Here is a 499,903-nt window from a genome sequence, read left to right on the forward strand (position 1 = left end):
AAATTTCAGTAAACCTAATGTAAATTCCAGCAAACTCGCTGTAAATTCCACTAAACTCGCTGTAAATTCCAGGAAACTCAATGTAAATTTCAGTAAACCTAATGTAAATTCCAGCAAACTCGCTGTAAATTTCGATACACTCCCTATAATGTCTAGTAAATTCAATGCAAATTCCAGTAAACTCAATGTAAGTTCCACTAAACTCAACGTAAATTCCAGGAAACTCAATGTAAATTCCAGTAAACTCAATGTAAATTCCAGTAAACTCAATGCAAATTTAATCTTGCCATTAAGTTTATCTCTTTAAACTAGACACTCAATTTTCTTGCTATACCATTCCGTTACTGTTTTATTGTCAATCTCAAGTAATCGTATTAATCCGGACATTTTCTGCTGGACACTTCTGTCGTTTATACTGTTGTCTTTTAGAAGTTTTCAGTTTTTTGCCTGGTTCCGTAATGATCTTATCTATTTCATCGCTCCTTCGTGGTAGGACATTGATATTGGAAAGGCTGTCTTTGTCTGATTCGTCCTCATATTCTGAAGACATCATTTCTACTTTCTAATTTTTCCCCTTCGTTCTATGATGCCTACTTCAAGCAAGCAGCTTCCCTTGTTGTGAGTTTCTGAAATAAAGGAATGAACTTGTATAAACTTTAACCGTCACCAATATATGTAATGCATTGCTGTATTAATATACATATGCATATGCGATATCAATTATTATTCAGATATATCCTCTTTCTTTTAACTTATCAAACTTGAAGTACAAAAACAAGCTCTCAATTTTCAAATAAAACAAACATGTTATTACAATCACTAAAACACTACTAATTCAGGAGACATGGGATGGTATTCTACAGGGATCAAACAGCCAATAGAAGTCATACGGAACGGTTACTAGTTGAAAGTGAAATCGATATCAAATAACAGACTGGTTAATTAACTTATCAGCGTGTTTCTGACATTTATTCCATGCAATACCTGTATTTATATACTGAGTATATATTCTCTAGTTTCATTGGTTAAATTATTTTTTTTTTAAAGTTTTTCTATAAACTGAATGTTAAACCAAATGTAGGTCGGTGACCACACGGTTTTATTGACTTCAGACTAATTATCTATAGTACATGTATACTGGTAATGTTTACACTAGTACACTTACATCAGGCGTAATCCGATCCGGCGTTTCCTTCCTGCTGCTGCTTTGTCCACTCCCTGGCGCGCTGCTTGACCTGTGTCCAACATGAGTGCGCACATATACATGTGTGGATCTCGATGAAGATCCTGCCGGAGTTTTATTGTTTATATCTACTGTACCATTTTTGTAAGTCTGCGATTTCGTATTTCATTTACTCGAATCCTTTCGGAGAGACCTGGACTACGGTAAGACGTTGTCATATATTTAAATCTCGACGATTGATTGGCGGCATGTACATCTCCTCATCTTCCGATAAACTATCCACAACATGATCATGAGAAAAATCACTTTTTCCTCAAATTCGGCGGAAAATAAATCGGTTCGTCGACCCAGATAGAAACGATGGATTATCCGACATACTTGAAGGTTTTTCACCTATTATAATCTCACATAGTCACACCAGTTTGTAGTATTTCAATTGACTGACCACTTGTGTGTATAATCTAGGCAATGTTTAACTGTACACATATGTAACCGCCGGAAGTAGAAGAAAGCCGCCAAAACTTTATATTAATTTACAGTTTTGATTTATTATCTAAATAAGTAATGAGAAACTTATTCAATTTTAAGTAAAGATAATTGAAGTACATGAATTGATAAACGTTAAATTATAGTTATTTTGTAAATGTTGACATTACGTTACAAATACGCGCCTGGCTCGTATAGGTGGGATATATAAGGGAGGGGAGGGGGAGAGAAGAGGGATTCAGCTGTCATTTGTAAATGAGAGAAATTGATGTAAGGAGTGAATCCCAATTAATGTCTGTACAAAGAATTCTTTGCAGTGTGTGTTAATGCATATGATCAAGTTAGAAACAAAGTCCTTTTCATTTGTCCTTTTGGAAGAATTTTAAATATTTATACACGGAAGGTTGTAATAAAGTTATTTTCGTTGAATTTATCTTTTACTTTATAATAACAAGTCATGCAGACATAGGGCATGGTATCCTTTGTTGAAAGACGTGTTTTGTCACACGAAGAAAATATGTTGACGTGTTTTGTCACCTTGTGAAAATATGTTGTTTTTTACGACGTGTTTCGTCATTTAGTGAAAATATGTTGACGTGTTGTGTCTTGTGTGAAAATATGTTCATAAACTTAGGATTGTACCATGAATGGAGTTTACTTGGCATTTACTGGTGCTTAAATCTGGAGTTTACAAAAATATAAAACTTTTCGTAAATCTAGAATTTAATATTCATTAAACCAATATAAAACTTAAACTTTAAAAGTTTAATGAGGTTTACTGAAAATAACTATTTCATTAAACGCTGGTTTTCATGCAGTGAGATCCATGCACGTGCATGTATTATTGTCGTAGAATCCATGGTAATTAGTAAACGAAAAATTTTCATTATACCGTAAAGATTGTCCTATAACAAGTATTCCCAGATATTTGCGATATCCAAGTGCCTATATTGTCAGCGTAAATGATGTTCATGACACAGCATACGAGGAGAGATGTCTTTATCTAAAATATTTGTTTGTATGTCATTTAATTGTCCTCCCACTAGATACGGTTATATGATGCGGAAGGGAGGGGGAGGGGGTGGGGGAGAGGGGAGGGGAGGGTTGGGGGTGTTGGTGTTGGATGTGACTCCAACAGAAGAAAGAAATATTAGACTGGGACGAAAATGTAGTGTTGCAACGGGCATACGAGGACGGAAAGATAAAGATCGCAAGTGTTGCCATGGGGACAGTAGATACATTCTGGTCTCCTCAATATATAACATATTTATAAGACTAAAAAACTGAGGGTCTACGAGATCTACTTTTAGTTGCACTCTACGATTCACATTTAGTGGTATACAGCATGCTTAAGTCATTGGAACCCCGATCCAGAAAGGTACGGCCGTTAGTTCCCTCTAAATATATGAAGCGAGACACAGCAGATAATTTTTTAACTGGCTCATGTAGGTTTTATTGAAATAAAATGACCGAGCAATATTCGTTCTAGCCATACCGATGTTTTTGAACACTTGATCTTTCCCAGCGTGCCTTGCGAGATTGTCGTAAGAACCGAACGGCATAAAGGAAGGTGATGTCTGTACAAGAAATGGCTTTGGCAGTGATAATATAGCCACAGCATTGCACCTACCAAATCTCGAAAGACGTAAATGTCATTATGTCGACATGAACGCAGTTAGGTCATATTTGATATCAATGTATCAACAGCAGAATGTTTTAGAGTGATTACCTGAGAATTTTTCTGAGCTCTATTGGAGTCCCTTACTGTGTCCATTAAAAGGAGTAAAACCTCGAACTGCCTACTGAGGAATTCAAGATTCAAACTTTCCCAAGGATAATCTGATTGCGACAATACGGATACTATATACCAGGAGACTTCGAGGATGATATACAGAATCTGAGACCATCACGAGGAGTTACTGATCGCAGTAATAGTTGAGATTCACGAAGTTGTATTAACATGCATGGATAGACTGGTACTGCTGACTTAAACATTCACACGAGATGGGGCCATAGATTAAGTTCTAGACAATTGAGACAATTTTGATGGATAAGGTATGCAGTACCTCAGTACGGAATAAAAATGACATAAGGATCCTGTGAAGATTTGAGCGTGATCGTCTGCCAACATACCGGTGTGTGGGAGCTGTTGGTTAGACATTTGTTTGGTTCAAGGCATAAAGGCATGTCCTAAGATTGATATATGTCCGTAGAATATTGAATAAGGAATTTACTCAAATCTAATACTGGGTTCATTTGACTGATCTGTAGTAAATTAGCCAACTCTTTTAAATAGTCTCCAAATTGGTCAATAAAGATGTCAGCATGAATTCGAGGGAAAAAACCTAGTCAAATACATGGGGTTAGTAGTTAGTAAGACCGTGCAGATGGAAATTCGGGCTCGATTCCCTGATCACACGTGGAAAGGTATTGCAGTCACCTGACCAACATGGATTTTCGCCAATTACTCCGTTTCCTCTCTCAGTAAGGCCCCTTGTGCGCTTCCATCCGGGCTAACAGGTGCTATTTATATTATTCGATATACATTGTTTCACCATGGTTGTAAAATAAATACAGTTTATATCAAATATGACGTGTCATTACCACAATGCGGTATTACTACATGTACCTAGAACTAGGTATTGTGACATTTATTGAATTGTAATTGTAAGGAGAGGGAAAATGAAAGGTCAGATCAGGGTTCGCATCTCAGACCTCCGAACACTGGCCGGATACTCTACCAATTGAGCTACCTGGTCGCCGATGATCGACCCAGTCCAGTTCCGCTTCAGAATCATGGCGTCATTGCACTTTCCAATCCGGATTTTGAAATTTCTTCTGATGAATTTGATCAGTCGCCCCATAGGTATTATCACTTTATGTCCTTATCATCTGTGGCAGTTCCTAAAAGGATGAAACAGCTATATAATACAGTTAAATTCAATATATCTAACTCTCAATTTGAAGTGAAATGTGCTCACATCTTGTGTCTTTTGAACAATCCTTATTAACCAAAATATCTCTCGGCGTGCCTTTCTATCTGATCTATTAAATTCCAAACTAAGGGATGTCGCAATCCATGAGAAAGTTGGCCGCCGTGGCACACCAAGTAAGGCTGTGTATCAACTGGATCATTTTCATTGACCTCCTCCCAAACCTTGTATAATTACTAGAAAGAACAAGATGTTACTACATATTTTAATAGTGAAATTTACCGTGGTTACTGACAGGACGCTTCACTCAAATCTGGATCTTATGATATAGGAAAACCAATGTCTTCTAGGACAATAATCTCCTATATTTTCTGTCAATTTTCATATAACATCAAATTGTTACATTTTTATGCTTCCACGTTACTTTTTGTCTTTGAAATGATTTCTGCACCGTGAACATGTTTTTTTTTTTTAATTTTGGACACTGCAGTAAAACTCGATATTAATTTGGATGGCCTACAGAGCATGACCCTGGCTGTTAATAGGACGTTAAACAAAATAAACCAAGCCAAACTGACGGGGCAGGGGACGTAATGAACAACTGAACTCAGAAAGCAAAGAATAATACCGAGCTACAGCGCACTAGCTGTGGTGGGTGGTATCAATTGTTTGTCCAATATTTAACATTTATAACAAAATTCTATACAACAGTATGAGCTTAATTATATAAACAGTCCTGAATCAGGACGATACCATAAATGCTACCTCACTGAACGGCGTCTAGCTGACCGGTCACATGGTGTACAGAGTAATTAGAGTAAAGTGTCTTGTCCAAGGACACAACCACAACACAAATGGTCCGTCCTCTTTGCTTCCTTAGGAACTCAAATGGTCCCATTACTCAGGAAGGCATCGGACCACACACTTCTTCATCCGATGTTGTCCCTCCCCCCCCCCCCCCCCCCCCAAAAAAACCCCACCGACCAACAAAACACGAAATATAATGCTGCGCCTTTTCTGTTTTGTTTTTTGTTTTGCCATACATATCTTGGAGTTCACGTACATATTGTTCTTATTGGCTGTAAAGCTGTTGGTTTTAATTTTGAGTGTTAATTTCTTTAAAACAAGTTCTAGGCATGAATTCATCAGGGCGGTCTCTAAACAAAATATTCGACCCCGGTTAGTTCAACAAAGGACAGATAGTTAAGATATTAAAAAACAACATTTCCCCCCATCATACATATTAGAAATATTCATTCTTCCTAAGAACTATTACCGACTGGAAATGTACAACATTTAAACCTTTATTGATTTTCCGGATTCCTTTAAGTTAACGCTCCTGTAGGTTTATTAGGTACGCCAATTTTATCTACTTTTTAACCAGTGTAGCCGTCTCCCTTGCCGATTATCTTAAACTTATTGAAATCTGGTAGAACCCCATAGACAGACATCACAAATGTAGATGATGTCCATGTAATATTTGATGGAAGGACACCTGTATATTTTTGATATGACAGGAACTTCTTACACATATATACTAAATCGATCGTTTAGGGTCGTAACAGTGCATTCCTCTTTATGTAATACCTACCGACACCTTAATAGTCTGAAACAGATGTTTTAAATTTTACCTCAAGTATACAATAATTTGACAATGTTGGTGACACGTTGGCGACAGGTGTGTCCGCAAAACTAATGTTATGATCAACAGTTATTCAGACGGTTTAGAATCGTGAGGAAGAATAAAAAGACGCTAATCTGGGTTTTGACTGCATTTACATTCATTTATAGGCAGATTAGGCGGAGCAAGGACGTTTGATCGACCAGCAATTGTACAAAGCTGTTTCCAAGTATCTCGGAAAAGCGGACGACTATCAAATCATATTTTAATGCCAAACTTCAACAATTACATTTTATGCAGGCAAAACCAGATATGCTCAATTTCATTGTCAACCTGCTTCACTTCAAACAGGCACATTTAATTTAGAACGTCCGGGGCAGCGCGTGACATGGGATATGGACTAACTGACCCAAGGTCAAGGATCAGGCTCTTGGTCAGTATGGCGCTCGGCTATTGTATTAGATTAGATTAATGCAGTGTCAAAGACTTTTGTCTCGAGAGGCGATTTGCTTCATATTTGTGTAAATATCGTACTGTCGGGCCCTCGGTATAGCAAGAAATATCAATAGCCAATCAAATCTAGTTAAACAAATTTGTTCCGCACAACCATGACCACGTGACGCCAAGACCGTGAAAAGTCGATCTCGGGAGACACTCGGGAGACGTACTGAGGGACACTGGACATTGGATGATCAGCATCCCTCCATTGCCGGACACAAGTTGAGAGGAGAAGGGGATCGGTGTTTCAAGGAAACATGATCAAGGATGAACCAACTGCCACAGGAATAGGGGAGGCTTTAATTAAATATCTGTCACGACCTAAGGCCGTCCCAGTAAAACCAATTGGCATTGTATAGTGAAATTATTGGTATATCTGATTGCAAGAGTTTAGATATCTTCCGGTTTTTTTATTTGGATGAACTTCTTCTTACTTTACTCAAATAGGCCGTTTTGGCAAGCCATCTTAATAATCAACATCTAAAGCCCGTAAGTGTGATGTGATATATAGGCAATAGGAGAAATTAATGATACCATGAATATCTAAGATATATCTATATTCGGATTACAATGATATATATGTATAACATTTAAAATTCAATGTTCGTCTATTTTTTGTTTAAAGATAAGTCTAAACTATATAAAAAAATACCTACATTATATGTTGTAATTAAAAATATCTCTACAACACAATCAAAATATATATCTGATACGTTAGAATGTTTCTCCCATTAAGATAAGTAGCTTTTACTCCGTAAATGGTGAATCTCTATTTCAAAATGTGCTTTTTATAAATTGCGATTTCTCTTTGTGACATTTTACCTGTATCGAATATATCGATATATCATACAGATATGTCAAAATGTGATGTGAAGGAGGACTGATTATTTTTAATGTACCGACATACTTGTCAATGGTATTTTAATCTTCCATAAATCATTCCCTGTATACAATATATCATTATGTCTTATTATCACGAACCACAAAACCATCAAGTACTCAGTACCATTAAACCATTATCAGAACGGATAAATACGCCGGTTATACCGGACGCATAGCTGTATGTACCCGTCACTAAGTTCCTGTAGGTTTCAAAGGAATTGTAGCCAATACGACAATTACTACACTCTCCCCGGCTTACAGAAGAAACAGCGAGCGCTGGTCTGATCACGATAAGCCAATGCATAGTATCACGGTCCGCTACAGTAGCTAAATGGAGATGTCCTTTATACACATATCTTGTTCAGGAAAAAGGTTCTAAGACAGTCACAGCATGACCTGTCTAATGCCGTGACGTATCGATATATTCCATTATACTACTCTCAAGTCATGTAATGAAATTGAAAACACATTACCTCGGTGAAAATATAAAAACGGAAATATAATATTTATAAACATGACACATATCTACATGTATATAAAAATATTGATATGTGTTGATCTGAAATTTAAATCTCCTTAAGGGTACACCTCTACTGAACATAGTTAACCAGACATCATCAATAAAAATATGCATGTATACGATATTCTACAGTTAGATTCCCACTCGGTAAGAATGCTGTATCTAATTAGATCTGGATGTGTGGACGAAAGAGCACCTAACAGCATTTATACACACATAGCGCAGATAGTCACGTTCCGTTTCAATCCCGCCGGCTTCAGATGCTGTGCCCGCTTGCAGTGTTGTGATTGGTCGATGACAAAGGGGCGGGGCCTGAGATGCACAGGTACGGCATTATTGTCATGGCACACTTCCAACGGCTGGTGGACGTAAGGTATCGCAAACAAAAATACGATATTTTTCACTTGCCGTGTGTTGTTTTTAGCTAGAGGGATTATCTGTGTTTTAGGAATTTATAATTGTAGTTACTTCATTTTCTAGTTTGCGGGAATTTATTTGACCTGGATGATGTTTTTCTGATGATTCGTTATAGCAAAGTAACTTTTACTATTATGGATTACTGAAAAAGCCGGAATTTGTGACCGGATTCGTGAAGAAGATTAGTCTTGAAACGAGGTAAGTTTAAAATTTACTGAAGTTTATAAGAAGAAATTGTCCATTGTGTTTAGTTTAGAATTGACGATTAAGAAAAATATTGGCATTTTGGATTGATATAATTTCAATGAATTTATGAGAATGTTCTATTTCAGAACTGGTGTTATAAAATAAGGCGATAACAAAATAACTGTACCTCGTGTATCGTGTTTCTAAAAGAAGGAAAGAAGTCATTGACTATAGCAAAAACAGTAAAACCTGTATAATCCGACACCCTTTGGGACACAAAATATTGGTCAGATTAGATCGGATGTCGGAACTACAGCATTTTCATTGGTGTCGGAATATTGAGTTGTCGGAATCTATTTGCACAATCTCGTTAATCCAGAGTCTTTCAATGATTTTAAGTCATCTTCGGGTCTGTAGGTAAACTTGCCTATATCGACGCTTCAAATTCCGATATTCAGAGTATTCTGTATTTACAGGTTTTATTGTAAATATTCGCATCTCCAATGTTTCCATGTTTTTTTAAGATATTGACGACACCGCTAAGATTCACTTTCATCTGTTTATAATAAATCAGGACTGTCGCCCTCTCCTCCGGTCCAGATCACGGCGCTTAGCGCAGTTTGTAGTCACTGTATACCGTACATCGTGTACAAATACATTGAAATTAACTTCATATAAAACTGAGCCGCTGGAAACACAAGCTTTCCTTTAATTACGCTCGATAGAACCGTATGAAATGTGATATATTAAGGCTGATTATTCAGACAGTAATCAACTCTGATTTTTATCGGATACTTCAATGAAGTATTAAATATTTTGCTTTTACGTCTCAATATTTCAAGTAGAACTAATCGAGCTTAAGGTCCCTTCTCGATCCTCATACCTGGGCGTTTTTTATTTGACCTACAGTGATAAGACTTCGTGAGTCGATTTTCAAAGGTATTGTACGATGGCGACCAATCAAAAGAGAAGGAGATACTCACAGTAACTTGGATAATTCGAATAAGAGAGACGGAATAAATTAGTCGACTTATCCGATGGTTCGACTTTTCCGAATTAAATAATGCATTATCATCTGAACCGAAATGACGCCACGCGATCTACGCCAGAGATGTGGGAAAGGAGTGCCTGGGCGTGTACATAACTAAAAAAACACATATTTTTTTTTGTCTGAGATATGGTGATTACTGACAAATGTTAAAATTAATTCAAAAAGACTTGTTGTAATGGCTTGGGAATGTATCCCGACTATAATTTTACTAAAGTGCATACAAATCAATACGACTTCTTCGTTATACTATCACCTATTATTCAGCGAAACAAAACGTTATAAAGAGATCTGTTGACATAAAACATTTAGTATTTGTTAAGAGAAATCTAAATTGAAGGGAACCTTGAAATGTATTTGGAGTTAGCGAGATGGCGTATCGAGGTGTACTTAGTAAAATTAGTGACATTATATGGAGGAGCGTTAAGTAAAATTAGTGACATTATATGGAGAAACGTTTAGTAAAATTAATGACATTATATGGAGGAACGTTAAGTTTAATTAGTGACATTATATGGAGAAACGTTTAGTAAAATTAGTGACATTATATGGAGAAACGTTTAGTGATATTAGTGACATTATATGGAGAAACGTTTAGTAAAATTAGTGGCATTATATAGAGGAACGTTTAGTAAAATTAGTGGCATTATATGGAGAAACGTTTAGTAAAATTAGTGACATTATATGGAGAAACGTTTAGTAAAATTTGTGACATTATATGGAGAAACGTTTAGTAAAATTAGTGACATTATATGGAGGAACGTTCAGTAAAATTAGTGACATTATATGGAGAAACGTTTAGTAAAATTAATGACATTATATAGAGGAACGTTTAGTGAAATTTATGACATTGTGTGGAGGAATGTTAAGTATAAAATTAGTTACATTATATAGAGGAATGTTTAGTACAAATATGTGACATTATATGGAGAAACGTTAAGTTAAATTAGTGACATTATATGGAGAAACGTTTAGTGATATTAGTGACAGTATATGGAGAAACGTTAAGTAAAATTAGTGAAATTATATGGAGAAACGTTTAGTAAAATTAGTGACATTATATGGAGAAACGTTCAGTAAAATTAGTGACATTATATGGAGAAACGTTTAGTGAAATTAACGACATTATATGGAGAAACGTTTAGTGAAATTAATGACATTGTATGGAGGAATGTTTAGTATAAAATAAGTGGCATTATATGAAGAAACGTTTAGTGATATTAGTGACATTATATGGAGAAACGTTTAGTGATATTAGTGACATTATATGGAGAAACGTTTAGTAAAATTAATGACATTATATAGAGGAACGTTCAGTAAAATTAGTGACATTATATGGAGAAACGTTTATTAAAATTAGTGACATTATATGGAGAAACGTTTAGTGATATTAGTGACATTATATGGAGAAACGTTTAGTAAAATTAATGACATTATATAGAGGAACGTTTAGTGAAATTAATGACATTATATTGAGGAACGTTTAGTGAAATTAATGACATTGTGTGGAGGAATGTTAAGTATAAAACTAGTTACATTATATAGAGGAATGTTTAGTACAAATATGTGACATTATATGGAGAAACATTTAGTGATATTAGTGACATTATATGGAGAAACGTTTAGTAAAATTAATGACATTATATAGAGGAACGTTCAGTAAAATTAGTGACATTATATGGAGAAACGTTTATTAAAATTAGTGACATTATATGGAGAAACGTTTAGTGATATTAGTGACATTATATGGAGAAACGTTTAGTAAAATTATTGACATTATATAGCGGAACGTTTAGTGAAATTAACGACATTATATGGAGAAACGTTTAGTGAAATTAATGACATTGTATGGAGGAATGTTAAGTATAAAATTAGTGACATTATATGAAGAAACGTTTAGTGATATTAGTGACATTATATGGAGAAACGTTTAGTGATATTAGTGACATTATATGGAGAAACGTTTAGTGATATTAGTGACATTATATGGAGAAACGTTTAGTAAAATTAGTGGCATTATATAGAGGAACGTTTAGTAAAATTAGTGGCATTATATAGAGGAACGTTTAGTAAAATTAGTTGCATTATATGGAGAAATCTTTAGTATAATTTGTGACATTATATGGAGAAACGTTTAGTAAAATTAGTGACATTATATGGAGGAACGTTCAGTAAAATTAGTGACATTATATGGAGAAACGTTTAGTAAAATCAATGACATTATATTGAGGAATGTTTAGTGAAATTAATGACATTGTGTGGAGGAATGTTAAGCATAAAACTAGTTACATTATATAGAGGAATGTTTAGTACAAATATGTGACATTATATGGAGAAACGTTTAGTGATATAAGTGACATTATATGGAGAAACGTTTAGTAAAATTAGTGACATTATATGGAGAAACGATAAGTAAAATTAGTGAAATTATATGGAGAAACGTTTAGTGATATTAGTAACAGTATATGGAGAAACGTTTAGTGATATTAGTGACATTATATGGAGAAACGTTTAGTAAAATTAGTGACATTATATGGAGAAACGTTTAGTAAAATTAGTGACATTATATGGAGAAACGTTAAGTAAAATTAGTGAAATTATATGGAGAAACGTTTAGTGATATTAGTAACAGTATATGGAGAAACGTTTAGTAAAATTAATGACATTATATGGAGAAACGTTTAGTGATATTAGTGACATTATATGGAGAAACGTTTAGTGATATTAGTGACAGTATATGGAGAAACGTTTAGTGATATTAGTGACATTATATGGAGAAACGTTTAGTGATATTAGTGACATTATATGGAGAAACGTTTAGTGATATTAGTGACAGTATATGGAGAAACGTTAAGTGATATTAGTGAAATTATATGGAGAAACGTTTAGTGATATTAGAGACATTATATGGAGGAACGTTCAGTAACTCAAGTTCCCTTATCTGTCTGTTTTAGTTGATCACGATTTTGCCCAAACATTTGTATCGATGTCGGAAGCTGGTAATGCTATAAGAATATATGTGGGGTGTTTGACTCCAATGAATGGTCATCGGTTCGATTTGTATTGCAAATTTATTTTACATAGCACATGTATTAATGACGAAACAGGAAAATTAAAACAAGCAAACTAACAACACGCCTAGAGCATAGGATTATAAACATATTTGATTCCTTCAAAGTAAGTCAATCATGGAAGAGAACACTTAAAATAACTTGTTTTTATTTTTGCGCGATGCAATTTTAGTGTATAAACAAATTTAAACGGATTTTAGTGGATTGCGAATTGGCGCACTCAATTTATATTCCAGGCAAGTAATGCAATTGTAATGCAGCGTAATGATATAGGGACTAACATCGCTAAAATGACATTACCACTGAAATATGTCAGTTTACAGTATAATGGTGGATATAACATAGAAAATGAACAAACGAGTATACATGTATAATATGTGAATTTCTATAACAAATGTATATATGTATGACTCGATATGGAGTTCCTTTGTGTCAAACCATGTCATTTCTATTGTGACGAGAGTTGAGATAATAAACATAAAACGTGTTCGGGGAGACAGTATTATTTCAATCGCAGTCAAGTTCAAACATCCTTTAAATAGTCTTTACAGCACGACAAATTAATTCTGCTACACCTATAGAATCATCCACCCGACATGTCGGGAAGTTGTGCTTCCGGAGATCGAATTCGGTGGACGAACTAATTAGAAAGGAAATACAACACTTAGAAGTATTTATGATGACAATAGAAAGTTTTGTTATGGACGATGACAGTAGAATATGTTGTGAAACGATGATAAAAGAAAGTGTTGTGAAAGGACGATGACAATAGAAGTGTTGTGAAAGGACGATGACAATAGAAGTGTTGTGAAAGGACGATGACAATAGAAATTGTTGTGAAAGGACGATGACAAAAGAAATTGTGAAAGGACGATGACAAAAGAAATTGTTGCGAAAGGACGATGACAAAAGAAGTGTTGTGGAAGGACGATGACAAAAGAAATTGTTGCGAAAGGACGATGACAAAAGAAATTGTGAAAGGACAATGCCAGTAGAAATTGTTGTGAAAGGACGGTGACAAAAAAATTGTTGTAAAAGTACGATGACAAAAGACATCGTTGTGAAACGACGATGACAAAAGACATTGTTGTAAAAGGACGATGGCAAAAGACATCGTTGTGAAACGACGATGACAAAAGACATTGTTGTGCAACGATAATGACAAGAGAAATTGTTGTGGAAGGACGATGACAGAAGAAAATGTTGTGAAAGGACGCGTTGAAAAAAGAAATTGTTGTGAATGGACGATGAAGATAAAAAATGTTTTATGAAAGGACAATGACAACGGAAAGTACATAGATATGAAAGGGCGATGACGATAATTCTATATGAATTAAACAGATCCTACATACACATGGTAACAAGACGCTGAAATGGAAGATGAGTTTTGGTTTTATTTCTCGGAGACATGACGTGTAGAACTACTACTAACCACATATTTCATCCCGAAGATCGGTAATAGCGGGAAAAATCGTTTTAACTTGATACGGAATATGTGCTCACAACTTTGATTTTATGACTCTATTGTGCAGTCTATGTAAGGTGTTTCCGGCCGTTTCAGGTGTTTCCGGCCTGAAACGGGCGATAATTGGCTAATTTCATTTTCTTTGGGGATAGGTAGTGTGGAGGCACTAACGAGAAACGTATGCAGATATACATCTACTTAGTTTGAAAGATATGATCAGCGAAGGCCGAACATTTACCAATGATAGAGAAAATTAACGGCGTCGTGTTAGGAAACAATACGATTCTCTAATACCCGTGTCGTGCGACGGCCAAACTTCTCCGGATCATCGAGGTGTCGAGAAATTGTGGTCTCAAGTCAAAGAACGGCTGTATCATTTTGTATAGTGATAGGATTGGAGCTAGTGACGGGTCTACTGTAATTTTCTCATTACCGTAGAACCACCACGATAACATATAACGAACAGGCAGCGGTCCTACGGATGCAAACTGCAGTATTTTGGATAACGCCGTTGTAATTGTCATCGATCGTGGCCTAGGTGTTGAGTAGAAGTGACGGTTTAATATGATATGTTATTATGGACAATTTAGTATCTCCAATCTTCTGGTTGTCGATATTGCACACAAAGCTAAGCGCGTGTTACCTATCACGATGACAAGTTTTCGACACCGCGTCTAGAATAATCTGCGGCGGAAAATGATATCGATAGATTTGTGTCCGTAATTAGAATATACCGTTTTGCAAATTAGAGGTGTGCCGTGCCTTCTCCGTGGAGGAGAATATTATTGTCGATAGTTAGTAATAAAAAGAAGACGCATATCGTTATAAACGCTACCATTTTATTTTACCCAGACACGGAGACTATTTAAACTCCGTAGCCTCGTAAAATTTCTTTCAGCTGCCACAGGGATAACATAAATTGGTGACCTTGTATTGTTAAATGCATTATATGACCTTTGTGACAGCTGGGCGTTAAGGAACTTTAAAACCCGATATATATCATTTGAGGGGGCGTGGCACTATTGTGATTAATGACCTTCATTAAAAAGTGTTATATACATATATATATATGTATATGAAAACATTATTTTCTTTTACTGACAATTTGGAATTTCAGAATCTATTGCTGATAATCTGTCTATCCTTCGAATGAAGGGCTACATACAAAATGTATTGTTTTATGACTGGCTCATATTGTTGTCACAGTTGCCATTGTTCTACAGTTAAGATATTCAGTTAATAGTCAATCAACAGTAAGAATTTAAAAGACCAATTAAAAAAATATCTGAAAAAATCGCGACTTGCAGAATGGGAAGTATATGCGTTTGAAAACCACACATCTAGTTTAACAGTTATTTGTGTTGGGTACATTTTCACTTCTGGGATCTTTTGAGCCTGGATATTTTAGAAGGACGAAATACTTATATCATGTAGTATTACATATTTTTCGGCATATTTTTACCTATTGCTGAATTGATTTTTCAACGTGTTTCTCACCTGTGTGTCTTTTTTAACACTCTTTCAATAATGCAAACTAAAATTAAAAACCAAGGGAGATAATCCTTACATGAATTACACGCAAGCGTAATCAAGCATACATCTTTAACTTAATTGTTGAATCTATTATCGCAATACCATCCATTGGAACCAATTATTTTTATTCGTTATTAAGCCCCTTTGCGTGGACAGGGTAGGGAATAAATATATCTGAATGTATTTATTGATGTACTGATACAGATTGTGTGTTTACGGGTCTGCCCACTTCAAAGAGACAATTCGATCACCTTAAACGTCACACCTACTGCATGCTCGAGTCTGTAAACGTAATTGACAGGAAACTCTTGTGATATGGTAAAGTCGTAAAATATATGGTTATTACAAAAAATGGTTGTTAGCCCGATACTGGACAGTGATCGATAAATGAGAATTGATGAGGATAACGTGTTGATATGCGAGCACGTGTGGAACAGAAGATTCCCACAAATAGCCGGATTGTATCGTATATAATGTTTTATATTATATCTTAAATAACATTCAGCAAATATAATGACGTAGATAAATGTAATATTACCCCCTTTGTCTATACGACGGATATTAATTACACGATACTAAGCAGTGTCAAAAATCATCGAGAATCATCAATACTCATATTAATGGCATATTCCTACCGTATCTAAACATTGTATTTAGTGTTTGTGTCTTAAAGCACCCCCGGGCGCTGTTCATATACCACGACTTCATAGGAAACATATAGATCTCCGCTCTGTCACAAACATACAGATCTCCGCTCTGTCACAAACATATAGATCTCCGCTCTGTCACAAACATACAGATCTCCACTCTGTCACAAACATACAGATCTCCGCTCTGTCACAAACATACAGATCTCCGCTCTGTCACAAACATACAGATCTCCGCTCTGTCCACAAACATACAGATCTCCGCTCTGTCACAAACATACAGATCTCCACTCTGTCACAAACATACAGATCTCCGCTCTGTCACAAACATACAGATCTCCGCTCTGTCACAAACATAAAGATCTCCGCTCTGTCACAAACATACAGATCTCCACTCTGTCACAAACATACAGATCTCCGCTCTGTCACAAACATACAGATCTCCGCTCTGTCACAAACATACAGATCTCCGCTCTGTCACAAACATACAGATCTCCGCTCTGTCACAAACATACAGATCTCCGCTCTGTCACAAACATACAGATCTCCGCTCTGTCACAAACATACAGATCTCCGCTCTGTCACAGACATACAGATCTCCGCTCTGTCACAGACATACAGATCTCCGCTCTGTCACAGACATACAGATCTCCGCTCTGTCACAGACATACAGATCTCAGCTCTGTCACAGACATACATATCTCCGCTCTGTCACAAACATACAGATCTCCGCTCTGTCACAAACATACAGATCTCCGCTCTGTCACAAACATACAGATCTCCGCTCTGTCACAAACATACAGATCTCCACTCTGTCACAGACATACAGATCTCCGCTCTGTCACGAACATACAGATCTCCGCTCTGTCACGAACATACAGATCTCCGCTCTGTCACGAACATATAGATCTCCGCTCTGTCACGAACATACAGATCTCCGCTCTGTCACTTGAGATCAGTCGTTTGACTCAAACGGCAGGGACTCATGAGTTTCTGACGATGTCACCGCTTCCCGACACAACATCCCCCTCCCGACACAACACCCCCCTTCCGACACAGCTCCCCCCTCCCGACACAACACACTCTCCCAACACAGCTTCCCCTTCCCGACACAGCTTCCCCCTCCCGACACAACATCCCCCTCCCGACACATCCCCCTCCCGACACAACATCCCCCTCCCGACACAGCTTCCTCCTCCCGACACAACATCCCCCTCCCGACACAACATCCCCCTCCCGACACAGCTTCCCCCTCCCGACTCATCATCCCCTCCCGACACAACACAGTCACCCAACACAGCTTCCCCCTCCCGACACATCATCCCCTCCCGACACAACACAGTCACCCAACACAGCTTCCCCCTCCCGACACATCATCCCCTCCCGACACAGCACTTTACCAATACAACACCCCCCTCCCGACATAACATCCTCCTCTCGACTCAACACACCTACCGATGCAATATCCTCTCCCGACTCAGCTTCCTCTTTCCGACACAACATCTTCCTCCCGACACAACACTCCTCCTGACACAATATCCCTCCCTAAACCCCCTCCCGATACAACATCCTCCTCCCGACACAACAACCCCTTCCGACACAACATCTTCCTCCCGACACTTTGGTTTGGTTTGTTTTTGTTTAACGTCCTATTAACAGCCAGGGTCATTTAAGGACGTGCCAGGTTTTGGAGGTGGAGGAAAGCCGGAGTACCCGGAGAAAAACCACCGGCCTACGGTCAGTATACCTGGCAACTGCCCCACGTAGGTTTCGAACTCGCAACCAAGAGGTGGAGGGCTAGTGTTAAAGTGTCGGGACACCTCAACCACTCGGCCACCGCGGCTCCTCCTCCCGACACAACACCCCGTCCTGACACAATATCCTTCCCTAAACCCCCTCCCAATACAACATCCTCCTCCCGACACAACCCCTCCCGACACAACATCACCCCTAAACAACACCATTCCTGACACATCCCTCTCCCTAAACAACACCCCCTCCCGACCCCCCCCCCCCCGACACAACATCACCCCTAAACAACACCACTCCTGACACAACCCCTCCCTTAATAACACCCCCCCCCCCTCTGACATGCAGGTAAACAGCGGCTGATGCTAATCAATGGGGTTTATTACGGTTGAGAGGTATTACTTTAGAACGTTATGAGACGAGTAGAGGTAGCGACAATATTGGCGTTTAGTTCTTCTGTAGAGTCTGCGTGGAAGAGCTTATTTTCCAATAACAATCTGTAGTTCATGAATGTCACAATAAAAATATATTCAGCTTTGCAAACAAATTCTCCAAGAGAAACGCCGATTGTAGAGTTGATAGAGTGGATACCGCCAGGTCTAATTAGAACAAATTTCAATTTGGTTTATATATCTGAATCAATCTGAATCAATTTAAGTGATATAACTTTTTAACACGTTCGAGGAGTAAGGTCTTTGGCCGAGCTAATAAACACGCGCGATTCGAGCATAATTGTGGTCGGGCTTATAAACACGCAAGATCCGAGTATAATTGTGGCCGAGCTAATAAACGCGAGATTCGAGTATAATTGTGGTAAGGCTAATAAACACGCGAGATTCGAGTATAATTGTGGCTGAGCTAATAAACGCGAAATTCGAGTATAATTGTGGCCGAGTCGATAGACAAGTTCAAATGTTACGCACACGTGGCTTAAAAGTCAACAGCTTGTTTATATTTTTATCGATTATGGTTTTTAGGAATTATCTCAACATGTTTCAACTGCCTTAAATGTATATATTTAACTACCGCAAACTGACATGGAAATATATGTTATTTTATAGAACTAGATGGTTGGTTAGGACTTTGACGTTTCGGGAAAGAAAGAAGCTAAAATAGAAAACATTTTTAAATTAGTCATATATCTATCTTGAGATTCTACCGTCGTGTAGGGTACTTCCGGTAGCGTATTTCAAATTATAAAGCTCGCACTTCCGGGCTAGACACACATATATTTATAAGCTCATATCCTCTGCTGGGAATTGGAAAAATCGTGACGTTAAATATTAATTTTCTGCCTGACAGTCACGCTGTTCCTGTGATGGTTACATTGGTTTAATCTACTTCGGCTTCCGGTGCCGAAATAAGAGAGATGCAAACAGACAAACTGTAATTACAATAGGTGCATTCTTCTTTGTCTTAGATGTACTGCATTGCAGCTTATTCATTGTTGTCGATACCACTGGCGTCATCATGACGTCATTGTGACGTCAGGGACAGATTTTTGGTATATGTAAAGTGCCACATCTAACTGTTAATGTTAAAACGACAAATAAACAAAAGATGTACAAACAAAAGGCAAACAAAAGAAAACAATAGCTAAACAAGAAACAAACGACAAAGGAATTTGCTGAGTAAAAAAAAAGGACTTTGTCTATATCTGTATGTGAATTAGTGACTGTATGGTCATGTTGATTTAACAGCAGGGACCACTTAAAATCTTCACGGCTGAGAATACAGTGTTGAATTGTTAGTTTCGTCAGATTTAGCGGTTGGCCTTCTATTCAGCAGATCAGGGCTTGATTTCTGGTACGATTGTAGAACCCTGTCTAGTAAAAAAAGTTAAACACTTCGACATTCATTAAACTCCTACTGGACTTACCACAATTAGGGAATAAGAGTTTAGAACTGAAACAGAAAACATTATCAACTAAAAAACGACGGTTTAAGAAAAGAGTTTAAACAAATATGATACATGATCACTAAAGCATTGCTTTAGACCCGATCAATTCTCCTTCAGACGGCCCACACTACGCCCTCAACCTCTGGGTTGCGAGTTCGAAACCTACGTGGGGCAGTTGCCAGGTACTGACCGTAGGCCGGTGGTTTTTCTCCGGTACTCCGGCTTTCCTCCACCTCCAAAACCTGGCACGTCCTTAAATGACCCTGGCTGTTAATAGGACGTTTAGCAAAAACAAACCAAACCAAAGACCACACTACAAATCGGATCCTTCAGACGGCCCACACTACAAACTGGATCCTTCAGACGGCCCACACTACAAACTGGATCCTTCAGACGGCCCACACTACAAACTGGATCCTTCAGACGGCCAACACTACAAACTGGATCCTTCAGACGGCCCACACTACAAACTGGATCCTTCAGACGGCCCACACTACAAACTGGATCCTTCAGACGGCCCACACTACAAATCGGATCCTTCAGACGGCCCACACTACAAACCGGATCCTTCAGACGGCCCACACTACAAATCGGATCCTTCAGACGGCCCACACTACAAATCGGATCCTTCAGACGGCCCACACTACAAATCGGATCCTTCAGACGGCCAACACTACAAACCGGATCCTTCAGACGGTCCACACTACAAATCGGATCCTTCAGACGGCCCACACTACAAATCGTATTCCTGTTTGTGTGTTAATGTCAGTCACGGGTAGTTTTTGTTGAAAAAAAAATTAAAGAAAATAAACATTTGAGTTTAGGTAGAGCTTAATCAATATATCTCTGAAATTTATCATTAGAAGCTTCGATATTGCGGCCGGATATAAAAAAAAAAAAAAAAATGGAAAAAAAATGCATAACAATGCAAAGCGAGGGTTTAAAGCACAATTGCCATTTATTCTCTTGTGCTACAAACAAAACGACCATACAAACAATAAAATGTTACTCTATCAAAGGGTATGCGAAAAATATCAGCTTCAAGTAGATTTTTATATGAAAACGATTCGTCACAATATCTCCACGTGTTGTTTCCTATCAGTGTTCCGGTCCTGTAAAATTCCTGGGAGTTTTAGAACAGTGTACTTTTCTTCAAGCTCCTTGAGTTGATAAATGTGTGTAACAAAGTACACATTATGGTATTAATGCCAAGCAAGACCGAAATTCAACCACAAATGGCGCTGTCTGTTCCAATCAATTATATCCGGTTACCATTCTCTTCACAGACTGTTCTCACAGCCTAACAAATATTGGCAAACTTCTTATGATCCATCGATTCGGCCTCCTTAACTTCAGGTTTGAGAGTTTCTATTCTTATTAATTAGAACATAAGTGTACACGACATGTTAAGAGAATCAATCAGTCGAATGAATTCAATGTATTTTTGTATCGGTTAACTGCACGAAATGATTCATCTCGTATCAGACAATTTTACCATATATTTTTCCTATCTGTCAATTTCATACAATGCGCTTTCTTGCATCCGTATCGGTCAATTTCATACAATGCGCTTTCTTGTATCCGTATTGGTCAATTTCATACAATGCGATTCTCAACCCATATCAGTCAATTTCATACAATGCGCTTTCTTGTATTCGTATCAGTCAATTTCATACAATGAAAATACATTTTTCGTATCTATCGATTTCATACAATTTCGTACAAATCTGCGTTATCATATAGATTCAGTTCTTGTAATGTAATATTTTCGTATCGTTCGATTGCATACAGTGTTGTCTTCCGTATTAGCAGATGTGCTATTTTTTAGAACAGAAAAAATATATTTCCATTTACACGAAGGCCCTTGAAAAGTAGGGGAATCGGACCAGGCATTCCGGGAGAGTATGCGTCACGATCAACCATTATACAAATCTAGGTCAAAACTGGGTCACCCTCTCAAAACGAGAACTAGTATGGTAACAATAGGCATATCAGGAATCATTGAACACACAGAATATTTACAGCCAAGATCAAGGTGTCGGTCTAAATTTTCAAATAGTTTTCATCAACCTCGAAACCTTACGTTGGTAATTTTCCCGTCTATAGTCGACTTCGGATTTATATTCCTTCGAATTTTACTTTTGTATTTCAAAGAGGGGATAGTACAACTCCAAACCAACACGTTAAAACGATCAAAATAAAATCATACAATAGCCTTTTCTATGGGTTTAAATGTTTGTCACGAAATGTATTTCTCGATCATGTACTTAAAGACCGGAAAGATGGCAAAAATATGAAAGTGAAACAACACGGTCAAACTATCTACAACGTCATCACGGATTTCCCAGTGGTTTTCGTTCGCCATGTCGACCGTTTCGTTAGCAGGTTTGCTCAATTTACGACGTTTAACTTTATAATGGCTTCGGAGTCATAAAAAATGAAGCATCATATATCAAATTGTTGAATCAACTCATTCCATTCTGAATTTTTCTTGATTTAACAAAGACTGCTTGCAGTTATTCTGATGATGGAGCGGGTCATTTAGAAGCTTCCGTGTTTTTTCGTAACCGGCTAGAAACAGTTCAATTTCGAGAGAAAAAAATAATTGAAAATTTTATTTGTGACTCGATGGAAATATCAGAATAAAAGTCGGTATGGCTACGCCTTCGCAAGTTAAAATCCATCTGCGAATTCTTCGTTTTAAGTGCGAACAGAAAATACTTAACCCTCACCAAGTAAGATACGTAGATACCCCAATATAAATACACTTCGATACAGGTACAGAAAAAAAAAATGAAATGGAATGAAAACCTGATAATAAAAACAATTCTAATATATTAACACTTGGTGACTGAGGCATTTCATAAAACATTACAAAAATGAATTACCTTGTACACACAGCCGTGAGTTTGATAGAACAGCCGAATTATACCGGAAGCACTAGGTGTCACTTCTGGGTTGTCTATGACGACAAAACTAAAAATAGTTCGCAGAGAAAATAACTCAAAAAATGTTTTTATTCATTCTTTTAATAACATGCATCTAAGTTTATCACCACAACATATTCCAAGATAATACTGCAGGAACATCGTCCAGCTACACTCTGTAGTAATAAGTAACATGTTGCGAGGAGACTGGACCGGTCGGAGTCTCGGGATCCCAGGTCACCAGTCTCTATAATAGTGCCGTTTCAATATTCCTTCACTCTCCCGAATCTAATTCTGTGGAAGCCACGATATTTGCAGATTATGTTCCAGTTCGACTGACGAAGAGAGTTCCGAAGGAATCGGCCAAAGCTGGATTCCTTATGTTAATGTAAATAGCAGACGTCAACATTTCCTTTTCACGTCTGCCTTGAACAAAGTCGTTTTTGTTTGTAAGTTTACTTTTTCAGGCAGCCATCTTAGATTTTGACAATTAAAGTTTGTTATCGCTATTTCTCAGAAAGTACTGAAGGGGTCTTTCTCAAATTTCATATGTAGGTTCCTCTTGCTGCCTAGTTATGCATATTGCATTTTGATACCAATCGGAAAACAACATGGCCGACAGGCAGCCATCTTGGATTTTGACAATTGAAGTTTGTTATCGCTATTTCTCAGAAAGTACTGAAGGGATCTTTCTCAAATTTCATATGTAGGTTCCTCTTGGTGCCTAGTTATGCATATTGGGACCAATCGGAAAACAGCATATGGCCGACAGACGGCCATTATCGCTAAATCTTAAATTTTATATATAAGTTCCTCTTGTTTGAAAAGTACTAAAGGGCTGTTTCTGAATTTACACAGATTAGTAAGACTTAGAGGAAGGGAAAGTAGAGAAAAGATCAATCTGACATGGAACCTATGAAGATCATTCAATGGTGGGCGCCAAGATCCCTCTGGGATCTCTTGTTATTGATTTATTGTCAGAATAGTTTATTACTATTTCCACAATTTTCTTAAGTGTGACTCCTCTTCCACATTTTTAAATGATACATCTTTTAATTCATCTTGCAAGCGTTGCTATTTTTTTTACAAGGGGTTCTGTTTACATTTGTTCCCGGTATTCTTCCGCAAGCCTATTTACAGAATACGAAGGTGGACTATCTTTGGTACGTGACTTTGGTAATTATGGTTCAGTCTGTATATAAGTCAAGGTTTTATCTAGCCGTGCAAAATGGCCGCGGTACCATTTATTACGATCTGCTGCGCCATGTATTAATTCTGTCATCTCTTCTCACTCCAATCGCCTCAAGCTTCTCGTTTGTATGACGAACAGATGCTGTGATTCTACAAAGATCAAACGACCCGATCACAGCACATGCTTTTTCAATGAATTTGTGTTTGAAGCTGAGCCATTGTTCGTGTTGTAGAATGTTGTATATTAGCTTTTCTCTGTCAGTGACGTCTATAACCTGAAACTCTACACCGCACTCACGATTCCTGCTCATTATAGAAATCTGATCAACGATCTCATAAAAAGTGATAACCTTATTCAAACAAAATGGCGGAGTACTTTTAAACAGTTCCAAATGACGTGTCCATCATTAGGCTGAGTCTAAGTGACGTTTCACAGATTTAATTACAGCTAAGAGCAATCTGATTTCCTTTGGTGACAGGTTTGACTCTCTCGGGACGGAGGTCATGTGACATGTCACCTTTACGTTAACAACCAATAGAATCTCTGAGCATGATTTAAACTGGCAATATATGTGCTTGCTAACTCGACGAGAAATGGTTATCAGAAAGAAATAATGAATGAAATACATTATCTGTCACTTTGTCAATGAGCTAGCACATAAAAAGGGTTAAATTTACTGTCTCTGCCTTAATTGAACCCGTTTCATGCCTTCCTTTTTGATTCATCTCGACATGTAATGTCGTAAAGTGATGATACATCGTTACGTTCCAGACTATGGTAACTACAAGCATATTTTTTAAAACCATGCTATGTACCAAAACATTTCTATGAGTCATCAGAATGCACAGATTACACGTTAGTTATAGTCTACGTTTTAAAAACAAAAAAGGAGACTTCATATATTTCTGGTTTCTATCGTACCCTATATATTTCTGGTTTCTATCGTACCCTATATATGTCTGGTTTCTATCGTACCCTATATATGTCTGGTTTCTATCGTACCCTATATATTTCTGGTTTCTATCGTACCCTATACATTTCTGGTTTCTATCGTACCCTATATATTTCTGGTTTCTATCGTACCCTTTATATTTCTGGTTTCTATCGTACCCTATATATTTCTGGTTTCTATCGTACCCTATATATTTCTGGTTTCTATCGTACCCTATATATGTCTGGTTTCTATCGTACCCTATATATTTCTGGTTTCTATCGTACCCTATATATGTCTGGTTTCTATCGTACCCTATATATTTCTGGTTTCTATCGTACCCTATATATTTCTGGTTTCTATCGTACCCTATATATGTCTGGTTTCTATCGTACCCTTTATATTTCTGGTTTCTATCGTACCCTATATATTTCTGGTTTCTATCGTACCCTATATATTTCTGGTTTCTATCGTACCCTATATATGTCTGGTTTCTATCGTACCCTATATATTTCTGGTTTCTATCGTACCCTATATATTTCTGGTTTCTATCGTACCATATATATTTCTGGTTTCTATCGTACCCGACTGACTTCATTACTATCGCCGGCTTAGTCTGTATCGAGTCCCTTCCAGTTTTGTGCTGGTTAGATCTAAATGTAGTATTCCACGACATGGTTTTAAGGCGCGATTATCCTGGGGACATATCTCTGTTTCATAGTCACCCGTTTCTGAAATTAGCCACTGTGATTACTAGATCTAAATTAAGTACAGAATTGTACTTAGGTAATTAGGGATTCGTTCTATCACGATTGGGAGGTGTCCCCATTAGGTGATAAGGGATTGCTATTAAGATTGTTGAGCTAGTTTTGATACACCAATCCTTTGACGGGAGCAGCATAGCATGACGTTGCCATTCCGGCTATCAGGTGTAGACTTTGTACGGACATCTCATCCTACATTTTTAAAACATTCTCTTAAAATTTGGCAGGCTTTATAATCATGACATATTGTTTTCCCCGAAAGGCAATATCTAATACGATATTTTTTTTACATCAGTTTATTTCAGTATATCCGGAGATCTGTTTTTTTTTTTTTACCAATTTCTTTGAAGCTTGGTAGACTTAATCGTCATGACAGGTAGTTGCGTTTCCTTGAACAGCAGGCTGCTCAAACCAATTTTGCTTAAGTTATTTCCCGTTGTTTATATAAGTACGGTATTTGATTTTAGTTCGGGATTATCACCTGAATTTTCAAATGATCTTCTGGTAAACTTGATAAATACGATATCTTTTTTTTACTGAGTTGCATTTAGATTCAGCGAGTTTGCGAGAGTTGTTGCCCTTTGTTTCAGAATTTGAATATAGTTGATCAGATTTGTGGATCTTCAGTTTTCTACCAATTTCTTTCGAATTATGTACGGTTTGCTGTGACCTGAGAATGTACTTTCTGGCTGACGTTATGACTAGATAATTTATGTTTTATTTCGGTATTTGTATTCATTTGGGTCCACAAATGCATTTCTCTTTGGCGTGGGACGGGGGTATATTGTTCCACCCTATGGTATACTTGTTAGAATTATGTTTGGGCTCGAACACATTAAAAAAATCCTGAAGACAAGACCGATTAACATTCATTATATGTGTATGAGGTTCATATAGCCGATAACACATATTGTATGCTTAATTTCTAGTTCATTCTAAAAGTATCTTTGTAACGAAACAAAAAATCAAATTCATATAAAAAAAATCCACTTTATGACATTCCATTCGTTTAGGAATTTAATCTGTTCTCGGGAGTTAATTGCTTGGCCCATAGAAATAACTTCCTTTTTGCTGTCGTATTTAGCAGTGACACCTAGCGGAGAGTAGAAACTAACGCCGCTGAAGTTACTCTGTCTAACGACAAGTCAAATATAGACGTTCGGAAGACATTCGGAACACGATCTCTTTTAGATTTACGGTATTGCATGTTACGGTAATATTCAATAATTTCAGGAAACTGTCGATCGGAACAGGAACGCGGATAGCGGAACGACCAAATCACGGCGTTAACGGCTCCGGTATCGATCACGTTCCGTAATCAATGTATAGGTATTCATTAGGGAATATGTCTTTAGGATCGATTCGTCAAGTGAGGGGTAAGTAGGTATTTATCTGAATACAAGACTTAACATTAGTATATGCTCGAGGGTGTATTAAATTTCACTTCATTCTCTTGTTATGAGTACTTTATTTTCCGATAAAGGCGAACAACCCTACAAATGCATGGTTTTGAACTTTCCGTGTTTGTTAATCACAAGTCTGGGGGAAAGGTGAAATACACAGAGGACGGAATCATAAGAGCGATTTAATTGTTGGTTGACAATATATTTGCTAAGTATGGTGATAAACTTTCTAAAGGACCATTGACATTCCCATGAGAACAAATTGTGTCCCTCTGTCGTCCGACCTTTATTTCATACGAGGCTGATTGTAGTTGTTGAGATGTGTGGTAAGCTTTCCAATGTTTTATTGGCATACCCATAGGAAAACACTGTGTCCCTCTCTCTTGTAGATTTTTTTTTCAGACAGGGCTGATTATATTTGTTGAGGTGTGTGGCAAGCTTTCCAACGGACTGTTGCCATACCAATAGGACAACCCTGTGTACCTCTCCCGTCCGACTTTTCATATAAAGATCTTATCAGAATAGGTAACCTATAGGTATGTCGATGATATTTTGTCTTTACATAACAAAAAACAACTGAAATCATGAAACAGATATACATGTACCTTGAGGAACTTTAAATAAAGGACATTACAGAACCTTCAGCACCAACCTCGACATTCGTTTACGATGTAACCAGCATTGGCAACTGCTTACAGCTAAACTCTGTGAAAACATGTCCAAGTTGATTTGATATTGGGGACCTATTTCAAATATCACGATTTCTGTTGACGAATAAAAAGTGTTTCGATAGATGCAGGTTGATGAATACCATGTGAACGTTTCATGGTCGACATCTTGTTTTTATTGAGAAATATCATATTTCCTGTTGTGACCTTCGTGTTTGATGCTTGTTAATGCGCCTAGTGATTCCTTCGCCCCAGTTCTTAATTTGAGGACGTGATATTAACCTGGGTTTGAGCAAGGTCTACGTAGTTGTGTGGAACACACATATATATATATAAAAAGAAGAAAAAATTGACATTTTTTTGGCATTTCGTACATTGTACATTTGTTTTTATCTCATCATATCCTTCCTTCAACATTCTAACAGCATCTACAAGCAGAACTATGTCTGTAAATCACAGAACAGAATCCTTCATAAACAATATTACGAGAACTTTTACCATTACGACATGAGTCTGCGACAAGATATAATACAATCTATTGTCCATTGTCGGGGCTAGCGTCGGCCACCGAGACAAACTACGCCATCAACTTTGTCCCCAGTGGTGCAATTTAGCCAAATCGTGCCGTGCACAACTGTAATCATAAAGATTGCGTAAATCGGCGGCCTGGAGTTGGAAGAGACATAGGGACCAATCAGTTCATCAAAAGCGATTGGTCCCGGGTTCTGGTCACCGGAAGTAAGGTGACGACATAGGGGTATATATATGAGAGACAGGACACTTTCCAGTAATCATTACAGGGACAATTTACTATAACCGTAATTATATTTTCAGTTGATTTGCCAACATCTGGTCAACAAATCCCGTAATATTTGGCCTAGTCTTCGTTGCCTAGTGATTGCGAGTTTTACTGTAATGTTGTGATGTTTTTTAGTTCGACGGTTCATAATGGACGTTGCCACCTGACATTTCGCTGAAATATCCAGGGACTTGTTCCACTTTTTTATGAACCTCGTTGTTCAGTGTTGAGTAACAAGAAAAATGAACATTTAACGCCGTTCTAAGCTCTTTGTTATGCCACGGCCAGGAAACAGTACATTTAGTCATTCTCACAGGAAGATTATCGCAGGCTGATAATTATCCTGTCAGAACAAAACAGATGTTATTTTAATTTTAATTTTGTTGTTGTTTGAAAGGTTGCAATTAACATTCTGTTGTCTTATCATCTTTTGTAGTATTCATCCTTTTTTTGTAAGCTATTTTTTTTCCTGGAGAGAAATATATCTTACACAAAGTATTCGTATTACTCCCGGCTATAACAAAAGTTCAATTGCAATTTGTCAACATGGAAACGAAGACTACGTTTCCGTCTGTGTAAAAGACGTTATTTTCCCCGAGGACTACTTTCAATTTCAATGACCTAATATGGAGTTAACATAATGGATTATCCCGCTCTGATCACTTTCTGAACACTCATCTCCCCACAGCCCCACATGATAATCAGGTCCTGATTGGCACTGAAGGTTTCAAGGATGTCACATAGCCAGAATCTCGGCTTCCAATCACAGCCAAATAGTTCTTCAAAGTAAATTCCCAAGAGAACATTTCCGCTCTCTCTGGAGACACAAATAACATAATTTACTCGTTACGTTTCTATAAATAACTTCAGGACGATTACGTTTGATGATCTGATGTGTATTTCATTTACAGTGATATGCTTAAGCAATATTTTATGAAGAAACAAAAGTTTTTGTCTCATTAACAAAAAAATAAATAAATAAAAATTAATAAAAAAAAAAAATAATAAAAAAAATAAAAATAAAAAGAATTTATTTTTATTAGAATCTATGTCTGACGTAAGGTTAACTTGTTTCGTTGGCTTGTGTTGTTGCATCACAATACAGTCTAGAAAGGAGACCCCATGTCATATGGGATCAGACATCTTCATTTACTTCCGTCACACAGGATATGTCCGGGGCATAGACCAATGACATCGACATCCCGGATAGTCTGTCCGCATTCCCGACAGATATGTGAATGCTGACGTCAAGCATAGACAAAAGAGAAAAAGTAAACATATAATCGCTATTATTCCCAATTCCAACATCATCCGGACAATGTTTCGGCAGTTATTTAATTATTTATTTATTTATTTATCTATTTAACTATTTATTTGTTTATTTATCTAGTTATTTTTTCTGTATTTTTGTAATTACCAAAAAATTCGTTTTCGCTTTTATGTAATTTGTTTTCCATTTTGTAATTGTCCTTTGATTTGTTTTCTTATTTTCAATTTACATTTAACTAGATATATTTTTCAATATGTGACTTAACAGAACATGTTGCATTCTACGGCAGCTGATGAAACAAATCTGTCCATTTGTTTCACTTCTACTAATCAGAGAGCTTATAATTTCCCAATACTATCTAATTCAATCAATTCTGATCTTTAAAAATCGTTTCCGCCCCATCTCATTTGGAGCTTGGTAATATGCGTGCATGGCAGTGTTTACACCGATGGAGCAGGTCCGACTGTACGGCTGCCCGGACGGCTTATCTTGTTAGTAATGATGAAGCTAATGGAAACCTATATACCAGAACATTCAGTATTCTTCACACCGCCAGGCGGCGCTCTAAATGCCAGTTTCCTGTCAATTTGCTTTTTGCATTTGTCGGTTAAGTTTACCTTCACAGTGAAATGCTTTACCTTTAACTAGACACGATATCATGGACATCTGTTTAAATGAAGCTTTTTGATTTTAAACGGAAAAAGAAAAAAAGTTACGAAAATCAATATTGATATTGAGCGATGGTTGTACATAGCTTTTATATTTTTTTCTTCTGCCTTTGGCTTGTGTAGAAAGTGGGCATCTGGATTCGTCATTCAGCGGAAACGGCAAAGTAGGGTGTATTCCGATTGGTGAAGGAACGATGTCACTACCCACAATACCTTGCGGCATGTTGAAGACATCCTCCTCAAAGAAACATTCATCAAAAGAAACCAATATTTTGCCTGGACAAAGTTATCGATGTGATGGGGGCAATTTTATCCTGATTAATATTTCATAGCTTTGGAAGCTCATTAAGGTGGCACGATAAACTATAGCTATGTTTTAATTGTGAGAGAAACGAATATTTGATACAGTAAGATGTTTCTCGACACGTAATGATAGTAATGATCATGTGGTCCTTAGTGAGATTCATTTAGCGCTTACAAACGTGTGACTGAGGGTTTCCTGTTGAGTCCATCGATCAAAATATATTTTTGTACAATCCGTTATATAAAGTGAGTACACACAGATATCAAAATTCGAGTCTAGTAATTAAATCCAGGATATGATGATGAAGGGGTTTCTGTTTTATCTCAATCAATTGACAGTAGGCGATGGATTTTTATATCCGAGCAAAAATCGCTGATAGACTACACCACGATATGTTTTCTGTAACATCTTTAAAACTATTCGGCGTTGCAAATTGGAGTATACATGAACATAGTCTGATCAAGTCGGGGGTTGTCGGTTGCCATAGTGGTAACAATCTTGACTTTTCATCTTGGCGGCCGGCCTTCGATTTCACGTTCGGACGTGAAAAGTTGTCGGGGTCACCCGTACAACCACGTGGGTTTTCCCCGGGTTCCCGTTCCGTAGTTACGCTACTCGCGCGCTTCCATCCTGGTCAGCAAGACTGATTAATAGTTATAAGTTGATAAAACTTGTGTCGTAGTTGTTGTAAAATAAATAAAATTTACGTTTACATTGGAATGTGGTCATGTACTACACTTTGAAGGTGTAAGTGGGCGTATATATTGCCAAGAATTTGAATATTGCCCAATCCCCTCATCCCTCCAATCCCCTCCTCCTCCGAACTCTAATTGTCACCTAAGTATTTTTTAATAAATTGGAACTCCAGCTTTGTAATTTCGAACTTCAAGTTTCAAAAATGATATATTGACATATATTGATTAATAATCATATAAGATAAGAACTTTGTCTGCTTGTGTTATTTGACATTGAGATGTCAGGAATTACGCGAGCAGGTGGTTCGGTTGATGGAATCTGTTCATTAAGCAGACGCGTGTCAAGTCCTATTATCATAATTCAAATCTGAGGAAAATATGTAATTTAATATGATATTCGTCGCCATAGCAGCATCCCGCGTCAACTATAAATAGCTTTGTGATATTTGATCCATGACATGACACGGTCACACAAATGTACTATTTCCTTTATACTGTATTTCAGTTTGGAATTCTTTAAGAATGACGATTATGAATGCAAAAAAAAGGAAGAAAAAAAAACAAACAAAAAAAACGTTAATCAACTACAACAAGGCCAAGATGATGAGTTGGAATGACTGACAAGTGACAATTCCTATTTTTTTTGCTGTCCTTTTCTTATATACCTGCTATGAAAATCAATATTACACACAGGATGCAAAACAATCTATAAACTCCGAGTGACCCGAACGGCACTGTCGACACATCATACCGGACCATTTCTATCCATGACTCGCTATATACTACATTACGAGAAAATATAGTAACTAATGTTTGTTTCGTCTGACCAGTAGCAAAGAGTATCGATCAGACGTCTTGATCGGAAGTAGGGGTCAGTGGCGAGAAGTCATTAGAACAGAGAAATGCATATGGCGCTCACGTCGGCAACGAGACATAGACCGGAAGTGGCCGTTCCATACAATAGACACCGTATGCCGGTAATCATGAACGGTTCAGTTCACCTCCCGCCTTTTCTTGCCAACCGGAAGTTGTGACAACCTGATCTGGTATGGAGACCACATTGTCGGGAATAACATGATGGGATCGAAGGAAAGGTTTTATTTTCTCGTACATTAAATCTAAACTGGTAAAGACAGTCTGTTCCGCTTATAGGTTTCAAGGTGAATCATACGTCATCACAAAGCGATCATTGAGCTAGATCACGGATGTATTCGCCAATTAACCACAAATAAAAAAAAAGTTTTAAAAAAAGTAGAACGATATTGGCTTGCCCTTCAACTCCAAATGTTCAGGTTTGTATTAACATGGAATTGGACATACTTCTGAATAATCCTCAAAGGCATTTAATCGACAAAAATAAACATGGAGCATCAAGAAATGAAGCGTGTAAATACCGTTTGTTTAAGCGTTTTCTGATTTCATTAGTCTTGTGTTAATCATCGCATTAGAATAAAAATCGATGGCACCATTAACACAATTCTTTGTTGACAATTACTGGTGTAAAAGATCAAGAGGGCGTTAACTTATTGTCGAGAGATTCGAGATTTTGTTCAATTACGCATGCGCGAAGCTAGTCTTTCCTGTTACATCTTGCAGTTATACGAGTTTCTGTGTATTCAGACTTGGTATGCTCCACGGTGAAATAATTACATTTCTGATCAAATTAAGTAAGACTAAATGGTCGCATTCGTCGTAATGAATTGATTTTGGCTCTGGAATAATCTTAAGAGCATTGTTGTATAGTAATATAAGATTAGGGGGTCCTAGATGTTCAAATTTCGTCTCATATTATCTGTTATTGACGTTTATGGAGGGATTTATCTTAAGAGTCAATGTGATAATGAGTTAATTAAACAAATGCAATAATTTAATGTCACGAGCCCTCGGACAAGAAGGATTATTTAACGAATCTAATATTTCCAGCTATTACACATTACCTACATGTATATGGTTATTTCACCTATAAAGACAATCGTGTGACGTCATTAATTGATGACGGTGATTATAGGTTTAGATTATAGAGGGCGTACAGCATTGTAGTAGTTATGTTGCCGTGCTCCTTTTCCTTTTTTTTCATTTATATTCTGCATTGAGATACGACTAAGTTAAAAGAGAGTAAATGAGCCAAACTCTCCCTGCAGAGCTGTTATAATCTCGGCCCATTCAGAAGTGAATTTGTTGCCGTGTACTTCTTCAATTTCAATTTTACAGGTGGCTCGTGTTATCGATTCAACACATCTAGTTTGTTGATAATTTGTGGGTTATTGATAGTTTGTGGAGTATTGGCAGTTTGGAGGTAATTGGTAGTTTATGGGTTGTTGGTATCTTGTGGGTCATTGGTAGTATGTGGTAGTTTGTGGGTTGTTAGTAGTTTAAACGTTATTGGTAGTGTGTGGGTAATTGGTAATTTACGGGTTGTTGGTAGTTTAGGGGTTACTGGTACATAGTTTATAGGTTGTTGGTAGTTTATGGGGATTTGGAATTTGATTGAATCCATGAATACGCCCTCAGCTTCCTAAGGTTTCAATTCCAGTCATTTGAAACTGTCATCCTTTCAATATTTCTTTAGTAATATTCTTGTAGTTATTGGTGCCTGATGGCTTATTTAAAGGGCATTTACGTTGATATTAATGCCATTACCAATATGTACGCCCGGTACGATGGCAGCTGATAGTGTTTTTGATATAATATGTAAAACAATTTCACTCCCGCTAATGATTTCTTAGATATAATTTGATAATATCTCAACTTTTTACTTTTTCCAAGGTCAAACTCCTACAATTAGATGTACCAATGCCATATTTTCTTGGCAACCAATGATGTAGTTCCTTAAGCATGAATGAAGTTTTGTATTCGCTACCAACGACATATATCCCCAATAGCTGATGACGTAGTTCCTAAGATATCAATGTCAATGATCATGAGCAACTGGTGACACTGTTCCTTAGATACAAATATACGGTACCTTCGCTACCAATGTAATAGTTCCTTTGATGAGAATGCCAAAGTTTGATTCCCTACATTTATGACATATTTCTTTATCTACAGAGCTCAGGAGGCGAGTTCGAAACCTACGTGGGGCAGTTGCCAGGTACTGACTGTAGGCCGGTGGTTTTTCTCCGGATACTTCGGCTTTCCTCCACCTCCAAAACCTGGCACGTCCTTAAATGACCCTGGCTGTTAATAGGACGTTAAACAAAAACAAACCAAACCAAACCAAATCAGGAGGCCTTCCCTGTGTCCGAGATACATGTGTGTGGTGAATGTTTGTGTGTTTTGGGAGGCTGTGATTTGTACGTGTTTGTCTCTTTGTGATATTGCAGAACTGATACTTTCTTTATAGTGTTACCTCACTGAAGCATACTGTCGAAGACGTCTAGCAGGACACCCCACCCAGTAACACTTCAAAGACAACGGGCGAACCAGTCGTCTCACTCCGCAAATGCTGAGCGTTAAGCAGCATCATCAGCTACCATGTTTTGATACTCTGATAAAGTCTTCCTCTCTAGAGCGAACGCTCAAATATAGGCCAAACGTGAGGCAATGTCAAGGGAAACGTTAAGAAGAAGAAGTTTGTTAGAAAGAAGGAAAAGATAAGCTCCAAATATTGAGTCGCCTCTTAGAATCATGCAACGGGGGCAGCAGGTAGAATTCCTACTCCCTACGTGCAGGGCTGTCAAGGAATAGTTCCTTTAAAACAACTGACACAACTTCGAGACAAATATTATATTACCTTATCGACAACTGATATTGTTCCTTAGACACACATTTCCTTAGCAACCCGACACGCGGTTACTTAACTATCAATACCATAGTTTCTTAGCTAAGAATGCCAAATGAATTTTGCTACTTAGTTCTTCAGCTACTAATGGTACAGTATTATTGAATGACATAGTTCCTTGGCTACTGATACTGCAGTATTAGTCAATGGCATAGTTCCTTAGTTACTAATACTGCAGTATTAGTCAATGATATAGTTCCTTAGCTACTAATACTGCAGTATTAGTAAATGGCATAGTTCCTTAGTTACTAATACTGCAGTATTAATCAATGGCATAGTTCCTTAGTTACTAATACTGCAGTATTAGTCAATGATATAGTTCCTTAGTTACTGATACTGTAGTATTAGTGAATGACATAGTTCCTTAGTTACTGATACTGTAGTATTAGTCAATGTCATAGTTTCTTGGTAACTAATACTGCAGTATTAGTCAATGACAGTTCCCTAGTTACTGATACTGTAGTATTAGTCAATGATATAGTTCCTTAGTTACTGATACTGCAGTATTAGTCAATGATATAGTTCCTTAGTTACTGATACTGTAGTATTAGTCAATGGTGTAGTTCCTTAGTTACTAATACTGCAGTATTAGTCAATGGCATAGTTCCTTAGTTACTAATACTGCAGTATTAGTCAATGATATAGTTCCTTAGTTACTGATACTGTAGTATTAGTGAATGACATAGTTCCTTAGTTACTGATACTGTAGTATTAGTCAATGTCATAGTTTCTTGGCAACTAATACTGCAGTATTAGTCAATGACATAGTTCCCTAGTTACTGATACTGTAGTATTAGTCAATGACATAGTTCCTTAGTTACTGATACTGCAGTATTAGTCAATGATATAGTTCCTTAGTTACTGATACTGTAGTATTAGTCAATGGTGTAGTTCCTTAGTTACTAATACTGCAGTATTAGTCAATGGCATAGTTCCTTAGTTACTAATACTGCAGTATTAGTCAATGACATAGTTTCTTAGTTACTGATACTGTAGTATTAGTGAATGACATAGTTCCTTGGCAACTGATACTGCAGTATTAGTGAATGACATAGTTCCTTGGCAACTGATACTACAGTATTAGTCAATGGCATAGTTCTTTGGCAATGATACTGCAGTATTAGTGAATCACATAGTTCCTTGGCTACTGATACTGCAGTATTAGTGAATCACATAGTTCCTTGGCTACTGATACTGCAGTATTAGTCAATAACATAGTTCCTTGGCTACTGATACTGCAGTATTAGTCAATGACATAGTTCCTTGGCAACTAATACTGCAGTGTTAGTCAATGACATAGTTTCTTGGCAACTAATACTGCAGTATGGTATCAAGACGATTTACACATCAAAGTGGAAGTTTAAACAGTAAATTGGTAATTGAATGATTATAACACTGATACTCCTGAAGTATTCATTAGTCTAGAGGATGAACGGAAGTTTAGAAACAGTTATTGTGAATAGCAATCATGTTGATTGTTTACTTTTTAATTGATTTCTGGTTGATTTTTAGACCGGTCCCAAGGTAGCGTGAGTGTTTTGATGTTATAATTGTATTACTGCAGTGTTCAAAGGATAAAGTTGATTTTTTTGTCTTTATACTTGAAATAACAAAAATAAGACCAGGGTAATAGTACATGTTACTAGATGACAATTGTAGATCAGATTTATGTCACTTCATTTGCATGATCGTAAGAGGCGACTAAATTTGGGATCTTATCTTTTCTCTTCTTTCTGAACAACTATCTTCTTCCTAATGTCTCCATTGACAATGCCTCACTTTTGGCCTTTAGATGAGCGTTCGCCGCTGTGAGGAAGGCTTTGGGTTCTGCCCCCTGGCCGAGACATCCCAGAGTCTTAAAAATGGTAGTTGCTGCTCCTGCTTATATAATTAGCGCTCAGCATATTAGGAGTTGGACGACTGGTTCACCCGTTATCAGTATAATGTGACCGGGTGGGGTGTGATGCTGGGTGTCTTCGGCAGTATGCTTCAGTGAGGTAGCACTATAAATCGGTAAAAGTTCCGGCCTATCACAAGGAGACTAACACGAACATACCGCAACCTTCCAAAACACACATACGCACTCATGCATGTCGCACGCACGGGAGACCGTCCTTAAATCACCTTAGCTGTTAATAGGACGTTAAACAAAATAAACCAATCATTAAGTTAAATCGCTGCAACAACCGGATTGACCATAAGAAACAAAATGAACTGAGTTACACGATATGTCACCGTATACTAATTTTTTTTTGACCCGTATGTTATATTTAGTGCGCGAGTGGTCTTCCGGTAGGAAACAAAGGTACTCCACGTGGTCTGACAGGTGGCCTCTATACATTTTCACGTCCGATCGAGGAGTCGAACTCCGGCCGCCGAGGTAAAAGGCGAATGTGCTATCATTGCGCCACTCGACCATGAGTTGTAGATGATGTCATAAATACATATTGCTTATTGGGTGTGTTGACCTTTAGGCGACCTTGTGTCTAGAGAACATTGACTAATTAATCTAGTAGTGGTTACTTATTTTCTAAAGCAGAATGTTTATTGTATCAAGCCCCTGTTATTTATACCAATTTAGGAAAAACTGCTATGTGTCTTCATTTAATTTACAAATATTGAATTAGTAGTCATGGTATTGGCAATTGTAAGCTTCAGGGTTGTAATTATCAGCGAAGAACATGTTGAATTACCATCTCGGTCTTTCTGTATATGATATAACGACGTTGGTGCCTATTAAGTCATGGTTGTGGAAGGTGGGAAATGTAATTTAGGTGGACACTAAAAATATTGACATACATTCTAGATCGTTTCCAAACCGTTAATGAGAACAAAACGATGAAAAAGGGCAAAGTATTAGATATCTGGCAGACATTATCGAAAACAAGGAGAGAATTAATATCCCGTTATAAATTCAAAGTGTCATTTTTTCTCGATAGCACATGGAAAACCTAGTTTAAAATTTAAGTACCATATACATCAGCTTCAGATAATTATAAATTGACAGAAAAATTAATGTGCTTTGTTTCTCTGTGTAATATATTCACACCTCCAATCGATAATTGTATAGCTAATGTCTTTTTGTGTATAAATACATTTCAATTCGTATTGAGGCTGGACACGGGGACACCTACGAAGTTTTATGTGTTTATTTTGTCACTAAAATCCAAAATCTAAAACGTTACTTGTGCGTATGGATTTGTGTCTTAATTTTAAATCCCCGGTATTAATACGCTGAAATTAAAATTCGTTGATGTTTAAAAGTAAATGTGATCATTTTGTTTTAAACGCGTAGTTATGCTAACTGCTTATATAATTACAATGATAAACATACTTTCTTAATGATTGACAATATGATAAAGTCTGTAAATAATCATCGGCGGACTATATTTCAATGAGTAAATACGCAGCACAGGCTCTAGTGCCGAATGTGCAATGAACTTTGTATAAAATTTCGTTCGTTGAATTGAATTTGTCCAGATACAAATTCAATATAAATTGCCTCCCTAAACAACCTCAAATCGTCGCCCCGTGCAATATCAAAATAGATGTACAGTCAAATCTCGTTATCTCGAAGTTCTGCATTATTTTGCTTTATTTTCGGAATTGAATGTTGCATTCTTGTTCGAGATAAATCGGTTTGACTCTATTGTACGACATTTAAAAAATAAGGTATCATTAATATCCCACGTAACCGCAAATGAACTAATTTACTTCTAATTTAACAAATCCCATTTTCTGTAACCCCCAAACCTGAAAGAGGCTCACCCATTAAAGAAGAACAACGACGAACTTCATAGAGGGAATCACAAACCGCGACGATACGAGTTTTATCAACTCCTTCTGTCGGATCCCATACAATGATTATGATGTAATGAGGTACACCGTCAGTATATATACCATTTAACATTTGTGTTAATGGATGAGTTGTGCGTAACCTCGTTTTCATTCGTCAATAAATGTTGCTACAAGTTCATGTCACTCTTCTGAAATTGATAGCGATTCAATCTGTTACAAAAGTCAATCTCATTTTCGGCCTATAAGACTGAATCGTAACATCAATACTGGATTAATATCAATCATAGTATAGCAACATTTGTCACAATTACACAATTACAAACCAGAGGGACAAATCTATGGGACGAATTATCAACTTGATTCCTGTGAATTGGTTCTATATAGCCCGTTAACACTACTGCGCTGTGCGTTATGATGTGGTGCTTCTGTTTGCAGTACACACGGTATTGGTATTGCTAATATATTTCATTTGTGACATGACCTTGTCTTGTCGCGAACGGTTATTGAATACCACGAGGTACAGATATATGGTATATTGACAGAAACCGTCTGAGAAAACAAGGCCCATGTTGAAGACCACACGCTGTGAATTCCTTAAAACAACAACAAAGCAATCAAAATATCAATAACACCTGCTTTTATGTCGGATCGTACACGAAATCCCACTTCATGTCGGATTGAAAACTAGTCTGAAGATTATTTCGTGAAGAAACAGTCTCTGACAGAGTGGGATTAAAGTTTCATGAAACGTATTTGAGATCGAATGAAATTCAAAATTCTTTTAACATAAAATCGAGAACGTTTGACAGTGTTATGCAATATGCTAGTTTTCATATCACTATTGAAATAGGAGCTTCCGCCATCTTTGTTTCATGACTAATGTGTTTCATTTGGAGTACTTATTTAATCTTAAAGTATTAGAGACACCATCATAGACCAATGCAACTATTTTTACTCAAATTGGTTGTCGCTGATTTAGTAATTTCTCATTGCATACGAAGTTTTTTTTCAAGATTGTACAACTCTACCGAAGAAGATCGGTGTTAATTAAGTACTTAACAGGTGGCCATACAATTTTCTACTTCCTGTTATTTGTACTCTCTGGCACCACATTCTAATGACGTCAAGCAAAAAAGCATGTGCCATTTTGTACTACTCAATATGATTTAACACTTTAGACTTTTTCAAATGTGAACATTAATGTTCTTATCCAAATGCTATCAATTGCTGTATATGCTTGTCCAAATAGGAGACGGACGTTGCTAGGACGTGGGGACTTGTATTCTAGCAATATGTTTCGTCCGTATCACAACAGAAATTCTGCTGTCTTTAATGTAATTGGAATAAAAAGTCTGATTTGCCAAAAACAAAAACATATCAACATTGTAACATGTTTACGCCTCTTTACACATCCAGGAAGCATTTTACGTTCTTTTGAAACTCGAGAAACGAAGACGACCAGATATCCTTTCAAAGAAATCTTGTCAAATATATATGATATGTTATGATATGTAAAAACATTTAAGCAACTCATACCTATTGTAGTTAAATCCTTATCAACGAACAGGAACTCTCAGTGTTACCCGGGGCAACTGGTCAGGTCAGATAAACGTTTGATATAATGTGGATCGACCGTATAACCAGTATTGTATGTTACAAGCTTTCTTCTGATGCCGATGTAATGTTGTCGTCTCTCCTCTTACCTAGATCTGACTATGGCTCTAGCCCCTGAATTGCGATCGTTTCCGTGACAAGATATTCGTTTTTCAACATTGATCAGATAACTAGGTTACGACATTGAGGCAGGATGACATTGTTTCCACATTAAAAACGGATGTCGTGCGATAATTGTTCTGCATTGTTTGCTGATCTCACGTGACACAGCAAGTTATGTCATGTGATTATCGTACTGTTGTCAATGCACTTGTTAAAACAACTAGAAATCTCCTCAGATTTATGTGTTCCGCCCTGTTAAGTCATTATATGTTACATACAAAGCCGTGACGACATCAAGCACGGCGACCTCCCATATCTCGTGTGTTCCCGTTGTGATAACGAGAGTTACTATCATCGATCTAGCCGCGTAGAGGTATTAAATTATTGGATCATGACAAAGCTCTGTCGTCTGTTAGTGTTGGGACCTTGTTACTATGTCCTAATGAGAATGTTTGATGTTCGCCGGTGATAATCGAAAAGTATTTAATTGTGTAACGGTTACAATATGATCAATCCACTCGCATTGGCGCCATAGTATTACGGAGAAATCGGCACCGGAAATGGACGAGGTTTATGCAGACAGGTATAATAATTTGTTCAGGTGACAAAGCGGCAATAAACAGAATCTGATATTGATTTTTTCCCCTGTCTATTTACCTAATATGTCTTATTTCTGAGATGTTTAGGACATAGGATATTATAAGAGAAAATACTAAAAATCGTCAAATGGACTTGTTTCTTTATTATCATTAAACATCAGTATCTCATTCTGATAATAAACATAAACACAGTTAGTTTTAGTGCTCTGTATTAGTCACAAAGAAATTAGTAATAGGATTCGTTATAATCGTATTATATATTTTAGCTTACCGAAACCTTTGTTAACAATTTTTCTCTGAACATGAAAATAGTGTAAATATACCTGACCTATTATCGACAGTATTTCTGTCAACACACCTCGCATGATGTCGATATTAATTACGTCAACATACCTGTTCAAATGTCGACATTAATTATGTCAACATACCCGGCAAAATGTCGACATTAATTATGTCAACATACCTGTTCAAATGTCGACATTAATTATGTCAACATACCTGTTCAAATGTCGACATTAATTATGTCAACATACCCGGCAAAAAGTCCACATTAATTATGTCAACATACCCGGCATAATGTCGACAGTATTTCTGTCAACACACCTCGCATAATGTCGACAGTACTTCTGTCAACACAACTGGTCGAATGTCGACAATATTACTGAACGGTAAGGGATACATGATTACCCACTTTCGATATGTCAATGTATGATACCTATACTCATGATTTAAACTCAGAACATTGTCACTTCAGCTTTCCCTCCCCTCTGTTCTCCCCCTAGTGACATACATAATGTAAACAGCATGCTTTTTTATTTACACATCTGGGTGTTTCGGAAAGGGAACTGTAGGGAAAAGCAATTGCTTCACAGTTGATTGACCAATACAGAGCTGTTGGCGAAATCCCATGCTTACAAAGAGAATGTATCGGATAAAAACAAAAAGAGCGTCACGGCTCAGTGAATTAAGTTATCGAACGGAAAAGACGTATGGACAAAAATTATGAAATTGTAAAAATTGAAGTACGCTTTCATGTTCTAAGTTAACATGACTTGTAACATGCCCTTCGGAAATTTTGTATGCATACAAGTATAATGAAGAAATAAACAGCCATTGTTTTGGAAAAGGGGACAAAATCATTAGGATAATGGTAAATTGATATTGCAATATCGGAATTACTTAAAGAAATGCATATGATAAAGCAGTATGTACACGTGAAACTAGGTTTGTTTCTCGTCATTACGTTTCATACAGGGTCAAGTTCATATTAAGAATTTTCACGTTCTTAGCAGACTTGGGGCTCTTGAAGTGACACATTTACATTAATATCGTTCTCTCCCACTTGATTTTTTCAAGGGTGCAAATGTATAGTGAATTCAGTTTTTGTTCAATGACGTTATCATTGCATCATAGTGAGACACCTCAGTGAGTAATTCACAAAGCGTGTTGGTAGTTTCGTATTTTAGTTTCGTATTATATCGTACGTAATTTTGACTTTCATACGAATTTTGATAGAACAAAAATGAAGTGCACTCTGTGGGTGTTGCCCGTATTGTTTAATTTGTACAGAATTTTCTCTTAATATAAACATTTCACGATGAATTACAGAACACTGCCTATGACGGCGAGACGAAACGTAGCAATAGACGGAGACAAGAAGGCGATGTACCACTAGCTTATAACTTAATTACGTATCTATATACATTTACAATAATTCATTACTTATATCAAATTAATTTGATTGAATGAATTTGAAATGATTCTATGAAAGTGCAATAGTACTTTTTAAGTATTTTAAACCATCATACACATAGCTTAATGAATGACTAGACGTTGTTTACGGCGGATGTACACACTGACGGATACTGGTAGATACATGCATGTATTACTGCGCAATCTAAGCGTTATATGGTACAAGTGACTAGTGGTGCGCTGCCGGTGTCGATATGATGCAATTGGCAGTTCGACCCTACATCACACTTCACCAACAGAAACAGTACAGTCTCCTCCAAACCCTTTCAGATATGTGCCAGTAGATGAAAAGGTGGCGTGGAACTAGTAAATTTATTTGACGCTTGCGTGAAGCAGATCAAAAGCTGAGACAATTAGATCAATCTCGCATTATTGCTTCGTGACAGACTCGTAATGGCCCGTCCTGTGCCCTGGCTGCCTCTACGCATGCGTGATAAACCGACGGATATCATGCCGCTAATATGGGGATATAGGCTCTCAGGTTTCGGGTCATTAATGCTCGATTATCGGCGAGGTGTCGTCTCAAGCAGGCTTTAAGAAAAGTCCTCGGAAATACTGAAGTAAGCAAGACAAACGCACAAAGAAACCACACCGTCATATGTATTCAGACACTGAGTATTTGATGGATCGCACATCACTAACAGGGGGAATACACGAGTCTTGTACGTATTTGCATTTGTTGTCAACTTATACAGCTTCAAATACTACATACAGTGCATTATCTTGAAAAAATATGTTTTCGTTTTAATTGTGTAGATGATGAACTTTTTTTCGGAAATTTAATTTTGGTAACTAAAGAAATTAACACTTAAAGACGATATCATGATTCAATGATATTTATACATAAATGTTTGAATAGATGTTCTCTAAGACGACTAAGAACGGAAGATTCATTGAAATGCCGAACTCTAGAAAATGTCAAGGTTCAGCAGAATAACGAGGAAAAACAGAAGGACCATTGTGACATCAGAGGTACAATCTAGGATTCATTTTATCAGTCTTCTGTAACAGGAAGCTATCGACACATTATTGTCTCCATAGAAATAAGCTGTATTTGTCACGAGGTCTGAAGCGCCTCTCGTAATTTTGAATACTCCAATTTGTATAAGAAGCAGTCATGGCGTCGTGTCTTTGTCACAAACTCGTCATTATAAGAAGGTGCGATATTGATTTTCCCCTGTAAAATGCTCAATATTTAGAACTTTTATTACGATGATTATCGAAATGTGATTTTCACTGAGAATTCATTTTTCTCTCTCGATTTTTTAAAGCTATTTTCAAAAAAGCAAGTATTCTAATAATGATAGCAATAAGCATGGCGGAGAGGTATTCGAAGGGATACTAGTTGATGTCAATGAGGTCCAAAAGGGGGATTTCATAGATTTCACGCATTTCCGACTTTGGTTTAATATAGAGTGATTTGGAAAGGTAAAAATAAAGAGCATACATAAATCACCTATATTCGTACTGTTTTGTTATCAAGGCACGATTGTCCAACCTACGGTATAGTTTTGTTGTTAAAAATCGCTGAAAATTGTTGTCACGATAAAAGAATATTCAGTTTTAAAACACGATAAAGTCTCGTGAGGTTTTATGTTTAAAATGTTTTACGTTTCCATTTTTTTGTGAAAGTACATACAAATCATATTAAGCTCCGTAACCATTCAATGACAGATATTGTATAATTCTTGTCAAAGGTCTTTGGTTACCATAGCAACCGCGATCTACAAAAGGTATATCCTCCTTGGGAGGAACGATGAGTTACGTTTTATTATTAACCCCATTGATATTAAGGTCGTTGGCAAGATGAAAAAGACAAACCGGATACACATAACACCAGAACACGGGGAACCTCTGTCAAGGTAGCTTCCGGTGGTTATAATAAAATAAAAGAAAATGGCATTTCAAAAGATGCAGCGTTTTCCACTTGGTTATTAACACGCTTGAAAGAAATAGGATTAAAAATATAGCGCTTTTGTTTGCATCAAACGATGTTGTCGGAATACGGTCCTTTGTCGTTTCTTTGTATACTACAGCTACTGATCGAAACGTGTAGTTAGGATATCCGAAACGAGCATTAATCCTCAGAATGGATGTTACATTTACATTTTCTTAATAGTCGCGTTTCTTTTTGATGGTTTGGTTCTCGGCGAGATATACATCTTAATAAGGTCATTTTAATCAGAAAAAGAGAAAGAGAATAATAGAAATCAAACAATTCCCTAGGCCTTACACTCTACAAAACAGTCTTAAAAATCGGTCGATAAAAAAAATAATAATGAAGAGAATACTAGTGCCTGCCTGCAAACGGGACCGTAATTCAAACCTAAAATCGATGAAATGAGGGCAACACTGAACAAAATATATCTGCATGTAGATCCTTAAAAAATGTACAATCATAATAGAATTATAGGTTCCGTAGTGGTAAGCGTCTTTTTATCCATAGACGACAAGCGCCAGGCAAATATAGGTCAAACCCGTCTTGGCCGTAGACACTACGGCCAAGACGGGTTTTGTCCGTCGCATTCAGAATTGCAGATAAGTGTTATATATATAGAATGCGAAGCTAATAGATCTAAATGTCTGATGCTAGACCTATGCCGACACTCAACTCTGCATAAGAAAGAATAGTTCTTCTCAATTGTTGATAAGTATCTTTCTACTTCTGCTATCCTGGCTGCAAATTAACGTCTTTAATTGAGAATCTCGCCTGGATTGCCGATTGTTGGAGCTACTTGACATCTTAAGTCGTGACCCAAAAAGCTTGGATAGGTCAGTAGCTTAAAATAAACAACGATATAGGGACATTTAAGCTATACGGGCTCCAGTCGACAGATCGACTGTGCAAATGGAGTAAAATTAATCAACTAATTGTTATCCAATCCAATCCACTTCCGGCGCGGACAGACATGAAAGGCCATGAGTTCAGAACGAGGCTGGTTACGAGATCCCCTACATGGCTGGCGTATTTACGACAGATAATGAAGATGGAACAAAAGGCGGAAAAAAGACGAACTTCCGCGGCTAACAAGGCTAGTCTAAGTACTGGTCTTCATATCTCAGCGTCCAACCGCTCTCCTTTGTACAACAGATTTGAGCTCTAAAGATGAGGACGGCATTTAAGTATAATTTGTCTGCGATGGCATTCTAATAAAACAGCAGCAATAATCAATATCTCCTTCTTTGTGTCAACGAAAGTTATTTGTGCAGATTTTTTCTGTGTGATAATAATGGATTTTTAAATGCAATTCTCGTAACATCATGTTTTTGACATCCACAAACGTAGCTCTTTTAATCATGTTTGATGTCTGAAGAAAATCTTACCTTTTCACGATATGTATAGTACATATTCGTTAATCTAGACAATTCATGCGCTAATTCGATGACACAGCTATTAAATCGTTTTCTGCGTCAGACAGGAAAATAGAGATTCCAGCATTCGAAAATGAGTGATTTGTCAACGCTCCATTATAACATTAATATTTTGAAGTTTAATATACTACTATATCAAAGCAACGTAGCCCTCTCGAGGCGGTTCACAAATTTTATCCGTGGTCGTCGGGCTTTTAGCAACCAGCCAATGTCTTTCTCCTACTCCCTGGGGAGGATGCAGCCGGAGCTGCCATTTCGGCGCTAGTGGCATACCCGCGACATTTCTTGCACTACTATACCATGTACTCATTTAAAGCTGGGACGACTTCATTGCATTAAGGATGAGTGTTTATCGATGTTTTATTGTACGAAGGTGGCCGAGCTCACGAGGTCTCTTTGTGCGGAGGTGGTTGGATTGTTGAGGTTTCATTATGCAAAGGTGACTAGATTGTCGAGGTTTCATTGTGCGAAGATGGATGGATTGTTGAGTTTTTACTCTACAAAGGTGAGTGGATTATGGAGATTTCCTTGTACGAAGGTGGATGGAGCATTGTGGTTTAATTGTACAAAGGTGGCTGGATTATTAAAGTGTGATTGTACAAAAATGACTGGATTATTTATACTTTTCTTCCTATAGATATATCATATCTATGTTGACGTGTTCAGTGTTGTTGTTGTTGTCGGCATATCCCTCCGTTTAACGGTATATGAAACCATAACAGTGTACCTACAAAGAAAGCCTGTTCATTATCTACCGACAATGACCGATGTACATTTTGATTACGTTTCGTGATCTTTGATATTTCATACAAAGTAAAAACTTCAAAGGCCAAATCCCTCGCTGTCTTCCCGAGCAACTACGGAAGCCTTGTGAAAATAATGATCTCGCTTTAACTATTTATCGATTGTTCACGAACGGGTAGGTTGGCAATCCGTGTTGAGATACGTGTACTAGAGATAGAGCGACACGGTACCAGTCGTTATTACGGCCTATTTGTCTCGCTGACCGATATAATCCTCCGTACTTACATTTGTATCTAATGAGTATTTTAAAATCCAGTCTTCCATGAAGAGACGATGAATGTTGGTAGATAGTATCACGTCTTCAGAAGCATTGTTTTGTCTGTGAAATTGGAGAAGTACATTGTTGTTTCTTTCTATTGTCTTTTATCTATATGCATGTATATGCTAATTACTCTTCCTGAAGCTCACTGATTGGTTATATTTACATTAGTTTTTTTATTTCATATTTTATTTTTATATTGATATATCATTGATCGAAATAAACAAATTAACACGTTTGAAAGGAAATACTTAAGGCAATAAGATTGGTTGATTTTATTCAATTCAAATGTTTACTAAAAAAATGTGATTTCATAAATATTTTCATAGCAATACATATACAAACATACGTAAAGGTTCAATATAAGTAGAGTATTAGATTATACCGTTCCTGGTATAATCTCAGATTTGTCAGCTGACAAAATATAACATAATAAATATAATAATTCTGAAAGTGATATACTATAAGAATTATTATTTTCAAATGCTTGCAATTGTCACTGTTCAGTTCCATCAACTACATCACTGTCCAATCATAAACTTTATCAATGTCATCCTGTAGCGACGAGTTACATCTATTCGCGTCGTCGGCAAACATTTTGACTGTTGTGAAGAGATTCTGGCAATGACAATTGTTTATTCTCGTAAACAGTACAGTGCAGAGAATATGGACATTATCAAATAGATAACAGTAATGCATTGTAAAACAGGATGGATATTTATTATCTCATTTATATTAATAATGAATTCAGCCAATGAAATAAGTTCATTTTGATTACGAAATTGAATAATGTATGAAATCTAAATAAGTTCATTTTGAGTTACGTAATTGAATAATGTATGAAATCTAAATACATTTGGTCTATCATAATAATATCTAGACATATTTCCGACAGATAATTATCATATCGGGAAGAGAACCGCTCCAAGTACACTACCTTGGGCCACCCCATCGTCAGAAAGAGACGCGTTCTCGGGAACGGAAACGCACATCTTGCCAGCGGTATTGTTCTCAATATTAAATGACGTGAATGGAAACGTTCCAAGCAGACAGATTTTCACATATGGTGACGCGCCAATCATTGTGACGTCATTAATATACGTACTCTAGTCGTTGATACAGCTAAGGTGGTTCAGCATACGCATTTTACGTCTCTATAAAATTTCTCTCAGGCGAAAATTTCAATAAAGACACTCAACGCTCTCAAGAAGAGAATTCCGAGCAATTATTCTAGGGAACCAGGTCTATTCATAAAGAATTTTATTGTCAGAACTGAGTCATACATCGAGTTAAGTAGGGTCTTCAAATCATCGAGACTGTTCGTGATAAAGGAGTTTGACTATACATGTTCTTTAAGATGTGTTATTAGAAATATTCCATTAGTATAGTTTGTAGCTTGATTGTTGAACAAATGTCAATAGAAGGGATCAGTGTTGATTGTTCGTGGTCTTAATACAGTATCTGTCACTCTGACGGAGCGTGCTTCTCTTTGACTCAGGAGGTAGAGCCGTGGCTTACCACGCCGGAGACCCGGGTTCGATTCCTGTCGGGGCACTTGTCAGGAATGTGTTTCCCTATTCTTTCACATACGGAAGGTTGAATAGCGGTCTAAGTTGATGATTGATTGGAGTTAAAGTGATGCCAGCCTACGTTTATATCACTACAATATTGATTTTAATCGGATACGTGTAGAGGTGAATAACATTTAAGGTAATGTACGCACTCCATCTCATTTAGTGGGCGATTGTCACTTCAATTTCCGCAACAAAATGTCTTCAAATATGGCCGTTTGATTCGATTAATAAGCTCTGCGTTTTATTTATTAGTTGAAAAAAAAAAAAAAAAACACACAGAAAAAGCTTTCAGGGTGTCATTGAATGTGCGACAGTTTTCAAGTTTTGTCTCTCCTAGCTGCATGTAAATGAACCTAACTACACACAAAAAAATCCGCTTTTTAATTCCAATTCACGAAATTGCATTTGGGTTAACCAGGTTTCGTATAACGCGGACACTCGTCACATCTCGACATTCACTTAAAAAACCTGTATTGCTGAAGGATACCGGAATCAGCCGAGATTAGCCGAATGGTTACTTTGAGTGCAATATCAATATCTCGGCAGATTCCGTTAAAGCTCGGTTTCTGACATCAAGGCTCGGGTTCCGAAACTTGACAAGATTGACTGAGATGGTGCGGTTGTCACAAAAACATTCTTCTAGTCTTGTAGAATGTGTATTTCAGGTTCCTGATCACGAAAAAAACCTCAACTCTTTTTCGTTGAATTTTATCTTATCACAGACAATTTATTATGATCACTAAAATGGTATTGGAAGTTGATCGAATATACGACAAATGAAACCAACTCACAGTTAGTGCGCCTTCCCCGTTCTGCCGATATTCTATTTATACAATTGGACGGCGACCCTTCAATATGCCAGATCTTAGTTCAATAAGTTCTATTCTAGCTGGTGATTCACTCCCTGACCTCCGAGTCCTCCTCAGAATGACTCGATATGTTGGAATAGACTTTAATGTCTACGTGTAAATCCAATAATACGACCTTACATTATCCAATTTAAGTGATTATCCGGGATACGAGCATTTGTTGACCGCGGTCAGCTTATGGTCATTTCTTTTTAGTAGCATATCATTCTGTACCGTAAATATGGCGGCACATTTCCGGTCCGGAATTCTAACACCGTCTACGGCCTGATAATTAGTCAATATCAGCAACACGAAATCTTTGACTTTCAAACGACACCTCTTTTGTATTTGCCGACAGATATTGAGTTTCAGATATAATGTTACAATTTGCTACCATTTGTGTTGGAAGTTGATACAGAACTCACTTCTCGGATTCCTGATAGATAGGAGCATAAATCTAAAGTTTAAATCAAAAATGATCCAACCTCATTAGCAGGAATCGTCTTGATTTCCTGTTATTTAGCTTTGAGAGAACGAGGTTGGTATCTATTTCTGTTTTAAATGACTTCAGATGAAATTTGTTTGATATCTCGATTGGCTCTGAAATCCGGAAAGACTTTTTGTAAAGAAACGAAGATCTGTAGACAATGTTTTCAGTAATGGGGACATATATATACACTGTGACTTGTTTTTGATGGGGAAATGGCAATATGCAGTAGATTATCGGACACAATCCAATTTTCAATCCCATTTCTGCTCTACCGTATATCACGACTGCTTGCCACTGTATGTGATATATCCATGATAGCCTATTATGCTTTCCTTCTCCCTTCTTCTCTTGTTCCCTGCCGATCGTGTATAAAAATAAGAAAAAGTTGTGTCATATGGTTAAATGGAATCACACACACTGACATTTCGATAAGGTCTATTGCTCGTGCAGTCTATGAAAATGCCAACGATCTCTCGACTGATAGCTACAAAATCAATGAGGGCAGGGAAACTCCATTGTTACATAAAAGTGTAGTGTGATTGTTCGTTCTTGATAAAACAAAATATATACATGTATTAGGTCATTATCAAAGGTGGATTGACATATATAGAGAGATAATTTTGTAAAAAAAAAATTAATCAATAAAAAAAAACAATAAAAAAACAAAACAAATTGAAATAAATCAAATAAAAAATAAATTTGAATGTACAACACATACTGAATATATTACTTGACGAGTTATGATAACAAAATCAAATCATCATGTTAATGACGCCTTCAAAGAAAATCTGTTAAATGAAATAGTTCGAAGAAAACGGAAGGTCCATTTCGCAACCATAGAAAAAAACTTTTTAGTTTTAAATAGGCAAGATCTATTTTACATACAATATAATATATCTTTTAAGTAAATATAAGAAAATATGTATTTAGTGTCGGCAAATACACGGAAACATGCCCGGTGTTCCGGAAGTATGCTTCATGGCCTCACATGTGGCACCCATTACACACAGACAAACACCTTTATGTTTGTGTGTGGTGGTAGATAACAATAGGTATATTAAAGAAGTCGTTTTATGTATCAATAACATTTTTTTTTAAATATTGATAACCTTTCACGAAAACACAGGGACCCGAGAATTATTAACTATCAAGATGATTTACAGCCCGGATGTATTCAGGGCTACACGTATCTCGATGAGTATAAATTGTTGTGAACTGTTTTATGGAGCTAGATCATCACCCGGTAAAACTGGTCAATTACGTCTAGACGAATGAAACTCAATTAACGTTATTTTTGTCTATTAGACACACGTACGCTAGGAAATCACAGTCGGTAATCGCATTGTGGTCAAAGGAATGCTGGGACAATAACAACAGAGACTAGCAACGTAATAACGAAGCTATAATTCTAACTAAATAGACAAACGGAAAGGAAAATGCTTATATATCTAGCCATCAGAAAATCAAGCATGTTTATGAAATAAGCGTTTTCTGGACCCCGTATTAATGTTGTACCCATCACGTGTAGCGGAGACGAAAGAGCATGCTTGAAACGACGAACTGCGGCCTATACTGCACAGGGGCCTCGCATTTTTTCACAGTCTATTTGTCTTTGGAATTGTCCTTGCGTATGTATAATATAATATGATAGCACGTTTTCAGACTGTTTTGTATACTAGCACGTTTTCAGACTATTTGTGGGCTAGATAAACATTCAGTAAAAATGTCACCCCTCGATGATCATGCTATATAGCGAAGCTCTTGTACCCTTTAGGGAATGGTCTTTTCAAGATGGCGAACCAAGACGGATCACAAAAAGTGGGTGTGCACTTAATGTTTTCTTTGGTATCTCCTTTCTATGAAACATTGAATAATACAACAATTGGGTCTTAAACTCTTCCTTTCTTCCCTTTCTTTCTTTCTTTCTTTTCTTTCTTTCTTCTTTCTTTCTTCTTTCTTTCTTCTTTCTTTCTTTCTTTCTTTTGTTTTGATAACCCTAGCAATAACGTCAAACCCCGGTAAACAAAAACAATTGTGTTCCAAAGCAGATAATGTATAGTTTATCGTCAGATATAGTCTTATTTACAAGAATGAACACACATTAAAACACCGACAGTATAGCTGTGTTTTACAGCCTGTGGATTACGAGTCTGTGCATTGCCTGACAAGCCGGAATGACTTACCATCTCCGAATGCGAATGATTATCAGAATTAAACATCTCGATTTCTTTCAGTTTACAGAACCTAAATTGAATTAATTTAGAAAATTAATAGTTGTAGTATTTTTCTCGCCATTTAAACTGCTGTGGTTCCCAGTGGGGATGCCCTGCCGCCTTCACTCCGCGTTATCCGTCTAAGTTAGCATAAACTTTCCGTCAATAAATTCCGGATATTACTTCCAATTTAGGTACGCAATAAATAACAGACAACCCGATGCTGGCGGGAGGCGAACACGTGCCATTCTCAAACTACACAATACAATGTACTGAACTAACGCCAGAAACAACAACGTCTTTATAACATCCGCTATGGGGATTTGAAAAATTCGAAATGTTTATCTCTAAATAAAGAGGCTGAAAATGAGAAATTTTTTATATGTGTATTTTTTTCTTTAATCTCCGATTTCCAAAGAATGATCTGCAATATCCCCCTCGCAGTTCCTTGTGGTATCTGCGTGTATAAACATTCCACGATTATTTAAATAGTTGACCCTTAAGTGCTTTATTTTAATCAAAACAAGATGGCGGTATCATGTGCTGAATGTAATTTCACGTAGCTACAAAGAAAACAGAAATACTGACATAGTAACGAAACCGTACTTCTAACTAAAATAAATAAATGAATGAATAAATAAAAATAAGTCAAACAATGCCGAAATATGTACCGAAATAGAGATTAGCATGGCTACCTTTGAAAATTGATGTTTTCGTAAAACTGTGAAATGTATCTGAAAGTCTTCGTGAATGACTGAGGGACGCGTACCAATAACATTCCGCGTATTAGGGAACTCAAAATATAAAATATTTATGAAGGAGTTGGCGAGTTGTAATCTACCAGGAAATGTATCTGGCGTAATTATTTTACGGAAATAATCATATTAAAGACCTATGCCAAACTAATTAAATTCGTGTAAATCATTCAATGTCGAAAAAATATCAACAATATTATCACATAAGGTAGCACAGTTGCTTCCATATGTGTGGTGGACCGAATGGTGCTCTGGTGAGATCAGAATGTTTAATTTGTTTTTCTAATTCTAGGATGACTTTAGTTTCTTATTCGATCAGATTAGCATTACTGCAGTATAATATGTTTTAACCGAAATCAATCAAAAGTGATAATGATATAATAATTTGGAGTTTTAGATACCACTCTCTCACAGGAACATAGCCGTCTCAAAGCGGCTCACAATTAATTTTCGTGGTGTTTGGGCCTTTAGTATCCAACCAATGTCCCCGTAATTCCCCGAGGAGAATACAGGCGGAGCTGCCATTTTGGCGCTTACTGCTGACACACGACAATACATGACACACGACAATACTTACACTGCCCTATCATGTACTCATTTACCGCCGAGTCGACTGGAACACAACCGAGTAAAGTATCTTGTTCAAGGATACAAGCGCCTGGGCCAGACTCTAATTAGCGACCTTTCGGTCACGTAGCTCTGCGTCCTATACCACTACACCACCGTTCATCCTAACACGGGATTTCACAAAGTATTCTTTAGCAAGAAATATCTGTAAAAAGGATAAATGGCAGAGTTTTATGCTGGTGGTTATAATGTAAAACTGCTGGTGAAATAAATTACAAAATTATATCAGTTTGAATAATTTTTGGTGATAATAAGACTGCATTTGAATCAGGAATATGATGTTATTAATGTGTCATTTAAAAAAAGATACATCCACTTATTTAGCTTGCATTCAATCTTAGTTTTGTTTCGTTTTAACTGCAAATCTGCATTTTACATTTACCGCTACATTGACCAATCACATACTTCATCTTTACCAGTTACGCCACCGGTCGCGTCATATCCGGGGCCAGAAGAATGATATACGGCTATGCCGAAAAACCATATTCCTAAAAAAAAAAATTAATAAAAAATAAAAAAATTGTCCTTTTCATATTTCCACATATTTCCGTGCCAAATATCTTCTTTGTAAAGCCAAAAGTTCGGAAACATCGAATCAGAAGATTTTAGATGATATATTGAGGATGGCTTAGTTAACGGCCTGACGGCGTGATAGCGTCGACGTAAAATATCTCTTGTTTTCGCCGAGAATTTCGATATTTGAGTATCTAATTTGTTGACATCTGACTTCAGCTTAAGACTCGGATGTCCAGCCTGGTTATATTACTTTACATAAATAAGTCGTTCTTCTCAGAACACGGATGTTTTGCAGACATTCACGGCGGAAGGTTCTCATATTCTTACTCAATATGTCAGACGCCATGGCGCTTCACGACGGGGTAGGAACTTAGGTCGTCAGCCACGCCAATAAGGTTCACCTTCCATTGCCGATAATTTACTAGAGGAGGTAACAGGTCGGGTTTCAAGCCGATAGACATTGTGTATGGTCAGTGAACATGTCTATCCTTTACACCTATTCATCACGCATGTTATTGGCAGCGACCGTGACCCGCGTGCACGCTGGCGTACAGTAGTTTCTCTAGTTTTCTTTTGGCTTTTGTTTGTTTGTTTGCACGTCTTGGAAATAAAGAATTTTAAAGCGGTTCTTAAGTTGCTGTCTATGATATGTAATAGTAGATAAGAAGATTAATAGAGCCTCCCCCCTCCCCCCCTGCCGTGACGGTGTGACAGGGAAATCTGGATCCCGAGGGATCCTATTTTAGACTGTCTAACCCGAGGTTCTGCCGAGGGTTAGACAATCAGGAATGTCATCCTAAGAGTTGAGAATTTCTGTCACGTCCCCAGGGTAGGGGATGATTAGCTTTCTCTCATCATACTAATTTATCTACGCGGGGTCCAGTTGTTTTAATGTTGGGGAATAGTATAGGCTAAATCAACAAAATGTTGACGTGACGTAATTGCATTGTTGTCATAACGTCATTCTATTAATGTCGTGACGTCATTCTATTGTTGCCAGCACTTGCCATCTGTCATAACATAGGGATTGATAGAGAAATCGTGACGTATTTAGGAATGATGAGAGGACAAAAAACATATTTCCGTCGACTAAAATATGGTTTTTGGATTTAGAATGTTACGTGGGGGAACGTCTGGTTTCATTTTCTGGAATGATAAACAGCGAACGGAAAGGAATTATATTAGATGTAAAATGAAACCAGAGTATTCTAATGACGCCTACATATAAGGACTCTAAATTTGCATGTCCCTGTGTTTTCATGTTGTTTGTTAAAACGACGATTTGAAATTAATACCCCAACACGTAAAGTATGCGAATTCCCCTCATTTGCATGAACTAGACTACGCTTGCTATTATTTACAAACTTGCCGTTGTTATGCACTCTAACGAGAAATGAATGCAGATACATCCGGGACACATCGCGCGCCTCGGAGTTAACAAACGTTTTAGGATGTGATTTAAATCAGTAAATAAATTTGAAGATGTGTAAGATGGACTTTCTTGCGAAACAATTTCAGTGAATTTATTTTGAAAAAATAGCTATCTTGCAATGACGGCCTCATTGTGCTTTAGGCTTTAAGAAAACAGAAAGTAGGACGCTTCATGCATAAAATAGCGTAACTCTTGATATTCAAAGAATGAAGTCAATATGCTAATCTAACTACCACTAGTGTAAGTAAAATTACACGCTGGAGGAGATATTTCTACTCTAAAGTTTGTTAACGATCTCAAGCTGGGGATGATGATGATGATGATGATGATTGATGATGATGATGATGATGATGGTGGTGGTGGTGGCGATGATGATGATGATGATGATGATGATGGTGATGGTGGTGGTGGTGATGATGATGATGATGATGATGATGATGGTGATGGTGGTGGTGGTGATGATGATGATGATGATGGTGATGGTGGTGGTGGTGGTGGTGGTGGTGATGATGATGATGATGATGATGATGATGGTAGACCACATCTTGTTTTTGATATGTAATACTACAGGCAATGTTTTTTCGTTAATGTATGTTTATATCCGTGAAACAGACTTTCTATTTTTTTAACCAAAAACAGGAACATGTTACAGACACGGTTGGTGCGCATGCATTTCTATTTTTACTTCCTTTACATGTTATGGACAAAAAAGGAAAGTAAGAAACTTTGAAGCGCACTTGCTTAAGTCTTCTGATATTCCTGTCAGGAACAAATTATTTGTTTCCGATGCATTTTACAATTAAAGTATCAGATGTATCGTATGCTTATGACCCTTCGAGGTTAGAAGTATGCTTGATTAGCCATATTTGATTACCAAAGGATAAAGCGTTTACACGGCCTAACTTAATAGTAGTATAATCGAACAAATGTTAACGTAAACTACCGTTCCAATAATCAATCGAAACATCCGTCTCTTTTGGTGTGGTGGTGTGGTAGCAGATCCATGTAGATGTAACACGGACCAGTTCCCACTTCTCACACACATCACATACTGCTTCAATACAAGAGTAATTCATTGCAGTATCTTGGCAATGAAGTACTACGCCAAAATTGTTGACAACGAGCACCTGTCTAAAACACCGATTTATGTCGCCTGAATGCTTTCGTTAGACTAGTTTGACTGTTACTAACATCGCACTCTCGGGAAAAACAAAAAAATATGATAGACAATATCCACAATTTGATAAATCCTTAAGTCCAACCCAAAACCGATAAATGGAATATGCACAAAATATACAGAGTTGCATGGAGACACCCTCTGTTCCGTAAGGGGAAGCGTCTCCTGCTCCATCGAGGGCACCGGCCATATATATCCAGGTCAAATACGGGTTAAATCTCTTTCTCAGTATGAGACTAACGTGACTACACATGTCATAAGGAAACATCGGCCAGTGATATCACGATATCGACGATAAATCATTCCCATTGTCTCCGTCAAACTGTATCTATGGTGTAGACCATACAACATTCCCATTGTCTCCGTCAAACTGTATCTATGGTGTAGACCATACAACATTCCCATTGTCTCCGTCAAAATGCATCTCTTGATGTAGAACGTTGTAATAAAGAGAAGTCGACTGCTAGATTGTGTAACATTTTATAGGGATTTTTAAATGTAAAATATGCATTTGTAAAGAATGTGGGTGTTTAATTGCAAATGACACACGAACCGAATTTTTCTTGCCAGGTGCCAAATTATTGTCCTTGATCATTCAGTGTGTCGCCTGTTTCGCAATTCAAAATGTTTCATGACCTGGAAAAAAATATCATATCTCCTGGCTGTCTCCGTCAATTTTGTTGCAAGTAATTGTTTGGAAAGGACGATTTGAATATCCTCACGGAAGAGTTTCGAAAATGAGTGACAGTTTCTCGACAATAATTGAAATTGGCCGAGTCGGGGCTGATCACTTCATAAATTGAATTTATTATCCAAAAAACATAACTAACTAGCAGAGCATTGCCCTACAACGTTGTAAATCATAGATCTACATATTCTAACATAAAATTACCATGTTAAGCTATTATACGGTCCATTGAATTATTCACGGGACCCATTGTCACAGTCCTTTTCACCAAAAGTGCAAAGAGTTTTAGGGAACCCGACTATTGATTCATCAGCGTCATTTTACCTCTTGCGCCTTCCATCACCATTTCTGGTGAGATTATGGCAGGGTGTAATTGACTGACCTGTAGAAATACTTATTAATATCTCTCATCCAAAGTGTCACACTGTATCGCTATCTACACTGTAATTCAACATGACTTGCAGTATTGGGTAGTGACAACAGACGAGAGCCAGTCCACGTGGTTGGCGATTACAATATTAAAGAGGCTAGGTATATATAATTATAGATGGGCCCTGCACTAGCCCTAGTCGGCTATCCGTCCGTGTTAACAACATTGGCCCCAAGGCCTGACATCATTAACATCAGATCGAGACAAAATCGATCATGTAGTCAAGTCTTATGCATGCGCAGAATATTCGAGGAGACCTCGTAAAATGATTTATTATCTCATAACGTGCTGTATAATTCGTCGGGTATTTAAGTTGTGTGATACTCCAAGTTTCCTTTCTCTCCTGTCCGTCTATTTACGGAAAATATGACGTCTTTCCGTTAAATAGACGGATAGGAGTTAGAGGAAAGTTGGACTGTGGCGATGAATGACGTCATTAAGCTTTGTGAGTAACTTCAGGTTTCACTAGCCAATTGGAAAGTTAATTTATGGATTAATATTCTATAACGTACGGGGGCTGATTGATATGCTTTGAGCCTCGTATTGAAGGAGGTACTCATAGATGTTCTTTTTTATGTCCTACTGTTCTCTTACTATATAGGGCCGTGTACCCAAGGACTGGTCTCATTTTGCAATTGAATATCGACGAGGTGGCACTCTAAAGTAAACAAAATTGACAAAATAGATGAAAGAGTAGTGATACAATATTTGCATGAAAAGGTTTAACAACTTAAGATATCCTTAATGATATATATGGTAGCAACACTAGGGAAAGATGCCCCTTCATATGTTACAGTGAAAAGGAGGGTGGAGGAATTTAAGCGCGGCTGACAGAGCCCTTGAGGATGACCCCCGTCCTGGAAGCCCTGTCTATGTTGCAACCCCAGAAATGTTCAATAACATTCATGATATTGTTGGAACATATACTACGTTTTGTGGCTGCCATTTTCGTAAGTCTTGCTCATTCTGCGATTTACAAACTGTAACAATGTGTTCATTATGGTATATGCTTAGCGCTCGAAATGAGAAAGCATGCTTGAATATCATTTTGCGACACACCTGAAGTCGCTCGTGGTGTTGGGCACAAGGGAGGTTTATTGAACTTAAATTTTATGGTATATCAGGTTCTTTCGGGCAGAAACAAATATAGTTTCAAATTAATGTTCTCGCATTACTGCTAATAAGGCTGGAGTTCCACAAGGCTCTATAATCAGACTCCTATTATTTGTGAATAACACTAATTATTCTGCCGATGTTCAGGGTCGAAGCATCTCGCCCTTTTTGCCGACAATGGTTGTCTTAATTGTAATAAGAATTGAAAAAACCTTACACAATACTTTGAACTGTTAAGTAATTAGGCGAAAACAATGGTTGGTCAATGTTAATCCAGGTAAAACAGTCGTGATGTTTATATTGAAACTCAGACGAATTGGATGAGAGTCTTGAATTGAAATTTGGCAACGAGTTTTTAATAATCGCAATAGACATTTTGTGGCGTTATTTTAAACGTGTATTATACTTTTATTCGAATATGCTAATGAGCTATGGGATGGATGCAATGTTTGAAAGTCCAACGAGAAACTATCTAAAACGTTTATTATGCTTTTATTCGAATATGCTAATGAGCTATGGGATGGATGCAATGTTTGAAAGTCCAACGAGAAACTGCTTGTATCATAATTGTTCATATGCAAATATTCTAATTTGGAAAACGGACGGTAACACGATTAAGCTAGGTTTTTAAAGCTGTTTTGACCCATATAGTAAGACGACTCACCCATATCATCCTATCAATAGAAAACTTTCCACTACTTTGTCCTTTTTAACCTGAACCGTTTACGTCTATAATGACTAAGGTAGTACCCCTAAATCTGTCCCATTCCTGGACATGCCTAAAAATAGCCCACCCAAGGTTCAAATAATTGACAACTTACAACTTATTGTGCTTTTGGTGATTGGCACATTGATATACTGCATTACCAAGTTGCGTCACCAAAACGGTTTTCGCTGGTAAGGGTTATTTCGTGTTCGTCTTGTAGAAAACCCTGGATGCTTATGTGGTAACCCTGGTGAGAACGCCGTTCATGTTTGTCTGTTTCTCCTCGTCATGACAGTCATAAGTGTCTTTCACAGCTTAGACGATTTAGATATAAACATAAAAAATGAACTTCTTCTTGTTTTCGGAATGAAAACTTGCCCATGGATGCAGACTTTACGATTTTTAGTGTGCCATTTAATGGAACCAGCACCAGATTTGAAATGCTTTACCAAATAATAAGTAACGGATTTTCTTTTCTAAGTTTCAGAGTGGAATGCTGTTTTTACTATTCTTTTGGTAAGTGTTTAAATCTGTACTTGTTTTAAGAAAGGACTTGTGTCAAATCCAGCTGCTTTTTAAATCAGTACATGGCTATTTTTATAAGCGGTACCATGGCCTTGATTAAATGATAGTCGTGAACATTATTCGACCGATATTGTCTGTGTTTTTCTACACGATTCCCTTCCCTGTATATATCATCAGATAGAAACCTCTGTCATCGACCTGTACATCGACATTGTAAATTCCTTTACATATTTCTATAATTAATAATGATTTTTCTGAATTGCTTTTATCAATTCTATAATTATTTCCTGTGGTACGATTAACGAAAGGAATCACTCGTCCAGATCGCTTTGATATTAGCGTATTTCATAGATAAAAACCCACTTCATGTTCTGGCCAATTTCTTTATTAATAGTGCCTTTGCTAATATTGACTGGGGTTATATTCGCTGCAAAGCTGTTAATGAGCGAAATTACAGGTACTGACTTGCATCGACGTCAATTAACAGCATGATCAACCCGTATACACCGTACACAATGATAACCAGGTACTGATCCTATATAATTTGTGTAGCATCGATTTCTTTTGATGTAGGCTCATATCACCTGTCTGCATTGAAGTATACAACGAGTGTCATTTATATGAAAAAGTTGAGAAATATATCACCTATCCATACACGATATTGGCGAACACATACGAACGTGATATACAAGAGGTGGGGAAAAGTTCATCGCCATTTTGTTAATGTCTAAATGATTCTCCCTGCGATGTTTAACATTTTGTTAGACAAGATATGAAGCATGGAAAATAAAACTGATCAAAATGACGTTCATAGCCATATATTTACATTCTGTATTGTCTATTTGGTGTTAATAACCCAAATTGTAGTGATTCGGTTTGTGTAGGAATACGTTTCCAGGTGTTCTTGATAAAACAAATAAAGCATGGCTGCTGGATAATTTTGGTATCAATAAGATTTGAAAGCTTTTTGAAATTGTTAGCATTCAGTCATGTATGCCACCACAAAAAATATAGCAACTTCACACGTTATGACGCTACATTTATTTATTATAACAAATACAGTTTTCGGATTTTGAGAGTCAAATGGGGTATCGACAAGGTTTTTGGAGTTGTGGCTATTCACAGAGGCGTACCTTACTCTAAATTCCGAAATCCTGTGAATGTCATCTGCTAGCAAAACGTATCTGACCGATTAGATATGGAGCCTGTTTCAAACGAAATGTGGCACCCTGTTAAATAATGTATTTATGCGTTTTATATTTGTCTGTCGGTTATTTGCGTTTTCCGAAACCGCGTAAGCGCGCGCATACTTTCGTTTCGTTTGTATGTATCGTTGTTATAGTAGGCCCCGAATAGGTATACTATTGTTATGTATAGGTGTCGTGTATGTATGGACAATGACTGACCGCTTGACCCGTGACATGCGCTGTCTAATTCTTTCTTCCTTTTCCCGCCTAATCTTTCTTTCTTTTCTTACTTCTTATTTGGGTTTTGAACAAGACAGATGTATGTACTGATTACGCCATTTTTTCCAAGGAGTTTGTCCTTCGTGCCATACACGGGGTGAGTTTACTTTAGATAGTTTAGATAGTTTAAGGAATTATATTTCTAATGCATCCATGCTAATATAAATTATTTATAAAGATATTATGTATTTATCTATTCCAAAATTAGTAGATTATTGTTTCATATCTATTGTCTATTTTCTTCTGGTCGATCGATGCTAGATCGATATATATATGTAGGTCTTGGTTGCAGTCGTTTTTTATGTGATATCAAAGTATTTGGATAATGTATAGCATATTTATAATAAGCTATATAGTATTTTACCTTTTATTTCTTGTGAGAAAGATACGTAATATGTTCAGTGTTATTTTACAAATGTGTGATTGTTTAGGTGCGTTCGATTGTAATGGTTATCGTGTACAATGTATCGTATAGTTATATATATTATTCGTATATTTTAGGGACTACAATTCCTGATAATAAATAGCATTTGGAATGACTTAACCTGGTTGTTTGGTCTGTTGGTTCGACGGAGATTAGATATGGAGCCTGTTTCAAACGAAATACCATAGAATCGTTGTCACCTACTGTCAGGACGATTTTCATTTATAATTTTAGAGTTGAGGTTCTTCTGATCTTCTGAAAATAACTTAAACCCAGTTGATAGAAATATAAGCGGGTGTAATACCTGTTCAAAGCCGCATCACTTCTAAATCATAACGGTATATGAATGCGCACATCCATATATATACATCTGATTCTGGCAGTGTTTTATATTTGGAAGTATGCGGAAAAAAGAAGCCATGTGTCGGAAAATATCTAGATGCTTAGAGACATTTTAAATCTGAACACTACATCTAGCTTTCTGGATAGTAAGCTGTCACTGGTCTGAACACTACATCTAGCTTGGTGGATAGTAAGCTGTCATTGGTCTGAACACTACATCTAGCTTGCTGGATAGTAAGCTGTCACTGGTCTGAACACTACATCTAGCTTGCTGGATAGTAAGCCTTCACTAGTCTGAATACTACATCTAGCTTGCTGGATAGTAAGCCGTCACTGGTCTGAACACTACATCTAGCTTGCTGGATAGTAAGCCGTCACTGGTCTGAACACTACATCTAGCTTGCTGGATATTAAGCCGTCACTGGTCTGAACACTGCATCTAGCTTGCTGGATAGTAAGCCGTCACTGGTCTGAACACTACATCTAGCTTGCTGGATAGTAAGCGGTCACTGGTCTGAACATTATCCCAAACTTCACAGCTACATTCACGTTTTGTTAGGAAAATCTTAAATCTGCCTTTTGAATTAAATATATTTTATTTCGTTTTCAATAATTCAAGCAAAATGATTCGGCACAAGTTACAAAGCCTTTTCCTCAACACATACATGTCTGTGACAATGTCACTACATACCACATTATATAGCCAAACAATAGAAAGACTTTAGGAGGAAAAAAGAAAGACGAATACTAAGGAAGTGCAAGAATGACAAATATTTAAGGATGGTACCTCATTTTGACTGCGTATTCGGTAGTATACCCTCGGTTGGCAACGGCCATTTTCTATGGTTAGCGCGACAGCGCTCAATAGAATATGTTCGTTGCCAACTGCGGACATACTACCATATACATGTACGTATTCAGAATGAGGTACCATCCTTATGTTTACATCAAACAAAACATTGAAATACCGTACGAAGGAAATAAAAGTCGGGATGTGTTACGACGTTGGTAGCTATGACAGCTGGGGTTGCTAAGATAATATAGTTCCAGTGAATTTCCATAGTTAAAAAAAAAAATAAAAGGAACAAATCAACATTTTTGTTTAATGCCTTTTACGATTTTGATTAATTGATATATTCACAATCCACTGTTTCCGTCTCGGAATTAATATGGCTGTTTGTCAAGCACAGCGTGTATTGACACAGATTTAGTACTGACGTGATCGGATGTTCTAGGAGCTGTACGCTTCAGCCATTTGTTGTTAGCTTACCTCGTGGAGAAGTTAAATATGCACTCATGCATTTCAACAATATTATGTCTGGTTTTTGACAAAATACTCACTTGACATTAGTTTTATTTTGTTCAGAGATCATCGGGTAACATGAGAAAACGCTTAAATTACGTTGATCATTCCGTTCCAAATGGCGCCGTCTAGTTTACGTTTCGTAACGTCATCTAGAGACGACGTCATGAATTACGTGTTACCGATTCCCGCGCTAATTAAAATGCTGAGCCTTTTTTTCACTGCGTATACGCTAACTTATTCGCAGTCAGAGTTTACTTAGCTAAAGTGAAATGTAAATGTATAGAGGATATCTAACAGTGTCTTCAGTAATTCCAAATATATTTCATTGATCAAAATACTAGCCGCATGAGTGAAATATATTTGGTATTACTGAAGATGCTCTTAGATATTCTGTTTATTACATTTTATGACAAAATATACCGTATATATCATTGTTGTACCCTGTCAACGGCTCACAAATGTACGCCAAATCGTGACGTTATGTATTCTATCTTGCATTATGACGTAATATGATATGATTGAGAGCTATATGCAAATTTTAATTTCCCCCTATTATCCTGGGGTACATACACGAATAACGATCTCTACTGTACATACGTACCCAGGGAAAAGACAAATCACGAATCCATTAGAATGATGTCATCACTTTATGCAGTTTATCTGTCACAATCGATTAACGTCATCAAATCTGTTACGCAATCTTTGCAGTAAATACTCTCTAGGATATAGATATACAGAGATGTCGCAACCCAAGGGATAAGCATTTTTTTTTTAGACTTTATCACGACGCTTTAGACATCATTTAATTTCCAAGCGTTGAGATATCCATGTCCACATCTCATACATGTGATATATTGGTCCCCGAGGTCTGACGTCACGTCAATGTTCTTAAACACAAGCATATCACGCTATTTAAAATTGTCATGTATTTTAAAATTACCAAATTGAATAAATTATGGGTTAGTGACCTCCTTTTTATATTCTAATATTCCGTATGCCAATCTTGACTGATTTCTCTTCTGGATTTCCATACTTTTTACCTCTAGCTTCACTGACGATTCCTAGAATGGCGAAAATTCTTAATGCAGTTTCATATTCGCTCAACTTATCAATAAATTCAACCTTAATGTACAATTCGCTGTTATGTCTTTAGAGTTATTCACGCGTATTTTTCTTTTCTTTTTGACTCCAACGCTTGTTGAAGCAGAAACGGATAGTGAAAAAGCTGGATGACATGTTAAAATCAATGGCCGTATTGCGATAAGATCTATGTAGGTGGGTATAGTCGAGACTTGGTGTTGCGTATGATGGGAAGGGGAATTATGTGAGGGATCAGTCTCTCGATCAAACAGGTAGCGATCCCAGTGACTTATTACAAACTTAATGATCCAAAGTCGTATCATTCTATCACACCTCGACAGACAGCGTAATTTTAAGGCTTAGCCAATCAGCGAGGGAAAAAAACCAGAAGGTAGCATTAATACCGGACATTAGAAAAGAAAAAATAGAAATTGCACCAATATACACACTGCATAGCTCTATCAGATTCTGCAATCCCAATTTCCGATTTGCCTTTTGTGTCTGCGGCAGCAAGCTTTTAATATCACTTCTATCTTTAGGTTATAAATCTGTTAGGTTGGCATGTGATCGTTGCTATGACCACACATGACAAGTCATTTTACTTTTTGATAATACTAATGAACATTCCTGTCAAGTATAGACGCCATTTGGTGTCGAAACATCAGCGTGCGAATTTTACCTAACACAACAGGAAGTACATGCAAGTAGATGACGTATTGTTGGTTTGGTATGTATACTGCGCATGTCACTTATGGTTGTTAATAAGACGGAGCATTAATGGTCGTATTGACATGCCGTCACTACTTCAGAACGTGATTGGTTAACCATTTCGGTGGACAGGCAACCTGACGTCCCCGATTAGAGACTCACACAGATTTGACAACTCAAAATCCGGAATCTTTATATTACATAATTCAGATTATTTTTTGCAATGAACTTATTCGTGATGTTGAGCGATGCGTTTTTTGCATTACAATGATTGGCTAACTTGATCAGTAATAGTTAAAGATATGCTATATAGTATAAGCATAATTCCTTCTGGTACATTATGAATGATTGATGTCATGTACTTTTGTATCAACGGTCGAGAAACGTTATCATTAAACAACCTATTGTTTTTATGGCGGTATATCTATGCTATCAACTGAGAATTATATTTCTTTATAAAGTTTCGAGCTATAAAACTATACATCTTTCCATCTCCCGCGAAAAACAAATGACGCCAAATTAGGCAAAGCCATGGTTACTGCTACGTCACAATTGACAAAGTGCATTGTTTGGTTATTTTCATACTAAACCCTGCTCTCTGCTAATTTTAGTGTTGAAATGACAAGGAGTGTTACTTATTCAAGTCGTAAAATATCAATTTAATGTTCATTTTAAAACGACATATACACACACGTATATTTCACCGCATGGTAAATCTGTGATTAAAACGCAATACACAATTTGCTGACAGTGTACACATTACCTGGGCACTAGAAATGATTTTTTTAAAATTCTAAAAAAAAAAAAAAAAAAACCAAAAAAACAAAAAACGTTCACGGTTCCATCCTCAACTTCACGACCGATGTGAAACCCACGCGGCGATTTTACAGAAAAAAAAATGCCCCTACTCCTTCTTTATCAACAAGGTATTTGTAACACTTGAAGATCGAACGATGCATCGACTGTGGAACGGAAATAGACTATCAATTCTAGAGCTGTTTTAAAACGGACAGTCTGATTGGTCGACAGTTACAGTTATATTGTTTACAGAGCTGTCGACCAATCCGGTTGCCCGTTGCAAAGCCGCTCTAGAATACATAGCCTTCTTCCGTTCAACAGTCGATGTATCGTCTGCTATCATGGCTGCTTTTGGTCCATATTCTGATCTCTAAATCATTGTCAGACGACAAAATAGTAACGTACGCTGATATGTTAGGATTCTAAACCAAGTTACGTTATTGAACATTGTGTGCATTTGATATTTTAGTCGAATTGAACTGAATTTAGACAAGAATAGGAGGTCATCCCCCTCCTCCACTTAAGACTTTTCAAGTTTTGCACCTTGTGGGTATAGCAGGAGCAGGGACTAATACTATTTGTGATATAAATACTAACCAGATGCAGACGCCTGTGGCGGCGATCTAGCTAGGTTCTCTCCCGAACAATACAATACAATGCAATGCAATGCAATACAATACAATACAATACGATGCAATGCAATGCAATACAATACAATACAATACAATACAATGCAATGCAATGCAATACAATATATTTTATTAAAGTGTCGCATGTCAATTCTACATAAAACATCATCTGTATTAAAACTATACAGAATTATCAAAATTTAGAATTAACGCCTAGCCTATTAAGTAAAGGCGTTCGACACACTCAGAGAAAAAAAATACATATTCAGTTAGTACGGTTTTTGAACTAAATTGATATACATGTTGTATTCAAAGTAGTAAGTGCTTTCAGTTCGGTGACATACCTATACATCTCCTTTGTCGATTAAGAAAACAGGTTGCCGTGGGCACCATTGTCATGCAAGCTTATGCAATGTTCTCTCTCATCCGCGCTCGCGGAGTTCCATGTAGCACATTATTGACATGTTCTATACCCGCCAACGCAATGTCTTCGGCATCCCGCAGCAACAAGTCAACCATTCGGAACACCACGGGGACATCGTAATGACATTGTAATGTTCTATTTTTTGGGTTTGATAATGTGCACGCACTAAAAGAAACAACACGAAACACATTTAACATCGGGAAAGTGTAAAACTGTCTTATTTTACGTGTCTTTGGCGTTTTACTACTAGGATTCCTATAAAATAGTACTACCAGAATTCCTATATAATAGTACTGCTGAAATTCCTCTTTAACAGTTCTTCTAGGATTCCTGATAATAGTACTACTAGGATTTCAAGATTACAGTTCTGCTAGGATTCCTAGCTTACTGTATTACTAGGATTTCTCGATCACAATATTACTATGATTCCTAGATTACAGTATTACTAGGATTACTAGATTACAGTTTTACTAGGATTACTAGATTACAGTACTACTAGGATTCCTAGGTTACAGTATTACTAGGATTTCTCGATCACAATATTACTAGGATTACTAGATTACAGTACGTCTATGATTCCTAGATTACAGTACTACTAGGATTCCTGGATTACAGTATTACTAGGATTCCTAGATTACAGTACTACTAGGATTCCTAGATGACAGTATTACTAGGATTCCTAGATTACAATACTACTAGGATTCCTAGATTACAGCACTTCTAGGATTCCTAGATTACAGTACTACTAGGATTCCTAGATTACAGTATTACTAGGATTCCTAGATTACAGTATTACTAGGATTCCTAGATTACAGTACTACTAGGATTCCTAGATTACAGTATTACTAGGATTCCTAGATTACAGTATTACTAGGATTCCTAGATTACAGTATTATTAGGATTCCTAGATTACAATATTCCTAGGATTCCTAGATTACAGTACTGATTACAGTACTACTAGGATTACTAGATCACAATATTACTAGGATTCCTAGATTACAGTATTACTAGGATTCCTATATTACAGTACTACTAGGATTCCTAGATTACAGTACTACTAGGATTCCTAGATTACAGTATTACTAGGATTCCTAGATTACAGTATTACTAGGATTCCTAGATTACAGTATTACTAGGATTCCTAGATTACAGTACTACTAGTATTCCTAGATTACAATATTCCTAGGATTCCTAGATTACAGTACTGATTACAGTACTACTAGGATTCCTAGATTACAATATTACTAGGATTCCTAGATTACAGTACTACTAGTATTCCTAGATTACAATATTCCTAGGATTCCTAGATTACAGTATTACTAGGATTCCTAGATTACAGTACTACTAGGATTACTAGATTACAATATTACTAGGATTCCTAGATTACAATACTACTAGGATTCCTAGATTACAGTACTACTAGTATTCCTAGATTACAATATTACTAGGATTCCTAGATTACAGTATTACTGGGATTACTAGATTACAATATTACTAGGATTCCTAGATTACAATACTACTAGGATTCCTAGATTACAGTATTACTAGGATTCCTAGATTACAGTACTACTAGGATTCCTAGATTACAATTTTACTTGTAGTACTTTTACAAATCTAGGAACACTAGTATAAGTTTAACATAGGAATTGTAGCAACGGGGCAAGCGGCCGTTATAGAAAGGTTGCTGTTATAGACAGTTTGTATTTGTCAACATTTGATGTGTCATGGATTCCTAGATTTTAATGTACTTGAATTTCTCTGGGTGATCTTGGACTATACATGTAATGATCTTGGACTATACATGTAATTCTAATAGCATTTTCAAGATTTTAAAAATGGTTAAAAGATATAATTAGTACCTAAAGTATTTATGAAGTATGACTATAATCTGATGACAATGCTAAAAGAGCCATGCCATACCAAATGTCAGAAAAGATGAACTGTATATAACAACCACCTTTCTATAACGACCGCATATCCCTAACTATATGTATCAACTGTCTATAGCAACCGCTTGCATCTTAGCCACGTCTTAACCTACCATCAGTCTATAAAAACTACCTGTCTATAACGGCCGCACGTCTCTAACTATATGTATCAACTGTCTATAGCAACCGCTTGCATCTTAGCCACGTCTTTACCTACCATCAGTCTATAAAAACTACCTGTCTATAACGGCCGCACGTCACTAACTATATGTATCAACTGTCTATAGCAACCGCTTGCATCTTAGCCACGTCTTTACCTACCATCAGTCTATAAAAACTACCTGTCTATAACGGCCGCACGTCACTAACTATATGTATCAACTGTATATAGCAACCGCTTGCATCTTAGCCACGTCTTTACCTACCATCAGTCTATAAAAACTACCTGTCTATAACGGCCGCACGTCTGTAACTATATGTATCAACTGTCTATAGCAACCGCTTGCATCTTAGCCACGTCTTTACCTACCATCAGTCTATAAAAACTGCCTGTATATTACGGTCGCATGTCCGTAACTATATGTATCAACTGTCTATAGCAACCACTTGCCTCTTACCTACCATTGATCTATAGCAACAACCTGTCTACACTAAGCACTTGGGCAGTACCATTTGCAATATTTTATGACAAGGGAGACAACCGTATCATTCTTGTAGTGGTTATCATATCGATTCGCCAAGTTTAACAGCACATTATGAATCTACACTACATGGCTATAGGTAGTTTGAAGTACGTGGTAAAACACTACATGACTATAACTTGTTTAAAGTACGTGGTGAGAAGCTACGGCATTATACCCATGTTTCACACCCTCACTATTTCTTACATTCTTTGAGTACACGTATAAACAGTATTATTTGTTTAGTTTGACGTCTTATGTAACTCCAGATTTTCCATCGATGTAGCAGGAACGTAAAAAAACATACTTGACACTACGGTCCTTTTGAAATGTCCTGGCTAACAGTTGTGATCATATCTAATATATTTATTGAAAAAAGTTTACTTTGAATTGACGTTATAACCAGATTCCAAGAAAGAAACTCCTCACACTTGAGACTTCGTCAATTTTGTAACTTTAATCATTCTGATTCATGTAATGGAGAAATAGAGGCCACGATAGCCAACCTCCGGTAAAGATCAGATTATGTTTCTCAGGAAGTTGAAATCCTGGGCCTTCATATGTTGTCTTCATGTCGTGTCCTTGGACATTAAATGAACAAGGTCGCATAGTGAAACTATGACGATATAGGGAAAGGATAACATTTCAAAATTAAAATTATCCGATCAGGCATATATAGGGTACGTATATACGATAATGGCTTTATATGACAGTCTAATTAAAATTCAATTTTCAATTTAAGTCAAATTGTTGACTTAAATTCAACATCAAATTTTAATTAGGTTATATATAAGGTATAGTGTTGATGTGATATAATGTCGGTAAATGGTAAAGTGTCGGTACATGGTAAAGTGTCGGTGCATGGTAAAGTGTTGGTACATGGTAAAGTGTCGGTACATGGTATAGTGTCAATTCATGGTATAATGTCGGTACATGGTAAAGTGTCGGTACATGGTAAAATGTCCGTACATGGTATAGTGTCAATTCATGGTATAATGTCGGTACATGGTAAAGTGTCGGAATGTGGTATAGTGTTGATACATGATATTGTGTCGGTATATAGTAAAGTGTCGGTATATATGATATAGTATCGGTACATGGTATAGTGTCGGTACATGGTAAAGTGTCGGTATATATGGTAAAGTGTCTGTATATGGTATAGTTTCGGTACATGGGTAAGTGTCGGAATGTGGTATAGTGTCGGTACATGGTATAGTATCGGGGTATGGTATAGTGTCGGTTTGCGGTATAATGTCGGTATGGTATAGTTGCAGTATATGGTACTTTCTGTATATGGTATGTTGTCGGTATGTGGTATAGTGTCGGTGCATGGTAAAGTGTCGGTACATGGTAAAGTGTCCGTACGTGGTAAGGTGTCGAAATGTGGTTTAGTGTTCGATACTTAATATAGTGCCTATATATGGTAATGTGTCGTACATTATTACTGTCGGGACAGGGTGTAGTGTCGGTATATGGTAATGTGTCGGAACATTGTAATGTGTCTGTACATGATAAAGTGTCGGAATGGCTATAGCGTCGATAAATTGTATTGTGTCGGTACATGGTATAGCGTCGGTACATGGTATAGTGTCGGTACATGGTATAGCGTCGGTACATGGTATAGCGTCGGTACATGGTAACGTGTCGGTACATGATATAGTGTCGGTATATGGTATAGTGTCTGTATATGATATAGTGTCAATACATTGTAAAGTATAGGTACATGGTATATTGTCGGTACATGGTAAAGTGTCGGTACGTGGTATAGTGTCGGTACATGGTAAAGTGTCGGTACATGGTATAGTGTCGGTACATGGTAACGTGTCGGTACATGATATAGTGTCGGTATATGGTATAGTGTCTGTATATGATATAGTGTCGGTGCATTGTGTAGTGTCGGTATATGGTTTAGTGTCGGTACATGGTATATTGTCGGTAAATGGTAAAGTGTCGGTACATGGTAAAGTGTCGGTACATGGTAAAGTGTCGGTACATGGTAAAGTGTCGGTACATGGTAAAGTGTCGGTACATGGTATAGTGTCGGTACGTGGTATAGTGTCGGTACGTGGTATAGTGTCGGTACATGGTAAAGTGTCGGTACAGGGTAAAGTGTGGGTACATTGTAAAGTGTCGGTACATGGTAAAGTGTCGGTACGTGGTATAGTGTCGGTACATGGTAAAGTGTCGGTACATGGTATAGTGTGGGTACATTGTAAAGTGTCGGTACATGGTAAAGTGTCGGTACATGGTAAAGTGTCGGTACGTGGTATAGTGTCGGTACATGGTAAATTGTCGAAATGTGGTAAATTGTCGGTATATGGTAAAGTGTCGGTACGTGGTATAGTGTCGATACATGGTAAAGTGTCTGTAAATGGTAAAGTGTCGGTACATGGTATAATGTCGGTACATGGTATAGTGTCGGTACATGGTAAAGTGTCGGTACATGATATAGTGTCGGTATATGGTATAGTGTCGGTACATTGTAAAGTGTCGGTACATGGTAAAGTGTCGGTTTATGGTAAAGTGTCGGTACGTTGTATAGTATCGGTATATGGTATAGTGTCGGTACATGGTATAGTGTCGGTACATGGTATAGTGTCGGTACATGGTATAGTGTCGGTACATTGTAAAGTGTCGGTACAGGGTAAAGTGTCGGTTTATGGTAAAGTGTCGGTACATGGTATGGTGTTGGAATGTGGTAAAGTGTCGGTACATGGTATAGTGTCGTATATGGATAGTGTCGGTACATGGTATATAATTTGGGCGATGATATATTCAGTTTCTTAATATATCTGTAGTAATCCGATCGCCTCTGCCGGTGTCAGTTACAGACACGCAAGGGTATATAGACATATATTGATTAAGTAATAACATCATTTGCTTCACTTATCCGTGCTGTGATACGTCAATCAGATCTATAATGAAAAACGACGCCAAACAATTTTCCCCACAAAGGACGCCGCTATATACAAGTCCCCCCGCCATTGTGAAACATTGCTTGGTGGCTGACAGCACGTAGAGAGGCTAAAACAGCGCTAGCGACTCGTTGACAGGTGGCTCCCTGCCACAAGACGTCAATCAAATTGGACCGTTTCTCTCCAAGCTCTTGTGGTATTAAGGGTCAGCGCTCAAATAACGATTATTACTTTATATGGACACAAAAAAGTAGTTTGCGCCTGGCTGACCGAAGCCTTGTCGGCTTAGTAACTGTAATGACCACTACCAACCTAGTATTTTGGGCTAGATCAACCTTCGATTAGAGGACTTTTTACGAGAGAGTTAGGTAGTAGAACCCTGCTGATAATCGCCATGGAAGTGGTGGCTATTTACGTATATATACTGTACATGTATAGTATTAAATCATTAATATCAAAACAATTTACGCAACGAATGTTTGGCCTTACTGCAGCCCTCAGAAATTGTCGTCTGTGATATGTTCAATGTTCAATATACAAACAACTAGATGGACTTGCGAATTATGTTATTTTGTACTAAACCAGTCCATAGTTACATGTATTAATTGTTTATGTATCAAATTTGATGAAATTTGATCATTGTCTCCACAGCGTAAATGCTTACATGGGATTTTTTTCCTTGTGATTCCTACACGTATCATCAGGTCAATGTCATCGATAAGGTAACCCGACTATACGCCGTTAGGGCTTACAACATTTGTCATTGATCATCACAGGAGATAATACAGAGTCGTTGAAGCGTGACTTTTTCTCAATCATCGAAAATATATAAGGGCGTTTTAAGCTCAAATTCCACAAGTGATAGATATTGGGAGTCCAATAGCCACAGCATTACATATATAACTACGCAACGGCCATGGGCGTAAACACATCGGATGCTAATAAAACAAGGCCGCTGTTGGTGATGTGGTTTGATGATGATCATGATGTAGTGTCTGTCGTACAAGGCCAATCAAGTTCTTGTCTTCTCTGTTAGATGTTCATACCGTTCACGCCACCATGCATATATACATTGATATCATTTATTACAAAGTCATCTGGTCTCCTTCTGTTTGTTCCGCGTGTGTTGTTTAACGAGTCTGTCGCTTTCTTGTCTGTTGTTTTTGCCTTCGAGTATCCCATACATGTTACCGTGTTTCCCAAACCGCCAGAAGGCTGGATCGGCCCCTAATTTGTTGTGTTCACGCCAATCAGAAGGTTGAGTGAACCCCTTTATTGTCGTTTTTTATTCTCGCGTATAAGAAGGTTTGGCCGGCCCCTTTTGCTGCGTGTGTCACCATGGAGGTTTTACTTGTCTCTTTCTTGGTTTTGTTGTTATAATATCGCGAATAAAAATATCTAGACCGGTTCCTTGTGTTCCTGCGAATCATCAGACTTGGCTCGCCCCTTCTTCGCGATGTTTATTTACGTGGATCGAAATACTAGACTTGTCCCGTTTTGTGCGTGTCATTTTTAATCTCGCACATCACCAGATTGAGCCGACCACCTACTTGTGTCCTTTACCTGACTACTCACAATGTTTTGAGACGTCCCGTTGTAAGCCATGTCCCGTCTTCACTGCTCACAAGGTTTTGAGACGTCCCGTTCTAAGCAATGTCCCGTCTTCACTGCTCGCAAGGTTCTGAGACGTCCCGTTCTATGCAATGTCCCGTCTTCACTGCTCACAAGGTTCTGAGACGTCCCGTTCGAAGCCGTCCCATCTTCACTACTCACAAGGTTTTGAGACGTCCCGTTCTAAGCAATGTCCCGTCTTCACTGCCCACGAGGTTCCAAGACGTCCCGTTCTAAGCCATGTCCCGTCTTCACTGCTCAAAAGGTTTTGAGACGCCCCAATCTAAGCCATGTCCCGTCTTCACTGCTCACAAGGTTTTGAGACGTCCCGATCTAAGCCATGTCCCGTCTTCACTGCTCAAAAGGTTTTGAGACGTCCCGTTCTAAGCCATGTCCCGTCTTCACTACTCACAAGGTTTTGAGACGTCCCGTTCTAAGCCATGGTCCGTCTTCACTGCTCAAAAGGTTCTGAAACGTCCCGTTCTAAGTAATGCCCCGTCTTCACTGCTCAGAAAGTTTTGAGACGTCCCGTTCTAAGCAATGTCCCGTCTTCACTGCTCAGAAGGTTCAGAGATGTCCCGTTCTAAGCAATGTCCCGTCTTCACTGCCCACGAGGTTCCAAGACGCCCCGATCTAAGCCATGTCCCGTCTTCACTACTCAAAAGGTTTTGAGACGCCCCGATCTAAGCCATGTCCCGTCTTCACTGCTCACAAGGTTTTGAGACGTCCCGATCTAAGCAATGCCCCGTCTTCACTGCTCAAAAAGTTTTGAGACGTCCCGTTCTAAGCAATGTCCCGTCTTCACTGCTCACAAGGTTCTGAGACGTCCCGTTCTAAGCAATGTCCCGTCTTCACTGCTCACAAGGTTTTGAGACGTCCCGTTCTAAGCCATGTCCCGTCTTCACTTATCGCAAGGTTTAGAGACATTTTGTTCTAAGCCATGTCCCGTCTTCACTGCTCACAAGATTTTAAGGTGACTTTTTTCTTGATAGTGTTCCTTCCTCACTATTCATAAGGTTTTTGTCATATTTTGTCCTCACTGTTCAAATTGGATTTTAGGCGATTTGTACTTGGCTGTGTTCCTTCCTCGTTGATCCCAGTGGTTTTGAGACGTTTCCTTTCTTAAAGGTATATCTTACACAATGCCCACAAGTTTTGTTTAGTTGACCCCTTCTTCCCTACTGCTCAAAATGGGTTTGAGACGACCCCTTTCTTGACTTTGTTTCTTTCTAAATCCTCACAAAGCTTTGAGATGGCCCCTTTCTTTGTTATGTTCTTTGCCTACTAGTTTATAAACTGAACTGATCTTTTTAGCACGCTGTTGTTTTCTCGTGGATTACAAGGCTGAGCTGGTCCTTTCCCTAAGTATGCTATTGTATGCTTACGAATCACCGGGCTGAGCCTGTCCCGTCTTCCGCCATTTATCTCCACGCTAATGCGTTTTACACTAGATCTATTATCTCAATGCCGATAATTCTATCCGTCCATCTTTCCTCCGGCAATGTTTTCCCAAATCTCGGTTGTCTACTTCACCATCCATCCTCCTTGTAGTTCCATGTACGATTACATATCGTCTAAAGATTCTTTTTTATGCAATTTAATTTTAGTCATGTCGCAGATTTTCTCTGATTTACATATTTTGTTATTGAGTTTTTGGTACGGCTCTGATGTGCAGACCTTGGCCCTTCTGTTTATGTTCAACCATACACACTTCGTTAAATATGCAGAATCTGTCCTATGAAGCCAATGACGTAATCGATGACGCTGTTGTGTCTGATCTCGTCCAAGGTTATCACTTTTGGGAGGATACCTTCAATATTCATCAACCATGAATATCGCGAAAATGTTATTCTACGATACCCAATACATGTATGTTATAAAAATGTGCTCTGTAATATAATGGTATGGAAGTAGTCGTTAGCTTATTGATCAACAGAAATTTAACGAGTTAGATAAAACATGCAGGAATTGGTGTTCCTACAATATATCAAACATTTCATTAAACAATTTATCTTGAAAGGTAATACACACTTTAGAAATATGTTTAAAAAACATACATCGGAACTAAGAATTAAGACTGGTTTATAGATCGCCGATATATTCTCACACATGCAAAAATATAAAATTCTGGAGGAGTAGTTTTTAATGAGACTGTAAGGTCCCTGTACAGAAAGACCAGGGCACAAAATAATGTATCTCTTGTAAATCTTTCTAAATACATATCCGCTTTTTCCAACTAGTCGATAAACAAACCGGAAGTGAATTATCCAGTCTCTGCTGGGTTCCAACGCCTAAGTACGTAATGCATAGTTTTCAAGTAGTAATGGATCCGAATTTAATCAGTAACATTTTATTACTCACGCAGGTTGCAGCGAAATTGCTATTAGGGAACAGTCGACAACAAGATACAAATTATGTTTAAGGCAACATTTGAAATCTCAATTTTTTCTATGTGACTAACACTTGGGAAAGATAACTGTTGAAATAGGTTTATCGAGTATTTTTATTTATTCATTTTCATTCTGCAAGGAGTTATATAATGGGCCTTAAATGTGCTGAATTTTTTTCAATTTCAATAAACCGCAGACTTTCTCATCAATACTTTTTCCATTAATATACACAACCTTTTCAACCTACAATAATTCAATCGATGGATTAAGACCCCGCCTGGATGTAGGCCAAGATAGAACTCTACAGAACGTAAGCTCCAGGCTCAATGTATGTTCGCGTTAATGCATACACGCCGACCAGCTTCCCGCCTTCACGAATGGCCGGAAGAGTGTATGACGTCACAAACTAGTTCATGGCTGCTGTCGATAGCGGGAGAGGACTAGGCTTGTTACAAACAGTGGATTAACCAATATGGGCGAGATTTACATGTATAAAAGTCGATATCATGACCGGTGCTAGATTTAATTGGTAACAACCCATTTATATGTGTGTTTACGAGGTTTCTCTCTATCAGATATAGAGGCAAAATATTCTGGAGCCTCGATCTGATACCGGTCTTCCCGCCGTGTCTGTTTCATCAGATTCTGTGGGTAACCAGAATAGAATCGGAGAACGAAACAAATATAACAAACACGGTTTTGTGATGGAATATCTCGTGATAAGATTGACCAATTACGTGTACTTTCTACCCAATAAACATGTTCACATCGACGTATAATTTTGAGACATTCAGGGCGATGATAATAATTTCTTAACTTTTCTTTTTTGAATGTTGTAAAAAATCTACTGATTTTGATTACTTAAAAGTAATTCTCAAAGTAGTAATGCCACTTAGATATAATTTGTATACGAAATGAATACCCAACACTGCCAGTATAATAAATCCCCATTTTACACCTCTCGGCAGACCTCTCGGCAGACCTCTCATCTAGTCCAGTGTACAAAAGATGTAGGTCCAAACAATTGCTTGTGAAGAAGAATAGCATCCATGTAACTTTCCATCTAAACGTTCGTTGTACGATTCTTCCATCTAACTTCCCTTGGAAGACACCGGTGATATTTGACAATTCCCCACAGATGATAAAATGACATTATATCTACATTACAACACTAATATCACCATTTTAGTACTCTTTCTTTACAAAAAAAAAAAAAAAAAACCGACAAAAAGTTGTGTGCGAACACTTCGTCGGTGCTATATGCTATGTTATTGTCAACTTCACGTTCTGAATGCGCAATACTGCCAACATTCGTTGACGTACAAATGTACACGCGCTCTCATCTTCTCACTCCCCCTCTTTTTTAAACGGCTATTTGGAGTAAGAATTTGTGGATATTGTGGAACTATTTTTTAAACACCAGAATCAAAAGATTTGACGAGTTTTACATCCTTATAGCTTTCAACACACATGCCATCGCCATTTCCGCTTCATTGTCGATGATAGATGGCGCAACCGTCGACTACAAGACAAGTGCGGTTACGATAGCAACAGCGTCCAGATTTAGCCTCGCTCTGCGGGGCTTATCTGAGCGACATTTATGGGGAAATTGTCAATTTCTAAACTATTTACGTCCCAACATATCTATAAAGTTTATGTACATTGACAAATTCCGCTGTAAACCAAATCTCAAGCGTCCACTAGAAGAGGAATTAAAACAACTACACGAAGCAAACAGAATCATTTTTTTCTTTCTCTCCCTTTCTCTCTCTCTTTGATACTTCACGTTCTCAAAATAGCTAAGATTAATCTTTTATGAAGACTGCAACATAGAGCGACAGCACAGGGAAAATGATATTGAAATTGCAAACAAATTAAACCCACATTATTGGTATCGAATTTTTCCTTTGTCCAACTGTCTACACAAAATGAAATATTGAATGAAATCTGTATAGAGCCTCGGATAACCGGAAATAGAGAACGAAGTTTATGTATGAAAGGTAAATGAGATCAGAGAACTGTTTATAGTGGTCTATGTTGAGGCGTACTTCACTAATTTTCAGCCAGATGGACTATTGCCAGGTTTGGGTATTGGGGTCCTGTTTCATGGCAAATGTGTCTTCATAAAAGATTGCATCTTCGCTAGCCACGGGTTCATTCCATAAAGATCAAATTAATCCTTGGCGGGTTTAGTCTTGATTGCATATTTTCCCCTGCTGCCACCTGGCGGAGACATTGCGTTTTCCCTTTTAACTAGAAAAACTAAAATTTTAAAAAATTATCTTACTTTATTTACATTTGGAATACAGTCACTGATCTCTAACAACTGACCATTGTCCTCCTGTGTTTTATTTTTATTTCTTTAGCAAACATGACATATTCGGCAAATCGACTCGGTATTGGGCTCCGCCTATTTCGACGGACAGTCAACCTTATATGTAAGACGCAATTTCATTGAATACCATAACAAGCCAGTGCGAGGTAATGAAGATGAAGATGGTTGTTGCTTTCATTATTTAACACCCCACCCGTATTCGTATATTTGTTTGTACAGTTATAAGGATTCAGTTAAGACACGTGTCATTTTCATATTCAAATTCGTATTGGCTGGACTCGTACGTAAGAAACAAACCGCAACAAATCAGAGAACACACATATTGATTTTTATTATACTAAAACAATTAATGAGTATGGCAGTTATATTTTGTTTATTTCCACGATTAAATCAAGCGTCTTTAAACGTGTTGGTGACTTTGAATTTCATATAATGTGACGTCATTTTATCAGACGTCTTTTATTTGAAAAAGATCGATATCCACAACCAAGGTCACCATATTGAGGCCTAATCTATCTTACATATCAGTGTTCAACATCATCGGCATCAACCCAGCTTTTTTTTTTTTTTTACTTTCTGATTTAATAAGATTTTACCGTGATGACTATCAGATAAAATTAAACCGAGGATATGGATGGGTGATTTATCGATGAATAGCTGGTATTCGATATCCAAAGCCAAATGGTGTAAAAACTCGGGGAACTTGTAGACCAAATTGATATCATTTCTGGATGGAAGACCCAGAATAATGCTCTAGACGAGATATCGTTACGATAATAGACGCGATATTCGGATATAATTGGATACATAACAAGACTGAACGATTTGTTGTTATTTATAGTAACAGTAGCCAGACTCTGAGTACAGATGTTCTAAGTCTTGTACTGACTGCGGTGTATGTGATATTCAGTCTAATTTGTTATATTTGTTAGATATTAAAGCATCGCCTCATTACAACATCATCCCCACGACGACTGGGCTCTCTCCATTGACGTCACGCTCAGATTTGCAAACTGTCCATATTTTTATGCGGTATGAATTTAGACGTGTCCAATGATTATTGATATGTCTATTGGTTCCATTTTCACCATCCTTATTTACCCGGATATGACCTAGATTTACATGGCGATGTCGTCGATGAAGCAAAGACGCTTCCTCTTACGGGACACATGGTCTTATTCTCTTTGCACTTTTCCAATGGTCTTATGTAAATTAATTTTGTTCACATTTTACCCCTGTGATACTCCAACGTATTCAGTTTTAATGTAAGGGCAGTCTAAGGTATGACTTGCCTCGTCACGACACTCTATAGTTGACCTCTGTGTTTTTGTCCCTGCCGTTGTGATGGGAGTGTAGTCTTTGCCTGACACACTTAATCACCCTACGTAATATTGCTCGGCGACCACAAGTTCAGTAACATCCTTTTTCTGTCGTCCATGGTCGCCATAAAATATACATGTCGCGTGCCAGACAACTTTGTTCTCGTAACTGACACAAGGCACTTTGTAAATTGGGACATCCCGAAAATCATTCCTACTGTATGTACGATACCATGTATCAGAACTATTGTCTGTTCTTTGGCTTACAAAGTCAGTAAACAGTACACTGCGCCTACATATTGTACAGGCGCCATATTAACCCGGACCTGTATTTATTAAAGCATGTTTGTCCTGTACTCATCCGACCTTCAATTATTTACTTGCTAAGAGAAATAAAGGATGTCACGTTTTTAATTCTTGTATTTTTTCTATTTGACGGTGTCACGTGATTTGAGCCAGTTGGAGTAGAACAATTGCTTCATGACTGTTGACCTACATCTCTTGGTAAGAGGAAGGAGTAGGGTAATAAGTTTATACGGAATGGAGTTTTAAACCACTTTCAATCCACGATTTCACCATGTATATCCGAACATTTAAAACTGGTTCTCTTAACGTTTCTCTGATTTTTGTACGGATCGTAAATGAGATGGAAGAGCAGACGTGACTCCAACCATTTTTGTCACGTGAATAGTGTTATTGGAAGATGAATGCTTTTCACGTTGGGATACTGAAAAGTTGTTAATTTTCTGGGGGCTAATATTTCGTGGTAGTCACAGTCGGACCTAGTATTGTTCATGGTATTAATTTTCGCGGAACAACGCCTTGTAAACTTTCTGTACTTAACACTTTCATACATTTTTTGCATATATAGATGTTATCTGGGTAATCATTATCGTACTATCTTATAGCGAAATTATACAATATTAACCCACTAAAGGTTTTTTTCTACACTACATATTCCACTTGCTTTAAATCTGCGATATTAATAAGTTTCCATAGTTTTGGGTCTCCGGAGTCCTCTCCCAACGAGGGGTGCTATTTTACCGACGAACTGTTCGAAGCATGATGTACAACGTTTGTTGCATAGCTTTTTTGAGCCTTAATAATTCGAAATGTAATTCTTTAATGCTGACTAAAACATGAAAAGTTCTTGCATTTGGCTAGCAGGCTACATAGTGTGTTCCAGTGATATCTTTAACAACATTTTTTCTTTAATTTCAAATTAATTGTTAAAAAATCAAATAAAAAGTTCCTGGTCAGTCGTCTTTTAGAACCTTGGGTATTTTTCTCTCATTGGCAAGCTGTATACTGATGAATATTGAGCAAAGTCTTGCTGTGTAGACACTAGGCTACACATGTTTGGCTGTAAAAGTTCAAACCTTATGTTGTTTCAGATAAAATATACATAAAATATTAACATTTATTTTATCGCCACTTATAAAAATGGCTAAAAATATTCGATTGCAGGTAATTAATAGTTATCATACACATATTTCAGCATAGCCCGGAACCGCTCCGTCATTTATTTCAGAAAAAAAATGTCGTATATATCCCCCTGAACGGTCTCGGTATCTTTCTATCTATTTGTATAGACTACAAACAGGTGGCAGCTGTGGAAGATAGAGGACTTTAACTTTTTTTTAACGTTTCCATTACTTTCTGGTTTGTTTACTAAAGTAAAACCGCTAAAGCGATCAACTACTGCCAGACTAAGTTTAGAAGAACATGTGTACAATTAGGACTGAAAACATCAAAGATCTCGTTAGGCAACGACCAGGAAGTATTTGTTGTGGCCATCATAAAACTATAAACCATATCAAGTCAAAGGTAAGACAACATTTAAAGCTTCACGTGGCCAACCTTACATTTTTTTCTTCTGTAACTCTTGTGACGTCACGAGTACAGCGACCGTTCCCAATAAAAATATAGTTCGTGGGAATAAAACCAAAATCATCAATATTCATTTATTTATGTAATATAACTTCATAACGGTGGCACAAACATTGTGACGTCAAAATATACTGAATCCAGTGATGCCAGACAAAACGGTCATTTAGTGACGACATCACAACATTCATATCACTACACCAATAGTATACCCGAGTATGGTATCGACTTCATAAATATGATATTTTAATCTTTACCAAAGAAAAATTGATTTAAAGCACAACAAAGAAGTCCTTTAAATAAGAAATTCTACTCGTACCGAACATGTGACCTTCAAACACGTACCATTTTAGCACGTGCGTCAGTGTTATTTTATCCTCCTCACGTCACGGTATCCTGACATTATTTATACACCTATCTCACAGTGTAGCAGCAGATATACCCGATTACATACATAAATAATATGGAATATGATGCTTTACTATAAATAAAAAAAGGAAGGTCACCGATATAGCTCAAGGTCACCACTTATAAAAATAAAAATAGTATTTCCTATTTCATACGTTCTGAAACAGAACTCGCGGAAATCCATATTCCTGAACACTCGCAAACAGCATTGTTGTCATCGTCCTTGTCGTCGCCGTCGTCGCAGATGCGATGATCAACGTCACTAACTGCTTACATTCCCTGGGATGACATGTAATCATTGACGACAGATCCAATTACAACTCTGTCCGGTATACAGCTGAGGACAGCGAGGTCAAGGCGGTCGTAAATTACGACATTACGACTCGTTTGTGGAAAGTCTAAAAAATAGCGGCATGGATATTTATTTTTTAGCTAAAAACAAACTTCTGCGCCAGTTGTTTTCGAGTGAATTGTTACACAATGTTTATGTTTGTGGATCGATAGAATTTCTTTGTTAAATAATATAAAAAGATAGCATTGAAGACTGCGGTATTGGTAAAACAGAAGTGTGGGGGTTTATCAACGAGATAAGCGACTTCCATCCAGCATTGCTCGTCGAGAGCGTAGAGGACGGCAAAAATCGATGTCTAAAGATTCAAGTATTGAGAAATACCCTGTAATCTCTCTATATTTTAATAGGAGAGATTCGAGTCTTTGATCTAATTAAAACAGAACCATGATTGTGACTCGCCCGAGGTTTTAATGAGGTTGTGAATCTGATGAAGGAGTAGGAAACTTGTAAGTGATCGTTTAGCGATCCCGGAATGACGTTTGAGCAATTGACGAAAAGTCTAGTTGAAGTTCATCGCAATTACACCTAGTCGTTAAATGAAGGTTTGGCCAACCTATTCACCTACAGCCACGTTCATTTTCCGGCGTTCCACCTCCCCTTGTTCAGCGTAACGCTAGTAAGGTATATTTTGCTATGATACAACTCCTTCTTTTAGTTGAAATACGCATTAAAAACGCGTGATAGATTTGTCACACGTGGCCTTCAGTATATACCGGTTATAAATCTGGAATATATGTCACATTTTATACGTTTTTGCGAATTACAATAGCAACAGCAATCTTATTGAAAAATTGCAACGAATTTATAACTAATTTATCATACATCTGATAATAGCTGTTTATCGGTGATTCATAAAACACTCCTAACATCTCTCTAAGGCAGGTTTGGACGCAGATGGTAGGGCTAGACTGGTGTGGTCTCTAAGACAGGTTGAACCACGGTTAGTAGATCTAGACAGGTGTGGTCTCTAAGGCAGGTTTAGTCGTAGACGGTTCATTTAGACAAGTGTGGTTTTTAAGACAGGTTGATCCACGGTTGGTAGATCTAGACTGGTATGTTCTCTAGAAATAACCACAGTTAGTAGATCTAGACAGGTGTGGTCTCTAAGACAGGTTGAATCACGGTAAGTAGATTTAGACAGGTGTGGTCTCTAAGGCGGGTTGGGCCACGGTTAGTAGATATAAACAGGTGGTCTCTGTTGCAGGTTTGGCTATAGATTGTATATATAGATAGGTGGTCTCTTTGACAGGTTTGACCGCCAATGGTGGATATAGGCAGGCGAACCCTCATCGTTCACTTCGTTTTAAAATGATTTTATAATGGTCACATAAGCATGTCGGTTACAGTTTGAAAATAATAAACGAGGAAATATAAATTGTTTAACAATCTGAAGAACTACAGAGAGCAGTGAACGCTATTTGGATTTCGTATTCTCCCTGTGAACTACTGGTAGTCGCATCGTTTTACTTCCATAGCTGGCTAAGTAATGCCAACAGGTTACATAACCTTTGGCATTCCTGAGAGTACATCCATATATCTAAATCTAACAGGTATGTTCCCCATAATGTGATCAGCTCGGAGATAATTGTTTTTCTGCCCGTATAAAGAGCTGTAATGATATAAAAACAACGATATATCCGGAGTTCATGCGGTGGAGAGGTGCCGTATCTGTTATTAGAAAGGCTAATCTACTTCCGACATTGGTACTCGTGTTAATTATAGCCGCGAAATAAAACAATTTGGAGGCGACACTTTAAAAAACAAATGTCCACTGTTGTTATGTCTTTTTGTTAGCTATTTTCCTGTTCGTTAATGTTTGTGTCATGATCACTGGCATAAACAGGAAAGAAATAACTTCTTCATTAAAAGTTCAGGATGCCAACTTTTTATGACGTCATTCTGTTTGCTTTGGTGGCGCCAACCTCTCGATTTCCTTAATTGTCTTCTGGTTTTAGTTTTTTTTCTTCTGGTTTCGTTTTTGAATCGATCGTCGGTATAATTTGAAAGGCTAAAGATCAGTAATACTGTTTGGTCGATGAAATCTGAAAGGTCAAAGATCAGTGATAATGATTGGTCGGTATACTCTGAAAGGTTAAAGATCTATATACTGATAGGTCGGTGAAATCTGAAAAGTTAAAGATCAGTCATACTGATTGGTCGGTGAAATCTGAAAGGTTAAAGATCAGTCATACTGATTGGTCGGTGAAATCTGAAAGGTTAAAGATCAGTCATACTGATTGGTCGGTGAAATCTGAAAGCTTAAGATCTGTGATACTGATGGTTCGGTAAGAACTGAAAGGTTTAAGATCAGTCATGCTGATTGGTCGGTGAAACTGAAAGGTTTAAGATCAGTCATACTGATTGCTCGGTAAAATCTGAAAGCTTAAGATCTGTGATACTGATGGTTCGGTGAGAACTGAAAGGTTAAAGATCAGTGATACTGATTGGTCGGTGAAATCTGAAAGGTTAAAGATCAGTGATACTGATTGGTCGGTGAAACTGAAAGGTTTAAGATCAGTCATGCTGATTGGTCGGTGAAACTGAAAGGTTTAAGATCAGTCATACTGATTGGTCGGTGAAATCTGAAAGCTTAAGATCTGTGATACTGATGGTTCGGTGAGAACTGAAAGGTTTAAGATCAGTCATGCTGATTGGTCGGTGAAATCTGAAAGGTTAAAGGATTTGTGATAGTGATAGGTCTGAAAAACCTGAAAGGTTAAATTCATAACGACTGAAACCCAAAGGTGTTATGATACTGCTGGGCTAACGACTGATATCAAAAGGATTCCTATTGGTTGATGACTGACACACAAAGGGGTGTGAACCTTTATGGTTATATTTAAGGTACTGGAATCTAAAGTTGCTATTTGTCGTCGTCGATATCACTGGTAACTTTAATACTACCATCAAAGGCGGCCATATTAGTTTCGGGTCTGGAAAGAGTTTACATCCGTTCTCATGTTACCATGTTTAATTAATTTGTATTTTTGTTTTTGACGTGGGAATATGGTAACAGTCATGTTTAAACGTATCTTTTTTATCGTTCCTCCTAGATTTGTTTGATTTTCGTTAATAAATAACTGGCCTTTGTGAATCACATGTGTAGCCATCTTGTATCAGTGTCTAATTACCAATTGTCATGAACAATTAATCACGAATTCATCACGCGCATAGTATGTATTCCAGATATTATCTTAAGCATATAGATGAATACCTAAGAAATAAGAATTATAAATAAAGCTTAATCATAATTACATTACTGCCGTAAGACAAAGATACCAGGCAGAAATTGTTAGAAATATCTTATTAAAAACCACAAAGATTAACGAAACCATTATTCAAGCTCAAAATCAATAACCCGAGGGTAAAATATGAACAAAAATATAGATTTGTCCGGAAACCATTGAAAACTGTACATGAAGAATACGAACATGCGTTCCGGAGAAGTTAGCGTCTTCTGTGCCATCGCTGTACAGATCTAGGTCAAATCCGCCTTAAGTTACATTCTCAAAATGAGGTTAAGGTGGTGGAAACGGAACCACCGGTCATTTGCAGGCATACATAAACAATAGGCAGCAGAACTTGACATAGATTTCATTGATTAAGAGAATGAAATAAATCTTTATGGGATCAATAACAAAGTAGTGTTTGAGTAATGCTTTTCATAATTAAAAAAAACCCAGAGATATAATTATCGCTTTGAAATTATAGGCAAAAACCCCAAATCAAGTGCCATGCTATCTAGATCGTCTCATTTCCCAGTTGTAACGGCGAACCTTTTAATTACCATTAATCATTTCGATTTTTTTCTTCTTCCAAAGAATTCCAAAATAAATGCCAAGACAAATTCAGAGACAGATTTCTTTCCATGTGTTCTGTCTTGTTTCACTTGCCCAAACCAAAAATAGAGCAACCAAAAAGAATTATATGGATGTAGCGTCGAGTTGACGAGAAAGGAAACTGTGGTAGAGATAGGGGTGTATTTTACTCGCTGTCAGTAATCATGCCATGTTTGTAAAGAAATATAGCATGAGTATAAACAAATTAACAGTAGATCGATAGATTTTACACAATACACTAGTAGGTAAACTGATATAGTCAGTAATATCCAGGGCAGGAACTAAGATTGAGAACATCATTAACAAAATGGATAGTGGAGGGGTTTTACTTCGTTAAGAGTTTAGATTTCAAAGTCTTTACTGCTTTTTTCCCCTGCAGTCGTGTGCTTCTGCAAATGAGAGAAAGGGTTTAGCTATATCGTGCATAAAAACAATTAATGATGTTGGCAGTCCCGGGAAATCTCGTTTAGCTCTCGTTTTCGTATATCGTCACAGCTTTAAATTAGTTTAAAATAGCGTCAACACCACGATGGAAATTTCAATACATGTAGGTGATTATGCAAGTTTGAAATGATGATTTTGTACTTTTAATTTCAAACTCTACAGTTGTGTTTGTACTCATTAAAATCGGGTCTAGCGTAATCGTTGCAGTACTTAATGTGTTTCTATTAATTGAAGAACAATTTTGGCACCGGCAGCAAGTTAATTCTGATAAGACAATATTGTGTTAAAATATAGCTTGCACCGAACCATTATTTGGAAGACGACTTGTATTTTGAATTCTGTTCTAGCCTTCAGAATACTAGCCGCCTTTAGCCTGTCCACATGTATTTTTTCAAATCTATTTATCGCTACAAGAGGTCATCTACAATACAGGATAGTGTAGTATAGGAAAATTTATATAAAGACACATAAATAGCAGCTTAATACTAGTATATTGTACATTTCTCATAACAGATAACGGAAATATGTGGCCATTACAGGTCATTCGCTCAGATATAAGTAGTACCAAAAATGATATAGTGTTTTAAGGTTTATAAAGTAACAGAAATCTAGCCATTCTTTCTAATAAAGAGGCTAACATTCTTTTAGTAATCGGACATTACACAGGGTAATCATACCCTTGATGTAATGTAGATATAGGTATTTATAGTTGTATTCCGGCATAAATGTACGTCGTACATTCGAACTATTAGATTTGAACAAACAATGGAAATCATCTCTACTTCCTCGGTACATAAACTGCAAATCCGTTTGAAGCCACAAAATACTTCCATTTGTCCTTGTGAGGATTTGAAGCTACAAAAGACACATGTGGGTCCTTGTGAGAGTTTGGGGCTACAAAAGACACCTGTTTGTCCTTGTGAGAGTTTGGGGTTCCAAAAGACACCTGTTTGTACTTGTGAGAGTTTGGGGCTACAAAAGACACCTATTTGTACTTGTGAGAGTTTGGGGCTAGAGAAGACACCTGTTACTTGTGAGAGTTTGGGGCTACAAAAGACACCTGTTTGTACTTGTGAGAGTTTGGGGCTACAAAAGGCACCTGTTTGTACTTGTGAGAGTTTGGGGCTACAAAAGGCACCTGTTTGTACTTGTGAGAGTTTGGGGCTACAAAAGACACCTGTTTGTACTTGTGAGAGTTTGTGGCTACAAAAGACACCTGTTTGTACTTGTGAGAGTTTGGGGCTACAAAAGGCACCTGTTTGTACTTGTGAGAGTTTGGGGCTACAAAAGATACCTGTTTGTGCTTGTGAGAGTTTGGGGCTACAAAAGGCACATTTTGCCCTTGTGACAGTTTGTGTATATGGCTTGACTTGTCCTGGTGACTTGTAGGTTCTACAGAACTTTATGTGTTTCTGATTTGAAGACTTAACTATTCTCATCAGTGTTGGCATCATATATCGTTGCTTGTCCCGTGAGTGTTTGCTTCATCTGTCAATACTGAACTCGGGAGTGTTGTTATCATATGTGATTACTTGTCTCATGAATTATGACATCATATGTCATTACTAGTCTCGTGAGTGTTGGCTTCATCTGTCATTACTGGTCATCATATGGCATCATTTGACATGGCTGATATCGTGAGTATGGCATCATATGTCTTACTGATTTCGTGAGGTTAACATCATATGTTATTACTGGTCTCATGAGTGTTGGTTTCATATGTGATCGCTGGTCTCGTGAGCTATGGCTATGGCATCATATGTCATTACTGATCTCGTGAGTGTTGGCATCATATGTCATAACTGATCTCGTGAGTGTTGACATCATATGTCATTACTAGTCTCGTGAGTATTGGTATCAAATGTCATTACTAGTCTCGTGAATGTATGCATCATATGTCATTACTGGTCTCGTGAGTGTTGGCATCATGTCATTACTTGTCTTGTGAATATTGGCATCATATGTCATTACTGATCTCGTGAGTGTTGGCATCATACGTCATTACTGGTCCCGTGAGTGTTGGCATCATATGTCATTACTGGTTTTGAGAGTGTTGGCATCATATGTCATAACTAGTCTCGTGAGTGTTGGCATTATGTGTCATTACTAGTCCCGTGAGTGTTGACATCATACAATATGTCATTACTGGTCTCGTGAGTTATGGCAACATATATTATTACTAGTCTCGTGAGTATTGGCATCAAATGTCATTACTGATCTCGTGAGTGTATGCGTCAAATGTCATTACTGATGTCCTGAGTGTTGGCATCAAATATCATTACTAATTTCGTGAGTATTGGCATCAAATGTTATTACTGGTCTCGTGCATTTTGGCATCATATGGTATTACTGGTCTCGTGAGTGCTGGCATCATATGTGATTACTGGCCTCGTGAGTGTGGCATCATGCGTCCTTACTGGTCCCATGGTTTATGGCATCATATGACATTGCTGATATCGTGAGTACGGCATCATACGACATTGCTGATATCGTGAGTGTTGGCATCATGTCATTATTTGTCTCGTGAATTATGGCATCATATGTCATTACTGTTCTCGTGAGTATTTGCATCATATGCCATTACTGATCTCGTGAGTGTTGTCATCATGTCATTATTTGTCTCGTGAATTATGGCATCATATGTCATTACTGTTCTCGTCAGTATTTGCATCATATGTCATTACTGGTCTCGTGAGTGTTGGCATCATATGTCATTACTGGTCTCGTGAGTGTTGGCATCATATGTCATTACTGGTCTCGTGAGTGTTGGCATCATATGTCATTACTGGTCTCGTGAGTGTTGACATCATATGTCATTACTGGTCTCGTGAGTTATGGCAACATATATTATTACTAGTCTCGTGAGTATTGGCATCAAATGTCATTACTGATCTCGTGAGTGTATGCGTCAAATGTCATTACTGATGTCCTGAGTGTTGGCATCAAATATCATTACTAATTTCGTGAGTATTGGCATCAAATGTTATTACTGGTCTCGTGCATTTTGGCATCATATGGTATTACTGGTCTCGTGAGTATTGGCATCAAATGTCATTACTGATCTCGTGAGTGTTGGCATCATTTGTTACTACTGGTCTCGTGAGTGTTGCCATCATTTGTCATTACTGGTCTCGTGAGTGTTGGCATCATATGTCATTACTGGTCTCGTGAGTGCTGGCATTATATGTCATTACTGGTCTCGTGAGTGTTGGCATAATATGTCATTACTGGCTTGTGAGTGATGGCAACATACATTATTACTGTTCTTGTGAGTTTTGGCATCATATGTCATTATTGGTGTCGTGCGTGTTGGCTCCATCTGTCATTGCCAATCTCGAGAGTGTTGGCTTAATCTGTCATTACTGATTTTGGGAGTGTTGGCATCATATGTTATTACTTTTCTCGTGAGTGTTGGCATCATATGTCATTACTGTTGTCGTGAGTGGAGGCATCATATGTCATTACTGGTCTCGTGAGTGTTGGCATCATATGTCATCACTGATCTCATGAGTGTTGGCATCATATGTCATTACTGTTGTCATGAGTGTTGGCATCATGTGTCATTACTAGTCTCGTGAGTGTTGGCATCATAGTTCATAACTGATCTCGTGAATGTTGGCATCATATGTCATCACTGATCTCGTGAGTGTTGGCATCATATGTCATTACTGTTGTCGTGAGTGTAGGCATCATATGTCATTACTAGTCTCGTGAGTTTTGGCATCTTATGTCAGTACTTGTCTCGTGAGTTTTGGCATCATATGTCATTACTGGTCTCGTGAGTGGGGCATCATATGTCATTACTGTTCTCGTGAGTGTTGGCATCATATGTCATCACTGATCTCGTGAGTGTTGGCATCATATGTCATTACTGTTGTCGTGAGTGTTGGCATCATGTGTCATTACTAGTCTCGTGAGTGTTGGCATCATAGTTTATAACTGGTCTCGTGAATGTTGGCATCATATGTCATTACTGGTCTCGTGAGTGATGGCAACGTATATTATTACTGTTCTTGTGAGTTTTGGCATCATATGTCATTATTGGTGTCGTGCGTGTTGGCTCCATCTGTCATTGCCGATCTCGAGAGTGTTGGCTTAATCTGTCATTACTGATTTTGGGAGTGTTGGCATCATAGGTCATAACTAGTCTCGTGAGTGTTGGCATCATGTGTCATTACTGTTGTCGTGAGTGTTGGCATCATATGCCATTACTAGTCTCGCGAGTGATGTCATCATATGTTATTACTGGTCTCGTGAGTGTTGGTATCATGTGTCATAACTGGTGCCGTAAGTGTTGAAATCATATGTCATAACTGGTGTCGTAAGTGTTGACATCATAGGTCATAACTTGTTTCGTGAGTGTTTTCATCATATATTATTACTGGTCTCGTGAGTTTTGGCATCATATGTCATTACTAGTCTCGTGAGTGTTGGCATCATATGTCATTACTAGTCTCGTGAGTGTTGGCATCATATGTAGTTACTGGTCTCGTGAGTGTTGGCATCATGTGTCTATACTGGTCTCGTGAGTGTTGGCACAACATGTCATTAGTGATGTCCCGAGTGTTGGCACCACATGTCATAACTGAAGTCCCGAGTGTTGGCACCACATGTCATAACTGAAGTCCCGAGTGTTGGCACCACATGTCATTACTGATGTCCCGAGTGTTGGCACCACATGTCATTACCGATGTCCCGAGTGTTGGCACCACATGTCATAACTGAAGTCCCGAGTGTTGGCACCACATGTCATAACTGAAGTCCCGAGTGTTGGCACCACATGTCATAACTGATGTCCCGAGTGTTGGCACCACATGTCATTACTGATGTCCCGAGTGTTGGCACCACATGTCATAACTGAAGTCCCGAGTGTTGGCATCATATATCATTACTGGTCTCGCGAGTGTCGACATCATATATCATTACATGTCTGGGCATTGAACTGAGACAAAACACAAAATTCTAAGACGAAATACCAGGCCACCGTATGATATCATTCCGTCTAAAACACCATACAATTGTACTTTTCATCATATATCGTGAATGGTCTCATAACTGTATACATACAGAGATTTACTAATACTATAGTTTATTTCCAGTATTTCGTTTTCGTTAGTTTTGTGGACTTCAAATCACGATACTAGTATTAAGGTCTGGGTTAACGTAATGTAGGTGTTAATACTGTTATCTATGACTAATTTGTGGTTTTCAACTTGCCATGTTTAATCTAATCCATGTTTATTACATAATGAGTAATCAAATATTATGTATAGATATGAAGAATTATATTATAATGTAATTAAACATATCGAATAGAAAATAGATCGTACTCACTTTACAACCACGATGCACACTATCTACAACGCGATCGGCATCCCGTTGTTCAGTGAGGTAGCCATCAGCTACTACAAGGATAAACCCGTCCAAGAAAGGCATGACTGTTCATGGGGCGATAAACCCAACACAAACAAACTCTACAATATATTAACATATTATTGAGAAATCGCATTTCGTTTGGCACAATAAAAAATACACGTATTATGATATATAAAGGATTTCAGATACATGTACATGCAAACATTCCATGAGATATTTCAAGTAAATTAGAAAACTTATTCTTCTTATAAGTTAGACATGGTAGCAAATTAAACATTGTTTTTGTGATACATAAATCCGAACTTTAAAAAAATGATACAAAAATCATGATAATTAGTTGTCTATCAACGATACAAAACAATGGTTAGTTTTGAAAAATCATCTTTAAATCATTAAACACTGATGTAGCTAAACAGTCGGTTTGGTGACCGTCACGATGCTTTGATACCTCGGGATTTTCCGTCATAACTCGGAACGAGTACAAGTTTAATGTATCAATATTAAATGCAGTAAACACGCTAATTACAACTGTGTACTAAATGTACACCACCAACCATCGATACTGTCAAGACAAAATACACGTGCACGAGAAAATCTTTACACAGATAAATCTATAAAGATTTCTTTTCTTCCCGGAATACCGTGCGTTGTTAACAGTATTACACCCTATTGTTCGTTAAAACCAGCTGTTTCATCTGTCTACTGGCATGGTGCTTCTTTGTACACACGCAAACAATATGGAGGGACAAAGGAGAATGGATTTTTATATGATCACTGTGCATACACTTACATATATACATATAACACTACACGTTCAGTTACCTGTGTTTCTAGTACGTAAGGATGATTCAGACTTGTGTCATTGAACAATCGGACACTATCTCGGTATATATATCTGCATATATACATATCAATATATAATAATTTTCACTCTCAGGTATACTGATAAATATCAGTATATTTTACATATACTGACATAGACATATTGTATGTACCTGATATCTACCAATAACAACACACTGGATTACTTGGAACTTTTTGCTCTATCAATGGCTTAACTCCCGTCTAACATTGCTTTGCCGTTCCGTTCTTTGGCTAGCGCGGTAAAACCGGTTTCTTTCTTTTGGATTCAGAGGCTGACAGCATAGATAGGGCAAAAGCTGGTGAAGCAAGTCTGTGCCACGCGCGTGGTTCACCGGTTAGCCTCTATCGGTCGCGTTGACGTAGGCATACCGAGGGAGTATAGATACTCTCCCATCCAATAATCGAACGAAATTAGTAGTATATTAACAGTCAACCTTTCGCTCTTTTTAAATTTGTGTTTGTATGTGTGAAGGATATATATATAACATTATGACTGTGTCACCTGTTATAAGACGGTGTCGTTCAGCCTGGAGATCGCTTGGCTGTATATATTGAAACGTGATGATGATTTCTGTGTGGACGTTAAGATATTAATGTGAATTCTCACACTACGGGGGCACCACAGGTACAGATGGAGGGACGGGGTTACTATGGCAGCGAGGATGAGGATAGCCCCTCGGATAGCTGGGGATCGCCAGGTAAGAAAGAATAATCAATTATCTCGCCTTGTCCCCTTGGCGACATGCCGGCGACACATCACCATATACTGTATAGCCATATATGTGTACATAGAACATAAACATGTTCTGCTAAGTGTTTACGATGTAGAATCTTACAGGAATCTATAACGGTTTCAATGTATTACGTAACAAACAAAATCTTCCAGGTATCCCATGACTACGGGTATGCGATAGGGTAGATTAATAAATATTCAAAGAAAGCCAAGCGGAACAGATGTCTATCGTTTTACCAATTGTCCACTCAACAAATGTGTTATTCATTTTTTTTTTATTAAACATGAAGTCATGGTTTACCCAGGGTTCATAGTCATGAGACAGGTAGATGGATACAGCGCCTGGGACGATAAACATGTTTTAAAGTACCCGTTTCATCATCATATTTCACTCATTGAAAAAAAGAAGAAGCTTTGAGTTCCGATGATTTCAGGTGTCTTTGTAATATTACTTCATCGGAAATGAGTAATCAAGATGTCGTTTTCTAGATGACTATCTGTAGGAACAAAGAGTTTAATATGTGAGATGGAAATGTTTTATTGAAGAAGAAATGCAGTCCGTGTAATTGGAACGAGATGAGTAGTTCTAACCAATATCGTAATGGTACTTTATTGAGGCGTCGAGCTTGCTTTTTATGTAGTGAAAAAAGTGGTTGACCGGAAATGAAAGTCATGTTTGTCGTTGACCGGAAGTGCCAAAACATAGTTATTACTGCTTGTAAGTGGTCAAATTGTTGGTACTGCTGGTTGGAGATGGTCGAGTTATTAGTTGTCCGGAAATAGCCGAGTCGGTAGTACCATTGTCCGGAAACGACCGAGTCAGATTATGCACTTGAAATGTTTTGAATATATTTTCGGTCATTGCATTCTCCCTTACTTATCGAACTACTACGTCTGTCATTAACTGGACGTTTTCTTAATGAACGGAGTTTTTTTTACAAGTGTATCATTTGGCACTAGATACTGGAACTTGTACAAGTCTAGATAAAATATGAACATAAAACTGTCATCCGTGATATTTAACAATACAAGTAGAATGTGTAAAACAGGGGTCCTGATAATTATGCAGCTATTCTGCTAGCAAAATCTCTGACCCCCTAAACTGATTAATCAATGCATAGATCGCGATTGTATTTTTTTTGCACAGTGGCATATACAAAATATGACGTCCCAATTGACATAAAAGGAAGCCATTTTGAAGAGGTGGTTCGATTTTCCTGAATTGTAGAATAATCGGCATCATTATTAATGCAGAAAATTCCATTTTATTGAAATTTTCACGATAAACATAAAAAAAAACCTTAATGACGTCTCACCACACCATATTGCCATGACAACCTGTGACGTCAAGAAGACCCATCCATTCATTACTGTTGTATCTCGATCCCATCTACCTGGAAGCTGAGCCAGGCTACAGACAGGTAGTTCTATAATTTTCTAATTAACTGGCGATCACAGAACCTATACTTACCCGATCATCTCGAAACATGCAAAGCCAAGGACAATCTCTTTATTCTCTGTTTTTAATAGAAAATACCGTAATTACTCTAAGAACAATATTTATTTATTCATCTCTGAAACAGATCTGACGGTATTAGTATGATATTACATGGTTAATATTTTGATAAGTTTTATCCTAATTTCCACCACTCTGAAAAGACAGAGGAGAGAAAAAAACAAACAAAAAAACAAAAAAAAACCAACAACAAACAACAACAACAAACAAACAAACAAACAAACAAAAACAAACAAACAAAAACCATTCCCGGCTCGAAGACCGACCGCTAACCACCAGCTTGCTACATCTGAACACTTTATGGCATAGAAACCTTATAATACGTAAGGGATCACATTAGGAACAGAGGATAAATAATAAAAAGAAAACAAGCAATTTGTTTGTTGTAATATTGTTATTTTTTTCATTAATTCGAATAAATATGTAGACCATAGACTAAGTCACGTGTTTCCAAACAATAAAATAAATGCTAGAGGTTCTTATTGAAGTATTTGTTATATACCGCAGAGAAAACCTTCACAAGTTTCATTACCGTTTTCATCAATATTCCTTAAATTAAAAGTTCACTGGGAAAGCATTACAGAATTTCAGGAAGGTTCCTCGACTAAAATTTTCCCTTCAATTTTGTTATGCTTCATATTAAAAATTCTAAGTGAAGGATTTGCTTTTTGTTTAGGAACGTTGATAAAACCACGTTCAGACCACACAAAACTACCATAAAAATGCATAAAAAAGATGTGAATGTAGTATTTATATATATATATTTATAAGATATAGTATAACAGTCACTTTAAACTATCGATTTACGTAGGCCGACTTCTACATTGTAAAAGTGCTAAAGATAATCCTGTTTTACTAAGATAATTGTACCTTACATGCTCCACCCCTGTTCGTCTCAGCATCAATCCTCCCTGGTGTATCTTATCTCGTTGAGGTACTTAGTGTTTACATTAAACAAGTGATACCTTGTTAAGCCAATTCAAGGGCAGATAACTACCACTCGGAGATAAATTAGTTCATTGCATGTGTCTTGTGGATTGAACTGTGAGATTTATTTGAGACAATTGTATTGCAAATCTGATCAATAACGTTCTGAATAAAATTTCTTCATATTTTGACTTCATAGAAAAATATGCTATGCATTCTAATATGCTTCTAGGAGATGGGAATATGCCATGTACATTGAATGAACAATTATATCAAAATTTGTAATCAATTTTGAAAATGCATTTTCAAATAAGTTCATAGTATTAAGTATTGATATTTTTATATACGATATATTTTGTCTACCTATGCATGCATCATCAAACGGATCTCATTCTCCACTGATGTTACATACTTTATATTACGTCAGAATAAGAGTACTATTGTAACAGTAGCAGAGATTTTAAAGGTAACTAAAAATACAGATTTATGTTTAAAAGAGAGAATATGTTTTTACCACACCGATTGGATACTAGTAACATGAACCATCTTGCAGTCATTTTGAATCCCACCTCCGCCCGCTACCACCCCCTCTCGCACAAAAATGTGTGTTAGTGATTTTATCTATTTGAGTCGGTATTCATTGAACTTGACATAAAATGTCAATCGTCAGAGTGTTGTTGAATTACTGATTATTGAAGATGCATTTTAGAAGTGCGGGAATCACTTGCTCTCACGAGTTTCACCAATTAATTACGTGTTGTAGGTGAAATTGGCACGCGTTGTCAATATACAGACTTCGACGAGGGGATATTGAACCAGGATACTGATGCTCAGTTTGTAATTTCACCATAATATACTGCCTGAAACAAGATACATATCTCTACGGAATTTAATTAGTTGGTGTCGAGGTTATTATGAATATTATCAGCCATAAAATATATATTTATATTCATGCTTAACTAATTAGTGATAGTTTGTCCTTGCGGAGTAGTATATTAAATGAGATGCGTGTCATTTTGAACAGCTAATAAGTGATTTTTATGTTTCTTTTTTTTAACTTCTTGTGTTACAAAAAGGAGTTGCTTTTCCGCACAATTTTTTTTCTTCTTATTTTATTTTCAAAAATGTTAAATAGCAACAAAACAGAAGCTACGAGTGACGCTTTTGACAAAACAGAGGCAAAAAACCTGTTGCTTAGTGATGACCTACTTATGTGTTTCCATAAAAATGACACATCGACCTTTGATCTATTATTGCAATACACATAGCGAATGATGTTTATCATTACAGAGAAGAATACACTATTGACATATTTATCCGTAACTTCTAGATATTTCAATTACGGATGGCCTTTTTTTCTGTACAAATATCTGCCGAGTCTTTTTGTACAAATATCTGCCGAGTCACGTCTGACCTACAATGTATATGTAGGATATCACGCGCACTCGATGTATGCAAATGAAAGCATCGATCCCAGCGACACCTGTTTACAAAAGCTGATGACTCAGTACTCATAAAAATGACCCAACTTGAATATAGCGTTCGTGTCTGATGTTTGGGTCAATGTGTTTAAGTGATTTGAAACAGTTTTTCACAATTTACGAATTAATTAGATAAAATAAAGATAATTGGTGAAAGATATCTGTTCACTAAATGTCACAATGTGATGTCAAAATGAGCTCACGAACTTGTCCTACCGAAGTGTCTGTGAAACTGTGAACTTCGATCAGATGTAAGCCCGTTGTATACTATTGGTTATCAATTTAAGCAAAATTGAAATAAGTCATGTTTATAATCACGTTTCGAGATATGTTCTAGTCTATATTCTGAATAGGATGCTACATACAATATCGTTTCAGCCGTTCCTCAACAGATTGCCCTTATAGTGACTGCGGTTCGGCCTACTGTCAGGATTTGGGACCGACCTTGACGGAATTGGCATCATAGAAACCGGACATTATGATAACTAGTAAACGGCGAAACCTAATCACTAAAACAGTGTACGGATGGATGTCATGGGATCTGATGAAAGTCCCGTATGCACGTTTACGACCTATACACCTCCCCCTAACTCTAATGATGACGTATTACAGATGTACCTTTAGAGAGTGATAGGTCCTGGACATACGGGCCGATTGTCCTTTCCGTTTACGGTACGTCCCTGTATTATTTATCACCCAGAATGCCAACAAGCGGCAACCATTTATCTGAATGTCGCATAACCGCTTGGTGATAGCTACATTGTACGGAATACCATTTGTGACTTATAGCACTATATTCCTAACGGGTTCCCATGCCATTTTCCCACCATACATCTTGCTGCCATATCGACAATAACAACATTAAAACCGCTGTTCATTGCTTAAACGCTAACTATAAAGAATCCATGGAAATCAAATAAGGAAAGGGGGCCTGTCCACCAATCAGATTGCCCGTTGTAAAATCGGTGTTATATTGGTCGTCAACAAACTACCAAGACGAGCAGGACGATACGTCTTAAATGTCGGAATTGAAGAAGAAAAAAAAAAACACACCAAAAACCAAGACAGATTCATGATGATAAGAACGTTACTCTGAGATGCCAAAATGTCAAACTGGTTTAAATCAACTCGTTTTCCATATATATCCCGTGTGTCTTTTACATGAACATGTGTTGGCTATGTGTCCAAAAAAGGCCTCGGTTCTTCGAGTGTAGTTTGGTGGATATTAATCTTCTTATATACGTACCGTAGGTCTGTTCTGAACGTGCACACGTGTAAGTGAATACAACGTGATTGAAGATATGTACAACACAATAAAGTCTCCCAATGCGATTAAAAAATGATAAAAGTACTTACCTTATTCTTACTGCGTCTGCAAGGTTGTCATTGGTTTGGTTCGTGTGTCAGTCACTGATCAGTCTGGCATCACGGGGCCACCGTAGAGCAGCACGCTCCACTGTTCTTCATCTCCCCTGAAACAGACTTATTTTATTGATGGTGCCACACCGCTAATGACAGACAATATCATTCGCCATTTTCCATGTACAGATAATGTATTTAGCCGTATTGTTTTTTTACTAGAAAGAACGGATTTATCCTGAAACTTAGAAACCACTGTAAAAAGATAATACAACCCCAAGAGGAAAGATAATGAATTATAATATGTTTGTGTAAGAGCTTCCGAAAGGCAAGTAGACTTTTGTTGGAAACTTGGGGTGTAGATTTTTTATCTTATTTATTTTTCAATTTGCTTCATGGGTAGTAGGGTACGAAAATTTTATCGGATGAGTGGTGACTGGATGGTGAGCAACCAGATTAGTGGTGACTGGATGGTCGGGCAACCAGATTAGTGGTGACTGGATGGTCGGGCAATCAGATTAGTGGTGATCACAGGCTTGTGAGGGTAACCAGATTAGTGGTGATCACAGGCTTGTGAGGGTAACCAGATTAGTGGTGATCACAGGCTTGTGAGGGTAACTTGTTAGGGTAACCAGATTAGTGGTGATCACAGGCTTGTGAGGGTAACCAGATTAGTGGTGATCACAGGCTTGTGAGGGTAACCAGATTAATGGTGACTGGATTAACAAGATATGGTATGACGCTCCAATCATACCATTATTACTTGGCGTGTTTAAATACAATAATTAACGGCCATATGTAGTGACGATTTTCAAACTCTTAGAGTTTTGAAACATATAGGAATTCCAATCAAAGAGACGGTTGTCAGTAATTAGTCCCACTGTGTACGTAATCAGAATGATGTATTATTCAAACTATTGTTCAAATGAATATTTAATTCCTTGGCAATTTGAATCTGTATGAAGAAAGTGCTAGAGTAATACTCAACTTTGAATGTCAATTTTAACGACGTTTCGCGAAAATGCTAATTCAATTAAACCCGATGGTATGGTGTTCGAGTGTTGTCTGACTGACGCAGAGGGACTGTCGGAGAATACACACCCAATAACTTCTGGTGCATTCATAGGGGCTCTATTGTGGAATCAGTATAAATATAGGATTAAAACGATTTCCTGAAATAAGTATAGATCATTTTGGTTTTACTAAAGAATCTCCTGAACGGAACCATCAAATGGCTGGTCAATAATGGCCGGAGCCCTAGCATGCGCCGTCTAGGAGTTTATGCTACCAAGATTTAGTCGAGTCTGCCCCCTACCCCATCACAAAAACACACACACACACTCCCTCATACATCCACACCCACGCACCTTTTCAAAGTCTCATGATAAAATTCAATAATTGGGCCACTTTTCTGTCCCACAGAACCTTCGTAGATTGTAGATATGTTTTCTTTTACAAAAATATCCTGTCAAGTAACACACTGGGACAATATGATTGATAAAGGCTGACAGTGGCACGAACTCAACTTGGTAACAGGATAGTGTCACAAACTCAATTTTGTAGCACGGTGGTAGCACAGACGCATTCTTGGTAGCAGGATAGTGGTACAATCGTATCCCTGGTAGCAGGATAGGGTCACAAACTCAACTTGGTAGCAGGATAGTAGTACAATCGTATCCCTGGTAGCAGGGTAGTGTCACAAACTCAACTTGGTAGCAGGGTAGTGTCACAAACTCAACTTGGTAGCAGGGTAGTGTCACAAACTCAACTTGGTAGCAGGGTAGGGTCACAAACTCAACTTGGTAGCAGGGTAGTGTCACAAACTCACCTTGGTAGCAGAGTAGTGTCACAACACATTCTTGGTAGCAGAGTAGTGTCACAACACATTCTTTGTAGCAGCATAGTGTCACAAACGCGTTCTTGGTAGCAGGGTAGTGTCACAAACGCGTTCTTGGTAGCAGGGTAGTGTCACAAACGCATTCTTGGTAGCAGGGTAGTGTCACAACACATTCTTGGTAGCAGGGTAGTGTCACAAACTCAACTTGGTAGCAGGATAGTGTCACAAACTCAACTTGGTAGCAGGGTAGTGTCACAACATATTCTTTGTAGCAGGATAGTGTCACAAACTCGACTTGGTAGCAGGGTAGTGTCACAACATATTCTTTGTAGCAGGATAGTGTCACAACTCGACTTGGTAGCAGGGTAGTGTCACAACATATTCTTTGTAGCAGGATAGTGTCACAAACTCAACTTGGTAGCAGGGTAGTGTCACAAACTCGACTTGGTAGCAGGGTAGTGTCACAAACTCGACTTGGTAGCAGGGTAGTGTCACAAACACATTCTTGGTAGCAGGATAGTGTCACAACACATTCTTGGTAGCAGGGTAGTGTCACAAACACATTCTTGGTAGCAGGATAGTGTCATAACACATTCTTGGTAGCAGGGTAGTGTCACAACACATTCTTTGTAGCAGGGTAGTGTTACAAACTCACCTCGGTAGCAGGATAGTGTCATAACACATTCTTGGTAGCAGGGTAGTGTCACAAACGCATTCTTGGTAGCATGGTAGTGTCACAAACGCATTCTTGGTAGCAGGGTAGTGTCACAAACGCATTCTTGGTAGCAGGGTAGTGTCACAAACGCATTCTTGGCAGCAGGATAGTGGCACAAACGCATTCTTAGTACATGTATATGAATATTTGTACAACCATAATAGTGATGATCGGATTAATAAATCTGGTTCATATAACAACTGGTTACCTTCATTTGTAGTTGATTCCGGTTTAATGAGTCCTGGCTGTAAAGTGAAAACTGCTGATGTAAACGTGACGATTTTTGACATATGACAACTAACCTTATCAATAATACATCTTTATGATTGTAAATACTTCAAAACCATGCCTCTACCCATAAGTGCCATGATAAGGATTTCCGTAGCGTCCCGAGACACCAACTATTACCATGACACGCTATACAGTGGCATGCTAAGGTTTAATTCCAGAACTCTCTCTGTTTACGACGTTACTTTAATTCCCTTAGTTGGGTAAACTCTATGCATTAGATATCTGACGCGTGAAGTTACGCGAACAATGTCATAGGAATGAGATAATTATATACATAACAATATAAACCATATAAATATACCCATTTATATACTGTATATAAAACATTCTGTAAAATTACACCAACAACCGAAGACTTTTATTATGTCTTTCCTAACTCTAGAATTATTTTCTCGGTTCTTAAAAACGGGACGTTACTACAAAAGTATAGGTTAATAGAAACGAAACGATTCTAAATTAATTTCGCTTTACCCATTTAGTTTCTGTTCCGTTCATTTTGTGATTAAAAAAGGTTGGAAATTTTAATGCATATTTGTAGAGAATTGTATTTGCCTATTATGTTTATGATAACCGCTAAATTCCTGAATAACTGACCATTATAAAAATGTTTCCTCAGTTATTATAATTCAATGTTTACTCCTTATACTGTGTTTTTCTCTGAATCGTGATTAATATTTTGGGTCATTTCACAGACAGTACGTAACATGGTATACTGTCACATTTAAACTTTCAAACCTATATGTATATATCTCGAAATGACAGAAAGGGCAAAAAAGAAGCGTAATATTTGAAAAAAAAAGAAATAAAAAAGGAAATGAAATGAGTTCATTGATTTTTTTTGTTTTTGTTTTGTTTTGTTTTGTTTTTTGTTTGTTTAGTTTTTAGTTTTAATTTGTTTCTTTTATTATATACATTGTATTACCGCCTCGAAATCGCCTGCAGTACAATCAGGTTGACCTTATGATTAAGTCTGGTTTGAATACGCATATTAATATCGTGTCATTGTGACTGCCAGAGTGGCAGATGCTGATAAAACCAAACTGGAAATATGTAGTAGCTTTATTTGACGTTGACGGCGCAACCAACAACTGACATGCTCAAGAGACTGATTTCTGAAAAAAGCGTCTCAGTGGTAGTTATAAGGAGTATGGATCTATGTCAAACTGACGCTTAAATTGGTCACGTGAGAGACCCAGACACAACTTACATGCTTGAATAGAAGCTCATGTTCAAAAGAATTACCTCTGTGACTTATATGGAATTCTTCTTATTGAAAAAATTCTACTCATTACAATGTGGGAAGTTTAGATCGCTGAGTCATGAAATGCATATTCAAATATACTGTATTTTCTTTTCTTTTTTATTCTTTCTTTGAGTGGCTGTCTTGTTGCACCACGCAGGTTTTCCACCAAAACATAATGGTCGTTGAATGAGCGTATTGTACCCTTGCCGAGTATATCATACAAGTCCTCTGCCACACACATTGGACACTAAGAATATCGAACAAAGTAAAACGTTAACGAGACCACGACAATTCTGGTCAAACTGTCGATATTCTCGACAACTAAACAGTAAATCATCAATTTTTACGGGTTTCTGTCAGACTGAAGCCAGCGCGGTGTATTTAGACTCCATTGATATCTGCTTGAAGTGTCTGAACTTGAACTTGGCATAGTCTACGGATGGTAATTCTCTAATTACCTTGTTCACGTATAACCATCTATATAATAATTATCTACTGGATGTCTATCTGATACACCTCGATAATTGTCTCATTCTCACAGTTTGCCTTTCTGGGTCAGGTGGTCCAGTCGCACCTCGGAAGTATTGCAGGATTCGGAGTTGCCCTGAGCAACGTACTCGCTTTCATTGTCAATCTGTAAATCACTTCGGGGCGCATCTAATATATAATGCATGTGCCTAGTGTTCCGAAGGGACGTCTCGAGTGTCACTATACACGAGAACGATTGACTTGTATGAGAGGTCAAATCTCGCGAGCCCCATTTTGACAGCGAGAGTTGATAGATAGTGGGAGAATGTAGTAGGTGACAGTCAAATGTGGTACCCTGGAGGTTGGTTCTCTCTCCATTAATTGGCTATCGGAGCCTCAGATGTGATATAAAAAGTGACGTAGCTGAGTCTTGGCTGATTTACTGACTGTTAACGCCACATATAATACTCAAGAAGAAACAACTTAAATCAATATTATTGTTGTTTGTTATTTTTATTTACTTGTCCATATGTTAGGTTACGATACGCGCCTTTCCATGCTAGTATCAATTGCTTCTTTTGTCAGTATGCCTTGCTATTATAGTTTTCATGGACAATTCCAACAAAGTTCTCTTAATTCCAAGTATACAGGATACAGCGAAATACATTTCAAATCATCTATATCAATATCAGTCGAAAATAAATAAATAAACAGATAAATAAATAAATAAATGAAAATCAGAAATAGTACGCATTTTTGCTTAAACAAAGTCTCCTACCGCAAACTTTCTCTCTTGAAGACATCACTGTTTCAGTGCTCGTTTTAAAATGTATTTGTTTGGTTAAGATGATCTTTATCCCCGATCATTGTTGGTTTTGTGAGGTTGTATTTTACCACGTTTGGTAATTACCCGTCAATATGATGGATACTTTCCTCTATAACTATTCTCATTGTAGCACGCTGCCCAACATATTTATGTGGAGTGAGATATTACTGGTTCCTCGCCTGGTAGGGTAATGTGTTCGCGCACGGAATTCTACCAGTTAATGAATGTAATAAAGCGTGACGATGGTCTATTGTAACACTGTAACCTTCACAAGTAGGGGTCAGGAGGGAAAGGTTGAGGAGCTTGGGCGTGGCGGAATAACACTATATAACCCGATAAGTAATATTTCAGGGGAAGACTAGGGGTGAGGTTACAAGGACAATGGGAGGGGAAGTTGTTACTGTCAATCAACGAACTATTCGAGTTGTGAGTATGGCAATACCATTTGAATAACAATCAGCAACTTTAGAAAATATCATGGTCACTGTCTATATGAGATACTATTACGTACACGTATGATTACAAGGTCCATAGGTGTTTGTTACGTTTGTTTGTCATTTGGCGCCAAATGTCTTGCATGACACCTCAATTAATTATAGTAGGTCATATATATCAACAACAGCCGTGGTGTCTTCAGTAGCAAAGACTGTTGGGAGCGCCAGGTAGGCGAATGATTCTAAAGAGGATTCATCAATGATTAAATAAGATTTATGCCCAAAACGTGAAACATGTTCTGCCAATGTCGATACCATGCCACCTCGGTTTTCTGGTGAGTTCGAGACCACTTGCTTTCGATGAATGCTTTCCAACTGATCGGAGAAACACGATAACTAGTTCACGATGAACGGTTTTGTAGAAGATCAACTTTTCCGATATGGAACCTTCCATGCAAGAAGTCTACCTTTGAAGCCACAAGTTAAGCGTTCATGCTGAAAACGTCATCAAATTAGGACGAACACAACATTTGAAAGACTGTTCAGCTGAGGTAGTGTTTATTTGGATCTACAGTGGGAACGAAATGTTCTCTGTACACTTTCTGTGCTTAGCTTACATTCGAACAGTTTTAAAACATTAAAATTATTGTTAAATGGGTTTCGATTGATAACTTGGCATAGTCTTCACCGAAATGTCTGCCACCTTGAACAACACTTAATGATGACTCATGTTTTAAATCACTATTAACGACACCAAGAATTGTTTGTAAATATCGAGAGAAAATGAGGAATGATCATGCAATAATGTTTTCTGTCAATCTCGAGATAATGTTTATTCAGAAATAATTTACAGGTATTTTTCACGGTTATAAAGTTTCTGTTTCCTGAGCCATAGACAAGGTGCTGGCGCTGAAACTCTCCGTGTAGGGTACTCCGCCACGCTGTGTTACTGTGGAGTCATTGATGCATATCACTCTTACCTTCGAACACACACTCTTTGTCCAATGTACTTTGGCGATGCTCTAGTGTAACGCTCTGTTAAGCGAGGCTTCGTTAATAAAACAGGTTAAATGGTTTCAATACAAGGTATACAATGTATATTTAATTACCTGTACTAATGGTTATGGTACACTATTTTTATATATACATCATGGGGGTGGCTATGAATCGATGATCTCTCTTGTTACACCGATGGGTTACATGGATTTTGATAAGGTTTTATTTCTATATTGAACTGACTTTCGGTTATGTATTGCAGATGAAATTCGATAGTATTTTAAGCGGCATATTCTTCATATTCATGCGCAATATTCATGACTAAGTAGTAGTCGTTTTTGAGACACCAATCTTGGTTTATTTTTGTCGACACTGTTTTCACAATGTAGTGTCATGTAGTACATATATTTATAGCACGCTTGATTGGTCCTTGGTGAGTGGACCGTGACAGGAATTACTGAGGCTTGAGTACACGTTGTGTCTGATCTTTTAAACGTTTGAAAGCTCACGTAGGAAGCATGATCGCTGATTATTAATTATGACTTACACTCATTAACACAAACCTGTAATGACCCTTGTTGACCTTTAGACGACTTCAACTTTGACCGTTATTTGAATTTTTCATGTTCTTGAAATGGGTGTTTAATATTTTGTTGTTATTCTATTAGGATTTTAATTAGCTTTTGCTAATTAACATGTGCGTTGTTTGTTTAGTTTGAATTATTTAAATATAATTTTAATACACTTTGATTAGCATACTATGATTTTGATAATGTTTTTTCTCGGAATTAACTTTTTCTAGCATCACTATCTATGTAGTTGACTGTCAATTATCTGGAATGTAATGTATTTTTGGAATGTAATGTATTTTGGGATAAGTAGCTGATGAAAGCTTAATACCCAGTACCTCATTATAGGAATGTTATTGGACGGCATTCCGTAGAGACTGCCAACCACATCTGGTAACTAGGCACTGTCTTCGGCGGTCACGCAAGCCAACATCATAACAAGAACATAAGGCCATGGCGAAACCTGATGGGGTGACAAGTGATGGTATCTCTTGAATTTATTTTAATAGTAGACAATATGAAAGACAGCCATCCTTCCGCCCGTTTCGCATTAGCTTCTCCCACTTTGTTACCTTGACAGGTTGTACATTGTATAATGTTTCCCTATTTTGGAATTGTTGATGTTTAACATATACATTTCCTTTTTTCAATATGTATAATGTAGCGCGATATCAATTCTTTATTTATTTTTTGTTTTGAAATTATGAGATGTTGCAATTTTTTTCAACGTTTATAATTACTCACTCTTATTGAGAAAATCATTGGTTAGCATACAAATGTATGTGTATGGTCTCAAGAACTGCTATTTTGTACTTCACGAGTATGTGTATATTAGTAAGTTGACTGTCTTGACTAGGATATTTCTACACTTCTACCCTTGGTTGAGAAATGTATAATAAACATTATTTTAGAATAATATGGTATTATGTTATTTACAAGTAGATAGTGTAAGATGGACTTTAATTAGTCAAATTAATCTAACTCCTGCATGCGCTCGTTGGAACACTCTAGGAACACGCCTTTCTATTCTCACACAGACATAAGTCTACTGCGACTTCTATAGATCTTTTGATTTCTTGTTTGTATTTAAAAGGCTGCTGACGAACATTCTTTCGTTTGCTTAAGTGTTTACATCTTTACCGTAAACACATTTCAGCTCCATCTTGATTTCATTTAAGTAAGAATAAGATTACGTGAACATGCACGAAGCAAAAGTCAATTTCTGATCTATATTTGAATTTAATCATTGAACTTCTTCCAGACATTGCAACACATAAGCTATTGAAAACAATTCGTCATGATTTGAGTCGAATTCTAAGTGAGAGTGGTGGAGGTTGAGTGACGTGCACTCTCCTGGCCCTTAACATATACAAAAAATACTTTTAATATTGTTATAGGGCAGCAAGGCGGTCTATGCTCTCATGTCCGCACCATCCTTGTTAAAGATGTTTTGTAAATAATTGTCTGTTTGGCAATGGTGATTGCCTTGCGCAAACCAGAAAAAATGTGGCATACGAACAAATACTACAAATACATGCAAATCCTATTTGTTGCGAGCATGTTCCTACAAGGTAAGAGGTTGTCCTGGTTACCGGGCATCCTCGCTACCTGCTCACAAGTGCTGTAAGACATCCTCGCTCCCTGTTGCTGGACTTGTTGTCACACTAATCCCAACACCTGGGACGGAAAAATCGAAATCAATTACTGCAGAAATAGTCTTATATCACGTGACGACATGGGGTCACTACGTTCGTGTTTCGTGCCTCGTTAGTTCGCTTCGATTTTTTTCTCTGATTTTGTTCGATATTTTCCGCGTCCCTCCTTTCGAATAACTTCCGGTTCAAAGGGATATAGTCTCCTGCAATGTCTTTGATGTCGCGGAATTGTAAAAGTAATTCATCAGAGTATTATGAATCCCGAGTTATGGTTGATTCTATCTATGTTCCACGTGTGTTCCGGTTGGAACATATCCCACCTTCCCTTATTTATTGTTGTATACTGTATAAAGTCGTGATTATTAAAACTAGTTTTTTCCTCGTTCGATGATTTATAATTTATGAACCAATTACAGAAAGTCAAATAAATTCGTCTTTCACAAAGTAGATGTTTGTCAATGTACAGGTAGTCTAGAGTGTGAGTTGTACCAAAGCTCCATGCGTGCAAATTTCTCCTTGTAATGAGTTGGCTGTGGATTCAAAGAGGATTATCAAAGGAGACACTCCATTAATGATGCATTTGTAGACGATCTTCTGGTTTTTAGTCTCCAATAAAACCTGCAAAATAACTATATACAGAACATCTTTATGTCGACCACCTGGACTCAGGTTTAAACAAAACAGAATCAATGCACTGCAATTAACATTTCTTGCGGGTGAGTTACATATTTTTCGAAATAATCGAGAGTATTATTTTATTTTAGATTTAAGGAAGCAATTAAAGGTAAGTCTTTAATAAAACAAAGAAATACAAAATGTTTGCAAAGTAAATTTCTATAATTCCCTAGTATATTTCTTTACAAAGATTTAATAATGAATACGCATTTTCAATGGGCATTTGAAAAGTGTATCCGTTAGTTTTACTATCGCGATGTTTTTATCGAATTCATATCTGAAAATAGAGTTCACAAAAATACACAGCTCTATAATAACCGTGAGAGATGCATTACAAAAAAACATGAGGGACTAAACATTGCATTACCATACAGTTTATTCCATTTCGCTACTCCCCTATACACCATCAACTTGTCAGGTATGTTGGCCGTTAACTTTGATTTAAGTTGCACTTTTCGATTTCTTCGTAAATGGTTTTTATGGAAACACAATTGTACGGGACACAATGAAGCTTACTAAGGATGTGGATATGAACATCCCAAATAGATACAATTATTGGATATCGAGATAGTTTATAGTCCTATCACGACGAAGCTATATATCACATGACGGGTTTACATGAAAAGGTGACGTTCTATCTATTAACTTTTCTGATGTATGATATTTGAATATATTCCATATTTGATACAACAATTTGGAAATATCAATATTTCAAATACCTCCTTCGTTTAAGAAAATAGAAACATACTGTCTGCTATATATTTTTCGCGAGCTGTTTTCATTTCTCTGCGATTTCCAAAAAGTATTTATTATATAATTTTGCGACTTTATTGAACATTTCGTCTCTAAAAATACCACTATTAGTTGCTACACATGCTATATATTTTGTGAGTTGTTTACATTTGATGTCGCTGAAATGTCAGTATCGATTTTTATTTTTTCGAGCGTTTAATGTTTGTAGAAAATTGTGAGTCGAACTATAAGTATCCTGGTATCGAGCGATGACCGATTAAGGTACACTTCAGCAAGTTTGTGTTGTTGCCCTTACAAATCAATATCTTTGAAAATCAGTAGAGGACACTCGCAATGTTATATTATATAATATGATATTATCAAATCACCTGAGACGAAGTCTCAAGTGACCTATTCTAACCGCCATTTTTCTTCTCGAAAAGCTTCCGAACCAAATTCAACGAAATTTGACAGGAAGCTTTCATTACCAAAGGTCTATCAAAATTGTGAATTATATGGTCCTAACCCTAGGGGCCCTAGGGGCCTTAGGAGCGAGGCCAAAAAGGGTCAAATTGACTAAACTTTCAAAAAACTTCTTAACTCCCAGATATGGTAGAATCAAATACTCTTCACAGATAGAAAGTTCTCAAAATCCTTCACCAGGATTGTGAATTTCATGACCCTTGGGTCTCACGTTTCCCCTTGGGGAGGGGGTTAAGTTTATACTATAGTTTAGAAAGGGAAATCACATTTTTGCGCCTTATTTGTTCCATTTGTCATCATTTGGTTGATTTCGATTGGAATTCATTCTAACTTTAACATTATCAGCATGGAATTACAGCTTAATGGTATGCAAATGTTTGCCCTGACTGACCCACTGGGCTGATGGGCGGGGCCAAAAGGGTGAATCAAATTAAAACAGGGGTTTCTTCAGTGCATTTTTTTTAAATTTTCAATATAAAGTTAGTATTGTTAGTTTTCGTTAATAAGATGAACCAGAGAACGCATGTATTTGACTTTCAATTCAACCGTATCATACATTATTGGTCAAAGGCGTAAAAGTATAACAGAAGATTTTCGTGGACTGTTTGTTTTTTATTTCACTGAAATAACATTTCTGAAAATGCAATAGATTATACTTGTATACGTGACGGCAACTGACACCACAAGCACATCTTATGTACAAGGATGGTTTCAGACTTGAATTACGGCGTTGTGTACATGGGGGACACCCTATAAAGCAACAACGAACAGTAAACATGTCAGAAACGACAGGGAGAAAACATCAACGTTAGTAATTATGTTGTCAATGACAATAGTATGAAACCCTAAAGGAACATTATCCACCGAATACACGTCCTTTTCACGCGGCGAAGTTGACATGTGTTGTTTGAGTACATTTTCACTGCCAGTATCAATAATGTAACCCCGTTATCGTATGGTTAAAAAGCATATAAAATATTAATTTGAATTTCATAACCTCTCGTGTTCTATTTCATATAAATCGTGTAACATTGTCCATTGACGTTACCAGAATGTATCCTATTTCTATCCGGTGATTGGGCGTACCACGGTATCAGATAGCCGATGAGCGCATGCATACACTGTACATCATGTATGTTGTTACCAAACCAAATGTCATGTTATGTGCAGTTTGCTATGGTTTATGTTCCCCTGATTGTGCTCTCGAGAAACGCTATTGTCACAATTCCGTTTTTCGTTATCCCCACGAGAATTATAGCTAATTCAATACAATGTTCCGATTCAATGTAATTACCAAAAGAACAAAAAATTGTCTCGAAATACGCACGGGAGGTTTATTTTACAGAGCACTAATTGCTAGGAAAAGAAACGAAATGACGAGGAACGAAATACATGCGATATATCACTATCAATAAAAAGGATAATCCTGGCAGATTCGCAATGCTGTGATGGCTGCCGTGGCGTTTCACAATATAAATCAACACAATTAAAGACACTGAAAACACGATTAAACCTTTCACACTCGCTAATCTCGGCTACGAACCTCCGCAGTTGACGTGAGAAATATAGATTTCTAAATATTTATGTTTATACAAAAAGAAAACCCTTTAAAGCCTTGTTAGTGTATCAGTGTTAGTTTGCACATTAGAGTGGTACGCTTACTGTTCAAATCGAATAAAATGAAGTGGTTTTCATAGCATTATGAACGTAAGTCACGATTGTCGTATGAGTTGTATTTGCTCATATAGCAATTCTATGGGTCAATGAGACGCTTGGATCTTTGTGTTGAGTAACACTATAGGTTGTTTTGAAGAAATCCCTCAACTACAATGTATCCGAAATTGCTGAGATTTCATTCCTCTGAAATCCTTTCATTTTTTTATATAAAAATAAAAATAATTTATTAGTATACATGGATTAAATGTATTTTAATCACTATTTATGTCTTCATAGTGCAAATGTATGAATATTGAAACATGAATACCAATCAGCTCAGTACCTGAGTCGTTAATAAATTGAGTGATGATTTTGAGATTTACTTGTTTAAAAGTAGAAATGTAAGATCAACAAGAATGACAGGCTGTAAAGAAATAAAAAGATATCTTCATCAACCTGACTACCAGGATGCCACATGTATGTAATTTAATATAGGGATACCCATGTCGGATTTAGTTCTCGATCGCAGAGTTGTGACACATCTTATTACGGTAGGATGGTTCATACATTACGTCTTAATTACATTTATAGACCTGCCTTTGAAAAGTAAGCTTTTTTGTGATCAGGATTGATTTTAAGCGTTCGCGTGAGAGAGACTTGTCTTTGTCAGCATTGATTTTCAAGCTTGTGCGTGAGAAATATATCTATAAATAGGACTTTGTTTTGTCCCCAACTAGTCAAGCTTTCGCCAAGATCCCGGTTGTGTTGGTAAAGCTAAATTACTCTATTACATTTGTCGGTGTATAATGTATTTTGATGATAGAATTTAGACAAGATTTGATTGTATAGAAATAGACTGACCTATATACAATGTACCATGTATGCGTTGATGGATGCAGTGGATGACTTCGAGCGAGAATATACTGTAGGGGAAATATTTTCTTCGAAGCAGAAATGCTTAGAAACACTTTTGCGTGATATTGGTTGTTGGGCAATATGAACAGAATATATCATGCTTATAGAGTAAATCCATGAGCTTAAAACGAGATAACGTAGTGGGTTGAATAGATATTTTTGTGTGTTTCAGAGGTCGATGGAAAACTTTGCATTACGTGTATAGTAATGCCTTTTAGGTATATCTATGTAATTTAGTTTGTTCACGGCGATATTTTAGTAAAGGTCGACAACGCTGACGTAATGTCCTGGCTCGAAGTTTATACTCTTATGATAAGGGCGTGACGTCTCTATCCCGGTGATATGATCACCAGTAACAACTGTTACAACGTTAACACAAATCTGCTGGATATGTTAAACCGTAAAATATACACCAATATTGATCATCGTACAATACAAAACATGTCCGACCGTCATGTGACGGCAATTACGACCACGCACGGGTCAGAGGTCAGAATCAGGTACAGCAGCTGCCACGTCTATGACATCACTATGTCTGTCAATAACAATAGGATTGCACATGCTACAAGAACACGATGTCACACTTTTTTTCTATAAAGTCTAGTAATTTGACACGTGTATTCATGAGTAAGTCATAATATCAGTCATGCTGTAATCACAACAACAAAAACAACAACAACAAAAACAACAAAAACAACAACAACAATGTGAATCATAAGTTACTTTCTGATGTAAACATGGCATATGATAGATAATCCAAGCACATTAACAATCTATACAATACTGCCGATATGGTAAGCTTCCATAAACACTTACACCAATTTACAAAGCACAACATGGACACCTTTGCTCGGATGGTCACAGAGAATGTGTCGAGATTGGGATAGACAAAATAAGGCCGCTGGTAGGATACAGGCAATCAGCAGGCCGTGACTGGGCCTTCAGGGATGTTATCTTATTGTCAAACAAAACACATCAAACATACTCCCTTTTTAGATCGTAGAAAGTGATTGATGGGCTTGATGGTGAACTCAAAGTCGAATCTTGCCAAATGGAATAACCTTAGAGAAAGAATGCTGGTCCTGATCTTCGCCGTCTAACAATCACACCGAGAATAGGTTAGAACAGATTGTGGAAGTAGTTGAACACTGACCGCCGGTGTTTTATGATATATGTCATACTTATCTACATGAACCAGATTATCCGAGTTAAGTATGGATGGTGAAAATGGCCAGACGGAAGATTCTTAGTACTCCGTAAATCTTTCTTTGTGTTACAATTAAGCAACATGTTGTATCATTTTCATCGAAAATTTGAATACTTGCGTCAAGGTAAGGGCCGCTTTAGGGTTTCGATTCACTGAGTGTTTTGTTTCATTTTTCATTGTTCCTGGCGTTGAGAGTCCAGACAAGAAGCATCAGATACCATTTTAATGACTTTGATATGTACCATGTTTTGGAAACAATACTCATGGCCTTCATTGTAGTAACAACGCTCAAATATTCATCAATTGTGTGACAGTGTCTGGAGAGAAATAAGGAAGTAACAAACAAGTTGTTTAGAAAAGAAAGAAAATTTGTCGATCCCACAATAATTAAGTCTTCGGAATCGTGCAATGGGAGAAGCTGGTACAATTCATTATCATGGCGTATGTATCAAATAAATCGAAAAGCGAGACATTGTTTTATGTAGACATACTGTAGTGTTATATGACGCACTGCTTTAATACAAATTCCACTTTCACGGACTGTTTCTATGTTCGAGTACAGAGACTAGTATAGTACACATGTACCAACAACCAGCACCGATTGGTCAAGTTCATAAAATGATTACGAGAAACTATATATACGATCAGACAGGTTAAGTGCTAATATGACCCGAGTATGGTTAATAATTTAGTACATGTGATGTCAAGCGTAACGCAAAAGGCTATATTTCTAGAAAGGTGCTGCATTGAATAACCACGTGACTGTTCACATGGCTGACAACATTAACTGGCAGTAGTATTATTCATATCAAGCAAATGACGTTGTGAAATAGTCCGATATGTCCATAACCTGTAAATGACTAGGCTATTGAACAAACACTATACAAATCAATGATGGACATTGACATAAAGGATCAGTACCACAGTCGCATATTTACAACAAGTAAACTACGCCCTCCGGAAGTTATAAAATCAATAACCCGTATGTAAAATATCGACTGTCGTCGATCACGTGACATATGTAACAGCTTAATTACAATGAAAAAGTAAACTTGTTTCATTTTGTACACAGGTATACAGTATGCAAGGTACACTATTGTGTATTTAGATCATATTATTTAAATTAGAGTTGTCTACCCTTATATTGTCATAATTGCTTTTTTGAAAATGGATATGTAGTCTTCCTTGCATAAAGGGTTGCTTCCCTTTCTTTCGTTCTTTCATTCTTAGCTGTTTCCTTGAACACATCATCTTCCATGACGCCAGTGGTCATATATACTTTTTAACTATCTTTGTATGTTAGATAATAGTGTATCTTTATTTCTCAACTGTGTATTTAATTTTCATAATATACTTAATTCACGAAAGATATGTTACAGTACGTAGTGGAACATTTACATTACAAAGTTACAAAAAAAAAATAAATAAAAATTAGATAAACTCGTTAAAATGATATAAAGAGTAACCATGACATTGATGCATTTAATAAAACTACAGGCAAAACAGAGGTAAAAGTCTGCAGCCATCCACAGCAGCTATATGCAGACAACACAAGCACTGTTGATGGTACCTGTGCAGTCGTTACACGTGTTGGGCTATCAAGCAATAAATCATGTTGAGACACGGATCATTATATGCAAATTTTTCTTCTTCTGTTTTTTGTGAATCAAAACCCGGCGAAACGATTTCTCAATCATTATACACTGTAGTCGACCAGCCAAGAGCCCGGAAGCTAGGAACGATCACTCTCGACCCCAGCTGAGAAAATGACGTGTCGCCAGCGCGCGTGTAATCGACTTTGGTAGGATCTCTTGCCGGGATGCCGCGGACTTCAAAGAAAGTGTGACATTTTTAGATCCCTTGTGATATCAGGCGAGAAAATCATCCGGGAACACTAGGCCGTGTGCGCACCAACAGGACCAATAGTTGGCTGGTGTTGTCTTGCGTTTTGAACAAGTTCTCCAATTTATCCTGATTTCACGGTTATTTTTTTCCGTCGTAAATAAATAATTAGATATTTCACAGTTAACTTCGTCATAGTTTTATTTTTATGCAATGCTATATGATAAGAACTTTTCACATGCAGTATTACTAGTAGAACTAGCTTACCTTCTATTCTAAACGTAGAGTTACTTTGTTGTTTCAAAAGAAGCTTGATTGCTTTGCGATGAGGCTTTCATTAGTTCAACAGTATTTTTCTTCAAAATGTATTCATATATACATACATTTTATAATTGGGATCGGAAAATAAGCTTTGGGCTTTCCTTCAGTGGAGAGAAAAACAACGGTAAGAATAAATATATTGTATTTGCACAAAAAACCTCTTTGAGAAGACGTACTCTTCAAAATGCAAATTGATGTGAAAAATAGTAGTTTGGTACATTGATATATTCCTACTCCCTGATAATATTGTGTTATATGATGCAACAAATCATCGTTAAGACTTAACAAGAAAAGTTAGGGATATTCTCAAATTTCCGTACCCATGATTTCACTCAAATACTCACGAAGGGAATTTCTCAGCGTTGATTCAATATGAAACTCTAGTTTTATATTTACAGAACGAAAATTGATAATACAATGACCCTAGGCCTAAATACAAGATATCATGTCTCCTCTAATATCCTTAGCCACTCCAAAGATGCAACAATTCAATAATTGTTTCATTTCCTGAAGCAAAACAACAACTTTGAAACCTTCTCAAAATATGCTAAAGAAGAACAATGACTATTGTTCTGTAGATAGAGATATCTCAACCCGAATGTATGAATCGGGCTTCTCAGCCAAACTCTTACATGAGGGTTGAGATATCCCTGTTCAGGGGAAATGTTCATGTTCACACAAACCTAACAAATTACAATTTGCAAGTTGCTCTAAAACCTTTACATACCTCCTATCATCAAATATCCCATAAGATATGCATTGGGATTGATAATGTTATCAATTTGCGATGTGGTTACGCTACATACAATGCACTATGATGACGTTCCGCTATTGTAAATAGCGTCATAGCGCATGCCAGTTGTCTTTCGTTACCCCGTCTGAGATATAGTTATCCCCGTCCATAGCATGTCAGAAAATTGGGGTCTCTGCAGTTTTTTTTTTTTTTATCTCTACAGGTGCCAGAAAACAATGATTAATAATGACAACGCTAGTAATTGTTGTACCCAATCGGTGACCTATTCTCTTGCAGATGGTCCTGAATGCTTCTGTGGAGTCAAGCAAACAAGAATTTAATTTCTCATTTAATTGTAACATATTTACTAAATAAAGAACAATTCTCTTTAGCAATTAACCAAAATGTATTCTCCGAGAAATGATAAGTTGTGATCCGATATGTTCGTTTATATCACGTTCTGCTCGGCTTATATGATATTATTTACACTAACAAGCTCTAACCTTCTTTCTCTGCTTGTTCTTTCTCTCAATCCTATCTTCGTCTTTTTTAATAAAATTTCGAAACTATACAACGTTAAGTCTTTTACTATATGTATATTTGTTTATAATGTAAATATAAAAGGAGTTTAATCCATTTGTACATAGCCCTATTTATTATTTGAGAAGTTATGTTTAAGCTTGACTATTGTTTTCTACGTAATCTTTGAAGGTATCAAAGAAGAAAATTATGGCGTGGTAGCAATGCTCTATTTTATGTGGTGACCTATATCACATGTACCCGGAATCACAGAAGGACAACAATAATTGTACCACTGGAAAACTCCTTACTGATAAAGAAATATTAATTCCGTGACGAAACTGATATCACGATATATGTATATCCTTTCCGTGCCTTCCAGACTATCAGACATATACTGATGGCCTTTGTAAATAGGGGATACGATATACGTCATTCTAGAGACATTCATGGTTATATCTGGTAGCGTCCTGCCATTGTCACCCGGGAATCCCAATCACGTATATATGTACACCCACTATCGGTTTTGGAGTCCCCTTTAATCCTAATATACGAATTACGTATGCTTATTGATGACGATGATGGTCTTGTAACTTGCTTTAGTGTCATGCTATAACATTACTATTTCGCTCGATATGTCGTCAAAAAACATTATATATTTCCATGATAAGCGAGCATTGTAATCTACTGTTGTATGGTTAGAAACAGGGTGCCCAACATTCAGTTATCTTGTCAAAGCAACTGCAAATAACATTTCTAAGGAAAAAGGAAGTAACCTCATCTGAAATTATCTTTTAAATATTTGCATATGTATGGTATTGATATCGTTCGACAAATTGCAATGACGCAATCCAATCGACAATAAAAAGGGAGGTCCTTTTCTATTCAGGAGTGATCTGACTACTAATTGAAACAACCCAATAAGGACCGATTCGATAGCCGTGTTAACAAAATCAGGTGTCAATAAATGTCACTGCCGATCTCTCGAGAGATCCCGAGATCGGCAGAGGTTAACTTTCTATACAGCGATGGCAAAAAAACCCTTTCTGGTTACAACATGATTAACTACGTTCTTTCCCTACTGAACCTCTTGGCTCCATATCACAACATGTACTGTGCATACATGTATATGAATCTGTTTATAGGCACTGATATATACATTGTATATATAAGAACTTATATTTGTTTTTATTTCATATGAAGAAAGAGTGATATTTTTTTTTTTTTTTTCCATTTTTGGCGAGCTAAAATTTCATGAAATCTCATATGAAATGTGCAGCAAAGGTATTCTTTGTTAATGAATTCTAGCTTACTTTCGTCTATCAAATGCAACAAAAGAAAACAACGAGTGGTATCAGGGTTGTATGCAATAATCATGAAAGGAATTAAGAATTGAACCATAAAAAAAATCTGCATTCATATGTACATTCTAGCAATATCATGTGTGCTGCTCTTAAAAGTGACGTAAAGTTACAATTTCCTAATATACATGAATAGTGGGACTCAGACGGGTTTACTTGAATACGACACTATCAATATTGGTCTTAAGAAATAAAAAAAAATCCTAAGTAGAGTCAGATCATTTTATTGCCACCATAGATTACAGGAAGTGATTATTAGGGAATTATTTAAGCAGTTTTTGGCATAAATAGCTTGCGGAATAGTGATGTTCAGCGTTGTCATTTCAAGTCATTAACGTTTTCATTGTCAATAAGTGGGTAAATAGGTCACAGTCATTCAGGGAGGGATTACACGTAAGTAACTGTCGGGTAAACATATATGGATCGAAAGTATACAGGCTATAGACAGACAAATCGTTTACTTTTGACAGGTTCTTCCTTAGTTTACTACAGATTGTAGGTCATAGATATACACAATAAATAAAAAATTCAAATTGAAACGTTTGTGTCTTTTCCTGACAGTTTAATATTTGGGGAAATAGGTATTGCAGCGTTCATGCCGCAATATAAACGAACTTTATGTACTAGAACCACCCCATTTCAAAATATTCGCATGTGAACATGCACTTTATTCAATGAGCGATGGCGGATGTCAGGCGCGGCGTCAGGTACGTACCATGTAAGTATGTAGCATTGCCATATATATATCTTTATATTTAGGCCATATGCACTGTAACTCATTGCATTCTGTATTGTGCCTCCAACAAAATTTGAGATAATACACGTATATCAAATATGCATTAAATACAACGTGTGCAAACACACTTCAGAAAGAGTTGTGTGTTGTAGAAATTTAGGCCGATGTATTTAGATCTGAACGTGTTTGATTTCCTCTATCACAACAAGTTTGGAAAGTAGATAATAATCCATATCACCGTATCAGCATTCAACATTTTTATCATGTGATACTCGCGCTTTAGATATCGTGAAATTCGAGATTTGGTAAGTTCCTGGAGAAGGGGGCTATTTTATAGTAATATCGACTCTCGGTATGCTGATATGTTAGCTAAACTATAACTAGAATGTTTGGTTTGATTGTTTTTGTTTAACGTCCTATTAACAGCCAGGGTCATTTAAGGACGTGCCAGGTTTTGGAGGTGGAGGAAAGCCGGAGTACCCGGAGAAAAACCACCGGCCTACGGTCAGTACCTGGCAACTGCCCCACGTAGGTTTCGAACTCGCAACCCAGAGGTGGAGGGCTAGTGCTAAAGTGTCGGGACACCTTAACCACTCTGCCACCGCGGCCCCTCTAGAATGACCTTTTGGCGTATTTTAACTTCAATTTTCTATTCTCTCGGAAATGTGTCAGTACTTAGGCATAAAACGTTTGAAGAGAACAGTGCTTCGTCACGAACAGGCAGATTTACATAAATGGAGTCAACTCCACCTGATATATTTACTATTAGAATAAAAATGTACAATAGTTTCAAAATTAGAGAAATAAGTCACTTTTGTACTTAAATACATTCATTATTAACACTGACTTTGTGATTTGTTTCAAAAGAATTTCGCCCTGAAGTGTATCACTTACTTTCAATAGAATATATTTTGTCGTCATTTTAGTAGATACCAGTGTTATTCCATAAACAAATCGGTCAATGGAATATCTATTACGTACTTGATATTGAATTAAAAGGGACCAAGAAACACCAGACCTACAGAATGGTATGCTATTACGGAGTATTAATGGACATTTTAAGTTAAAACTCGATAATATCCCAGTATATCTTAATCAATAGGACATATCGATCGCTGATCCATTTTCTAATATTACATGTGTACCTCAGAACGCAAAACATATTTACAAGAATACTTCATCGGTTACATACCGCGAAACCACACTTTTTCAGACAGTTTCAATTTCCCAAATTAATATGAATATGTATCCAAATTACTTTTCCGAAACGAAGTTAACCGGGTTATTGAAATTGAGTTGAAAATCATTACTCTTCACGCCGTAAATGCCGAAAAAATTCATCCGAATGGATTATGATTCACTTAATTTCTATCATACGCAGATTAATTTGATATTTTCCATCATAGCAACGGTCGACAAATGCAATAACGATAAAGTCAAATGCAATAGGTTAAAAGCGATGTCGCGATAATTTCAACACGCGAAAACCATTAATTTGCAGTAAGCTAATCTGATGACAAACACTGGATCTAAGATAACACAATATCAACACACAGCAATTCAATTACACTGTTGATACAGTTAACCAGGCTCCACTCCAAATGGCACAGACACTCGTTAGCAAATCACTGCGCAAATATATCCTTCATTGATCTAACTAATACTACGTCATAATCGTGCGAAGCTCTCTCGTCCCCTGGGGAGACCATCCAGACATTCCCGACTTCCAATTATTCAACTATTCCTTATAAGATGTGCTATTTTGATTTCTACAAAGTCGACATTTTCCGCTTTCAATTGATTTTTTGTAATTAATTCACGTCGCTTCAATGGTGTGAATATAACTGAAGCTTATTATAGCGAATTTCGACCTGTGAAATATTATTGTCGAGTCCAGACGCTTAACTGGTGACTTTTCTTATGTTATATGTTATAAAGTCCTATTTCAGGGATTTCAATGAAATATATGCATAATTACGCGCTTTCTATGTGTACGCGGACGTTCTTCTTAGAACGTTGGATCGTCCCAGCTACCAATGTGACTAGAAAAGACAAACGCATTTGAAATAAGTTATACTTATAATAATATTGAAATTCATAATCTTTATTCTTTATACGTTCTTCTTGGTTGTCAAACATCAGCATTTAGTTAGGCCATGCCTAGAATATAGAATACTATATAACACGTTCTTGTAAATATTGATAAGGCGTAAATAATGTGTGTTTCAGTTTTCATCTCGGAAAAAGGTAGGTAGGTAGGGTAGGGTAGGGTAGGGTGGGTATGTATATAGGTAGGTAGATAGGTGTGCTGCTGTTTGTTGTTGTTTCACTTAATTATCTTTTTTGGTTACGTAAGTTCAATAGAAGAGATATTCTGACTTCAACTGCTCCTTTGATAGTCACAATAAAATCTTTTGTGTAGGCACAGACTTATGGACCGGTAGGAAAACCTGAAGAACTACATCTGTACTGTCCATATCGTTATTATTGTAAGGGCCTTGTTTTTGTGAGTATCTGATACATGAGGCTATTTCGGATCCATCGTATTGAAGAAGCTCTGGTTGTCTTGAACACAACTGACTTTTAATACATGGCTTTCCTGGTCAAAAACTATAAATCATTTGTCAGTATATTTAGTTGAGTATTAACTATCTTAACACAGAATCACAAAAACCCAGTCTGAAAAGCCATTTGTCAAAATTTGTAAAAAATGTTTAGATGTTTGAGTATAATCTTTAAAGTCACTTTTGTGGTTCTATTCATCGATCAAGTTATATAGACAACGAGTAAATATACATTTTACAAAACATGGTTTGCCAAGGGTATTTACAATCTATCAGATATGGTTTACTCCGATACATGTAATATCTCTTCTCATGAAGACTTCTGTCAAACATGCAGTTTATCTCCCTACATTGTGTGAGAAAGAGGTTTATTAAGCATCGTTGGACTGCATGAAGACAGAATAATCAGTGAAATCATAGAAAAGGAGCGATCTATCCATACATGTATGATATTCCAATCCCCCTTCTTCTTTGTATATGGGCTCGTTATGCGAATGCATATGCATTACGTACTCCAGGTTCAATTCAAAGGTAAAAACCACGTCAGTGCAAAAATTAAGATGTCTGTTCAAATCTAATGCTTTTTTAAAAAAGGAATCTTCTTTTGTATATATGATAATGCCTCGGAGGTTTACGTCGAGCTTCCCGCTACATGTTGCTGGGCTTAACATTTGTTTTTTATGAATGGTTTTACCTCGGGCTGTCGTTGATGTAAGGTCATGAGATGTGTAGGCCATCTTGTTATAGACAGAACATCTCCAGTAATTAGAGTTGACTATAAGAAGACGGCTCAATGACGTTGCGGATTGAATGGGACAGGCCACGTGTCTATAGCTGACATGAACCCAATGAAAGGCTTTTAGATCGTAATCAATGAAATAGTAGCATTGATTCTTTGTCAATATGGGAAATCTACCCATCTGCCTAAACGAGAGTATATATGAGGACTTTTGTAAATACCTAACATGAACAGTGTGTATCGAATCACATTTGATTCATAGCCTGCATTGTAATTGTGCATTTTGAAAATAATACAGTTGAAGTATTCAGTGGGGTGTAATGTTTACAAATATAATCTAATTATATACTAACAGTGATTGGTTGAAAGGTTACACGTGACCAATGAAAATCTCCCCTACTGAAAACAGCTGCTGTGATCCAGGATCTGGATTCTTCATGTACGGTATACGTAAAAAAAATATGAACAGTACACAAGCAGACTGATATATTTGATAATGTCTCAATGTGGTACAACAGAATGTATACAGATTTGTGTTTAACATTATATGAAACTTTATTATTTATATAATAATACAATAACATAAAAGAGTTGTAGACCTTTTACCAGGTGGATATGCTGTGCTATTAACATATAAACTGATGATAAACATTTGCAGGGTATTATAGCCTCAATGTTCATGTAAAACCATTATATGATGGACACCGGTTGGGTGGTCATGGCTGTGTGACGTAGCCCGTCATACTATGATCACATTGTTGTGGATAGTGACATCGCTTCAAAATATTCAAATACCACGAGGGTAAAGTTTCGATGATGCATTAAAGACTACAGTGATGAATGTACCTGTATTGCCATAAATCATATCAAAATTTTGTAAGATAAATTGATTACAATATGATGCATTTGACTGAAAATAATAATTTGTCGGATGGTTGCATGTATAGCACAAATTGGCCGTGGAGAAGGTGTACGGCTGTTTTAATATAAAGAGACGGAAGTGTACAACGGTAAGAGAAATAGGCTGTAAACTGACGGTAGTGTTCGACAGTAAGTCACATAAGACTGTTGAAGACATGAGTGAACCTTACAGTAGCGGAGGTCAGTTTCGTTAGCTTTAAATCGTAGCAGCGAGCAGGTGACATTTATCATTAGGAGTATGTCAACGATACCACTGGTCAACAAGAACATGCATAAGGCCAATCGATAAACAAACACTGATTTAGTGATAGCACTGCGAACTCTCCTGTCTGGAAGGAAGAAATGGACAGAGAATGCTGAGTAGTTGATATAGGAATCATATGATAACTTATAATTAAGACTCCACAATATGAGGATTTTAAGGAATGACATATCCTTTTGAAGACGTTATCATACGGATTTTAAAATGAAGTTAGGAATTATTTTAAGGATAACAGTTATCGTTTTCATGAAGTTGCAGTCCTTTCCGCTTGTCAAAACAAAACTAAAGTGGACGCTACGATAAGGTATCACTTCATCATGTGACAACATACATCACGTGATATGTATAATACACGTAGCGTCATTAAAAAATTACATTATGGTGTGTTTACACGAAAACAATGTTAAATTCAAGGATTCTTTTACGATGAGTATATTCGTAAATGGTGATGATTCAGTATTTCAAAATTCAATAAACGTATTTCTTCCGCAATACGTACAGAGCATACATATATCGATGTATATACAATAAATGAAACTCTTCACGGGCATTGAACCAATTACACTTACATATTAAGCACTTAAAAATTAATTTCTATGAGCTGTTCAAATTGATAGATCTGAAATCGTGGAAAGTAGTTCATTATGATCATTAAAATTAAAACCAATGGGCCGCTGTTTTTGATTTATTGCCAATATTATATTGACACTATCGTCAGTTGAAATATTAATTTTGCGTTTTTCTTTTTTCGATACACAAAAATGTGACATTTGATTATGTATATAGTATGAATCGAACATTTCCGTTACAGAACAATAGGAATTCTTCTACATCAGGATTTCTATTGTTATGTTGTACACACTATATAATAACATATTAGTTTCTTTGTGTCTATCGGAACCATTACGTACCGGGTACATCATTATAAGCTCCAAACAATGCGAGGGTTATTGACATACACGTTTCCTACTAGTCCTGAGAGACAAATTCAGTGTGTTATGACAGTCGCCTTGTCATCACTACAACATACACAGTAATCTAAATAAAAAAATCTTCTCATAGGAAAATTTCTATTACAAAATCGCTGAACTAGCATGTATCATATACTGGTTGAGGCCTGATATAGCCCTGTCTGTTATGGGGACCAAAACTCCAGTCAAGCCAGACAAAAGGCATTGTTATCCGGTGTCATTGTCTTCTTTTATATATAACACGTGTCAGTAATATTCTCTTTATAAAAGAAGGGGAAACTTTGACATTTTCTTCATGAGCTTTGTTAAGAAATAATCACAAACACAAGATTTTTGCTAGCATTTTCTCATAAAAATAACTTCACATAAGCTTTCGTTTCTTAATACGGAGTAAAAAATCGCGTCTCTAAGGAAAGTTTGATGACATGGAAACAACATCGTCGGCGTCTCTGTACATATATATAAAGATGTATATATATACATTTGGAGAGAGAGATATGCTGACGGTGTTTATTGATGATGTAATAGTTGGTAACTTATGTAATACAGCCCCCACGTGTGTCGTGTATTTTCCATTTGAAAATCTAAAATAGACATGTTTTATCGTTAGATCAACGTCTTCGGATCACACATATATATATATATATATATTATATAATCCGTGTTATAAACGACCTGACATTTTGTTTTCTGACACAAAGCATCAGTTTTTGTGTACTTTTCCCAGATATCGCTTCTGTGCTCGTTGCAATGATATTTAATCTATGACCGTAAATTGCTGTTTACAACAGAAGGGAATGCTGCAATGCAAGCTAACAAACGAGACGAGAACAAATGGCATGATGGATGTTAAAACATATCGGGATATGTGTAGTAACATTTATATTACAATAATGCAAACACAAAAATATCGCGAAAAAATGAAGACACATTTAAGCGCAATTTTCAATAGGCAAGAATCACTTTCTTCCCTGCATAATCAATGGGTTAGGCTCACCACTCAAAAGTTAATAGGCTTGGCTCATCCTCTCAAAATTAGGCCATACGTATTTTTCAAAATTTCTATGACTAGATTGCAAATCATATGTAGGGAAGCATTTGGGAATTCCGATACAGCATTTTAACTTGTCTTAACCTTGCCACTGAGCTCTCGGTCCTGAGATATGGAACGTCAGCTGTATCCGTGGAATAATTTATAAATTGTTTTTATATGTAATTAGAATATCTTAATAAAAATCAGCATATTCATTTATCAAGACCTGGTATGACGGAAATCGTCGAAGAAGGGGCGTTTTCTCCACTAGAACATCTGGTCTTATGCTCCTTGTACTTTTTCAACAAATATATTTGTTCATATTTTGCCCGTATCGTTTGATTGATATTCATATAGAATTATGGTTTTGTTACTATATCGGGATTCTCTCCAAAGCAAGACTTCAATGCCATCTAGCTGATAACCAATGAGGTATGTTGTACCTATTTGGGAATCCGATGATTGTAGTTCCGACTGTAAGTCAAAGTGCGCTTGAGATTTCGAACCTCGTCAAAACAATGCTCATGTGTCACTTTGATCAATCCAGTGACGATACATAGAACGCGTGGTCACTGTAGATTCGCCTTCAGATGCCTGTTTTTTTAAAACCAAAATCCGGTTTCTATATACTTTGACAAGACCATAAGGATGAAAAATTCACCGAGCTTGACCAGGAAATTGCAACGGAAATGTCACCATCGGATCCGCAATTCCGATGGCTGCTCAGACGTCACGACACCTCTTTAGACTGGATTACCTGCCTAAGTACCATTTTTTCCCGCTGCACTGCGCTCATGAATATTAAGAGAGGTCAGGGCTGTCATTTTATTTTCGAAGTGAATCCTAGCAGAGAGTAGAAAAACTACGGCAGGCAATCCAGTCTAGACACTATTGTTGATCGTAAGCACTTACGTGATCATGACGTGATGGAGACTATCGCTAACTCTTCAAGTCAGAATCGGAAATCGCATTAATTGCAGATGGCGCTGCCATTGTCAAAATGGACCTTTTTGTAAATTGTTACTAAGGCGTACTTGTATATAGCACAGACATAAACCTTATTTCATTGCGAATGAGAATGACTGACATCAAATCAAATCATTACGACTACAGCCTACTTCCTGTCTGGTGTCTTTTTATTTCGTTATTACGTGATCATCGTGATGACGTCATCATGACGTCAAATCAATACCAATACCATAATGTTCTGTGTGTTGACTGTCGATAATGCCGTTATTAGCGATATCTGTTCGGACGGAGCCATACCGTCGGCTGTTTAAGCCAATGAATGGATTGGTGAAGAGGCCCTTGGGTGAAAAACTAGAGAATAACTTGACATTAATCAGCTCAAATCTCAATTAAAATTGCCTTCATCAATGTCTGCAAACAAAACCAATTAACATATTAATTGATCAAATTTTTATTTTCGTTTTATATTATATGAAGTTGTTGGAACATAAACACTAAATATTCAACACAACTAGACCAAATAACACGTTAAAATGTGGAAGGTGACGACAAATTCATTATTAAGCGCGGGTTTATTGGTTTTTGATACAACCCATGCATAATTATTCTTATCAATTCCCCATAAAACTAAAGGGGAACAAATCAAATCACGTCCTGTACTTGGTCTGACTGGAGTTTGATATCGGAATCTCTACACAACATGTCGTCTCATTGTCACAGGAGAGAGTTTCATCACGTGACAAGTTGATCATCTAATGTCAGGTATCGATCCGGACCGGCGTGTCCGGTACACAAGGTGTCGTAAAGTGTAGGCTGTAGGATGTACTGGAATAAAGTGCGGTGAGTCCTATTTTCTTATTAGTTTATCCTAATTTGGGGGGAAAAGAAATGTTACAACTCTGATACAACGAGTTATTACTCTGATATGAAGAACATGATTTTAGTGTACTGTCAGAGTGACAAATGCCCCATAGGTCAAACCTAGGAATTATTGATGTCTTCGTACCTGAGTGGAGTCTGGCGGTCGAACTAATGTAAACCTATGTACCATTCATTTATTCAATTGTTCTGTTACAAAGGTAATTTTTGAGTCTTTTTTTTTCGCTCAGAGTAATGAAATATGTAAATGTAATATCGCAAAATATTATATAATTCCTATATATATTGTTTTTAAACGTTGATTTATTTTCAAAAAGTTAAAAACTAGAATTTTGGATTAAAAATGAATAAATTCAGACTAATTCCTACTTTATATAATCAATACGTACATATTATATATAGAAGGTAGCAGTGTACAGTAAAAATGCCAAATTCTGAAAAATATGGCACATGTTTTAGATATGTAAACATTGCCAGTTAACCTTACATATAACTTCTAATAAAGTATATATATTTGAAATCTGTACAACATTTGCAATTTTAATAGAGCTCTGAAGGATAAGTAAACTGATATTTTCTGTGATTTTTAGAGCTGTGAATACCATGGTAACAGCTTAAAAAATTCTCAAAAATTGCAAAATATTATGATATTTGACCCAAAATGGCACAATTCTCTACACAATTTTTTTTCTGAAACCTATTTAAAATTAAATATCTCTATCCCAAAGACAGAATTAATCTTGTTTGGACATATGTTGTAAATTAAGTTTTTCCGCTATCTTACCTTTTCTGTGGGCTTCCATTTTGCGCTGTAGGCAAAACTAAATTTCCTGTGTAAACACACGTTCGGAAAATCCGGATATTTAAAATCCGGAACCAATTTATTGATTTTTGTTTTAATAAATGTGAAGCCTGTATGTACTACTTCATACTGAATATACCAATTATAGTGTACATTTATTTTTTCATTTTTTATGCATATCATAATACAGGAGTTATTTGCTTAACAAAAAAATTGCCAGGCTGTCTTACTGTGGTGTGCTACCGAAGGTGCTTATACTCTAATTAAATTATAATCTAAAGGTCGTTTCTCAGAGACTTTAAGTTCTAATGTTGCAGGAAGTGAATTTGTATGTGGATTGTACAGATCATAATCCAGGAGAGGATGATATTGTTCTGTTTAATATGTAACCTCTGATATTAATAATCCGTTTGACAGAGAACACTGAGCACGAGACCGACATTTTGACACCGATCTATCAAATTAAGGTCATATGGTGGATCAAACTCCAAAAATATTCAAATCGAAATAAATTTTATTAAAAAACAAGTGATGAAAGTTTGATATATATAACTTGGAAAGACAATATAAAGACTTGTCGGTATACAACTACCGATCAGAATCAATTTTCATTTTCTCTTTTAGTATTAATTGTCTACGGTACCTGCTTTAATCATATATCATATGCGTGTCCTTGTTAGGCCATACACTGACAGGATAATTTTATTCATTGATGGAGAGTATAGTATTTCTTTCACTTGAGTTACTTAATTTTCAAATGATACAAAAATACGAGCTTTAGTAAGTTTTTTTGTAGCTTTGGGAAAATAACTAACGAGAGTGGAAGATCTAACATGTAACAACCACGAGTTTGTGTGACCTGATTCTATCACAATGGAAAAGCTATTCTGATGATGAATTGACCTGTTTTATGTCAACGTGTGTTCTTTTCGCATTATCAGGTGTGGTGTAAGTACATCTTTATTTGACCTCAATTGAAATGCCACTAATTAATATGCAAAACTTACAATATCGGAAATTTATGGAAGCATTACAATTTATTACAAATCATAAACAGTAAGAAGTATATTTATTCTTTTCAAGACAGTAAATTGAGATCAGTTTATATATACTTTCAAGAATATAACAATAACAACTGCGGACCACTTCTTGTGCATTCTCAAGTGTTAGCCAATCAAATCGCATTGAACCAAGTGAAAAAACCCAGTCCCGGTCAAAGCTCAGCGTGTCAACCAATCAAAACGTATTTAGACTTTATTCCACGTTTGGTACAAACTGAATGGTATTCAACAGTTGTAATGAATATTTCATGCGTTGGTAGTTGAATAGCATCCACCTATTGTGGTAAAAACGTGTTGTGTTTGACCTTGAATACTCGAACATCATAACATGGATGTACGACGCGTATGGTGAGCAGTTGAAAAGTCTCGAGATTTTTTCAGCATAAAATGATATCCAACGAGGTTATGGCGAGATCTATGGATGACGTGATATTAACTGAAAGCAGGTCTTTGTAGTTTGCTGGTTCGGTTTGAAAAATAAATTATCTAAATAGGATAAAAGGTCATAGTATATTACTGTCTTGCAATGTATCGGGGATATTAATGATGATGGATCACTTGAGACAGGTATGGATTTAATTTGCTGAAGGCCGTACTTATGATATCGTCTTGATAATGTTAGAGTTCGGTAAAATATCGATATAACAAAAAGCATCGCCTACACACCCTTTGAAGTAAGAGAATATTTCATATCTACCTTGTGCAGAGCTGGGCATATTACATGTACCTACCTTGTAAAGAGCAGGATATATTATATAACTTTTCGGTAAGGAGAAGGTTATTTTATAGATATGTACCTTTAAGGAAGAGAGTTTGGGTTATTTATGTAACAGACACGTACATCCTTGCATTTCTGTAGCGTTAGCCCTTTGGTTGCGTTTCCTTTGCGTTAATGTGTTGCTGGACAGTTAAAGTGTATGGCTGTGTATCTCAGTCTGTTACTCAACATTCGTCACACACTGGCAGTACCATGTTTAGTACACTGTCCTTATTTAAGGGCGGAAATAAAACGGAGGTGATTTTTTTTTCTATTTCACAGTTAGGCCATATTTTACAGCCCCGGAAGGACACGCTATCGGGAATTGTTTTGCTTGCCTCAAACGTTAATGTCTTGTTTCAGAAAAAATGCGTAGCCATGCTATGTTAAAAGTACTAACAGTATCTGCTAAAAGGATAGTACATGACCTGCTCTTAGTGCAGTCATGTAAAGTCCCTCCAACCGCAGTCCAGTCAACGTGTACTGCTGTTCCCTGTATCTGACGCCCCCCCCCCCCCCCGTCAACGTGTAATGTTGTTCCCTATATCTGACGCCCCCCCCCTTTTTTTTCCCTTGTTCTATCCCAGCGTGTTCTTATATTGAAATTGTTATATTATCGTTTTTGTTTGTTTTGTTTTGTTTTGTTTTCCTTTGTTTGTTTGTTTGTTGTTTTCTTTCTTGTTTTGATTTGTTGTTATTGTAGTTGCACTATGATTGTTGTATTGTAAGAGATAACACGTTTATATTAGGCAGACTGGAAACTGTGGTCGTTTGAGGTTGAATCTATGTATAGATTGTACAAAATAAAACTGAATATATTGTTGAATCAACTCCAACATCATATACTTGTGAACGACTAGTATGTCTGTAAAAGGAAAACATCGATAGTAAATTCTTTATTTAGAAATCACTGCTCCAATGTCTGACAACCTATAAATAGCAGTATTACATTATGAGAAGAGATAATGTCGGGAATTCGATAGACCTACGCGGCGCTCAGCATTTTGGAAGCGGGACGGCTGGTTCGCCCGTTATCAGTATAATGTGACCGGGTGGAGTGTCCTGCTGGGTGTCTTCGACAGTATGCTTCAGTGAGTTAGTACTAAAATGCCGACATCAGTTCGGCGCTATGGTGCAAGGAGACAAACGAGAACATACCGCAGCCTCCCAAAACACACAAACTCACCACACGCTTACATCTCGCAGACAGGGGAGACCGTCCTTAAATGACTATAGATGTTGATAGGACGTTAAGCAATACTAAACCAAACTTAACTTTCCAACACAATCGACATTAGCGTACTTGAGCCTATTGTTTTGTTGTGTTAAGTAATGAATCAGTATTTTGAGCTCAATTCTTTTAAAAATTCCTTTCAAAGCTTATAAATATCTGTCAATTAATATGACACACATTTTGGTATGTATGTGTAACAGAAGGATACGTTAGTTACTATAGGTGACACAGGACAACATTCTTCCTTCACTCTGTAGTGCCCGTCCTGTTACTATTAAGACATGCCGACATTAACTTTGGCGCTTGAATTAGTTATGATACAATGGAATACAATCGTATTTGTCATCACATCTCATCGCATATATATCATCCGGAATTATTGTCCGCATGTTGATCCAGATTTATAATACCCCAAAATGGTGTCCAAATTGTAAGCAGGCGACATGTCATTTTATACCCTACATTTTGAATAAGTTTTTGAGGTTAAAGAATAGTTGCCTACATGTATATATACGCCTTTTGATATACGTTTGATGGACAAATGGTGGCAATTCCATATCAACATGTCGTGTTGTAGTACTTGGTTCGACTTACGTTCCCCAAGCTTCAGTCGTGTAATGTTGATGTACTGTGTTATCTCACTACAAAGGCGTGTGGTTTAATTACATATGGAACTAAAAAGTATCTCAATCCGAAGGGAATTGGAACTATATAGGCCTGGAAACTGACCTTCGGCAACTATTTACATGTACATTACAACTAATTGACAATACAGATAGAGGGATAACCGGGCCAAGGTCAATTACCTAGGTGTCACGCATACCTATAGTGTAAGCTTTATGTAGGTAATTTAACCTATCTCGATCGTGACCGCGGAATCAAAGGTATATTATATGGTCACTACTGTAGATAATAGTCAGTAAACTCCTATAGTATGTAAGTAAATATGTAGGGTAATGTCAATTTCACGCCACACGCATTACAGAAAAACGCCACACCGACCGGAAGTGTGTAGATTTTCGTAAAAGTTCAGAAGCGCTCACGTGCTGATGGCAAACCATGGGCTAACGAATTTTTAGCTGTTTATTCAGTTACTGGCGATTCCCGTTTACAAAATGCCATGAATTATTAATTCATTATCAATTAAGAATACAGAGGGTGAGGGGTAGTCCAGTCTGTCTGATAACACAGAGTATTAAGGAATGTCGACAGATACAATATGATGTATCGTTTTGACAGCCGGCAGACACGATAGGATAATGTTCAATAAAACTTGTCTGCTACATTGTATATCGTGATACGTAGTGTGGAAACGTGACGTCAGGACGAAAAATAAAGAAATGGCAACGGTTGTTTTCACTGTGAATGTCACGTTTCCTGTGTATGACAAAGTACTGTTATATTTTCACTGGTGCAACCGATCGAAAGGAATTAAGCAATGCATCATGCAGAACGAGTAAAATATCTCCGATACCCAAAGAGAAACTATAGAATTTCCACATTCCTTTATATTGTGGATGCCAAATCGTGATGGGGAAACAGGAAAGAGGATGTCAAATATAGTGCAACATTTCAATCGTTTTGATTGTTTATTAAATCCATTGGTAAAATCGAAGCACTTTTCTAAAAAAACAAAAACAAAAAAACAAAAAAAAAAACCATGTATATATATTTGTATTTCCCGGATGCAGGAAAACATTGTGCAGAATGAATAATCATTAAAGGTTTTTAATTCCAGTTATTGCGTTTCAGTATTTTAGGTGAAGAAAGTCCATGGAAATACAACGTTTGAGTGTGTTTATTTATTTAATACCGAACGGAAAACCATATTGGATTTTCTAGTGCGCGGCTAGGCTATAAAGAGAAAACTTAATAACTTTTGTTATGATCCTAGTTCTCATTGTGAGAGAACTCTCCCGGGTTTGACCTAGAAGCAGAAGACGCTTTACCTTCCGACACACCTGGTCCTGTTCTCCTTATATATTTTCAAAGTTCTCCTTGTAAATCTATATTTTGCAAATATTTTTTCTCGTTTTAACGTTTTTGAGGTAGAATCCCGGTTTCGTTTAAATTCCACTATCCTCTGTTGGTTTTGGACAAAACGGTACGGCAATATAAACATGAAATCACCTGCGGGGAATGTTGAAACAGTGAGCAAAGACGGGCACTATACAGGGCACGAATGATACGTCAGGACAAAATATACAGTACATGTAAATAGATTGATAACATATTACACTGTGACTCACTTTGTGTTATTTCAAAAAGGGTTAAAATGTAAAATAAACACATATCTCATGTTCTGTGCCGCACTGCCGATGTGAAGACGAGGACAGAAGTTCAACACAAACTGTACCCAAATGGTAACATCGAGGGCAGCCTATGAAAAATAATAGCTCCATTGGACATTTCGCCCGGCAATATGTCAGTATAAATGGTGCTACCCACATACAATCTGTACATACGGGTTCTCATGTACATGTACGTGTTTCTCTACAAGCAATGATTTTACCAGTGTTTTTTTTTTAATTGATTTACGTTCTTTATTTCACTTAAAGTGATACTAGTTATCAACAGAAATATGTGTATTATTAATTAGATATACCGGTAAGTAGTGTATGTACTGTAGATCTGAAACAGCTGTATGGGGCAGTTTAATTCATTTTGATTTCTAACTCTCAATTTGTATTGAATGTGCTGATGTCTAGTGGTTTTTGTACAATCTTCTGACAAGCCAAACTTCATTATGGAAACGGAAAACTGGAAAACGTTATTCAACATCTGTTTGAGTGTGTAAGTTTTTGATAAGTCTTCTAGATGGACGTAGATGCGTGCCCATTTCATACGAAATTTATTATACGAATCCAGGAATCGGTCATTCCAAATAATTCATTGAATACAATATATTGTGACGTCACAAATAAGGGGATGCGATAGTTTCCGTCTATCAGTTATCTTGTTACATGTACGTTAAACCTTACTGCAAATCATTTAACACAACCCTATAAAATACAACATGGCGTATAAAGTACACAGAGAATGAGATTCATATATGTATACTAAGCATTATTCAATATTTTAATTATCATTTCAAATGGTTTTCTTCGAAAAAATATCAAATCACGATCAACGTCGTGCAAGAACAGCAAAGTCTGTCATTTTTCATCCAATTAAGAGATTAATTTCGAACATGATACTTGGAACATTTTCCGGTAAGGATTGCTCTATTCGGACCACCTCTGGTGAACGGGTTTCCCTGCATGGTAAACTTTCTTACCTATTTCGGCACCATTTCCGTCTACTTTGTTCTATATTTGAAATCAAGCGCAAGTGTCGAATGACTATGGCAGGCAACCATTCCATGTTTAAGGAATAAACCCCTCCGAGACCCCTCAAAACGGAGGTTTCCAAAAGCGAAATCCCCTTTCGGAGCCTCCCGATCCTAATTGCTTGTTTTCATGTTACCAACTCGAGATAGCCTAAAGTACATGGTGGGGTGATCTATAAATTCATCATATACCACGTGGCCAGCCGGTCCTGTCATCACAAAACTGGATCTTTTGTATGGTGTGAACGCCATAGTATCACTTGTTAATATAAATAGCTTTATTAGATTGTATTCCATAGTCTAATCAATGTGGTATTGCTTCATACCTCTCGGTTATCACACCCAATATACCGTGTCATGATAATCTTAATGTAAACATACCCTTCTGGCGGGGAGTACTGATACCACGACGAAAGAAAATAATATTATTTCAGAAACAAACCAATAATCTTGAACATCTATTACACAAAACATTATTTTAAACGCGTTTCAAAAGAAATTTGAAACTAATACGAATGAATTTCAAATCACATCAAATTATATTTTCTAGGTCTTGGACATTTAGAGGCCCTATCTTATATCTGAACCGATGTACATAATGATACGTAATTATGAAAATATGAATGCAAGGTATCGTTGATAAATATATTTGTCTTGGATCCGTTGCCATAGTGATCAGGTTAAACTATACATAGGTATGTTCAGCGTCTACTAAATCATTCCTTATAAATCATTAGAGAGCCTATATGTGTATGATCCGTCGGCGACAACTCCTGCCTAGTATTAGAAGCAGCGTAATAACCAGTCCTGTCCAGTCCTAAACGCCAATCAAAGCTGATGCCAAAAGTTCAATAATGCGGCGATTGTATTTGATTTATTATACAAACCAGGACTTTGTTTCAAGACGGATGAATCTAAGCGTGAAAAGGTCATCGTCTGGGATTCTCACGTTATTTATGTATAACTCCGCACTGCCAACGACACTCTGTTTTTTTATGATACGAGTATATTCTCACTATATAGAGGTTGTTATTAACATGCATCGGTCTGTTTGTCCATCTCGGTCTTATCAACTATTGGAAATCAATTATGAGTTAATGTAGTGAGCCGAAATTGAGGAAACAACTCATTCCGTGTTTAAACTCAATGAGAAAGAACATCCATCAGCTTAAACATAGGACCATACCGATCGCGATAATAGAGCTTTCCGTTTTGTTTTGTGTCATCCGATCATGTAATACTTTCTGTTAACGTCGATTTTTTACGGGTTATTTTGTTAACGTTTTTGTGTATTCTGTAAATTATATCTTTTGTTCGTTTTTTTTTTTTTTTTTTTTTTTAATTTCAAATATAGTTTTGAATATCTTAATTTCATAACAAATGTTTTACGTCAATATCCCATTTATTATTACATGTACTACAAAATATTGCGTTATATTACTGGTAATCAGGTGCTATGAGAACAGATCACAGTATACCGTCAGGTGTTGGTATGACTGCAGCTCGGGACGCGAACAGAGAGGTCCCTGACGATCGATAGAGTGAGATGTCGCGGGCTAGGTGGGCAAGGTAGACTTCAGACATATGCTGCTCACGAATCTAGCTAAGCTGTCTACATCATTTTCATTAGTGCGCTTGTAAGAACTCGGAATACACAGATATTGTCAGGTCTGATGTAGTGGTGAAACAAAGGGTATACTACCACAAAGTATGAGAGTGTTAGAACGTATCTTTATGTACACGCGATATACATAGGTATATATTTTGAAGATCATTTTATATAAAATATATATATATATAGAATTGTTTAAAAGAATAAATATCTGTAAAAAAAACTGTAAATAAATCATAAAAACTGATAGAAAACAATCTACACGTTCCCCCTAGATGGCCCCCGTGTAAGGCACGTGCTCGTTTATGACGTGTTGGATTTAGAATGGTCTCGTCTCTTCTACTAAGTGGAGAGGCTGACCTTTCAGGAAATCATTGGTGTGGTTTGTTAAAGAAGCGCCGTGTTGAAAATTTTATAATCCGCTTGTACTATTGACCTTACAATATACCAACACCGGAAATGTCATGTCAGCGTCGCGTGACGTCATGGTCATATGGATACTTTAAACATAAATCTGAAGTAATCGGCATCTCAATACTAATACAAGGAACTTCTTCGTAGGATGTATATATATTGTATCCCGGTGTAACAATATTTTTAGCAATGACAGACCAAAGGTAAGCATTGATTTGGTTTGGTTAACGTCATTTAGGACGACCTCCGCCGCGCGCGAAAAAGCATGCGTGTGGATATTGTGCGAGTGTTTTTGGAGGCCGCGGTATGTGCGGGTTTGTCTCCTTGTGAGAGCACGAAACTTTATAGTGCGATCTCACTGAAACAGACAAGCAGGCCAGCCCATGCGGTCACATTATACTGACAAAAGTGGAATCAGTCCAACTCCCAAATACTGAACGGTAAGCAGGAGAAGCACAGACATTTTAATAAACATGATATATCTGGAGCTTTGTGGACTTCTGACACATAAAAACCATTCTGCCATCACATATTAATCACCATAGTTAATTTTGATAATACTACATGTTATTTGTTTTCCGTTGATCCAAATTACATCAATTTATCCAAGTTTCGTAGAGCATTTATTAAATTAACCCGAGATTAGAAATAGCCTTTAGGTGTTCAATAATCCCATGAATCTCTTTTGAAGCATTTTACAATCTCTCACCTCAATATACAGACATATATATATTTGTATGTATATTATACGTGTGTACATGTACTCGAGGTGGTAATTTAAAAAGTACTCTACGAGGTTTCATTCAATGCATATGTTCTTGACTTCGTTGGCTTTTTGAGCGTGTTTATCTTCACGAAACTGCATGGTTGTAAGGCTAAAACATGCCAATATAATTTAATATCAAGGAATATGTCTCCTTCATTTGTGTGTTCCTGTTGACGAGGTCGGGAATGGCGAATACGTTTATTTTTTGCGTGAAACAAGGCGTCCTGAGTAGAACATTCAATACTTTAAGATACATCATAAACCTGATTCTCTGTAGCGATGATATCACGCACGGCCCCCAGTCTGATGACATCATCATAATACCTTCCTTGTGCCAACAAAGCCAGGCTCGTTTTCAGTAAATATAATGCTTTCATGAAAGTTAAATAACTTTTGTGACACGTGAAACCTGAATGAACGATATATAACTTATACAGTTAGTGTAGAGAATCCGAGTGTCAAGAACTCACCACGGCACTCGAGTATACAGATAACAGATGAAAGTAAAAGGCATTGGAGCAGTGCATGGAAGTAAGTACATACAGACAAGCTCTAACTTACGTTAGTAAGTAAAGAATATGGCCGAATAGCGAATGTAAATAAATAACAATAGAAATCAGATATAGGCAGAAGGCAATCGAGTAAAACGTCGTTAACAAACGTTATATGCTTCCGAGTAGCAACGCTACAATGTTCCGAATTGCCAGAAATTTTCAGTAAAGGGTGTATACGATTGACAATTAAGATATATACATTTGTAGTATCGGAATAATAAATGATAAAAGTAATTTTGAGTTGTATATACCGCTATAGCACATGAACATAGTTGTCGCAAGGCGGTATCCAAAGTATTAAATCTGTGTTTATTGGGCCTCAATGTCGTTCTCAACTCCCCGAGGGGCATGCAGCCGGAGCTGCCATTTCGGCGCTTACAGCTTAAACATGACATTTCTTGCACTACTATACAACGTACTCATTTACAGCTGAGTCGACTGGAACACAACAGAGTAAAGTATCTTCAAGGATGCAGCACAGCGCCCTTCCGTCACGTAGCCCTGCATCCTACCACTAGACCACCAAGCAAGTAAAAGGTGTAGAAGACACTCGAGTCACTCCATAATTATAGTGGTAGAGGTAACCCGAGTAACTTACATTGTGTGTAGGCAGAAATAGCGCGAGCTGTATGTTATATCAGGGACGGAAACATGGTTTATTTTGTCAGGGAGGCATTTAACTATGGAATGTCATCTGATAAATCTTCCGCATGATCGGATAGACATGTGAAAATTGTTCTCACGAGAGAGCACGGAAAGGACGGATGACAGATTCACTATAAATTAGTAAGATGAGCAATTGTTAGCTTACGTGTATACGTACATTGGGGATTACACATATATAATTAATATCCCCTTGATGGGGAAATGTTCATCAGCCTATCACAAAATTTGAATTATTTACTTGATTTTCACACATTTCATTTGCAGATATACATTGTATATTTACATAAACAAAGCCGCTGATAATACATTTACATATGTACAGTAATGCTCATACAAATGAATGATAAACTTAAGATAAGAAAACGCTACTATTAAGAACCACTAACCGTAAATTGAATTGAATTGAGGAAAAGTTTGAATGTATGGATTTATACATTAGAAATCCAAGACTTTTTCTCGACGTTATTTCGATACTCCCCACCATGGCTTTGCTTCTCTAATACAACGATGTATGGCGGAGCGCCGTCCTGGTAGTGAGTAAAGAAACAAACGCCGAAAACTAATCTACTGTCAGTCTACCATAACGCTCTCCCAATGTCAAACAGGATATGACGTAAAACAATGCAAATTAATACGTAATGATAAACGGATGCGTATCAATATGTCTCAACAAAAATTCTACTCATCGATAGCTTACGTCAACCGTGTGCTCAGTAAATCTAAAACACACGATACAAAAATGAATAATGGAAAAATCGGTAATATATTTGGATTTTCTAGAACTTGTTTAAAATCTTAATTATGGTAGCACCAGGTTTTTTTTGTTTTTTGTTTTATTTTGCTCTTATTATTATTAAATGGTTCTATTCCGCGAATCCGTTTTAATAAGAAAATTCAGATTACTTCTCTCTCCCATGAAAATATAGCAACATACATATGACACTGATAATCTAGTCCAAGAATCCCCTTATCATACTGATTCTCATTTTGGATGGATCTTGTTAAGCTCCGTGGAAATAGGTCTTTTTACATGATGTCGATCATTTGTTCTTTCCGAATGCTAATCAATGGTGTATAGATATCGAGTCAGCGGAAGTGGGTAACGGGGCTGTAGAGGCTTTTATCGCCTTATCAATCCGAGATGAAAAAGAATCCGAGCGGTTCGGCTTCATTAAGGGTTTATTAAATATCCAGCATAATGGTAATTCTAGCCTTCTCCCGGAATGCATCCGGACCATTCTTTTTATTACTGCCTCGAATTTTCATGTACAAACCTTTATCTTATTTTATAATAAGTCTGGCCTTCCTATTGGATCTAGAACAGATGCCTCCGTTACCGTTCATTAAAGAATTAATTTTAGATTAAGTTCCGATTTGAAATAAAATACCTCTCTTTAGTAAACCGCATACAGTTTGAACGAATTTATATCTATTATAAAATAAGAGCCAATTATTATAATAAAAACGAGGATATATATACATATATGAAGAAATAATTGAAAGTTCGACGGCCATCTTCTTAGTGTTTTTATACTTTTTGGGCATTCATGTTAAGTTTATATTCTAAGGACATTATTCACTTGAATGTACAACATTTCTATTCATAGAATTTTATATGTAGACAAATATTATTGGTCAAGACAATATATCATTAAGTTTAATGAACTACTGACGAATATAACTAATATTAAAACATTAATGAAAATGTTCTTTCATAAGAATAATCATCAACATTGGTACAAATGTAAATGTTAAATTTTGAAACAGTGCTGTGTATCGACTAAGAACACTATAGTAATTTTATCATCATATTTTAGTTATGTTTTTCTCTATGCATTATCTTGTGGAAAGAGAAATTAATTTGAAAATTGTAGATATATTCCAATCTACACTCCCGTTAAAGCCGTCCTTGGGGCTACGGTTCTACCTTAAAGAGTTCTTTGACGATGTACGATATTTCTTAATGCGTACTACAAATGTAAAACCTACAAACATTAAACATACATACATAAAACAATCACTTTTGTTGGACCGGATGGAATCACACGAGGGGTTTTAGTGTGACGGCAAACCGGGAGGGTTTCCTTTCTTCGAGTGTTGAGTTACTAGTAGGGAAGCTCGAGTTACGAGTTGGAAAAATGAAAGCTGCGAGTTGAGAAGTGCGAGTTGCTAGTATGACAATGCGTGTGGCAGGTATGAAAATGCGAGTTGTGGGTTTTAAAAGAGAGAGTTGTGAGTTATTGAGAAAAGCAGCTCGCAAATGATAAAAAAACCCTGAGTGGTCGGCCAGGTTACATGACCTCTGATCGGGAAAATCGCCTGTAAGGCGATTGCGTTACCACAGCGCCACATGACCGCCTTTGACGTTCATACATTATTTCAGCTGGTATACCCTAAACTCTCGATAGTAAGCCTGATTCGGAAATAGGCCGGTCTTGAAAGTAAGCCTTAGATTTCATGCAGTCAAATATATCTTGAAAATAAACCGATTTTATTATCTTATTTTCTATATATATATATAAGTGAAACCCTATTTGCTGTCAAATTTGACTTAAACCACCAACCCTTTGCCTGGATCCTCTGGCTTCGAATATCTTGAAATTCCTTGTGTAATGCCTTTTCCATGTCCGGATATTTTGAGTTATTTCCCGATCTAAAACTTTTGATCCTTTTGAACTTTCCTAGATTTTGAACTCTTGTTTGGCCCACCTTCTAACGTTCATCTCGTCGTGATCACAGATGATGCTTCTGATTCTAATACAAATGCATATAAATGTTATCACACTGTTTTGGATTTTTTTTTTTTAAACCGTATGCGGGCAACGGCAGTGGTTCATTGTAACAGACGCAAGCACGCAGGTAGCGCTAACAATTTGTTCTGTTGTTGTATGTTCTTGAATATTTAATCCTTTACCCATATTTCGTGACGTAAACCATTATATTTAAATCTTTAAAAACTATGTCATATATCATTTTACGCTCGTTAACAACGGTTAATATTATCTCTGGAACAAAAAGTGAATGTGGCGGAGGATTCGCAGACACCAATACACCGGTGTTAGTTGCGCATTATAAATTAGAACTTGCCATTTAAATTAATTAAGCAGTTAGTATGTATAGAGTTGTGTTGATGTAATATTAGATATAAGATCACTTACATGCTCCGGACTGAACGGTAATGTGGTATTGGTCTATTGATTTAAGATAATAAGAATGAAAGGGAGGTGAAATTTAATATCTGTAAACAGATCGCAAATATATCTGATAGCCCGTAAACAACCACGATATGGCACTATTTGTTTACTGGGGTTTTGCTCCGTAAACTGTCAATGCCATTTTGAGGCGGAATAGCATTGCACATCATTATGTGGAGTAGTAGTTAGTGGCTACTTCATTAAATCAACATACGGGGTGGCTGTTGCATGTCATCAAGACCCATTTCTTGTCTGGTCTAAGGACACTACTCAATAATCCATGCACTCAGTAACCTACATTGTTTGTTGGAAACCCACGAGACTCTAATCTGTCGTTTGAGTCACAAATAACAAAACACAGTCTCGTGAGTTTCCGGACACACTCAACAGAGTAGAGACTCGTGAGTTTCCGGAACCACTCGACAGAGTAGAGACGCGTGAGTTTCCGGACACAGTCGACAGAGTAGAGACGCGTGAGTTTCCGGACACACTCGACAGAGTAGAGACTCGTGAGTTTCCGGACACACTCAATAGAGTAGAGACTCGTGAGTTTCCGGACACAGTCGACAGAGTAGAGACTCGTGAGTTTCCGGACACACTCAATAGAGTAGAGACTCGTGAGTTTCCGGACACAGTCGACAGAGTAGAGACTCGTGAGTTTCCGGACACAGTCGACAGAGTAAGAGACTCGTGAGTTTCCGGACACACTCGACAGAGTAGAGACTCGTGAGTTTTCGGACACACTCAATAGAGTAGAGACTCGTGAGTTTCCGGACACACTCAATAGAGTAGAGACTCGTGAGTTTCCGGACCCACAGTCGACAGAGTAGAGACTCGTGAGTTTCCGGACACAGTCGACAGATCAGAGATCTCATGGGTCTCTGACGATGAGCTACCAAGAGAAAAACGATCGCCCCTGGTTGAGCTATTCATAATTGACCTGTTCTGCCACGTTCCACATGTTCGTCATAAATGTCCTCCGTCACACGTGCCCTTACACTTTAATGATAACATAGAATAAATGACGCCAGGCGACTTCGAAGTGTAAAACCTAACATCCGAAACAGAACTGATCTAAATTGTGAGTTTTGTAATGAATACAAACTTACACTCAAACCAATGTTTTAGGGAATCAATCAAACGCTTGTATTTAACTTTAATTCTGCATTACATTGTCACGTGATACAGTTTCTGTGAATACATTGTATGATTCTTTAACAGGTGTTTTTTCTTATTTGGCGTTTTCAATTATATTGAATTTATTTGAATTCAAATCAAATTTATTGCAAACAATACACAATAGGATTCGGCGCAAGCTATTACAACGTATCAATGTCCTCTCCGTTATACAATTATACATATCCTAGGACCGGTTTTAACTTTCAAAACCTGGACGTAGAAAACACGGCCTGTGTTCTTGTATTTGTTTTTTCATATTCCGCTAGAATAAAACAATCTTTAAAAATTATAATTGAATAAAACCATGTTTCCAAATCCTATCATATATTAATTTTCTTGTAAAGATCATATGTATACTATGTATATGTCTGATACAGATGTTTGTGTATATAACTCAGTGTTTATTCTAATCTGTCGTAAAACTCCTAACGTGACGGTGGTATAGTAACATGTACGTACTTTAGAACATAAAAATCCTGTTTTCTATGGGTTCATTTTTTCACGCGTATTTTACTGTGAAGTAACAGTGCTCGCTAATTACAAGTTGTCGAGGTAGTCTGGTGCTATCTTACCCCAAGGGGTATACTTACCATGCAATAAATGCCATATGGAACATGTGTATTACTGAAAACATCTGAAAAAACTTTTTTTTTTATTTCTGTGTATGGCTTTCAACAACTTTTTTTTCTCCCCACAGAGACAGCGGTACCTTAAGTACCTGTGCAATGTACAGTACTTAGTTTTTGTAAAGGTACACGATGTCACTAGACCAGGTTTTATTGTTGTATTACGCGTGTCAAGGCACGCATGCGCTAATTTTTGTATTGTTGCATTGCTTGCACGTGTCAATTAAGGCACGCATGCACTTAAAACTTAGTACATATATTTCGATGATGTCTGGGTCATCTAAGCGATACGCGACACAAATTTCCTTTAAACGCTTTGTACATATATCATATCCTCGTAACAGTGTAAGGCAGACCTTTATAGTATCATAATCTTAGACACCGAATTATAATGAGAGTTATCCCCCTTGGTAGGTTTGGATCGTCATACAATGTACATACGGTATATCTGATAATATTTGTATGACCTTTATGGATACGGAATACTGAAATTATTTTGACCTTTCCAAAAAATTCCGCCAAGAGTTGTCGCTCTTTGTAACATTTATTTTTGTTCATACTCAACGCATTTTTATTTATTCATTTTTTGACTCGCCATATATTTTAACACGGAATTTTATGTATTCCTTCCTTTATGGTAAGGTCAATAGAATCACTCTATCTGTATATACGGGACTTATCGGTTATCTTTTTTTAGCGCTGTTGGCACCGACAACATTGTGCTAATTATAGTGTGGGAATACTGTGGGTACGCCATTTCACCATTGTGCAAATTTTGAAGCATTCGCCGAACTTAAGTAGGTTAAGATTTGGTTACAGCAAGCTTTAGGTAACCTTTTGCAATCACGGGACAAAAAATGTATTTTCAATTCAATTCAGATATGTGTTTTAGCATTCCTGTCGGTCTGAGAGAATGTCAGGTACATTCGCATCCCAGAAATGTTAATGTAAGTTACATAGCTTCCTACAAGGAGGGATGTAAAAAGTATTTGTGTTAAATTCACCATTACTACAGATTTAAGTATTGATCCGAAAGTGTCTATATCGGAAGTACAATGGCATTCTGGGAGCAGCCTATAGCCATTTAGCGCTTGAGTCTTCCAAATTACATTTTTGTGTCAAAATTGCATTTAAAACACAATAAATGCAATTTTTCTCAGGTAATCTGTGTGCCGGAACCTGCATTCAGCTTAAGTTTAAATAGCATACATACAATTGACACGCCATCTGTACCAGGTCGCCTAATTTCATCATTTTTTAATCGTTGAATACGTAACCTCAGTTAAGATTAAGCACTTACAGTTATTTGATCTTAAAAGCTAAACAAAACATTTGTCTGCGCATGTCAGACGGCGTTTGTGACAGGTGTTTTCCGCTTTGATATCCGGAGCAATAGACATCTCGGTCAGCCAACATCCGGGTATTACATCTCTTGTAATGCTGTGTGAAGATAGTGCCACGGTTTGACATGTAGAAATGTAGCAAAGAGGAGATCTTTTGACATACTTAGACGACAAGACCCGTAGAGCATTTCACGACATGAAATGGACATACATTCGCCTTTGGTGTACGTTCTGACATTTATAAATGTAAAGGCGTCGTTTGATGCAAAATCATCCGAGGAAGATATTCCATTGACTCCAACGTGTGACCCGTCCTCGTGAGGACTGTGTGTTCCAATTATGTATTATCTATGTAGGCCACGAAATGCGTACATTTAGTATCAGGTGTTATCAACAAATTTATTGATAAAATGTCAATCCACATACCAGCGAATTAGTTATACATGCGCAAATTACACGAGTTTTAATGAGTAGTGTCGTAAACAGAGGGTAATAGATTTCAAAATCCAACGAGAATGAAATATTATAGATCTATAAAAAATTCATGCATAATACCTTTGTCTTTAATATTTCTTTGTTCTCGGAATTTCACTTTTATGCATTGACAGGTACTCCGGGTAACACGAGATTTGACGGTATATCGGGTAAACTTTCATGACTTTGTTTCCTTAGTTCCAATGTACTCGGTGTAATTACATATTGCTTATTTTTTAAATAATTACTTTTGCAGTTGCACTTTTAACGAATTATAATTGCTAATTTATTTCACCAATTTTGTAATTTTACCAATCTCCCACAACAAAAGGAAAAATACATTGTTTTTACAGTTGGGATGTAGAATAGTTGTACCGTAAAAAATATGTTACCACCATGTACTTATATTTTATCTTATTTAACCACCTTCCTAAAAATTTGTGTTAAGATTTAGTATGACTATTATTGAATTTTTGATGTCTTATTTGAAATAAAATAAATAAATGAATAATACACAGATAAATGAATAAATGAAAACAATTATACACAGATAAATAGATAAATATGTGGTACATGTATCATACTCGATTCCAAAACAAGTCGTTCGCTTCAACACTGACGACGTGCGTTGAATAGCGTCTACCAGTCATGGGATACAAGCAACACGAGACAATATGCACGTACTTTCAATATCACGTGGGTGTGTCCCATGTCACGTGGGTGTAACAGACATTTTTTTTTTTTAAATCCAACAACACGGATGTGTCTGTTTTCATTAAACGGTTTAAAATGTTTGTGCTACACAATGTGTAATCGTTATAGATTTTTTAGTATTTATGGCTAAAATTGAAATATCGTTAAAAAAGTTGTAATTGTTCTAAATAAATTACTGGAATAAATATCAATATTAAAATGAATATGCATGTATGATAGACCGACAATTCGTCTAGATATATGATTCCCACAGAAAGACAATTGGAGATACCAGACAAGAACACCGATATGAAAATACAGACCTTGGATGTTTAAATGATATCTGCTTTCTAGGATCTATTCGGATTCCTTTAAAACGTACCGTAAATAAACAAAACTTGTTCATTCTTTATGAGTTTCATTTTAGTTGTCCATATGATCATGCAGTAAGGTGTAGCAGGCAAACTCCCGTAAATGTAGAACTTGCTGGTGTAAATGATATATATTCACAATTATCTTTTCGGTTTTATTTATAGCATTACATAACCAAACACAATTAACTTAATTTTCCCTTTCTAGATAGTAACATCCTTGACTCCCCTACCTGCGGTGTTCGTGATATGTCCCAGTCGATTTGATATTTAATGTCTTGTTCCCATTATCACGATTCCAGTTAAAGATGTCGACTACTTAAGGATGAATTAACAACACAAGGTCTCGAGAGATATAGTTTGATGAAAACCATGGGAATTTCAATGATTGAAATCATGATCTCATTTTGAAAATATTCTTGTGCGACGCTTGATATAAATATTGGTTTCGTTGTCATCACCACACTAGTTCTAATTTTTAGAATATGAGTTAGCCCGGATTTATACTGCAGTGTATGGAGTTTTATTTTTAGGTAAAATGAAATACTGGTTAATAGTTATAACAGCGCTACACGGGGGTTACCACCTTCGCCATGACGATATACAACCATAAAACCGCTCCAATTCACGAGAGCGTTACTTGACTCAAGGTCACAGCAGCTTCTTCTAGACAACAAAAACTGTATCTGTTATACAGCAGTCCCTTTGGCAATGCAGTCGTACCTTCTGTAGTAAACGAATTAATTACAAAGTGTATATATATATATATAAAACATTGCCATCAAGAGAAAGTTGATGTTTTAGTAACACGCAAGGATCGCGCTACACATCAATGTTTCAGGAAAGCTTAAAATAATATAAAAGAAATAGGATAGATTATCCATTTATAGTTTCTGACAAAAATTCAACGCAGAATAAAAAGCATGAACGTAATTCCAAACCGATGACGTAAATATGGGGAAATATAACTCTAAACTAAATAACGATATGATTCTAACATGCTGCAAACCACACCTAGCCCGGCCTTCCTACATCCGGTTCATACATTTGTACACCTTACATTTAGTCCAGAGTCTGTCCCCAACAGAACCTATCGGCCTATACTCCGCTCAGCTGCAGCAGCCGTTGACTGCGCGCAGGTGCACTCACCACTACACAATGGGTTATACTGGTCTGGAACAGAACATTAATCATCAAATGCGAATTATATCAGAGTCGGGATTTCAGAAGAAGTAACAAGATATAGGCTATTTTAAATTCATAATTTTGTTCGCAAAATTGTTTTCTGATGCGTTTTGTTCGAGTAGAAGGGAAACATTAAGTGACTTCTCATGGCTTTTGAAAAATAATTTAATTTTAAATTTTTCTTCAGGACATTTTTATTTGTTGTTTGAAAGAAATGACAGCATTCTTCGGAATAGTTTTTTTTACCGAAAACTATCGAAACTTCAACAAGGATATTATTTAACATTGGGAAAACAACTATGCTGTCGTGAATGAAATTGATGATTTCAAAAGACATACACAAAATGTATATATTTTTAAATAGGTACAACTTACGATTCTGTCATGGAGTTTAACTGCTACTATTCATCATGTTTCTACATCGGCTTTACATGTGCACGCCTTATATGGCGTTGCTTGGAGAAAGTAATCTGTAAATGTCGTGAATGAGTTAAACGATCAATCATATATTCTGGATACAGCATTCGAGTTTGTATATGTACTATTGTATATAAAATATTCATTTCCAAAAATACAGATGATTATAAATATTTCATAAAAATGTCAAAAAAAAATTGATATATAGATTTTTTTTAAAAATAAATTTTGATAGTACTGTTATGTGATCCGACACCATCCCGACCTATATAGTTGGATTTGCATTTAAGTAGGCATATTACATATTTACCTGGATATATTTAATAAAATCAATGACTGTTGTCGGCCTGTGCGGGACTGTCACCTAGGACCCCAGACGTCCTACGGTACCCAGACTAGCTGGACACGAGATACGTTTTCTGTCAATCATTGAATTTCTGTTGATGTGGGATTTAAATGTGCGTTATTGGAATTCCTTGGAAAGAGGAGATATATATATATATGATTTACATGTGATTTACGTGTGCGTGTATGATAGAAACAGAGGAATACCGAATGGAACATCGACTGATTCGGAACAAACGGTAAGTGGTACAGGTCTTACGACTTCGAGACGATAGTTGTTGTAAGATATACGTATACTCGTACAGAAATATAAACGATTTTAGTCTTTTCTGCTACATGTGTTTAATTTCTTCTTATATAATATACAAATGTATATATGTACATAAGGAGATTGTTTTTGAAGTATGTAACTTAAATCCTTTTGTATCTACCTCTGAACAATGAAATATTCTGAAATGAAAATTTATCTATAAAATACAAATATTTGTGATGAATACAACAAATTCGCTCCATACTGCACCATTAATGTATTTTGTATGTTATTTACACGATAGATGTTGACAAGCAATTGAAATTCAAATAACGTCAATAAGATATATATTTTTTCGTTGAATACATAGAAGTTATGTTTCACGTGCCTTTTATCGGCCGGGTTGTATACATGTATATACAAAGTGTATATATTTTTTTTGTGACACATCAAAAATATGCCACGAGTTTGGTGTGTACTTAATACATTGAATATAGAATGCAATGTAAGTTGAATACATATTGAAAATACATGAACATTTTTGTATCATATTTTGAATGCCTGTGCATGTGCATGTATATATACGATGAAATACATGTATATGCAATGTAATACATACATATAACATGTAACAAATGTATACAATGTATTACATTTATATACAATTTGATGCATACATGTACAATGTAAAACATGAATGTACAATGTAATACATGTAAATACAATGTAATACATGCACAATGTATATGCAATGTAATAAATGTATATACAGTGTAATACACGGGGCAAAGAAGTAATTCAAACAGTGTGGACAATGAGGCTTGTTAAATTTTCGAGGCAATCCGCCCCTTTATCAATGTAACAATGAATTAGGAATATTGCATCTATTGAATTAACAATGTAATATATGCTTATACCATCTTAGCCATGTAATGCATGTATCTACAATGTAATACATGTTTGTTCAATGTAATACATGTTTGTTCAATGAAATGAATTGAATACAAACTGAATATACACTAATAATCATATCAAGGTATTTTCGTTACCAGATATCGATCTAATACAATGTAAACCTTATCGTACACTATATCATCTCACAAGGCCTGTGACACAAATGATTTAAATTTCATATCGAACAATAATTAGAAAATTAATAATTAAAATTCTGTCACAGTTAGCTGACTATAATTGAAATAAACAGAGACTTGGTCTCAATAGAGAGCCACAATGAACGCCATGACCTCCCACGGGTAAGATATTTTATACATGTAGTCCTTTAGGAGTACTTGATTTTCAATACGCCAGCTGATTCTTGTCAAGATAACATGGCATTGTTATATTACATAATGTGTGCATATTGCACATGTAATAAATCGTAAATCCGTACCCAGGTCTTACATCTATGACATGTTTTAAATGTCATCACTCGAATTTTTCATCATTGATAGACATTATTAATCACATAGCTTTGACTAAACAAATTAGGTACATTTTTGACATTTGACGTTGAAATGCCATTGTCTATTGGCTCTTTGTTTAGCTGTTGCTATGACTACACAGGGTTGTAGGAGTGGATGGTTTGGGCTTCACTAACTTGTGTATGGAAATTTATATTTAAAACATAAAACGCGACCAATGAACATTTTTGTAAACTTAGTACTGTTGTAACAGTGATGCACGTGTTTTGTTTTAATTGATTGCACCAGATGTAACATTCCCCCAAGGTCGACTGCCTACCGCAACACGTGTGCTGGAAAATAATTATGGCACTACACGTGCAAAAAAGTAATCTTATATAAACGTATGTACATGTTTTACTCATCTATTAAAGTAGACATGTAGGGTTGCTAGAGTCAACTGAAATACGAATAGACTATTGTGTACGGGTAGAGGTTACTAGTGTCAAAAATCGAAAATGATAAATTATGAAACGTTTTATTTGTCAATACATTGTTTCTATTTGCTGCATGCACTTTCAGTTGTCCGACATTTCAAACATTAGGCTATTTTACTGTAATCGTTGAGTTACACGTGTAACTTAACATCGCAATATTGGGAGATGGATGCCTGGAAGAAAATCGAGATAATTAAGCTTTTTCACATATTGCATTTAATCAACACTGTCCTTATAATTTTGTATTTGAGAACATAACTATATATGTGTTAAAGAGGCAACTAATGTGAATGTGAGACTCCTGCGGAATTCTGAACTTTTAAACGTGTCTTCTAAGGGGATATGATTCAAGATTCAAGATTTTTATTACTCTCTGACACACTTGAGTGTGTGTAACAAGAGGTCAAACAACTGTACAGCAATGTTACAATTATAACATGATAATGTGAGCAGATGATATGTATTTCCATATAATGAATTGTAAAGAGAGGTGTGGATTCGGGACAAAAATCAAAAACAACTACAGTAGCACATTCGCCACGCCCATTGTATCTATTGAGTTTCATTTCTCCTTCATCACTATTTTCATTTTTTTCACTGTAGTCGGCATGATGTTGTGGCATGTGTGTAGATAGTAACATTTCAGTGAGATTACACTTTAAGAGTGTTTTTTTTTTTCTGTCGATGACCGTCTTAAAATGCTTCTAACTGTTCCGAAAACGTAACACGCTAGACCTAACCTATACAAACTGAGCTACCTATCGACACAAGTCTAACATTTCAGGCTTCGAGAACACTTGGACGTTTTCAAAAACAAACGAGTTGCTTCAAATGACAACGTTTCCATGCTTGAATAGAGACATCACATTCTATCCCAATATCAAAGAAAGACCCGTATATATTCTACATGTGGAGAGCGGACAGCTGTATGTTGGTATCGACAGCTAGATTGTGTGAGTGAACTTTGTCTTTAGTTTACGAGACACCACAGCATGTTCACCTTATCAAGCCATCGATATTTCTACAAGCCCCCTGGCTGAATCGTTAACGGTGTCTATGTCCTTGTCCAAGTTTGTGATAATTCTACCGTCAAAACACTTAACTGTACTAATGTACAAAAGGTCAGACGAGAATGACCGATAAACTATACATCCCAGACTTTGTCATTCACGTGGAAACTAAAAGTCCCAGCCATTAGATTTGCAATTGCTTGGAGCTGAAATCAAATCAATTCAAAATTAAGTTGATTAAATGGACAGGTGTGACATCCAGGTGTGGCACGCGGTGCTGATATACGAGATTATACATCTAGCTTTCTTTAAACATCAGATCAGTTTGGCTGGTAGTTATTGATATTATCACGGTAATTACTTAATTATCGCCGGTGATTACAGTTGCCAGCGGAAGTGACAGGAATCGTTCAGTGTTAAGTTACGGACAATTACGGCACCTGTATTAACGGGTACAATGTGGTTAATACGTCCGTCAGTTAGGTCTGACACTCACACCTTTAGTTAATACGTCCCGTCAGTTAGGTCTGACACTCACACCTTTAGTTAATACGTCCGTCAGTTAGGTCTGACACTCACACCTTTAGTTAATACGTCCGTCAGTTAGGTCTGACACTCACACCTTTAGTTAATACGTCCCGTCAGTTAGGTCTGACACTCGCACCTTTAGTTAATACGTCCGTCAGTTAGGTCTGACACTCACACCTTTAGTTAATACGTCCGTCAGTTAGGTCTGACACTCACACCTTTAGTTAATACGTCCGTCAGTTAGGTCTGACACTCACACCTTTAGTTAATACGTCCCGTCAGTTAGGTCTGACACTCACACCTTTAGTTAATACGTCCGTCAGTTAGGTCTGACACTCACACCTTTAGTTAATACGTCCGTCAGTTAGGTCTGACACTCACACCTTTAGTTAATACGTCCCGTCAGTTAGGTCTGACACTCGCACCTTTAGTTAATACGTCCGTCAGTTAGGTCTGACACTCACACCTTAAGTTAATACGTCCGTCAGTTAGGTCTGACACTCACACCTTAAGTTAATATGTCAGTCAGTTAGGTCTGACACTCACACCTTTAGTTAATACGTCCGTCAGTTAGGTCTGACACTCACACCTTAAGTTAATATGTCAGTCAGTTAGGTCTGACACTCACACCTTTAGTTAATACGTCCGTCAGTTAGGTCTGACACTCACACCTTTAGTTAATACGTCCGTCAGTTAGGTCTGACACTCACACCTTTAGTTAATACGTCCGTCAGTTAGGTCTGACACTCACACCTTTAGTTAATACGTCCGTCAGTTAGGTCTGACACTCATACCTTTAGTTAATACGTCTGTCAGTTAGGTCCGACACTCACACCTTTAGTTAATACGTCTGTCAGTTAGGTCTGACACTCACACCTTTAGTTAATACGTCTGACAGTTAGGTCTGACACTCACACCTTTAGTTAATACGTCCCGTCAGTTAGGTCTGACACTCACACCTTTAGTTAATACGTCTGACAGTTAGGTCTGACACTCACACCTTTAGTTAATACGTCCCGTCAGTTAGGTCTGACACTCACACCTTTAGTTAATACGTCTGACAGTTAGGTCTGACACTCACACCTTTAGTTAATACGTCCCGTCAGTTAGGTCTGACACTCACACCTTTAGTTTATACGTCCCGTCAGTTAGGTCTGACACTCACACCTTTAGTTAATACGTCCGTCAGTTAGGTCTGACACTCACACCTTTAGTTAGTACGTCCCGTCAGTTAGGTCTGACACTCATACCTTTAGTTAATACGCCCGTCAGTTAGGTATGACACTCACAGCTTTAGTTAATACGTCCCATCAGTTAGGTCTGACACTCACACCTTTAGGTAATACGTCCCGTCAGTTAGGTCTGACACTCACACCTTTAGTTAATACGCCCGTCAGTTAGGTCTGACACTCATACCTTTAGTTAATACGTCCGTCAGTTAGGTCTGACACTCACGCCTTTACTTAATACGTCCGTCAGTTAGGTCTGACACTCATACCTTTAGTTAATACGTCCGTCAGTTAGGTCTGACACTCACGCCTTTAGTTAATATGTCCGTCAGTTAGGTCTGACACTCACACCTTTACTTAATACGTCCGTCAGTTAGGTCTGACACTCACACATTCAGTTAATACATCCGTCAGTTAGGTCTGACACTCACGCCTTTAGTGAATACGTCCGTCAGTTAGGTCTGACACTCACACCTTTAGTTAATACGTCCCGTCAGTTAGGTCTGACACTCATACCTTTAGTTAATACGTCCGTCAGTTAGGTCTGACACTCACACCTTTAGTTAATACGTCCCGTCAGTTAGGTCTGACACTCACATCTTTAGTTAATACGTCCGTCAGTTAGGTCTGACACTCACACCTTTAGTTAATACGCCCGTCAGTTAGGTCTGACACTCACACCTTTAGTTAATACGTCCGTCAGTTAGGTCTGACACTCACACCTTTAGTTAATACGTCCGTCAGTTTGGTCTGACACTCGAAAAATGTATTCTACTACATTCGACGGGAGAGTGTTCTATACATCAACAGTTCTCTGTGTAAACGAATATTTTCTAACAATCAAATCTTGAAATTGCTTTTTATAGATCTTGAGGCCATGTCCCCGTGTTGAGGAACCATCCCTGATAAATAGATAAACAAAACATAAATAAATAAATATATATTCCTGTGGAGTCTTTTCCTTATTCAGGTTGCCACATTTATATGTAACTTTGAATTTGTCTTGGTATAATCTTGAGACAGAGCATCCGCCATGTTTTTACCGCTATTCCCGTTTATTACGTCAGCGAACTAATGATAACTGAAAATGATATTTCGTTCAATATTTCTGAAGCACGTGCCAGTCATGCGTTTGAAGTATCATCATTTACAGCCATTTTCTGTTCAAGTGCCACACGTCATCTGTCTAAACTCGATAGTGGCCACCGTCACCAGGCGGCGCTTCGAACGGCATCTCCTCTACCAGAGAGTTACATTGACGAACCGTCGGCTCCCCTGGGGTAATACACGGCAGAACCCGAGAGAGATTCATAACATTATGAAGCGACACAAACTAAAATTAAAATAAATAGCTAAAATGTAAGCATGTATCCGGTATTGTGTGATAAAATAAGCACTGACTATTCAGATTTGTTGTAATAAAATAATACGATTTAACTAAAGGATGCTGTTATATGCACATTTCAGAAATACCCCTTCCGGAGCCTCGTTATCAAAAAACAACAACAATGAATCCTGCTTAATTACACGTGACAGACAATTGGATGTCATTATCACGTGATCCATGTCAAGTCAGACTTGCTCCTAATCTCTCCCTACATTTGCATAATTAAAACTGATACCCTATCAATATTTCCAGGGATGTGGCAATTATGTCACATGCAAATCAAAATGCTGATCTTCAAAAATTATTTGCTTTGATATTTGACAATGAAAACCGTGTTGTTGTTTTTTCCCCACAAATATGATTGGATGTACTGGCTTCATCCGTTTTGATGATGACATGTTCATGGAACAAAGTAAAATATAATTCATGTCGTACAGAAAGTAAAATATACATGTATATGACACACATATATTTCACCCTGGCAGTATTTGTTTAAAACGTCATCGATATTTGAGTAGTACACACGTACGTAATAAATTGTACGCTTTTAACCGGATCACCGCGGTAATGTCATTTACGTAACCTTGGAATGTACAGTTGTAAGGAAGTTTACCATAAAACAAATGGCGTATCTCTCATATATCTTAAAGTAAAACGTCACACTTCTACAATATTCTACACTTACATGAGAGAAAATGCTGATAATTTGATCAGCTTGTGTTTTACGGATATTTACCAATTATAACTCTGTTTATGTCAACATTTTTCTAGTAATTCATCTTGTCTGTCATTTAGCTTTGGATTGCATTTTTCTCGATTTCAAAATTGGATTTTGTTACGTGATTACGAGGGATTTTAATTTGTATCAACAATTAGTTGTTCGATCGCGATGTGTTTTTCTCCTTTTCGTTACTTTATGTGGCGCTTTGATCGAATTAAAAAGACATGCATGATGTCAATGCACGACACGTCTTCAGCACTAATCTATGTAGCGACATGCACTGATTTTACATGTAAAACGAGTTTAGAAGCACATACAATGTACCAGAACAATTGAATTTACATTATATGTGATAAAACCTCGTCACACTTCAATTGTTTACACGCAAAGATATTGAGGCAATTAAGAACTTTTTATTTTTGCAAAATTGAAAAAAAAAAAACAAACAAAAATAATAAAAAAAAATAAAATAAAATTGGAGATAAGATTGTACATATGATTGTCTGAAATAGAACAAGATGGTTGAGTAGGGAGGAGAAATGGTTATTTGCGAGGGGGTGATTTGTACGCGAATGGGGTGATGTGGGTGCCTTGAAACACGTTATCAAAAACAGGAAGCGTTGTATCAAGGTATTGCTGTTATGTAATGGACATCCGAAGAAAAATACGCTTGTCGTAAAAGAAATTGGAATTATCAATTGGAATGTACAATTTGATAAATGTACTATAGCCAAATCATCGTCAAGGAAGTCAAAGCATTATATGGTAGTTTGAAATGTGATAAAACATCTTAATTTTGTTATCATTGCGGGACGGCAACATCCGACAGAGGCAGATCTAACGGTCCAGACATTTCACAATCAATTACTCTTGTTCGTCAATAACGATGAACTTTGAGATAATTGCGGAATGAAAAAAATTATCGAATTCTAAAACCAATTTTTACCTGACAAAATAGCACGCCTCTCATGAGATCAGCGTTCCATATGAGATTATACATAACTATTGCATTTAAAATCCGACACATATTTTTTAATATCAATCAATTAGCTGGTGGAAACACCAACGAACAGTTACACGCCGACTAAGGCGGTCGGGATTTATGACCACACCACGTAGGTCAAAACGTTGTCCTCCGCGTGGAATCTACCGTCTACTATTATAAATATATAGTCTCGTTGATTCAGCCATCACGATTCCGAATATGTCACATTTAATTCTCTGTTTATATCAATTTGTAACCACAAACTTATTCTTCTACATAGCCATTATTTATCATGTAATCCATCAGTAGTTTGTCATCACTTATAAATGATCAACTCTCCAGTCACCACTAATCCCGATATCTAACTCTTCAGTCACCACTAATCCCGATATCAAACTCTCCAGTCACCACTTATCCCGATATCAAACTCTCCAGTCACCACTAATCCCGATATCAAACTCTCCAGTCACCACTAATCCCGATATCAAACTCTCCAGTCATCACTCATCCCGATATCAAACTCTCCAGTCACCACTAATCCCGATATCTAACTCTCCAGTCACCACTAATTCCGATATCAAACTCTCCAGTCACCACTAATCCCGATATCTAGCTCTCCAGTCACCACTAATCCCGATATCTAACTCTCCATTCACCACTAATCCCGATATCAAACTCTCCAGTCACCACTAATCCCGATATCTAACTCTCCAGTCACCACTAATCCCGATATCTAACTCTCCAGTCACCACTAATCCCGATATCTAACTCTCCAGTCACCACTAATCCCGATATCTAACTCTCCTGTCACCACTAATCCCGATATCAAACTCTCCAGTCACCTCTAATCCCGATATCTAACTCTCCTGTCACCACTAATCCCGATATCAAACTCTCCAGTCACCACTTATCCCGATATCTAACTCTCTAGTCACCACTAATCCCGATATCAATCTCTCCAGTCACCACTCATCCCGATATCAAACTCTCCAGTCACCACTAATCCCGATATCTAACTCTCCATTCACCACTAATCCCGATATCAAACTCTCCAGTCACCACTAATACCGATATCAAACTCTCCAGTCACCACTAATCCTGATATCAAACTCTCCAATTACCACTAATCCCGATATCAAACTCTCTAGTCACCACTTATCCCGATATCTAACTCTCCTGTCACCACTAATCCCGATATCTAACTCTCCAGTCTCCACTAATCCCGATATCTAACTCTCCAGTCACCACTCATCCCGATATCAAACTCTCCAGTCATCACTAATCCCGATATCAAACTCTCCTGTCACCACTAATCCGGTTGTCCCACTATCAACTCACCACTAATTTATGTTGTTCCTTTATCAAGTTATCAATGATCTAGTTGCCCTACTTTCCAGTCTCCAGTAATCCGGTTGTCCCACTATCTAGTCACCAGAAATCCTTTTAGTCCGCTTTCAGGTCCCTAATAGTTATGTTGTCCCACTTCCCAGTCACCACAAATCCAGTTGTCCGACTATGACGTCACCACATATTCTGTTGTCCCACTTTCAGGCCACGACTTATCCATAACTAATAAAAATCTTCGAATTAATTATTTTCATTATCTCATGTTAAACAAAACATCTGCCAAACCTACAGAGATGTCCAATTACAGTACAAATGTATACCTACCACTTGTATCAGCATTGTATTGATATACAACATTGTATTAACATTGTATTGACATACATTGTATTGACATTGAATTGGCATACATTGTATTGACATTGAATTGGCATACATTGTATTGACATACGTTGTATTGACATAAATTATATTGAATATTGACATACATTGTATTGACATACATTGTATTGACTATTGACATACATTGTATTGACTATTGACATACATTGTATTGGCTATTGATATACATTGTATTAATATTGTTTTGACGTACATTGTATTGACATATGTTTGCTGTATTGCTACTTTTAAAATCTAAGACTATTTTTGAGATATCACACTAATGGCTGTCCAGGGCGCATCTAACGTAACTAATGTCTGGTGTCCCACAGAGGACGGGGAACATCACGTCTGTCAGAATGAGTCTAGCGTAGTGACATCATTTATCACACATATAGGGGTATAATCTAACTCAATGTTAAAACTATGTACACTATCTACCAATGAAAATGGACATTTAATGAGTACATCTTATCAAATTGAAGAAATCTCAAGGCGGGTTTCGTCTGAACTTGTGTACTAGTGTAGTACATTTGTACCTTGTTCTACATGTAATATACTCACTAGAAAGTACGCGGGTCGGACCCGCAATAACTCGTCATGGAAATGTACCGGAAGTTGATCGTCATTCATTGGAAATGTCTGGAATATGTTTATAATGAGGACTTTTAACATGAATGTTTTCTTTGATGGACTGAATGATTGTGTCATTGTTTTGTCTAAATTGTGTCATTAACTACCATGATTGCGACTTTGTTTTCCTGCTAAACAATCATATCTATATACTTATCATAGTAAAACTCAACCATTTTAGAGGGAAATTCCTAAATCAGGCATAATGCATGAAATTGCTCAGAAAACGTTTTTATTTTGTCCAGAAACAATTGCAGGAACAATGCTTGTTTATTGCTTTTGTTAGTTATGTTTATAAAGGAGTCATAAGGCCAAAAGTCAATATATTGAATTTAACTGAACCCGACAGCAAACCGAGGTCACGCGAATTCGGCTCCATTGCCGAGAAAACATTCCCCACGTGACACCACTAGGTCTCCAGTTTCGCGTTACCATGAGTACAACACGCATGCGTCTCGTCATCGATAGAGGAGGCCATACCTTACATGTACATGACCTTAACTATCTATATGACGCTAAACAATACCAAACAATCTTATTCCACATATCACCAATTCCTGGGAGATACTGACCAGTTTCTGGCATATACCTGGTATGTTGCGTTATTTAGAGAAACTATCCAAATGTCCACACATAGTTTCCTTCAATAGCAATACATTAAAAACATCTTTCGAATCACTGTAACACTGTACGAAAAGATGTTAAGTTGGGTTTAGTATTGTATTGTTTAACTTCCTATCAACAGTTATGTCCATTTTAGGGCGACATGAAGGAACTGATGCCAATTTTAAAGCGCTACTTCACTGACGTGTACCGTCAAAGACAATCGATATTTAAAGTATTTATTCATCCAACATAAAACAACATGAAAGTATTATTTAAGTATTATTTGTAGTTCCACGTGTTACCAACTCTGTAAAATGTCTCGTTTAATGACTAAAACATAACCTCACAGTAGGATTTAACACTAAAACATACAATATAGATATATACACATTATAAAACATACAATATAGATATGTACACATTATAAAACATACATTATAGATATATACACATTATAAAACATACAATATAGATATATACACATTATAAAACATACAATATAGATATATACACATTATAAAACATACAATATAGATATATACACATTATAAAACATACAATATAGATATGTACACATTATAAAACATACAATATAGATATATACACATTATAAAACATACAATATAGATATATACACATTATAATACATACAATATAGATATATACACATTATAAAACATACAATATAGATATATACACATTATAAAACATACAATATAGATATATACACATTATAAAACATACAATATAGATATATACACATTATAAAACATACAATATAGATATATACACATTATAAAACATACAATATAGATATATACACATTATAAAACATACACTATAGATATGTACACATTATAATTTGGTCTGAAGCAGCAAACATTCCAGGCCACAACAACCATTAGTTGAAAACGTCTTCAATTTTGTCTCCATTCTAAATTATTTTTGTTATAGATTTAAACAGAAAATGCTCTGTAGCCTATTTATACAACTGCACTGTACATGATGTAACAAAATATCGCTTTCTGCAAATGTATATATTTTAGCGGTTATAATATTTTAGCGATTTTTGCGTTGGAAGAATTCCGGTAAATTATGTGTGATTAGGCTAATTGACGTTTATGTGTATTGTTTTTTTTATGTTAAACATTGTTGTAGCACTAACTTGTTTTAATTCAGTTATGCGCTAAAATCGTATTCCATCAAAATTACTAGGCATACAGTAAGGTGTTACTCACTATACGTACAGCATATCTTGGTACAACTTACCGGTCAGGTAACAACCGTCAAGAAACACATAACTAATGAGGCCACTACTGTACCAAACATGGAAGAATTCCTACCAAATTACAAAAATTGTTCAACAAAACAAAATTCAATATGCATATTCCACGTTGAAGCCTTGGGTATCCTGGCCAAACAACGTGACAACGCAAATTGAAAACATCATCACGGAGGTTGAGGGTATTCAATCAAGTTCTACTGAGTGTTTGCATTGCATTAACATGTACTTGACCACTGTCCTCGAGATTAATCGGATTCCATATGAAGCTTGTTGTGAGGGAGCAGGTCAAAGGAGTCGGCCATGCTGCCAATCCATATGTACGGCGATCGATTCTATGACGCGCCTCTTTCGCGATTGTATCAAAGGGCTTTAAACACTAAACCCAGGCATTGCGCTGATGATTAGGTCGCTTGTCAGGATTTTTTTTCAATCGCCTGAAGTCATAAAGTAAATGATTCGAAATGTCTGGCTCAGAACTGGAAAAATCTTTTGTGTCATCTTTATAAAATATTAAAGAAGACATGACATTATAATATTTTTATATCGGCAAATCCATGTAAAATCTTAGATTAATTATTGATTTGATATAAAAAAAGTTTAATTTGTCCCACACAATTACATGGACACAAACTCCTAAGATGTGGTTCACAGAATGTATGTACACAAACACACAGAGTTGATGCGTCAGTGACAGAAGGTCCTCAGATTTATGTCAGATAATATAACCTGCATTTGTACTGGAATCTAGTGATAAAGGCGGAATCGTTTTGTGAAAAAACGAAGAGAAAAAAACGAAGAAAAAAAAAACGATTTTTTTTTTTTTTTAAATCGAAAAAAACTTTAAAGTGTACATTAAGATAAAATATGAGTATTTTCTAAAGAAAGGAAATACAACAACGATGGCTATAGCATTCCTCAATTTAGACATCCTTATTAACTCTTCTCTGAAACCTTCTTCTCTTCTAACTTGGAATGCATTGAATGATGTATTCCGTTCACTACCGCCGTTAGTATTGTTCTTATCTGTAAAGTCTGATAAACAGTCTATCTAGTGTATATATATGTTGTGTTCGATGATCTGGAGTAGATCTAGTGTATATATATTTTGTGTTCGGTGATCTGGAGTAGATCTAGTGTATATATATGTTGTGTTCGGTGATCTGGAGTAGATCTAGTGTATATATATGTTGTGTTCGGTGATCTGGAGTAGATCTAGTGTATATATATGTTGTGTTCGGTGATCTGGAGTAGATCTAGTGTATATATATTTTGTGTTCGGTGATCTGGAGTAGGCTATTTTGTGTTCGGTGATCTGGAGTAGGATGTTTTGTGTTCGGTGATCTGGAGTAGGATATTTTGTGTTCGGTGATCTGGAGTAGGATATTTTGTGTTCGGTGATCTGGAGTAGATCTAGTGTATATATATGGTGTGTTCGGTGATCTGGAGTAGGATATTTTGTGTTCGGTGATCTGGAGTAGGATATTTTTTGTTCGGTGATCTGGAGTAGGATATTTTTTGCACATAAGGTTAAGACACCTTTAGGACAAAGTCTGTTAACAGTGCATCATGGTCCTACAGTCTTGGCTGTTTTTCATTATGTCGTCCTTACCCAAAAAATGTACTCTTTAAATGTTGAATTAAAGTTGGAAACAATTTTGTATGGAAATGCCCACCTAACGATGGATCTCAGCTCAAATATCTATAACTATGTGGAACCTTTCATCAAATCCTAGCCATATATTTTGATTTCTGAAATTCATTGTAAAAATATGCATGTTTTTATTGTATTAATAGTCTTCTATATGTAAATGTATATTGGGAGAAGACATATATAATTTGTAATAACTTGTGTCCAATCCCTTCTTCATTGTTTATTGACAATATACATTTTCAAGTCAATCACAATCAAGAAAAATATTTGTTACCTTTCTCGTCATAACGATACCTGTATGATGAAATCGTGAGGACACAAATGTTTTGTCTAACGAGATCACGATAATGCGATACATACATGACGTACATACGTCATAGTTGGACAACCCTGTCTCCATTTGATCATTATATATAATTAGTTGTTGGTGTCGACTTAATTAACGTTGTTGTATAACCATAAGTTCTTGGGATGAAGCAAATAATTTAGCTGACATGCAATTTCACAAACTAAATATTTCTAAGAGAGTGTTCATATCAAAATATTATATAATAGCATTTGATGGAATTCTGTAGGGGCATGCAATACGGTGTCATTTCGTTGAACGTTTGTCTGATAATAAATTACAAGATGTCATTTGCTTTCAGGACGTAAAATGTCCCCCAACCACACTTTCATTACTTTCCACATAATCGGACTTGTTATATATGTAGCCATGCAGATACCCAGCTGTGGCCACAAAAAGCATTTCACCTATAGACTGACTCTGTATTACAAATACGTCTTGCGGAGTTGGCTAATTGAATAACGAATCCTTCAAGGACACGAACCGCGAACGGAGCAATTTCAATTTCTTGCCTTTTTAGGATTGAAATATCCTTTTTACATAATATTCGAAAGCATTCTTGTGTCTTTATTGCATTACCGTTTATTACTGAAAGATAGATGTGTTGAAGGTAGTTTCTGTATATTTCTGCTTTTTTCGAAACCCCGAAAGAATGGACTTAATTTAAACTGCATTAACGGTTGGTAAGTCATTAATTAAACTTGCTGTAAGTGGTTATTTATGTTCGGTCTTAAACCAGAACGTCCTTACCTAGAAGTATTATATTGAACCCATGCCATCGCTACGTGTAGTTTAGTGTTATTGCGTCTTTGTCCTGTGTGACCGTCCATCCTTCCGTCCGTCCGTCTCACCCTTTTTCGACACTGTAGCGGATGTGTTTATGGATAGATTTTGATTCAATTGAGATGAGATTTTTATTTGTATCTTTGTACACACGAAGGAATTGGGTACATATTTTAATGATTGCCACACGTGTGTTTGCATTGGGCCATAACGTGTGCAATTTCAAATATGGACGTGATCGGACATTGGACAAGGTCACTGTCACTGAAAATATAATTCTGTATCCACATCGTTTATCATTTCTTTAGCAGTCGTATTTATGAACAGATTTTGAAAAAAATACTTTGGATAAGACATACCGTATATTGGACAAGATCGAATATTGGCGAGATTTGTCAACTTTGAAAGGCACAGTGAAATATGTAGCCATCACCAACTTTATCGTTCGTAGTGGTTCCTGGTTTGTTGGAAACTCACGTGTGTGTTTGCATTCGATAGTCATTGGGCAAATTCATATATCACATTGATTGGCGCAAGGTCACGTCACGTTCATTGACATCACTTCAGTTGTCGGAGTTCCGGACAAATTTTTATCAAACTCAACTAGTATCACTGCCATGTACCCGTTAGTGAATGGCATTTTTAAGATAGCGGTCCAAGATGTTCAAAAAAAGGTAGTTTTTGTCATTTGCAAATGCCTGCGCAGTTCTGTACCAAGAAGAAATGCCGTTCCATTGCAGTAATTATTTGGGACCAATCCGTAACCATACGACAGCTGAACTTGCCAAAAAGTTTGGGAGACCAATCCGTCACGTTAACAGAATTATTTTCCTTTGTTAGTAGTAGATAAATGTTTTAACCATTTCTGAGTTGGACTTTGTACTTGTCTTAGTCATACTGTTCTTATTAATAAATGATTTTGTAGCTTAAAGTGTCCTTCTATCTTCTGTAATCATCTTTGTCCGCTATGTTGTAAATAATATAAGTATAATTAGCCAGAAGTTCCGTAAAATAGAACTTCACCAAAACTTCACAGATATGTTTAAATTTCAAAAAGCATACTTTTGTTTCCCTTTTCAGTTATTTCTAATTTCACGCGGAAGAATAGCAAGTCTTCCTTTTTTCATACAATATTTATCTTACAAGAAATACTGATGTAGTGATACAATAGCCAAACAGGCGATTGGTGGTTGGTAGAGTGTATGCCTTTCTCACTTCATATAGATCAAACACGGTAATGACTGCAAGACAATGGACTCTTTTAAATAGATTTTTTTTTAGTAAAAGCACTAATCAATTTGAACCATCAAAAAAGTCGTCTGATTTTTGGGATATATATTGTCGGTAGGTAACTAGGAGAGTTAATCTATTATTGTCTGATACCAAGACGGATGGAGGTCTAGTGATGAAGTGTCGGGACACCTTAACCACTTAATTAGCCACCTGCGAGTTCGAAACCCACGTGAGGCAGTTGCCAGGTACTGCCCGTAGGCCCGTGGTTTTTCTCCGGGTACTCCGGCTTTCCTCCACCTCCAAAACCTGACACGTCCTTAAGTTACCCTGGCTGTTAATAGGACGTTAAACAAACTAAACGAAAATAAACCAAAATAAATCAAAAACCAAGACGAGTTATCTACCTTTTCTGTTAATGTATATATTGTACAGGAAAGAAAGTACACACATATTGTATTCCCCTCGTACACAGTTAACCATGGTGAAATAGCATATCGTGTGACGTACAGATCAGAACAAGTAAACAATCATTAAACGATACATGCACGTGTCTGTAGATTGTGTGAATTTGTTATCGGAATATTTCATACTCGACAGTTAATAACTCCAAATGAGCACGCGAAGTTCACTCAAGAGGTACCGGATTTGTCCCTTTCGCTCCACATGAAGAAACTACGATAAGTTAATAATGTATGGTTCTGTATGACCTATGACTACCAGGCACAGTATCATCCCACGGGGTCATCATCTCAACATACATGGTTTATTTACATAATAGAAAAAACTATGTTCATTTATATACAATATATTCAAAGTCATCACTTAATTAGCTAGATTACTTCTGAAAATATCTATTACAAGGACAAATTGAGAGTTCGAATTCTACACAGCATATGGACTATATAATTATGCTAAACACGAATACAGCATAAAGTGATACTTGCACAAAAAAAATCTTTAATACTCACATTCGAAAAAATGTTTCAACTTCTTTGGATACTTTTTCAATTTTATTATGATACTATCTAAAGTAAACAAGTTTGGACTCTTCAGACTGTGATCGGAGTTTGTTATGCAATAAATCTGCGTTTGGAGTTTACTCATCGAAAGCTTTTTAGATTGTGATTAGATTAAACCGTTAAACATGCTTGGACATCATTGGATCTCGTTGTACTGTGATTAAATTAACTCATTTGTATATATCACCTATTATTAATTAAAGCATCTTTGGCCGTGAAACGACCTGGGGTTAAACACCTTTGGACCGTTAAAGGACCCGGAGTTAAACACCTTTTGACGGTGAATGGATCCAGAGTTAAACATCTTTGAACGTTAATGAAACCGGAGTTAAACATCTTTGGACCGTTAATGGATCCGGAATTAAATTCCTTTAGACCGTAAATTGATCCGGAGTTAAACACCTTTGGACTGTTAACGGATCAGGAATTAAATTCCTTTAGACCGTAAACGAACCCGGAGTTAAACACCAATGGACCGTTAATGGATCCGGAGTCAAACACCTTTGGAATTCCTTTTGGGTTTGATTTGGTAAAACACGTTTATACATGTTCACACTATCACTGGAAACCTAGATTTGGAGTAAAATGTTTAGCAAACCTTTGTGATAGGACCTCTGTGCATTGCTATTTGGCAGTCATTGGGTTAACATCAGTGGGAAATCTTAATACTCTGCGCCGAGGGACAAATTAGTTTTTGGTATACCTGTACTTAGTCGTGTGGATGCATGTTCCCGTCCAGTAAATACATACAGACTACTGTTAATAATTAAACAGACTTCGCGTTTAATGAAAGTTCAAGGATTCCATAGAAGTAAAGCGATATGTAGGCAGTAGTCAAAGTATGTTTTCAACAATTTAGCAATAGTATTGGATTATTGCAGACTTATATATATTGACTTAGATATATCATTACAAAAAACAGTTGGAGGACGACGAAACAGTAAGGAAGTGCATAGTTAATTCATTTCTTAGAGCCGTTCCCTGTTCTGGAATTCGGTACGTACAGTGTACCTATAATTCAAATACCGATCCTGTCAACAATACAAGTAGGTAGAACACACAAATTATCCCAAATAAGGTCTCTCCAATATATTGTCCTATCTATATTTCCTTGAATAGATGTCTGTTAAATAGATTTCAAAATTTTCTACTGGTTGTTTTTTCGTCAATATTTGTTTTTGTGTCACGTGCGATCCCGATCCATAGCGGCCTGGTCATTTCTGGGGACTGATTCGCTCGCAATAAATCGAATCGTCCATTGGCTGTCTAAATCTGGACAATTTAGATGGATAGCTAGGAAAATGTCGTCTCTCAATATACGAGAGCCTGACAGCGGGTAGCGAACATTTGACATCAGACATCCGGATCCCTGTCGACGGTTTCCATGGAGACGGGCTCCGCTTTGTCATTGTCAACGGAAGTGGGTGTTTTGGGGCAAAAATCATTTTCTTTAATTGACACGTCCAATTTTGTTTACGCCATAATTTTGTCATTGCATAGAAAGATTTTTGTTCGCCAAGGTGTAGTTATTGTTTCATTATTTAGATATTGTAAATTCCAACAGTCAAAGGAATTTTTCATATTATTAGAACTAGACTGAATGAGACATTTCACAATTGATGGCATGTACATTTATCGTCTGAGGGAAAGATACATTTTGACTATGTATATGAAGACACAGTCCTCTGGTTTGTCTGTTGTCTAAACTACTACCTATTAGTTTTACAGAGTACCCCTCCATAAAACCCTACACAAGTGCTAAAACGATGTTTTCCAGCAGGAATCCTGGCAAAAGACAGTCAGCATTAATACAATTCTTCTTTACTTTTACATTTCCTGTTTACAAAATGATATGTTGATGATATATTGCATTAGTGATTCATATACATTAAAACTTATATATATACTGCCAAGAGTTAAAAACTAGGGACAAACACGTCTGTGTCGAATACCCTGGGAAATGTTATGGTCCGAACCAACTGATGATATAACGAATGTCACACAATCTAAAAATAGTTATTACTTTACACCGCTATAATCATAGAAGGGGAAAATATATGATAAATCATAAACTCTCCTGCAAAAATATGACTGTGGTGTTGCTGTCCAAGGCTAGTACATGCATGACCCTATCAATAGCTGTCGTGCACCATTTGGCGTACAATAAGCACGTGCTAAATACATAAATTACCTTATATAGCTTTATGACAAGTTATAAATCTATGACCAAACCTAATAATATATATGATACTGCAAAACGTAGAAAAGGTAAAAAAGGACCGGGCGGAGGGCCAAAGGATTTCAGACACAAGTGAAGAAAGTACGTTATTCAGGATTAGGCATTTCAGTGAGATAACACTTTAAAAATGGTTTTAAGGGGTCCCATCATCAGGTGATGCGAATCAAGAAGAGTTCCATCGGTTCATGAAGCCAATCACATTTTTCGTTATGCAGGGTGTGGATTTAGATCACAATAACTCATACACTACACAATACTTATAACAGCCTTAACGTTCAAATACAGAACAAACACTCTGTTTAGTAAGTTATGGCCGATGGCAAATTTACGAAAGTGGAATTTGATCAAAGATTCAAATGAAATAGCACTGTAGCACGCTAGGTGCCCGGATGTATCGGTAAAGAGGACAGCCAATCTCGTCAGTCCTTATCACAGATAGGCCGGGCAGGCTCGTCTGGCACTATCATTAATGGCGCGTTTCGTTTTATTAGGCGATTCCGTAATTTTCATTACACGGTCGCGATTTGCAAATTGAAAGCAAGGCGAGATGAAGTTTGTTTCGGCCATGATGGGGAGGTAAATTAAATTGACCAAATAGATATCTCCGATTCTACCGTCCCCCATTACAGCTAGACATTTAACATGACAGTGGCAGCAAAATTGGCAATGCGGACGGGATAATATATAACGGACAATCTCGGAGTAGAACGAAAATCAAACTACATCTATTGCAGTATAACAATAAAGATTAAAAAAAATCGGTTTGGAATTAATTAGTAATACTAATTTACATGCGATATCTACCAGGAAGCTGCGTCAGCCGTCTTAATCTTTCTACTGATGCATAGCAATATCGATCACAAGTTTATCTTAAATGCTGAAATACCTAAAATTCAGGATTTCGTATTTTGGTATGATTAATCTGCTGAAATGATTTACGGAGATAGCTATGAATCTATTTATAATTGTTTTGTAAAATTGGCCACCGATTTTTTTTTAAATGTAATTTTAAGATGAATATGTTTTACATAAGGTAATGTTAAATTACCCTTTTTTTATTGCAAGAATGAACGAAAGTATTTTTTTCATTTCATTGGAAAATTAATGTTAGACTTCGTTATACTACCACTATTTCTCCAGCAAAAGCCGTAATAACGAGGTATATAGTGATGTATCGAGGGTGTGTAGATACACTGGGTTGAGAGGTATGATTGCATAAAGTGAAATGGAAGGTGAAAAGTGGGCATTGCTTGTGATTAGAGTTGTCACCGACTAGAATCATTGTCTGCGGAACAATTACTGGGAATTGGGTACCGTATCATGCCATCCGTTGTCATTGGCTTTTTATAGATGGCTTTGATAACGATACCAAAGCCTGTAGTTTTAAGTGGCTTTGTTTAGATTCCGGAATTTCTTATCGGGTACTCAAAGATATGATCATAACAACCTTACGACACGTGCCCAATGGATTGTCACAGGTTCAGACCGGAACGACATGAGTTATCTTTCCTTGATTTACATGTTGTATTTTAAAGGTTTTTTTTCGGTTTGATATTTTACGTTCATATCCTGTTATGATCTGTCAAAAACCGTATTGCCGGGTTGTAATGTCAGTATATTGAAGCAAGTTGGTCTAGTGGTAGGATGCAGGGCTACGTTCGAGTCCCGGCACTGGTGCTGTATTGTATCCTTGAACAAGATACTTTTCTCAGTCATCATGTTCCAGTCGACTCAGCTGTAAAGGTGTCGTTTGTAAGATATTAACGCCGAAATATTAGCTCCGGCTATACACTCCCCAGGGAGATGAGAAATACTGGTTGCAAAAGACTCGATAATCACGGATAATAATGCGTGAAACCGCTTTGAAGCGGATATATTACTATGAAAATTATAACGATGGACAAGATATTTAAATGGCTATGTTATTATAATTCAGCATAAAGTTTAATATATGCCTGTATACGTGTATTTATTTTATCATTAAATGTTGGTTTTTAATCAATATGTCATCCTAATTGACTATCCTATACATTTTTACTGGTAATATACATGTGCGTCAATTATCTACAGGGATTATGAAATGTTGTATTGTCTCGGTCATGATCGTAGGTCATTGTACTTGTATAGTTATCTGTTAGCATATGAATGAAAGGTGAAGTGTTTTCTACTCGAAAATGCACCAGGTTACGTCGCGAGGCTACGTGGAGGGGGAACCCTCTGGAAATCGATATCAGTCGCAAATGTGGGTCAACGACGTGAAAGTGTTATACGAAAATACGCGTACATGTACGACATATTCTACATGTACAGTTAAATATTTATAAAAGTTTTGTTCCGTTATTATAAACCTGACAATAAATTATTGACACGTGATTTTCAAAGTACCTGGTTCACCTTTGACGAATCCCTTACAATGTACCATACTTGCACTTCAAAATTATTGATCTCTAGGTCGATATACCATGGCCGCTTAATTCTCATCATCGACTTAATTCGTTTCCGTTGGTAATTGTGCTGCAATGGCTGTCAGTTGTTACGGCCTACAAGAACACACATACCTATAAAATCGTCCTATTAACAGGTACAATGTACTTGAATGCAGACGCATTTGTATCAATAGTTTTTGTTTTGTAAGAGGGTGTTGTCCGAATGTTTTGGAAAACTTACCCACCTGAAAAATACGTCGTTTTGTATTTTTATTTGTTGGTGTCAACTCCATCTACCGGTAATGGTCTGACAGTGGGCATTTCTAGTCCTGGCCGGCAGGTAGTCCCTGGAATCAAACCTTCTCCCTTGGGTTGGAAGTGGCTTAAATCAAGGAAGCAGATCACGTTCCATAATGTATTGAAATTTAATATGTCATTATGAAATAAGCTCCTTCGTTTTCTTTTTGAAACAATTATTTCGGTCCTTATATTCCCTTTTGGAAGCAGTTTTTGTACAATATTGTTATTTGTAGAGTCAAGGGGAGGAAACTCTAGCGCGTGTTTTACCTCAGACAATGTAGGGGAAGTAACTCATACGGCCTTCACACACACCAAGCCATGCAAAGCACGAAACCGTCCTATTATTATATACGGTCAGATTCAGACACTTAACAGTCTTATTTAACCAATATGGTAACAAGGCGTAACCAATTTTCTTTACGAGGCAGATGCAGACAAACCGTTCTGTTCCTATTCAATGAAACATTCAAGCTTCAGGCTATGTCATTGTTGTGAAAATAAAGGATATTCCCATTTGTTTGGGTCTGTATATATATCTCTTTCTAACACATTATTTGTCCATGTCACTGGACAATGCTAAGCGTAGACATCTATAAGAGACCGAAGTGATCGTGAAATTTAATCGAAAATAAATACACAAACAATGAATAATGGTCGTCCGTTTTTGTATGGTAAGACTACGGGCACACAGCGAGAGTTAGGACGTTCGACCAATATTATCATTACTGCTATTCAATCATTAATATTAAAGGCAATGGTCAACGTAAATAGACCTTAGGTGTTTAAGTGGACCTTATAGACTAAATCAGCCGCGAAATTTAATGTAAAGGTGGTGGCCCTCGAGTTTTTTAAGGATGAAGATCAGAGATGCCCGTTATACTGGTGTATCGCTCTGTGAAAACGAAATCACTTCGCATTTTCTATTTAGATAATTAAGGAACTGTAGCCTTTGTATAATGATATTTTATAATTCCGTCAAACACAACAAAATTACTTTAAGATGGGGATATTTAAGAAGATACGTGATATAACTAACAAGGAGCCATTCATAAACTTAAGGTATACCAGTTTTGCATAGACTTTCACGTGATATGAACAACTCGCAACAAATTATAGGCAGTAAGCTTGAACACCTTTGCAGGTCTGGTGGCTATGTTACATTGCGGTGTGTTTATTCTATGGATACTTTGGGGTATCCTGGCTAGGTAAGCCCACGCTCGTACAAACCTAAGCCAAGCGTTTTAAAGAGCAGCGGCGAGAGTTCAATAGAAATATTGGAATGAGGTCTCTATTCGAAAACTTTCTTTTGTAAAATTCAAAATAGTGCGATTTCGGTTTCGCCTGGGTGCGTTCGTATGGGCATAAAACAAAACAGAGGGATCATTACCTTACCCGAACTTCATTATGCTTCGACTTTCACACTGACAAGGATTGTGTTGATACCGTCTCGACTTTTACAGAGCTTGTGATATTGTGAAACATCAGGCTTTTTTTTGTGGAGCTCTAATAGAGAGGACGACGGGAAAACGTTATACAACTGTACACACGTGGATTGTTAGCTTGTTTTACCGGCTACGTGGCAAGGTTTACATAGCTTCGAGAGTTTATTGGGATATACTATTACGTTGTATACTACTCATTACTTACATGTCATCATCGGTTTGTGTGACGTCATACCGAACAGTAATATTGTGTCGTCAGTAAACAACCTTAATTACTTATTAACAAAAAATGTGTATGTTTTGGAGATTTCTTTGTGATAGATTAAATATGGATTTTATTCTACATACAAAATGAAGGAGAAGGCGATTGTTCATACTTTTGGATTGATATTGTGTTAATTTTCTCGTGAACGATACAATAACGTCAGCTCAACTGTGACGTCATCATGCAACAAGGTGCTCGCGGTGTGTTTCTTGCAACAACTGCAAATATACGTCAACGTCGTGAGAATGACAGGAGGACGTTACGAAGGCCGACGACGGAGAGATCCGATACTCCGTCGGGTAACGATACTGACCGGAATCGACGTGCCCTTCGGACAGATCCAAATCTGGCCAAAATACTGGACAGGAAAAATAGGGCAAGGGCACAAGCAGCTAGAAATGCAACTTGGACAGATATCTTTAAACGTGTGACTGCCAGGAAGGTAGGGCATCGCCTTAAGAAGGTCCTAGACGACAGTGTCGAGTCGTCATTTAGTCGTCCCAAACTAGATCATCACGAGCTTGCGAAGGAACAAGAAAAACAGAAAAAGCCTCGAAAACTTAAAAACATGGCGAAGGATGATCGCCTGTCCCACTTCAAATTCTACGGTAAATACAACTTTGTCAGCAAAGTTTTATAATAAACTATAAATTAGCTGAAACTCTACTCGAAATGAACGATAGGATTAGAATTGTTTTAATGAATTACGTCACTTGATTATAACCGGTTATACGTCATCATCTATGACACTTATAGTCAGACACATTATTTGTAATAATGATATTCACGCATGAACTTCAATCACGTAAAACACATCCATCGTATAATGACGTACTCAAATTCAATGTATAATGAAATACACACATACAGTGTATAATGACGTACACACATACAAGGTATAATGACATACAAACATACAATGTATAATGACGTACACACATACAGTGTATAATGACGTACACACATATAAGGTATAATGACGTACACACATACAATGTATAATGACGTACAAACATACAATGTATAATGACGTACACACATACAATGTATAATGACGTACACACATACAATGTATAATGACGTACACACATACAATGTATAATAACGTACATACAACGTATAATGATGTAAACACATACAATGTATAATGACGTACACACATACAATGTATAATAACGTACATACAACGTATAATGACGTACACACATACAATGTATAATGACGTACACACATACAGTGTATAATGACGTACACACATACAAGGTATAATGACGTACACACATACAATGTTTAATGACGTACACACATACAATGTATAATGACGTACACACATACAATGTATAATGACGTACACATATACAGTGTATAATGACGTACACACATACAAGGTATAATGACGTACACACATACAATGTTTAATGATGTACACACATACAATGTATAATGACGTACACCCCTACAATGTATAATGACGTACACCCCTACAACGTATAATGACGTACACATATACAATATATACTGACGTGCACACATACAATGTATAATGACGTACACACATACAATGTATTATGACGTTCACACATACAATGTCGATGGCGTACACACATACACCGTGTAATGACGTACACAGATACAACGTATAATGACGTACACAGATACAACGTATAATGACGTACACAGATACAATGTATAATGACGTACACACATACAATGTATAATGACGTACACAGATACAATGTTTAATGACGTACACACATACAATGTATAATGACGTACACACATACAATGTATAATGACGCACACACCTACAACGTATAATGACGTACACATATACAATATATACTGACGTGCACACATACAATCTATAATGACGTACACACATACAATGTATTATGACGTTCACACATACAATGTCGATGACGTACACACATACAATGTCGATGACGTACACACATACAATGTCGATGACGTACACACATACACCGTATTAGGACGTACACATATACAACGTATTACGACGTATATATTCAAATGTATAATGATGTACACACATATAATGTATGATGGCGTACACACATACACTATATAATGTATGATGACACACACGTCCGATGCGCTAACATACAATGTATAATTCTGTACACACGTGCAACTAATAATTCTGTATATACACAACTTATAAAGCTTACACATATACAATGTATAATTCTGTACATAAATAAAATGTACACTATTTTCACAAATATTGCAGTTTGTAGCTCCATGCCGTCTTGCTTTGTACTTAACGCCCTGTAGGTTCTAAATACAGACGTGAAATGGCTTTACCTCATTCGTAAACGCCGGTATACACAATGTTTAAAACATGCTCGCAATTTAAAGTGCATCAAAAATGTCGGATGTTTTGACGCATTCAAATTGATTGTGGTTTCGTTTTAGATGTATGATATTGCATAGTTTTACAAAGTTATAAGATTGATGTGGTGGTTTTCACGACTCGGAATATGCATGTAGGCGTAAACGCAGGGACCGGCCATGCTGCTTTAATAGTTACAAGGCAAAATATATAGTAATAATAATGTTCTTACGATGATCTGATCCCTGTGATCTGAAATTCGGGATGAGATACAACTAATGGAACAGAGAAGCTTGCTAATTTGGTTCTATTTGTGCGATAAAGCTCCGTGCTAGATTATCTTTAAATAAGCATAACTGATCATATATCCAGACAGAAAAAAATAGTCGACTTCAGTTTGGATATTTCATTTACGTATTTTGAAAAAAGTCTGTTGATGTGGAAATATTTGAATACAGTTACATTATGTATATATATATCATCATTCAGTGTATCCGATCTTAAGGAGGTATTATGCCTTATTGAAGGCTTACTACACAATAATAAACGTCTGTATGTAAGTATACCTGTATAGACAGTATGTATTGGCTTATAATCTTACCTGATAAAATTCACTTATAGACACTTTAAACCGGGTACACTTTATTAGCGTGAGAAAAAGTAGATAAAAATCCAAAAGTCTTTTTCGATCCATACCGTCCTTATCATGGAATATTTATACAGCTACACGTATTTTCAATTCAGACATATTTTGTATTGCGCTAGATTTTAATCAGGTCATCGAATATTGTACTTAGCCTAGCGCTTAATGAAGGTATGCTAATTGTATGACAAAATATGCAAACCCCCACCCCGTCGTCGATCCCCACCCCCGGAGCTGTTCAAGTTAGTCAGAGGTCTCATGTATAAAAATAGAGAATGTACACGAACAAATAATCAAACGTGGCTGTACAATCGAAATAAATCATGTCGGCTCTGTTGTTTGTCGTAGAGAAATGGATATAGCTGTATCTATTTATGCTGAGCCCTGCCAACAGTTCAGGGGAGGTAATTGTTACAGTGCCAACACGTTACCGTAACTGTACCAATAAATATATGTAACACATAGTCCATTTAGAATAAAAGAGACGGGGAGAGTGGGGTTGTGTGTATGTGTATGTATGTGTGTGTGAGGCTGGGAGGGTGGGGGATGGGGTGGGGTTACATATTCATTTAAATTGTTTTGCATTGTAAACTTGTAATCGAAAATTAAAAAAGAAAGTGTTATATTTTGTAATACCGTTTTAGAAGTACATTGTCGGGTACGGGGTATGATGGTCGAGATGGTGGATTGCGAATATTAAAAATTCCAAACCTCAGAAAAGTATAAGTCCTTTCGACAAATCGTTACTTATATCAAATACATAAATACATGTATTATGTACTGAACATTCAATTGTACTCATAGGATTTTTTTTTTAAACTCAGGAAGGACATTTAGATTAAAACGTCGGGTATTTCTCTGCCAGTTCGGCAATGATGGCTAGCATACATATAGCGTTAACCTTGACACGTCTGACCTCTTGTATCGGTATGGCGAAATTCGTATTAATTTAGGTACATTTGTTTATAGGTAGATAAAACTGCATGGCAAATAAACCTGTAGTCCTTCAGATAAAATATAAGCTCGATTATCGACTATATTGAGTTAACTGAACGACACAGTGCTGTCATTTCGTTTTAGGTTATGTTATCGATTCCTCCAACGTGAAAGGGTGACCTACCCGACAGCATTATATAAGGGAGATAATTACGTTACATCAATATCAAAGGGAGACAATTATGTTCTTCTATCACCGTTATAAACGGGAGTGTGCGTATTTTATTTCAACACCGATCGTTAAGATGGCCGCTGATATTTTTGATGATACACATGTCTTCTTTAAGATGATGGCAGGTTTTAATTTCACGTCAGTCTTTAAAGTATTTTAAGTTAGAAGAATGTTGTAGTGTTTGTTTATGATTAGGATTATTTACTGCCGTTAGAATTTTCTTTGACAATGGGGGACAAAAGCTGAGTCGTAGTTATTTAAAAAAAGATGATATACATACACTGATATTCTGTTATGTTTTGTTAAGCGCGTACAGTGTAAACAAAAAATGAATGGATACTGTGCATTGTATGTTCTGAAATTGAAACGGTATTGTTAGACATTGAATGACTGTTCTTGCTTTTAAATTTGTTAAAGAGGTTCCCGCTAACTTCATTACGGATGTGTAGAGTCTCGTTACTCTAGGGTCGTGTATTGTTCGGTTTTTTTATAGCGATATCATTGTTCTGGGCGTAACGAAATATCCAGACATATACACAATGGACCTGAATAGAGCAGCTCTATACACTGCTCACGATTCGATTCTCTACTCTAAGGGGCGGTTCAAAAAGTGAGACTAGGGATCGAATATAAAAAAATCGAATATGCCAACAAAGTTTCAAAACTGTATAGGCGAACAATTGGCAGATACAATATAATGATTTACAGAAATATAGTTGAAAAGAAACAATTCATATTTAGAAAATGAAGTGAAGTAAAGTGAAGTAAAGTAAAGTAAAGGAAAGACAAACGCTTGAATTTAAAAAAAACGAGAATAGAACTCAGATAAAGAGGAGGACGAATATGAAATGAATATATTTTTTTTAAAGTTGTAAACATGAATAAATTGCGATGAAATGACCTAATTATAAATACTAGGAGGGCTTCAGAAAAAAAATTAGTGTATAGTCTGGATTCTGACACGATTAGATGGCCAGGTGAATTGTTCTGTAACTCTGACATAAGCTAACAATTCTTTCGTCCATGAGAAATTTGAGGAGAGTAAAAATTGCGCGGGAGGACCGCGTGTGTTTACTTTTACTATAGTGCCAAGTTCAATTGAATGTATTCACCCACTTAGGCTTCTACCACTTGAAATGCTTAATCTTGCCTTGGTATTCAAAGCTACCTCAAGTTTAGATTTCTATTTATCTAAACTCAGTCAGCACTAAATATTATGTTAATCACTTTGTATTAGTCCTTTCTAAGCGTACTAAACAGAGCAATCATTCAAGAGGGATAACTCTATCATCCTTTAATTTGTCAATGACTAATGCAGCAACAGTTACCTCCCTTAGATAGTGACACCTGCGATCTAGTCGGAGCAGAGTTGTTCCGATTCCAACACGATATCGATTTCTACGCGCGAGACAGCAAGAAGAATGAATGCCACATACGTGTAAAATCGATTGTGTATGCGCGCGAATTGTTTACATAAACCAGACTCATTATATTTGAGTATGAAATATTCAATGTTGCCTTTCATTATATAAATACTGTCGTACGCCAAACTGATTGGTTTCGAGTGATTATATACACATATATTTAGAATGCTTATTCAACCAGAATATCACAGGAGTTTGCTATTTCAGTGTCTGATTGACAGTTTCACACATATTGAAATTGATTTCTAAATTTCTTTTTTGCAAAATACAAAATGTATGATATATGATCACAGACTATATATTAATAAATTATATTATGCCAAGACGAAATTTCATGTTAAAATAGATCATTGTCGTCACATGGTTCAAGTCTCGCGTGTTCGAGATCGACATTTGGTTACCAAAATTATTGTAATATCATGAATGTATGCTTGCAAACGCGTACTATCAACAGCACAGAGTGTTCTTGAATTTAAATATTGACTTTTCACTTACCAATTATTAGACAGTGTAGTTGTCACTTATAATCTGAAAGCAGCCATTTCCGGTGGTAATGAATATCACGGGACATAAACTGTCGATATTTTTTATTCTAAATATGGCTTTGGAGTGCATTGTAACCATATACCGTAGATGCCCAAATCATGCACCCCTTTCATACAGCCCCAGTACATATTGTGACGCCATGTTGTCTTACTACACGTATCACGTGATCGTGAAAACGCAGAAAATAGTCTGTTCCCTTTTTATGACAATAAAGAATAGCTTGCATAAAATACCAATATCGTTTTTCTTAACACTGCTTATGGTACACTTAGCAAGTATGAGTATTGATCTGTATTTCGTTAGCGTTTATAAAGGACCTGAAATGTCACGAAGAATATACGAATGTACACTGTAGCTGATTTGGCTGCACTTCGTAAACATGCATAAACAAGTGACGTGGCTGGTGTGTCATGGGTGCGTTTGAATCCAATACAGTATAACCCTCTGTTTACGGAGTGTCGAGTTATCATATATATCTTAATGTCCGCAGATAGTTGCGTTATTTTACGCTTATTGATATATGCAAATTAGCTGTGATATGTTTTTTCTCTTTCCTCGTTTATCACCGTGCCGACATCCATGCGACTGGTAGACCGACATAACGACCATACCTGTCATAAAGGGAAGAGAGATCGATAGCATACCACAAATAATTAAAATTTCATCAATATGATTAATAATATGTCCAGTCGTTTGAACACCTCGCTGTAAAAAGGGTTATTATCTAGAATTGTATGCAAAATAAAAAGTGTGTATTAACAGATTTGAAATTCTATCTAGTTGTATTGTTATGGGGACATCGATGACGGGACAGGTGTTTGCTATCGAGTAATATTTTCTTGTAGTGTATGTTTCATTATTGAATTGTTTCGGTTTTCCGATGCACTGTGCAAATATTGGCAATTTGGAAATGTTCGTGTAAATTGGAACCTGCTATTACGTAACCTAAATATGTAATGCTTGTTTAACAGTAGTAAATGGTAGGACGTTGCCAGGAATGGAATTGGCTGTGAAGCCCTATGTAAATATGATAAATGTTTATGTAAAATATTTCTAGTTATTTTCAAACATGCGTAGTGTGTTGTAGAGAACTTAAATTTTACACATCACCACTTTTTTCTTTGCTTCCGGTTAACTTAACTTTAACTTCCGGTTGTCTTACATTGTCTCTTACCCTGTATGTACTAGGTTGGGTCTCGTTATGCATTATTATGTATAGGGCAGTGACAAAACGATCATCCGTAAAGGTATAGACGTCATGATTTACACAATCACGTATTACTTCCTTAAGGCGAATATTTGAAAATAAAAAAAAAATCATTAAGTAAAAAAACTACATTTCTATACATATGAAATACCATAGCGTTGTCCATAACATTTAAGGATTAACTTGATTTTTTTTCATGTTATGGAGATTTAGAAAACCGGAGTGTACTCTAAATAAATATATTCCTGTTAATCCTTATGATATAATCTACTGTACACACTTCCTATGGAAATCTACTTTTATTGACGAATTCATTTTCTCAGAAATAGCAACGTCGTTTTGTACGTAATATGCTGATAACACAATTTCTAAACCAATGAAGATGCCTGTTACAAGCAAGATTAAATAATATTCTAAATTAATGATATGCTAATTTGATATAAATTTGATGGTTAATTAGACAGAAAAATTGTAGCATGCATACCGTGTTTTGATTTAGAGATGGGAGATTGTACACTTAAGCATTGAACTGCTTTCAGTTGCCTTTGTCCAGTTGGCATCCCATAACTGCTCACCCTTTAATTTAAGTTCAAACTAAAATATCACTTACTTCAGTAACGCGCTGTAGTTTAAAATCCTTAAATACCAACGCGTGTTTTTTTGGTTTTTTTTATTATTTTGTGAGAAAATGGACCAAACGCGGTCGTGATAGCCAACGATGCATCGACTATGGAACGGAAATAGGCTATCTATTTTACAGATGTTTTGCAACGGGCATTCTGATTGGTCGACAGCTCTATAAACAATACTAACTATAATTGTCAACCAACCAGACCGTTCGTTTTTAAAAGCTGCTGTAAGATAAATATCCTATTCCAGTGCTACACCATTTCAATAAAGATGGAGTAGGGCTAATATTTTTCTCTAAATACTGTATATATACATTCTGTGTCAGTTTATATAGACGTTCGTGCTAGTTTATATAGACATTTTTGCCAGTGTATACATGTATATACATTTCTCGCCAGTAAATGTATAGACATCCCGTGCCAGTATGTATAGACGTTACGTGCCATGATATATAGACATTCCGTGCCAGTATGTATAGACGTTACGTGCCATTATATATAGACATTCTGTGTCAGTTTATATACACGTTCATGCTAGTATATATATATATACATTTCGTGCCAGTGATATAGACATTTCGTGCCAGTGTATATAGACATTTCGTGCCAGTGTATATAGACATTTCGTGCCAGTGTATATAGACATTTCGTGCCAGTATATATAGACATTTCGTGCCAGTGTATATAGACATTTCGTGCCAGTGTATATAGACATTTCGTGCCAGTGTATATAGACATTTCGTGCCAGTGTATATATACATTTCGTGCCAGTGTATATAGACATTTCGTGCCAGTGTATATAGACATTTCGTGCCAGTATATATAGACATTTCGTGCCAGTGTATATAGACATTTCGTGCCAGTATATATAGACATTTCGTGCCAGTGTATATAGACATTTCGTGACAGTACATATATGTATACATGCCAGTATCGCGCGGACGGTACTACGGTATGGTGGCGAAATAGAGTAATTGATTATCCCCACAGCAGTCAGAGACGGAACCCGTCAAACCAGCCGAAACGAGGCCGCTATATCGACACGAACACATAAGAAAATTAACTTTGTACTCGGTCGAAGTGCAGGACAGACTGAATCCTCAAAACCCCATACGAACACGGATGTGTCAAGTACAGAATGCACGGTTTCAATTTTTTCATATTTTCAGTTTGAGTGACATGGATTAGGAGGAATTGTGATGCAAAACAAAATTTTTAAAAAACGAAATAATGGTATTAAAACCAACTACTATAAGATATATCTGGACGTCCTCAGCTCCCCATTTCCTCTACCAGTACTATTAAAGACGTTATTATGCAAATTCTGAGTCTGAATATGGGTCATTTGGCTTGAGGAAGATTTCTATAGAATGATTTTCTTTTCATTACGGTTTGTATGTTTTATGTCTAGGAATAGACAAGTTCCAGGCTTTGCAGTGTTCTCAATAGCCATTGCTTTTGCCGCCATGGTATCCGCTCGGAACATCCGCACTTGGAGACCTTGCGTCTCCAGGGATGCTGTTAATACCCCAACATCAATTACAGTGTTCATCATTTATTGATATGGAGAGCTCGATCCATGGCTCCTCTTCTGACCTCGTCTGTTCCGACTTTGTCCGGTGACAGTAAATATATATCAACCCAACAAGTAGCACCGGAAGTTGCTATAACTATGAAATATCGTACGCGTCCCTCAGAAACAAAATATTCCGGACTCCGTATTCATCATGTATTATGATTTTATTTTAATTCATTTTGTCGGTATGATTGTATGATGGTTAAATGTTGTATACCCATTTAGATAATACGAGATACATATATTAATATTCTTGGTAAAATCATTCGCCGAAAACAGACACATCTACTTTTTGAATAGTTATCTAATTTGGTCAACTGAACAGATCGACTACACTATCAAAATGAGTCTGTCGACCAGGACATACATTAAATGTCCGATTCCGTGTGTTACATGTACATCCGTACCACAGTTGAACAGAATGGGTATATGGGTACATTTTTTCCGCGTCACGTGGTATGATTTTGACCAATCATGTGTATGTAACAACTCATTTTGATTATTATTACTTTGTAATAATTCATCTTCAATTCAAATGATGTGTGCATTTAAGATTTGTCATCAGTAATAATTACCCAAGCAAAGATAATAAGTCATTAAGATAATGCAAGTACTTTCATTAAGTGGGTCACTCACGGGAACCCATGATTAAGTTAATTCCGTATCGACTCCATGTCTAGTTTCTGTTGTTGATTTTTCATGTCATTTACTACGACATTCTGCAAACTGTGATATGAAATGTGGACAGATATTCAAAACAAAGGATTTTGATTCATGGTTGAAATGAAGATGCATTCTAAGAGTAAACTAAGTTTTAGACAAATGTCTGTGTTTTTGTAGCAGTATCTTATATTGCAATTTACATGTAATGCTATATTAGTCGCCTTTAACGAAGCTGTAGGCAAATTGAAAATAACCGGATATTGTCATTCACAGGCACTTGACACAGAAACACAAGCTGAAATTAATCAAGAAAGCGCCTAGTATCGGTATCTGTTGGAAATGTTATTAAAACCTTACCGCTGAAGGTGTGTAAATTAATCTAATCATGTTGACCTGCTATAACGTGAGACGCAGTGTTAACAGTAACGATGACAAACATTAATTTACAGGAAAATTATTCTGGATCGAGTGACAATAAGCGACGTCTGCAAATTGTAATTTTCTACTGACGTGTGTTTTTACGACCGTGACAAAGTTGATGGAGGTGGATATTTGGTTAACCATCCCAAATATAGAGCACCATTCTGTATGGCAGATAAAATATATCGAAATATTATGTGCCGTGTAATGGAGACTTTAACACACCATTATGCATGACTGTAATTGAGTGGTTATGAGTGACCCGGTGTTAATACACTTGCCTTTCACCTAGGCGGTCGGTGTTCGATTCCCCGATCACACGTGCAAGGTATGGGGTCACCGTCCGATCGCGTGAGTTTTCTCTGGGCTCTCTCTTCCAGCAATATAAAAGCCGCCGGCAATTTTGTTGTTGTTCTAACGATGGTTAAGTTGATATCAATCAGTCTAACCTGTCATATGTGACTTCCAAGGGAGACAATAAAAAACAACTCACTTATGACCGGTGGTCTCTAATCCTGGTTCAAATAACTAGTAGTAAATTACACTGGGAGGGAGAATATGGTCACACATGAGAGGGAGTCGCTTAATTAAGTTGGCTACTGATGCAGGTTTGACTGTACTTGTTTCGTAATTGTTACAATGAGTTTACATAACACACATCTGTGTATGACGTAGGGCACTACCGGATGAGCTAATAGATTACTGATAAATAGCCACGTTATGGCCATTATCCTATTCATTTCTTAGTCAGATTACGTTCATTTTGGTTATGGATGCTATTTTAAAACGTTCAACAGTTATGTATAATGAGGTGTAAAATAACAATGTACAGAATTGTCATTAAATCGACATGTCTTTCCGGCTAAACTATACCCTTATGTATTATGAGGTGTGAATTAAGGTGTACACTTTTTTATTGTCGCACTATGTCGCCAAATGACGTCATATTATTGTCATGTGATCGAGAAGTCGTTCGGTATCCATAGAAGTACAATTAAAACTAACCAAGGAAACGTGGATAAATAATTCTGTAATGACGCACATCCATAGTAAGTTCATCCTTTACTTCACCCATAGTCTATCCTCTACTTCACTCATAGTCCATCCTCTATTTCACCATAGTCCATCATCTACTTCACCCATAGTCCATCATCTACTTCACCCATAGTCCATCATCTACTTCACCCATAGTCCATCATCTACTTCACCAATTGTCCATCCTCTCTTTCACCATAGTCCATCCTCTACTTCACCCATAGTCCATCCTCTACTTCACCTCTAGTCCATCCTCTACTTCACCTCTAGTCCATCCATTACTTCACCCATAGTCCATCCATTACTTCACCCATAGTCCATCCTCTATTTCACCATAGTGCATCATCTACTTCACCAATTGTCCATCCTCTACTTAAAACCTATTCCATCCTCTATTTCACCCATAGTCAATCCTCTACTACCCCCATAGCCCATCCTCTACTTCAAACCTAGTCCATCCTCTACTTCAAACCTAGTCCATCCTCTACTTCAAACATAGTCCATCCTCTACTTCAAACATAGTCCATCCTCTACTTCAAACCTAGTCCATCCTCTACTTCAAACCTAGTCCATCCTCTACTTCAAACCTAGTCTATCCTCTACTTCAAACCTAGTCTATCCTCTTCTTCATTCCCTAGTCTATCCTCTACTTTAAACCTAGTCCATCCTCTACTTCATCCCCTAGTCCATCCTCTACTTCAAACCTAGTCCATCCTCTACTTCAAACCGAGTCCATCCTCTACTTCAAACCTAGTCAATCTTCTACTTCAAACCTAGTCCATCTTCTACTTCAAACCTAGTCCATCCTTTACTTCAAACCGAGTCCATCCTCTACTTCAAACATATTTAATCCTCTACTTCAAACCGAGTTCATCCTCTACTTCAAACCTATTCAATCCTCTACTTCAAACCTAGTCCATCCTCTACTTCACCCATAGTCAATCCTCTACTACCCCCATAGCCCATCCTCTACTTCGCCCATAGTCCATCCTCTACGTCATCCCCTAGTCCATCCTCTACTTCACTCATTCTGTTGTGTGTGTATGTACTTCTGTAGGCGAAATGTACTCGTCAAAGCCACTTGTTTATCAGTACATGTAGAGCGGCTATTGTGGAAGAATCCCAGAATCAATACATTCTCAGAGATGTAGCCAAAGAGTGAAATATGTCGGTATATCATTTTGTATACGTCATCAAAGTGATTTCTTCATTATGCCAAGTGTATTGTGACATACATGTATAGCACGCTGATCGAATGATGTTTCAATTTGCCTGCAATTTTGAAAATATATTGATGCTTGCAGTGTTATAATCGAAGTCGACCTTGACCTTTGATACTGAGCCCTTCTGAGTGAAGTAATTTCAGTCGTTGTTCACCTTGTGTACTGTTCGTCCTCGACTTTCTGATTAATATGTTGTTACTACTTTATAATTGAATTCGTCCTTGACCTTCGACACATATGCCGCTGTCAACATTTGGCTTCAGATACATGTAAAATTTACATGAATTTTGTTTACAAAGCAATATCAATATTTTGGACGCCATGCATTGGCTTAATAACATGTCATTAGAAAACATGCATACCTGATTCAGTTGTTTGGTCGGCAGTTATTGTGTGACCTACAAACACAGTAAGACCTTAAACACAATGCCAACTAGAAAGAGCACCTGGAGCGCGGACCGCCTTTATAGCGTCATGCCACTGAAATGTCATATCTTAGCCGCGTTGCCACGTCATCTCTCAAGGTATATTATGCTGTCATCGGAATGGGCAAGTTATGTTTGATGTGTGCAGAGCTTTCATTGCTGGAAACTGGGAAACATCAAGTATGATTTTAATGACTGTTGCGTCATGACATGAGGACATAGTCACCTCTTTTAAATTATGCAATAGGAACAGCATGTACAAAAGATACGCCTTACAGGGACTACCTATTGTGTATATTTATAAGTATCGTAGACACTGAAGATGTGTAGAGATTCTATCAACGTCTCATGCGTAACTAATGGACTCCGTCCTATATGTACTCCCTATGTATCGTTTTCATTAAGACGTGTGCCGAAATAACATTGCCGAACCCGAGCAACAATTACAATGAATTCCTAAAACTTGGGTCACAGCCTTAAAACTTCAACAAATTAAACAAGTCTTGTGTATCTATTTTAATTCAAATAAATGCTTTCGTGGATTTTACCTTTTCTAATTAAGTTTTAAGTGTACCTTCTGCTTCTAGTCTATATCAACACCAACAGATACATGTCGCGAGCCTTCTAAAAAAGAAAACAAATGGTCCCGAGCTGAACACAACAGAAAGCAAGCTCCAATTGGTTGATTGCATGATCATTGTATTTTCTAATACAGCATATGTGGACTAAGTATGGGGTCCTAGAGAGTGTGTATTGATTGTGGGCTGGATGCAGAGAGAAGAGAACAGGTCAACTACCATCTACACAGAAAACATAAAACTATCCCCCAATCGCTCCGTCTCCATTTGGGAGCCTCTACCACAGCCATAATGTAGGGTCCGTTGATGCCAATAACATGAACGGACAGTCGGGTACAGACACTAACAGTAGACCAGTCGACATTCCCGCGGCACGTTTGGTATATAGATAGCAGACTTCTTCCCTATATCGAAATGTAATACCGAGACAAGTCTACTTTATCACGAGTCGGCATGCTCGTGTTCTGTCCTGTAGAGAGAGTATACAATATAAGACAAGTCGGCATCCTAGTCTTTTGCACTGTAAAACTAGTTTATTGTTGGATGATTCTGTAGGCAGACCATGCCGTGAGACAAGTCGGCATAGTAGGAAGCATTCTGTTTATAGGGTATACCTGAGACGAGTCGGCATACTCATTCTTCTATTTATCCTTGCAGTAATGATTGAGGGACGAGTCAGTCTGCTATTGCCATGTACATGTGATGCAGACAGAGCTTAGTGCACTTGTATACAATGGAACGAGTCAACCTGCATATATGGGACGATTCAACATACTTGTCTTACGTACAATACAATGACTAATACATTGTATGGTTTAGATAGGTTTAATTGTGTTTCCGACCAATCGTTTGATTATCTCATCGGATAGATGAACTCGTAACTCGTTCTTTTCACAAACTTATGTAAAACTACCGGACCGAAATTGAAATACCGTATGAAAGTACTTATCAATAAGGTATGAACTTGAGGTTTTACAACTTGTAAGATATATTTTAGACAAATAAACAAATTTAAAAAAATCCCTTTTGACCACGGAATGATATTACATCTCTTTCTATCTACACTCTGTACATCCATCCAATGCCCGCGTCTATTCCGTCTCTAACTCTACATGTCCTTTGTATGTCATACCCATGTCCATCTCGACCCTAACTCTACATGTTCATCCCGACCCTAACTCTACATGTCCATCCCGACCTTAACTCTACATGTCCATCCCGACCCTAACTCTACATGTCCATCCCGACCCTAACTCTACATGTCCATCCCGACCATAACTCTACATGTCCATACCGACCCTAACTCTACATGTCCATCTCGACCCTAACTCTACATGTCCATCCCGACCTTAACTCTACATGTCCATCCCGACCCTAACTCTACATGTCCATCTCGACCCTAACTCTACATGTCCATTGTATGTCATACCCATGTCCATCCCGACCCTAACTCTACATGTCCATCCCGACCCTAACTCTACATGTACATTGTATGTCATACCCACGTCCATCCCGACCCTAACTCTACATGTCCATCCCGACCCTAACTCTACATGTCCATCCCGACCCTAACTCTACATGTACATTGTATGTCATACCCATGTCCATCTCGACCCTAACTCTACATGTTCATCCCGACCCTAACTCTACATGTCCATCCCGACCTTAACTCTACATGTCCATCCCGACCCTAACTCTACATGTCCATCCCGACCCTAACTCTACATGTCCATCCCGACCCTAACTCTACATGTCCATACCGACCCTAACTCTACATGTCCATCCCGACCCTAACTCTACATGTACATTGTATGTCATACCCATGTCCATCCCGACCCTAACTCTACATGTTCATCTCGACCCTAACTCTACATGTCCATCTCGACCCTAACTCTACATGTCCATCTCGACCCTAACTCTACATGTCCATCCCGACCCTAACTCTACATGTCCATCCCGACACTTACTCTACATGTGTACATGTCCATCCCGACCCTAACTCTACATGTCCATCCCGACCCTAACTCTACATGTCCATCCCGACCCTAACTCTACATGTCCATCCCGACCCTAACTCTACATGTCCATTGTATGTCATACCCGCGTCCATCCCGACCCTAACTCTACATGTCCATCCCGACCCTAACTCTACATGTCCATCTCGACCTTAACTCTACATGTCCATTGTATGTCATACCCATGTCCATCCCGACCCTAACTCTACATGTCCATCCTCGACCCTAACTCTACATGTCCATCCCGACCCTAACTCTACATGTCCATCCCGACCCTAACCTCTACATGTCCATCTCGACCCTAACTCTACATGTCCATCTCGACCCTAACTCTACATGTCCATCCCGACCCTAACTCTACATGTCCATCCCGACCCTAACTCTACATGTCCATCTCGACCCTAACTCTACATGTCCATCCCGACCCTAACTCTACATGTCCATCTCGACCCTAACTCTACATGTCCATCTCGACCCTAACTCTACATGTCCATCCCGACCCTAACTCTACATGTCCATCCCGACCCTAACTCTACATGTCCATCCCGACCCTAACTCTACATGTCCATCCCGACCCTAACTCTACATGTACATTGTATGTCATACCCATGTCCATCCCGACCCTAACTCTACATGTTCATCTCGACCCTAACTCTACATGTCCATCTCGACCCTAACTCTACATGTCCATCCCGACCCTAACTCTACATGTCCATCCCGACCTTAACTCTACATGTCCATCCCGACCCTTACTCTACATGTCCATCCCGACCTTAACTCTACATGTCCATCTCGACCCTAACTCTACATGTCCATTGTATGTCATATAGCCACCCCGTGTACATCCTGTCCCTAACACCCCCTATAGTCATCCCACGTACATCCTGTCCCTAACATCCCCTATAGTCATCCCACGTACAGTCTCTCCCTACCCCCCATAGCCGCTTACCTTCGACCCTATCCTTATATCCACAGTCTTGGACATCCCCATGGACACAGTTGGCCATATTCCCATGTCTTTTTACATCGTGGTGTTCCCTGTCTTGGGAATACTAGGTGAACACTGGGCAATGGTACATTCATGAATATTGGCATAGACACAAAACTGGGATTTAAATGCAGCCGGAACTGTTGCATGGTTGCAAGGTAACATCTCTGGAAACAAATGTTGCGAAAAAGGTCAAATGCATTGTGTACAAAGCTTTGGACTTTAAAGGCTGAGGCAAAACCCTTTATTTTTGTGAGATATTATTTTCAAAGTTACTGTATGTTTATTCGACTTTATATTGGTATTGGTATCATGATTCTTAAACCGCGAAATCGCACATTCAAGTGAATACAACATAGTTCGCGCGATATTCAATGCACTAAAAGTACACGACCAAATGTCAACGTCCGACGTGCCATTGTACCAACTGTACCCACAAAATGTTACAACTGATAATCATTTTTGCGACAGAGAATCGTAAAAAAACAATTATCATAAAACCACTGTAGCAGCTTGGATGTTTTGGTGGAAAGATAAATAAATGAATTTTGTATCAGTCTGATCATGTCAGTATGACAGAGTATCTTATAGAAATACATGTAGCTTTGTTGTGTGGATTATGTATGGCATTAAATTGTTCAGTATCTTACTTGTATGACTTACAGCTGAAGATGTTATAAAGTGTTTTATCTTTAAGGGGGCATGATACATGTAATTACTCTCAAGGAACAAAAGAGTTCCATATACAGTACGAACAAATCTTTCGTAATACTGGAGTTAATAACCGGACGTTTTATGTTTAAGAACTAATTAATTGTAGTTTAAAGTACTTTCATCATAAAATTCATACATTTGATTTTAAACAAATATAGCAAAAATAACAAAAATGTGTTTTGTTTCAATTAAGATTTATTTATTCATTTATTACTGAAAAGTTCGTTAGGGTTATCCATTTATATTTTTATGTTCTCAGATTAAGTCATACAAACATTCGCCGAGTCCTATTGGTTCAAATGGACAAGACACGATTATCATTTTTACAGCATTTCAGCAACAGCTAAAGTGGTTTATTCCGAGAAAACTGTAACGTACATAAAACACTTCCTCAATATTATGGGAAGGGTAATGCTGGACAACACTACTGAATATGTTTCATTGACAAATCGCGGGGTGTTTTGTTTTATTCGTGGCGAAATGATGTGCCTTTCTCATAGTTTATTGTTTAATACTGAACATCACTGCATACAGCTTTACATGTTACAATGTCATGGACATACATGTACAACCATAAAAAATATCGTATTTATTTATGTTTTTTTTTTTATTTTTTTTTTTATCTTTTAAGGATATGATCAACAAAACTGGTAAATGTACTATCCAAACGTTTTATGAAGTTCTCTAACTCAATAATATGATTATAACTTTAACACATTCTTTAGCGATATTTTTTCATTGTTTTAATAGCTAACTCCCGGCTACGATACAAATCCCGCACCATGATTGGGGCTACCGGAAGTCGACACATGTCACAGCGCCGCCGTGCGTCACTCGCCGCCTCAACTACCTCGCCGTCCATGTTTTCTCCTTTAGAACAACTGTCAGAAAGGGATGAGCATTCACCAATTCGTCCGCCGATGCGGCGCCGGGCCGTTGACACATCCGATTACCGGACATGCGCAATACTACAGACACGACTAAAGGAAGTGAAACACTACCCAGAGTAAGTACCCGTTTTTATCATTATTCTTGGTGGATTTTTGTCATATTAAAAAAGAGCAAAATAACAATAATGATAAAAATGATAAAAAACAAAAACAAAAACAAAAAACAACAAAGCAACAAAAAAACAAGAGAATGATAAACAAATTGATGCTGTATTGTGACATATAACAAGGTTTTGAGATAACCAGGTTTTGAACAATATGGCTGACAAGGAATTAAGGAACGTATCTCATGACAGTGATTATTCCACGGATTTACATTTACAGCGATACTGTCGACAAACAAGTGCACAGAGTTTAAATGTCGTCAGAAAGAAGTTGTGTGGATGGATTTACATCAGTTCAAAACTTGGTTAAATTAAACCCTTGTCAATAATATACGACATTCGTGACATTTTACAGATTTCCTCAAAAATCGGAAATGCTTATTTTGCTTTTTTACTTCAAATTTTAGATTTAGATAAATTATTGTATCAAGGAATTTCTTTTTATTGTACATTGCACTGGAATAACATGAGAACACAACATTTCTGATATGTAACGTGTCAGCATGTGGTTACATAACCAATTTTGACGTCTTCGGATCAGTTGGCTAACGTCTCGTTTGTCGGAAATACATAAAAGGGAATTGTTTCTTTTGATTTGTTTCCAGCCCACATTATATTTATTAAGAACACACCAGTAATGAGAGATCCTGTCGTGTTACTTTTATGACTTTTACTGACGTTTGTTTCATAAATGTCATCTGCTCAAAAATGTAGATAATGAAGGAAGCGATCGACCATCCCTTCAGAAAACAATGAGGTCTTTCGCACTCGTTTTAAGAACTCATCTGTTGAAATTCCTGGTTTGTTCTCGCAAGATACACGTAGGCACAGTGTAATTTAAGACTACTGCACGACAAATGTTTCGATTTTTTTTAAGGTTTCGTCCTGATGTATTTTATTAATTAGATTTAGATAATTCCAACAAGGTAGTCACTTGCCCAGACATTGGGCGTTCCAAACGAATCGAGTTTACGAATCTACATAATTATATAAATACATGTGCATACCTGTTCAATTTTGATAAAGCAGTTTCTCCTACATTCTCACTTTTATAATAATCGGTGAAGATTGGTTATTTGTGACAATTTTACTATTTTAGAAACAGGTATTGATAATTTCTCTAAGACTTTCGCTACATGTCTGCCAAATGCGACTTTCCAAATCTCATATCAGATTAACTATTTTTCTTTTGAGAAAAAAGTACGGCGGCGTATTAGGGCCACCATAAAAATGTTTATCTTGCAAGTACAATATACAATCTTTTACATAAAAGATACCAAGTTGCACGTACAAGAGGAATACTATTTTAAGTGGCGCTAATACGCCGTCGTAAAAATAAAATTTTAAATCTAATATTGATATACGGATATTACGTCACAGGTAAAACGTAATTATCATTTTCAGAACCTTAAATCCAATATTGATCTACGAATATTACGTCACAGGTAAAACGTAATATTGGACTCACATTACCACATCTTCTTCCTAATTTAAGTCTACAATCAACAGAATAATAACTTCATATAACAATATTGATCAAATTGTGTACATATTATTGCGCGGAGATAATACCCTTTTATATATTTTTTAAATGCAACATGTTTTGTGACACGTATACATATACATGTATGTTGTGTGACATCCATTATCACACAAGAATCACGTGTTTTTGGCAGTTTGATACTCGGCTCTCATAGGACCATGTATACGTAGTGTCAGTTCTGTATGATAACCCTATAGAGGCGCGCGGCTGCTTGCAAACACCTTCATGGCGAAACCGACGACAGCTTTAGAACCAAGGAAATCTTTATTTAACAAACCTATACCAGAATACACTTATAGCGATGAGAGGCTGATTTAGATTTCAGATATTTTTGAGATACCCTCATGTTTTTTGCGTAAAATATAAATTACATGTATTTGTCAATTGTCGTTCCGAAATTCTGTCTGTATACATTTTAGTGGTTATTTTATCTTAACTTTTTTGAAGTTAAAAGCATTCCGCTTAATTATGATAACGCTAATTGCAGTTTCTTTGTCTGATCTTCTACGACAAGCATTGCGCATGCGTCATTTCGTCATCACTGCGATGATCTGTTGACATAAGGTTACACGCTAAAATAAGAGTGCGCCAAAATAAGGAAGTTTTCAGTAAATATATGGAGGAAACCTGCATGTGTAAAGGAACCGTTGAGAAAATAATCAGGGAGGAAAGGCATTACAATAGGTCGACATAACTTAGATTTCGCGTGGGATTTATTTTCGCATTAATACGGGAGGAGAGCCAATTGCGAATTAAAATCCTTCGCGATTATTTGTAAGTAAAATCACCTCTGAATGGCGACCAAGCTATCGGTTACTGATAAAGGTGTCTTGCAGGGTCCATGACTACTAGTCTTTTCTAGATCAGCGTTCGCGAAATCATGTATTAGCGAAAATATCTCCAAAGGTAGGCTCGCAAAATAGAGTATTCGCGAAATCTAAGCGATTTACAGTAAGCTACATGTAAGTGACCAATAACATGTTTGGCGTTATATCGAGGTATTCACAAACGGCGGATAAAACGAACATCTAATTTGATAACGATTTAAGGTACAAGGTAGGTGTGGTGTGAATGACTGTTGGGGGTATTCTATTTGTTAAAGGCCAGTCTTCTTACAACTTTTACGATATTTACTGTGGAGTAGTAAACTTTGCCATTCAAAATGAATTACATTATTGTGGAATGTCTGTTACATACACTATACTTCTACACTGAAAGACATTATATGATTTCGAGAATATTCAATTTTGAATAGTCAGAACAAACGGCATTGTGCAAGAACAAGAAATGAGTTCAACAATGCTAGCTTAAATGTGATTTTGCTTTATCGATCGTAGTAGCTCTTATATATACGGTACGTACATGCGTATATATTGATATGTCTGTTCTGTGAACCTCGTCTTCTAACCCTAACTTTGTCTAACTACCCCACACCTCGTCCTGTACAGTCTAACTTTGTCTACCTACCCCACACCTCGTCCTGTACAGTCTAACTTTGTCTACCTACATCACATCTCGTCCTGTACAGTGTAACTTTGTCTACCTACCCCACACCTCGTCCTGTACAGTCTAACTTTGTCTACCTACACCACACCTCGTCCTGTACAGTCTAACTTTGTCTACCTACCCCACACCTAGTCCTGTACAGTCTAACTTTGTCTACCTACCCCACACCTCGTCCTGTACAGTCTAACTTTGTCTACCTACACCACACCTCGTACGTCCTATACAGTCTACCTTTGTCTACCTACATCACATCTCGTCCTGTACAGTCTAACTTTGTCTACCTACACCACACCTCGTCCTGTAGTCTAACTTTGTCTACCTACCCCACACTTCGTCCTGTACAGTCTAACTTTGTCTACCTACACCACACCTCGTCCTGTATAGTCTAACTTTGTCTACCTACACCACACCTCGTCCTGTACAGTCTAACTTTGTCTACCTACCCCACACCTCGTCCTGTACAGTGTAACTTTGTCTACCTACCCCACACCTCGTCCTGTACAGTGTAACTTTGTCTACCTACCCCACACCTCGTCCTGTAGTCTAACTTTGTCTACCTACACCACACCTCGTCCTATACAGTCTAACTTTGTCTACGTACACCACACCTCGTCCTGTACAGTCTAACTTTGTCTACCTACATCACATCTCGTCCTGTACAGTGTAACTTTGTCTACCTACCCCACACCTCGTCCTGTACAGTCTAACTTTGTCTACCTACACCACACCTCGTCCTGTACAGTCTAACTTTGTCTACCTACCCCACACCTAGTCCTGTACAGTCTAACTTTGTCTACCTACCCCACACCTCGTCCTGTACAGTCTAACTTTGTCTACCTACACCACACCTCGTACGTCCTATACAGTCTACCTTTGTCTACCTACATCACATCTCGTCCTGTACAGTCTAACTTTGTCTACCTACACCACACCTCGTCCTGTAGTCTTACTTTGTCTACCTACCCCACACTTCGTCCTGTACAGTCTAACTTTGTCTACCTACACCACACCTCGTCCTGTATAGTCTAACTTTGTCTACCTACACCACACCTCGTCCTGTACAGTCTAACTTTGTCTACCTACCCCACACCTCGTCCTGTACAGTGTAACTTTGTCTACCTACCCCACACCTCGTCCTGTACAGTGTAACTTTGTCTACCTACCCCACACCTCGTCCTGTAGTCTAACTTTGTCTACCTACACCACACCTCGTCCTATACAGTCTAACTTTGTCTACCTACACCACACCTCGTCCTGTACAGTCTAACTTTGTCTACCTACACCACACCGCGTCCTGTACAGTCTAACTTTGTCTACCTACACCACACCTCGTCTGTACAGTCTAACTTTGTCTACCTACCCCACACCTCGTCCTGTACAGTCTAACTTTGTCTACCTACACCACACCTCGTCCTGTACAGTCTAACTTTGTCTACCTACACCACACCTCGTCCTGTACAGTCTAACTTTGTCTACCTACACCACACCTCGTCCTGTACAGTCTAACTTTGTCTACCTACACCACACCTCGTCCTGTACAGTCTAACTTTGTCTACCTACACCACACCTCGTCCTGTATAGTCTAACTTTGTCTACCTACACCACACCTCGTCCTGTACAGTCTAACTTTGTCTACCTACCCCACACCTCGTCCTGTACAGTCTAGATTTGTCTACCTACACCACACCTCGCTCTGTGCAGTCTAACTTTGTCTACCTACACCACACCTCGTCCTGTACAGTCTAACTTTGTCTACCTACACCACACCTCGTACGTCCTATACAGTCTACCTTTGTCTACCTACATCACATCTCGTCCTGTACAGTCTAACTTTGTCTACCTACACCACACCTAGTCCTGTACAGTCTAACTTTGTCTACCTACCCCACACCTCGTCCTGTAGTCTAACTTTGTCTACCTACACCACACCTCGTCCTATACAGTCTAACTTTGTCTACCTACCCCACACCTCGTCCTGTACAGTCTAACTTTGTCTAACTACCCCACACCTCGTCCTGTACAGTCTTACTTTGTCTACCTACCCCACACCTCGTCCTGTACAGTATAACTTTGTCTACCTACACCACTTTTCGTCCTGTACAGTCTAACTTTGTCTACCTACCCCACACCTCGTCCTGTACAGTGTAACTTTGTCTACCTACCCCACACCTCGTCCTGTACAGTGTAACTTTGTCTACCTACCCCACAACTCGTTCTGTACAGTCTAGATTTGTCTACCTACATCACATCTCGTCCTGTACAGTCTAACTTTGTCTACCTACCCCACACCTCGTCCTATATAGTCTAACTTTGTCTACCTACCCCACACCTCGTCCTGTATAGTCTAACTTTGTCTACCTACCCCACACCTCGTCCTGTATAGTCTAACTTTGTCTACCTACCCCACACCTCGTCCTGTACAGTCTAACTTTGTCTACCTACATCACATCTCGTCCTGTACAGTCTAACTTTGTCTACCTACACCACACCTCGTCCTGTACAGTCTAACTTTGTCTACCTACCCCACACCTCGTCCTGTACAGTCTAGATTTGTCTACCTACACCACACCTCGTCCTGTACAGTCTAGATTTGTCTACCTACACCACACTTCGTCCTGTACAGTCTAACTTTGTCTACCTACACCACACCTCGTCCTGTACAGTCTAACTTTGTCTACCTACCCCACACCTCGTCCTGTACAGTCTAGATTTGTCTACCTACACCACACCTAGTCCTGTACAGTCTAACTTTGTCTACCTACATCACATCTCGTCCTGTACAGTCTAACTTTGTCTACGTACACCACAACTTGTCCTGTACAGTCTAGCTTTGTCTACCTACCCCACCTCTCGTCCTGTACAGTCTAACTTTGTCTACGTACACCACAACTTGTCCTGTACAGTCTAACTTTGTCTACCTACACCACACCTCGTCCTGTACAGTCTAGATTTGTCTACCTACCCCACACCTCGTCCTGTACAGTCTAGATTTGTCTACCTACACCACACCTAGTCCTGTACAGTCTAACTTTGTCTACCTACATCACATCTCGTCCTGTACAGTCTAACTTTGTCTACGTACACCACAACTTGTCCTGTACAGTCTAGCTTTGTCTACCTACCCCACACCTCGTCCTGTACAGTCTAACTTTGTCTACGTACACCACAACTTGTCCTGTACAGTCTAACTTTGTCTACCTACACCACACCTCGTCCTGTACAGTCTAGCTTTGTCTACCTACCCCACACCTCGTCCTGTACAGTCTAACTTTGTCTACGTACACCACACCTCGTCCTGTACAGTCTAACTTTGTCTACCTACCCCACACCTCGTCCTGTACAGTCTAACTTTGTCTACCTACACCACACCTCGTCCTGTACAGTGTAACTTTGTCTACCTACCCCACACCTCGTCCTGTACAGTGTAACTTTGTCTACCTACCCCACACCTCGTCCTGTACAGTCTAACTTTGTCTACGTACACCACACCTCGTCCTGTACAGTCTAACTTTGTCTACGTACACCACACCTCGTCCTGTACATTCTAACTTTGTCTACCTACCCCAAACCTTGTCCTGTACAGTCTAACTTTGTCTACCTACCCCACACCTCGTCCTGTACAGTCTAGATTTGTCTACCTACCCCACACCTCGTCCTGTACAGTCTAGATTTGTCTACCTACCCCACACCTTGTCCTGTACAGTCTAACTTTGTCTACCTACACCACACCTCGTCCTGTAGTCTAACTTTGTCTACCTACCCCACACCTCGTCCTGTACAGTCTAGCTTTGTCTACCTACCCCACACCTCGTCCTGTAGTCTAACTTTGTCTACCTACCCCACACCTCGTCCTGTACAGTCTAACTTTGTCTACCTACCCCACACCTCGTCCTGTACAGTCTAGCTTTGTCTACCTACACCACACCTCGTCCCGTAGTCTAACTTTGTCTACCTACCCCAGACCTCGTCCTGTACAGTATAACTTTGTCTACCTACCCCACACCTCGTCCTGTACAGTCTAGATTTGTCTACCTACCCCACACCTCGTCCTGTACAGTCTAACTTTGTCTACCTACCCCACACCTCGTCCTGTACAGTCTAACTTTGTCTACCTACACCACACCTCGTCCTGTACAGTGTAACTTTGTCTACCTACCCCAAACTTCGTCCTGTACAGTCTAACTTTGTCTACCTACCCCACACCTCGTCCTGTACAGTCTAACTTTGTCTACCTACACCACACCTCGTCCTGTACAGTCTAACTTTGTCTACCTACACCACACTTCGTCCTGTACAGTGTAACTTTGTCTACCTACCCCACACCTAGTCCTGTACAGTCTAACTTTGTCTACCTACACCACACCTCGTCCTGTACAGTCTAACTTTGTCTACCTACACCACACCTCGTCCTGTACAGTCTAACTTTGTCTACCTACCCCACACCTCGTCCTGTAGTCTAACTTTGTCTACCTACCCCACACCTCGTCCTGTACAGTCTAACTTTGTCTACCTACCCCACACCTCGTCCTGTACAGTCTAACTTTGTCTACGTACACCACAACTTGTCCTGTACAGTCTAACTTTATTTTAATTCCCCACACCTCGTCCTGTACAGTGTAACTTTGTCTACCTACACCACACCTCGTCCTATACAGTCTAGATTTGTCTACCTACCCCACACCTCGTCCTGTACAGTGTAACTTTGTCTACCTACACCACACCTCGTCCTATACAGTATAGATTTGTCTACCTACCCCACACCTCGTCCTGTACAGTGTAACTTTGTCTACCTACACCACACCTCGTCCTATACAGTATAGATTTGTCTACCTACCCCACACCTCGTCCTGTACAGTGTCACTTTGTTTTACTTCCCCACACCTCGTCATGTACAGTTCGGCTGTCTGCCTACCCATCATCTTAATCTGTACACCTCATTCTTAATATCTTTCATCGCCGACAGCGTATAGGTTGCTTCACAATTAATGCATATAATTTCACACAGTAAATTAACTAAAAAAAAATAATAATAATACCTTAAAAGCAAATGATAACGCGTATCAGATCAAACCTTACCTGCAAATCCTCCGGGATGTATTCAATTATTTACAAGTATCAATTTTGAATCAAAAATGTTAAATTAAAAGTTCTCCATGAGGGTGGTAATAGTGTAAATAATGTTACTGTTGGTACTCTGTATCTTAATCATTTCCGGAGATACAGCATCTTTAGAGCGACTGCCACTGTAAAAATCATTGTTGGAATTATTATCAGGCGAAAAATTCCTTTTAAAATATCATAAAGCTAATGCTCTCCATTAATTATGAAAGTAAAATGTGCCCCAAACCCTGTTTTGTAAAAAACCGATATCAGTGTAAAACAATAACATCATTCAGCAAGTCCTGCTAAAACTCATATAATATACAAATGTATAATACAACTGATGATTTTGTTCGTAAGCAGAACGTTGAGCGGTCTCGTTACTTGCGACTCCTTTACAAACATCTCTGGCTATTTTTTTTCTGACGCCAACCGACCTTTTAGCAACCGAACCTTATTTGACACTGCGCGAGTTTCGCCCTAAAATCAGGGCGCGAATATAACTTTGTCTACCTACCCCACACCTCGTCCTGTACAGTCTAGCTTTGTCTACCTACACCACACCTCGTCCTGTACAGTCTATCTTTGTCTACCTACACCACACCTCGTCCTATACAGTCTAGCTTTGTCTACCTACACCACACCTCGTCCTATACAGTATAGATTTGTCTACCTACCCCACACCTCGTCCTGTACAGTCTAACTTTGTCTACCTACACCACACCTCGTCCTATACAGTATAGATTTGTCTACCTACCCCACACCTCGTCCTGTACAGTCTAGATTTGTCTACCTACACCACACCTCGCTCTGTGCAGTCTAACTTTGTCTACCTACCCCACACCTCGTCCTGTAGTCTAACTTTGTCTACCTACCCCACACCTCGTCCTGTACAGTCTAGATTTGTCTACCTACACCACACCTCGTCCTGTAGTCTAACTTTGTCTACCTACCCCACACCTCGTCCTGTACAGTGTAACTTTGTCTACCTACCCCACACCTCGTCCTGTACAGTGTAACTTTGTCTACCTACCCCACACCTCGTCCTGTACAGTGTAACTTTGTCTACCTACCCCACACCTCGTCCTGTACAGTGTAACTTTGTCTACCTACCCCACACCTCGTCCTGTACAGTGTAACTTTGTCTACCTACCCCACACCTCGTCCTGTACAGTATAACTTTGTCTACCTATCCCACACCTCGTCCTGTACAGTCTAACTTTTTCTACCTACACCACACCTCGTCATGTACAGTCTAACTTTGTCTACCTACACCACAACTCGTCCTGTACAGTCTAACTTTGTCTACCTACCCCACACCTCGTCCTGTACAGTGTAACTTTGTCTACCTACCCCACACCTCGTCATGTACAGTGTAACTTTGTCTACCTACCCCACACCTCGTCCTGTACAGTGTAACTTTGTCTACCTACCCCACACCTCGTCCTGTACAGTATAACTTTGTCTACCTACCCCACACCTCGTCCTGTACAGTCTAACTTTGTCTACCTACCCCACACCTCGTCCTGTACAGTCTAACTTTGTCTACCTACCCCACACCTCGTCCTGTACAGTCTAACTTTGTCTACCTACCCCACACCTCGTCCTGTAGTCTAACTTTGTCTACCTACACCACACCTCGTCATGTACAGTATAACTTTGTCTACCTACACCACACCTCGTCATGTACAGTCTAACTTTGTCTACCTACACCACACCTCGTCCTGTACAGTATAACTTTGTCTACCTACACCACACCTCGTCATGTACAGTCTAACTTTGTCTACCTACACCACACCTCGTCCTGTACAGTATAACTTTGTCTACCTATCCCACACCTCGTCCTGTAAGTCTAACTTTGTCTACCTACACCACACCTCGTCATGTACGGTCTAACTTTGTCTACCTACACCACACCTCGTCCTGTACAGTCTAGATTTGTCTACCTACCCCACACCTCGTCCTGTACAGTCTAACTTTGTCTACCTACCCCACACCTCGTCCTGTACAGTCTAGATTTGTCTACCTACCCCACACCTCGTCCTGTACAGTTCGGCTGTGTCTGCCTACCCATCATCTTAATCTGTACACCTCATTCTTAATATCTTTCATCGCCGACAGCGTATAGGTTGCTTCACAATTAATGCATATAATTTCACACAGTAAATTAACTAAAAAAAAAAAAAATAATACCTTAAAAGCGAATGATAACGCGTATCAGATCAAACCTTACCTGCAAATCCTCCGGGATGTATTCAATTATTTACAAGTATCAATTTTGAATCAAAAATGTTAAATTAAAAGTTCTCCATGAGGGTGGTAATAGTGTAAATAATGTCACTGTTGGTACTCTGTATCTTAATCATTTCCGGAGATACAGCATCTTTAGAGCGACTGCCACTGTAAAAATCATTGTTGGAATTATTATCAAGCGAAAAATTCCTTTTAAAATATCATAAAGCTAATGCTCTCCATTAATTATGAAAGTAAAATGTGCCCCAAACCCTGTTTTGTAAAAAACCTATATCAGTGTAAAACAATAACATCATTCAGCAAGTCCTGCTAAAACTCATATAATATACAAATGTATAATACAACTGATGATTTTGTTCGTAAGCAGAACGTTGAGCGGTCTCGTTACTTGCGACTCCTTTACAAACATCTCTGGCTATTTTTTTTCTGACGCCAACCGACCTTTTAGCAACCGAACCTTATTTGACACTGCGCGAGTTTCGCCCTAAAATCAGGGCGCGAAATAAAGATAATAACATCAGTGTTTATCCATGACCGTCGTAAAGGGCAAGCTTGTTGGACCAAACGCATACAATCATAACTAAAAGAGCAGAGACAAGCTAGGATTGAAATTGGCCGTCTATTACATATAACTGACGGACTACAAAATATCGATTGTCAAGCCCGAAACACAAATTGATTCTCAAGAAAACGTTTGGTCCTATGTGAGGTAAAAGACTCCACCTACGTCTTATATAAAAATACAAATAAATACTAGTAATGATAAAACTTTTAGTCTGAACCACAAGTCATACACGGGGAAACTTCAAAAATACGTGTAAATAATCAAAACACTGACTGACCGGATACGATCGTCTTTCTGTTGTTTATTTTCCTGCTGTTGATTTGGTGCGCATGTGTTATAAAGAATCCTGACCTCTTGCCCCCCCCCCCCCCCCCCCCCCCCCTTCCGAACATAGTCTGCGAAATTCAAAATGACACCATACACATCACAAAACATTTACAACAACAACAACAACAACAACAACAACAACAACTACATGTAGCATGTATAAAGAAGTACATATAAATATTTTTCAATTGTTATTATACTTTTTTAACTTGATGACAACGGTGTGTACTGACAGTTTGTGTATAATATATCCCATTTAAACAGTCCAATCACTAATTCACACCAAGTTAATGATTAATTGCCACAAAACACTTTTCAACATCATTCCTCGACTTCATTAACCTATTTCGAAGATGGCGGCATTAGTTGTTAAAAATACGGAATGTGAGTATCAAGCGGAACAAATATAGATATGAAATTAGGAAGAAATAAGGATTTCGTTTGTTTTTACCGAACCGCCATTTTCAATCCCATTTTTTACCGGATTTTAGCCTAGCGATCTAAGTAATCGTGATTTTGTGTCGATGTGATTTTTGATTTAATGATGGAATCATGAAATAGAGATAATAACATGACAACGTTCAATGTTTAAATGTTATTGAGATGTTTAATATGACCAAATTCCAAACTTTGAAAATTTGACAGTCTGTGCCGCGTGAATCCGACATGGGAAGTTAGAGGTTACAAAGCGCTTTTCATTCGTTTCTCGTTGTGTATTCCTGTAACATAGCTGGGGTAATATCAGCCGAGGTAAAACAAATGTTTTGACAATTTAATTTTGACTTTGGTCTAAAACATCACTTTCAAATAACTATAATGGTATGTGCAGCTGTAGAACATGTGCCAATGTATGTTTTAAAGAGTGCTTGAAATGTTAAATATTTTAGTATGAAGTTATGCCTAGTTGTTGTAATTCTGTTATCAAACCCTCCTGGTACCCACATAGCATTCGAACGGCACACTTTATTACAGATGACAGACAATACCTGCATGCCTTATATAAAAATACACAGGGATATCTACGGATATCTACGGAAAATACCCGGATCATAGTGCTACATAGTGTAAAAGGGTTTCAGAAAAAATGTTTACAAGAAGAATCACAAAAATTGTCCTATTTGGCGTGCTGACATCACGTGGTTACGACTGGAACAGTTTCACAGCTGTATATACATACAATGTATATGTGAGTGTCATATGTAATAAGCATGTTATTATTCATAGATATTATGAGATACAGTGTAAATATTGTCCGGGTATTTAACTTCGCGTTATCTAGGACGGCAGCGGAAATATTGAAATTAAATCGCAAATATTAGCGACCCGACACAGTACAGAACGAAGTAGCAAACACAATTCGAGGGAAAATAAATAATGTACTTTACTGAACTGCTAAATAGTGACATGGACTGTTGGGTTATAGGTTAATTCTTTATTAGACATTTTATCATAGAATGTCTTATTCAAATCGCTGTATTGTAATGGTTTAGGAGTGGCGCAATTTCAACAACGTATCTATTCAGTCTCAATTATTTTAATAATCCTAAAACACCGGATAAACAACGGTTTGTCAATAGTAACCCCAGCTAACTCGCCCACCACGTATATCGATCGCTCGTGAGGAATCGGAAGGTGTATACTAATGTTTACTTTCAGGGTTTAAATTATGATGGAATGTCTGCTGTGATTGTGGGTTCGTCTTCAGATAGACATACGTGAGAAATTGGTAATGTTAGCCGAGACAGTTACTCTGTGTCAGTCGTAGGTAACCTGTGCTTATATGGCCGACCAGTTCGACTTGACAAATGGCCGGCGGTTAGCTCAGAGCATGATACCACGTGACATATGCCCGGCGGTTAGCTCAGTACATGATACCACGTGACATATGGTCGGCGGTTAGCTCAGTACAGGATACCTCGTGACATATGGCCGAGCTCAGAACAGGATACCACGTGACATATGGCCGGCGGTTAGCTCAGTACATAATACCACGTGACATATGGCCGGCGGTTAGCTCAGTACATGATACCACGTGACATATGGTCGGCGGTTAGCTCAGTACATGATACCACGTGACATATGGCCGGCGGTTAGCTCAGTACATGATACCACGTGACATATGGCCGAGCTCAGTACATGGAACCACGTGACTTATGGCGGGCGGTTAGCTCAGTAAATGTTACCACGTGACTTATGGCCGGCGGTTAGCTCAGTACATGATATCACGTGACATATGGCCGGCGGTTAGCTCAGAACATGATACCACGTGATATATGGCCGGCGGTTAGCTCAGTACATGATACCACGTGACATATGGCCGGCGATTAGCTCAGTACATGATACCAAGTGACATATGGCCGGCGGTTAGCTCAGTACATGATACCACGTGACATATGGCCGGCGGTTAGCTCAGTACATGATACCACGTGACATATGGCCGGCGGTTAGCTCAGTACAAGATACCACGTGATATATGGTCGGCGGTTAGCTCAGTACATGATACCACGTGACATATGGCCGGCGGTTAGCTCAGTACATGATACCACGTGATATATGGCCGAGCTCAGTATATGATACCACGTGACGTATGGCCGGCGGTTAGCTCAGTACATGATACTACGTGACATATGGCCGGCGGTTAGCTCAGTACGTGATACCACGTGATATATGGCCGGCGGTTAGCTCAGTACATGATACCACGTCACATATGGCCGGCGTTTAGCTCAGTACATGATACCACGTGATATATGGCCGAGCTCAGTACATGATACCACGTGACATATGGCCGGCGGTTAGCTCAGTACATGATACCACGTGACATATGGCCGAGCTCAGTACATGATACCACGTGATATATGGCCGAGCTCAGTACATCATACCACGTGACATATGGCCGGCGGTTAGCTCAGTACATGATACCACGTGATATATGACCGGCAGTCAGCACAATACAGAATACCACGTGAAAGATTGCCGGCGGTAAGCTCAGTAGAGGACATCATGTGATATATGGCTGGTGGTTCTCGCAGTACCGAATGCCACGTGCCAAATGGCCGGTGGTAAGCTCAGTACATGATACCACGTGATATATGGCCGAGCTCAGTACATGATACCACGTGACATATGGCCGGCGGTTAGCTTAATACATGATACCACGTGATATATGGCCGGCAGTCAGCACAATACAGAATACCACGTGAAAGATTGCCGGCTGTAAGCTCAGTAGAGGACATCATGTGATATATGGCTGGTGGTTCTCGCAGTACCGAATGCCACGTGCCAAATGGCCGGTGGTAAGCTCGTACATGATACCACGTGACAAATGGCCGGCGGTTAGCTTGGTACAAGATACCACGTAGCAAATAACCGGTGATTAGTTCTAAATCATTACAAGATACCACGTGATGAATGGTTTGTGGTTTGCTGAAAAGTTTACCACATAACGTGTAGTTAGCGGTGTGCTCAAAACAGTATACCACATGACGTGTACATGCAGTTAGCGGTATGCTCAAAACAGTATACCACATGACGTGTAGTTAGCGGTATGCTCAAAACAGTATACCACATGACGTGTAGCTAGCGGTATGCTCAAAACAGTATACCACATGACGTGCAGTTAGCAGTATGCTCAAAACAGTATACCATATAACGTGTAGCTAGCGGTATGCTCAAAACAGTATACCACATAACGTAATTCTTGTGGTTTCCTAGATAATTGTTGTCAATTGCCAATAATCTTCTCCTCGTCTTTTTGGGGGTTCGGGAGTTAACACCACGTGACAGTGATTTGGGGCGAACAGAGGGCACCATATATGACAACTTGTTGGTGGTTTGCTTAGTACAGAAACCATACATGTATATATTGTTTTGACGGACTATAAACACCACGTGACAGAAAGGTGGTTTTCTTAGTACAATGTACCACGTGCTGTCGGTTGGGTCATCACAGCGAAACAAATGACATGTTGTATGCTGGACCAGCATATGATATCACGTGACATTTGACTGGCGGGCACGTTACACCTTATGCTATACAGTCTATGGTTGGCTCTCCATGTTGTACCCTGTGTAAAATCGATTTCGGTTGGCTTGATACATATATTTTGTTGTCAGTTCCATATAGCCGATCCTATCACAAATCGTCAGTCGTTAGATCGGTGTGCAATATATAATGAGTAGTTATATAAAGGATTCCCAGATTGTTTAAATGCATGACCTTGACCTGACTTTTTGTGGCCTTTTTTTTACCATACAGATATGTTAACAAATTAAAGATGTTGGTAGAAGGGAAGATTTTAGTTCTCTGTGATCCTATTTTTTACCGGAAGTTCACCATGCGCAGAGGTTATGATCGCTTTTTAATTTTTTTTTCTCAAGAATTGGGTGGTTTTTTTCTCTTTCCTTCTATTTTACTCTTTCTATTCCATTTTCCGATATTTTCTCTGCCATTTTATACCATTTGTCTGTCTGTATCCTGAAAATGACACTCATACCAACAATCGTCCAGACACATACCAGAAACAGGTAAACTGAGCTAAATGACATTTTGGGACACCTTTCAAAACCATCTGTGATGTTACTAATCGAATTATCTAACTTATATTGATACGATTACTAGCAGCTTATGTCCATTTTCCAACAATACCACATTAAATCATTTTGGGTTTCAATGGGGCTCCCGAAGGGGACGTGGAATTGGACAGCTTGACAATCACGCGTTAGCACGCCACGATCTTCAAAAGAATATTGAGTTGTGCTCCTCTCGAAAAGACCCATGTATCGTACGTACATGTTCCGACATTCCATCCTGGTCTGGAGAGTGTTAAACCTTGTCTAAGTGTCGCTGCTTTAGTTTTAATTTTCTGACACTTTACACACCAGACAATTGTAGTTGATACCGACAGAAGGCCATGTATTTCTGTTATGCCAACTGTACGCAGCACACGAAGCATTGCGGTACCACACTTAGGAACGACTTTAGTATACTTGGGAGGTCAAACACGGCTCCGATCCCCGCAGGAGACCGGCTTGATTCCGGTATTAAATCAAGTTACAGACAAGTCTTTATTCTTACCAGACACGAACAAGAATTTGTGGTATTTTATATTTTAACATTAGCCGACGTGAAGCATTGTATTTTTCTTGAAGTTTAAACGTTTTCGCAACACTGAAGGGGATTTGGCGACGACAACACTATGGCAGAAAGGCGGTGAGGAAATAAATAATTTCTTGTTCAACGTTAAAGTGTACCCAAAACCAGTCTCATTTACATTAACAAAAACTTGCATCTAACAGACCTTTTAGTAAAATGTTTAAAAGTTGATATAAACTCGTAATAACGGGTTTGCGTTTTTCACATTCATATTTTCATATTCTTACTCGTAACTCGTAGTTTGTCATGAAATTAAGCAATGAATTCCAACGGAGGATACACAATGTTTCCCGAAACCAACAAAATGAGCATGATTTTTTTTGTTTTTTGTTTTGTTTTTGTTTTTGTTTTTTTTATTTTTTTTTTTTTGCATTTTATGTATTTCTACTCATCGGGAAAAATAAATTTAGGTTCTCTTGTAGGTACATCTATTTGTAATTTGAAAATGTCCATGCATATATTAAAACTATATGTACCGACCATCAAACTACGGAATCTCATCTTATTTTTAGTACGTTTTAACAAATATATGCTTTTTAGATATATTGCCAGCTGTTTGTTTTCATATAATAACACTGTTGTCGTTCGTACGTCGCTGACTCCATCCTTTGAAAACACAAAACCTACCATCCCTTAGTCTTCCTATGCGTGCTGCAAAATCTGAATAATTCATAACATTCACACATCCCGGCGCATGTGTCCAATTTATTGTGAAAGGGAAAAACGAGAATGCATTTGGGAAATCATTGTTCCTTTTTTACTATGGAGTTTGTAAGAAAGACGCTCGCGGACACCACTTAACACCTAAGGGGCCATAAGTTATAATATATATATACCACCAATACAAACCCTTAGGCTTATAACTGGTGTCTCCCGCCAGAAGTCATGCGTTTCTCTGATATTTTACTGATTTGACACTATCGATACCTGTGATTCAAGGTCATGTCAATAATGGGAAGTAGTTACCAGTTACATGTAATATATGCTATGATTAAATTTTCTGCCGAAAAAAAAATTAACAAAAAAGAAGATTATTAACCGAAGAGCGCATTAAACGGTGATGTAAATAGAAAATAGCTCATTTACATTAACACTGAAATTAACGTTCTCTGTCATGACAACTAGTGAGAAAGGCTCAAAGAAATGTAAGCAATGTCGATTGCAGAGCAGTGAACATTTACTGTACCATTAATGATGCAAACGAACCTATCCTTGACTAAAATACATATCCATATAAGATAGTATCCGTTCTATGTAAATTAAAATCGTTACGATTTTGTAAAATTGAAGAAAAAAACCCCAGAAAACATGAGAAATGTTTCAGTTGTAAAACAAACTGACAGGCAGCGGTATACTCTATTTGATGTAAGAAAATTTCGTGAATAAAACTAATGCGAAGCATTCTAACAGCTAATTAACAATTAATAGAGAATTAAGAAGCTTTGGTAAAAAGGAAACAGTTTATCGCGATGCTCATTAAAATCACAATCAGTGAATATATATATATATGTAACATACTCGTAATGTCTTCTGATTTTGATTTTTTCCCCTAATTTTTCATATTAATGCGTTCATTGCCTATGACGCCTTTGGTGTCGCAATGACTTTATCATCGATAAATCATCTCTATAATTGTGTACAATGGGTAAAGGTTTACTTCACAAGCGCAGCAATATATCTGCGCATCTATAAAATAAACCAGGGGTTTTCGATAATTAATGGTTGCGATTCATGTTTTGAACATGGTAATGATATTCTGCCAAAGAATGAAATACTTTTACGGCTTTAAAAGTCACGCACAAAATAATCGGTTTAGGTTAGGCGATCCTTTTAAATGCTCTAGATATAAGGCAGTCACGCCTGAGTTATAGCTAGAAAAGAGCTTAAATCAGCAAGATAGAGCTACCGGCAGATAAACACATCTTGGTGCTAAAAAAATGAGAAGGTTCGAATCTTGTACTTCGTCGGCAGTTTAGGGAAGAAACTACAAACGGGAAACGCGAATCTGGGTCACATGAATGTTTTATTACAAAATACAATTGTTTCGAAAGGAATGCATGAACCTTGCGTATCTATTTAATTGATCGCGGAAACGCTTGAACAGCGTTATATTTATCGAATTAATCGTGGAGACGCTTGAACAGTGTCATATTTATCGAATTGATCGTGGAGACGCTTGAACAATGTTATATTTATCGAATTGATCGTGGAGACGCTTGAACAATGTTATATTTATCGAATTGATCTTGGAGACGCTTGAATAATGTAATATTTATCGAATTGATCGTGGAGATGCTTGAATAATGTTATATTTAATCGAATTGATCGTTGAGACGCTTGAATCATGTTATATTTATCGAATTGTTCGTAAAGACGCTGAAACAGCGTGATATATATATTGTAGAGTACATTTCCCGGTTCCTATCTATGTTTGATAGAGGCGAGAAGGATATGTTTGGTAAAGCAAACGATTTGTGGGATGCCAATCCGTAAGTTTTCCGGTCCGGGTTTCGGTCTGTCGTTTTGATGGCGGACGTTGGAGCGGGGCTTTCAGCCCGGTATCATGTATCCTACAGGTCTCTAATTAAAACCGGGCGAGTTATCGATTTTGTTAGATGTCCTGGACTTCTCGCGCTACATTAACGTGCGTAACATATTACGTGTGTGGTATTCCAGTAAGCTTTCATGTTATTTCCCACCAACAATTGCGTGAGTTATCTTCATTGTGTAACTTACCTAATCAGGACAAGAAAAGTCTGATAACCAATTTTAATTAATTAAATAATTTATTGCAATAATCCTCATTCGATCACGACATTTAAGCTCGCCAATGAGACATGTGAAGCTCACTAAATCCCTAACCTTACGAAAGCCAATAAAGTGCATTCCTGTATTAATCAACAGGTGTCCGGTTAATTACACACGTTTAATTTAAATAATTTAGCAGGAACATTTGAAATGGCCGGTTTACACAGGTTTTCTTTTTTGTATAAATACAAATGTAGACGTCAGTTTTCTCAGGTTTCTATAATACGTAAGTACAATCTGAATAACATTTTACGGATAGGATAATTATACATGTATGGATTGGGGGTAATGTTGACCGTTCTTGGTTTTCAAATGACTATTGTATCCAACAAAAAGACGACGATTTGGTGTCTAGGTCATTGTTAATGTTGCCAGTATAGAAAAGTTATAAAATACCGACTGTTGATTAAATGAGGAACTGTTAATATTTTAGACATAAAGCTTCAAATTTGATTTTGTATTCAACCTCTCCACTTTTTATTCAATTCTGAAATGTGTGTTCTCGATAAAAAAAATCAGATATCCTTCCCCCTCAACCTCGATACGTTTCTGACTGTTTTGATTCACCGTATCATTTTAATATATAATTGTTAGCCCACCACCATCAGATGAAAACAACATGGTCGACAGGCAGCCATCTTGGATTTTGACAATTGAAGTTTGTTATCGCTATTTCTCAGAAAGTGCTGAAGGGATTTTTCTGAAATTGCATATGTAGGTTGCCCATGTTCCCGAGTTATATATATTGCATTTTGGGATTGATCAAAAAACAACATGACCGACAGGCAGCCATTTTGGATTTTGACAATTGAAGTTTGTTATCGCTATTTCTCAGAAAGTAGCGAAGGGATCTTTCTAAAATTTCATATGTAGGTTCCCCTTGGTTCCTCGTATTGCATTTTGGGACCAATCTCCTTGTTTGAAAACTACCGGAGGGATGTTTCTCAATTTACACAGATTAGTAAGAGGAAGGGGAAAATAGAGAGAATATCAATCTGACATGGAACCTATAAAGATCATTCAATGGTGGGCGCCAAGATCCCTCTGTGATCTCTTGTGTAATATAATATTGATTTGATTTGATACCGCCCGCTAGAATTTTTGCATTAAAATATAAGAAATATAACACACAAAAGCTACAGGGTACGCCCCTAATATCTATCCAATCTGTTCACATTTGTTCGCATTTATTTGTTTCTTGTTTATTTTTCTTGTTATCAATTGATTATTAGACCTGTGTAATATCAAACTACGCTAATGTTATCTGTATTGTTGAAAAAAAGTGTATTCCCGGAGAGCTCTAGCCGAATAACTGTTTAAGGCACGCGTAAACTTACTGGGACTGTACATCGTGCTTAACTCGCGTTATTGACACGACCCGGATGTTACACTATTTAGATATGTGTAATTACTGTAGGAAACAATTGAGAATATGGTCTTGTCTAATTTGATGCAGGCAATTTGATTTCCCATGATTCCCTGCCAAATCCCGCGTGATCTCGCGGTATTGCCTGAGATGTGTCGGTATACAGTGTCTGTACTGCACCCCTGTGTAATATAATGCCAGGTCTGCTACACGGAAATGTTGGTCTGTACGAGAGAGGCACCATTTGTTGGGGAAAGTGTTACCTTCTGCCAAATTCTCAGGAAGTATCTACCTTATAAAAGCTAACCTGCCTTTTAAATACATCTTGATGAATATTGAACCGTACGAAAAAATCTTCGTTTTCTTTGGCGATGTTAAAGGTTACCTTTTCGAGAAAACATAATTTTTATTCAGATCAAATCCATCACGTGTTCATATAAAGTGTTTTTTAAACCGTTGTTTTACGCCATTGGATCGTGACAAAGACATTTTGTTAAAATCGACAAAAGTTTGAACACTTTTTCAACATATTCTTCATAGTCCTCCCTTGGATATATCTACGGACTCCAGGAATGGAATTTCCTGGACTGAATGGTAACCCGTCTAGAGCCTCACTACCTGTTATCTACGCTTGTACCTCCCTTATCTCACGGTAGAGATATGATGTCTCTATAACTGGTCTGAAATAACCAACGGAAACGCGCGTATCCATATTTGGAGCGTTATTTATATTGCTTTAAATCATGCATATGCATGACATGAAAACTTCGATTTTATCGAATTAATTGCTTCGGGTTCCATATATACCGTAGTAAAGCACACGTGCGTGAAATTTATTGAATGAATTCCACGCTACAACAAAGACATGACACTCGTCTGTTCGTTAAGTAAGGAACTTGTTTTTTTAATAAAAAAAAATCCGTCCGTATACGTAGCAGATGGGTGTGGTCATCGTACATTTTACCCAGTCATAATGACACGTTAATTACACTACTCCCGGAGATACACGAGTTTGTTAGACGTAAAAATGAACTTAGCGTATATACAATGTAAATCAATAATAACAATCTCCAAACTATCTTGTGTCTCTTCTTCCCCCGAAAGTGTCTGATCTGTTTGCTTATAATCTCAGAAATAGAGATGAATATCAAATTCCTCATTTTCGTCTTAGCCTATCTATGTCTTCTTTTATACATAATACCTGTAATTTAAGGAATAACTTGCTGCTGGAAAAAAATAGTAACACTTTAAAAGGAGTTAAAAAGCAATCAAATGTAAGGTAAAAGGAGAGTGTACATTTTACATTGTCGTATTTGTAATAATGTTTGCAATCTTAATTGATAGTCCATCATGTCAATGTGGATATAGTATAGAGGACGGATAACATTTTATTTTCCATTTTTAATATACAAAGAAATACAATGCTTAGATATCTATCATGGTATAGAAATACTACATACGAAAGCCGTATGTATGGTGATAATTCCTTAGATATAAAATCAAACGAGTATATTTGTAAACATGTTCAAAACTTTATTGTTGATAACGAACGATTTATAAAAGTACGTTTACAATTCATGTTTGATAACCATAATGTCATCTGTCTGCCCGTTATTTTTTACAATGTATTCCCATTTCACCTACAAGTATCCCTCTTTCTCTCTCTCTCTTCCCCTATTCTTCCCTTTTCCTCTTCGTTTCTACTCTGTTTAAGATATTATGATAGGATTATCATATGCTGTTTATCATTCGGTCATTGCATATGTATAATTGTATTACGGAGAGGACCAATGAGGACATTGATAAGTTGTGGTAACTTGCGTCCAATCCTTTTGTGTAGTGTCTGCAATAAGATTGATTTTAATTCAAATCTATTTCTCTGGGGTTTTTTTATCACAAATTATCGGCGAGGGTGAATAACGGATAATTTGTTCTCGTATATTTCACAATTATACAACATCGGAGCAGTATCCTTCTATGATTCTACTGAAAGGAAAATTACTAACTGACCTTTCTTGGACAAAAGGAAAAATGCTCTTGTACATTGATAAATAATTGTTAATATTAAAAACGAAACATCAGTGATCAAAATATGTGTACTTTCTTATTAATATATGCAGTATTGATGCGTGCTAATTTGATACAACGTGTCAAATTGCTCAAACTTTTTTGTAACAAATTTGGACGTACTTGACGGAATATTGCGTGTTAATTTGTTACAATTACAATGTATTTGTTACAAATATTTTTGTAACAAATTGGCACTCTACAAATTGTTCGACATCGAAATATTTGCTTCTTACAATATATTTTTTTCTGTCTCACCTATTTTCTCTTCGAATCCTCCCTTGATAAAGTTGATTTAGCAAAATACATCTGCCCTATTATGACCTTTTTTTTTAATCTCTATATACAAGAATTATGTATGCCACGTGATTTAAATGTAATTTATATGTTGTATTCGTGGAGAAGAGCTCGAAGGTTATGAGAATATTATACTTTGTCCCATTCGTTGTCCTTGCTAGGAGACAAATGAAAATAAAATGTTCATTTGATAGTGTTATAGGGAAGTTTAACCGGATATAAAAGTATTTATCTACTTACCTGTTTTGGCATAATATAATTTGAATATTGTTCGGCATTCTTTTCACTAAAGAGTGATATTTTGTTTTCCACTTGGAGTCAAAATCTGCATGTACTGTAGTCTTGTAATTATTTTTAAGTGCATAAATACATTGTCAAATTAGAGACGCGTATTCTCTTCAATTAAACGTCACTGGTCAAATACTATATAACAATAAATATTTCTTGGGTTATAATTCAATATATGTGAGATAGACTTCGGGTTGCATGGGAATCGGTTTCTTATATGTACATCATATGTAGGTCATCAAAAATGCGAAAATAAGCGCAGTTTTATTTGTATATTTTATAATAATTAGTTTCGTATTAATTTTAATAATAAGAACTGAACGTAAATGGATTTTATATTGCAATATATATTTACATATATGTTTCCACAAGTCAGGTAAATACAATCCGTTTATCTAGTCTACGTTATAGTGACCGAATGACCGACATTCATTTTCTACCTTAGCATTCTACTCAATGTCCGTTACAATCCAATATCCGGGTATCGATCGGAATCAGGCGATAGATGGCGTAAGAAAAAGACAATGTGTACACTCCATTATCGTGACAGGGGATATCGATACAGTGTATGACCTCGCTAGCACAGACTTGGATAACCCGGATATGTGACAGGCTATAGTAAACAATGAACCGACACATGTCGCGTGGTCAATGCTTTCCGGACCATTGTGACGATGAGTATACATCATACAATGAATAATGCAGACAAGATAACAGTTGGTTGTCGCGTCCTTGTTCCACAACTACCCAATTATCGGTTTACAGAATTGCCGCGGGCGAGTTTACGTTACCAATACCATTTAAAGTTTACTCCCAGTTTATGTATTATTTACAGTTTATTTCTTAACCTGTACTATTTACAGCCTCGTTACTGGTTCTATTTACAGTTTCGTCACCCAGTATCGTCACTAGTGTTATTTACTGTCTTGTTACAAATACTATTTACAGTCTCGTCACTTTTGCTATTTACAGTCTCGTTACCAGTACTATTTACATTCTCGTCACACGTCACCATTGCTATTTGCAGTTCGTAAAGATTTAAGATTTACCCCCCCCCCCCCCCCCCCCCCCCTTCTCCTTGTTTGGTGAACAGGAGACGTGTTTTACGAATTTCACACTTTTCTTGTACTTGAATATATTAATATGTACTTGGTAGCTAGTGATACGCCCGGGGAATCAGGAACTTGCTCCGGATATATGAATTACGTTAAACATGCATTTAAAAATCCTGATTTTACAACAAGTCAATTCAAACCCGAGATATACAGTAGCAAATCCGTCCAGGAGGACGACTTATTCAATCTTTAAAATGCGATTTGGCCTAGAAAATATTCTTTACCAAAACTGAGACAAACTACATAATGTTAATATGATATTTTCCCCCAAATACTGTCATACGTTTATTAGATGCCCTGATGTCTGATAATGTGACGATAGAAGTTAGACATGTATCATTTTATTACAAGGTCTATTAACCATGCATTAGACGGATGGATGCTAACAAATCATTGTTGCTTATTCCGATCATCTTGAAAATCAAAATTTTATCAACATGTAGGGTTTCTCTGTTAAGAAAAATAAAATAAAATCAAATTGAATGAACCAGAAGTAAATTTGTATGATATCTCTGTTTACGAAAATCAGATGACGCGTTTCGCTTGTATTGGCAATTCGAAAGTTGCATCGGATTCTGTAATTATATTTTAGCATATTTTTACCATTTCATTTCACAGCAGAGTCTTGTTCGAGATCCCTCGTCTGTTTACGCAGATTATCATACTAGATACATTTTGTAACTCAAAATTTCATGTCGAACTGACGTGAAAATTGGTGGAAAGTTCCTAGAAGAATAATTCTAAATAAACATTATCTCAAAATGATACTTTGGAGTCCCTCGTCCTTCTAAGTCGATTTACAAGAACATTTTTCAAAATATCCTGATTGTGCATATACATGTATATTACACATGATCCGTTGTAACCCCTCCCCAATTTCGATTGGTCAAACTGTTCCTAGAAGGGCACGTCGAGCGTACGTAGTACTAAGTTCCACATGGTGTGGTTGTATTCATCAATAATCCATAGTGTGACTGTATGCTCCTAGCTCTACCGCTGACTCCGACAGAGCTTCGCGAAAATCAATATCACTATTAGAGATGCTGCTGGTTTGAATTTCATCATGGCTGACGGACTACTCCATGCGTTGAATCGACACGGCGTTTTGAATGTGATATTATCTCTTGACGTCGTTTGATATCGTTGTAAAATAGCACGGAGAATTATCATAACAAACGTGTGTGTGTGAGAGCATTCTGGACAGCCCAGTGACTGTTCCCTGAAGTGGTGTGGTATTTTGTACATAGACTGCCATTCCACTGTTTTGGAATACGATGTCGTTTCTTTGCCGCGAGATCCATGTCGACGCGGTATTGGGCTTTCCATAGAGAACTGTTTTGTGCGGGGTTTCCGTTGCGGGCCGCCGTTGAAGGGTTATCGGCGTCAAGCATCATGCTATTTTTGTCATTTCCACTAATTTAGCTACTTTACCAACCAGAACAGGTATGTAGACGTTTAGATGCTGTTTTTTGTCTTAAATACATATTTTCAATGTAGAAAGATATTTTCTATTAGAAAATTCAGTTCAGTTTTACGTTTCTGTCAGCTGGGAAGGTGTTTTTGATTTCGATTGCTTATAGATTTTTTTTAATCTGTAAATTTTTGATTTATCTGTCAATTTGTTCAAATGCCGTTGAGCCGTAATAATGCCATTGATTAGCATAGCTATTCCGGAATCAAAATTCTCATTCAACTTCCTTCTAATTTGAAGCCTCTAGATTTTGATTGGTCGTTTCAAATTCCTATATGTTTTTCATATTATTAAGTACTAGAATTTCCTTTCCTGATGTCATTGTGATAAAATACAATTATAAAACACGGTAATATATATATATATTAAATCCTCTGCTGGCGCTGACGGAGAATCGTCCATCGATCATACGATGTAAATGTGAAATTTAAATTAACTTTTGCAAAAGACATGTTTTTGCATGCATGTCGCGAACTGAATTTTGTTATGTCGAATGTAGTCATTCAATACATATTTAAAACTAAGCATTAAATAACGGGATTGGAGCGAACATCATTAGGCAGTTTTATTCTAGCCTGTGATTAAACATTAATTTCGAGATTATGAACGGTTCCTGGAATTTAGCATCGCATTTAAAGTCGCAAAGAATGTGTTATAGCCATTGCTTCAGTTCCAGAAAATGCTTGAGATGTTTGTCATCTTTAGGGAGCGGACTTTTTGTATTTAAACTTAAGAATTTTCGTTATTTCTCAAGGATAGTTACCGGTTATAGACTCCTATTTTGTTTATCACGTGTTTACGCGTCTATTAACGTCTGACGTTTTATTGTAAAAAAGTGTCATCGTCCTAACGACTGTAATGCCGATATCTGATCGACAACATTTGGTACCGCTCGGATAAACATGCATGTGAACAGGTTGTGTTATGAGGAAAAGGCTAATGTAATCGATAACTATAATAATTTATTTAGTTTTATGCTGCAAATCGGTAAAAGTATTGCATTTCGTTATATAGTGTTGATGCTACATTCAAAAGAAAGTCAATTAATCGTCAAACCAGGAAGTTCTGATCACATTTAAAGTATCATTTTTTTTTAGATTTCATCTCATTCTGGACATGAACTTTGATCGTCGTTCTAATGTACTCCTTAAAGATGATATTATTGTGCTATGAGTTGATAACACGCTTAGACTATATGAAGTATTCAATTCACAGCCACAAAATGTAGATTTTATCATTTAAAACTCGTGTTGGGCAATAGTTATCATGCATGGTGTTACAAAGTGTATACAACCGTTAAGCAATGTAAATAAAAGATGTACGCATTTGCTGTAGTATCCACCAGCTGTTCCGACATATTATATCATGTTTGGGAAATGATCCATGAAGAACAGTTTTTCTATGGTAGCCATACTGAAGCGTGCCAATCAAGGTTAAATGCATTGTGTATGGCTATAAGTGATTCTGTAAATCGATAATTATTACTACACGACCATTACTTATAATACACGGTATGCCTGTGTATGCTTGTGACGACCCTGTTATTGAATTTGGTTCTGTTTGTAATTGCCCGATATTATGCTAGAAATGTATTTGGGTATAGCTATATAGAGACACATCATTAGAGGGTTATAAAAACATAGGCGTTGGACCCCAATTGTGTCAAGTGTTCTATCGATTTAGATCTGACAAGTGTCCATTCCGGATACAAAGGGTCATACATATTTGTTGAATGGGATGACGGATTTAGGTTTCCGTATTTTTGAAATGTAAATGACGTGACTTCTTCAATTTTAATTCATGCTGGTATTTTGTTTAATTCACAAGTGCATACAGTTAAAATATAACCTTCACACGTTCAAATGTGAATTATTCACCAAAAAACACTGAATGACAGTTGATACACTGATTGACACGGCACATTGTGGTAACGCCGCTCACGTGATCGGTTTTATTTCTATCTCGTTCGAGCAAAACCCAGGCTCGTGTCAAAATAACGTGATACCCGCTTTATTTCAAAATCATCCCAGGGGCTGGAATTTGTAATGCAACGCTAAGAGGCAGATTTATTCAAGGCTTTGCCTGGCTGATGATGCTGACTCGGGGTTCGGCTCCCTCATCATCTGGGTTAATAGCAGCGGCGATTACATAAAATCTCGCGAGGAGTTACGCTCGCACGTCAGACGCAATTTGCATATCATCAGATTCATCTGACGTGTGAGCCTTTTTCGTCCCACAAACGTATATAAAAACAGAGCATCAGAACCGTACTGTCCAAGTATCCGTCACCTTGTGTGTATAACCGATGTGTATGTGCAGGCTTCAGTATGCAAGAATGTATCTGGATCAAAAGGACGCTTGCTACTGATAAAGTGCCTCGGAGGTCATTTATATAACAAAAATGTGAAGATTTCTCGTAAAGTAAGTTAGGTTGACCTTTGATAAACAGTAGGCATTTCGGACATTTTTTGTCTTGTTTTATACATACATTAATTATACTACCATTCGGAATATGTAGGTTTCGCCACGGAATAAAATATGAGAGTCATATAGGATTTTTCTCGAGTACTGGGCAACTGTTGGTGAGGATTTGTATAAACTTTTGATGTTATGCCAAACTAATACAGCTAATACGAAAACGGCATCATTCGACGATTAGGTTAACTAAAGAAGTAATGAGTAGTCACAACCTTGCCATGATTAGGTCCAAAATACGTCAGGTCATAGTCAATAATTTTTGGACAGGGCCATGCTATTATGCAAATCAGAACATACAGTATGTTATTAGCAGCTGATAAGAAAGGTTTTTGGTTTTTGTTCTCTGTCCGAGACATAGTGGTCAGCATATTGGGGGTGGACGGCCCGTTGTCGGTACATTGTATAATGTGTCCGGGTATTTTGTCCCGCTGGTTGTCTCCGGCAGTACATTTCATAAGATAGCACTGTAAAGACGACATCTGTTCGGCTCTACCACAAGGAGACAAACACGAACATTTCAATAACAAGGGTGTGGAACGGAGTCTTATCCTCTTGTATCGACTGTTTCCGGAAGTAACGGAATCAGCCGAGTTGAGTCGATAACTTTGGACTCTGGCTATACGATACATGTGGCACAGATAAGGGCATGTATTTGTTGACAATGGTACATGATAAACTAATGCGTCTGTGAACAGGCCGCGGTGGCCGAGTGGTTAAGGTGTCCCTACACTTTAACACTAGCCCTTCACCTCTGGGTTGCGAGTTCGAAACCTACGTGGGGCAGTTGCCAGGTACTGACCGTAGGCCGGTGGTTTTTCTCCGGGTACTCCGGCTTTCCTCCACCTCCAAAATCTGGCACGTCCTTAAATGACCCTGGCTGTTAATAGGACGTTAAACAAAAACAAACCAAAACCAAAGTCTGTGAACAGAGCGTCTCTGTGATCCGGAAATAAGTTATTAAAATGTGAAATAATATCTTTTTGTTTAAAATATTTCATGAAGAGACACCAAATAATTGTTTTTCATAAAAGGCATATTCAAGTCTCTTTAAATTTTGGATCATTATATTAAAGAACACAAAATCCGTAAAAAGAAGAGTCGACGTGTATCACCATACTACTGTACGGAGCTAAACCATATCCTTAGAGGGATATCGAACGGCTAAGTCCCCCTCACAACTGTAAGCAAAATACAGCTTGAAATAAAACGCCAAAAGTCGAGTAAACTACACAATGAAACAGAAAGCAGCTTGTCCTTATTATTACATACTTGATAAATAATTAACGGCTGTGTAGGTGGTTGGTTTGAAGGGTAGTGACGTTTTATGATTGAGTTCCTTCGGCCATTGCCAACAGTTATCCAGAATCTGTCGTACGATCGAATCATTTAGAAAGACCATTTAGAAAATGAGTATAGATAAAATGACCTATGATGAATATTTTATTATTTTCATGCGATGATATTTCAATTTCTATCTATTTGATGTTTGTTTTATTTTCCCCGTGATGAATTTTACCACTTTGACTTTGCCTTTGTGTATGAATATTGTCTCATTTCGTACCATACATGTTGGTAACGATTATTTTTCTGTCATAGATGTTGATTCGGTTTGATGTACTTATCGAAATACTAGGAATTAAATATTAACGAAACAACCCATAACACATTGCGATTATGCCATTGTGGTAATATAAATATTCTATAATTAGAAAACAATTTATGAAACTGACATAAAGTGACTATTATAGTTTTACATAGACTTGCACAAGTTCCACTATCCAGTGATTTCTTGTAGACATGTACACAGACGCTCTGTGTGTAAAAAAGAGTTTCATATGAAACACAAGATTGCATCTTACTTTGTCGATCCCATTGGGTGATAGATTGGCTGATTTGTAATAAGACTGTAATTAGTACTTAGAAAATATGGCTGTATATCTTAATTATAAGAACAACACCTCACTGTAACCAAACTTACCAATATATAATGTAAACAGGCCAGACTCCTGGCTGTTAGTTAGTATACCAGTCTAGTTACCCTCATCATAGATGTCCGTGTTTACCATTGGTAGGGTGCGAATACCACTCCTGTCTAATTAGCATACCAATCTAACATAGATCTGATTGTACGTACCCTGTCAGTCAGAAGCATGACTAAACTAGGAATGGCTTGCGCCCATGTGTGTGAATCAGCCCTGCCATGACGTCTTTACAAAATTATATTTATAATTCATCATATTCGATTGTCACCCTTTCTGAATACATTACTAAATTGGTCGAACTATTCATTAACGATAGATATAACATGTTGGCGATCTATTGTGTAATACAATTTGACGTATAACACGGTATAAGCGTGATGGCCATTTTCATAACAATGTGTTTATTGCGGCCAGGAAATTCTTGTTTAAATCGCGATCGTGTACGTAAACGTGAGTTTGGCACATGGTTGTCGACGGCAGTCTGTGTGGCGTCTATGTCGTGTCTATATATATACTACGGACGGGTATATATATATATATGTATATCTATATATATATATATATAAATAGCTGATCGATAAGCCACACATTTAAGCTATACACATGGTCAACACGTCTAACTAACGAACCACATGTGGTAATTTCCTGTTGATTTGCATGGCAAAATCATGGAAAGGACGGCACAAAACTGGTATAATTACTCGCCAATGGGACGGAAAATTCTGCTAACATGGCATAATGTTTTCTCTGTGGATTCCAGCCGCCCGAAGACTTACACAGAAGATCAATTCATGCTCAATTCTGCCTCACATAACGTAGCGACTGCTGGTGGTGTCGCTGCTTGGGAAAATCCTATGACGAGTGTGCTTACATTGTTCTTTCCATGCAAAATACAATATACAGAAGTGTATGGAACTTTTTACAGGCAATACTAGAGATTTGCCTTTCTTTTAGAGATATTTTCCAACTTAACAATTAGAAATATTTTCCAGCTTAACAAAGATGGGTTCCCTGATATTTATGCATTAAATTGTTTGTAGATATTAAGGTTTTTTTTTTAAACCATTGATGCCGAAAGTAACTTCTATAGCTCTATAGCTGCAAGTCATGTAGTCAACAATATTCTCTTAATACGTGTATATTTGTAGGAGTGTTCTTTATTTGTATTTGAGATTTAGTTATTGTTTCGGAACCTTATCGAAATATAGTCTAGATATGGTGACATTTCCTTGACATCATTACCTGGACAGAGAAACATTAATAAACAACAATTCCTTTTCCAAAACTCCGGCATGGATTTGGCGTGCCTCCATTTTGTTTGGTTTGGCCACATGGATGCATCGTACAATTACACGTCTATATATTACACCGGAAGAACCATATATGCTTCTAATAGTTAACTGTACATATCGTAAATTCAATTCTAATGCTACCAAGATTATTTAGGGAAACTACTAGTTCGAACTTTAAATCACCTATTGAATATCATGAATCGAACTTGGTTTTTTTTTTAAACTTCAACAATCTTTACCACACTAAGATGTCTCTTCAATTAACAAGTATGTCCATTGGTGATCACATGGTATCACGTGACTCGACATGGCGTCTTTCAATGTAAACAAGCTTAAGGCCAATCCTACGGCTGTGGAGAGGTTCATTGGTGAAGCGTAGGAAACCCCCTCTAGACCTGTCACTCTGATCCAGATATCGACAGATTCTTGATCTAATATTACCGAACAGTTGTGGAGAAAATCAAGTTATGTCCATACATTAGCAAACACATACGAACATAATGGGCCACCATCTGGAATTTACCGTGTGTAACAACGAAACAAAGATAAAAGGGGGCATGACATATTTACCTAAATCACTATATGTGTGACGTATACCCTTTTTTACTCAGGACAATTCTGTATGCGTCCTGATGAACATAGCGTTGTATAGTGTTATCAATTATATACAAATATAGGATATGAGTTTGTGAGAAACGAAACGAGTCTTAGATTGTTTTGTTATTTTTGTGAGACTTGGGAAGCAAAAGATAAATTTTCCTGACGAGCTGATCAAATCTCATATAAAAAAAATGAAAAAAGATGCCTTTTATCACATAACTCAGAAATGTGGATGACAAAAACAAAACGGCGCAGTCATTTTGATGCGCCATTTCAATTTATGACGTAACGTCATTGTCCATACAGGTACAGTCAGGGTAAATATACCTGCCATATTATGATGGGATGGGGGATGGGGGATGCATAGGTGATTTCATTACATAACGGGCCGATTATGTGATGTATGTCAATATGTGTAAAACCCCTATGTTCACTGTGGGTAAAAGTAAATGCTAACCACTCATGTGTACAATGTGTGCATGTTCATGGTTATCACTCATGTGAAACGATATGTGCAGATGACGAAATGTAAGAAGTAATCACACAAAGGTTGAAATGTATGTACATGTACATTTTATATTATTAATGCACGTGGTAATCAGTCGTGCGAGAACCGTGTAAATTACTTGGTAATCAATGATGCGGAACTGTGTTACCATATGTAAATATAATTGTAGAGACATAAATATATAATATACATTTATATCAATAACGTATAGCGTTTAAAACAGGGCATGGCGATTTTGCCTTCATTTTTTGTAATCTGTTTATACTTGTTTCATCAGTAAAGCAGGCGGAAGTGTTTGACACTCTGACATGCGTATGTGCACTAAACTATTTTCTTAACATGACTGGGTATGCGTGGTGATTTTCTAGCTCAATATTCCAGTGTCATGTGCCGTGTTGCTCTCGCCATATTGTTCCAGAATTGGTTCGCCTGTCTTGGGTTTTACCATCATAGCGACCTATAATCTGTCGTCCACGGTACATCTCTAGCACTAATTAGTATTCACATTAACCTTCACTGAGACTGTCTGATCTTATAACATCCAACCTCCAGAGGGCTGTCCTCGGGGACCCAAATTCTGATCCCGTGTCAAAACATATAAGGTATTTATCTGGAAACGGTTCCAAGTATAATGCGGGTAATTTATCCGTTAACACCGGCTTACAGCAAACATTACCTCCTTGCGCGTGTTAAATACAATTTAGGTGGCATCGTTGATGTGTGATTTGTTGTTACAGAGAATGATCCCTAGCTATGTTCAATCAAGATGTTTCAATAAGGAATGTAATACCAATTAACAATAACGTGAAATACTTTACTTACGTAGGTCTTAGGTACGGCGACTTTTCTAACAGTTGTGTCGAAATTTAAACACATTAAATTTGTGACCTAATTGAAGTTTACAAAAGTAAATGTTTTGTTTTCGTGCCTTTATTTAAAGATAAACAAATACTGTTTAAGGTGATTAGGATACAATGAGTATATTCAACTCTCTTTAAAACATTTGATTCTTAAGAAACAAAGTTTTGTTTGTGTTTTATAACTTAAAACATTCGTGAATACATTGTTTGTACCCAACTGTAACTGTTTTACATTTAGGATATATGTACGAGATTAAATGTATTTAAATTGTAATTGTTGAGATAATAATTCGGCAGACTTGGACAAAAATGGATCTTTTAAGTCGTCAACACAAAATGTACAAGGTTTGGGAATTGTATACTTATTTAGGGTGAGAAGACTGGCGAGTAATTCATCTCTAATATTGAATTGAACATGCTTAGAATTGGCCTTTGCACCATCCGTGTTTGGATTCTTAACTTGGCGGAGTGACGCGAAATGCTACTTTTGAGTATTAAAATGTACATTGAATAGTGTGCTCAATAATGGGTTTCAATGATTGCTGAGCTACTGTATCTACAGAACTACGACCCTTTGCTTATTTTTATCCGAAAACCTTTTTTAATGCAGTATGGATGCTTGCGATACTTATCGGGTGAAGTGTTTGGCTGCAACGTTGCCGTAATTTACTCGCTATGAATATGTCTAAGACAAATCTGCGTAGAAAAGTCTCATATTATCATACAGGCGTGGATGTTGGAATACGCCTTGAAAACAGTTTCATTGAAATGTACTCGAGGGAAACCAGCTAGATTCATTATAGATTTCCTACTTTCATCTGTAGCACGCTCGCTCTATCCACAAACTGTCATTGTTTTTATAAATATCAATATTTTTCGTATTTTATCACGTAGAAATATCGCATATTGATATAGCAACGCGCATGCTATGATTAAAATTTGTCATTGTCAGCAAAATAGCCATTGGAATTTTTTCTGATATCCATTAAAAGTAAAGGCACGTGCAGACTGATGTGTTTTATGTGCACTTAACATGTGCAGCTCACAAACATTGACAAGAGGCAGCCAGATGGTGTTCTCCAGCGAATGAAGTCCTAACGGCAAATAGAAGGCTTTAAGGCATGGTACTTCATTTGGGTTCACCCGACTCTTCATGAAGCAATAAAATCATTCAAAACACAAGCACAGATAAATAGAATAATATAATTAAATATATGTACATTAGATGCGGGGTAATGAATAAAACTAGAGGTTGTAGTATGTTTCAGGGATGTAGGCACCGAACGGGTGGTCAACTTTAGAATAACAACAACAACATTGGAAGAATTTGAAAATTACATATACCCAAAACTCTCGCTGATAAGGGTTATCCCTTTAAGTATGTGCATAACGAGGAGACATGTTGTGTCTTTGTTGTATCGCAATGATCTGGGGAAAAGAGATGAGTTGGAAAATTATCGTAGAGAAGTTAAACCCACCCAATCTCATTTTTCTAGGCAACAGGAAGTGGTTAGCTGTACGTATGTAATTGTGGTATAGACACAGTGTGGGTTTCCTGATACATAACACTGGCTCGCGTTTCACCACGGATTGTTGTAGGCTTGTTGGTAAGGGGATATCAGGTCTTACGCGATGTCTGAGAACCAAATCAATACTCTTTAAACATAGCAGGAAAACGCAGGATATTCAAACATGGAAAGACAACGCTGTTAAATCAGGCACGGCCAAAACTGCAGCCAATACAGTGGGAAGCAATGATTAAAGCCAGTGTAAGGCTTCAGCCACATCAGGGTGTGGTTCGGAAAAACAACGTCAAACGGTCAATGATAAGGAGACGATAGGCCGATGTTCGCTATTGGGCGATACAATAAATTTGTACACTAAATCATTTTTGTGTCAATTACTAGACTCGATCCCATTGTTTATTCAATTTACGACCCGGTTAATGGTACATGGATGTCAATCTGGACCTTTATCAATTAGGGGGTTGCTACATCGATGTCCACTGAGAAGTGAAATCAAATCTTAATCATTCCACTTTGAACATTAGAGAAGATTCTACATCTCGATCACTCCGACGCTTGTACACGTCAAGTCTATTGAAAGTTGTGATGTAGATACGAATCTTGATTATATTGTTGAGAATTCATACCCGACTACATTGTGATTTTAGAATTAAATGACACAAAACCAACTCTGAGTTTACACACAATATTGATGTATGGTAACCTACAGCTTAAGATAACTTATAATTATAGATGAGACTTTTTAAAGTGACTTTTTCTTATAATTTATTGCGTAATTTCGACACATATTGAAAACTCGGCCACATATTGACACATAATATAACGAGATCGTGGGGTAATGTGTATGCTCTTCACACTTTGTGATAAAGATTTGAATTAGAAACAATGCAAATTTCTTACCTTTTGTTTAATGGTAAAATACTAGCCGTTGAAACATTGACGTGTTTTAATATCATCAAACTGGTGTAAAATATCATGATGCATCTTGTCAGGTCAAGTGACTTTGAGATGTACATTGCAGTCTACAAATGTTCATATGAAGCGTACTGTACGTATATTTCATGTAAAACATAAGCTTCGAAAAAGAAGAAAAATGACAATTAAATCTTAGCATTACTTAAGGGGCATCTAAACAGCAAATCCAGTCAAAACATTGATATTTTACAGGCCTATAAATCCCTATTATGGTGCAATGTCACAGAAGTAACATGATGAACTTTTAGTATGTATCATGGTAAATCCTGGGACTTGCTGTTGACATGTAATTTGTTCAGCTGTTTGTAAATTTCAACAAAACGTAAGAAAAATGCATGTTTCAGGGGGACATAATTAACTAATTTGTATCCCATATATTACGCAAACTTGCCATGTCGTTTTGCTCACAAGTATCTAAAGCACAATATAGGAGCATTGGTTTGACCAGCTTTTACGTTATCATATGTATAAACGCTGTTTTTATTTTGACCTTGAATTGCAAATGGCGGTCGTGAATGATATCACACAAATATGGCATATAAAAAGGTATTTAAAACATCAAAAATGCTCTTATTAGACAATATAAAGTATTCTTGAAGTGGCAAGAAGACTGCTTTTATGAAAAAATGTTCAACCGCTGAGTTTGGGGTAAAATATGCCTATTTCTGAAAAAGGCTGCAAACTCACCAGTTTAACAAATTGACATTAAAATGTTCATGTTACTTTGATGAGATGTCTTAAAAGTACGATATAGGAGTTTTGTTATTGACTGAAATGCCTCCTGTAAGCCATATTTGTGTAATATTATTCTCAGCCGCCATTTGCATTTCAAGGTCAAAGCAAAATAAGTGTTTATACGTACATAAAGTAAAATCTGGTCAAACAAATTCTCCTATCCTGTGCTATAGACACTTGTGAACATAACAGCATGGCTATTTTTCAGGTTTGATCATTTGCGTGACTTAGAATTATTCCATGCCAAATCTGACCACAAAGTTACTCTACAGAAGAAACTGGTAGCATCTATAGCATAATATTGGTGATTGTAAGAAGCTACATGTCCAAACAAACATTTTGGTATATTACATGACATTTTTTGTGCAAATCTTAAGGTATTTATTCGTGTTTGAAATTCAACACTATTCTGCTATATAGATGACCCTTAATTTAAATACAACAGTAAATTTTATGCATTTAAACATTAACCTCCTTACTACTATACAAAACACAAATATGAATAGCGTCTTTTACATGATTTATTAACAGATTGAGGAAAGGAATTAGCATAAGCTATGTAAATATGATTTGTATTATGATGTTGTGTGGAAGTACTGAATATTGATAAACTATTGTTTAAACAAACTAGAAACAGATAAGTCGAATGGTATAACCATGTAGCATACAGCACTTCGTCTTTTAAGGATGATGCTAATGGCGAAAATTGTTGAAATCTAGAAGGGTAGTTAGAGAATTTTTAAATTAAAAGTTAACAACATACATGAGATGCACAATCTACCCAATAGGGTTATTAATTTCGTATTGTTTTTATATATAAATAATAAACTGAAATAGGTGTGTATATTATGAACTAGGGTTACTATTCTTATGAATTCAAATGTGGCACGTATTCATAGACATTTTTCAAAAAGCAAACTGATAAATATCGTTTTATCAGTGGTATTATGGAACACGGGATCGAACGAGCCTCTGACAACTTCCGGTATGAATGACACGGCATGGTACCGCCAGTGAAGCGTCATGATATGCGTTGAGGAGACCGCGATTACTCCGCCATAGTAGGGATCGTCTCAGCAAACTGTAGATGATCAGCCATTATTACACAATCTCCACGCTTAACCAATCGATGAATCCCAGTAATCTCGGTATAAGGTGCAGAAAGAAGCGAATGAATGTGATTTTACACCGCAATCCCAAACATAGATCAACGCAGCCACAGCGCTTCACAGCCCATATTCCATTTTTTCATAGCAAGCTTCTTCTGGCTTTTTCCAGCAAGTTCAATAGTGTTTTGATACGCCCATTCACATATCACTATCAGTATTGTATATAATACCAGTATGGAGACGTTTGTTGTAATTCAAGTTAACCGTTCATTATTCTTCGCCTAGAACACTTTTTTTTCTACGGTCACAACTCCTAGTATATTGCGATTAAGCTATCGGGTTTCGTTTGATGTTAATAAATGCCGAGGAAAATAATGTATCTCTCTCTATATATCAATATATTTTTCACAATAATTTTGGTTTGTTTTTTAGTTGTTTTTTGGTTATTTTACTTGTTTTATTTATTTTTTGTTTGTTTGTTTGTTTGTTTATTTGTTTTCTTTGCAAGGCATAAAACGTTATAAAATTATAGAAAATGTGATGTGGATTTCTTTCCCATGTTTATAAGAAGGGGTGTTTACTTTTCCTTTCAATTTTTATTCCTAGTTTGATCTTACTGCATGGTTGAAACCTTAAACGAAAATGTCATTTGGGTATCCATAACATGTTACATCCTAAAACGATTTTTTGTGGTTATTTGCTTCGCTGTCCAAGACACAACAATGGAAGGCAAAGACGTGACGTTGATTCCGTACAAGTGTTGTGTTGGTTTGTGATTCTGTGGATTCTACATCCCCACATCCCAGGGAAACGTCGATATCCCGGGAACTGTTTGGAATATTTCATTGGCAAAGTATAGGGTCCTATAATTTGGTCTGATCCCGTTATTGTGACTCGAACAGACCGTATATCAGAGAGGAAGCCCTGTAAGTCACGTTCGGGACGAAACAATTCTAAATTATACGTCATCCACAATGGTGTCGTATAAAATGCTAATCAATAAGTACGCAGCCACTCCACCGCTTTTGATTAATGTCCTTCCGCTGTTTGGAATTCATTCGTTCCAAGGTCTGCCTCGTGTCATTCAGTCTGGTCAGTATCGGCCATTCGTTATGGGTGCAGGGGTATCTCGCCTGTGGTGAGTTAAGGTACCCAATAGAGTATTTTAGAATGGGAGATCGATGTATGAACCATACTCTACCTATATTTATGATTCACCAAGGAAATGACTCAATATATGTTATCGATCGCGTGCATTTGTCACGCACTGTATACCCTACATAAACACGCCTCATATATTCTGCACTTACGTTCAGTATAGGACTAATATCATGACTGTTATATTATTTCCCCATACAATAAAGTACTTGGGTGTCGGGTGACACAGTGGTAACATACTTGCTTTTTCATAACATGTAGGCGGCTGCAGTTCGACTGCCCCGATTGAGGTTTTACTCTGGGTACTGCGGTTTAATTGCCTGTCACATGAAATCCCTCACGCACTTCCATCATGGCCAGCGAAGAGTTATATATATAAGTTGATATAAATTGCTTCGTAATTGTTCGAATATGAATCAAGTTTACAAAATACAATCTTCAGATCATATTCGACGGCATTTCATGTCTATTATGTTCAGTATTATTGGGGTAGAATTTGTCACTTTGTGTTGATCAACAAAACAGAAAGACATCCATCACGTGTTTCTTTGTTTTGATTGCTCATCATCAGAACTAATGACGTCTTGTAAATGTTTTTTAAGAAAAAAGGGAAATTATCGATATCAAGGGTAGCACGTATATTACAGTTATATCAAACACATCGGGTCCCGGTATTTTGAATTTGTTATGTTCTTAAGTTGTCATCGGCAATGTTAGTTCATGGAAAATGGTATCATAACATCATTGTTTGTTTTTCATATGAAATCCATACATATTCTGTATCGTAGTATACTGTGAGGCAGCCGTTATTAGCTATCACTCAACACAAGTGGCGCGTTAATTATAGATGAGCGGATGCTCTCGAAGGCACATTACGTATATATGGTACATATATCAACCAATGGCTAGGAACGTCATATAACATGTAACCCTATGGCTAATTCTATAGGGTATTCCACCTAAATTTATAACATGTGTTTCAATATACAATATATAAAACAAAATCGTATTAATTTACATAATCATATTCAGTCGAGAAATACATTTACATCTCTCTCAGGTTCAGACAGAGTTGCCGGTACTCTTATTTATCGCAGTATGTTGCTGGAAGCGTTTGGGCGTGCGAAAAGACACGGCTCTCATAAATATAAACGTTTTCACGCTTCTAAAGAACAAATAAGCCTACAGGCTGGGGCTGATATGGAAGTTTGACACATAACAGTGCTGAATACCCTCTCCTCAGTAATTGTTTCCATAAACCTCGATCATCTTCCCACAGTAACGTTAGATAATGGAACCCAGAACAGAAGACTGTAAACGCAGACTTTTTTCTATTCTTCCATTATTGGGGGTTTACCAAAAGGTGCAAGGGAAAAGGACATATTATATTCCTGTCAATCCTGATGTTATTATGACTTAAATGCATGAAATTCAAAAGTAATTTAAATAATATTTCTGGCCTGTAATGTCTTGGATAAATAATTTCAAATTTCAAATGATATCCCCAAACCCAGTAACAATTTTGTACCGTGTCCTTCACGAGTTGGAGATCACTCTTGGAGGTAACTCCTGCCTTACATATCAATTCAAAAGCCTACAGTCCAAGACCTTAATGAAGCATTGATTAATGCAAAAAGTGTACTTTTTTTAATGTTTTAGTTGAAAATCTTCAACATTTATACACATGGATTGAATTGATTTCTATTGTGGTACTTTGTATTAAAACGTTAACGGTCCATTGTGATATGCTGTATATTACTCGCAGTCAATAACACATTGATGAAATATTTATTAAATTAAAAAATTTTAATCAACATTGGATTGAAAAGAAAAAAGCAGCCTCTTCCATGAGGCATATCCTCTCAGTGCATGCTTACCTATTGATTTTAAATAAGCGACAATGAATTGGAAACCCTGACAAGGTTGCCTTGCCTTACCCAAATATATCACCGACAAGGGGCGCGCTTGAATTCCTTTAGTAGCAATAGCGCTTTCGACAGAGTTCAGTGTCGCTTGCGAAACACCATGATTGAAAGTAAACCATCGTGGATCCCTTCGGGAGAGCTAAAGCATTTCCAGCAAGTCGTTCACTTAAATTGGGCTGCAGCATTCAACGATATGTTTTGTCTATGGATACCAATGTGTATATGTTTTCCCTCCGAAATAGCAAAGAATCCCCAATGCTGGTTAAAATATGGGTAAACAGCAAGCCACAAGCTGATTCAACTAGTAGCCCACGGTGATGACTTTATGCATTGATACCTTCTGTTTTATTTTCCGGCATCTCTAGTTTCTTTGATATGTAAGGTACGGATTACGAACCATTTTGAATTCTTTCGTCGATTGAATTGATCGAGCATTTCCCCCCATTTTTTGAGAATGGAATCCTGTCAAAACGCGACTGCGACGATTTTGTAGGACACACGTTATGCGTGTGAGAAAGTGTGTCTGTGTGATGTGATTGATGTATTGATTCCTCAACAGAGGCTATTAAAACAAAGATATTTATTCTACCATATTCTCCATAACAAATAACCATTGTTTACCAATCCGTAGTTCCCTAGTCTACATACCTCAAACTGAGGCCTTGCAGCAGATGCATATTCTGTCCGTGCTTGCCTCAAACCTCTGATAGAAGATTATTAGCGTTATACAGAATCCTCACAACACATGAGCTAATTCTAAAGTATTGTGACCCCTGCAATATTCCCACTGTTTGTAATATGTTTTTCTTAATTTTTTTCTTTTAATTTAAAACATGCTTTACTGCGTCTAAATTCCATTGGACATAAACAACAAAGAGTACCAACGTAATAACGAAACTATAAACAAAAGTTATTTTGCATGGAGACTCCTGAAATAATACAAGGAGAATGAGACCAGGATGCTCCAGAAGAGTAAGCGTATTTTGTTTCACCCACGGCAACCCATACAAATCTAGATCAATCCAGGCTAAGTCACATCCTCAGTTAGGGCGGTGACAACGGAACCATTAGGCATGTCAACACGCCTCCAACACGCCTGACTCCATATCTCATAAGGAAATAGAATATTTCAAAATGAGATTATGTTGTGGACCAAAAACATTTCATGATCGTTCATCAACCTACATGTACATCTCTCGAAACAGTGTGTATTGTTAGTAATCGACATCTTCGCGGAATTCGTGATAAAGGAAACTAAGGCAATAGTGGGAATCAAATATGAGACATGTAAATTCCGTAGGAATGGATGCTTTCTAAAATAGTAAAATTAACAATGGGGACATTGAAATCATCACACTTTTCATACAGTTTAATTGTAACGTCCTTGTTCGTTCTCACGGTGTCATCTTAGGTGTATTGTTTACGAAATATGCACCCGTATAGTTCCAGTTATGTTCTGCTATCGCCACTCACCCTTTCTTGGAAAAGAATGTTTTCTTGACAAGAGTTCGAAGGCGGTCCTTAAGTTTTGAATAGAGAATGGTAGTCTACAGAGTAGAAAAAAAATGATAGAAAAATCGTTCTTTAGGAGCGGATGGAGATGCATCAGACGAGTTTGGGAGTTTTTCGAAATCTTCTCCTCGAGTAAACAGTACCCAATAGGACTATAGCTTCGACTTAATTGTACTAATAGTGGTATTACAGTAAGAAGTTTAGATAGATGTTTAGTTGATCACTCGAGCCAGCAATAAAACGTTGTTTATGAGGATTATTTTAAAGTTTGAAAATCCAATATATAGAGGAAGATCCGCATCCACTCCACTATCAGGGATTGTGCAAAATTCCAACACTTAGAATGATGGACAGATTTTATCTTTGTTAAAATGGACAATGTTTAGGTAGGGTTACTCCGCTTGTCAAACAAGCTTGCTTGTTATTTTGTAAAAAGGAAATTGCAATAGTGTTTGACTTGTATCAATTATATTAGATGCCATATCAGCAAACACAACTACAAACCTTGCATGTAAATCTTTCAGTGTGGATTTCACATCAGGATCAAGAAATAGACTTGAGTTTTGTTTTTATTATGGATTTTAAGCTCATTTTTTCCTTTAAGAATTATTGTCTTAACGGATTTAATCCTTTCCGACTGTGAATCAAAAAAAAAAAAAGAAAATAAAAAAAAATCGTTTTATCCGTTATCTGACATATTCATTATAGGAATCCATAAGTATATTGAGATTCATGTTGTATTTAATCGAAGTTGTAAAATGCTGCTGTATCTTAAATGCGACGATCATATACTAACAAGAAATTGCAATAAGATATTCTGGATTTTCATAATAATTCCTATTTCTGCTGAAGTTTGACAAAATGATTCATACAAGCGGAGTGAAATATTTTGCTGGTTGCGATATATTCGATAACAGAAAGGTGCCTAAATTGAGAAATCTGAACATATCCTTTCATGATATGGAAGTTCCGAAGGATTCCATGGAGGTTCCGACGGACAAGATGCATTATATATATTGTTTGGTCTCTGAGAAAATTTATGTCAAAAGATGATTATCTAAAGTTTACTCTGTCCTGAGTCTGTTATAGAGCTAGTATCTTAACTAAAATAAAGTTGTTTACGAATAAAGTACTTTTCATTTTAACTCAATAAGCTTGCCACGCACACGTTTCAATAGTTCATTACGTGTAAATCAATCATGTTGTGTTCATCGCTTGAGCTCCGTTCCCTGACGCTCTGTAGTGTCAGAAATGCCGTGGGTATGGGCGCGAGGTTTGGGTTGATTACTAGGGAGTTATCGATCACTGAATCAATCAAAGAGTGCGGTAGCTTGATTAGAACCTTTCAAACAACTAGCGAGTATTAACATATGCAATTATTATCGGTAAAAAAGATAAATACCAAGATTACGCACGCAAATCAATAAAATGTTTTCGTAATTTTCATAGATTTATTTGTTAAATATTAAGAAATTAGATATTCCTAATATGGTTAGAGAATTATCGACATATTGCCTTTGGACGCTGCACTGTAAATATGACTCGTCAATTTTGAATACCAAAATCACACGAATGTAAACAAATGGTTATAGCTGTCATATCCATGGAGACTCTGCTCCTTTTTCTAGATTGCTGTTTTCTGTATCGGATACCGTATTAACTGTCCCTGGGCTCCCTTTGTGTATGTGTGACAACACAGTAGCTCTCATTAGGGCCTCGTGTGGCTAAAGTTCATTAGACAATCACCACCACTATAGGTGCCAGAGTGGATAATCACTCCCCGTTTGAGAGAGTAATCGATGTTTCCCGGTATTATATGGACAACATATAGAGACGGCCACATAATATATCCCATCAACGAACAAAAGTGCCATTCTGATACCGTTTTGATGTTTTAGTAAAACGCGGTATTCCATCGGCTCCGCCGTATGCCAGATAAATATGTATTATTAGGATGAAGGACATAGGTGTATACATAGCTTGTGTCTCTTTCCATAACATATTGTTATCACTAGCAAGAATGTCAGAAAAATATCGTGTTTAGAATTATGAGGTTATTGACCTCGCCTTTAAGATTTTGACATTACTTTGGCCCTATTTGAGTGACCTTCTTTGCCTCCTAGATATCAACACTCCAGCCCTTAACATCACTGACGAATCATCAAAGTACTTAACAGCTGTATGATGCAGTCTAATTAAGTTTTGGCTCTCCTGTATATATCCCTCAATTTGTATTTAACGGGGCTAACATTTTGTGAGTTTTGTACACAATTGATGAAGTTAGACATCACTAAGTCTTTCATCACGTTGTGTTTTCTGTTTTGTTTTTGTTTTCTAATCAAGTGAATGACTTCATTCCTGAGTCTGGAGAATTTTATTCGTAATTTATTAAGTCATGTCATATTCCGAAGAATAATTTCTTTCATGGCTTCTTATAGAACCCTCATTCGATTGGAACCATTTCGAATTTTGTAAATCTTCGGATATGGTCAATTTATCAGATGGATACCATGGGTTATTTTCTCTATAGGGAGTGTGCTCCTCTGCGAGAGAGCTGAACAAGTTTGTATTTGATTACATAAGAAGGAACTTTGTGTACCCAACACCATAGCCATCGGAAGGGAAAAGTATCGTATGTATTCATTTTGGCCACCATTGTAACACCGGGCTTAAAATGGCATTCGGAGTCGTCACAACTGATAGAAAAGTCATAGTATACACTGCATATTGCAATGTAAAAAAAATAAATGACGAATTCAATCTGCATGCTATACGAGTATATACTTGTACGGGTTGACGAGTTACTAGAAGTTATTGATAGCCAAAAGAGCACTATGGGATTTTTGACTTTATTTTCGCGTCAGATACGACATGTTGTCAGTTTAATTCATCTTAAAATAAAAGTTATACCAATTAAGCTACGTGGTGCCATATAATGTATACAACAATATCTTAATTTTAATATATTAATGTCCTTGTACAGAAAATGTACATATATTACACAATATACTATTATGTTATGCAACAGATGGTGAATGCAACCATTGCATAATATGATTAAAAGGGAAAACAATGTACGTTTCTGATGAAGCTGAACCAATGTCTTGGAATGAAATATATTTCTGTACCGTTGAGTTATGTCAGCCCGACTGCAGGCAGTGTGATATTTAGTATGCGTGTTCTCCTTCCCCACGAGATCTCATGCACAGATTTGTTGTCGCCATATTTTAACATGTCAGATATAACCGTCATCTCCAAGGATTTTCAAAAAGGTCAAATGTCATTATCGATTCTCTGTCTACAGACGATAGCATCAAGTCGTTGTCGAGTGGTAGACAGGTTTATTGTATCCTTTGTCGCCATTTTATCCACCACCCAGAAGAAATTAATTAACAAATTACACAGGAGACTTGGAACTACCGTGTGTTGAGTCTTTCCAATGAGTTGTACTACTGAACACAAATCACAATGGGATGTCTAGAAAGACCAGTGTGGAAGTATTTAGGACTATATTAAAAGAGGGATCGGTATCCGGATTTGGAACATCTTGATTTCCGTAGTTAATACATGTATCTATATATAGACGTAAGGTTCAGTTGAGTACAATTTCAATTTCGACGTTGCGTGAGTAACAAATTTTAGAATCTCCATTTATGTGATGGAACAGTATTCGTGTTTGACGAAATATAATCACACGATATATTTATGCCATATTTAGTGTTTTTATCTATTTTTTGCAGAATGGCGAACTTCCAGGTGAGCGGGAACCAGGACGACGATTACAATGGGCCTTATGACGGTTCGTTACGTCATTGTGCCAAAAAGGCAGCGAATCTTAGTCTTCCGGGAGCAAGTGGCGCCACCACGCGGTCACTTTTCATCTTCAGTGAGGAAAATTTCATCCGCAAGTATGCAAAGATTATCATCGAATGGGGATATCCTTTTGAAAAAAAAAGTTTATCTACACTTTGTGAATATAGATAGTTTGTCAGTGTTGGGAAAGTGGTGTATGCTCAAATACAGAAAATTCTCAATGCTTTGTCCGAAATACCGCCATGTTTCTTGTAAATCATATTATAAACGACATGCTTTATCAGTACAGACATGATATCTGATTTTATAAGCAATGCTTACATAATGAGATGGCTGAAGTACTTGAATACCCTATATGATTATTACGATACTTGTTTATAAGTTCTACTAGCTCACCCGGACCTACCATCTCAAGAGTATTATTTAGTACCAGGTATTTTCGTCTGTTTTCTCCCCTTACTGGTCTACTGGTGTCTTCGTTGATACCAGGCTTAATTGCACACAGACGCCCCCATTCGTATAATATGTGATATAAATAAACAGATGAAAAAAAAAACATAGAAGCAAATCAACAAATAATACATGTTCCTTGATATTCAAGATGATTCTGCAGTGGAGATTTTGTATGTAAATATATATACGTAAACTACATGATAAATGTTATTGAAAACTAATCCCTGTAAATAAACCCTCGATGACATGGTATTTAATGATTGCCTTGGACACGTATCATTAGTAGGATCCCAAATTTTCCTTATGGTAAACGCAAAATGTACATCAACCATTTACTCGTAACCATACCATAGTAGATCATTGACAAATACGACCCCATAGAGTAGCGGCAATGAGCTACGAGTGTCTAGCTGGGATTGAGTGTAAAATGTCATTTGACAATAAAACTTGGAATCGAGATGTTGCTCTGGCAAACACTCCAGCGAGCTCAGCAATTCTTCGGTTAGAATTATATATAACAAGCATTGTCAGCAACGCTTCACGTCCATATATCTTTTATGTTGATTTCAAAAGGTTTCTAGAGCATTCTGGTTCCATTCTTTAAGTTATAACCTTGTTCTCTCCTCTCTTTCTCTTCACGATCTCGATCGAGTTCCTTCCTGTCTTTGGTGATTTTTGCTCCCTTATTTGTATCATGACATTTCTTTCCTCCTTGTATTGCGTCCTTATTTGCCCTTTTTTGATATGTGGGACGACTGTTAATGGTATTGTGAATCACTCGCAGAGGTGCCCTCTTTGTGCAGCCTCACATATACTAGTAATTGGGTAGAAAACAGGTTTAACTGAAAAATCCATTTGTCATGACCGATTCCGTCTCGATTAATGAAACTGTAAAGGTGGTTTCTAAACGAATAATGTTTACTCATAGACACGTTTTTCTCTGCACAGTAGTCTTGCTTTCAAATTTTTGGGGATAATTTTTTTTTGTTACACAAAGTTCAGTAATGATAATTATTTCTTCAATGGAAGCGATATATTTTCTGTATTTTTGGATGTCTTCCTTTTGTGCAACGACCTGGTCTGACTCCCATCATGATAACTCTTTTTGACATATTCTACTTATGATAGCTTGTCCATTTCCATCAAATTTCGTCAGAAATACCTCTTTTGTATTACGAAATCGCTCTGGTTGCCTAATTTTAGTTCTGCGTCGAATGCATTATGGCCTCGTTCTGATTCCCTTCTGTACTATGGCCTCGTTCTGAGTTTTCCTTCTCTGCATTATAGCCTCGTTCTGACTTTCTTCTTTGCGTTATGGCCTCGTTTTGGTTTTTCCTTCTTTATTATTATGGCGTTGTTCTGGTTCCCTTCTCTGCATTTTGGCCTCGTTCCGATTCCCTTCTCTGTATTATGGCGTTGTTCTCGTTCCCTTCTCTGTATTATGGCCTCGTTCTGATTCCCTTCTCTGTATTATGGCCTCGTTTCTATTCTGTATTACAGTTCTGTTTTGATTCTTCCTTCAGTGTCACGACCTCAGTATCATTGATCCTGTTGCACTGTATCATAGTTACTGTGTAACGTCCACAAAGGTATACCGATTTCCCGTGAAGTCTTTTATCAACGTGTAAACGAATAAAAAATACCAGCTTAGCTGAAAAACCGTTTTAGCGGACTCGTTTCGCCTAGATTACTGAAGCTATATAGATGATTTCCATCTAAGCACATTTGTCTACGTGTAATTTTCACACTTTATTCGTCAATATTATGAAAAGCATGCACACAGCACTTGACTGTCAAGAACATCAAATGTCGTTCTCAGTATTAAGATGCTAAAAGTATTAAATAAATCTCTTAGTTCAGCATAACATCTCTTTCATTTCCAATTGACGTTAGTAACTATATATAACTTTAATCACATCATATTATAAAATGCTACGTGGAACATTTGATATGAAAAATAAAGTATTGTTCACTATTTTCTGTCGTGCCAGTATCAATGTTGGGTGAGAATATCTGAAAACAGAAGTTCATGATAATTGAATTTTTACATCGATACAGAATTATAAATAACAATCCTTAGTTTTCGGGAATATGAGACGCTTTATAGAAAGGTGAAGCATTCCACTCCCCCACAGACGTACATACAACCCCGGTAAAGTGATGTTAAAAATAAAACGGAAATGCCGAAGGGAAACCTCTTAAACACGTGATAAAAGCTGTAGACGTCAACGGGCTTTATAGCAACGCAAGGTGATGACATTGTCTCGAAACGTTACACTTTGAACTTGGAATTGTACTTGTCGGAACGAGATGTTTTGGAGGAGAATGCTTTTCCTGTACCCAATGTCTCTAGTCGATTTCTGATCTATCTAGATATTATTGCTGTCAGTTAACGAATCCACCGCTTCATGGGAACACATATTTATATTTCGTAAGTAAGGTACATTTGTGCATAATGGGGTTAATGAACCTTCCCTTACTGTATGCAACATTTCTTTCGTTAATTATCATGGCTTCTTCTGGATTTCTAATTTGACCCCTTACATCACTGACCAGTCCTAGAAAGACGAAAAAGTAGTAATGGAATTGTTTTCTATTGTAATGATTTGGCATATTTTTCATTTGTTTCTACTACGGACCGGTTTGTGCTGTCATGGATGTGTAGTTTGGAAAGACACTATGCCTTAATTGGCCTGGGTTATATGTGACAGGCCTCCCGTATGTTGTTCAGTGAAGTAGTCACCATCAACTACGAGAAAATCCTCCTCAAAATGTCGGTTGCTACGACAAACCGAACAAACAAACAAACAAGCGTTTCTAAATTCACATTTCAAAAAGTCATTCCTTTGTAGGGAAGAATCTTGTGAGTTTATGGCAAGATGCGAAACAAAAGAGTTTTATTTCTATTTTCAAATCTACATTCAGTTGATGGCGCAACATGAATAATTAAGTGAATCAATTATGCTTAGAAAATCATATATTTAGGTGGTTGGTACGGTTTGGCAATAGCCCGAAAAAGTGATATTCCCGCGTTACAAACCGCTGTCTGTAAAAGCCTGCGTTTTAGATAGTGATTCGATTCGACAAATGAGATACAATCAATGATCCCAGTATATTTTTGTGATTAATCGCCTTATCGTTTCCATTCCATTTACGCAAGTTAAATACGCCATCCTTATATGGTGCTTTATCAGATGAATTAGTCGCAAAAGTAACAAAAATAGTTTTTATGGCAAATTTGCAGTAAAGGGTCATTGATATTTGGATAGCACACACTTCGAAACGTAAGATAGTCAGTTTGAACCCAAAACTACCAACAATGTACCACAAACGCTATCTGACAGCAAACTGAACCCGCATATAGAAATAAATTCTATTGGTGAATTCTCCTTCACGTGAGTTTACATTTGATGACGCTATCGTGTGTTAAGTACGACCTGCAGAGTTTATCTAATAAAGAGAATACAACAACGCCAAGAATCGATAGCACATCTTGCCTCTCGTGTTGGGAATGATAGCGATGGCATGTGGAGTTTTGCTCCTTAGAGACAAATATTGCGGTTTAGTTTGAACCTACCCTGTAATAAGTGAATGGAAGATTCGTGCCAGTATGTTTGAGAACATTCGACACAACATCCATAAAGCGCATATGTGCGTCAATAAACTCCTCAAGTATTGGGTATATCACTGAATAGACCTATAAAAGGATACATGTTGAAAGTTACGAAGATTTCGTTTTCTTCTGATGATGTACAGAAAATTGTTTAGCTGTCAACGAGTGTAAAAAAAGAACATAAGATTTTTCCACGTCAGTTATAATTGCTAAACTTCTTGATGAATTTTAATTTGTTAAGTATACTCGCTTTATTACTGAAGGTACAAAGCGAATGAATTTTGTTGTAAATTGATATTTGGAATGGCGAATAAAGTAGGTGACGGCAGCCTCTATATGTTGTTCAAACAAACCAGAATATGGTTTATTATCATAACGTTAATCGTCGGATAGTCACAGTTGATTGAACGACGCTACGCTTCACTAGTGTAATCAACTATGGACATGCGACGATGCCCACCGTTAGTTCATGTATAGATGTTAACAGATATAGACAAGAACCTATGTTGTCTGAGAGGACAAATGTCAAATGTACACACGATTTTACTGAAGTAGTTTTTTTATAAGCATTTTCAAAATTTGCGTCCGTCATATCCATTACATCAACACTAATACTTCATAAAACGCACGCACACTAGTATCAACAGGCATATATTTTGTTATGTTTTATGCCCCTGTAGTTGTCAGATATTCCAAAATTAGTATATACAAAACGTGTGGTTTAGTCTGCGTTTGTTTACGCTATAGACATTTTCAATCGCTCTTTAAAAGGGTACCTATAAACAGACCAACCTCCAGCGCATTTGACCTCTGAATAGACAAAACTCTAGCGAATTTGACCTCTAAATAGACAAAACGCTAACGCATTTGACCTCTGAAGAAGCAAAACTCTTTTTCACAACTTAACGTCATTCGATTCAGAAATAAGATTATATATTATTTTACTTGTATAATATGCTGAATGAAAACATTGCCAATTTCTTTCCTATAAACTAGGCAAGAAATATATTACATCTTCACGGCGTAGTCGTCCTCAATCAGAGCCAATGATACCGTCTTACTAACACTACAGCCGACCTCAAGCCACAGTTATCCAGCCATTACGAGTCTGATTGTCATTTGGCTTTCCGGTAGGCGGTAACAGATGTCACATTTCCATCACGGGAAATGTCCGAATAATCTGGCCGTTTCATTATCCTTTAACTCTCAGATCAAAATAAGGCTTTCTGAACTTATCGACACTCATTTTGCATAGGAACTAATTTAACATCAAGAGTACAATAGCATTAGTTCGGTAATAAACAAAACGTGATTCATAACTACTGTTTATAGTATTCTTGTAGAAATATCGTTACCAGTCAACAATTATTTATTAGCGCAACCTCTAATTTATCTTACCGACACGATCAAAGAATTTTCTTTTGAAATCTCATCAAGCAGTTTTCATTCATATATGCATACATTGTAAATGTATTTTCGACAGCAGATATCAGACTTATATGGTCGATACACAAATGTCTACCCCTGAATTGTATGGTCGATATACCATTGTCTACTCCCTGAATTATACGGTCGATATACCATTGTCTACTCCCTGAATTATACGGTCGATATACCATTGTCTACTCCCTGAATTATACGGTCGATATACCATTGTCTACTCCCTGAATTATACGGTCGATATACCATTGTCTACCCCCTGAATTATACGGTCGATATACCATTGTCTACCCCCTGAATTATATGGTCGATATACCATTGTCTACTCCCTGAATTATATGGTCGATATACCATTGTCTACTCCCTGCAGACAAACCGTACTTACTTATATATGTATACGGTTAATATCAAAGATTCGATTGCTTTCAAGCTTGGAGCTCTATTTCTTATAGAATTCTATATATACATACAACTTAATCTGGAATGACGTATATCGGTTTTCAGATGTCTGCTTGTTTCATCAGCAAACATTTCCTCCGGATTATTATTTATCTGTGTATTTGATAAAAAAAACCCACAATAATTCATTACAAGGGGTTGTGTATGTGAGGTTCGGTGAAACATTTTTGTAAACATTTTGCAGATTCCAAATAATCATAACTTATATAAATATGTAATGTTTACAATGTTGTTTTACTGTGTTCCCTTACATTTTAAGAAACGACGAGTAAGACCTACATGTATCACCAATTCAACCCCACCACCAACACCCCCTTCCCCGCCAATATCACCCCCACCACCAACACCCCACCACCACCACCACCACCACAACAACCACAAATCATGCTAACAACATATCATTGCGCAAACCACCACCGATTCCTCTACTACAAGCAAATGTTAAACTAGTGTTCTCAGCTGTGTAAAGGGAAAGTTGAAAGCTTAATGGCCTTCCGTATGCAGCTTCTGTTGTAATCGATATAGTCGGTCCTATGAGTGATAAGGCGCGACTAACTGATAAAAAAGGAACAAATCAGGCGGCTAGTTCAGGAGCACAATCAGGCGGCTAGTTCAGGAGCACAAACAGGCGGCTAGTTCAGGAGCAAAAACAGGCGGCTAGTTCAGGAGCACAATCAGGCGGCTAGTTCAGGAGCACAAATCAGGCGGCTAGTTCAGGAGGACAATCAGGCGGCTAGTTCAGGAGCACAAACAGGCGGCTAGTTCAGGAGCACAAATCAGGCGGCTAGTTCAGGAGCACAAACAGGCGGCTAGTTCAGGAGCACAAACAGGCGGCTATTTCAGGAGCACAATCAGGCGGCTAGTTCAGGAGCACAAACAGGCGGCTAGTTCAGGAGCACAATCAGGCGGCTAGTTCAGGAGCACAAACAGGCGGCTAGTTCAGGAACAGTCAGTAGGTATCCGAGTATCAGCAGTTGGATTACTTGTATTTCAAAATTAATATCCCTTACGGTCTGAATTATGAATTTTGTTATTTCGACTGGTTCAAAATCTGACTTATGTTTTTTGTCAGTTCTACTAGTTCAAAATCTGACTTTTGGCTTTTGTCATTTCGACTGGTTCAAAATCTGACTTGTTTTTTGTCATTTCTACTGGTTCAAAATCTGACTTTCGGCTTTTGTCATTTCGACTGGTTCAAAATCTGACTTTCGGCTTTTGTCATTTCGACTGGTTCAAAATCTGACTTTTGTTTTTTGTTATTTCCTCTGGTTAAAAATCTTACTTATTATTATTTATTTGTTTTGACGGGTTCAAATAATAGTTTTCACGACTTATATTTGATTATTGGTACACATATTCGAGGAACAGCAAAAGTGATTGCTTTGTTTTATCTTTTTATTAGCGTCCTTTACAGGTATTTAGGATATGTTGTTCAATATGATTTCAGTTATACAGTACGACTACCAGTTTCTTGTGGTCCTAGTCGGAAGACCATGAAGCTTTGCTGTTTGACAAGCAACTCTATTGCAGTATCGCCATCAAATACATTTTACAAAATACCCTTTCACAGAGACATTCCATGCCAGAGCATGAACCTGGCTAGACCACGGGCCGAGCACGTGTTATTTAAAATGTCACGCGGCCAAGGCGAAATGGCAATATATGTTGATATGACTACGGATCATATTCCGTCGACAAACGTTATAGGATAAAAATAAAACAGAAAATTGTAAATATCTTAATGCAATGCATGCGACTGGGTGCAGTTTGCATGTAATCGCAGGTTCAGCGCAAACACATGTATAACATGCATCTTTTGATCGGCAGACTTGGATTCAAATGTCGAGCCAATCTCGGTGTCATCCATGCACACAAATGGCGGCGTTCCATGAATAATTTGCAAATATTTATTCTTGATTTCGATGCCCCCTGTTGTCATCTTGCAATGCTTCATAACTAAACGCTCTTGGCAATGCACGGTGATCCTATCCGGCTACTTGTCTGTCGCACCTACTGTCCACCAGGGAATCCAACGACTACTGTTATGCAATATCTAAACGATTTGTGTCTATAGAATTACGTCCAAACTCGATAATGCTGACGATCAGAATTGAATAGCTGTCTGACGCCATGTGTAAAATACATTAAGTCCGTGTGGAATTACTAACAACTCGGTCCGGTATATTGGTATGCATGAGTTCCACTTACAATTTAAGTTATGCTAACGGAACATACGATATTCGAATATACTCACCCAACCAACATTTAACACGATTGGGCCAGCGCATCGAGTTATCGAATTGAATATAAGTGCTTTCTGTCCGAGAGAATAAATACAAACATAATTATCCAGACAGCGTTGGATAAGCCTTCAATAAATACATGGAAATCCGAACCATGCTAGCTAGTAACGCGATAAATATCGTTCTTAATTGCAAAGTAAACTAAAGTATTGAAACGGACTATACATTATAGAGTGGCAAATTGATGATGCGTTGCGCATTGATAATTAGATTTTTTTTTCTTTAAAACAAATTTTGTTATCCATAAATATTGTTATCTTTGACATTCCCTTTGACATAGACAGCCAAATTGACTGTACAATTAGCCAACACGACTTCATATTTCTTCCGTAGCATTGTACAAAAGATATATTACCTAGCATGCAGTAAAACATATTGAGAGTTAGTTACACTAGAGCTGAAATTAATTAAGCTGGTTGGGTTTAAGTTCAAATTTACCATTTGTGATAACAATGAAGCCAATTAAGCGTTAAATAACACATGCTGACAGTGTACCGCATGTGCCGCTTTTCGACATCGAAGTTACGCAAATTAAATATGGGTGTACCCATAATTCCACTTCCGGTTTGAATGCGTAGTGCAGATACAGGCGGAACGCCCTCTTTGGCATGTGATGACACTTTTCCTCTGTCGATCGATACTTAGGTCGGTGAAGGTCGACAATCCATCTTGTCAAAACATTCACATGAGCAGTATAATTCAATTTGAGTGCAACATGCCACCAAACCATTCGTTAAATTGTCATGGTGACGTGTGTTGAACGTTTCTCCACTTCGGCACAGCATGTGTAATTTTCACACTAGTTTTATGTTGTTTGGTATCCGAAAAGGCAAATTCAAGTAGCTCGTAAAAAACTACATGCTGCTAGGAGCTCAACTGAATATCTAAAGCCCGCGTGATGTTTTAATAGCATATGTTCTCTTTTATCTGATGAGTAAAACAGTCTTTTAGTAATAATGAGAAGGTTATGGCTTTGTTTGAATGAATATGAAACAATCATTCCGTGCTGTGAGGCCAATTATTTTATTTGGAGACCGTCTTTCTGACATTGGGATACGATTTTTCGTTTTCATATATGAATTTCTGACACACGGGTCGGAACTTCTTGTATGATACCTTTTTTTCTATCTTTCTTCTTTCTTTTATTGAATTCACTGATTTTTTTTAATTGATATGTTTATAACCCCCCCCCCCCTCCCTTTTTTTGGAAGGGGGGGGGGGGGGGGGGGGGGGGGGTGCGTGTACAGACATGCATGACTTCTTCAGGGGACACGATTTTTCAATGTTTGGATATATTTCTGACTCTGTTTGTCGTGTTTATTGCCCTTTAAAAAGCCAAGATCATTTTGAGGGCGGGATCTTCTTGCAGTAGTTGGTGACTACCTCATTGAACAACATACGGGATACCCATCGCATGCCATCCAGAGCAATAAGGGTAAAGTGTCTTGCCAAAGGACACAACCACGACAGCACAGACTGACTCGTTTCTCAGATTCCCGAGAAACACAACCCAACACGGGTAGGAACAGTTGAACCACGCGCCTCAGACTTTCACCTGTGATTACGTGACTGGCATTTTTCTGAGTCTGCCATAGGCAGACAATCTATAGGTATCTCCGTTGTGATAAATTTTTCTGACATTAGAACTTTGAAACCATATTGATGCAATTTAAAACCGGCTGTTACCTGATCGGTCTGTTACATCGGCGCATACATCGTACACAACAATAATCTATACTCCTGATTAGGACATATGTACCGAAGAAGTCTGACATCTGAAAAACATTAAAAACCAATGCTATTTTTTAGAGTATAGAATGTGTTGCAATAACATATACTCATTTATTTATTTCGTTAGGAAATGAAATATCTCCCATTATCCTTCCAACTGTTAATGTGCGCATCTGTTGACTGTCAATCGGTCGTGCCAGACGGTCTAGATCAGCTGATGTGCCCCAGGGTATTGGAAGATGCAGTTTCTACCTCATTTGTTCGAGACAACACTTATTATTTACTGTTAGACAAAACGTACATTAAAAATCTATTAGCCCTCTATTAACGCTAATCGGCGGCAACGGCAAATGTCGCACGGCAACGTACCTTTGACGTCATACAGGGGATGATCAGCTCGCTAATTTGCATATGTGCGATACAATAGAAATGTATTTAGTTTACTAGTGTGACTTTTGAATTCGACATCGTTCTGTGATACACGTTATATGTTGATCTGCCTTATTATTAAATCGTGAAACCACCACTATACTATGAATCTATTGACATTTGATACTGTACCTTCTGAAACCAAACAATATGATACCTTCTAAAACCAAACAATGTGATACCTTCTGAAACCAAGCAATTCTGATACCTTCTAAAACCAAGCAATCGGATACTTTCTAAAGCCAAGCAATCTCATACCTTCTAAAACCGGTGATGACAACTTGCCGCTGTTTAGAACATGGATCGTTTTGTATTCTTCCTCTCATTCGCTTTATTTGCTCTGACAATAGTAAGTCAATGACTGCAACTGAAAATTGAAGATTTTGCTAAATTATCTTAAGAAAATAAAAGGATTCATCCTTATCATGTGTGGCGTTTCAGATCAGTGCTATAATTCACATATGTTTGAGCTTTGTCTTAAGTGGTATGGCAAAAGTTTTCAAAACATTTCCGTTCAATTACATAATACAGACATATTCAAAAATGTATGTGAAAAAATCGGTTGTCCTCAAAGGATTGGGGTATGCCTTATATTGTATAGCAGAATAAAGGATAATAGATCTCGGAGAAACGATCTGATTCAATTTTGAATTCATTGAAATGTTAGCTATTGGTAGTTAAATGTACATTATGTCATGTGCATGTATAGAGGCGTTGTTCTCTGACTGTCCAAGAGCGCGTGAGTTCCCCCACGGACATGTTGATTATTTATGAAGGTATTTTTTGTTGTTGCAATAACAAACTAGAAAGCATCGTGTTTTCAATGAAATACGTACAAGTAATATTGACATAATAAAACATTTATGTGTTACGTGATTGAGAACTTTAATTTGCGGAAGGTATGATGTGTAGCGGTACTAACGATAAAACATACTCATGAATTAGGTTTTAAACATTGTTATGGAAGTGGAATTTGGTTTAACAAGTTTTTGTAGCGCGAGAAAGAAAATTTTAATTGGTATTTTAAATCATATTGAATTTTATCTAATTAGAATATATCATTAATTTCTTGTGTCAATATTGCATGTACTTTAGCCCAATTTTCATCACGAGAATGGTCAATTAGATAGAGAGGGGTGCTCCTGCACATGTTGTATGTATATTTCAAAGAATTACTTTTACAATATCGTCTATGAACCAACTTCACCCATCTTTCATAAGTTTGGTACCTGTACAGGATTTTTCTTCTAGACTGTAAGGGCAGATAGGACATGGTATATGATGGTTGCAGTTGGTATACAAGGTATTCACATTGAGTATATCGGTGGTTTCAGTTTTAAAATTGATTGAGAACATATATTTGTATTCTAGTGAATTTGAAATATGCACTTCTTTTTATCTTCTTTTTAATCAATCTAATTAAAATCAGATGTTCACTATCAACTCCGTTAACTCCATATGAACGGAGTTTACGGAGTGGTAAGTGAACATCTGATATCAATTAGATTGATTTTGAATTTTCTTTGATTGATATCAGTATTGAACTGTGCACTATTGAATGGATCATTCTTAATTAGTATACGGTTATTAGAATAGTTTTTAAGTTCACTTTAAAAGGAAGTATCTTCCTATTTTTTCGGACAATAATGTATTTCATTTTGTTGATCGTATATTTAGACCATACCTGACGTTGTCATTTGTTTTTACCTTGTTTAAAGTAAGTTATAACATTGACTTAGGTTACGTCTAATCGTGGTTGTATTTTATACATTACGGTATATCCAATGTTACGCTCCTTGACTTGTCATCACGCCTTTTGAGTACATGGTTCTCCTGACAATCATCGCCAATTGCATCGTACTCGCCCTGGAAGAACATCTCCCAGATGATGACAGGACGCCTCTAGCCCTACAGCTGGTACGTAAATGTTGAGCGCAGGGCGCAGTTTGAAAAAAAATTAATAAAAAATAATAAAACTCATGCATGCACATGCAGGAATATTCAAAGTTTATTGTGATTTATATATTCATACAATAGCTACCTGTTTTGAAATAAAATTATGTCTCAAAAATACAAACAGGAAATGATATATATACAATGTAATTGATATTTTTGTTATGAATACTGATGATGATGAATCGCTATACAATTTCTAATCCAATATTTTATTGTATTCTAGGAAGCGACCGAGATGTACTTCCTAGGGATATTTTGTGTAGAAGCGCTGTTGAAAATAGTTGCTTTGGGATTTTGTTTACATCGTGGATCGTATCTACGTAACGTCTGGAACATCATGGATTTCGTAGTCGTAGTTACAGGGTAAGTACGGTCCTGTAAATCACGTGTAACTAGCTAAGCAGCTAGAATGATACGCGATTTGTTTTTGTGGAATTAAAACATGTATGTTAAGTAATAATGTGAATTTCTGAATAGATTATTAAGGGATTGAATTCTGCTCTAGGACACAATATTATTGGAAGTTTATGGTGTGTGCTATTTACGGTAAATACGGTACGCGTTATTGATGGAACTCTTTTGTATTGGAGGGAAGAACATCTAAATAATGGCGCCGGGAACAATAAACTGTTAGCGTGATCATGGGGGAGAAAAGCCGATATATGCAGAATCTTAAGTACAGAATCGATTTGATATTGTGTTTTCTAAGCAATTGTGACCCGGGTTGAAGATACAACATAAAAGTATATAATGACATGTTGAAATATTCCCAGCAACAGCATGTAAACAACGGCAAGTATATGCAGCAAGCGGGCAATGCACAGCACACGGGCCGGGTTCTGTTTCGATATTTAAGTAACATGACATCAGTAATCAACCGAAACACTATGCTATTCATACTGTATATATACTGAGACCTTATACATTTTATAAGGTTTCAGAATATTAAGGAATACTTAATTTATAGAGTTTTGGTTGTTTAGTGATGGCATAATGTTACTTAAAATCCCGAAAGCGAGTCTGTGTGCTGCACAGTACATATACATGATGTACCACAGGACGTTCTATAAATAGATAATTTATATACTGTTAAAAAATAAATCACCCATAGATAAGAAAAAGTCCTATTCTTGTAGTATATCCGAATTGAGGCTGTGTTGCTGTTCATTCAAGTGATAAAATAATATTTTTTTTTTTTATAAATTAAAACTGATGATTTTCAGGACATAATATTGAAGCTACAATCCATGTAATATGTGATTAATATTATTTCCCACTTTGACTATACTGTTATTGATAATGGGTATGGTGATATTTATACCAGGTTGTTAGACTACACTCATATTACCCCGTCATCTCAGGGGGCAGGAAGTATCCTTAGGGTGTTACGCCCCCTAAAACTTGTGACGGGCATCGAGAGTAAGTTTTTTTGCATCTTCAAAAATATAAGTGGGAACTGGGAAGCAGCTATGGTATATATGTGAATTGCTCATTGGATGGTGCCCAAGACTTCTCCTTTGATCCCTGTCCGTGTTCCTGTAGATCCCTTTGCTGAGCACTTTCAGATAAAATGGTCAGTAGTTTGACCATTGTAGTGATGGCTGCAACATTTTAGTTTATAAATGTAGATATAGACGCCTGGAGATGATGCAGTATACGCTAGTTTGACTGGTTCAGAGGGTAGCATTGTAGAGGGTCAGGTGACCAAATACCTTGTAGCTTAACTACATGTACAGTACATGTATAATCAACAAAGCATTGGTAAAAATATCTGATTTAACAATTTAAACTTCTGAATTCCAGTTAAGCCCCTTTGCATCTTTCATGTCATTTTAGGATACAAGCTTTGTCAATATAGTTGTATGTTCAATTCTTCAAAGGGAATCCAAAACATGTTCTAATCTATCTTGTTCTTAATTCAATTTCACAAAATTCAATTAAATGGAAATTATACTTAAAATAAATGTTTATGACGGTTTTTGATACATATACATCTGAATAATGTTCTTAATGTATGACTTGTATGTACTTATGAACAAGCTAACATCAGTTTGAAGGAAAATACATAGAAAATAGATCTATTCAAGTGCAGATATATAGAAACTGCAACTTGTGTATCAAGAAGCTGAAACAGCCAGTAGCTATGTGTAGATATTGCCTATGTTTAGTTTGACAGCTGTTGATTAAAGGTAGTGAAGTAATAAGGACTTTTCATTGAGGGTTAAAATTTGCTTACTGCTATTTAGTCACACTACATTGTGGATATATATATATATATATATGAGTCATGAAGCATTAACAGCTCATTAATCAATAAATTTTAAAATAAAACAGCTTGTTATCAAGATCAAAATATAAAAGAATTAAGATAGAATGATAAAATGCCTATTGCCATGTATACATAATAATTACTGATTGAGGAAAAATGATAAAAGAACTCTGTAATACTTCAAATACTTCCCATGACATAGACCTGTTACTGCCTTTTTTGTTTTATCATGCATTGAATTTTAAACCGACAAATCAGCTTTGCTGTTGGAATTAAAAAGAAATTGCTTGGTGAAAAATAATCACACATGGCTGCATTTCGTTTTTTGGTCAATTTTTCAAAAGTAGTAGAATTTAGAATAAAATTTAGAAAACCTTATCTAAAGATAATGTGTATTTATTGATAAAAAAAACAAAAAGATTGATGTTTTAATGTTACTAAATAACATTGATGAGAAATACTCATGTTTTATGCATGTTTCTGATAAAGTTTCTGACCTATTTTTTCCACTACTAAATGCAATTTACCTGGTAGCTTTTTTAATGTAAATGATCAATAGCCTCCTTCTGAAATTCCTGTAGTGAATCCGTCTTCGAGAGAATTTGCCTCTGGAAGTTTAGGAACCTCTTGAATTGAACGTTTTAGAGAAAAAGGAATCCACTTTTAATTAGCACATGTATGTGTTCTTGAGAAGTTTTGAAAAATTTACATAGTTTAAAATATCATTTTAGTTTTAAATGAATTACTACTAAATTAAATGCTTAAGATTTGATGTAGAATTGGTATCGATGTGCTTCACTTGTATTATTTGTGGATTCTGATAATGTTGCTGTATAAATCACAATTTGGATGAAATAAATTGAAATTAAAAAACGGTCAAATATATGTTCTGAGGTATAATATTCAGACATCAGTGGAAAATCTGTGGTGCAATTTCTTAACCCTGTGATGTTCATGAATCAAATTATCAAAAATTCTTAAGTTATCTTTATATTTGAAGACTGATAATGACATATGAAATCATGAATCAAAGTATCAAAAATTCTAAAGTTATCTTTATATTTGAAGACTAATAATGAAATATGAAACTACAGTATTAAAAGTTCATAAAAAGAGAAATTGCAAAGTTATATCCGAATTGTGATGGACAGCTATTGTAGAACTCTCAGACGCTTCAAACCTAGTGCTTCAATGGTGTGGATTTCTCTTTGTTTTTTGCAGGTTTATCACAATTTATGCCTCAAATTCTCAGTTTGACTTGAGAACTTTGAGAGCAGTAAGGGTTTTACGACCTCTCAAGTTAGTTTCCGGAATACCAAGTACGTATGACAAAGCGTTCGTTATAAAGTTGTTGACTACGTTTTAGGTCAATGATGTTCTCTTGGGTTCACAAGTTCTGTTAATCTTGCTAAAGAAAAAACTGGATGAACATTCTGGGCTGTTCATTAATGCCAAACAAAACTTTGTTTTTGTTCAAAAATTCATTCAACAAGTGGTTTTAAAAAATTCTTCAGTTACTCAATACACTGTATAACATATAACATTTAGTTTGTTTGTTGTCTAGTTATATAACAAATCCTCTGATGCCAACATTATATTTGTCACCTGTTATTTAAGCATTAAGTGTTTAATTTGAATGGAGGTTGATAAAGTACACAAAAATGTTTTAGAACATATAATATCTATTTAACTGGAATCTTAGATTATTTATTCATGAAAGATTGAAAATTTGTACATAATATGTAAATAAAAATGTCCATCATCTGTGAAGAAAATGAAATACAGCATGTACGTGATCCAATAAAAACTTTGAATGTATGTACAATGGTGATTGCTCCTTATGTGCATAATTAAAGAATCATACGTAGAATTTTCTTTTTAGACGAAAAACCCCAACAAAATAAAAAAACAAACAAAAAACATGTTGAAAATAACACGTACCAGTCAACCTGATTTAACTAGTATAAGTAAGATACATGATTTGACTATTTTACCTTCTATTTGCAGGTCTTCAGGTAGTTTTAAAGTCCATCATCCGGGCAATGGCACCCCTCCTCCAGGTGTGTCTGCTGGTGCTGTTTGCGATCACCATCTTTGCCATTGTAGGGTTAGAGTTTTACGTTGGTATTTTCCATCGTGCCTGCTTCCGTGTCAATTCTTCCGCCAGTAATAGTGAAGGTGAGTGCACCCCTTATGTTACCTCACGACAAATTCTCCTCATTATGTATGTAACTACCTTTGTGTCAAATGCTTACCACAAGTTGTGTCCAATGGCTACCATGTGATGTGACCGATGGTTACCACAAGTTGTGTCCAATGGCTACCATGTGATGTGACCGATGGTTACCACAAGTTGTGTCCAATGGCTACCACATGCCATGTCCAATGGTTACCATGTGATGTGACCGATGGTTACCACAAGTTGTGTCCAATGGCTACCACATGCCATGTCCAATGGTTACCATGTGATGTGACCGATGGTTACCACAAGTTGTGTCCAATGGCTACCATGTGATGTGACCGATGGTTACCACAAGTTGTGTCCAATGGCTACCATGTGATGTGACCGATGGTTACCACAAGTTGTGTCCAATGGTTACCATGTGATGTGACCGATGGTTACCACAAGTTGTGTCCAATGGTTATACCCATGTGATGTGACCGATGGTTACCACAAGTTGGGTTCAATGACTACCACATGCCATGTCCAATGGTTACCATGTGATGTGACCGATGGTTACCACAAGTTGTGTCCAATGGCTACCACATGCCATGTCCAATGGTTACCATGTGATGTGACCGATGGTTACCACAAGTTGTGTCCAATGGTTACCATGTGATGTGACCGATGGTTACCACAAGTTGTGTCCAATGGCTACCACATGCCATGTCCAATGGTTACCATGTGATGTGACCGATGGTTACCACAAGTTGTGTCCAATGGCTACCACATGCCATGTCCAATGGTTACCATGTGATGTGATCGATGGTTACCACAAGTTGTGTCCAATGGCTACCACATGCCATGTCCAATGGTTACCATGTGATGTGACAGATGGTTACCACAAGTTGTGTTTAATGGCTACTACATGCCGTTTCTAATGGTTACCGCATGTTGTGTCCGACGGTTACCACATGCTGTATCCGATGGTTACCACAAGTTGTGTCCTATGGGTACCACATGCTGTTTCCAATGGTTACTGCAAATTTTGACCATTGGCTATCATATGCAGTTTCCTATATATGGTTACCAGATAATGTTTCCAATGGTTGCCATACAATGTATCCAATGGTTATGACACAATGTACCCAATGGTTACCACTTAATGTATCCAACGGTTACCAAATATCTAATGGTTACCACAAGTTGTATTCAATCTTTACCACACAATGTACCAAATAGTTATGACAAGTTGTGTGCAATGGTTACCACTTAATGTATCCAACGGTTACCAAATATCTAAGGTTACTACACAATGTGTCCAATGTTTACCACAGAGCATATCAAGTGGTAAATATACATTGTGACCTATGGGTGATTACCACACATGGGTAACCACAGTAACGTATGCTTACCTACATAGCAGTCAGTGGTTGGTATATAACAACCAGTACCACTAATATTGTTCAAAATCTTAAAACTGAGGGGACTTTAGGTTTCCTCCCCGTCCCTCTCTCTGTCAGTCCGTCCACTCAGTTTTCCGCACTTTTCTCAGCCATGCTTCAAGGTATGTTGGTGAAAGTTGGTATGTAACTTAATTAAGTATGAGTAGCTACAGATCAAGATTGAGTTTCAGGGTTTTTGGGTCAAGGTCTAAAGTCATTGTTGCCATTTTTACACATTTAGGGGCATGTATTGCTTTTGTAATACCCAGCATACTTATTATACCATAATCATCTTTATTTTAATTCTACTGATACATATATGCAAAATATTGTTTGCCATCATAAATTATTGCTGAAACTTTTTAAAACTTTATCTTTAATAATTTCCAGACGACATTGTGATAGGAGACGAAGCAAACATTCGACCCGTGTTACGACAAAACAGGAGCAGCCATGAACATTGGGGGATTTAGGTGTCAAGAACATGTGTCTGTGTGTAGAAGTTTCTGGAAAGGACCAAACTATGGAATAACTAGTTTTGACAACATTGGCTACGCCATGTTAACAGTTTTTCAGTGTGTTACCATGGAAGGCTGGTCCACAGTGTTATATTATGTAAGTATTTGTTTACCCTGGATTTATACAGTTCTGGTACGGAACCTCTGTGGTCCTTTAGCGGGATACATGTGGTTCTCATATGGAACCCATGGTTCCCCTAATGGGACATAGAGGTCTTTTATGGGATTTACAGTTCTGTGATGGGACTTAAAGGTCTTTGATGGAAATTCTCATTCTTTGAGACTAGAATTTTGCGACATGGATTTATTTGGTGGGATTTTTGTTCTGTGAGGGTGGAGGACGTTGGTGGTAAGTTATCTGTGTTGTACCTGTTAATGTTTTGACTCAGGATGTCAGATCACCAAAATGTTTTGACTCAGGATGTCAGATCAACAAAACGTTTTAACACAGGATGTCAGATCACCAAAACGTTTTAAAACAGGATGTCAGATCACCCTATCAAAACACCAAAACAATATTACAATATTACAATATATCAATCAGACACCAAAATATTCTATCTTAGACTGTCAGAAAAACAAAAAATATACATTACTATGGAATAAAATTTACTGAAATATACTCTATCTTGACGTCAAGTTTTGCCTTCTGAATAAATTTCCACAAATCTACCCAAGTGAGCCCCAGATGTAAGACATTTAGTCATTTAAAATGACTTATGAAATGTAAATGGGTTTAATTACTAATCTACCTAATTTAGATTGTTCTTATTGAGCAAAAAGAACAAATCTTTTTAAAATCTGTATGAAAGAACACTATCAGATACATGTATATGAATAAGTTGTCACCTGTCCTTAAACTGGGAGTTTTTTGTTCAAAGGATACTGAGTATGTGATGCTGGTAACATGTACAATGTATATAAATGTCAATTATAGACATTTGTATGTATATTATATACCGGTCTGTTGTCTCTTTACAATAACATTTAGTCTTACTTTGTAATGCTTGTTCATTCTGCCACTTTCATAAATGTATTTATTCATAGAAAAAGTCTAATTTTCTATGAGTGTGAACACCTCTCTTGAGATCCAATATGTCTGCTATTTAAGCAGCCTCTCTTCTCTCTGGCCACATCTCATAAATTTTTCATAATACATTTAAACCGTCTCATTTATCGCCTGGCCATAGATAACGACTAGATTGCAAAACCATGTACCAGCGTGCCGATTGTGATACTCTATTTACCCAGGACAAGGACAATTCACATTTGAGCTCATGCATATTCATGATACATAGATGCAGATGCCGAGACATCAAAGTTAGACTGTGCTCAGCATCAACCATTCACATTTGAGCTAATGAATATTCATTGGGTTTCCTGTATGCCAAGGCAGCTGAGAACTACATACCATGAATATTTGATGAGATTGGCCCGTCATTTCCTTCTGCTCCCTGTACTGTGTCAGGTTTGTAATGTACGTGTACAGTCATTTCCGCTGCTGCTGTAATGCTACGACTGTTTGACACGCATCAGTTCCTTGGTGTGCAGTACTTACACATGCAAAAGCTGTTACAATAAACAAAATTGACTCTACTTCTTAGGAGAGGCGATTTACATGTTGATCTGACGTATCCACCCACAACGTTTGTATATATACACCCTTAATTGAGATCCCTCATGGTTTCGCAGATAAAAGTAAAAACAAAACATCATCAGCAAAAAACTGCAGTCATAATAAAGCACCGTGTGTTTGTTAAAAAATGTACTCAACACATACTATAATGTAATGCAGTGACTTTTCACTTGTACATTTGGCTCATGTAAATTTTCCTTTAGCTCAGAGGTCTGATCAAAGTCTATTGTATTCCTGGTTAGATCCACAGCATATCAGTAATTTTTACACAGTCTTATATATAATTATTATGCATTTATTGTAGATGTATTCAAAGTACCTGAAATATTTTAAAAGTAAAATTTTACCGGGTATGTTACCATACGATTAAGAAATAAATACAGCTTTACGGGTATCTCGTTTCTGGGCACATGCAGATTTTTGTAATTGAGTATTTGTTAAACTGTAGTCTGAGTCAACATAAAATTTATACTGTATAGTCTGAACACATGTTTTTTTATGATTGTTTGGGTTTATCTCATCACTTAATTTGTCCTTGATCATCACTTTAATTAGATAATGTATTGTGAAATCAATTATGATTGGAAAATAGAAAAAAAAAGCTTAATTTTAAGCTGAAGCATGGCTACAATGTAATTTTCCAAGACCTATTGTAATTAGCAACCACAGTCGGCTGGCTACAACATAATTTTTCTATGCCTATTTTAGTTAACTGGGTAAAATATTGCAATTAATTAGCAGCCACTCGACTCTGAGCAGGCCATAATGAAACTCTCCAATTGCAAGGCCTTTTGTAATAAGCAGCCATGCTCAGCAGGCTACAAAGCAAGTCTCCAGTGCCTATTGTAATTAGCAGCCATGCTCAGCAGGCTAAAATGTAACTCTCCAAGACCTAATGTAATTAGTGGCCATTCTCAGCAGGCTAAAATGTAACTCTCCAAGGCCTAATGTAATTAGTGGTAATGCTCAGCAGGCTAAAATGTAACTCTCCAAGGCCTAATGTAATTAGTGGCCATTCTCAGCAGGCTAAAATGTAACTCTCCAAGGCCTAATGTAATTAGTGGCCATGCTCAGCAGGCTACAATGCAAGTCTCCAAGGCCTATTGTAATTAATGGTAATGCTCAGCAGGCTACAATGTATGTCGCCAAGGCCTAATGTAATTAGTGGTAATGCTCAGCAGGCTACAATGTAAGTCGCCAAGGCCTAATGTAATTAGTGGTAATGCTCAGCAGGCTACAATACAAGTCACCAGTGCCTATTGTAATTAGCAGCCATCCTCAGCAGGCTACAATGCAATTCTGCAAGGCATATTGTAATTAGCAGCCATACTCAGCAGGCTTCAATGTAAGTCGCCAAGGCCTATTGTAATGAGCAGCCTTCTCAGCAAGCTACAATGCAAGTCTGAAAGGCATATTGTAATTAGCAGCCTTGCTAGGCAGGCTACAATGCAAGTCACCAGTGCCTATTGTAATTAACAGCCATCCTCAGCAGGCTACAATGTAACTCTCCAATGCCTATTGTAATGAGCAGCCATACACAGCAGACTACAATGTAACTCTCCAGTGCCTATTGTAATTAGCAGCCATGCTCTGCAGGCTACAATGTAAGTCTCCAAGGCCTATTGTAATGAGCAGCCATTCTCAGCAAGCTACAATGCAAGTCTGTAAGGTGTATTGTAATTAGCAGCCATCCTCAGCAGGCTACAATGCAAGTCTCCAGTGCCTATTGTAATTAGCAGCCTTGCTCAGCAGGCTACAATGCAAGTCTCCAGTGCCTATTGTAATTAGCAGCCTTGCTCAGCAGGCTACAATGCAAGTCTCCAGTGCCTATTATAATTATAGCAGCCATGCTCAGCAGGCTACAACATAACTCTCCAAGGCCGTTTGTAATACAACAGTATCTCCAGATCTTCAACTGATATTTGTATGTTACCTTATCAGTTCCATATATATCTGTACTTGTTGGCGTCGGGATAAAGGGATCAGTATGTTAAACCCAAAGACATCCTTGATCTTATACTTACTTCATTATTATTTGATTGTAATTGTCCTGAAACTTCACACACCTACTCACAACCATCATCTATTGTACTAGTTCCTGTTTTAACCACCTGGGGTCAAATTCAAGGAACAGTTCCTATAAACAGATTTTCTACACACTATCAACTTCGTTAATTATCACACTGTCCTCCAATTTTATTATTTTCATACACTTAAACAGCCATTTTCCTTTCTACATATGTTTGAATTTCAACAACCAAGGGTTGAAAAGGAGGCCGCTGTTACTATAAATAGATTTTCAAGGACCTAGCCCTACTTCAAAAGTTATTTAAATAGGCTTGAAACTTAAAGTCATTATCTGTACAATTTTGTATTTCAACTATCTAGGGTCAAAATTGAGGTCACTGTTATACTCTCCAGAGACTTTCATAATTCTGTAATAAACTCAACTCCTTATTCCCAGTTAGAAGTTAAGCATTCATCCTGTTGGGTTGTTAATGTATGATAAATAAGATACAACAATAGATACGGTTTATATAAGTTATATAAGATATGTCATGTATACACTATATATTACTATTAGTGAGTGGTGTTTGGTATACTATATAATATTGAGTACTGGTACAGTTTATATTGGGTGATGTTTTATGCGAGTGTTGACACAACTGTCAAATCTACACACACCACCATATTGACAATCGGTGAGATCACTGTCAGTGATGACCTTTCAGATCAATAGTTCCGGACTCTATTAACAATGGAGAACTACAATAATCGTCTAGAATGACAGGCCAATCAAGGACGACATTGATTAGGCGGTAATGCTGTTCGTCCGTTAATACTTATCACTGGACATCAGCATCATATATCCGTCCTTAATCCATAATTTATTGACTTTTTTATCACATTATATAAACATAAAAACAGCCTTTTGTATCCAATTATATAGACATAAAAAATCAGTCTGAAAATGGTTTCTGAAAATACAGAATATCAAATTGCTGGCTGTGTTGATGGATTGACCGTTTATATAAAATGAATCTTGGTTTGTGTACAAAATGTTGATCTCGTAATAAAGCTACATGTATATTATAGGTTTGGTTGATTAAACACAATCTAACAAAGCTAGCCATCATCTGAAAGACAAAGATTTTATATCATATATTTTATAAATGTTCAATTTCAACTTTTTTAAGTTAACTAGCCAAAACTCCTAATTTCTATCCTTCATCTATGCATATACATCATGTATGTCATCTTCCAATCTGATTTAATGATATTTCGATCTCCTGCCACAGCGCATGTTTATAAATCATCATTATCATAAAACTTATATATTGTCACCTGCAGGGTATAATCAAATATAAGATAATGTCTAGAAATCCATCTAAAAATTTAAAACCAATCAAAATCATATTTGTTTGTTTGCTGGGTTTATCACCCTATGAACAGCCAGGATCATTTTGAGGCAGGGTCTCCGTGTTGGTGACTACATTGTATATATGTGCAAGGTATGAGATGCTCATCGCAATTGTCATATAGGGCAATTAGGGTAAGGTGTCTTGCTCAAAGCCACAATTGCTTGGCAGAAACCAGCCCATTTCTCAGCTTCCAGGGCTTTTTCTGAGGGCTTTCTGGAGCTGTTAATGGGCCCGATTCCCAAATGGAATTATTTCATTTTAAACCCAAATTCCCCAAATTTGCAGTTTTCTCCTGAAAAAATCTTTCCCAATTCTCCAATTTTCTTCCCAAAATGGGACAAAAAGGACCCTTCCCAAACCAGTGAGAAAAAACCCTGGCTTCCCGAGAAACAATCAGTACAGGTAAGGAGTGTGGAACCACGCACCTCGAACCTTCTCCTAAGGTTTTGAGGGATGCTCTATCTGACTGAGCTATTGTAGCCCCCATATTACAGGCTCTAAACAAATTGCAAATACTTTTCAAAATGATTTTCACTTTCTTTAATACATATTCTCTTATTGTATGCTTTGCTGTTCTTATCATTTTGAAGTCGGAGGCAAAAAGGGGGTCAATTCTAGCCTTTATACTCTGCTAGTCCTGCCTTGCATGTTAATGATCATGATAACTGAACAGACTTTTGGCTTATCTTTTAATTGTAACAACTGGGGTATACATTTATAATTGCATGATGTATGTATAGGTGGAAGGAGTTATGCAGAAATATCCTGCCCAAGCTTGGGTTCATACTCATGACTCTTGCTCTGAAATGAACAACATATCCTGACCACTTGTAAGGCTGAAGAAAAATTCCAACCACTAAAAAAAATGTCAGGCTCAAGCTGGTATGGTGACCTATACTATCCACATGCACTTCTGAAAAGTCAGGCTATTGTAATTTGTTCTCTCACGTGATCCAGCTATTCCATAATAATAGAGCTAAGATTGTCCCCCCTTCTGAGAACTCTTTTGTCATTTCCATCACCTGACATCATGCACTACACTATGGTATAGTGCCAATCTTGATTAAAGACCAAGATATGTTCTATACATCATCGACACAGCTTTCTGACAGATTTCCAATATCTTTTGGTATCGTGGCACAGAGTCCAAAAGGATCCATATTCATTCAATGGCAGAATCTGTTTCTTTCTTGTATTGATTTGTCAAGTGGCTGGCACATCTATTGAAAATTAGTTGACCCAATTCTAACGAAGACACATACAACTGAATTGATGAAGTGTGTTATTATATGTACCAGAGTATATACTTTTAATCAATATTTCAAAATTTGACAGTTCATATATATATAAGTATTGGAAAGGAATCAATCTTATGTTTGGTTTAAGTGCATATGTACTGGGCCTGCAGATGGTGAAATGGTCTGGATCTCAGAGGCCAGTTACATAGGCGTTAGCTGGTTAGAACTTCCAACTAGGGTTTGGTGGTCCCAGGTGTGTGTACCACCTGATAAGGTAATTCCTGTCACACCCTTCCTCCCTGATATTATGGATCTTGGCAGTAGTATTGATGATTTGTAAGTACATACAGTAGTAGGCATCACTATAACATCTGTCGACTCACCATTTTATTGATTGACATCAGTGCTTGACTCATCGTTGTTATCATAGACCTTCCCTGTACATTGACCCGACCTATAAGTACCTGAATCATTCCAGTGTTTTAGAATATTTCGACATATTTTCATTTGGTCAGAATTTTTTTTTATTAAATTCTCTTCTAAGTATAACCCATACTTTTCAATTATACTGTCTTATCTGACCAAATGATCCAGTTTCTCATGATGTCAGTTAAGACAGGTTTGTTGATGAACTGTCTTATCTGACCGACTGATTCAGTCTCTCATGATGTCAGTATAGACAGGTTTGTTGATGAACTGCCTTATCTGACCAACTGATCCAGTCTCTCACGATGTCAGTATAGACAGGTTTGTTGATGAACTGTCTTATCTGACCGACTGATTCAGTCTCTCATGATATCAGGATAGACAGGTTTGTTGATGAACTGCCTTATCTGACCAACATATCCAGTCTCTCATGATGTCGGTTAAGACAGGTTTGTTGATGAGCTGCCTTATCTGACCAACTGATCCAGTCTCTCATGATGTCAGTATAGACAGGTTTGTTGATGAACTGCCTTATCTGACCGACAGATTCAGTCTCTCATGATGTCAGTATAGACAGGTTTGTTGATGAACTGCCTTATCTGACCGACTGATTCAGTCTCTCATGATGTCAGGATAGACAGGTTTGTTGATGAACTGCCTTATCTGACCAACTGATCCAGTCTCTCACGATGTCAGTATAGACAGGTTTGTTGATGAACTGCCTTATCTGACCGACTGATTCAGTCTCTCATGATATCAGGATAGACAGGTTTGTTGATGAACTACCTTATCTGACCGACTGATTCAGTCTCTCATGATATCAGGATAGACAGGTTTGTTGATGAACTGCCTTATCTGACCAACATATCCAGTCTCTCATGATGTCGGTTAAGACAGGTTTGTTGATGAACTGCCTTATCTGACCAACTGATTCAGTCTCTCATGATGTCAGTATAGACAGGTTTGTTGATGAACTGCCTTATCTGACGGACAGATTCAGTCTCTCATGATGTCAGTATAGACAGGTTTGTTGATGAACTGCCTTATCTGACCGACTGATTCAGTCTCTCATGATGTCAGGATAGACAGGTTTGTTGATGAACTGCCTTATCTGACCGACTGATTCAGTCTCTCACGATGTCAGTATAGACAGGTTTGTTGATGAACTGCCTTATCTGACCAACTGATCCAGTCTGTCATGATGTCGGTTAAGACAGGTTTGTTGATGAACTGCCTTATCTGACCAACTGATTCAGTCTCTCATGATGTCAGGATAGACAGGTTTGTTGATGAACTGCCTTATCTGACCGACTGATTCAGTCTCTCACGATGTCAGTATCGACAGGTTTGTTGATGAACTGCCTTATCTGACCAACTGATTCAGTCTCTCATGATGTCAGTATAGACAGGTTTGTTTATGAACTGCCTTATCTGACCAACTGATCCAGTCTCTCATGATGTCGGTTAAGACAGGTTTGTTGATGAACTGTCTTATCTGATGACTGATCTGGTCCCTTTTGATTGAGTCAAAAGTTCTTTTAGACATTTGTTGCGGGAATGTTTTGATGTTACAGTGTTTAAGGTTCTGTCGTAACAGATTATAATTTGACATAGATAAGTTAATCCATGAAACCCAATCTACATTAACTTTAAAATTCTGCCATCTCTGTTCATTAACTTAAAAATTTGGCCATCCTTGTTTGTCAGTACCTTGAAAATCCAGAAAAAACAGCCACATCTTAATTCAGCAGTCTTGAAAAAATACAGCCACCTTAATTCATTGGCCTAGAAAGTACAGCATTTTCAATTAGTAGCCTTGAAAATCTGGCTTGTTCTCTGTGTTCAGTAACTTTAAAAAAATCCAGTCTTTTCATTGAGAAAGCTCGACAATCTAGGAACCTTTATTAAATTTAGTCCTGAACATTCAGCATCTTTGTTTAGTAGCTTTGAACATTCATACAGACACTGAACATTTAGTAGCTTTGAACATTTAAAGACCTTGAACATTAAGAAGCTTTGAACATTCATGAACCTTGAACATTCAGTAGCATTGAACATTCATAGACCTTGAACATTCAGTAGCTTTGAACATTCATACACACCTTGAGGTAGCACACCACAGTAAGACAGCCTGGCCATGGGCAATTTTTTTGTTAAGCAAATAACTCCTGTATTATGATATGTATAAAAAATGAAAAAATAAATGTACACTATAATTGGTATATCCAGTATGAAGTAGTACATACAGGCTTCACATTTATTAAAACAAAAATCAATAAATTGGTTCCGGATTTTAAATATCCGGATTTTCCGAACGTGTGTTTACACAGGAAATTTAGTTTCGCCTACAGCGCAAAATGGAAGCCCACAGAAAAGGTAAGATAGCGGAAAAACTTAATTTACAACATATGTCCAAACAAGATTAATTCTGTCTTTGGGATAGAGATATTTAATTTTAAATAGGTTTCAGAAAAAAAATTGTGTAGAGAATTGTGCCATTTTGGGTCAAATATCATAATATTTTGCAATTTTTGAGAATTTTTTAAGCTGTTACCATGGTATTCACAGCTCTAAAAATCACAGAAAATATCAGTTTACTTATCCTTCAGAGCTCTATTAAAATTGCAAATGTTGTACAGATTTCAAATATATATACTTTATTAGAGGTTATATGTAAGGTTAACTGGCAATGTTTACATATCTAAAGCATGTGCCATATTTTTCAGAATTTGGCATTTTTACTGTACACTGCTACCTGAACATTCGGTAGCTTTGAACATTCATAAACCTTGAACATTCAGTAACTTTGAACATTCATGAACCTTGAACATTCAGTAGCTTTGAACATTTATAGACCTTGAACATTCAGTAGATTTGAACATTTATAGACCTTGAACATTCAGTAGATTTGAACATTCATAAACCTTGAACATTCAGTTAAGCTTTGAACATTCATAGACCTTGAACATTCGGTAGCTTTGAACATTCATAGACCTTGAACATTCGGTAGCTTTGAACATTCAAAGACCTGAACATTCAACAGTCTTGAAATCCAACCATCTGTTATATTGAGTAGATTTCAAAATCTATCCATAAAAATGTAATGACCTCTCTCGAGTTATCTTGAAAATCCAGGCTCATACGGTACATTATATACTGCCATAATTGTTCAGTTCAGCCTCAATGGTTCAGCAGCCTTTAATGTGGTACTTCATGAACAAGTTTAACATGGGATGTATAGGAAACAGCCTTGAGACAATGTGCTTTTTAATTGGAATTTGTGACAAGCAGATTTGTGATTTACTGGTCACTGGTTGGATAATGGCCGTCTCAGGTGTTGTTGTATATAAGCAGATACGGGTTGACTGTGGATACAAACTGGTCATTATATGTGCTTGCATACAAGGGCATGTTGATGTTCTCTTATAATGGTCACATAAATCATATTCATGTTACATGTTTTATGTAATATTAGGCTTTATACCTAGAATTATCATGTTTAAGTCAATGACATCTGTCTGACCTTGCAGCTTAATGATTGCTAATGGTTTTGTTTGTTGGTAATCCTCTCTGAACCACAGTCATTAGAAGATAACATAGAGTTATTGTGGTGTTGTACAATGACATAATTCATATTTACTCTTTAGATATATAGGTACTATGTATTTTACAATATATGTCAATTCACATTATATGTTTCATATTTACAATATTTGGTGATTCACATTTGTATTATGTGATGATTCACATTTACAATATGATTAATTCATATACATATATTAACAATACATATTGTATTTGATGATTCACATTTACATTATCATATCATGTGAGTAATATTGATTCACATTTATACTATTTATGACACATTTTTAAGATGTGATGATTGACATTTTTATTATGTAATGATTCACATTTACAATATGTGATGATTCAGATTAACAATATTTGGATTTTCACATAATAAATGAATGTTTACATTATGGTAAAGGTATATATGATTCACATTAATATTTATATTATATGATAATTCACATAAAAAATAAACTTACAGTGTATATGTATAATACACATATTCAAGTGCAATATTTGAGGATTCACATTTACAATATTTGAGGATTCACATTTACAATATTTGAGGATTCACATTTACAATATTTGAGGATTCACATTTACAATATTTGAGGATTCACATTTACAATATTTGAGGATTCACATTTACAATATTTGAGGATTCACATTTACAATATATGACGATTGATTAGAATTTACAATATTACATTTTGTATGTGATGATTCACACATAACAATATGTGATATAATTTGCATTAATGGGGTACAACATAATTATGATGATTCACATTAACAACATCAAATGATTCACATTTACAACCTTTGAATTACAAAATGTCATATTTGAAAATAAACTATATGGTGATCAACATCCTTTTACAATACCATTGCTGAAATTGATTCCTATTGCATTTAATTTACAAGTCTTACCAATCATACTATTTAATTTTAGATATTTGACACTTGTGCTTTACAGTAAAATATCATGGTATGATGATTATAAATTGATGAATGGTGTATTTATTTCTGACACAATATCTAATCATGCCATTGTTTTATTTTGCAGACAAATGATGCCTTTGGGCCTTTTTTCAATTGGATCTATTTCTATCCCCTCATCATCCTAGGATCATTTTTCATGCTCAATTTAGTTTTAGGAGTACTCAGTGGGTAAGTAGATCTGTCTGTGTATGTCTGTCCATTCATCCCCTTCAGCCTCACAATTGTCTATATGCTAGGTGTATATTACAGTGGATAGTCCGGAAAACTCACAGTCCGAACGGAATAGCACGGGAACGGATTTCTGTAACGTTATTTGTACTCACCAGTCCGGAAATTTGGATTCCGATTCCGTATACCTGTGTTACAATGTATCTCTGTTTTTATAACGGTACATTGCTTTTCTTCATGACCTAAATGCTACAGTATTAAAGGATTTTATAGTATAGACTGGTCTTGCTTTTATCAACAATACATGTAATACATTTTTGATCGGTAATTAATTCACATCATTAACACGGATATCGGCTTGTACTGTTCACCGTTACGTGTAACGACGACTCATTGAAAGATTCATGTTATGTATTACATAAACATTTACGTATTAAGCAGTGATCACAAGAACTGGGTTGATACACACAAATTAGTAAATAGTCGTCTGATACCTCTGATCTACTTAATTAAGCATCACATTGTTAAGCGAATACGGGTTTAATATGTTATCGGACAGCTTGGGTAGTTCTCGCTGGTGTCGCATACTTTTAAATAGGTAGCCTGGGACAGCAAAGTGAGTTACGATTCACCACATTAATTAATTATTTCAGATTTTTATCTTACGTAAAAATCATTAAAAAAAACATGGACTGATGGTAAGTTGTACAGACCGGGTCTCATTTCAGGTTTCTAATTTACGTAAAAAACGTACTTTGTACATAGCGGGTCTTTCATTTTAGGGTTTTAACTTACGGTAAAAAAACGCAAAAACGTGGACTGTTGGTAAGTTGTAAAATCCGGGTCTTTTATTTAAGGTATTTAACGTTTGTAATTTCTACTTGTTTGTGAACCTCCGGAAATTCGGCAGTCCGGAAAACTTGTAATCCGGACGGTTTGGGCTGGGAACGAAGGTGTTCGGATTATCGAGGGTCCACTGTATATAATTACCATTAGATATTTGTCACATTTTCATATTTGATCTTTTCACCAAATTCAGCATTTACTGGTTTTATGATCCTTGAGCAATCTGTAAAATAAAATGTATGCTATACTGGTATGTTTCAAAGTTACCATAAGACTTTTCCCCTGTATTATCTTACTTTTCTTTACTTTTATTTTTGTTATTTCATAATTGTCACCTGCAAAAGTTAAAGTAATTGATAATATTGGTATAACACTTTAATTGAGTTCTATTGCTTAAATTCATTGGTTGTGGTCAGTTGGGATTTGGTCCAAATATTTGAAATCTTGTGATTTCCTGAATTGAAATGCACAGATAGTCACTGAAAAAGCATTAAGCAATAATTCTGATTTTTTGTCCACATCAGATACATGTATCCACATCAGATGAATGTATCCACATCAGATACATGTATCCACATCAGATGCATGTATCCACATCAGATACATGTATCCACATCAGATACATATTTCTGTTTAGGAATTCTGACCTAACCTTTGATGTACAAAAACCCCTATTATATATACCCTACACACTCTACTGTTCCAGATAATGACCTTACATTTGTATTGTATAACTTATGAATTATTGACACTGTGTATGAGGTTCTCAGCCTCCAGTGTCATCAGCACTTAAAAACTTCAAACTGTGGTAATTTGAAAATCAATACTTTAAAAACACAAAAATCATTTGTTTATATCGTTGGCATCAGAAGGCTCACTGTAATGCTGTCCTATATTACGATTAGGTTTCCTCGAACCTGCTAAACCTGTACATGTGTATCGATCCTGAATCCTCACTGTGGATATACACTGAGCATTGTCTTACTGTGTGTATAGGAGGCCGATACCACACACATGGCCAGGACTGACAGCCATTCCATTGATTTCAGCAAGCATTGTTCGTGTTTGGTTTTTGTGGCTTTTTTTTCTGCATTCGATGATGTGGTATGCATTTACGAATGTTTGTGGTACGTGCTTGAGGCAGGTCCATTGTACAGATGAACGTGACCTGAATTGTTTCAAGAAATTTTGGAAATTTTGATAAAGATTGAGATTCTGTAGTGTATCTTGCAGCCTAGATATTTATTGTATAAAAAATAAAGTCTCGAAATAAAAGAGGAAACAATCCAAGTTGCTCAATGTTTTTTTTTAAATGTTTCTCATATATTTGTCTACCATTATAGGTACTTATTCCTGAACTGATCACTTATCTGAGATCCTACACAAAGGCTCTCCGACACTTGTCAATGATTTATAAAAAAAAGGTAGAAGACAATGTCAATAATTTTGTATTAGGTTTGCATTTTGGAAGGCAGACATATGGTGGTGGGCAGTATCCATGGTGACAGTCTAGAGGCCAGACAGTCAAATTAATATTGCCTACAGGAAATAGACACTCGTCTTGTCTATGAACTGGTACAACATGGTGGAATAGAGCTATGAGATTGCTGGTCGGGCCAAGAATTTTTAATTTACTATGTTCTGTCTGGAAAATCATGGAGATCTTCTCTCAGCTATGTTTCTATTTAGGGAAGACTCAATATCATATGATTGTATGTATGTAGGAGATCAAACTCAAGGTCATATGGTAGTGAGAGGTCAAACTCAATATCATATGGTTATAGGTCAAACTCAAGGTCATATGGTTGTGTGGGGTCAAAGTTGAGGTCAGATGGTGGCTGGAGGTCAAACTCAAGGTCATTTGGCAGTGAGAGGTCAAACTCAATATCATATGGTTGTAGGTCAAACTCAAGATCATATGGTTGTGTGAGGTCAAACTTCACGTCAAATAGTGGCTGGATGTCAAACTCAAGGTCATTTGCTGCATTTTGTGAAATCATGCAACCATGTTTTACAAATCTTTTGAGTCAATCTTAGTTAAATTTCAACCAAACTGTGTTAACTTTACAATTCTATAGAAATATTTGTGCTCATTTTGAAATGTTTCTACTTTGCAGTGAATTTGCCAAAGAAAGAGAGAGAGTTGAAAACCGCCGTGCTTTCTTCAAATTACGCAGACATCAACAAATACAAAGGGAGCTAGAGGGTTATTTAAATTGGATATTGAAAGCAGGTAATGAGTCATGTAGCAGGTGTGAGTATATGCTGAAACAATAGTGTCAACCTGGCCTCTCGCTTTCCTGCCATCATGTTGTCCATTAACATTGCCATGGTTGTACAGGTGTTAAAAATGTATTATTTTTAGATTAAAAAAAAAAAAAACAGCAATATTTAAATATGAATAAACAGTTGAAAAATTGAATAATTAAATGTTTTTCTTTATTTAAAGTAAAATAAAAAAATAATGTTGGTGAGGCAAGCCAATTTGTCAAACAGTTACAACTTCAAGTTTAACTTTGAGAGATCAATTTTCAAGGACTATGCTGATTTGTTCTTTTGTTCACAGGCACAATTATACATTTCAATTTTACTGTAAAGACAAGCAACAGTGATGCAATGCTTTAGAATAACTGTTTCATTTCAGTGTCTGTATTCTCCATTGGTTTTGCCATTTAAAACATTTAGTTTTAGGATAAAGAGATCTTGTGGTGGCCATCTTTAATTTGTTACAATTAGAAATTAATAATCAATGAAAAATTGACTGATGCTGGTTTTGAAATTCATCAAACCTTGAATTATTTAATTATAGTTTTACTTGGATTTTTTGTTTTCCAAAATTAAACATCCATTTATATTTTGTATTTTGCAATATGGAGAATCCAATTAAGCTTCAGAGTCTGTTCATCTTGTTAAATTGAAAAATCACATCTGTGAATGAATTAGTTACAATCCACCATCTCCTTTCTAATCTAAAACTCCCATAAAGAATATTAATCATAGGCTATTTTTAGGTACAGTTCAAAATGGAGCCCAAAAAATTATTTTCAGATGATTGCCATTGATTCTTTCAAACAAATCTTGTGGCAAGAAATGTATCATATTTGTCAATTGAATTCCCCTTTCAATATTTTTTCATTATGAAATTACTTCAGATTTCTTTTTTTTCTTTTTTAGATATTTCATTTTAGGTGTGTTAGAAAGTTGATCTTGGTTAAAATTAAATCACAATAGTCTAGTAGAAAAATATACAAAATTGTGGAAGAATCTGAAACATTTATTGTTTGTACTATAAATAAGTGTATGACTAATTACTATCATTTAATTCTTGTGTCTCAAATTGCTAACACAGAGGAGGGTATGTTAAATTTTATGTGTGCTAAGTCATCAAATCTCTTTACAGAGAATGAGTGATGCTTAAAGAAACATTCTCAGTAAAAATGTCTGTTCAGAAGTCCAGTTGAAAAATGTTGATGTACAATTGTATGTAGTTATAAGCCCTCAAGATTCTAAAGCCTTGAAGCTAATTGATTTTCTGTAATTTTCTTGGCCCGGAATTTACTAATAAAAAGATCAATACCACTATTTTTTTCTGGTACAATTTCACCAAAACAGACATTTTTACTGAAAAAACTAAATGTATAGACTTTTTCTTGTTGTCAATTTTTGTGTTCTATCTCTTTTTAATGAAGTTTCACAGAGCACACCTCTTATAGATGAATATGAGTCGAAAAGAAGACATTGAATACAGTGATATTTTTATTTATATTCCAATTAATAGATTTAGTTTATGGAGCCAGATATAATGTATGGTATTGTTAGTTAATCTTAAGTTATTTTAATCTCTGGATATTAGAATTTGAAAAAAAAGAAGATATAAAATGATATTGGAATGAGGTTACAGAAGGTTTAGTATTTACAAACTGGATCTAATTTATCAGTTACCATAGGAACGTGTGACCATGGTAGTGTTATATTGAAGCAGTGTTGTATGCTGTAAATTAACGGTAATCAAAGTTCAGTTCAATATTTTCTTCCTTGAAGAACTTCCTCTTCCATGCTTTTTGGAATAAGAGCTTTTGTTGTATAGATATATATATATATCGTCCAAAATAAAAAATAAATAGTCAGCACACTTAGTATTAAAGCAACAAATGTTTTGCTTTTTGCATGTGTGAAAAATGCTATAGCTGAATTTGTTAACAGTAGAGTTTTACAGGGGAAGTAACTTATGATCAATCAAGTGATTTTAATGATTGTATAGCTATATATAGCAAGTCAAACAAATATTACCTGGTACGTGTAGGTATATGTTTTCCGGCTCTTTTTGTTCATTCTTTCTCTATGCATGCTACACACAGACAGGTCTCTGCATTAAACTATCTTAGTGAACACTCTGTTAGAAACTTTGTACGAAAAATTCCAGTCTCAGTCATTGAAATGTTTGAAAATTTCAGTCACAGTCATTTAAATGTTGCAAAATTCCAGTCTCAGTCATTGAAATGTTTGAAAATTTCAGTCACAGTCATTTAAATGTTTGAACTTTCCAGTCTCAGACATTTAAAGGTTTGAACTTTCCAGTCTCAGACATTTAAATGTTAACTTTGGTTCAGCTGACATTTCACCATACTTTATTTTATGATTGTTGTTTTTATTTCTAAATGTCCTCAGGTTTAAAAATAAGTAAGAAATAACTTTACCATGTATTTTAGAGGCTGGCATCTTTTGTTCTAAGACTCTGAGTCTGATTCTACCATAACTTTAAGTTATATTTTTGACAGTTTAGTGTTTTTTATATTTGATTTGGTTTTGTTTTTTATATATTTGTCATCATTGAATTGTCAAAGTCATAGAAATCAGGAACAAAATTAAGGCAGCTTGAAAATAAAACCTTAAGAGATAACAATGGCATGTTTCATTATTTCCATGATGCCCCTTAATATTGACATTGTCTCCTATTCCTATGTACAATGTTTAATTGCATGCTTATAAGTTTGATTTAAGATTGTTCAAAACGGCCCTTTGAACTTAAGATGTTTCCTAGGTTAGCGATTCTATCAAAGCATGTGTTGTTAGGTACATACACATATTGTACATACACATATTGTTATTATTATTAATTTGTATTATGTACATGTATTTATAAAATGATTGTTGCCCTATGATTTTTTTTCCTTGGTTAGAAAGCGCTATAAAATAATTTTTGACCTAAATCAACTCCCCAAATTTTCGTGGGTTAGATATTCTATCATAACATGTGTTGTTTAGCAGGTTTACCACAGGCCTTGTGAAGCCTTGAATTTCACCTTGGGCCTTGAAAAGCCTTGAATTTCACCTTGGGCCTTGAAAAGCCTTGAATTCACCTTGGGCCTTGAAATTAAGCCTTGAATTTCACTCTGGGCTTTGAAAAGCCTTGAAAATTGGTCTACAGCCTTGAAAAATCCTTGAATATTAAGGTTTCATTAGGATAAGTGAAACCCTGGCCACTGATCATTTGGATTCAACTTTGTCTTTGCCGCCTCCCCTACAGATGTTACTGTTTTAATAATTAAATGTTTGATAAGAATAATTACCATGTCAAGTTGTATTTTTATCAAGTGGATAGTTATAAGTTACCTTTTTGGTCTCTTGTTCCCTCTCAAGCTGACTTAGATGATGGGTAAAATGGGCCTTGGATATTTAATTAAGACATTGAAAAGCCTTGAAAAGGCCTTGAATTTGGTTTGACGTAACCCATATGAACCGTGTTTAGGTACATACCTATAAAATGATTGTAGGTCTATATGCTTACATGCATGTGACTTCATCAGATGTTTTGTAACAGCTGTGACCTAAATGTGGCATATAATACAGGACAGTATACATTGCTCATGTCCAATGCTTGTTGTACCAAATGCCCTTGCAATTGGCTCACATGTTCACAGTGTAAATGTGTGATATATATACAGGGTATAATAGATATATAATATACTGAATGTTAACTTTATTTTATATATACTTCATATCAATTGTACTCACAGAAAATAAAACATTTATTTTTCTTCTTTATGCTAGCTGTATCTATTTTTTAAGGATTTGTTTAAAAAGGATATTTACATTTCCTCTTGATAAGAAAGTTAATAAAACTGATAAGGCAATATCTATATGTATTATCATGTTTCCAACAAGGATTGTTGACAATTAGAAATATTTGTTGAACAGATACACAATTAATGTGAAGTCTAATGGACAGAGAATTAATCCACACAGATTTTGTTGATGTACAGTAACCATGTTCATATGGCCTTATATGTTAAGGAGATACAACTCCCTACCCAAATACCAATTTAGCCAACATATATGTACCGACCCTAACAAATGCAGGTGGCTTACATATAGGTAAAATATCCTGATATTGTATAGATTTATGCAGATGTAATCAAATTCATGTCTATAATGTTTGTTTATTGTAATCTTACAGAAGAAGTTATACTTAATGAAGAAAGAACAACAGATGAAGATAAACTTAGAATTATAGAAGGTATGTACAATTGTATTAGTAGTATAAAAATGTAAAATTATAGTATGTTTATATTAGTATTAGAATATAAAATTATTGTATATTTATATCATTATTAGAATGTAAGATTATAGTATGTTTATATTAGTAAAATTAGAATGTAAAATTATAGTATGTTTATATTAGTATTAGAATTTAAAATTATAGTATGTTTATATAGTATTAGAATGTAAAATTATAATACGTATATATTAGTATAAGAATGTAAAATTATAGTATGTTTATATAGTATTAGAATGTAAAATTATAGTATGTTTATATTAGTAAAATTAGAATGTAAAATTATAGTATGTTTATATAGTATTAGAATGTAAAATTATAATACGTATATATTAGTATTAGAATGTAAAATTATAATACGTATACATTGTATATTAGTATTAGAATGTAAAATTATAGTATGTGTATGGATATTAATTGTAGAAATTGAGATCCTTATGGTTAATATACATCAATAATGTAGGCAAAATGAGAAATATTCCGTTATAAAGCTGAATTTATAGTTAGTGTTTTGTATTATTTTAAATATGAATTAAAAGAAATGGGAAATGTATGCGAATTAGAGAAACCGCGAGTTTGATGTTGTTGAGAGTTATGTCCCTTGGTGTGATAACACAAAGTTCAACTGGGGATGAAATTTGCCTTACAGCCAGAAGACAGGCAGCAGTGAGGAAAGTAAAGCAGATCAAAGAAGGACGAGACACTAGTGATGAAAATAACGAAGACAATGACGATGATTTATTGTCAGAAATAAATATACATTGTAAGTATGCTGTACCTATATGGAGTTAAAAGTATAAAGGTACGGTGGTTTGATAATGTTGGGATCTATATCAATACTTACAGAAATATTTGAATGTTTATTGTTAAATGTATAACAGCATTTATATATAAAGAAATAAGTTGTACATATTCAACCAAATAACAAAATGGCATCTTTGCTATCCAGGGGAACATTTTGTTTACATCCATTCACCAATGGCAAATGTAGCCTTGTTTTTATATTTCCTTCAACTGCCACCTCGCAGACTCTGAATTATCCAACTTTACCAACAAAGGTTTATTAACCTTTAAGATTGTTCCAACATTAAACATCAATGTATTTCCCTTGGTTGTCATTTACATTTAGAATATAATCAATTATCTCAACCAACTGATCATATACAGAAAATGGTTCCCCAAGGCTAAATCTGTAAAGGATGAATACATTAAAACATAATAAACCCTTGGCTATTTAAGATGGCACACAATTTAGGGATATGTTTTCATGTAAATCAGTTCTGAGGAAAAAATATATTTTTGAGAAATAGTGTAAGACATTTCACACTTTATTGACATTATCAATAAAGTATGTAACCTTTTTAGGGAATTTGATTATTATAGTTGGTGCAGTAAGTCTCCTCCCTTGAAAAAAACTAGTTCTATAAAAGTAATAAGGACTGGTGTGCTTATTAGGTCAAATATGATATCAGTATAATTTCTTTTTATAGTGAGAGAGGCTGTTTTTAGTTTTTATCATATTTGGTTGTATTACATTATGTAGTTAATATCATTGATTTTCTTTTCAGCAAACTCTTTAGGAGGAAGAACTTTAGCCAGTAGAAGAGCTTCTGGGGGTCGCTTTTCATCATTTTGGCGTGCAGAAAAAAGATTCAGGTAGGTGGATAATTAATTGCAAACAAAAGAATTATCAGAGGCTGAGATATACAGTATCTAGTTATGAGCCCATGCCTTAATTGTATAAATCTACCTCTGTCAATTGCAGTTTGCTAGAAAATGAAATATATTACAATACATTTTTGTCTAATAATAAAGATCATCTCTTGCTGCATCATATATTAACAGTACAAAGGCAAGATATCTTCATGTCAATTCAGGTCAATTTCAGGTCAATATTTTTTCAGGTCAAATTTACCTGAAGACATTTAATCTGTGTATATGTGGCCTCTGGGTTTACAAGATGAACATGATAAAAGAATTTCATTTTTTTAAACTCCACAAAATGTTTTTTTGCAATCTTCTTTTTTTTCTGATAATATTTTGTCATTTTTTCATATATTTTTTTTTCAGAATTTCAACGCGTCACCTAGTAAAAAGCCAGCCTTTCTACTGGTCCGTGATTGTACTAGTTTTCCTCAACACAGTCTGTACAGCATCAGAGCATTATGGCCAGGCTGAGTGGCACACCCTATTTTTATGTAAGTTAAGATGATCAGGGAACTTCTTTATTTGATATAGATAATCCAGCAACTACCTTAATGGATAGTCACTTTATAAAATACTGTCCAAATTTGTTCTCTAGTAACATATAAAGTTAGATTAGAATATTTTCGTTAATTTCTGTCAGAATAAGAAAAAATAAATCTAAGTGATTCTCTTTCTCCAGGATGCTTCAAATATTTATTTTCAAATCAATTTAATGGCTAATTTCCATATTCAAAGAAAATAAAGCAGCCTTATAGTGTTGAATTTATAGAATTAAGTGGAAAAATGAAGAAGTGCTATTTTTTTTTTCAATGTTTTGTCCACTACAGTGAATGATAGACTGTCTTAGAATGGTCACTGTTAACTACCCATATATATACCTACATGTATATAATCAGTCTGTCATACACTATTGATGGTTTCTATTTCAGATGTTACAGAATTTGTATTCCTAGCTTTCTTCTTGATGGAGATGATACTGAAAATGTACGGTCTCGGAATCAGGATATATCTCCAGTCCTCATTCAATATATTTGACTGTGTTGTAAGTATCCCTGTTACTATTTATTGATCAGGTATTAAATGTTTATTTAGAATTTTTACTAAAATTTTAAAAATTCTTTTAAACAGTCTGTTTAAATAAAATTGCCCCATTTCATTGGTCCAAGGGGAGATAATGTGCTTTTCGGCAAGTTTGTGAAAAAGAATTACCTGGTAATCAAAACCCTACATGGTGTAAAATATCTGGTCTAAGGGGAGATAATATCAATGTTTTATTGGTTTTCAAAAGTGATTTAATGTTTGCTGAAAATCAGAAATGAAAAAAATGATTTTTGTTTAACAAGAAGTTAATGTGACTATTTTACAATAACTCTTAAATAAGTCTTCTTAATTTGATATGGTTTTGATATGCTTAGCAAGTCCAATAGAAAATAATTTATATGTTTGTTGAGAGAGTGTTTTTTGGGCACATGTCCCGTAGAAAATAGTTTTTAAAGTGATATTGTTTATGTTTACCAGTTTGGAGAGAAGACAATTTATTTGATGTAAGAGTTTGTTGTTATTTCTGTTGACAGGTCATCGTAGGAAGTATTTTTGAAGTGATATGGTCCGAGTACAAAGATGGTGCCTCCTTCGGTATAAGTACACTCAGAGCTTTGAGACTTCTTAGGATATTCAAAGTTACCAGGTTTGTTGTTCAAAATAGTACACTTAAGATGGTTTCAGAATATATAGTACACAAACTATACATAAGTAACTATTAATAGATCTCATTGCATTTTGATACATTCAAAAACTGTACATTTCTCTTAGTATAGGAAACCTTTTGACTTTTTCTTTAAGTGAGTTTTGTTTAAAGCCTAACTAACTTGAATTCATTTGACTCAGACTATAAGGATTAACTATTTAATATTGTGGAGGTCCAAATTGATCCTAGGAAATGACTTTCAGTGGTGAATTATCAGATAAACATGTCTTTCCATTAGTTGAATATAGGAAGCTAATTATATATTATTTAAGAATATTTTTAAGAATGGATTTCAATTAGTGTCAGGTATTTTTACAAATTCAATTTTTGATTGTGGTGAATTTTTAAATTTTTTTTTTTTTAAATTTTGAGTATTTGTAGTATTAAAGTTCAATTCAGGACTGAAATTAATTTATTGATTTTTGCTTGATGGAAATACAATTACTACATTCATATACCTTTACTTTCGCTGAACAGTAACTAGAATGGAAGATACATTGTAGCCATACCTGTAAATTATCTCGTTAATGTTATACAGGTACTGGGCCTCCCTGCGGAACCTGGTGGTGTCCCTGTTAAGCAGTATGCGTTCCATCGTCAGTCTCTTGTTCCTCCTTTTCCTCTTTATCCTCATCTTTGCCCTCCTTGGGATGCAGCTGTTTGGAGGAGAGTAAGTATTATACTGATATAACACCTGGTCAGCATTTTACTGTAAACCTGATCCATCTGTGCTCTTTCTATGAAAACTGTAAATATTAACGACTAAACAGAACATATTGTGCTTTGCAAAACTCATTCACATTCCTCAGTTTTGCTTCTACTAATTACTAGCTAAGTAATTAATCCCCTACCAGTGAAACTGATGGAACTTTATAGGATTCCTCTCCGTCCGTCTTGCACATATTTACGTATGTAACACCAAAGATTGTCAGCACTCTAGAGGCTTCATTCCTGAAGGGATTTTGACCAAACTTCACACAATGATAAAGGATCATAATATCTTGGACAAGTTCAATTTTCAGGAATATTGGGTCCAGGTCAAGGTCACTTACTATTTTTAGAAGGGGGCTGGTAGGGGACATTTATTGCTTTAGCAATACCCAGTATGCTTATTGAAAATGTCATAATGGATAAACATAGAAGTTCAAAGTTCGAAAAAGTAATATCTTACAAATTTAAGGTGTTTTAAATGTCAATCTTACAGATGTTGTATCTGTAATCTTCTCTTTCGTGAAATAAAGGGAAATTTCTTAGAAAGCAAAGATAAATCCATTGGAGCATCTGGTTTAATTTATCTGTGATACATACAATATGTGTGTAGAAAACATCTATATAATCTGCTGTCAAATAAGGACATCAAGTGATATATATTATAAAGACCTTTGTATAGAGACAACCTTTCTATCATTCGACCAGTTTCCCTGGATCTGCTTTCATTGACATATAAGAGTTGCTGTTGAATTGTTTTCTGTCTTCATAAAACCAGAAATTATTGTCAGATTTGATATACATGTACTGTTTGTGATGGTTAAACAATAATATTAATTTGAATATATTACTGAATGATATTTTGTATTCCAGAATGAACTTTGAAGATGGTCGACCAGCTAGCCATTTTGATACCTTCCCTAGAGCTTTACTCACAGTATTCCAGGTAGAGATGAACACAACATGACATTTATTTAAATATATTGCATCAGTTTGATACTGTACAGTAGATGCATGTCCTGCAGCAATCTTTTTGGTATATTTTCTGGAAAACCCACACTGCAAATTAAATATGAATTAATTAACATTTAATTAACATAATTTTGAGTCATCAATTAATTGTGACAATAGTATGTTTACCACCTCAACTGAGATAAAAGTTTTTTTTCTGATTTTATTATCAATCTGTCAATGCAAACCAGCAAACATTGCTACTACTGTAGGGGAGATAACTCTTTTTTCATTTTTTTTTTAATGCATGCAGTTTGTGACAATAAACATGTTTATTCATTTTTATTGATAACTTTGAATAATTTATGGATAAAATCATGTTTCAATCAGCTTATATTTGTATAAAATCATGTTTCATATTAAGCTTAAATTGTATATATTAAAAATCCATCCTGTTTGTGTACTTGTATTAACTTACCGGTTCACTGCCTGTATGACTCCACCTAATGCTACAGTAGGTTTCGGCTCATAAACACAAACTATAACCCAAGCATATTTATTTTTACTAAACTGGTCTCCGTGTTTTTCGTAGATCCTGACTGGTGAGGATTGGAATGAGGTTATGTACAGTGGTATTCGAGCGGGCGGTGGAATTGAGGGCCACGGAATGATCTACTCTCTGTACTTCATCATCCTGGTCGTGTTTGGTAACTGTATCCTTTATACGACACAGATGATAAACTGGTGGAGTGATGTCTATACAGCGCAGGAATCATTACTATACTTTATTTTCACACCTCTCATAAAGAGGCTGGGATGGGGAGGATATGGGGGTCAGGATGATGTGTGTCAGTTTAAGGAAAGCTTGTCGGAGTAAAAACTTCTTACTTTTACAGTAAATTTCTATAATAATAAATACATGTAATCTGTTCGTAGGGGAGATGTTCTCATTTATTTTTCATTTCATTTTGTAAACCTTCTTCCTTTTACTGTAAATTTCTATGAAATTATATACATAAAATCTGTACATATGGGGGTTGTTCTAATTTGATTTATTTTTCATGTTCCTGGATTTCCGAATAATTTCATTCAATTTCCATAGATAATATCTTATGTAAGAGTACAAAATTAGACTACAGCTTACATTGCTAGTTTCATCTGGAGCCCATTTTCAACAATATGCCTGAACTTAAATTTATTCCAAAGAAACGGGGGATTATTGAATATTAGGAAAGTTCCTTACTAAGATTTACTACTGAAATCTAATAACACATTCCTATGGACAATTTTAAGATAAGGACCTTCCTTGCTATAGGGTTTAGGAATATTATCGAAATCAGAGCCATCATTATTGTATGCTTCATCTTTTTGAAGTAAAATCAGATTCTGATGGACCTGTTTGGTTATGTATCGGTAGAAGCTTAGTTAGGGACCTAGCTTGGCCAATTTACGAGCAGAGTTGAATGTAGCAATCCTAGTAAAAGATGCTCGTCCTTAACTCGGATCAGACACACTGCTAAATGTGTTCTTGGCTATCGCTGTCGATAACTTGGCCAACGCACAGGAATTAACTGCTGCAGAGGAGGAAGAAGATGGACAGAAAATTGCGGTAAGAACATTTCCCAATACAAATTTTTATTTCACTCCCAAGAAATGATAATGTTCTGATAAGATAATTGATAACTAAATGAAAAACTATCAATTTATTTCAAATATGAATTTTATAGTTATAGTAAAATTTGTATAGTGTTTCACCTAGCTAGAACATATACAGTTGATTTATTTTCGGTTAGATTTCCTGGCTCTGGTTTTGATTTGCTCTCCCACATAATCCTGAAAAAATTCCCATTTTATTTGGCTCATTAGTTAGTGGTATCCCAAGTATCAAACCATGGTTCCCTTGGGTCAAATTTTATTACCATTTTTGTAGATTTTGAAATTTTTAATTTAATAGTTGTTAAATCATGCTTTTCACTTGCTGCAGTTTCAATTTACTTTTTACCCTGTAGCTGTATGTTTGATTTCCCATGTGTTTGCACCCCTTCTTGAATTACAGCGGCAAAATGATCTGAAAAAGGAATTGGAAGAAAAGTTCACTGATCAGGTTAATTCCTTGGCTTAAAGCTTTTTATCTGTCTTTCAAGCTCACATGTTTGTCATTTTAACCAATCTTGGTTAAAAGGCGTTACTCTAATCACCATTGCATTGTATAGATGCAAAACCAGTTGCCAAATTGAACATTCTTCTTGCAGCAAAAAGCTTCAAGATTCTATTTTATGGTAAAAATGTTTAACCTATTTAATCTGAAAACCTGCCTATTCAGAAATCTTAAAAGAAATCCCCAAATTTTGGTCAAAAGAGGGTCTAGCTATCTTACAAGATAATAGACTACCTTGCTTGGTAACATTTGCTGAAAGTTACTGTGGAAAAAAATTGAAAAAGAAATGTTGCAATTGGCTGCCTGGTTTTAACACATTGAATTTTTGGTAAAAGTAGTTTTTCAATTTAGATGAAAAAGGATTTCTATCATTGAAAATCTTTGACCTTCTGAAAATGCAGATAAACATTCTTTTGTAGACCTGGAATTTCTTCATTACATAATCCAGATATTGTTTTCTATGATGTGTTTAGATCAGTACAAACTAGAAAGTATTGTTTAGATCATCTATGTATTTAGAAAACAGTTACCTAATTTGCACCAGGAATAATATTGATAAACTATTCAAGCATTTAATCTAACTTATCAGTATCATCAGAATTTCACTTGAAATTTGACTCCTTACATTTTGAGGGTATCGTTAGGCAGTAGTAGTACATGTTAATTAAGACTCCTTACATTGGAGTGTATCGTTAGGCAGTAGTAGTACATGTTAATTAAGACTCCTTACATTGGAGTGTATCGTTAGGCAGTAGTAGAACATGTTAATTAGGACTCCGTACATTGGAGTTTATCGTTAGGGAGTAGTATACATGTTAATTAAGACTCCTTACATTGGAGTGTATCGTTAGGCAGTAGTAGTACATGTTAATTAAGACTCCTTACATTGGAGTGTATCGTTAGAGAGTAGTAGTACATGTTAATTAAGACTCCTTACTTTGGAGTGTATCGTTAGGCAGTAGTAGTACATGTTAATTAAGACTCCTTACATTGGAGTGTATCATTAGGCAGTAGTAGTACATGTTAATTAAGACTCCTTACATTGGAGTGTATCGTTAGAGAGTAGTAGTACATGTTAATTAAGACTCCTTACTTTGGAGTGTATCGTTAGGCAGTAGTAGTACATGTTAATTAAGACTCCTTACATTGGAGTGTATCTTTAGGCAGTAGTAGTACATGTTAATTAGGACTCCTTACATTGGAGTTTATCGTTAGGGAGTAGTAGTACATGTTAATTAAGACTCCTTACATTGGAGTGTATCGTTAGGCAGTAGTAGTACATGTTAATTAGGACTCCTTACATTGGAGTTTATCGTTAGGCAGTAGTAGTACATGTTAATTAAGACTCCTTACATTGGAGTTTATCGTTAGGCAGTAGTATACATGTTAATTAAGACTCCTTACATTGGAGTTTATCGTTAGGCAGTAGTAGTACATGTTAATTAAGACTCCTTACATTGGAGTGTATCGTTAGGCAGTAGTAGTACATGTTAATTAAGACTCCTTACATTGGAGTTTATCATTAGGCAGTAGTAGTACATGTTAATTAAGACTCCTTACATTGGAGTGTATCGTTAGAGAGTAGTAGTACATGTTAATTAAGACTCCTTACTTTGGAGTGTATCGTTAGGCAGTAGTAGTACATGTTAATTAAGACTCCTTACATTGGAGTGTATCATTAGGCAGTAGTAGTACATGTTAATTAAGACTCCTTACATTGGAGTGTATCGTTAGAGAGTAGTAGTACATGTTAATTAAGACTCCTTACTTTGGAGTGTATCGTTAGGCAGTAGTAGTACATGTTAATTAAGACTCCTTACATTGGAGTGTATCTTTAGGCAGTAGTAGTACATGTTAATTAGGACTCCTTACATTGGAGTTTATCGTTAGGGAGTAGTAGTACATGTTAATTAAGACTCCTTACATTGGAGTGTATCGTTAGGCAGTAGTAGTACATGTTAATTAGGACTCCTTACATTGGAGTGTATCGTTAGGCAGTAGTAGTACTTGTTAATTAAGACTCCTTACATTGGAGTTTATCGTTAGGCAGTAGTAGTACATGTTAATTAAGACTCCTTACATTGGAGTGTATCGTTAGGCAGTAGTAGTACATGTTAATTAAGACTCCTTACATTGGAGTGTATCGTTAGGCAGTAGTAGTACATGTTAATTAAGACTCCTTACATTGGAGTTTATCGTTAGGCAGTAGTAGTACATGTTAATTAGGACTCGTTACATCGGAGTTTATCGTTAGGCAGTAGTAGTACATGTTAATTAAGACTCCTTACTTTGGAGTGTATCGTTAGGCAGTAGTAGTACATGTTAATTAGGACTCCTTACATTGGAGTGTATCGTTAGGCAGTAGTAGTACATGTTAATTAAGACTCCTTACATTGGAGTGTATCGTTAGGCAGTAGTAGTACATGTTAATTAAGACTCCTTACATTGGAGTGTATCGTTAGGCAGTAGTAGTACATGTTAATTAAGACTCCTTACATTGGAGTGTATCGTTAGGCAGTAGTAGTACATGTTAATTAGGACTCCTTACATTGGAGTTTATCGTTAGGCAGTAGTAGTACATGTTAATTAAGACTCCTTACATTGGAGTTTATCGTTAGGCAGTAGTAGTACATGTTAATTAGGACTCCTTACATTGGAGTTTATCGTTAGGCAGTAGTAGTACATGTTAATTAAGCTGTTTTAGTGAGTTCTTCTCTTACTTCTCTCTCTCTCTCTCTAAAACAAACATTTGTATAGAAGATTATAAAAAAGTTATCTACTGTAAAATATAAATCTAAAAAACAACATTTTTCAGTTAAATTGAAATATATTTATATATATATGGTGGTGGATTTTCCAATTTTCTAATATATTGTAAATTTCTGATTTTGTTCATCAGCTATATGATATGCCTCGTATATTCTGTCACGGCCTAATCCAAAATCTTAGTGTTATATAATATTTCATAAAACAAACTACATATTAATACTTGTATATTCTAATATCGATCCTGTCTTAGTCCAACTAACCAATATATTATTTAAGGTTCTCATATTAGAAAGGTTGTACTATACTCTGCTATGCAATTTCTTAAAAGGCATACTCATGCTACATACCTGGCGTAATGGTTTTTTTGGGGAATAATTAGAAAATTATGTTATTTTATCATACATTTGTATTTTACAATTCGCTAACAGGTTTAAGAAATAAAACATATATAGTACAAGAAACGTATGTCTTCTCGTTTGAAAGGAAAGTAGTGAATATGGTGAGGAAAAAGGAAAAAATATACATTAATATAAATGTTTTGTAGAAAAAATTAAGAAAAATAAAACAAAATATCCATGCAGTTTAAATTAAAGCAAAATAACAAAAAAAAAGAACAAAAAAATTGTTTTAATTCATTATAAAGCAGTACTGATATTTCAACATAAATGCTCTTTAGAGACATAAGTTCTTTCATACCTGTGCCATTCTTAAAAAAAAATAAGAAGAAAAAAGTGTCTGAATGCTTCATTCATAATATTTATTTACTGCCTATTGCTGCGAGCATTTTGAATTTATTTTATATTGTATTTATAGCTACATTTGATTTTCTATGCTATTAATATTTTTAATTAGGTGCGTGGATAATTGTCATCTTTCATTATTGTCTAACTCTTAAGCCAATATCACATTCTGTCTTACCTTTAATGCAAGAACATCTGAAATAAAATCTAATGAGTAGTTATATAATTGATTATTAGACAAATCTCATATATGTATGTGTGCGTGCCTGTGTGTCAAGGACTTTGTTTTACAGTTATCAAGGTCAGTAGATGATGTAATTAGTTTCATCTTTGTAACATCTGATAAATTAATGAACATACATTTCATCACTGAAACAATTAATTAATTGACATCATCACCGAAACATATTATATTGATTGTACAGTTCATCAAAAATATTTTACCTGAGTAAATTTCATTACTTTTAATCATTTAAATGTATTTGTAGAGATGTATTTCACAATGTGTTTCGTCATCACTTTACTGACTTTACTGTTTTCAGTCAACATTGTCATAACACCCAGAATAAGAATTGTGTTATGGACACATGAATGTTGTTTTCATGAATATTATCGATAGTATAAGTTAATAATTTGCTTCATTCCTTTCTGTTCCATATGATCTTGAAGAAGGAATTGTTAAACCTCTTTAATAAATCTCTTTTTAGATGAAAATTTTTCTGAGATCATCTATGTAACAGTATATTCTGATACCTCTGGAAATTTGTTAAAAAATCTATGAATTTAACTCATAAATGAGAAAGAAAAATATAACATCTTAAAAAGTAGTAGCGTTCTCTTTGTCAAGATATTTCTAATACTCATTTATTTCTGAGATTCAACTTATGTTGTACCAAGTTTCTGACAATTATAATTTTGTTTAAGTGTGTTGTTTGTCTAAGAACCTTTAATTTGTTAATAGTTTGTTGTTTGAGCCTTTAATTTGTTGATACATTTGTAGTTTGTTGTTTGAACCTTAAATTTGTTAATAGTTTGTTTGGAAGGATACCTTTAAGAAACGTTTCCTACTAGACATTCAGTATGTCAGTTTAGACAGGGCCCATGTTTGATTGAACGATTGCTTACTTTACAGAGGATGTTGGAGGAACAGAATCGTGAAGCTTTGGCATTGACTGACTCCGGACTTCCACCACAGGTTAACATATGTCCCCCATCTCCAGCCAACAATGAAGATCCGAAGACCGGAAACTTTCCGTAGTAAGTCATCATTTTCTCTAAGCACATTACAAAGTATCAGTATTTCATAAGAGATGTGACCATATATTTCATAATGTTGAATACAAGTTACTTACTTTGCGTTTTGTGATGAAAAACGGTTATATTTCATAGAGTTAGGAATGGCAGTTCTATTTCATAAACTGATATTTTATGTAAAAGTTTTATCTTTTGAGATATTTAACTGCTTTTTCATAATTATTGTTTAAATATTCCTTTAAATCCAGGAAATATTCATCTTTTAAAAGACCATGAATTTTCTCACTAAAATGATATTGATAATTTATGACAGTTTCCCCATATTTAAGATATAAATCAATTTATTATAAGTACATTGTACATGTACATTGTATATAGCATTGTGTTCTGCCATAATGCAAGTGCACATGATCATGACCTAAGCAGATTTTCTCTGTCTTTTGTATTTTTGCTCCTTTGATGCCAGATTGTTTAAATCTTAACATGTTTTCCTAAACAGCACTTGATTTGAACCTTTGTCACTCACCCATCTATTGATCCCTCCTTCAATTCCTGAGTATTTCCTTTCCTTGAAATACATATAGTGCATTTACCAGAAAGAAAAACAAATCTTTGATATTCCTTTTATTTCAATAATATTCTGACAAGTTTATGAACATGCAGTTTTCTCATCATCCATCATACTTATCTAAATTCTCTGTATCAATTCATTTTTATATTTAATTGAAATATAATCATTTTGGAACTATATATTGTAGCATCATTGTTCTACTGCTTATGCTATCCTTGGAAAACAAATAAATTCGAAAATTCTAAAAGTATTTTCTACTGGTATTTTTAAAGGCTAGATATTTGTTTTCTGGTAAAACTACAAATTGGTCTTACATATTAACACAGAAGCCTAATCAATTGTCAATAAGGTCTAGAAGTTATGGCTGTCAAATACGATTACTTCATGAAACATGAAATGCAAACAAAACTTGAAAACTACTCATAATATAGTCCATGGCAAATACATTTTTTTTCATTCATCAAAGCCAACACGGATTGAAGTGAATTATAAAATACATAAAATATCTAAAATACCAGGTACCTGAATCTTCACAAAATATGGACTGAGGAAAGACACAATATTTCAAGTTTGGCATAGTATATGAGTAAAGTACAGTTAAGGAACTTGATATTAAAAAGAATGTAATTCTTGTTAAAATAGAAACAACATTTTTTTAAATTTTCTTTTTATTGGAATTATCACTTTAAATAGTTTGTATGAATATTTTCTATTTATAAATAAAGAGAAAATTTATATAGCTTGTTCACTCACCTTAAATTCTCATGTGTCAATACGTATTTGTGACCTTGATATCTGTTAATTTTCTACTGACCTTAACCTTCGTGTTATGCCACTGATGTGACCTTAAACTTGTTGTGTTGCCACCAGTGTGACCTTGAACTTTATGTATTGCCTCTGTTATGACCCTGACCTTGTATGCAACTTGCTGTTGGTTTTCTATACATTACACATTCCATCTCTAATCACCAATATTCTGATGCTGGAGATTTTATGAATGTCATTCTAACATAAATCCTATCTGGATGCCTGATCATATCAAAAACAATGTAAAATTTCCAGCTATTTCTAGCTCAGAAAAGTTTGTTATTAAAGATTAAATATCTGTAATTGACTGAAGAACCTAAAGGTTAGGTGTATTCATATTTATTATTATTCCAAATATTTATTTATAGAACTTGATTATGAGAAATGAAATCACATTCAAACTTTTCTGAATTTTATCATGAACTATTATTCCCTATTTTATGCTACAGTAAAACAATCTCAAAAAAAAAACAAACAAAAAAATCTTTTTTTGATTTTTTGCCAGATTATGAAGAATTGATTTTGGGAGAGAACAAATATGTGCATGAAAATATTTCCAAAATTACTTGAAAGAATGAAACTTTTGGATAGAAGAATGAATATTATATATAAATGTTTTGGGAAAAAATAGTTTATGATTTATATCTGGCTTTTGGATAGAAAAAATCACTTGGATTAAGGGGAAAAAAAATACTATGTAGCTTTCAGAATGAAATATGAGATTTTGTTTCACTGTGATTAATGTTGTGTGTTGTTGGATGTTGTCCCCCTCTGTGTCTCACCACTGTTTCATTTTACCATTCTAGATAAACATTGCACTTACAGTATATGTTTCAGTAACTCGGGCAGTCAGATGGACCGAAACCTAAGCCAAAATAATCTCAAGAACAACCGTGACAAAAATTTAGCTCTGGAAATGGACAACAAAGCTAACATCCATACTGATCTGGACAACATTACATTGTCTGATTCAGGTAACTGTCACAGCAGTAAAGGGCACACCAAGATTATCACAGTTCTATTTAAGATGGAAGATGATATGGCAATATAGAGAGAGGACAGAGAGAGAAGTGAGAGAGAGAGAGGAGAGAGAAAAACTGAGCAGATAAAAGAATCTTTATAAATGATGTTATAAACAATTTTTCATTAATATATATATATATATATTGAACTTCAATTGAAATATTTATTTGGCTAAGTGTGGGTGTCTTCTGTCATTGTTTTTGTTTTCTCAGGTTGATAAAGTCATGTATAAACCTCATCAAAAGGCAATATTTATATAGTATGAACTTCCTTTAAGAAAATGTCTGCAAATTTGATAAAGAAAAAAAAAATTTAAAAATATTGATAATCACTCTGAAGAATATGTACATAGTGTTTATTTTTACTCCAATATAATTTGTGCAATCTTTTTATATTTGGTAAATGATATGTTGAATTCAGAAACAAGGAGTATTTATTTTAGAAAAAGGAAAATATAGTATATATTTCATATACTAGTAGTTAATATAAGTTTATACAGTAATATATATACTTAGACAAATTATGACAATGATTTTTTTTTTCTAAAAACATTTTCTAGCTCGGAAAAAGAAAGAAATGGACATGAAAAAAGGAGGTACATAGTTGTCTCCCTTTGAGAATGATCGGGGGATTTTTTTCTTTTCTATATTCTATGCTATTGGATTGGGAGACACATTTGAAGTAGCTGTGCTTTTCTATATTATTTTGACTTAAATTCACTGCTCTGTGATACTGTAGTATGGAAACTGTTCTGTTCACTTCATTCTTATGTATGCACTATGATTATAACTATTTTTCTTTAATGATTTATTTAGCTCACTTTTAAATCTACATTCACTGAATTGCTAAATCTCTTCCATATTTATTTCAGAAGAATTTTAATTGAATTCCCAGTTTAATGGAAATTTAAAAAATATCAACATAAACAAACATGTTATATTTATAAATTTAACAAAAAGTATATCTTTTACATCAGTAAGAAGGAAAATTTATGGTATAAAACTATTAACACTGTTTCAAGAAAGTTAAGAATTATAGCGTTTCATATATATTATATATATTTTATACACTGTGTTTACCTTTGATTCAGTCGTGGTATTACAATATGTTAACCTATTATGGAGATAAGACATATGCTAAAAAAATATTAAAAAGTGCTGATGGGATGATCTTGACTTTAGGCACAATTTCATATGTGTATTTTCAGCTTAGTATGAATTCAAAATAAAATATGAGGAAAATTAGAGGATTCCAAATTATCCATATATATTTTTGGCTTCATATTAATTTTGGTAGAAAAAATAGATGAAATATAAAGGGGGGGGGGGGGGGGGGGGGGGGGGTGGATATAGAGCCAAAATAATGTATGTAACATATAAAACATATCATTTTTTTGGCAACGTGTAAGTCCAGAAAAAATATCAAGCATAAAAACGTGCTATAGATTTATACATAAAAACAATATTCTTTAAGGCTTATGTTCTTGTGTCTCGGATGGCTAAGCTCCAACTGGAAATTAATTTGTAACAGCACAATGTAGATACATGTAAATGTAAATGTGTATGTACTAACGTTCTTTATTTCAGGGTTAATATTGATGTAACGTAGACATATATACAGGGAGATAACTCACATGTAAACAAAGGTCAATAGAGAATGTCTACTAGACAAATAGTATTCAATACAGGAAAATAATGAAATATATTTCTATTTTCATATATTTTTTAATGATTTTAGATTATATTTTGGTGCATGAATGTGATTGATTTATATTTGAATGCAGATGATTATTCGCGGGGACCAAGTCATCCTGTGAATTAAAACTGACTGTATATTTTTTTTTTTTTTTACTTCAAATCACTAATATTGAAACTTCATTCTTCTTCTGTATGTTTCATAAATTTGCTGTGCAAATATCTTGTATGATGCTCAAGTTCCTTTTTATGCACAAATTTTTGATAAAACACTGTTGGTACTACTTTTTGTTAAATTTCATTTATTATGATTAGTTGATAGATTAAGTGATAATGATTTTTCTGTTTATAACATTTTTCTTTAATTATGATCGTGAAATCTTATTGAAGCTAGATTAGAAGTTTTATATACTATTATAGTGCACTTAAAGTTCCTTTTGTTAAAAAATATTTCATTTCGTCATATTTGTGACTTGATATTTAAGTTTCTTGTATAAACTTACAAGTTAATTATCTTGTTTTGACAAAAAAATTATTTCTGGAAAGTGAAACAAGAGCATTTTCATAATTTCGTGTTCACATTTCAAATGTTCCTAACCTTTTTTTTTTATAAGTGAAATTAAAATTATCAGAATATCTGCAGTATTATTTAAAAGAATCTTTAAATAGGTGTAAATTTTCAAAATACAAATCCACCTTTTTCATCAACTTTCTTTTTTTTAAATCTTTTTCAGAACAATTTATACCATATTAAATGGTTCTTTCATATATTTCTCTGAGATGTTTAAAGAAATTTCCCAATCATTATTTTAAAAAATATCATTATTATAATCGATATAAGAGTAAAACCAGCCCATGTGTTCCTGTTTGATAACTGTTTATGGCAGATTTTCCTCAATGAAGCAGTCCATTGTGTTTCCGACGGGTGAAATGATGGTTTTTGGATGTATATTGTAGGGAGTAATGACAGTAGTGTGGATGTTCCGGAGCCTGCCACGGGGACAAGCAGGAAGAGAATTCATTCAGCGGACCCAAACCAATGTTACCTTACAGTTCTATGTTCATCTTTGGTCCTACAAACCCGTGAGTATTGTTTACATAGAGTCAGAGATGGCTACTAAACACAGGGTATATTATGGTGAAAATTAGTCAAATGTGAAGGTCATGACAACTTTTACATTGAAGGTCAAATGTATTTTAAATGAAGGTCAGACATTGAATAGTGAAGGTCAGATGAAAGTCAGACATTGAATGGTGAAGGTCAGACAAGCTGTGATTGAAAACTAGACATATTGTATGTGAAGGTCAAGCAAAGGTCAAGCAACTTGTGGGTGAAGGTTATGAGACATGTTGTGGGAGATTGTCAAAAACGTTTATATTTGAAGGTCACCAGGGAAAAAAGAGGCCAGGGTTTTGACACAATGTAGATTTTTATGATGTAAATAGTTGTGTGGGTTCATATTTGTTGCAGATTGATAATATCATTGTTTACAAATTTGTTTTTCCAGAATTCGTCGATTCTGTCATTTTGTTGTGAACCTCCGTTACTTTGATCTGTTCATCATGATTGTTATAAGTGCCAGTAGCATCGCCTTGGCGACAGAGGATCCTGTGAGAGAAAAGTCAACACATAACAGCATCCTCGAATACTTTGATTATGTGTTTACTGCCGTATTCACTATCGAGATGATATTGAAGGTATACATTTATATACAGTTATATATACATAGAGGATATCTAACAGTCTTCAGTATAACCAAATATATTTCACGAGTGGGGCTAATATTTTTATATTTTTCAAGAGTGCGCTTACAAGTGAAAAATATCAAAATATTAGCCACACTAGTGAAACATATTTGGTATTACTGAAGGTAATGTTTGATATTCTGTCTATTACATTTCTATAGCAAAATATACTGGATAAGCTTTGAATTTTCACCATTGTCATTTGTAAGCAGTGTTTTGATTGGTCAAATCAAGAAAAGTGATATTTTTCACTAGTGAAATATATCACTTTTATAGAATGAATATTTTTCAATATTTCACTGGTAAAAGTGTAATCAAAAGTATTGCCATAATTTTGCTAGTATTTACCAGGGTTATACATACGCTATGCTAACATTCCTGTAAAGATTCAAACACATATAAATATCATTAACACTGTCAATGGTCTTGTTTCATTGGAAACTGTCTAAAGTGATAGGAATTTGAACACATTTTTTGTCCAAAAATTTTATTTGTGAGTGACCGTATGATAATTTGAATGGCAGTACTGTTGTTTTTGTTGGATTTCAACGGGTTTTACTATATAATGAGTGAAACTATTTATATTGATATGTAATTTGCTGTTAGACATAAATGTTCGTATTGTTGGTTAAAGCTTCTTAATCAGATATAATTTGTCAACTGACTAATAAATTACGCTGGAATTTTTAATTACCTAGGTGATAGATCTGGGAGTTATTCTACATCCGGGGTCCTACTGCAGAGATTTATGGAACATTCTCGACGCCGCTGTGGTGATATGCGCCCTCGTTGCCTTCAAATTCTCGTACGTATTTATCTGACATGATCACTGTGTGCCTCTGTAGTAGTAGATCAGTATGGCTGTTAAAAGAGGTCAATCAAATAAGTCAAAGTTCAATAGATAAGTTTTAAAGTGGTAGCTATATGATGGATGACACTTAAAATACATTTTGTGCTTTGGTTGATCAACGTTTATTTTGAACAGTTAGGCACTGGTAGACTGACATAAAAACAGATTTTCCCTTGAACCTGTCAAAAGTGGATACGTTTGAAGTGTGTAAGTCTTAAAAGTGAATTCTGAACAACTTGAAAGTGTGTGATTGCACTCCAAAATAGCCAGTGGATTGCACCTGGTCAGTTCCGTAATACTTTCACACCTTAAAACTGAAATCTGATGTAATAATTTAAGGCGATACTGGATGCATCAGTTACTATGTACGAAGTGGACATTCAGTATGCTAATTGAGTATTTTTGTGGGGAATCATTGCACTTTCCATCCCAAGTGTATTTTTGGCTTGTCAAAATCACCGTGGATGAGTAATTGCTTAGTTTGTAGGAGTTTTGTTCTTACTAACAAATGAATAATTTCAAAATAACATTCACACATTTTTCCTAGTTAACAAGAAATATCAGAATTTTTTCGGGAGGCTATTTTCGATGTGGTAATTTGATCAACACTGCCATTGTTTTTCCTGTCCTGGACTTTTTTTTATTAATATGATACATGTTTGCTGTTTCATGGTGGAGGTATTGTATGTCAATCTTTTTATCTGAATGTGGCATTACATACATGCACATGATGTACTTTAAAATCAGTATTTTTTCATTGTTCTGCAGATTCTTTATATTTCATGCATATTCGTTTTGGTGGTCTTTCGGTAGTGACCTTAGCTGGTGATAGGTTGTTTAGCAAAACTAAAGCAAAACTATTGGTAATCATTTGTGAAGAAGGATATTTTCAATTTAGCTTTATGTGTATAAAATATAAATATTTATATATGACAACATTCTATTAATTATAAATTTTAATTTAGTAAATCGGACAACTTAATTGACTTACCAGTTATAAAAAATTAGTCTCTACATATATTTTTTGTAAATAAATCATGATTATTTTTTAATACATATCAAAAAGCACAAGAACTTGATATCGTGATGAAGTTCAGTTTATTTTTATCATGTATAGTTGGTACTAGTTAGAATTGAACATTTCTACCTAATAAATTATTGTTAATATTTAGCAAACATGTTTAGGATATAGGGAAATTAAATAATTTACCTTTTTATTTAATTAAATTTGATAATGTGCCCATTAAGAGTTCAAAATATTTTTATAACTCAGCTTGCGCTTTACTTGGCTTTCCTCTCTTATCCTGACGAAACCGTCCATTTTTTTCATTATTTTTTTTGTATCTAACCTCTCTCCGTCGTGAATATTTCTGGTCTGTTAAGTGTTTTACGTTCCATTGATTCCCTATATTATTTATTAATTAACAATGTGACATACCAGAATATGTGCGCCTATTATTTTCTGGACTTTTGTCGCCAATATAGAAATAATAGCTTTTGTTTACTTGTTGTGTTTGCCTATACAACTATATCATAGCATCAAATTTTGTTCAAAAACTCGTCTCCATAGAAACTAACAATGAGAACCTTATAGATATATTATGTTTACAAATCTGTCACCATAGTAACGGCAGCGTGTATTAAATTCACTGTAAAAACAATTTTTTATTAACCTAATGTGTTTACATCTGGTCTCTGTAGCAACCACAACCTTTGTTAACTTATTGTGAATGCCTTGTCTCGATGATAACGGCAACCTTTATTATCATATTGTGTTTAAATCTTATCTCCATAGTAACGAGACTTTTATTAACATATTGTGTTTATCTCCTCGTATCCATGGTAACAACAACTTATATTAACATATTGTGTTTACATCTCGTCTCCATAGTAACGCCAGTAGGTAAGTCTGTAGAGAAGCTGCCAGCTCCCCAAGTTCAATGTCAATATGGCCACCAACCTTTCCTTAATTTTTGACACAAGATCATCTGACTGGCTCACATTGGCCTGTTCAGCACTTCTTTTTGTGTTGTTTATTGCGTTTTTAATGGATAAATCTTTCATTGATGCATAATTTATTGAAAAAAAATCTTAAATTAACATGTATCAGAGTTTTGAAACAAATGAATTTCTGGTAAAATTTTGTTCAGGAGAAAAAACATATCAAGTCAACTTTTGTATCTCACTTCTTTTTTTCTTCTCTTTGATATTATTTTTTTAATGTCAGAAATTTTGAATTGAAATCACTTTAACTAAAATATCAATTTAACCACTATTTTAGAAGTAAATCCTCTAAAACAAATTACATTTGCATGTATCTTGTCAATGTTATGCACTTGAATGCTTAAAATTTCTTTAAATATCCACATTGTTTTGTATAATAGTTTGTAGGACAGGATTCTTATTGAATAAATCATAGAATTGGAAAAAATCATTTAAAAAAAAGATGAAATTTTAGGTCAAAACTTTCTACAAGCAAGATCATAAGATTAGTGGTCTGTAAAAATTAAACATTTTGTTTCTCAGAATTAAAATGTATTTAATTATGGTTACAGTATTTAAATTTAAACTGAATTAAAAAAAGATTGATAAAAAGTTCAATAAAAGTTTGCAGACTGAAATATGTTATACCAAAAAGATAAAATTGGTACTTTTTCATTAAACTTTTAGTCAATATGCAGATAAATAAAAATAAAATCTAAGTGATAAACAATTTTTTTTTGTGTTTTTCTTTTATATTTGATTCCAAACTTGTCAGCATGATGTAAATCCATTTTTACTAAGTCTAGTTTTTCTATGTTTTATTTCCTCTATTTCCTTCCTGATTTTATGCTTTATAACATTCTCATGTAAGTCTTGTTTAAGGTGTTCAGACATTTTTACCAGTGATACCTTGTCACAAGGTGTTCACAGACATTTTTACCAGTGGTGACCTTGTCATAAGGTGTTCACAGACATTTTTACCAGTGGTGACCTTGTCACAAGGTGTTCACAGACATTTTTACCAGTGATACCTTGTCACAAGGTGTTCACATACATTTTTACCAGTGGTGACCTTGTCACAAGGTGTTCACAGACATTTTTACCAGTGGTGACTTTGTCATAAGGTGTTCAGACATTTTACTTTTACTAGTGGTGACCTTGTCACAAGGTGTTCAGACATTTTTACTAGTGGTGACCTTGTCAAAAATGTTCACAGATGTTTTTACAAGTGGTGACCTTGTCGCAAGGTGTTCAGACATTTTTACCAGTGATGACCTTGTCACAAGTTGTTCACAGACATTTTTACCAGTGGTGACCTTGTCATAAGGTGTTCACAGACATTTTTACCAGTGGTGACCTTGTCATAAGGTATTCACAGACATTTTTGCCAGTGGTGACCTTGTCACAATGACCTTGTCATAAGGTGTTCACAGACATTCTTATCAATGGTGACCTTGTCAACACCCATTCTCTGTCGTTCTCTTTCTCAATTTTTTTTCATAAGTAATGCCAAGCACTTCTAATGCATTTATAGTAGCAAAATGGTAGTATATTTTTATTTGTTTCAATTTTTAACATTATACATGTATATTATATCCTCAGAAACGATCAGTATATTATGGGTCAAGTGCGCCTTTAAAACAATCCGATGATTCATTATCACATTTTGTATGGTGATGATAATTTCTGCGAAAATTAGATATCATTCCATAATTTATAAGTGATCAAGTAATTTGTCTCGCATTTAATAATGGAGTTTTGTGTTTTGATGTACAGAGTTGGAAATGTACATTTTTTATGAAAAAAATATATTGCTGCAGATATGGCCAAAAGTAAATCATTGGAAATATGGTTCAAAATTGATTGAAGAAAACATATTTAATGCATGTATTTATCAATTATTGACCTGCATTATGTCATATGTAGCTGAAAGGGAGTCATAATCAGTATCACTTTTAGGCAATATTTCTTTGAAATAAAAATTCTCTCACTGTCATATTACGGGTTACATACCAAAATGAAACGTAAGTAATTCATCAAGAGTGAAAGAACAGTATTTGACAAAGTATTGTGACATCACTTCATTGAAAGAGAACATTTGTGACATCACAATTTAAATCAAGAGTTATTGACCTGGTTTTTCTGACAAGACTACTATTGTAAGTACAAATGTACTGTATTGACTAATATTTATGGCCACATCTCAGCTTATCACAATTTTGGAAATGCCGACTTTATCTGTTATTTCCAATTCAGTAAAATTTCTTTATTAGAAGTTTTCATCATTACATATTATCAAGAAATTAAATTCAAAGAAATTTGAATGATAGTAGATGTTGGAATTTGAGATTTTACCATGATTTGATGTTATAATTGATGCCTTGACCCACTTTATATCTGGTGTATGTCCTCTGAGCCACACAACTTTTGCTTTATTGCCACCACGCCTCACTCCCTCTGTATCCTAGTACAACAAGACCATGGTCCTTCCTCACGGTCTTTAAAGTTTAAACTCACTTTCTGGGCACCAACAATGCGCTAGGGATAAAATTATTTAAATATAAACAAAATGATATTCAAAAGTATACTGAAAAGGATATTTTGATTTTTCATATATATATGTATGTATTGTGGATATATTTCTTAAAAAATGTTCACACAAGAAAACAAAAACTTTTTTCATAAAATATTTAAATAGGAAATAAAATAAGAAATATATATAAAAAAAAAAAAAAATGCAGATTGGTTTTGTATATGAATTAACATACACTTCGTATATGCAACGATTAACATGAAGTTATAATATAATTGAAGTTTGATTATATTTTTGCAAATGCTTTTTCAGCTAGTTTTTAATATGAACTCTTGCAACATTTCAGATATTTTATGCAAATTTTAGTAAATATCTGATATGACAAATATCAAAGATGAAATGTTTGGAAAAGAGGCCAATGTTCATATCAATTAAAATATTTGAATATAGATCAAGTTCAAGGTCACAATTACAGTCCCTGTAGTTGTTGTATATGATATTTTTGGATACGTGGCTTTGTTTTTAAAGGAAGTGACATCCATGACTTTCTTCTATCAACTCTCACACCATTTGATCTAGACCAAATTTTTTTTAGATACCTAAAAAGTTGTCAATGAGGGGACTCTCAGATTTAGGTTAAGGTTGATGGGTTCAAAGGTCATATGCTTGTAATTTTCCTCAACTGTAACCTAATTGTGAAAGATTTCACATGTTTGTTTAAACTTTGGAAAGGACATAAAATCTGGTTAAATTTTTGTATCATTGAAAAATTATATTGGTTATATATGATCTAGTAATTGTACATATCAGTAGGATTTTTATTCATATTATAATGATCCTGTAGACTTTGATGTACATGTATTTAGATAGACGTACAGAAATAAAAAAAATCACAATATGGAATTTTCTAGAAATATTTTTTAACAAATAATGTTCATAAGTTTGAAGTAAAATATTGAAAATGTAAATAAGAAAAATATATTGTAGATATAGAATTGAAAAAAATCTCAAATAAAAAATCTCAAATAGACTAAATAAACAAGATTATTAATTGTTACTTCATGAAGTTGATATGACTTACTTTGTGTTTACCAAATATATCCACACAGATACACAATTGTAAATTTTAATGTTCTGCATGAAGTTTCAATTTTCACTCATTTGTTAGAATGACCACCTATTCAAACTTTGCACATACATTTTTGTAACATTTCTTAATTGTGGTATGTAAAATAGTCTTTTTCAAATATGCTTCAAGTATATATACACCTCCAAAGTTGTTCAGGATGACAGCATTTGAATGTCAAAATAATTTTACTGACTTTTAAGCATATTTGCCAAACCTCCTTATTCAGTACCGTAAATATTGACAAAATATCGACATCGATCATCAGTAGAACATTTTCATTATTGATAATTTTAAAGATCCAAATATTAGAACAATAGAAATATTGGCCTAGATATATTTTGATGTAAGGTACAAATTTGTCAAAAGGAGGTCTCTAAATTTAGCTTGTCTTAGGCTTAATGCACACAACCCCATGTACGTTTCCAGGGACTGGTATGTATGTGTGTAGCAGACAATGTGTAACAGACAAATTTGGGTGACCTTCACCTTAAGGTCAATGTCGGACATATATTATATTATCTGCAAATTTTTTTAGAAAGTTTTGTTGCAATTTAGGAAAGCTTAAACTTACTTTGTCTAATACTTTTAGCTTATGTTATAAGACGTAATTGACAAAATAAAATATAATCTCAAAAACAAAATGAAAATTGCTTTTAGGAAAACCAGTACTGTTTTTTTTGTTTTTTTTTATTTTAGATTGGCATTTTCTTCAACAAAAGAATCACTTAACACTAAAGATGATGAAACCTACAAACTTTCTAGATAAAATTAAACTCAGTCTTAAATACTTATATAAACTAGTTCACATGATACTTTTACTAGATTTTACTAACACTTTAACCCCAGGAAAAGTTTGTCATATGTTTTCGTTTTACATTTGAGAATAAAGCATGTTACTTTTAGACACAATTTTCAGATTGCAACCATTTTCCATTTTGACTAATTTCAAATGCTAGCCATAATTTTTGCAATAATTTAATTAAGTGAAATGATAATTCAATATGCTCCAAGCATTACACATATCAACTGTTATTTCCATATTAGTCTCAAAAACATCCTTGTATATGAAATAGTCATATATAGATTATTGTAAAAAAAAAAAATCAATATTTCCATTTGACATTTTAATGATTTCTGTTTCACAGATCAAGCATTCCGATACAGTTTCTCTTTGTAATCATTGTACAATTTTTTCTTTTGTTAATAAGCCATGGGTAACTGATTATATACTTTCTCTGCATGAAAAACTTTTTCTCTATAAATGATAGATTTTTTTACACTTCCTCACCACATTCATTAGAATATTTTGTAAAATATTTCATATAGAAAAAAAGCATGATGCCGAACAAAGCACATGCACCGTAGTTTTATCATAAGAAAAATCAGATTATTTACAAATCTGACACCCAAATAGTTGTAGATCTACTTCATTTTCTTGAAATCATCTTGAAATTTACTGGTTCAGAGTATTGATTATTGTATGTTATTTTTTAATTACATTTTTCAAGGAAATATTGAAGTTGCTTTAGACAAAATATGTTGTCCTTTGATGTAAATGAAATACCATGTGTAACTATCGACAGTAGACAAAGTTGTTAAGATCTTGCATCATTAAGAACTTTACATTATTATGGAATGGATTGTCATGAATGTTTCCCTTTGTCCACTGTGATTCCTGACTTACTGTATGGGATCACCAAAGGTTTTAGTTACGCATTTGGGTTTGGAGTCTGTGTAATCCAAGGATTTGACCAGGTATTTTGTATGTCTGAACTGGGCAATAACTCCGGTTAGATATGCTGTCAATTTATGCTCAAGTTGTTTGATTTTCCAGTGCATTTTGTGCAGAAGGTGAAAACAATTTGACTGGAATTCATAACTTAATTGTCATCTGTGCAACAATTTGACATCTACCACATGTACTGGTTACATATTAATAATACTATGTCTGTGCTTTAACAGATTCTTAATAGTTCTGGGAAAATATTAAGCCAAATTTTTTTTTTTTATCAATACATTTATTTTAGCATCTCCGTCTAATATCATCAGTAAAAAACTCCCTTTTTCTTTCTGTGTTGTCAAGGATGGGAGGGCCGTTCATTAGCTGCTGTGACATCATCACTTTTATTATGACATTACTAAGTGTGATGTCATCACCGTCTCTATGACCTAACAATTATGCACTTTTCCTATGACATCACTAGTTATTATGACATCATCATTTTAGATGTGATGTTATAATTATTGAACATAAATTGTCTGCATTTGTAGTCACATTAGTTTTGTATACTTTTACCATTAATCAGATATTACGTTTCATTGTAACTATTTAACACACACAGTCACGTCGCGATCTGTTATGTACACATACATTTATATACAACATTTTACACAGTAATATTGTCTGTGCATGATTTACTTGCTCAGGTGTTTTTAGATTATTGAGTATGATTCAATTATACACTTGATAATAATGGTAATTTTGAATTATCAAATCTACATTTTATAAAATAAATTACATCCACTGAAAATTAATAAGTAAGAAAGTGACCGTAACATTTATACGTGGATGTGAATCTGATTTAAGGTGTAATAGAATATATTTGGTAAAAAAATGAACTGTAAAAAAATTTGAAATTAACTTTTTACCTGTTACATAGAACATACTGGGTAATGGTAAATTTTGGACACGTGAGAATTTGACTCATTTTTACATAACATGATATGACCTGTGTTAAACAGGCACTAGTGTATTGACTGAACTTCAATAATTTGTGCAGTAGATTGAACATTTCAGCATATGAGCATTTTGGAGAAACACACATATGAGACTTGTTATACAAGTGTTTAATTTCTAGTAAAGTCTTTCAGTGGAAATTCAGGATTTACAATGTACATGTAAGAAAGTGTTGCTCTGGAAAATACAGAATAATTCGTCACGTTGATCGAGTGAGAGTGGTGATAGTCCTCACGGTGAACTGGTCACTTAATAATGAAATATTCCTCTTCTCTGAATGGACTTAGTTGGGTTTGTTCTGTGGACAGGGATATATCATTGACCTGTGTGCTGGTCAGCCAAACTCTTACACCAGGCTTGAGATATCCATTTCCATGGTACAGGCCCACTGGCTGTTAATAGGACGTTAAACAAAAACAAACCAACATTTAAGTGTGAAGGTGTGTTAATTTGTTATTGTAGATGTAGGGATGGTCAGGTGAAGATACAATCATTCCCTTCAAAGAATGAGGGCTGTCTAATGCTACAGATTTGATGTGTGTTTGCTTTTTTAACTGGAATATAATTGAGATGTTGTGATGTCCTTCATTTACTGCCAATTTGGGAGTCATGATGACCGATCGATTGCTCTATCATTGCAAACCATGGTGACTGGTCATAGTGACAACCATTCTCCCCAAATCGCGATGATTCTTGACATCTTCCCATATTTATATGAAGTGTTCTATATATATGGTCTTGATTTCTTAGCTGCCAAATAAGATTTGCAAAATACACTTATTCATGTGATACAATGAACATCAAGATATATCAATAATCTGAAATATTTGCGTTCTTATGTATTTCTAACATAATCTTCATAGCTCTACATGATAAAAATCTTATTTAATTGCATATATATTGATCCTCACTGATTTGTCTTTCGATTGCACATGCTTGTTCAACTTGTCCTCATGTAGAATCCACAAGTTACAAAGTAAAAAGATTAGAAGCTTTTACCTTATTTATTTTCATTATCAAAAATGTAAGTTTCTTGTCAAACGTATCTGTCATCAACATCCTACTTTTTGCACAGTATGATCAAGATTTATTATTGGGAAGTCTCCCCTTAAACATATTCAGTATTTTCTGGTGGATCAGTGATATTTAATTAGATTTCAGATATTTTTTTGTGCGAGTTTCTTTGTGGTGAGCTCTTTTCTATAGGAGTGAATAATGTCTCCTAAAGGTTGCATACTAATTAGTTGTGTTGTACTGGTATACTGTAGTAGGGTATCAGTCAAGCTACCACTGTCGAAATATCCAGCTTGTTGACATGAATATTAATTGCTTTACCATACAAAATTAAGACTTATGGTCTTGTCCACCTGGGTGTAGCTTCCAATTTTTACATTAATTAATTGCACTATTAAACAAATATTACTCTGTCTTTGAGATGATATTCCATATATCTGTCAGTGATTCAATAAACCGCATTTTTGGATTTCGATCAGAGTAGTAACCTACGAAGATGGTTTGAAAATACCTTTATTTTTCTGTTGCTATAATAATGTTATGTTTGTCATCACTCAGGTAGCTTAAAGTTTCAATGTATATCAAACATATGGCTCAGTACAGTTAAGGAAATATCTTCAAATAGCTGCAAGTTCCATATTTAGGTTTGTTGAGTCTTGGCATGAAGGCCACTGGTTCTTTTTATAGAAATCTATATCTTTTATTGTAAGTTAATTGGATGTGGAAGCAGGTGGATTTTTATCTTTAGCAATGATATTTTTACTCACAATATATATCTGCATAAATTGACACCTTGAACACAAAGAATAGTGCTGTTCATTACGGTTTTGTAAACTGGCAGTGATCCTCACCATTGAATGTTTAATGGCCATTCCTTCTATATGTAGTGAATTATTTGAAAATATGACTGGTTACATAATTTACTTATCTTTCCCTCCTGTGCACATGTTGTTAATTCACATTTGAAATCATTTTTTTTTTTTCCTTCTAAGTTATGTCACGCTAGTCATGCATCAAGTTTACAGATTTTGTCCTTGCAGATTGAATTCCTTTTTGACCTTTTCTTCCCATCACTTTGGCCAGTCCCTTCACAATGCATTGTATTTCAATACCCATCTATCTCTTCATAATTATGATATTTCTTTTGCTACCTTAATTTCTCTCGGTTTATATGCTACCTTACACATTATACCTGTGATTTGTGGGAGTTATCTCCCTTAATTTCTAAAATAATTAAACTAATCTTTCAATAAAGAATTACATGAGATTTTTCAGTCTGTTAAATTATATTCTTGAGTAAATATTTATTATATCCAGATACTTATTCATTTCTTCATCATAAAGACAATTTTAACAACTGTTTGCATGTTAGAGTAAGGTAGCGTACACCTTTAGATAAATCTGATTATATCCCTCGCCACTTTTCCCTCATCCCTGCACTCGATGTAAACTATACTTTCTAATTTCTATCTCTATGCTTCAATCCTCCCTTGCCTATGCAGTTTTGTCTGCAAAAATGTCCTGCCAGTTCACTGGAGAAGGTTTTTTTTTCTGTTCACAGTGATGGTGCGAGTAAAAACCTAAATACCATTAAATCTCTGAGGGTACTCCGTGTGCTTCGTCCTCTCAAAACCATCAACAGGGTGCCGAAGTTAAAGGTGGGTATGATATGTCCATACTAGCAAAAGATAGTTGCTCACTTGCTATTGCAGTTTGGTTTTAGGCAAATAGTTTGAGCCAAAGACATGTCTCTTACTGATTATTGAAAATTCACATTCCCTCCCACCCCCAATTCCAGATCTTAAGTGATTGTTCTTTCTTGTTACCATATCTATTGTCTCAGGTATCTGATAGCTTGGACGTAACTCATGTTTATAAATACGTATTAAACATGACAATCAACATAAAGTGAAATTTGGGAAATCTGATTTTTGTCTTTTATTAATATAATATATACTATTACAAAATTGATTTGTTTACATACTGCACATTCATTGTCGTATGATAAAACTATAAAAAGTGTGTTCTAAGTTAAATTAAAGTGTATTTTTTCTATTTTATTTTTGTTTAGGCGGTGTTTGACTGTGTGGTGAATTCCCTGAAGAACGTTTCAAACATTCTCATTGTGTATATGTTGTTCCAATTTATCTTCGCTGTCATAGCAGTCCAGTTGTTCAAGGGAAAATTCTTTTTCTGTACTGATGAGTCCAAGGAGACTAAAAAGGAATGCCAGTATGTGTACCAAAAAAACAAAGCAAAACAAAAAAAATCCCAGTAATATTCAAAGTCCTACTTTAACACAAATAAAAGATGTATACCACATAAAGTACATACGAAACTAAGTCATCTTTAATTTCAAATTCCTTGTTGAAAATGCTATGCTGTGGTCAATTGTTCCAGCAATCAACAATTAGATAACCTAAGAAATATTTTCTGGTGTTAAAACGGCAGAGTGTTCTTTTGTTCTGCTCTGAATACATGTTTGTACTTTACGATACTTTTAACTTTTTCATCTTCACTTTGCAGAGGTCAATACTTCTCCTATGAGGAAGGTGCTGACTCACCCGTAGTCAAAGATCGAGAGTGGCGACGACAGGATTTCCATTACGATAATATCGTGTTTGCTATGTTGACGTTATTTACTGTCACCACAGGGGAAGGCTGGCCCGAGTAAGTACCACAATATGTCGAATGTTACAAAGGTAACATACTAGTTTTAGTGAGCTCCAGTACGGGCAGCATACTGTAGATGTTGCTATTTTTGGGGGACTTTGTTATTCACTCTTTTCGGTGAAAGAATAAATCTACAAAAATAAATACATTGAAAATAGTGTTAATAAAGAATGTTATAGTCAGTTTCTTATTCATGCAAAAATACGTTCTTTTCATCTGAAATGCTTCAGATTTTTAGTAAAACTCCAAAACATTGAAATTTGTATACTTTCGATGAGTAGTTAATTCAAATCAATAGATCATGTATTGTTTATATATGAAAGGTAAGTTAATGTAATTAAATATTCACCAACATAATCAATAATTAGATATGCACTATATATTTGATTCAAACAAAGCAATTAGAAAATGTAAGAAAGCCATATTTGGACCGGATAAATATAAGTTTTTAAAGCTGCCATTTTCTATGATCTAGTGTGCTCAAGAACTCCATGGACTCGACGGTAGAAGATAGGGGACCAAAACCTGGCTACCGTATGGAGATGGCCATCTTCTATGTGTTTTTCTTTGTTGTCTTTCCATTCTTCTTCGTGAATATATTTGTGGCCTTAATCATCATAACATTCCAAGAACAGGGAGAAAGTGACCTCGGTGACCAGGACCTGGACAAAAATCAGGTGATTATCTCCCTTAGATGATTGATTTCATGTTATTCTCCTCAAAATTGTTCAAAATCTGCTAACAATCCTTCTGAAAGAGTTTTACTTTTCCTTAAACCTTAATTGTTGCACTTCACTAACTTATTGAACAACTATATTTGAATTTTCCATTTTAATGTTAAAAATGTTTGATTTTCATATAGCAATAATGATTCTAATTCTTCATTGTTGTATAAATTTCATAAATGTATGTCAGAAGATGAATATTTTTTTCATTTCATTTCAGAAACAATGCATAGACTACGCAATAAATGCGCGCCCAACCAGTCGCTATATGCCACAGAAGGGGACGGCCAAATACAGAGTCTGGCGCCTGGTCGTCTCCCAAAAATTTGAATATTTTGTCATGACACTAATCACACTAAATACTATAGTGCTGATGATGAAGGTAAGCTACAAGTCGAATGTGAATGTTGATGATTGTAAACTGATAATCTTATATTAAACTTATGTATATATATAGAAAGGCTGATACAGGCTGATAATCTCATAATCAATGTGTAAAGAAATTAAGGCTGGATGGTAAAATTATAATATCCCATTCCCTTTTGTTCATCACATTTTCTATTATCAATATTATTTTTTTAAATGTACAGTTTAGGAATTTATTTAAATGAAACAAAATACTCACTTCTAGTTTTATGTCTTAATTTTATCATGACTTATTTCGTAAAAAAAAATGTCATATTTGCTTTGTTTAAGTTTGTGATTTTGCTTTGTCAAATTGCAATGGGAAATTATGTATCTCTATTTTTGAAAAGGAAAATGTTAATAGGATTATACAACAAATACATGAAATTGGGAATAAAATAATCATACATATGTACAATGTTTTAAAGATTAATAAAGGAATTCCTGTGAACCAGCAGGTTTAGTGTGGGCCTTTTAGTCAAGGTACTTGTATAACAGTTGATATGATGATTTGACAATTGTTTTAGAATATGCTTGAACATATTAGTTATACAATTTGCAAAAGGGTTTGTTTATTGTTAGAGGATATTAATTATTTATTGTTAGAGGATATTAATTGTTTATTGTTAGAGGATATTAATTGAGAGACGTTTCCCACTACTAGTAAAGTTGTTAAAGGAGCAGATTTTAGGAGATATTTTGGCACCAGTGATAAAATTCACCACCTTCAGTATTGCACCATTAAAAAGGATACAGTTTTATATTCTGTTGCTATGACAACGTTTTGTTTTGTTGTTACCTTGACGACATCTTCTCTCCTTGCCATCCAGTATAATCTCCAGCCAGAAGACTACAAGAAGATCTTGAAATACCTTAATAGTGGTTTTACCGTAATGTTCACCATTGAGTGTACTCTCAAGCTTATAGGTTTTGGCAGGGTAAGGTTATAGGTCATAGGTCATGGGGTACTCATTTATTTTGTGTATTTTTCATATCCATCACCAACTTGTAACAAGGGTTTGTTTGAAAATTCATTTGAAACACTTATATATATGTTTTTTCAATTATCTCTTTGAAATTTGAATCTCTATTTTGGTTTGTTTATTTTTTTGGATAATTTATTTGTTTTCTTGATTAAAATTGATCAAGTTTATTTTTTACCATATATTGCAGTGAAAGCATTTAATTTCAAGATTTATGATAGCATACACTATTTTTGTGTATGAAAAGGAATGAATTTTCATGCCCTGGTACATGTATGAATAGAACTGTAGAATTTCACTGAATCTTTGGATCTGGGTATTTCTAGTGTATGATACTCATTCACCAAGTAACTATTCACAAAGGTCATGGTCACATTTTCTGAATTTAAAATGATATAAATATTTATACTTACATAAAAAATTTCAACCCTATTAAAAATTGTATTAATGATAATTTTTTATGCAAGTATAATTTCATTTATGACATTGTGTCTAAAATTCATATACCATAATCCCCTGTTACCATGACGTGGGTTGCTAGGTGATATGGAGACTTGGGCCTGCCTTGTTGCACGACATTAGATCTTACAAAAAACGTAGCACAACTTATTGCATTGTCCAAATACATACCTAATACTGAATGATGACTTGTAAAGGGAGACAACTTTAGTTTATCTGTTTAATCTGATAAGGATATACATGTTCGTGTGTAGTATTTCTTATTAAAGTTGTCTCCCTTTAATTTTCTGTTTGAGATCAGCGAAATGTAAAGAACTTGATATATCATTTATGTAAAAGTGCAAAAAAAAGAAAAAAAAAGAAAAGAGAGAGAAAAATATATTTATATATATGAAACTCATTACAAGTACGATATTCCAAATCTGGCTGATTTCAGATAGAATATTGTGTGATATGGAAAGAGGTTTTAATCTCTGCTTCTTTCTAACCTGCTTAATTTTCAGTTCACTAACCAAAGCCAATTTGATGGTACACAGGGCAACGATGTTGATTTAACAGCGGCTTCAACTCAATACGAAAGGGTTCTAATATCAATAAATATCGTATTTACGGTTCTTTTCACCATCGAGTGTGTCCTCAAGATACTAGCGTTTGGAGTAAAGGTTTGCGGAAACAGTCTGTTAAACTCGTCAAACTCCTTTGTTTTTCAGTCGTTAATTTTTGTGGATTAAACTTAATTACTATGTCACCGACATACACCCCTATCCACCAAACCTGGGTAGCCTGTTTTTTTGCAAGTCGTACTTTCCATTTTTTGGCAATCTTTTCATGAAAGTACAACACCAGAGAGACTAGTTGAAAAAAAAAAAACGAAAAATATTTTTTTCTTTTTGCTGCATCAAGTTAAAAAAATATGTCATCGTTTCGAAAACAGACTACCCAGGACTATTATCCACCTGTGGGTGTTGTCCCTGTGCAAGTTTGTGCAGTGCCGCTGAGCGAATATGCCTTCATCTTACTTTACACATCAGCAGTCAATGTCATATTTATATATTATATCACCAACTCACAGCCACATGTTCATTTCTGTTTATATATTTGATAGGTCACATGGTGGTTGCTCCTTAATCATAGTTTGCATTTAACACGAAGAAATAGTGTGAAAACTGGTCATTTATCCTCCAATATTGTCTTATTTGCATGCTCGTATTTAATGTCACCTGTATCCCAATGTACTCTGATTTGTAGTGAGTTTAGTAGGAATCATTCTTGTTTAAAAAATACATTTATGAAAGTGGTAACCACTAGCTTTTCTATTCCCTTACATCCTGTAGCTTTTCCTGACAATGTGTGATACTTTTTGAAGAATTTTATCTTAATGAAAATCATTAATATATTTTTGATAAGACGTTGATACTGTCAATGAGATTATTTAATAAAATAATGGATATGGGCTCATTTAGTGTTGAAATTATTAGTACTCCATATTTTTAGCCCACCATCATCAGATGGTGGGCTATTCAAATCGCCCTGCGTCCGTGGTCCGTCGTCCGTCCGTCCCTCCGTCCGTCCGTCCGTCCCTCCGTCCGTAAACAATTCTTGTTATCGCTATTTCTGAGAAAGTACTGAAGGGATCTTTCTCAAATTTCATATGTAGGTTCCCCTTGGTGCCTAGTTATGCATATTGCGTTTTGAGACCAATCGGAAAACAACATGGCCGACAGGCAGCCATCTTGAATTTTGACAATTGAAGTTTGTTATCGCTATTTCTGAGAAAGTACTGAAGGGATCTTTCTCAAATTTCATATGAAGGTTCCTCTTGGTGCCTAGTTATGCATATTGCGTTTTGAGACCAATCGGATAACAACATGGCCGACAGGCAGCCATCTTGGATTTTGACAATTGAAGTTTGTTATCGCTATTTCTGAGAAAGTACTGAAGGGATCTTTCTCAAATTTCATAAGCAGGTTCCCCTTGGTGCCTAGTTATGCATATTGCGATTTGAGACCAATCGGAAAACAACATGGCCGACAGGCAGCCATCTTGGATTTTGACAATTGAAGTTTGTTATCGCTATTTCTGAGAAAGTACTGAAGGGATCTTTCTCAAATTTCATATGAAGGTACCTCTTGGTGCCTAGTTATGCATATTGCGTTTTGAGACCAATCGGATAACAACATGGCCGACAGGCAGCCATCTTGGATTTTGACAATTGAAGTTTGTTATCGCTATTTCTGAGAAAGTGCTGAAGGGATCTTTCTCAAATTTCATATGCAGGTTCCCCTTGGTGCTTAGTTATGCATATTGCGATTTGAGACCAATCGGAAAACAACATGGCCGACAGGCAGCCATCTTGGGTTTTGACAATTGAAGTTTGTTATCACTATTTCTGAGAAAGTACTGAATGGATCTTTCTGAAATTTTATATGTAGGTTTCCCTTGGTGCCTAGTTATGCATATTGCGATTTGAAACCAATCTGAAAACAACATGGCCGACAGGCAGCCATCTTGGATTTTGACAAATGAAGTTTGTTATCACTATTTCTGAGAAAGTACTGAATTGATCTTTCTCAAATTTCATATGTAAGTTTCCCTTGGTGTCTAGTTATGCATATTGCGTTTTGAGACCAATCTGAAAACAACATGGCCGACAGGCAGCCATCTTGGATTTTGACAATTGAAGTTTGTTATCACTATTTCTGAGAAAGTATTGAAGGGATCTTTCTCAAATTTCATATGTAAGTTTCCCTTGGTGCCTAGTTATGCATATTGCATTTTGAGACCAATCTGAAAATAACATGGCCGACAGGCAGCCGTCTTGGATTTTGACAATTGAAGTTTGTTATCGCTATTTCTGAGAAAGTACTGAAGGGATCTTTCTCAAATTTCATATGGAGGTTCCCCTTGGTGCCTCTTTATGCTTATTGCATTTTGAGATCAATTGGAAAACAATATGGCCGACAGGCAGCCATCTTGGATTTTGACAATTGAAGTTTGTTATCGCTATTTCTGAGAAAGTACTGAAGGGATCTTTCTCAAATTTCATATGGAGGTTCCCCTTGGTGCCTTTTTATGCTTATTGCATTTTGAGATCAATTGGAAAACAATATGGCCGACAGACCGCCATCTTGGATTTTGACAATTGAAGTTTGTTATCTCTATTTCTCAAAGTACTGAATGGATCTTGCTCAAATTTCATAAGTAGGTTCCCCCTGGTCCCTTGTATTGCATTTTTGGACCAGTCTGTCCTCAAAACAACCTGGCAAACAAACAGCCATAATCGTTAAATCTCAAATTTCTTATATAGCTAGGATTCCCTTGTTTGAAAAGTACTGGAGGGATGTCTCAATTTGCACAGATTAGTAAAATGAAGGGAAAAGTAGAGAAAAGATCAATCTGACATGGAACTTATGAAGATCATTCAATGGTGGGCGCCAAGATCCCTCTGGGATCTCTTGTTTAGTAAGAAATTGTGTTTTTGTATTTTTTGTGTGCTCCATTCCGTCACAAGGTTTGCACATTAAAAGTTGAAAAAGGAAAATAACCCATTATTGATTTGTCTACATTTAAGTTATATCTACAGGCAATTTTCGAAGAAATAATGCAAATGATTAAATGCAGTACGCTACACAATTTTCAAGATTTCTCATGTCGTATGTACTTTACACTAGGTCTATTGAAGAGTTGACCAGACATTGATGGCACCATTCCGTCTTATTTAGATATCCTAGTAATCTAAAAGGACCAATCAGATTGTCTTATTTAGATATCCTAGTAATCTAAAAGCACCAATCAGATTGTCTTATTTAGATATCCTAGTAATCTAAAAGCACCAATCAGATTGTGCCTTTGAGATCATTATGAAATTATCCTGTGAACAAATGTTTATTATCATTATTCTTTCTCACATTATTAATATTGCTTTCTGCTTCAGTGTTTACGTCAATGTATATATTATATATGTCTTACATATAATTTGAAAATCAAAGAATTTGTATAATAATTATACAGGTTAGTGGAAAATTTATCCAAAATTTTCATGCAATTTCATAATATTTTAATATCAAGAAACCATTATTTCGTAACTAACATATCCATTTTTAACTATATAAACATGAACAGAGAAAGATTATTCAACAAATGTAAAGTTGCTTCAATTTCTGTCTCTTATGCATCCAACTCATAAATATTTTCTTCAACATGCAGTTTTTGCATTTTATACAGTCGAAGCAATTATCTAATTATTGAAAACTGAAACAGATTATATATGATACAACATGGTAGCTCCTATATCAGAAGGAGAATGGCTGCAATATCATTTAGTTATTGTTACTAACGGTAACTAATGTTAGGCACGACTACCATTGCTGTTGTTTAAGTCTCACTTGAAAAGAAAGAAATGTACAATTAAAGTCCTCTTACTCCCTCAAGTAGATCTATAACATTAATATTTCCCCGATTTACCTACAAATTCCAGTAAATGTCTTTTTCTGTGTGTGAAAACCAATGAACATTTCGATATTAAATTTTAAAAAATTGAGAATAGTTAAATCAAATGCCTATAGTTTGCATACGGCATATTACTAACCAACAAACTAACAGATCAGTTTTCAATGTAGAATAATCTTGTTAGTATTGACTGCTTGATTACTGGAAAAACAAAATCATTAGCTTCTGATAGGAAGACAGAATTCAACACTTTTTTAAGGAAATACTTTTAAAAATGTTTGACAGTTTCTGAATATACACGTAGTTGTTCTAGAAAGGAATAAAGACATTTTGCCAATCAAGTAGGATTTGGAAATGAGTGTTTCGAGGAAACAATATTCTTTTCTTTATTATGATTATTATTTTTCATGATTTTAGTTAAAACTTAAGTTTCACCTTTGTTGCACGAATCTCAAATAGATTAGTTCAGTTGAAGAGTACGAGGCTAACGGAAACAGTTTTGACTCCAGTGACAGCCGAATATATGATTCTGGAAAAGATTGAAGTAAAAGAAGCAGATGAAAAGTTTCAAGGAACTTTTTTGCGAGAAGAAACATGACATTTGATGCATTTTGTGGAATCAAACTGATGTTTCGTCAGCTTGGTTTTTACTCAATCGAATGTGAAAAATGCATACCTTTTTTGTATGTCACAATAAATATTTTGTTATTATCTGTTCTGATTTCACAGTTACTTTACTAGCACTGTTCACTGTTGTGCCTGGTCAAAGTTTTTCTGAAAAAAAAAAAGGAAATCTCAACTCAATATTAATGCTTCTTATTAATACTTCTACTCTTATTTCCGTACATTTAGATAGTTTCCATATTTAAGAGAAATGGAATTTAATAATCTAAAACAAAATATTTGTTATAACGTTAACGTTTAGATTAACTGGTGTCTACAATATTGCGTATTGAGAGATTTTTCTTCATTTTATTCATCTTTATTCACAAGTAATTTGACCTATTTAAAAAAATGTATTTGCTGATATTTTCTACACAGGAAATATCATTTGTTTTGATAAAAAAAAAAACATTTAAAGAGTGTAGTAACTTAGTCAGTGGAAGCTATTTTTATGTTAGCTGTGCTAAGTTAAATCGTTTTGCCTCATCTCTGAAAGTTTTAGTATAGAATAATTTCCAGATAAAAATGATTATGTACAAGGTATATTTGGCTTAACATGTGAGCACGCATCTGTATAATTGTTTTATTTATCGCCACCGATTGATTCCTGGGCCCAGTTTCATCAACATTCCTTAACTTAAGGAAATTTAACGTAAGGAAGTGGTGCATAGTGAAAGTAACTCCTTCCCTTTGAAAAAAAGAAAATCAGAAAAAAATGTGAAATTTCCTTAAAGTAAGAGAGTTGATGAAACAGAGTCAGATGACAGACAGATACTTCCTTGAATAGAATCTTTAGAGGAATGCATAAAGTTGTCCAGCCTGATCTCCTGCATGGTTCATTCAGCATTAAACACAGGTCAACTTCAGTATCAGGAATTCGAAATCAACTTCCGACATCGTATGTGTAACGTACTTTGTATAATAATGCGTCAAACGGAGAACCTCATGTTCATGTTTAATTCAAACGGAATCCATTTCATACATTTGTCTTTTAATTAATGTGAAACAAGTGTGTTTATTCCAGTGTAAGCCAATGACTATGGTCTGGAATTACAATTGTTGAGAATTTATTATTTTTTAATGCTATAAGGAATTCTATAAAATGAAGAATTCTGATTATTGTTTCAATTAATTCACGATATTGAAGCTGCAGTAAACATGATCAGAACCAAATTTCGAGAGCAATTCCATTCTCATTTAGGGATTGAATTAGTAGTATGTCACAATGTAGATTTGAATGATATATGCATGAATGAAATGTAATATTATAATTCATAAAAGCACAATTTGCATCTATTTCCTGTTGTCTCCTTCAGTCCATATCAGTATACGCATATCACATCTTATTGAATGATACCAGCTTGTTAACCTGTCCATATATTTATATATATAGACTCGCATTGCAGTTGTTTTTTTGTTTCAAAATCACTGTTTTATCATATAAGGACAGCATATATATATACATTATATATATTTGCACCAAGTGTTTTAATGATGAAGGCATATCCACTCCAGTTACCCCCTTGTTTTCGCTTTAGTGTGGCTGATTATATTCAGTATCCAGTGACATTTATTTACCAAACGTTACATTTTATTATTATATCATGCGCTACCTACCCTCTCAAGATTTCCTTAGTTACCCCCTTATTTTAGTCAACCGTCTTATTTTGTACATTTCAAGAAATTTTAATTTATATGGATTCCATATACAGCCATCCTGATATATTCTCTTGACTATGTACACGTATATTGTTAACAGTTTGAGCATGCTACTTTGATTTACAATACCATGATGTGCCCCATCAGGTTGGCTGCTGTAGTCTTTCCTTTGCTTTGTGTTTCATCAGAAGTGGTTACCAATACCAGGGATACTTCCCCGTATGCGGATGATTCCGAACTATTACAACAATATGCAATATTGATTGACTTTCTGATTTTCAATCTTCATTACCAAAAATACGTTGACAATCTTCAGGTATTTTCTACCGTTATACAACCTGCTGTGTTGTATAGTGTAATAGTTGTTACAATACATGCTTGGATATCTATAATTAAAGACTAAGACTAGAGGAAGTTCAACTTTTTCGACACAAAAAAATCAATGCTACTGAAAAAGAACTAAAACGTTAGAGAAATATAGTTTCGGCTGGAAAATTCATTAATTATTTCGAAAAAGTTATTCCGCTGCCGTTCTAGCACTGTGTACTACTGTATGATGGAAGAAGTAAGGACACTATTTGAAGAAGATAATATGCTACTTTCACAGCTTTCCCTCTGGTTGTTGTCACTTATGACTTGTGTTAACGTTCAGCATTTGTTTCCAGGTCAACATCACAAAAGATAAACTATTACAATTGGAAGTCAAAACGGATAATGGAACAAGATGGGATTTTACCTATTTCATTTAAATCCCTGTTCCATTCTCCGTTTTAACTTCTGAAAAAGACATATATTTAACTCTGTGTAGCAAAATGATTAGTATTGGTAGAAAATATATTGCATGTCATGAGCATGGTTGGTACCAGTATTTATATATATATATATGATTAGTCCGTGATATTTATAACATATATATACATTCTGTAGATATACGTTGTAATCTCTCTGGATATTGAACACTATCAATATAGTCATGCGGTAGCTTTATGGAATGGATAAGTGTATATATATCATGAATAAAAAGTATATTATATTTTCATCAAATACTGGTAATTTGTTATGGGTAACTGTTCTACATATTGAGGTAAATTTTCTTAATCTCCAATGTGTGTAGTTAAAAAAGTAGTTGCTACAATAGGCCTCACATCCTGTGTAATTTTGAGGAAAAGTAAATTGACTTTGAAAATTTATTTCATAATTTCCATTATGTTTTAGGCATTTGTTGCAGAACTATGTCAGATAGAATGGGAGAACGTAACACCTTTGACAAAATATTTATGATGATTCTATGTATAGTGTATATATGGATAGTTCGAATTGCACTCAAAGAAAAGGGAAAAAACTTGAAGGCTGGTACATATACTGGACACTATGTTACATTTCACGAATAATAGAGATAACACTTAACAGCTTTTATATCTAAAATTTAAAATAAAACTAATAGTTTTCTTATAGGTTTAAAACAAACGTTTCCATCAAGATAGTAAAACTTCCCTTAAGATTTATGTTGACAAAGAACACACAAGAGTTTGATAAAACTTCAAGACCAACACTTATGTAACCATCAAGTTCATGAACACATCCGCGACAAATTGGCATGTAACTGAAATGTTGACTATCTTCGTATGTTCCGCTATCACCATCTTTTGTGATGCTGACTTGACCAATAATTGCTATTCCGTTTACAGTTACTTTATGTAGTAATTTATTGAGACGCGTATGTCAATTGGATTTAATTTGCCATAACTAGACATTTTAGAAACATCATGGATGTTTAGTCTTTAACAGATAAAGCGTAGCCAATGCTTTTTACCAATACAAGCCGTTTAGAGAAGTGCTTCATTGCTACGTTAATTTCATCTTCTGTTGTTTAATATTCTTATTGTTACAGTAATGAAAATACTGAATTGATATTGTTGCTTAATATTCTTATTGTTACAGTAATGATAATAAATAATTGATATTATATTTCTACGGATATATTTCGAGATAATTACGAATATTATTTTAATCAGGAATGTCATAATATGTCATCATTCTGAATGCATCATTCACAATGTTAACCATATGACAAAAATTAGTTCATTTTTTATCATACCTTTGTTGTTAAAAGTCAATATTTTATTATCCAATCATGATATAAATAATTATTTACTTGTATAATTGTGTTAAATGAAGTTACCTCTTTTTTCCTTTGTACTAATTCACCTTGATTTCAATATCCACTTATACAGAACTACTTCCGTGATCCTTGGAATGTATTCGACTTCGTGACAGTTATAGGCAGTATCATTGATGTGCTTGTCAGTGAATTTGGGGTAAGTGTCTTGTCGATATCAGGATAATCTGAAATGGTATTGAAACATTCACATTTAATCATGTATGGTGTGACCATTGTAGGTCCATTTTATATAAATAAAGTTATCACCTGTCTGATGTGATCTCGAAAATATATTTATGCTCGAAACAATACGGTGAGGTTTTGTCGCATGAAAAAGATATGGTAAATGTTTTGACAATATATCATGTAAACAGAATTACCGGATTGTCGGTGTAAAATGCTTCGTACGTGTTATCATTGATTAGAAATTAGTGATGTTTTAACGGCAATATTACTTTCAGGTTTCAACAGTGTGTCATATTTTATACACTATATGAGTACTTGTGTCTTTTACGTTAGTTTTTTAAACAACATTTTACCGAAATATATAATGTTTTTGATACATCATATATGTTTTTGTTTGTAAAATGATTCTGTCGAATGTAAAATGTAAATCAGCTTGCCTGCGTGTTTGTTTTTACTTGTACTGATATTTAGATTTCTAAATATCAGTAGCACGGTGGAGGCATATATTAATTATCAATGTCTACAGATACCAACTTTATCAACTTAACTGTTCCTGTTTTCCGGTGATATGCTAAAGCTATGGGTCTAATAGATTCTCTTGTGGTGCATTGTAGATGTTACTGTCCGTATTTCCTACTTACAAATTACTCTCATTAGTTACTAACATAATGTATGCATACATGCTATCTCTACGGTGCTTATAGTGAAACGTTGCAAATTAGAAAATCATGATGTATAGTGATATTATAAGATACCAATCCCTCAAAGGCTTTATTTACCACATAAAGCTCCCAATTTTTTTTCAATACGTTTTATTTTAACATATTTCAGGTTATAAAATGATGAATTTAATTCACCATTGACAACTAGTATAAACCAAATCTTAATATAACTAGCGTACAAGATATTTACATTAATGAGAATATATCGTGTACGTAACGAAGTGAAAGAAATGAAGATTATTGAAGACATGTTCAGTGTTTATTTCGTGAACCAGGGTAATCAAGTGCTATTTTCTGAATTGGAGGCCATTAACACAGAGGTTAGTAGAGCACACACCTACCCGTTAGTGAGATACGTGTTTGTAATTCCGTGTATAGAAATAACTTCCTACAAAAGCACTTCCTGTCCAGAAATACACTGTACGAACAAATCTGCAAGAAAAAAATATTATCAAAGTTTAATAATAATGTTTCTAAACAGTTCGACAATGTAAAAATGGTCATTTTTTCCCTTCAGTTATACATAATATTGCCAGTATATGTATTGAAATAATAAAAGCGGTTCGATGAATTAGATTAAGTAAGCTGTAAGCCAAAAACTATAACGCTTTATAAATAGATATTTATTTTGTGCTCAGGTTAGCAGTGGTTTACAATAGTGTTTTGTCATTCTGTTTTTGAGGCGGTAAAGTCCCAGGTTTGTAAGCACTGACCCAGTAATAATCATTGATCGTTTAGATCAAAAGCACTTGTCTGTAACATCATGTGGTAATCTACAACGAAAAGCACGTTTCATCCAAAATAGTGATACTTTAGTACAAAATCACCCGGTACCAACATACCCAATTGTTGTAGTCACCTGTTGTTACCTGTTTACTGGGAAATTTACCAGAAACGCACTTAGAATCGGCAGTTAGTATACTTTACCATAAAAGGTTAGTTTACCATACGAAGCACCTGTTACCAAGAGTTAGCAAGCATTTTACAGCCAAGCACCTGTGTGTCATCAACTTTTAGTAGTAGTGTACTATAACATGCACCTATTAGTAGGTTATTTACGGTAACATCAAGAAAATATCTAATTTGATTACCGTACAATAAAGGTATAGATACCTATTTTAATGGATTTCCTGTTGTTCTGACTTGGAGGCGATAATGGCGCAGTTTAACGCCCCACCTCCCGGCTCTGGCAATGAGGTTTGTTTCCAAGTACTATAATATTAATTCTTGTAGATCTGGCACCGTGTAACTACCGCAAACCACGTGGCAGCTTTCATCCAGTAATCACTGTTTTAAAGATATCTTTACATCTTTATTTTTTTTAATTAAAAATACGTATTTTTTAAGAAATATTTTTGAAGTATGTGATGCTTATGCTTTTATGCATTTTTTCTTGTAAAGGTCTTTTTGAAATCATAATGATACTTGTTTTTTATCAAATATTTTATTAAGATATTTGATTTCAGTTGATTATTGAAGATATTTCACTGAGTTTTCCATACACAAATCGCACTTTATAAAAACAATGCGTGTTCATTCAGTTTTATTGTAAGCAAGTATAAAAGAAATGTTTTTTTCCCTCATTATTATTCGTTTTTATTACTATTTTCCTTATCAATTTACCGAAATGTCCATGAATATCCGTAACACAGATAAAACAACTGCCAAAAATCTTCGATGCGATGGATGGAAGCTACTCACTGATCTAGATCCGTAGATGACTATGGAATGACTATTTTGTTATGTATAGATCCTGTAATGAGCCCAGATGCCAACAGATCATGATCCTGTACGAAATTGGTTTATAGAACATGACCCCTGTTTAAGTATGAACGATAGAAATATTCATGCTTTGTAGACGGATTCCAAAAAACAAAACAAAAAACAAAACAAAAAACAACCCGGTTCACTTCGGTTAAATTATTCATTTAAAGAAATAAAACAAAGAAAAGCATCAAAATAATTATATTGAATTTAAAATTATTAACAAAGAATTGGGAGGTCTAAGAATTCTTTACGTGTTCACGAAATCAGATGGGCCTGTGGAAATAGGAGATATTGCTGAAAACTCCTAGTTTATGAAAAGGATTTCACTCGGAGGACTTGCCTATTTGCAGGAAGTTGAATGAAAAAGAACCAACTTAAATATAATGCTTCCAACTAATCAGACTATAGTAGCGTATACTTTAAGACCGCATCAACTATAGAGAGGTACCTGGAGGTTTGTATGCAGCCTAAACAAGTAACGATTTGTAATCATTTCGTACTTTACCGCTCGTAAGTCTGATTGTGGTATATTTAAAAGTATTTGCAGTTGATAATATCACTGCTATTCATTATTAATCCTATCGAATTGACAGCGTGAATGTACCCTTGTATATACATTAGATATCGGCATGTCACTAAATGATGTGCTCTGAACTCTGCGGTATCTCCGTTATCTACTAGTTTTATTTTTAACGGAATCCGTCTATAAAAAGAGAGAAAACATAATATCTCCTTCTGGATGAGTTGAATTTAATATAACCCATTTCGAACAGGATGGTTTGTTGGTAAGCCCTGCAGTCTAAATATGTTTTAACATGCCATACTATGTGTAATACATACAATAACATACAAGGGACTAATCTATGTACATTTTATATTTGGACAAACTGGTATGCTAGTCGATTATTCGTTATATCAAATTAACTTTAAAACGACAACCTTTGGGCTGACAAACAATTTTGGGCTTTTTGCAGGATTCTTTATTTCGATAAATGCCAAAATTGACTCAACATGCATTAATGTCTGCCTTTCAATCTGAATGTATAAGTCACATTTCCTTCAAACACCGTCACTTTGATTTGTGCTCTCTAGTGCAATCTGCATGGGTATGACAAGTTCTATTTTGATTAGGAACTGACAATTTAGTTTATTATTTTGTTTTATTTATTTGATCTAATCTATACATAGACCTAAAAATATCAACACATTTGATTATCATGTGTGAATAAATCGACTAGCTTTATGAACCAGAAAAAGATAATACAAAATTCCTTAGCAATACTCAAACGTAGGTATTATACTATCAGATTTTATGGCTTCTTATGAACTTTTAGGTTTGCGTCAGTTTTGGCAAAGCAGGAAAAAAGAGTGGAGAAAAGAAGTAAAAAGGCATTTTAAGCAGATAACTTACATTTATCAGCAATTTATCACAGAAATATGACACTCTTTTGGCGGATCTTAATCTTTGTATTTTGGATGTTTTTAAACAAAACTGATATATGTTCATTTATTGATTTTCTAAATGATAAAATTGTAAATGATCTATGTACAGTTAGGAGACTAGCACTAATTTGCATAAAGCTACTCCCATCCTGCTTTCACTGTCCTAATTTCATCTGTTTTCACAGATAGAAACTCTCGCTTGACACACTATTAGTGGAATGACCAGCGTTCCTCACCCATCGCCAAAGATCACCTTTTCATTTCCAGCATTTCTGCTTTTGATACCCAATCAGTGCATGCTTTAGATAGCGTTACTTCCAACACATTTAGCTTATAGACATTTAAAAACGTGTTTGTGGTTTTGGGAATCAGATGGAAGGAAAGGCAAACTTGTATCGTCATTGTGCATTGCAAGAGGTCATGTCGAAATATGTTCGGTAAAAAAAATTAGTCAGTTGAACAACGTTAACTGTTAATGCTTTACACGTCTATGTTTTTACCGCGCTCTTATTTTCGCGCATAACTGAAATTAAATAGATTAGCGTGAAGATGAATTAGCGCAATCCTTATTATTACGATGAAAATAATAAACTGAAACTTCAATGAGAGGAATATTATTTTAGCGGAATGCTTAGAGCAGGAAAAGCGCTAAAGATTATCGCCATAATCTGTACATTTACAGAATATTAGAAGGACTTGCTGTTGAAGACTTCGACATGATACAATTATTCCAATTATCACCCTACGATAAAGGTATAACGGTATTTCACGTTGGTTATTAGTGGTTATCTTAATGATGAGTTAAATCATGCTGAAGATATTAGCAGTACTTATAAATTATAATAATCCAATGACACAATCGAAGATTATCTAACTTGACTAAGAGGTTAATTTAAGCAAACTATCAAAGCAAATATCACAAACTTACTAGTCGAACATGTCTGTCATAAAGGTTACCTGTTGCTATTCCTTAAAACACATATATCACTTTGATAAGTATTCATGAATGGGTCATTATAACTGTGGATGGATACAATTTCCCTCTTCCACATATTCTTATTCGAGAGAAACGTAGAAATTGTTTATAGTTGTATTTTATCAAACATTCGACTGACCTTGCTGTAGAATATGAAGATACCAGTTCAAACGTAAAACTAGAGTCCATCATTTCCCAGAATCACATACCACAGTTTCCTTGGCTTTTTGTGTAATTAATCCGATCAACTATTTTCTTAGCATGATTAAGTCAGTATTGAAGTAGACTATTTGTTTCCACACGACACAATTAGTTAACCATTTTGCTTTGTAAGAAAATAGGCCACATTTTTCCCCGATTCAGTGTTTGAATTTTCTCCTACAACCCTATAGTTATGCATTTTTTAATTTTATACTTTTTTATTGTTCGTAAAATCTTATGATGAAAATTCAAATAAATCTAAAATAGCTCTGCACAGCAGTTTTACAACTTATCTTTATTTCAAACTATGTAAACACATGCAGCAAGAAGGTTTCGGTTGATTTCACTTTGAAGGTCAAAGTCAACAATATATATTTTTTAAAGGATTTTTATTGTAGCTGTTCCTAAACATTCTTGCTGTTAATACAAGCATTTCAATTCACTTTTTGATCAATCATCACATCGTTCATTTATTAGCAACTATACAAACAGTTGTATCAGTATTTAACCCTTGCTGCAAAATTAATAACACCATAGAACCATATTACCAAGGCTTTGATCTTGTTACGGACTCATAGAAAAACCTTGACGGATGATATGATCCATTTTATAAAGCATTTGAATAAAAAATCACAAATGAAATTATGTGTGAAACTGTACTAATATATTGTCACAATTGGTGAAGGTTTTGTACTGTAGTAGTAATAAAGCTATTGTCTGTATCGCGAATCAAAGTCTCATTTGATATTTCAATATGTATCAAAAAATGTGTTACTGTCATGTCTGGTATATATTGTTGAATACAAACTAGCGGTCACCCTAAAAGTCATCCGTTAGTTCTCATCGTTACGTACTGGAATAAGAACTGGACGCACATATATACTTTTTAAATATGGAACGATATTTTTTTTCTTAAAAATATATATTGCTGTTTTTCTAAATTATATGATGAACAGAAATGAAAAAAAGAACATAATGTGTTGTGACACAAGCTTAGTATCAATCAACAAATTTTAAAACAGAATCGGTTACCGAATCAATCTCAATAAATGATGCGTTTGCCAGTTGTTACACCTGTTTTCATTCATGTGCATAATGATGTTCTGTGTTCTGTGTCCCTTGCTCCGTTGTGCAGATGATGATGTATACAATGTTAAGAAAACTGTTTGTATTCCATTATATTGATCGATTGAAAATGTTATTTGAAAACATGGAAATCAACAGTAATCTGCTATATCCATACAATAATTTATGAATTTTTGCTATTGAAAGATACTATTTCAAATCAAAATATGTATATTTATTACTTGTAACATACATCATCGCATATACGGTGAACTTCCCCTGACATGCGCCGTATGATAGTGCTGTTTCAATCTGTACTTCTACTCACGTTTATCCCAAAATCGAATGTTTATCATGTTCATATGTTATAACATACCCCCCTTCCTTTACTCCATATATCCCTTTCATTTCTTTCTCGCTTTTGCTTACTTCCTCTTTCTGTTTCCTTCCTTTTCTTACAAAAATACGTCTTCAAATTCCCCAAATATAGAAACTATTGATATTACTTGATGCTTGTTTATTTCCGAAAATTCACTTGGAATATAATTATAAGCGTTCTTTTAACAAGTGATGACCTGACAGATCAACATTTCTGCGGAAGAATTCCCAAAATTAAAAATAGTATCCAACGGTGCGATTTTTTCTAAAAGTTCGGATTCTTTAATCTGAATTCAAGAATACCTTTCAAATATTAGTATATTACATTCGACAAATTATCTTGAGAGCTAACAGATTAACAATATTACTACTAGGAACAATGTCCGATAATGAATTCAAATCATGCTATGCTTTTCGCTCTCTTTTTTTCCGAGTTATTCTATCATTTTCGAAAGCTATTAATCAGCACACACAGCATTTCCATTATGGCCTAAACCTATCCCTCTTCTGACCTTTCATCCTGCTTATCACCAACTTATCCAGCTGCTGCAACATTTAACCTTTATAGGTACTGGTCTCTCTCAACTGTTCATTCTGATATATCAGTAGTCAACAGAACTTCATAGACGTCATTAAGTGATCAGCTAATAATTGGATATACTGAGCATCAACATTGACTGAAATATGTTGGCATCAGAAGCACATACTGTAGGTGCCAGTTTCGTAGAATCACATATTCTAAAACGTGAAGTGAAAGGATGTTTCTTTGAAATAAGCGTTAAAATTGACATTTTAGAGTTTTCACACTGGACCCAAATCCTTTTTTAATAAGATCACTAAATGTTTTTAACCAGGAGATGACCTTATAAAAGCATTGCTGCAGAGGGATTTCCATGAATAGTAATCCGTCGAAACGATTTCATTAGAAATCCAGATTTTAGCAATCTAGATTCAAGTAAACCTTTCAAATATTTCGTTCAAGGAAAGGCCGAAAGTCTGTAGTAGCGACGGTCAACCCCGTTAATAGATATTTCAAATATCGGTTTATTATGTGTCTTTCTTGAAATCTAACAAGGAAAACAATATTATGAATGTTGATTAATAACAATGTTGAGATAGAAATATTCATTCGACTTATATACCAGTCAAATGGCACTTGACATATAACAAATGCTTTCTCTGCTTATGATGCAAACATTAATCATAAAATGTTGGTTGTTTCCATTCAGTTATTCATTAACTGATCATGCACACCGACTGATGTAGATTTTTCAGTTGGAAACGGAATCTGATAAGAACTTTTGGAACCTCAAATGATTATGAATTCATTGAATATCATTTTGTCAGTGTCATATTTGCAAAGTAATACTTCATGAAATGTCTATTTTTGTTGAAGGAATCGGTGCTGATATCAGACCTCACTACGCCATCATTATCTATCGATGCTCTGTGGTTTGTTTGTACATGAACGTTGATATTATGTACTTAGACAATATTTTAGATATGTATGAGGCTTTGGTAATGCATCAGTCACTGTTTTATTCAAAACTGATATAACAATGTTTAAAACATTTTGTTTCTTTTAGCTGCACTGGCAAACATCTAAGTAAATTCTAATAACATTATCAATTCTATCAAATGACTCTGTTTTGAATACATCCGGTGATTGATGACTTAGAAATATTGGCATCATTGGAAAGGTTGTAAAATATCTAGAGTTACTTATTGAAATAAATGGTTTTGCTTTCATTATAGGAATCATACGTAGGATTCAATGTGGGGGTGTTCAGATTGTTCCGAGCAGCCCGGTTGATCAAGTTACTGAGACAGGGGTACACCATTCGTCTGCTCTTGTGGACTTTCCTTCAGTCTTTCAAGGTAACGCGTTTTCAAACTTCACTAAAATCAGTCGGATGTGTTCCATTTTGAGTAGGGTTTTGTAAATGTGTTCAGTCATTTTAGAATGTTATTTTAACACCAATTTAACATTGTATAAGATACAGTGTTGATGTTTCAAATTAACATGAGCGTGATTTTTCTTTAACTAAGGAAGGCTAGTATGGACTGGTAGTAACAATCTTGTTTTCCTTGCAGGCCTTGCCTTATGTGTGTCTTCTTATCCTGATGTTGTTCTTCATTTATGCCATAATAGGAATGCAGGTAAATAATAGACAATAAGCTTGTATACTCCTTCTAGCAAATAACATTGAAGCAGTGTCTGACATGTTGATAAGCTTTTATAGCGGTTAAAAGACTAGTTCAAAACCATACTTTACCCATCCTTGTAAATTAAATGTTATGGAAGGGTAACACACTTGGTGAAAACAAAATGCCCCATAAAGTACTCATGTTACTATAGTGCTTCCTGGTAAAAGATAAATATTTTCAGCTTTCTTTAATCTATTGTTACATAACGTTTCGAATTGATTTAGGAATACGTAGTTTTTTTAGTTATCGAAGGCAAACGCATTCCTTGTCCTTTTTTTAATTTCAGGTGTTTGGGAACATTAAGTTAGACTCCAAGACATCTATAACTAGGCATAACAATTTCCGTAATTTTGCTCAAGGCCTCATGCTGTTGTTCAGGTAGGCTGTGTTCCATTAGTTCTCCTTGTTACGTTTTGTATTTTCATAGATCGCGTCTTAATATGTAATACATTATATTGAAAGTGTTGAAAATAAAAAATTAACTCGAAATGAGTTCAAGCAATATATGAAAATTTTCGAAAGCAGGTGAATATAGACCAATATGCCAACAATTGTGAACAAACATATCTCAAAGAGTTTGCCTACAAAAGTACAAAAAGTAAGCTTATATTATTGTAAATATATAGTTTACCCTAATTAGTGTATTGTTTATCTGTCGTTGAGTGATGATGCATCTTTGTTGAACATTTCACCTTCCAGGTGTGCCACTGGAGAAAGTTGGCAGCAGATAATGTTGTCGTGTTTGAGTGGTCAAACATGCGATCCCGAGTCTGGCAACAAAAAGAAGACATGCGGCTTGGACTTAGCATACATCTACTTCGTATCATTCATTTTCTTTTGTTCTTTTCTTGTAAGTAAAATAGTTAGCAAACAAATATTGGTAACGATTATTTTCATAGCTTTCCATTTAGACAAGGACTTTGGAACAACGATGTTCCTCAATTACATACGTTTTTATATTTTAAAGTAACTCATTATTTTAAATCAAGTACAAAATCTGTATGATTGTATCCTTGTTGAAAACCTGATATCCCAATCAATATATTCTTTGCATTTTTTACTACTGTGATTTGCAGATGTTGAATTTGTTTGTGGCTGTTATCATGGACAATTTCGACTACCTAACAAGAGACAGCTCCATATTGGGGCCGCATCATTTGGACGAGTATTCCCGGGTATGGGCGGACTATGATCCCTCGGCTACGTATGTATCCCTTTCACGTGACACTTATTATTTTTGCACAATTATGTGTTCACAGAATTGAAAACCGAATTGTTTGCATCTATTATCTTTGAGACAAAAGCAAGTTATTCTTCATTGCCATTGACTTACAGTCGAACCTCGTTATCGCAACCCTCGAGGTATCCAGAATACTCAAGGTAACCGAGTTTCTACCACAATACGCTGTGTTATTCCACTCTCATTCCATTGTATAGATGTGCCGACTGTTGGATATATATATATATATATATGTTTCCACTAGTCGGATATGACCTTCCGGTCTTTTGATTAGTCATGAATTCAAACTTTGACCCGAGCTGCAATTGTTATTGCCGTCATCAATAATCAAATGACGTCACATCACCAGGTCCTGGCCGTCACCCTGTACACCTTATTTGCATACGCGAAATAAGACTTGGCCACGTTTCCCTTTGATTAAAGCCGATGTTATTGTGGTAGAAACAGGTCACACGACTCGTGATTTTTGGATATGGAATTTATTTCACACGAGTAAGTTATTTTTTAAAAGTTACAAAAGACACGAGCTTTAATTTCACACGAGTAAGTTATTTTTTAAAAGTTACAAAAGATACTTGCTAAAGCTCGTGTCTTTTGTAACTTTTAAAAAATAACTTACTCGTGTGAAATAAATTCCATAACCAACAACCACTCGTTGTGTAACCTCTATATATCTACCATAGAATTTTACTGTTAGAACTGAAAATTTACTGTGAAGTAGAATCTTTGAGTTATCAAAGTTCGTGATAACGAAGTTTAGCTGTATTATTATTTTTAAACCAGAATGCAGCTGACAATTTCATATAAATGCAAGAACGAGCGTAAAAACATCACAGATAACTAACATTTCTATTTAGACATGCTTCGTGTTTGTTTCAAGAAGGTGAATTGTTTCATAACCATGTTTGAAGTGTCATGGATCAGGCGATACAGGTCCTATTCTTTTCAAGGTCGAGATTATTACACATTTTGTGTACCTCAGAATCTACACTTTCGTCGTTTTTACAACCTGAATCAACCATATTAAAAAGTGAACCGAAAAGCCAAAAGGACTGGAACCGAAGTTTAGAACATCCTTTATCACGGAAAAGTGTGAACATCCCCTACATAAACGATTATGCCACAAATGACAGATGAAAACTGATATGATTTCCATTCCGTGTATCAGATTCTCAGATATGATATTAAAGAAAATCATATGAGAATCGTATTCCCTTTCATATGTGGCATAATTGGTAGTGCATCTATCATGTTTCCTTTGTTTTAACAGTGGTAGAATACACTATACGGACATGTATGAGATGTTGAAGAACATGGAACCGCCTGTTGGGTTCGGTAAAAAATGTCCAAACAAGTTCGCGTATCGGAAGCTGATACGCATGAATATGCCAGTTGCCCAGGATGGAAAGGTCAACTTTACGACAACGCTTTTTGCCCTAATAAGAGAATCTCTTGGGATAAAAATGGCCCCAGGTAAAACGAAAGTAGAGTGCATAATGGATATTCCAATAAAAAAGTTTTATTATTTAGGAAACAAAACGTAAAATAAACTATAGGTTTGTGCATATTTTATTCTATTGAGACGCTTCATCTGATCTGCAGATTTGAACACAAGAAACCAAATACCATGTAACGTCTGACGATCGCCTTTAGTCTGTTTTTTTCAACTTTGCCCGTCTTCAATGAAGCGTCCATAACTTCATGGCATAATCGACTTCTCAAAAAGAAACCTTTACCATTTTCTAGACAATTTTGCATTAACCCTCTATTACAAAAGAAAAACAATTTTGAATAAATGATTTGTTTCTATTCTGAATTGTAAGCCAAATTGCAACATCAAATGAATGATATCGGAGGTTTAGAATAAAGGTGATCGTTTAGATGTGCAGGTCTCTTATTTCTTTAATTCGTTGATACCACAATCAATCGTGTATGAATGCATATGCGTGACCTATCTTACACAAAGACTATTTATAGGGAGGAGGCCAGTAATATATAATATGTATGTATTCTTGATAAACAAATTTAAAATGCAAAAACACTAAAATTACTTGTAAGGAAATATATGAAATATTTAAAAATATAATTGATATATTTTAATTATAATAATGTCAGTTGAGCAAATCACATTAAAATTTGTAAATTTTTTGGTATGAAGTGGTTAATATTCCAAATGTTTTATCTGCCAGACCTTGTGATCAACAGTAATAAGAGCGCCATTACTTATATGAGCATTTGAGGAGGGAAATACTTGCATGACTAGATTCCAATATTTACATTTTATTTACACAGTAGAACTTATATGAACATAAACAACAATTAAACATTATTTTTTTGTTTTGTTACTTCATTTTCTTGACCAAATATTGCACGATGACTTAACATTATAAGCAGTGTTAGTTGACATCCTAACACTGCATCGTTTGCACATACGCTGTGATATTTCAGTTGAAGAAATGGACAAGAAGGACGAAGAAATGCGTGACATTGTACGAAGGTTATGGCCGGTCCAAGCCCGTAAAATGGTCAATCGTCTCGTTCCAAGCAACAATGGTACGTACATTATAAAACTCAAAAATCATACATCGATTGGCGTGTTGTAGCGTATTGTAGAGTGTCACTCTTCACGTGTGTGTGTGTGTGTGTGTGTTTTTTTCCCACAACGATTAACAGGTGTAAACATACTATGGAAGTTGCAGATTTTCACTTGGATTAATTTAAGTCCACCTTCAGACTTCAATTGTATGTCTACTTTTATATATAGCCTTTCATTACACTTAGATTTGTTGTCAAAGAATAGGTCAGTATCTTCCAAATCAACGTTTTAAAGTGGTTCAAATAAGATATAACAATTTTTTCCCTTTTTTTTCAGAATTAACCTATGGAAAGCTAACAGTGGGGAAGATATATGTAGGCCTTTTGATATTAGATAACTGGAGGGCTTACAAAGCAAGTCAGACAAAGTTTAACAGTATGAAAATGGTAAGTACAGACAATTAACTGAAGCTGTGTTAATCTCTTATCGATCAATGCATAGTTGATAAGTTGGTAGATGTCAGCTGGTGAAGAAAATAACAATGAGTGCATTGTCATTTCAGCAAACAATAAAAACTCGTGATGGTGTACTGTTATTTTACTTACCATTTCACTTATTATATCCGACGTATTTTGGAGATCCCCTTTTCTTGATATACATCATATTGTGTGTCGTGTACATAATTATCATTATATCAGCATCTTATATAATTTTCTATACAAATTTTGATAATACAACAGGGTTCGTTCGGCTATGGTTACAGAAATCGGTGTGTGTTTATTTTAAATGGGCTGTGGTTAATACAACATAAATGATGTAACAATTTCATGACTAACTTGCTGCTTTTGGTAAAGGCAATTCATTATTTTGTCCTGCATTATGATAATGGTTAAGTTTGAACCCTGGCTTGTGGTTGGTTATCTATGTCTATACCAGCCGTCCCCATTTGCTATCTTTGTGGTAAAGGTTCTAGGATTTTTGTTATTTGAGATTCTGGTGTTACCATGACTATTTTGATTTCTGGGTGTGCCTTTTTGGACGACTTTTAAAAACGATTTTGGTTTGACTTTTCTGATTTCAGGAGGATAGTAAGGAAGAGGTTAGTAGCAGTCGTCTCCGGCGAAGTCTTCGCTGTGGCAACCACACAGCCAAACTTGACCCAAAATCTGCAGAAACTACTTGCTAATGACTGCACTCTTTCCACTAATCTAGCATGACCTCACTGCACATTTTTAGTTTGGAGTGACCCCCTATATCTCTGTTAATGAAGGGAGTTACTAACGTGTATATCAATATACAAAGCATAAATAAATTTATGTCAAGAGTAAAAGAAAATGCAAGCAAACCATTGATTTTCCAAGTTCCTCTGATGTGTCAACAGCAAAATATATCTCGCAAAATGTCTGTTTTGATAATGATATAAAAACCTGAGGAAATTGTTTGTTATTTTATGTTTGGCCACTGCTTGCCTCTTGAATTTAGATGCTCATTGTATATGTTATTAATGTGAAACGGATTACTAGTCACAAACTTTACTGACATATTGATATACATACTAACATCATTTAAAATCATTCATCAGTATGACTTATTTCGTCCTCTGTGTCTTCTTATGTGATGTATTGCAACATTCCACTTTGTTAATAGTTATGATGTGAACTAATTAGACCTGTTTAAATGCATGTAGTTAATTGATTTATATATATATATATATATTTAATAGAATGATAAGGAAAATAAAATGAATTCATCGAAGTAAAAAAAATGGCGAATGACTTGCAACACTTGCATTGCCTTTCAAAGTATTCCGATACTTTTATGTTTTAATAATCATATTAGTTCAACTAAATATATCCTGACTAATTGGTTCATATCCAGTCCAATCAGCTTCGTTATGATGTTGTAATGATGAAATATACCTTTAAATATGCCATTTATAATGGAATATACATGTCCGAGACCAATTACATGAATTGGAACAGAAATGGTTGCTGCTTGTTAAATGTTTAATTTCATATTAAAAGCAGGACATGTGCCCCTATTCTTTTATTGCTGATTGTAAAATTGTAAATTCAAATGTCCTTACGCTATGAGAGTATAATGTTATTGAAAAGTAAGATAGGGTAGGTGTTTTATGGACTATTACCTAAAGTCTAAAGGTACCGAAACCACAAAAGTATGGCCTTCTTTTAAATCATCTACTGTGGCTGGACATTATAAAGCCCGATATTGTCTCAACTTGAGATATTTTACATTCGTGGGGCCAGTTTGCTACCATTCCTTCTTTGTTTTATTGTGTATTGTGATGTTATGTATGGATATTTGCCTGTATCCTCTAAACCTCTGTTTGTTTGCATGACATGATCATTCATGTATCTAACTTTCATTTCGTCTGGATACATGCATTTCCAAGTCATTGTAATTTGTTCCTATATCCGTGATCTGAACATTAACTATAATATAAAACCACAAGTTCATGTTGAAAACATATAAACAAAATAATATGCATCTTCTCCTGAAATCGTCTGTTCAGTCTACGGAACTTAATAATTTCAGAGAATTTTCACCGCTTTTCAATATTTTCCATTTGAAAGGAAATAATGATATGACATATTGAAGAAACCTTTGAATTAGGAAAACAAATTAAAACAAAAACAAAAAATGTGTAAACTGTGACTACAAACTATTTTAGATACAAAGTATTTAAATTAATTGATTAAGCTGTACGTTATGGAAAAATTGAAGGGTGGTTAAATTTTAAAGTGTACGTCTGTGTTGTGTGTAAATGTGTTAATCCTCCTCTTAGATCCTTCTCTACTTTCTTGTTCCTCTATCTAGTAAAATCTTCTCCACATAGTTCTTTCCTATTTGTTTCCCCTTACCTCTATTTTAAATTTCATTATCATTTCCATTGAACCATCAACTCATCAACTGTTTTCAGCATCCTAACTTAATATCAGTATTTGGGTTCAAAAAATCTGGATGCATTTTACCAATACTTATTTGGTGTAGGTTATGTATGAGCGTTTACATATTAACACTCTATGTTAACATGCTGTCCGACCAGTATATTGCATAACATGGGCTTGACATGGGTTTAATGTTAATTTTTCCTCACTAACGATTTAAAACATTAACAATGGGTCAATGGCTAAATGTCACACCTCCATGCCTACGGACCAATGAAACCACAGCAAGGTACTTATGTTTAATTTGCATCATGTTTTTTTTTTTTTTTTTTTTCTTCATATCATTTGGGATTTCATAATATTTGTACTGGTAATCAATAAGTAATTCGTTTATATGCATGGGGAAAGTAAGATTTTACTGATTTATTGATACATAAATTGTGTTGAGAACAACTTCTCTAATTTTCAAAAAATGCAGAGAAATAATTTCATTTTGTATTTTGTTTTAATAACGTATATATTACAAATGTTTTAAGTCGTTGAAAGAAAAGAAAAAGTCCATTGTAAGAAACCCGAAGGATGATGTGAACATGTATTAAACTACATGGAATGGACGATTGTTTTCTATAATAGCAATTTAGGTCAGAATACGTTTTGAAAAATTGCCGACGGTATCTTCTATGGGACAGTTTGAATATTTATACACATCACAAATGAAAAACCCCAAGACAGCACTATAGGCAACAATATATTTACCGATTAGCCAGCTCACCAAAATCTCGGGATATTTTCTGTGGAGAAATGTAAGAGTTATTCATTTAAATGCAAATCGAATCATATCAACACCGCTATGAAATCACGCCATGCAGGAAAGTAGACGAAGATCGAGGCCTATCTCTCTTCTCCTTCCTCCTTTGTCCTTTCCTGTGGCTGCGTCCGCATCTTTGTGCTTCTTGGTGGAGTAATGTGCCCCAGACGTTGTGTACCGGAGCTAGTCGCTATACGACGACCCACGGTATCTGTATTCGCTTCTTTCTTTAGTAGCTAGACCAAGCCCGCGTCTCAAACCTTTCGTTAATGTATGTCCCTCGTTTTCCAGCGTCACCCGTGCTTTTTCCAGAGACTGATGGGGGTGCTGAGGACACCGTCGGCTCGCTCAAGCCAGAGTCTAGACCAGGACTCCGACCATTCAGGCGATGACGACATGGACGGGGGTCACAGGTAATTACAAGGGTCAGAGGTCAAGGTTCATAGAGGGTGGCTGGCTCAGCAGGTGTGGCTTGTCTGCAGCAAAACGAGTAACCACTTCTACTGCTGCTACTACTACTGCTACTTCTACTACTACTACTACTACTCCTACTTCTACTACAGCTAATGTGATCTCAGGTGACATAATTATTGTGCTTAAATTTCCCAAGTTTGGTGTTAAGAGAAGTTGGAACAATTCATTTGATGATTTAATTCATTAATATTTATGCTTTTTACATAAGCAAATTACCTTCCGACATTAGATAAAGATATATTTTGAAACCATGTGAGATGAATTAAAAACGTTCTTAAACCGAAAAAAGAAACTAGTAGAAAACTGAAAAATATTTTCGAAGTGTTGAACCAAACTGTGAAATGAAGGCACATTTATTTTAGTCCTAGCATGCTGTAGTTCCAGTAGACCACAGATTTTAACATTTTCAATAAATCTTTTTCAAATTGTGAAATCTAAATTTAAATTAGATCACACTGCATGATGGATCCACATACATTAAATCTAAACGTGGTTACACTCCTTACATGTGGCACCTAGATCAGCATAGAGAATCGGAATGTCAAGTGTAAGTAACATTTTACACTTTATTAACTCCATACACCATACAAACCCAGATATCCTAGAACCGACCTTTCCTGCTTTGGGCTTTTATACATATCCCGGGCATGATCCTGTGACCGTTACATCAACCATCGTAACTAGTCTTTTGAAAGGTTCGTAATACACAAATATACATAAAATAAAAATATTTCCTAATATGCATAGCTGAATAAAATTCTTTCAGATTGCTATGTCGATATAAGTTCAATTATGTCGACGTAAACTAAGATTATATCGACATCTTTAAAATTTTGTAAGTTGATATGTGTACATGTTACCCATGAGTTGTAAGGTAAGTTAAAAAGCTACTTCTGTAAGTTGAAATATGTACATGTGACTCATGAGGTCAGTTATAGAAATATGCCACTATATATTGATATTTTGCACTATATCAATTCACCAAAAACAATTCGTGATTATAGTTATATGTCTTCTTAGTAGTCAGATGTCGTAATTGAATAGATGTTCACCAAGATTTGTTCTTTAGTCTATTTAACTGAAAAAATCCACTAAAAATTCTGCTCTCTACCTTATTTCCATGCATGATCATTTTTGTTCTATTCTTCCTTTTTTTCTTACTCTTTCACTTTGAATATCTTAAAAAGATCTCCTGTTCTGTCTTTAGTCAGGATATGCTATAGATAGAATACCGGATTAAAAAAAAAAGTAATGAGGTCACGATTTGTTTAACTCCTTAAATCATTTTAATTTTGTAAAAGAATTTTTAACCTTTTTGAAAGAAACAAATAAATCGCTAATGCACACATCTGTTTCAATAGGTATTAGGAATGTAATTGAATTCGTGGCCAAAATGTCTTGTAAAGATATTAAAGTGCATTGTTTTATGTATCTAGGAAGTAGGAATGTAGTCGATTCTAAGATTTTAAATGACATTCATTTTCAAAACGACATTACCAGGACATTGAAACAGACTAATGAATTATATCACTCACGTATAGTCTACGATAGAAATTATTCTTATGTCCTTTATGTGATCATGGTTATTATAATTATCATGACTTTGTACGATAACATGAGAATCTGTGATGTCATTTGTTATTTTATGATGTTCAAAATAGACCATTTTACAGTAATTAAAATGTATCTTTAACGTTTTTTTTTTTTTAAATAAATCCATCAGAAAGATTAAGCTTTTGATTGTTAAACTGGTTTTTTTTTTAATGTTGATAAGGTAAGTATGGTTATCAATATGAAATATGAAGGAGTTTGCCATAAACGTATCACATTTGCCAATTTTATTGTATATTTAATGAATATGTGTTGCTTAAAAATCGTCGTATGTATTACTTTTACTTTAAAAACGTTGTTTTAAAAAGTATTTGGTAGCAAGTGGATGTGTATAAAATATGGAACCATATGAACGCTTTCGCGTTCAAGGTCTTCTCTAGTGATGATAGTATGGTTATGGTCATTGTATCGCTATTCTTAGTATTGATCAGTTTGCAAAACTTTGTTCCCTTTTCTCAGAAAACATTAACTAACGTTAGAAAGCCAACTGGAGATAATTGAGTAAAATATATGTGGCTATTCAGCATAAAATAATGTTACAGGTAGCATGTATGTGTTACAGCTCATCAAACAACTTTTATTTGCGTGTCATCGTTAGTACGAAAGTGACATTTCAGTAGGATTGCCATAGACATGTGTCAGAACAAGTTGTAGGTTGTTTAGATGTCAATACACAACTCCAACGTGTAAAAGGGCCGGTATTTCTAGCTCAAATTTTTTTTTAAAATAAGATTGGCACCAATTCCATTAATTGTTTCGAAAGGGTAAGATTCTTTTTTGCTTTATCGACGGGGTCTTCCATGCAAAATTAGGCAGAATTGTGATTATGCAATATTTATAAATCAGAACGTGGTATACATTGACATCGAAACTATCCGGCATAAAAGCAGTAGAATTTTTTTGTAGCAATTCTTACGTCTGTACTTTTTGGATTGGCGATGTGTCAAACTATTGAAAAATTCATCGTACGTTATGAAATGTATGCTAGTATTGATATATTTTAACAACGAAAACCAGCAGAAACTTGTAAGAGAAATGTCTTTATGTGTTTCAGGGTTTCTACTATTGGAATTTCTTATATTTGCTTTGAAAACCGATAAAAATTATCCGCTTCATATTTTTTGTTTCTTACAGTATTGACAAACATCCTTGGCAGCGGTCTTTGAGTTTTTTACGGCGTGGTAGTAAACGCAAAAAAGACCATCAGCAAGGTGATGCTTGCAGTTTACGGGTAAGATATACAAATGTATATATGTATTATATTAACTAGTTCAATGTATACCACTATGAACTGTATTCTGTTATCATGAATTGTGATTTGAACCAAATATGTCCTAGATTTTGAGGATACTGGTAAGCTGTTAGAAGATAACGTGGCTATTTATAGATAATATTTTACTCGTATAGATCAATTAAGATTTACATTCATGAAATATGATCTGCTCCAGTACACGTATAACCTTGTTAACCAACTACTATCCCAGCAGGCACATGGCTACCGTCCCGAGTACGGTGGGTACGTAAACTCCTCATTCTCGTGCGAGGAGGAAGACGAAAAAATCTCCTCTGTTTCGTCGCCTGCTTATGTTAGGGTAGCCATCCCTCACAAGAGAATTTTATACCTACAGGTACATTATGGTCCGGTTGTAAGAAAGCTTTTGGTGACGGGACTGCTGGTCACTTTATCAGGCCTTGTTTTAGCTTGGCATACGCAACTCTGGTGACTGTACTCTTAAAATGAGCGTTTCATTGATGTTTTTGAGTAACGAATTAATATTCATTTCTCAGTTGACCATTTATGAAAACTGAATTCGGAAACTTGCTGAAATTGGCTTCCGCTTACCTTCTCCGATTCTGGGTTTTTATTGTTTCTCTGCTATTTCTGTCGTGGTTTTTCTTGGTCATTTGAATCTGCGAGCTGTCATCTTGGCATCATATGACAGTGATTTAGTTGTCCTGGAGTTGGTATATATCTTAAAAGGGTCGAGAAAAAACGATATCGCTTACATCCACTTTCATATCAATACTGAAAAAGTTTCTTTTAATCAAACGGTGCTGGCGTTGCTGGTTAATATTTCAATTTTTGTTCAAATCTGTACCGTATTTTTATAAATTCCGTCCAATCTCATTGGATTATGTATAAATTCTTTACTTGTTCTATTATTTCGAAATGCATTCTGGGTTATTATGTACCCCCGTCGTAGTGAAAACGCATAATATAACAAAGTTCAGACACGAATTAATCATTTAATAATTGTTATTTTTCATGATGTGTGTAAAAAGTAATATTTCTTTATTAACATTATACATTACTGTTGAGGTCTTATATGCAAATTTAATCAAATGAAAATATACAGTTAAGAGTGATAGATGTCTAAACTTATATTATGTATGCATTTCGATTTCCTTACATATCCCTTATTTTACCAGTCGATGGAACGCCAAGACTTTTCTCGAGGTTTGAAGCCTGAACACGCTGGAGGCCACGTGTCCATGTCCAGAACGAACTCTGACCAGTCCATAAGGGGCGGAAGTAAGTCGCCATCCCTACCGGGTACTCCAGTGTCCCCTAGATCTCCACTGATGCCACACCGCAGTCCCTTTGGATCTCCTGTTGGAAGTCCGTATATGGGTCGCCGATCACCGTCTCCTAGAAGAGGCGATTTGGGATTCGCTTCAGCGGTAACGAACATCTGTGAACAAGCTCATAACATAGCAGAACAGGATCGCAGATCAAAACATTACAGAAATAGAGACTATGACGGTACGTATTAAGTTATTTCATTGTTCTTTTAAACAATACAAGTATCAAACTTTGATACTGTTCCCAGCAGTAACGCTATTACAATCAATTGTTACAGAATTGAAATTGACCTTTATTATTACATTTCATCATTTTATAACGATAGTTATATTAGTGATAAAAAAAACAAATTCAGCTTATCAAATTCCCTATCAAGAGACTATACCCATCCAATGCTTTGTGGTTTACAGGTATCCTTTTGGATGAGACCCTTAGTTTACCGAACTCACCACAGCTGAGAGGAAGAAGTAAAACTCGTCCTCCTCTCACCATGCAGTCAAATGTAATCGGCTCACCAGCACCAAGTCCACAACCACTACGGAAAAGGGATACGACTTTCTATAGGTCCACATCGCTTGAGACCAGGTCTAGAAGTCCTTCCCCAACTACCACCCCATCTCAGACTCCGCAACAGGAGTACTATGGGACTGCCAATCTGACGGATCGGTCCCGTAGTCCTAGCCCTGCTGCCACATCACCACCAAAGAAACCAGGCCGGAAACTTCCATCAATTCCACCTAAGCCTTCTTCTTTGAATCTTGCTCAACCAAAGTTAAAAGACAATATGCCACGAGTAATGCCATCGCCCACTATTCCTCAACCCCCAAAATCACCCGGAAGTATAAACTTCCCGAAACTTAATAAGTCCCCCACACATGTGCCGAAACAAAATATCCCTCTGGCTTCACGCCCAATTCCTCCACCAGGACGTATGGGAAGGCCGGAACCATATAGTCCCACGGAGAGAAATAATTTGAATAAAATCAGTAGTGGTCACTCCAGAACATTACCATCCCATGGTGGTAGGACTAGTAGTCATGACCCCCATATGGGACACGACCGGTCACATGATAGATCACACGAAAGATTACACGACCGATCACATGACCGGTCACATGATCATCGTTACCGAACCAGTAGTCACTCACCGGATATTAGCCGGAATAGTAGTAATGAACAAACTAAATTTTTAGCAAGCCATTTTGACGAACAGGCCTCACAAAACATAGGCCATGGCCAGGGTGGCCGTCAGGGTGGACGAGGTGGACCAAGAAACGCGTCAACACTACCCAACGGATTTAAACCCAAAGGACATAAAAAGAAACCAGAGAAACTAGAAATGAGAAGCGACAGTAATATTCCGCTGCACAATGACTCTGACGACGAGTCAGATTGGTGTTAGCATTCTGTGAAGATTTTTTTTCATTACAATATGTCCACTGCCATGCTCTGAAATAATCCATCAATCATTAGCCGTTTTGTCATTGTGATATTTTTGAAGTGTAAGGAATGCTACTGTTGTCGTTATTGCACATTTATGTTTTGAAATATGTTCTGATATATATATATATATTCTCAGGAATCGTTTTGTTTTCTCTTAATTGTCAAGGTATATTTTCCTTATACAAGAATTTATTCACGCCTATGTTTTATCTAGCATAAGGTTACCGTATTCTTCAAAACCACATGGATGTTTTAGGCAGATATGATTGGTATTTTTCTTTTCTTTCCACGTGTGTAGAATTATTTAGATGGAGAAAGTGTCATTTCCACCTTCACATTCGACAATCGTGTCAAGCTTTTGAACCATTTTATCTCTACTCTTAACAATCTCGAAATAAATTTGCATTGACCTTGTTACTTTTTAACCATTTGAATTCTTAATTATCTGGTAATCTATTTTAATTGACCCTAGTAGTTAGTAGGGAATGTAGATTTGTGAAATGTTTAGTTTTAGAAACTGTATTGTGTTGAGAGCTTAGCTTATCGTGGTATATTTCAGAGGGTAACGGTGGCATATATTTTTGTCTTTTCTTGCCTTACAACGTAGCTTGGTTTTCGTCCAGGACCTAGATATGTATTAAAAGTATTTGTGATTAAGCGAATCTTAGATTTAATGCAGTGTGGTACCGAATCGTGACATGCGTCTTAAGAGTTCTACATATACATGATGTACATCTGTATAATATCAATGAACATTAATTTTAGATAGTTCATAAAGAATTTGAGACAACTCTAAACACAAATCGAAGGTCTTGTATCAAAGGTAGTATACTGTAAGCGGAACCAAATTGTAACGCGTTATCAAAATCTAAAGTTTAGAAGCATTCGTGAATATGTAATAAAAAAACGTGCAATACTAATCATTGCATCGTGACTTAGCGCTGACGTAAGGTTAGCGCTAAAATACAAACATTTACGTTATGTCGTTATGCGTACAAAATTGAACTAGTGATCTCCATTTGTTGCCGATAATATTGTCTATTAGGAATTGAAATGTATCATCATGAATCCATATTATTGTTCAGATGATATCAAGTTATGTTTTTCACAATATGTGTGTAAAAGTTATATGACCATGTTACAAATATACATCTGTTTTCTTATCCATAGTGTGAACTCTCCTTCACTGATCGAGGAGAGTCTAAATGTATAGTATGTACGGACAGGGTAATAACCGTCGGTTTTGCTCATTAGTTGTTTGAAACTTAAGATGATAAAGACGTGAATGTCCATAGAGTATATATATATATATAAATATAAATATATATAGCCCATTCCTTTAAAAGTTTGCATGACCTAGATTGTCTAGAGTTTCCCTGGAGACACTTCTTGATTACGTGTTCATATTATCTATATAAATATCATACTTTATTTACATTTGCATACAGAATATGTTTTGTATGATTGTCATTTCATTCTTTACAGCTCATATCATACGCTTTATGAATTTATAAGTGTATTTTAAGGATTGAAAATAGGGACGTTGTGTGTGGTAGAATGTACTTTAAACGATGACCGGTTATTCAGTTAATTCTGATATGCATTTTACCTCTTGAATTGTATGATAGATGAAGAATAAGTGTGATCATTTTACTGCTGGTCAGAAGGAAGTATGGCCGGAAGTTACACCTGCACATGCGTATGATTGGTCTATTTATATTGGGATATATGTAATCCAGTTTTTACATTCACAAACAGTGGGAGTTGAAGAGAAAAGTTCCATTATGGTAGTAATGACATTGTTCACAATCCTGTTTTTTTTTTTTTTAAATATTTAGCGAGAACTGTTCGTTATAATCTCCAACTGTTTAAAGCTTGTCACGTGATCATCTCATTTTGAGACAGCCATTCGCACGCACTTATGCTGTATCAAGTTGATGACCGTCTATTACAACATGATGGGTTTCTTTACTGGTCCCGAGTATTTATGGAAATATATGTAATAACTAGTAGATAATACATTCTATTTCGTAATTAGTATATTAAATTATTTTGTTCCTAACAATTACAATTTCAAAGTATATAACTGTTACTCAATGTTGATATTATTTGTTATTGTTTGGAATTTGACCCCGACTTATGCCCTAATTACCTTAGGTACTCACAAGGACGCTGTTGAATATGCATTACGATATTTAATCATGATAATCTGTTATCAGTTAACTGTTTAGATATGAAATACTGTTGCTGGATTCCCATATCCATGTTACTGACGGGTCGCTCTATCCATACCGTTGATATGGGCCCCGTATCCACACTGTTGATTTGATTATCACTATCGATATTGTTGATATGGGTTCCTATATCCACGCTGTTTTCCTAGTTCCAGTTACTACTGTTAATTAGTTATCTGATCCACCTGTAGATATATGTTTCTGTATAATATATTATGCTGTTTTACTAGTTCCTATATATTGGTTTAGGACTAGTTCATGTCTCCGTACTGTTGATAATAAACCGTTATACAGAAGTAAGGTCCTTACTTAGGAAACCTTTATGGTTATAAGTAACCGGTACCTATGGCATCTTAAAAAAAAAATCCTTAGATGTGCTAAATGCTTCATTTTAAATAATCTTTAGTGTGCAATGTGACCATACTTCTATTTATAAAACATTTGTTTTTGTTGTCTGCAGTAAAAGTTGTATAAGATACACGTGATAGTTAGGTAGCATGAAACTAGGCACTTTTACTATTTATCCTTTGAGAGGCTTACCCGACTGGTGACTTTGCCTTCAGCCCTACCATTGATGAGAAAGACAACCTAACCAAAGCCTTGTCAGGCTTGTGTGCACTGCACTGTAAGGTGTGACCCTTATTACCAGTAAGCATTTATGCTCTACCATGTATATAAACCTTGTTAAAGTGCCTGGGGATATCGTTGAGATCAACAAACTCCATCAATGGTCATTTTATTTATGATAGTTACCATGGTTTGATTGTGAAGCTAGCTTATGAATTAGGCAATAGAGACTACAGTATTGTAGTGGAATGGAAATTTAGCGGTTGTTTATTGTCTTCATCTAATTCCTTCATTTGCATGTGTACAGGACCAGGGACCAAACGGGAAAACATTGCCTAATTCTTATTGACAAAATTACCTTTTTCATATTTTTCTACCAGTCGCATTATTCAAACCCTTTACATGTTCGGTAGTTATGTTTGTAATTCCTATAAAATATCAATATATATGTACATTTCTCATCTGTTTAGCTTGATACTTTTTGTCTGTTTTCATCTTTTTATATCATGAGAACAAAAAACAATTTATTGTTCATTTTTGTGCATGGCCGATGTGATGCCGTTGAGGCAGTGATTATAATTTGATTACAATTCCTGTCAATATTTAAAGCTTTTCTCCAATTTTTTTACAGAAAATACGGAATAAACTATATATAGTTAGAATGCAAGTAGTTTAAACGTAAGAATTTAGTATACTTACCAAAAAAAATGATATTCAGTTTGATAAGAGGACCAAATGGGATCCTTTCTACTCGGGATAAGACTTCATAAATCTGTCAAAAAAGAAATGAAAATTTCCGATATTGATTTTTAGACTTATACCAAATAACTTCTTATTTATCTAGCAGATTTCTTTTCTTGTGCTTACTTTTTTCTTTCAAAATTTCTATGCAAACATCCGTTTTCATTAGATATTGTTTGCCATTAGTAACCTTATTGTTTGGAGGATGACTGGAGTGGCGTTTTCAAAGTTTGAATTGTACATTAAGAATGAGATTGAAAGAAAATAAAATATGTATCTAGATGTGTCAGGAATATTGATACCATAGCACAGATAGGTGTGATGGATGTTTTGTATATTAAATTTCTGTGCTACAGTATATACATGGTGAACAATTGAGTTGTTTGGAGTGTTTTGAATGTCCACAATAACTGTAATGTATTGATGCTGTTCTCACTAGTGTAACGGACCTTTTTGCAATATCTTATAAAATTTATAATTTCATATTACAGTTTTGATATTTTAGACATCTACATTTCTCACATTGGACGATGAATCCATATTTTGTGATTTCTTCATTAGTATTTTCTTTATCGGACAGAAATGCTTTGAAGGACTGTGTTGAATGTCCATTTTTGCTGGAATGTCCATTTTTACTACAAAAAGAGTATCAAAACGAGGTTTCAGATTTCATTTTTTATATTTTTTTTCTGAAATAAATTTGCTTACACCATTTTACCCGAGATACATTCTTTATTAAAGTTTTATTACGTTGAAACCCCTTGCATTTGTCGTTTTTCACTAAGGAAATCAAGGTAATTCAGGAGTTTTCAAACATCCTTTTTCCATTTTTCATGGCATCCTTCATTTCATTTAAGAACTTGTATGAAAACCGATAATTTCAATTTTTGAAGATAAAACTTTGTTTTACATTGTATATATACATTTTTCTGTAATGGCGCTTTACACTTTAATTTTTCTGTCATTTTCAGGAATGAATATATCGGCTGTAATTTGTAATGCCAAAGATTAAACGCAATGCTCAATAGTAAGTGTCCTGGTATATATATATAAATCGAAGATAACAATGATTATCCGAAGTGTATCATTGTACTTAAATCCATGAGATTTATTGTAACTGATTTAATTTCTATTTGGGAAATAAAAGTGGGATGAATATTTAAAAACATTAATTTGATATGCAACCATTTATAAGCCGTCGGGGAAAATACAAATACGGAAAAAAGTTACGTTGTTATGTGAAAGAGCAACTGTATACAAGCTGTCATAAATAAAATTTCAGAACAAAGACACTTTAATTTTGTAGAAATAAATCAGTACCCATATGAAATAATCACAATTTGTGCATCTTTTTTATGCTGAAAATAAGAGGATATCGCTTATTTTTTAACAATTATCGGACAGATAGAATTGTATTTAGCATATGGTGCTCCCAACATTCAGAAATATGCAGTGTTGTCGAACCGTCTAGGCCGTAGCTGTAAAGCGTTATCGGAAACCCCTTAGCACCAGTAAAACCTTTACTATAATGGTTACCACAAGTCATCGTAATGTGTCATTACCGTAACGTTACCACCAAACCGCTCCATCATTTATCTTCGTTATTTTGTTTTCCTTCCAGCTAATGCCATTCTGTTTGACGAGTGTCGCTAGCACATAAAGTTGTACTGCTGGGTTGTGTTATGTCATAATGTATAGCTGTACATTTTTTTTGCTTCATTCTTCCAAAAAGCTGTGATTTGTTTGAGAGTACTTGTGAAACAAACGATGCTACCGTATATATATATATATCCTTGAATATTGATAATACTAACTGTTAACTGTTCAGATCTTGTAGTCAAATTGACGAATTGATATGAAGTTTTTGTTTTCGGTAATAAATTAACCCTGCTATTCAAATTTCGTTAGTGATATTTGTTCTTTATTTATATATATGTGTGTGTCAGAATTCAAGGGTAACTTTCAAATACATGAAAGCGCCGATACAGTAGTCTACCAAATATGGTCAAGATCAAATAATAATTTACCATATATGGTAATGTTATGTATATTAAATTGGCTATATATGTCAGTAAATACCATGACCTTATATGTCATTGAAGCTTGTTTTCACATCACATTATGTTAAATGTTACCATATATGGTAATATATATACATTGTGGTATATATGCGCATATGGTGATAACATTTATTTAAACATTTCCTTATATGGTAAAAACGTTTATTCCAGTACTGCTAAATACTGTAGTAACTGGATGTTATCGTAGTTGTAGCAGTGTTCGCACCATGGTATTCAATCAAATGATTATTTCTATTTATTGATATTCAACATGTTCAGTTGATATGTTACTTGTAAATAACATAACTTTTAAAAGAATTCATGTACAAAATTTTTAAATAACTTGTTTTTATTTTTTATTTGATTGCTTCAAACATTCAATTAAAACTAAAAAAAAAATAAAAATAAAAATATCCAACATTAGTTGATTCTTGTGTTGTTTTTCATTGATGTTTTAAAATGAATACTTTACATCGAAATAGATTTCCATTCTCTGAAATATTTTCAGAGGAAAGTGTTAGTTTTGAAACCGTCTCTGCTATTTTGTTTGCATATTAGTGAATGCTTTGTTCACTTGACAGAATAAAATCTTTAATTAAAATTTTCTGATTGATTTGCAACTCATCTGACACTCAATACGAAGCCTTGCCGTGGCGAGGTTTATCAACGCAGCGCCAAGATGACGTCATAATAACGTAATCGTTCTCAATCCTCGCTGCCTGTCATTTCCGTGATGTTCACCAAAATGGTTCAACAAGAACGTCATGTGATCTAGACTTTATCTATCGACTCATAAATACATCCCAAATAAACGTTGAGGTAATGGAAGACTGCAGTGCCAAATGTAAATATTGGATTGTATTGTCTGGGATTCTTGACACAGTTGACTGCATCTGCAGAAGCAAGGAGCCCAGCGCTCGGATTACCAGAATCAGGAACAGTGGTGTTTTGCATAACCGAAGAAAGAATAGACATTACATGGTGGGGTGCTACTTGTGTAGAGAGTCCCTATGTGTGGAACGCGGTATGTGTTCTACTGTGTCAGCTAGTTATCATAATGCTACAGTTGAGTGTAAGCTAACCTTTACACACTACTGCACTACGTTTAAACTAGTAGTGCACTACATTTAAACTACAGGTAAACTAGTAGTGCACTACATTTAAACTACAGGTAAACAAGTAGTGCACTACACCCTAAGAGGTGATGAACAGCAAAACCCCCATACAGGCAATGGGCAGTACCCAAGGCTACCTGTGATTTTTACCTGTACTGTATATAAGGCTATCTAGCAGTTATATTCCAAGAGTTATTAAAAAGGTGTTGGAAGTTTAGTTTGATGTTATATTTCAACTTTTCTATTCTTGTTAATTATACACTGTAACTTAGTTAAGACAGATTTACTATAAAATCCTTTAACTAAGTTAAATTGTTCAAGCCAAGTTTCATTTATCTTTTGGTACTTTATATTTTGTATCAATTGATCAGTTATATAGTTCACATGTATAATTCCGGTAATTTTGTTTTCATCTCATGAAAGTATATAATAAAACATTTGAAAACAATTATCATTACTTGAACATTTTCAATTTGATACATTTAATTTATATTGTAGTTTAATTTCAGATTAAATTAAGCAGCATATTCATAATTTCATTTTTGATGTGATATTATGCTTATTAAAACCTAATTCAGCCCATGATATATGTTGTACATTCTATGTGTATACATTCAATGCTTAAAGTCAGAGACCTGAACACATAAAGAAATTAATTAAACATTAATTGAACATGTAAAGAAAGAGATTCTTTGAATGTACTGGTAATTAAGTGATCATAACAGTTCTACATTTCAAAATTTAATGTTTATAAAAGGTATATGTTACTTGTAATACACCTTCCATCTTCCTTTACTTAAATAGTTGAAATTTCTGTACATGTACCCTGTGTGCAGGTATCTAATACTTTGAAGATCTAACATATTGGATCTGATTCCAGGTACTTGTATCAGTTACAGGTAACACAGAATGAGATAATGGCCTCAGGGATCAATTAATGTCATTTTTGTTATGCAATACATATACTGGCAAACTTGGGGAGGGGGAGGGCAACAGTTTTGAGCTTATATAACACACATACATGTTCATGTATCTGGAGCTGTACTTGTCATACAACACTTGAATTATACAACACTTGTATTTGTAATTTCATAATTTTCTTCTATAAAGTTACCTGCTAACAAATATATTATATACACATGTGGATCATGTGGACCTTAAGCCAAAGTTTTTTTTTAGAACTCACACTAACATGTTTTTTGCAATATTGTTTAAAAACAAAATTTTGGGATACATTTTGATCAGCATTTAAGTGTTTCCCTATTGCATTAAAAAAATTATTAATTGTTCTTTACCTTAAAATGTGTAACTGATGCATGGGGATTTTACCTCTTCTTGTAATTAAAGAAAATCAGCATATAAACTATATTTATTGAATATCTTTATTGTCAAGAAAAATGAATGTAAAAATTAATTATTTTTTGATGATTTTCAAAATTTTTTTTATACATTTTTGAAAAACATCCAGATATTATATATGGGTAGTGTTACATGCCAATAGCAGGTAGGTAAGGCAGATGAGCCTGGCACAGCATGCTATAAATGGACCCCTGGGGGGTAATTGGGGACTGGACAAAACTATAGCCAGGTGTTAAAACAGGCATACCTTAAGATTGATCCTCATCAGATACATATATATAGGTAAGGTGTTATGGAGGTCAATAAGCTTAAGGTGGTGCTGAGTTGGGGTTTCGGCCCTGGGGCCCAGGTGACCATGACAACAGGCATGTCCTGAGAGTACCAATTATACATACAGGTACATGTACATAACTTGTTGTGTAGATATTATATGTCTCTTACCGAACATATATGAGAATACATGTATACCAAACTTCTGATTCTTGATTATGTACTATGAAATGATTTCATGGTTGAATTAACAGATATCAGTGAAGTAACAATACATTGAATCAGAGACATATATACTTAGTAGTATATAAGTCTCTGATTGAATTTAAAAATATTTTTGTCTGATAAAATAATAAATATTAAAATATATGTACATATACAGTGTACAAATGTACTTAAGAAAAAATATCTACAAACAGTCATCAAGGCCTAAGGTAGAATTAATCATTAATATAAAATGTATATTAATTACATCAAACAAAATTCCATAAAAAAGCATCAAAATTTTGAAATCAGGAAGATAAACCCTAATTTTACACTATAATTAAATCTTTTTAAAAGAATTAATGATAAAAAACCCACTAGTCTACAAATCCAATTGATAGAGTTTTAATTCCACTTGTGCAATAAATCATATAAGAACTGCAGCCAATTTTATTTTGAATTAATATTAGATAAAATTTTATCAACATTTTAATATACCTGGTAAAGTCAGGATGACAGATATAAGGCAGTCAATTTACACAGGTCTGTATACAATGTACAGTGTATGTAACTAACACAGGTGTCCAGTGGCACTGTCCATAACCTGTAGAGGGGGATTTGTGGTCACACCTGACTGGAGTGCACTAGGGTGTAAAGGTTAGCCTTCACTCAACTGTAGCTAAAACATTGGTTATTTCTGTCATAACATGTTATGACTGAACACATGTTCCTTTTTTAAACTCCCTAAGTTATATATTTAACTAAATTTCATTCTAATCATACAAAGTAATGTATATATAATACTTTTGCATATGAACATACATTTAACACAGACATGCGGGTAGTGTAACTTTTAAAATTTGTTTCATTGTCATTGTGTTTTTAAGAATGCAGTCATAGGTATATTTAATCATATATGTTTGATGGGAGAAGACGGATTATAAGTTTTAAACTTGTGTCTGATCCCATTTGTATATACATGTATATATATGCAAATAAAATATCCCATACCGAAATAAAGCACACTAAAGTATACTTTTATGCTACTTTAAGTATACACTTTTTCCTACTTTTTTGAAAAAGTACCAAAAAAGTATACTTTTTTTGTACTTTTCTGGACTTAGAAATTTTTCAGAGTACTTTTTCTGTACTAAATTTGGACTCTGAAATTTCTCAGAGTACTTTTTTTGTACTTTTCTGGACTTAGAAACTTTTCAGGGTACTTTTTCTGTACTTTATTTGGACTCTGAATTTTTTCAGAGTACTTTTTTTGTACTTATTCTGGACTTAGAGATTTTTCAGGGTACTTTTTCTGTACTTTATTTGGACTCTGAAATTTTTCAGAGTACTTTTTTTGTGCTAAAATCTGACTTAGAATTTTTTTGAAAGATTGTGAAAATATGGATGTACTTTTTTCCTACTTTTTTGGGACTTAGAATTTTTCAGCTAATGCCATTGTGCTTTTTTTGTACTTATTATGGACTTAGAATATTTTCAGACATTGCGAGGGGTTATAGCATATTAATATTTTCAAAATTAAATCTGACTTTTTCAGTCGACTTATAACAAATCTAAGACTAAAAAAATAATACCCAGGATTAACCACAACAAATATCTATCAAATAAGATACAGAAAATTATCATTTGGTAATATTAAATGTTTTTGCAGGGTCTATATATGTCCCTGGTTTTTGATCTCGTTTTTTGTTTGTTTGGTTTTTTTTTGTCTTTTTTATGTTCTAAAAAATACTTTTCATACTTTGATCAGTACCACAGAAATTTATCTAAAAATAATTAAAATTCAACAATTATTATCATAAGTATTTCACTTCAATGTACTTTGTTAGTAAGGTTCACACATTTTAACGGTGATTTCTTTGTCACTTTTCGTTTGTATTTCCATATGCATCTCAGAAGTAATAAACTTCACATTGATGAATGTTACTATACGTTCATGTGACGAACGTCAAAACTTAGCTCTATAAAAATTTTGTTCCAGATCGTTCTTTGAAGTTACAGTATTTTGGCTTTAATTATAAACTCTTTAACGGAGTTTAAAACATTTCGTTTATCCAAACGTTAACCTCTACCAGATCGGGGATCACTCTACGAACACACATGTGCCCGTGCCTGTAATACGCTTTTAATTCATTCAAATGAAATTACAATCACCTGCTCTTTGTCTGCATATCATATACTTGCTGGATATACGTGGTTTTAAGATTACATCTGATAATTGCACCCGAAATCACGTCGTGTTCTTATAAACATGTGTAATACTGATATAGTCACTCGGACGCTTCTTTGTAAAACGTATATTGAAGTCAAGCGCTGTGATGATCTCGATCTCGATATGGCTTGACTGACAACAAACAGGCATGGTCAAGGAACAATATTCCGGTATTTAAATCAGAATTACATCGCATTCATTGAAATGGTGAAAGTGAACACAAAAAGAAAACTTTAATTTGTCTGATATTTATTTAGCAAGATCGTACGATAATTCGGACAACGACACAATGTAGCTGTACTCTAATCTGTTGTAGAATGATCTCGTAGGAGTGTTGTGTGTACAAATAAAATACTCTATTGTATACAAAAATCAAGATCAATACCAAGATCTATCATAAATATTTTAATTGATATAGTAGACGGCTTGAATAACTGCTACACCAAGATCGATCAAAAATATTTCAACTGTTTTAAACTAAATCTTGAAACCTGTGTGTTAAGCTAACAAAGCGATCAGGATATATGCTTAACGTCGTACCGAAAGTTAATTTCACCCGTGGTGTTAATTAATATAAGCGACAGTCGACTGTAATGGCAAATCATACCTAGCTTTATTGTTTATTGGAGTTACCTGTGTACCTCCCGTCTCACCTGTACACATATTGCCCCTCTTAGACTAAGTCTTATGCCCGCGGCGTTAATTATAACAATTTATATTGTCAAGCTTGACTGCCTTTCACTACGATCAGATCACAGGTGCCTACCCTCATTTAAACAAAACATCCGGATTACATAACAGGTACTGACGAGGCTTATACCTGTGTCAGATTACCATCGGTCGGTTCACCTATGACCTCGGGGCCGTGATCTCGTTTTTTTTACTTCGGTTTACGGAATCTACCGAGATTTGACGAGTTCGCTTCGTGCGATCATTTTGTGCAATGTGCAAGCTTTAAATGCTGAAGTAGTAATACCAAAAGTATGAAACAATAGAGGTTAAGGAAGTAGAATATAAAAAAACAAGTAATAAAAGAATGAAATCGATACAGTAGATCTCCGACAAAACTTTTTTTTTATCCCATGATGCAACAAACAGCGAGATTTTAGCGGGAAGTCTGATAGCCATGTTTGAATTTCACCGGATGTTTATCTACGGAAGAAACATAAACAAACACGATTTTGATATAGAATAGCCTAAAAACGAAATTCATTTTCTTGCCTAACTGAAGAAGATCGACTATCTGTCAGTAAGTGGCCAAAGAATATCAGCTTTCTTGTTGTATTTGGCGACAAATGCTCATTTTCACCCGAAAATATCACAGATATCGCGACCAGGTAAGTTTACAATTTTATTATTTAAATCTATTTCGTCTTCTGCACGTTCCTACATCGTTTCACATTATATAGGTGAATAGGGGCCTACACATGTTAATATTAATACTTGATTACTTCGTGTTTCAGGGTTTTCATAATGAATTCATCACCGATTACAGTTTACACGGCCCGAGTTTAATTAACAAAGAACTGCTAGAGATCCACGTGTGTTTCAATCGTAAGTATTCAATTTACAGATTTATGCTACCATACGCCTGGGATTTTATAAGCATCCTGATTGAAAGCACCCAAATATTGAGAACAAGAAGAATTTTATTTCTTTATTGACGAACTTCGACGTAGTTATATTGCATATTTATTTCTGTCACGTAATAACGGTAAATTCGTAATATCTTTACTACATATTTCATGCATTTTGACAAATTTCCAATTAATTTTTATGACTTCGTTTTTCAATGGAATTTATTGAAATTTCACTTACATGTAAAGAATTATTTGCTTATTCATCTGATAATATTTACAGAATTTTTTGTAGTTGATTTCAAGAGATATTGCATAAAATTTCAAAAAAAATAGCAATGACATTTTTAAGTTAGAATATAAGAACGAAAGTAACGTCACATTTCGGGCAACATGTGTATAGACACTCTATCTATTTTAGGGAATATATGTAAAAATATCGGTAAATGAGCTAATAATTGTCTACTATAGTATATGGAATTTGAAGAAAATACATTAAAAAACGAAGTCAATAAAATCCATTGAAAATTTGTTGTATGTCATGATCATGATCAATTCACAAAAAAATGATCTCAAGAAATGATTGAATAAAAAAAATCTGTGTTTTGGAGTATTTTGATAGTTAGTTGCATAATTTAAGATGAAACAAACTGTCAGAGAATTCTGGAGTAGCTTGATTTTTATTAAAGTACTTATCCTTATAATTAAAAGTTTTATGTTGTAGCTTTAAACTTGTATACCTGTGGCTAGCTTTTCTTGATAAAAAGACTTCCAAGCAGACATGCATGTAATAAATGACAGTAAAGTGATCAGGTGCATATATAAGGAAAATTATCTACATTTTTATATTGAACAAATCTTCACAATTAAGTTTTGATATAAAAAATATTTTAAAATTTTCTCTTTCTTCCAACAGATTATGCAGTACATTCTGAAGTGACGGAAAGCTTGAAGATATTGCATTGTGGTCCGAATTGAGGGCAATGATTCGCATAAAGCAAAAAAGGAATGAAGAGAATCAGACATTTTATTTTTCGAATTCACACTTACTTGGATTTGACCAGTTTAAGCAAGCAACATTGTGCATATACCATACTTCATTGTATTCAGTATGCATTTATGCATTGTTTTTTATTTACATTTTTTTGTTGTGTTTCCTCAAGAGGAATTATGATTCGACAATTTTTACAAATGTTATTGCCCTTTTTATTTAGAATAGTATATTTTTTTTGTCTGGATCTCCTACATACACATTATATAAAATTGTGTTTTCCTGCTTGAAAAAAATATTAGAATAATTTATCAAAAGTTATTGCCCTTATACATAGATGTCCATCTGTAAATCCTTAACCTCACCCTTAAACAAATTTCGAGCTTATTAGATCAAGACTTTGCTATGGCATGAAATTATACTCAGTGGAATTGTGATTGGATAACTAATCTTGTATTTCAATGTTTGTTTTCACTTGATACAATTGTGCATTTCTCTTAGGAATGGGACTGATGTATGTATTGTTTAAGCATGCAGTATTCTCATTTAAGCTTATCTCCTATATTTTCAGAACTAATTTCCTACACCATTAAATTAAGTCCCTTTTTTTGGTAATTTTTTCATACTTTTTCAGTACTTTTTTTATACTTTTTCAGTACAAATTTCCTACTTTTTTAGTACTATTTTCCTACTTTTCTAGTACTTTTTTCCTACTTTTCCACTACTTTTTCAGTACTAATTTCCTACCTTATTGGTACTTTTTTCCTACTTTTTCAGTCCTAATTTCCTTCTTTTCAATACCATTTTCCTACTTTTTTGATACTTTTTCAGTACAAATTTCGTACTTTTTTAGTACTATTTTCCTACTTTTCTAGTACTTTTTTCCTACTTTTCCACTACTTTTTCAGTACTAATTTCCTACCTTATTGGTACTTTTTTCCTACTTTTTCAGTACTAATTTCCTGCTTTTTCTGTACCATTTTCATACTTTTTTTGTACTTTTGTACTTTTTTTGTACTTTATGGACTTACCTGTAAAAGTACTAAAAAAGTATAAAAGCACAAAAAAAGTACACCATCAATTTGGCCCTGTGCACTTTATACTATTATTGTACTTTTAATGTACTTTTTCCCTACTATATTTGTGCTTTTTCTGTACTTTATGAAAACAATAAAATGTACTAAAGGTATACTTTTGTTAGACTTTTTTTGTACTTTAGTACTTTTTTTGACTCAATTTGGAACCGTGTTGGAATATCGGTTCCAAATTGAGTCAAAAAAAGCATACTTTTTCTATGCTTTTTTAGTACTTTTTTCCCATACTTTTTTTGTACTTTATTTCGGTGTGGGATGTTTAAATCAAATTAAATCAAGGATTCTTGGGATTGTGTCAGAGATTATTGACTCCAACAAGAAACATGTATGTTATAATGTTTTTGTTCCAACAATGCATTTTTATATTGAATGTACTAGTAGATTTATTTTGGTGACATGACTTAAACAATTCATTATTTTTGTATACTAATACTGTAGCAAATGGGATGTATTTAAATTTGTATAAGGGAAAGTCATAAACAGATATATGTAGATGTTCTATGTTCATCTTAATAACACAAAATTATATTTTAATGAAAACAACAAAGCTTTTTTTGTTTCCTGCATTCTTTTGTTACATACCACAAAATAATAAAAGTTTTATTAACATTTATACCATACTGAACATCTCAACATCACATACTTAACATAAATCTTTCAATTCAACATTATGCACTCATTTAACCTTGCTATTCATAAACTCTAACCCATTCATTCATCCATTCCACTCATTCATTCCATTCCATTCATTCATTTCGTCCCTCTTTCCTTTTTTTCCTTCCTTGTACATGCAGCCCACCAGAACTCTGTTGGAAAATTATGTAGAAATAACAATGAATTTGTCCAACAATATTTCCTTTAATAGCCTATAGATACTTTCCAAAATGCCTGATGGGATTCACAAAAAAAAAAAAAAAAAAGTATAAGCATTCCTATAACAAGTGATTCATGTTGGGTATCAATGTATGGTGTAGCACCCAGATGAGCAAGTCCCTATTGGGAGAGGCAAGCAGAAATTCAGTTATTCTACCCGACATGGATTTTATTGAGAACTAATATTCAAAGTGACTTTCACCTTTGACTCATGACTCTGAACTAGTATTATTGATAGTGCTATGTATCGCAAGGTGGGTAGCGATACGATTCGTATTGCAATACAGGGATCTCGATATGATACGTTTCACTATATATTAGAAGCTGACGACCTATCAGATATCTGGTATTGCATGGCACAGAAGTCATGTTTGTGTTTGTGGTATTTCCTGAATATTTGAGTCTTTGTCTACATTTGTTACAAAAAACAAACATTTTGTTCATTTCCCACAAAACTTTCTTGAATTTAGCTAATTTGAATTTGGGAGAACTCCAACAGGCAGCTTTATAAGCCACTGGAACGGCCTTGTCGGCCATGTTGTTTACTTCAAAATGTAAGCTGACATTGGTCAAGGGAGATAACTACAAATATTCAAGTATTGCGATACAAATCAAGGATAGACGATGAATCAATACACCACTCTGCAATCCAATACATCGGTGAATCGTTACATCGCTAATTAATGACATGCTTTACCCAAAGTGAGATTCCCAAGGGGCTTAATCTTGTATCCACTAGCTATATATGTTCTGAACCATTAGAGTCAGAGGGGCGGGACCTGTACAAATGTCATTTATCCTGATGTTGAAACTTGTGTATATGTTCATTGTATTTAATCAAATTTTCTGTGAAAACTAACATGTAGAATATAGTACTTAAGTTTGTATGGAACACAATGGACAGGTCATTTATAGTAGCCACTGTATCACTTTAGCTCCTCCTAACTAGTTTGTGTACATGAACATTCTACAAAGTGTCATAAGGATTCTTTAGCCTTACGTACATTTTAAACAAGTTCTCCATATACCTGTTGCTTTGATTTTTTTTGTTCAAAATGTAAAAATTATTTATTTTATGATAATTCGTAAACAGATTTTATCAACTTATATTAATCATGCTTGTTGGCCTGGATGGAAGGAAACCAGAGTACCCGGGGAAAACCCACGGTCGGGCAGGTGACCCGATACCATTTCACATCTGATCAGGGAATCAAACATCAAACCCTGGCCATTTAGATGAAAGGCAGGTGCATTACCACTGTACCATGCATCCACTCCATATATACCTCCTAACATATGTCACTGATTTTATTTTAGCACCATTCAAAACCCAAATCTGTGAAATCTGGCACATCTTAATGCGTTCTAGTGTCAGCTCTAGGTATGAAACTAGTTGTTTAACAATATGGACACTGGCAATGGTAGGGTGTCCAGAATCAGGAAGCAGACCAGGCGACAATGCCCATTTAAATTTTCTATTCTTAACAGTGAATGTCACACAGGTTGTTGTACACTGTAAACAACTCGATCATTGTTGTACAGGTAACCTTGTTCTGATGGAATCTTCCAGAGTTTAGTGACATCTTGTCAGTATAGACGATGTACAGTAAAATTTGCTCAATATCTCCTCATCTGTTTCTTGAACTTTTCAAAGTAAAAATCATCTGTGGCTTTTTCATCTGTTTTTGATTTTCCATCAGCACCTGAAGACATCAACAGAATTAATTAATGAAAGTGGAGATTATCCCACCATATAAAATACAATGTCAATACTTCTCTTTTATCGACATACCAGGTAGTATATTCTATTTTAAGGCTATATGGTCCCTGCCAAAAATATGCACATTCTTCCCAAAGAGTTCCACACTCAGACTTACCGCATATGTAAAGGTGCAGAACTTATGCAGCCTGCAATAATGCAGGAATGACTAGAGAAAGTGAACAAGGCCCAATAGGACTGTGATAAGTCATGGAGATTTTTTTATTTATACCAGGGAAGGAAGTAGCTTTCCTTTGTTTGTCCAGGTCAGTGAGTTCAGAACAGTAAAGAGTCAGTCAGAGAATCAAAGGAGCCTGAGGGAAGGCCATTGTAAGGTTAGAGAAGTATGACATTCCCTATTTTTATCTGGAACATATACTTAAGTGGTCAATTACTCAATAATGATTCATTTTAGGAGCCTATAAAATGGGAATTACTATAATGGAACAGAGATTTTATTTTGAGGTACTGCTGTAGTGCTTAGAGATGATAGGTGCTGTTGAGCTTTATGGAGTTAGTGATTTCAGACTCTGAGGCATTGCTAATTTTAAAATGATGAGAGGATTACAAATGGATAGATTTAGAGAAAGCAACAAATGGCGTCTGAAATGGATGACTAAAATGAAACAAATGGTGTCAGAAGTGTGATAAAATAAAACATAATAAATGAAGTCAGAAGTATAAACTATATGTTACATAACAAACCTGCTGGTGTCTGTAACCTCTCCGCGTCTCCAACTCTGACAGGTTCTGGGCGGGGTGCCTCTTCTTTTTTAAGGAGTGGTTTTGTGTCTTCTATCTTGACTAAAGAATATACACAGATATCACATCCAGTAATTGTAAATAATTATTAGATTACAATCAGATAGTATATAGGAAACAGGTTAACAATTTATATCTATTATTTCTCGGATCTGTTGGTTCATGATTGTTGTAATAACAACATCAATTTCTGATACATCCTGTTAGTGTGACATCATCAATATGTGTATGGCCTATTGTTATAATGTCATCAACTCTTTATCTGTAACAACTCGCATGTCTTAGAATATGACAATGAAGGTTGATCAATTCTCCTGCGAGGTCTCCAGAGGTGACCTTGAACAAAAATTATCTTCATTTCTGTTTATCAACCATCAAAATAGGCATTTTAAAATATTTTTCCCTAAATATGCTAAAATATGTGCAACAACTTAAATTTTCATTGATATTTTTATTTTAGACAAATTATGATATAATAAACCTATAACATGGTTCACCAATATATTCATATTGATGAGATCACACTTATTTCCCAGAAAGAAAGAAATCAGAGTTCAAATCATGAATCCATTTTGACGCTAAAAGATATTTTAGACTATTCCAAAACTTTATAAACACAAACGTTCACTAAATATTCTGTTTGACCTACAACATTTTCTACACTTTAATTAAATCATCATATATCAATTACTGATACATACATCTGTTATGTTGGACGAAGTTAGCAGCCATGTTTGTAGGGACGAAGTCGGATATCTCCTTTTCTCTCTTCCTCATGCGTTCAGTCAGCAATCTTTGCTTAGCCTCCTCTGTCGCCTCAATGTTACTGATCTTAGCCCTGTAATATGTATACAACTATATTTCTGTAGCCCTGTAATATGTATACAGCTATATTTCTGTAGCCCTGTAATATGTATACAACTATATTTCTGTAGCCCTGTAATATGTATACAACTATATTTCTGTAGTCCTGTAATATGTATACAACTATATTTCTGTAGTCCTGTAATATGTATACAGCTATATTTCTGTAGTCCTGTAATATGTATACAGCTATATTTCTGTAGCCCTGTAATATGTATACAGCTATATTTCTGTACTCCTGTAATATGTATACAGCTATATTTCTGTAGTCCTGTAATATGTATACAGCTATATTTCTGTAGTCCTGTAATATGTATACAGCTATATTTCTGTAGCCCTGTAATATGTATACAGATATATTTCTGTAGTCCTGTAATATGTATACAGCTATATTTCTGTAGTCCTGTAATATGTATACAGCTATATTTCTGTAGCCCTGTAATATGTATACAGATATATTTCTGTAGTCCTGTAATATGTATACAGCTATATTTCTGTAGTCCTGTAATATGTATACAGCTAAATTTCTGAAGTCCTGTAATATGTATACAGCTATATTTCTGTAGTCCTGTAATACGTATACAGCTATATTTCTGTAGTCCTGTAATACGTATACAGCTATATTTCTGTATTTATGTCTTTTAATTATAAAATTGTAATACAGTGTACATGTACATCACACTTATAAATGTACAGTAGAAATATTTTCCTGTAGACAACTGGTTCTGTCTTTTTGTTTTAATTTCAATTGTTAGAGTAACTTAGAATCAACTATTGACATAATAAACTCAAACTTTGACAGGAGTTTCGGACTGATATCTTATCAACATCTGTTACATCAATGAAAACACTGAAAACATTACTGTTCCTGTAAAAGGGTGTTCATTGTGTGTTTGAAGTTTGATTAAAATTTTTGATGAACAAGCATTCTGAGAGTATTGCTAAAGCAATAGACATCCCTACTGGCCCTCGCTAAAAACAGCAGCAGTAACATTGACCCCAAAAAGTCATAGTGAAGTGACATACCAACATACCTTGAAGTATGGATGAGAAAAGTGCAGAAAAATAAATGGACGAACTGACAGACGGATGGGTGAACAGGAGGAAGCTATATATAGTCCCCCCAGTTTTACTGGTAGGGGACTAATCAACGATAAACACCACAGTGCTTAATGTACATTCATCAGTACTTACTCAATACCCAAGTCCACCTCTGGTATACCAGACAACATCTGATTGGACAACATGTCTTCTGTCTTTTTACGACTGGATTCCACTTTCAAATTTTCTGGCAGAGCAAAAAGTTTATTTTCTTCCTTTTTGGACCTAAAAAATATCCAGAAATTTCATCAAAACCATAAAAGCATTTGATTTATTACCTCTAAACTTATATCAATATCTTCTAAATAAAAATTGAATATTATTTCAAGGAATTATTTAAAAAATTGTCCTTAGTCTTTATATTACATTCACATCTTTCTATCATGAGTGTTCCCTAATAAGGAACTTATTACAGTACAAGGTATATTTAATACACTTAATGATATTGTTAAAATTGATTGAACATTTAAAACATTCAAGAAATGCAAGCAATAACACTTACGTAGTCAATCTTTACCTAAAGATGATACATATATATATAGATATATCATTATAATTACACAAATCAATATGCACAATCTTTAGAGTAATCATCCTTATTATTGCATATATAATTACATTTGTTGGTAGCAGTTAAGATACATTGTGACATTCCTCAATGTAAAATATAACAAAAGGTTCAGTCAGGTGTTAATCACATACCAGTAACCACAAATGTACACCAAATAACAATACAGTCCTTTCTCACTGACATACAATGTACACCAAATAACAATAGTCCCTTCTCACTGACGTACAATGTACACCAGATAACAATAGTCCCTTCTCACTGACATACAATGTACACCAGATAACAATAGTCCCTTCTCACTGACATACAATGTACACCAGATAACAATAGTCCCTTCTCACTGACATACAATGTACACCAGATAACAATAGTCCCTTCTCACTGACATATAATGTACACCAGATAACAATACAGTCCCTTCTCACTGACATACAATGTACACCAGATAACAATAGTCCCTTCTCACTGACATACAATGTACACCAGATAACAATAGTCCCTTCTCACTGACATACAATGTATACCAGATAACAATACACTCCCTTCTCACTGACATACAATGTTCACCAGATAACAATAGTCCCTTCTCACTGACATACAATGTACACCAGATAATAATACTCCCTTCTCACTGACATACAATGTACACCAAATAACAATAGTCCCTTCTCACTGACATACAATGTACACCAGATAACAATAGTCCCTTCTCACTGACATACAATGTACACCAGATAACAATACAGTCCCTTCTCACTGACATACAATGTACACCAGATAACAATAGTCCCTTCTCACTGACATACAATGTACACCAGATAACAATAGTCCCTTCTCACTGACATATAATGTACACCAGATAACAATACAGTCCCTTCTCACTGACATACAATGTACACCAGATAACAATAGTCCCTTCTCACTGACATACAATGTACACCAGATAACAATAGTCCCTTCTCACTGACATACAATGTATACCAGATAACAATAGTCCCTTCTCACTGACATACAATGTACACCAGATAACAATACAGTCCCTTCTCACTGACATACAATGTACACCAGATAACAATAGTCCCTTCTCACTGACATACAATGTACACCAGATAACAATAGTCCCTTCTCACTGACATATAATGTACACCAGATAACAATACAGTCCCTTCTCACTGACATACAATGTACACCAGATAACAATAGTCCCTTCTCACTGACATACAATGTACACCAGATAACAATAGTCCCTTCTCACTGACATACAATGTACACCAGATAACAATAGTCCCTTCTCACTGACATACAATGTACACCAGATAACAATACAGTCCCTTCTCACTGACATACATTGTACACCAGATAACAATAGTCCCTTCTCACTGACATACAATGTACACCAGATAACAATAGTCCCTTCTCACTGACATACAATGTACACCAGATAACAATAGTCCCTTCTCACTGACATACAATGTACACCAGATAACAATACAGTCCCTTCTCACTGACATACAATGTACACCAGATAACAATAGTCCCTTCTCACTGACATACAATCTACACCAGATAACAATAGTCCCTTCTCACTGACATATAATGTACACCAGATAACAATACAGTCCCTTCTCACTGACATACAATGTACACCAGATAACAATAGTCCCTTCTCACTGACATACAATGTACACCAGATAACAATAGTCCCTTCTCACTGACATACAATGTATACCAGATAACAATAGTCCCTTCTCACTGACATACAATGTACACCAGATAACAATACAGTCCCTTCTCACTGACATGCAATGTACACCAGATAACAATAGTCCCTTCTCACTGACATACAATGTACACCAGATAACAATAGTCCCTTCTCACTGACATATAATGTACACCAGATAACAATACAGTCCCTTCTCACTGACATACAATGTACACCAGATAACAATAGTCCCTTCTCACTGACATACAATGTACACCAGATAACAATAGTCCCTTCTCACTGACATACAATGTACACCAGATAACAATAGTCCCTTCTCACTGACATACAATGTACACCAGATAGCAATACAGTCCCTTCTCACTGACATACAATGTACACCAGATAACAATAGTCCCTTCTCACTGACATACAATGTACACCAGATAACAATAGTCCCTTCTCACTGACATACAATGTACACCAGATAACAATAGTCCCTTCTCACTGACATACAATGTATACCAGACAACAATACAGTCCCTTCTCACTGACATACAATGTACACCAGATAACAACAGTCCCTTCTCACTGACATACAATGTACACCAGATAACAATAGTCCCTTCTCACTGACATACAATGTACACCAGATAACAATAGTCCCTTCTCATTGACATACAATGTATACCAGATAACAATAGTCCCTTCTCACTGACAAACAATGTATACCAGATAACAATAGTCCCTTCTCACTGACATACAATGTATACCAGATAACAATAGTCCCTTCTCACTGACATACAATGTACACCAGATAATAATACTCCCTTCTCACTGACATACAATGTACACCAGATAACAAGTCCCTTCTCACTGACATACAATGTACACCATATAACAATAGTCCCTTCTCACTGACATACAATGTACACAAGATAACAACAGTACCTTCTCACTGACATACAATGTATACCAGATAACAATAGTCCCTTCTCACTGACATACAATGTATACCAGATAACAATACACTCCCTTCTCACTGACATACAATGTTCACCAGATAACAATAGTCCCTTCTCACTGACATATAATGTACAACAGATAACAATAGTCCCTTCTCACTGACATACAATGTACACCAGATAACAATAGTCCCTCTCACTGACATACAATGTACACCAGATAACAATAGTCCCTTCTCACTGACATAAAATGTACACCAGATAACAATAGTCCCTCTCACTGACATACAATGTACACCAGATAACAATAGTCCCTTCTCACTGACATACAATGTATACCAGATAACAATAGTCCCTTCTCACTGACATACAATGTATACCAGATAACAATACACTCCCTTCTCACTGACATACAATGTTCACCAGATAACAATAGTCCCTTCTCATTGACATACAATGTATACCAGATAACAATATTCCCTTCTCACTGACATACAATGTACACCAGATAACAATAGTCCCTCTCACTGACATACAATGTACACCAGATAACAATAGTCCCTTCTCACTGACATAAAATGTACACCAGATAACAATAGTCCCTCTCACTGACATACAATATACACCAGATAACAATAGTCCCTTCTCACTGACATACAATGTACACCAGATAACAATACAGTCCCTTCTCACTGACATACAATATACACCAGATAACAATTGTCCCTTCTCACTGACATACAATGTATACCAGATAACAATAGTCCCTTCTCATTGACATACAATGTATACCAGATAACAATAGTCCCTTCTCATTGACATACAATGTACAACAGATAACAATACAGTCCCTTCTCACTGACATACAATGTACACCAGATAACAATACAGTCCCTTCTCACTGACATACAATGTACACCAGATAACAATAGTCCCTTCTCACTGACATACAATGTACACCAGATAACAATAGTCCCTTCTCACTGACATACAATGTACACCAGATAACAATACACTCCCTTCTCACTGACATACAATGTACACCAGATAACAATACAGTCCCTTCTCGCTGACATATAATGTACACCAGATAACAATACAGTCCCTTCTCACTGACATACAATGTACACCAGATAACAATAGTCCCTTCTCACTGACATACAATGTACACCAGATAACAATACAGTCCCTTCTCACTGACATACAATGTACACCAGATAACAATAGTCCCTTCTCACTGACATACAATGTACACCAGATAACAATACAGTCCCTTCTCACTGACATATAATGTACACCAGATAACAATACAGTCCCTTCTCACTGACATATAATGTACACCAGATAACAATACAGTCCCTTCTCACTGACATACAATGTACACCAGATAACAATACAGTCCCTTCTCACTGACATACAATGTACACCAGATAACAATACAGTCCCTTCTCACTGACATACAATGTACACCAGATAACAATAGTCCCTTCTCACTGACATACAATGTACACCAGATAACAATAGTCCCTTCTCACTGACGTACAATGTATACCAGATAACAATACAGTCCCTTCTCACTGACATACAATGTACACCAGATAACAGTAGTCTCTTCTCACTGACATACAATGTATACCAGATAACAATACAGTCCCTTCTCACTGACATACAATGTACACCAGATAACAATACAGTCCCTTCTCACTGACATACAATGTACACCAGATAACAATACAGTCCCTTCTCACTGACATACAATGTACACCAGATAACAATACAGTCCCTTCTCACTGACATACAATGTACACCAGATAACAATAGTCCCTTCTCACTGACATACAATGTACACCAGATAACAATAGTCCCTTCTCACTGACGTACAATGTATACCAGATAACAATACAGTCCCTTCTCACTGACATACAATGTACACCAGATAACAATACAGTCCCTTCTCACTGACATACAATGTACACCAGATAACAGTAGTCTCTTCTCACTGACATACAATGTACACCAGATAACAGTAGTCTCTTCTCACTGACATACAATGTACACCAGATAACAGTAGTCTCTTCTCACTGACATACAATGTACACCAGATAACAACAGTCCCTTCTCACTGACATACAATGTATACCAGATAACAATACAGTCCCTTCTCAATGACATACAATGTACACCAGATAACAATAGTCCCTTCTCACTGACATACAATGTACACCAGATAACAATACAGTCCCTTCTCACTGACATACAATGTACACCAGATAACAATAGTCCCTTCTCACTGACATACAATGTACACCAGATAACAATACAGTCCCTTCTCACTGACATATAATGTACACCAGATAACAATACAGTCCCTTCTCACTGACATATAATGTACACCAGATAACAATACAGTCCCTTCTCACTGACATACAATGTACACCAGATAACAATACAGTCCCTTCTCACTGACATACAATGTACACCAGATAACAATACAGTCCCTTCTCACTGACATACAATGTACACCAGATAACAATAGTCCCTTCTCACTGACATACAATGTACACCAGATAACAATAGTCCCTTCTCACTGACGTACAATGTATACCAGATAACAATACAGTCCCTTCTCACTGACATACAATGTACACCAGATAACAGTAGTCTCTTCTCACTGACATACAATGTATACCAGATAACAATACAGTCCCTTCTCACTGACATACAATGTACACCAGATAACAATACAGTCCCTTCTCACTGACATACAATGTACACCAGATAACAATACAGTCCCTTCTCACTGACATACAATGTACACCAGATAACAATACAGTCCCTTCTCACTGACATACAATGTATACCAGATAACAATACAGTCCCTTCTCACTGACATACAATGTACACCAGATAACAATACAGTCCCTTCTCACTGACATACAATGTACACCAGATAACAATACAGTCCCTTCTCACTGACATACAATGTACACCAGATAACAATAGTCCCTTCTCACTGACGTACAATGTATACCAGATAACAATACAGTCCCTTCTCACTGACATACAATGTACACCAGATAACAGTAGTCTCTTCTCACTGACATACAATGTACACCAGATAACAGTAGTCTCTTCTCACTGACATACAATGTACACCAGATAACAATAGTCCCTTCTCACTGACATACAATGTACACCAGATAACAATAGTCCCTTCTCACTGACGTACAATGTATACCTGATAACAATAGTCCCTTCTCACTGACATACAATATACACCAGATAACAATAGTCCCTTCTCACTGACATACAATGTACACCAGATAACAATACAGTCCCTTCTCACTGACATACAATGTACACCAGATAACAATAGTCCCTTCTCACTGACATACAATGTACACCAGATAACAATAGTCCCTTCTCACTGACGTACAATGTATACCTGATAACAATAGTCCCTTCTCACTGACATACAATATACACCAGATAACAATAGTCCCTTCTCACTGACATACAATGTACACCAGATAACAACAGTCCCTTCTCACTGACATACAATGTACACCAGATAACAATAGTCCCTTCTCACTGACATACAATGTACACCAGATAACAATAGTCCCTTCTCACTGACATACAATGTACACCAGATAATAATACTCCCTTCTCACTGACATACAATGTATACCAGATAACAATAGTCCCTTCTCACTGACATACAATGTACACCAGATAACAATAGTCCCTTCTCACTGACGTACAATGTATACCAGATAACAATAGTCCCTTGTCACTGACATACAATGTACACCAGATAACAATAGTCCCTTCTCACTGACATACAATGTATACCAGATAACGATAGTCCCTTCTCACTGACATACAATATACACCAGATAACAATAGTCCCTTCTCACTGACATACAATGTACACCAGATAACAATAGTCCCTTCTCACTGACATACAATGTACACCAGATAACAATACAGTCCCTTCTCACTGACATACAATGTACACCAGATAATAATACTCCCTTCTCACTGACATACAATGTACACCAGATAACAATAGTCCCTTCTCACTGACATACAATGTACACCAGATAACAATAGTCCCTTCTCACTGACATACAATGTATACCAGATAACAATAGTCCCTTCTCACTGACATACAATGTACACCAGATAACAATACAGTCCCTTCTCACTGACATACAATGTACACCAGATAACAATACTCCCTTCTCACTGACATACAATGTACACCAGATAACAATAGTCCCTTCTCACTGACGTACAATGTATACCAGATAACAATACAGTCCCTTCTCACTGACATACAATGTACACCAGATAACAGTAGTCTCTTCTCACTGACATACAATGTACACCAGATAACAGTAGTCTCTTCTCACTGACATACAATGTACACCAGATAACAATAGTCCCTTCTCACTGACATACAATGTACACCAGATAACAATAGTCCCTTCTCACTGACGTACAATGTATACCTGATAACAATAGTCCCTTCTCACTGACATACAATATACACCAGATAACAATAGTCCCTTCTCACTGACATACAATGTACACCAGATAACAATACAGTCCCTTCTCACTGACATACAATGTACACCAGATAACAATAGTCCCTTCTCACTGACATACAATGTACACCAGATAACAATAGTCCCTTCTCACTGACGTACAATGTATACCTGATAACAATAGTCCCTTCTCACTGACATACAATATACACCAGATAACAATAGTCCCTTCTCACTGACATACAATGTACACCAGATAACAACAGTCCCTTCTCACTGACATACAATGTACACCAGATAACAATAGTCCCTTCTCACTGACATACAATGTACACCAGATAGCAATAGTCCCTTCTCACTGACATACAATGTACACCAGATAATAATACTCCCTTCTCACTGACATACAATGTATACCAGATAACAATAGTCCCTTCTCACTGACATACAATGTACACCAGATAACAATAGTCCCTTCTCACTGACGTACAATGTATACCAGATAACAATAGTCCCTTGTCACTGACATACAATGTACACCAGATAACAATAGTCCCTTCTCACTGACATACAATGTATACCAGATAACGATAGTCCCTTCTCACTGACATACAATATACACCAGATAACAATAGTCCCTTCTCACTGACATACAATGTACACCAGATAACAATAGTCCCTTCTCACTGACATACAATGTACACCAGATAACAATACAGTCCCTTCTCACTGACATACAATGTACACCAGATAATAATACTCCCTTCTCACTGACATACAATGTACACCAGATAACAATAGTCCCTTCTCACTGACATACAATGTACACCAGATAACAATAGTCCCTTCTCACTGACATACAATGTATACCAGATAACAATAGTCCCTTCTCACTGACATACAATGTACACCAGATAACAATACAGTCCCTTCTCACTGACATACAATGTACACCAGATAACAATACTCCCTTCTCACTGACATACAATGTACACCAGATAACAATAGTCCCTTCTCACTGACGTACAATGTATACCAGATAACAATACAGTCCCTTCTCACTGACATACAATGTACACCAGATAACAGTAGTCTCTTCTCACTGACATACAATGTACACCAGATAACAGTAGTCTCTTCTCACTGACATACAATGTACACCAGATAACAATAGTCCCTTCTCACTGACATACAATGTACACCAGATAACAATAGTCCCTTCTCACTGACGTACAATGTATACCTGATAACAATAGTCCCTTCTCACTGACATACAATATACACCAGATAACAATAGTCCCTTCTCACTGACATACAATGTACACCAGATAACAATACAGTCCCTTCTCACTGACATACAATGTACACCAGATAACAATAGTCCCTTCTCACTGACATACAATGTACACCAGATAACAATAGTCCCTTCTCACTGACGTACAATGTATACCTGATAACAATAGTCCCTTCTCACTGACATACAATATACACCAGATAACAATAGTCCCTTCTCACTGACATACAATGTACACCAGATAACAACAGTCCCTTCTCACTGACATACAATGTACACCAGATAACAATAGTCCCTTCTCACTGACATACAATGTACACCAGATAACAATAGTCCCTTCTCACTGACATACAATGTACACCAGATAATAATACTCCCTTCTCACTGACATACAATGTATACCAGATAACAATAGTCCCTTCTCACTGACATACAATGTACACCAGATAACAATAGTCCCTTCTCACTGACGTACAATGTATACCAGATAACAATAGTCCCTTGTCACTGACATACAATGTACACCAGATAACAATAGTCCCTTCTCACTGACATACAATGTATACCAGATAACGATAGTCCCTTCTCACTGACATACAATATACACCAGATAACAATAGTCCCTTCTCACTGACATACAATGTACACCAGATAACAATAGTCCCTTCTCACTGACATACAATGTACACCAGATAACAATACAGTCCCTTCTCACTGACATACAATGTACACCAGATAATAATACTCCCTTCTCACTGACATACAATGTACACCAGATAACAATAGTCCCTTCTCACTGACATACAATGTACACCAGATAACAATAGTCCCTTCTCACTGACATACCATGTATACCAGATAACAATAGTCCCTTCTCACTGACATACAATGTACACCAGATAACAATACAGTCCCTTCTCACTGACATACAATGTACACCAGATAACAATACTCCCTTCTCACTGACATACAATGTACACCAGATAACAATAGTCCCTTCTCACTGACATACAATGTACACTAGATAACAATACACTTACTTGTCAGTGATTTCTTCCTTGTGGTGACCTTTCTTTTTGGCCAATTCTTCTTCTACATACTTTAACCTTAAGAAGTACAAAGAAAAAATCTAATTAGAATTTGAAAATTAATGAACATTTAATTTCAATTACCTTTACTTTAAAACATATTAACAACTTATTTTTCAATGGCCTTCCTATTCCTTTCCCTTTCATTTTTTCTCACTGGTAAATTCTGGTTTAAAATAAAACATAAACTTCATTTAAGTTATAAATATTTAGTTAATATAAATTCTACAAAATTAAACTTCAATTTCAATGCAGATTATAATTCAAGAAACTACAACTCACATCTCTGTATCTTCATCTCGTCGATTTGTTTCAGCAGCGAATGCTGTACCTATGGATTCACTGTCCTCTACATTTACTGGTCTGCAAATAAAATCATGAATCATCATTACTCCAACAATGTTAGAAGATTACACAGTAAGAAACTCATGATGGAACCCTTATAAGGTTGGCATCATATGTGTATATATATAATGAACAATCAGCCAGAGACCTTTAGCTAGCTGAAATAGAACTATTACTATATCAACATGCGTACAACATACACCTACTACATATTGTAGCATGTGGAAGACAGATACATACCATGGCAGTTGAAGGGTTATAATTAAGAACTCCCTGATACCTGATCATTGTGGTCTTATACACTGTTATCTACATATTTCCAACATCCCGAATCGCCGCGCATATCCATTCACAATTACTTATTAAAAGGAAGGGAAGTAGAATGGGAATTTTGCTCTGTGACTCTGACCTGCCATCATAAATGTCACCATATGCATAATCAGGGCCCAAAGTGGATATTTTTCCCAGGTGGCGTATTTGGTGCCTTATATATATAGGTCAATAACTGGCTATGGTCGCCAATGGTGAATTGAAGGCGCCATGGCCACTAAAATAGGCGCAGTTTTGAGCCCTGATCATTAAGCAACTTAGGTGATAAAGCATATAACAACTGCAAAGAAGAAAATGAAACAAGGGGTATAACTCAGGTTGATGCAACCCTATATGGTGTCATTTGAAGAACATACATACAAAAACAGATCGTTCTATGTAAAACAAAAAGATGAAATTATCCATCTGATCATAAGTACACTGACAAAATGAAGCTAACATAATAAACCTTACCATTGAAATAGCAGGTGACAATTTGGTCACATTTCATTAAATAATAAGTAACATGTAATGAAATACATATAATTATACATCACAACTTAAAGGATAAGTATATTTATCAATTATTCAATAAACAGTGTGTAATCTACCAAAACATACTTATGTTTCAAAGCCTTCATATCTACAAATCCTCCAGTTTTCATTTTGTAAGGGTCATTCTGCAACAAAAATAGAAATCAAAAGCAAAATAAAGAATTGATAATTGATCTAGCAAAATAACTTAAAACATTTTCATCTGTATTAAAAAAGAGAACTTACATTTAAATGCCAACATCATGCATCCAGTATCATAAGAATCAATGAACATATACTTATTCAAACTATTTCTTGAAATTTGGGGGTAAACACAAGTAAAATATAATCTTCACATTAGGAGCTAACCTCATTCCAACTTTCATTGGGCATGGTCAAATAACTGAAAATGATTGCTTGTTCATCACACTTAGTTTGAGGTGAAAATTTGAGGTGAAAATTTAAGACAAAATCTGGCTATATTCTGGAGATCAAATAAAAAAAATCCTGAATATGTATTTTCGGTAACAACAGTTCAACAGTCAAATATTTTTGTGAACTTCTATTTATCACTTAGGTGTTGTAGAGCTATTGCATATACTGCATATAAGTTAAATGTTACCTACATCATCAGTGGTCTGTTTGGGGGCAATTTCCTTTCCAGCCAACAATACTTCAGCGCTGACGCCGTTTGGTCTTCCTCTCAATTTTTGTATTTCCTTTATATCTTGCAATTTTAGTCTACAAGGATAAAACATGTATGTATTAGTTAAACACTATGGCTAAGTCTCAATGTCATTGTCTCTGGTTGATCATGAATGGGTGACAATTATAATGAACTTATTACAAAACAATGGGATGAAAGTAATCAAGTACCAAACTTAAACCTGCAATGACGAAATTCAACTAACTCAGTGAAAACATTTTGTTGCACAAAGTTGCATCTTGATTAGTTATCAATTTCATCAATGTGCGTATGATTATCATGACCAGGTATATATAGCTTGTTTTAGTTTGCCACATATATACTGTAGTTATGAATGTTCAATTGGAGTATATATAGGTCAACTTATATTACTAGCTTGAGCTTAGTGGTAGTAGCAAGCTGTAGGTTGTCTACATGCAGAGCAAGAGGTTGCTAGTTCCAGGCCCAGCAAGGACAGGGTATTTTTGCATTATTCATACACTATATATTTTTTATGTGATATATTAATATATAGGCCCTGATCATGACCACCACTATGCCACAAGACCACCAGCTGGGCTTGCCTATATTCTAAAGCAAGTCTACAAATCTGTATGTAGCTGTGACAATGTAGCTCTGGACGCAGAAGGACAGACAATTTCTAACAGGTAATCATCGTTAGTGTAGGCTAGGTATGAATATTCGTTCTAATCTGTATGTTTACAAACGCATAATTCAGTATCATTACAGATGTGTAGTGCATTAATGAGGTAACAAAAGTAAGGTCCACAGTAAATCGATAGTACTGATACCACTGAGTTTTATAAGGTTTTAGAATGTCTGGCTATAAGAGCGCAGTTCATTGCACCCTTTCTTTAAGACAACACGTGTATAAGCTATACCGGTATTTCCAATTAATCCAATACCCTTAAGCTTTCAACTTTGAAATCATGTCCCGCGGGAAAAGTCTCACGCCTCCAGTAGAGGCAGTCATGTTTGAAATCTCATTTCCTACATGTACACAATGAGATCTGAATTATTTCTCTCTCCTTGAAACAAATAACTGAAAATCAGTTCAAATTACTTTATTCTTGAAATATCCACACCACAGTCTAAATGTGTTGGATTAGGACCTATTATTGGCTTAGTTTGAAGCATATTTTGCAGACATGTGTCATTCTTTTAGATTAACATCGTCCCTCTCCCATCCCCACCAAAAAAAATGAGGAATAGTGTGGCAGGTTTTAATTGTAAATAGTGTATATGTATAGTGATACAGTCGTCTTTCTTCTAGTGTTGGTGTTGCACTGATGGGGGAATTTCCCTTTAGCTCAGTCGGCAGAGCGGTGGACCAGTAAGCAATGGTCGCGGGTTCGATCCCCTGTGGAGAAAAAAGGCTAAAAATCTGAAAATGTGGTAGTCTATATACCAACTACGATAGGTCCAAATATTATACATGTTCTTAGACTGTTATTCTCAGGTCCCTGTTTCCTTCTTGATTAACGGTGAGTGAGGTGAATATAGCTGCGCTCTTCTAAGGCTTTGCCTTCATTCATATTAAAATTTTAACTAAGCATAATGATTCCCGAATCCGTAACAGTATATACGTACTGAAGTACAGTACTGTACACAGTAAACAGCTGATAAATCCTTGGTCACTCATTAGCCAGGTAGACGTCTACACCGGGTAAATCCTTTTGTTGTATGGCACTGTACCATTCGTTTATGATACTTGAATTTAATCTTTAATATGTAGTCTTTCGATATACTCACCCAATATCATCTTCTTTGTCAGAATCGCTGTCACTACTTGACGAATGTCGACGTTTTCGGATAGTCCTAGCTCGGACTTTTTTAAACTCCGCCATACTTGTTTTTATTTAACAATCTGAGTCGGTGCATGCCTTCAGCTGAATGTAATTCTGAACGTAAGACAAGCGCTCAAGCTACGTTGAAATGAGATTAACAGGGGCAGACAACCGCTCCGACCTTGCACAAATCAGCCACACTCGGATAAATCGGTCCTTCAAGACCCGTATCAAAACTCTTGTTTACGCCTTTCGTTCATTCTTTTATTTTTACTACATATTTGATAAATGTAATTTGACGTGCCCCTTTTCACACTTTTTTTCTGATATTTTTCTTCTTTTCATGCATATATGTGGAATGTTTGCTACATTTCATCAGTTCGATCATTGATTTGATTTGGTGCAGGTGTGTACATTATATAATATATGATAATTATGCTGTACTCTTCTTCATCATATTTGTACTTTTCTTGTACATTTTAACTTTGCTTGGAATCATGTTAGAATTATTGAATTAACCACTGATACAAATTTGTAAAAATAGCGATACAATTTATTATGAAACTATATTTTCATGCCTCATGTGTGGAAAGCAGTATATTATAACCTGTATTGTATTTCATGTGTTACACTGTTTACACTTAGAAATAGCTACAAATGTAGTTATAATTCCTACGTTCTGCGACCTCCTAATTGTGAGTTTTATTAATAAATGAAGTGTAAATCGGAAGGATGAGACAAGAATTCTCCCCTATCTATAACCCGGGTCTAAACAAAACGTAGCCGAGTAAGCTTGTAAACAATTATACCCACCTCAAGCTCTGATAAAAAAAAAGAAAAAAGAACTTTCGATCTGATAATGTATTTTGTACATATAAGCTTAACAGATTATGATCTTCTGTATGATGCAGGATTGTTGTAGAAGAAAAAGCGCACACGAAAAAGTTAATTCACTTAGACTCTATAAAGGTTCACTTTTTTATCCTTTGCACCTTAATATTCTTATTCAATAACACTAATTTGTTGTAAGTTAAAACCTATCAATTTGTTGTGACCTCATATTTTTATAGAAAAAAATCACAGATTTTGTTTTTATCTAATTTTATTTATTTATTTATTTATTTCAATTTTTCTTTCTGGCGGTATCGATGAAACATCATGTATCAGTCTGGATAATTGTGGTTGGCAGGTAATCAGAAATATCAATTATCACCTTAAATGAACACTAAACGGAGGGATGTTAGTTTATTGTGAAGTGTTGAAAAAAAATGCAATGTTATAATGAAAAATATTATTTAAACGATAACATGTCCCGTTGATGAAAATACTTATCAGAAATGGCGATAATTACCACACTGATGAAGAAAATCTCTTACTAGAAGAAAGACGAGAATGACTGCAGGTGTGGCACCTACTTCACACTACGCCATCCCCGATAGTTTTATGGTCCGGCTGACAGGATGACGGATTGTTGTGACACGCGATAGGCTACAGATGCTGGATTGGTTCAAAATTGGCGGTAGTTTGAATCATGTGTTCTGGATATGTAGTTAGTGCAAATTCTTATGGTAACATTCAGACGAACTTGGAACTTTGCTATTATTTGTTTAATAAAAAATGGATATTTTTCTATATTATTTACTTATATTATTCTGTAACGAGGTTTGTTACAGCGATTTGTTGTGAAGTTTATTGTTATTAGTAACACGACTACACGCTGTATGTATGGTGAAATAAAGTACAAATCTACACGATGTTCAGTGATTAGCGATACAAGATGCACGTTGTATGATTGATTAAAAAAAGCACACGATGGTCAGTGACTGGTGACACAGAAAAGCAGATGGTCAGTGATTGGTTACAAGTAAAGTACACTATGGCCAATGATTGGTTAAACACGGTGTACACTGTATGATTGATTATATAAAGTATATTATTGTCAGTGATTGGTTAAACACGGTGTACACTGTATGATTGTTTAGTTAATGTACATGATTCTCAATGACTACATGATTACACGAAGTACTCGTTGACCGATTGGTTATATATTGTACATGTTTTCGTTGTTTATTAATCGTGGTACCTGAAGCATTGTTTTGTTGACATTATAAAATATTCATGTTTCTATGATATTGTTTGACCGTGTTAGTAACGGAATATTAACTCGTCTCAACTGTCCTATTGTGTTTCCTTCTGCCATTGTTCTGTTTCCTTTCTTCGCTGACTTTTCTTTATGTCTGTTTTGTTTACTTCTGTTGGCGTCCTTGACAGTCGTCATATTGACCTTGGCTGTTGTGATGTGTCAGTGCGACAAGGAAAGAAGAACATAAGAGCAGAATATCCATAGGAAATGTTTTATAATATATCGTACAAAGTCTCACATCAACACAACACAAAATGCTTATTCTGTTTTCGTTATGGAATGTCTACTAACTACACTGTTCCGCTCTTTGTTACTACTATTTTACATCAGTCGGGAACATCAAAAACGAAAAATTATCCGCGCGATGTTATCAATTTCATTTAATAAATAATAATAAAAAAAAAAAAACATACTTCAACAATTGTTCTACATCTGATTTCAAAATGTCTTTACTGCACGATTTTTAAAGCCTTATCGGTAACATGACGTACTCTAGTGTTTTTTGTTTCGAAGCTGACAAATCAATTCAGCTTTACTGAATTGCAGCATGCATTACATTTAGAAAATATGAAAGCAACCTATCAACACACGCAGTTTATTGTTTAGTGAAATTATTTATACAATACCCTAACTTTATGTTCAGTTCAAGGTCATTATGGTGGGAAAGTCGGCCTGTTTGTTGGGATCCGCTAGTGGGGCGTAAAACCAAGATCAGGTATATATACACACTGATTATTACAATCCAACAATATAGGAAATTAACATGTCCAAATATACCAGAATACAAGCAAGAGGTCATTGGCCCTAATGGTCACCTGAGTTCTGATATATTGCGGTCAATTTGACCAATTTTGGTCCCGCCCATAAGTCCCTGGGGGTAAGTCAGGACCAATATGTCCATACCACTAAATTGCCTTCCTATACCGATAATTCTAATTAAGTTTAAATTCTTTCGAATAAAAATTCATCAAGCGATCCTCACAATGTGATTTCCCTAAATAAACTATAGTAAATTTTAACCCCTCCATAGTCCACAGGGGAAACCCATGACCAAAGGGTCGGAAAATTCATCATTGGATAAAGAACCCCAACACCATTTCGTTTAAAAAGAAAATTTGATTCTACAATATCTGGATCTTTAGAAGACTTTTTTTTTTTTTTTTTTTGAAATTTCAGTCGATCGGGCACTTGTTGTCCCACCCCTTATGTCCATGTGGATAAAGGGACCATCTATCTCACAGCTTTGGTCGACCACCATGGAGGGTGTCTGCAAAATTTTATTTCAATTGGTCTATTGGTTTCTGAGAATTCGAAAATGTAAATTGTTCACGGACGCACAACGACAGACAAACAGCGATTGCAATAGGTCACATGAAACATTGTCTCGGGTAACTTAAAAATCGGATTTTATCTTGGAACTTGAAGTACATACAACTTGGATGGACACTGAGACAATGCTATCTATACAACCATCAAACCAATGCCGCGATACGATCGCAGTGATATCAATTTTGTAAATATTTACAAATTAAAAAATGGTACATTTATCTGCAGATACTAATACATAATTATATAAACGATCTTACTAGTAATATATTTCATACTTCATTAAAGCTGCTTTACAGGGTCATTTAGACAAATATGCAATGAGGCTGAAAATCCAGGATTTCAACAGAGAAACCAGACAATTATAGCAACTAATATAGTTAATATCGATATAAGGCGGTAAAATCAGGTTCCATTGTGTACATGATATATTATACATAGATAGACTTATATGTACATTCAAATGTATATTCATTTATTATAAAAGCATGCATGTCACAGTATGAAAAAAAATCTAAAACATGTTAAGCTACAATTCACCAAATGTTGGTGAGGTTATCAACACTATGACATTTTGCACAATGAATTACGCGCACATAATCTCTCCACCCTCGCACGCACCCACACACGCGCATTCACTAAATCAGTTACATCAAACAGAAACGCACATCAATTTGTATAAACAGTTACTCCGGAATTAACCTCTGAAATTCCATATTCAAAATATTATTTTAAAACCTAGACAAACAAATGATATGAAACGACAATTGATAAAACATATATTGATGACAAGTATATTAAATTTTTGCTGCCGTTCGTTTCTAATACTCGTCTACATTTGGAAAGATAATTGACAACCTCGGGGTATTTAATTCGGATTTTATACATAAGCATTTCTCCCAGGTCCCCTTGTAAACAAACGTGTTCTCGGCTTTCCTCGACAGTTTCCGTACATCTCTCGGAACACTTCGTGTCAGGTGATTCATTGCTACATAATGTTAACACGTTTCCCACAATGCGTCTGGTATCCGGATTTTTGGAACTCAGAAATTTTCTCCATGGACATTCATTCACAACTCCGCCAAATTGAGGTAGATATCGCTTGCATTTTTCCACACTTTTCCAAGTCGTACAATATGGCATCGGGATATTTTGTCTCGGATAATAAGTCATAAAACCGAAGCACATTTCATCAGAGGTCCCATCGCCGAAGTATACAGTGCGATTTTTGTCTATGGATGAATAGGTACAAGTCGTTCGGATCTCATCTCCCGGAAGTACTTCGATTGGTGGGTCGTATCTGAAATGTTTTTAAAGTATTTTTTTAAAAATAGAATTAACAAAATTAAAAAATAAAATAAAGTGAAGATTTCATATTGCCTTTCGAAGAAAAGAATTTAGTGAAATATTAAGTTTGAAACATGTCTCGAAATATGAAAGGTTTCTTTAGAACAGAAAGAGGCCATGGACCTAAACGGTCAACTGAACTACAGCAGGGAAAATAATTCAACAAATTTGAGCTGATGTTTCCTTTTTGGACCCTTCTTAATAATTACTTATTTAAGAAATGTCTCAGTGGTATATTTCAGTCAAACTTTGGTTAAAACGTGCATAATCGAGCAGACGACATACTTGTAGAAGGCTGGGCTATCATAGCTGTAAGGGTTGTCAAAGGTGATGTCTCTTATCTTCGTACCGTTCCTATGTAGTGTGATTCTCTGTTTTATACCTAAAACAATAAACAATATGTAATATGTACCCTAAATATCCATCAATGATCATATTCACGGAACCGTGAACACAACTAGGTAGAGCAGATAATACCGACACATAAACAAAATCGTAATTCTAACTCCGAATTGAGAAAGCAAGTGCAAAATATAAATAGAACTGGATATCCTATTAGAAATACAAGGGAAATAAGACCACGTGTTATAGAAGGGTACGCATCTGGTTAAATATTTTTAGTGATTTGAATAATCGAAACCCCACCCCAAATTAGCTTAGAAATTATTGTCTCACCAATTAATTGTATACGTGCGTTTCGTTATTGAAAAAGAGATAATAGCAACGTAGCAAGGGTAATCTAAAACGCATTCTCTCAGTACTTCACTCAGTTCAAATTACAAGTGTATAAACAAATGAAAACAAACCTAATTTTAACGTGAATAATTGAATAATGAATTAAGCAAAAGTATCCAAAATATCAACAAATGGTGCATGTAGGTTGTAATAATCAAGGTATGTTTTTAAAACGTGTTTGTAACAAGATTATATGAAGTACGCCTTCGATACATACCCATGTAGTGCATGTGATTGACAGCTCTAGTGATATATACAGGGGTCGGGAACATGGCAGTCGTGCAGTCGCCAGAGCAAGAAGAATGGAAATCAACTTCCGGTTGACGTGGTGGAATCTCAATGAATTCCTGTCCTACTGCAAACATGGCGGCGTCGTATGTTCGGAGTCTGCTGGTGTAGTACAGTACCAAACCGGAACTGTCAGTGTGGCTATCTTGTCTTCTCTGATTATTCCAGTGGATCTATAGCCAAAAATATCGCAACATTGAAGCAAATCTTGCGGACGTTGCAATAGAAGAGCAGTGATTGTCAAGTAAGATACAACCATAGCATGACTAAGAAATACGGAGTATTCAAATTCATGGCATTTATTAAGTCTCGCGGATACATGTATATAAGCCTTGTAGATATTTCTTACATGATCTGCACGCATAACTAGAGTTTACCTGCATAGCTGCCCTTCGGAACCCCCTCCTGCCAATTCGGAACCCAGTGTTGACGTGAAGGCAGTCCCCGGAACTCCCTACAGTCCATGTGCCTATGATATTAATACATTTAGGATGGGCCAGCATACCACACTGGAAGGCATTAGGTGTCGCTGGTACCTCTCCCTCTACAAACACAAAACATCGCATAGCAATACATCATATAACGAAACAACTATTTGGGGAATCTTCATTGCACAAATTCTTTTATTGAGGAAGCAAATGCCAATAAACGAATATATAGACTTCACCAAACTCTTATTTCACTTCTTACAAAATATACTAAATTGAAACACTATTTGTAATTTTAAAATTCTTTTTGCCCAAATACAGCCGATTTCTTTCTGATTTTAGGTAGCACGCGCATTTCTATAAATCCGTAATGACGCCGATCGATGATAGGACACAGTCTCCATAGATTACTCTGTACTTCCATGGGTTAGATAAACGTTTGATTGATTAGGAAAGCTAAAATGTCTTTTTGATGGCTGAGGTCGTCTGCTAGATGCTGTAGTGTGCGTCAATTCTAACCAAAATGACAGGATTTCACGCAAATTTGCATATCCATGCACTTTACATTATACACTGTATATATTCTTGATACTGGTCATATACTGTGCTGGTTATTTATCAGCAGATTTTTGTATTCGAAATCAAATTCTATAAATTTGTAGTATATGCTGTCTCTATAAGGTTAACAAAAATAAAAGTACATAATGGTTTTTATACATTTCTTTGTAGACGTACTGGCGTTAAACATAAAGAATGCCTCGTTTATTTACTGAATGTTCGGCATAAAACTGTTAATGTTCAATGATTTGTATCATAATAATTTATTTCTGACATATTTTATGACCTCATCAGGGTACACCAAGGTCGTATTAAACAAAACAGTTTGGTGAGTTAAGCCAACAGACCAAAATATACAGCCTTCCACAAAGAGTAGAAAGAGGAAAGACATGGCTTCACACGTAGTTGAAATTAACACAACGAATCAGCCGGTCCGGTATTCCCTAAATAGTTCCTATTGATTTATAGCATCTCCACTTTATAAGTCACCCCTAACGATCATATTGTGACATGAAATAGTCTTTTCGTTATTACTCTATTTACCTAATGCTGGATATTCGCAATCCAGAACGTTAATCCAACTAAACCGGACTGGATTAAGATAACGCTTACATATTATCATCGTAAATCTATTTAATCCTGTTGGACGAGATATAATGGCGATACAGATTTTATGTGTGGAATGATTCCGCCTTATCTTTTTATCATTTGCAACTTTCAACTTTATGTGTTAAATTCTCAAAAATATGACGTACAAGGAAAACATTATACAACATTCGACAAAAACTGTATACAACGTGTCAATCAGGAGGAGAAATTATGAACAAAATTTGATATTTCACATGCCATCTGCCAGTTTCCCATAAAAAATATGATTGTTTGCTCTAAACTTACCATATAATTTTCTTTTATTATTAAATCTCATATATTTTCAAAATTGCAATCATTATTACACATTTTTATAAAACACAGATTTCGAAGAACTAAAAACATCACAATTCCATTTTTTTACGAATTGATCGTACACAATCTGTTTGACAGTTAGTTTTACCCATTGTGGATTCATATTTCTTGTGAAATATACATTATTCCATATTCATTTCCAAAATTTCGTATAAGATTCAAATGGGACTTCTTCATTTTCCTTTTTAAAGACATAACATATTATACATCACAAGACTAGATTTGGTTTCTCTAGTCAGTAACAATCTTGACCAGTACATTGTAACTATTCATTCTAGCTAATATTTTGATTAAAAGTGGACTGGTGCCTAGTTCCCCATAAACCCTAGTACTGTTACTTCATATTACACTGCCTACAGTGAGTCAGCTCGTATCGATGGTGTGTTGACATTTCTATCAAACACATCCGATAAGTTACGCGTAATTTTGTGGAAAGGTTTTGAATTGATTAAGTGCAGATTAATCGGTCGATTTCAACAAACACTACTTTTAGTATATATTTTCAAAAGAGTGCTGACAATTTGTTACTTTTGTAAACTTAAACAAATCCTTCACTTCAGTAGTTAATAGTTTCCAGACACGAATCACACAGAGAAAGACCGTTCAGTCCATATTGTTTACACTGTGTGTTGTAGACAAGTGTGTACATCCGTTGCTCCAAGCAGAAAAAGGGGTGATGTAAGTAAAATTAGATTAAGATGATTCTTGCTTTTCTCTATGTTCTGAGGGTTATCAGATAAAGTTCTCGTCTTTTTTTGTTCTTCATCTTAAGTGGTGCAATTATTCATTGGTAAATAAACCCTAGTATTGAGTGAACTAGCTCTCGTGGTTCTGTAGTACCTGTCCATGCAGACTACTACAACAACGGATCTGCGATCACCACCCGATGGTTAATATCATATCCTTATCTCCATGTGTCATACTCTAAAGCATTATTTCGCGATAAAACGTCAGGGACTAGTTCTTCACAGCCCGTTCAGCTTAACGAGCCACTAACATGATTTTAAATAACAAAAATAAGATACATTTCTGAAAGCTTTAATATCCTTTTTGATGATCACTCTTTATTATCTTTCAATATAATTTGTGTTTTGAATTTAAAGGCTTTTCGGTATGTATTACATTTATGTTTTGTGTAGAGTGTTTTCGTTAAGCTACTAAATTTCTGAACAACAGTGACTGTTAAACATATATTTTGATTTACGAGTGGAAGAAAAGCAGATGATTATTTACGTACATTTGTATGTATCCCAGGATTAAACATAGAACGACATTCTTTTGGCTTATTGATCTCAAAGAAAATTAACGACATGATTTATACATCATTTCGATAATACTCCGACTACATCAAATAACTTTGAATACAGATTTACATCAGTCGTTCCTTTCTTTTACTTTTAAATGAGTATCGCTTCACACATACAAGATAACACCAGAATTCATAAAACTGAAAATTCACGTACTATGTTCCGGGATTAGAAATAATTTGGCAAATCACCTGTAGCACATACAATAGAAAATCTAGTAAATGAAGGCATATGCCTAAACACCATCTTTGACCCCGTCTATTATCAATTCGCAAGCCTTGCAGGTTAGGGTAATTGCATGATCGTAAGAAGACTACTACAATTTTTCATTGTAAATTTGGGATTTTATCCTTTTCATTATTTCTAGCAATTTCCCCCTTCTTAATTATTCCCTTGACACTGTCTTATTTTAGTCTTTAGTTGAGCCCTGTCCCCTGGCCAAGGTATGCCAGAGTATGTAAAAATGCAGGATTCTGCTCCTGCTCAGCGGTGAGCAATTAGGGAGTGGGACGACTGGTTTGTTCGTTGTCAGTATAATGTGACCGGGTGGGGTGTCCTGCTTGGTGTCTTTCCTCCGACAATATGATTCAGTGGGTTAGCACTACAAAGTCGGCATCAGTTCCGCGCTATCACAAGGAAACAAAATACGAACATACCACAACCTCCCAAAAACATACACCTACACTTTAAGCATGGATCTCAAAAACAGGGGAGACCGTCCTTAATGACCATAGCGGTTAATAAGACGAACAATACAGAACAATACGAAGCCAAACAAAATCCTTACCTCGCTCGTCACAGCCAAATAGAAGGATATGATGAGTCAGTTCTAGGTTGTCTATAATGGGTCGGGATCCAACAAGGTGAAAATCGCCATTAGGTAAATCAAATATCTGACAGAAGTAGTTGGTCACGTGGGGAGGGACATCTGTCCTGGGAAATCTCAAGGTCACGTTCTGCATCCCTAGGTTTCAACAAAAAGGGTATACAGTTGTCAAAAATTAACTTTACTGACATTTCCTTCGCTATTTCTATCTTTACGGTCAGAAATAACTCGGCTAGTTTCACTCCAGTGTACGCCTCTTCTACCGTTGGACAATCAGTGTGCTATTTTGGAAATATTTCTTATTCGTCCGGAATACAGGTGCCATATATTAGAATTATGGAACTACAGATAAGATTAGAATAAATAGATATGATTTTCGACGTAATATTGAAGTACTACCAAAACAAATTGACATATGTCCATCAGCAAAATCATTAATAGTCAATATTTTGTTTCAATATTTTCATTTACAATTCATCACTTGTTTTATAGTCCATATTCCCTTTTTCCCCAGAAGACTTTTTCGAAACCATGTAACACGTGTAGTCTTTTACCTGGCTCTCTAAACGCAGGGCAGTTGTTGTTCCCTGTTGATGAGCAGTCCAGCCACCTGTTTTTCTCCAGACACAGTTCACTGTCGAGCGGTTCACACACACCTGTAAAACACGCAAATCCCAATTAAATGATACATTCATTCAAGGCCGGATGTGAGTCTGCTATCGTGTGAACTCTAGTGGTCAAAGGTTGTAGAAGGTTGTATGAGGATCATTAGGCTTCAAAACGATTTGTTTATATCAGGAAACATGATATATCTACCAAATCAACTGTTGCTTTTACGTTAAATACAAATTAAAAGAGACGCGAAGAAATGAATTCTGAAATCACCATTGTTCACCTAATGCAGCTTTAGGGGATATATTATCAAGTTTTGTAGCTTGCAACTTGAGGGGAGCTATCAAGCTCAGCCAGCAATGTCTTGACATCTTCAGAATAACCGTTTGACTGCATTCAACTATTTATCATCCAGTTGGTGAATAATTACACTTCTCCAAACCTGCTGACATTCCCATCAATTGATTTACAGTGGTCACGTTACAGAGTCAGCCAGTTGTTGAAATGTTGACTCAGAACAGGGAATCTTTCATCTCAGTTTTTAATGAAAAGGTGTTTCTCTTACCCTGGGTAGGAATATCCACACTTAAACATGTGTGGAACTCCCTCGTTTCATCTATGCTAGAAGGAGATGTGGATTTTCCAGTAACAGCAATTGTATGACGTCACTACATCACACGTGTCGCGTCAACACTATAATCCTGTTACGTCAACAGTGTTGTAGTAATACAAGCATTATATATATATATAAATACCAGTATAGCAATATAATAATTCACCTCCTACAGATTAGATGTCAGGATAGCAACTCTCAGAGTTAGATGTTTAAGTTGCCTAGCTAAGATTAGTTGAAATTACCTCTCTGGTTTTATGTCTCCATATCTCTCCCAATAGGGATTGACCAATTATCTTAATCGCACGCGCTGAAAAGTGCAAAAACGCATGTCAGGGTTTTGTGATGAGTAAATAATAACACCTATCACCGTTTTGTGAATGATGCTGGTAAATTCATTTGAATTATATTTCTGAGATTATGGGGTTCAGACGGAGGATTTTTCGAGAGCAAAAGACGATCTTATCGTTACTATGATCCCCTACAATAACTGCAAAAACATATATATCCCTAATCTAAAGGGATAAAGCAATTGTATTATACATGTATCATAATAAACATCGGCGTATGTTCTTACGACGTAATTAATTACTCGGTCGTGATTCAGTAATACTTAATATAGATTAACGGAAGTGTATCTCCTGAATCTCTATCTACAGAAAAAATCTTTATTGTCCTTGGGGAGTAGACAGTCGTGCTATTTATTTAGTAATAATCAGTCGTATCTATAATCTAACAATATGATTATTAATCCTGTTTTATTCCTTCCGCAGGTTGAAGTCGTCTGAAATATAACCCAACAATAAATATTTGCACAACCCAATGAATGATAGTGCATGATATATAATACTAATTTAACCACTTGAAAATGGCACCATCTGGGCTCTGGCGTATTCCTAAATATTTCCACATATAATTTACATTCCCCCATGTCCGTGCGTTCTTTTTTTATACACAGTTACAGTGTAAATGAAGAAGGAATAAATATACAGGACTATTTTACACGTCTGTTTTGATTTGTTATAATAATTTAGTAACAGAAACGTATTTCCGGATGTTGGCCTACGTGACCAGTGCCACGTTTTAGACACTCGATTAGGGGTTACGTTAGCATTTTGTACGGTACATATATACATATACATATGTGTGGGTTCTACTTGGCGAATGTCTTAGTATCCCCTATGTCGGTTGATGAGAAATGATGTTTGTTACTACAAGATTCTAAGCCATCAATAACACAATGCTATATCTGTCACTATTTTCCAGCTGCATGGCTTTAATCAATAGTGCGGGCAATATTACATAATATATTATTTAAACCATACCCAAACAGGTACATGTATATAGTAGGCGTCTAGAAGGAGTTACAACAGCTGTTCAATGAAAGGTGATTTTCTATACAACATACAATAATATCAAAGAATCCCTCAGCTGTCCTAGCCACTGTAGGCCTACTGGTATTCAGACAGGTTGTGTTTCCTCAGATTGTTGTATAAACTATCGCAAACCTTGTGTTGGACTTGACATGTCAATTTATTGTACACTATCTTTTGTTAATAAAATATGTTGTGGCTATCAGACCTATTCAAAGTGTGATCTCTATTGTCATTTGACTATCATTTATTACTGTAGACGCCACAATATTATCCAAAGTACGTCGGATTCTGATTAATTACCGGACTTTGATGGCATGAACATTAAAACTATAATATGATATATTTATATCAGTTGCGAAATTAATGAAAAGAGAGAAAACCCGCGTATATGGTAGGGCCGGTGGTCTCCATACATTACTTCTTCCGCTCTATAAAACAAAATGAAGCAAACAAATGCACGCGTTAGACAAGTCATCTTAACTTAATGATTGTGATGGACTATGAGACTAAAAACTAAGATAAGTTCAACTTACAATAGCAGGGTTTTAATTGATTCTTGAAATGTAGGAAATTAATAAGTCAAACACAAATCTGCGGATGATTTTATAGAAAGAAACCCAATGAATGGCGATCATTTCTTGAATGTTTAGACATGATAAGTCGTCGAAAGTGTCCTTAATAGCGAAAGAGTTGTTTTTTTCTATGCTTGAAAGGATAAGTTATAAATTCCTTTCGGCATTCAGGAGAGTTTTGATTGTTGGAGCATCTTCACAAAGACGTTTTCACGGCTTTAAATTTCTCCATTTGGAAAACATTTAGTGCACGTATCTGAAGAAAAAGATCTTAATACAATCTATGAAACGTTGGGGAAACCCGACTCAAAAAGGTTTGAGAACAAGATAACAACGCATAATAAAATTATGAGGTGACTGATGTTTCACTTTGCAGAGACGGACGTATTGGTTTCTCTGTATGGAAATCAGTGGACTCGAAATGCATCCAAATTTATCTGATATCATCCCTGTAACACTATGAAACTTCTTTGCAGAATTATCTGAGTAATAACTATGATGATGATGATGATGATGATGATGACGATGAAAGTCTCTATTTATGCTTGATGACAAAATGAGTAGACGGCTGGTCTTACATTTGGTCAAGTATGTATAAAATATACATTATTGTCAAAATGGACTTACAGAATCCTAAAAGAAAATATGAAGAACAAAGTTAATATATTCCACAACAGGATTTCAAACAAGTACATGAAAAACGTGTTTTTGCATGACATAAAGGATAAAATCTATGATGCAATTCTAACTCAGGCAAAACATTATATGACGGTAATATATTTCTTATAAAAATAATTTTTGCTTCTGCTTTTTTCGTTTAAAAATATACAGATGTTTCAAATGCATTACTGTTAAACTTAAACACGTAAAACATAGCTTCAACATTTCTTCAATTACTCATGCACATTTTATGTATGCACAAATTTAACTGAAAATGCTTTAAAATATTCTTTCTTTTCAAGATTACATCTAAAACACGAACACCCAAGGCATGATTAGACTATAGCCCTGAACCAAGATAAGGACATACATATCATGACTATAATTAATATGATGTATTTTGGGGGATAGCCATGCCTTTGCTCTAGTTTCCGAGTCTGACGAATCAACACTTCCTATCAGACGAGTGTTGACGAGGCATTGGCAGGGAGGCGTGTAATTTCATGATTGCGTACATGCATAACGCAAATGATTAGCAAGATCCATCGCCACCCAGGATAAGTAAGCATACAGACATAATCACGATGTTGTCAGATCTTTTAAAGCCGTTCTTTAATTAAATGTCTTCAAATGATGATGAACGCTAATAAATCGACAATGAAATAGCACTGTTACAAACACAAGACCCTTTCAAAGAACCTTTGTAAGTTTGGCAGTCTTCGCCTTAAATCTTGATTGGTAGACGTTTTTTCCCTAAAGTTTGTGTTCTGCATGCTATTTGTATATGTACGGTGTTATTACGATGCGTGTATATAAACAAACGGCTAATGAGGTTGTGACTAGACAAGGATCATAGTATAAGATATGTAAACATTACAAAAAGACGCCAGGATAAAATTTGTCCCCGATACCAGTGCAAAGTTGAACATTTAACCTTGTTAAAAAAATGCAACGTCGAAAATACTTAGTATACACCGGTTCAATTTCATACGGTCTCCTGTGATATATCTTTGTTTCAATAAGTTATATCCTGGACACAGTACACTATTATTGTAATAAATGAAATATTTAATGCATGTTTCTAGCTAGTTTTGAAGTGAGACTAATCTACTTTTCCTTAATCATTGGATTGAATTATCATTTGTCCACAGGCTGTCAAAGTCCAGAGTAAATTTGATACATTTAATGTTCTGACAATTATATGGAAATGTACGAAACAATTACAGGTACGCATTCCAGAGACAAAGTATACACCATCAAAAACTGTTGACATATTCAATAAGGCGTTATTGGATTAATGCTTAAAAGTTACTTAGATGTAACAAGATGCTTGCCATACAGATGACGGTGTCGTGTAAACTTGCCCTATGTGGAACCACCTAAATACATTCCAAAAGCGTGAGTTCCATTATCGGAAACCCTTTGTTCACCAATCTGTCTGACAGAATGTCAGGAGAGCTCTTTTACTTCACACGTCACGATCAACCAAGGTGAAGGTCAAATAAACACTTCGAGTCAAGACGTCTAAACGTCAAAACCGTCAATGTCAAAATAATGTACAGTCTTCAGGCAAAGGTCAAGGTGAAGACACAAAAACTACTATAACTAGCTTATATCAAGGTAAAGGTCGCGTAGAAATTCCACAGGCCGTATATTATCAAGATGGATACAACATACTACCTGCGCTTAACATATGAATCGGTCAAGATTGACATATTTTCAGTGTTTATATCAGTCTGCCACCCAGCTATTTATAATATTTCTCAGTTCTATTTGATGTGACTTTTACAGACATTTACAGAATTTCCAAAGAAAAAACATATCACAAAAATATTAATGAGCCTTTGACAAGCTACGATGTTCAACACTATAAATTACATTTGTGCGTCAGATTACACATGAATCTCTTAATCTTAAATCTCTGACGTTCGTGAGTGTAAATTGATGTGTTCGGAACACAAAGACTTGACAGATAGCTTTTAACGGGTGTTCGAAATAACACTAATAGCAGATTTATTTCATCAACAAAAGGAAGAATTGTGTAAATTATATTATGAAGAAGAAAATTTGTTTTCGCCTTCTCTGTCAGTTCATACATTGAAGCTCACTCACATCTGTTATTTAAGCTTCCAATCAACGTCTACTGGTTTTGGACGTTATTTTACTTTCTATCTATTTGTGTTTTTATGTTATATGAAAAAAAATCAACACGGGCCTAACATTATTGATGTTTCCAAAACTCTAACATAACGGTTCTTTTTAAAAGTAATTATATAGATTCTCAGGGCCGATATCCGGGTCAATGCTACACAATTTTGGTGAAATAATGACATGAGCTCAGTATTTCTGGACCATGAAGTACGAGCTTTATTTCTGCTTGGGTTTAGCTATTTACAAAAGTAATCTTAGACTGATTTAAGGTATGGAAAGTAATGTAGATGGACAACTGGTGATATATGCTTGGTCATACAATGGTCTTAGGAAGTGGGGGAAAATATAGAAACACCAAAACTGTTTGCAGAAAAAAATATAATAAAAAAAGCAATTCATCATTATTGTAATAGTGCAAACTAATATTTCTTCATTGGTTTAAGCATATTATAGTAAATAGACCAAGCCTTCCATCTCGCTTTATTCTTTCAAACAGCTTATAATTGATTAGCCCATGAATAATGAACGAACTAGAATAAGATAAACCCCACTGTATACAGATACACAAGCAAAACAGCGAAAGAAATGGTCAATGATATAATAACTGTATACTTCTAAAATTCAAAATAATCAATCATTAACATTACCTGGGTGAGAAAGATCTGTTGTCTTTGCAGGTGCATTTCCCGGTGTCCACACACAATCTGGGTCACCCAACTCTTCACCATTGGACAATCCATCGCCATCAGAATCCATTTCGCAAAAGGCACGCGTCCATGTCTGAAATGACAACATTTATAGAACCATTACTATTCATAATCCGATATAGGCATCGATTGTAAAAGTATGTATTAGTATAAAATTATTTACTTATTGTAACATGGTTCATGCATTAAAGTACTGAAGGAGCTTTTACATTTTACGGGGCTGATATTTCGCGGTGGTCCCAGTTGGCCTCGTTCGCGCCATTACTTCTTGTAAGCATTCTTCAGTGAACATTTCTACATAATTGATCTATATATAATGACCGCTAATGAAGCGAAATTGATTCCCCCGCTAATGTTAACAAATGTAGAGTACGATATCATGCCATGTATGTTGTTTAAACTGGTTTTTTTGGAAGGATCGCCTGCAGATATACTGCTTGCACTTTCAGATATACCGCACTTATGTGAACAGAAATAGACGACTCGACTTTTCATCACATCTATAGTGCATTTGTAATATGACTAAATACAACCGAGCTTACCGTGATATTTTACAAAATAACTGACATGGCTATATAGCATAACTATTTGACGTAGGAATGCCATTTCACTACAATTTTAATTCAGACCCTAGCAGGCTGCAAGCGTACTGGGGGAAAACACGTTTCTTTAAAATCCGTGGATTTTTGTTTTTCCTTGTCTTTTTGCGTATAATCAGTGCATATCATATACAATGTATAAGCAACAAGTTCCTATTTACATCCCGTTAATTTGATGTGTTGTGGAAATAGCTTGCATGGTTATTGCTATAAGAATATATGAATGTTGGTAATTCCTTATGGACTACATCGTAGTAATGATCGTTAATCATTGTCATAGCAAACACTTCACATACACAAGTAGAACAGTAGATATGTGATATGATATTATGTGGTTAAGGTTTTCTTATTCAAACGTTATGCTATAAACGCAGATGAAATGATCCATATATGACTTTTTCAAGATGAAGTAGTGTAAAATATTTCATATAACTTCGACCTACTACTACACCAAAGGACACTCGTATTATGTGTCCTTGTAATATTTACAAAGTCTCTTAACGTTTTCATACACCTTTAAACCCCTTTCAGTTTGATGGAATCCTTTGAAGCACCTTGCTAATGTGTGTTATCCTATTTCAGTTTTTGCCACGCATTAAATACGGAAGTGTCTACATTACTTACTCGCGGCCCTCTGGTACAAATCTGTGAACGTCCTCATTCTTTGAAGACTTCTGAATAGCTGTATTATACGGACACATGTTGAAATCACCGGAAAGCTGTATAATTTGTTAGTAATTAGAGAAGAAAAAAAACCTGACACATCCGTAATTGCTACAGCCTATTTATGCTCTCCCTTGCGAGGAACTCTCCTGTGTAAGATGTTGGCTGATAATTTGACATTTACGAGAAACAAGACAGACCGCTAATCGGATCTCTTGCATCAGCACCTATCCTGGCAGCCACATTGGATCCTCATGGAATCATATGGGAAAGATTTGCCAAGATGCTTTCCTGATTTTATTTAATATATACAGGCTGTTTCCATTACATGGATCATTTCCTGACATCAATTACAGTTTACAGTGGCGTTCTAAGGTTTGATGAATCAATGTTGACTGTTTCCCTTTTCTGTACAATTATCATAATCTGTTTTGATATAAAATGTCAGGACAATTATTCTATAAAGTATGAAAAATATAAATAACATTGAAATAAATTGTTCCAACTTTTACTTCTGTTTTATTTTCATATATAAATATATGTAAAAAACATGGACTTTTTTCGATGTGGGAAAAGTTTGAAATGTATATTATATATACAATTGTACATACATAAAACGAAATGATTATAGGATCATTTTTCATAACAATATGGTGTGTTTATATGTTATGACAGGAACCGACAAAAACAAAGGCCATACTGTGTTTATCAATAAAAATAGTTCCGAGGTTAATCTTTACAGCGGAAGTCGCTGATATATCTACGCCCAGTATACATCGACGATAAGTTATCTTTTCAATCATGGTATATTTTTTCTACGCATAACTGTAAGATTGTTTACATTTACTGAATGATAGTTTCGAAATCGTATTACTTTGAGATGATGTAATTAGTTCTGCAATTAAATTTAATAAGAAGTCACAAAAGGTAAAGTATGATGTTCTAATAAATATTTATCATCTAGTGTTCAATAGCAAAAATCCAGCTAATGATAAAACTTAGGATGGTGAAAGATTTTTTTCTTCTACATTCCACATATAACATTATTATTTGATTTCATATACAGAGACTGATTTGAGATATTCGATGGATAACGTTACCATTTGATAAATGATAGAATACCGGCAATCCTATTTAGAAATATCTTAAAACATTTGTGAACCGGTTTAAGACGGCTATGTTGCTTTGATATAGCGGTATATAAACTCCAAATTAATTAATAAATTATTATCAAAATGACATTGCCTTAATGCAGTTCTATACTAGTTTTCTATTTTGTTATACATACTCCTTGATTGCCTGAACTTTTGTCAACAAGTTATTTCCATCAAATATTCGCTGACATGACAATACATGTATCACTGCTATTTCCGCCAGCATATTGACACACAGATGACATACTATTGTAATCATTGTTCGTTCTCACGCATGGCTTAATCCGTAATCATTGTCAGATGGATTCGTTCACGCCGAAAGATATTCAATATTTTATTTTCGTAAATGGCCAATTGTCGACAGAGCGGAAAACTCTGGCATGGGTATTCCGACGAAAACCAGCTACATTGACAAGATACTACTGTTATAGGTTTAATATAACTACGCTGTACAGAAACACGGTTTGTTTCTGACTCAGCCACCAATCAACCAGCAAGACAATATCTTAGTATAGACGGGTATTCTGTTCTTTGAAGAGTGAATAAGGAGGCTAATGTATGGCGAGAGAAGGAGTAGAGGAGTGACTATGAGGTCACTTAGGTAGCACACCACAGTAAGACAGCCTGGCCATGGGCAATTTTTTTGTTAAGCAAATAACTCCTGTATTATGATATGCATAAAAAATGAAAAAATAAATGTACACTATAATTGGTATATTCAGTATGAAGTAGTACATACAGGCTTCACATTTATTAAAACAAAAATCAATAAATTGGTTCCGGATTTTAAATATCCGGATTTTCCGAACGTGTGTTTACACAGGAAATTTAGTTTTGCCTACAGCGCAAAATGGCAGCCCACAGAAAAGGTAAGATAGCGGAAAAACTTAATTTACAACATATGTCCAAACAAGATTAATTCTGTCTTTGGGATAGAGATATTTAATTTTAAATAGGTTTCAGGAAAAAAATTGTGTAGAGAATTGTGCCATTTTGGGTCAAATATCATAATATTTTGCAATTTTTGAGAATTTTTTAAGCTGTTACCATGGTATTCACAGCTCTAAAAATCACAGAAAATATCAGTTTACTTATCCTTCAGAGCTCTATTAAAATTGCAAATGTTGTACAGATTTCAAATATATATACTTTATTAGAGGTTATATGTAAGGTTAACTGGCAATGTTTACATATCTAAAACATGTGCCATATTTTTCAGAATTTGGCATTTTTACTGTACACTGCTACCTTAATGACCATTAGGAGAGGGTTTATCAAAGGTCATGATTTCAACGTTGAGGTCATCAGCAGGCCTAACGCAAACATCGTGTCACGTGATGCGGATGTCTACCGATACAGTTTTACTGGCCGGATACAATTTCTGTGTTTTGTTCCACATAATGGATTTGATATCTCAATATTACAGCATTATTCAGTTCGAAACACACTGGGGAGTCAATAACATTTAATGTAAATATGTTTCTAATGTCTCAATGTTATGCTTGTCACAAAACCATTATACAGCGTATCTAATTTCTCCAAATTTCAACAAGTTGCAAGGTAGTGTTTTCAATTACGTAACATTTGTTTACATTATGTGATATCGAAGTATTGTCAAAACCTTAATTAAGTTAAGTTCATTAGATAGTATATGTTATCTAAGACGTAGCAGATCGTCAATCACGTTATTTGTGGACAAACTAAAACTTTTAAATACATCAATTGAATTCTGAGAGAAATAAAAAAGCAATCTGCGAATCTAAAAATAAAGAGTGTTTGAAATATACATTGGCAACAATTTTATTTCATAACGTACGGATAACCAAACATGTGTCAGTAATTTGAAAAAAGTAATAAATATCCGATAGATTTTCGAAAATGTTTTGATGTAAATGCTATAATTTAACGCAGCCGTTTGACATCGGGCGTATGGGAATAGGAAGCATGTTTTTTGGTCAAAACACTGTCTAAGTGCGCAATAACTCAACATGTCTTCAGCATTTGTGAATTTCTTTCAGGAATTGACATATTGTATAGTTTCTTTTCCACTTAAAACAATCATCAGCAAAAAATGAGGATATAAAGTAATCAGTATGTTGAGATATACACACAAGGCGAGGCCCGCCACGGAGGGTCTGAGAGGGTGGTCAGGTATGTTGTTACCAAATTAGTGGTAGTGGTGGGATGTCAGTGACTTTGTCTGTCTGTGCCAGGATGTACAATAACACACATATCATTCACATATGTTTTTATTTCTGTTGAATTATCATTAACTGATCGTCCACGAGACTTGTCTGATGTACAACATACACATTGACCCATTTTACCCTAGATTACGTAGATTCTTATTTGATTAATTTCTTTAAATAGATAGATTTGTGTTGAGTCTAGTGAGCATTTTTTTTTATTGTATACATGTTTGACCTATTCTGTCAGTATACCAGACATTTACAGACTTATACATAAGAAAACAACAACCATATTTCTAGTAAATTATGTGGGCGATACACCACTGTTGATATTTCATTTCCTATTCTAAAACTCACAAAATGTATATGTTACATACCCACAATTATCCACATCATAAGTTCAAACGATCATTTACACCTAATCAGAATAAATATGATACAGTTGGTTATACAGTACATGTAGTATCAATGTTCCTGTGTTGTAAAATTATGTTAACGAGTATACACAACGATGGTGTGGAAATGTGAATATGTATGACAATTTAATACACATTTCAGGATGATAAAAGTAATAAGGGTTGTTCATTGTCTGCATTTAAAGTTGGTACCCTCCTTGTACAAAGCGATTTGATGGCATAAGTATGATTACGTCAAAGTTTTCCATTTTAATTTTAGTTCATATAATTGAAATGTTAAAGCACAGAAAAAGATAAAATACAATAAAAGCTTAAAACGTTAAAGAGAAACCGAAATATTTCATTATCAAACAGTGAGCTTTCATCTCTGGTTCTTTGCATAAGGATATCCCGCGGTATATATAGTAAAATACGACCATTGTGGACCCCTGTATGTCGAGTAATGCCTTTTGTGCATTCTTTGAGCATTAAAAAGCAGCTACTAAAACTATTGAATAATCTTGATTTAGATTTTTTTTTCTTTCATAGTGACGTTTACCTTCAAGTAAACATTCGTTTTGAGACATAAAAGTAGAAAAATAAAGAAAAAGGAAAGCTGCCAGAAAAAAAATCCAAAATATAAAAAGAAGCACGGGACTATTTATAGTAGGCCCGAAAGGTCAAATAAATATACATATAATTCCTATGTCCACTTAACCTTTCCCCGAATTATAGAGTCTTCATCAAAGCCCGGTATTATTTTGACGTTTTTAACAAGTGGCGTCGATTGGGTGTATGAAGTACATTTAACCTGGCAGATATAAATAATAGTATACTTGGCAAGAATTGGTTGATAAGATTTAAAGTCGAGTTAGTTTATGTGATAGACATGTTGATAAGTTACCGTTATCTACAAACCAACACACTCCCTACTTTGATGTGTCTAAAATATGCATATGTGTCAAATGTTCGCCGTGGAGGATAATTCGCGTGTGCTTGCCACACCTAAAGAGGTTATGAACTCGACACGCATGTTTATTCACCCCTGTCTGCAAAAGCTTAAAAAACAACTAAAGTGACACGGGGCTATCGCATGTTTATTATTTTCTGTCAAAGATGTACTTTACAAAGTACATAGGTTAGGAGCACTTTTTAAAAAGTAGAAATGGTGATACCACCTACAAGCGTTCCGATGTCAAATATCTCAATAGAAATGACGAGTACATAGATGGTTGTAAACTGGCCCCCTGTCTCTGGAATATTAAAATTATAAATAAAATTGAGTTTCATGATTTTGGTCCGTAGGATATGTCTGATCCTAAGTTTCAAACTAGGGGCAGATAATCTAGTACTAGAATTTAGCTTGACAATTCTTTATAAAAAAAACTTGCGGTCTGGTGGCCAGTTTAGGATGGTTGTTGAAGGTACCATATATATATACTTGCTTTAGTATGTATTATAATTCCATTACACAACGTACGTATATACTGCGTAAATATCAAAATGTTTTCTGGATAATGTAACTCGGAATATTTCATAACGACTTAAGGATAATGCGTAATATAAAGAGAACTAGATGTAGATACATATGTATATTTGCAGTATGTAAACCAACCCCAAATAACAAGGGGAATTATATCAGTTAATTTTTTTAGCACGACAGAAATGAAATATGGCGGCCACATGTTAAATATCTACATGTTGCATTTTGATTTTATAAATGACTACGAAGTGAAAGAGGTTAAGGGAATTCCATTCACGTATTTGAACATGCACATAGAAATAATGGTATCTGTGTTGATAAAGTAATATTTGAAAGATGGAGTTTTATGATAGCTGCTGAAGAGACATAAGGAAAGTCTTGCTTGTCTTCCCAGCACATACATACGTTCTTATCAATTCGATATGGAATCACACAAACAGTCTATGTTTAATAGACCCCAGAGGCAGAAATATGACGGCTTCAATGTAAATAATGGGGTATTCTGGACATTATCACTGCGTAGTTACATACACATGATCACTGAAATTGTAAGTTAATAGCTGGTCACGGTTAAACCCGACACAAACATGCATCAAATGATTTGAAATATGATTATTTACTTCAGTCAAAACTCCCGTCAATCATAAGCGGAAAAGTTTATTTATGCATCATATTTCCCCTTGTTTTTCTTGCATTGCCGAAGGAGGAAGCCGTGTAAGGCAGAACTTGAACTCCATCAGGATCATCCATAAACATGACATATTGTCTACATAAGATAACGAAAAGCTGTATACAGTATGCAATGACGTCCTTACGTTATATATAAATGGATAGAACGGTAAATTGTTTACATAACAATGATCATTAAGCATCTACTTCTTACATCAAAATCTCCGTTGTGCTTCGTTAAGGTCAAGGGTTAATTTGTCTTAAAATTAAATTGCAGTCCAACTGGTATGATGATATATCTGAAGTATCTTTTAATTTATTTTTTTTCGAAAGATCACATGCTTGATTGCGTCTCCCATATGTTCAATTTGTCCAAACAAGAAAGTTTATCTTTTGTCACGTATATATTTATTACCATAACATCACAAATAAAACCCGGCATGAAGCCTACTTAAAGTGATAAGCATATTTGCAACCTTCGGTTGATGGTATGAATGTTTATATCTGTCTTTAGCCGCACACAAATGTTTTAAGTAGTTCTAAAGAACAGCGTGTGATTTTCAATGTCACAGCACATGCCCGTTATTATAAACCTAGATCATCTCGACTACTTCATTTATCTCGATAAAACAATGCCCTATTTCAGAACATTTGATTGTTTAGATCTTAGATACAAAACAATGCCCTATAAATATTTCCTGATGATAACACCACGGTATTTGGCTACATTCCAATATCATTTCAGTACAAGAAAAGATGGTCACGTGATTTAACGTGCCGATTTCCCATGCCAATCACTGCTATCATTAGTATGGACAATATATTTTAATGTCCTGCCAGTAAACTGAAATTGTCCAGAAATATGACATTTTTTTCTTATGAGAACGAAACATCTGGCCAGGCGTTCCGAGCAATTATGTTTTACTGTTATTGGACCACAGGGCACTGAGACTGACCCGTCCAAATTAGACATTTGGTAATCTGGTAATGTCAATTTGTCATTCTTGTTCCAGTCGAAGTGCTAATTAGGCCCTGGAAACAACTATAATGACATCGATGCGAACATCCGTGATAACAACGGCGCACGTGGGCGGTTACAGCGGCTTCCTGGTCAGTGAAAACTGGCTTTATTGTTAAATAAAACATTTCTCCAATAAAGGACATTGTCCAGTTCAGTAACAAAGAGACAATAAAGGGCTGGGGTTTATGGTTCATTGTTAGACACTTTGGGTTGGTCGCCTACGTAAAAGGGAATATTCATTCAACACGCATCACAGATTTTAACAATGTCGACTTCTTGTCAGGCAAAGGAAATTATCTTACTGAAATTGTCAATATCGTCAAACTGAAATATTTTTGAGATAAAAGTGCAGCGGGAACCGACCACGGAAAGATTCCCAAAACTGACAATATCCTCTTACCTTCTCTCCTCTCTGAATTTTAGACTAGTACATTACAGTTGATATACTACAGACTTCAATCAAACAGATGTTCTATATGTTTTTCAGTGTGATGAAGTCATCACACAATTTTCTGTTCAAAATATCTAACATCATATATAGTGACATTAACATATAGACATGCATTGTATTTAATGACGTAATTTCGTAGTAAATTGTGATATTTAGACATACCGTATGATAATAAGACTATTTAATGAAATCTCATTCGACATTCATGTTTTGAATATTTCGTTTATGGATTACATGTGATCCTAGCACAGTTGATATTTATATAAGTTATATACCAATGTCGATAACGCTAAGGACGCTTACCCTTCCGGAAGATATGGACGTATTATTATTGTACAAAGTCGGGTCCGTGTCAATGTATTATTCATATTGGTAACTTTCTTGACTCAAATATCTTTTAGCCGGGTCCGACAGTTTATCGCACTATCAGGTTCCCTTTCCCTCGACTTCTAATGCATGATATGCTTATACTGATATATTGCTTTCACATTTGCTCAATGTGAAAGAATCGCCATGACAATCCCTGTTTGAGATGGCCTGTTATGTTAGTAACATTATCATATTTTCTGTCACCTCACCAGCAGCACCTCTATGTGATTTTTTTTTTTTGGGGGGGGGGGGGGGGGGGGGGGGGGGGGGGGGGGCATTAGATAAATCATGTGTGGTCCAAACAGTCGCACCACAAACGGTTACTGCATTATATATAGTCGGCTGGCACTGCGTGTGTTATGACGATTACTGGGCAATTATCGAAGCAGTTGGAGTCAGTTCGTGTAAATATGTTAGACATGAACAGATTTATTCAAATTAAAGTCGTGGCACTTGTTAAAACGTACAATTAATGTGTATTATTTTTAAGTCACTATAAAAGTTAACAATAACGTTTTCTGTGCAGTAGGTATCGGCTGAAATACGTTAGCCAGGAAATGGTTTGTTTTTTTTGGTTTCTAAATGGTAAAATAAGACGTTAATATTTTCTTTTTACTAAAACGTTTCGCTTTAATCAATAAATTCCACATCAAAGAAAACTTGTATATACTTTTAACAGACCATGATCTTCATTCCTAGGTCACGTATGGCAAGGTAGCTGAAACGATTAAAAATGTATAGAGTTGTGTTAAGGTATATATTTACGATCAGGTATTCATTGATGACAGACATTTCAGTAACAAATAGTTTCATTGTAGGTGTATGTCTTATTGGGTAATAGTCCAAAGACAACATCAAAGAACATTAAATGAAGTTAAAAGTCATTTCAGAAGATACAAGCTACTGACACAAAATATATAGCTAAATTCACGTAGTACTTTATAGTTAAAGCATGTGTTTCTATTACAATTAATGTTGAAAAAAAATCACTTTTTCCCAAAGATATTTAAAATGTATTTTGGAGATTTAATCGATGTCATATTCGGTTTTTAGCTGTATCATTAAAACCTGTAACCAGGCAATGCAGAATTTAACAGGTAAAGCGCTTCCTTTGGATATAGACTTATACACGTTAGTATTAAGCTGTATCTCTTAAACGAAATTCAGGCACAAGGCACCTTGTGGCATTATGTAACATCAGAAGTACACCCTATCAAATACAATCTATAGAGGTTCTTATTATGAAGATCACAGAAACTCAAACTATTTAGCTAACTTCGTTAAAGCAAATTCTGGTTTCAATGTTGCAGTGTTACTGGGATAATGATTCAGACATATTTGAAATTCCGTCGATTGATCATGAACTAGTATGTTGTATATTAATTGTGCCCTATCAAGGTCCTTAACTTCTGTGACGTCGCCTGGATTTAACCTAGAATTGTTTGGTCGATGTCATCAATGGAGTAAAATACACTTACTATTGCGGAACACCTGGTCGTGTAGTTTTTCAAGGGGTTCTATGCAAATGTATAGTTTGTTCGTATTGTTTTCATAGTTTTATCGATTTTGAGGTTTTCAATTAAGGTTTTGTTTGGATGTTGCTATTCCCTGATTAAATGTGATTAAACATTAATGGATACAGTGCTGATTTTAATGCTAAATAATCAGTACAGAATTATATCATACAACTATTACGTCTTTATAGGACCTTTCGGTGATGCAAGGAAAGTATGGAAACACAAAAGGAGAGGGTATGCAGTTTATTTTTTTAACCACATTGAAATATGAAAATATAGATATTATATATGTATTAAAACGACTGACATCCAAGAAATTTCAGATTACGTTAAGAAAGAATACTTATACATTGTACTTTGTAGATGAAAATGTTGCAAATCTTTCACTTTGTTGTAATGTCAGCATTACATAACTGTTGTCATGCCTTCAGCTTTTGTCAGAGAGCCAGACAGACGTAATTTGATTTTGGTAAAAGTAATATTGATAATCACTATTAGCTGGTGTAGCTATTGGACTAATTAAGTATGTTTCGGCATCGCAAGATTTGATTTAAACAAAACAATGAAGAATGCCATAAGTACATTTAATCAATCTCATAAAGGAACATCATGTGAATTTGAAAATCATTTCGTGAAGGAAAATGAGATTATAAATTTCAAAAAGAAATATTTATGTTTGAACATTGAAAAAACACTTGACGATCTTTGACGAAATTGTAGTCTACGAGGTACACGGTAAACGTAACAGTTTGTTTATCTTTGATGCAGTTTTAACTTTTTGGGAATGTATTTCTTACTTTTAGAATAACGATTTGATCAGTGACGTCTAGGAATTGATGAGAAACAAACATTGAGTATAATAAACATTCATCATCAAAAGGAAATTAATATTTTCTCAAAATAACAAGACATTTTTTATTGTTTTACTACTCAAATATCACGATTTAGACCAAAAAGTGAGAAAAAACGTAGGTAGAGGAAGACTCTATCAGACATTTTATTGGTCAGCGTCTCATTTGTAAAATACTGTTATCTTGTGGAAAATTGAGTTTAACGTGTTGGGTCCTCGCTAAACCACATAATGACTTCTTTTATTGTACGATGGTTTTTCTCTTCGAAAATATCTTTTCGATAATATCCGTATAAAGTCCTTATCATCATTTGGTAAAAGCTTTGAACTCCGTTTCATTTCATAGTACCTTGTACAACTTATCCTTAATATAACGTGTTAACATTGACTCTCATTGCCACTGTTTCATGTATGAACTGTGATAACAGTCGATTTAAGGCGTCATATTATCATTATTATATCTACATTTTTGTAATTTTGAATTTTGAATCCCTACCCCAATAGGATGCTGCCATTCAAACCAGTGCTAAGTTTCGGAGAATAAGTTGTTTAAATCAATTTAGCCAAATTGACCCCTTTTGGCCCCACCCCTCAGCCCCCTGGCGTGTATATGCCTCTTACTCCCGTTTCTCACTTGTCTTACGAAATGGACACTTACATAATGCAGGTAATATGTTGTCATATTGGATAGAATACACTCCTATTACGTTGTAACATATCATAATAGTGGTATCTAAAAACAGAAATCGGATTATAATTAATTTACCATACCTCTAATTCTTATAGGAAGATTGTCCAAAAAGTTGCACTCTTTCTACAACAATGTTCTAGTCATCAACGAAATATGAACAACATAGAAATAAAGTAAGAAATAAAATCTACCTAAATCCACTAAAACAGCAGTTTAACTTCAGGTTAATTAAAATATAACTAAATTACCATAACTCGAGCTGACATATATTACAACAGTAAATGTACATATGTCTCGGATAACTACAAAAGTCTTCCGAACGGGTATTTATCGCCATTCCGCAACCTGTTTCCGATTAGTATACGTCCACTTATTGAGATAAAAATCAGTCTTTACTGACGCAGTCCGCTGTCACATGAAATAGGGTTTATGGCCATTCTCGTTTTATCTACAGTTAATTAACTTCAACTAAGTGCTGAATAATTTGGATACAGCAAAAAGTGCCATAAGGGACATTTTCAGCCCTTATATCAACTTGAATATCCCTCTACAATGGCGATATTGTAGTTGTATATAAGAAGTGTAAAGATGATGTAAGTAACTAAAACATTATAAATATATATCTTAATCACAAATCAAATAAGGTACATAGTCATGAGAGATACAGCGCCAGATTTTGATTCCCAAAATGCGAAGTAATTACGGCAAAGTAATTGTCGGAACTTCAATTTCAGATAAAGTATGGATACATTTCATAATACACAATCTTTTCTAACCTAACGTGTATCACCATCGAATAAAACATCAAAGTCGACGTGATATGACACATATCGGCAAAAATACAATAATTCAAGGGAAGCCGATGTGTCGCCTGCGCAGAAAGTTGGCTGATTGCAAGAGTTATAACAAGGAGACTATTTTTCTATTTTTAGTAACAGTGACATTCCGACATGGAAATCTATCCTAAGCAAGCACCTGTGGTAAGGAGAATCTACATGAACTTTGAGTTTGATCGGCCAAAGGGAACTCAAATTATCGCACGGAAGCCTCTGTGTGGACGCCGACGACATAGTGGTACCTATATGTCGCGTTTGCAGGAGACACAAAACATTAAACACATAAAAAGCCCACAGTCACCGAGAGGAAACTAGCAATTAAAACACACACTTAAACGTCAGAAATAGAAGCAATCCCTCGCAATGTTTAATCAATGTCCTACAATATCCATGTAAACACTAATATGTGAAATGGACAATAGCATTACTTGTTGTAATAACCTCTTTATGGAATAATATCGAACAAAGAACATCGAAATCAATCTTTGTTTGTTTTTTGTTTTTTTGTTTGTTTTTTGTCTAGGAACATCAGTACCTGAACTATAGTAAGCATTGATTTGAAACCCTTTTTCTCGCTTTATAAGTATGAACATTAACAACTAAGTTATTTATATCAAACACATAAACTATTTTAATTGACATGAACTTCATTGAAATTATATTTACACCAGAACGTCTGCCTTTAAAGCTTAATCAATATGGAACAACAATTCATTTCTTTTCACACACAATGACAGAACAAATAATAAGATTTTATTGTGTTTTTGTGCGGTGTTTTTTGTAGGCAGGATAACTTTCGTATGTGTATCGAGTCCATATCGAGTCCTTTCTGTCAATTGTACAACTGAAAATTGTCTTATACAGTATGCGTTAAATATATTTTTTTTTCTCAAACAAAGTCAGCCATCATTACTCATTTAGTTACTTATTCAAATAAATGACAGTTTCATGAAAAACTAACCCATATCTACCCAATGATACCAGAAAACATTGCCGAGTTTAAGGTAATTAAGGCTTCAATCTTTGTCAGTGCATGTTTTCCAGCTAATCTACAAGGTCACCACTTGCAATATGTTACCAATCAGACAGACAGTTGGATCTCGACATATTAAGGACTGGTGCGAATTTTCAATTAAAGAGTGCCCATATTGCCTGTATTACTCCTCGTGTGTATTAATTAGATACTGCTAGTGTTTCTGTGTTCTGGTGCGGCGTTCAAGTTTAATATAAGAACATTGAATTATTTAAGTAAGATATCTATCTTAATTTTATAAGACCTAGCACTTTAAGCCGTCATCGAATGGTATTCAATATCACTTGTGTGGCATATCTGATGCCAAAGGTTAGCGGGGATGTCACTTGTCAATACGATTCATCTCGTGAATTGTTTAGCGGCCGCGTTGAAGGTGAAATAATTCTTAGGAAAGGACGATTTGTATTTCTATTCTCTTCCTGATATGAGGAGTCTTGGGATCCCTTTAAACAACTGACCAATCAGATGACCCAAGCTCCCTAGAAAGGAGCCATAACTCCAACTTACGCTTATCAAATCAAGGCATGTGAAACAGGGGATATCTGTATCTATATATTAACTGAGTTGGTCTCGTTTATATGTTTATTCAGTTCTGTTGAACAGGAGGAAGCTGCATTAATAATGAACAAACAAACAAAATATATATATATATCGTTGAGTTTGTTTAAATTATACGTATCTAGGTTATTTAAAATCATCATAGTGGCAATCTTAAATAAAAATGTAAATACTATCATTTAAAACATGACACTGTAATACTAGTACAACACATTGATAAGCTAAGTGTTTGAGACTACAGGGAAGGTGAACACTACGATAGCAGAGATATCTAAAGAGGAGAGAGAGAGTAGTTATACATGTATGCGATACACACGGGCATAACAGGTTATAGCATAAGGTTAGAAGCTGTGAAATAATGTATCATTAAAACATCACTATACAAATTTATTGCATGTCAGGCAGGCAGCCATGACAACCGATAGATCAACTTTGACATGCATTTAGTAGGCACCGTACTTCAGTAAGGGAGATCTCAGAAGGAACGTATGAGAAAGCGAGTTTGACGTAACACATGCTGCATTGAGATGACATTAAGACGATTTGCAGCACATCCAGTTCAAAACATTGTGACATTTGATTACATAACCTCAAATTACGCGTGTCTTGGTCGACTTAATGACAAGGGTTGTGCATCATTTCACTCGCGCTTGTGTAGTCTCAGATCGCTCACGTGCTACCCCAACTCCCATTCTATAATACAAAATGTAGCTCCGGTATTTATGTTGAATTTGATTGGAGTAGAGGAAAAAGGTAACACGTCAAACTTGACATTTTGTGTGAAAACTTTTCAATTAGTTACCAGGCCTGTTATATAAGAGTACAAAGCTAAATGGGAAATCTAACACGAATTTTAGAATGTTTCCTGGGTTGTTTAAATGCTTCTCGAATGATATTAATTACATTATAGTCCATCTTTTGTAATAACAACAGGCCGACGTTATATTTTTGTATCAGGCCTTCTGTACACCATCCAGCACTAAAAGCTGAACATTATATTGTATATTTTCAAGAAAGGTCTATTTTCATACAAGGAGTATTTTCAAGTCTTCGTCGCTCGTAGGCATCTAGGCTTTTTTCAGGAAAGACTTATTTTTGAGGTAGGATTGTTTTCGCGTATTCAGGGTACAGTATGTTCCCTCATCCATTCACCCACTCCTTTACTTCTCTCAACCTTCACATGTCCCGCCCACACTTACCCTTTCCTCTATAATGTTCAACTTTATATGAACAACGTATCCTTACACTTCTTCCATACATTGTTTCTACATTTAAATATATAGAAGATATATCCAACAGTGTCTTCAGTAATACCAATTTTATATAAATATTAGCCACACGAGTGAAATATTTTTAGTAATTTAGTATTTTATAGCAAAATATACTGCGGCAGCTTAATGTCTCCCACAATTCATTGCGGTATCTTGTCAACACCTTCAGATGTCCCTATACTTTTTGGAATGTTGGTTCCCCCTTCTTGGCAATTAATCAATTTTTGAGAATAAAAGATATATATTAAGTTGACGATAAAATGACCTTATGACCTCTAGTATTCGTTCTACAAGTAATTTGGTTACTGATGAAATTCTAATTCAATACTAAGCGTACACGGGACTCAGACGTGTACAGGCATGGCGCCATCATTATTCCCCAGACGTGGGCTCTCCTATTTAATTTGGCCCCGTACTGTCATTGAAACAGACTGTGTAAGGTATGGTGGTAGGGAGGATTCCGTACGGAGCAAATTTACACAAAATGTCAAGGTGAACGTTAACACTATAGTCCGTCAAATTAGTGTTACAAGGTTTTATTCTAATATAGGCCTTCATGATGTCACTGGAATGCTATGGAATTGCACAGCCTCTACCCACATAGAAAACAACATCGGGACGGGCATTACACGACAAACACGTATATATCATAAACATATTTGAGCTTTCTCTGTGACTAGAAAACGTCCCATTTTTTTTGAAGAATTACTTTGTGAAACTGAATCGGATTAGATATCGTAAGTGTTTGGTGATTATTACTGGTGATTTAAGGACTTAAAATAGTATCCTAATTTTAGCAGTGTAACGAATGTTATACATGATTTCTACGGCTAATGCAAATTTTCATATATTTTTTTTCCAATACTCGAATACATGCAATTTGAAAGTTCCGTGTCTAAGAATTCAACAATTTGCTTAAAAGGAGGGTTTGAATCTCGTCGAAAATACTCAACTCCAATTCATCTTCTTCATCTGTGTGTAATTACCGTGATGATCAACATGAATGATCATCTTCTATGAGCATATCAAAAGGTCAAGGGCGTAACGTAACGTTAGCATTTATCTTACTGAATCACAAATTCATATTCGATTAAAATAACAAAACAAAGTATTTTATACATCACGAAGCAATTTAAGTGTCCATAGCCAAAATACTCTTTTTCTATAGCTGAAGTCGAAGTGTGGAGCCTATGTAAATTTCAGCAAAATATCTAGGCATTTGAGGGAAATTGTCATGGTAACTTGTGACATGCGCAATAAGAAAATGGTATTTTTCTATCGAACAATCTTACAAACATATTTTTCTAGATGTAAGCTGTGTTTTTTTCTGTAACAAGTTTGAAAATTCATTAAAAACAGTCATAAATGACCCTTCATGAATCTACTCCTTTCCAATTGCTTTTTACCTTTATAGCTTAATTAAATCCTGAGAAAAACGTAAATTACCTTTCCTGCTCTAAAAAAGTCCAAACCAAACGGATTTCTGTCATCTCCACCATCCAAATTTTTGTGTCCTACACCCTTCCATATTTCCTGTGGGTCACAGGGGCTAGGGACATTCCCTCCGTTTGGAATACGTTCCTGGAAATATGGGAAACCTAGGGATCCCTTGTGTACCAGGAAAATGACCAGAAGCACCAAATACCTACAAAATAGAACAAGGTAATGTGGTAATCATGCATTTCAGTTTCCATTCTACGTAATACAATATCAGAAATATCATATATAACAAGTTTTATCGATACGCCCTCGACATATCATCTCCTTAGATTTTACTCAAAGTCCATAAATAAAGTAAATGAAATACATGTTATGTAAGCGAAATAGAGAGAGCAAGACTTGAATCTTTAGCATCGTCATTCGGCTAGGCATTTCTTTTGTGCGGTGTTCTAATGTGCACTTTGTGACCTTATAAAAACGGACTAAGGGAAACTTTACCCAAAGACGTATGAAACTGTAGCTGGTATATTACCAGAAAGCTTCAATCATCGGGAGCAGTAAGTATCGTAATGTTAGGTTAACGGGTGAAGTTTTGGTATGGGGAAGTTTATCTTATATTTTGACGTGTGTGTACGCATTGTCTGTTTTTGTAACAATATCTCTGCTGCGTGGAACAAGCTGTACAAAGGGTCATTTGTGATGCATTCGCTATGTCGGTGTGTGTATCTCGATCTGTTTTTACAATATGTACCATCGGGGAAGTTTCCTCTATGATGACTTTTCCGGTTGATAATAAGCCTTTGAAAGATGCTTAGATTTGCTACATTCACTGTTCGAGAGGCTATAGTTGAATAAAAAATAATGGACAAAATTTGTCTTTTGGATTATTTAAAAGGGAGAAAAAAATATATGAATGAACATTTGCGAATCCAATTGGTCGCTAACATTATCGCGCCATAGGTAATTTCTCGATAAACGCTGGGTTTATCGGATTTTATGATACATATATAATATTGTTTATATATACAGTATAAATATATATCTCATGAAAATATTATAACTATTATAAATATATCATAAAATATTATCAATATGATATGATATAGTTTATATTATACAAATGTTAACATTAGTTTATCGTTGGCTTACTAGTAGTAGCCTGTTATCGTTCTAATTGATACAGACTTCTGTCATTAGAGATACAACTCCAATGTCCCACAATACACAGTGTATATGTAAAAATTACTAGACGAACATATTGCATAATTTTACTGTGTTCAAAGACCAACTTGGCGATTAAGTTTCAAAAGCAGTTTTTTCTGACTATTAAAGAGTGTTATTTAGTGCAAAACTATCATTAGTTTCCCATCAATGGACAGTTGCGTCCCTTCATGACCAACTAAACAGTGCAATATTGTTTGAGCTGGCTCCACTCCCAACTTCTACACGTTTGTAACATACCATCAAACTGTTCGGCTCTAGTCCTATCACTCTTTATTTATAAACACCAACTGCATAATTAAACTTGCACTTTTAGACTCAACGTTTATATCAAAGCAATTTGTTTCTATTTTTTATTTTTAATTAATCTGAAAATGTTTCTTTCTACTCATTAACTGACAAAGCATAAAAGTTATATAATAGTTACCGATTCTGTGATGTTGTCTGGTGGTTAATTAATTTATCTGTGCTAAAACATAATCAGAGCCTTCAAATAGTAGTAATTTGGTTATTGGAGTGAGAGGCTCCGAGGTAAACGTTATATCGTGTGGTTTGTTAAGAGGAAAACTTCAACTACACAGGACATATGTTACATTGCATGTTTGTGGTAAACATATTAATTTCATATTAATATTAAGCAAAATGCACCTAACAGAATATTCCCGGGAGACAGTAAGAGCATTGCGTTTCATTTCATATGATTAACGAACATGTATAATTGTTGTTAAGGACAACTTGATGAAACACCCGGTAGCTTTTAGTTTATTTTGCCTTTTGATTTATTGTGCCTTTTGGTGTATTTTGTCTTTTGATTATTTTGTCTTTTAATTTGTTTTGTCTTTTGGTGTATCTTGTCTTTTGATTTTTTTTTTTTTTTTTTTGTCTTTCGGTTTATTTGGTTTTTGTTTAACATTCTATTAACAGTCAGGGTCATTTAAGGCCGAACCAGGTTTTGGAGGTGGAGGAAAGCCGGAGTACCGGAGAAAAAACCCACCGTCCTACGGTCATTACCAGGCAACTGCCCGAAGTGGGTTTCCAACTCGCGACCCAGAGGTGGAGGGCTAGTGATAAAGTGTCGGGACACCTTAAACACTCGGCCACCGCAGCCCCTGGTATCACGACATCACCAATTCTACGCCTGGTATCACGACATCACCAATTCTACCCCTGGTATCACGACATCACCAATTCTACCCCTGGTATCACGACATCACCAATTCTACCCCTGGTATCACAACATCACCAATTCTACCCCTGGTATCACGACATAACCAATTCTACCCCTGGTATCACGACATCACCAATTCTACGTCTGATATCACGACATCACCAATTCTACGCCTGGTATCACATTATCACCAATTCTACGCCTGGTATCATTATATCACTAATTATCTGTTTTTTTCATACCTTGCATACGTGTTATGTATATTTCGGCAGTATCTTTGACTCGATTCCGAAACGTAAGTTCTGCCAAAAGCTATTGATAAGGGCGTGTACTGTTTCGATATACCCGTGATCCTCAGCAGGTGAATACGTCACAGCCCACCCCCTTTGTATGACCCTCGATAAGACAAGCACATTTTATCGTGGATAGCCAGCATCATGCTAGATACGGTATATATCTTAGTTTTAATTCAAGGTTAGGTAAGCAGACATGTTTGTATGATATATTACGACTCTATACTTATGAAAGTATTCATAACAGTGTATCTATATGCGAGGAATCATGTCCGTGGTATCGTAGTTATAACAACCGATTTATCTCTTCTCCCAATGTCTTTTCTCCGGATATCAATAACATTTCATTTAGTCCCATAGATATTAGAAAATCTGCAAAAAGAACCAAAATATGACCAATCCTAAATAAAATAATAGTTTTAGACTTACTGTAAATCACTAACATTTTGCGAATATTTCATTTCGCGAACATACCTCGTCAGATATATTCGCGAATAAATAATTTCTCGAGCGCTGATCTTTCGCGAATGATGAGCTATTAGTCATGGGCACCATATTCAGCCCCCATTCAAAGGTGTTATTTGCGTACAAATAAACGCAAAGGAGTGAAATTCGCGATTGACTCTCATATACGTAATATCAGTGATTTACCCTAGTCTCGCCGTAGAACAATACATTGTATCATACAAAATGTATTTCACAGCAGAAAACATCACAATAGAAATATAGAAAATATATAATACGGATTGTTCTCTTATACCTTTTCATCACTCCACAATTGTTTTTTTTATAAAACACATTGCCTACGACGAGTGTTATTATGTTCGCATGTCATTTGGATATTTTCGCGAAGATTTAATAATCACGAAATAAGCGAAAATTTCAACGCCGCGAAAATTTCCACTTTTACAATACATGTAAATATAATCATACCATTACCTCCGTCGTATGTTTCTTTTGCTATTTATAAAGAATGCTTTATCAGAAGTAGCATAAATTCAGACGACAAAACAGGATTACAAAATGTAGAATTCGATTTTTTTTTCAACAAAGATAGACATTTCATTCTTAACATGAAGAAACATTTTGCGTAAAGTCGAAACGAAGACCGATAATTGTCACCGAGGTTCGAGTAAAAAAACATGTAAGTAAGTGAAAGCCGCTGTATTTGTGATAGAGTGAAGTGTAGGCAATCAATCACTTTGAGAAGTGTGTGATAGGACACCAGACAGGAATTACATAACACAAACTTTAGTCACGTCTAGACAGGCAATTCAATCCTCGAGTGGCATCGCTTGAGTAAGCTATATAAAAGAATTTATCATTTGATCGAATTCAATAATCAACCTCTACGTGTGACATTTTTACTATAGGCGTTTGGCATCAAAAATAAATACTGTAAGTATACCCATTTTTGCGTACTTAATTTTAGCGCACAAATAAATCTCGATATCAACCGATGATGGTGAAAACTGTAATGGTGAATTGCTGGATTTACATCACGTGCTATGGAAATAATACATACAGAAACTATAATTAGTACACTTATATTTAGAGCAATAATTCCCCTGTATATACAGTATCCCGAAAATAAGAGTATCGCTAAAATGTATCCTAATTCAGATTTCAGTTAATGAGATACCAGGCGTAGGATTGGTGATGTCGTGATACCAGACGTAGAATTGGTGATAATGCAATACCAGGCGTAGAATTGTTGATAATGTGATACCATTTGAAAAGATGCTGTGTAATCTTATTACATTGTGTCAGTTTAGATCCATATATTTCAAATCTGTTTAAACATTCATTATAACTGAGGAAGGCAAACCTGCACTTGGTTGACTAAGTATTTTGTGTATATTTTATTGTTTTTTCCATTTTGTTCCTAGTTATCCATCAAAATACTATTACAATTACAAAGTGATAATAAAGTTGAAATTGAACTGAATTGAAATCACATCTTTCCTAGAAATATATTACAAGTATTGAAAGTATTGTATACACGAATAGGTTTATTTCTAGTGGACGTTTCAACACGAAAACAGACAATTATTGCGAATATTGTTTTACATTGTACCCGACTTTCCCAAAATAATCTTACTAAAATTACACAGATGGTACATTAAAAAGCATTCTATACAAGATATCATAAGATATATTATTAAACACAAATGAAATGTTGTCTAAAATACTAGATCTACCAACCTATACATTTAAAGAAACGAGCGGTCAATCAACAAGCGTAAGGACTACATTTTGACAAGTCAAGATATAAGGCTATAATTAATCAGTAATACGTTATCATGTAATCAAATTATTCCTGGACCGACAACGTTAAAAAAAGAGCTTAATGAAGAATTAATAAAAAAAAAGAGAACACATTAAATTGTAAAATCCAATTATCGATTTAAGAATCCAAGATTGTTAATAGTGAAATGTCACGTCACTATAAGACGAAATTCATTCTGTGACAAAGTGCAAACAAGTGATATATTGCAATGTAATATATTTAAGGCAGTTAAATAATTTCATTATACCACGACGAACCAATTTATCAATAGTAATATTTCGCAAAATTTTATTTTAATTTCGTCTGTTTTGTCACTTGCGTTTAATCGAAGCGGTTTCTATTTTGGCACATTTTAAACTGACTGGAAGCGCGATTTTACCAGGGAGTACACTGTGACCCCTGATTAATTCAGCATTTTGTGTCACCATTACTTAGGCACATGTTTAAGTAATTAATATCAAAGATGGATATATAAACAAATCATAACTTCTTGTTTGATGAAACTATGTAACTATTGTGGTAAGATTTCATGAAAATGGCCAATAGAAATTGTCGTTACAACATGAAATATGAAATTGGCCAATAGAAATTGTCGTTACAACATGTACATATAACAAGGACAAAGACCTTATGGACAGGAATGTATGGCTGATGATATTTCTTTGTTAGATATTGAGATGATGCAGAACCACGACTTAAACAGCTGGAACATTTCATATGAATCACGCCTGGAAAATGATATCTACAGCGTTCTGTTACCGCAGATTCTCCTTAATTCCCAATGGCTACGTTTACGGAAACACCACAAGATATATCAACTTTGATTACAATTATATTGCGAGTTCTCAAGAGATATATAATAAAACAATTTTATACGATAAAAAGTGTCATGTGATTATTGTCTTAAGAACTAGTGTGATATCGTAAAGGGAGGGAGGTACATCGGTAGTTTACAGACAGTGATAGACGGAAGTGCTGACGGTACAGGCGCGTTCGATTCGTTGTACATAGTATCTCCTGCTCCATAAAGATACCACGATAGCGGGTTTCAGAATTTCAGAGAACTTATCAGATAAGCTGACACGAAAAATCAATAAAAGACAACAATGGTGGGCTCAGACGTGTTAACTTACGAAAGGAGGGCGAAAATTAGTAAATAAAAAACCCTTTGTTGAAAGAATTTTCTATAACTGGATAACCTAACAGGAAAAGTAAATGAAATCTAAATCTGAAACAATGGTGTAACTGTTGTAGCCTACGTCAGGTCAAATAGCAGGTTTAATATTTGGGCGTAATCTGCGTGTAGCAGTTCATACACTTTAGTCAATGTAAATGCAAACGGCCTTTATTTTATATAAAAAAAAAAACTGCAAAACTAGTTACACCGATTTAGGATATATTTGGGTAGTTCAGATGGTTTTATAAAACTTTATTTACAGAACGTTATTGCTACATCGCTTCAGAGACATATATACATCTGTATATATGTCTCTGATCGCTTTCCTTCTGAATAAGGGTAAATTAATTAGAAAATATTCATTTTTAATTTCTTTTATTGTATTGTAATGTTCAGAGTCCTGTATTTCGTTATTTTCGAAGCTAATATCACAAAAACAGACGTGTTGAATATAACTTTCAGAGAAAATTTCCGGGCAAAAGTTTATATCCTGTTTGCCTCAAACTCGAAACAATTTGAAAAATTGCAAACCCTTGGTGTATAATGAAACTACTTTATCACCCATAGGAATGTCAAAGTGATATTTTCAGTGCACTAAATCATTTCAGTGATTTTATTGGTATTTAAACCCTAATTTTATTACATGAACTTATGATTTGATAACTCCCTCCTAGTTTAATTAAAACTTACCAAGATATTAATTGGGGAACTCTTTGAGGTTAGAATATGGCTATAAAGTTTGATCTTGGAATACCTGTGGAGTATGCTATAATGCAGTCGATAGTAACTCGAAGCCAAGTATTTTTACAGCCAAATAAATACAGAGGATTGTGTGTGCCGAATCATAAATATCATAAAACTTAGTAGCGATCCCCCTACATTTCTAACAATGTTGGTCGGTGCTGCACACGCTGTCATTTAGGACATAGTGTTGTATAAAGTAAAACACGGAGAAAGATTCTGGGAAAATGAAAGCCATACTTATCCAGTTTCTTGTTGAAGACATAATTCCATATCTATATCTGATAAAGTGATCCAAAACGTGTTCATTTTAACATCGCAGTATGTGATTTAACTGTGTTAGAGTTTCCTGCATTGATTTCACTCAGAAAAGCACTATCACTATATTTAACTAATTACCCGATAACATTATTTAGGATTTTTTCATTTCAAGGCTATACGTGATATATATCATACGCCCATGTATCCAGCAACACGATATGTTCCCTCCAAAAACAAGAATTTCTAGCCAGTAAGTAAATATATGCATACATGTTCTGGGTAATTGAAAAGTAACTCTCCTATGACAATATTATGATACAAATGTAGCACGGAAAAATAAAATTATATAGGTAGATATTAATGTATATATAACCAAAGCCAAAAACAACCAAAACTCTTTTGTTCATTGTAATGCAGTTAGTACAGGTTTAGGGAGAAATGTATATGTAAACAACTCCACAACCAGCCTATCAGCATCACCAGAGAATTTGGTCATGTGACTACAATGGCAATGGAATCAGTGTCATTTTGATGCTTCTCTTCCTACCTCACATCACATAAAGCCGTCGTAAGATGCAAACATATACCTTCCAACGTACATATGTATATCGATTTCTTATGCACCACAAGAAATAGCAAAGAATTAGAAAAATATGTATATTAATTATTATCAACACTGAGTTTACAGTCAAAATATATCATATTCACACATTTAAACCAGTTACAATATCATATTAAGGCGCTTCCGTTCATATCCCAAAAGTCCTTTCGTGAAAAAATGCAGTTCAATCCCAATTTACGCCAGAGACACATAGCTGGAATATTGACGTGGCGCCCCCTACACGGTATGTAGTACTGGCATTCTATCGGCGTGTCCTGGTATGCTGTCTCATAGCGATCTACTCGTGCTAAGTGGTTTGATTGCAGACATTGGACCTCGGTACCGGGTCTTATGACCTAACACCAATTACAAGCTGTGGGTACGTGCAAAGCACGTGTAAATCTACTCTGTGGTCTACCGCGCTGTAGTACCATTAACTGGAGAGAAAATTTTAAACACTTAAAAGCATGTTTAATATTCAAGTGTGGGTTTTGACTTCGTAATCACATATCATGTGGAATCTCGTATTTGTAATTGGTGGCGATCTCTTTTACGCAATCTCTTGGTGTGTTATGGCGCTGATCCACCGATATCACAGTACCAGGCCTTCTCACGTGTTATTGTGTTATCATTCTCTGTATATTCCTGATTTTGAAACCAGTTTTTTCATTCACATTGTTAATGGTCATCAATAACGATCTATCTAAAAGACACATCACATTACATTTATGGAACGCCATTATGCTTAAAATACGGAACGCAATGCATAACATTGTGTTTCTACGACCATCACATCCATACTTTATGAAGATGGTAGATTCTACTTTCAATAAGAAATTGATGTTGTAGCGCCGACCTGTTGGGATGGCAGAGACGTAGTCGATGTTCACACAAGAGTTTGTCTTTATATTGACTATATAAGACTTTAACTAAACAAAACAAGGCCTTATTAATTAATCTTTAAATTCGTCAGATTTTTTGACAAATTATGAACCTGGGTTTGTCCGTACATGACAATTCTATTATATGATACAGGCGCGGATCCAGGAATTTGAAAGGGGTGGGGATCCATTAATTTAGTGGTAATGCGAGCGCGAATTTTTTTTGGCGAGGGGTCTGGGGGCCAAAATATCGGAAAATGAAATTCATTTTATAATTCACTTCCTGTATAATATCGTTCATCCATTATATTTCTTTCTTCGGGTAGTGTCATCAAACTGAGGAACCATCGTTTATGTTTTATAGTTAAGTAGAGGCGAAATCAAAATTAAAAATAATCGTTCTGGTTTTATATGTAATAGAAGGTAAAGAAAAAAACTCTGCACTAAACGAAATTAAACATTTCAAGTCAGTTATATATTAGATTTATCTAGAAACAATGCTATCATTGAAAGGTTCACGCCTTCGACAACAATGCCTGATAAATATTTGAGCTATCGGGGCTAGCTTTAACGGACATAATGGACAAAATCTCTTATTTACTGCCTACGATTGGCATCGCGGCGACAATCTTGGGAGTCTCTGGTCCCATTGTGTCATGGCTGATTGTCTGTCTGTTTAGCTACATTTAACTCGACTTCTCCCCCGAGATGGCGGATTCGGTCAAAATGGCACGATTCCAGGTCCTACTGACGTTTTACACAATAACGGAAAAGCTTTGAAATCATCGTCTATTCAAAGTTACTCACATGATAGGGCCATAGGGGGTTACAGCCCAGACTTTTACCGAGAGTAGCCGATAGATTTAACTGTACAGGTATCGCCCACTAGTACTGTTGATGATAAATTGCTAGTTTCAAGGGGCAAAGGACTAAAGGACTAACAGTAGTGTCTGTTAAAGAATGCCGGTACATTTCTACCACAATGCCTATTGTTTTACACGCTCAGACCATTGTTAAAAGTTGCTCGTTGTTAGATGGTACTGTTGTATATCAATACAATTGCAGTGGCGTAGGAAGTCGTCAAAAAGTGGGGGGGGCAAAATTTTTTTTAACCTTAAATTTTACGCACTAAACAAATCGTATGCCATCTCCGCAAAATTAGCCAATAATTATCATTTCAACATCCCATGATAATTTTGATAATTTATGTAGTACAAAATAAGTTATTTACGCAAATCAGAATATATATATTAAATATAGCAGAACATGAATCACCAGGCCCGGCCAGGTTGTCGAAAGGGCGGGGGGGGGGGGGGGTTCAGTAATTTAGTAATAATGCGAGTGCCGTAGGCGCGAGGCGATTTTTTTTTTTGCGGGGTCCGAGGGGCCGCCCAGCGGGTCCAGGGCAGCGCCCTGATATGGGGTTCAAGGGGGTCTAAGCCCTCCGCGGAAAATGAATATAGCACATTTCCAATAATAAGGGATCAGGCGCGGATCCCGGAGTTTTCGAAAGGGGGGTCCAGTAATTAAGTGATCAAGCGAGCGCCGTAGGCGCGAGCCGATTTTTTTTCCTTTTTGCGAGAGGTCTGGGGGGCCGCCCAGCGGGTCCCAGGGTGGCGAAGCCCCCCTGTAGATTTTTTTTTTGTATTTCCTCGTACCTGTCGGTAATTAATATCACTCTATTCACGTTAAAACCGCGCATTCTTCTTCATGTTGTGTTTCTGTCTTTTTCTCATTATGAACTCAATTAACTTCACAAATTATCATCAACTTATTGAATCTATGTGATGAAGTTAAGCAAAATTGCGTATTAAGATATAAATATTGACTTACCAGGCTATTGCAGACGACCGACACACAGGTCTGAGGATTGATATACTAGTATAAAAGTCGGAATGTTCCGGATGTACAAGATAAAGTTTTTATCGTTGCCTTCAAGAAAACATTATCGGTTCGGAAATATACAGATATTTATCGAAATGAATATATAAATTCGCGTTTTATCCCTTTTTTTTAGATTTTGGATGTCAAAAAGTGGGGGGGGGCAAAAAGATATGTTTGCCCCCCCACTGAAAAAAGTGGGGGGGGGGCAATTGCCCCCCCTGCCCCCCCGCTTCCTACGCCACTGAATTGTAATACACGTCCTGGTGGTATCTTGGAAAGCAGAGATTTGATTGGCTGAGAAGATGAACCTTGTTGCATGTACATTTGTATTTAGTCTGAAATTGATATTAGTTGAATAAAAGTACTAATAATTCCAAGTATGGATCACGTATAAATTGTGTTCAATAATTTACAAAAGCCAGTTGAAATCCAACCGTGTAATTACCTGGACAAAATGTGTATATATCTTTTTTGGAGATTTGCACGAGAAAATAGCCAGATTTATTCAGGTACAGCATTAACGCCCATGCGCACTCGTCCATTATCTATCGTTATAGTCTTTATTTTCCTCCAAAATGAAGAGTACGCTAACATATACTATATACATTAAACAACGATTATAAATCAATAATACATTTGGTGCAAACCAATGACAATTGTGACGTAAGTACTTTGTGTGTGTACCAGTGTGCAAAAACAACTCCACGTGGAAAACATCAAACATTTACTTTTTGGGAACGTTTGGTTTTGTCCGCCTCTTACAAAACGGAAACAAATGCTTATTAGATTTCAACGATACTTCACACAATGTCGGTTGATGTGAGTAGTAGATGTGTATTCATTTGTTTTCACAGGTAAAAATAAGAATTTCCATCATGTCTGGAATTCGCAAATATGACCTGACTTCGACCAAATATGTAAATGCAGGATAAGACAATACAGACTCTGTAATAACTTCATTTGTAGTCACATGCCAAGATGACCGATGTGATTCGCCTTGGACGATGTTTACATATTGTTCCACATACATTTCATTTATATTTCATCACTAACATGGCTTTCAGCCACGGTAGCCATTATTTTGGTAGATGTTTTACTTACTTTTTTAAATTTCAATTAATAAAGAGCTTGGATCGATTTTGCGAACCATTGCAGTCTGGTCATATTAAGAGGAGGTTATATTTAAGCATGATGTTCATGGTAAACTCATTAATTCTTTGAAACGAATTTTAAAATGTTACTGTGTATTTACTACAAAATTGTCCTGTTTTGAAGATAACGTCGCCTCAGTTCTGCCGTCGATGAGAAGGGAGTTCGATCTTAATGATAATGCATTACCCGGTACAGAATCGATATAGTGTTTTGGTAAACGGTGATGTTTTTAAAGATCTTTGTATTGATTCACGAAATTGTGACCATCAATTTTCCGTGCAGGAAGATAAAATAAATTGATTCCATTGGTGTTTCCTGTTTCAATCTACATCTACATGCATCTGGCAATCATTAGCCGAGTTTCACTGTCGGAAATTAATCAAACTAACTCAGAATTATGTGAAATACCGGACGGTTGACAAATATCTTAATAGTTGTGTTGTGTCTAGATGATTAATAAAAACATATCTATGGACAAAATGTAGATATAATGTTAATATTATAATACTTTAACAGAAGCTAACAAAACGCTAACTTATCTGCAAACAGTGGTTCCATTCTCATTTAATTTCATGTGTGGCACTACAAACCAATTTGTCAAATTATCATCTTGATGTGGGGCATTTGGTCAACGTTAGATTCTTTTTATGTTGTTTTGTTGTTTGTTTTTGACCGCTGAGGAATTTATGCATTTCTGCATTGTAAAATAAACAAGCAAGCAATTAAATGCACAGATGATGCATTGTATTTCAATTAACGACAAATCGACCCCCATATATTTGACACACTATGTTTAAATCATTACATATGTTATACTTAAACTTCCGGTAGTCTCTTGAAGAGATATTAGGCAAAATAAGTATACATACCCAAAATAAGTATACATACCCAATATAAGTATACATACCCAATATAAGTATACATACCAAATATAAGTATACATACCCAATATAAGTATATGTACATACTCAATATAAGCACGAATGTTAAAGGCAGACACATCTATAAACAGTTGCAATGAGGATAATGGTTTCTGATCTCCAAAGCAGAGAAAAGCATTGAAAAACATCATGTTTTATATGAAAGCGCATGAACCCTGATGGTATTAGAAAAACATTATGTTTAATATGAAAGAGCATGGGCCCCTATGGCATTTAAAAGACATCACAATTTATGTGAAAGTGCATGAACCCCCATGGCATTAGAAAGCCAATATATTTTATGTGAAAATGCATGAGCCCCAATGGTATTAGAAAGGAATCATGTTTTATGCAAATGAGCACATTATGTCATTGGAAAGACATGACGTTTAGCATGAACCCGGCTGGCATTGGAAAGACATTATGTTTTGTGTGAAAGAACATGAACCTTCATGACAATGGAAAGATATCATGTTTAAACTGAAGGAGCAAGACGAACCCCATATGACAACGGAAAGGCATCATGCTTTATGTGAAAGATCCTGAAACCCTATGGCATTGTTACATCAGTAATCCATATATTGAAGTCTATATGATTACGACCACTACAAATGTGAAGACAAGGCGCCGTCGAGGGATGTTAAGTACATACGTGATGTATAATAAAAGTTCTAAAATAAGGATTACATCTTCAGAATCCAAGGCTTTGCGTGTATCATAGTGCATATGATACCAAGGACTCTGCCAAATAGCTGGGTTCTTCTCTGATAATATTTGTTAGACAATTGTAGCCAGGGAATAACTTGGCTTACATATCCATACAATGTGGGTAAGTGTTTTTAAAGATACGATATAGGTATCGACGTTTACATAGTTTATTGGTCCCAATACGAGTATCAATAACGAGACTAGTTACTATGGGAACTCGCATATGACAAAAAAACAATCAAGATGTCTTTCCAATAGGTGTATAAACAAAGATATATTTAAAAAAAAAAATGGTAACCTGATTTTTCAGAGGAATAATATCCAAGCTCGTTATCAATTTTCTCATCTCACTGGAATTCACACAGTGTATCCAAAGAAAGTTTAAACCATAGTGTAGGTTTCCATGCAAATGTGGGCAATGGAATTTTATAGCTTGGATTCACCTTCAGTCAAAGCGGTCGACATGAAATCTTCAACAGTGTCTTATTCCTAGAGCAACTATAGCGTGATGCATTTAATATTTAATAAAATGCGCCTCCAATCTGGGGAAGCAACCACACGGATTCTTTTATGTTAACGACAATTTTATCTCAACATTCTTGTGCACGCGCGAACCTAGTAATAGCAATTAATTTTGCACCGAGATGACAGGGATGTGGTCTATGATCTCCCGCTAGGGGCAGGCCTCCAGGGCACGTGATTCATCCTGATCGTACAGGCGCTTGTTGAGGCCATGATGAACTTTGAAGGACACTGGGAGGAGAATCTTTGAAATATTTTAACCTTTACAAAGCTCTTGTGTAAGAGATAAGAATGATGCAAGTCGAACATTAGCTCTTTGCTGTCGTATCCACGCCCGGAGCCGGGGTATTACGTAATAGGAGACGATCTCCATCACAAGTGTTTACTACATAATACGGGGCTATCAAAGGTAACTTAATTCAATTCATATTAAAATAGTGGTATAAGCCCATGTGCATATTAATATATCACTTACAGAGCAGCATTTACGGGATGAATTCAATAAAAGACAAGTGTTTTAAAAACCTAGCCAATGTTTTACTTCTAGTTTTTACGTACCGGCATATACGAATTATAGACAAATGCCAAAGCGTTCAGGAACAAGGACAGAATCAGATATGAAAACTGGAAATGCAATAGATGAGAATAGCAATTCACTTTCAATTCGATGACGACGATATGCAAAGATAAAACAAACACGCTAGGGTAGTTTTTCATGCTATGGTCCAAAGAACAAGTAAGTATGAATAAGTATAAATCATTATTTCACTTTTACATGTGCATGTGTAACAAAAGAACCATAATAAGGAAATTATTATAAAAGATATATGATTTGACATGCGTATAGCTTTCAATATTGAATCCTGGAGACGTGTGGTCTGTGTGACGTCAATACAACAAAAGGTGAACGCCCTGCGAAGATGAATTTATAACGAACGTGGTTTTGTAGTTACAGTTCAGATTGATTGCGATGATATGCTCTTGAATTCTCCTCTAGAGAACATTTGCTTGTGTTATACCAGAGGCTGTGAGTCCTGGTGGCAATAGGTACAGTACTATTCGATCAAGCGCGTACGTGCGGGGTAGCAGGACGTACGGGTCGTCTGCAGAACTCTTACGACATATTGAGCGATTGTAATAATTCCCTTTAGGCTGATAGCATTGAACCCGTGTTGTACACTGCAGGATACGATTGATAGACAAAGCTCACGCAATACATGCGGGAAAACTACAACGGTTAATACAGAAACATCCTGATGAAATACACTATCTTCTCTTTGATTTATCGCTTAAATAGCCAAACGACATCTACATTACCACAGCCGTTTTGAATATCACCAAGGTGTTTTTTTCAATCTTCTGTAGATTCCGAACAGTAGTGTTTGTAACCAGTAGAAACGGTGGTCTGTAATCTGTGTCACAGTCGGAATGGTACGGTTTTGTCCATTTTCTAGGCCAGTTTATTGTTCTCAAAAAATCAATTCTTTAAAACAGTACCCTTCAGCTCTGGTGTAAACACAAAGCATTTTGCTGGTAAATCAACTATTTTCGCGATGAAAGTTTCTGTATTCGGACTACATTGTTTGTATATCTGTAAATTTCATGTAGTAATATTAGTGTCTTTGTTTTATTGTGTAACTCATGATAAAAAGGTCTCTGTGATAGTTCCTTGTACGATAGTTGAATTATTATTAACGTTCCATCAATACCACTAGCGGATCCATGGGATTCGCTATAATCATTTTATTTTCCGAAATGTTCGCCCCCAGACCCCTCGCCAAAAAAAATTCGGCTCGCGCCTATGGCGCTCCCATTACCACTAAATTACTGGACACTGGACCCCCCATATTGAAATATCATGTTGCACGCACATTCCAATGACACATTTCCTCGTTTATTTATAGACGTCGTAATTGGTTAGTTACGGAGTCGTGGAGACATGCAAAGACAACCTATAATATCCTTAAGTAAGTAATGTAAGAAAATGCTTTGTACTAAGTATGTTTACTACGGATCAGGAAATTTGATTGTTTCTTTAATAACAATTTTTACATTGAAAGGTTCTAGATTTTAACTATATGGATGGCAGATGGACTAGCTGCCCTTGATTCTCCTCATCAACATGCAATGTCATGGTGACGTTAGTGAATATGATTTTAAAGTTAATGTAGTCAGTAAGAGAAATTGCTTTACAAGTACCATTGTTTGTTTGTCACGGGCCCTTTAGGTTGTAAGGGGGTCCAGGAATTCTTGTCCATATACAGTCAAAATTTTACAAGAGGGAGAAAAGAAGGCTGCATCTGGTAACAGCGTATACAAAACTTTTCTTTCCTAATAGAATAAATGGAGGCCGACCTACCGTGATTACAGTGAGACAAAAGAAGGAAAACAAGACAAAAATATTTTAAAATGAAGAAAACAATATATATTTCGTGCAACTTTGGTGACGGCGGTGGGACTAACCCAACAAATATCGGTGGTAGCGTTGAGCTATCAAAGGCCGATGCTGTTTGTGAGATTAAGTTGTGTTTAGGTGTATATGTTAAAAAGGAAATACGATAGCTGACAATTATGATTTATTGGTATGGAAATAGCACATCTCCGTACTCCTGTAGATGGAGTTACAGGGGTACTAACCTACGTCGCCACTCTTTATTATTTTCATTTGCGAGGCGGCCATTTATACTTCCTCCCCTGTAATATGGCCATATTAGTAACTTTTAGCAGTAACTGATTATAGCATTAGAATATGAATAGATAACACCGAATAACATCGGATGACGTATATTACATCAGACAACGGAGTTTACATCGGATAACGAGATAACACCGGATAACGAGATAACACCGGATAACGAGATAACACCGGAAAACGAAGATTACGCCGGGTAACGTAGATTACGCCGGGTAACGTAGATTACGCCGGGTAACGTAGATTACGAATATATTTGACAACACAGAAATCCTGTGTGTTTCCCAATAGCACCTACATAGCACGCAAACCTCAGATAATACAAATGGTACCATGATTAATGTTTTAAATACAATAGTAATGATCACAAACCGTGAACACCGCAGTATCACTCGTAGATCACAATATGCCTATCAACTTTAGACCCTGTCACGGAAAGGTCCTGATCCAATTATTCAGCGATGCATACTAAAACAAGAAATTATTGTTAATTTTAACGCTCTGTCCCGTAGTATCGGTACACATCGTATACCGTATTGATTATATTAGAAATTACACGGTTCACAAATGACACGAAAACGTCCTTCATCTGGTGGAGCTGAATGTATTGTGGTAAATACGTGGTATCGGCGTTGGGCCGTCATACCGGGATCAAATCGATCCCTGTTCTTCCTTTGTAAATAATAGATTTTGACATTTATCTTTCGGTAAATAAAGTAGCTACTGCGACCTTTTTACGGCAAAGGACAAGGGCGTGTTCCGAATAGCTTTTGTCTCCATAACAAATACGTCTTAACCTACCAATTACTTTCAGATCTAAGTAGCATGTTTCAGTTGAGAGGAACTAGGCCATTAGAAACCATTAGACCGTGTCTGATTGATTGGACATCGAAGAATAACCAAGAATAAAATTTAACTAGAACTTTTGTCCACATCACAGGGACATGGAACTCGTCCACAACCCACGGTCCGAATACGTGTATGAGTGCATTATTGTATCAAGGGCAGTAAGTCTTCTGTATGTTACGGGTTATGAATCCCACTTTATTATCGATCAACGTAAATGCTTAATATTTCAAATGATAGTGCTGTGTCAATACCGATAAATATAATCTTATCTTAGGTATTTTAGATATTTGTTCCTTGTGACAAAACCTTTCCATTGGTACTACATTTGCGGACCTCGTGATATTGAGCGTGACCTTTGACCTACTTTGAAAAACCTGTTACCGTGACGACAATATGTTAACCGAATGAATACGTGTTTTCCTTGCTTGTGATAGGGCTCTTCCGTTTGCAGACCTGCTGGCCTTGACTGTGATATTTGACCTACTTAAAACAATACAAAGGAGGTGGTGCATGGCGGCCCACGGCCGAATATTATTTTATGCATGATATTATGATAGACTTTTACCAAATACATGTCATTTTAGACACTAAAACGAAAATTGGCAAATGCTGTATACGCAGCGCCACCTAACATGATTTCTGTAAACAATGTGTACCCTCCCTTTTAAATTCAGTATATTTCTCGTACAAAAGTACTTGATAAATTTCATATTGCATTGATAGTCTCATGTGATGTTATATTTTATAAAAACATGTGTGTTTAGTATGAATTTGCATAATAGAAAGTGTAATTACAGCTTTTTTAACAAAATTATCAGTTAAAAAATTACCTTCTTGAAATTTTCTTTTATTTGTTAAGTAGATAAAATGTAATAATCGTTGGAGTACTATCAAATTTTGCTTTTAAAAAATATGTTTGCATATTAATCTTGATACACAACCAAAAAAAATCATCAAAAATTACTGGATAACAAAAGATTTTTGCTTACAAAGAAAGGTCATGAAGTAAATTGTAATAAAAACCCAAGGGTTAAAAAGGAGACCCTGTCTAACACAAGCAGTAAAGTCTGGTTTCATTGTTATTTTTGTTGGATTTTTAGCATTTGCCTCTATTTTTCAGTACTTTCGGTACTTTGATATGTTGTCCAAAATTGGGGGTGTATGCATTTAACATAATAAAATCTTGGCATATCCAGTAATTCACCAAATAAATTTGTTTCATTAAATGTTTATGAATATCCATAGATTATTTCTAACCGGAAATTTTGATAGTACTCCATTAATAACTTTGTGGTATTAGACTTTAAATGAAAAGTTAAAAACAATGATTTTCACAAAGAAGACATCAAATTAGGCTGAAATTTAATTTTAGTGTCACGGAGCGTGATGATTCATATACAAAATTAAACCTTAAACAAATGGGGTGGATTTGTTTCACAAATAGGAAATAAAAATGTGTTCTATAATAATTAGTGGTCAAAACATTAGCTTCTTATGCAGTTAGATGGGGAAATAATGAAATCACCCAAAAAAGAATATATACATTGAGGAATGGAAATTAATTCCTCCCACATAATCGGGGATATAATGCTTTTGACAAAAATATGTTTCCGGGAAAAAAATCGCCGTGGGCCGATTTAGCCCTCCTATGCACCACCTCCTTTCGACTCAATCGGCGAGCTATGAGTTTCGACAACTCTTGGTGTTGTTTAACGTCCTATCGATATATATAGCTATGGTCATTTTAGTGTTTGTCTCCATGTGATAGTATATGACTTTATAGTGCTATCTCACTGAAGCATACTGCGTGAGACACCTAGCAAAACACACCACCTAAGAGATTGACATCTCATGTGGGTTATGGCGCTATTGTGACAATCGACATTCATTTTACTAATCACATTATGCCATGGAGTTGTTTGTGTTTTGGTTGTGAACTGGTCGCTAAACTAATGATTGCAATCATGATAATTTTCACTATTACATTTCTGCAAATACGTTTGGGAATAGCATGGTATAAAAGTGATTTTTCACATAAAAGTCGAGATACCAAAGATTTCTGAATACTTCAATCCTGTTATACCTCACTGCACTTTTGAAGGTTTAGCATGCGTATGAATTGATCATCATTCTTAAGCCTATACGAGAATTGCTTCGGCTGCTGACTTTGGGACCACGTGATCTACTAAGGTAAACTATAGTCTTGATCGCAATCCTTGTAAGTTCCTAAAAGACATAGTCATTTGTGTCTTCTTTGCCAACATGAGTACTCTACTTAACCAATCAGACATTAACTTAAAAGGATAAGGCAATTTAGCGTTAGAACGTGATGTGCTTATAATGCATATCGTACTACTATTTGTAAAACCGTACGATCTTGCAGTGTTACTAATCACACGAAATACCCACAGGCACGGAAGTGGCATAAATAAATTATGTTGTTAAGTAAACGTCTAGGAGGTCTACATCTAATTATTTTATTTCGCGTGAGGTAATTTACCTAACACTTAGGTATAATTGTGTCCCTAAAACATATCAATGGAAAGATAGAATGTCGGTACAATTTTGTTTCTCCTTGGAGTTACGTTCTCTCAGTATCCGTCACCCGGAACGCCCCCTGCGTGTGTGCTTTATGTGTTTTTGCGTGGGTCATATCCGAGACAGTCCGAGTGCAAATTTATCGATACGATTTAAAGAGACAAAAGACAAAACCGATTACGGTCGTCATGGCAACAAAAAAAAGTTGGGTTTTCCCAATACTGAATATAGGCATATTAGCACATTTGTTTCTTGCATAAATTCATTATGGGAAGAAGAAATATCCTCATTAATATTATTTCTTTTACCAGTTTAACAGAAAAAATAGCACTTTCTCTCCTTCCTGAGCTCCCATTTGTTAAAATTGGATCACTTTATCCAAATTCTGAAGTCGTCTTGTGGAAAACAAGATCCCCGTTGTAGATGTTTGATACAATGTGTTATTTGATACAATGTGTTATTTGATACAATGTGTTATTTGATATAATCTGTCAATATTACGATACATTGGACATACAGTACCTAGTCAATCATGTATCAATGTGCTGACTTTTGAATTATAAATTTAGGTCGAAATAATCTTTAAATGTTTTATTTTAGCTTACTTTATACGGAAATGATACCGGAAATGATATCGGAAATGATACCGGAAATGACCTACGCTGTACCCCGCTATAAGCTGGGAAGGAGTACAATATGATACCTGAATTCACTTCCTGCTATCTTCAAACATGCCCATAACTACAATACTATAACTTATCAGAAAATCTTGACAGATTTATCATTGATATCAGTGTAAGGTAGCATATAGCCTTAAGCTTTTTTTAAAAGAATGCGTATAAACATTTGACTTTGAAACTGTTTTGAAAAGAAGGTAATAGTTATTTACATGTATCGAACTTCAGCTACAGGTATGTGTTGTCACAACAGTTTTTTTTTTTTAATCCCTTATTTCTTGAGGATTATATTCAATGTCATAGAGATTTCGGTATAACCAGGTTTTTTTCATAACCACACTTGTACAATCTGGCAACCTATGGGACACATCATGCGTGGGGGTTAACTTAATATTTATCTTGTTACCAGATTTTTAAAAGAAATATATTGGAATATGTTGGATTATCAAATCAAATTAGGCAGATGAGTGCTTAAGGATGTCGAAATATTAAAGATTGTTTCAAACAACAATGTACATTCAATAAATAAAATAAGTTGATTGAAGAAAAGCACACTTCACATGCATTTGGTAAAATAATATTCTGATGGGAAAACATTGAAGATAAAGCCGCACAGAGCTCCATTTTAGAGCTCATTGATTTCCCCTCACTTCAAAGTTGTTGTTTTTTCTGAAAGCGCGATGCGATTTTACTTCTCCTATCAAGTAAAAAAAAGGTAATGGCAATTTGACTAGATTACGTGAAATTGGAGCGGTTGCCCTTCAATTACAGAAGGTCACACGGCGTAAGCCATGTTTCGTTTGTGTAGGGGCGCCACCCTAAATCTCACATACAGCTCTGCTTCCAATACGTTTTCAAAGCGATCCCTATCAAAACTAAATCCGACAAGCCGTCCTCGTCATTATCAACGCATTACATCGCGTTTTGAAGATTTATCAGTATTTTCATATGTGTCATACATAAATGTATGATAATAGATTTTATTTAATGATGAGTGAATCCTAGATTTGTCCGCAAACAAATGTCAGTATAAATTGAAACATAGACATTAAAATATCGATACTTTGTAAAAAATCATTCCAGGGTGGCGAGATTTATCGAATAGATTCATAACAATACATCATACGCCTTTGTTTTTAAGCTGAATAAATAAACCTTATCTTTTAATAACTGTAATTAAGTAAATTTTTCCAGCTGTCTAGACAAAAAGTGGGCGTTTTCGTCATTTAACCCGTTGATTACGTGAACTATAGGCAATTGGAAAATATCTAATATTATAAACTTGCTACTCATTAATATAAATTTTTGATTTAGGATAATTCAAAGGCTATCAGACTGTGTCGTATCGACTAAAAAGAAAACATGTGTATACAGTAACCTAAACACACGTGCATGCCGACCGATCGGCTAACGATCAATTCCTACAGCGCTGCCTACATCCGGTCATAGGTATCGTCAAACGGAAAATACAATGCTTACGGTACCATACCGGGAAGAGCTGATATTTTGTAAACACAGAACTACCAAATACCTGTCTGGCGTTACTTAGAAACAATAAGATGAACATACCTCATTGTACCTTGCGACTGCACCGGCCTATTATCCGAAATATGTATATGTATATATAACACTAGCACTATAGTCTTGCTCCTGAAGAGAGGGTTCCCCCGCGCCCCGTCTTCTGCTCTGCTCCCTGCCGATACAGTGGCTGCGAGTCAAGCCGCATCATCGCTAGACGTGATAACCCGGTCCTGAGGCTGAGGCAGCCTGATCTCCAATCATAGCAACTGACTAGCTTAGATTGTCACGCGAGCTGCAATAACGGACTGTTTCAAGCAGTTTTTTGTTGTTTTTTTGTTTGTTTGAGACATATTTATATTAAGGAATAGTGTCCTATTTCAGAGTTCCTTTTACTCATTGTTCTGTTTAGTACTGTACCTTTATTAGTTATAATTTCTAATAGACATATTACAAATTTTAAATGTTAGAATACTAACGTGAAGTATATTTCTTTCCAAATGAAAAACGCCAAGAGGCTACAATTTGAACAGTGTGTGTTCCAAATTACCCCCCCCCCCCCCCCCCCCCCCCCCTCCCCTCCCCAAACAAAGACGGCGGCGATGCAAACTACCAAACGTCTGTATCTCATTCATGTTGTGTTCAATAAACAATGTTGATTTGGGATATTGCTATACTGTTATTAGAAATGATATGTTTGGTCCACAAAGAGGTATGGCGCATATTGGCCTGTTTCGACCTAACTGTGACCGTTTTCAAAATTAAAAATTAAATGTTTAAAACTGAGTTTTTGAATACAAACCTTAAATCTATAACATATAAATATTCTTGTTTGCGAAAAATGTGTTTGTTCATTACAATGGATATTTCATTAAATGACCGTAAAGTTGCATCATCGGGCTATTTGCAACTTTCGAGGGGGGTTTTCCCGCATTCATATCATTTTTTGACATAGAGCGCATCGAAGACCAACTTTTACAATGTCTTATTTTATTCTATGTACCAAAAGACAACTAAAATCCTATTCTTAAAAAGAGGTCCTCCGATGCGCTGGTACCGAAAAATTGAAAAAACGTAGTTGATAAAATATTTTAATTCAGCATTGATAAGACTGAATTTATCTGATAACATAAACATATCATTGCCATAAGTCCGCATAGCTCATAATTATGGTAGAACCATCGCTTAGCAACCCAAAAGTTTGGAGTTCGAATCACCAAAATGTACCTTTTTCATATTTTGTGATGTTTCTTAATACGATTTATTTTTTCTTTATCGTATTTTAAAGATATTTGCAATATCAAATGCATATCTAATATAAAATATTAAGTATAAAGAGGAAAATGTTGAGATAGAAAATGTTCTCTTGGATAAAAAAAAGAGTAAAACCTTAACCGATTTACCCCGTATCATTCAAAGTAAAATGTAAATGAATTGCAGCATCGACAACAGGCATACATGGACGTGTAGTGTAAAATTCATATTAAACATGTCAATTTTACTTTATTTCATATGGTATTGATTGACTACATACAATGTAATCCGTTCACAAAGTACAGCGCGCCAATGGATCATCACGATCTATTTTGGTAGTGTGGGAATCACTGGGGTCACGTGATATTTTACCTGTATTTTTAGCCCAGGCTATCGCTGTACGCTACGTAGGTCAGGTCAGGACAAGCGGAAAACGACCATACCTCTTTAATCGATAAGAATTAAAAATTGACATAGATTTTTACACTGTCAAGCTATGTTTTGTGGCCGCCATATTTGTGTTCATGCTACGTCCATGGTGAAAGGGTGAACATTTAAAGGAACATCTTCTAAATTGTTCCTTCATCAACAAGAACCTGTCACCCACTTCTTTGTCTGAAATAATGCATTTAAAATTAGACCAAATGGTTTATCCACATAAATGAACAGGCCCAATATCGTGACCTTCATCTTAAATGGTTGTTCTCGGTCGTGTTCTCGTCGTTTCTCGATGTTAATTGTGTTTTAGGAGTGTATATAACCTATGTTAACAGTACATACAGTATCGAAACAAGAACAGCTACGGTTAGTCTCGTATTCCCCAGACTCTCGTCCTCGCTCGAGACTGCCTCAAACGAGAGTGCGAAACTATTATGCGGTCAGACCGATTTAATTATTATTATTACCGTCTGACCAGGCATTGTAAAATTATGATATGATTGTCAAATGTAAAATAACAATAATGAAACTTTGTAAACGTAAATGTAAATTTTATTTATTTTGCAACAATTGCGAAACAAGTTATATCAACTTTATCTTAATCACGCTTGTGGGCCCGGATGGAAGGGCGCGAGGGGTCTTACTGTGGGAAGAAATTGGAGTACCCGGGCAGGGAAAATCAACGTGGTCGTGCAGGTGACCTCCATACAGTACCTTTTCACGTCCGATCGGGCAATCGTACCCTGGCCGCCTACGTGAAAGGCAAATGGGTTACCACTGTGCCACCCGACCTACCTACCACCTAATTGGAAATGAAAATCAACATGGCGATTGAAACTTTTAGTCAGAAATCTACACGGCTTGTTGATTCCAACACGATTTCCGTACCACACACGGATCGTAACAATACCCCAGTAAAGTAGATGGATTAGGTTTTTTTTATATACAAATCTATTAATTAGGCTTTTATTTGGTAATTAGCTACACAATAGTGACTTACTACAGGCCACAGTAGTCTGTACATGTACATATGTCCGGCATTGGATATGCATGTCCTAGGTCTTGATCAATTTCTTCATGTGAACACTTAAGTGGGATTACAGACCCGTATACAGAGTCTAAATATACACTACATACAGTTGTACATCCCTCTTCGTGCCATGATAAAAAAAAATTAAAAAGTGAAATAAGTTCTATCAACATATATCAATCACTCTTGTTGACCCAGACTGGAACGCGCGAGGGGAGGAAGCCGGGGTACCCAGGAAAAACCTTCGTGGTCGGGTAGGTGACCCAATACCATTTCACGTCCGATCAGCGAATCGAACCCCGGCCGCCTAGGTGAAAGGCGAGTGTGTTACCACTGTTCCAACCGATCACATTTTTGATTTTAAAAACGCTTATTCGGATTTCTTTCCTTTCTGTCTGTGTTACATCGATACAATTCAATTCTAGCCTATTGATTGTTCATCCCCCCTAGTCCCCCTCCCCCAAGCCAAAACAAAAACAAAAAAAAACTTCACTATATTGGAATCCGTTATATGAACAATGGGTGTGTCATTTTGCCGAATGTTAATCTACTGTGATATACACACCAGGGAAGGTCCAAATACACGATAGACCGTAACAGGTTTTCAGGTCCTTGTGCGCGCTACTGGCCTTATAACAGCGCGTGCGCTATCAGAGAGCGACGAGCCAACTACAGTACACGGACTTAGAGAGAGACTAGAGTAGATATTGTAACCAGTCTACAAGTGTCATATAAGGACGCAGAGAGTTCCATTGGTATCTAAATAACAAACCATGATACTTACCAGATCTGGGTTGATGTTATCCTCTGTCGTATTATTGCTTAATAGCATAAGACTTCAAGTTCATTTTTGCGAGAGTGACAGACATCCACACGGTCTCAAGGTCACGAGGCATACTAATTCGACACAAAGGTTATTTCCGAAAAAGAAGTTTGTGGAAAATGAGTGTCGTCATGTTTTTCTAATGGTTCTTTCACAAATTAAATCACATTTGTCCCTGTTAACCGTAGCTCCACTTCAGAAGTACCGGAAGTTAATTACAAAATACATGTACCACCGTGGGGATAAGTATTTGTGATTTACAATTTTTATTAAAGATACTTTTCGTTGATTTTTTTTCGATTTTTTTTTAAAATTTCAATCAATTTTGTTCAATTCTGTGTTGTCAGAAAAAGTCAGAAGTACATGATATGATTCTACATAACGAAGAAAGGAGAGTGCCATTTAAATTGTTTGTTAAACTCCATACATACTAGAAAAGGTAAACGTAGACTGTAACATATTCTCCCCAGGTCCGAGGATATCCTTATAGAACGTCGACATGATGGCAGATGGCGAAGGTTTTAAATGTACTATATAAATCGATCATTTCTGTTTGCTAGGTACGAAACGAAATGAATAATGAATTAGAATTCCCAATCTTAAATGTCAGTAATCTGTTGTATCGGTAAATAAATGTCCTGTGTTATCTAAAGCTACGCTTATTATTTTTACAGATACATCTAAACATTTACTGTAATGCATCCGATCGCGAGGAGACGTCATATTAATTATGTTCGTATACTTTGACGTCATAAATCTTATACAGTAGTATTGATTAAAACCACCCATCTTTATACTTTAATTGTTTTCTTTAATAGATTATGTTTCATCTTTTTTTTATTAAAAATAGATGTTGAATTTAAAATAGCTGCTTGACCCTATATAACATACACAGCAGTCCTTGGTTCTGTAAGCTATACATACACAGTATATTGTACCGTTAGGGTTCCACTTAATCTCTGTAATCTGACACACCCTCCTATACACCACGTCTGCCTTTATTTCAGCATCTGTACCAGCGTTTGATTGCTCGCTGAACGTCTTTGATGAACAATTACGCCACTATTCCAAGACATACAAAAACACAATCGGATTATCTAGCAGGTTTCAGGGATGTTAGTGATAGGAGATGAATAACGTTTTTCAGATTTTTATATAAAAGTAAAATCGTTTAAAGTTACTCATTTAGGGTCTTTATAAATAAAGCGTGTTTTCTTATTTAGCTGAGTCGGCTTAACGGTGGTATGCTTATATAACGCTACTGTTCCTAAGTTTCAGATAGGGAAGTGAAAACGAAAACTAAACGAATTAAATAAAAATGATATATATTTGCGAAAATGAATGAAAAAATAACATTATTATAAACGGTATTATATATTGAATTGATATGTTCATATAAAATATGAAATCCATAGCGTGATTTAGGAACTGAATGAATACAAAGCTACCTGTGAATTATCAAAAATAGGTCTATTCATATTTTCACGTCCGGCTGTCTGTCAGACTTCTATGTCCTGTTTGAGTACATGGTATATTACATGTACAGTATCTGACAGCTTCAAATCATACTGCTCTGTTTGTAAAATGACAATGACATGGTCATCATCAAGATTTGCGTTTTTCGGGTCAGTCCGAAATCCAATATGGCCACAATGACGTCACACCTAAAAAGTTTAAAATGACCAAAACTTAAAAGAAAAGAAAGGTTATGTAATCATATTATTTGAAGATAACGTCTGGGTCTAAATTTTTCTCATAACAAGTTTTAAGGTCAGAGGTCAAATGAAAAAGTTCACTATGAGGTCAGTGGTCACCAAATTTTTAATAAACTTTTTTTTTTTTTTTAATTTGTGTTACGTAGATCGATGCAGTACGTCATTCCAATGATTTCGATGCCTTCGGCTTTTCGATATCACTTTCGGTTCAGGTAGCACCCCATTTAGAAAATTTCCATGATTGTGCTATCATTGCTAAATACTAAAACGGCAACTTCTCAATAACCAAGATGCACAGGTACATAATATTGAGCATGTAGCATGTTTAGATGAAGTATACAAAGTTTGTTCTAATGAATGACCTTGATCTTCATTCAAGGTCACATGAGTCATATAGGCATACACATTTAAACGACTTCTTCTCAATAACCAAGAGGCCCAGGGACTTGATATTTGGTCTATTGCATGCCGGGATAAAGGGCCACCAAGTTTGTTCAAATGAATGACCTTGATCTACATTCAAGGTCACAGGAGTCAAATAAGATTTAACATTTAAACGACTTTTCTAAATAGCCAAGAGGCCAAGAGACTTGATATTTGGTCTGTAGCATGCCAGGGTGAATGGCCACCAAGTTTGTTCAAATGAATTACCTTGACCTACATTCAATGTCACAGGGGTCAAATAGGCCAAACTCTTTTTTAAATAATAATAACAAAAAGGCCAAGGAACTGGATATTTGGCCTGTAGCATGCCTAAATGAAGAGCTGCCAAGTTTGTTTAAATCGATGACCTTTAATGTAAGCCAATGTCATAGGGGCTAAATAGATTAAAACCTTTAAACGGCATCTTCCCAATAACCACAGGGACTGATATTGTGTCTGCACCATGATACAGTAGTATTTACATGAAGGGCTACCAAGTTAGTTGATATGGATGACCTTTATTCAAGGTCATCAAGGTCACTTCTGTCTTATGTTTGTCATAGATGTGACAAGCCCGTCAAATTGTCAATGACAATTTCTAGTATTAAAATTTGCTGTCTTATTTTTATCAGAATTGCATTGTATGATATTTTATCTACAGTTGGATAATTACAACCGTGTAATTGATATCTTGTTTCTTCTTTTTGATGCATATTACAGATGCATATGACAAGAGGTACCTATATTTGCCCCCTGACATGGTCGGCTCTATATCCCGTTTCGAAAAAGCAAGGGATACCGGCTATCTCCAGGCTCAGACATATTCAGACTGAGTGAGGGTAGTCTGACACCAGGCTGATTTATGCTTACCGTCAACAATTACATCATGTAAAGTTCTTACCGTCAACATTTACATCATGTTAAGTTCTTACCGCCAACATTTACATCATGTAAAGTTTTTACTGCCAACAATTACATCATGTAAAAGTCTTTACTGCCAACATTTACATCATGTAAAGTTCCTACCGCCAACATTTTCATCATGTAAAGTTTTTACTGCCAACAAAAGTTCTTAACGCCAACATTTACATCATGTTAAGTTTTTACTGCCAACAATTACATCATGTAAAAGTCTTTACTGCCAACATTTACATCATGTAAAGTTCCTACTGCCAACATCTACATCATGTAAAGTTTTACTGCCAACATTTACATCATGTAAAGTTTTTACTGCCAACAATTACATCATGTAAAAGTCTTTACTGCCAACATTTACATCATGTAAAGTTCCTACCGCCAACATTTTCATCATGTAAAGTTTTTACTGCCAACAAAAGTTCTTAACGCCAACATTTACATCATGTTAAGTTTTTACTGCCAACAATTACATCATGTAAAAGTCTTTACTGCCAACATTTACATCATGTAAAGTTCCTACTGCCAACATCTACATCATGTAAAGTTTTACTGCCAACAATTACATCATGTTAAGTTTTTACTGCCAACATTTACATCATGTAAATTTGTTACTGCCAACAAAAGTTCTTAACGCCAACATTTACATCATGTAAAGTTCCTACCGCCAACATTTACATCATGTAAAGTTCTTACCGCCAACATTTACATAATGTAAAGTTTTTACTGCCAACATTTACATCATGTAAAGTTCTTACCGCCAACATTTCCATCATGTAAAGTTCTTACCGTCAACATTTACATCATGTTAAGTTCTTAACGCCAACATTTACATCATGTAAAGTTGTTATTGCCAACAATTACATCATGTTAAGTTTTTACTGCCAACATTTACATCATGTAATTTTTTTACTGCCAAGAAAAGTTCTTAACGCCAACATTTACATTATGTAAAGTTCCTACCGCCAACATTTACATCATGTAAAGTTCTTACCGTAACCATTTACATCATGTAAAGTTCTTACCGCCAACATTTACATCATGTAAAGTTCTTAACGCCAAAAATTACATCATGTAAAGTTCCTACCGCCAACATTTACATCATGTAAAGTTCCTACCGCCAACATTTACATCATGTAAAGTTCCTACCGCCAACATTTACATCATGTAAAGTTCCTACCGCCAACAATTACATAATGTAAAGTTCCTACCCCATACATTTACATCATGTAAAGTTCTTACCGCCAACATTTACATCATGTAAAGTTCTTACCGCCAACATTTACATCATGTAAAGTTCCTACCGCCAACATTTACATCATGTAAAGTTCCTACCGCCAACATTTACATCATGTAAAGTTCTTACCGCCAACATTTACATAATGTAAAGTTTTTACTGCCAACATTTACATCATGTAAAGTTCTTACCGCCAACATTTACATCATGTAAAGTTCTTACCGCCAACATTTACATCATGTAAAGTTCTTACCGTCAACATTTACATCATGTTAAGTTCTTACCGCCAACATTTACATCATGTAAAGTTCTTACCGCCAACATTTACATCATGTAAAGTTCTTACCGCCAACATTTACATCATGTTAAGTTCTTACCGCCAACATTTACATCATGTAAAGTTCTTACCGCCAACATTAACATCATGTAAAGTTCTTACCGCCAACATTTACATCATGTCAAGTTCTTACCGCCAACATTTACATCATGTAAAGTTCTTACCGCCAACATTTACATCATGTAAAGTTCTTACCGTCAACATTTACATCATGTTAAGTTCTTACCGCCAACATTTACATCATGTAAAGATTTTACTGCCAATAATTACATCATGTTAAGTTTTTACTGCCAACATTTACATCATGTAATTTTTTTACTGCCAAGAAAAGTTCTTAACGCCAACATTTACATTATGTAAAGTTCCTACCGTCAACATTTACATCATGTAAAGTTCTTACCGTAAACATTTACATCATGTTAAGTTCTTACCGCCAACATTTACATCATGTACAGTTCTAACCGTCAACAATTACATCATGTAAAGTTCTTACCGCCAACATTTACATCATGTTAAGTTCTTACCGCCAACATTTACATCATGTAAAGTTCTTACCGCCAACATTAACATCATGTAAAGTTCTTACCGCCAACATTTACATCATGTCAAGTTCTTACCGCCAACATTTACATCATGTAAAGTTCTTACCGCCAACATTTACATCATGTAAAGTTCTTACCGTCAACATTTACATCATGTTAAGTTCTTACCGCCAACATTTACATCATGTAAAGATTTTACTGCCAATAATTACATCATGTTAAGTTTTTACTGCCAACATTTACATCATGTAATTTTTTTACTGCCAAGAAAAGTTCTTAACGCCAACATTTACATTATGTAAAGTTCCTACCGTCAACATTTACATCATGTAAAGTTCTTACCGTAAACATTTACATCATGTTAAGTTCTTACCGCCAACATTTACATCATGTACAGTTCTAACCGTCAACAATTACATCATGTAAAGTTCTTACCGTCAACATTTACATCATGTTAAGTTCTTACCGCCAACATTTACATCATGTAAAGTTTTTACTGCCAACAATTACATCATGTAAAAGTCTTTACTGCCAACATTTACATCATGTTAAGTTCCTACCGCCAACATTTTCATCATGTAAAGTTTTTACTGCCAACAAAAGTTCTTAACGCCAACATTTACATCATGTAAAGTTCCTACTGCCAACATCTACATCATGTAAAGTTTTTACTGCCAACAATTACATCATGTTAAGTTTTTACTGCCAACATTTACATCATGTGAATTTGTTACTGCCAACAAAAGTTCTTAACGCCAACATTTACATCATGGAAAGTTCCTACCGCCATTATTTACATCATGTAAAGTTCCTACCGCCAACATTTACATCATGTAAAGTTCTTACCGCCAATATTTACATAATGTAAAGTTCTTACCGCCAACATTTACATCATGTAAAGTTCTTACCGCCAACAATTACATAATGTAAAGTTCCTACCGCCAACATTTACATCATGTAAAGTTCCTACCGCCAACAATTACATAATGTAAAAGTCTTTACTGCCAACATTTACATCATGTAAAGTTCCTACTGCCAACATCTACATCATGTAAAGTTTTTACTGCCAACAATTACATCATGTTATGTTTTTACTGCCAACATTTACATCATGTAAATTTGTTACTGCCAACAAAAGTTCTTAACGTCAACATTTACATCATGTAAAGTTCCTACCGCCAACATTTACATCATGTAAAGTTCTTACCGCCAACATTTACATAATGTAAAGTTTTTACTGCCAACATTTACATCATGTAAAGTTCTTACCGCCAACATTTCCATCATGTAAAGTTCTTACCGTCAACATTTACATCATGTTAAGTTCTTAACGCCAACATTTACATCATGTAAAGTTGTTATTGCCAACAATTACATCATGTTAAGTTTTTACTGCCAACATTTACATCATGTAATTTTTTTACTGCCAAGAAAAGTTCTTAACGCCAACATTTACATTATGTAAAGTTCCTACCGCCAACATTTACATCATGTAAAGTTCTTACCGTAACCATTTACATCATGTAAAGTTCTTACCGCCAACATTTACATCATGTAAAGTTCTTAACGCCAAAAATTACATAATGTAAAGTTCCTACCGCCAACATTTACATCATGTAAAGTTCCTACCGCCAACATTTACATCATGTAAAGTTCCTACCGCCAACATTTACATCATGTAAAGTTCCTACCGCCAACAATTACATAATGTAAAGTTCCTACCCCATACATTTACATCATGTTAAGTTCTTACCGCCAACATTTACATCATGTAAAGTTCTTACCGCCAACATTTACATCATGTAAAGTTCCTACCGCCAACATTTACATCATGTAAAGTTCCTACCGCCAACATTTACATCATGTAAAGTTCTTACCGCCAACATTTACATAATGTAAAGTTTTTACTGCCAACATTTACATCATGTAAAGTTCTTACCGCCAACATTTACATCATGTAAAGTTCTTACCGCCAACATTTACATTATGTAAAGTTCTTACCGTCAACATTTACATCATGTTAAGTTCTTACCGCCAACATTTACATCATGTAAAGTTCTTACCGCCAACATTTACATCATGTAAAGTTCTTACCGCCAACATTTACATCATGTTAAGTTCTTACCGCTAACATTTACATCATGTAAAGTTCTTACCGCCAACATTAACATCATGTAAAGTTCTTACCGCCAACATTTACATCATGTCAAGTTCTTACCGCCAACATTTACATCATGTAAAGTTCTTACCGCCAACATTTACATCATGTAAAGTTTTTACTGCCAACAATTACATCATGTAAAAGTCTTTACTGCCAACATTTACATCATGTTAAGTTCCTACCGCCAACATTTTCATCATGTAAAGTTTTTACTGCCAACAAAAGTTCTTAACGCCAACATTTACATCATGTAAAGTTCCTACTGCCAACATCTACATCATGTAAAGTTTTTACTGCCAACAATTACATCATGTTAAGTTTTTACTGCCAACATTTACATCATGTAAATTTGTTACTGCCAACAAAAGTTCTTAACGCCAACATTTACATCATGGAAAGTTCCTACCGCCAACATTTACATCATGTAAAGTTCCTACCGCCAACATTTACATCATGTAAAGTTCTTACCGCCAATATTTACATAATGTAAAGTTCTTACCGCCAACATTTACATCATGTAAAGTTCTTACCGCCAACAATTACATAATGTAAAGTTCCTACCGCCAACATTTACATCATGTAAAGTTCCTACCGCCAACAATTACATCATGTAAAGTTCCTACCGCCAACATTTACATCATGTAAAGTTCCTACCGCCAACATTTACATCATGTAAAGTTCTTACCGCCAACATTTACATGATGTAAAGTTCTTACCGTCAACATTTACATCATGTTAAGTTCTTACCGCCAACATTTACATCATGTAAAGTTCTTACCGCCAACATTTACATCATGTAAATTTGTTACTGCCAACAAAAGTTCCTACCGCCAACATTTACATCATGTAAAGTTCCTACCGCCAACAATTACATAATGTAAAGTTCCTACCGCCAACATTTACATCATGTAAAGTTCCTACCGCCAACATTTACATCATGTAAAGTTCTTACCGCCAACATTTACATCATGTAAAGTTCTTACCGTCAACATTTACATCATGTTAAGTTCTTACCGCCAACATTTACATCATGTAAAGTTTTTACTGCCAATAATTACATCATGTTAAGTTTTTACTGCCAACATTTACATCATGTAATTTTTTTACTGCCAAGAAAGTTCTTAACGCCAACATTTACATCATGTAAAGTTCCTACTGCCAACATCTACATCATGTAAAGTTTTTACTGCCAACAATTACATCATGTTAAGTTTTTACTGCCAACATTTACATCATGTGAATTTGTTACTGCCAACAAAAGTTCTTAACGCCAACATTTACATCATGGAAAGTTCCTACCGCCAACATTTACATCATGTAAAGTTCCTACCGCCAACATTTACATCATGTAAAGTTCTTACCGCCAATATTTACATAATGTAAAGTTCTTACCGCCAACATTTACATCATGTAAAGTTCTTACCGCCAACAATTACATAATGTAAAGTTCCTACCGCCAACATTTACATCATGTAAAGTTCCTACCGCCAACAATTACATAATGTAAAAGTCTTTACTGCCAACATTTACATCATGTAAAGTTCCTACTGCCAACATCTACATCATGTAAAGTTTTTACTGCCAACAATTACATCATGTAAATTTGTTACTGCCAACAAAAGTTCTTAACGCCAACATTTACATCATGTAAAGTTCCTACCGCCAACATTTACATCATGTAAAGTTCTTACCGCCAACATTTACATAATGTAAAGTTTTTACTGCCAACATTTACATCATGTAAAGTTCTTACCGCCAACATTTCCATCATGTAAAGTTCTTACCGTCAACATTTACATCATGTTAAGTTCTTAACGCCAACATTTACATCATGTAAAGTTGTTATTGCCAACAATTACATCATGTTAAGTTTTTACTGCCAACATTTACATCATGTAATTTTTTTACTGCCAAGAAAAGTTCTTAACGCCAACATTTACATCATGTAAAGTTCCTACCGCCAACATTTACATCATGTAAAGTTCTTACCGTAACCATTTACATCATGTAAAGTTCTTACCGCCAACATTTACATCATGTAAAGTTCTTAACGCCAAAAATTACATAATGTAAAGTTCCTACCGCCAACATTTACATCATGTAAAGTTCCTACCGCCAACATTTACATTATGTAAAGTTCTTACCGTCAACATTTACATCATGTTAAGTTCTTACCGCCAACATTTACATCATGTAAAGTTCTTACCGCCAACATTTACATCATGTAAAGTTCTTAACGCCAAAAATTACATAATGTAAAGTTCCTACCGCCAACATTTACATCATGTAAAGTTCTTACCGCCAACATTTACATTATGTAAAGTTCTTACCGTCAACATTTACATCATGTTAAGTTCTTACCGCCAACATTTACATCATGTAAAGTTCTTACCGCCAACATTTACATCATGTAAAGTTCTTACCGCCAACATTTACATCATGTTAAGTTCTTACCGCCAACATTTACATCATGTAAAGTTCTTACCGCCAACATTAACATCATGTAAAGTTCTTACCGCCAACATTTACATCATGTCAAGTTCTTACCGCCAACATTTACATCATGTAAAGTTCTTACCGCCAACATTTACATCATGTAAAGTTTTACTGCCAACAATTACATCATGTAAAAGTCTTTACTGCCAACATTTACATCATGTTAAGTTCCTACCGCCAACATTTTCATCATGTAAAGTTTTTACTGCCAACAAAAGTTCTTAACGCCAACATTTACATCATGTAAAGTTCCTACTGCCAACATCTACATCATGTAAAGTTTTTACTGCCAACAATTACATCATGTTAAGTTTTTACTGCCAACATTTACATCATGTAAATTTGTTACTGCCAACAAAAGTTCTTAACGCCAACATTTACATCATGGAAAGTTCCTACCGCCAACATTTACATCATGTAAAGTTCCTACCGCCAACATTTACATCATGTAAAGTTCTTACCGCCAATATTTACATAATGTAAAGTTCTTACCGCCAACATTTACATCATGTAAAGTTCTTACCGCCAACAATTACATAATGTAAAGTTCCTACCGCCAACATTTACATCATGTAAAGTTCCTACCGCCAACAATTACATCATGTAAAGTTCCTACCGCCAACATTTACATCATGTAAAGTTCCTACCGCCAACATTTACATCATGTAAAGTTCTTACCGCCAACATTTACATGATGTAAAGTTCTTACCGTCAACATTTACATCATGTTAAGTTCTTACCGCCAACATTTACATCATGTAAAGTTCTTACCGCCAACATTTACATCATGTAAATTTGTTACTGCCAACAAAAGTTCCTACCGCCAACATTTACATCATGTAAAGTTCCTACCGCCAACAATTACATAATGTAAAGTTCCTACCGCCAACATTTACATCATGTTAAGTTCCTACCGCCAACATTTACATCATGTAAAGTTCTTACCGCCAACATTTACATCATGTAAAGTTCTTACCGTCAACATTTACATCATGTTAAGTTCTTACCGCCAACATTTACATCATGTAAAGTTTTTACTGCCAATAATTACATCATGTTAAGTTTTTACTGCCAACATTTACATCATGTAATTTTTTTACTGCCAAGAAAAGTTCTTAACGCCAACATTTACATCATGTAAAGTTCCTACTGCCAACATCTACATCATGTAAAGTTTTTACTGCCAACAATTACATCATGTTAAGTTTTTACTGCCAACATTTACATCATGTGAATTTGTTACTGCCAACAAAAGTTCTTAACGCCAACATTTACATCATGGAAAGTTCCTACCGCCAACATTTACATCATGTAAAGTTCCTACCGCCAACATTTACATCATGTAAAGTTCTTACCGCCAATATTTACATAATGTAAAGTTCTTACCGCCAACATTTACATCATGTAAAGTTCTTACCGCCAACAATTACATAATGTAAAGTTCCTACCGCCAACATTTACATCATGTAAAGTTCCTACCGCCAACAATTACATAATGTAAAAGTCTTTACTGCCAACATTTACATCATGTAAAGTTCCTACTGCCAACATCTACATCATGTAAAGTTTTTACTGCCAACAATTACATCATGTAAATTTGTTACTGCCAACAAAAGTTCTTAACGCCAACATTTACATCATGTAAAGTTCCTACCGCCAACATTTACATCATGTAAAGTTCTTACCGCCAACATTTACATAATGTAAAGTTTTTACTGCCAACATTTACATCATGTAAAGTTCTTACCGCCAACATTTCCATCATGTAAAGTTCTTACCGTCAACATTTACATCATGTTAAGTTCTTAACGCCAACATTTACATCATGTAAAGTTGTTATTGCCAACAATTACATCATGTTAAGTTTTTACTGCCAACATTTACATCATGTAATTTTTTTACTGCCAAGAAAAGTTCTTAACGCCAACATTTACATCATGTAAAGTTCCTACCGCCAACATTTACATCATGTAAAGTTCTTACCGTAACCATTTACATCATGTAAAGTTCTTACCGCCAACATTTACATCATGTAAAGTTCTTAACGCCAAAAATTACATAATGTAAAGTTCCTACCGCCAACATTTACATCATGTAAAGTTCCTACCGCCAACATTTACATCATGTAAAGTTCCTACCGCCAACATTTACATCATGTAAAGTTCCTACCGCCAACAATTACATAATGTAAAGTTCCTACCCCATACATTTACATCATGTAAAGTTCTTACCGCCAACATTTACATCATGTAAAGTTCTTACCGCCAACATTTACATCATGTAAAGTTCCTACCGCCAACATTTACATCATGTAAAGTTCCTACCGCCAACATTTACATCATGTAAAGTTCTTACCGCCAACATTTACATAATGTAAAGTTTTTACTGCCAACATTTACATCATGTAAAGTTCTTACCGCCAACATTTACATCATGTAAAGTTCTTACCGCCAACATTTACATCATGTAAAGTTCTTACCGTCAACATTTACATCATGTTAAGTTCTTACCGCCAACATTTACATCATGTAAAGTTCTTACCGCCAACATTTACATCATGTAAAGTTCTTACCGCCAACATTTACATCATGTTAAGTTCTTACCGCCAACATTTACATCATGTAAAGTTCTTACCGCCAACATTAACATCATATTAAGTTCTTACCGCCAACATTTACATCATGTCAAGTTCTTACCGCCAACATTTACATCATGTAAAGTTCTTACCGCCAACATTTACATCATGTAAAGTTCTTACCGTCAACATTTACATCATGTTAAGTTCTTACCGCCAACATTTACATCATGTAAAGTTTTTACTGCCAATAATTACATCATGTTAAGTTTTTACTGCCAACATTTACATCATGTAATTTTTTTACTGCCAAGAAAAGTTCTTAACGCCAACATTTACATTATGTAAAGTTCCTACTGCCAACATTTACATCATGTAAAGTTCTTAACGCCAACATTTACATCATGTTAAGTTCTTTCCGCAAACAATTACATCATGTAAAGCTCTTAACGCCAACATTTACGTCATGTCAAGTTCCTACTGCCAACATTTACATCATGTAAAGTTCTTACCTCCAAAATTAACATGATGTACAGTAATGTAGCCATATTTCTGGACAGGAATCGTCCGGTGACGTAAGGCGGGAGGGGATTAATGTCATGCCTTGTGTATATCCATTCCCGAGTGTCATTGTTATCTGTCACCGTCACTCTCTGGAGATCTATCGCGCACATTCTATGATTCTAAGGCTTTAAGAGGATAATGGGTGGGTGGTAGGGGAGGATCTATTAACCATTACTTTAAGTAGAGGTTTCAATTTTACATAGGTGCCAACAACTTGTTTAATACGTATTACTTTGCGGTCAGCTACTATGCTTAAAGATTTATAGTCAAAGGGAGATAACTCCTATAGTCGTGTACGCCTTTCCACGTATACGATATACCATTCGTATATTATGTGTTAACTCTTCAGAAATTCCTGTTCAGATGTTGTACAGAATCTTTCAGTTGTCTGTCTGTCATAAGTTTACAATTTTTGACCATCGTTATTGAGGATCGGATCTCGAACAAGACGTATGTATTTATTGATAAATGACATGCTCATTTATTTACAAGATAAACATTGAAACGATAAATTCATTCTTTATATCATTATCTCCCTTGATGCAAACGTGTTATAAACTTGAATACAAAACTGTTTATATTACTAAATGGCTATTATATCTCAAATAAATGGCTAATACGAGGGATGATTGATATGTTGTGATCCTCGTATTGAAGGAGGTACTCAAGGATATTCTTTTTAAGTCCTACTATTCTCTGACTATATAATATAGGGCCGTGTACCCAAGGACTGGGTCTCATTTGGTGAGTTTATATCGACGAGGTAGCACTCTAATGTAAACAAGACAAGCGGCTTTTGCAAAATGGACAAAATCGGTTAGGGTTAGGGTAAAAGAGTCTGTCATTGCCATGGCTGCCATTCACGATTGTGGCTTTAAATTGATTGAACATCCGCCTTATTCACCTGATCTCGCTCCATCAGACTTTCATCTATTTCCAAAACTGAAAACAGCTATTTTAGGCACCCTAAACCTAACTCTAACATGCCGTGGATGACTTTCTGAACAACCAAGAAAAGGAGTTCTATAAAAGTGGCATTGAGGCCCTTAAACACCGCTGGCAAGAGTGTATAGATACTGAAACGGAATTATGTTGAAAATTAATACAATATGTCCGGCAAAATTCAAATCCTTCAATATGAGGCTCACAACTAATCTATCAGCCCTCGTAAATAAAGTTTATACAAAACAGTTGACCAATAAAACAGCGTAACGCTCAGTAATAACAAATAAATGTGATTTCTTTTTTAAAGTTGCTTTATTAATAGAAAAAGAAGTTGCGTGCATACATATATTTAAATGAAAAAAAAACAACAGTGTTTTAAACTTTAGAATTTTGGATGATACGATCATTGCAGTATGTGTTGTGAGTACTCCACTGAGTAAAGGTCCCTTATCAATATTTTCTATGCAACAAACGCAAAGAACCTATCTCTAAGACATACCGATGGCATAGCCTATCTGTGGACATTTTACTAGTTCTTAATGAGTTTCTTCATATGCTTCATAAGCAAAGCAAAACAGAAAGAAACCAAGCAAAACAAACAAAACAATATTTCATCTCTTAAGCGAAGAATGAAAAAAACAGTTTATTATACAAGGATTATACATGTATAAGAGAATACAAAACAAAAATGGGAGTACATGTTTTTATAGAATGTACGTTAAAGTCCGATGATCAAAATGGTTCGTCATCCTGAAGTATGTTATAATTGGGCCAACCTGTGGTATCTTGTTTCTATACTGAGACAAATTATATTGAATCATATTAAAAAGAATTGTTGACTGAACATAATTTCATTTGTGATAGTTTAAAATCCATATCTAACGTGTATTTCCAGTTCTTAACATCCTAAATGTGACACATATTAACGGGTTACGTTAATATCATCAGTTCCATATACTCTTGTTTACGATCAACGGTATCTTTAACGCCATCGTCGGGGGAGTCGATAGGTAGGGTTGCCGATTGGTCAGTCAGGAAGGTTGTCGAGCGTTTATATGGAACATGCAGCATAAACCTACAAATGTAGAATCATTATATCGATAATTAACAGTATAATGTCATGATACATATCGGATTGTTGAGATCGCTAACATCGCCGAATTATTGGTAAATGTTACAACTAAGTACGGATAGCTAGCAATAGCTATGAGCGTATGTGAAAGTAAGATATATATGAAAACAAAAGACATCCGATGGTAATTCTTATATAGATATGGAATAATTTTATTTTATAATATAAAAAAAAAATGTCGGACTTACATCAGGAACATTACCACTAAAAGCTGGGAAGACTCTGTTCGGATTTGTCGTACTTCTCCGCTTTCTCTTAAGTGTTTCCTGCAGGAAAACAAAATATATGTCTCGTTAACATTAATTATGTTGATACATTTTATAGTTTAGTTCTATATATTTATCTATGTAATAGCATAAATGGAATATATCTGTTATCTATCAAATATATTATTGCATTCTGCTCTGGTGAAAAGTAAAAAAATTCTGACGACAAACTTTTTAAATGGAAAAGGTTTTTCTTTATAAAAATGATACACATATCAATGTGCTTACTGTTAGCCCTTAACTAATATTTGTTATTTTTCAGTGTTTTTTTTTCGGTAAAATATTTTAAGTGTTTAGTTACACTAATGTGAAAATAAAATGCAAAACCTGTGTACTTTCCCACTTTGTTGGTTACTATTTTCATTGTATTGAACATTACAAAGTTTTACAGCAAAAATGAATTAGAATCATTCAAAATTGCCAACGCAATGATAGTTTTAGTGAAAACAATTAAGTCAAAAATGTGAAATTTGAGCCTTGCACAAAATGCAAGAAATAGCAATTTTCAAAATGACCGCAAAATGGACATTTTTTTAATTCTTCCAAAAATAAACCTACTTACATAAGATGTCTGAAAATTTGAAACATTTTCCCGATACAATCTTGCTATAGAATTGCCATTTTTTTGTAATACATTGCAAACACATTTTATGCAAGATCGAAATGAGCTTCAGTGCGACTGAAACTTCAAAAGAGCAGATCTTTAAGGTTTAAAAGTTTACCTCCATCATTAACACAAGGGTATGGTATCGGCACAGATATTCCAAAACCCATATGTGCATAATTTTTTTTTTTAAAGGTTGATGTTGAGAAAATATATAAAATGTTGAATACAGAAGGATAATACCACCATATAAAATCCCTAGGACAAAGTTAGGTATAAATAAACTTACAGCCGACTGTCCTGATTTCTTTGATTCCAGGTCAACAAGTTTCTTAAGCAGGTATAATAATCTCTTCTCATTACTCTTCGATGTCTGTGAAAACGGAAGTTTATAAAGTTATTTACTGACATGTACCACGATCGTATAAAAAGAGCAATACAATTTGTTAACGGCAGATCTGAATTATAATCAATCTGGAAAGTCCAAGTACATATATATTTATATAATGTAAATTGTAGCGGTTTAACTTTGCATACGTCATATTAACGTTATGATAAATTACTCTGCTTGAATATGCGTATTCTTTGTTATACATTTTTTATCTAATATGTGATAATGATAAATCAAATATGAAATAAAACAAGAGAATGTAGATATGAAGACACGACAAAAGGAATGACGGTGAGAAATCGATACCATAAGAATTACTTGAAAAAATAAAGAAAATTTAAAAACAACACAACGGACGACAGCAACAACAGAAAAGAACCTAAACCAAACAGAAGGGTAACGGTAGCGATAGAGAAAGATAAAAACAACAGGAAAGACAGCAACTGAGGAGAACCTTAACCAAACGGAAGAACAACGACAGCAACAGAGAAATATGAAAAACAACAGGAAGGACAGCAACAGAAGTGAACCCAAAACAACAGGAAGGACAGCAACAGAAGTGAACCCAAAACAACAGGAAGGACAGCAACAGAAGGGAATCCAAACCAACAGGAAGGACGACGACAGAAGGGAACCCAAAACAACAGAACAGGAAGGACAGCAACAAAAGGGAACCCAGACCAACATAAAGGACAGCAACAGAAGGGAATCCAAACCAACAGGAAGGACGACGACAGAAGGGAACCCAAAACAACAGAACAGGAAGGACAGCAACAAAAGGGAACCCAGACCAACATAAAGGACAGCAATAGAAGGGAATCCAAACCAACAGGAAGGACGACGACAGAAGGGAACCCAAAACAACAGAACAGGAAGGACAGCAACAAAAGGGAACCCAGACCAACAGCAACATTGTAGAACCCAAAAAGTAACAAGAAGGACAGCAACATTGTAGAACCCAAACCAACAGGAAGGAAAACCACAGCAACAGAGGAGAATCCAACACAACTAAAAAGTCTAGACTAACTACAACATCAAGAAAAGGAAACGAAATGAACATAGGAGAATCGGAAACAAAATGAAACTTCAGAGAGGTTTAAAACTACTAAATCAGGAACGAATAAAATTCCATTCAACAGGAAATACAAAAGTAGGAACGGGGACAAAACAGGAAATCAAAAAGTCACAAACTATCAAAAGGTCAATGTTGAGAAATAAAAGGAAAAAAAGAAATACAATCTGGGGAACGAAGGACATAAATAGAAAGAAACAAAGGAACTTAAGAAACTTAATACTAACTACAACAGGCGTATTAATCAATGGAAACGAAAACAAATTAAATACCTACCTTTTGTGTCTCACTGACAAGTTGTCTCTTTGCCGTCTAAAACATTTAAAATCAATATTTTACTATACGGTAGTTATAACCACAGTGTAAAGAATATACACTGACAATATAATTATAACAAAAACAAAACATAACAAAATAAAAGAGACAAAGTAACCATGTCAAGTGCGGTAACTGAAAGCTGATAGTAAATACAAAAAATCTTTCAATTCCAACCGAGATTAACTGAGAAATATATATACAAAATTTCATTTTTCAGAAATCATTTTATGATGAAATCATTTTCGGTTATTGTATCTAAAGTGCCGAAATTTCAGTTCGTGTATTTGAGACGAAAATGCGGATCCACCTCCTCCATGCTCTTCTTTTTTTCCAGAACTTGGAAATGGAAATTGAAGCTTTTTAAGTTGTAATAATTTTCAAACATTGATAAATATATTGTCAGTTCCAAGAGTTGAACATAACGTATTGATTACTGTTGGTAAAAATTGTCAATTTATAGTATTTTTCAAGGGTTCACAAATATTTTGGAACTAAAATATAGCCATTTTCTCCTTTAATGCCATTTTCCGAATTCTATTCAGACAAAAGTGACATTTGAGGTAATTTTATATAAATATAATATTAATTATCGAATAAGTCTAATTAATGTGGATGAATAAGCACACTTGCACAGATGACTTCAACCGTTTATCCTAATCCTGTACAAAGATACTACCTAACACACTTTAGTTTGAATCAACGGATGATAGAGAATGTTATGATGTAGAAATGAACCAAACAACTGTCATTATTAAATCGTCACGTTTACGTATATGTTAAAATGTGACGATCATCTATTTTGATTGTAGTCCTCCTCTAAAAATACTGGTTCATATTTTTATACAGATTATACATTTTGTAAGTTAAAAGACGCTCGCATACGTTAATCATCTAACCAATGTAGAGAATCGTGATGGAGGTTAGAAGAAGGCCACATTTCGGAAATATTGAAAGATTACACGGACATCAAAAATATTAAAATTCCCCCTCTCCCTTGCCGCGTCATGTTACCCTGATACTACTAGACACGTCATGATTATACACATGATAAGGCGCTATCAGGACCATGAACCGCGTTCTAAAACTATGATTAAATTTATCATAGAACAGACGGTTCAAGAGGGGTAACCCCCTCACGCCAACAGAACAATGACTACAGTCAGTGAGACGAAGCCTATCTATGGATGGAGTCAAGTAGGCGTGAATCCTTGACTACAGTTGGTGAGACGAATCCTAGCTATAGGTGGAGTCAAGTAGGCGGTAAACCAGTTACTAAGTAAGAAGTATCATTCGGATTATAGGTCATTACGCTGAAAACAAAAATAACAGACAGACGAAATAACCAATGAAAAGAATGGATAATGAGATAGACAGACCGGATAATGTTGTGGTGTATAATAACATCAGTCTGTATACTTAATTTGTGGACACAAGATGGTGTTCGTAACAATCTAATTAAAATTAGACTTGTAATTTCCGTTCCTCTATATATTGTCTTAGTCGACAGGACGGACTGTTTTGCCAACTGGATTTCGAAAACCGTTACCATACACGTTATTCCCTTTCAAACTATTTTACACGACGCTGCTGTCTTCACTGTCTCTCTCTCTCTCTTTCGTATGATTAATGAAAAATCTCACAGGCAGCACCCGTTTGTAAAAATATAAATCTGTTGAAGTGTTCTCGGTGAGGTGGAGTGGGTGAAGCCATGTTGTTTACCGTTGCTATCGACCATCGGAATACCTCGGGAACGTTACGTAAAAAATTCATAGGCGACGCGCTGATTGGCTGAGCTCAAAGGTCATGCAGAGATGAACTCTTATGGGGCATCGTTAGATCTTGTATTGCAGTGTATCATAGAGGAACGGAAATTATACAAGTCTAATTTTAATTAGATTGGTGTTCGTAATTAATCATTTTCTGTACTTTAAATATCTGTAAATATATATATTTATATAGTTCATTTTAATGACAGTACAAGAGAAATACAAGATAGTTACACCTTTTTAAAGGAACAGAGCGTTAGAGTACCATACAGCTGTTTCGTCAGTCTAGGACTCGTCACTGATGGTAAGGGTATAAGTGCCGATATCTAGGAGGTGACTAAGGAAACTAAAAATACGGCCCAAAGAAATGTCGAAATCCAGACAGAAAGGTGCAATTGCCCCATACTTCCACCAATTTCATTTTTTTTTTTCAAAATTGTATTTTAAACCATCATACATGTAAAAATCCTTTCAGGAACTATATCATAAGACATATTTGTTTTTTTAATATATGATTACACTAAGACGTTCCCTTACTTACGAAAACTAAAAGTGTAAAGAAAAACGTGTTTGTACAGTGTAACTACAAAAATCAGTGCAAGCGCTCGTAATTGAGTCTAACAAGTTTTTTCAAAATATATATTTACAGAAGTTATTTTGATAGTATAGGCTCGTGTTCGCTTTATCTGAAACCAATTTTATAAGAATATTTTACCGTTTAATGAGTATGAAATATACGGTTATAGTAGGCGTATCAGGTAAACATTATAACGACACAAACACAGATTTTATTTTGAAATTGTTTACCCTTGAACTCACCGGTGGCGATGGTGGAGTGTATTTCTGGACATCACAATCATTAATGCCTGTTACGCCGTTCTTCACTTTGATCATAATATTACGACATATTCCATTCTTCTTGTACTCATCTCTGCAAAATGTCTCATCGTCAACATTTTCCTCTCGACCAGCGACGTTCAGAAAGACAATCCTGCAAATGAAATTATACCAGGTTATAATTATTTACCATTCAAATTGAATCGTACAAAAATGCATTAATATCAATGAAAAAATCATTTTCACAAACTAGTATGTTTCGTTATGCCATACGACCATGTCATACGATCATGTCATACAATCATGCCATACAACTATGTCATTAGACCATGTCATACATCGATGTCATACATCCATGTCATACGAGCATGTCATGCATCCATGTCATACGAGCATGTCATACATCCATGTCATACGAGCATGTCATACATCCTTGTCATACAAGCATGTCATACATCCATGTCATACGATCATGTCATGCAACTATGTCATACGATCAAGTCATAGGATCATGCAATAGATTCATGTCACACGATTACATCATAAAACAATGTCATTAGATCATTTAATACGACCATGACATACTATTATGCCATACGATCATGTCAGTAAAATGTCACACAAGTGTAATACAATGTAATTATTGTAAGGTTATCAATTAGTCAGCAGCCAGTTTTCGCTTTTACATTCTCATGAATACAAGTTATGTGATAAATAACATCTTACACTACAGTCTTCGCAATATGGATTTCATCAAACTTGTTATACAATTTAGTACAAAAAGTTTTGCAACCGCCTAAACTCATGACATGCACAATTTTTGAACCACTTTAACAAATTCTAAATTCTATATTGACACTGGTGTAATTTTTGATAACAATAATATCATATTGTTTATGTTTTGAGAAGTTACAGATACTGCGCTGACAATAGGTAACAACATTCAATGGCGTCATAGATTAATACAATGACCACCTAAAATGCATTGTTTAGTCTAGTCTCAACTAATTTTCGAGTTCTGTATTCATGGAAATGAATCTTACCCTTCAGTCACGTCGTGGTAATATTTGTTTCCAGAGTTTGTATTGGTTAAATCCCCGTAAGAAGCAACTGTGCCAAACACGTTGTTCTTGTCATACTGGATTCGCAAATCGGCCCCTTTTGGAACGCAGCATCCCACGATAGCATTTGATCTGTTAGAAATAAACATTTTAAAATCCATAGTGCAAACCATCATCAACTAGATCTATGTTTGTGGTAGTGGAAATGAACTTCCACGTCCCAATTAAGTTTCTATTTATTCATTTTTTTTTCAAACCATCTAAAAAACAGCAACAAACAAAACAACCCCCCTCCAAAAAAAAATTGTTTCTCTCATGTATCATTATCATTTTTCGACCCGCACAAATACAATGAATAAATAAAGCGGACAGATTTCTTTAATTGACCGTCCTTAAATAACCTATGTAGATAGGACGTTAAACAATTACAAGAGGCATAAGGACCTTAACGTTCATCTGACTCTAAATTAAAGACCCTTATACTATTGTAGTATGCATTCTCTGTAGCGAGTATAGAGGCACTGTTGGCCATGGTGGCTATCTTGGAATTTAGTTTTTACGAGGCCGAAGACTAACAACACTTTGTTAGCTCTCCTTCCTTAACATCCTCACCAATTCTCAGCTCAATGGCACCAGTGGAACTGGAGAAGTAGTTTAAAATGTATTTTTCACGATGGCTGCCATGGCGGCAATCTTGGATTTCAGACAGACCCGATAAATAACAACACTTGGTCAGGACCATGCAAGGATCATTTCTGGTATGTAAGAGCTGAATCCCCAGGTGGAATTTGAGAAGAAGTTTGAAATAGGTGTTGTTCAGGAAAACCATGATTGCGCATTCATGTTACAAAATGGCCACCGTGGCTGCCATGTCAAAGTTTTTACGAGGCCGAAAAATAACAACACTTTGTTGGCCCTCCTTCCTTAACATCCTCACCAATTTCCAGCTCAATGGCACCAGTGGAACTGGAGAAGTTTCAAATGTGTTTTTCAAGATGGCTGTCATGGCGGCCATCTTGGGTTTCTGACCGACCCGAAAAATAGCAGCACTTGGTAAGGACCATCTCTGGATCTTTTCTGGTAAGTGGCAAGTTAGAGTTGAATCCCACTGGTGGAATTGGAGAAGAAGTTTGAAATAGGTGTTGTTCAGGAAAACCATGATTGTGCAATCATGTTACAAAATGGCCATCGTGGCTGCCATGTCAAAGTTTAAACGAGGCCGAAAAATAACAACACTTTGTTGGTTCTCCTTCCTTAACATCCTCACCAATTGCCAGCTCAATGGCAGCAGTGGAACTGGAGAAGAAGTTTAAAATGTGTTTAAGATGGCTGCCATGGCGGTCATCTTGGATTTCTGACCGACCTGAATAATAACAACACTTGGTCAGGACCATCTCAAGATCATTTCAGGCAAGTTTCGACTCAATCCCAATATTGGAATTTGAGAAGAAGTTTGAAATGTGAAAAGCGCACGGCGCACGACGACGGACGAAGCATGATGACTATAGATCATCCTGACCCTTCGGGTCAGATGACCTAATAAACCAAACAACTTTTAATTGAATACATGCCTGTGTATATAAGGGCACATTCTGGCTTTTTTTAAGCAGAATGCATAAAAGTGTCCCGATTTATAGCTGAGTTTGGCTGATTTAAGCTAGAAGATATTTGCTGCCTGAACGTTTATCTTAAATCTTCAAATAAAGTTTGTTTACATTATACTAATCACAAAACAATCACAAAACATCAAATATATAAGAATTCCTGAATAGAGTATACTGAGAATGTTTTTATTCAGTTGAATGCCATTAAACCTGCGAAATGTGAACACGAACATGAGTTGTCAACATTCATTAAAACTTTAAGATTTTGTTTTGAAAAAAAAAAAAAAAATCAAAGTATTTTTTTTTTCGAAATGTAAATGTAATTACACAGAAACATAGTTAGAAGGCATAAAATGACTCTTGTATCCCTGTTATAACTGCCTTAAAAGCTCCATTCCTTTAACCTATAGTTCGAGAGAGGAATACACCACAGAACGGACAGCATCACGGTAGAACAGTATGCAAAGACAAAGTCGTACGGGGGCATATAACTTAAAACAACACCGTGAGCTTGAGTCCGCTCTCACACATTTCCTAAAACAATCTTATAGCCAGATACTAGCAAATAATAGCTTATGGTTGCATGTAATACAAATCAATATATTACCCTTTGTTACTTCCATAAGTCCTTAGAGAGACTGCGCTTTTAAAGTCATCATTATCAAAGCGAAATAGATAATGGTATTGCCAGTTATCGACAACGGCGTTGAATGGAGTATTCTTTGGAGACATGTCGCCCTCGGTGTCCAGTGTTAAAACATTCCCTTCATAGTCGACTCTTTGTATGGTGGCAGGCTTATTAAGGCTCATCTGTAAGACATTCAAGTGTAAAATAGTTAACAAAATTACTAATACAATACATTTACTAATACATTTACTTATACAATAAATTTTCACATTTAGTAAATACAATATATTGGCTAATACAATACGTTTACTAAAAAAATGCATTCACTGATGCAATGCATTTACTAATATAATACGTTAACTAATACAATACTCTTACTAATACAATACATTTGCTAAAACAATATGTTAACTAATACAATACTCTTACTACTACAATATATTTGCTAATACATTATGTTAACTAATACAATACATTTGGTAATACAATACATTCACTGATACAAATTGTAGCTTGATGATATTAATGCATTTACTTCGCCATATTTTGATTTTTTAAGCATTGATGTCATTTTTTTTAGTTTCATCGGGGTATGAAACTAATTTTGTTTGCAAACTGTATGAATCCGGATTCTTACAGCAGTTTGCAAACACAATTTGTTTCATACCCCGATGAAACTAAAAAATAATTGACATCAACGCTTATAATTAATTTTTGAAAATGATTTTCTAATTTAAAACATGTTTTATGTACAATTTTACTGGTTTTAAATGGGATTCTTTTTCTCAAATTAATACGCAACGTCAATTGTCGTATTGTGACGTCACATTTTTCACGCCATTCTCGGAATTTCTTTCATAGAAGAATGAAAAGAATTTTTCGACCAATCACATTTAAGTATTTACCATGAAAATAAAGAAAAATTAATTATATTCCGTTGTAATCCAATACAATAGTTAATTGGTCAACCGCCAGTTTGGCAGAACAAATGATATGCCAAAACAGCCATGTGTGGGTAAGCGCAATTTTTATCAATACATTTATATTAATTCTTCCAAACTCGAATAAAAACTTTTCGGTAAAATGTGACTGCTGTATTTTTCAGTGTAATGCAACCTATTGTTTTCATTTTTGTCTTTTTTTCAGTTGATACAAATCATTGAACATATCTATCATACTTATACAATTATACATATATTATAATTTTCTTCTCCGTTCCGCTTTGAAATTATTGATCTCGGTGCCATCTCTTATGTCCCAAAGAAAATGTTTTGTAATGAATAAAATCAGACTGTACCATTGCGTATTTCTCGTTACAGACGGCATATTTGACCCAGTTTGTCCTGATGAAGCAGTCTTTTGTTGTCTGGAAACCTACACCTCTCAGGATAGTGGATGCTGAATTTGAATCAGCAACACTTCCGTCACCAACAAATGATTCAACAAGATTCCCCTGCTTGTCATTATCTGTATCTGGTTCAAGCATCCTGTTACCTGCAACAGACTATGTCGAACAAATAATTTACATAAATACATGAAGAGATTTTCAACAGAAAATGTGGAATTATTTCGTAAATAACAGGTCCATGGAACCTTTATCGCTCACTTGGATATTAAGGTAACTATAGCATTAGTCTAATACAAATACATTCCACATTTTGGGATCTGCCTCTCAGTATCAGGTATTGCTGTCAACTTTTTCCTTTAAATTCATTTATCGTTCTGGTTCCAAAGGAAACTCAAAGCAAACTAGAATACTAACAGGTCATCAAAGGCCCCGTCGTGTGGCTATATACCCACACCAATTATATAGAAGTTATCAGCCCATATCGCTGTGGTTCAATTTGAGTTTAATATTTGGACTTAAAAAACAACTGAAAGTTGAAAGAATGAAGCGAAATATACATTATACATTTACTATGATGTGAGACTGCTTTCCTTCCCTTCCATCCGCAGATACTACTTATTCCTAAAGTTTGATTTGTTTTATTTATTCCAGTCATGGTCAGATCGAACTTGTCCTTGACCTTAGGACCAGCAATGTCTTGAACTTTGGCCCAGTGATTTTGATCTTTTGAAATATTCTTGACATCTTGTTTAATAACGACCAACTCTTCTTCATAATGTCATGACAAAATGTTCGTTAGTGAAAAATGAGACTAGTTTACATTGATGTTTAACCTTTTAACCCATCAAAAGATGTTCGACCTTGACCTTTGACACACTGACTTTACTTGTGGTCAGTTGACTCATATGATTCCCACTTTATAACTTCATGAATTGATGAATGAAAAGATTCTATATTCGACCTTGAAATTTGACACAGCAACCATGGCCTGTGGTCTATTGACACTATGTTCAATTCTGACCAATTATCATCAAAACAATATGCATCAGTGAGAAGACACAATATTTTCCTTGACTGTTTGCCTAGAGGCCATGACCTTTGGTCAGCTGACTTAAAGTTTCATTCCGACCAACGTTGCTTCAAAATGTCGCCACAAAATGTCCATCAGTGAAAAATACAAATTCAATTACCTTGAGACCTTGACATGTGGCCAGATTACTTTTTTTTTTTTTTTTACTTCTGACCCACTTTGTTCCATAATTTTCTTAATTTCATAAATTATTTCCGCCAGTGAAAATATTCTACATTTGACCCTAACCTTGACCTTTGGACAGTTGATTCTATGTTTACTTCTGACCAACTTTGATTCATAACGTCTATGAATGATACAAAATTCGGCCTTGGCATTTGTTTCAACGAACTTTCGTTCTGTTATATCTTGTTATAACATTGTTTCATAACAACAAAATGTTCACCAGTAGAAAGATACAATATTTGTGCCTAACCATGACCTTGGTCTTTTCTTGTTGAATAATTTCAACCCAAGATTTACATAAAGCTTAGACCAACCGTTTATAAAAAAAAAAACAGGTTACCCTTCACCAAAGGATGTTTCAGACCAAATCCTTTCCCTATATTTCCCCTTTGTGCCCCGTCCCTCAGGATCCTTAGGACCAGACAGATCGTTTAAACAAAACTGGTTCCCCTTTATCCAGGAATGCTTCAGATAAAATTGGGATCAAATCCACCGAGTAGTTAGTGATGCATATGTAAAGGTGACGGAAGGTGGACAGACGACGGCCGCTTCGCCGCGGCTTAAGCTCACTTGCCCTACGGGCAGGTGACCTAACAAAAAGACAAACAGGAATATATTCTATTGTCATAACTTCATGTAAACGTTAACTTTGATTGTTATATTCTATACATAGTGTTACTTAATAAGTACATATCGATATATCATATCCAGGATACAACTAGGAAACATGTCTTAGAGATGCAGTTAAAAGTTACCAGGCTCTTTCTTGAAAGATATATGATGATGTAAAACAAGATATACAATTGTTTATGCATCTGTATTGATGTAAGATATCTTATACATTGTATATTGTATAAGAGAAGCTTCAGACAGTATGGTGACAACATACTAGTATTTGTATATATACATACGTCATCGAAACCGAAATTGACATTTTCTATTCTGTTTTGTATAATGTTCTCGCTATTCCCTCCTACAAAACCCAATGCTCCAGAGCGGTAAACGGGAGTAGGGTGGAAATCATCAAAATACAGGTCTTCCAAAGTCACAGGTCCGACAAATTCTAATCCCACTCTTGGATTTTTGTCACTAAAACAAAAAACAAAACAAAAAAACGAAAATATAAGCAGACTAGGTTTCGTAGTGTTCCTCATATAAAACATAAAGGAATACACTTAACATATCGGCAAGTATATCTGTCATATTGTTAAATGTATAACATGACGGCTGCTAGACATTAAAAATGGAGATGTAAAAATGGTATATGTAACATTTAATTCTTGAAAAACGTAGTTACAATTGTAACATAAGCTCCGTGTGTTGTGTGACAAAACCCTACATTGACATAGGTGTTAGCAGACCTCCACGCATTAGATACGTTTTAAAATGAGCACGTTTTTCGCTCTGTGTGATATATTTTAACTGTAAATTGACGCAGACCAAAGAATATATTAACAAATAACTTGGCACATGTCAAATATATTAATATGAATAATGTATTTAGTATGGGTGGAGTGGTAAAACTAGTAACAAAAGGTAATTGATAAGTTAATAAACGTAACAAAATACTTTTTGAAAAGATCATTGTAATTGATTCAGATTAAAATCAAAATTAAGAATAAAGACAAAGAAATTGGTGTATTCTTTAGGCAAAAATATCTAACAATAGTAGGATTTGCTTTATTAATTGACGTATACATACGTATTGTCCACAAATGAACTAGCGCTTTCACGTTCACCAAGAATAACACTCTTCTGTACTTTCTGTTCATATCCTCCATTTCGTAATCCTCTGCAATGCAAGTTCACACATGTATACACAGGCAATATTCCTTCACGTGAAATTCACGTGAAATTCACGTGAAAATGTTTTCATGTGAAATTCACGTGATTTTTTTCACGTAGAATTCACATGATTTTTTTCATATGAATTTCATGTGAATTTCACATGAATTTCACGTGAATCTTTTTTCCACATGAAATTCACATGAAATTTTTCACGTGAAATTCACATGATAAAAATTCACGTGAAATTCATCATGAATTCCATGTGAATTTCACGTAAAATATTTCATGTGAATTTCTTTTTCGAGATCATTATATTGGTAATCAATGACATTTTATTTTGAAAACAAAAACACTTCTGGTGTTAACTGATATTGATTTATTCAATTGCAATTCAAATCAAAATTACCAGCAAATTCAAGAGACGTGTCGTTCGAAATTTTTACAATGTGTGTTATACATTTTGAGTGGATGTTTGCAACGTACGATGTTTACCTCCACTGAACCGATACGTAATCAAACAATTAAGGAAATCACACGCTTGGTTTCTTTATTTTTTCTTAGTTTATCGCCCCGTAAACCACCAGGGTAATTTTCAGGTGGGATCTGCTTGTAGTAGTTTGTGCCTACCTCACTAAATAAAATACGGGAGGACCGTCACATACCATCCAGAGAAATTAGGGTAAAGTGTCTTGCCCAATGACACAACCACGACAACACAGACAGGTCCATTTCTTGAGTTCCCAGAAACGCAAATCGACACGAGTATTGAGCATCGAACCACGTACCACGAACCTTCACCGGAGGTTTAGTGGCCGGTGATAAAAACCGAGTGAGCTATCGCGCCCCATGAAATCACAAACAACACCCTGCGTTTTTTTTTATTTAAAAAAATTAATTTGGGGCGGGGGGGGGGGGGGGGGGGGGGGGGGGGGGGTTCATATTCCGTTTAGTGGGTGAATAAAACCCACAAGTATCTATCTTTGGTACACTTGTTTCCGCCACTACAAATACTGCATTAACCCATTCTTCTGCTACACGACTAGTTGACCTACAGCGCTCGTCAGTTAAAAGGTAACCAGACCTGGTCATCATTACCAGTGAATATTTATTGGGTATGATTTTCGACTTATTTTGAGTATTCAACATCGCTGACTAAAACACATGTATTTTGAGTTTCCTCAGTCGCACATTAGATACTTTTGCGAAATCTTTCGGCCTTTAACATCACTATCTAGGACGAATCAGCTTAATGATAGAGTTTATATTCTCTACTGTGTCTATCTGTATTTGTAAACGTACTTATACTTTGTGAATCTTCAATCATTAAACAATGACAAGACGTTATTACAGAAATAGGTATTATTTCTCATAACAACCGTTTTAATAACGTTTGCTAAAACCATATTGTAAAAAGTTCTCAGGTCCACATATTTCGACTTAAAGGATTTTTCTTAAAAAGAAATGTTTCCACCATGGGATTACAAACCGTCCCTATTAATTGCTAAATTTGTGTAAATACATTTGAAAGCATATACACGCAATACATGCAATGTAGTATCATTTTTTTTAATGTGGTACCTTTTAATCACATGCTATATAAAACGTTACATTCTCACCTCAAAAGGCTTATGCCTGTTTTGCTCTGTCCAACCCTGAGGAAGAAAATAATTGATGTAAAATGAAGCCTTTTATTTTCGTACATTGAATCAAATCCTGTTATATTTCTGTAATCACAATACTATTATAGTAACGAACAAAAGAATGTCTAGCATTTTCGATTATCAACAAATACTACTGTATATATCATGTTTGTCATTTTAATAAACTAAGACTAAAATTTTATATATCGCCATTAAATATCAATTCTTAGACTTACAACAAAACAGAAAACATTTCAAGGTTTTAAGGTTCCAAAAGAAAGAGAAATGCTTAAATGTCCATTATGTAATACACATAGGAAATACTGATATACATATATATTTGAATATCTACCAGGTACTCACGCAAAATTCGTCAACAATAATTGTGCAGCTCTTATATGGGCATTTCCTTCCCCGTTACCATACGCTGGAATAGTATGAAATTAGAGATATATATATAAAACGTCCTGATATATATACAAGAAAAGATACAGTATTTTCATTGTTAATAACAAACCATCGCTTTTTTTTTATCTTTATCGAGGGTCTGCATTTCATATAAATACGTCCATAAAGATACATTTGTCTGTCACGAAAAAGCAACACTAAGATAGGTAGACAATGATATTTGTTTCCTTTATATTCATCCAATTAAGAACATTTTAGCACAACAAGTTAGACACGGTACTGGTTACTTTTGTCTTCTATTTCAACATTTGTCCATGGGGACATACGTAAATATAATATGTCCACTCACCAGTAAAACAACTTAGCTCTGTCTGGACAAGTTCAGATGTACTGTCTCTTGGGTCGCTGCGTGCATTGAAACCGTTATTCATCTTCACATTACCCAGGCTGTCCAAGTAATCATCCATGCGCAAACCAAACTAAAACATGGAAAAAATATGTCTAAACTTGAAATATGTCTAATACTGGTACATAAGTCTAAAAAGACATATCAGGTAAAGACATGCAATAATCTAAATAATGAATTTAAAATAATGTATTTCGTACCACTATGTCCACATAATGTCAATGTGGTTACTGAGTGAGATTGTCAACTCATATGCCTTACGACATAAATCTTCACAACGGTATTATACTCTGCGTAAAGTTCCGGTAGCCGCGCTGTGTTTGCCTCTGCCAAAACCAGTAAACATATTTTTCAAGAGAAGTATGTTAAAGGCTTTAACTAATAAACCAATCACTCTGTGCCCACGGCGTGTCATACCTAGGACAGACATTTACAATGTTTCCGCCTTATTATTTAAAAGCATTACTTACAGAGTGGTGATAGTTTCCAGTCAAATTTAAAGTTAATCTCGTTGACTTAATGCTACCATTAGTAGGATTTCATGATAGATACTATAAGCATCATTTTCCTTGTATATTCAACATTTCTAAATTCAGTTTTGAGTATATCGAAACGAATAATGCTTGCATTCATATTCCCTGCAACTGCATATTTATTTTCATACAAATATGATAAAACTCTATGAGTGAACGACAACATCAATATACAGGGTATCACCTCTTTGTTATTGTGTGCCGTGTTCCCTTTGAATAATTTGATATTGGTTCTGCTTGCTTCCCCTTCGACAAAGTTGTTCAAGGGATCAGAGTCGCCGATCGGTTGTGCTGGAAACACATAATGGAATCCGTTGCCCTTAAAGGAAAAAATCACAAGTTTATCAAAAATTTGAAACTAATATTAATTACATGCACATGTGTAGCATTATAATGGTAATGAGTGCTGAAGTTTAAGGGAATACATATATATAAAGAAATATCCCCAGAGAATAAAAATGAACAAATACTGTACATAATACATTTCATTTGCTGGTATTTTCTTAGGTTCATTAATAAAGCAATACGCAAATTATGTCTTTCTTTTACAAGCAAATAATGAAGACAAAGTCAACGTAATAATTTTGGCGCACTCATAGTTTCGCGCATTTCCAAATTATAAAAAATTAGCGCAATGAATAATGTAGGGAAAAATACAAAGAAAATGTTTTATGCGTAATTATGATTAAGCGCTGTGATTTATGAGTGAAAGGCGCTAAGATAAGATTACCACTAAAATATGTATGTTTACAGTTGTAATGTACGCAGACGTCGTATAAACCTTAACTTGATCAAAATGCACCATATTTTAGCTTTTAGCCAAATCAAAATGAAGCACAAAGTTGAAATTAGAAGATTTGAGTCTGAGCTACGACAAGTCTTTAGATAAAAACAATACTTCTATAGTGCCCATTGTACAACTTAACCACTATTTCATTTCTGCGTATCATCATTTTATATATAACTGAATGAATTGTAGTCAGATGTGGGATAAATGTTTGCTTCTTAAATATACTTTTCCGTCTATTGCCAATCTGACATCTGTTTTACCCAGTATAACTTGTGGAAAAGACTCACCTCTGATGCAACTGCGACATTGCCTTCAAATTCATTATTAGGATGGGTGATGTGGAAGCCATTCGGTTTTCTGTAGAATAAAATATACATCTACGTGTAAGGTTTATGTAAGGTTTATACATAAATTTGTATAGATGCTGTCGTTCAATGATACAGAAGACGCTTACAACTCAAGAACATCTGGTCTTATTCTCTTTGTCTTTGAGAAAGGTCCCCATGTAAATTTATCTTTTGATCGTAGTTTGCCCTCGTTTCCTCGTTTCGAGAATTACTCACGGTTTCGTTATTAAGGCGGTATTCTCTGTAGTTTATGTAATACATATTATGTCGATTAAATCAAAGTAGCTGCACCGTAGATTAATATTCTGAGGCAATTTTGTGCTAATTCCAAGGAACGCACTTTCATTTTGTACGTATTATTTAGTATATATGTTGCGACCAATCAATGATGAGATAAATTTACGTAGAATACAAATTGAACAAGAGATCCAAAAGGGATCATGGCGCCCATCATTAAATAATCTTTATTGGTTCTAAATACGATATTTTCTCTACGTTAATGATCTGATAACATAGAAGCCCTCAAATGAAATCTAAGATATATATTCGAGAAGAATGTCTATGAGTTATAAATACTCATACCAAACTTAACTGTTGCAATTTTCTTTCTGTATTAGTCTCAAAATCAAATGTGCACAACTAGGAACCAAAGACAACTTAAATATGAAGACTGAGACATATAGCAGAACTTTTGTTGTGAATTAATACCAAGCTTTAACTGTCACCTATTTTGTTTTACGGATCGAACTCAAAATAAATCATCAATAATTTGCTGATATACCAACGAACAATTGTAAGTCACACATATAATAAAATCTGAATATATCCATGCTCAAAAGTGTCATAACACATAGTAGAAGCACTTATTTGACTTATTTGATTTTATATACGTATACAAACTTATTTTGATTTGACTTTGAAATGCAAATGGTGCTGTGAACTATTAATTACACAAATACACTTACGGTATAACGAGAGGCATCTCGATAAATAAAATGTTCCCATTTTATACTACTAAGACATCTGATCATAGTAAGAAGTGGGTTTCAAGACAAGTAGTTAAATTCTGGATTATGTGGCCTTTTTCAAAATATTCATCTTTAACTAAACACCGCGGTTGAACTTTTTTTCGTGAAACAGTCTCCTCTCCATGTTCAGAGTTTTCATCTTAAAGTGTCTCATTCTTAACGTTTGAAATGTCTCTCCCTTATGCCATATTTGTGTGATATTATTAACAAGCGACATTTGTATTTCAAGGTAAACTAGAATTAGTGTTTATACATGAACATGCATAAAATCAAATCCGGTCAAAGTAATGCTCATGTTGTCTTCTGTAGACTCTTGTGAGCATAACGGCATAAAAAATGAGCTAATTGTGATCCCCTGAAACATGCATCGTTCGCATGTTATGGCGAAATTTACACACAGCTTTACAAGTTACATGTCAACAGCAAGGTTAGCTATGATACATAATTGATTAAGTTACTTCTTTTAAATTGCACCATAGTAGTGATTTACAGGCTTTTAAGATCTCACTGATAACACGTGATTTGTTTTCTTAATTTACCTGTCAAACCGGGTCATATTAGTAACTTACTTGTCAGATGGAATCAGAAGGTTATCGCCCTTTGGTTTTCGTTGAAGCATGGCCAAGTTATTTCTAAGTATATTTCCAATCTCATCACCATCTTCCAGGAAGAATGCGTGGCCAAGACAGTCGAAACAGACCGTGTTTCTAATCTAAAAGTATATTCATAAATTATCTATATCTGTTGCTACTGCAATAATTGTCTTAATGTCACAAACTGGCATATGCTGAAGTATATAATTATGTTATAAATATGTTATATTGCTTCCGGCAATCATCAATGACAAACTATCCATATCGATATGTATATCTGAGGTTTGTTTTTAACATATATATCCTTGATGCTTTCAAATGCCGTTGGTTTAAACAAATACGCGTTGGTCTTTTCTATACTGAAACGAAAAAGAAACGCAACTTCAAATTGTAGGTTTAATAAAATAATACTTGTGAGCATTATGTTTAAATTTCATATGTAATAGTTAATATTGAATATTGATGTAACATCCTTTAAATGTTTAGAGATTTTTAAGAACAGGTCACTTTGCTAGAAGGTCATGATTGGTAGTACCCTACGTGAATCCAAGTTGAAATGGCAGCAGTTTTGAAACCGTGCCCTAATATCGTGTGTGTCCTCCTCGAACAGTTATCACATCTCTAATTCTTTGTTGCATTGAGTTCATCAGGGCATTGACTTTCCGTATTGGAATGTTATTCCATTCTTGGACGAGTGCATTTGCTAACTGAGGGAGGGTATTTGGGGGGTTACGGCGATTTCGAATTCTTCTGTCTAATTCATCCCACAAATGCTCGATTGGGGACAGGTCGGGGCTATATGGAGGCCAATCTATAGGAACAATGTTCTGTGTCGCAAGAAAGTCTCTACAGACTCTTGCAACGTGTGGTCTCGCGTTATCTTGCTGAAAGGTTAGATGATGCTGCCTAACAAACGGCACAACATGGGGCCTAAGGATCTCATCCCGATAGCGTACGGCCGTTAAATTCCCATTGACTATCACCAAAGGCGTCTTCAAACCATGGGAGATTCCCGCCCAAACCATAACTGATCCACCCCCAAATCGGTCGTGTTCCAAAACACAGGCGTCAGCAAAACGTTCGCCTCGACGCCGGTACACACGTTGACGGCCATCTGCTCGAAATAACGTGAATCGAGATTCATCGGTGAAGAGCATAGACCTCCAACGTCTCATAGGAAAACGTCTGGGCATATGTGCCGTTGCCCATTGCATACGACGTGCTCGACGTTGCGGTGTTAGTGGTAAACCAACGTACTGTCGCCTTGCACGCAAATTAGCCTCACGCAGTCTGTTGATCACTGTTTGGGGATGAATTCGACGGTTATGATTACCAATCGTATTCCTTGCCGTTTCAGCGGCCGTTAATCTCCTGTTACGCAGGTGTGCCAACCTAAGAACCCGGTATTGACGTCGCGACGTTACGCGTGGACGTCCTGATCTCGGCTGGTCATCGACTCTTCCTGTTGCGTTAAGACGTGAAACTAATCGACTAATAGTCGATTTGTGAACTCTGAATTGTCGAGCGACGTGAAGTTGCGTGTTCCCTGCCAGAAGCATCGCTATAGCACGTCCTCTATCAACCTTTGATAACCGTGGCATAATTGTAAAAGGAATTATTGTTTGCAAAAGTATTGGCGATGATGTGGCTCAATGTTAGTGATGAATTGATACTGGTTTGAATGAAAAAAGGACGCATATGTTTGTACAGGCACGGTTTTTGATGTTTTTACCGCGCCGGAAGTGCATAGGTCTCTAGTCACACTTGGGTGATTTTGAAGATTGGTATGGGTGTTAGGCAGGGTGCATGTTTATTTCCGCGATTTTTATACAGATATGTATATTTAATACAAAATTAATCACAATTTTCCATGTTGCGTTTCTTTTTCGTTTCAGTATATATTAATACAAGGTTATAACCGAAAGACCAGGCCTGACCTCAACCTAAGGCCTAAAACAAATCGCTGACAAATGGCCGAAGTACTTTTGCATTGTCATAAAAAAGGTTGTTAGTAATTATTCTTCCGTTCTTCAGGGTATTTGGAAGTGTTTGAAATATTCCAATACATTTCCACTTGGGAATGAGACAGGGGTTTAGCTAAAGCTTGTGCAAAAGCTCTGAATGACCCATTGATCAATACCATAGATATTTTGGTTGACTATCGAAAATTAAATTTCACAGTCGGACCTAGTTTGAGGGCATTGAATTTCGTACAATCACGTCATGTTAACGTTCCGCAGAAAACACCTTTATAAATATTTGCGTGGAATTTATTTTGCGGGACCACGAATGTAGCAAAATTAAACCTACTGCGAATATGAATTAGTCATACAGTCACTCAATGACAATGATACCGAACATAATGCAAATGCAACAATAAAATATATTTAGATGGAATATTTCGCATTCATACGTTTTTACACCATGATAATGGTGATTGCTGATACTTACAATCAAGTTGTTAGTGCGGTGAACGGCGACACATCGGGCGTACGAGTTATGTATGGACAAGGAATCAACAAGAGCCCTACCCTTCACATCCCCACCCAAGTGAAAATGAACTGGATATCGTCCTGCAAAACAACACATTAAATTGCAACATAAAATCGAATCTGCACAAAGAAGTACCAATCCAGTTGGCTCAATTGAGGTGTCACATATGCATTATATAGCAGTTAACCCTTTTCGCATCACTCAATGCTTCAACTCCAGATATGCGTTTCCTTTTGTTCTATATGGTATATATAACAATGTATTTCCAAACCTTTTACACGATATACCAAGTAACAATACGCTACTTACACAAAAAGGAGATAAAACATTGACCTCTTAAAGCACATGGATGATACGAGCATGTGTGGAAGGAAAAGAAAATAGGTTAGTCTGAAAAAGTGACGATATCTGATAATTAAAAGTGCTACACCTTCGACTGATAGTATTTTTTTATCAATTGAAAGCACGAATAGACTCGTATGGATTTTTGTTCAGCAATAAAAGTTACACACTTAACAATATTACCACCCTCGGAAAGTTTTATCTTCTTATTTATTTTCAAAATTAAAAAAATGAAAATAATTATTTGCGTCCCGAAGAAAATTCCATTTCGCTCCGCCTCCATATTGAATGAAATACTGATTGCGCATGCGCCGAAAACAGAAACACAAACGAGCAGGAACCACATGGCGAAGCGAAGAAGGTAACATGTGTTAGCCTTACATCTCCAGAAAGAAGGAAGCATAAATTAGATAATGATAGAGAACGAAGAAAGGGAAGGATTTAAATCGGAGACTGCACAGACAGATGGAATTATAAACGACAACGGAATCGGAACTCATGCGGAAATGACACAGGTGAGTTTTGGTTTGAGAGGCAAGTGTGTAACGTACATACGTACGTAGTGTAACGTTCGGTCTGTTGTCATCTTTACTGAAAACTGTAAGCATATGGTGCGTTTGAATCAATGGTTAAGATTTATTTTGTGATATGTAGTGATTGCAGATTCACTATTTATAGTTCATCAGCTTAAACCTGTTGATAAATCACACTTGTATCAATCCAGCGAAATGGGGCCGAAGGGGATAACGCTAAGAAAGCGTTTCGGTACGTGGACGACATCATGCACAGGATAATAACGTTCAACGGATAATATTGAAATGTTTATTTAGTTTTTATCTTCTGCTTGCATTTAAACACTGCAATTAAAATTTGTGGTTATGATAGACAACAGGCAATATATTATTGTTCCAGCTGAATAAAAAGAGTCCACCAAGTGTGTTTTCTTCTGTATGTAAATCTCTCCCAGAATGCACTGCGATCAAGGTCAAGTGTATGCAAAGTAGATAATAATGTTCAAAAGCTTCATTTCGACAATTTTTGACGTTATAACATTATTTTTTGATTTGTAGGTCTTAAGTAGGCATATATACATGGACTAAATTTTATTTATTGTCAAAATAATAACAATTTATTACACTCTGTCAGAAATAACGAATGTGCTCATGGACTAAACATGAAAATGACTTACCGATTGGTTGCTGTTGACCCATAAGATTAAGCTCAAAATCAGCAAAGAAACAGCCTGCGAAGTCTTTCAAGCACTGTAAAACAATAATAGGTGTAACATTAGAGCATTCAAAGGGAGTGTTGTGAAGTTCATCTTTAAATACGGACATACCAACAAGCTGTGAACACGTCTGACTTCATATCACACGAAGTTCATTTCGATAAAATTGAACAAACCATGAACTACAAATATTTCATATCTGTAATTTATCAAGAAACGTTTACTCTATTGATGACTTAAGATCCTTTTAGATAATCACACCCATATCTCTTCATTTATATAGCCACTTATAATGTAACATGTACATTATCAAAGCGGTACACAAAATCTCATTTGTTTCCTAACCAAGTCTTGCGTACATTTATATCCACATTTTCACCAATTAACAAAACACATATTGATATAGCCACCCTCTCAGTATTCAAATTACAAGAATGACGCAAAGAAGCAGTACAGCCACCATTTTGATTCCGTAATGAAAATATTCATATTGTCACCGGTTTTGTTCCCTATCAAAAGCATTAGCAACAAAAGATCTAAGAGGGATATTAGCGTCCACCTCCATACTTGTTGGGCTACCGGAAATGAGAAATACCCGTATAAATATCTTTTGTCATATATGATTTGTTTTATTTAAATCCTAAATAACAACATCCCCACCCTGACTAAGAATTTGAGTCATATTCAGAGAACGTTTTTTTTCCTTGACCTTTGGAACAAAATGTCCTTTACCTTTGACCAAGTGACCTTTATCTTTGATATTGCTCAACTTTGCTTGATATGTCTTAGCAAAATGTTAATCAGTGATAACATACAAAATGTGACCTTGGCCTCTGACACTATGACCTTAAACTTTGGTTATCTGACACCTTGTCTAGCTCTGAACAGTGAACTTGGCTTTTATTCAGCCGACTCCTTGTTTAATTCTGACAAACTTTCCTTCATAGTACTAAAAATACCTCTAAGATACAAAACATGACTTTGGCGTCTGACCCGGTGGCCTTGATCGTTAGTCAGCTGACGCCTTGCTAACTTCTGAGCCACTTAGCTTAATAATGTCATAACAAAACGTTCATCTTTGAATAGATACAAACATGACCTTAACTTGACCATGTGACCTTGGCATTTGAATTAGTGACATTGAGCTTTGGTCAGCTCATTCCTTCTGTAATTCTAACTAACATTGCTTCATAGTGTGATAAAAATGATCATCGATAAAGATACCAAATCTGACCTTGATATTAAGTCTACTGATTATTTAATTCTGACCAGCTTCTAGCTTTGCTTCAAGATGTCATAAGGAATTGTACATATACAACAGTGAACAGTTAAAAAAAAAGTTCACCTAGACGTATTATGAATGATCTTGACCTCTGATCCGGAAAACATGCACTTCGGTCAGTTGGCTCTTATCTTTTTATTCTGGCCAATGTTGCTTTATCATATCATAACATATGTTCATACTTAGAAAAACACAAAATTTGACAGACAGACAGACAGACAGACAGATTATTATGGATACCCTTCTCTCTTCTTTGATAGAGGCCCAAATGAGCACAAATAGGGACCAAGGGCATATAAAGTTTGAAGAAATAGAGTAACAACTTCCATTTTCAAAATCCAAGATGTCTACCTGTCAGCCATTCTGTTTCCTGATCAGACCCAATATATATTAAATGGGCACAACTACAGGCCAAGGGGAGCTTACATGTGGAGTTTTGACAAATCCTTTTCATGTATAGCGATAACAAAACTCCAATTGTCAAACGTCAACATTCAAGATAGCCGCCTGTCGACCATTTTGTTTTTCTTTTTTGTTTTGTTGTTTTTGTTTTGTTTTGTTGTTGTTGTTTTTTTGTTGTTTTTTTTATTTTTTTTGGGGGGGGGGGGGGGGGGGGGGGGGGGGGTCACATTGTACCGTGTTAAAGCTACACTGAACTTCGATGATACAAACCGAGACAAACCATGTTTATCCGCAGCGAGTCAGTACTCAAACCAGGTAAGGTGTACAGATGACGGTAAGGACCCGGTGATGTGACGTCATTCGATTATTGATGACGTTAATAAGAATTGCAGCTCGGGTCAAAGTTCGAATTATTTACCAATCAAAAGAACGGAGGTTTATAGTACGCTAGTGGAATATAACATATATATATCCAACAGTCGGCACATTTATACAATGGCTTGAAAGTGGAATAACACAGTTTATTACATTTTTACCAGTGAAATATCAAAAATTATTCATTCTATAGAAGTGATATTTTTCACTAGTGACACATATCATATTTTTCACTAGTGACAAATATCATATTAAAATATCACTTTTGCTGATTTGACCAATCAAATCAATGATTAGAAAATACCAAAATAATTGACCAATCAGAAAGCCCGACATATATGTCAGCACCTGGACAGGGGAAACTACTTTTTTTGTTTACAAATTATCGCTGTAGTCCTAGTTAGCATACGGGGTAGGGTTTTCGTTGATAAAAAATGTAATAAACAGAATATCTAACAGTGTCTTCAGTAATACCAAATATAGTTCACTCGTGTGGCTAATATATTGATATTTTTCACTCGTGCTGCGCACTCGTGAAAAATATCAAAATATTAGCCCCACTCGTGAAATATATTTGGTATTACTGAAGACACTGTTAGATATCATATCCTCTATGTATTGTAGTAGACATAGGTTTAAACTAACTGACCTTAATGTTTCCTCCGTATAGATCAGCACCAAGTGTAAGACCCTCAATGAGGACATTCCGACTAAGAAGAGCCACTTCGGCACACCTGAGAACGCCGTTCTTTGATGTACATAAGTGGTCGTATTTGGCAGTTACTATATGGAAAAACAAAATTAAATAACCTATATACAAAACTATACCTAAAGCATTTGAAGTCGAAAGTTCGAAGTGGATTTATATTCTGTACTATTAGATGGTGATTTTGTACTGATAAGTTTTATTTATTTATATTACTGGTATCAGCAGTAACGACTACAGAACTCAGACTATAGTTGGTGAGACAAACATTAGGAAAGAATTAAGTGATGTAGGCGGTAAGCAAGTTACTAAGGAAAGGCAGAAAGACATAAGTGGCTCGCCAAGGATTTTGTCTTTCTTTTCCCTCGCCAAAATACAGCTTACATGTTAAGACACTGGCCATGTATGCTCTATGTAGTCTGTATGTGTTTGGAGTATTGAATGAAAATGTTGTTAAAACTAAACGTCGGCTCATGAAATTGTCCAAAAAGGCGTTGAAATATCATGACTACGTTTTAAACTTTTTTTAAAAGAAGAAGAAACTGCTGACTTTCTGTTCATGAAACTATCGTTTTTGGTGGAAAGAACAGAAAGTTGTAGAATCACTGTAAATATTAATCATAACTTGTATGAAACAGATAATTTCATAAAACGGTACTACATGCTCAATGTATATTGTGATGAAGAAATGGTCTGTGTGATAATTTAGATTATAGTTATGCAAACTTATCCGATAAGATAAGATTTTATATCAGGAGTCCTTGTATACTTACAGTCGACTTTAACTTGAGTTGAATCAATTACTTCCGTGACGGTTGCGTACTCATGTTGTTCTAAACCGGAAGTTGGTGCAATCACTAGTCTGTCGCCTTGGAAACGAGACAAAAAACTCAAATTAGAATCTTACACGCGTACATAACGATATCATCATCAAATCCTAAACACATTCAGGTCATACTGCAACTATATAAGTTCAAAGCAACAGGAGTATTTAGCGGCGACGATGATTAGTAGCGTCGGGTAGAAGGTGATGTTGATGACGTGGCGTGACCCGGATGTGAACTATATTTATGTGGCGGTGCCGTCGATAAAGCTGAAGGCGCTTACTATTCCTGAACACCGGGTTTTATTCTTCTTGTAATTTTTTAATGGTTTCTATGAAAATCTACAACTTTTCTTCATTTTTGTCATCTTTTTTTTTTATGGATTTCGAGGTAATATCGTGGTTTCGTTATTATGTCTGTCTTGAAAGATAGTGCGAATGTATGGGGGAATTATGATATTATATTACAGTGTAGTATAAATATATAACAAGAGACCCATGGGCCCCAACGGTGACCTGAGTTCTAATGTATTTCCCCAGGGACAGAAGACCCCCGGGGTCATGAAATTCACAATCAAATAAGGCTTGAGAAATGGAGAACCTACATATGAAAACTAAGACATATCTAAGAAGAACATTTTTGTGAATCAGAAATCTTAATATATAACCTTTATACTGTCAGCCGTTTTGGTCTCCGGATCGAACTAAAAATGCAACACTGACAGGTCAGTAAGGGCCCCATAATGTGGCAAGGGAGCAAAATATACATCTCATACATATCCGCCTCCAAATCTTTTGGGGCAATAGAAATGAAAATACATGTATACAAATTATTTTGTTCGATTTGATTTTTTTTTTATTGTTTCTCTCCCTAAGAACAAATATCTTATTCCTTATCTATGAACTGTTTGTTCCTTGCTTAATTCCAATCAACTTTTCTTTATAAGTTCTTCTAAAATTTACAAAAGTGGACATGACCTTTGATCCAGTGACCTTGGCATTTTGGAAAGAGGACTTCTTGTTTACAACTTGATTCATTACATCATAACAAAATGTTATTTAGTGATAGCATGAAAATGTGACCTTGGCCTCTGACCCAGTGACCTCGACCTCTACACAATGGCCTTAATAATTGCTCAGCTATCTCATTGTTTACTTCTAAACAATTTTGATGTCAAGAAAAAATATCCATAGAAAAAACAAATAAAATGTGACCTTGACATTTTACCCAAAGATCTTGACATTAAGTCAGCTGACTCCTATTTTTCAATTCTGTTGTTTTACAGTCTACATACCTTTATTCCAGTTGTGAGTTTTAACCTTCAGGATTGGTTCCGAATATTTCCGTAAAGTGACCTCTACATCGATATAAGACTGTCCATGGGCTTTAATTCTCGTATAGCTCACGGCATGAAACTTAAGATCTCCAATAAACGCCGTGAGTTCGCAGAGCTGGTGTAGTCCGTTCAGTCTGTACTCGCTTGTTTCTTCAATTCCTTTGACGTTGCTGCCTGAAAAGGACAGTTAAGGAATGGCATAATATTTAAAGTCCCATCATTTACATCTTTCGTTGCAGGGTCTCCTAATAACTCTGTTCTAATCCTATTTCTTTTTAAGGGAAGTACAGATACATTCAATGCTATGACGTCATTCTGGCGCAATAATGATCTACGTTACGGTTGCGTTTTGTTTGTTATCACAGATAACACATGTTGAGTTTTGCTTGATTTATTAAATTTGGCTGTAGATTTCTTGGCGGTCTAATTGTAAGTAAATACACATACGGTGTATATTGCGGTTGAATGACACGAGAATGAAATGTAAATATAAACTGCTTGGAATAGATTATACTTACTGCCAATATATATGCTATCTGGGTGACAAACAAGTAGTCATGACGTCAAAAATTGAATTTGGGACTTTTATATGGATTTAATTTTTAAAAAAAGACCGACGACGGTCCAACAATGAAGCACAAAAAATCAAACGAAGTGTCGCATGGAAGTAATGCTACAACAATTGAAGATATCCTTTGGAAATACCATTTAACATTAATTTTTCAAATAAAGCTTACCTTTCTGCTTTAACATAACATAGCCATCGTAATACTTCAGAGTATGCATTTTAGACTCTCCTTCTTTTAACTGCAAAAATTCTTCCACCACTTTGAATAACGAATAAAATTTCTTCAAATCACCATCCGCCATCAAGGATTTTCGTATGGCAGCTACGACAACGTACTGATCAGGAACCTCTAAAGGTTAAAAAATGAAAATACTGAATTAAACCATCAACAATTTGAATTAAAAATTGAAACTGGCAGCACGAAAAATATAGATAGAGCTGAAGGAATATGTAAATTATGTAGAAGTAACGAAACAGGTGAAGAATTTCATTATGTTTTAGAATGTCCAGAATTTAACATGCAAAGAAATTTACTTGGTAAATACGACTGTGAAGGAAACAATGTTTTGAAATAGTCCTCTGTTATGAACTGTTCAGGTACCAGAAAGTTCAGATGTTTATGTAAGTACATCAAAAGTATAAATGGCAAAGTCTGTCCTCTTGTGTAAATCAAAAACTACAGTATAAGCTGTTCTGAACACACAAATATATGTATATCATATTATGTTGGTGTATTATATCTGCACCATTAGGTTGAATGAGAAATAAATGAATCTTGAAATATATATGGTATTATTTCCGTACAGTGTACATGTACGTTACTCACTGTTGCCCATTGCAATATACAGGTACAAGTATCCGTATAACTACATTGCCCATAGCTATATATATATCTCATAGATGTCAAAAAGTGGGCGTTACACACCGTTTCCCAAAGAGCAATATACATTGAGATACTTTTGCATATAGCTGGTTGTTGTGGACAGCTATCGCTGTTATTATTTACGGTTCCAAGCATAGAGACGGGATCATTCTCTAATGAACAATGAATAAAGATATTCAATCTCCAACACAATTATTGCTGGTTGAATACATGAATGTGCTCTCATCTTAGTCTTAAAAGTTATATTCTTTACTTTATGCCCCCCCCCCCCCCCCCCCCCCCCCCCCCCCCCCCCCCCAAAAAAAGGCATCGGCTTCTCTTTTCATCTTTTGTATTATTCCGAATAAATGCAATTGTACACCACCTTTGTATTTTATATTTTTAGAATTTAACATTTGGTCTGGCCAGCTATCATTTCTATAGAGCTGATATTAAGGTTTTTGTTTGTTTGTTTTTTGTTTGTTTGTTTTTTGTTTGTTTGTTTGTTTGTTTGTTTTAAATATTTGTATAGGTATATATACTATACAAGGGGCCGCAATGGCTCAGTCGGTTAGAGCGCCGGTCAGGTAACCCCTAGTGAAGATCTGAGGTGCGTGGTTCAACACCCCCTACCCGTGACGGTTTGTGTTTCTCGGGAAGCTGATAAACGGGCAGTCTGCGTTGTCGAGGTTATGTAAAACACTTTACCCTAATTGCTCTGGATGGCATTCGATGGGTCTCCCGTATGTATCTCCCGTATGTTTTTCAGTGAAGTAGTCACCAACTACTACAAGGAGACTCCGCCTGTGGTAATAAATTGTAATATGATGTTGGCTGCGTAGTATCTTTATCAACAAAGTCTTAGGCTTACCTTCAAGGTATTTTTCAAGTTCGTCGACAGTTGCTTCGAAATTCTTTTGTGATTTTGTCTTAAAATTGAACGCTTTTTCCTTGACATCGCTTTCGTCAAACTTGTCCTTCTTGGTAGGATCAAACTGGTATACTATGAAACCCTGCATGGCTTCATCTTGTGTTACCTACAATGTAATAACAGGACGCATTAAAGATGGTTACATATATTAGAAATGGCTTTTGATGTGATCATCTCTTATCGAGGTACAGGTATTTCGTAATATATTCCGTATGCGTTTCGGGGAAGTCAAATTAACAAAGGTCGAAAACGCGAGAATGCGAGGTTAGGTTTAAACAGCCGTCCTCGCACTCTCGCTTCCTCGCATAAGCTACGTACATTTAGACCTGGGAGCTGAAGGTGATGCTGACGATGGGAATGAGTGTAGTGGTGGGAGTGAGACCGGGAAGAGGAAAGACCAGAGGTCCTACAACTTCGGGGCAGCAGACGAAAATCGCCGGGTCGATTTTTTTGAAGCCAACGACTGCTTTTATAACTCATGGATAAAGGTCAGGACAGGAGTAGATGCCGTAGGATGCCAGTTTGTTTATCTTGCAATGGAAGTGAGTGAGTCGCACGGGCGACGTACGATTCCTAAACACGTAGTACCGAGTGAGTGAAACGCACGACAGCCGTACTAGAAGTGCACTTTGCACGAACGAGGCGCACGCTGCACGCATGATTAAAAGCGTCCAATTGACGTGCGATGGGCGAGCGGCATGCAAGTTGGATGCATGAGCCTCTTGCTACATAAGTACGACACGCTTGCAACACCACAGAAACACAACATCCTCTACGGGATGGCTACGGCCAATGAATTTGATAAAATTGACGGAGCCCGTGCGTGCAAAAACACGTACGGCGAGTTGTAAGAGTTCGCATCCAACGTAATGTTTTTAAACGAACTTCCTTACGTGAGGGAGCGAGAGTGCGAGGGCGGCCGTTAAGGCCTAATCTCGCATTCTCGCACTCTCGACCCAAGGTCGAAAACGCAACAATGCGAAAACTCGACGGCGAGTATGCAAAAACGCGACGGCGATAGTGCGAGATTAATCTCGCGTTTTCGCCGTCGTGTTTTCGCATTCTCGCGTTTTCGCTCTTTCGCATTCTCGCTTTTTCGCTCCTTAGCATTTTCGCATTTTCGCGCTTTCGACCTAAGGGCGATAGTGCGAGAATGCGAGATTTGATACTTGGCCCTAACGAGCCATCATAGAAGACAGAATGTCGATTCAAGTTTTTAATTACATTTGATAATAAATATAAGGAATAATTAATTTTTTTTAATCATTTACTGGTGTGTAAACTGCATTTTGTAAACAGATAATTCATCATAACGAACTAACGATGGTCATTTAAAATATCTACACACCAGTTCACGATAAAAAAAACAAGAATTATTCCTTTAATATATGTAGATACGACGAAATTACTTCAGACGTGTTGTCGATTTTTCTCCCTTTATACCTAGTACATTTGTATATACGTGTACATCCTTTACAGTAATATGAAAATAATAATGGACGCAAGCAAATGCCTTTATATCCAGATCAAATGTTCTCCAACAGTGGAAAAGTCCATCGTTGACGTTTTCATGATTGAAAAAAAACAAAAAAACAAAAAAACATTTTGGTTTTCCCAAGTACTTATCTCGCCGGGTCTCAAATGTTTTCAGTGACGGTGAGAGTGACAGAGAGTTCTGGTGATCGACCACTCTTTCTTTTAAGACTATTAATTCTTGTTCTTTTGTTAACATTTGTATTGAGGAATCTTTCCGTTACAGGAGTGTCGTAGTACCCGTGTGTTAGTTTATATACCTGTATCATGTCCCCCGTTACAGGAGTGTCGTAGTACCCGTGTGTTAGTTTATATACCTGTATACTTCCGTTACAGGAGTGTCGTAGTACCAGTGCGTTAGTTTATATACCTGTATCATGTCCCCCCGTTACAGGAGTGTCGTAGTACCCGTGTGTTTAGTTTATATACCTTGTAATCCCTCCATACAGGCGTGTCGCCCCTAGTTTACCCGTGTGTTAGTTTATATACCTGTATCATGTCCCTCCGTTACAGGAGTGTCGTAGTACCCGTGTGTTAGTTTATATACCTGTATCATGTCCCCCCCGTTACAGGAGTGTCGTAGTACCCGTGTGTTAGTTTATATACCTGTATCATGTCCCCCGTTACAGGAGTGTCGTAGTACCCGTGTGTTAGTTTATATACCTGTATCATGTCCCCCGTTACAGGAGTGTCGTAGTACCCGTGTGTTAGTTTATATACCTGTATCATGTCCCCCGTTACAGGAGTGTCGTAGTACCCGTGTGTTAGTTTATATACCTGTATCATGTCCCCCGTTACAGGAGTGTCGTAGTACCCGTGTGTTAGTTTATATACCTGTATCCCTCCGTTACAAGAGTGTCGTAGTACCCGTGTGTTAGTTTATATACCTGTATCATGTCCCCCATTACAGGAGTGTCGTAGTACCCGTGTGTTAGTTTATATACCTGTATCATGTCCCCCGTTACAGGAGTGTCGTAGTACCCGTGTGTTAGTTTATTTACCTGTATCATGTCCCCCCGTTACAGGAGTGTCGTAGTACCCGTGTGTTAGTTTATATACCTGTATACTTCCGTTACAGGAGTGTCGTAGTACCCGTGTGTTAGTTTATATACCTGTATCCTGTCCCCCGTTACAGGAGTGTCGTAGTACCCGTGTGTTAGTTTATATACCTGTATCATGTCCCCCATTACAGGAGTGTCGTAGTACCCGTGTGTTAGTTTATATACCTGTATCATGTCCCCCCGTTACAGGAGTGTCGTAGTACCCGTGTGTTAGTTTATATACCTGTATCATGTCCCCCATTACAGGAGTGTCGTAGTACCCGTGTGCTAGTTTATATACCTGTATCCTTCCGTTACAGGAGTGTCGTAGTACCTGTGTGTTAGTTTATATGCCTGTATCATGTCCCCCATTACAGGAGTGTCGTAGTACCCGTGTGTTAGTTTATATACTTGTATCTTTCCGTTACAGGAGTGTCGTAGTACCCGTGTGTTAGTTTATATACTTGTATCCTTCCGTTACAGGAGTGTCGTAGTACCCGTGTGTTAGTTTATATACCTGTATCATGTCCCCCCATTACAGGAGTGTCGTAGTACCCGTGTGTTAGTTTATATGCCTGTATCATGTCCCCCATTACAGGAGTGTCGTAGTACCCGTGTGTTAGTTTATTTACCTGTATCATGTCCCCCCATTACAGGAGTGTCGTAGTACCCGTGTGTTAGTTTATATGTCTGTATCATGTCCCCCATTACAGGAGTGTCGTAGTACCCGTGTGTTAGTTTATATACCTGTATCATGTCCCCCCATTACAGGAGTGTCGTAGTACCCGTGTGTTAGTTTATATACCTGTATCATGTCCCCCCGTTACAGGAGTGTCGTAGTACCCGTGTGTTAGTTTATATACCTGTATCATGTCCCCCGTTACAGGAGTGTCGTAGTACCCGTGTGTTAGTTTATATACCTGTATCATGTCCCCCCGTTACAGGAGTGTCGTAGTACCCGTGTGTTAGTTTATATACCTGTATCTTTCCGTTACAGGAGTGTCGTAGTACCCGTGTGTTAGTTTATATACCTGTATCATGTCCCCCCGTTACAGGAGTGTCGTAGTACCTGTGTGTTAGTTTATATACCTGTATCACGTCCCCCGTTACAGGAGTGTCGTAGTACCCGTGTGTTAGTTTATATACCTGTATCTCTCCGTTACAGGAGTGTCGTAGTACCCGTGTGTTAGTTTATATACAATGTACTTGTATCATGTCCCCGCGTAACTTTCTGTGCTTCAGATTTACTAAATAAAATTTAGCTGTGAAAAATATTATTGAATATAAAGCAAATAGGAATAGTGATTATACAGGCTTACCGTTCTTGAGAATGATTTTCCTTCTTTCGGCATCTCGGGTAGCGTTTCCGTCATTGTAGACCATGATGTCTTCTTCTCTCCAAATATATTAAGCAAACCTCCACTTGCGACACCTATGATCTTATCCCCTAGGTCTGGCAGAGTGTACCCCGGGTTCCTGTCGCCTTGAGTAGTACGTTAAAACATGGCGATGTAGTTAAACGCAAATGTTACGTTAACATAAATGTTTAAATGAAATACCTATATGAAAACTACATATAGCATGTAATCGACAGACAGACAGACAGGCAGGCAGGCACGCACGCACGCGCGCGCGCACACATCCTCACATACACCTACGCACATATATAGACACGCTGATTCTGGATACCCACTCCCCAGCTACTTATCTCACTACAACTAATGAGGAACGATTGTAAATAAAACTACTACATGTTAAGATGGATTGTCTACACCCAAAGACCACTCTTCATTTCGAGATCTTCACTAAAAACGTTTTTTTACTGTTCGAGGTCAAGATTTTTGTTTAAATGTTCGAGAGTTGCAAATTACTTCTCTTCGGCTGAGTACTGCGACACTATGAAATTGGAGGCCAACAAGCCCAGGCGGTTATCTGGCTATAATATAGCATGCATTAAATTCATACGGCTTCTTACATCAACGACAATGGAACTTTTTTCAGTGGAATACTTTAACCGAACAAGGTACACACAGCCAAATGGACACGACAGTGCAGATACTTAAACGGAGAAGTCAAACGTTTAAGGACTACGCACATATTCTGATCAAAATATCATTATCAGCAAACATATGACATGTAGATCGACTTAATGGGTACAATGATAAAAAGGGTCAGACAGAAGAAGGGATAACGATAAAAACGTTATAACATGATCAATTCGCACTAGAAACGATTTGTGAAATTATGATAATTATCAGCATTTAGTTTATTTTATCATAACCGATATTCAAAATTGATATACCTACCGAGTAGCTGTATAGTCAATTTTGCTTTGTATCGACAGTCCTCGGATCCTACATCCATACGGCCGCCATCTTTGATGTGGATGTAGGGCGTCTTTACGATAATCCTCTCATCGACATCAGGGCTAAATACAAGCAGGCCATCTTTCTCTATGACAATTCCGCCAAGCTCAATACCACCGAGATTCTTATCAAGAAGGATTCCTTTGTCGATCTTGACTATGTCACCTGCCCCTGCATTCTGGAATAGTCCAGCGAAATCATGTCATGCTACTTAAAAGAGTTATAAGGCAGATTGTCTCAGACAATAACATAGCGTGTCGATGTGCCTCATAGAATGAACCAATTATCTTTTATAACAATAGGCCGCAATCATATGCATGTTAATACTTAACTACAAACATTAGTATTGCATCAGCACAAAGGTTGGATAATTGAATTATTGAAATAAATTACAAGTCTCCTAATTCTGATTAAATTGTATTTTAGACATGGCTACATTAGAGTGACAATGATCATTTATCGCATTCATTAAAACTGCCATCATTCAGAGGTTTGACCTTCACCAAAAATGTTATTGATACGCTTATCAGTTTGAAAAATAAGGAAACACAATCTCGATACTAAGTGGCCATCCTTTCGAAAATTGCAAAATAGCGATGCAAACGTTATTTCATAGGAAAATAAGCATTCTGAAAAAACCAGGACTTAACTAACTGCTCTCAACTTCAAATCAATTCTGTACATTCGGAACCGTACACCATGACGTATACTGACGGTAAGCCACACACAGTAATGTGTACTGTTACCGTACACCCTAGTATGTACTGACGGGACGCCACACACAGTAATGTGTACTGTTACCGTACACCCTAGTATGTACTGACGGGACACCACACAGTAACGTGTACTGTTACCGTACACCCTAGTATGTACTGACGGGACACCACACACAGTAATGTGTACTGTTACCGTACACCCTAGTATGTACTGACGGGACACCACACACAGTAACGTGTACTGTTACCGTACACCCTAGTATGTACTGACGGGACACCACACACAGTAATGTGTACTGTTACCGTACACCCTAGTATATACTGACGGGACACCACACAGTAATGTGTACTGTTACCGTACACCCTAGTATGTACCGACGGGACACCACACAGTAATGTGTACTGTTACCGTACACCCTAGTATGTACTGACGGGACACCACACACAGTAACGTGTACTGTTACCGTACACCCTAGTATCTACTGACGGGACACCACACACAGTAATGTGTACTGTTACCGTACACCCTAGTATGTACTGACGGGACACCACACACAGTAATGTGTACTGTTACCGTACATCCTAGTATGTACTGACGGGACACCACACACAGTAATGTGTACTGTTACCGTACATCCTAGTATGTACTGACGGGACACCACACACAGTAATGTGTACTGTTACCGTACACCCTAGTATCTACTGACGGGACACCACACACAGTAATGTGTACTGTTACCGTACAACCTGGTATGTACTGACGGGACACCATACACAGTAATGTGTACTGTTACCGTACACCCTAGTATGTACTGACGGGACACCACACACAGTAATGTGTACTATTTGGAATCAGGAAACAGTAGAGATGCGGATTGGATGTGATAACATGAATGAAGAGGACATTTTATTATTGATTATAGCTAGGTCATGATACTTACCAAAGTTGACCATGATTGAAGGTTTGGGTTACTTGATGGACAATTGTCAGCGAAAGAGACTGGAATCATCATCAAGATGACCAAAATGGAATGTGACGTCATCTTCACACCCCTACGTCACTCTCACTGGTTTGACGATCTGAAACAAATCACAGCCTCGCATAAAAAGATTGATCTAGTTCATTTTGCAACACATTTGACATTTATTATGTAAGAGCTTAGTTGATATCATTACCTAAAATCAGCACCTAAAATTAGTGTGTCTAAAATTAGTGTGTCTAAAATTAGTGTGTCTAAAATTAGTGCACCTAGAATTATTACCTAAAATTAGTGTGTCTAAAATTAGTGTGTCTAAAATTAGTGTACCTAAAATTAGTGTGTCTAAAATAACCTAAAATTAGGGTACCAAAAAGTATTACCTATTAGTGTACCTAAAATTAGTGTACCTAAAATAATCTCATAATAGATTTATTTGGCAATACTTCGTCTACATCACCAGTTGATGCATGTGTATATACATATTTATTTGGTTTTGTTTTCTCGAACAGAGAAAGGAGCATAATAGTAGTCGCAGCGAAAATGTATACTTACAATACATCGAAACTTGTAAGATCAAAGATTGTATTTCAAGGCAAGTTTCAAATAACCAGTCAATGACTGACTGATTGATTGATTGATAAAATTTTAACTATCCAATGCCATACAGGTTCAAGAAATTATGTTTTTAAATGTAATGTATACCGTTTAATGATAAGATAAATTGGAAGATTGACAGTTTGATTAACCTCGGTAAGTAAATTTACATTCACACCTGTGTGACTTCAACACGTATCTATAGACTCGGTCCATTGACTCGCACTTACGGAATCATTAAAATTGTTTCGCATCATTAAAAGAAGTAAGAAGGACAACGAAAAAACAATTTAAGAAATCCGACTCATTCAAGCATAACTTTCAATATTTTCTCGTGGGAATAGCTCTATTAAAAACACTATGCATTTTCAAAACCTGTCATTAGCATTGTCAATATCAAGTCAGCACTATATTCAAGTATAAATCATATGCAGCACACTAAACACTAAATTATCATTACGTATTTTATCCGGCAATCAGCACTTTTTTTGACGGAATAAAATCGTTGTATAATTAATCACATTTGTGCTGTATTCTGTCGTTAACAGAAAACTTTTTTAACACGTGCATTTTAATTTGTTGTAAATGCTTCCTAAATATTTCAAATATAACATCTATTATACGAGCATGTGTGCTAAAAATGATCACGTTATTATCTATTATTGAAATTATTTCGATAAAACAACTGAATTGACATTATAGTACAGAAATAGTGGAACTATATTTTGTCGCGTGTGTACGAGGTCGGATACAATATTCATTAGGTAGAGGAGTGTTAAATATGTCCGTGTTTAGGATATAAGATTAATCTGGATAGTTACCTGGATGATATAAACCCTATATCAGTACCTGGGCTCACATAACGTTAAGTTCTGGCCAGAACGACGCTGAATCCTCAAACATTTTTGTTTACATAGAAATACAACGAAGGTAGACAATCATGTTTTACGGTACTACATATACTGCATTACGGTTTTAATCTAAATTCATATTTTGTAATATTTGTGTTACAATCTAACATAAAAAAAAATGTAAAATTTAACTGTCTGTTGTCAACAGTAACGTCAATATAATAGAATATTTTGCTACTGGTTTCCAATATTATTTTTAAGATAATTCTTCAGCTTTAACCTCAGTAATATCTCTTAACCCTGAAGACTTTAATTATTAAATTTCCACAAACTTTAGCAAAATCCATTTATAATCATCACAAATTTTGACCTTTTTAAGATCAGAAAAAAATGATACCTTATAATTACTCTATCAAAGAATGAAAACTCAAAATATAGTACTCCAGAGAAGAGTTCCAAACAGCAAACATTGGTTTAACATTTTGATTAAAATGGAATGTACATGTATAGAGGATTTGGCTGGGGAATATGATGTTATTTACCTTACGGAAACACTCTTAGACGAGCATGTTTCAACAGACAAAAGCATGATTATATTCAGAAAAATACACGTTTATAAAAACCAGCAAAAGATTTAATAATGTTTAAAATCATATTCTTTTGTAATTCCTTTGCTTTCGAACCTTCGGAGAACAATGTTACAAAAAATATTCAATTGATGACATTCATTTTTTTTTTTTGGCCAAAATGCTGAACCTTTCTATTTATTTGGGAAAGGGCTTTAATAATGTTGTTATAACTGGTGCCCAATCGTATTTGTCTTTATTTATGGCAATAAAAAACGTGTTTAAAAAAAAACTAAAAAAAAAACAACAAAATAACAACAACAACAAACAAAAACAAAAAGCAAAAACAAAACAAAAACAAACAATATAAATAAATATATAAATTAAATGTGGTTTTATCATTGTCGTACCATTAGTTTACTCCTTTATCTATTGTACTCCTTTATCATTGCTCAAAGAAAATGACGACCAACCAGCTAGGTACTTACTATACACAAGGTCGTCGAGATTCAATAGCTCTACACTGTCTAGGTTTCTACCTGTTTTTGTCCCGTCGTGAACAATGTGGGGATTAAAATTGAAGGTTTTCTCCATTTCCCTTCATGGATATCTTTATTGTACAATGTCACGCAGCTTAATCATGCCTAGGTCAGTATAAATTCAATATCGTTTACGAGGTCACTTTACGTCATTGATGTTGTTACAATTTATACACCAATCATTGATGTTGTTACAATTTATACACCAATCATTGATGTTGTTACAATTCAATACACCAATCATTGATGTTGTTACAATTCAATACTCCAATCATTGATGTTGTTACAATTCAATACACCAATCATTGATGTTGTTACAATTCAATACACCAATCATTGATGTTGTTATAATTCAATACACCGATCATTGATGTTGTAACAATTTGATACACCAATTATTGTGTTTCTACCATAAAACAATGAAGAATTTTGTCATAATACTCTTTTTAATAGTATAATTTAAAATTATGTGTCGAATTAAATTATTGTGTTTCTACCATAAAACAATGAAGAATTTTGTCATAATACTCTTTTTAATAGTATACATATGTATAATTTAAAATTATGAGTCGAATGAAATTGTTTGATAATGTGTTTTACCATAACTTATAATATAAATGTTGTTAAGATGCGTAAAGCATTGAATAGAATTCAAATCAATTTGATCGAACCAATACAACACAAAAAGATTGGACAGCAATAATCGAACAATGACAAAAAACAAAACAAATAAACCCCTCAAAAACAAATATAAAAACAAAACTTAAAAAAAAAAAAAAAAAAAAAAAACTAAAAACAAAAAAATTAAAATCAAAGTACTGCCGTTGACATGTTTTAAATCAGAAAGAGTAAATAAGTTGAAATAAATTATACCTATCCATTACTTTAGTTTGACATTAAACATGTTTAAATCAAGCGTAAACAACCATTCGATGTACTCACAACTTGAGCTGTCGGGTGTCTCCCTGTTCCTGACTCCTACAGGGACATGAGGGTAAATTTATAGTAAACTTGTGTGACGTATATAGAGGATAATTGTAGCCTTGTGAGAACGAGGCTATATAACAATCGTACTCGGTTTGATTGTGTGGTATTTTTCTGTACTCAATAATGGTTATTATTTACATCGGGACAGGTACATATAGATATTTTCCAATGAAATCGTTTAACTTGTTTTTAATTTTATATTGATTAAATTGTTTAAGGATTAACATAAATTATTTTTTCTGTTATACAGCATCTTCGCTAGCCAAGGGTTCGTGTAGTGTAACGTAGTCAGAAGCCTTGGCTAGCGAAGATGGTTATACAGTCATAACAGAAAAAACTGGAGTGTACTCTAAATAAACCACGAAGCGGTTTATGAAGAGAGTACACTCCAGTTTTTTATGTTATGACTGTATAACAGAAAACATAATTTATGTTAATTCTTATAATTTAATTTCGTCTTATACACACCAAGATATTTCACTTTCTTTGGCGAACTCTTTTCTGTGATAAATTATTACGCAACGTCATCAGCCAATCAAAAATGACGTTACATTTCGCAACGTCAAAAATTTTGTTATGGAGGTATAACAAAATTATTTCAGCCAATGAAAATGCGTGTTTCATACAAAATTAAATTATCATTATATATACATTATGTACCTAACCCTAGTGTGCGTAGTTAAAGATAACCCACGTGCTTAAATGTACTGTAGATGAAGATAATTGTACATGCACTATAATATATATGAATTTTTATGTTTTACATATTTTCATGCAATTACAAAGCACGTCAGTGTTTGGATAACGTATTTAAACTTATCTAAGTCGTATGAACTAGGCATGTAACAAATACCTGTAATATCTGTTTATTTTTAGTACTCAGGGTCACGAATGGGTGACAGGTATACAATAAAATAACGCATGCGCTAAGCGAATCATCTCACACAGATGTTCACAAAACTTCCCAAGTTACATACAGGTATATACTTTATATATTATGTTAGGATTAAACATTTTGTTATTTGATAAATTATTTACTTTCTGATGTATTAATTATAAATTTCAAATTTATGTTTACAACATTGCATTGAATTGCACTTAAATAATGTCATTTTTATTATCATTCTAAAGACATGAAATATGTATGTCGTAGTATGAGGGAGGGTGCCAGGGGAGACAGTTGTTGGGTCTTGGGGAGGTGGGTGGGGCGGGTGTCTGATATAAATGGAGTTCTCGTAGGCAAACTTTTACTCAGGTTCCAACGGAGGGATGGAGGGGAAATCTGTCGCTGATAATTTGCTTGTTGCACATGAACAAATTAAAAAATGTTGTTCATTTCACTATTAAACCTATAGCAGAGGTCATTAAATAATATCAACAATTTTCTCGGTCACTCATTATAATTCGACATCACTCATGTTCAAAACATCGTCTCTGGTATCAAAATCAGAAAATACCATTAACTGTAGCTACAACACAACAACTATATCCTATCTATCCTTTTAGTGACCTTTCTATAGCTGTATTATAGTTTATATCTATCTTCTATAGCTGTGTTATAGTTTATAACTATCTTCTATAGCTGTATTATAGTTTATAACTATCTTCTATAGCTGTGTTATAGTTTATAACTATCTTCTATAGCTGTGTTATAGTTTATAACTATCTTCTATAGCTGTGTTATAGTTTATAACTATCTTCTATAGCTGTATTATAGTTTATAACTATCTTCTATAGCTGTATTATAGTTTATAACTATCTTCTATAGCTGTATTATAGTTTATAACTATTTCTATAGCTGTATTATAGTTTATAACTATCTTCTATAGCTGTATTATAGTTTATAACTATCTTCTATAGCTGTGTTATAGTTTATAACTATCTTCTATAGCTGTATTATAGTTTATAACTATCTTCTATAGCTGTATTATAGTTTATAACTATCTTCTATAGCTGTATTATAGTTTATAACTATCTTCTATAGCTGTTTTATAGTTTATAACTATCTTCTATAGCTGTATTATAGTTTATAACTATCTTCTATAGCTGTATTATAGTTTATAACTATCTTCTATAGCTGTATTATAGTTTATAACTATTTTCTATAGCTGTATCATAGTTTATAACTATTTTCTATAGCTGTATTATAGTTTATAACTATCTTCTATAGCTGTATTATAGTTTATAACTATTTTCTATAGCTGTGTTATAGTTTATAACTATCTTCTATAGCTGTATTATAGTTTATAACTATTTTCTATAGCTGTGTTATAGTTTATAACTATTTTCTATAGCTGTATTATAGTTTATAACTATCTTCTATAGCTGTATTATAGTTTATAACTATCTTCTATAGCTGTATTATAGTTTATAACTATCTTCTATAGCTGTATTATAGTTTATAACTATCTTCTATAGCTGTATTATAGTTTATAACTATTTTCTATAGCTGTATTATAGTTTATAACTATCTTCTATAGCTGTATTATAGTTTATATCTATTTTCTATAGCTGTATTATAGTTTATAACTATTTTCTATAGCTGTATTATAGTTTAGTTGTACCACAGGTGTCTGTTTCTGGTAAGTATCAATGGGAAAGAAATATTAGCCCCTTCTCATACTATATCATGGTCTAATATTGTGTTCTATTAATACTAACCAGAAGCAGACGCCTGTGATTGTATTCATATAGTACGAGTGGTGGCCCGATCTGGTCCAGATTTCATCAACGTTTCTTAGGGAAATTGAAATACCTTAACTTATAATTTTCCAAAGGAAAGCATTACAGAATTTAAGGAGAAAATTTAAGTTCCTTTGGAATTTTTTAAGATCAGGAATGTCCTTATATATATGAATATTGGTAAACTGGCCCCTGGGGACTGCTGGGGATCTGTAAATTTTACATCACCACATCAAACTATGGACTGAAATAAACGCTATCAGACACGAAGGTTATGTAATATCACATCCACATCAATAAAATCCGATTCAATGTTTACAGAGAGATTAATATTTAATTAATGTTTATAAGTCCTACTTCTTTTGGTTAGCGTTTACTGCAATTAATATAAATATATCTATAGAAAAAGAAAAAAAAAAAAACGTGGAAGGTCTGACTTACTTAGTATCTAATTCAATGAAGCGTGAACTAAAAATTTTAATGTTGATATTTATCAGTTATGGTTTAGTGTGTTGGTTTGATAAAGTCCGATATATTATGATATAATCAACATTTAAATAACAGGTGCATGCATACAAAAGTAATTTAATCTTGTAGGAAAGCAGAAAAATGGGACGTTAAAATTGTAGATTTTGGTATGACCAAGCAAAATCTGGACCACATCAAATTTACATTCCTATACGTAAAATTGGTCCGAAAATATACTACTTTTAACAAAATACAACACTACGAGTCACAAAACAAAATACTACAGGTAACAAAACACAAAACTACGTGTAACACAATACAAAACTACGTGTAACAAAATACAACACTCCGTGTAATAAAACACAATACTCCGTGTAACAAAACACAAAACTACGTGTAACAAAACACAAAACTACGTGTAACAAAACAAAATACTACAGGTAACAAAAAACACAGCGTGTAACAAAATACAAAACTTCGTGTAACACAATACAAAACTACGTGTAACAAAACACAATACTCCGTGTAACAAAACAAAATACTACAGGTAACAAAAAACACAGTTGTCAGACACAATATAACACTTTGTTACATGCTCCCTCGCACATGTCCAGGCTAATTAATGTGTAAACCAAATGATGCCCAGTCCAGAAAATTGATATCCACCCAAGTATTAAAACAAATCTGCTTACTCAATTAATTTCATCTGTACATTGTATTAATTAATATCTCAATACGTTGTTTGTGTACAAAAGTATCAAATACACGTGTACAATTAGACTAAAACTTTGCTAAAATAAAAGTACTGTCGTTGACCTCATTGCATTAGAAAGTGATTGGGTATATAGTCATCGAGGTACTCACAATTTGAACTGTCCAGTGCCTTCCGCCTCCTAGCCGAAATAAGTGAAACTTACATGGACCGGGGTAATTTTATAGCATTTGTGTGACGTCTATCGAAAATAATTAAAGCTTTTTGTGAGAACTTGACGATGTGGCTTCAGATTACATTCTACGGCGTACACCGTGAAGCATACGTCAATCGTTATAGATGAAACACGGATGGGTAGTTAACTAAGTTTACAATACAGCTGTATTGACAGGTATGTGAGCATTTTTTTTTTCTTTTTAAACTTTGTTTTAATGTCGAAAGAAAAGAAAATACTGATGATATCAAATTAAAACTTAACGCAACATTGAAACAAATATATTTGAAATTTATAGTTAAAATGGAAATCTTCAGTTTTTCTCTCAAAATGATACTTTATTTTAAAGTCAAAGACTGCCATGAAAGCTGACAAGTTTTTTTTTTGCATCTCTGTGCGATGGTATTCTTAGCGCATGCGTGATTTGTTGTTACTTTACAATGTAATTTAGTCCGTGACTTTCGTGACATACGAACACTTTGTAGTACTTAAAAAAAATTGCTTTGTCAACTAGACCTTAACAGCTTTATATGATAAGGTGTATAAGAACGTTGTCCAAGCATTGGTAAATGAGAATTATGACGGAACATGTTATTTTGGGTGGGTAGTATTCACACACGCATTGAGCTGACGGTAATCGAAAGTAAGATGCTCGGGTTTGTGTGATCTCTATGGCAAGCCAACTTATTATTCATTTATAGAGCAATATTGATACAGTAATTAACCACATCATATAAAATTTCGTATCTACTTCTTTAGATAGTTTTAATAAATGAGCTATCTTATAATTTATAAAATAATTAGTATACTATTCTTTATAAGATATATATATTATATGTGTAAAATTAGAGAGTATAAGGTCACATTGCTCAGACTGCCTTGAGAGCGAGAGGTCGCTAGTTCGGAGCCCGGCACGGGTAGGATATTTGTTATTTAAGGATTAACATCAATTATTATTTCTGTTATACAGTCATAACAGAAAAAACTGGAGTGTACTCTAAATAAACCGCGAAGCGGTTTATGAAGAGAGTACACTCCAGATTTTTATGTTATGACTGTATAACAGAAAAAATAATTAATGTTAATTCTTATAATTTAATTTCGTCTTATACACACACCAAGATATTTCACTTTCTTTGGCGAACTCTTTTCTGTGATAAATTATTACGCAACGTCATCAGCCAATCAAAAATGACGTTACATTTCGCAACGTCAAAAATTTTGTTATGGAGGTATAACAAAATTATTTCAGCCAATGAAAATGCGTGTTTCATCCTTCATTTTACATGTGAGATTTCGCATCCAGTATATAAGGTATCTTGTTCATTTTGTTACAAAACATACTTTTCACAAACTTTGATTGGATGGATAAGGTCAAATGACTCCCGTTGAAAGCAATGTCGACCTCTCGTGCTGAAAAAAGGGAGAAAAGTTTATCAAGAAAGCTTCCGAAAATAGATTACAGGGTATTAGTGGCTTTCTTTTGGCATTGTCCGACATAACTATTGTCTTGTGCACAATTACAACAGAAACAACTTCAGACAAGCAATGGAACGAAAAACAGCTTTGTCATGTTGATAAAACCACCTGTCGACCTTATCAAAAGAATATAATTGTATTATATACGATATCTAAAAATATCTCATAAATTTAGAATAATATATCTTAAAACAATATAAGATATATTGTGAAGAAAAACTAGTAGGTAGTAAGATATTACTTCCGTAATAAATGAGATGTTTTATATACTGTATAAGATATCGCATATGCTTTATCGTATAAGATATATCTTGTGTAGTATATGATATATATGATTTATTACGTAATATATCTCATAAACTTTAAATAAAGTATCTTATAAACATACAAAATACATTGTAAAATTATGAGATATCTTATAAATTAACAAAATGTGTGAGATATCTTCTAATAATAATATATCATTACAACTTATAAGATATATGATATAATTTGGTTAAACACTGGATCAACATTGCTCCATGGATATCTCGATCGTATCCATTACATAGAGAAAAACTGGGAGTAATTTAACATCCCCAGAACCAGAGGAGCCAAAGATGACGTTAAAGACTTTTTTTTTTTTTTTTTTTTTTTTTCAAAATATTTGGTATTGCTCCTAGAGGCCATGTTGGATTTCGGAATGCCCAGAAAAGTTACTACTTTGCCATCCACACGGTATATTTGGGTGGCAAAGTGGTAACACATTTGCCTTTCACCTCGGCGGCCGGGGTTCGATTCCCCAATCAGACACGGAAATGTAGTGGATCGTTGAGACGAAACCTAACAATAGGCGAAGTCAGCTAAACGATGAAACCAGTAACAAAAATACTAATATTGAAATAAAACCCTACAACTGCAGCATCGTGACCAATTAACTCTGATCCTAAAATCGATTACTTTTCATATTGTAGTAAATTATACGTTGATTTTGAAGTATATACACACGTTCAATCATATTTTCCCTTTATTACTTAGATAATGGCATAATTACTTGAAAAATTTCACATAAACAGCTGGCTATATATCTTATATAATTGGTGTTCCAATTGACAAACCGTCGATCGTGATACATTAGTCCGTGGTTTATCACCTGGGAAGCCTGGACTATCCGCCGGATTTTCCTCAGACATGCGTCATAACTGACAGAGTTAAATGTGCATGACTTCAGTTTAGAATGGGATTTTTTTTACGCTTTTCAGCAGGCGAAAATAGTGGCGTGATCAAAAGTGGAAATAAAGTAAGATTTACTCCAACAGTTTTGTGGTATTATATTTTTATTTTAGTATCTTTTCAAATAACTACAGGCTTGGGTATGAAGCACGAGAACAATTTAGCTCTACTGATTTGACTTACACTGCATTCTATGACTTCATTAAGTTCCGTCGTAACACTGCTTCAAAAAAAAAAAAAAAAACATCAGCCGGCCAAATGGCTCACCTCTCTCAACAGAACCCTCTGTAAACCGGTCAAATTTTAATCTACACTGTGCATGATCGGTTTAGAGAAGTTCCAATATATAAACAGAAGGAAAATGGGTAAAGCCTATCAGTACATAAGTTTTTAAATTAAAGATTCAATTCAATTTAGACATTTTTATTCAAGTGTAACACATCAGAAGCAATAATACACAACAATTGAATCTGACGTCTATTCCACATTTTGGAATTATGAGACACTATGAGTTAAGATACTACACCGCCGTAACTGGTAACTGTCTACTGGTAACTGTCTACTGGTTACTGTCTACTGGTAACTGTCTACTGGTTACTGTCTACTGGTTACTGTCTACTGGTAACTGTCTACTGGTAACTGTCTACTGGTTACTGTCTTCTGGTTACTGTCTACTGGTAACTGTCTACTGGTTACCGTATACTGGTTACTGTCTACTGGTTACTGTCTACTGGTAACTGTCTACTGGTAACTGTCTACTGGTTACTGTCTACTGGTTACTGTCTACTGGTAACTGTCTACTGGTAACTGTCTACTGGTTACTGTCTACTGGTTACTGTCTACTGGTTACTGTCTACTGGTTACTGTCTACTGGTAACTGTCTACTGGTTACTGTCTACTGGTTACTGTCTACTGGTTACTGTCTACTGGTAACTGTCTACTGGTTACTGTCTACTGGTTACTGTCTACTGGTAACTGTCTACTGGTTACTGTCTACGGGTAACTGTCTACTGGTAACTGTCTACTGGTAACTGTCTACTGGTTACTGTCTACTGGTAACTGTCTACTGGTTACTGTCTAATGGTTACTGTCTACTGGTTACTGTCTACTGGATACTGTCTACTGGTTACTGTCTACTGGATACTGTCTACTGGATACTGTCTACTGGTTACTGTCTACTGCTTACTGTCTACTGTCTACTGTCTACTGGATACTGTCTACTGGATACTGTCTACTGGATACTGTCTACTGGTAACTGTCTACTGGTTACTGTCTACTGGTTACTGTCTACTGGTAACTGTCTACTGGTAACTGTCTACTGGTTACTGTCTACTGGTAACTGTCTACTGGTTACTGTCTACTGGTTACTGTCTACTGGTAACTGTTTACTGGTTACTGTCTACTGGTTACTGTCTACTGGTTACTGTTTACTGGTTACTGTCTACTGGTTACTGTCTACTGGTTACTGTCTACTGGTAACTGTCTACTGGTTACTGTCTACTGGCTACTGTCTACTGGTTACTGTCTACTGGTTACTGTCTTCTTGTTACTGTCTACTGGTTACTGTCTACTGGTTACTGTCTACTGGTTACTGTCTACTGGTTACTGTCAACTGGCAACTGTCTACTGGCTACTGTCTACTGGTTACTGTCTATTGGTAACTGTCTACTGGCTACTGTCTACTGGCTACTGTCTACTGGTAACTGTCTACTGGTAACTGTTTACTTGTAACTGTCTACTGGTTACTGTATACTGTCTACTGGTTACTGTCTACTGGTTACTGTCTACTGGTTACTGTTTACTGGTTACTGTCCACTGGTTACTGTCTACTGGTTACTGTCTACTGGTAACTGTCTACTGGTTACTGTCTACTGGCTACTGTCTACTGGTTACTGTCTACTGGTTACTGTCTTCTTGTTACTGTCTACTGGTTACTGTCTACTGGTTACTGTCTACTGGTTACTGTCAACTGGCAACTGTCTACTGGCTACTGTCTACTGGTTACTGTCTATTGGTAACTGTCTACTGGCTACTGTCTACTGGCTACTGTCTACTGGTAACTGTCTACTGGTAACTGTTTACTTGTAACTGTCTACTGGTTACTGTATACTGTCTACTGGTTACTGTCTACTGGTTACTGTCTACTGGTAACTGTCTACTGGTTACTGTCTACTGGTTACTGTCTACTGGTAACTGTTTACTGCTTACTGTCTACTTGTTACTGTCTACTGGTAACTGTCTACTGGTTACTGTCTACTGGTAACTGTCTATTGGTAACTGTCTACTGGTTACTGTCTACTGGTTACTGTCTACTGGTAACTGTCTACTGGTTACTGTCTACTGGTAACTGTCTACTGGTAACTGTCTATTGGTAACTGTATACTGGTAACTGTCTACTGATAACTGTCTACTGGCTACTGTCTACTGGTTACTGTCTACTGGTTACTGTCTACTGGTTACTGTCTACTGGTAACTGTCTACTGGTTACTGTCTACTGGTTACTGTCTACTGGTTACTGTCTACTGGTAACTGTCTACTGGTAACTGTATACTGGTAACTGTCTACTGGTAACTGTCTACTGGTTACTGTCGACTGGTTACTGTCTACTGGTTACTGTATACTGGTTACTGTCTACTGGTAACTGTCTACTGGTTACTGTCTACTGGTTACTGTCTACATGTAACTGTCTACTGGTTACTGTCAACTGGCAACTGTCTACTGGCTACTGTCTACTGGTTACTGTCTATTGGTAACTGTCTACTGGCTACTGTCTACTGGCTACTGTCTACTGGTAACTGTCTACTGGTAACTGTTTACTTGTAACTGTCTACTGGTTACTGTATACTGTCTACTGGTTACTGTCTACTGGTTACTGTCTACTGGTTACTGTTTACTGGTTACTGTCTACTGGTTACTGTCTACTGGTTACTGTCTACTGGTAACTGTCTACTGGTTACTGTCTACTGGCTACTGTCTACTGGTTACTGTCTACTGGTTACTGTCTTCTTGTTACTGTCTACTGGTTACTGTCTACTGGTTACTGTCTACTGGTTACTGTCTACTGGTTACTGTCTACTGGTTACTGTCAACTGGCAACTGTCTACTGGCTACTGTCTACTGGTTACTGTCTATTGGTAACTGTCTACTGGCTACTGTCTACTGGCTACTGTCTACTGGTAACTGTCTACTGGTAACTGTTTACTTGTAACTGTCTACTGGTTACTGTATACTGTCTACTGGTTACTGTCTACTGGTTACTGTCTACTGGTAACTGTCTACTGGTTACTGTCTACTGGTTACTG

General features: G+C 35.7%; 4 protein-coding genes across 4 annotated transcripts; 1 reads left to right on the forward strand and 3 right to left on the reverse strand.

The window, feature by feature from the left end:
- The first annotated feature begins 173,580 nt into the window (after positions 1-173,580).
- LOC117321880 (voltage-dependent calcium channel type A subunit alpha-1-like) lies at positions 173,581-347,519 on the forward strand. Its single transcript, XM_033876492.1, is given in 51 exon segments — positions 173,581-174,617; positions 192,367-192,622; positions 238,929-239,123; positions 251,241-251,346; positions 251,609-251,748; positions 254,876-254,973; positions 255,662-255,832; positions 257,651-257,717; positions 257,719-257,875; positions 269,140-269,243; positions 272,207-272,322; positions 276,547-276,606; positions 277,295-277,408; positions 278,214-278,301; positions 278,716-278,843; positions 279,282-279,394; positions 279,927-280,039; positions 280,638-280,769; positions 281,681-281,753; positions 282,351-282,471; positions 283,267-283,367; positions 283,815-283,862; positions 288,558-288,682; positions 290,883-291,031; positions 291,640-291,675; positions 293,732-293,805; positions 293,808-293,857; positions 294,283-294,472; positions 295,219-295,325; positions 297,262-297,273; positions 306,328-306,424; positions 306,838-306,998; positions 307,293-307,436; positions 307,915-308,116; positions 308,385-308,546; positions 310,515-310,673; positions 319,017-319,100; positions 321,001-321,048; positions 327,437-327,559; positions 327,776-327,841; positions 328,176-328,267; positions 328,589-328,739; positions 328,966-329,093; positions 330,400-330,602; positions 331,578-331,682; positions 332,002-332,111; positions 332,747-332,764; positions 335,674-335,795; positions 338,602-338,698; positions 339,898-340,231; positions 340,462-347,519. Coding segments are annotated over 51 exon segments (7,269 nt in total). The 5' UTR covers positions 173,581-174,190; the 3' UTR covers positions 341,454-347,519.
- An 8,972-nt stretch (positions 347,520-356,491) lies between these two features.
- LOC117321881 (telomere length and silencing protein 1 homolog) lies at positions 356,492-375,220 on the reverse strand. The gene is made up of 9 exons (XM_033876493.1): positions 375,115-375,220; positions 373,283-373,397; positions 372,744-372,802; positions 371,751-371,831; positions 371,421-371,486; positions 361,389-361,520; positions 360,032-360,168; positions 359,274-359,372; positions 356,492-358,512 (listed from the first exon to the last, which is right to left on the reverse strand). The coding sequence occupies exons 1-9, from the start codon at positions 375,207-375,209 to the stop codon at positions 358,427-358,429; spliced, it is 870 nt and encodes a 289-aa protein (XP_033732384.1). The 5' UTR covers positions 375,210-375,220; the 3' UTR covers positions 356,492-358,426.
- Positions 375,221-377,487: 2,267 nt separating this feature from the next.
- On the reverse strand, positions 377,488-431,222 carry LOC117321882. The gene is made up of 9 exons (XM_033876494.1): positions 431,095-431,222; positions 408,957-409,155; positions 391,702-391,834; positions 385,625-385,726; positions 385,032-385,208; positions 381,366-381,532; positions 380,918-381,161; positions 380,251-380,347; positions 377,488-379,918 (listed from the first exon to the last, which is right to left on the reverse strand). Exons 1-9 carry the CDS (start codon positions 431,097-431,099, stop codon positions 379,357-379,359), a joined length of 1,686 nt encoding a protein of 561 aa, XP_033732385.1. The 5' UTR covers positions 431,100-431,222; the 3' UTR covers positions 377,488-379,356.
- A 17,880-nt stretch (positions 431,223-449,102) lies between these two features.
- Positions 449,103-486,397, reverse strand: LOC117321884 (cell migration-inducing and hyaluronan-binding protein-like). The gene is made up of 26 exons (XM_033876495.1): positions 486,259-486,397; positions 484,542-484,779; positions 483,555-483,718; positions 479,603-479,768; positions 478,039-478,218; positions 477,260-477,475; positions 475,915-476,010; positions 475,085-475,218; positions 472,338-472,410; positions 470,765-470,886; positions 468,290-468,432; positions 466,633-466,702; positions 465,740-465,874; positions 464,966-465,095; positions 464,572-464,635; positions 464,185-464,220; positions 462,483-462,572; positions 461,692-461,869; positions 459,475-459,681; positions 458,157-458,359; positions 455,928-456,077; positions 454,867-455,038; positions 452,240-452,275; positions 450,790-450,873; positions 449,819-449,896; positions 449,103-449,573 (listed from the first exon to the last, which is right to left on the reverse strand). Exons 1-26 carry the CDS (start codon positions 486,358-486,360, stop codon positions 449,550-449,552), a joined length of 3,291 nt encoding a protein of 1,096 aa, XP_033732386.1. The 5' UTR covers positions 486,361-486,397; the 3' UTR covers positions 449,103-449,549.
- Between the last annotated feature and the right edge of the window lie 13,506 nt (positions 486,398-499,903).

Source organism: Pecten maximus, chromosome 2 (genome assembly GCF_902652985.1).
Source record: "Pecten maximus chromosome 2, xPecMax1.1, whole genome shotgun sequence".
In the NCBI taxonomy this organism is placed as follows: domain Eukaryota; kingdom Metazoa; phylum Mollusca; class Bivalvia; order Pectinida; family Pectinidae; genus Pecten; species Pecten maximus.

What these genes read in the sequence shown, in the direction of transcription:
- LOC117321881 (XM_033876493.1), bottom strand. Translation starts at nt 375,209, where the DNA reads ATGGCGGAGTTTAAAAAAGTCCGAGCTAGGACTATCCGAAAACGTCGA. An exon ending in CCAAACAGACCACTGATGAT is followed by an intron (nt 372,803 to 373,282) that starts GTAGGTAACATT and finishes TTTTTGTTGCAG; the next exon opens with AATGACCCTTACAAAATGAA. An exon ending in CGAGATGAAGATACAGAGAT is followed by an intron (nt 371,487 to 371,750) that starts GTGAGTTGTAGT and finishes GTACTTCTTAAG; the next exon opens with GTTAAAGTATGTAGAAGAAG.
- LOC117321882 (XM_033876494.1), bottom strand. An exon ending in ATTTGGCTGTGACGAGCGAG is followed by an intron (nt 381,533 to 385,031) that starts GTAAGGATTTTG and finishes TTGTGTTTGTAG; the next exon opens with AGGGAGAGGTACCAGCGACA. An exon ending in TCCGAAGGGCAGCTATGCAG is followed by an intron (nt 381,162 to 381,365) that starts GTAAACTCTAGT and finishes TTTTGGCTATAG; the next exon opens with ATCCACTGGAATAATCAGAG.
- LOC117321884 (XM_033876495.1), bottom strand. Translation starts at nt 486,360, where the DNA reads ATGACGTCACATTCCATTTTGGTCATCTTGATGATGATTCCAGTCTCT. An exon ending in TTCAATCATGGTCAACTTTG is followed by an intron (nt 484,780 to 486,258) that starts GTAAGTATCATG and finishes GGACTATTCCAG; the next exon opens with AATGCAGGGGCAGGTGACAT. An exon ending in TACCACGACGTGACTGAAGG is followed by an intron (nt 455,039 to 455,927) that starts GTAAGATTCATT and finishes TTTCATTTGCAG; the next exon opens with GATTGTCTTTCTGAACGTCG.